At 42.6% G+C, this 468,476-nt stretch overlaps 10 protein-coding genes across 31 annotated transcripts; 5 read left to right on the top strand and 5 right to left on the bottom strand.

Annotated features, from left to right (window-relative positions):
* The first annotated feature begins 77,941 nt into the window (after positions 1-77,941).
* RUFY1 (RUN and FYVE domain containing 1) lies at positions 77,942-109,876 on the top strand. 6 transcript variants are annotated; one of them, XM_073355381.2, is made up of 18 exons: positions 77,942-78,234; positions 89,647-89,820; positions 90,205-90,322; positions 91,443-91,544; positions 92,728-92,851; positions 93,973-94,034; positions 95,505-95,570; positions 98,496-98,565; positions 99,733-99,834; positions 100,310-100,426; positions 101,192-101,359; positions 103,130-103,227; positions 104,348-104,467; positions 105,353-105,482; positions 106,499-106,593; positions 106,937-106,985; positions 107,216-107,293; positions 109,022-109,876. In XM_073355381.2, the coding sequence occupies exons 1-18, from the start codon at positions 77,964-77,966 to the stop codon at positions 109,163-109,165; spliced, it is 2,088 nt and encodes a 695-aa protein (XP_073211482.2). In that variant the 5' UTR covers positions 77,942-77,963; the 3' UTR covers positions 109,166-109,876. The 6 variants fall into 6 exon arrangements, with proteins under 6 accessions (XP_073211482.2, XP_073211481.2, XP_073211486.1 ...); XM_073355380.2 differs by having other exon boundaries at positions 107,216-107,302; XM_073355383.2 differs by lacking the exon at positions 77,942-78,234 and adding an exon at positions 87,323-87,542 and having other exon boundaries at positions 107,216-107,302.
* Positions 109,877-120,068: 10,192 nt separating this feature from the next.
* HNRNPH1 (heterogeneous nuclear ribonucleoprotein H1) lies at positions 120,069-145,185 on the bottom strand. 6 transcript variants are annotated; one of them, XM_073355393.2, is made up of 16 exons: positions 145,041-145,185; positions 144,127-144,243; positions 139,671-139,745; positions 135,375-135,410; positions 129,477-129,611; positions 128,405-128,560; positions 128,063-128,206; positions 125,702-125,840; positions 124,482-124,660; positions 124,216-124,287; positions 124,003-124,142; positions 123,767-123,902; positions 123,263-123,346; positions 123,076-123,126; positions 121,601-121,687; positions 120,069-120,845 (listed from the first exon to the last, which is right to left on the bottom strand). In XM_073355393.2, exons 2-16 carry the CDS (start codon positions 144,173-144,175, stop codon positions 120,727-120,729), a joined length of 1,602 nt encoding a protein of 533 aa, XP_073211494.1. In that variant the 5' UTR covers positions 144,176-144,243; positions 145,041-145,185; the 3' UTR covers positions 120,069-120,726. The 6 variants fall into 6 exon arrangements, with proteins under 6 accessions (XP_073211494.1, XP_073211496.1, XP_073211497.1 ...); XM_073355395.2 differs by having other exon boundaries at positions 124,003-124,136; XM_073355396.2 differs by having other exon boundaries at positions 124,003-124,115; positions 145,041-145,184.
* A 1,696-nt stretch (positions 145,186-146,881) lies between these two features.
* Positions 146,882-147,478, bottom strand: CBY3 (chibby family member 3). Its single transcript, XM_073358079.2, has one exon. The coding sequence runs from the start codon at positions 147,476-147,478 to the stop codon at positions 146,993-146,995; it is 486 nt and encodes a 161-aa protein (XP_073214180.2). The 3' UTR covers positions 146,882-146,992.
* Positions 147,479-162,745: 15,267 nt separating this feature from the next.
* CANX (calnexin) lies at positions 162,746-220,215 on the top strand. 4 transcript variants are annotated; one of them, XM_073355388.2, is made up of 16 exons: positions 188,938-189,020; positions 197,500-197,540; positions 200,968-201,153; positions 201,610-201,683; positions 202,499-202,557; positions 202,811-202,952; positions 203,845-203,926; positions 205,638-205,830; positions 208,054-208,243; positions 210,547-210,660; positions 212,401-212,557; positions 213,053-213,268; positions 213,994-214,113; positions 214,219-214,363; positions 214,548-214,639; positions 216,810-220,215. In XM_073355388.2, exons 3-16 carry the CDS (start codon positions 200,971-200,973, stop codon positions 216,843-216,845), a joined length of 1,803 nt encoding a protein of 600 aa, XP_073211489.1. In that variant the 5' UTR covers positions 188,938-189,020; positions 197,500-197,540; positions 200,968-200,970; the 3' UTR covers positions 216,846-220,215. The 4 variants fall into 4 exon arrangements, with proteins under 4 accessions (XP_073211492.1, XP_073211488.1, XP_073211489.1 ...); XM_073355391.2 differs by lacking the exons at positions 188,938-189,020; positions 197,500-197,540 and adding an exon at positions 162,746-162,956; XM_073355387.1 differs by lacking the exon at positions 197,500-197,540 and having other exon boundaries at positions 188,912-189,020.
* Positions 220,216-224,648: 4,433 nt separating this feature from the next.
* On the top strand, positions 224,649-251,004 carry MAML1 (mastermind like transcriptional coactivator 1). Of its 2 annotated transcripts, none has more exons than XM_073355378.2 (5): positions 224,649-225,544; positions 236,201-237,619; positions 241,937-242,197; positions 246,007-246,118; positions 249,538-251,004. In XM_073355378.2, exons 1-5 carry the CDS (start codon positions 225,173-225,175, stop codon positions 250,524-250,526), a joined length of 3,153 nt encoding a protein of 1,050 aa, XP_073211479.2. In that variant the 5' UTR covers positions 224,649-225,172; the 3' UTR covers positions 250,527-251,004. The 2 variants fall into 2 exon arrangements, with proteins under 2 accessions (XP_073211479.2, XP_073211478.2); XM_073355377.2 differs by having other exon boundaries at positions 236,198-237,619.
* Positions 251,005-265,787: 14,783 nt separating this feature from the next.
* LTC4S (leukotriene C4 synthase) lies at positions 265,788-280,506 on the top strand. Its single transcript, XM_073355400.2, has 5 exons — positions 265,788-266,206; positions 274,953-275,052; positions 276,742-276,812; positions 277,668-277,749; positions 278,599-280,506. The coding sequence occupies exons 1-5, from the start codon at positions 266,017-266,019 to the stop codon at positions 278,744-278,746; spliced, it is 591 nt and encodes a 196-aa protein (XP_073211501.2). The 5' UTR covers positions 265,788-266,016; the 3' UTR covers positions 278,747-280,506.
* Positions 280,364-370,822, bottom strand: MGAT4B (alpha-1,3-mannosyl-glycoprotein 4-beta-N-acetylglucosaminyltransferase B). Its single transcript, XM_073355392.2, has 15 exons — positions 370,546-370,822; positions 306,258-306,437; positions 305,494-305,634; positions 304,462-304,595; positions 301,350-301,396; positions 298,076-298,189; positions 295,531-295,606; positions 294,552-294,666; positions 293,198-293,328; positions 288,851-288,958; positions 287,162-287,355; positions 285,740-285,818; positions 284,106-284,193; positions 282,584-282,696; positions 280,364-281,586 (listed from the first exon to the last, which is right to left on the bottom strand). The coding sequence occupies exons 1-15, from the start codon at positions 370,640-370,642 to the stop codon at positions 281,563-281,565; spliced, it is 1,641 nt and encodes a 546-aa protein (XP_073211493.1). The 5' UTR covers positions 370,643-370,822; the 3' UTR covers positions 280,364-281,562.
* Positions 370,823-391,083: 20,261 nt separating this feature from the next.
* Positions 391,084-399,391, top strand: SQSTM1 (sequestosome 1). Of its 3 annotated transcripts, none has more exons than XM_073355372.2 (8): positions 391,084-391,442; positions 393,926-394,045; positions 395,948-396,177; positions 396,354-396,510; positions 396,792-396,875; positions 397,530-397,774; positions 398,056-398,263; positions 399,086-399,391. In XM_073355372.2, exons 1-8 carry the CDS (start codon positions 391,262-391,264, stop codon positions 399,241-399,243), a joined length of 1,383 nt encoding a protein of 460 aa, XP_073211473.1. In that variant the 5' UTR covers positions 391,084-391,261; the 3' UTR covers positions 399,244-399,391. The 3 variants fall into 3 exon arrangements, with proteins under 3 accessions (XP_073211473.1, XP_073211472.1, XP_073211474.1); XM_073355371.2 differs by having other exon boundaries at positions 391,091-391,442; positions 396,789-396,875; XM_073355373.2 differs by having other exon boundaries at positions 391,098-391,442; positions 393,950-394,045; positions 396,789-396,875.
* On the bottom strand, positions 399,097-407,707 carry MRNIP (MRN complex interacting protein). Of its 4 annotated transcripts, none has more exons than XM_073355374.2 (7): positions 407,576-407,706; positions 405,589-405,648; positions 405,403-405,500; positions 404,169-404,241; positions 403,614-403,753; positions 403,261-403,363; positions 399,097-401,435 (listed from the first exon to the last, which is right to left on the bottom strand). In XM_073355374.2, the coding sequence occupies exons 1-7, from the start codon at positions 407,633-407,635 to the stop codon at positions 400,761-400,763; spliced, it is 1,209 nt and encodes a 402-aa protein (XP_073211475.1). In that variant the 5' UTR covers positions 407,636-407,706; the 3' UTR covers positions 399,097-400,760. The 4 variants fall into 4 exon arrangements, with proteins under 4 accessions (XP_073211475.1, XP_073211477.1, XP_073211476.1 ...); XM_073355376.2 differs by lacking the exon at positions 407,576-407,706 and adding an exon at positions 405,755-405,825; XM_073355375.2 differs by lacking the exon at positions 405,589-405,648 and having other exon boundaries at positions 407,576-407,707.
* Positions 407,708-411,244: 3,537 nt separating this feature from the next.
* On the bottom strand, positions 411,245-449,353 carry TBC1D9B (TBC1 domain family member 9B). 3 transcript variants are annotated; one of them, XM_073355366.2, is made up of 22 exons: positions 449,121-449,353; positions 444,307-444,417; positions 439,029-439,147; positions 436,442-436,670; positions 435,535-435,793; positions 434,447-434,654; positions 431,897-432,109; positions 430,546-430,710; positions 429,554-429,704; positions 428,838-429,052; positions 427,822-427,939; positions 426,564-426,849; positions 424,571-424,700; positions 422,854-422,952; positions 421,868-421,936; positions 420,762-421,002; positions 420,373-420,438; positions 419,788-419,859; positions 419,326-419,376; positions 416,533-416,586; positions 414,576-414,682; positions 411,245-413,966 (listed from the first exon to the last, which is right to left on the bottom strand). In XM_073355366.2, the coding sequence occupies exons 1-22, from the start codon at positions 449,236-449,238 to the stop codon at positions 413,271-413,273; spliced, it is 3,777 nt and encodes a 1,258-aa protein (XP_073211467.1). In that variant the 5' UTR covers positions 449,239-449,353; the 3' UTR covers positions 411,245-413,270. The 3 variants fall into 3 exon arrangements, with proteins under 3 accessions (XP_073211467.1, XP_073211471.1, XP_073211469.1); XM_073355370.2 differs by lacking the exon at positions 430,546-430,710; XM_073355368.2 differs by lacking the exon at positions 419,326-419,376 and having other exon boundaries at positions 449,121-449,352.
* Positions 449,354-468,476: the final 19,123 nt, after the last annotated feature.

Below are 468,476 nucleotides of genomic sequence, written 5' to 3'. Positions count from 1 at the left end.
CCTGCAGTTCCCTGCCGCTCTGAGCGGCAGGGGAACCCCACAGCTCCCTGCCATTGCGGGTGGTGGGGGAACCCTGCAGCTCCCTGCCGCCTGGGGCAGCAGGGGAACTCCCCAACTCCTGGTGGGTGGCGGTGGGAAAATCCCCGAGCTCCCTGCGACCTGGGCAGCACTGCAGGGGAACCCCAAGCTCCAAGCCAGAGGTGGTGGGGGAACCCTTGACCTCCGGGCCACCTCTATTATATCCCCTCTTAGTCCTCTCTTTTCCAAGATGAAAAATCCTAGTCTTTTTAATCTCTCCTCATATGGAAGCTGTTCCATACTCCTAATCATTTTAGTTGCCTTTCTCCATACCTTTTCCAACTCCAAATCTTTTTTGAGAGGGGGCAACCAGAACTGCATGCAGTATTCAAGATGTGAGCATACCATGGATTTATAAAATAGAAGTGGAGGAGCTTCGTTTGCCAGACTGATCAGCAAAGCCAGTGCTGACAAACTATGTGAAAAGTCTGCAAAACACAAATCCTCTAGACTGCACTGACATGCAGAAAGCCTTATAAGCCAGTCATTGTCAAAGCCAATTTTAGAAGTACTTAAGGAGGCTGTTAAAAATGCTGGAGACACAATTTATTCAAACAAACATGGCTGTCACATTATACTTTCTCTTTAAGCAAGAGATACCACACTCTACAAACTGGAGGCCAATGTTAAGTGCATTGTCATTTGTTAATCCTGAAGTTCGACACTGGTTCTGACCAAGAACAGCAAATGCTCACTATCTTTCTGCAAGAAACTCAACTGACTGGTTAGAAGCATGCAGTGCAACAGTGAAAGATTCAGCAATTGAAAAAGTGAACTCTCTCACAACATTCAGAAAATGTGCACATGGCTGATGCATGACCTGATGCAAATGGTTGTCAAGTATTAAGTCACTGCGTACGTTATCTTGATGTCAATGGTAAACCAGTAGATTAATTTCTAGATGTTCAGGTTATAGAAGACACATCAGCTGAATCTCTGATAACCCACATCTTAGAAGAGTTAAATGCTTGTAAATTGAACCCCAAAGAGGTGGCTGCTTGTGCATTTGATGGAGCTGCAAATTCTCTGGAAGACATAGTGAAGTACAAGCTTTGCTCAGAGAAAAGTTTACCTCAGCTCAGATCTAATCTGGAGCAAAAGACCACTTCCTGGGCTCATCACTACAATATATGGAACACTGGGAATGAGTCAAATATATACACTAACATTTAAGGGAGTTAGGTGTCCAACTATCATTGACAATCAACGGGAACTGGGTTAAGAACCTTTGAGACTCTCAGCCCAAATTATGTCTATGACAGCACTTTTCTATCATAACAATAGGTGCTCCATAGATAAAACTGATGCTATCTTCCCAATATGAAGAAACCAACCTTCTTGAAATCCTCCCAAGCACCCAAGGGACCTCATCCAAACAGGTACCAGAAAATAGGGCCCTTTGGGTTTTAAATTCAAAGCTGATTGGGACAGATCTGGGATTTGAGCATTTGACTGAAAAAATCCCACTGTTGAAAATGAAAGGTTTTAGATTTGAGGTTCCTGTTGCAACCTATTTCTCAATATATACATAGGAGGAAAGAAAAACCCAGATGTTACTACCTTAAAAAAAATTTTTTTTAAATCAAGAAAAGGAAAGAAATTGGGGAAAGCCACTGTGATTTCTGAATTGCTGATAGCTTTCAAAAGGAAAAAGTCCATATACATATACTGTAGCAAACAGTGAAAAAGATTCTAAACCAGATGCAAGAATAAACAACACCTGAGTTGCAACAACTCAAAAAAGAAGAAATTCCTGCGAGACAGAGTGTCAATTTCAACTGTGTACAAGAACAGAGCAGCTTTGGTATGGGTATTCTAGGAAATCTCTTAGCCAGTTCCTGCCTTAAGCTTCCCTAAGGGATGAAGGTTAAAAATGCAAGTTCTGCTGCCCCATAAGCTAAGATTTGCACTAGAGATGCAATATAAAGGTCAGCTTTGGCCTGGTTCTATCTAAACAAATTCTTCTCATGGTTCAACTTTGATTATATCCAAGCAGCTCTAAAAAGGACACTGTATTAGTGCAATGACTGCTGACCCCCATCTGGGCCATGATGCAGCTAAGCATGAATGATCCATAGTATTTTAAGGGTAGAGGTACCCTAAATTTACCCTGGTTTGCATAAAGTATCCAGTAAGCACAACAGCACACAGGAAATCAAAGTTTGTTCGCACAAAGAACCATTCAAGGTTTCAAGATACTATTTGTATTAAACCTAATATTACTAAATGGAGTATTCTGCTGCTCATTATAACTACCATAAAATATACAGTCCTGGGTTTATCACCTCATTATTACTGATTTCGCCTCTTACCTTGAAATTATGTGGTTCTTAATGAGCTTTATTCAAGCATAAATGCACATCCTATAGGTTAACAGCACTAAGACTGCATTTATTGTGTTTCCCAATTTTAATTAGGCCAGTTGGGAGTATTTTAGTGTAACATATTTCAGCTGTAAAAAATACCACCTTTAGAGATGGATGTCCCGTAATAGCCATTTGTAATATTTTACCTTTATGTTTCTCAGCACTGTCGGCTTCCCCATTAGAGATAAACTCAATAACCTTTTAAAAGTTAAGGTCATCAGCCACGCACTGCTTCTAGATCCCTATTATATGCCAAAGATCTTTGTAAAACTATTGTCTCTCTCATATTGAAAACAACTGAATCTACACAAGAAAGAGCCATTACCTGTTTCTATGTAAATATGTACACCTTTGGTCAGTATTCTAACACCTCATACTATGTGGAAGGATGCTTTTGTGCTGTATACTTCAATATTTGAGGTACTACTTTGACTACTGCCACACAGACGCTGATACGATCAAATAAAGGCACACACATTTAGTACCCATGCATCTTTTTCTGTATCTTTTCAGAAACTGACATCTCCTAAAAATGATGTTATTGGGAAAAGAGAATCAGAAACAGCTATACTGGTCATGGATCAGTATTCTTGGAACATCACTTTCCAAATATGGCAATTCCAGAAATAAAGATTTACCCACAGAGTTTAAGGCCAGAAGGGACCACCAGATCATCTAATCTGACCTCCTGGCCACTATCGACAACCCAGCACCCGCACACTAAACCCAACAACCAAAATTAGACCAAAAACACTACAGCCCACAGGAGAACAGACAATTATATACCATAGGCAGAGAATAGAAGGGACCAAGGTGCACCAGTGCTGAAGGCCCCCACTGTGACACTACACTTCATATTATTCATTGAAATATTGTTATGAGTATAGCATACCTAATACATATTTTATGCAAGATGGGTCATGTGAGATATCATTGGAAATCTTATGATTTACTGGATATGATTATCCTATTTGTACACATATATCATTTCTATATCTGAAGTTAGGAATATTGACTTTGTATCAATTACCAAGGGGTTTACACCTGGGGAATGCCCACCAAACAAAATGCAATCTGTCTAGAAGGCTTGCTGTGAGAAAGAGCCATTAGAATAATAGGTATTTGTTCTGATACTAATCTCCCACCTTCCTGGAAAGCCTTCCTGTGAATGCTGCAAATAAACGTTGAGTTATGGCTGCAGAGTCATGTGATCACATCACCTGGTACTGGAATCCATCTGGGAATACCAGTGTTTTTCCTCTGACCGGCTTGGGAACTAAGTTTGGGAAAAAGAGTTCCAGCCATATGCAAAACCTATTTAAGGCAAGGGAGTGACATAATCAATGGTCGATCTTCACTGAATCCTGCCCTGGATGACTGCTGGAAACATTTAAGAAACAAAGACTGAGGTGGGGAGAAGAGCTAAGCCCAGACTGGAAGGGTGTCTAGCCTGTGAATGAAATATTTGAAGTTTTAAGCTGTAAGCAAAAACAGCTTGCCTTCAAGAACCTGTGCAATCTGCCTAAAACAACATTTAGGGTGACAAATTACTACTTGTAACCAGTTTCTTTAGTGTATTAAACTTAGCTTGTGTGTTTGTTTCATTTGCTAGGTAATCTGTTTTGATCTGTTTGCTATCACTTATAATCATTTAAAATCTATCTTTTGTCGTTAATAAACTTGTTTTTGTTTTCTCTGTAACCAGTTTGTGGAATTCATACCTGGGGAAGGGTGGGGGGCAAAAAACTGTGCATATCTTCCTCCACATTGAGGAAGGGAGCAAATTTCATGAGCTTACTCTGTGCAGTTCTCTGTGCAGCGCAAGACAATATAATTTTGGGTTTTCACTCCAGAGGGAGGTGTGCACTTGAGTACTGGGCAGTTCCTCAACTGAGTCTTCCCATGCAGAGATGATTTCAGTGTCTGTGTGTTTCTGCATCTGGGTGTGTCCCTATCTGTGTGTGTTCTGGAAGGGAGCTTGAGAGCCTGTCACAGCAGCACAGTGTAAAGGGAACCTAGGCTGGTCGGTCAGGAGAGCTCAGTGGTACCCCAGTTCCAAGTGGCACCCTGGATGGAACCCGTCACACCCTCAATGGCAGGGAAATGATTAAATGAGATATACCCAGATACTCGGGGCAAGTGACCGGTACGCACACACTGGAAAGGAAAGCAAAAACCCCCAAGGTCACTGCCAATCTGACTCCACATATGGTGATCAACTAAATCCTAATGATGTGAGCAAGAACCAGCCAACGAAGACCTGAGAGAGAGAGAATGGTTAATGCCACCTAAAACCACTGGCCCACCCACACCAGTGTCCCATCTCCAACCACGGCCATCTCTGATACTTCAGAGGAAAGTAATTTGGTTAGTCTGGCAAAATCTACCTTTGATAAGCCCATGTTGCATTACATCCTTTGAACAGAGTTTGCCTCCATGAATTTAATTATTCTTTCCTTCACAATTTGTTCTAAAGCCTTGCATACTACTGAGGTTAAACTAACAAGTCTATAATTTCCCAGATCACATTTTTTCCTTTCTTAAATATTAGATCGCTATTAGCTATTCTCCAGCCATATCAAATTTATTGACAATCCTTGCTACTGAACTAACAATCTCATGTGCCAATTCTTTCAGTATTCTGGGATGGAAATTATTCAGTTCCCCCACCCCCGTGATTTAAGCACATTCAGCTCTAAGTTTTTCTTCCATTTCAGATGTGGTAATTTCCATTTCTGTACACACATTTCCATCAGCTGTCCTGCCTTCATGCCCATGTTCCATATTATTATCCTCATTGAAAAATGAGACAAAATATTCCATTAGTTTTGGCCTATACGTAGATTATCTTTAATCTCCTTTCCATCCACACTGCATAGTTGCCCAACTTCATCCTTTCTTCTTCTTTTTATTTATATAACTAAAAAACCTCTTATTATTTTTTTACATTACTATTACATACGGTTCGCCTAGATATTTTACAGTTGACTCCCATCTTCACCTATATTCTCAACACTATCAATTAATCAAATTAGTTAATATATTAATTAAAACAAAAACTCACACACTCACTCAGTGTGGTGCTCTGTCCCCCTCTAGCAATTGCTGAGCCTGATACAGCCTAAGCTAACAGACTGAGGGCATGTCTACACTTATTGGGGATCGATGCTGTGGCGATCGATGCACCAGGGGTTGATTTAGTGGGTCTAGTGAAGACCCGCTAAATCAACCACAGATTGCTTTCCCATCGACTCCGGTACTCCATCGGAATGGGAAGTGTAAGGTAAGTCGACGGGAGAGTGTCTCCCATTGACCCAGCATGGTGTAGACAATGCAGTAAGTCGATCTAAGCTACGTCGACTCCAGCTACATTATTCAATTTAGGTCGACTTATCCCATAGTGTAGAGAAGGCCCTAGACTATGTCTACACTACTACTTATATCAGTATAACTTATGTCGCTCCGGGGTATAAATAAGCCACGTCCTTGAGCAACGTAAGTTACATTGACTAAGTGCTAGTGTGGACAATACTATGTTGGCGGGGGAAGACATAGCTACCATTGCTCATTGGGGGTGGGTTAATTAATTAATTGGGGGTGGGTTAATTGGGGAAGACATAGCTACCACTGCTCATTGGGGGTGGCAACAGGAGAGCTCTCTCCCATCAGCTTACAGCAGCTACACTAGAGAGCTTACAGCAGTGCAGCTGTATCGGTGCAGCTGACCACTTTAAGTTCTCTAGTGTAGCCATAGTCCTAGTTCTTTTAGTTTAGGCATGAGAGGCCTATGCTTTAAGATCCAGAGGTCCCAGCTTTCATTCCTGCTGCCAACATCCCACCCAGGGGTGTGGCACTACATAAACAAAGAGTAACTGACGTGATGTGTATCTACCAAGTTTAGTACGCTCTGATCTTTCACTATTATAAAACTACTTCACTCTTTGTCATCCCTTGCCATGTTGTGTCTAATTTAGATCTGATTTTATAAACATTTAAGCACTCAAGTAACTTTAATCACACAAATGATTCCACAGAAGTCAATGGAGCTACTCAGGTCATTAAAGTCATTCACATGCATAAATCTTTGCAGGATTAGGAGGGACCATACACTGTAAACTCCTTGAAGCAGGGACCTATAATTTTTTTATTATTTGTCTGTAAAGTGCCTATAGCACTATATTAATAACAATTGTGGGTGGCTCTGTAGATGTTTTGCAAGATATTTTTGGTGAAAATGGATATTAATAAAATAAAATACTCACATTTCCCTTTAGCACCTTTTCAAAGGAACATCAACAATGAAAATTAAGGTGATTCTGCAGTTGATACAAGAAGCCAACGAATAAATATTACAGTCACATTAAGTACTGAGTCCCCAAGAGTGGAGAAAGGGGTTGGTTTCTACTGTATTCTTCTTTGATTCTGTTCTTAATTTTAAAACGAGATCTTTTTGAAGGAGGAGGACTGAAGAGAACAAAAAGTTTTGGAGGTTGTGCCTCTTATTTATGTTTTTTGTGGGTTTTTTGTTTTGTTTTTGCAATGCAACAGACAAATTCTTGCTAAGCGCTGGTCTTATTACTCATACAGGGAGGAATTCTAAATGTCATTCCAGTTTAAAACAACATTGAAAAACTTTAGCCTTTTGAATGTAGGCCAACGCATTTAGATAAGTCAAGTATGTAAAGATCATACATTTACACAACTGCAAATGGATTTGTACCATTTTTAAAAAATACTGTTTAAGAAAACAAGAAATTAAGAGACTAGAGGCCAAATTCTGCACCAACTGAAGCTAATGAAATTTTGCCATTGATTTCAATAGCTCAGCCCCAGGAACAGTGTTTGTTCGATACAGCTTTGGTACGTCATATGTCTGAATATCACATTCCTGAAGACCTTACCTCCCACTGAATTCAGTGGAGGTAGGGAGTGCTCAGTACCTTGTTGGAGTGGCTCTTTATTATTTTGATTCTTACTATGGATACATAAAAATCAAATACCTACTGAAGAGCTGATCTTATATTCTTTACAAAGTTTAAATTCTACTTTACTTCTGTGGGGGTTTTCCCTGTGGAAGCTACTCAACTAAGGATTCAAAAATAAGCAAACAACCCTAGCTTTCTGCAGGTGCCCCAGCCTCCAAATTTATTGTAACATTCAGAGCTTTGGAAACCATATTTAATAGTAAACCAGTTCTCATAGTGAATGGCTCAAGAAAGACTTTCTGAAGATTGGTAGCAAAGAGTAAGGGCTTGATACTGTCAGCCTTATTCACAGGAGTATTTTTTGTTCATGCGCATAATCACATCAACTTCAACCAGGTTATTGTGTCAGTAAGGATGACTTACACAAGGAAGATTTGAAGAACTGGGCCATAAAATTTTATTAGTAAAGTTTAAGCCATTCAGTACAATGTTGAACGACTGTGTAGTGATGTCCACTGAGAACTTGCAAAGTGTGCAAGAGCCCTTTTACTCTGACCCTGTGAGGCAGCAGCTTTTTATTGTTTTCTTTTGCTACCTTAAGCACCTGTCACAAACAAACAAATACACATATAATAGAGCATGGTATAATAACGGTGATATTGTCAGGAGACAACAGTGCCATTACTGCCCGGCTTTCTGTGACCTACTGCCTCTGGAAAAATGGCTCATCATGCAATCCCAGGAAACATTTCCTGAGATAACATGTGATTAACACAAGCAGCAGCTTTATGTTTCCAAAACCTTGTTGCTTTTTCTGCATTCTCCATCCCATCATTGCTGATGACTAGAGATGGTTCTGAGCCACTATATCCAAATTTTCCCCAAATTGAGGAGTGTGTTAGGCCAGATCCATACCTCTCATCCTATCTCCATCAGTTTCCAAAGTTCAGTCTGGTCAGAGGGTTAAATGTAAATATGGTAAACAAATAATTAATAATGGGCTCTTCAATCTAGCAGAAAAAGTTATAAACAATCCAATAACTAAAGCTAGACAAATTTAGACTGGAAATAAGACATAAAGTTTTAACAATGAGAGTAATTAACCATTGAAACGATGTATCAAAGGTTGTGAAGGATTCTCCATCACTGACAATTTTTAAATCAAGATTGGATCTTTTTCTAAAAGATCTGCTCTAGAAGTTATTTTGGGGAAGTTCTTATGACCTGTGTTATACAAGAGATCGAACTAGATGATCACAATGGCCTTGGAATCTATGAATCTTTATTTCTAATTAGCCTGCTCTTCCTGTCTAGTTCATTCAGTGGCGTTGCAATAAAGTACGTGACATCAGAATAATTTACATGGAGATGAACTGAGACACTAGACCATATTTCCCCAAGGCCTGATCCTGCAAACATTTTCTACCAAGTATTGTGCATATTCCCATGTGTGGTCCCATGCAATATTGAGACAGTGTGAAGATATGTGTACTCTTTCTTTAAATCTGTAGCCGAAAACTGGTGCAAACTCTAGAAAGAAACTGTACAGAGAAGCACAAGGAGAGACAGAGTAGCTTTGGGGATAACAATTTTCCTTAGTCTAACAAAAAATGTTTTCCTTATTTTAATAAAGCTCCTTGTTCAGTGTTAGAAGACAGCAACACTTTCAGTGATTCTGAATTATTGTCACAGGAGATTCAGAAGAAGTACAAGAATTTAATGAGATTTTGGAAACCAAATATACATCTTAAAGTTTGCCTGCGTGTGGCAATGCTTTTTAATGAGTTTAACTATAGGTGTGTAAATAAAGACTCTTCTAGATGCCATCTGTCTAATGTGCAAATTCGAAGTGGGAATGGGTAAATGCTTCAGTGCAAATTTCATCCTATCTGCGGTACAATATTTGTTGTTTAACTTCTGTAGATAGCAAGTGATCATTATTTCTAGGATGTGCTGAGGGAAATCATGGAATGTTTGTTTTAGATAATGATGTGTAGCATCCATTGTAACTTGTGACTTTCAAAAACTGAAATTACACAGTCAAAAATATGAGGTATGGCATAAAAAACATCTTTCATCTCTCAAGATTTTTGCCAACCTATGATTCATGTAATTCAGAAAATAAGACATGTTTTCTTGAACTTTTTGGTACAAGAGTTAACAGAAATTTGTTTAGCTGAAAGGATCAAAATTTCATCCCATCACAGCTGTAACACGTTAAACAAATTCATAACAACCTATTCCTGTGATATACTGGAGGTTCTAGAGTAACAGCCGTGTTAGTCTGTATTCGCAAAAAGAAAAGGAGTACTTGTGGCACCTTAGAGACTAACCAATTTATTTGAGCATAAGCTTTCGTGAGCTACAGCTCACTTCATCGGATGCATACTGTGGAAACTGCAGAAGACATTATATACACAGAGACCATGAAACAATACCTCCTCCCACCCCACTGTCCTGCTGGTAATAGCTTATCTAAAGTGATCACTCTCCTTACAATGTGTATGATAATCAAGTTGGGCCATTTCCAGCACAAATCCAGGTTTTCTCACCCTCCGCCCCCCCACACACAAACTCACTCTTCTGCTGGTAATAGCTTATCCAAAGTGACCACTCTCCTTACAATGTGTATGGTTCTGTGTCCATACATCACTCTCTTTGAATTCTTTCAAACAACTGAGTGGGAAATAACATTCTTATTTGTTACGAAATTTTCCTCCATTCTCAGCTACATGCTCCAGTTATCAAACAGTTAATTATCTGAGCCAGCTGGGTTGCTTCTGCAAGATTTTGTCTGGAACTTAAAGTGACAATTTATGCAACTGAAACTGAAAATTGTCAGTCTTGCAGAAGTGTTAACGGGTATTTTGACAAGGTGTGAGTGGCTTTAATTCTCTCTTAATAAAAAGGAAATGAATAAATGGGAAAGGGTTTACAACCAAACAAAAATTGAGGTCACATAGGTCATTGACTTAGAACACTTTCTTAGACCCAATTCAGTACACAAATCTTTGCATCTGATGATGACGATGGATTCTCCTGTCACTTCAACAGATGAGTGTTCAGCTAGTATTGACCTGAGTTCTGGATTTATTTGTTTTTGTAGCTTTTCACATGAGAAGTGAGTCCAATCCTATATTCGCAAATGCAGTTGCATGTCTTCAAGTATAGTCATTGTGGGGAGGGTTTGAGGTGTTGGCTTTACAACATGCTCTTTGCCAGGCGCTGAATAATCTCATCATACATCATGGCATTGCTGGAAAGTTAGCTACCAAGGTAGCAGAATTTCCTGACTGAGTTGAGAGGTGTGTTGTCAATCATGGTGCTTGTGATGCCGATGGTCTGGTGCTGGTTGGTACATGACCTCTGTCTTTTTCTGTCTGATTGTAAAACTGAAGAATTTTGATGCGTAGGTGAAGTAGTTCCTGATAAACTGGATGTCCTTAGTGTGTGTGCAATGAGGGCATAGTCATCAGCAAACCGGAACTCTCTTAATAACTGTTTGATTACCTTGGTGCAGGCTCTGAATTGCTGTAGATTGACTAGAGCCCCCCATCCAGATATGTACACTTCTGTCAAAGTCCTGAAATGCAAATAAACGCATGGCTGAAAAGACAACGGCAAAGAGTACTGGAGCCATTATGCATCCTTGTTCAGTGCCATTGGTGATAGGGAAGACTTCTGACAAGTCACCAAGCTCTATCACCCTGTCCATCGTGCCATCATGAAATGAGTGGATGACAGCAGTCATCTTTTCTGGGTAACCAAATTTATGAAGGAGTTTCCATAGGCCCTCAGAATTCACCATGTCGAAGGCCTTGGTCAGGTCAACAAACAACATGTACAGGTCTTTGTTCTGTTTATACGCCTTCTCTTGTATTTGTTGGGCTGCAAAACTCATGTCCGTGGTGGCACAGCCAACACAAAGACCACATTATGACTCTGGATAAACTGAGTCTACTGAGTGAGAGATGAGTCTGTTGAGGACAACCCATGCAAGAATCTTCCCTGCTATAGACAGCAGTGAGATTCTACGAAGCTTGTCACAGCTAGATATACGTTCCTTCCATTTGTATTGATGGACTATGAAAGCATCCTTATTCTCCTGGGGCACATTATCCTGTTCCCATATAGTCCTGAAAAAGCTGGTGAGTTTCCTGACCAAGTAGGCACCTCCACATTTGTACACTTTGGGTGAAATGCCATCAGGGCCAGGAGACTTGCCATGGACAGATGCTTGATGGCCTTAGTAACCTCATCAAAAGAAGGGATCACGAACAGCTCCTACAGGACAGGATGCTGTGGGAGTCAATAGCTTCGTTGGACATAGTGGACAGACAATTCAGGAGACTATCAAAGTGCTCTCCCTAGTGATAGAATATAAACTTTGACTGTTAGCAGCCAATTACCATCTGCTGTGCAGACAGGGGTTGTACCACTGGTTTGGGGCCACACACAGCATAGAGACCTTCATAAAAGGCCTTCATGTCATTGTCAGCCACTTCTTTGAGTTCTGTAGCCTTCTGCTCCCACCAATGGTGCTTCATTAGCCTTAGTCATGTTTGTAGTGCATGTTTGGCCTGATGGTACATGGACTTCTTCATTGCTGATTTCTTCTTAAAGATGTAAGACTTGTGTGTGGCATACATGGCCTCCAGTAGTCAGTCTATCTCAGGGTCATTCTCATTGAACCAATCTTGGTAGTTCTGTCTTAGAAAGCCAAGAACCTTGGATGCTGTATTATATGTGACATCTCTGAGCTTCTGCCAGGTTGCCTCAATGTCTGTGGGTTTCTTTGGGACCTCAGCTTAAGCAATCTTCAGTGTCTGCTCCAACTTTGCTTGTTAGCTGGGGTCTTTCATGGCAGTCACATTGATCTTCTTTAGGGGTTTGAGGTATCCTCTGGGATGCTTTGGTGAGAAGTGTAGCCACATGATGCTTCTCAAAAGCCAATCGTCTGACCAGCATTTGGCGCCTCTCAAACAGCAGGTGCTGTACACATCTTTAATGTCTTTAGACTGTAAAATTAAATAGTCCAGCATGTGACACTGTTTTGACCTGGGATGCATCCATGTCATCTTATATTTGTTGGCCTGTTGCAAGACTGTGTTGGTAATAGTGACTAAACTCAGCACTCTTGGAGACACATAACTGGCCATTGAAGTTTGACCTTCCAACGCCGTGATGGCCCAGCACCCTGCTGCACATGTCAGATTCAGCTCCCACAAAAACATTAAAGTCTCTAAGGACAATGAGTTTGTCCTGATGTGGCACCCCTCTGATGACCCTGCTGAGGTCTTCCTAAAATGGCTCCTTGATCTCATTTTTATGAATCATTGGATCACATGTAGGCACTAAAAACAACAGTGTGGCCACAGTGGCATGGGCGGTGGCTTGGGCTAGCAACCCAAGTACACCCCATCTGAGATCCTAGGTATGTATCTGTGTGGTTAGCCTGACCCACTGCCTGTGCTGCTGTGGCCACATTGCTATTTTAGCATGCTAGCTGTAGCATACTAGAATGTGTACGTCTGCCTAAGCTGGGAATTACACCTACAAGCTGTACACTGCACAGCCTTAGTGTCTGTATTTCTTTAAGAACATGGCCATGTTACGTTCTCAGTTCCCACTAATAGATTTCAGTTCCAGTATTCTCCTCCCATCATGGCCCTAATTCAGCAAAGCACTTAGAGTGTGCTTATATTTAATATGCTAATATCCTGACATTGGCTTAAAAACCATGTGATTTTTTAAAAATAATTAATTTGGGGTTCTTTTTCATTGCCTTCTGGTTTTTTGAGTCATTAGGGTTCATGTTTTCAGGATTTTCTCCACAACCTCTGGTGCTCGCTGTGTAACCCATGGGAATTACTAAGGCTCCCTTTGAGCAACCGGATCAATGAGCAGAATTAATGAGGCTCTATACATACGCAAGGGTCCAAACTAGCAGATCCTTTCCCAGGAATGGGGCCTGAGGCTGTATCAACTCACAAGGGTGGCTGTAGGTTAGATGGCTCTTGGCCAGGCCTAAGGTTGGGGATAGTTTATTTTTAAATAATAGTGGAGTTTTGTTATTATTTATTAGTAGCATTGTAGCAGCACCCAGCAGCCCCCAGTCAAGGACTAAGACCCTATTGTGCTAGTCATGGTACAAACACAGAACAGAAAGATGGTCCCTGCCTCAAAGAACAATCTAAGTACAATCTAAGTACATGAGGAGAGAACAGTGGACACAGACAGACACATGGGAGAGCACAGTCAAACAGTGGGACAGTACTGGTCAGCATGATGCAGTGGTCTCAGCACACCGGCTACCAAACTGTTGTCAAGTTTTTTGTAGATATTACAACAAAGACGATTTGTAAAGAGGGATTTGATGGAGTGTTGGGGAGAGGCTTCCTAGAGTTGATTGCTAAAGAGAGAGAGCATTAGGGGGTCCTTACTCCTAACCACCTGTAAAATGTTCACTTTACAAATGTGGATTTTCTCCTTGGAGAGCTTTAAAGTGCTAGTCAAAGGGAGTGTTGTTTTCCATGGATTTATAGAGGAACATCTGGACTTAAGAAATCCTTTCATCTTTGGCACATCATTCTAACACTTCCCCCTGATACTGGTTTTATCTTCTTGCTGAGATTTATTAATTCCTCAGTAATTACCTTGTGTGTCTCCTAGGTGTATTCACTGCTCTGGTCGACATTTTCAAGGAGCTCTAGCCATTTGGAAACATGATCATCAACGTTTTCTGATTGTTATTTGCTGTAATTCTTTTCTTCGCCTCCTCTGCAATGACTGCCAAGGTATTTCATCTGGCTTTATATGCTCGGCAGGTGCATTTGAGCACCAACTCTCTAGTTTCCTTCTTTTCATCTTTTTGGGTTGATACTCTCTCTTTTTAATTTAAAACTGATCTTTAATAAGCCAGGGCTTACTGCCTGATTCCATACCAAGTGGTCAAGCTGGTTTGGACAATATCCCATTTCTCTGTGAACATTCAGTGGAATTATGATATGGACAAAAGCAAGCAAAACCTCCAGGGGCAGCTTGTTGCAACTGTCAGCAACTGGACACAAGATCGTGACCCCGTCAAAGGAGGAGAGGCAGTGTTTTGGGGGTGTCTCGGATGTTGGACCATACTGCAGTGGTCAGGACTCAGTGTTGCTGTGGATTCTGTATCGTTGACTGTACTTGTGTTACGCTGCATATGGAGATAATCTATAAGTAATGTAGTAAGCCCTCCAAACCCTACAGTGTACTAGACAACCCGGACCCAACTTTCTTGGGCCCGCTATAATGGGAAGTCTGGAACACTAATTGGAATAGGTGTGGTATGCCCGTACGAGAGAAGATGCAGGGCACTATACTACACAAGGGGCAGTGGGACAAATGGAATATCAACACCCTCCACCTTGATGCCTGGCCCTATCAGGAAATGTGTCGCCATATGTCCTATGCTTTTCCAGGGATACCTGGGCAGGAGGATCCCAAAAGAAAAAAAAGGGGTGGAGTGTTAGGATATAGATATTCAGGCCTGTCTGCAAAGGCCTGTACTTTAAGAATTTAGGTGTATTCTTATCACTTGGTTAGTTCTAGAGGTATAAAAGAAAGAATCAAAATCACTGTCTGCTGGTGTAAGGGCCTTCTCTTACTGTGACAGTTTGAGGCCCTGTTCTGAGGCTAAGGCCTTTGGCTAAGCAGCAGAGGCAGCCATAAGCTGGGAAGCGAACAGTCACATCCTCACATTCCAAACTAGTCACATTGAAATAAGGTGCTATTGGGCTGTTAGGCACTATCAGGACAGGATTGTATTCCTATCACCTCCAGAGAAAGGGAAGTGCCTAGAAAATGTAAAAGGAAACTTAGTTTGATAGCATCCTGTCTGGCAAGAACTCACTTGTCAATAGCTGGGATGTGAAATCCTCACTTCTGTATTGTCTTGTCATTATAGTTCCCACTTTGCTATTGTTTGTCTGTATAATCTCTGTCTGGTTCTGTGATTGTTCCTGTCTGCTGTATAATTAATTTTGCTGGGTGTAAACTAATTAAGGTGGTGGGATATAATTGGTTACATAATCATGTTACAATATGTTAGGATTGGTTAGTTAAATTTCAGGAAAATGATTGGTTAACGTATAGCTAAGCAGAACTCAAGTTTTACTATATAATCTGTAGTCAATGAGGAAGTGAGTGGGCGTGGGTGGGAGGGGATGGGTGTGTGGGTGGGGGAGATGGGAACAGGGAATGGGGGTGCGGAAATTGGAATCATGTTTTGCTAAAGGGGGAAATGGGACCAGGGAATGGGGGTAAGGAAATTGGAATAATGTTTGGCTAAGGGCAGGAATGGAAACAGGGACACAGGTGTAAGGCTCTGTGGTGTCAGAGCTGGGAAGGAGGATACTAAGGAAGGAAACTGGAATCATACTTGCTGGAAGTTCACCCCAATAAACATCGAATTGTTTGCACCTTTGGACTTCGGGTATTGTTGCTCTCTGTTCATGCGAGAAGGACCAGGGAAGTAAGTGGGTGAAGGAATAAGCCCCCTAACATGTACATTGCTCTGCACTGACCACAGAAGAAGGACAGTCAATAAAGAGGAAATTCTGCTAGAGAAGAGTCCACCCACTCCTGCTTACATTCTCATCTGGAAGCAGTACCATTGATGCATGCAAAGATATTGCCCTGAAGCTCCCCCCCACACTCCATTCCATGAAAATACCCACAAGAAAGTCCACATAAACTCTGTGAATTCAGACAGTTCCTGCAGCATTCTCCTCTCAGAGAACAGGCATCTGCAAGGTTTATGGAGGTACAGAGATGGCAACTGGAAAACCCGAGGGGCATCCAAAGATCTGTGGGCAAACTCCACAGATCCCAAGGCATCCCCGCCCCATGTGGCCAGTCAGTCTCCTCTATATGCTACAGCTCTCTTCTCAGGCATGCCACCTCTGCCTACCTCCTTCGTGCCTGTGCACTCAAAGCCATGGCAGTGGAAGTTAGTGCTATTTGGAGCTGTTATCTTTCACAAACACTTCCTCCTGCTGGCTATGGAGGGGAATGTGCTACATACACAGCCACATTCAGCAAAAGGCCCTCCAAGCCCACTGAGTTCCAACAGTGCGCGGGCCTGGACTTCAGAAGGATCTTGGTTAAGAAAGAGAGCATGTCATCAAGGAACCATCACTGCATTTTCTGCATATCTAGAATCCCAATATGCTGCACAGCTGAGGAGAGTATCTGCCCAGAGACTTCTATGTCTGCTAAATGAGAGCAGAGCTCTTCCGCAATAATCTAATGATCCCCTTTCTGCTTGTTTACACACTCATGATTTATAGTATGATTTCCCTTCCTAAACAGCCTTATAAAAAGTCTTTTCCCCACTTATGCCAGTCAGACAGAAAGCATTCCACCAGGTTTACAGCATCAATAATCTCCTGTGTGTCAGGTATTTCTTGGCAGGTAATGACCAACTGGGTGAAGAGAAGCCTCCAGCTCTCAGCTCTTGCACTTGGTCATTAAACGCCAAGAAACACCCTCCAGTCAGCCATTAGTGCTTAATTAACTCTCAGCTTTCTCAGTTTGAAAATTCCTGGCAGCTTTCCCAGAAAAAGGGAACAAGTTATAGGCCAAATGACCCAAGCAAGTGACAAAAGGCCCAAAACAAAGAAAAAAATACATGGCTATTGTTAGACTAGAACTTTATTCAGCTTTTCAGGCAATGACATATACCCTGTTGTGTTGATGTCCTAGATAATTGACAGCATGGTAACACTGGGACTGGCTGCAATGTACTCGCCTATTTCCCAATTAAGTAAATCAGGGATTATAGGTGGTCATCTGGACTTGACCCATCACCAGCAAACTCAGTTGCTGCAAACTATACTGAACAGTAGAAAACCATTCCTAATCTTTATTATAAAAAGGAGCTCTGTTCTGCTCCCAAGACATCAATGGCAAAACACCCATTGGCATTGATGGGATCAGAATCAGGCCCTAATTGTTACCAAAAAACAATCCATATTCTCATAGCAGATTCAAAATCATTTTAAAACTGGCAGTAATTATTTACTGTAATCGGTAAACAACAGCATTAATAAAACATAAGAAGAACATAAGAATGGCCATATTGGGTTAGTCCAAAGGTCCATCTATCCCAGTATTCTGTCGTCCGAGAGCGGCCAATGCCAGGTGCCCCAGAGGGAATGAACAGAACAGGTAATCATCAAGTGATCCATTCCCTCTCGCTCATCTTCTGGCAAACAGAGGCTAGGGACACCATCCTTGCCAATCCTGGCTAATAGTCATTGATGGACCTATCCTCCACGAATTTATCTAGTTCTCTTTTGAACCCTGTTACAGTCTTGGCCTTCACAACATCCTCTGACAATATAGAGCTTGTCACTGCTCCCATTAAATTTAATAAATTTATTTGATGCATCCGATGAAGTGAGCTGTAGCTCACGAAAGCTTACGCTCAAATAAATTGGTTAGTCTCTAAGGTGCCACAAGTACTCCTTTTTTTTTTGCGAATACAGACTAACACGGCTGCTACTCTGAAACCATTAAATTTAATGGTGCAAGATCCAGCCTATAGTGTTCAATCCTGCAAACATTTAGGCCCCAGTTCAGCAGTTTTCCTATTCAGCCCAGCACTTAAGCATACACTTAACTCTAAGAACATGCTTACAGCTAGCTGACATCAATTCTGAAGTCAATGGGACTTAAGCATGTGTTTAAGTGGTCATCCCAAAGTGGTCATGTGCTTCAGTGACATCCCAAATAGGGATGGATTTAAGCATGTGATTAAGTGCTTTTCTCAGTCAGGACCTTACTGCTGTGAGTAGTCCAACGGATTTTGATGGGACTAAGCACTACACTTAGAGCATGGCTACACTGGAAACTTAAAAGTGCTCCCATGGCAGCGCTTTGAAGTGCAAGTGTGGTAATCCACCTCCACGAGGGGATTAGCTCCGAGTGCTGGAGCTAGAGCACTATAAAATGTAAGTGTTGACAAGCCTTTAATAATAAGTTCCTGATTCAGCAAGGTACCAAAGCATTTATGTATCGTTAAGCACAAGGAGTCCTACAGACTTCAGTGGTATTCCTCATATATGTAAAGTTACACACATGCCTTATTACCTGGCTGAACAGAGGCCTAATTGTTTGCAGGATCAGATCCATAGTGGGGATATTACAAGGATTTTAAGAGGAATCTGTTACAGTTAGCTTTAGAAATTGAAGTTGGGGAATGAGAGGATTGAGCATTCAATTCATGTGTTTCTAAGGTCCAAATAAAAACGTAATTAAAAAATTAATGTGAAAATATGGGGAAAATGTGCTTAAAATTTATTAAATATGCCCCCAAAGCTCACTTAACAACGCTTATGTAAGCACTTGTGTTTTGTTTTTTAAATAACATGCTAAATAAGATTTCCAAGATCAGATAATTAATTTTCCCGGAATGCCAAAGTATTTCCCCATAGTACTTTAGTCCTGGAAGAGAATATAAAATAAACCAGCAATTCAAATCCAAATCAAACACAGGAAGTATTCCAAGTTCTCAAAACGGAGAGTGAGCAAAATCACCAAGAAATGAATCCTCCCATTGTCCTCTCCCCTAGAGTACTGATGCAAATGTGAGCAATTTTAGCAACATTCAGAAACACTCCCAGTTCTATAGCAAGCTGGTCAAATCAATGTAAAATAACTGTAACTTACAAATACTCCCAGATCTACAGCTAGCCACTCAAATCAATGTAAAATAACCAGACCTTACAAACAAACAAACCTCAGAAGGTAATTAAAAACTGAAGTGTCATCTTCTTTTTTTAATGTTTCTGGCAGTTTCTAGGTACCAGCTGCAAGCTATTTTAATTTACCATTTTGACCTTTTTTGGCTTTATTCGTTTTTCCTCATTTGCTTTTTTTTTTTTTTTTTTAAGGCAGTATAGAAATACCCACTTCAACAGCTAATTTTATAAATCAAACTTTAGCAGCTTCAAGTCCTGATTCAGGAAATCAATGAAGCACATACCGAAATTTAAGTGTGTGCCTTTTTCCTGAATTAGGGCCTAAACTTCTTACTTGCACCATGCCTACATTGTCAGAGCCCTCTACAACAGAGCACCCCAGTCCCTTCAGATCCACTGCCAAACTCCTTAGGCTCTTTGGACATGCGTTTCTTACAAGCTGACAGATGTGGTGCTGATCTGGGCTATCACCACTTTAAATATTTACATTTCGATATTAATCTGCAAGGAGAAAAGAGGGGAAAGAGCATAAACTGTAGGTGAGGGGAGTTTTATCTCCCACTCAAATACTGAGAGATGAATTCCAGACAACAACATTAATTATCCACAAACTACTTAATCCTACAGTCCTTGTACACCAAAAATCCCAGTCGACTTCTAGAAGAGTTTAGGGTAGGCAGGGATGAACCAACCCAGGATCAACCCAAGCTGTGTTTAATATTATTGCGTTTCATAACAAACATGAATGATGGAAAAGAACAAGTTAATAGCCTTGCAGAGGGTAAAGACTACACTCCTTCAAGGGCTGGATCATGGAGTTACCACAAACCATGATTATATAGTTGCACTGCCCGAAGAACAGGCCAAGGATTGAATTGTGACTCACAGGCACAGTTCAGTCCCTATATAATCCTTGTTCTAGTGAGGAGAGAAAGCTGCACCAGTATTTTATCTTGCCTACCTCACTTCCTCCTCTGTGTCAGCTGCAGTGACGAGCATGTTGGAAGGGGGGCAGAGCCTAAGCTGTCTTGTCCACCTACTCCTGTCCACTGCTTCACAGCTGCTTTCCCCCCTTTACAGACCAGCACTGTGGGTAGCCCATGGTGGAAAGTAAGCAGCTGCCTTACACATCGCCTTTTATTCCCCTGAGCAGGTGTATTAGGTGATTGAGCCCTAAATATCTTTAGACAATAGATTATTATCGAGGTGGGTTTGGTGTTCTGAGCAGTGTAATACAATGACCAAGTGACTGGTAAGTAGCAACAGTAGTAAAGTTAGATTCTGCTGTCAGTTACACCTGTGCAAACACACTGAAGTCCATGGTGGTGCAGATGACTGAGAAACTGTACTGAGTTCTACTTTCATGGTATACAGAAAGTGTGCTAAGAATGATCCTAGCTCTGAATCCACCAGACTTCTCTGTGCCCCTTACTCTTCACCAGTGGCAATGATGAAAAACTGCGTCTAAAAATTATGTTAGTTAATAGGCCTTCAGGTAGCATGATTAATGGGTTTTAAGGCCAGAACAGACCATAATAGTGTTGCCAACTCTCACAATATATTCCCAGGTGCTGGGAATGTGATCTACTGCATTCTGAAAGCAGAAATGTACAAAGACTTTCAGGTTGTCTCCAAAGTTAAGTAGGATGTTAATTATAAATCTTTCAAATTAAAATTGTCCTTCTAACTATATTTATGCTTTAATTATATATATAATATATTATTAGATAGCTCGATCAATAGATCTACACAGCAGGTGTAAATTAAAAATGAAATGAAACTATATTACATAACTCTTCAGATATATAATAAACTATCTGTATATTATGGCCCAGGTACTAGAAATGTTCATAAATAATTTGAACTTAAAATCGGCATATTTTCAGAGCATTAAGGCGTATTACTGCTTCCCCACTGCACAGCTCAGAAATCTGGCTGTAGAAACCCTGGATAATTTTAAAGAGCAAATCTTGTGTTGCTCAGCAACAGCACACCCTGATATAAAGGATGCAGGCAACTGGAAGACTTAATATCAGGGAACAGTGATTGCAAGGGGAAAAATAAAGAAGAACAAATACAATCCATTCACACAAGGTCTATAAAATTAAAATAGGTTGAAAAAATCAGATGAAGCAATACACTAATATTAATCTTTGGATAGTAGAACTAAGTAAAAAGTTATTGCTCGGAACCAATGAACCAGCATTGCAGTAGATTAATTGGCATTGTTTGCAGCATTTGGATACAATAGGAAAAGAAGGAATTAAATTTTATTAAAGAGCTTGAAAGATCTCCTGGGGCTAAACCTTGAAGTCGTTGGAGCAGTTTTACCTTGTCTTGATTTCAGTGGGAGTTTGCCAGAGTGAGGCCTGAATAAAAGGTAAGAGCCCCATACTTCACTCTGCATGTGGAGGGGTCCTGTGCCATCAGGAGAGGGAAAGTTCCCTAGATGGCACATGCTTTCACCTTTGGCCTTCCCCTGAGGTCCCAGGGAAGCAGCTATCTGTGGACTTGGTGTGGATCACTCCTGGCAGAACTAAAGGGTATCACTAAGGTGATAAGCCAACTGCTTTCCTCCATGGTCACCCTCTTCCAGACCACAAAAGAAGCAACACAAATGTATACAGCCTCAGATTGCTACAAAATCCCATTAGGCCAAGGGAGGTTCCTGGGCAGCTGCACTCAGGGAAGTTTCTGGAAGCTCAGCTCCTGCTGGAACCATGCTCTCCAGGGATCAGTGGGGCTGGGCAGCACGATGAAGGCAAGGAGAATCACTGAGGATGTCCCTTGCCTCCTGCAAAGCAGAACCCCAGACTTCTTCCACAGGGACACAAAATACACCCCAGCCCCAACCTGGCTGGAAGAATGAGTATGATAGGAGGGGAGAATGGGGTCCTAAATAAGGACTTCAGGACTTCACAAAGGTGTTATGACTGGAGGGGTGTTAATGGGCCACCTCAGCTTGAATGATCCTGTCATAAATATAAAGGGAAGGGTAAACCCCTTTGAAATCCCTCCTGGCCAGGGGAAAGCTCCTCTCACCTGTAAAGGGTTAAGAAGCTAAAGGTAACCTCGCTGGCACCTGACCAAAACGACCAATGAGGAGACAAGATACTTTCAAAAGCTGGGAGGAGGGAGAGAAACAAAGGGTCTGTGTGTCTGTCTATATGCTGGTTTCTGTCGGGGATAGACCAGGAATGGAGTCTTAGAACTTTTAGTAAGTAATCTAGCTAGGTACGTGTTAGATTATGATTTCTTTAAATGGCTGAGAAAAGAATTGTGCTGAATAGAATAACTATTTCTGTCTGTGTATCTTTTTTGTAACTTAAGGTTTTGCCTAGAGGGGTTCTCTATGTTTTTGAATCTAATTACCCTGTAAGATATCTACCATCCTGATTTTACAGGGGGGATTTCTTCATTTCTATTTACTTCTATTTTTATTAAAAGTCTTCTTGTAAGAAAACTGAATGCTTTTTCATTGTTCTCAGATCCAAGGGTTTGGGTCTGTGGTCACCTATGCAAATTGGTGAGGCTTTTTATCCAACATTTCCCAGGAAAGGGGGGGTGCAAGTGTTGGGAGGATTGTTCATTGTTCTTAAGATCCAAGGGTCTGGGTCTGTAGTCACCTAGGCAAATTGGTGAGGCCTTTTACCAAACCTTGTCCAGGAAGTGGGGTGCAAGGTTTTGGGAAGTATTTTGGGGGGAAGGACGCGTCCAAACAGCTCTTCCCCAGTAACCAGCATTAGTTTGGTGGTGGTAGCGGCCAATCCAAGGACAACGGGTGGAATATTCTGTACCTTGGGGAAGTTTTGACCTAAGCTGGTAAAGAGAAGCTTAGGAGGTTTTTCATGCAGGTCCCCACATCTGTACCCTAGAGTTCAGAGTGGGGGAGGAACCTTGACAGATCCCTTGAAATATTTGTTAACTACCTATGCTAAACTATCTGTTCCACTTGTAGTTAGCTGTGAAAATTTGAGTATTTCCCTGACCGGAAGAAGAGCTCTGTGTGGCTCAAAAGCTTGTTTCTCTCACCAACAGAAATTGGTCCAATAAAAGATATTACCTCACCCACCTTGTCTCTCTAATATCTTGGGACCAACATGGCCACAACCATACTGCATACAATAATTCTAGATTGTGAGTTCTGTGGGGTAGAAACTGATTTTGTTTTCATTGTTTTTACAGCACCTCCCACAGTGGAGTCCTAAGTTCCCTCTAAGCTGTGCGGCCGTGCAGCCGTGCAGCAGCCTATTAAGCGCCACACAGGCACTCAGAGCAGTGGTGGGGAGATACCTCTCCCCCAGCCCCAGACCTGCTGCAGCGGGGGGAGAGGCGCCGCTCCCCCAACCCCAGTCCAGCTCAGCTCCAGACCTGCCGCGGCCGGGGAAGAGGTGCCCCTCCTCTTGGCTCAACCCAGCCCCAGCCCGGACCTGACCTGTTGCAGCCGGAGAGAGGTGTCCTTCCCCTGGACCCAACCCAGCCCCGCCCCAGACCTGCCGTGGATGCGGGAGAGGCACCTCTTCCCCCCAGCCCAGGTGCTGCTGTGGGGAGGGAGATCTGGGGGGAGTCCTCTCTCCCCACTGTAGCCCCAGGGCAGCCTGTACCCCAAACCCTTCAACCCCACCCCAGAGCCCGCACCCCCCAGCCACAGTCCTCACCCCCCAGAACTCCAACCCTCAGCCCCAGCCTTGAGCCCCTCATCCTCAGCCCCACCCCAGAGCCTGCACCCCCATTCGGAGTCCTCACCCCCACCCCCCGCACCGCAAGCCTCTGCCCCATCCCTGAGCCCCTTCCCACACTCTGAACCCCTCGGCCCCACCCCCACCACATGAATATTGTTATGTGCACCAATATGGAGGTGACGTGTTGGTCCACATAACAAAATTTAGTCCGCACATGCATGGGAAAAGTTCGAGGGAACACTGGCGGAGTCACAAACTCAGCTGGGGACTCCAAGCAGTCCTGCTATATAATTAAATAGAAGAATTGGCACATACAGGCCCAGATGGTTGGCTCCTTCAAATACGTAAACCCATGCTTAACTTTACTACTGTGAGCAGTCCCACTGCTCACAGTGAATAAAATGAGTAAAATTCTAATGCTTCCCAATTCTGACTGGAAAGTGAACCAGAGTGACAAAGATCAGCTGGAGTATCTACAGTGTAGATGATACAATGGCAACTGTGATAACTGGACTGACCTTTGAGAAAGTATATCCAGAACTTACAAACACACTCTCACAACTGATTTGAAATAGGACATTTACCCAACACTTCATTCCATAGATTTTTATACAATCCCTTACAATAAATGATACTGTGTGGGTTCAGCAAGAACGATGAGAAGTACTTGTGGCACCTTCGAAAATAACCACAGTCTCTAAGGTGCCACAAGTACTCCTTGTTGTTTTTGCTGATACAGACTAACACAGCTACCACTCTGAAACCTGTCACCATGTGTGGGTTCAGTATGCCCTTCCAATTGAGTGGAGGAATTGTTCAACTTCTAGTCCAAATTTCCAAATATAGCCTCTAAATTTGCAAATATGGCCTCACACACACATTTGTTGCTTAGGATCCATTGTGATTGGTGTGGAGAAAGTAAATAAGGAAGTGTTATTTACTCCTCATAACACAAGAACTAGGGGTCACTAAATTAAATTAACAGGCATCAGATTTAAAACAAACAAAAGTAAGTATTTTTTCACACAATGCACAGTCAACCTGTGAAACTCCTTGCCAGAGGATGTTGTGAAGAACAAGACTGTAACAGGGTTCAAAGAAAAACTAGATAAATTCACGGACAATAGGTTCATCAATGACTATTAGCCAGGATGGACAGGGATGGTGTCCCTAGCCTCTGTTTGCCAGAAGCTGGGAATGGGCGACAAGAGCTGAATAACTTGATGATTACCTATTCTGTTCATTCCCTCTGTCAGAAGACAGGATACTGGGCTAGATGGACCTTTGGTCTGACCCAGTCTGGCCATTCTCATGTTCTTATGTGTGCACCAGTACCAGAATTTACAGATGCAAAATCCTCTTGCACTCAATTCACATGCACACTGTACATGGGTTGTTGTAAGTGTAGAGTCTATCATTTGTGCACACAAATAAGTGTGCAAAAATTACAGGTGTAAACATTGTATGCACAAATCACTTGCATGCAAAGTTGACCCCAAGGCATAAAGAGGCCTTGGTTGAAACCGTTTTGATAATTTGACCTTAAACATGCTGGGCTAAATATTGCACTGACATCTCCTCACCAAACCTCCATGAAGTAAAAAGGGACTGTATCAGTGGAGTGGACAGCAGAACATGCCAGCTCCCCTGACTCTTCAGCTCGCCAATGTACAATGCCTATTCCTAGGAACTGCATTTCATTGTGTATGTAGCTTACTTGAACACTGGTAGTCTGGCTGTTCCTCAAGGGTTGAACAGAATGTTCCTCAATGAACATGACTTGGAAAGATAGAAACACTTCGTCCTTACATAGCCTTGCAGCAGTTATATAAACACAACTTCTCGTGTCATTATTGTAGGTTTATATGATGGTGCCATAATGTTGGTTTCAATATCCTCAGAAAGGATGCTTCTTCCAATATCTGTTTGTTCCTGATCAGTGCAGGATTTTGAAGTTGCAGTGCCCAGTCCTGCTCTTAAGATTGGAAAGATTCTGCCAATGAAGTTAATGGGGTTCCATGGATGTCACTGATGGCAGAATTTGGCCCAAAGCATAAAGGACTTTTCAAAAAAACAGTATAGATACACTGCCAGTTCTAATGATTTTATCATGATTTTTGTGATATTCAGTATTTTCCTTAAAGCCCCAGCTCGAGGAATCATATGCTTATGTGAGACTCTCACCTCTTGTTTATTTAAAAAAAGAAGTTTCTAGCCCCATCATTGCAGAGAAAAGGTTCAAAATGTGAGCCCAAAAGGCTCAAAAACAAGAACAAAGAAATAGAACCCGAAATTATTGTTTTGTTTTTTAAAAAGCTCATGATTTTTAAGCCATTCTCATGATTTTGTGCGATCTGAGTCATGATTTTTGAATGTTAACAGTTGCAATACACCAAATACTGAATATTATCTGAAAAACAGCAAAGACGGAGATGGCAGCATCTACACAAAGCCTGGACTCTCCACAGCTTTTCAACTGTATGGGACAGGTAGAATCATTGAAAGCACTGATCCCTCAAAAGCTCTCAATCTCAGGCATTGAATGCATATAGGACAATGAACGGTCAGCAGGATTTGGACATTACCATTGGGACACAGAGCATAGCACACATTAGGGGCAAGGTGAAAGAAGTTGCAAAGCTGTGAGTGGGAGGAAGACTGGGCAAAAATTTTCTGTCTAAACTGTTTTTCAACATAAATTTGGGGTTTCATCTAAAATGAAATGTTTTGTGACATGTCTGCCTTCTGCAGGGAATTTCAGGTTTTTGCTGAAACACCAAACACACAAAAAACAAAATCTTTCCAGCAAAAAAAAAAAACTGTCAATTTGGGGCAAAAAAAATGCAGTCTTGGTTTTTCTGTGAAAAGTCCAAGTTTTCCATGGAAAATAAGTTCATTTTCTGTCTATCTCTACTCACCATTTCTTTCCATTCCTGCTAACAAGCTCCTGTTGCCATGCCCCTGCCAATTACCATGGTTATGACATTCTGTGGAACAGGAGAAGGTGTGCAGTACAAAGACATGTGTATTCATGGGGCAGTGGGGACAGAACCAAGAACCTCTAGCTTCAGAAGCAGACTTTCAACCACTTGAGCTAAAGCAGAATTATTTTTATACTTTGTCTTATATTCTACATAAAAATGTTCTCACAGTTTTTAGAAGTAGATCTAAGGTGGATTCTGTAAAAGGGCTGTAAGCTGCAACTGCTTGAAACTTTATCAGCCCAGTCATAAAAAGCTAAAGAGAAATTACCTCCATGAGACCCGAAAAAGTATCCCTTATGAGAAGAACATTAGCTCCTTGTTCTTCAGCACGTTGTTGAAAAAGACTCTAGGACTCAGCAATAAGGCTGCTGTCATGATGTTCCATTCTTGGATTTCCACTCATAATAATGCTCAGACTTTCAGCAAGTGCATTAATTTGCTTTCTGTCCTGAAAGTAAATGTCAGATACAGCAATGCTTCTTTGTTGCTTTTCCAAAGTAGAGTTGGTCCTATGTAACAGATGTGATACCATCCTGACTATTAAACAACTGGCTATATGAGAAACCAACCTAATAGCCCCTCATAGAAATACTGTCCCCTGGATGACTGCCTTTGATTTGACCTAACTAGCCCTTCAACTCATCAAAAGCTATTTGCATCAAATATTTTTGGATTTTCATTAAAAAAAACTTCAACAAAACTCAAAAATATTCAAAGAAAAATGTTGATGAAAATTAAAAATCAGAAAATTTTCATGGGAAATGTTGGAAGTTTATTGATATCACTGTTTAATATAGGATATTACCATGACATCAATTCAACCATAAATTCCTTTATTATTTCTAAAGGCCAAGTGGTGTTTGTACAATTGCTCTAAACATGTCTAGATTTTAAGCCTAAATAATAAGCAGTTAATACATCCATACAGTAACACACATTCATAAGCATTTGCTCAAAATTCTCACAAAAGGATCAGTTCCAGGGACAACCCTCTCATCCTGGCTTGCTCCAGAATGACCAAGTAGAATCAGTTCTTTTATACTGTGATGTATATTATATGTATATTATATAACAAACAAGTGATGTCACATTGACTGTCATTATCTTAGCTAAAAACCAGGTTTGGGCCCGCTTCGGGTCACTACTGGTTCAATACAGACAATCCTCCTTTATTGTTCCAACTAGCTAAAACCATTTCTAATAATTGGGGCCTTTTTTCCAAGGACTTTTCCTCTTATCTCATCAGTTATCCTTCAAGTTCAGTTTTTCCAGTTAAGCCACATTCCAAGCTCAGTATTTCCAGTCAAGCATACCATCTTTCAAGGCATAGCTACGTTGGTCAGAGGTGTGAAAAGAACACACACAAAGACACACAGTTACGCTGACAAAACCCCCCAGTGTAGCAGCTATGTCGACAGAAAAGTGCTTCTGTCAACATAGCCAATGCCAAGATAGTGTTTCTACACCAGCAGAAAAACTTCTTCTGTTGGTGTACTCTGCATCTGCACTGCGGTTGCTAAAGACAGCAGCACACTCTTAAGTGTGGTGGATGCAGATGGCATTCTGTTTACCGGAATCCTCAGCTGCCTGCTTAAAGCAGCTTTAATCTTCTCAGCAAGACTAGAGTAGTGCAAAGGATTGAGCCCTCAGTCACATATATCAGGGATGACTTATCCTTTCCCACATGCTAATCAACTACCATTCTTTTGACAGGAATAGCATAGATGTGGAAGAAGAGCATCTGAGTATTTTAGGACTCAAAAGTATTGGAAAAGAGAAAAGCTGTAAAATACTATAAAGGATGATTGGAAATATGTCTTTTTTTGCAGTACAGCTCTTCTTTCTTTACTTTTCTTGGACCTGACTTTGGGTGTGGTAGATTTATTTAGTGGAAATGTATTAAAAAGAACATCTACTCTGCAATTTCATGTTGTGCTTCTCAGCTTGTGTGCTTTTGGGAAAGCAATTGTGTGGTTCCTTTATGACTGTATTTTTTGGACCTGTATTTCACCAGATTCAGAAAAACAATGAAAGCAGAGATACAAGTGTTGGGAAAGATGTGAATTTTTCCACAGCTGCTACGTTTTAATTTCTAATGTTTCAGAATCCAGCTCTGGGTCTTATGAAAAGAAACAAGTTTTCTTTGTGAAGGAGAAGCGAAAAGGGAGAAGGACCTTCTCTGAAAATGCGGAAAGGAGTTGTTAACAGATTACATAAACCACAAGGCAAATAGCCTAAACCTACTCTGTACCAATATTTTTGCTAGAAAGTCCTTGTACAATCCTCAATTTCTTCGCAAACATTCAACCAATTACTTGGAAATGTGTTCATGGCTGAAGATTTTAATCAAGAGCACCCATATTATACAGTGATGAACACTTTAGAAATGTATATAATACAGCCTGGAAAACAAACTCCTACTGCTTTTAAACATAGGCTATGAAGGTAGAATATATTCTTTCCTTTCAACGAACTAAATGGAAGCATAAATCTGCAAGTACTCCATAACAAACCCATTAGGAAAAGTATTAGGGGGTAAATCCAGCCCTGTTGTAAAGCAATGAATGATCAGAAAGAAATCTGGGGGACAGACATAGCCATAATTCCTTGACCAGAAAGGAAAGGAAAGGAAAACAGTGCAGAGCCCTGGTAAATACTGGGTGTTCTGCTGTTAAAAGTATTTATTTTAAGGATTTTTAAATTACAAGTATTCTCGTATTTTCAACATCTTTAAAGAAAATCCACCCTTCAAGCCTGCTTTTGCAACCCATGCTCCTGCTGAATAACCTATAGACAGTGATGTCTAGTGAGCCTCTGAAGTCAGAGGGCCTGGTTTGCCACTGCATCCCTCCAGTTTTACATCAGTATAACTCCATTGAAACTAGTGGGTAATTAGGTCCAGAATTTGACTATGCCCTTGATTCAGCATTGACTGTGCAATGCTGAATTAAGATTAACAGAGCTTTGCCATTCATGACACTTCAGCTACGTAGTGGGTTACCACACCAGAAGATTTGAGACTCACTGTAGTCAGGTACCATGAAATTCAGGTTACCATGGAGTATTTCATTGCATACTGAGACAGGCAGATCTTTCTCAAGAGCCCATCTCCATCAGTCAGAACACAATTCAGTGAGATTTTACAAGATACACTTGTCCAAAAGGAATCCTGCAAAAGCATCAGGTGACAGTATAATAGAGTAAATTGCATTCTTCAGACCATTCAGCAGTGACTTGGGTATGTTGTACCTTCTAGTCTGAATGTGTTCTATATCGTAATTTCTTTCTGAGAAATTGCTGCATGATGAAAAAGGAGCCTGCTGCCCTTTTCAGTTTATAATGTCACCAGAAATTGAGTCTGTTTAACAGATGGGGAATTCAGCATTTCAGACTTACTCTTATATTAAAACGTCACCTTTTTGATAACTGATCCCATCATGTATAATAGATGCTGCAAAGTCACATAACATCAGGGTTTCTTTAATTGCCAAGACAGCCAAATCCCCCTTACATTATAATAAAAGAAACAAAACTCCAAAACAGAACTTATATAATCAGCTTTACTGTGGCATGATGCACTACACTAAGATTTAGTTGCAATTCAACGCCCAGATTCTCAACCAATCAACATAGCTCACTAAGGTTCAGATAAAAGATTCTAGTTTTGGCTCATCTCTTACAAAATCCCACTACAGTTTCAAGTATCAGTTAAACTTCATAATAGAGGTACCTAAGAAATATTTCAGTCTTCTTCCTATTACTTAGCTGTTGTTCGTGTTTAGTCTGAGAAATAATGTAATCTGGATGATTGAGCAGAGGAAGCCAGAATCTTCAGTATTATAGTTCTGGCTCTGCCAATGACTGGGCAATCATGTCACCTCTCTGCCTCAGTTTCTCTACCTGTGAAATGGGATATGACACTGACCTTCTTTACAAGAAGATGGCAAGGGGGTAATTATTCACAGGATACTCATGATCTCCACTTGTTTCAGGAAACAGGTAAGCATTTTAGAGGCATGATCTAGCAGAGCTGATCTCTCAAACCAGAAAAGTCTGCTGGTTGCCTGATTCCTGGGTCCTTCAAGAGCTTCAAGAATGGCCTCTGGGGTCTGTTGAAGTCCTTGGGTCCCATCTTCGTCTGCCACCAGTGCTGCTGGAACTGCTGCAACTTCACGTATTTCTACTATCTTTAGCTGATGCAAATCCAGCTTTAGCACTAACTAAGGGGTTCTCTCCCCACAACACTTCCTGCTGCCTACAGTAACACAATGAGAGACCCATACAAGGAAGAAATAAGGTTTCTATGTGAGATGTAATCTGGTCTCTTTGGACTAGCCAATGTTTTAAGTGTTAAAGACAGAGAAGTGACTTAAAACAATCCATTAATTATGTATTTCCAATGAGGATAGCAATTGTTTCCCTGGGTTCTTTAAAAATAACGTGGACCGACATTAACGTTCTTACAATTGCAATAATATACAAAAGAATCAAGGTAGGTGACGTAATATGTTTTATTGGACCAACTTCTGTTGGTGGAAGGTACAAGCTTTCTGAGCTTTACGGAGCTCTTTACTTAGCTGAAGAAGAGCTCTATAAAGCTTGAAAGTTTCTACCTCTCACCAACAGAAGTTGGTCCAATAAAACATATTACCTCACCTACCTTGTCTCTCTCATATCCGGGGACCAACACCACTACAACACTGAAAACAATATAGGAATTGTCTGAAACTTCATAATTTCTTTAGATAAAGAAAAAAGCTTGGTATAACAGGTAGCATTTACCTAGCTGCTTGGGCCAAAATCACTTATACTCAATTTCCAACGGCAAACCAGTTTCTTCTTCGTATTTTATTGCCTTTTAATTTACATTTATGCCAGGTCTTTCCATAATAATCATGCTGATTCCCTCAGCTCAGTGAAATAAACATTAATTCACAAGCTAAGCAAAAGAAATTAAATGTGCAAATCCCCAAACTGAGCAGGGAAAACACAAGGAAATTAAGTGCAGGTCTATTCCCAGGCACTTTCAAATTTCCATATTTGCATAATAGTGATTAGTCTAAAAGAATAGAAAAAGAAAATTGCTCTAATTTTTTTAACTTTCCTAAAGAACAAGAGAGGCAAGTTTTTAAAAGTACTTACAAATTTGTGGACCCCTGTGGTCATTTTCATAGCAATCCCCAAGATTTTTGCTAATCTTTGTCAGTCCAGGTAAATAAGAATTCTGCCTCCTTGATTTTCACCTCTTTAGACAGCTTGTTTATCCATCGCTTTTTTTTTTCTGCTGCTTCTTCCTTTCCCAGGAAAAGGACAATCAAAAATATTAAGGGCCTGATCCAGTTTTAAATCAGAGTAACTCAATTGACTTGAATGAGCCAGATGCTCAGCTGGTGTAAAGTAGTGTTGCTCCATTGAAATCAATGAGCCAGATGCTCAGCTGGTGTAAATCAGTGTAGCTCCACTGAAATCAATGGGCCAGTTGTTCAGCTAGTGTAAATCAGTGTAACGCCACTGAAATCAGTGAGCCAGATCCCTAGCTAGTATAAATCAGCATAAGTTTATTAAAATTTATGGAGCTACTTTGACTTACAACAGCTGCGGAATTGGCCCTGTGTTTCTGCATTATATGTCTACCAAATAAAAAAGGAGGAAAAAATAGATACATCAATGGGAAAGGGCTGAGGAGTAGACAGGGCAGCATTGTTTTCAATGCAGGCAGTCTGGAGTCAGTGGTGTGGTTTGAAATAGGGAATCGGCCAGATTTTGGATCTTACCTTATTCTAAATTTAGGTTCTGGTGTTCTGGTCCTTGGGATTTTGGTTTAGGCCCATCTCTAACGTGAAAGCTAGATTAAACTGGTGACTAACACTTAGTGTTTGGATATACACACCAGACAGGGCCCTAACTAGCTCCTTATAGTTCATGGGAGAAGCCAGTGCAGGTCCTATTTGACATCAGTTGCAGGACCCCATAACAGACCAGCATCAAGTGCACATCTGGGTTTCAGACAGGAGAGTTTCATAGCTCATGAGACTGGGAACCTGAGCCCCAGAACCCTCCACAAAAGCTCAGCCCAGATGCAATAGTAATGTGTTTGGATACAGTCTAGTATTGTGTGTGTATACGGCACCGCTCAGTCTGTCACCTCACCTGCCTAAGCCCTCCTCTGTCTCACCCAAACTTCCTCATCTTTCTGTAGCCTACCTCCCTAGACCAACCAGAACTCAATCTCTCCCCTTCATATAAAGGCCAGCAGCCTCCCCTGACACTCTGTGCTGGGGAAGAATGAAAACAGTAACTGTTTCTCTCCTCAGCAAAACTACAGCTTCCTGCCCCAATTTCAGCAGGGGGATTGTGTGGCTTTTGCAGTGATTTCTGCTCCGGATTCAGTCTGCCTGAGATAAGAGTTATGTTATCACCTTATGAGATTCATACCTTCCTTTCCTTTACCTTTTACTTTATCTGGCTTATGGTGGCATTTTCAACCCCAAGGGGGCAATTACAGTGCCTGGGATCCCCATCCAAAATCCTATATTTCCTCTACAATTATCCTTTATTTTGTCATTTCTCTTGGAACGGTTCCAAGTTTTATAGGTTGACAGCTTACCAATTAGTAAATCAGTGTCACCCTTCTTCTCAAAACGAGTTACTTATGAAAATGTCTATTCCTACAAAAATCATGCTGCATTTGAATCCCGGTTCCAGAAGAACAAGGAGGTTTATATATACACATTACTGTAATAATGTCAAAGTTCAATCATACTCAGTGCTTATTAGATTTTGTTTTATTCTGTGCCTTGAATTATTCATTGACTATCTATAATTTCCCAAAGAATAATTTCATAAAGTGCTGCAGCAATAAAACTAACCATACACAGCACACCAATGTGGATTGTATTTATGATGCACTCACGGAAAGATCAGACTGTTACATTAATCATGTAAAAGTATTGAAAAAATTATATTTAATCATTGAAAATAAAACCTGCTTAAAGCTTTAAAACCCGCATGAAACCAAGAATTATATTCCATACATTTCCTGCAACAATATACATAATTATTCAATCCTTCCAGCTTTGTCTCAGGTTTACTGAGCTCTCATCTCATTTTCTCTGAACTGTGATTTGTATTTAGTCTTTTTGATTTAGTCAATTTTGCTTAGAAGTTCCCATGTTTAAAAAAAGTGCTGTGGAAATAGTATAGATGTATTGGGCCATATCCTTGGATCTGGCCAAATTGTGCTGTGAGATATGCCCCCTCGCAGCCTACCCACAATCCCAGGGATAACAGGGAACCAGTTCAACCCTGGCAAAGCCTGGAGAAGCCAAAGTGCTGCTCTAAGTTACTCTGTCCAAAACAGCCCTCTAGGGGCAGCTCTGATGGCCTATGAACATGGGAGCACAGTATAGTCTGTCTATGCCCCCTTTACACCACGCACTGATTCCCATCTGCTGTCCACTGAGCAGCTTGAACCGGCTGGATGGAGGGAACAAAGATCTGGCCCCCAGGAATTTATCACCAAAAATGTAATGACACTGCTCAGCATAGCAACAGAGACAGCAGAATTATTAGTAAGATTCCAGGTGCTGCCAGGCATGAGCTGTGTCTTGGTATAGGCTTTGTAAAAATCCATGTACAAATTTCTGGTGTTATATAGTAATAATTTAAACACAAAATCAAGAATAATTTATCTGCAGATTTCAAAGTATATAACCAGTCTAAAAGGAGCAGTGTCAGAAATGTAAGATAACAGCCCAGACTAGCTAATATCCAAAAACACATAAATTGTGGCAAAAAAGTGCCCTTTATTATGTGTTAATTAGGCCTCCTCAGATACTTCCTATCCTTGCCCAGACCATGGGTTTGGTGTGTCCCTTTCAGTAGTTAAAATTAATAATAAAATCAATCACTTTTCATAAGGGAATGATAATCTAACTCCATAGTCACTGAGCAGGCCAGTTGTCAACCAGTGTCCCAGAAAGCTATCTGGATTCTAGACATAGAAAAGTAATGCTTTTTATTATTATTATTTCTATTCCATCCTAAACCTAATGGAGACAGCATCAGACTCAAACTTTGCAATCACTGATACCTTCTGGTTGCCATGCCTCTGGCCTTCCAGTCCCCTGCAGACAGAAGGATTTTGTCTGTTCGATCCCTTAGTTCCAGCTCTATTTAAGCATCCCCTTAATCTGTCTGCCACCTAGAATTGACTCCCCATCCCCTTCTAACTCTAAGTATTGCCCCTGCCCTCCCACCCATAGAAAAAGTCCACCTTCAACACAATTGCACACTCCAAATTCACTCTCTTCCCTTTAAATCCCAGGGACCAGAGAATAAATCTTTCCACGTCTTTAGCCTCCGGCCAGCCACTGAGTCTCCCTTCACATGACCCCTACCCACCACCAAAAATTGAATTTTCCCCATTCTCCACTTGACCTTGATCAGTCTGATGGTTAATGTCTCCCAGTTTTTGTTGTACTATGTGAAGTGCAGAGTCAAGTCTGAACACATGTCCTGTCCCTTGATATGGTCTAAAATCAGGAGACCTGCCCAATTCTTTAGGGTGCTCATATACATGGTGAGCCAAATCCATTGCTGCATGTCTCAGATGTTTGAAGAGTTAAACACTCTGTAGGTAATACACCTATCCTGCTGCAGGAAAGATCAAATGGAAAATATATGAGGGCAGGAGTGCAAACAGTCAGAATTTACTGCTATTGGAGTTTCGCCTTTGTCAGAACTGTAGGACCAGCCCACAATGTCAATCCATGAAAGTCCAGGATGTGCAAATACTTAAATTCATTTTTTTTTTCATCTGTCTAGGAAATGATGAAATATCTTCATGCAATTTAACAAGAATGGATGTATATCTCTTTTACAACTGAAAGCTTTCTTGAGAAGTATGTTGTCCCTATGAAGGAAGCAGAGAATAAAGGTTTGCTGTGATCTGTGTATGCTAAGCTCTAAGATGCAGTAGCTTTGAAAATTAGTAATTTGTTTGAAATAATTCAACCTCCTATACATGATCCATCCTGTACTATTTCAGCAGATTTTGATTCTCTTTGTTCAGAAACCTTTTAGTTAATCATTTGCATCTCTTTGTGTCCATAAATCTTTCATCTCTAGGGCAATGACTTTTACTCAGCAAATGTTAAGCAGAAATAAAACTGCATGGAACAGTCAAAGCATTAGAATTTCAATAAGAATTTAGCAATATATTGATCCACTTCAGCCCCCTTCTGACTTTTCATTATGTCACTTTAACCTTCTGTGTTCAATAAGATAAAAGGCTAAAACAGTATATGATTTTGTTTGGGTAGGGGTGGATCTCCATCTGTGTCTGTGCACACACTTATGGGTTTTAGACAACCCCAAAAAAATGAATTTTGAACTGCACCCTTGCCAGCAGCAAACTAAAAAACTATGTTTTTATAGTTGTATAGAAAATGGTCAGGAATCTACTGTTGCAGTGAAGGGCATAGGCAGTTACAGAGTATTAGTGAGATGATAGTTTTGTGCAAGTTCTTTTGAATTTCTGTACTTTAGCCCTGAAAATGCATAAATGCAATGGTGGAAAAACAAAGCCTACAATGGAAAGGTGTATGTTTAGCACACTGATGTGTATATTACATTACCAGTGCAGCTGGAAATATTTGGGCTTATCCCTATTCCAACCAATCTTTGTTTCCTAGTACAGTGCTCTGTTCCACAGAGAAAACAGTGACTGTGATTCCTTGCCCCCAAACATATTGCAGGCATTCCTAGCTACTCAGCCATAGAGGCTCAGACCTGTTCTAAGCCAGCAACTTTCCCTTAGTAAATAGCATGGGATGCCAGTTTAGGCAGTACATGGAAAGTAGAGCTGATTGTAAAGGGTCAAAATTATTTTTTTATGGACAGTCTGAAAAATTTTGGCTTTTGAATTTTGTGCAAAAATATTTTTAAATGGTTTGATAAAAACTTTTGGTTTTAAATCACAACTTTTACTGGGAAAATTTCAGGGTTTTTTGTCCAAAAAAAAGGAAAATTTCAACCAAAAGGAAAATTTTCCACACATTTTTTTCAATTTGATTGAAATTTTCCATTTTTTTAACAACAAAAAGAAAGTTCAAATGAAAAAATGTTAGCTAGCTCTCATGGAAAATGCAGAACAGAACAAAACCAACTTGGAACATACAGAACAGTCCCAGTACAGAGCAAGCTCTTGGCCTACATTTATAACCTGCTTATGCTGAGGAAGCAGAGATTATTGTTAACAGTGTGGTAGGCAGATATGAAGATAGGGTCCGTGCCCCAGTACATATCCTGCAAGTTGGTTAGCACCCTCAGTTCCCTTTTAATTCAGTGGGAGCTGAAGCTGCTCAGTGCCCTGCAAGATAGGGCTCCAAGGGTATGTCTACTCTGCAATAAAACATCCTCGGCTGGCCCATGTCAGCTGAGTCAGGCTCGCGGGGCTTGGGCTGTGGGGCTATAAAATTACAGTGTAGACATCTGGGCCCAGGCAGTCCTGAAGCCAGATAGTGGTGTTTTGTTGCAATGTGGACACACCCTGAGAGACCAAGTCTTTGAGCTGTTTGATGACCTTATCTACCCACTGAAGCCTTCTGGCCACACAAGGCTTATGCCCAGAATGTCTAGCACACTGAAGAAACTTTGTTCTGCTGCTCTTTTGGAGTTATATCATTCCCATTAAGTATTTCCTCCTGATCTAAATTTCCCCTGTTGTTTCACTTGTATGCAGCTTCCTTGCTTTCCTACCTTAAACTATTGTGCAGTGTGGCTGTGTGCTATCAGACAGTTGTCATGTTCCACCCCAAAGGCAGCGTCACTTAAGTAGTGTGGGCACCTCTTATTCATCCAGGTGTTGGGAGGTCTAGTTAATGCTTGTAATACACTCAGTTAAAGATGTATATTTGGATTAAAGGAACACTACAAGGTCCACAGAAGTGCTAGGTATTTCTGATTGACAAGAAACCAAATCTGGTTTTGTGTTTTGCAGTAAGACTTGGTGTTAGGTAAGTTAAAGTTAAATATTACATCTGTACATCTTGCTACATCTTAAAATTTAGCCATCTTGACTGCATTACAATTTCCAGTGTTTAAAGATGACTGTCTAGTCATTTGTTAATCTTTGTTATTTCCTCTGTGTTGTTTAAAATGCTATCCTTGCCGTTTGAAAATATTTATTCCTGCAGAATCTGTCCTTGCACATTTAGCAAATATTGACATCTTATCCCTTTGTTTTGAATGGAGCGAAAATTAACTTAGTGTAGCTCTTATGTTCAACATCAAAAACAACTTCAGTTTAGTCAACTATCTCCCTAACTTTTAGGTGTTTACTTAGAAAGCATCTGTCACCTGGAAGTCTAAACACTGGAGCACATGGTACCTTGGTTGGAAATGCCAACGTACCTTTTTCTGGGTACCATCTTTGACAACTAATATCTGCACCACTGTTATAATATTTGTTGTTGCCAATCAACTACTGCTGCAGAACCAGCAGAGGGAGCACTTAACACTGGATTTTCTTATATTATAAAAACTGTAACTCTTTGAGTTTGTTCTAATTTTTGAGCCGTCAAATAGGTTTGGAAATTACTCAGTTTGATTCGCCACCAATTCCTCATACAGACTGTATTAAAAAACAAAACCAGGCACCCTGATGTTTAGAACCCAAAGGATTTTCTCCATTATATTATAACAAATAAGGCCAATTAAATAGACCGTGGTTAAAATTTTCAAAAATGCCTCAGTGATTTATAAGCTTATGTCTCATTATAAGCCCAGGGTTCAAACTCAGGCTCACGACTAATCCCCCTTCCGTATATACACAAATCACACTAACCCAGGGACCCTACGGGGTGCAGGGTCTGAGCCTGAGTCAAGCTGGGACCCAGGGGTTCAAATCCTATTGCTTTGCAGGGTAGACACAGCCCCACTGGACTCGTACTCTAGGAGTCTGCCAAAAGTATTTCACAATTCCAAGGCCAATCTTCTTTGTCCTCTGAACAGTCAAGCTTGATGCACAGTCAACTTTTCCTACACTGCACCATGAAGAAAAGGCTAGAGCAGCGACATTTTGGGAGGGAATTAGGAAGTCTGGGAGGTGGGGGCTTGGGCTTGGGCCTGCATACTGACACACAGACAGCAGAGGCCCAGGTTGGGACCCAGGGTTCAACAATTCCTAACCTGGGGTTACAAATGCGTGTAGACACTGAAGCCCATGATTAACAAACCCAGGTTGCTAACTCAAGTTCTACTGACCCTGGGCTTACGCTGCAGTATAGACACACCCTGAGCTGCTACAGACAATTTTATCCCAGAACTACCTAAATATCAGCAAACCAGACACAGCTTTTTAAAATAACATTTTTGAAACTATGCACTGAAAACCACCAGACACTGATTTTTGCCTGTAGGCTATTAAATGTTTTTGAAATTTTATTTTATTTATTTTACTCTGGACACCTATAAAAATCTATCTAACCAACAAGAAATAAATAAAACATCACTCCCAATGAGAGATGCACTCTGAGCTCCAATCTTTGGATCTCTGTCCACAGCCTAGTTCCCCCAAAGTTCTGAGGGTGTTCTGATCCAGAGTTTTAATTCAGGCCCACTTGTTCTCCTAACCACCCCATGGACTGCAATATAAACACACATACAGAAACACGCTTTCTGTGGCTTCTCTAAAGCTGTAAGATGTGCAGCATGATAGTGGATTGCTTATTGATGAAGATTTTTCTAGAAGAGAAGAGATCACATGATCTATTGGTTTAACATTCATTTAATTCAGTGCAAGTTGTTGTTCTTAAGTTCTGCTCCTGTTCATCCCTAGAGGATTACTCTGATTTGAATATTAAAATATCTTATTGCCCATTCTGCTTTGGAACAAAACTAAACACAAGACAGAAAATTAATGGGGTGGATAAACCCCATGCTGAAGAGATACAGGTGCAGGAACAATTCTGGGCCCAGTCTGCTGGGCATGTTCCAGTTGGAAGAAGGACCTAAAGGGAGTCAGTGTGATGGTTGCACTTCATGTCTCTTGCAGCAGCAAGGCCTAAGCCATAGGGTTCAAATCCAGAACCAAAACATTTGGGTTCAGGCAGCTGGTGGCCCATATCTATTTAACATCAATCATTTTATTCATGTAGTGCCCGCCCCCATCCTTCCACCAAGCTTGAGAAAGAGCCAGGAGTACATTAGGAAAACAGATCAACAGAAAGGAGTGTAGAAGACAAAGAGAGATGAAAGTTGGGTATCACCCCTCATCACAGCAGTACTATTGCTCTGCCACAAAACTCAGGAATTGCCATACTATATCACAGCTGTGGTCCATCTAATCCAATATACTGTCTCCGACAGTGGTTAGCACCAGATGCTTCTGAAAAAAGGTTCAAGAAGCCCTGCAGCAGGCACTTACAGGATAACCAACCCCCAGGGAAAGTTTCTTCCTAACCCCTATTAGTTAGAGGTTGGTTTATGCCCTGGAGCATCAAGGTGTTATCCCTTTCAAATACAGGCTTTCTGGAAAGGACTTTAGGAATATTAAAGAAAAATCTTCTTTTAAAAATATTAATGCAAATCTTCCTCCCCGAGATAGACAGTCAAGTGTGATTATTCAGGGCACTCTACAGTGTTTATTTCCTTATCATCTGTGTTTTTCAACTTCAACCTAGTACTCTGCTAGAAGAAAACTGTATTCTGTTAGTTCAGATTCCCCAAAGTAAGTGATGCTTAATAGATTTTTGCCCTAATTACTTTTTCACTTGTTTAATTCACCCATTAAACTATATAAATTGTATCTTTAAAGCTTCCTTTTCTCTTTGATACTGATCCTTGTTTCACTTAACCAGACTTTGCTATCAGCTCGCATTCTCATATTTATGTACTTTGCATATAAATTATTCAGATCAAAGTGTATTGCACACTACTTAACCCTGCCTCATCTACTCATTTCCTAATTCAGCTCCCATACAGTTGGGGTGGGGGAATCTTTTTTATAAAGTGCTGGTTTGTTTATGAAGAGCAGCTTTAGTAGAGATAGTTCCAAAGTCTTCTCTGTTACAGACATGTAACTGCACTAATGGCAGTGGGATTTACATAGGTATAAGTAAAGTCAGAATTTGGCCCTCACTCTACAGACACTGAGCAGCAGCGCTGAGTGTAAGGTTGGGTAAGCATCCTGTGAGAGTTAGGTAAACTGAGGGCTACGTGAAGGAGACAAAATTATCTCTTGCAGCTAGAGTTGGCTCAGTGATATCTAATGAGCTTCTTACAACCAATATGTCCCCTCATCTCAGGATGGGTATAGCTCCAAGCTCAACTCAAAATGCAATGAGAGACTAAGTACTAAGGTCCAGAAGTTCAAAAGTATTTAGGCAACTGAAGATGCAAACAGAAACCTAAATACCTTTGTAAATCTGGCCCCAAGTCCTTCTCTTGGTTCAGCATGGCCCTGCTCCCCCTTTGCATTAGTTAGGCCGGTGCAAAAGGTGCATTCTACACCAGGGAATGCCCTCATTTCAGAGAGCATCTACACTAAAGGCAGAGCCAGCTCTGCCAGTTCTTCGCCACTTCCACAGGAGACTACAGGTCAGGGGTTGGCTGGAGAGAGGGTGAATCAGGGACATGGCTGAGGCATTTTAACAAACACGCACACACCACTACCAGTAATTCTCTACCCCTGCACTGAACCATAGGTGGAGTGCAATTTAAGGGCAGCCCCATGGTTTCCAGCTACCTCCCTCCTGACCCTGCATGGGCAGGCAGCAGCACAGAAATTAATCTAGCTGATAGTCCCTCCTGTAAGATTAATTTGCTCCAGCTGAGCCCAACCCACATTGCTTTTATGACTAAATTCTACAACATTCCCGGATATGTGGTCTCAGACCCCACAGCTGTTCTGTGGGACAGGGAAACACTGTTAAATCACTGCCTGTCAGCCCCTGACGGGATCTTTGTATCCTGATAGTTTGGTCATCATTAGTACCAAGGTCATAAAAGTTCTGCAAAAAATGTGAAGACTGAAGCTTGCACAAAATCTCAGTTGTTCTTGAGTCACCACAAGAAATCAAACCGTTTTCATGTTGAACTAAATTTGTGAACAACAACAACAACCATGGAGTCAAAAGCCTGGAGAGGGAGAACACTTTGCCTTTGAAGATGTCAAAAATGAAATGCAATCATCATCATAAGTTTCTATTTCTACATATTTACGTCATTTACTTTAACAAAGTGGTTGTGAAGGAGTATGCATTCCAGCTCTGATGGCTGGAATCAAGAATATTTTATGGAGATCACTCTTGCTGGTAATATAATAATAAAAACATGTCACAGACGGTGAAATAAGCCCTTCCCCACCTGGGGACTCCAAGCTGTTAGTTTGGGCTGGGGAGGGACAGGACTTGCTCTTCCCCTGCACAGCCTCTCTCAGTGGAGAAATCAGACCCACCTCCAGAGGCAGCAGAGAAGTGAGGGCTGTATACTCTCACTTCTGTGCTGCAGCAGCCCCGGAACTGGGCTAGGGGCTTCCATCCCACAGCTTTTGCAGGGGCTTCGGGAGCCCAGGCCCAAGGTTTCAGTCCCCCACAGCTTCTGCCAGGGCCCAGGGTGCCCAGGGTAGAAGCTTTCGCCCCCGGCACCTCCTGCTAGGGCTCAGGGTGCTCAGCCTTGGAGTGCCTGCCCCCCATGGCTTCTGCTGGAATTGGGGTGCCCAGCCTCTGGGCACCTGCCATCCCCCAGGGCTCCTGCCAGGGCTCAGGGTACCCAGGCTCAGGACAATGCATTTTTATGCAGCATATAGTTAGCCTGTGGAATTCATTGCTGCAAGAGATCCTCAAGATGGATAGTCACTGAATTTTAATTTTATGACCCTTAATACCATTTGTAGCAATGCAAGTGAAAGCAACGACATCAGTAATCAGACTCATGCTTCAAGGCTTGTGATCTCTTATACATGTGAGGAAGGAATTCTACTATTGCCCGTGCCATATACAGCATTTCACAATTAGCTAGGTGTTATGGAGAGTCCTCTTATTCTGAAGCAAAAGATGTTATCCACAATCAACAGCCAGATATTAGACTGAAAAGACAATGGGCAATTCTGTTGTAAGCTTAACATTCTGTATTGACATAGTACTGGGGAATAACAACACTGACTTTCTACACTGCTACATCATTTCAATTTCAAACTGATCAGAACTGCTTCAGAAAAATCTCACAGCCTTGCCACTGTTGATGTTTCTCCACTTGCAGCTCCATCTTCTGGAGTAATCTTTCTATATCCTTCTGCCTCATCTCCTCTGCATCCATTCACAATCTACTTTTCTGCCTTATCACAGCACTCTACTCTTCATTTCTCTCTCTTTTTTACTATAACTTGGTATCTGTATCATTTAATTCTGCAGAGCATCTTGAGGCACAGCTTACACGCAATGTACTACAAAAAATAAGATTGCTTTGAATATCCTCTCCAAGCACTTCATGCACCCCAAAATTCATGGCTGGTGGGCTGCAGAAATTGGGGATTTACCACAGAATCTAGATCCAATATGCTGCAGTAAACATAGAGCCAAGCATGTAGGCCAACGTATTTAACGATACTTGCACTTCTTTAAGCCCTGGTCTACACTACGTGTTTATGTCGGATTTAGCAGCTTTAAATCCGAATTAACCCTGCACCCGTCCACACAACAAAGCCATTTTTTCGACATAAAGGGCTCTTAAAACCAATTCTGTACTCCTTCCCAACGAGGGGATTAGCACTGAAATCAACATCGCCGTTTCGAATTAGGGTTAGTGTGGACACAATTCAAAGGTATTGGCCTCCGGGAGCTATCCCACAGTGCACCATTGTGACCGCTCTGGACAGCACTCTGAACTCGGATGCACTGGCCAGGTGTACAGGAAAAGCCCCGGGAACTTTTGAATCTCATTTCCTGTTTGGCCAGGTGAGCTCATCAGCACAGGTGACCATGCAGTCCCAGAATCGAAAAAGAGCTCCAGCATGGACCGAATGGGAGGTACTGGATCTGATCGCTGTGTGGGGAGAGGAATCCATGCTATCGGAACTACGTTCCAAAAGACGAAATGCCGAAACATTTCAAAAAATCTCAAAGGCCATGAGGGACAGAGGCTACATCAGGGATGCAACACAGTGCCACGTGAAACTTAAGGAGGTCAGACAAGCATACCAGAAAACCAAAGAATCAAACGGACGCTCCGGAACAGAGCCCCAGACATAGAATCATAGAATCATAGAATATCAGGGTTGGAAGGGACCTCAGGAGGTCATCTAGTCCAACCCCCTGCTCAAAGCAGGACCAATCCCCAATTAAATCATCCCAGCCAGGGCTTTGTCACTTCTGCGCTGAGCTGCATGCAATTCTAGGGGGGGGGCAGCCACCAATACCCTATCCCTGTCTGTGGACTCCAATGATGGGGTACTCTCCGCCATTGCTGAGGATTCTGCACATGGGGAAGATGAGGAGGAGGACAACGAACTTGGGGAGAGCACACAGCACACCATTCTCCCCAACAGCCAGGATCTTTTTATCACCCTGACTGAAATACCGTCCCAACCCAATGAAGCCAGAGAAGAGACCTCTGGTGAGTGTACCTTTTTAAATATAATACATGTTATAAAAGCAAGCATTTTTTAATGATTAAGTAGCCCTGAGGACTTGGGATTCGTGGCCAGTACTGCTACTGGAAAAGTCTGTTAACGTGTCTGGGGATGGAGTGGAAATCCTCCAGGGACATCTCCATAAAGCTCTCCTGGAGGTACTCTAAAAGCCTTTGTAGAAGGTTTCTTATTCCGTCCTCCATGGTAGGACACTTTACCATGCCACGCTAGTAGCAAGTAATCTGGTATCATTGCATGACAAAGCCTGGCAGCGTATGATCCTGGAGTTTGCTGGCATGCAAGCAACATCCGTTCTTTATCTCTCTCTGTTATCCTCAGGAGAGTGATATCGTTCATGGTAACCTGGTTGAAATAGGGGAATTTGATTAAGGGGACATTCAGAGGTACCCGTTCCTACTGGGCTGTTTGCCTGTGGCTGAAAAGAAATCCTCCCTGTAGTTAGCCACACGGTGGGGGGGGTCATTAGCACTTAGCTGTTCACGTTTGGCTAGCAGGGATCTTCCGATACCAGCCAGGCGGTGGGGGGAGGGGAAAAGCGATCATCCCAGAGAATTGGATGGGGGGAGGGGGTTAGTTTGGTTTCTGCTGGGGCATGTTAACAGGAAAACTGCAGCACTAAATGGCCAACTCAACGGGCTTTGCTTGGTATGGGAAAGGAGGGGCTGCTGTTATGAGGGTTGCAGAAGCCAAAAGACTATGGCTTACCATGGCCACCTGCAAGCCTTATTCTGTTGCCCCACCCTGCGTGTGTGATCTCTAACACCAAAGCCACAGGCACTCAATATAAGATGCAAAATGCGACCTTGTACCAAAATCACATGTGCTACATAATGTGAATAGCGTTGTTCACCGTGAAAGAGTATAGCCATTGTTCTGTAAAATGTATCTTTTTAAATACTTCACTCCCTTTTTTTCCTCCAGCAGCTGCAAATGTTTCAAGCCTCCCTCCTCCATCCCAAAGGCTATCTCAGATAAGGCGGCGAAAAAAACGCACGCGCGATGACATGTTCTCTGAGCTCATGCAGTCGTCCGGCACTGACAGAGCTCAGCAGAACGTGTGGAGGGACACAATAGCAAAGTACAGGACGGTGGCCAATGAACGTGAGGAGAGGTGGCGGCAGGAAGATCAGAGGAGGCATGAGGAAATGCTGGGGCTACTGCGGGATCAAACGGACATGCTCCAGCGTCTTGTGGAGGTTCATGAATGGCAGCAGGATCACAGACTTCCGCTGCAGCCCCTGCTTAACCGCCCTCCATCCTTCCCAAGTTCCATAGCCTTCTCACCCAGACACCCAAGGACACGGGGTGGGAGGCTCCGGGCACCCAGCCACTCCACCGCAGTGGACATCCCAAGCAACAGAAGGCTGGCATTCAACAAGTTTTAAAGTGGCCTTTTCCTTCCCTTCTACCCACCTTCCACACCCCACCTGGGCTACCTTGTGAGTTATCTCCCTATTTTTATAATCAACTAATAAAGAATACATGTTTTTGAAATGATAGTGACTTTATTTCCTTTGCAAGCAAGCTGTGATCGAAGGGAGGAGGGCAGGTGGCTTACAGGGAATTTAGAGGCAACCAAGGGGGCAGGTTTTCATCAAGGAGAAACAAACAGAAGTGTCACACAGTGCCCTGGCCAGTCATGAAACTGATTTTCAAAGCTTCTCTGATGCACACCACTTCCTGCTGTGCTCTTCTAACCGCCCTGGTGTCTGGCTGCACGTATTCAGCGGCCAGGAGATTTGCATCAACCTCCCACCCCACCATAAACGTCTTCCCCTTACTCTCACAGAGATTGTGGAGCACACAGCAAGCAGCAATAACAATGGGAATATTGGTTTCGCTGAGGTCTGAGCGAGTCAGTGAGCTGCACCAGCGACCCTTTAAACGTCCAAATGCACACTCTACCACCATTCTGCACTTGCACAGCCTATAGTTGAACAGCTCCTGACTACTGTCCAGGGTGCCTGTGTACGGCTTCATGAGCCAGGGCATTCAGGGGTAGGCTGGGTCCCCAAGGATAACTATAGGCATTTCAACATCCCCAACGGTTATTTTCTGGTCTGGGAAGTAAATCCCTTCCTGCAGCCGTTTAAACAGACCAGAGTTCCTGAAGACGCGAGTGTCATGAACCTTTCCCAGCCATCCCACGTTGATGTTGGTGAAATGTCCCTTGTGATCCACCAGTGCTTGCAGCACCATTGAAAAGTACCCCTTGTGGTTTATGTACTGGCTGCCCTGGTGGTCCAGTCCCAAGATAGGGATATACGTTCCGTCTATAGCCCCACCACATTTAGGGAATCCCATTGCAGCAAAGCCATCTAGTATGACCTGCACATTTCCCAGAGTCACTACCTTTGATAGCAGCAGCTCAATGATTGGGTTGGCTACTTGCATCACAGCAACCCCCACAGTAGATTTGCCCACTCCAAATTGATTACTGACTGACTGGTAGCTGTCTGGCATTGCAAGCTTCCACAGGGCTATTGCCACTTGCTTGTGAACTGTGAGGGCTGCTCTCATCTTGGTATTCTTGTGCTTCAGGGTAGGGGAAAGCAAGTCACAAAGTTCCATGAAAGTGCCCTTATGCATGCGAAAGTTTCGGAGCCACTGGGAATCATCCCAGACCTGAAACACTATGCAGTCTCACCACTCTGTGCTTGTTTCCTAGTCCCAGAATTGGCATTCCACAGCATGGGCCTGCCCCATTAACACCATGATCTCCAAATTGCAGGGGAACGCGGTTTTAGAGAAAAGTGTGTTTATGTCCTCATCACCGCGCTGCCGTCGCCTCCTCGCCTGATTTTTCAGGTGCTGGTTCTGCATACACTGCACGATAATGCGGGAGGTGTTTACAATGGTCATAACTGCTGCAGTGAGCTGAACAGGCTCCATGTTTGCTGTGCTATGGCGTCTGCTCCTGCTCGGGCAATCCAGGGAAAAGGGCTCAAAACGATTGTTTGCCGTTGCTCTGACGGAGGGAGGAGCGACTGACAACATGGCTTACAGGGTTGGCTTACAGGGAATTAAAATCAACAAAGGGGGTGGCTTTGAGAGAAACAGAATGGCCCCCTCAAGGATAGAACCCAAAACCTCAAGGATAGAACTCAAAACTGGGTTTAGCAGGTCATTGATTTCACAGAGGGAGGGAGGAGAAAATGAATACAAAACAAATCTGGTCTATTTCTTGTTTTGATCCACTTCATCTATCTTTATACATCTTGCTGGCAGCAGACTGTGCAGTACGACCACTAGCCATCGTCATCTTCTGGGTGCTCGGCAGAAGATGGTGCAGTATGACTAATATTAATAGATTAATAGATTTTAAGGCCAGAAGGGACTTTTATGATCAAATAATTTAACCTCTTGCATGTCAAAAGACATACAATTAGAGCTAGGTCGGAACCATTTTTCCATCCTGCAAGAATTTTTGAGAAATCAAAACATTTCCATCCTGAATGGGGATGAAAAATCTAAATCTTAAAAGCATTTGCAAAAAAATTTAATCAAAATATTTTTCAGATCAGGTCTATTGAAACATTTACTTTCAATAATTTTTAAACATTTTGTTTCAATTTTGACCTTTTAAAATTGTTTTCTTTTTTACTATAAATTAACTACAATTTCAAAACAAAGTAATTTCAAACTGAAAAATTAAACTTTTCATTTTGATAATATTGAACTGGGACATTTCAGCAATTTCAAAACTTTGTTTTCAAAAATTTCTTAAATCAGATTTGTCAAAACCAACCCTTTCCCACAAATACTTTTGGTTTTGATGAATCAGCATTTTCCAGTGAAAACATATTTTATCAGCTCTAGATAGAACCTCAACCATTAATTTTTGCAAGCCCAGAACTTCTGTTTGAACTATAGCATATCTTTTTTATACAGTTTTGACTAAAGATTACAAGTGATGGAGAATCTGCCATATCCAATGGTTAATTACCCTCACTGTTAAAAATTTACACCTGATTGCCAGTCTCAATTTGTCTAGCTTCAGTTTCCAACCATTGGCTCTCAATATATTTTTTTCTGCTAGATAAAAGAGCCATCTGCTATCAGAAATCTCTATCCCATGAACATACTTGTAGACTATCATCAAGTCACTTCTTAACATTTTCTTGGATAGATTAAATAGATTACGCTACTTTAGAATCTCACTGTAGGACATTTCTTCCTAGACCTCTAATCATTCTTGGAGCTCTTTTCTGAAATGGTGACATGGATGATAGCTATGGGAAAAATGCAATGTCAACGTCAGCAGGTGCTTGGATTGTCTTCGAACACCTGAAGGTCAGCAGGACACTAGATTATCATCAACCCCATGAATGTCTGCTACAAACGTTAGGATTGCTAGGGGGTCATATAACTTGGCCATCCAGACATTGCTTTATTTCTGAGTCATTATAACCGGGCTTGCTCATTTGTGAGCATTTAAATAGTAGCCTTATAGCTGGCACCTCACAATGCTTAACAACCCATCTGCCAATGTTGTTTTATTCTTACATGATATTGAAGCTACACCTCACTAGGTATTTTGGTCCCTGTTACCATGCTGTAAACTTTGCATTTTGCTTAATTTCTTTCTTACACCTATTTTATGTGTAACCTATATTTCTAAGGATTTCATAATGTTTCCCAGTTTTAGGAATGTTTGCAAACACTTTTAGCTGAGAAAACGTGTCCTGCACTAGCCCAAATCTTTAATACAGAGTTATGGTGACTACAGGTCCCAGCATGGGATGTCTCATCTTCATCTGGATGGTAGTTATTTGTTTCAATAATAAGCATTGGATGCTGGGATGTGTAGGCCCCATAGGGCTCACCTTTATATTGCTCACGTTTGTATTAAAGATAAGGACAGCTGAAAAGTGGTGCATTTTATGTAAATTAGGGAGTAGCTCTCGGATTCCTAGAAAGTTGCCAATGGAGCCCAGTACACATCTTTAGGGAGCTGAATAGGTTAATATTCTGGTAATTACTGCATATACTATTTTATATTTTCATTAAAACATAATGAGTGCAGCTGAATTAACATTATTACAATGACTGCCAAGGAATTAAACTGATTAGCTATTTACTATAAAGTGTCATAGAGTGATCTTCCCTTTTCAAAATTATTTTTTAAATGACTGATTTTTTTTAAAGGGCTTCAAACAATTTAAATATAGGTTTTTTTGAATCCATGTTCGCTTTCGCTTCATATCCTTTTCTGCTTCTCTTTGTTGTCATTGAAATGATAAATCGCAGTATCTTATTAGGTAGTGAAGTACTGAAGCAAAGAATCCAACTATTTTCTTTAATCTACATAAACAAATGGAATCTAATCCAGATAAATACAAGTTAAAGATTGCAAAATCATCCTTTTTTAAGGTTTTTTTTAAATTCTAAAGTAGCAAACATATAATCTAAAGAATGTAGATGTTTATTACAATGTATTTTTGGCCCTGTAATTACCTCTTGTTAGAAACCAATTTCCTGTGTCAAAACTGTTATTTAAATAATTTAAGTACAAAAAGGAAAAAGGATAACAATCCACTGCACACTTTGTTTCTAACATTTGGCTGCAGCAGAGATGAAAGTGTTGTCCATACAAAGTCTATAGATTTGCGGGAAAAGAGGAAGTACAGTTGGTAAACATCTGTTTCATTTTTAAACATCTAAAGTGCATCTGTTTTTACATGTACAAAATACAATGTATACACTTTGACAAGTATTTTGAAACAGTTAATTGTAAGTATTGTCTATGCCATAGGCCTATCGATTGAATAAAATTACTTTTTGGACCAATTGCTGGGACCTGCACAGCTGACAGTCCTGGCTTCTAGCCAGGAATCGCCACATCAACACAACCAACTGCATGGAGTCAAATGAAGGGTTCTGATTTATTTGGTGTCTCACCCATTTCCTCCATAAATTATAGAGCTGTGGAATTCCGCATAGTGCATTTCAGCTAAAGGTTCAAGAGGACAACTTTGCTATAAAAATAACTCTGGAGAAATATGAATGAAGTGGTACATTTCTCTGCTTCCAACTGCCTACATAAAGTACTCATGAATTCTTAATGCAACAAGGTTTAAACAGAGAGGAATAGAGAAAATTATGTTAACTTATGATTGCCTTTTTGGTGTATGTCATTTACATTGCAGACAACACTGTATAATCACTATTACCCAAACACTGGCATCTAATGAACTCAATGAAATGATGACAAATTACACTAGCTGAGGATCTGCCCAGGGTGAGTCTATTGATTTCAATTGAGCTACTTGGATTTACACTAGCTGAGGAGCTACCTGAAGAGTCAAATGCAATCGTTAGTGTAAGCAGGTTTAACTCCAATGAAGTCATATGTGTTGTACCCATTTATACCATGGCTGTACTTGGTCCTAAACCAGTCAAAAATTGCTTCAGCAACAATTGTCCCCAAATCTTCTCCATTATCTGTTGATGATTACTTCCAGGTTACAGTGATTGCTGATTATTCATGATGATGGGATACTAGAGAACAGAATTATTAATACCGTTTTACTCTCCCAAGTATCAATTAAATATTTAGGTTGCCTTCTCACAAATATAAGCTCTGAAAGAATTTTAGTGCATCTAGCAATATTGTGATTGACAGCAGGAACAGACTGCTACCAGAAAATGCAAATACCTCGACATTTACCAAGGTCAGTAGGGAATGATTTGCATATGCTTAGGAAAGTATTGCTGTCTCAGAACTTCATGAAAGGCCATTTGTGGTAGCAGCAATGATGAAAATCCCACTACAAAGCCCACCCTTTACTATTTTATAAAAATGCATCAGTGTTTGCATTTATGATGAAAGAAAAGTGCCACTATTGATTGCAGCAGGGTCTTCTCCATACAAGCCAGATACCCACTGCTGAATATGCATGTTCTCTTCCTAGAATTGATGACAATAATTAGTTTTATTTCTGAACCACATAGCCCAGTAGTGGTTTTGTGAGCTTGCTCAAGATCTTGTCAAATGAAAATGCTTCAGACACTCCAAACTGTAACACTATTAGAGCCAGATCTCATAAGATGATAAGAACCCTCAGCCCTTTTGAAGGACACTTGAATGGGAGCTGATGGCATGCAACACCTCACAGGACATGCTGAGCAATTCCCAGGATAAGACCCTAAATGGTATGTTACATCAGCTTTTACAAAGCAGAATATATCTCAAGAGTCTTAATGCCCTGGACAAATAGTCCAAATATAAATATTAACCATAAGTCTCTAAGGTATATATCCTTCACTCCCCTGTCCAAAGTGGAGATGAACAGCAGTGGGTAAAATTAGATTGTGGACACTGAAAGCAGGAGCCATGGCTCCCTCAGCCTGTCATCCCACAGAAGTCATTCTTCTGCAAGGTTGCGGGGTCTAGGTTTAGTGGGAGAAGACTTGCAGGTGACAGGAGGGGCTGAGACCAGGCAAGCAGCTGCTGTGAGCCTAGCAGAGATTTTTGTGAGAGTTAGTGCTGCTTCAGCAGCATTACCCCCTTGCTCTACTCCCGCACTTCCCTCCAGGAGGAGCAAGTATTGTTCAGGCAAAGAAGCTAAGGCATTATGGTCCCCTTGGGAACCATGTCAAGAGGGCCAATATCAAGCCAGAGGGGAGCGTTCCAAGTTAGTTCTTCAAGGTCAACTTTGCAGCGTTTCCTTGGCATTTCATCCTCTTTCCATGGATTTTACTGCAGCAGGGTACAATGCAGCCCTAGATTTAGGCAGCGCTTTGAGATCCAAAGATTAAAAACTGCTACACAAAAAGTCTGACATTAATATAGAGGAAGGCAGGCACAACAACAGTCTATTCTCTACTGAAGAGCCAATTTCACTCTCCCACTTTCTTCTCTCCTTACTCTGGTGCTGCTGATTGCTGAAGTCTCCAATCTGATACACTGTGAGGGCCTATTCAGAATAGAACCTGCCTCTGAAATCAGTCACAGGTAAGCAATTAACAAAGCTTGCTTTAAGTCATTAATTGTTTGTTTTGACCTCTAAAGGGACCCTTAGAATAGCTGATTTTGTGTTTGCTCTGAGCTCTCTGAAATGAAAATCACTTCTACTAACATCTGCAGATTCACTCTCTTGTAGTTTCTTCAAACTGCAAACATCTGGACACTAAATCGTGCTATTACTTAGTAACAATCTTCTAAAGATCAGAGTTGTTGCTCATCCTTTGAGGGCACTTTAAATCTGCTTTAATTAGACAAAGGCACTCCTTGGGCCTCCTGGATCATACCATGACCATTTTAACCTCAAGCAGTTACCTCACAGCACTGTTTGGACACAGAAAACTCACTCCTTTTGTCCTTTACCAGTCGACAACCAGCCTTCCTACATGCATCTCGACTTATGTCAATTTTATCAACCAAATTGGTGGTTTGTCTTAATGAAATTTTTCCACTTCAGTGTACATCTGTTTAGTGCCTTGCTGGGCTGCATGCCAAATTGATTAGCTATAGCAACTAACTGGACTTATGTAAGATGGCTGGGTGATTGGCAAGGCTTATGTAAACATAAGCAGTTCCTGGCTAGGCTTTTTGAGACTATACTGACACACTGTGTTGAATTTTATGTTGCTGTGATCCAATCCTAAACCAACCTTTTTCTCTTAGCTAGGCTATTGGTCAGCATCTTGCAATGATGTGTCAGTTTTTGCAAGGCCAGGTAGGTTCAGTAGGTGGGTGGGAGATATTGAGATATTAAAGTAAGTGGTACTAGCAATTCAATAGGTGGCACTCTTCTCTAAATCAATCATTAGGTGTATGGGGTACAAGTATAGCAAACCAGATGGAATCCCTCAGGATAACAGTAAAATCTATAGTGTAGAGAAAAACTGAATGTGTATCATAGAAACCCTTCCTGCTAGACTGGGATGAAAGACGGTTAAGCCTTTTTTAAACTTGGTTTGTAAACCTTCTCTAGGGAGTCAACAAATCCTGTGTCTGATAAGCTCACACCATGCCACAGGAAATCAGTGTGATAAGGAGGTTGGAAGCTCCTTAGGGCAGACACACTGTCTTTTTGTTCTGTGGTTGTACAGCACCTAGCGCAATGAAGTCCTGGCCCATGACTGGATCTTTTAGGTGCTACTGAAATAAAAAATTAATAATAACAATAAGGGGAGAATTTGGCGATTAAAGTAAAACCTAAACTCACAAATAAAGAAGGTTCTGATAACCCAACTCTAAAAGGCTCAGTCTCCTGGACAATCACGGTAGTATTCATGTTGCAAAGTTCCGAGGGTAAAACTAACAGTTTCCATAATAGTCTATAGATTCTGAGATAATGTTATTATTTGGCTTCCCAGGGGTGGAGGGTGCTCAGCAACCTCTTGGAGGTACCCAATATTTAGCAGGATGAAGGCCTATGTGTCTTACCTGGGAGAGGAGACATCAGTATCTTTCTCAGACAGAAAGTTGCAATAGATGGCGAGTAACATCTCCCTGTACTATTTTCAATGTGGTTAAAGAACCCCCCAAAAATCAATATAACATTAGCAGAGCCAGATTCAGTCCTTGTGTAAACAGGAAGAAAATGAAGCTGCTCTTACTTACACTCACCTGAATTTGGTCTCATTTATCTATACATCACTGAAAACTGGTTCTTTATAATTAGTCGTCACCCCTGCCCCAAAGGTTTCCAATAATTCCACACAGAAATGTTCAAACAAATACATCCTACTATTATCTCTGCATCATGGCCCACACAAACCTCGTACTGCAAAGCAACCTGCTTCCACATGTTTCAGACCATCTGGGTGTTAAATAACTGATATGTATATCCAGCTCTCTTCCTCCCCAAAAACACAATTCTAAAGTCAAATTTATGCAAATCATAGCTTTTGTCCTCAACCCAACTTTGCAAGAAATAAATTAGTGTCTTTACTTAAAGAATCAAAGAAACTCGGTGCTTTTTTTTAACCACTCTATAGAAATCAATGTATGATGTCACTATAAGCACAAACTCACTACTTTAGTGGATATATAAGATCATTCAAAAAACATTTTTTACTTCTCCAAATCAGAAATGAGAAGACAGGTTTGAGGTTGGTTGGTTGGTTTTATATACAAAAATGTTAATTTCATTGTTTTCTAAGGTCTTTGACAGGAAATTTCAACTGTGGCTTCTAATCCATCCAGAGCTCTGGAAGGGAGACAGGGATATCCTAGTATCCCACCCATTTCTATGACTAGAAGGCTAATTCATCAATAAAATTACAAGAGATGCATGTACCACCATTTAGCTTAACACTCTAAGAAGAAAACTAAACTCAGTCTAGAGTTTTGAGTTCCTTGGTGACTTTGGTGATTACCATACGAACAGATGAGCTCTGCCATAATAAAAGCTGCAAATAATTTTAAATATTATATAACATTACCATGGAGTAGTCCCATAATCTCTGTGTACAAAAAAGGAAAACCTTGTAACTTTATTCTGACTGTGGACTGCTGCTTTAAAACTTAGATTTAGTTACAGCTTTAGCCAGAGAATCTGCAGCTTATTAGCCTTAGTTCAGATGTCTGAACTAAAAAGCTTGCTTGATCACTGTGTGTGTCCCTCCTAGGACTAGGAACAGGAACAAGCTCATTATAAATGATCCTGCCAAGAAAAAATTCTTAAAGAAACAAAGCTTGAAGGACGGGCTTTTTTTTCTTTTCTTTTCTTTTTTTTCTTTTTGCCAGATGGGTCCGTTAACTATAAAGTGGATTGTGGTCTTTTCTCATGCAAATGTGTGTAAATCAATCCAATTTATAACAGTTTGTTTATTACCTACAAAATAAGCAGTAAGACAGTTTCATAACACTGTCTGGATAGGGCATACACAAAACCCGCTATTATTAGAGTTACCTAGATGCACAGTTTTGATTTATCACCAAATAAACTGAGCTACAGACAAGAAACAATCTCTTTGGTTTATACCATGTTGTTACCTAGCCATCTAACTCTCATAATGGAAAAAAAAGTCCTTTTATGAGGCTCTATTCTCCAGTGTTACTTGGTAATGATGACTTAATAGGCAAAATCTGAAAGTTAAAACCATTGTTTAAGTGAGCCAGAACCACAACCCTTTGGAAATAATCACTGGAGATTAAAGTCAGTAACAAATACCCAGAGTGGAACAAAGAATGTCAAAGTTGTTTTCATCGTGCATGGAAGCTTTTGAGTTTTATGTGGTCTCTTTGCTAAATAAAATTCAATATTCCAGTCAGCTGTGATCTTTGGTGTCTTATGCACCTGAATAATATTTTCTGACATTTGAACCAGGCTAACTCTGACTGTCTTGGTAACAGTAATGAACTCCAAACTCAGAACTGTATTAAAATAATTATTCATAGGTTTGGTTTGATAGGGTACATTGCAAATGTGGAGCCACTAACAGAACTATGATTATTAGTGATAATCTCACAACTAGTGTTTAAATATCTGAGTAAAAATAAATAAATGCATTAGGGTGAAAAAAAGGTAAACACATCTGTGTGACCCAAGAACCCCTTAATACCAACTGGCAAGGGTATTACAGGAATATCTTGATTCCGGTGTGTACATTCTAGTTCACCAAAGAATACCATGTGAGGTCTTGAACAAAAGCTGGGGTCACGCTGGTTGCTAATATTGTTTTGAAATGTATATACAGATACTATGTAAGGAGTTATGTATATATACTGAAAGTTCATTTTTAAAGTCTGTATCAAGGTTAATAGTTACCAAAGGAGCTGAAAAACAGGTTTTCCTCCAGACAGAAGGTAATAAACGTATACCTCTCTGTCGGCATGTAGATTAAGCATCATAAGCGAACACAATGGATGCCAATTTACCTAAAACTTCAGATGTTAATGAAGAGATGTGAAGTCAACAGAGAAGCAATGTGGCATTTCTCTGGAGTTTTTTACCTGTCCCAAGGATTTGCAATAATTACCCACCACTGATTTTAGTTGCTAGAGGAAGCTCAGGAACTCTCCCTCATGGAGCTAGAATAAAATTCCTCACTCACAAAGATACAGATACCATGTATAAAGTGATACAATAGTCTCAAAAAGAACAAGGAGTACTTGTGGCATCTTAGAGACTAAAAAATTCATTTGAGCATAAGCTTTCGTGGGCTAAAAACCACTTCATCGGATTCATGCAGTGGAAAATACAGTAGGAAGATATATATACACACAGAGAACATGAAAAAATGGGTGTTGCCATACACACTATAATGAAAGTGATCAATTAAAGTGAGCTATCATCAGCAGGAGAAAAAAACCTTTTAGCTCACCTTAATTGATCACTCACGTTATAGTGTGTATGGCAACACCCATTTTTTCATGTTCTCTGTGTATATATATATATCTTCCTACTGTATTTTCCACTGCATGCATCCGATGAAGTGGGTTTTAGCCCACGAAAGCTTATTCTCAAATAAATCTCTTAGTCTCCTAGGTGCCACAAGTACTCCTTGTTTTTTGCTGATACAGACTAACATGGCTACCACTCTGAAAATAGTCTCCAAGATGTTGCATGTGTTCATAATATCTCCCACACTAAGGTCTCCTAATCTCCACCCCCCCAGGGTGCTCTTTATCTCATTTTCCTTTCCCTCTATACCAGGGTCCTCCATTCTACCCCCATGCCAGTGGCTGTGTGCCCCCCCCTTCTACCTTACTCTTACACCCCCAACACCATTCTTTTTCCTTGAGAGATGTATCATTCAGGGTGTCAGTATGTTAAACTCCATTAGAAAGAATGATGAGATGAAGTATTGTTATGCTGGATGGTGTAAATGAGTGCCATGATCCACTTTTATGATCTATAGACAATTGTAGAAGTGCTTGACTGTTGTGGCTGTGCTAAATAGATGGTGTGTAGACTCCATGTGTCCACCATTTGCCCCCTTTCGGATTGACAATTTTCCTCAAAATCAGTAGGATTCTGGTCACTGGTGCCTAAAACATTCCCTGAAATGCTGGAATTGATTGACTGTGGCATTTAAAAATTATTGCATTACAGGCAGAAAGACAGATGAGAAATGCCACCAAGTTGAATGTAAGGCGTTCCCACAGTAAGCCAAGTACTCCTGATGAAGGGTGAAACACTGAATAGTAAGGTGTAGAATCACTTGGCCCCTTTACGACCTGCTGTTTATTGTTCCAAACAGAGATGCTATATTTGAGATTAAGACTCATATATATGATCTGCCTAGGCCTCCCCAGCTAAGACTTTGAGGATGTTCCATGGATTCACTGGAAGCTAAGTTTGAGAGCCTGAGGCTCAAATTTGGTCCCATGTGGTTATACATGGGAAAAAATGTGTAAATTGAAGCCTGAGTCTGCTTAATTCAAGTATTATAATACAACTAAGACAACTGATTAACCAAATGTACATTATGATTGGCTATTGGGGGTTATCTTGATGATGTCATATGTTTTAATCATGAAAGGAATGTGATCCTGACTTCAGCTCAGCTCATTTACATAATGCATACAAGGTAGGTGACAAGAAAAACGCACAAGGGGGAATTGATGAGTCTGAGTCCCAGAGTTCATATCCAGATTACCCCAGTTTCGTAGTTTTGGGATCTGGGCTTTAGCTCTAGTAAAAAGTCTTTCTTCCTCTATTTTTAATGATTTCTCAAAGTAAATTCTAGAGGCTCTAGCTACAAAGGCAGCCAAATACTTTAGTATTGTCTCCATGCAAGTCCCTCCTCCTCTCTCTCTATCCCTTTGGCCTCTCTACACTCAGCATAGCTTCTCATCTAGTTGCTTTCAAGTTAAACTTTTACATAAGCAGCTATGCTAGGAGCTAAGAACTCACTGCTCGGTTTCTTAAGTAAAATTTAAACATAAAAGCAGCTCAGTTATCTGGGAAGCGCTGCCCAGTAGAACACCAAATGAAGGCAGCAGAATATTTGCAGAGCAGTTGACTCAGACTTAGCTAGAAAAGGTCTGAAGTGTCTTGTCTGGCTTTTCAGCTAATGCTTGTTACTTCATAAAAATAGAGGCAATAATATTTTATTGTTTATAATCATTATAAATGAGCTTGAAGGAAAACCCTGGATGTGAAAACAGCAAAACTTTGGGGACATCCATGTCTAGATTGGGATCCAGACTTGACAGCTGTTCCCTATCCTTATAATGGGCCAGATCAAACTCTGTGCATACTAAAATCCATGTGCTGCAAAGAGTAGGCACAATTACTAGGTAAATTAGACACACGGAAATGAGACAAAAACACTGGTCCTTTAGCTCCACAGACACAGGCCTCTAGATGTGAGCTAAAGAAAAAATGCCCTTATCTGATAGTAATAGGTCCCAAATCCTCACTGTAGGATAAACACTTGTCATAAATATAAAGGGAAGGGTAAACACCTTTAAATCCCTCCTGGCCAGAGGAAAAACCCTTTCACCTGTAAAGGGTTAAGAAGCTAGGATAACCTCGCTGGCACCTGACCAAAAGGACCAATGAGGAGACAAGATACTTTCAAAGCTGGAGGGGGGGGGGAAACAAAGGGTCCTCTCTGTCTGTGTGATGCTTTTGCTGGGACCAGAGCAGGAATGCAGGTCAGAACTCCTGTAAAGAGTTAGTAAGCAATCTAGTTAGATATGCGTTAGATTCTGTTTTGTTTAAATGGCTGATAAAATAAGTTGTGCTGAATGGGATGTATATTCCTGTTTTTGTGTCTTTTTGTAACTTAAGGTTTTGCCGAGAGGGATTCTCTATGTTTTGAATCTGACTACTCTGTAAGGTATTTCCCTTCCTGATTTTACAGAGGTTTTTCTTTTATGTTTTCTTAAAAGAGAATTTTAATTAAAGAACCTGATTGTTTTTTCATTGTTCTTAAGATCCAAGGGTTTGGGTCTGTGTTCACCTATGCAAATTGGTGAGGATTTTTATCAAGCCTTCCCCTGGAAAGGAGGTGTAGGGCTTGGGGGGATTTTGAGGGGGAAAGATGTTTCCAAGTGGGCTTTTTTCCCTGTTCTTTGTGTAACACTTTGGTGGTGGCAGCTTTTAACATAAGCTAGTAAGAATAAGCTTAGGGGGTCTTTCATGCAGGTCCCCACATCTGTACCCTAGAGTTCAGAGTGGGGAAGGAACCTTGACAACACTACAGAACAAAATCTCTCTCTCTCTCTAAGTCCCTCCCTCTACTTTGCATACAATCTCACTTGAACTTTAGAAACTCTAGATCCATGTGGGAACTTTGCAGCTCAGGTTCTAATAATAACAACAAAGATATTCTGCATTTGCTAATATTTACTTTCAAAACAGACATGATGGACCCAGTTTCAGGCTTTGCTCTGACCATTTGAGAAGGCTTGTGATTGGGTTTACTTTTATTTTTTTAATGAAAGATTAGTAGGGTAGAGCAGGGCTTGTAGCATTCACTGTGCCTCTCACAGAAGTTATAACGCACACAGAGAGTACCATAATAACCAAAAATATTTGCACCTCAACTAAGTAGCAGCCCTATCCACTACTTTTTATTATTTATATTACAGAGGCTTCTCAAGATCCCATCAAAGATCAGGGTCCCATCGTGCGAGGCACCTGTACATACAAATAGAAAGAGGCAGTCCCTGCCACAAAAAGCTTACTATCTAAACAAGACAAGGTGGGAGGAAGGAAGGAATAGTATCCTCATTTTACAGATGTACATGAGAGAGAGAAAGTGATTTGCCAAAGTCACACAATCAGCATATAGCAGAGACAGGAACTGAACCTAGAGCTCCTGAGTTTCTGACTAGTGACTTAATCATAAGATCATGCTTCCCTTTCTACATAGCCTCACTGAGATTTAGTGTATAAAAGAAGTCTGAAGTTTTTCCATCAAGTCATATTTGAGTTACGAATGGACAGAATTTGGGTTTTTTTTAAAAAGCAAAAACCCATCATTTTTTAAAAATTACCTAACTCAAGAGTGACTTTGCTAATTAAACTCAAACTGTCCAGAAAAATTCTTCTCTGGGAAGAGACTATAAAGGAGCTTTTCCTAGGAATTTTTGATGGCAGGTTCAAAATCAGTCCAATATTAGAAACTGTTTGACAGCATTAACTATCAAGTCACACTGTTATGACTTTGTAATACCTTATGTATACAGAGCATTTCAACCAAAAGGCTAATTAAGTGCTTTCCAGATAGCGTATATGGTTTAGGGCTCAGTCATCCCTCCACTGATATGAAACAACCTCTGTCCCTTCTTTGCTAGCTACATATCTGGGTTTTCATCTCCATCTGAAACTAGTGGAGAACTTTCCTGAGAATAATGTAGTTATTCAAACTGAAATTTGGCCAGGACATCAACCTTGACACCACTAACGTTAAAAGTACTATGAAATGTTTGGAACATCCTTTGAATTGCTGACACATTAAGACTGCAATAGGGACACACAAGTACAATACCATGGGACAACAACAGAGATCTGTTTTGCCCATTACTTCCTTAGTACATTAGGGAGCACTGGAGTGGTCACTGACTTAAGGCTAGGGCCTCGGCATTATCTGTGTTATACATCTGAAAGACAGCACAATGTCCCTGAATGCTGTAGGGCACTGATTTAGTATTGATTCAGGGAAGATCAATCACACCATATCCTGGCAGTACAGGAGTTAATGAAAAGGTCTCCTATCTAAATGCTGATGTAAATCACCTCTGCTTAGCTTAAAGATCTGACAAGATCATAGGCTGAGGCAGTAATGGCCAGAACAATGACAATGTCTCATTTTCTTATTAAATAAAAAAATGAACCAGTTTGTTTTATGTTTATTGGGGGGAAAAACAAATAATTGTGTCTAACTTCTCCTTTATTAGTTTTAGGATCCTGCATTTTTCTTTCATGCCTCAGTGATCCAGACCATCTTTACATGAGGTTTTAAAAAAGAAAGGCTATTATTCATATGCACTACTGAAAATTTTGCTATGGTGACTAACCCCGTATTTCTGGACTGCAGCCAGTGCAACATATAAAACCTTTTGGAATTAATAGGATGAAGAGGAAAAGCAAAGATGACAAGACACTGACTCTTAACAGCAGCAAGCAGGATGCCAATTATTATTCTCTGTTAAGAAAACATAGCGACCCACTGGAGGTGTTCTTATCTCCCCACTTGTACAGAGAAGCAATTCAATTAGTTATCCCTTTCAAACAAGTTTCACCTAAAAGAAGAAAGATCTCCACTTTATTTCACATAGGGCATTATCGCTCATCTCTATTTTCCATCCTAGTTACTATAAACTACAGCTGTTACACTGTTTGATAAAAGCACACCCGCAAAGGAGGCTTTATATATAAAAGGAATCATCTTGAATATGAGACATATTTTAAATGGACTATTTTATGTGAAGTGAGAGGACAATAGAGGTTTTCCAGCTGTATGTAAGAATTCCGGGCTTTACAGTTCCCTCTAACTTTGTTTCAAGGCAGAAAACTTGTAATGCTGCCTAGCCTGAGTACCTCATGCAATGAGGCAGATTCCTAGCTTGCATCTGTATGGTATGGCAGCTGTAAAAGTACTGAAAAATGAGGTTTCAGGGAAAGAAGTAACATAAGCTACATGGTGAAATGGCAGTACTTCTAAACATTCAAAAAACTTGAATCAGGCAACCATAAAATCATGAGATGAGATTTTAAAAAATAATAAACATCAAATTCCTTTCATTTGCCTTCTGGGGGCTGAGCTTTTGGGATTCATTCAGGTGATATTTTCAAGCATTTCTCTATATCTAGGAGGATTAGAAACTTAGGCCTAATTAAAAGTTGGATCAACATAACTACGTCAGTCAGGGGTGTGAAATCCTGACCTAACCCTCGGCATAGACACAGCTGTAGCAATGGGAGAATACTTCAATCAATGTAGCTGCCATCATTTGGGGAAGTGATGCTCCTACACTGACAGAAAAAACCCTTCTGTTGGTGTGGCTGCGTCTACACTACAGGATTATGCTGGCATAGCTACAGTGATATAGGTATGTAAGTATAGTCTCCATAGTGAAGACATACCCTTACTTTTTTAATGAAAGCTGAGATTTTCCATTGGTCACCTGATTCCAGGAGCTGGGTTTTAAGGTTAAAAAAAACAAATATCATGAGACTTATGACTTATCTTGTGTTAGCTGGCAACATGACAATGGTCATTATGTGTGCCAACATCAGAACAGCATGTCAGAGTTAGGGACACACCTGAATCTTACCCCCAAGATCCAATATTCTTGTTTTTCAGTGGGGCTTCAGGTATAAGTCTTCATGTGCTCAAGAAAGCTTCAGCTCATAGAGACTTACATCTGAAGCCATGCTTAGATGGAAAGCCTTGGGCTAGCTGGGCAGGTGTCTTATAGGATTCAGCTCAGCAGGAAGAATCAGGATCTGGAGATGCTGGAGTGAGGAACATTTTAAAGTCTACTGAGCTAGGTAACCCAATTATCCACAGACTTTGGGTTTCCCCTGAGATCTTTGGATAATCAAAGTTTTACTGTACCTCTGTAAAACTTCCCTCCCATATACTGCCCCTTATTAGATAGGATGATATTGTCAGATCTTCTCAAGTGTGTGTGTGTGAAAACATGAAACCTTTACTGGCTGCACAGTCTTGAGAGGAAAAGCCCTAGGTGCCCAAAGAAAGGAAGAAGGAAAAAAGAGGGAGAAGGAAATGAAGATGAGGAAAGAAAGGATAAATGAGGAATGAGGGAGAGGAGATACTGAAGTTGTCTGTATATAAAGAAACCTTTTAGCTGAATATTTATTTATTCATCCTATGCACCCACCCATCACATTGATATCTGGGCTCCTCAGATCCCTTCCCTATGCAGTACCATTCATAAAACATTCAGAAGACTCAGAGAAAACTAAGCCAATAAAGGTCATGGGGAATGATGCATTACACACTATCTGGTGCAGTTGGCCTCCTCTGTTGTGTTTGTTTACAGCACCTCATGGAAGTGACTCAAGGCAAGTTATAAAAAGAACACCATAATTATCTATATAGGACCAAACTTGACAGGGAATGTAGAGTATTGCCCAGCCATTATCAACAAGCTAAGCTTTATTATTTGTGGGAAAGACCCCTTATTACTTCATGACACATTCTACCCTCAGATGTGCATACCCAACTCCCATCAGAATTGTATACATGCATCTGACAGCCCTTTCACATCAGTTACTGAAAGTCATTCTAATAAGCTCCCTATCAAAGGAGAAACTTATGACTTAAATATTCTATAGGAAACTAAGTATTCTTCCCCCGATTCCTTTCCATTTTTTTTAAATTGAAGAAGCAAAGACCTCATTAAACTACATCTGATTTGCATGAAGTTTTGCATAAAATGTAAACACCTCTGGAACTCTGTTGGAATAATAGTCCAGTTTTTAACCACTTTTTAAAAATAATTCTCAATATGTTTCTATTGCATCCAGGGACCACTGCTTGTAAATTTACAAAGCTTTTATGCAAAGACAATATAGCCTAGTAGATAAAGTGATGGTCTGGTGATTTTTGAGGCTATTAGACCAAACCAAGTTAGGCTTGTCCTGTTTTTATTACAAGTTCATTCATTCTTTTCTTCTCTCAAATAAATTGTTGCATTTATTAACTCTAAATTATGGTAATAAACTTAAAACATCTTGTCAAGGTTCCTCCCCCACTCTGAACGCTAGGATACAGATGTGGGGACGTGCATGAAAACCTCTTAAGCTTATCTTTAGCCGCTTAGGTCAAAACTTCCCCAAGGTACAAAATATTCCACCCTTTGTCCTTGGATTGGCCGCTACCACCACCAAACAAATACTGATTACTGGGGAAGAGCTGTTTGGAAACGTCTTTCCCTCCAAATACTTCCCAAAACCTTGCACCCCACTTCCTGGACAAGGTTTGGTAAAAGGCCTCACCAATTTGCCTAGGTGACTACAGACCCAGACCCTTGGATCTTAAGGGCAATGAAAAAGCATTCAGTTTTCTTACAAGAAGACTTTTAATAGAAATGGGAGTAAATAGAAGTAAAGAAATCCCCTCTGTAAAATCAGGATGGTAGATACCTTACAGGGTAATTAGATTCAAAACATAGAGAATCCCTCTAGGCAAAACCTTAAGTTACAAAAAAGATACACAGACAGAAATAGTTATTCTATTCAGCACAATTCTTTTCTCAGCCATTTAAAGAAATCATAATTAACACATACCTAGCTAGATTACTTACTAAAAGTTCTAAGACTCCATTCCTGGTCTATCCCCGACAAAAGCAGCATATAGACAGACAGGGACCCTTTGTTTCTCTCCCTCCTTCCAGCTTTTGAAAGTATCTTGTCTCCTCATTGGTCATTTTGGTCAGGTGCCAGCGAGGTTACCTTTAGCTTCTTAACCCTTTACAGGTGAGAGGAGTTTTCCTCTGGCCAGGAGGGATTTTAAAGGGGTTTACCCTTCCCTTTATATTTATGACACATCTAATGAACATTTAAATGCTTTATTAAAAAAATCAAACCATAACATACAGCATAGTTTTTCATAAGGGTGGTTTTGGGAATCATTTAGGGAATGTGCTTTGCATTCCATAGACTTAATATAAAATATCTGATTCTGTTTTCTTTTGTAATTCACAAAGTTTCTATTACATTTCTGGAACAATATAGGGTCCTTTCTGTGGTTACTTAACCCCCATATAAATATTCCCATGGGTGTTAGTTGACAACTGTATCAGCAGAAGTGTCTATCTGATGTTTCAAAGGTACTGCATTCAAATTCTGTTAGGGTCGGGCTTTTATTAAGATTTTTATCCCTTCCTTCTACCACCCACTAGTTAGTCCAGTTATTGATTCATTCTTACCACTTTTCTAAAGCCCCCAAAAATTATATTTGACACAAAAAAATTCCACATGCAATAGCAGCCAAGTTAAAAGAATAAGGGCATGCAATAAAAACCAAGACAAAACCAGTCAGCCATGAGAAAATGTAATACATAAAAAAGAAAAAGTCATATTCGAAAAAGCCTAGGTGTTTATATAGTCAACTTAAGTAAAACACAATTATAAAATTAACTTAATCCCCCATCACCATTTAAAGCTCTCCCAAGTGGGTTTATGAATCCTAAAAAAAAGTCAGTTTAGTCCTTATTTTGTCTTGTTTAATTTGATAATATAAACAGCTAACTTTTTTGTAACTTAACTCTAAATATAAACATCACATATTTATACAGCTGAACTGTTCTGTTCTCAACTTGGATGTTTTTACATACAACCAGTTTTGGCTTAGATAGTAATTAGCAGGGTCCCGGGGGTGTGGGAGGAAGAGCACATACATAGATCATAGGTTTGAGCTTCACAAAGTCCATAACTCTTCCCATTTGGACAGGTGTCCTCAGATTTCTTGTACTGTAGGCTAGGTCAAGCAACTTCACTTGGCTCTTATAAAGGCCTTGTAACACTACATAAATAACTTAGGCTTCTAACAATGAAATTAACATACACACAAAGTTAAACAGAAATGTGTGCTCTTTCTTCATAATCCCTGAACCCCTACAAATCCCACAGAAGTCACTCAGAGCTGCAGATGCTTAGCACCTTTGAAAATCAGGTCACAGGAGACTTTTAGGTCTTCCAGTGACCCTGAATTCACCTATATTTCTGTGGGTGTGCCAAAGGGGAGTGTTATTGAAGTAGGCCTGGGTAACACATGGTCACTGATCACATCTTTGTAACTTCTATAAATGCATGCCAGACAACTACCTTCCTCCCCCAAAATGGCCTCCATTAGCATGGCTACATTCACTGGGGACTATGATGTTAGGAGTTGCTCAGGTAAGCAGATAAGCTGATTTCCTTTCAAATAAAAACTAAGTGTTCTCAGAAAAAGTAAGGCTTTGAAAGGGGAATAGGTCTAATGTGAGTCATGGTTTTCAACCTCTGTCCTGACACAAAGCCACTAAAAGATCTCCCCAAAGAGAATATTTTAAGGGTTGCACTTGGTATATTAGTACTGCTTAGAGTTTGGTGAGAAGATGAGTCCTTGCAAGGTATTTTCTCTGCCTGAGGTAGTTTCACATGATCCCCACTATTTGTTCTAGAGAGTCCATACAATATGCAGGAGCCAAAGGGAGCTACCACTTCCCCTTCTTGATCTTTTCAATATGCTTGTCAAGACATTGGGACCAGATTGTCAAAGGTATTTAGGTGCCTAACTCCTATTGATTTCAATGCAAGGTAAAAATCTGGTCTCTGAGGCTCTTCTCTGTGACTAAAGTGTTATGGTGCCATCTAGTGGGGGCCCTGCTGATTGCCTCAGCTCCCACAATAACAGGGTAAGTGTTTCTGTAACATTCCTGAATCAATCTCATTTCTATTAACTGCTTTATTTGCAGCTCTGAAAAGTAGGAACTAGTTATTTATCACTATAACATTGCTTTTCCAATCCTGAGGTCAGTCCTTACATAGTTCACATATCTTTATTCGGGCAAAACTCCCACTGATATTAATGGAAGCAGGATTTGGCCCTAAATGTTTGAATGAAACGTTAAATGGCAACATTCTTCTGATGTCAAACCAATATTAACCAGTAAATTGGTGATGAACTTTTAACAAGAGGCTCCTTCAAATATTCAGCCTTATTTACCATTTTATACTCCCCTCACTCACTTTCACCCAACACAAATTACCCCCTCATCTCAAGGACCCTAACACCTCATGGAAGCTCCTGTATCTAGAAGCTGATCTTGCAGTAGCAATCATGGGTGGTTTCAGAGTAACAGCCGTGTTAGTCTGTATTCGCAAAAAGGAGCACTTGTGGCAGCAGGAGAGTGGGTTTGGGGGGGGGGGGTGAGAAAACCTGGATTTGTGCTGGAAATGGCCCAACTTGATTATCATACACATTGTAAGGAGAGTGATCACTTTAGATAAGCTATTACCAGCAGGAGAGTGGAGTGGGAGGAGGTATTTTTTCATGCTTTATGTGTATAAAAAGATCGTCTACACTTTCCACAGTATACATCCGGTGAAGTGAGCTGTAGCTCACGAAAGCTTATGCTCAAATAAATTGGTTAGTCTCTAAGGTGCCACAAGTAATCATGGGTGGATTGCCTTAAGGAGGGTGTTGTTTGGTGTATTTGTGTGGGAGAGCAGGAGAGTGTGATTAGGAAAGGAATGACTGTTTGATCTGCAGCACAGTTGCAACAGCAGAACTGGAAATAATTTCAGGTGTTTAAAGCAAGCTCCCTGATTAGAGGTGATTGGGATGCGTATTAGCTGATTAGCTATGCTGGAGATGGAACAACAACTAAAACTGTTGTCTCTTCAAAATGTAATAACTTAATTGCTGTGCAATAATGGGACAAGTAAGAAAATATTCCCAGTGCCATGAAATTTTCTTAGTAACTTCCCAAAGAAAAGGGGAGAGCTCTTTCTGATGCCCCCTATTTGCTGTTCCATCACCCCACTGCACACCTGGAAGAAATCTCAGCAATCCCTATGGGATGTCCCAATTCTAGCAGGGTAACCCATTAGGGAATGTCCAGATCATATTTATTCTTATGTTTCCTGTATCCATCCTAGAGGTTCACTGAAAAAATCAAAACAGACAAACAAAAACAGGTAAAGGATTTTAAAAAAAAACATTTTAATATGATTTGAACACTATACGTTGCTGAGTTATGGAAGTGTATAATTTTATTCTTATGACCTCCCCCTTCCTTCTATTGTTTGTTATACTCTCTTGTTGCAACTTGTCTTAAAACTAACTTGTAAGCTCTTGGGAGCAGGATCTGTGTCTGATGTGTTTGTGAAGTGCCTAACATGATGAGGCCCCATTCATGAGAGGGGTCTCCGGGTGCTACTAGAATATAAGGCCTATATTCTAAAAGATATTAAAATAGGGTACCCATCAACTTATACCCAGAGAATATAAAAGCAAAACCGGAGACCTTCATTACTACTAGTTTAATTGGTATGTGAGTAATTTCAGCCCTGCTTTTTACCAGTGCTGATTGTGCCTGGGGATTAGGAAAGAGGTGTTGGCTTCCATATCCCCATATGTGCAACAGGTTGGAGCCAATGACTGTCTTATATTTTATGCCTTTAAGACATGAGGAAGGATGGTCCAGTGGTTAAGGCACCAGCCAGGGACTTGGGAGGCTGGGCAAGTCACACAAATCTCTCTGGCCCAGATCCAGAAAGGTATTTAGGCTCATAGCTTCCACTGATTTCAGTTGTTTGCGGTGTTGTAGCCATGTTGCTCTCAGAATATGAGAGAGACAAGGGATTACCTTTCCCAGACCTGAAGAAGAGCTCTGTGGAGCTCAAAAATTTGTCTTTTTCACCAACAGAATCTGGTCCAGTAAAAGATATTACCTCACCCACCTTGTGTCTCACTGATTTCAGTGAAAGGCAGGAGCCTCAATATCTTTGAGGATCTGGGGCAGAGTCCGTACCTCAGTTCCCTTCTAAAATGGGGAGAATAGCACTTCCCTACTTTGCAGGGGTGTTGAGGATAAATATAGTAAATAATGTGAGGTGCTCAGATACTACAGTAACGGGGTCACCGAAGCACTTAAGATTGTGCCAGATCTTATTCTTTACACTTTTATATTCCTAGAATCACTCACATACACAGATATAGTTCAATGGGGACATCTTTCTTTTACTATTACTTTATAACATCTAATAAATTGGCTATGCTGTTGGTGTTTCAACAGAGTCTTCCCTAAAGCCAAACAAACATGCTGATTGACTGATATGTTCACATTTCTATAACAAAGCTGCAACCTACTAGGACAGGAAACTGATCCACAACAAAAGGCTGTATTTTTCCCTCTATCGCTCTGGAAAAACAAACCAGTATTGGAAAGGATGGGTGACTTTCCAGTTAATAGGATTGAAAGTCATGAGATCTAGTTCCGTTACATGCTCTACACAGATTATGTGGCTGTAGGAAGGTCACTTAACCTCTCTGTTTATCAGTTTCCTCAGCTCTGAAACAGGAATAACTACCCCACAGAGGTGTCGAAGGCTTAATTCACTAAAGAGAAACTATCATGGGGAGTCCTTTCCAGTCCTATGTACCTAAATCTCATGCTTCAGCTGGCAGCCTGTACCCCTGATTGATGTATTCTGGGGAGGAAGGATTTTCCTTCTTCTGAAGAATCAGAGATGGTAACAACTGGAGATGGGACACCAGACAGTGCTCTAAGACAGTACTGAGAATTCTTTCTCAGATGCTTAGCTGGATGGTCATGTTCATGTTCTGAGTGTCATATTGATCACTATTTTCAGGGTCAGGAAGAAATTTTCCCCAAGGACAGATTGGCAGGGACCTTGTATTTTTTGTTTGTTTTCCTTCCTCTGCAACATTGAGTATTAATCGCTTGTTAGGACCATTGGGGTGTCTCACCAAATCGGTTCCCTAACATTGCAGAGGCCTACAGAATTGGTGCACCTCAGCAATTCTATTTTCTGCCTGTGTCACATAAGAGTTTAGTTTCCTCAGGGCTGTAACATTTCAGTCTCATCCAGGTTATTGTGCTCAATAAAGGGGTAACTAGTGGGGTTTAGGGACCTGTGCAAGAGGTCAGACTAAATGATCTAGCAGCCCCTTCTAGCCTTAAACTATATGATTATAGCTCAAAATCTGATCAATTTAAAAATGAGTTAAAGGCAGTTTCCCATACAGTATCTGTCCCTGAATTCCCCTGCCAACTTTTGTGGTTTTCAATCCCATTTTCCTATTTTACTGGATTTTTCTCCCCACTCTTGCTGTGTGGAAAAATCCACACAGACATGGGAAATTAAGACCCCAATCCTATAAATACTTGTACATCTGAATAACTTTATTCCCATAAGTAGTCCCGTTCTATTCTATGTAAGTAGTGGACAGGATCCAGACCTAGTTGACTAAACACAAAGTGCTGTCAAATGTATAAAATATAATCAAACATATTTTTTCTCTAATCTATTTCTGTTACAGTAATCTTAAGTGTCAGCTCTAATACTAGAATGTTTAAAAAAACAATAGAAATGTTTTTTAATTTGATGGTGTCACTTTAATATTTGTAAAGAATATTTTACAATATCTTTGATCTTCTGGTGGAAGACATTACAGAAATGCAAGGTATGTTTAACAGCTGAACAGAATCAGATATTTTATTAATGAGTAATTAATTAAATTTCGTCCTTTAATAGTGTGATACATTTGAAATATATCAGACTACTTTCTATAGCAAAAATATATCTTTAATCAGTATTACTGAACATCAGAATAAAGCTCAGAGAAAAAACTGAACTAGAAGAATCTGCTTATATAAAATTGCATTAATCTTCATTCAGTGATACTTCCTCCATCCTTTTCAATGTTACTGAAGATCAGTGAAGTTGATATAAGCCATCCTCTTTTAGTTTGAAATTCAGAATCTTTGATTTTAGATAGACAGAATCTCTTCAGTGTGTAATTTCAAGATCAAAGTTGGGAGTCCTTAAGTAGCAGATATGATTACTCTGCCTCCCTCCATTATATTATCATATTAATGATTTTGATATCTAAAACAGTATTTTAAAAAACAGTAAAACAGCAGTAAAACATAAGAGCTGTGTGCAACCAGAACCAGACTTCAGTAGGATCAAAGATGGCCTGTTAGCAGACCATGTTTAGAAATATCAGGGCAAGCAGAAATAGGACAGATGTGTCACTTAAGTAACAGACTTGACCTCTGCATTCTTCAGCAACCTTGCTAGGCAATTTGCTTAATGGGCTGTCAGAAGAAAATAGTGCTCTGCCTTCATACAGATGGTAAGAGCTGCACTAACAAACCACGGCAGAGGTGACTACTGGAATAAAATGTCACAGCAGAAGGGGACCATGTAATGCAGAAGTAGCACGGCACTCTCTTTGGGATCTGTATGAATACAGGAAACTTTAAGTAGCAGCACTGCCATTGTTTAATGCCCCTTGTATTGATAAATGTTTGAACCAAAAAAAACTAACAACCTGCTGTATGAAACAAACAGTAATTTATTCTTAGTATGTGCTATACCAGCAATTCTGCTAAAGCCTGACCACACTTAATCAACATCCTGAGTTGCTTTCTTATGACTCCCAATAGGAATTTGAACCTAACTGGAACAACCCTAGCATTTCACATTGCTTATATTGTTAAAAGGGGGGAATTGTTTAATGCTATTTCACTGGTTGACTTATTAACTTCACATTCACTTTTACTAGATATATAACTGGGTTCTATTCATTACTTTAAAAATATAAAACGATACAGAATAAATTTTTAGTAACCTTGTGCACAGTAAAATAGCTCCTTTATGAGCTCAGATGACAGGAAGATTGAAATAAAATGTTCCACTATTACCTTACTGTGCACTTTCACATTTCTTTTGAGTTGTTCATTTTTTCTTATTTTATGGGAAGGAATATTATTTTGTTGCTCGTATCTTACTTCCAGTTAATATTTTTGCAATTGAACACACGTACTGTAATGTTAATTCGTATCTGCTGCATTGAGATGACATCATCAAAGGCCCTTGGAGAATATCATTCTTGTGTGATCACCTCCTTCGTCCTATGGGGTTCTGCTTCTGCAACTCACTCTGCAGGTGGCTCCTGCACCCCTGCAGGAGCCCCAGTGAATCACAGAATCATAGAATATCAGGGTTGGAAGGGACCTCAGGAGGTCATCTAGTCCAACCCCCTGCTCAAAGCAGGACCAATCCCCAATTAAATCATCCCAGCCAGGGCTTTGTCAAGCCTGACCTTAAAAACTTCTAAGGAAGGAGATTCTACCACTTCCCGAGGTAACCCATTCCAGTGTTTCACCACCCTCCTAGTGAAAAAGTTTTTCCTCATATCCAATCTAAACCTCCCCCACTGCAACTTGAGACCATTTCTCCTTGTCCAGTCCTCTTCTACCACTGAGAATAGTCTAGAACCATCCTCTTTGGAACCACCTCTCAGGTAGTTGAAAGCAGCTATCAAATCCCCCCTCATTCTTCTCTTCTGCAGACTAAACAGTCCCAGTTCCCTCAGCCTCTCCTCATAAGTCATGTGTTCCAGACCCCTAATCATTTTTGTTGCCCTTCGCTGGACTCTCTCCAATTTTTCCACATCCTTCTTGTAGTGTAGGGCCCAAAACTGGACACAGTACTCCAGATGAGGCCTCACCAATGTCAAACAGAGGGGAACGATCACGTCCCTCGATCTGTTGGCTATGCCCCTACTTACACATCCCAAAAATGCCATTGGCCTTCCTGGCAACAAGGGCACACTGTTGACTCATATCCAGCTTCTCGTCCACTGTCACCCCTAGGTCCTTTTCCGCAGAACTGCTGCCTAGCCATTCAGTCCCTAGTCTGTAGCGGTACATTGGATTCTTCCGTCCTAAGTGCAGGACCCTGTACTTATCCTTCTTGAACCTCATCAGATTTGTTTTGGCCCAATCCTCCAATTTGTCTAGGGCCCTCTGTATCCTATCCCTACCTGCCACCGTATCTACCACTTCTCCTAGTTTAGTATCATCTGCAAATTTGCTGAGAGTGCAATCCACACCATCCTCCAAATCATTTATGAAGATATTGAACAAAACCGACCCCAGGACAGACCCTTGGGGCACTCCACTTGATACCGGCTGCCATCTAGACATGGAGCCATTGATCACTACCCGTTGAGCCCGACAACCTAGCCAACTTTCTACCCACCTTATAGTGCATTCATCCAGCCCATACTTCTTTAACTTGCTGGCAAGAATACTGTGGGAGACCGTGTCAAAAGCTTTGCTAAAGTCAAGAAACAATACATCCACTGCTTTCCCTTCATCCACAGAACCAGTAATCTCATCATAGAAGGCGATTAGATTAGTCAGGCATGACCTTCCCTTGGTGAATCCATGCTGACTGTTCCTGATCACTTTCCTCTCGTGTAAGTGCTTCAGGATTGATTCCTTGAGGACCTGCTCCATGATTTTTCCGGGGACTGAGGTGAGGCTGACTGGCCTGTAGTTCCCAGAATCCTCCTTCTTCTCTTTTTTAAAGATGGCCACTACATTAGCCTTTTTCCAGTCATCCGGGACTTCCCCCAATCGCCACGAGTTTTCAAAGATAATGGCCAATGGCTCTGCAATCACAGCCGCCAACTCCTTTAGCACTCTCGGATGCAACGCATCCGGCCCCAAGGACTTGTGCACGTCCAGCTTTTCTAAATAGTCCCTAACCACTTCTTTCTCCACAGAGGGCTGGCCACCTACTCCCCATGCTGTGTTGCCCAGCGCAGCAGTCTGGGAGCTGACCTTGTCTGTGAAGACAGAGGCAAAAAAAGCATTGATTACTTTTGCTTTTTCCACATCCTCTGTCACTAGGTTGCCTCCCTCATTCAGTAAGGGGCCCACACTTTCCTTGGCTTTCTTCTTGTTGCCAACATACCAGAAGAAACCCTTCTTGTTACTCTTGACATCTCTTGCTAGCTGCGGCTCCAGGTGCGATTTGGCCCTCCTGATTTCATTCCTACATGCCCGAGCAATATTTTTATACTCTTCCCTGGTCATTTGTCCAATCTTCCACCTCTTGTAAGATTCTTTTTTATGTTTAAGATCCTCAAGGATTTCACTGTTAAGCCAAGCTGGTCGCCTGCCATATTTACTATTCTTTCGACACATCGGGATGGTTTGTCCCTGTAACCTCAGTAGGGATACTTTGAAATACAGCCACCTCTCCTGGACTCCTTTCCCCTTCATGTTATTCCCCCAGGGGATCCTACCCATCAGTTTCCTGAGGGAAAGTCAAAGTCTGCTTTCCTGAGGGAAAGTCAAAGTCTGCTTTCCTGAGGGAAAGTCAAAGTCTGCTTTCCTGAAGTCCAGGGTCCGTATTCTGCTGCTTACCTTTCTTCGCTGTGTCAGGATCCTGAACTTGACCAACTCATGGTCACTGCCTCCCAGATTCCCATCCACTTTTGCTTCCCCTACTAATTCTTCCCGGTTTGTGAGCAGCAGGTCAAGAAAAGCTCTCCCCCTAGTTGGCTCCTCCAGCACTTGCACCCAGAAATTGTCCCCTACATTTTCCAAAAACTTCCTGGATTGTCAGTGCACGGCTGTAGTGCTCTCCCAGCAGATATCAGGATGATTAAAGTTGCCCATGAGAACCAGAGCATGCAATCTAGTAGCTTCTGCAAGTTGCCGGAAGAAAGCCTCATCCAATCCCCCTGGTCCGGTGGTCTATAGCAGACTCCCACCACTACATCACTCTTTGCAAAAAGAAAAGGAGTACTTGTGGCACCTTAGAGACTAACATACTCCTTTTCTTTTTGCAAAGACAGACTAACACGACTGTTACTCTGAAACCTGTCATTACATCACTCTTGTTGCTCATACTTCTAAACTTAATCCAGAGACACTCAGGTTTTTCTGCAGTTTCATACCGGAGCTCTGAGCAGTCATACTGCTCCCTTACATACAGTGCTACTCCCCCACCTTTGAAGTCTATGGGGCCCTTGCCATGCTGTCAATTGTAGGACTAGGGCCTATATAACTATTACAAAACAACTGTCCTTTGTTCTAGTTTCCATAAAAAACAAATAGGCATTGTGTCAAATACCATTTCATCCCACTAGATGGAGTGCAAAACATATGGTTTTAGAGTAGCAGCCTTGTTAGTCTGTATCCGCAAAAAGAAAAGGAGGACTTGTGGCACCTTAGAGACTAACATTTATTTGAGCATAAGCTTCTGTGAACTACAGCACACTGCATCGGATGCATTCAGTGGAAAATACAGATTTATATACACAGAGAACATGAAACAATGGCTGTTACCATACACACTGTAACGAGAGTGATCAGGAAAGGTGAGCTATTACCAGCAGGAGAGCGGGGGGGAGGGGGGGGCAGGAGAGAAAACCTTTTGTAGTGATAATCAAGGTGGGCCATTTCCAGCAGTTGACAAGAATGTCTGAGGAACAGCGGGGGGGGGGGGAATAAACATGGGGAAATAGTTTTACTTTGTGTAATGACCCATCCACTCCCAGTCTTTATTCAAGCCTAATTTAATGGTGTCCAGTTTGCAAATTAATTCCAATTCAGCAGTCTCTTGTTGGAGTCTGTTTTTGAAATTTTTTTGTTGAAGAATTGCCACTCTTAGGTCTGTAATGGAGTGACCAAAGAGATTGAAGTGTTCTCCGACTGGTTTTTGGATGTTATAATTCTTGACGTCTGATTTGTGTCCATTTATTCTTTTACATAGAGACTGTCCAGTTTCGCCAATGTACATGGTGGAGGGGTACTGCTGGCACATGATGGCATATATCACATTGGTTGATGTGCAGGTGAACAAGCCTCTGATAGTGTGGCTGATGTGATTAGACCCTATGATGGTGTCCCCTGAACTGATATGTGGATACAGTTGGCAATGGGCTTTGTTGCAAGGATAGGTTCCTGGGTTAGTGGTTCTGTTGTGTGGTGTGTGATTGCTAGTGAGTATTTGCTTCAGGTTGGGGGGCTGTCTGTAAGCAAGGACCGGCCTGTCTCCCAAGATCTGTGAGAGTGATGGGTCATCCTTCAGCATAGGTTGTAGATCCTTGATGATGTGTTGGAGAGGTCTTAGTTGGGGGCTGAAGGTGAAGGCTCGTGGCGTTCTGTTGTTTTCTTTGTTGGGCCTGTCCTGTAGTTGGTAACTTCTGGGTACTCTTCTGGCTCTGTCAATCTGTTTCTTCACTTCAGCAGGTGGGTATTGTAGTTGTAAGAACGCTTGATAGAGATCTTGTAGGTGTTTGCTCCAACCCCTCAGATAGAGACAAATGCGGTTGTATCGTAGAGCTTGGCTGTAGACAATGGATCGTGTGGTGTGGTCTGGATGAAAGCTGGTTGTATATAAACATATGGTTGTAGCTCTGCTGCTGAGCAGTTAAAGCCTATATTCTGTTTGAATAAATCCTGAGTGAATAAGAGATTTCAGCCTTCAGAGGTTCTACTATTCTTCGCAGGCACTTAAAAGTTGCCCTCTGTTTTGTGGAGAATAAGTTAACTGTGGAATTTTACACTGCCTGAGAATACTTGAGAGTAGAACAGTAGTTTAAATAGAAAATGTTAGGAAGATACAGATTTGGGGCCAGACTGTGTTCCCCACATCTACATACATATCTCTCTCCCTCTTCCACATGAAAGGCGAGGTTCATCCACCACTATGGCACCATATTCCCCACTCTTGGAAGCACCTGTGCAGGGGTTGAGCCCTAGAGGGAGAAGATACATTGTTTCACCAATACCACAGGCCATCCACCCTAGCATGCCACACACAGGGTCAGTGAACAGAAACTCAGGCTTCTCCCCTCAAATCCCTTTAACAGATTTCCCTGGGACAAAGGGGCCTCAGTCTGGCCTCAAACTTTCTAATTTACAGAAGTTAACCAGCTCAAAAAGACACTCTCCTTCACAGCAGAGCATGATGACCAGCTTCTTTCCTTTCCCCCACTGTTATCAGTCTTGTCTAAAGTTATCTATTAAGTATGCTGTACATACATTCTCTCAAAGGAACTTCTGTAACTCTGTACAGCACCTCTGTACTGCAATCAAATAAAAATATTTGAGAGTAGAAACTATACATAAATAAACAAAAGAGGAGGGACTTGTAGTCTAAAGATGTTTCTTCTGCTACCAAGTTTGTTGGTAACAAGATGTCCCAAATTACCTCCTTGTCCTCTTAGCCTCCACCAAACAAAATATTTCCTAGGTCTAGCCAACAAAAAAAGCCAGTTTAGAAACAGGTGAGCCAACCATGCTTAATACAAGTTTAAACAAGCTGTAGTCGCAACTATGTTATATAGTTGCTGGACAGAAACCTGCATGTTACAGCCATGTTAAGGCACCCTACGTTAATCTATAGATACCTGGTAAGGTTACATTTTTCTAACCAGGAGTAGATTGGCTAATTCCCCAACATGATTATAACATATCCTTTTTGTCCACCCAGGCATGTCGTAATGTGTCTAAGCTGCAGCCATGTTTCCCAACTCTGCTTAAATATGGCTATTTTTGTAGTGTAGATGGTGCAGGGGAGCATACTTCACTTTCAAAAACTTATAATAAATCTCTATCAATCCTCTTCTCCAGGTTATGATGGTCCAGTTTTAGGCAGGACAATCCAGTCTCAAAACGTCGTATGTGTTTGTAAATTCTGCAAAATCTGTGACTTTCATATACTCTGGCAAAATGCTAACTTAAAATATTGTGTAGAAATGCAGAGGATTCATTTGTTTTTTCAGATTGCTACAAATAACAATTGGAAATAATACAAAAGGACATTCACTGCACAATACCTAAAGGGATATCGTTTGTTGTAATTAATCAGTAACCAGAAAATATATAGCTGTGTGTATAATTTGAAGCATGCAAGGCAAAATGTCCACAATCACAGGGGTTTCGGTATCTGACATGTTTGCTCATGCAAGTGGTTGTTGTTCGATCACTCAGAGCACACCTTTTATTTCATATAACTCCTACCAACTACAAGTTGGAAGACGGGGCAGAGAGTTTCTGCTTAACTCGATTGCTCATGACTAGTGTCATATGACATTTTAAAGATGGCTGAAGGAGAGAGTTGCAATGCATCTGCTGTGGAACGGAAAGAGGATTTTGAAATCATTGACAGAAACCTGATTCCTAATATAACTGAGCTCAAAAATGAAGGGAAAGAGAAAACTGTTGAAGAATCAGGATGGTCTGCTCCCATCTTTTCACTGGCCAAGAAAGCTTCAGAAAACTTAGCAGTGAGCTATGGCAACGCTCTGAAGTCTGCAGCTTTGGTAGGACTCGTACCCAAACCAGTCAGCAATGACAACACAGCAAAAACAAGTATGGTTATGTTTATTCAGTAAACTTTCTTATACCCTGTACAAATAAGTTAGTTATAGCCTGCAAGTGGCATGTTTTAGTGTCAGATACATTATTATTATTTTGCATTTATTAAAAACCTATCTCCTGTGGATACTGTAATGATTTCTACAAAGTACTTATGAATCCAGAGAACAAATCTCAGCAAACTTTTACATTATCAGGGAAAGCATAACTTTTTGATATTTTGGGGAGGCTAGCTTTTAATTTTTGTGCATTACATTTTTATTTCCCAGAAAAGTTCAGCTTAGATGTAGCATGACTGCATCAGTATCTAGAATGGTCTCTTTATTTATTTATAGGTGGGCTGACTGGGACAAGGAAACTATATATTGTTTACCAGTCATATGACTTTCACAGTCTCTCTGACACACACATAGTAATGAAACATCAGGAAGCAATTGTGCAACAGAGTTCTAATATTGAATAACAAGATATTAAACTATTCAGTTTCTCTTAAGAATCTTTTTCTACATGATAAATAATTTTATTAGCAAACATTTATGGATGTCCTTTTAGGAGCTTAAATCTGCTTAATTAGTATAATCCTGGCCCCACTGAATCTATGGGAGTTTTGCCATTGATTTCAGCAGGGTTAGGATGTCACCTTCTATGTAGTGTGTATTGCTGCATACATTAGCTAAAGTGTTTCTGGTAAGTCTTCCAAAAAAAAATGCCAGATAAATGACTAAATGGAACATCAACTTGAAGGAGACTAAATAGTGCCAGGCATGGGGGAGAAAGACAGGACATGAAGGCTCTGTCTACATCCTCTAATGGGGCTGGCCCCTCTTTTATGCACGAGTTCTATATTGAGGTATCAGATTCTGAAGTTACCCTATCATTGCATGTCATGGTCTATTGTACTTACTGAAACCTCTATCCCCAGGTGAGCTGACATAGCACAGTTCAGGTCCCACCTAAAGGCAAACGTTTTATTGACAAACAACCAGACAGGAAAGGATTGCTAGAAAAGGAAACAAGGGAAAAGGAAGAGAAAAGCAGAAGAGGAAACATGGGAGGAGGGACAAGGAGAGAGAGAAATCTGGAATGAACAGTGCAAAAGTTATTGGGTCTGATCAAAATATTCTGAAGTAGTTCGATTTCATGTTACACATTAACTACTTCCACAAAGATCAGGAGCTGGGAGTCTTACAACAAAGGCATTTCTCAGACTTTAATAGGTGCCTAATGAAGATTCTACAAAAAAAATAGCAAGAATAAGAATAATAGTTTCTGTGTAGCAGCAACAAGATACTCAGTGCTGTAGCTCACGAAAGCTTATGCTCAAATAAATTTGTTAGTCTCTAAGGTGCCAGAAGTACGCCTTTCCTCAATGCTCTCAGTGTGTGTGTATGTCCATGAAGATATAATACAGGAGTGATTTGCATGTGGAAAACTAATAATTAAATGTCTACTTCTAATCAGCAAATAAATCTCAGTATATCATAATGTCAAGCCACTAGACCTGGACTCAGATTGCACCCTCCAAGAGAAGGAAAAGGAATTCCCCTCCGCCCAACCCCGCATCATTCCACTGGGAGGAGCTTGGTGTGAGTTTGCCCCTCTCACTCCAACCCATGTGGTATAGGGTGCATGGCCTGGCTAGAACACTTGTAGTTCCTGGAGGGGAGACCACAGAAGACTAAGACCATTTCAATGGCAGTTGCATGTTCCTGCAGCAGCTCTTGCCTCTTCTACACCCCTTTTGGTTCCTGGCAGTGTGGCTGCAATGAAGCGGCCTTTGAATTCTACCCCACCCTCACAGCCCACAAAGAGGATTTCCCCACTGAGATGGGAGCTCCATGGCAAAAAGAATAAATCCCCAGGCTGTATTGTAAATTATTCTGAATTTCCACAGGGCCAGACGGGAGATGATATGCATTCCTGCCCCCATTTTACCCACCACCACCATTCCAGCCTTTCCCAACCTATGTGGAGCGCCCTTCACAAGATATAGTGGAGGAGAAGGGAAGTGAATGGTGCTGCAGAGGTGGCAGAGCAATTTTCCCAGTGGAAAGGGGAGAGCCATATATTATGATTTCCTCTGCTCCCAAATCTGGACATGCACACCCTCCAAACACACATAGTATAGTGTGTTCCTGACTGAATTCCTTCATAACCCTGGAAAAGTCACTTAGAAACATCAACTTGAAATCTAATCATTTTCAAAATATGAGTTAAGTGATTTCAGGCAGTACAGCTGCCCCTATGTTATAGCTTTATAATCACATTTAGCTTTTTTTTAAATATCTTCCCTTCCCTTTCAGTGTGCACAGAGGGAACTGACTATACGGGGGAAACAGTGAACATGAACACACAAAGTTCTGTCAAGTGCACAGTAAACTGAAAAACAGACTAGAATTTTCCTCTAGTTTTTCAATAATAATCAGATTTTACTTGCAAAAATAACAGACAACACTGAAAGTTGAATGTCCCTCTAACCTCCCCATGCCTCAGTTTCCCCATCTGTATAATAGTGATAATACACACATACCTTAGTAAAGCACTTGGAGAGCCTCTGAGAGGCATAAAGGATTGTAAATAAACAAAAAACAATCAAAGCTATAAAATATATTCCTTTGATGCATGTATATGATCCCATGCATATTAAGTGAATTGCTGTATGTTTGTGTAGTTATTAAAATTGTATATGCCACTACTAGAGAGCACTGTAATGAAATTAAAGGGATGCCTCCATAGTATTAAAGTGTGGCAGCCCTACAACTCCTGTAAATTCAGCCACACACATTTGAGATCTTCACAGATTTGCTGCATGAAGAGCAAGTACCCATGATTAATTTGGCAATATACAAAGATGTGACATTTTTAAATGTCACTGCATTTTCAGCTGGAAAACTGGGTGAGGTCTGAAGGAAACTCATATCCTTGTACATGAGTGCTATAAGTCTTGCCAATAAAATGGAGGAACTGGAATTACTGATGCAGAAGGTCAAACCAGACATTATAGGGACTACAGAAACACTGTGAAATAGCACTTATGATTGAAGTAAAAGTACTGAAGGATATATGCTGTTTAGGAGAGTCAGAAATAAAGGTAAAGGTGGTGGGGTAGCTTTGTACATCAATGATCTGGTAAACTATAAAGAACTACTAAGTGATAGTATGAACAAAACTGAATCTATTTGGGTCAAAATCATTAGAGAAGGATCATGAAAGACGTTCTGTTGGGATAGTGTTAGGGTCTGTTGTAAAACCCCAGGGTTGGACTGGGATATGGAAAGTGTATAGAAATATTACCACATCTGAGGCTGAACAAAAAAATAGAGCTGAATGCACCTAAAATACTGAAAGAATTGGCATAGGAGATTGCTAATCGGATAACAAGGATTTTTAATAATTCTGTCTATTCGGGGATAGTACCATATGACTGTAAAATAGCTAAAGCCATATGTATATTTAAGAAAGTGGGGCGGGAAGTGATCCAGGCAATTACAGACAGGTTAATCTGATCTCAGTAGTACGCAAGGTTTTAGAACAAATTGTGAAGGAAAGAGTAATTAAATTCATGGATGTTATACAACATTTTACCAAAAGTAGACAGTGCCACAACTAATCTGATTTCCTTTTTGAGAAGTGACCTTGTGGGGGGGGGTTGCCTTCATCTGTTGCATGGGGTGTGGGCTACTTGCCAGGATCAACTGGGTATATCTGAATCAGTTCCCTGCCTTTGCAGAGGCCCTGGGCATTTGTACACCTCAGTCCCTCCTAGTGTTTCCCTGTGGCACATAATAGATTAGTTTCCTGTGAGCTGTAAATACTTCAGTCTAATTTTGGGTGTTGGTGGCCTGTGATATACAGATTAGACAAGATGATCTGATAGTTCCTTCTGACCTTAAATTCTATGACTCCTTGCTTTTGTGGGATTCTTTGGTAATTAACTCTTATTTTAATCTAGTTTTTGTTTCCTTTTTTAAAAAATGTCCTATTGTGGATCTTAAATTGTGTAAATTATGTATTTTGATATCTATTGGTTTGTTTAGTAAACTGGGTATTTTGTAGTTGCATCAAATTACTTACCTCACACAATGAGCCAAGTGAATTCCATTGTCATGATGTGAGGCAAATAGTCTGCTTTTTTATGCCATCCTGATGATATTTAGAACATGCAAATAAATAGAAAGCACAGTAATTAATTTACTGTAGTAACTACTAAGCATTTAGGTTTGTCCTCCAGTGACCTTCGGCCAATGGAGTTTCTCACTTACACCAGTTCTGAATTTGGCCATCTGTTAATGGTTCCAGGGCCATTTATAGATAGATCAGAAGGGGCAGGAGGCAATAGACTAGATATTTTGATACTTCAGAAGTGCAAAGAACAATATTGCAATTGAACAATATTCAAATTTTCTCTTGCAATGTGTATTTGGGTTTATTTATAAAGCCCTAAAAAGAGAAGTTTACTGGTATGTTACTCAACTCCAGTGTAACTAACATTTGATAATTGTACAGCAATAGACCTCAGTCCCAAGGTGGGTTATTTGTTTCATTACATTGTTGTGAGGGAATGTACTTTCATCTTAAACTCCCTCTTTCTCAGTCATTCCAAACTTTTAAAAATATTTTGGTCAGAAACTTTTCACTTTGACTAAACCCAAAGTCAGACTACAAAAGACTGAAGCAAAATCTGTTCTGGCTGCTTTTGCTATGCTAAACAAGGGGATGGGATACCTTTATGTTGGATTTTTTTTTCCTTATCCAGTGTAACTCAAACAGCTCAAGTTTAAAACTTCAAACAAAACGAGAACTATTAATTCATAAGTACCTCTAAATATGTGTAGTATATGTAAATTATTCTATGCTCCATTCTGGCTATAACCCAATCGTGCTATCCTGTGTGTTTTCTGTTTGAGACAAGGCTGGATGAGGTAGTTTATCTTTTATTGGGCCAACTTCTGTTAGTCACTCCAAGCAGGTTCCTGTTTATTTTGGTACATTCTCTCTGTTACAGCGCTATACAAACTGGCACTCTGTAAATATTACAGATGGGGCTGGTAGCACTGCCTATAGTTAAGGTTGCCCAGCACTTCCCATTATAAGACTCTGTTTTCAATTGCTTGTAACTTTGCCAAACTTTAATCATTTGGGTTGAAATTTCCCATGCCAGGTCTCTGCTTCAGGCTGAAACATTTTGGAGGAACTTAAGCGAAAATGGTTCATCCATTTTGGAGAACATGATCAGGGAAAAAACAGGGGCTTATAGTCCATGGTTAAAAAAAAAAAATTATAAATCTCTGCGAAGCCCTAGCATTCCCATCCATGGGAGCAAGCCCTCGAAATCTGACCCTTATTCTGGTGTCAGGGATATACTTTTTGCTGTCCCCCTGAAAAACTGCCCAAACTTGATTAATTACAAGCCTTTGAAAAATCACAATTCACACATGGTCAAAGACTTGTAAGAGTTTGGCAGATAAATTCTCCAAAGATTCTATCTGCAGAGAGTATGCTACAGCCAAGCCAGCAGGTCTGATCAGGATTTTCCCTCCAATCACTCCTCATGGCTACTGTGACGCCAAATACAAATATGGAGAGCCACCATGAGACTTTCTCCTGTGCTCTCAATGCCCCCATGTTGACACCCAGGCAGAGGAGGAGGAAGCTGCCTGAATCCAATGCAAAGAGAACAAGAACCAGACTTTTGGGTGGTGGGGGGGGGGAGGAGGAGGAGAGAGAGAGCAGGGAGATTGACTGGTTTAGCAGGATGCATGCCTTGTTCATTGCACAGCATGAACCTGCTCTGGAGAGGAATCAGGGTTGTGTGCAGTGAAGGAGACTTGTCTGTACGTCCCCTGCCTCATTTGTTGCAGAAGCTGCACAGTATGTAGTGAATGAGGAAGGGATTGCAAGAAGAAAAATGATGCTTTCATTGTTAAGAAAATTGAAAGTTGCCCTGAATAACTAGATTCTACTCCTGCCTCTGCCATGGAGTTCCTATGCAATGCTGGGCAAGTCATTTCAATCAGATTTCTTTCAGAGGTGGTCACTAATTGTGTCCCTCATTTTCTTGGTTTCCAACTTGAGATACTGGGATCTGATCTGCAGAAGTGCAGAGCACTCACAGCTGCAACTGACGTCAATGGGAGCTGTGTTTGAACATATAAAACGTTACCATTCGCTAAGTACTCTAAAAAATCGGGCAAATTGGGCCCTGAAATTAGTGGACTCTTTCTTGGCCTCAGCTCCCCATTTGTGAAATGAGGGTGATAATACCACCTCACTTCACAGAAGCGTTTTGAATATAAATTCGTGAATCAGAGAATCATAGGACTGAAGAGACCTCGAGTGGTCATCTAGTCCAGTTGCCTGCACTCATGGCAGGACTTTGCTTGAGAAGCACTGGTCTAGATAATACTATCTGATGTGGGGGACTGGCAATTCTTTTCCCCAGTGTGCGCGCAGACCGGCAGCCGATGGCTCGTGGACCGGAACCGGTCCGCGGACCACCACTTTGAGTAGCACTGATCTAGACCATCCCTGACAGGTCTAACCTGCTTTTAAAAATCTGCAGTGATGGAGATTCCATAACCTCCCTAGGCAATTTATTCCAGTGCTTAACTACCTTGACAGTATGAAGTTTTTCCCTAATGTCCAACTTAAACTGCCCTTTGCTGCAATTTAAGTCCATTGCTTCTTGTCCTATCCTCAGAAGTTAAGGAGAACAATTTTTCTTCCTCCTCCTTGTAACAACCTTTTATGTACTTGAAAAATTATATGTCCCCTCTGTCGTCTTTTCTCCAGACAAAACAATCCCAATTTTTTTCAATCTTCCCTCACAGGTCATGTTTTCTAGACCTTTAAACATTTTTGTTGCTCTTCTCTTGCTTTTCTCCAATTTGTCCACATCTTCCCTGAAATGTGGCACCCAGAACTGGACACAATACTCCAGTTGAGGCCTAATCAACTCAGAGTAGAGCAGAAGAATTACTTATAGTGTCTTGCTTAGAACACTCCTGCTAATACATCTCTGTTTTTTTTGCAAGAGTGAAACATTATTGACTAATATTTAGCTTGTGATTGTGATCCACCATGACCCCCAGATCTCTTTCTGCAGTACTCCTTCTAGGCAATCATTTCCCATTTTGTAAATGTGCAACTGACTATTCCTTGTCTGTGAAGCACTCTGATACCCAGGATCAGATTAACCCATTACTGGGCCATAGGCAAACATGCACTTCTGGGTCCTTACCTTATAACATGAACAACAAACAGCTGTACAGTACACTCACCATGGCCAGGCTGGCAATGCTGTGGATCTACCAGACCATCTGCTTATCCTCGAGCTTCTTGGGGCACTGCTCACCATGACGGTGGAGCAGCCAGGCCCAATTTGAGTGAGTAGCATTGCAACCTGGGGAATAGGGTCCCAACACCACTCACTCAAATTTGGCCCGGCTGCCCCCTCCATCACGATGCAGAGGCGGCTGGGCCAAACCTGAGGCTGTCTACACTACCGCAGTAAGTCGACCTACGCTATGCAACTCCAGCTACGTGAATAACCTAGCTGGAGTCGACATACCTTAGGTCGAGTTATTGCAGGGGGTTGACGGGAGATTTTCTTCCATCAACTTACCTTACTCTTCTCATCGGGGCGGGGGGGAAGTAGAGTACAGGAGTCGACTGCGGAGCGATCTGCAGTCAATTTGGCATGTCTTTACTCAACCCACTAAATTGACCGTCAGTGGATCGATCTCAGAGCGTGGATCCCTGCTGTAGTATAGACCTGCCCTGAGTGGCACTTTGACCCTGTATGTAAGGTTGCAAATTTGACCCCATTTTGGGCTCCCCCATGAATCTGGGCCTAGTTTGCCTATGCATTAATTTGGCCCTGCCAATACTATAGTGATGAGTATTATAGAATGCCTGTGAGGAAACGAATTCTGTATTCACAGCAGAGTTTGAATAGTGTGCAGTAAACAAGGCACAGGACCACACAATGAGGCTAAAACAAAATATTGAATAGCTGCTCATTCAGTGAGCACCATCTGTACTGTGCACTGAATGAGGCAGGACTCCTATGGAAACAACAGGTGTGATCATGTAATATAACTGGACTGTATCACAATGCATATGCACAAGAGGGTCAACTTATGGTTGCACAGGCAACTGTATTTCTGGCATTTCCTAGCTCTTGAATGCTTGACTTTACAACCTTCATGTTCCTTTAAATATAATTTTTATCATGTGTATATACAGACACACAAATATTAACTGGAGGTTTTTCTAAACACAGAAGCTGCACTGGCTTAACTTAAATAATGTTTAAAACAATTTAGTTAAATTTATGCAAACCCCAACACAGACACTTTGATATCAGTTGAAAAGTGACTTATTTGTTTAACTTGCATTAAGTTGCAGGTGCAACTTAGTCAATATGTCAGGTTTAAATCTATTTAAAGTGCCTATGCACAAAGCTGCACCGCCTTACCTAAATCCATTTAAAATTACACTTTTAGCTAAACGAATGCAACTTTAGATGTAGACCAGGTCTTAGAGTTAGAGTTGCAAAAGTATATTTCCTTTTAATAAAAACTCAGATCTAGGAAATCATCCCAACAACTTCAATATAAATACATTACTATTGAAACATAACACCTAAACAAAGCCATTAATTCCTCAGCTCCACAATCAACTTTCTTTTCACTTCTATTGTGCAACCAGACACTATGTATGCATCAGATTCCTAAAAACCACACACAAGTTTACCTGCAATCTCAGCAAGATTAATCCTATATTCTTCCTATATTCTTCCTATGATTATAGGAATAGAATTCTATTCTTCCTATGAATATAGGAATTAATCCTATATATCTGAAATCTGTTACCTAAAAATATCTGACATCAGAGTTCAGCATGTGCGTTTGAGTGTGTGATTTTGAGGAATTTGATGCATGCATTGTGCTGCCTGTTGGGAAGGAGTGTGTTGTGATTCATCGGCATGTGCGTAGTATTATTTCAATGGTAATAATAAGAGCTGCTCCTGTGAGCTGAGGTGGATCTGGTTGTTGATGCCTTAAATGGATTTCCTATTTTTAGATTTGCTCTGAGCATTTTAGATGTGGCATAAACAATAATCCTCCTCACCACTGTGATGTCTGTTATCACGAAGTACCACATGTGAGGTTGTTTTGTCCACGCTGACAAGAGCAAGGGTGTTGCAGGCTGAGGAATGAAGGAAGGAGACTGCGGCAGATAGGCAGCTGCACGCTCCTGGGAATGAGGTGTCACTGCTGGAAGTCGGGATGTGGCAGGTAGGTACCGCTCCCACATGAATCAGGTGTGGGAGGGGACTTAATGGGGGTGTAGGCAGCACCCCCATTGGGATCAGGAGGGGGACTATTAGGAGAGATAGGAGTAGGCAGCGCCCCCACTCACGCACTGGATAAGGAAGGGCTAGTACAGGAGTAGGCAGCATCCCACACACCTAAGAGAGGGAGGACTAATGGGAGAGATGGGGTAGGCAGCCCCCCCGACAGTGAGTCAAGGGCTAGCGGGGGTAGGCAGCGTCCTCCCACCCACCGACCGCATGAGGGGGAGTTAATGGAGCGATGGGGGTTTTTTAGCGTCCCCCCGCACTGGAACCGGGGAGCGCAGCGGGAGGTTTTGTCGCTGCAGGTCGAGCTGTGAAACGGTCGCGTGACCTAGACGGACAGTGGCTTACTGGAGGCGAGGGGAGGGGCAGGCCTCCCTCACACGTACCAGCAGCCCCGTCTAAGATGGCGGCTGTCTCCTCCCGCCCCTCTCGTTCTCCCTGTGCTAACTCGCGAGAGTCCCCGGCGCGAGCCCTCCTTTGGGTGGTTTCTATATCCAGTCTCTCAGCTCCCTCGGTCCTCTCTTTCGAGCCAATGAGGATCGAGGAGGGCAGGTAGCGAAGGCTCTCGCACCCAATGGGAACGTGCGAGGGGACTGTCTGAACGTGCAGCCAATTGGAAGCGGCGTTTGTGGCCCCTGCACCCTGATTGGCTTGGATGGGACGTTAATGATGGGCCTCCGTCGCCCAATCAGTGGCCTGTATTAGGAGCGGCGGGGCAGCTGGGTGCCTGGCAGCGCTGGAGAGGGTGAGAGGTCGGTGGGGTCTCGGCCTGGGGCCATTCCTGTGACCTCAGTCTGCTTAGGGGTTGTGGGGACAGGAGGCCACAGGGGTAGGCAAACAGGAGGTAATGGGAGAGCTCCCAAAGGGGGCAGAGTGCTGGGGAGCAGGAGATATGGGGGTCCCAGTTGGGGGAATAACGTTGGGGGCAGGGGACCATGGGGGCTCTACTGGGGGAGGATAGTGTTGGGGGCAGGGATGTAATGATGGTCTCTCCTGAGGGGAATAGTGCTAGGGGGCAGAAGGCCCTGGAGAGAATCCCCATTGGGAAGGACAAGAGGCAATTGGGTTGTGGAGCAGAGGGAACAGGAGGCTGTGGAGGGGACCCCTTCAAGTTAGGCAGAGTGCCAGTTATTTCACTTGGCTGTTTCTCTCCTAAGTTTGCAAGATGGGTATTAATTGTGGGAACCCAAGGAACCCTACTACAGGGTTACCCAGGGCATGGGGTTTCTCTTCAGACCCACTGCAAGATCTTGTCATTAGACATTCAGGGCCACAAGTTGTTTGCTTGTGTTTACAGCCAGCCCTAACTACCCCTTTGATGGAGGGATGGGAATAGGATGAAGTTGCATCTGAAGAAGTGGGTTTTTTACCCACAAAAGCTTATGCCTAAATAAATCTGTTAGCCTTTAAGGTGCCACTGAACTCCTCATTGTTTTTGTGGATACAGACTAACAGGCTACCCCTCTGATATAGGATGAAGTTATTATGTAACAATGTTCCCCACTCTCTTAGTGAAGGAGTAGGATGGAGTTTCAGCATGTGTGGCTTGTTGCAATAGCTTAGGGCCTTGGGAATCAAAGTACAGTCTAGTGGAGTCAGCCTGAATCTAGACAGTGACAGAAGCACCCTTCAGTCTGGTTGTTACCCATATACCTCATAACTGTACCTCATTACAAAGTGTTTCTTGTTAGAGCTACATCTCAGTCATTTCACAGTCAACACTTTTTATTGTAAATTTTATTGTAAATTTGAATCTGATATGTTGATTCTTGAATCTGAAATCACATAATACTCCACACATGGCACCTAAATTAACCTCTGGTCGGTCAGTCAGTCAGTATTCTTCCTATGAATAGATTTTCTTTCTGCTGTGCCTTTATGTTTTATGTCTAACATATATTTAAAAATACAGTGTTACACATTCAGGCCTTGGGAGGCTGAGAGTTGAAAACTATACCTGGGCACTATCTTTCTCAATGTTATCTTAAAGACAAACAAGCCTGTATGCTTTCATTCGGTTTTTTTCTCCTAAAACTTTTTAGCTGTTAAATGCCACACAATGGAAGAGCGTTCAAACTTGATGAATATGATGAAGCTCAGTATCAAAGTCTTGATCCAGTCAGCCCTGAGCCTGGGTAGGACTCTGGATTCTGACTTTCCTCCTTTGCAACAGTTCTTTGTGGTGATGGAACACTGTCTAAAGCATGGGCTAAAAGGTGAGCACCATAGTTCATTCTTAAATGAGTTTTGCTGAAATCATAGGAATGTTGAAAGGCAATAGAAATCCATTCAGATTTGCCTTAGTGTGGTTTGAGATCATATTACAATGTAAAATGTTAATATTTAAAAAAAAAATCTGTGGAGAAATATTGGGGTACAGCTAGGATCAACTACATTATCTGTTTACATTCTTATATGCTCTCTATCGGGTCTCTGTCATCTCCTGACTGAGCAATGAACTTAGTGTACATACTGAGAGCCTGTAAGATGGAGTACATTTTAAGGGTCTCTTCTTTTTATACCATTTGTGATTGTGGAGTTGAAGGAGGAAGTTTGTCATTTTCTTGCTTTTTAACACCACTGTATTTCTTCCCTTTTAGCCAAGAAGAGTTTTATTGGACAGAATAAGTCATTTTTTGGTCCTCTGGAGCTGGTGGAGAAACTTTGTCCAGAAGCATCAGATATAGCAACTAGTGTTAAAAATCTGCCAGAGTTGAAGTGAGTTGAAGACTGGGGTAATATAGTAACTTACAGTCTCTTTCTCTCTCGGTTGAGGAGATCTCATTCTCTGAGCCAGAGGACATAGTGTATAAATGCAGCACAAAGCTCTACATGTCTTTCATTACATCCGTTTTCAACACTTCTGTATCCTCACCTCAACCTTCAAAAGAACCTGTCAGGCTAAAAAAGTATATTAAAAATTCCTTACCGGTGCAAAAATACATTAAAAATTCCTAACCTTTAAACTATTCAAAATGAGAGAATTTTTAAATCATTTTTAGTGTAATTTGTCTGCTTTCTTGCTTTGTTTTTGGATGATCTAAATAGACTAGGTTCACTTCCAAATTCTTGAGCACTAGCAGAATGCTGCAATGGTTACGTTACAAACGTTACAGAAGAATATTTGTATTTAAAAGTTTTTTTTCATTGGAATTAATAATGATAGGAACTTTTCTTTTAGTCTAAGACAGTGTTTCCCAAACTTGGGACGCTGCTTGTTCAGGGAAAACCCCTAGCGGGCTGGGCCAGGCCAGTTTGTTTACCTGCTGCGTCCGCAGGTTCGGCTGATCGCGGCTCCCACTGGCTGTGGTTCGCCGCCGCAGGCCAATGGGGGCTGCAGGAAGCGATGCAAGCCGAGGGATGTGCTGGCTGCTGCTTCCCGCAGCCCCCATTGGCCTGCGGCGGCGAACCACAGCCAGTGGGAGCCGCGATCAGCCGAACCTGCGGACGCGGCAGGTAAAGAAACCGGCCTGGCCCAGCCCGCCAGGGGCTTTCCGTGAACAAGCAGTGTCCCAAGTTTGGGAAACACTGGTCTAACATATAATAAAAACTTGCGTTTGATTTGGGCCAAATTTGACCAGTGCTTCCCATTCACTTAAATACGTGATTTGTTTAATAATTTCTCTATAGATGTAAAACGACTTTTATTCTCACTTAATTTTCTTCATGGGTTTTTGTGCTCATTTTAATAAAATACTACCTCCAACTTGGTATCATTGTTATTTTTCGGGAATGTGTATTTATTAATGTTGAATTACAGAAATACTTTAAAAATTGCTTTTAAAATCTTGATTTATTGTAATTTTTGATAATGGTTTGCATCTGTATTGTATCCTAGGACAGCAGTAGGAAGAGGAAGAGCTTGGCTTTATCTTGCACTCATGCAAAAGAAACTGGCAGATTACTTGAAAGTACTATTGGACCACAAACCTTTATTAAGGTAACCATACACCCAATTTGTATTATTTTGATGATATACCATTTATATATAGAAAAGAGAAACATCTGTGCATGTTGGTTTTGAGATAAATATCCTTTGTTCCTTTCATTTTTAGGTTTCTCAGGAAGTAAAAACAATGGATGAGGTTATAGTTTAATTTTTGAAAGTGCTGGACAGCGTTCTCTGAATATAAATGAGGAAAAATTGCATGTAGTTTATTAATGAATTGAGCATTCTTTTTCAACTTTGCTGGACCTATCAAGTTTGAATTGAACTAAATAAAATATGCATATAAATTCATGGAATGAATAAATTATGTGAGCCAGTGACTTGAAATAGCAGGGAAGGTTGCCATTCAAAACTTGGGGAGAATGTAAAACTGCTGATTATTTGCAAGAGGATGCCATTATAGTTCTTCAGAATCCTGTCTGGTGATCTGACAGAGAACACACAGTTCTGTGGACTTCTTCTACTTTCTAAAGTAGTGTGGCACCCATACAATGTAGTTGTTGCTTTAAAACCTTGGAATACTATTGGAAATGTTTGTTGTTCAGCAAACCATGTATGACATACAACATCCCCTAATATGATTTAGTCTAAATTGATTAAATTAGTTACTTATTGCCAGTGCTCTCTTAATCTCCAAGTACTACTGAAACAATACATACAAAATCTTATTCTAAATACAATGGACAGTTGAGAGTTGGAGAAGTTTATTTTGCATAATCTTTATCAAGGACAATCTTTCTTTAAACAGCGATTGTAATTTTCTGTTATCTTTGATTTAGATAAAGGCTTGGTACCTCTCGAGCCCTTGAATGCCATTCTGTGATTATGTTCATACAAAACCTTACATTGCTACAGATGCTAGTGGTTGTGAATCTAAATTTAAATTTAAAAAAAAAAAAATCTAGCAACAATGGCAGTGAATTTCACAAGTTGACTGTATGCTTAGCAAACAAATATTTCCTGTTGGGGTTCTGCATTTGTTGCCTTTTGGTTTCGAAGTCTATTCTTGTTCTTGTATTACAGTATGTGATAAGGCGAGGATCCATATACATTCTACTCTTCATCTAGAGCTACCATACCACTTTATATAAATATTTTCATTAAACGGAACTTCTGCTATTGCTGATGTTGAAATCATGATGTGTGAGAATTTCCTCTAAATTATTTCTTTTAGTGAATTTTATGAACCTGATGCATTGATGATGGAGGAGGAAGGAGCAGTGATTGTAGGTTTGCTGGTTGGACTGAATGTTCTTGATGCGAACCTTTGCTTGAAAGGAGAAGATTTGGATTCCCAGGTAAAAACTAGGCTTTAAAATAGAAAACTAACCTCAAAAGGCTCCGACTCAGCAAAGCACTTCAGCATGTGCTTAGGTCTCATTACACTTATTCACATATGTAAGTACTGTGAATTGGGGCTGTAATTTACAAACATGGTTCGCTACGCGGTTAATGCTGTCTGAAGCATTATGTCACAAGCAGACATCTGAAGACTTTTTATGAGAAATGGAGCACATTATTTAAATATATGCTTTTGTGAAAAGAAGTCTGGCATTTTTAATGACAGCACTGTACCTATTGTCCCTGTGTTGCCTTTAATAGAAGTTCCAGTAGTTTGATTTGTTTTATTTACAGCCAGCAAATGAATCCAATTTGATATTTAGTTTAAAAAAAAAAATTACTCTCAGCTTGAGTTCATGTCCTGCTTTCAGGCCAAAGGGAAGTTTGTTAGTTTAATATGACCTTATGTAAATCCCAGCTGAATGCTAATTATAGTTGGGTTAGTGATGCTATGGTATAGGTTGGTGGTGCAATAAAAATGAAAAACTCTGGTAAAACTTCATCTGACCAAGACCTGTATGGAATTATTACAGAGAAGTCAAGAATTAAGTTCATTGGAAATAAATTCTATTACAGAGCACAATACTGAAATTCGCAAAACACACAGCATACACTAGAAAACTTACCTCTGATTGAAGATGGTACCAAATGTATATTGGAAAATTATTTAAGTACTAGTGCAGAATGGACAAACCTTTCTCAGCACAATTTCAGAAAGTGTGATTAAGACTTGCTGACTGCCATATATCAGTTTGTCATGCTTTCTGAATCACTACTGGAAACTGTTGCCCTGTCTATGCAACACTTAAATACTTTTTCAGTACCTATTCAAGGGAATCATTACTGAAAATAATTGTCAGCAATATTCAATTTCCTAGTGTAGACAAGGATAGATTAATTATATCCAATGGATTTTGTTCAGTTTTCATTTTGATCTTTTTTTTAAATAAAAAGGCAAACGTCTTTTGCTTCAGAGGATAGAATTGTATTTCTAAACTTAAACGTTAAATGGGTAAAAAGTAAATGAAACTTGAAAGACTAACGTGCATTGTAACGATGTGTAACTTGTTTTCATCAGGTTGGAGTGATTGATTTTTCCTTATACCTTAAGGATATACAGAACAGTGATGATAGCAAACAGTAAGTTCATCATCATATGATCTTAATTACTCTTTTTATAGAAAACTCAGAATATTAAACTGTCAAATGTTGTACTCCCTTGGAGACATCTCTAACTGGATCAGAGGTCATGTCCTGAGCTTGGGCCCTCATGGTCCTTAAGCTAGCATGATCTGAGTTTGCAGGGGTTCAGTGCATTAAATTCCTTAAAAAGGGAACACCAGATTGTGTCGGTGACTCTTTTCACAGGGCGGATACATAGTGTGTGGTTTCCACTGGTCTGGATGGGTGGGTGAAGGGGGTATAAAGGAAGCTGTCTACTACTTTGTTTACAGTGTTACTGTAGCCATGTTGGTACAAGGTTTGAGAGATAATACATTTTATTGGACCAACTTTTTTTGGTGAAGAAGACAAGCTTTCGAGCTCCACAGACCTAAAGAAGAATTCTGTGGAGCTTTAAAGCTTGTTGGTCCAATAAAAGATACTTCTTTCTGAACATTTCTACCACTTAATTCGTGGTAAAGCAGCACCATAATTATTGTAATTAAAATAGTGGTGGGGGGAAAAAAAATCTGTCTACGTTCGTAGGTTGTTTACTTTGCCTTGTACTGTCATTTTCCCCTGCTCTGCATGGGTCTTTTTAAACAGGTGAACAGAGGAGACACATTTACAAAGAGAAAAAGGTCAATGTAAAACCATAAAAATGGTCTAGGTGGACTCGGAGTAGGTGCTGTGTCCATAGCCACTTTATTGAAACTGACTAGATTTTAAGTTGACAGTGTCATTTAACAGCTGCTCTGACTTCGCATCTTTAGAATGAGTGCTTCATTTGTTTTCCCTTTTGCCCCTTAGACATATCAAATGCAGTTGGTTGCTGTGCCCAAAATATTATCTATTTTTTTACTTCCCTTAATATTTCCTAAGATTAAATTGAAGTTTGCCTCCTTGTCACTTACAGTTTAAATTAGAACAGCATCATCTATTACACACTTAGATACACTACCCGTTTGTTTACTTTTCTGACTTTGCTCCAGTATGTCAGGTTAACTGAAATCTGTCATTGTCACAGGGGACCCTTTTAGCATCAGCATCTCTAAGTTTGCCCTTTAGAGCATCCTCACTTGATCTGTATATGTGTTTGGTAACCAACTCCTATCCTTTTTTAAAATTTCTGGTGGCATTCTATTCTTTCCATGTCCTTGTGCGGGTTTTATTCTTTTTTTATTTCCCCTCTTCCTTCATCCTTGCTCATGTTTTTTTGCTTATAGTGCTGCTACTTTGCCTCTTCAAACTTCTGTCTTTCATAAGGAGTATGACATTGTTTATCTTAAGTGCATTGACAAAGTAATTTTAAAGTCTGGTACATAGGTAGTCAACTTGACACTTCTCTTATTCAGCAATGTGGGATGGGCATGGTGATCCCATGTCTAGTACAGATTAACACTTCAAAATGAATACACCCTTTTAAATTTCTTAATGTTTAAAAATTAGAGATGCTGGGATCACTGCTGTGCTTGACCAGAAGCATTATGTGGAAGAACTTAACCGTCATCTAAGGTAAGATTTGTCTGTTTGAATGCGCAACCATTCATCCTGATTTTATTTTTCCACTGACTTTTCTCTGTGCCCTGCCTGTAATTTTGTGTACAATTTGCTCACAAATTCATACGCTAAATGATAATTCTTTTCACAATATGTGGATTTCCAAAGGAAACTAATTTTTATCAGTTGCATAATCTTTTTTTTTTTTTTTCCTTCTTCTGCTTTGGATATTTAAACATCAGAGCAAGTCTCTTTCAGCTTTGTAGTTAACACTCCCTAGTCTCAAAATAAAAGCAATCTAAATTGGCCTAGGAGGCTTGAGAGAATATTTCCTGGGAAAATAACTGTGTAGTATAAGTTGAAGTCTGTTTGTTTGTTAAACAAAATATTTTGCCTGTGAGGAGGTGGTACTGTTGGCTTATAAAAGCAGTGAACATAGTTCACAACTCCGTATGGTGAGTTTACGACCTTTAATCTTTTCCTTCCTCTGTGTAAGAAAATCAAAATTATCTTACAGTTGATAGAATTTCCTGCAAATAGTAGTAATGTTTTAATAAAAATCAGAATTTTTTTGCAGAATGCCTTTGCCTTTAGCTTCCAATTCTGAGATTATGGTATGTTTCAGGTCATATCTTACCTTTTCATCCTTCTTAGAAGAAAAGTTAACATTCAAAATATGAATGCACACTTAGTTCAGAAATATAGTCCTCTTTGATTTTAGGAAGTTTCAAGTTACTGATGTGTAATTTTAAGAAAAGGAACCTTGTTCAGTTTGATCACTTGTACAAAAAAAACTAAGTATTGCCTAAAATTTTTTATCCAGAAAATATAACTACTGTAAAAGTGTGGATTCAAAATTTATCATATTCTATTTCTAAATATATCATAGCACTCATTATAATCTTAGCACTGATTTTAAACTAAAATGCATAAAGGAAGCATCCAGGACTGGATTTGTGTAACAAATGTAATTTTGGTGGAAAGTCCTAGAGAAGTACTAATCATTATGCTGTCAAGACTCCTCCTAAAATTAAACTTCATTTTGCATCCAGTGTGAGAGTTCTTGGATGACCGTATGTGTTTTTAAAACATTAACTAGAAAAAAGAGGTTGGTGTGCTTGGGTTGTTTTTTTTTGCCTTTTTTCAAGCATATTTGCTTACCCTGTTAAAAATCTATAATCTGCAATTTGTTCAATGTCTACATATGTATGTTTTTATTTATAATTTTATTAGAATGTTTAATACATTTTTTTCCCCTTATTTTAACCTTGACTAAAGGAATCTTTCAATAGTTTGAAGCAAGAGGCACAGTTACAAAACAAATGTTTGTTTTGGTTTTTTTAGCATGACTAGTTTACACTTGTTTAAACAAAACTTAAATTCTTGTCTGATCCAACCACACCTACATCAGTACTTAGTCTTCATAAACAACACAGGATGTGGATTAAACAACTTCAGTGACTAAGAAAAATAAACATTGATGTAATTCCATTTTAGGAATGATTAAATCTAAATAATGTTGCAGATTATATTCAAGTCTCTTAGCCAGTATGTTGGCTCTTTCCTGAAAGACTTACATAAACAGACCACACCAAACTTAAAGATCTTAGTCCAATCTAAAAGGGCAACTGACTTTCTTTTGCAAAAGGAATCTAATAATATTGTTAGAATTAAACTGTACAATAAATGAGAATACTTGTAGGAATGTGAACTATCCTCCATGGCTAGGCTGGAGAGGAAATCCAGTCATTTTTCTGCATTTTAACTATGGCACTTTGCAGCTCTTCAGAATCAGCTGAGAAGTATTAAACTTTTCTGACTAAACCAAGGATTACAAACTAACCTTGGGATTCTATCAGCAGTTGAACTCTGATAAATAGTTATCAGAGACTTGGTTTCAGGCAGGGCAATAGTCCTTGATCCAGGAAGTCTATGGGAGAAAGCTGAACGGTACTACTCGTGCTTTTAAAGCTAGTCTGCTTTTGAGTGCTTTGCTGGATCGGCTCCACAGAGGATAGCCCTAAATTCTTTTTCTGGGTACATAACCTCTTCCACTGGGGTGATGAACATCACTGGATCCCACTGGAGATCTCCAACAGAATTAAAAGTTAATTTATTTGTTTTCTATTGCAATTTGAAGTAATCCCTTTTTAGATAATGAGATTACCCTTATATCAATATTGGTCTAGTCAGAGTGTACTCTTTCTGCTTGGTATTCCATTATCTACTGATTACTATGGATACATTTGTGACTGTAGTCTGTTACTAAGTTACATAGTACTAGTTTTATTTAGCTCTTGAATGGTGTTGATCTTGTATTACCAGATCATTTGGATTTTGCCATAATATTGTATGTGGTGCCATTTGTATAGGCTCTGAACTAGAAAAGTACCAAAGCAAATAAAACAATGTACTAATGTAAGGCATAAGAGGTCTTAAATATTTAAAATAGCAGAAAGGGCACTCTTTGACTTGGAAAATAACTTAGGTTTTGTGGGGCTTTTATGATTCTTTACAAACTCAGACCCAAATCCTGGGCCATGTTCTGGCACCTTTTCACAGCTCTAAATACATAAAGGAGCTGGAACTGAGGTAGATCTGCAGCAGAGCATTCAAGGCCACCATAACTCGGAGCACACAGCTCAGAAGGGGGCCTCAGAAATGAAGACAGTATGCTAATTGTAGGAGACTATTGATTTTTCCAAATGTATGTCTTTGCAAGTAAGTAAAGATGACACATTTTCTCTTTTCCCTCCCCCACACCCTGTGAAAGAAGTAGTTGGCTCACCTAGGGGATGTATACCAGCTCGAAATTTTGCCTTTCCACCTTCTAGTTGCTGTTTATAGGAGACTGTTACAAAAATATAACTGTGAGGATTAATAAAAACTGAACATGTCATTCTTTTTATCTAAAGCCAAATGTAAATCTTTTTGCCACAGTTGCACAGTTGGTGATCTCCAGAGCAAGATAGATTGTTTAGAAAAGACCAATTCAAAACTCCAGGAAGAGGTTTGTGGCTAATTTTACCTTTTTAAAATACAAATGTGTTATACAGTCAACTGACAAAGCTTAATTAATTGTTACATCCCTAAAAAGGAAAGGGGAGTTTTTGTTATTTATTTCAGTTGGGCCAGGATTTCACCCCAAATCTGGAGTGAGTTTCATGATTGTGAAATGTGGGAACAAATAGGACTGGCTTGAGTCAGAACACTCTCAAAGCTTTCCCACATACAATACAATGGTGATAAATATGGTATAAAGACCTAGAAGGTTTTGGTTGTTAGATGTGATGTTGGCAGAAGACTCCTTGTTATACCAGTGATTTCAAGATGTCTGCCATCTTATTTATCTGATCAAGTCTTTTTATAAAAAGTGGTTTTTTTCTAAACAAAACAAATCCAAACTTGCCCAATAATGAGGAGGCATTAAATACCTCATCCCACTTTCTCCTTAAAATGTTTGCCTCCTTAATTATGTCAGCAGGATGTACATCTATCCCCAGCATGTGCTCTCATTTCCCATTTAAAAGAGAGAAGAAAGACTAAAGCAAAAAATGAAATAGTGAATAGGAAGAAAGTTGTAAGGAGGAGTCACATTTCAGCTTCCAAGCAAAAAAAAAAATTTGCAAATAAGAATAGGATGCCCATCCTACTACAGTACTCCACCTATACAGATCATTTAAAATAATCTGTGACTGTGATTTCACACTTCTCACAGCATTCTGCAAAGTCCAGCCTCTACCCCTGCTGGAGATGTCCCTTCTTGACAACACTGTCATCCACTCAAAGCATGTTGGGTCTAACCTTCAGTGTGCCTTTATATTTCATTTCTGAGCATCCTAAAGACAATTATATTGACAAAACACCTAATAGTCCCAACCTTGTACATCCCAAAGCTATCTATGATAAAACAATGCAGCTCATCTATGATCTATGCCAGAATTCAAACTGGTGTTTCAAGGTGAGAGGCATACGTGTAACTCTCCAAATTAAATAGCCCATAATCAATATTTTAAAGATTAGCAGCAACTAGTATTTTTTACTTAGCTGTATTATGAAACATACCATACTAAGATTTATTTCTAACAATATTCTGAATGGTATATTTAAATCTCATTCAGGTGCTGCACACTTGTCTGTGTTTAATCATAATAGTCTTACTTTTTTCTTTAACCAGCTTGCAGCAGCAACGGATCGGATTGGTTCACTTCAGAAAGAACAGCAACAGTTAAAACATCAAAATGAATTAATTCGTGAGCGGAGTGAAAAGAGTGTAGAGGTTAGACATCCAGTTCAAGAATATGGGAAATAGGCTGTCCTCTGAACAATTAGCTTCAGTATTATAAAACAATTTTTAATTTGAATGCTAACCATGTTTGCATGCAACTTATTGGTATTGAACATGTTCCTTCTGTTTAAATTTTTTCTCATATAATACACATTTAAAAAAAATAAAATTTAGTACCATAGTGTACAATATAATGAAACCATGTCTGTTCAGATGTAGGCTGCAAATGTTTTTTAAAAATGGGGTGAATTATCTTCAAAAGCACTGGACATTTAAAAACCTCAGTACTAATATTTATTTTTGAGAAATTATTTTAATATTGACCATCTGATTAGAGGTAAGATCAATTCTGTGCAATCACAGGAAATTATTTTATATTAAAATAATATTGCTATTTATTCTTTTATGTCCCATAACCAAATTGCAAGCAAACTTCAAAAACAACTTTTCCTAATTTTTCATGTAGGTAACAATACAGGATACAAAAATAGAACTGGATACCTATAAACAGTCACGCCAAGGTCTGGATGAAATGTACAGTGATGTCTGGAAGCAGTTGAAAGAGGAAAAAAAAATTAGGATGGTGAGGATACCACATGGCGGAGGGTGAAATGAAAGATTTATGGTTTTTTGTCTTTATTGTTAGTGCTATAACATTATAAGCATGTAATACAGAAAATGCTGTGGATTGCTTGAATCCAGGCTCCTTACTCCACAGTGGATTTTCATGCATCTTGCTCAGAAAAGCTCAAACAAATGGACAGCAACAGTCCATAAAGAAAACAAAACACAGAGCTCATGGAAAGTTAAGAATGAAGTCCTCCTCTCATTTGCTAGACTATTACAATGAATACTATATTTTTAATGTTATCAACGCAGAAAAGCAACTGTCTTTTTTTTCTTTTGCGGTCATGCATTGTTGTGACTTATAGCAGTCACCTCTCAGGTGGAGCATTCTCTCAGCAGTTATGGACTGGCTGGATTAAGAGCCCTTTGCTTCATTTCAGACTTTCAGCTCCTGTAGCCAGTCCCTACCTGGAAAGAAATACCCAGAATGGAGAAGGCTGACTTAAACATTCAGTTCTACTGTCTAGAGCAGGACTGCAAATAAAATAAAGTAGCAGAATGCTGAGAGTTAGAATATACTGTGTGCTGCTTTCCTTCTTACCATTCTTACTAACTTACTCATATTGTGTTATTTGGGCTGTTTGTCTCATTACATATAAAATAACTCAACGTTATTCCTTGGACATAATACACAGACAAGTTTTATGTAGGTTTAGCACATTAGAAATTTCTTACATGATTCATGCCCTATATAGCAATAATTAGGAAATCTCCTTCTAAGGAATTAGAGAAAGAGTTGGAGCTGCAGATTGGAATGAAAACAGAAATGGAAATTGCCATGAAACTACTGGAAAAAGATACTCATGAAAAACAAGACACTTTGGTTGCTCTTCGCCAACAGTTGGAAGAAGTTAAAGCTATTAATTTGCAGATGTTTCACAAATCCCAGGTAAATATATCAAATTTGTAGATGGAGAGAACTAAAAATATTGTCTTGCTGTTTGGTAATCCATACATGTGTTCCTTGTTGCAAGTATACAATTATCTTTGTTGCAGACTCTGTTATGTATGTTGTATCAATATGTGCTGGATAGCTTTACTAGTCAATAATCCTCTGAGAAGTCCTTCCGTAACACCTATCTTTAACCTTCCTTCCATAGCTTTCTCTTACCAGATGTCATGTGTCTTTATTGTAGGTTGTGTAGACTTTTGTTGTAAATTATTATATAAATTCCCTTTTGGAATACCATTTGGTACCCTGAAGAGAATGCACTAAAAAAATCAGTCAGTTTCTTGTTATACAGGGGGAGAATAGGGTCCCAGGAGTCTTGCCTACTGGTCCTCTGTTCAAGCCACTAGACTACGTAAGTTCAGTTCCTTGGAGTAGATCGGGCCATAAGATCAAACTGGGAGTTACTTGCATTCTGCAGCGTGGAAAAATAGAATCCCCTAGGTTGTGTTCCCTACTCTCTCACTGACTTCCTATGTGACATTAGGTAAGTCATATACTTCCTGTTTCCTCAAAATGGGTAAAATACTGATCTACCTCAGGAGTATTACGAAGATTCCTTGATGTCTGTAAAGCAATTGAAAATATTAAGATGAAGGGTGCTACAGAAGCGTAAGTTAGCCAACAAAATCTTGCAGGCGCAAATCAATATTTGCACACACAGTCTAATAACAGTAAGCTTTAGTTACACTAGTGAGGTACTTTTTCATTTGTTCATCTGTTCGTTTCATTTTTAATTGTACCTATATTTTCACCACCCTGTGTCTCTTCATATACTCCTACTTCCAATACTACATTTGCATCTTCCTGTTCTGGTCTGACATTTGCCCTGTCTCAGCTTCTGTATATGCATCTTCACTTCCTTTTTTCTTAAGCACTGTCACTGATCTCTTTAAGTTACCCTCCATGTTCATCCAGCCCGATCACTTCATTTCCTTTGAGTGTTTATTTCTAAAAAGAGAAGCTTTTGATTGTGTTGAATTTTTACTTAAAAGACCGGCCCCCCTGCTCCCATTTATCTTCTTTTGAAATACCATGGTCCAATTAATAGCTCTTAAGACTTTTCTCATCCTGCCCAAGTAGCCCTTTAAAAATTGTGTGTTGCTTGGGTTTTTTCACTTCTCTCAACACAGATTTGAGAGATGGTGTGTGACTGTTGGCTCCTAAAGGAGAAACAGGGGTGTTCCTCTTTCACTTTTTAACTTCTTTAGTACTATTCCAGCAGGTGCTGATGATATAATTAAAATCAAACACTGACTCGAGATCCTTGAATCAGTTGTATCCTTTCATTTTCTTAGCTTTTTGTTTTAAGGTGTGCCAACAGTAGTGTTATATCCCCTTAATTCTCCTTATCTCCTAATATAGCCCTTTAACTACTGTCCTCTTCCTTTCCTCGCAACCTCTAATGTTCCCAATCCTCCATTGTTATCTCCTCCGCCTTCAGTTGCCTGATCTCAAGAACTCCTCCTATGCCAACTCCCTGACCTTTGGTCTCCCATTACTCCCTCTCTGGTACATCAAAACAGAGAACACCATTTAGTACATCTTGCCCTTTTCAGTTTTCTTCTGACTGCATCAAATTCTTCAAAATAGCCTTGATTTTCTTTCTCAAGCACTAAACTTTGGCTCTAAACCTTATTATTTTGGTTATACTTTGGAATATTAAAGAATAATTTATGTGAAATTATCTGCTCAAATTTCTTCTTACAGAATTCAGAGAGCTCACTGCAACAGAAAAAAGAAACAATATCCTCTTTTGAAGGAAAAACAAATCAGATGATGTCTACTATGAAACAAATGGAAGAGAGGTAATATTTACAAACTCTTAAAAAGACAATGCTGGAAAAAGAATATTGTGTGAACTTCCAAAATTCTTACATATTACTGAAGCCTCAGTAGTGCCTGCATAGTTAAGACTTGGCTGAGCTTTTCAATTAAATCAGGACTAAGATCCTTCCATTTCATACTTCAAGTGGCTGAATTTAGTCTCCACATTTACCACAGTTAATGTTAATGTGATCCTTTGAATTTTCTGTTCTGCCTATTGCATAAAATACTTGGTAACTCTTCTACACAACACTATTAAAATCATCCTGCCTTGAAGTGTAGCCATCAATGTATTACTTTCTTTTGCCTTCAAATAGATGTACACACACCATGAACTCCAAACTTCAGGCACTTCCACATGATCACTATATACTGGAAATATAAATATATAGAAATATATAAAACTTAATCATTTACTCTCCTTATTTGGTGTAACCATACATTAAGAGAAGGATACATCTGTTCTCATATGCTGCCTCCCTGGCCCAGCTTCACAGCCCTCCCTAGCTCCAGTCTGTGACAGGGGCCACAACAGAGGCAGCACTGAATAATGAGACCATTCTGATGGACCTGAGCAGGGGGCAAGGAAACTAGATGATATGGACAAGTGTGATGGGGGTTCCCTGTGGTTGCCCCAACACAGATCAACTTCTCCCCACATTTTAAGCACTGACTGCTTAAAATTTTGCCTCTCCATTCCTTCCCTCCTCCCCCCCCCAAACCCTCCATAGCTTCCAACTATCCACGCTACACCCTCATCTTCCGTACAGAAACAGGCTCACCCTCTGATCTCCCCTTTGTGCACATTTTCTCTTTCTGCCCCCATATATATAGATCTGGCCCATACCACAACACTTACTGCATGTGTAAATGTATTCTGTGTACACTGAGTTAAGGCATACATCCTATGTGGCTGCTTATGGCTTCCACAGAAACTGTTGTTTTTTAAATGTCCTATTGCTGTGCGTTCAAAGTCTCAGTTATACCACTGTAGAAAAATGGGTGCAATAGAATTTTTTAAAGGAAAGTATTGTCCATACTTAAGTAATACTTTTGTGCATTGATTCTAATAAATGCATTGCATGCTTTATTTTGCATTAGATTGCAGCATGCAGAACAGGCTAGGCAGGTAGCAGAAGAAAAAAATATCAAAATGAAGCAAGAGTTTGGTGGCAGAATTGAGACTCTACAGCAACAACTCTCCCAGCTGGACAATCAGTGGTACTTTTTTTTTACTTCTATAATACTTAATATAAAGAAGAAAAATTAATTCTGTTTTGTTTTTAAGATTGTGTTTCTTCTCTAGTGCCAAAGAGTGATAGATAACTAGTTTTTTATGGATGATAAATTATTTGCAATCATTAACTTTGTGTATGTACATGGGTAAGATGGTTAGTGGATGCTTTATTAATAAATGAATTAAACTTGCATGCTTTTCCCTTTAATAACCAAAGATTATGAATGATTAACCTATTTAGCATCAGGGAGTGTGCTAGATCCTCTGCAGACAAAAAATGAGACCCAAAAGGCTGAGTCTTAATAGAAAACATTCAGACAAAAAAATGGGAAAGGATGCAAAGTGACATGTTGATTTATGGGATGCTATCTTGCTCCTCCCCAGGACTCCTCCTGTTCTCAAACCCGGTCTGATTCACTTTGAGTCAGTATTCAAATAAAGAAAAAATCTCTTGCTGCATTAAAAGGGTCTGGAATTTAATACCAAATGCATCCCCCACTGTGCTGCTGATTCTTATTGTAGCCTTTCCAGGATTTCACTAATGGGGCTATGTACATGTGCATATACTCTCAATTGTAATGTTTTGTATGTTCAATTATTTATACATAAGCAGTCAAGTACACACCTAACTGAATAAAAACTCCACAACCCCTGAAACCCACTGTCTTGGCTGCTCCTTCCTTGCTGTGACCAAAGGAAAAGATTGTTTAACATAATTATTAATCTTTGCGCTGCCAAGACCTCTCTCTCCCCCTTCCTGGAACAATGTTTCCAGTTTTGCCCTGGATTGGACAAGTGTTCCTGTCCTTTCTTTTTCCTAAAACTCTTTGTAAAAACAGCCTCTGTTACAACCACCGTTATTTTAACAGCTCAATTATGGAGAAAGAGTTAAAATCTGAAAAAGAACAGAGACAAACTTTGCAACGAGAGCTACATCAAGAGAAGGATACTACTAGTCTGCTAAAAACAGAACTGCAACAAATGGAAGGGTTGAAAAAGGTAAGCACGTTGGGAGCATGGTGAGTGGTTAGGATGGAAAGTCAACAGAAGCTATGCAAGTATTTCCCACCTTTGCTTGAATAGTTAGTTTATTTCTATAGACCCCCCTCTCCCCCATTGCCCACTTGTGAAAGTGGTTACAGGAAAATGTTCAACAATTCGACTAACTTTGTGCAGGAAAACGCAAATAGGAGGAGCTTGGGGTCAGCATATTACAAAAGAAAGATGAATTGATGATATAACCTAAGTTTCAGTGGTGAATATTAAAAACTTAAACTAAAATGAGTGGACTAATTTTACAAGTTTTCAAATCCTCTGTGCTTCTTAAAATCATTTTCTACAAATCCTTCTTTAAATTGACTTGCAGCAACCCACTCCCCTGTGTGCAATTGGCATTTGTTGTATTTATTTTAAGTGCCTGGAGGAGCAAAGCATACATTACTAAGATTGTAAGCCCCTTGGGGCAGGGACAGTCTCTTTGTTCTGTGTTTGTACAGCACCTAACACAATGGAGTCCTAGGCACTATAAAGAATAAGAGGTGTGTGTGCACTGCATATTGACTGAATAATAATTGCACCATTGGTGAATTGGTTGGTTTATGCCACATATGGTAGCTTACTCTGAGATTGCAGGGGCCTGAAAAAAAATCTCTTCACCTCCCTTGTATTTGTATAATCAGTTTAAAAACCTCCCCATGACGATCTACAATACGTAAATTGGATACCATTTAGATGTGAACAGGTTATTAACATAAACACAGTAAAAGCAAGATCCTAAAGTCCAAGAATAGGTATCTAGCTTTGCAGAGAAGCTAATCTATCATAAATTCCTCACCATGTTAGGTTGATTGTCTAGGACACAGATTATATACGGTCAAATGTTTGGTGGGTTTTTTGTGTGTGTGTTGGGGGGTTTTTTGTTTTTTTAAAGCTGCAAAAAACCCTCTAATTCTTCACATGTGCTGAAGATGGTCAGCATTCATGTTCTTGTTCAGAGCATTGTGTGTTAATTATAGGAACTGCGAAAACTGCAAGATGAGAAGCAGCAGTTAGAGAAGGTCTGTGAAGAACAGGAACAAGCTCTACAAGAAATGGGACAACACCTTAGCCAGTAAGTTCCAATAACTTAAGAACCTTGTAGCTAAATGAGGTTGGATTTTCAAACTAATTCATAACATATGCAACAATTAAAGAGCATCCAGTTACATAAATAAGTGTCAATTTTAGGAAACGATGGATGAGTATGGAGAAAGTATATACCAAGGTTTGGGCAACTTGTGCATGTGTGTTTATCCATTCACTTCAGTGGTACTATTCGCACACAAGGGTTGCAGGATTGGGACTTTTTGTCCCCTCCCCTTAGTTCCAGCTAAACTCTGTTGCATTTTTTCTATAAATAGTCGTCTTTATCTCATGTTAAAATGCGAAGTAAATTCTTAATTTATCTTTTCCAGATCCAAACTGAAGATGGAAGATATTAAAGAAGTAAATAAAGCACTAAAGGTACTGTACACTTTATAAAAATGTAAATTAAGTATTGTACATATTTCATTTTAAATGACCTCATACCGCAGATAACTCTTAAAACTGAGTGAAATGATTTAGAATATGGCTGTGGGAAATTCCAAGTGTTGCAGCCCAAACCACCTTCAATTTCAAATCCTTTCTCCAAGTAATTCATAACTGAACTGATCTTTCTTGCATATGTGATTGTTTATTTTTTTTTATTTTAGGGCCATACCTGGCTAAAAGATGATGAAGCAACCCACTGTAAACAATGTGAGAAGGAGTTCTCCATTTCAAGAAGAAAGGTAGTGGTGGTCAGTGGATAACTGTGAAGAATACCCCTTTTTTTGGCGACTCGTGGGAGGTGCACAAAGGGTCAAGTGTCTCTCCAGCAGCTGGCCCGGGCAGGGAGAGGCAGGGCCAGAGCCTCTTCCATCCATGCTGACTGTGTCCTGGCTGACTGGGAGAGCGCCTGGCTGCGGTAGCAGCAGGCTGCCCCCGCCCGGGTTCAGCTTCTGGGGACAGTGGCCGAACAAGCTGGATTCCCTCCGGCATGCTCAGTCAGCTCCTGTCCCTAGAAGTTGAGCCTGGGCAGGGAGCAGGCTGCCGCCACTCCCTCCCCAGGCTTTGCTTCTGGGGACAAGAGCCAACTCTGAGCATGCCAGGGAGGGTGGGGCAGGGCAACTCAAACTCCCTCAGCCACGTTCCCGGAAGCCAAGCCTGGACGGGAGGCAGCCCACTGCTGCCGCAGCTAGGCACTCTCCCAGGCAGCGGCTGTGCTGCACTGGGCAGCATCCAGGAGTGGGTCCAGGGCCTGGCTGCTAGGCAGAGCAGCCAAATATGCCAGGGGGAGCCAGCGCAATGGGAGGACAGAGGCCCCCCGCAGGTAGCATGTGGAGGGGATGGGCAGAGCACAAGGACCCTGGGCTAGGTGGGGGAAGAGTCACGCTGGAGAGGTCATATGTCTTACCCTTTAGCTGGTGCTCCCTGCCCAGTATGGAGAGGCACCAGTCATCTACCCTTCTAATGTATCACAGCTCATTTTGCTAGGGAAGAAGTATTTAAAAGCCTCTAATTCTAGATCTTGTCATACATTACTAATTAGAGAAAATTGACTTGACTTTGAGTAACACTATCCCGTTAACCTGAGGGAGGAGAGAGAACAAGTTTTTTAAAAATGTTTAAAAGGTGATTGTTTCTAAAAACTGTGATTTAGCATAAACCAGAGTCTTGTGCGCTCTCAATGAGGATGTTGCCTGATAGCAGGAATTTGTAGCTTTCTGGTAGTGCACTGCGCTGCCCTGGAGAAACTTGGGTTCAATTCCCATTGTGGTTTCCTTTTCTAACCAGCAAGAACTGGAAGTGCTAAGGCATTTTTTTAGTCTCCTGAAAGAATGAATGTCTCAAGATGCATGACCCCCTTCTAGCTAAGCAGCTGTGATGACAGCCTCCAGATTGAATTCTGTGTAGTCCTCATGGGGAAGGAAGTGGATCCTTGGTGTGGGGAGGGTGGAGGCAGGGCCGTCCTTACCCATATGCAAAGCACGCAGCTGCACAGGGCACCAGGAAATTTCCTGGTGCCCTGCACAGCTGCGTGCTGCTCCGGCTCTTCCCCAGGCCCCGGCCCCTGCCCCATCCCCACTCCCCTGAAGATTGCAGCCAGGCCTGACCCTGCACTCACCGTGTGTAAGTGGAGTGACCCGGCCCCAGCCTGCTCCACTCCCCTGGCTCCCAGGCTTGGGGGAGGGGGGAACCACCCCCCAGCACTCACCAGCTGTGCGGCTGGGAGCCAGGGGAGCAGAGTAGGCTGGGGCTGGGTCACTCCACTTCCCACGGAGGCCTGGGGCCCCACACAGGCCCCCGCTGCATAGGGTACCAAAATACCTAGGGACGGTCCTGGGTGGAGGCTCAGGAAACAGTGGATGGTGGCAGCAGGAGCTTATCACAATTTGCTAATAGCCTGCTGTAGTTAAAGATTAAACTGTACAGTTTGTGCTTACTCAATCCTAATTTTGCTTCAAACTGTCTTGTAGCATCACTGTAGAAACTGTGGTGACATCTTTTGCAACACTTGTTCCAGCAATGAACTGGCACTGCCATCCTACCCTAAACCTGTGCGTGTTTGTGACACATGTCACACTTTACTGCTTCAGAGATGTTCATCTACTGCTCCCTAATGCTTCAGTTGTTTCAAGAGGACCATCCTAAGCTTGGAGAAGGAGTCATGAATTTTTTTAAAAGTTTGACTTCCAGTACCCCTTGTGCAGAAGAAAACATCTCTTTAGACTTCAACACTTTCCATTCTAGAACAGGTCAAGTAATAATTTAAAAGATAAAGGTATTTATAGGAATTATGAAAGCTAATATTTTGCCAATATATTTCATAATGAAATAAAGTAGAATTAAAAACCATATAATTTAAAATGTGCTCAACATGCTGAAACTTTGAAGTGCAAATTCACTTTTCTGAATTTTATAAAAAGCTATTTTCTTTATTTAAAACTTTGTACTTCACATTTGTACATCTGACCTCTTAAAAAAAAAAAATCACTGATTTGTTTCTGCACACTGTAGCCTCATGGTTCTAGTCTAACTACTCACTTTTAAAATATTCCAGATTATATTATGTTAGTTATGTACAGTTTTATATGTGAACAAAGTAAATTGAACATGGAAAAACAGTCAGCCGTCTACATGTACAAATGAATGTGCCTTCACGATATACTTCAAAGTAAAAATAGCATATAGACTATATTTGTTTCTAAAGCACTTATGAATACAATAGTGATTATGCAATAAAGTCTTTGTTAAACTATGAAAACAAGATATTTAGTCTTAACACTGTTCCATTTTTTTTCTTGCAAATAAATACCAATGAGTAAAATCAAGCATGTAGTCTTTGAAAGATTTTCATTTTGCAAAACAAAATACTATTCCTAGTTTATAGAGAACGTAAAGCAAGAAGACACTTTTAAAGTAACTGAGTGTAATGGAACTGAAGTACTGTGTAGTATAAAAAAGCAATACAAACTAAGAGCAAAGAAGCAAGAGAATGTATACATAAAAAAACCATCCAACATTCTGGGGAAACAAGAGTCTGTTCATAGGAACTTGAAACACCTACACAAAATGTAACTACCTCAAAGCACTCTGCATAAAAGAAAAAGTGAAGAAACTGAAACTTGACACAAAATGCCCCCCATAAGGGCAGAAATGGAGGCACTGCCCTTAACTTATGAGTCTGTTCATAGGTTTTTGATGTTAAGGTGTAAAGGGACCATCATGATCATCTAGTTTGACGTCCTGCATGTTGCAGACCACAGAACCTCACCCACCCACTCCTGTAATAGGCCCCTAACTTCTGGCTGAGTTACAGAAGTCCTCAAATCATGGCTTAAAGACTTCAGGTTACAGGTTACTATTTACACCAGTTTAAACCTACAAGTGACCCATGCCCCATGCTGCAGAGGAATATGAAAAACCTCCAGGGTCTCTGCTAATCTGACCCAGGGGAAAATTCCTTCCCAACCTCAAATATGGTGATCTCTTAGATGCTGAGTGTGTGGGCAAGACCCACCAGCCAGCCACCTGGGAAAGAATTCTCTGGGGTAACTCAGAACCCTCCCTATCTACTATACTATCCCATCACGGCCAGTGGAGATATTTGCAGCTATCAGTGGCAGATCAGCTACATGCCATGGTAGGCAGTCTCATCCTACCATCCCTTCCATAAATTCATCAAGTTCAGTCTTGAAGCCAGTTAGGTTTTTGCCCCCACTGCTCCCCTTGGAAGGCTGTTCCAGAACTTCACTCCTCTGATGGTTAGAAACCTTCATCTAATTTTGAGCCTAAACTTGTTGGCCTGTTTATATCCATTTGTTCTTGTGTCCAAATTGGCGCTTAACTTAAATAATTCTTCTCCCTCTTAGGATTACTCTCTATAAATACACCTGAGAGATAAACACTATCTCCCTGCAGCCTTCTTTTGGTTAGGCTAAACAAGCCAAGCTTGTTTTGAGTCTCCTCTCATAAGATAGGTTTCCATTCCATTCCTCAGATCATCCTAGTAGCCCTTCTCTGCCCCCGTTCCAATTTGAATTCATCTTTCTTATACATGGGAGACCAGAATTGCACACACTATTCCAGATGAGATCTCACCAGTGCCTTGTATAACAGTACTAACGCTTCCCTGTCTCTAGTAGAAATACCTCATCTGATGCATCCTAGGACTGCATTAGCCTTTTTTTACAGCTGCATCACACTGATGACTGAGTTTTCCTGTGATCAACCAATACACTCAGAACTTTCTCCTCCTTTCACTTCCAAATCATATATCCCCAGCTTATAGCAAAAATTCTTAGTTAGTCGCTTGATGTGTGACCTTGTACTTCGTACAATTAAATTTCATCCCATTTCTATTACTCCAGTTTACAAGGTCATCCAGATCATTTTGAATGATATTCTGGTTCTCCTCCATATTGGCTCATCCTCCCAACTGTGTGTCATCTGTGAATTTTATTAGCATACTCCCACTTTTTGTGCCAAGATCAATAATAAAAATGTTAAATAAGGTTGGTCCCAAGACTGATCCCTGAGGAACTCCACTAGTAACCTCCCTCCAGCCTGACAGTTCACCTTTACATATGAACCATTGTAGTCTCCCCTTTAACCAGTTCTTTACCCTCCTTTCAATTCTCCTCTTAGTTAAATTGGAGAAAATAGGGATTAATTTCCCATGTGGAACTGTATCAAACTTTATGAAATCCAGGCACATTTGATCTACTGCATTTCCTTTGTCTGAAAAATCAGTTATCTTCCCAAAGAAGGAGATCAGGTTGGTTTGTCACAATCTGCCTTTTGTAAAACCATGTTGTATTTTATCCCAATTTCAGTTCACCTCTGTCTTTAACTAGTCTTTCAAAATTTATTCCAATTTGCATACAATTGAGGTCAAACTAACAGGCCTATTGTTTCCTGCATCACTTCCCCCCCCCCCTTCTTAAAAATAGAAGCTATAGTAGCAATTCTCCAGTCATAAGGTACAATCCCTGAGTTTACAGATTCATTAAAAATTCTTGCTCTTGGGCTTGCAACTTCATATGCTAGTTTCTTTAATATTCTTGGATGGAGATTTTTCAAGTTACCCCAATTTAGTCTCATTAAGCTGTTTGACTTCCACTCAGATGTGGTAATATCTACCTCCATATCTGTGTACCTATTAGTCACCCTGCCACTATCTCTAAGCTCTTCATCAGCCTTATTAAAAACTGAGGCAAAGTATTAGTTTGGGTGCTGGGCCATGCCTAGATTATCTTTAATCTCCATCCCATCCTCAGGGTTTAGCACTCCCACTTCTTCTTTCCTTGTTTTTTTTAATTAATATGGCTAGAGAACCTTTTACTATTGATTTTAATTCTCTTTGCAAGGTACAAGTCTGTTTGGCTTTTGGCAGTTCTTTCTTTATTCCTATACCTTCTGCCCTCTAAGAGGTAACTTTCCTTGCTGATTCATCCCATTTTCCATCCCTTCTAAGCTTTCGGCTTTCTCTTAATCACCCCATTTGAGATGTTTGCTGCTTATCCAGTTTAGTCTGCAACCCTTCCCTACAAATTTTTCCCCTTGCTTGGGATGCTGGTATCAGTAGTTTCTGCAATTTTGACAAAGTATCCAAGCCTCCTCTACATTCAGATCCTCGAGTTCTTTGGTCCAGTCCACTTCCATAATTCCCTTAATTTTTTTTAAGTTAGCTAGCGTTACCATACGTCCATATTTTCCCAGACATGTCCAGCTTTTTGTTTCTTAAATTGCTGGGAGGAATTTTTAAATATCTAAAAACATCTGGGATTTTGCCATTCTTCCCTAAAGAAGAGTTGATCATTCAAGAGGGTGAATGTTGATCACTCAGAAGTGCCTGCTTTTTCCCCCTAGCTCCCAGCACTTGTGCCACGAAACAGCTGTTTTGTGTGGGTGGGAGGGAGGGGGAAGGTGGTGGAGGCGGGGCTGGGGATTTGGGGAAGGGGTCCAATGGGGCAGGGAGGGGGTGGAGTTGTGGCTGGACCAGGGGCAGGGGGCTGCAAGCAAATCCCTTCCCTCCCCGCCCCGAGTATCCTCTTTTTGGAATGTTCAAATATAGTAACCTTAAGTTAACCCTTTTGAAATCAAGGATGCTAGTTGCAGATCTATTTTTGTTTCTCCTTCCATTTAGTTTAAACTGAATTAGCTCATGATCACTCAAACCAAGGTTGTCCTGTACAACCATAAGATCCTCCGTACTCACCAATACCAAATCTAAAATGGCATAGCCTTCTGTTGGTTCAGTGACTATTTGGTGAAGAAATCTGTCAAATATCACATCCAGAAAAAGCTGGGCCCTACTATTATTAGTAGCACTTGTTCTCCAATCTGTATCTAAACTTTGCTAATGCTTGAATATTTCCAGCAGTAATTACCTTACTTGTAATTGATAAACTCATCAATGTGTTGAATTTGGCTGTATAAAGGACACCTGTTGTGGGAATGGGTAGAAAAGAGAATGTATTTGACTATGCCAATACTTTTGTATCTGTGTTGCTGCCTTCAGCAGCGTACTTGCTAATAAAGTTGTCAGATCTCTCTTGAAGCTCACTCTGTGAATACCTACTTTTTCAGTACTAATTAAGTTCAAAATTGAATAGGCACATGCTACTTAGGGTAATGTTGCATCAGTAAAATGGACTGCCAGAATGGATAGAATAGAGAGCTGCGTGATTTTACACTACTTGAGGGTAAGAGAAAATGCTTTTTCTCCAAAACTAGCTTCACTTATATTGCTCTTTACTTTATTGGGCTACATTCTAGCCTTTTCCTGCTAATGACAGAAAAGAATGAATAAAGAAAAAACAAGGTACGCTACCAAGCAAGTTAGACACACAACTGCAGAGCTACTTGGTGAGAAGGGTAAGGACAGGAAGAATAAAACTACCCTAAGACACAGTGTTAGGTCAAGGATTCATCTACTTTTTCCTAAATGTAGACTACCTCCCTATTCATATATTGTGTGCAGACCAACTCCCCTCCAGGAGCACATGACAGGCTATTGGTAAGCACAGCAACTGATTACATGGAAAATGATTTGGCTCTCAAGGTTATTTTAGAAGCTAGAATGAGCCAGTACTACATGACTAGTCAACTCTGAACTATCAGCATACACCCTCCCTACCTACCTGTGTTAGGTAAGCAGTGGAAGTGAGCTATCAATTGTTGGGATAAGTTTGCATGTTTTTTTTTCCTCTCTTTGAAGTGGTCTGATGCTCTGTTCTTTACTGATAGTGCAGTTCTCAGATATTTGACTGCCCTATGAAGCAGTGTACTACCCCTGGCACTCCAGGGCAAGTACAGCAATTACTTTGTGTCCTTTTAGCTACCTAATGCGAGTTCTTTTGGCGATGTTTACAACAGTCTAATTTTGCTCCTGGTCTTTCCCCTGGGGTGCTGCTCTGGCTCTTACTTTCAGGTGGCCCCCTTCCTCACATACATCCTTCCCACCACATCACTTACCTGCTGCTTAGTGGTGCTTGTTCCCCCTCTCCTCCTGTTCCATTTCAACGATGCAAAGAGCAGCATTCAAGTTAAATAATAGATTGATGGTTGCTTGTGCAGGTCTTAGTACTAGAGAATAGTGTGAATTTAGTTCTGAACAGATTTTTGTTTTGTTTTGTTTTTTTAGCTAAGAACTGAAGGATTAAATAATCAGTTTGCTTTGTATATAGCAGCATCTGATGAAGGCAGTTGGCTTGAGTTTTTCATACACACAAAAACAGAGGGAAGGAGAACTTTAGAGCCAGAATTGGCAATACAGGGGAAGTTGTATTACTCTCAAACAACCCCCTTCCCCAAAAAACCCCACTGGTTTCAAGTTGTCTCTCTTTTCTACAGGAATCCTGTGCTATTGTGTGCAGGCTGGACAGTGTATGTGCTGACAGTTGTACAGTATGTTCAATGGGTGGACCCCAGTATTATTCATTACCTAGAATCCTCCAGATTTTCACAATAGTGCTGTTCAGTTAAAAAAGATCTATCTCAGACCAGATTGTAAGGCTGTTTTAAAAACAAAACTATCAAACACCAAACAGTATTGTGACCACTAAGGGAATATCTATTCACCACACCCAACCTTGTTCATATCTGGTGTTTTCTCCCTTCCCAACAGATTTCCAACTGATGGCAGTTTCTGTGAAAAAGCTATTCCTAAGAAAAGGCCCTACAGGAGATTAATCTAACTTGTACTGTTGGTGCTGAAAATGCTCCGATATTTAATCCTAGACCCTGTAGGTCAATGTTACCTGGAAAGGCTGTGAATAGAGAGATATTTGAGTAAGCCCATTAAAGTCAAACCTGTGCATTAAAGCATGGGCCCTGCTGAAAAATTAGTCTAAAAAGGTACTGAGAGATCAAAAATTGTTTGTCTTCATAAGGTGGTTTGTCTACCTCCTTTATGAAGCACTTTGGAGATTTACTAAGGGATAGAGCAGCTTTTGCTAGTTTTTTTTTTTTGTTTTTTTTTAAATGGAGCCAAAGTCAGAGTGAAAGCCCTTGAGAACAGAGATCCTCCAGCCAGAAAAGGGAAGCTCTTGCAAAAGCAGGGAATCTGACAGTGGAGGAGAACGCTTCGAAGCCCTTTTGGGGAGAGGCCTCTGTCATTCTCTCTCTGGATTCCTCACAGTAGAATTCTTCTTCAGAGGAAACAACAGTGGCATCAAACACCAATAGAGCCCTTTGGTTCTTGAATGTTACAGAACCTGAGGTTGCTCTTATTCATATCCTTGCCCTTCTCAGGCTTGTTCCTTCCCTGATCACTTGCTCAAAGAAGTAGTGAGAGATATTGCTGCCTCAAGGATTTTTTGAGGGGAGAAATTTACACTTAGGGCTTACTGTCAAGAGCCTGCTCAGGGTTCAAAGCCAGACCCTTATTTTCTTCAGTAGTAGAGGAAGCAGAGAACTTCAAAATCCCTCCCCTTCTGGCTCCCATTCCCCTTAAAAGGGAAAAACATGTCCAGTTCATCCCTCCTGCTTGGCTTGGGATGGATGGGGGCTGGCTTGTTTCCCGAAAGCACCCCTCTTTAGGGGGATGACTTGTTGCCTCACAACTTCCCTCTTTGTTCTGCATGGATGCCTTGGGACTTACCTCCTGCATAAAGCACTTCTTGCTGTTAGAGCATCGCCCTGCTCTGCAGCAGGGTTCTAGGTCCATTCTCCCCCACCCCCTTATGGGAGCTGTGGCTGCCTGGGTAGTTAGGGGATCCCACTTGCCTGTTTCACTGCCAGCCCCGAGGAAGTCAGGACAGAAGGATGGAGTCAGGCTGGATGCAACTCGCTGTCTGCTGATCCTGGGGAAACTGACTCTCAGAGAGTATAGCTTGCATATGGCCCAGTGCTTTCTTGGTTGCTCTGCCCTGCTTCTATGGGGCAGAAGAGCAAGCAGGGAGAGTTAAAACCACAAGGGGTTAACTGACCCAGGGAAAAGCAGGAATGCTGAGGAGAGAAAAGTGCTCCCCCCTGCCCAAAAAATTGGGCACAAAAGTTAAAACAGAAGGTGTAAGGGAAGCAGCTAAAGAAAACACCTGTCTACTGCTGCATATTGAGATGACCCTGGCTTGCTGCCAGAGTCATGGTTAGACTGTGAAGCCAAAACACTGAGCCACCTCCATGAGCTACAGGGAGAGCAGAAGAGTCCAGCTGTCCAGACCTGAGAGAGACACTGGGCTGCAAAAAGGCCGTATCTTCAAGCGGTTATGCAGAAAGAATCTGCAAACTTGTATGCAGCCTGAATGTGAGGACCATGATTGGTTCAAGTCAAAGATGATCAGAATATGGACCTCTGTAACATGCAGGATGGTGTCTGTAGTATTTGAGAAAAAAAGGCTTTTGGGGGTGGGAAAGAGGATTAAAAGTGGTTTTAGCCATGTTGAGCTAGAGCGGTCAGACAGCCTAAGACATTAGTTCAGACAATAGAGAGGTAGATCGGAGAGTTGTCAGCACAGAGAGTGCAGCTGAATGTCTGCAGATGAGATTACTTGGAAATAAAGGCTGAAGAGAAGGAAAGTAAGGGCACAACCCTATGAAATGCCCACAGGAAGTTAAGGAGTGAAGGATCTTCTGAAGGAGCTATTATTGATGATGGAGGACAATCACGAAAGGACAGTTTCAGAAGCTAAAGGAATACAAGAGAATGAGGATGGAGTACTGGTTCTGTGCTTTGGGCAAGAGCAACTCAGAGCAAGGGGTGGAAGATAGACTGGAGCGGTCTAAAATAGAATGGAGAGGGACAGTGGCTTAACTGTAGAGACAGTGCATTCAGTGAGCTTAGAGATGAAAGAAGGGAGATGGGGTGGTAGTTTGAAAGGCAAGTGGGGTCAGGACTGTTTGTGGGGGGGTAGATAGAGACTTGTGTGCTTGTACTGTGAAGAGAGCAGTCATGAGGAAAATCAGAAAGTAGAGGTGCCACAAATTTTTGCATGTGGGATAGGGCAGAAAGATGAGTGGTATGAGGGGAAGCCTAGGGTTATGTATTTTGTCATTCTCTTGAAAAAAATCATTAAGTATAATGTTTAAGAAGCGTGTGAAAAGTGGCAAAAACATGGCTGAAGTTCCAGACTTGGGATTCAATTGACCGAGTTCAGAAGATAGCAGAACAGAGAGAACAAATGTAATGGAGAAAGTAAAGGTATCTGGCAAAAACCCCATGATATGCAGCAGGATGACAGCAGCAAAAGAGGAAGTGGATGTTGTGTGCAAGGGCTGAAACCCCTTGGCAAGGCTGACAAGAATTAAGGGTGGAGAACAGTAAGGCTGGAGAAAGTCAGCCATATAAGTGAAAGGGCAGGAGGCCGATGACTGAGAACAGACAAATTAATGCTGACAGATTAGAAATCTGGGAAAGGCCAGCTGACAGATTGACAGAGGGGCTCATGGGTGATGCTGAAAGACCAGAGCTTGTTCAAGGTAAGCTGAATGAACGACTCTTGGGGAGTTGGGAGGGCAGAAGCCAGTGCTGCTAGTTGAACAAAGAGGCGGGAAAACGTGCAGTGTGTGTTAAGTCAAGTTGGGCTGCGTGGGAGATGGAGGGAGCCAGGAATTGAAAGCATAAAGGAAGGCTGAGGTGGGTGGGTGGATGGTTGCTGATAGCAGCAGGGTGCAGGACAAGAGTACTGTTCAAAGGGGAGTTGGAAGCAGCAGGAAAGGAGCCCAGCACTCCTGCTATAGTCTCATCCAGACTGGATAGTAGGAGGATAGAGGCCTCTTTAAAGTTAAGTCTGCACTGTTAGAGGTGAGATTCCTGTAAATATACTCATGCTAGCTCCCAAACAAGGAGCGCTAAAAAGCGTAGCTGTGGTGGGACCGGCTACCCACCTATACCAACTACAAACCCACCTGAACCATGTAGGCACTTGCCATGGTCAGGCAGTGCCACCAAAGCTACACTATTTTTAGCACACTACCTTCATCAAGCTCACAGTAGGTCTACCACCGCCACCCCCCAGCTCCTTGTATAGCTATTCTTTAAGAGGATAGAGGCAAGGTCAGATCCAGTTCTTTTGAGCCAGTAACTGGTGAGATGAAGAGCTCACAAGTGGTTGAGTTTTGTTTTTTAGAGCAGTTATTCCAGAGCCAGCAATGAAGACAGGGAAGGAATGGTTGGATAGGTGGAAGGTGGTTCAGATGGGGATCTGGAACCTGGTTGTGCTGGAAAGAGAATGGGGAAGACAGGATTAAAGAGTAACAGGTAGAGAGAGGTATCAGAGTAACAGCCGTGTTAGTCTGTATTTGCAAAAAGAAAAGGAGTACTTATGGCACCTTAGCGACTAACCAATTTATTTGAGCATAAACTTTCGTGAGCCACAGCTCACTTCATCGGATGCATACAGAGGTGGAGGTGGGGAGTTAGCAAAGTGACAGCAGCGAGGAAGGGGAAAGAGCCAGTGGAGGGTGCAAGAGGGAAAAACTGATAGTATCACGCACAACAGAGGTATGATAAGAGTGTGTGGTAAATGGGTAAGATTACAAAACCAAGCCATCCCAAATAAGGTCTGAAAATATGCTCTTGGATCTGAACTGGTTGCTATTCAAAGAAGAGCCCTCCAATTACATTCCCTGTTGGTGGTAAGGGAGAATGGCCAGGTCTGATAGAGCAGACCCGATCCTGATGTTGTGTTGCTGTTTCCTTTCATGTACATGTTCAGACTGTTTACAGGTCACGCAAGTTTGAGGCTGGTAAGAGAACAAGCTACTGGGGAGGTGATGATAACTCACTACTTAAAGGAGAGGAGGGTCTTAGCCAATGAGTTTCCTGCAAGATAGGCCACAGTTCAATTGGAAGTTTACATTTCCTTGGGACACAACAGTAAGGTTTTAAATCAGCACACCAAGTTTCAAGCAGCTGGAGCACTTTCCATACTTAGCAAGTGGTTTTTGCTCAACCAAGATTCTGCACTTCAAAAGGTCTGCAGCAGTACAGAAGAGACATCAGTTTCTAGACTACCTTCTCAGGCAACAGTGGACATTTCAAGATGGGATGTAGTTATGCCATAGAACAAGGAGCTCATTCAATTATCAGCTCTACTGTTTGTCTGAGGTCCCCAATAATTATTCATACATTAAGCACCTTCTCTAGTTCTGAGGGTAAAGTTATGTGCTGTAGCATAAGGCCATGTAGACACAAGCTTGACACTCACTACCATGAATTTTTAAAAGCAGGTGTAAACACACTCAGGCAGCACCAGCTAGATAAAGAAATAGTAAGAGAGTCATTTGCCAGAAACAAGAGAGTCTTTTCTAGGAGTGCAGTACAAATGGACCACTTTTCAGGTTTGGCATACTACACTAATTTTAAATTTCATCACCTTTGACAGCTCATGCAGCACTAACATTAGAACTAGTACAAACAGGATAGTAAGTACAATATTTATGCTACTGGGTGGATGTTAGGACATTAACATTCTTGCACATACAGATGCAAATAATTTTATTACAACCCCCCACTCATTGTCGTCCCCCCCTTGTAGTTACAAAGAACGCTGAACAGGATGGAATATTAAGTGAGAGTAGTTTTTAAAAGGAAGATTTATTTAACAAGTTTCACTTAGCGCAATACACCTAAAAAGGAAATCACCATACAATGAAAGATTAAATCAAGGCCTCAGAATTTTATACGAACACCAAGACCAAAATCCTAAAGTAGCTGTATCACGTCTCAACATGTTTCCCCATTAACTTAATAAAAAAAAAAAAAAGCTTAAACGTGCCTTACAGGATATTAAAAGAAATAAACTAGAACTAACATGCCAAATGTTCACTTTGAATCGCAGACACAGCTCCTATATTTCAGTTTACAAAAAAGCATGTTTTTCAACATGCATTCAAAAACAGTGTTGGATGTAATGTGGTATAAGAGCAACATTTAACATAATTGAAACAGCTTTAACCTAAATACGCTTACTGCTTAAATACGCTCCTACAACAAAACTAACTTGAGAAAAAGCTGAAAATTGTTTAACAGTTATAGTCCTTACTCAACTTGGTTATTACATCCTAAGTGAATGTTTTTCTTCCGTGTGTTCAAAAATACTGAACCTGAAGTTTTAAAATAATCCTGATTTCACTTACAGTAAAGCATAAATCACAAGCTTGTATTGCAAAACTGTTAAACTTAGTTTTTTGTTTTGTTTTGTTTTTTTAAAAAAAAAGGTTGACCAAAAGTCAGTTACATTCCCCAGCCAGCACTCATATTGGACATGTTGGACATCCCGCCCATTCCATTCACTCCCATGGACGCACGGTTCCCACTGCTGTAGTAGCTACTGTTCATTGCGCTTTGATTACCTGGAAAAAACATCATCAAGCAGATAAGTGAAGTGTTCCATCTTATTGCCAGTACAGGTTTTTGGGTTTTTTTTTTTGGGGGGGGGGGGGAGGAAGAGGAGAGATTCAACTCCACCCCTTTTATCCTTAAGTGTCCACTTAGACTCAAATCCACCCACCACCTTGCACATACTCCGATGCTACTAAAAAGACAAACCTTCCAGATATTTAAAATGTAAGTTGGTGCTGTCTTTACAAAAAAACCCTGCAAGAGTTTTCCAGGTCTTTCAATGAAATAAGACTAAGTCCAGACACTACAGTTCTAGTACATACTGCTTTTATTTTGGGAAACAGCAAGACTGGTTTCCTTTTCTCACACTGCTATAACTAGTAACTGCAATGAAGTTACTCCCAATTTATACCTGTGAGAGAGCAGAAGACAAGCCATAAGCTTGTTAGTTGTTGTAAAGTGTGGATTTACTTTGGCTTCTGTAGTGTATCTACATAAGCAGAAAAATCCAATTTCCCAGCTTCTTCATATCTCAGAAGATTTCATCTTGGAAAGCAAATTTCCCCTAATACAAGTATTGAGACTCATACTTCAAAAATTAGAGCCAACAATGAAGCACTATTTTAAGGTTGTGCTGTCTATTAATCCTACCTCCTTTGTCCTTACAGCTAGACAGCACATTGTGTGTAAGGATCTCTTTGTAGGAGTGTATCAGACGCCCACCTAAGGCTTTAAAAATTTTTTTTTTTTTAAAAATACATCTTACCATATCCGCTCATACTGCTTTGAGTGCCATAGCCAGCTCCATAACCCCCACTCAGCTGCTGATTAGCACCATAAGTGGATTGGTTTCCTTTCAAGTTAAGGAAAAGAACGTTAACACCTTGACTGCCAAAAATCTGTCCAAACAGATCTATATACTACCTAATCATGAAATTCCTAACAGATATTAGCTTTCATGGTGCCACATATCTGGTCTATTTAGATACCACTGTGCTTAACTATTTTTTCTGGTTTCTCACTAGTGTAAGTGGCGAAGAGCAAGGTATTTGTGCTCATGTGCTTCTGATTCTTATGATACTTAATTTGTTTTTTCAGCCTAACTTAAAAATAGAAAGGTTGTATCGCGCTCTAACCTATTTCACCAGAAGAGCATCAGTTCACTCACTGCAATAAATCATGTCTGAAGATTTAAGGCATTTAAATATTCCTCTCAGCTACAAGTGACAAGACACTTTAAATGGGGTGCTAGATTTTACATCCCCACCCACAAATGGCCACTATTCAGAAATGCAATGGAGAAATTTACTTCTGACTTTTACTGCGTGGTAAAAATCCATAACGGGATTTTAAAAAATTGTTATGCAAGCCAACTGAGACACCTCGGATGTCCTCCAAAACAGCACATGTGCTTTCAGAGGCATGGAGGAAGTCAATACCAGAACACCTGGAATGTCAATCTTCCAGATAGTATGAGGCTTGTTCCTAATCTGAATTTGTATGCACCACATGGGAAAGTTTCTATACTTGTACGAGAACTTGGTAAACTGAGACAGCAACAATTAAAACTAATCTTCTTGTAAAATAAGCTAAGTTCTCAATTAACTATTTAAGCTATCTTTGACGAGCACAATCTGATACAGCACAGTACCTCTGAAAAACTTTACAGTTGAAATTATGACATTTGCTTTTAAAAAAACAGACTTAAAGCATTACAGTGTTCAATCTCATTCCACAATCAAAGTACTATACAAGCATCATCTCCACACACACACACCCCACCACTTTAAGCTCTTATCCTAAGAGACAGTAAAGTAAATTTCAAGAGGACTATCTACTTTTGCACATCACAAAGTTTCTATGGCCATCTAAGGGGAAACTGTTTCTGAATAGCAGTAACAGGTTTTAGTTTAACTTACAATGGACATTTCATATTTTAATTTGGTAATTTTAGGTTTGTTATAATGTTTTAGTGTTGATTTTTCAAGTTTTAGAGTGGAGCTTTGTTGCTCCCTCTTTCCAAAGAGGCTTCACTCATGAGATAAAGAGTCAGTTTAAAGTTTGATACACCCTCTATCAACACCTGGTCTGGAAAAAACAGGACAAGGATAACTTGCATCTCCCATGTCATTTTTGTAACACCACACTCTTAGAAAGCATTCATCACCACACTCTTCACATTCAGCACAATTTACTTAACCTAATTAATTGTTCGAATGTATTCCCAAAAGGTTTATATACCTGGCAATGTGCTAGTGTTCCAATCTTGAACTACCCCTTCCGATTCCTTGACTGTGTGATTAAGACAGAATGTTGAATTTCAGTTTTTATGCCAGGCATAGAATAAGCAGGAGCTGTATAAAATTAGCCAGCTTTGTTAAATACGAAGTGTTCGAATAAAAATTTAGTTAAGACTATTCACACATACCCATTGCTCCCATCATTTGGCTGCCATATGCACCACCACTTCCTCCTGCTGTAGAATTCAAGAAGAGTTCTACATATCTGTGTTCTGAAAGGAAAAGCATGTTTAACAGAGTATTGAAACATGTACTGGACATTAGGCCTACACATGATACAAACAGTGCCTCATTTCAATTTAAGATAGTCTAACGCCAAACTTCCCTTAGACAACTGGGCTAACTAATTTCTACAGAACCCATATCCAATCTGCCTCGCTGTGAGGTCACTCCGATAGAGGATGTGAATGATTCAAATATGTTACATGTTATAGTTATGACTTAATCCATCTGTATACCAACTGACAGTCTTGTCTCAGGTAAGAACTATTCTCCCGTGTTAGAAAACAGATCAGATCATTTTTAATACAAACTCTCAGCATGTATGTTAACTTCTGTTCAGACCATATTTTGGTCATTGATTTTAAGATGAGGGAGGCCCATAGTTTTAAGAAAAAGATAGGCAAACTTACGCATATTTGCTTTGTCTTTAGACATGGCGGCCACAGCATCCTCATGAGTAGCAAACTCAACATCTGCCTCTCCAGTCACTCTACCATCTGGTCCAATTTCAATGTGGACTCTTACAGGGTTCAGAGGTGAGAAGAACTAGGTAAAAAAAGATATGCACATAAGACTGTCTTAATGTGGCAAAATATTGTTGCAAATTCAGGAGAAAGTACTTGTTGCACAAAGTATTTGAACTCACATTATAAATATCGTTCTCTGTAGCTCTGTAAGGTAATCCTCTCATGTGTACGCAGTGACCAGTTGTGCTTTGGAAAGTAGAACTTGCATCTCCATATCTATGGTCAGACATGCCTGTGGAGAGAAGAGTCCATTCTAGATCTTTCAGATGTATTGAAAGTTAGCTTTTATACATATTAAAAGTTGTTTACCACCCCCATTAAAGAAGTCTCACCTCGTCCAAATCTATCGGAACCAAAGCCATAGCCATCACTATATCCATTGTAGTCATCATAGCCTCCATAACCTTAAAACAAATAAAATACATATTAAAATGTGTTCCCTAAACCATGGAAACTAGTATGTAAAATACTATGGAATTATTAGCTTCAGTTTGATTTTTCCATGCGTTTTTATCCATGCACTAATAGGTATGAAGCAGTATAACATGCAACGTATAAATTATGGTTTTAAAATAAGGGAAAGTCGGAGTATACATACCTCCACCATAAGCTCCACGCCTCATTCTTTCAAAACCACTTCCTCTACCAAGACTGTTATAGCCCCTTCCAACACCAGGCCTGTCATAAGGACCTGGCCTCTGCATGGCCAGTAATTTGCGGGGAGGATCATAATGAGTGCGCACTTCTGCTCGACTACTCTTGAAGATTTCAATGTACCTAGGATGTTTTCCGCATAAGAAAGACAGTCAGTCTTTAATTCCCCACATAGGAATATTAAATCAGTATAAATCAAACTAAAACAAGACATTCTAGTCATAGCCTTGAAACTGGCATACTACTTTAAGCCAGATTTCTTTATATTATACAGGCAATGACAAATTCTAGTCAAATACTATTTTACTTCCAAAATAGTGTATTTTCAAGAAATTACAATTAATGAAGGGTTTATAGGCTCCTCATACTTCACAGTATCCCAACCTTAATGCTGGGGGAGCAAATTAAGTCCCCCCCCAGTTTAAATTTAATCACATCTGTCAAGAAAAAAAATAGGAGGGAGACAAGTCCACTCAACTCAGCACTTTCATATTTTGCTCATGTGGCAATATATATTAAGAGGATTAAAAACCTAGTCTCCACCAAGATTTTAACCCATCAGAAGTCCACACACACAAAAAAAGCTTTGCATGTGCTAGTCAACCCACCCTATGCTTCAGTAGTTCAGCATAGGAAAAAGTGCATGCTTCAATGAAAAATAGTCACAAGTAAAATAGAATAAAAAACCCTTTGTGACAATTTCTTGAAAGCTATGCTTATTACATTGAAGATTAAATACAATAAGAAAATTTGTTACATTTCAACTTATAAAAACAAGTTTAGAAATTATCACATTTTCTTATGGTAATAAGGTACTATGTGTGTCTTTACAGCTAGAGACATTATTGGTGCTACTTGAGAAGTTTAAAGCCATAATCTCTCAACTTCTGTCAATTTTTAAGCTATCAATTTTACAGTTTAAATACCAAATATTAGAGTAAATTCAATTAACTTAATTTTCCAATTTTGTTTTGTAGTCTGAATAAGTTTTACTAAGTATGTGCTATGTACACATGAAACAGTACTTTTATTTTACGTTAGAGATCAAAATACTAGACTAAGATTTAATGGTTTATGGATCAGTCCTTTAAGAAGAGAGAATATGGATTTAATTAGCATTTACCATAAGAAAAGTGACGTATCCAACCAACCATCCATCCCCACCTGTGCCCTATTCTCTCCTTGTGTTTCTTTAGAGCCTTTTCAGCTATTTCCTGTGAAGCAAACTGCACGAAGGCCTCCCCCGTACTCCTCCCCTGGAAGTCCACCGGCAATGTTATCCCATTTGGCACGATTTCCAACCCTTCAACCCAAGGACAAATAACCCCAGTAGGGGGCAATATTAACATCACAAGCCCAGTCATGAATTTTTCTTATAGCTTTAAATACACCAGAAAGTTAATACTTGTAAGTGAATGGTATGCTAGTTCTAGATTAGCATTCTAGCAGAAAGCATGTCAACATGAAATTTCATGATTACATACCATTCAGTTTACATTCTTAACCCATCCTGCTGTGCAGAAAAAAACCTTTACTTTGTAGCAGTAAAAATCAATTTTCATCTATTTAGTGCAGGGTGTGTTAAGAAGATGACAAGTTAAATAGAGCCTCTTAAGAATACTTTACAGAATTTTTCAGTCTGATGAAATTCACACAACTTAAAAATCACAAAAAAACAGTAAAAATAGTTTTACACAGCATCTTAGTAAGTATTTACTAAAAGTAACATTAATGTAAAACAATGATACTCTTATGTAAACATTTTAAATCTTGCTAAATTCAGTATTAATATTTGTAGAGTACTGCTTCACGAAGAGAAATTCATGAATTATTTCAGAAGCGTTAATTGCTAAACTGAAAGCAGCACTTTGCGTATTAGGTACATGTATACAAATTCTATCACTGCTGCTCATAAGTTGTTAGCCACATGAACAGTGATATCAGTGCATTTATTTGCTTTAAAAAAGGGTAGTGTTCAATACATCACTTTGCCAAAATACACAAAACAAATTTAGTTGCATTCTAATCAGAATAGTCATCGATTTTCAGTCTACATTAAAAACAAAAGTCCTTGCTAATTTTATAACAATGTTTCAAAGCTTTCGATTTAATTTTGTTATACATCCTAATATTCAGGTTTATAACTTAAGCATAAGTCACATTTAGAAATTAATACTTTCTGCTTTAAAACAGACATGTTTAGGCCCACTCAAGATTTGACTGTATGCATTTGTAGATATTCCAATTCCCAAAACAGGAAGTCAACATTAGATACAAATTGGCAAGCGTTTGAAATCAAGTTCGATCAAGTCATTTTAATCTTTACAATTCAGTCTGAAACCCTAAACAAACTTCATAAAATACTCATTTAATGTGAATGAAATGAAATTGAACTTTTGTACCACAACTACTCTGTACTTAAAGACCAAATTACCATACAATATTTGACCCTACAAGTCATGTAGATCAGTACTTGAGTTCAGGTTTCAGAGTAACAGCCATGTTAGTCTGTATTCGCAAAAAGAAAAGGAGTACTTGTGGCACCTTAGAGACTAACCAATTTATTTGAGCATGAGCTTTCGTGAGCTACAGCTCACCTCATCGGATGCATACTGTGGAAACTGCATAAGACATTATATACAGAGACCATGAAACAATGCCTCCTCCCACCCCACTCTCCTGCTGGTAATAGCCCAAAAGAGAGTGGTCACTTTGGATGGGCTATTACCAGCAGGAGAGTGAGTTTGTGTGTTTGGGGGGGGGGGGGGAAGAGGGGGGGAGGGGGAGGAAGAGACCTGGATTTGTGCTGGAAATGGCCCAACTTGATGATCACTTTAGATAAGCTATTACCAGCAGGACAGTGGGGTGGGAGGACGTATTGTTTCATGGTCTCTGTGTATATAATGTCTTCTGCAGTTTCCACAGTATGCATCCGATGAAGTGAGCTGTAGCTCACAAAAGCTCATGCTCAAATAAACTGGTTAGTCTTTAAGGTGCCACAAGTACTCCTTTTCTTTTTACTTGAGTTCAGAAATTTTAAACCTAAATTAGTCTTTCCACCTTTAAAAATTCCACCCATTTTACTGAGTCTAGCAATACAAAGGCTCAACCATTTTTATGTGCTCAACTGAGCAACATGTGTGGAATGGCTAAAATGGTAAGTAGGAATTATCCTTCAATTTTTAAGTATCCACTTTAATTTTCAATTCAAAGGACCAAAAAAAAAAAACACACAAAAAAACCACAAACCTTGATTTTTCTATGACAAGTAAAACAAACTTGTGTAAGTCTGAATTACCTAGATAACGCAAAATTTAACTTAGGTTGATTAAGATATTTAAAAGCTTTTAGCCCAAATAAGCGATTAAATTTAGGATTTATTTGCACACATCAGAGATCAATATAATCTAACACACTAACTGTGGCACAGTTTGGCCTGTTGAAAGCATTAATGGGCAAGAGCTCAGTGCCACTGTGATTCGCACTGACCCATAATGCTACAGCTAATACTTATACCCCACATACCTGAAAAGAACTGTACAATTTCTTCTTTGCTACAGCCAAATGGGAGTCCTCTAAGACGTACAAAACCATCATTAGCAGTATCAGGGCTGTTAGGACCAGTATGCTTCAGAACCCAATCCATTTCAACGTTGTTTGACTTGAAAACTGTAAGAGGCACTTAGAATTAATGAATTTTGGAATGCTGCATAAACCATTTTAAGTCATTTGCCATTGAGAAGCTAGTCAACTGGTATAATCTAAAAATTCACTTAAATCAACTTACATGCATTTAAACACCATGAGTTACAAAAAAGTGAAGTCAGTACAAACATTTAATCAATTACTAGGCCAATTAAGTCAAACCTTCAACATATCTGTGTCCCATTGTTTCTCTGTCTTTCTTCAGTGCCAATTTCACATCATCTTCCGTTTCAAGTTCAACAAAAGCTTCTCCGCTTGGTCTGCCTTCTCTTGTATAGATGAAACGGATACCTGAAGCTCCATTTTGAATTTTGCATTCTAGGAGAGAAACCCAGAACAGTTTTGTTCCAACACTCAGTTGTTCTACAGCAGTGATTTGTGGGGGTTTTTTTTCCCCTGAAAGTATACCAGTTTAATCCTAAATACAAATCATCTACCATAATACAAGATGCTGGTTTTCCTTAACCGAATTTAATATTCTTAGTATTCTTTTAAATTTACCATTGAGACTGAAAGCCATCAAGAGATGGAATGGAAATCTTCCCTACCAGCATACCTTGAACAGAAGGCAGTCGCCACCCAAGATAAATTTTGAGTTGTGAAAGAATCCAGACTACATCCCTCTTACAGACCTCCAAAGACCTACTGTTGGGGTTTATTTTTTTTATTTTTTATTTTTCCTTTTAATTGGAAATACTCAGTCTTATTTAAGATGGGATAATCATTCTTGCCATCTGAAAAAATCAATCTGAAGTCTAGTAAACCAAGAGTTAACTAGTTGCAATATGGGACTTAAAATCTGCTCAGTTAAGCATAAGTAAGGACACTCTTTCAAGCAAACACCAAACCACATTGTAAACCATCTCTTATAATAGGTCTCAAAGTGCAAAAGGGCTAGCTATTTGTTCAGTTTAAGCATCCAATATATAAATTACAACAAGCAATTAAATATAAGCACTTCAAAAAAAAATCTACTTACTTTTAGTAGGGAGGGTCCTCTATACTGATTTCCTGCACTGCTCTTATCTTACAAAAGAGCTGCCCAGGGATGGTGCCCTGACTCCCCACAGGACCTCTCTCTACCTTTATCACCACCTCTGTGATCTCTAAAGCTTTTTCCCCGGCTTTCCTCGCTTGCAGATGGCCGCATGGAACCCGCCCCTCCCCCACGCGGCCAGCCCCACGCCGGATGGCTGTTCATTGCGAGCGGAGGGGCCGCCTCAGCCTCACTTACCGGAGAAGAATCGCTGGACCTCCTCGGCGGAGCAGGACCAAGGCAGCCCGCGCACCTTCACTACGAAGCCCTCGCCGCCCTCCGTGTTCAGCATCATGCTGGAAGCAAGGCTCGGCTCCGATTCGCCTTCCGTCGCTGCGAGGAGACAACACGTTGAGGCGGCGGTTAAGGCCTCCGCCCGCCCGAACGCGGGTCACTCCGCCTTTCCCACCACTGCTCCCCTTCACCAGACCACCCCGTCCCGGGCCTACACCCCCACCTCCCCCGCGTGGCCCGGGGCAGCGCCTAACTCCCCACCCCCCCCCCCCGCGGGCGCCGACCCTCCCCGCACGCACACATGGTGGCGCTCCGCGTTGGCGTTAAGGGTCCGAGCCGGATCCTGTCCGGAGATCGCCTAGTCCCGGTCAGGCAGCAGCAAGCGGGTGAGGTTGTGGCGAGGGCGCGTTAGGAAATGGCGGCGCGTGCTCCCGCTTCCGTTGGGCCGGGCTCTGCCGCCGCACAAAGAACACAGGTCCCAGCCACCGCCCCGGGGCAGCCGACAGGCCGGAGACCCCTGCGCTGCACAGCGCCTGCTTTCCCGCTCACTGCCGGGAGGATGGGGGGGCTTGAGGGTGGCTAGACGACAGCGACCAAACGGAGACCTGGGGTCAGCACGCGCTGCTCACCACCAGTTTGTAAACTGCGCGGCGCCGTGACTGGGGAGGAGGCCCGGGGCGCATGCGCATAAACAGACCGTGCTGCGCATCTGCAATACGTGCATGGCTCCCCCCTTTGCGAACCAACTACGCATGCTCTCTAGCATCAACAGGCGCCGTCGGCGCATCTACGCGCGCCCCCGGTCGGCACGTATGCGCGCCCCCGGTCGGCACGTATGCGCGCATGCGTTTCCTCTCTGGTGTTCGCCTTTCTGTGGTAAAGAAAACCAGGGGCCTCAACCCCGTGCAGCTAGTGTTCCCAGCCTGCGAGCACGCGCAGTTTTCAGCACAGCTACACTTGAATAACCCCAACCGCTTCTCTTATGGTGCACGCGGCCTCGCGGTGCCCGGAGACACGGTCCCTGCGCTGGGCGCGGACAGCCCCAACCAACGCCCTATCCGCCCGCTGCCCCTAAAGGGCTAGGGAACCAGCCAGCACCATGCGGCCGTTCCCTGACCCTCCCCTGTCCAACACAAGCGGCAGGCCGAGCTGAGCGTGCCTGAGCCCCGCGAGGCGGGGAGAGAGGGGCACTCCTCTGTGGGCTCTAGCGCTTCCCAGCTCCAACGACTGCTGACTTTCCCACCCCGCGGGAAAGAGCCTGCTCGCTTCACGAACTGAAATCTCGCTTGTGCGGAAGAGGAGCGTAATCAAGAGACATGGATCAAAGCCACCAGAGCACAGAGAGCAAATTACTCTGCCCAGCTCTAGATTTCACCCCGAGTTTCCCCACAAGAGTCAACCCCACTTACACCAGACAAGCACATGTATTTAAGATGGCGTCTACACTAGCCCTTTTTTTTTTTCTTTTTTTTGTTGGGGGGGGGGAGAGATGACAAAATCCATTATTGCTACCACCAGTTTACCTTTACCAGTGGTAACTGAAGACTGGGGGGAGGGAGGGAGGGAGGGAGGCAGGCAGATAACACAGCCGGGGCAGTCTAGGCATAGGGCACCAAGTTTTAGATAATGGCAGAGGGAGACAGGTCTGTGGATTGGTTGGTGAGTGGGAAAATTGAAGCTTCTGGCTCAGACCCCATGATTCCCCTTCCCTAGACTGTGGAGCCTGCTGCAGTGTCTCCCCCTGCCAAGGGCCAGTGCCTCAGCCCCTCCAACCCATCACTTACAAGAGTGTCTGAAGATGGTATCCACAGAGGGGCATATCAGTGAAATAAGGTGACCTAACCTCCCTGCCCCACCATGAGGGGGGCACAGGGTTTAGACTAGTTTCATTCAGGGCCTAGAGGGGGAGATTCACCCTGCTTGCAAGGTGGCAAGAATCCCCTCCCACCTTAGCAGAAGGGGTGTGGGTCCCTCCCCACAAGGGGAGGGAGGGTAATAGAGGGAGCAGGACAGGCCATGAAGCTAATGCGTCAGAGCACCAAATGCTGCCAAAAGCAGCATGTCACTTTGCAGCCAGCTGCCAGGCTCCAGCCCAGACAGGGTTGCTGACTGGTAGGGTCAATCACTGAGACCCTGCTACTGCCTTGATGTAACTAGGGCCTCCAAGCCAAGGCTTTGCATAAAAATTGCACGTCCTAGTTCATGGTTCAGCACCCAGGCATGCCTGCCCTTCAACACACTAGCCCAACTGAAAAGACAACACCCCCACTCGTTCTAGGACAAGACTTTGTTCCTTGTCATGAGTATTTAACCCTAGCATCACTAGGAATAAAGCTCTGCCCTTGAGCTCACTATCACTGTAATTAACAAGCGCTCACTCTCACTCACACACACAGTCTTCTCGTTCAATCGTGGCATCAGTGAGGCTGGTTAGTTTCCCCAGCACAGTGCTGCAACATTTAGTTTAGACACCACAAGAAAGGTGGCAAACCCCAGGCAGCATTCACATTCAGTGTGTCTATTACCCTTAAGAGAAGCAGGGGAAATAATTGAGTGGCATCCATTAGCACTAAATTTCTACTATCAGAAAGTAATGGCATTGTCAGGAAATTGCCATGACTGGAACAAGCATTTACAGTTTCACAGAGAAAAGATTCTTTTCAGCCTCTGACTACTCAGTGATTCCTTCTACAATAAGAAAAACATTTGTACTATGGGATTTAAATAAGATTCACACAATGTGAGTCCTCACTTGCTGTATTCCTCTGTTACTGACCCAAAACAGATAGAGATAGTGTAAGTGGCAACCTGGCTCCTCGGCCCTTCTGTATTTAGCTCTGGTGATCTTGCAGATAATGCTTGATCTCAATTACAAATTCTCCCAAATTCCACCCATCTCTTTCTCAGTTGCTCTGTTCCACATACACAGCAATTGTGTGTTCTCTTCCCCTCCACCCCCAGCTCTTAAGAATGCAGCATTGGCAGCATCTAAAGCCCCACCTCCATTTTTAAGACATGATTTCTAAAATGGTGGCAACACAGTTCTTGGCTGCAAATGTAGCTAAGGTCTGGGTTCAGCACCATTCCAGCTCCACCTACTGACAGTGTAAATAAAGCAGCCTAAATTTACAGTCTTGTGAACAGAGAAGTGCTACAAATATTTTATTCCTTTTGCATGTAAGGGAACAGTTACAATAGTCCCTACAAAGTCAGTGACAAAGGCCTTCCATGGCTTTTAATCCCTGCTCCATATATTAACACATACTGCCTTCCAAGCAGTTCCTAACACCCTTATGAAACTGAGCATTTCCCAGCAATTGTAAAAATCTCACTATTCAAAGCAAGTGCTGCATATGCCATCTAATTGCTTCAAAGAAGTTGTTTTAGTGGCACTTGTGTAGTGGCAAACATTGTAGACAGTAACATACTATTCGGAGGATACAAATTAAGCAGAGATTCTGATTAGAAACATTTCATATACCTATCAGTAAACAGATTTGTAAGACTTAAAGTTGCAGACAAGAGGACAATTAAAATGGAGGACTTTGATTTCCAGATTTGTAAAATTTAAGTGCAGTTTTAACAACCTCAGGCATTTTAGAACCAATTCCTGTTTGGTCTGCTTATTTATTCACAGACGTTTCAGATAATGTTTAAAACTTGAGAAAATCCACCGAATTTTGCCAAACAAGAATAAAGGAGACTGACTATCCCTGGTTAAATAGGTTTGCAGCCAACAGTATCCCATGAGTTCTATCTTATTAGATGCTAGCTGTCATTTAAAAGCCTCTAAAACCAGGAAAAGAAAGTAACTTGTCTTTTCCCAAAGCAGAAGGTTCAGGGTACAATGAAAAGTTATCCCTTCAAAGGGAACTGCAGTTTCAAGGCTGCAGAGCACACCCATCCACCCAGTGAATGTTTTTAGAGAGGGGGATCTGGGTTTGTTGCATACTTATTACAAAGATTCCATAAATGCTGAAATAATGGCAATGTTACAGAAACAACGGTCAATTCTTGCAGTTCTCACACAATGCCACTGAAATAAATCACGTTAAACAGATAGCATCCAGAACACACTTCCTAAGTAAGGGGGAAAACAAACCCAGATTCTTAGTCTCCTCAAACAAAAATGTGAAAAAGTTACAGAGTGCTCAAATGCTGCTCTTAGGAACTCCCCCCTCCCTCTCCCGGTACAGTGTCTCAGAAGAGTGGAGGGAATCTATTTCAAATGTTGTACAACAAGCCCACAAGATCTGTTTACATTTTTCAGACTTCTGCCTACTTAAGTAGGGTTAGAGCACAATTAAAGCATGTCTCAGCTAAGCTTTGTGAAGCAGAACAGCCTTTACTGTTTGAGAGATTGGTGTACAACAGGTAACTCAAAAGTTGCCTTGTCTTGGTGGCTAATAAGTTTGATAGAGTTCAGTGATTAAACAGTGTCCGGGCATGGGTAAATGGGGCAGTTGCCTGGAATAACTATTGTGCTTTAAAATTTACACTAGCTCAGTGGTTTTCAACCTGTGGTCTGCAACACCCCTCCTCCCCCCAATTCGAAAGGGGTCTGCACCTCCATTTTAAATTTTTTAGGGGGTCTACATATGAAAAAGGGTTGAAAACCACTGCTCTAGCTTATCTGTCAATAGCTTCCTCACAAGACAGACCCTCATCTTCATGTGGTGGGAATAGCAATAAATCACATGTCTAATCTATTCTCTCCTCTTCTGATCCCATTGACCAATTTAGAGTCTGCTGAATTTAGCCGTGAACTGTAAAAGCCTTTTCTTGCAAGGAAGCTTTTGCAAACAAACTAACAAGTGTGAAAGGCCCAGTGAACCTGTGCTGTGTAAACTCAACCTAATGAGTAATGAATGTTGATAAAAAGCGAGACTAGTATACATCATCATACTTGCAACTCTGCTATTAAGAGGGGCAATATGCTGCTTCCTGAAGACTAACAAAAAAATCGCAGCAAGCATTTTTGCCCACTTATGCAGTACTATGTAACACCATAAGGGCATGTCTACACATGTATTTATTTGGGAACAGCTACTATGCTTAAGAGTTACTTTCAAGTGTAGACACTTTCAAGTGTAGACAATCTCAGGTAGTACAGTTATGGGATACATTTCTAACAGTTGTCCATCTGATGACCTGTGCTCTCAAACATGCTATTCTAGTTTTTTTTAAAAAGCTTTTTCCAAGCAGTTTATAAAATTTCTGCTACTCCTAACATTGGATTATAAAAAGTGTTTTTTGTTGTAGGCATGTGTTTGCTTCCAATCAGAGTCTGGAAACATCAATGAAACAGAGTGAGTTATTTATTAAGATGTGGCTATGCACTAGTCTGAATCAGACAGTTGAGTGGCTTTATCTACCTCTGAACTACACCTGAGGTACAATTACTTATCAATATCATGCAATAAATAACCATTTCTAGATGCTTCTAAACCAGAAAAACTTGAATTGGTTGCCATTTCTTGTAAAACAGGAAATATAAAATAGTCATGCTCATCTCATACAGTCTGACCTACATACTTCCTTTCACTCAGGGCTATTTAAGTTATTACACTTCAGGCAACCATGTAGTAATTTTAGGTATTTTGACTATACAAGATCAGATAGAAACTGAACTCTCTTTTAATTTGTTTTGGGTTCAGCACATAGATTAAGTGTTAGTAAATATAACAAAGGCTGTGAAATGGGTGTGAACAGAGAGTTTCAATATTTAAGAAACACCAGGATATTTTCAACACTTTAGTATTATGCTTTGTCTCCCCTACCCCTGACATTAAATTAATGGCTAGAGGCAGATCAGGTTTTATTTCATTAAAATTAAACACTAAAATAGATGTGGCCACATACCTTTCTCAATCTTCCCCGGGAAGGGGTATCCCCACCCTGAAATTAAGTAGATGGAAATGATGAAATTTTAATTTGCTTTTGGGGGAAAAACAGGTTGTCATATCATTGCTCTGATACCATTACTTCATCTGCACAGTGTATCTAAAATGTCTAAGTCCATCACCACTAATGTGACTCATTTCTTGCGGCCCTGCATGTGGCATTGAGCCTATGCAGTCTTCCCAGGGATTTTTGCTATCCAATATTTTCTGCAGAAACCAACCATTTGCTTAAAGAATATTCTTAGTTCTTGTCTGAAGACATTCCATCCTCAAGAGTTAGAGTAGGAAAATATGTTGTACATAATGACTAAAAAAGTGCTTGTTTGCAGCATTTATGGGGTCCAGTAGTTAATTTTAATACTGAAGTGACTCCTTGACACTAACATTGCAGGATTACAGTGAAATGGGGATACAATTGTTAGTCTAAAACTAATTGGAAGCCTGTGCCAATTTCAACAAAATTCCACACAACTTGAACTACTCTTGTTGATGGAAACATGTGGTTTTGAGCATCTGACACCAGGTGGTAGGGTTTTAATTAATTTGAAAGACTAAGCAAACAGCATTCTGAAAGTTAGTATTCATAATGTTACATGAATCTTAACCTCTAGAGGAGAGGGGGAGGGACAGCTCAGTGGTTTGAGCAGTGGCCTGCTAAATCCAGGGTTGCAAGTTCAATCCTTGAGTGGGCCATTTAGGGGCAACTGGGGACTGATCCTGCTTTGAGCAGGGGGTTGGACTAGATGACCTCCTGAGGTCCCTTCCAACCCTTATATTATGATTCTATAAATCTAGGACACTATCCTATTATACTGTACTTTACACTCCAACTGAGACAAACCCAAATATGTACACTTATCAAACTAGATTTAGAAAATAAAACTAAGCAACACCACTGCACACTTACAGACAGCAGCTAGTCTCCAGTTCTTTCACACAGACTAATTATTTCTAATCAAAACTCTCCTTTCTGAACTGCTATTCTGATGTCAGCGAATTCTATATTGTTGCCAACATTCACCACTGTTGCTAAGGGCCCAGGACTGTCATAGAAAACTTACAGTTGTGGGTTTGAGTCATTTGGTAGGTGTAGTATGCAACAAAATAAAAAACCCTATAGTTATACATCTCTAAATCCATTTTGGTGAAGAAACTTGCACTTAGTGGGTTCTCAAACCATTCACTCAGTTGGGGAGGGGGGGGAACCAAGGGGGAAAAAAATATATAAAGATCACTGCATGTAAACTAGTCAGGGTCAGTCAGTCTGAAATCACTTAAACCAGGCTAGACTGCTTGAGAAATGGATTTACATACTAGATATCCCATTCAAAAGAAATCTCATCCAAGTAAAATGGAGGACAATGGAAAAAGTATTTGGGTTTCTAATTTGGATGGTCTTCAAAAACAGATGTTCCTACAGTATTTATGTCTTAGTGCACAAGAATAAAAAGCCTTCAAGAGACAAGCCTGGAAGCTTAAATTCATAACTGTTAGACACTAGAAATCAAGGACTCAAAGGTATTGGATTTATGGCTCATTACAACCATCTATGACCCCCTAACCTTCCTTTGTCCTAGGACTGCAGGTTTGTTAATTGGGCACTTCACCTGGAGTAGGCTCTTACATGTTAACTCCTTATGCTAAACAATCTTGTATTTAGCTATGTGACACTGAGTAGCTGCTCCAGACCTCAAGAGCTCTGTAAGTTCAAAAGCTTGTCTCATTCACCAACAGAAGTTGGTGCAAAAAGAGGTATTGCCTCATCCTCACTGTCTCTCTAATATCCTGGGACCAACACAGCAAACAAAAATAAAAAAGGAAGCCTGCTAGTAAAAAGAAAGTGCCTAAATGGTGAACAGATGAAGAAATGCAATTTTAAACATCTAATTCATTTGTACTGCAAGTAAAGATAGCTGTTAAACTGTGGCTTGACATTTCAATAATCTGTTTTGACCGTTAATTTACAATTTTTTTGTAAGTTATCAATGCATTACTTAATTGAAGTGAGCCTACTTGAGCTATTAAGCTAAGATGTTTAGTGTGAAACATGATCAATGTTGTGAGAGACATACTTCTTTGTTTACTCTTGCAGATATGGTGGAAAAGCAGCAGATGAGACAGAAGAGGAGCAAGGAACTGAGCTGGAGAATTTGGAAAACCTCCACTATAAACATGAAATGTGGCTTCATGAAATGACAATCAAGTTAAGACCCTTTCTCTTGTAAAGGAACATGGTGGGATACTTAAGTGGCTGAAGCAATTTTACTCTAGAAGTCCCAGAGATAGTACTGACATTAATTGAAATTGAAATTTAGCATGGAACTGACCGCAACTAAAAAACAGTTCTGCTGGGAAGAGTTTCCACTTACAGAACACACTTAGCAACTTCTCTTGCTTTCAGCTATTTTAAGTGTTCAGCCATGTCTACAATACTAATCCCAAATAAGTCAGAGGGTTTTTTGGTAAATATTCCCCAATTTACACCTGGTTTGAAGTCTACACTAAGAATTTCTGTAGATTCAGGGTCTCCCTTTGGCATTTTGGTTTCATTTCCTTAAGTAATGTTTCACTTGAGAAATTAGAGGCCTAAATGGGAGTGAAAGATTATCAGCTCAGAGAATAAGGTCCCCTCATTTCTGGAAGCAAAGATAGCCCTCAGCATGTAAGCTGCAGCAGTTACCTACAGTCAAAAATCTGCCATATTCATCCAAATGAAACTTTCAACTTTAACTTTCAAATGGGCTGTAAGCGAAGTGTCAGCTTTAACTATTTCATTCTGCAGCATTAACATCTAGCTAACATGCTTACCCAGTGAGGTGTGGGGCCTTCAGCTAATGGAAAGGCTGCAACTTTTAAAGTTGTAATCAGAATGCTTTAAGATTTTGGTCCTTCCCAGAAGTCCAATTCTCTACTGCTGCTCCCTTCCATAAAGGCTGGCTGATCAGATAGTTGCTTACCACGCAAATTCTAGTTATGATATGGGCAAGAACCTCTGATCACATTTAAACAAACACCACCCGATTATATCTGAACTAGCGTTTAAATATTAATCCTAGTTTCAAGATAAGCAGCTGAGGAGCCAGCCATCAAACCTCTGCAGGATTTATCCCTTACAACAGCTTTCACTATAGATTGACATGGGAGCTCTGCAAAAAGTGTCCAGATTCCCTAATGATTTCTGGAATCTTTAGTTTTATTTATTTGGCAGCTAAAGTTTTAGAATTGTGTCTAGCTGGAAGGGTGTTACATTTTTCTTTATTGAAGCTTGAAATCCACTGCTAAGGGAGGGGGTGGGGAAGGGGGTGTATTGGCATATGCTTAAATCCTTGGCTACTGGCTGAAGTCCTTGTCTTTTTTGCAGAAATTGTTGCCATGACATGTATTTGCTGGATGTTTCTGATGGGTTAGCACTCAGAACTCCTTTTCAGCTGAAATCAAAAAGTCACTTCAGAGCAAAATAGCAATAGATTCCTACCCCTTAAATCCAGCAAGAACACATTAAGACTGCACTAATCATAACATCTACACTCCCAAGTGTAACTTAATACAGGGTGGAACTCGTGACCCAAATATTTCAGCAGGAGAAGGGAGTGCATCCTATACTGTGGAATTTGGAGAATGCTTAGTCTGTCTGCTCAGGTTTCGAGTGATGAGGGAAGACAAGTTTCCTTGTATTAGTTTACTGAGGAAGGCTTAGTTTCCAAAAGCAAGTTAGAATTCCAGTTCAGGTTTTCTACTATGGTACTTTGAATCTGTTTCCTGTTAAAGGAGTGTGCACGCGCGCGGAGGGGAGGGGGAGAAGGGAGAAAGGAGAGAGAGAGAGAGAGAGAGAGAACTAGTTATTAACAACCTGTTACAGTCAGTTCCAAAGGTAAAGTACAAGCTCCACAGGTTTAAAATATTGCTAGCCTGTGGGCAACTTCTCTAGTTATCCAAAAAAAAAAGAAAAAAGAAAAAGAAAAAAAGCCTTCTAAATGCCAGGATTTTTTAAACCCTTTGAAGGGGTCATTTGCACCAAAGCAAGCTTTACAAGTGCATCTTACTATATACACTAATCCATTTAGCTAGCAAAGGAAGACAAAAGATATCAGCATTTCAAGAAATCTCCCACTTTCTCCTGAAATTAGGACAGAATGTGACAACTGTTCCACAGAAAGAGGTTTCATAGAAGAGACTGAAAATAAGTTTTCCCTAGCGTGATAAGCTCTTAAAATAGAGGATACTATTGTCAGAATGCAGAGTGACCAATACATACCTGCATCCACAGAAGTCATTCCTTGCGACTGAATTAAATTTTCTCTAGCTAGGTCATCAGGCTCAGCATTAACATCTAACAGAGAAAAATGTGACAATTCATGCCTTTTCTTACTATTGTTTCAGTCTAGCTGCAGACTATGACAAATCATACCTGGAAAAGGACCTTCACAACCAGAAAGGCTACCAAGTTTAAATAGAAGTTTATATTTTGCTAAGAGTATGATATGGACATTTCTATTTTGTAGGGTGGATTTCGACAACCTCAAAAAAGGTGCCCGTTTTACAGGTTAAAGAAGACTTTAAAAATGATGAGATTAAGCAAAAGTACTGAAGAGCTACAGTAAGCATTAGAAGTCTTGTTAAAGGAAATGGCTTACAGTCAAGGGTGAGTGTTTGCTCAAGCAGGAAGCAAGCAACCAAGACTTGTCAGTCTAAACTGTTGGGGTTTTTGTTTTTAAATGTAAGGCCATACATTTAAAGTTGCAGTGTCTGTTGGTTTCAAGTGTTGATAATTTGCTTTGGGGACAATGTTTAAAACTCAGTTTGAGTTATGACTTGAGTTTGATTCCATGTTTTAGTTATAGAAAAAGTGTTGGCATTAAAACTGTACATTAGCTGTAAAGGGATGAGAAAAGTCTCATGCCTACAAGCTACTACTGTCCTTAAGACTCCCCTTTGCCACAAGGCTACAGAAACCTTAACAATGGTGATAATTTGTATAGCGAACGCCATACCATGCACCCCCTTCAGTGCAGGAACTGTCTGATTACAGTACTGCTGTACAAAGTCTACCACAACAGGACTGGGTTCCCTAGATGCTACAATAAATAGTTAAACTCTTGGGATTGTCAGCATTTGTTCCCTTGATATTACCTTCTCGCTTCATTTAAGGCAGATACTGGGGAGAAGACCAAAAAAACCCCAAGAAATAGGATCAGTTCGGGTCTCCTCTATACAAGGACTGTGACTGATTAGCCCACACCACCCTCCATTAGATACTGCTTATCAGATAGCATTATAAACACTTAAGTAGCTGTCTGATGATCAAGGCATTACCTTGTACAGTTTGGGGAAACAGACTAGAAAGGTTAAGGGCATAACAACTCTAGGTGACTTCAATGGGAACATGGATATTAAGCACCATAAAAGTTGGACCTTACGGCACTGACTAGGAGGAAAATGCATACTCCTTCCCATCAAGCTAGCTCAACTGAGTTAATTTAAATTTGACTTACACTAGTGTCTTCAGTTTGCTACCTACACCAGATAGCCAGAGCTAGTTTAATGACTTCCCCCTCTACTCTTAGTTAAGGGGTAAGTGATTTGCTTAAGGCTACACAGCAAACCAGTAGCAGAAGCCATACAAGATTTATCATTAATACCAGGTCTTCTCCCAGTCCCTTACTTTAAATGGAGATGATGCTGCCTCCCCTATACAGGATTATTAAAATCAGGGTTTGGGGGGAGAGGGATCCTTAGTGAAGATATGACCAAGGAACCTCTTGACCAAGTGACCGACTTGCACCAGAAAGGCTTCATCTACACTGCCAATTGTTTTTTCCCCACCCAGAGAGGTAACAGTGATATGTATCTTGCTGTAAAACCTAGTGGAGACAAGCTCCCTATAGCTTTTACTAAGATAGCTAGGCAAGATCAACACTATACTTGCTTAATCTGTCTCCACTAGGATCTTACAAAAAGATACTTTAACGTGGTGATAACCATCTACAACAATAACCTTGCATGTTAGGCAAGAATCCTATACCATATCCCATTGTTCTCCCCCCTAGTTTAAGAGCTACTTTATTTTCATATTCTACTCTCCCACCCTAAAGTCAAGCCCATTTCTCATTTTAAATATATATCTCCAGCCTTTCTGTATAGCCACCTAAAAGCCCCAATACTTACTCTATCCAGCATTCTAAATATTGGATTTTCCCCTCTCCCTCAAACACACATCCTGCTTCTCCTCTGGGAGGATCAGGAGGGCATTATTGTTACTCATTTAGGATAGACTTCATGGAAATCCACTCAAGTGCAGTACCAAGTTATAAATGCTGTGATATAAAGCAATCTATCACAAATAGAGAGGGGCATTTCAGGTCAAGGGTGTATGTACAGGTAGAGCTATGTGTGGAAGTTTTCACAGTAACAAGTTTTGTTCTTGTTACAAACTGTTACAAGATTTTTTTTAAACACTTCAATCCTATAGATTTCTTAACAGGTCAAAGCTTTTTGAATTCCTAATGGTTTAAAGATTAATAAGAATGATCAGACTGTTTGAAATTTTAAAGAAACTTTTTAGGAAACCCAAAGTCTAGACTACTGTACATAACTAAATTCAGTGTATTCAATGATATAATATTACTATTAAACTCCTGATGTTTGCTATTCAGGCCTTGTTAATTTTAGCCCCGATTCTGCGTCTGACCATTTTCCTTTTCCCCTAACTCACCCATCGATCATAAAAGTCCGTTTAAGCCTCAAACTATGCCTCTTGTAACAGACAAATTAATGCACTGTTTTTGCAAATGCCCCATTGTCATGCCACACAAAAGTTAAGGTCTTCTATGTTGGGGCAGACAGTACTAAGGCTTGGTCTACACAGCACTTTTAACTGCAAGCTCAAGCCTGGGGGGGGGGGGGAGATGTGACCCCACCCAACATACCTTTCACCAAGAAAAAAGTGCAACATCCCACATAACTACCTCCACTCATGGGGGGTGGTTTAATTAGGCCAGCTATCTCACCTTGGCATAGAGTGGGTACAAAGGAGACCTTACAGCAGGACAATTGCAGTGGTACAGTTCTGCTGTTGTAACCTCCTTAGTATAAGCCAGCCGTTCTCAAACTGTGGATCCCAGAGCTGGCTCTAGCCTTGTTGGGGCGGAAGCCAAATCCCAAGGGCTTCAGCCTAGAGCAGCAGGGCTCAGGTTACAGGTCCCCCACCTGGGGTGGAAGGCCTTGGGATTTGGCTTAGGGCTAGGGAGGGATCAGGTTTCAGTCCCCTGGGTCAGGTCATGTTTGTTGTCAGAAGGGGTTGGGGATGCAATGAAGTTTGAGAACCCCTGGTGTAAACATAGCCTGATTGCCCCTCCCACCCCCCCCCCCCCCATGTATCTCCTATTTAATGGTAGGAGGTACACAAGGAGTGCTGCTGAAGCACTCACTTTCAGTATTAGTTGCCATCCCACCACTCAAGGGACTCTGAACAATGGTTCCAAACCTCTTCTGTAATTGTACTAGAGTTCCAGTAAACTGCGTTTAGGGGGAAGCTAAAATCTCAGGGCACACTCAGTTGCATAAGAAACCTGCCAGCGTGCTATATGGTTGAACCCAAGATAGGGAACAGCAGAGCACCAAGGCACAAAAGGGGAGTTCATCAGTAAGAACTTCAGATAAAGGAGTGTTGCAGTGGGGGTTACCAATCGGGGGAGAAAAGTTAACTATGGACAAATGGCTGACAACCCAGAAGCTAGAAAGTCATCAAAAACCTAAGATATTTCACAATTGGCATAGTTTAAGCAACAACTTTACTACTTTAAGCAACAACATTTATGGCTTCCACAAACTTCTGCAATTAGTTTCTGTGTTACGGAGTCAATATTTCGCAATATTTATGCTAATGACTAACTGCATACATGAACTAATGACTGGAATTAATATTTCCACCACAATGAACTCTTAAACAGGTAGCCTTCTATACTGACACCCAAGCAAATGCTATTGAATATTTTTAAAGCATACAGAAAGCTTACTGAATAATGGCAGACGTGTGAAACGGCCAGCACTCTTCTAAAGATGCAGGAAATAAACGCAAGGAGGGCTAACAAAGACAGATGAACTCTACGGGCCTCTTTTCCCCCCGCCATTCTCCGCATGGGCGGACACAACCCAGCAGACTGGCGACTCTCGCTTTACTCTTAACTAGGGCTCCCGATTACACCCGAAACTACTCCCAAATGCGTGAATAAGGCTCATCTTGGGAGCCAGGTAGCTCTCAGCAGGCGGGGAGGAGCGTGGGATAGGGCAGGGGGAGTGAAGCGGCTTCCGCACATCCCCGGTGCCAGGCACGGCCTAGGCCACAGCGGAAGCCGCGCTCCATTATCGCGGCGGCGGCCTGTGGGCCGCGCCACGGGCCTAGCGCAGAGACAGGGCCGTGATCGGGGCCCATCCGCCGCAATCGGGGGCGGGGGCGGACTCAGACCGCCGATGGGGGGCCCCTTCACACGGGGGGTACGTTCCCCAGCCGGCTGCCCCACTCTTTTGTGCGCCACGAGGCCGGGAAGGGTGGGGGGGGGGGAAGGAGGAGAAGGCCGCGGCGCCCTGGGCCGCCAACCCGCCACTTCCGGGCTCGCGCGGCCTGCGCGGCCCCCAGGCTGGGCCGATCCCCGCGCGGCCGCGACTCGGAAGGTTCTGGAACCCGCGGCACGCGGCGGGTAGCGGATACTCACCCAGGCCGGGAATCTCCCCCTCGGTCTCCTCGCTGCGGAGAGGGTCCATCTTGTCCACGCGCTCACAGGGGCTCGCGGAGAGGAAAAAAAAAACTCGGCAGGCGGAGGGCTCGATCACTAGACAACGAAGGCAGAGGGCGTCAGGCTACCCCCCACAACGGCCTCCGCTGCGCTCGCGCTTTTTTTTTGGTTTTTGTTTTTTCCCCCTTTCTCCGTAAGTATAAATCAGTTTCTCGCCCGACCCAGCCCCAACGGCTCTTCTACTTCCACAGGCGGGCGGCTTCTGGGCAGGGTTATAAATAGCTGGTTACCCAGTTGCAGGATTGTGACGTCAGACTAAATAACCCCGCCCCTCTCCGGCGCGGCCAATCAGTCGGCGCCCAATGCGGCGGCTCAGTACAGCCGAGAGGCCAAAGGCAGCCCCTGGTGTAAAAGGGCGGCAGCCCCCCCCCCTCACAGACGCCAGGGCAATTCAGCAGCGCCGCGCTGCACCCGGGGAAGGGGCAAGAAAAGCGGGGGCGGGCCTTTAGCGCCCAGCCGTCGGAGCTAGCAGGCGGGCCGCCCGGCCCTGAGGAGCCGCGCGCAGCGGCGGCCAGTCCTTCAGGCAGCGGGAGGGACAACGCGCCCCCCCCCCCCACTCCCGCCCGCCCAGGACTGTTATGATCCGCAGTCCGCCCCCCCAACATGGCGGGGGCCTCTGTGAAGCGTTTCCACACAGCCCGGGCAATGGCCGTTCTGACAAGATCGCAAACACTGGGCGGGGAGGGGGGGGGTCACTCAAGCCGCTCGGCGAATTTTTCCATGGAGAAAATGGGGAGTTTGAAAGAGGCCGCTTCTCCCCCCCCGCCCCCGAGCGGCCAGGCCTCCCCGCACGGCCGGCAGCCAGACACACGCGTGACCGGATCCCCCCAAACCTGACAGCGGCGCTCGGTCCCCGGCGTCCCGCAGACGGAGCGGCTCCTGCCCACCGAGGCGGGCTATATAACCGGGAGGGCACAGACCCACTATGGCCGCAGTCGGTCCGGGGAAAGCGGCTGCGTCATGTGCTTTCTGGCTCCGCCTTCCGGCGTCCAGTTGCTTTTGCTAAGGCCCCATTTGCATCGGCTGAGGAACTTGGCGGCCTGTGGAAACAGCTGGGGCGGGGCGGGGGGGGAAGAAAACAGCCGGGCTGCCTCCACTCATAGCTACGGCTCCATCGGGGGAGAGGAAATGGGAGCCACCCTCCGCCTCAGGAATCAGCAGCAAAATAGTTCAAAGGAACGGAAGCAACTGCCACAAAATTGTCTCGCACGCGCAAATGGGAGGTGGGCTGCGCATTTTGGGGGGGGGGGCTGCCCGATTGCAAATGGGAGGCGTAATGGGGGGGCGGCATGAATGCAAATAAGGGAGGAAGGGTAGAGGCGGCTCACAAAGGATTGTATTAAGATGTAGCCCACGGCCACGGGGACATACTTTGTATTTTGTATTTATATTACGACGGCAGCCACAGGCTACAACCAGAATCGGGGCCCTGATTTGCCAGGCATTGGTCATACAGAAAGGTAGATGTGGTCTCTATCCTGCAGAGATTGCATGGGATGTAAATCAGTAGTTTATTTGGCCCCTGATGGTCTGTGATGCTAAAGCAGAACGTGACAAATATTTTATTCTTAGACTCCGGTGAGGGAGCTGTGCTAAAATTGGGGACCGCCACCTTGTCATTTAGGGGCAGCAGGCAGGTCCAGTACTAGACTGGGTGAGGCTACATTCGGGAGAGGGAGCATCATGGAGCCCTGTTCTGGAGGGCTGGTCCCTGCTCTGTGCTGCATTGTAGGGGGATTTAGGGGTGGGGCTGTCTTATCTGCCATTACACAGACTGACTGGCCATTCTTCTCCCCGTGCAACAGACAGACAAAGCAACACAAAGGCAAATGGATCCCTGAATCTGGAGGATAGCCAAGAGGGTGGTCTGGAGGGAGAGCTCCAAGGGAACTCTCCATCTTACTGCCAGGCTGCTCAAACTGCACTGAAGACAGAAATTTGGCCTCATTTTTATATATATATTACAGTGGACCTGCTATGGTTCCTGAAAATGCCTCTGAACTCAGAAGATGACAGGTTTTTTTTTAATTCTGAAATAATTCTACTTGGGGCTTGATAACACCCAGCAGATCCTAAGGGAGAAGAGATGGTACCACTGACCCAGACCATCCGCAGGTGATTCAGCCTGAAGAGTATCATAAAGGCTGAGCTCCCACTTCTAAGGAATCCTCATCGCCTTAGTACCTCACCATCTTTAAAAGACCTCACAACCCACTGAGAGGAAGGGAGGTATCACCCCCATTTATGTAACTGAGACCAAGGTCATCATGCACAGGAAGCCCCTGGCAGAGTAGAAAATTGAACATAGGTCTCTTGATTCTTAGGCTAGTACCCTAACCACTGGACCATCCTTCCTCTCTATCTGCCATCAGTTTTGCAACTGTAGTGTTGAGGTAATGATATTTCCTTTAAAGTTCTTTGAGGTCTATAGATGAACAGTACCATAAAAGTGCTAAGTTTTATTTTATTATACTGTTAGTTAAAAATGATTTTAAGTTCAAGAATATTTTTAAATACCAATTTTGGCATTTGAATAATGGGTAAAACTGCTTTTCTGTTGTTTTTATGACACAATCCATGAACAGTCAGGTTTGGTTTTGAAGTGTAATGAACTGTAGTGACTGATTTCTTGTTGTCTATTTGGCAGTCATAAAATATATTCTAATTTACTTAATACATACAATTAAAGCAAAAATCACTCTACAAGTTAATTTGATTCAGGAATTTTTTAGACTTCTGGAACCAAGCAAGTGTAAACTCCCTGGTCTTGCATCCAAGGTTCCTACTAGGACTTAAGCATCAACACCTTATTTGGCTTCTTCATCTTGGTATGCCATATGGGGATGTCCATCTTTTTCTCCACCATGTGTAGTTGGGCCGTGGTCTCTGTCAGCATGTCCATCAACAGCTCGAGCTGCAGCTTCAGGTAATTGTTCTCCTCCAGGAGAGCCTTGTTCTCCTTCTTCATGACCTTACAGGACTGTTCCCGGTCATGAGAGGAGAATAACTGCAGCAGTGGCGGCCGATGAGAGAGGCGACTCTCACCTTGCCATTTGCCATCCTGGAAGACAAACTTGGTATCACTCAGCTGAGCCCGTGGAGGGCCATAATCCAAACCCAGTTCAGCCTGCCGGGTTCTGTAGTCCAGGAGGTAGAAAGTGGAAGTGGAGGTGATTCGGCGAAGGGGAGGTCTCTTCGGTAGAAATCTGCGTGAGAAATGGTCTGCCCAATAGTCACGCAGCTCCTGTATTATGTTAGCAATGGTATTCATGGTGAGGCGGGTTAAAAGCAGGGGGATCAGTCAAGAGACCTAAAGCAGAAAGTTGTGGAATACAAATCCAACCTGCAGCGTGAGTTACAAAGATGAGAGGACAGACAGGATAGCACTGAATTAGAACCAGTAGTTAAAACGTAGGCTCGAGAGACTGCCATCTGGCCAAAGTAATTGTGTCTAGGATAATCATAAAATTATATCTGCTAGCTTTTTATTTGTCTCTTTACTGAGCATGAAAATCATACAGGAACCATGGAGCTCTGGTGCACAGGTTGATTAGGCATCCAAGCATATGGTGTTCATATTCATAGATTCCAAGGCCAAAAAGGACCATTGTGATCATCTCATCTGATCTCCTACATAACACAGGTCATAGAACTTCCCCAAAATAATTCCTAAAGAACATATTTTAGAAAACAGCCAATCTTGATTTTAAAATTGTGAATGATGGGGAATCCACCACCACCCTTGGTAAATTGTTCCAGTGGTTAATTTTTCTCACTGTTAAAAATTTATACCTTATTTCCAGTCTGAATTTCTCTAGCTTCAACTTCCAACCATTGAATCGTGTTATACCTTTGTCTGCTGGACTGCAGAGCATGGGCAGTGGGTATAACAGACCAAGGGGAGACTCTCTGCCGGGGCCGCCCCAGTTGCGGGGTATGGCCGCAAAGTTTTTGTTTTATTATGCCCCATGCAGGTTCCAGGGCGGCTGAGGAGGCACTTATAGACTGTAATCAAGTCACCCCTTAACCTTCTCTTTGTTAAGATGAATAACTTGAGCTCAAGTCTATCACTATATGACATTTTTTCTAATCTTTTAATAGTTTTCGTGGTTCTTCTCTGAACCCTCCCCAATTTATCAATTTGAATTTTGGGCATGAGAACTGGACCCAATAGTCCAGCAGCTTTCATCAGTGCAAAATATGTGAAATAATCTCTCTGCGCCTACTCAGAATTCCCTAGTGATATCTTCCAGGATCACATTCGCCCTTTTGGCCCAATGGGAGCTCATGTTCAGCTGATTATCTACCACGATCCCCAAATATTTTTCAGAGTCTCTGCTTCCCAGGATAGTCTCCCGTTCTGTAAGTATGACCTCACTCTTTGTTCCTAAATGTATACATTTACATTTAGCCATATTAAAACACATATTGTTTACTTGTGCCCAGTTTACTTAACAATCCAGATCATTCTGTATTAACGACCTGTCCTCTTTGTTATTTGCTACTCCCCCAATTTTTGTATCATCTGCCAACTTTATCAGTGATGATTCTATGTTTATTTTGAGGTCTTTGAGAAAAACGTTAAATAGTATAGGGCCAAGAACTGATTCCGGTGGGACCTATTGGGAACATACCCACTCAATCATTCCGCATTTACAATTACATATTGAGACCTGTCAGTTAGTCAGTTTTTAATGTGTGTCATGTTAATTTTATATCATTTTAGTTTTTTAAACAAAATTTCATGCAGTACCAATTAAAAAATTTTACAGAAGTCTAAGTATAGTTACGTCAACACTATTACCTTTATCAACCAAACATGTAATCTCATTAAAAAAAATCAGATTAGTTTGTTAAAAGTCTATTTTCTGTTAACCCATGTTGATTTGCATTAATTACATTACCCTTTTTTAATTCTTTATTAATCGAGTTCCATATCTGACGCTCCATTATCTTCCTGGGATTGATGTCATTCTGCCAGGTCTATAATTTACCCTTTTTAAATATTAGCACATTAGCTTTTTTCTACTCTTCTGGAACTCTCCCAGTACTCCAGGACTTATTGAAAATCAACATTAATGGCAAGCTCCGCAGCCAGCTCTTTTAAAACTATTGGATGCAAGTTATCTGGACCCGCTAATTTTAAAATGGCTAACTTTAGTAGTGTTTGTTTAATATCGCCCAGAGATACTAGCAAAATGGAAATAGTGTTATCATCATCATATGATGAGACTATATCGTCTGTTTTTCCCCAAATACAGAACAGAAATATTGAACATTTCTGCCTTTTCTGCAACTGCATTATTATTGATAATTTTACCATATCCATCTAGTGACAGATCAATATCATTGTCAGGATTCTTTTAGTTCTTAAAATATTGAAAAACACTCTTTGTCCTTAACCCTGCTGGCCATAGATTTCTCCTTTTGTCCTTTGATTCCCTTATCAATTTTCTACAATTCCTAACTTCTGATTTATATTCATTACTATCCACTTCCCCTTTCTTCCATTTGTTATATATAATTTTTAAGCTGCTTTCACTTCCCCAATGAACCAGCTCTCTTTTTTTTAACCAGTAAGGCCTTCTTCCTCGATTGTGAAATTGTGGCTTTTGGGGCATCTAGTAAGATGCTCTTAAATGATTCCCAAATAAATTTTTCTGATTAACTTCTTCCCAGCTCATTTGGATCATAATTGTTTTCAGCTTTTTTTTTTGTTTTCAGTCCTATTAAAGTACAAAGTGTATATATTAGTGGTCTGAACTTTATTCTGCTGCAGACTATAACTGTGATCAAGTCGTGATCACTTGTACCGAAGCTACTGTTTTATTTTGCTGATCAGTTCCTCTTTATTTTTTAAGACAAGGTCTAGCATAGAATTCCCCCCATGTTGGCTGCAACACTTTTTGAGTCAGTAGATTGTCATCTATAATATTTAGAAATTTCAAGAATGTTTTAATACTGGCAGCATTAGATGTCCATATGGTAAGTATTACACAGACTGCACCTTGAAGTTAGAAATCACATGCCCAGATAATCCCCCCACTCCAACATCCACAGTCAGGGGGAATCCTCCATCTGTGGATCTCCCCCCATCAATGTGGAAGCAAGGGTCAGCATAAGTGGCAGTGCGCCCCTCTCCTCTGGAGCTAACTGAGGGTGCTGTGCAGGGCTTCACTGAGGAAGGGAAAGGCATGTGTAGACAGGCATCATCCATCCACTGTCTTTGTGGTGATTGCCTGGGAAAGATAATTCAGCATGAGGCTGTACTAGCTTTTCCATGGAGTTTCTCCATTTCCCAGAGTTGCAGTGGAAACCACTGTGAAGTGGAGATCCTTGGGACGATGGCTGCAGTGAAGCCGCACTGCCAGGAAACTGGGGACCAGAGAGGCAGTGATGAGTAAGAAGGGCATCTGAGCAAATACCCTTGGCCTGCTCCCAGACACTTGGAGATCTACCATGTTCAGGGGGAGGCCTCATGGTGGAGGGATGGGGAGGGTATGCCTTGCTGCCAATGGAACAATCACATCAGAACATGATGGGGAATCTTCGCAGCTATTTCCTCTCTCTAGGGAGAGGTGGGCAAACTACAGCCCACGGGCCACATCCGGCCCCCGGGACTGTCCTGCCCTGCCCTTGAGTTCTCAGCTGGAGAGGCTAGTCCCCGGCCCCTCCCACACTGACCCCCCTCTCATGCAGCCTCAGCACCCTGCGCTGCCAGCACAGGAGGGGGCTGCACTGCAGGGGCAGGGGAGAGCAGGGAGGGAGGCTCACTTGCAGCCTCAAGGGAGCAGGCGGGTGGCAGGAGTGCAGCTAATACGGGCGGAAGATTCAGGAGGAGCACTGGGCGGCTGTGCAGCCAGCCAGAGAGAAGTGGCTCTTTGAAGGGGAAACCCCCACTTCTCTCCGGCTGCACGGCTGCCCCTGTTCCTCCTGAGTCCTCCGCCTATGTTCGCATTCTGAAAGGGGCTTTAGAGCAGGGGTTGGATAGGGGGTGGGATCCCGGGGGGCCTGTCAGGGGCGGGGGTGTGGATAGGGGTCGGGGCAGTCAGGGAGCACGGGGGGTTGGATGGGGGTGGGGTTGGGGGGCAGTTAGGGGCAGGAGACCCCTGGAGGGGGCAGTCAGGGGACAAGGAGTAGGAGGAGTTGGGTGGGTGGGGAGTTCTGAGGGGGGCAGATAGGGTTAGGGTTTGGGGAGGCACAGCCTTCCCTACCCGGCCCTCCATACAGTTTTGGAACCGCGATGTGGCCCTCAGGCCAAAAAGTTTGCCCACCCCTGCTCTAGGGTTTCCCATGGAAGAGGGAATGTCTGGGCCAGGACTTGGTTATTAATAGTATCCACAGCGTTAGCACTCCCTTATTAGAAGGTCAAACAAAGTCAGTATAAAACAAGAAGTGAATAAAATCTCACTGGCAGTCTGTCAGCCTAGGGTTGTCTTGAATTAACTAGCAGCTCTAGCAAATCAAGGCCATGCTACAAGTAATAAAGTATTGTTATGTGTAAATCCACCACTCTTCCAGCTCCCTCCTAAAAACCTGCCTCTGCCATGATGCCTTCACATCGTGGCCCTGTGGCTTTGACTGGGAAAAGGGCGAGCCCAGACTGCTATTTTTCTACTAAAACCTGTTAATTTTATTACCTTATCTTCCCACCCCACACTGACTCTGTCTGTTTTGTCCATCTGTCCCACCCTGTCTGACACCTAGACTGTATGCATTCTTGGGGAGGGACTATCTCTCTGTACAGTGCCTGGCATAATAGGGCTCTGATCCTGGACTGGGAATCCTCAGCCCTACTGCACTACAAATAATACATAATGTGTCAGCAACCACCCTTTTGAGGAGGAGAAGAACTGATCAGTGTTTAAAAATCTGCTCCTTAAAAGATGATGGGATTCATTATCTGTTGTCCCCCTTCCCTTTATGTCTTTCTTACATAGCTTCTACCAATTGACTCTCAGTTATGAGAATCATCCCACCACTTTTCAGCTGTGTGCACTAAGTGGTTTTCCCCATTGCTGGGCATCACTTCTAGATTGTGTTGCTTGTTCCCTCTGCTCCCTGCATTTATGTATGAACACTTATGCACAGTTAAACCTCATTAACTCTCAATTAGGGCTGGTCTACACTAGAAAATTAGGTCAACCCACCTACATTGTTCAGGGGCGTGAAAAATCCAAAAGCCGACCCATGGGCCTGTGTAGAGAGCATTTGGTTGACAGAAGAATTCTTCCATCAACCTATCTATCACCTCTCAAGGAGGTGGATTACGTACCTGACAGGAGAACCCCCACCATTGTTGTAGGGAGTGTCTGCACTGAAGTGTTACAGCAGCACAGCTGTGCTGTTGTAGCATTTTAAATGTAGACAGACCATTAGTTAATCTGCAAACCAGATTAATTCTCACCAGAACACTGACAGTCTCACATTGCTCCATCTGTCATGAGAGGATTAAAGCAGAGAGAGACAGGGAGGTCTCTACTCCCGATGCTTTGGGATTTTTCTTTAAATGCTGTGGGCTTGCCCCAATGTCAATGAGTGTCTTTTCACTGAGGACAGTGGGCTTGGATCAAGCCCCAAGGCACATTGTCATGATTAATAAAAGCAAAACCATACTCATAAAAATGTGTATTGTGTGATAGTCTTTTTTTCTTGTTGCTAATTCACAAAACTAGATAATCCACAATGAGCCTCCCATTCATTTTGTGCAAATGATGAAGGTTCAAGCGTCCATTACATCTTTGTATTCTTATTCTTCCCCTTTTCTTACAGAGTATGTGTTCTTTCTTATTAATTACACTGAAAGTAGTTGTCTGCTTACTGAAGCTGGATGAGAGCTCCCCTGCCCCAATAGTCCTAACCTGAAATTCGCTAATAAGCCAGGCTACTTTTGAGGCTGTTTTCAGGGGGTGACACTCAAATGTTGACTAGTTTATCCAGTCATCTCTCATCTCAGAAACCATTCCTATGCTTATTGAACCCACAACCCTCCTCTTTACACCATCAGCTTATCTCCAGGGTTGTCTCCAGCATCAGTCTTCACTTGGGACCTGAAGCATCTGAGAAGATCACCTCTATCCACCATGTTTTTTTCCCAGGTCTCTCTGCGCTTATTTGGGAGCTCATCTCTTTGGTGCTTCTCTGTTCATTAGTTAAACTGAGGCCTGATCTACATACGCATTTTGTACCAGTGTAATAGTTAAGGGTGGGACTTTTTACTGATATAGTCATACTGGTTCCGCTGCTAGTGTGGACACAGTTATACCAATATAAAGCTGCCTAATACAAGTATAGATTATTCCCCTTCCCGTAGGAGAATAAGGCCATGTCTACACTGCACTTTCATCATTAACACTTTTGTCGCTCAGGGGTGTGAAAAAAACACTCCCCTGAACAACAAAAGTTTTAACGACAAAAAGCATCGGTGTGGAGAGCACTTCATCGGCAGGAGCCACGCTCCCGTCAGCAAAGTTACAGCCCCTCGTTGCGGGTGGTTTTATTTGGTCACCAGGAGAGCTCTCTCCCAGCAATAAAGACTACACTGCGTGCCTTACAATGGTGCGGGTGTAGTGGCACACCGTGCTGTTGTAAGGTGCACAGTGGGCACATAGCCTAAGATATAGTGATATAAGCCCATTTATACTAGTATAACCACATCCACGCTGTGGGAGAGGAGCTGTATCACTTTAACTATGCCGGCATATATTTTGTGTGTAGACGAGGCCCGATCTCATGTTGTTATATGTAGGTGATCTCTCTGCCGGTGACTCATAAGTGCCTGGTTACTCTGGCAATCCATATAGCAAGCTTTCAGAACAAACCTGTGAGGTCACCAGTCAGCTCAAAAAGGATCCTGAGCACACTGAAGTCAATGGGAAAACTCCCAATGACTCCATAGGTGCAGAGCCAGACCTAAAATGCCTTGTTCTAGTTCTAAACACATTCTGTTCAGTAACCAGCCCTTTGCTTCAGCCACTCACCAAAGTACAGAATTGATTCTCGCTTCAGTAAACCCTCAGGAAGAGCTAGCTCAGGAGCTCACCTTCTTGGGGCTTGCTTGTTCGCTGACACCCTAGATGTTTGGCCAGGCTCAACCTCATCACCTTGCTTGCAGTGACTCACAATTGCCCTGTTTCAGCTAGCCATATTTTCACACATGAGGGATATCTGAGTGGTCACTTTTATACATCCCAGTTACCAGCAAGTAACTCAGAGCTTTAAATATTTAGGATTAAGGATGTATCTAAACTAGGTAATTTGATACCAAATTAATGTTTCTGATACAAACAACATGTCGGTGCCTTGAACATCTGTATTTTTGTCAGGCTAATGGAGGCTCTTTCCTTACCCCATTCCCTCTCCTTTACCCTTTTCTAAAAGAACTTTTCTGTAAGACTCTTAATTCTTGCTTAGTGAGTCCTGGTTTGGCAGTTTTGAAGTAATTATTACTTTTAAAGCATTTTTTAAAAAACTAGAAATATAAGAACCCACAGTACAACAGTGATGTTAACTGCGTGGATGGGGAAAAGACAATTTTTCCTAAATTTTAGTGCAATGAATGGCTAAGTTGTTTCAAGGTTCTCTCTCTAGAGGAAATTCACCCATAAACAGAGAGTTCACTCTTTGGTCTTGTCTTTACTAGGGAATAAGATATGTTCATTCTGACCTTATGTTCACTAATCATCATAACTAACATGAAGTAAAATCCTAGCAAAGGCCAGGCAATGCCAGCTACAGTAATAACACATTAGCAGGTCAAGGTAAACCCTGTACTCCCATATAATCTCTACCTTGATCTGCTAACTAGTGTGAAACCTATAAACTGCCTTGTCCTCAATAGGATTTTATCACGTTTTAGCTAGCAGGAGGTAAGAACATCCCTTTTTCCTTGTGTGGTTATACCTTATGTTAAGGGGAGAGCTCACCTGAAAGTGATGGTATAGCCCTCAGCAAGCCTATCTGAAACACTCGGGTTTTAAATCTATAAAATTGATATTGGAATGTGTCTCATAACAGTACAGAGAGTTCAAACCAAGCATGAGAACATTGAAGCCGATATATGACACAGAAGGAAATAAAATGTACATTGCATAACTTCAGCGTGACTTCCTTTGCTTCCTCTGCTCCTTGAAGTAAATTTGATTTAATCAGATAAAAATAAGGCAAAGTTAATAACTAAATTTGGGGGCTAGTCTGCAAAATTTGGGTCCAGATCTGAACTTTATCATCATTTCATGGAGCTGGAGTGTGGGAGTTTTGATTTGAGCCATTAGAGAAATAAAGACCAGCTGAGAAGTTGGGGTCCAAAGTAGCATCCAAATTCCCTTATAGTTTGTGGTCAGGTTTCTGGTGTTTGATTCAGTCCCATCTCTTGTAATAACACAAAAGATATAAATAGCTTTAAAAAGTAGCTCATGGTGTATTTTTCTGATGAAGAGAAATGCACTTTTCGAAGCCATGTATTTTAATCTTGTCTCTGGATTTCTTTTTCTTCCCCTGATCAAGTTGAGTTTGAAACTGACATGTCTGGGTATTATTTAGACCACACTGACCTACTTCTTCCAGCCTCTTGGCCCTTTTGATATGGATGCTGCTACTATGGTAACCTGTGTAACATGCAGGCATCACAAAGGAAGGTCTTCATTAAATGAGCCCTATGCATCAGTTACTGCTTTCAGTTTCACATCAGGCTTCTTTCACAAACACACCCAGTTAGAAAGTTAGCAGTTCAGTTTCCAGGGGAAGCACAGGGATATGCTCATTCTATCCCACCCAGCTGTGTCTTCAGGGTCCTGGATTGCCGTCCTTTGTTGCTTAGATATAGTCCATCACTAAATCCTGTAGCACAGCATTAGGTAATTGTGTTGCTAGTGACTGTTTATCAACAGGCAGCTGACTGAAGGCTGACAAGTTTGTGTGCATGTGTATATCTGCCTGTTTACACATGCACTTGCATGTTAAATCATATGGGCATATGAAAATATACACGCACACACATTTTTGAGGTTGAAATTAGGCCCTAGCCATCTCTGAAAACCTTGTGTTAAGTGTTTATGGGGACTGTGGTTGGTGTGTAACAAAGAGATCACAGCATAATAGGGCCTTTCGCAAGCCCTCTGCACTTGGATGAATTTAATCCTCAATGGCAAAATAACCACATTTCCCCTGAGTCAACATGACTAATCATGAAATGCTTTTTACAGGAACATATTTGTCAATCTTTCCTCCCATACACAACAGTAGCCCTTGTGACTTCGTAAACAGCGCCACCTGGTGAGATGCTGGCCCTAACGCAGCCCCAGAAAGGAAAGAGCCGGCTTTGGCCAGAGCATTTGTTGTTCAAAGCAGACACACAAATGCCTTTTGATCCCACCTATCTGATCCCCAAACAAGAGTAGCAGAACCAGCATAAGTAGATTTCTACTGAAACTGAACATGTCCTTTGTGGAGACATCTGTAAAGCAGCTTTTGGCAGTCAGAAGCTGTAGAGTTGGAAGTGTGCTCCCACGGTAAGAACAGAGAATCCTGGGTTTTATTCCCAGCTCTGTCACTGTGCAAACTATTTCAGTATCTCAGTATCCCTATCTGCAAAATGAAGATAATGCCATGGGCAGATGCCTTCCCTGTTCTAAAATGAAGGACACACACTGTGCAGAGTACAAATCTCACCTCAGGCGTTGGCTTTATTATAAGATTGTGTCAGTGTTACCAACACCAAACATTCAAAAGTCGTGAATCTGGCCCCAAAAATCATGAGACTGTTTATTTCCCTTTTGGTCTTTGAGCCTTTAGGGTGCACTTGGGTCACATTTTCAAACTTTTTTCTGCAACCACGAGAACTAGAAACTTCCTTATTTTTAAAATGGAAGCTGAGTTTCTCTGTAATCACTTGACTCTGGAAACTGCAGTTTCGGTTAAAACACCAAACACTACCAGACTCTCAATAAACTTGTGAGAACTGGCAACATTGTTGTGTATCATTATTAAATCCTGTTACAATTTTCAAACACCACTATGCTCCAAGGGTAGAAAGGGCCAAAATAGGGTGAAAGGTCAAACACTCCAGTTCAATCTCTGTGACTTTTTTACATTTTCTGGGGAGAGAGAAGGAAAGAGGGGCTATGCCCCACAATTGATTAACAACATAAAGCCATAAGGAAGGAGAGGGATGGAAGTACAAGAATGCGTTAACAGATTTAATGCAAAATCTTGATCCCATTGAAGTCAATACAAAACTTTGACATCAGTGAAACCAAGATTTATCCCTTAATGTTCATCATAGACCATCCAGCTAGTCACCCTAGGGCAAACAGTAAGGGCCTGATCCAAAGCCCATTGAAGTGAATGGGAGTCTTTCCAGTGACATCAGTAGGCTTTGGACCAGGCCCTGAGAATGTGCCAAGGAAAAGGTCTGTCCCAAACCCTCAGTGGAACATAGTTTTATTTTTCACCTGTATTCTAATGTAGGCAAATGTCACATTCTCAGAATGCATATCAACTATGATTGGGTAACTGGCTTCTCCTTTCTGCCCTTGTGCTCTCATACCTACTTCTAGCCTTCTAATTCTCTAGATACTGCAACCTGTACAAAGGCTTTCCCTAAAGTCCCTGTATGTCTGTTAAAACAACAAGCAGTCCGGTGGCACCTTAAAGACTAACAGATTTATTTGAGCATAAGCTTTCTGAAGAAGTAGGGTTTTTACCCACGAAAGCTTATGCTCAAATAAATCTGTTAGTCTTTAAGGTGCCACCGGACTCCTTGTTGTTTTTGTGGATACAGACTAACACAGTTACCCCCTGATGTATGTCTGTTGGTGCAGTGTGCAAAGCATGCGGTAAAATACATTATAAAACAAAAAGAAAAGGAGGACTTGTGGCACCTTAGAGACTAACCAATTTATTTGAGTATACACTTTCGTGAGCTACAGTTCACTTCATCAGTGCATCCGATGACAGGAGCTGTAGCTCACGAAAGCTTATGCTCAAATAAATTGGTTAGTCTCTAAGGTGCCACAAGTACTCCTTTTTTTTTTTGCGAATACAGACTAACACGGCTGCTACTCTGAAACCTATTATAAAACAACTTTATTTGATATCAGAGAGACAGGATGGGTGAGGTAATATCTTTTATTGGACAAACTTTTGAGCTACACCGCACTCTTCTTCAGGTTTTGTCCCTTTTAGGGATGGGAGGTGAACCCAGGTGAATGCACTTCTGAACTCTGGGTCTTCGCTGACCAAGAATAACCAACTGTGAGTGGGGTGAAGCAGAGGGCATGGGGAGTGGCATGTTAAAGGGATATTCCTTTGTCAGACTTTCACACCACAAGGTGGGAAACTGAGTAAAGAACACCACCCAACATATTGCAGGATGGGTGTTTGCTTATGGATACATGCTTTCGAATCATGGTTGTGTTTTCGCAGATGAATGCTGGTTTCCCTTTCCCTTGTAATAGAAGTTTTATTTTGTTATATGTAGATTCAGTGCTTGTGAGTGGGGAAGTCTGGCCTCTTAATGGCACCCAAGGTTGTGTTAATTTTTCCAGATTACTTGGTGGGGACTCAATCTGGTTCTGTTTTGTATTGTTAAGAGGAACCCCTAGATATTGAACCCAGCCCTTGTAGTTGCCAGCTCCACCTGAGTAGTTTGATAGCTTGTCTCTTTCACCAACAGAAGTTGGTTCAATAAAATATACTACTTCACCCACCTTGTCTCTCTAATATCCTGGGACCAACAGGGCTACATTGCAAAGAACAATGGAAGATATAAAATTTTATTTGATATAGTGAGTGTCCCGTAATGCTGTACCTAGCTATTAAAATTTACAAGCCAGCAGTTTATGGCATAAGTGACTGAAAACAGCTCTGAAAAGATATTGTAGATTAAATAATATTGAAGCATTCAGTCAGTGATAAGACCAACAGCTGAGGAGAACAGACATTTAAACCATGGCTACGCTAGAGATTTACAGTGGTGCAGCTGTCCCAATGCAGCTGAGCCGCTGTAAGATATCTAGTGTAGACACTCTAAGCCGATGGGAGAGAGTTTTCCTGTCAATTTAATTAATCCACCTGCAATGAGTGGCGGTAGCTATGTCAGCAGTAGAAACTCTCCCACTGACATAGCACTATATACACCAGCACTGAGGTTGGTGTAACTTATGTCACTCAGGGGGGTGGCTTACTTACACACCCCTGAATGACATAAGTTATACTACAAGGAGTCCAGTGGCACCTTAAAGACTAACAGATTTATTTGAGCTTGAGTATAAAACCCACTTCTTCAGATGCATAGAGTGAAAATTACAGATGCAGGCCTTATTATACTGACACATGAAAAGAAGGGAGTTACCTCACAAGTGGAGAACCAGTGGTGACAGGGCCAATTCAATCAGGGTGGATGTAGCCCACTCCCAATAATTGATGAGGAGGTGTCAATTCCAAGAGAGGGAAAGTTGCTTTTGTAGTAAGCCAGCCACTCCCAATCCCTATTCAAGCCCAAATTAATGGTGTTAATTTGCAAATTACTTTTAGTTCTGCATTTTCTCTTTGAAGTCTGTTTCTGAAGGTTTTTTTGTAGATCATTGATGATGTGCTGGAGAGGTTTTAGCTGGGGACTGTATGTGATGGCCAGTGGTGTTCTGTTATTTCCTTTGTTGGGTCTGTCCTGCAGTAGGTGACTTCTGGGTACCCGTCTTGCTCTGTCAATCTGTTTCCTCACTTCCCCAGGTGGCATTGTTGTTTTAAGAATGCTTGATAAAGATCTTGTAGGTGTTTGTTTCTGTCTGAGGGATTGGAGCAAATTCGGTTGTATCTTAGGGCTTGACTGTAGACAATGGATCATGTGATATGTCCTGGATGGAAACTGGGGCATGTAGGTAAGTATAGTGGTCAGTAGGTTTCTGGTATAGGGTGGTGTTTATGTGAACATCACTTATTTGCACTGTAGTGTCCAGGAAGTGAATCTCTTGTGTGGACTGGTCCAGGCTGAGGTTGATGGTGGGGTGGAAATTGTTGAAATCCAGGTGGAATTCTTCAAAGGGCCTCCTTCCCGTGGGTCCAGATGATGAAGATATCATCAATGTAGCACAAGTAGAGGAGGGGCGCTAGGGGACAAGAGCTGAGGAAGCGTTGTTCTAAGTTAGCCATAAAAATGTTGGCATATTGTGGGGCCATGCGGGTACCCACAGCCGTGATGCTGACTTGAAGGTATAAGTTATCCCCCAAATCTGAAATGGTTGTGGGTGAGGACAAAGTCACAAAGCTCAGCCACCAGGTGTGCCGTGACCTCATCAGGGATACTGTTCCTGACAGCTTGTAGTCCATCTTCATGTGGAATATTGGTGTAAAGAGCTTCTACATCCATGGTGGCCAGGATGGTGTTTTCAGGAAGATCACCAATACATTGTAGTTTCCTCAGGAAGTCAGTGGTGTCTCGAAGATAGCTAGGAGTGCTGGTAGCATAGGGTCTGAGGAGAGAGTCCAAATAGTCAGATAATCCTGCTGTAAGAGTGCTGATGCCTGAGATGATGGGTCATCCAGGGTTTCCAGGTTTATGGAGCTTGGGTAGCAGATGGAATACCCCTGGTCGGGGCTCTGGGGGTGTGTCCATGTAGATTTGTTCCTGTGCTATAGCAGGGAGTTTCTTGAGCAGATGATGTAGTTTCTTTTGTACTCCTCAGTGGGATCAGAGGATAGTGGTCTGGCAGCCTCCTGTTCATAATCCGACCTGTTCATTATGACTATAGCACCTCCTTTGTCAGCCCCTTTGATTATAATGTCAGAGTTGTTTCTCTGACATTCTCTGTTGATAAGTTATACTGACATAAATGGTAGAGTAGTCATAGGCTAAGAGTTGTAGTTAAGGAGGAAAAGCATAATGATTCTTATTGCCAATCTCAAGGGCTCAAAAATGTCAGGTTTTAAAAAAAAATTAGATTGTCTTAAAATTAGGAGATTTTAAAAATAATTAATGTTGGGTTCTTTTTATTTGGCTTCTGACTTTTGAGCTTTTAAAGGGTCACATTTTCAAGCTTTCTTCACATCCATGTGAGGTAGACATTTTTTTTTTAAATGAAAGCTGTAATTCTCCCATAATCACCTGACTCTAGGAGCTGGGGCTTTAACAAACATCAGCTCTTGCAAGACTTGCAATAAAATTGCAAGTTGGCAACACAGAACAAGTAGATCTTCAAAATACTTTACAAACTAGAAAATCCTCACACCTATGTGTAAAAAGAAAAGGAGGACTTGTGGCATCTTAGAGACTAACAAATTTATTTGAGCATAAGCTTTCGCCTATGTGTGTTAACAAATAAGTCATGATCTTGCTTTACAGATGGGGAAACTGTAAGCCATTAAGTAACTTGGCCACAGTCATACTTCAAGTCAGTGGCAGAACCAAGATCAGAATTCAGGAGTTGCTGACTGTAACCCAGTTCCATGCTCTAACCACTAGGCTTTACGGCCTCTCTATTTTCAAGTAAAAGAACTCAGTGAGGCAAAGAGATACAAGAAAATTATCTTCCAGCTAACTTGTGTCAGGAACTGCAGGGGAGAAAACTCTTGCCCCACCAAATTTGAAGGCATCACGAGAAGGGACAAAGGGAAGACTGGCAATAGACGAGCTTAGGGAAGCAGGAAAGAGATAGGATGCATGCTGTTAAAACCATTTTAAACTGTGGAAGGATGGTGAAGTGGGGAGAATGTTAACTTGGGACATGTGAGAGCTAGCTTGAATTCCCTGCTTTGCGACAGATTTCCTATGGGACTGCGGGCAAGTCACTTGGACCTGATTACTACAGGCTGATTTTACTGGTATAACTATTTTGGTTACTGAAATAGTTTTACGTGAAAAACCCTGAGTGTGTATGCAATTATACTGGTATAAAGCATCTTTCTAGTGCTATAACTATGTGAACACATGCATGGGTTGTATTGCTTCAACTTTACCAATACAGTACAACTTCTTTGAGTAGATAAGGCCTTTTTCTCTCTGGCCCAAATCCTCAAAGATATTTAGGCACCTAACTCCCATTGGTCTCAGGGGAATTAGGTGCCTAGATACTTTTGAGGATCTGACCCTCTGTGCCTCAGTTCCCCATGTGTAAAATGGGATCAGTATATTAAAGACTGAGAGGTGCTCGGACAGGCAGAAAGGCCCAGATAGATGCCTAAATACCTTTGAGGATGTGGGCTGTTGCTCCTGAAATGAATGGGGCAGGAGCCACTGCAGTAGCTTGTGAATGGCACTAAAACACATATTGGTCGCATGATAGCAGGGAGACTGTGTTGCTTTGATTGTTCTTTTACATCTATTGGCATGGTGCCTGTCATGCTTTTAGATTGTGTCTCAGTCTCATGCTGAGTCCTATGGTTTGATTAAAGATCATTAAGCAGCAGTGGGATGAAACATCACTGAATGACAGGTTTCAGAGTGGTAGCCGTGTTAGGGGGAGGAGCTTTCGTTTTGCACAGAGTACTTAATACACAGGACAGTAAGACACAAATTCCGAGTCACAGCACCTTTAAAGGGAGAATGGGTTAGAAGGTGTTTCCATGGGATTCAGAGACACTCGGTACTTGGTGCCAAAGCCCCTCAGATTCTTATGCTCCTCCAAAGGCGAGAGAGGAGAAGAAGAAAGCTTGCTGTAGTCCCTTCCTATTGCTGAGTCATTAACTTCTTTTTGCTGAGTCATTCTGCAGCTGTGTCTGACAAACCAGGAGACAGACAAGCAGGAAGGCTCAAGGTAGGTAGCATCTGCAGACTGAAATGGCTGGGTTGTAAAACTGGCTGATTATGTGAAAGATGGAACTGGCCTCTGGAGGAGTGGTAAGCACTGCACCTTGAATTTAAATCAGGCAGCAATGCTGTGAACAAAGAAGGGGGAGCTGCAGTGGCAGTCTGGAATTGGCTATTTTGTTTTAACTCTAGAACTGGTAGGTTATTTTGGTTACAATGTGGGTGGGTGGGATAAAGTTTAAAATATTATGTAGTTTGTTGGTATAAAGAATTAAGAAACATCTCGCCATGTGACAGATGTTGTGAAATGTCTGTTCACCACTTATGTTAAAAAGACACTGTCAGTGTTAACGTCAAGGTCCATCTTGTTTAAGATTTTTATAAAAACTGTTAGAAGAAAACTATCTTGCTGTTTATATTGCTGTACCACCCATTGATCTCCCTCAGGATGGGGATATTGTGCCAGGTCACTGTGCAGCTGTTTTTGTTTGCATTTGAACCTTGTTCTGCAAGTGTTTGCTACCCCAGACACTGCAAGGAGGCGCATGAAAGCCAGGAAGTGAAAGTGATTTATCATCTTCCATTGTTGTATGCAGTGTTGTTTTCACCATGTTGGTCCATGGATATGAGAGAGAGAGACAGCTTTCAAGCCTCACAGAGCTCTTCTCTCTCACCAGTAAAAGTGGGTCCAGTAAAAGATATCACCTCACACACCATATCTCACTAAAGTGAGTCAGTTTTACCGTTCAAACTGAGTGAAATACAAGAAAGCAGGGACTATAAAAATTTTGAAATGAGTCATTTAAAAAAACCCTTTTGATTTTCATAATCTTTGGTGTTGCATGTTACACAGTCAGAAAAGTGGTTTGGTGGGTGTTTTAGGTAAAATTTATTATTTGGTAGCATGCTATGTTAATGGCTTTTTGCACTGTGGAAATGAGGTGGAGTCCCCCTTGTAACAAATAATATTAACACATATATAGTGCTTTTGTTTTTTAAAGCTACAGTACTGAGATTCAGGGTCTGGTTTTCAAAAGAGCTCAGCACACTGGATGCGGAATTCTTTTGAAAATCTGGCCACAAGTATGAGTGCTGAGCTCTCCAAAATCTGATCCTTTGGGATTCACTTTTAGAGGGGCTGAGCCTCCAGAACTCCAGATGAAGTCAACAGCTGCAAGTGCTCAGTGCTTCTGGCAATCAGGCTGTAATTTATAAAGCCTCACAAAACCCCTCCTCTGGGAGATAAAAAGTAGCCCTGTTCTCAGGTAGAAAAAGGAAGGCAGAGATGTCATGTGTTTTGCCCAAGACCAAACAGCCAGTCACGTTTTTTTATTCTGTGTGCTGCAGGTGGACTTGAAGAATGCACCACAAATTATTTTATTTTATTATTTTATTATTTTTATTATTTATTTATTATTTTATTTTATTTATTTCAACAATTTCCATCCCACCATCAACTTCAGCCTGGTCCAGTCCAGGCTGGACCATTTTTCTCCTCCTGTATTTTTATTGAGGCTGGTTTACATACATATGGTTGCATGGTAATGTTTGAAATAAACACAACATAATTGCTATAGTGTTACTCAGTCTGATTTACAGACCTTCCCACCCGGGGACAGGGGTTATTAACTGATGGGGTTATTGTCCCTCTAGAGGGATATTTGTAAACTTACCTTTGGTCTCCTGATATGTACAAGGAGAGGGTGTTCTATTAAAGCTCTGAACACACCATTTCACAGCCATAAATATGCCGATCACCACCTGAAGTGTTCAATGTAGATTTTTCTCATGAGCGCACAAAGCTTTTTTTAATCTGTGAGCGAAGGCATTTTCCAGGAAAAAGAAAGGCATTCTCCTTGTGGTCCTTGAATGGCTTTTCTCAGGTGTGGTCCTGGGAGAGAACATGGCTCTCAAGAAATTAAACAGTAAATGCCTAGCTGAAAAACATTCAAGCGACAGCCTCCGCGGAGGAGTAAGAATGTACTGTACTGGTTATTATAGTGGGGGGGCGGCAGCAGCACTGGAGGTGAGGTTGAGCTTAGTTTACTTTTTGACAGCCAATTTTTCGAAGTGCTCTAAAATCCACACGCTTACTTTGAGTCGCCTGGAAACTTGCTGTGCTTCACCAAGGTCCAGGATCGGGTTAATGGTACAAAGTTTAGATTGTTAGGACAAAGGTTTCCTGATGTAAAACCTTACTTAAATCATGGGACATCAAAATTTTATAGTTTTTATATATATACACACACACACACAAACACACTTTCTATATTATTTATTTAGTAAGGAAGGATTAATAGATTTACAAATCCTTGCCATGTATAAATCAAACAAAACAGCATTACAACAGTGAGCTTTTGTTTAAAGAGACATTCAGGAATGCAGTCACCAGATCTCTCTGGATTTAATATTTTTTGCCTACAACTCGGGCTCACCTATGGCTCTGATCTTCCCCAAACATATGCCAGCTCAGATCACCCTCCTGAAGCTGATCTCAGCTTGCATCTGGCACCCACTGCTCCTTTGGGGAAGCAATATTTTAAGAAGTTATTCAGGGTAGAGAAGTTGGATCTACAGTGTGGTTCAAGCCAAGTGGATGAGCCAGAGTAACAAGGTGGCTGAGGTAATATCTGGTGTCTCTCACCAACAGAAGCTGGTCCAATAAAAGATATCACCTTAATCACCTTGTGTCTCTAATAACCATGGACTGACATGGCTACAAGAACAATGTAAGAGCCAGAGTAAGTAATTTGTGCACATGCAGCAAGATTGGGGCTCTGTCGCAAGCCAGATGTTGGAGTATGTGGGTGGCTCATGGTGACATACTGTGGCCATTGAACCCACCTGGCACCCACATAAAACAGCAACTTATGTTTATCCTGAAAAATACACAAGCAGCATATTTAACTATTTATAGGTTTCAGAGTAACAGCCGTGTTAGTCTGTATTCGCAAAAAGAAAAGGAGGACTTGTGGCACCTTAGAGACTAACCAATTTATTTGAGCATAAGCTTTCGTGAGCTACAGCTCACTTCATTGGATGCATACTGTGGAAACTGCAAAAGACATTATATACACAGAGACCATGAAACAATACCTCCTCCCACCGCACTCTCCTGCTGGTAATAGTTTATCTAAAGTGATCACTTTCCTTACAATGTGTATGATAATCAAGTTGGGCCATTTCCAACACAAATCCAGGTTTTCTCACCCTCCCCCCCACACACACACAAACTCACTCTCCTGCTGGTAATAGCCCATCCAAAGTGACCACTCTCTTTACAATGTGTATGATAATCAAGGTGGACCATTTCCAGCACAAATCAAGGTGGACCATTTCCAGCACAACAAAAAGTTCCCAGAAGTCACCTACTACAGGACAGGCCTAACAAAGAAAATAACAGAACGCCACTAGCCATCACCTTCAGCCCCCAACTAAAACCCCTCCAACGCATTATTAAGGATCTATAACCTATCCTGAAGGATGACCCAACACTCTCACAAATCTTGGGAGACAGCCCAGTCCTTGCCTACAGACAGCCCCCCAACCTGAAGCAAATACTCACCAACAACCACATACCACACAACAGAACCACTAACCCAGGAACCTATCCTTGCAACAAAGTCCGTTGCCAACTGTGCCCACATATCTATTCAGGGGACACCATCACAGGGCCTAATAACATCAGCCACACTATCAGAGGCTCATTCACCTGCACATCCACCAATGTGATATATGCCATCATGTGCCAGCAATGCCCCTCTGCCATGTACATTGGTCAAACTGGACAGTCTCTACGTAAAAGAATAAATGGACACAAATCAGATGTCAAGAATTATAACATTCATAAACCAGTCGGAGAACACTTCAGTCTCTCTGGTCACGCAATTACAGACATGAAGGTCGCTATCTTAAAACAAAAAAACTTCAAATCCAGACTCCAGTGAGAAACTGCTGAATTGGAATTCATTTGCAAATTGGATACTATTAATTTAAGCTTAAATAGAGACCAGGAGTGGCTAAGTCATTATGCAAGGTAGCCTATTTCCCCTTGTTCTCTGGTTCTGGAAAACGGGCCTTCTAATCTGATTGTAACCTTTAAAGTGGGCTTACAAGACCCCTTTCCATGATAAACATGGTATAAATTGCTCTTAGTGTAAATAAGAATCAGGCCCAATTTTTTGGTGAGCTACATACTGGAAATTTGGCAACATATCAATGACAAATCTGGAAGGTATTTCCTAGACAGTAAAGTCCAAACCCATATAGTAATGTCCCGTGGACTACTTCAGCATGCTCTTGGTGGCTGTTCCTTTGCCTAATCACTCTTAGGAAGGCGGTTCTTGTGTCCAAACTTCCCCTTTCTCCAGTTTCAGACCTGTAATACACCACCAGCCAAGTTTCCTCCACATCTTTCTGATTATCCCACTCTGCCTCTAGACAACACCCTCTTTGTTTCTATATTAGATTTTTTATTTAGAATGATCAATGGACCAACATTTTTAGGGGCAGGTCCGCCAATCAGACTTGTCCATTGTGAGGTCTGAAGGGGCATAATTTCCTGTGGACTTTCTGGTCTTGGCTATAACTTTTTGCCATGTTTGTCACCTGGTTCTAATATGGTTGATTACCATCATGATGCACATCTATGTCTACAACATGGTAATGGATGGTTCACAATGAGGTGGACATAGACGATGCTCAGACTTTGAGACCAAGGCTATAGTGTGATTTTTCTGGGAGTAAGTTAATCCATTTTCTGGAGTAAGTGAGACTGTCTTTGCTCTGTTCTTCTGCAGCACACATAGGAGCACCTATGTCTCCATAATTGGGTACAACATTCCACCTTCCTCCCACACCTCTGTGTGGGAGGATACAAAGTGCTTAGCACTATGTGTCAAGACTCAATATGAAATCAGATTCTCCCAGGACTCACCCCCTATGCCAGCTATGTCAGCACAGCTACCTATGTAACCAGAAAGAACCAGCGTGACTCAGTCTCATCTCTTGTCTCTAACCCAAATACCTTGCACTGTGAGATACTGCCTAGAAAAGGTCACCTGAATTTGAGGCAGTCTTAGGAATCAGTGGGTAGCCACTACAACAGCTACCTTTACAAAGTCTGGACTGTTCATACAACCAGAAGTTCTGAAAGCACTGAGGGACAGCCAAGCCCTTCCCTTCATTAGTGAAGGAAGCAAACCCGACTATGCAGGCATGGATAAGTGGCCCCAACCACACTGCAAAAACACCACTGTAGAATCCAGTTACTCTTAGACAATCAGCCTGGCCACCAGCAAGTCAACTATGTTCACAAAGGGGACTCATTACAGTCTACTTATACACAGACCAAAGAGTGATTATATAGACCAGGCCTGTTATTTTCAAAGGAAAGAGAAGACACAAACATATCTCTCTCATTTGCATCATAGTACCAGATTTTGAAGTCCCAGATTTCCTACTACTGAGGCATCTGATGGAACACACTATTACCTTTTACCTCCTGAGTCACACCACAGCAACCACACACACTCGTGACTCTCATGCCCCCTGGGTCCAGGGAGCTGGCTTTAGGAAGAAGTAATGTGTATATGTGTGTGTGTGTATCCTATGTAGGAGCCATTGAAAGCCTAGGGTCATTAGAAAGCATGTAAAAATGGCCAATGGCAGCAGATAATCCTACGTACTGTTTGCAAGCGCCCGGTCAGACCTGCCAGAAAACCATGCACATGGATTCCTGAAAACCTTTCCAGCCACTCGGTTTTTTACCATGTAGTGCGGAACCAGATCTAGAGAGATTCCCTTCCTACCAGAACCCCTTGCTTCCTGTCTGCCGAAAGGTTTTTCTCCATTGCTTCTGGTCACTCTACTCTTCTGCAGTTGTGACATTGTTTGGTTTTCTTTTTGTTTGCACTGTCCATGGACCCTTTTGTTTGAAGTCCATGGACCCTGCAGGAAAAAATTAGCCTATTTGTAAAATGGAGAGATTCTTCTGTTTCCTGGGGAGCTTTCTACATTTGTAAAGTGAGATGTATCAAGAAATGCCCAAGTGAGAGACTGGGTATATTTGCACTACAAGTACTACAGCTACGCTGTCTCGACATTTCCTGTGCTGATGGAAGGGTTTTTTCCGTTGATGCAGGTAATCCACCTCTCTGAGAAACAGTAACTACTTCAACGGGGGAATTCTTCCATCGACATAGCTGCATCTGGAGCAGGGAGCAGGTCAACCTAACTACGTCGCCACAGGCCACAAAATTTTTCACAGACCCAAGCAACGTAGCTAGGTTGACTTAAGTTTTAGGTTTACACCAGCCCTGAGAAAGATGTCCTTCCCTCAGACTCCCCCACCCTATTACTCTGGCATCACTGACAGCCCTTCTGGTAATGCATTTAGAAAACCAGCCCAAATACTCATTCAGCATCTGAAGACCTACAGGAACAATGGCAGAAATTTAATATACAAAGCAGGACTGTGACAGGGTTTTCTCTACTCACCACTTGGCTCATTCCATTAGACTAATTCCAGCTAATTCCTCAGATGAGCCACAAGCCTTGTGGCTCATCTGAGGAATTAGCTGGAATTAGTCTGATGCCCCTTCCTGTAGTTATTCAGCCAGGAACTGCAGCAATTTCCTCTTCATGGCTTAGCCCTCTGGCTAAGTCACATTAAAGTTCTCCCCGCTTCCAGAGTATCATCAAAGTCTGCTTCCAACCACCACCAAATGGGCTATCCCTAGTGTGTCACTGTCACTCCAGCAGTGACACGTAGGGGAACCTAGGCCCATCCTTTACACCTAGGGTTGCCAGGCATCTGTTTTTTTTACCAGAATGCCTGGTCGAAAAGGGACCCTGGTGGCTCCGGTCAGCACTGCTGACCAGGCCGTTAAAAGTCCAATTGTCAGTGCAGCAGGGCTAAGGCAGGCCCCAACCCCGTACCCCAACCCTAAGCTTCCTCCTGCACCCCAAACCTTTCATCCTCAGCCTCACCCCAGAGCCCACATCCCCAGACAGAGCCTGTACCCCCCTCTCACCCCAAGCCCCTGCCCTGAGCCCGTGCCCGTACTCCAAACCCCTCGGCCCCAGCCCTGAGCCTCCTCCCACATCCAAACTCCTTCCCGGAGCCTGCACCCCCTTCCACACCCCAACCCCCTGCCCTAGCCCTGAGCTCCCTCTTACACCCCAAACCCCTCATCTCCAGCCCTTATCTCCAGCTCCCTCTTACACCCCAGAGCCTGCACCCCCAGCCAGAGCTGTCACCCCCCTCCTGTACCCTAACCCCATGCCCCAGCCCAGTGGAAGTGAGTGAGGGTGGAGGAGAGCAAGTGATGGAGTGAGTGTAGGGGACAGGGGTGTTCTGTTTTGTGCGATTAGAAAGTTGGCAACCCTATCTACAATAGGTTTCAGTTCAGGGACCCTCAGTCCAGTAGCTCTCAGTTTGTACTCTTCCAGCCCTTACTGCTCCTTCCTTGGCCTGCTTCCTACAGCATCACTACCGCTTCCTGCTCTTTCCCCCTTGCATCAGGGAGTATAACTGCAGATCTTCCTACCCCCTCAGCCTACCAACTTCCTCTCTATAGATCCTGCCCAGCTCCTCCCGCACCTGGACTTCACCAGCAATTAGGACCTAGCATGCCCTGCTTTTCCTCCAGGTGTAGCCTAAAGTTAATTCTCCTAATTTACCCCTTCAGGCCTTGTGTGGGGTAGACACCCCATCACAGGAGTTATTAATTAATGCAAATAAAAGGAGCGCAGCAATGATGTAAACTGGCTAATCCAATTGTGGGGAACGCATGTTCAATCACTATACCTTGCTCCAGGACTCCCAGGACCGTCACAGCAGCCAGCAAGTGAATCTGATCCAGCATGTTGTCTCTTCCAGATTATGGAGTGTCCGTTTTGTGCTAGAATGGTCTGCTGGTTAATTTCACTCTCCTCTGATCGGGAGGGCAGTATGTGTTATAGAAAGCAGGAAGGGTTGGCTCCTAGTGACCTTGCAAGCTCCAGAGATTGATGCTATCAACTGGACGTTGCTGCCTTTCCTTTTGACTGACACACACACACACACACACAAAAAGTGAAGCAACAGGATGTGATAGGAGTCTTTAACCAGGTCAGAAATTTCCATTCCCACTCTCTTCCTTTTGAGAATGTATGGTAGGGAAATGGGGGAAACGTGTGGACCAGCAGCTGGGAGCAGAAGATAAGCACTATCAGCCAACAATCAGCTGACTAGAAAGTGTCTGATTAAAACTAAAAATCCTGACCACGTTCACACATACACCCAGGGGTGGCCAAAAGATGCTTTTCTGACTGGTATCACAGATGAAAACGCCGCTCTCCGTGGGATGTTATGTGCATGTATCTTTCAGCTTATTGGACAATAGTGACCCAGCACTGCCAGTGTATTTTCACTATACTAATTAATTTCAGATTACTCATCCTCAAAAATAACTGTCAAAACAAGAACTTCCCAATGGCTGTGACACCAGCATAATAATAATTAATAAATAAAATACCCATGTGATGATTCTGCCATAATGGTGGCATTGGAAGGTGGGGGAAGTTCAAAGACAAACAGAATCTATTCTGCAGGGTAATACTTTACTTTGGTCCTGCCTCAGTGCAGGACGTATGTGGACTAAATGACTTCTTGAGGTCCCTTCCAGCCCTACATTTCTGTCATTCTGTTAAAACTTGCAGGCTGAGATTTTTCAAAGCCACTGAGGAGCTTTAGACACACAATTCCCAGTGAAACAAATGGGAGTCAGTCATGCACCTAAATCCTCCAGTCGGCTTTGGAATTCTCACCCACAGGTTTTACACTTTTGGCAAAGCTCCCATTGCCATCAATGGGAGTTCTGCTTGAGTGAAGGTTGCAGGATGCATTGGGACACAGCAAAAAACCCACTGATACTTTCTGTAATTTCCACCTGTGTAAATCAGGAGCAGCTCCACTGAAATGAATATTCTCCCACTAATGTAAAATTAGCATATGTAAGAGCTGAATTCAGCCCTTTGTTTCCTTCCTCTGTGTTATTGCTGAGTAGTTTCCCTTTAATCCAAACACAGAAAGGAGAGAGGAATAAGATAAAATGGTCATTAAATATGACTATGGAAGAAAACAAGGCCAACCCATCCTAGCTGACAGGAATTAAACAAAAGGTCAAGTGACATTAACAGGCTTCTCCTTTTCTAATACATATATTTTTAATGATAGAACTGCAAAGGAAACAAATAAGCTGGTGCCCTTTTTTGCTGCTTTATGATGGATAAAGAATACCAGAGGAATGTCCTTGCTTGTTTTTGTTTTTTTTTAATTTAGAAGTATTATTGTCTTCTAATCTCTGGCTTTTCTTGAGGATACAAGAAGGGGTAGGCGTTTTCTCAGACCTCAGTCCAAGGGGTTGGAGTCTTTTAATCTTTAACAAGAATTTTTCTCCCAAGTGTTGATCACACTGGAGCCTACTAACAACAGGAAATAAAAAACAAATACCAAAAATTGTAGAGCCCTGGTTCTTCTCTCACTTGCTTTGGTGTAAATCATGACAATATGCACTGCAATCAGTGGAGTTCTACGAGCATAAATTCAGTGTAAATGAGAAGAGAATCAGGTCTGAAGAGTTTTAAAGAATCTGAATTAAAAAACCTTTCTCCTCTCAATATCATGTGACATCATAATCCAGTGGTTCTCAAACTAGGGCCACCACTTGTTGAGGGAAAGCCCCTGGTGCGCTGGGCCGGTTTGTTTACCTGCCGCATCCGCAGGTTCGGCTGATCACGGCTCCCACTGGCCGCGGTTCGCCGCTCCAGGCCAATGGGGGCTGCGGGAAGCAGTGTGGGCTGAGGGATGTGCTGGCCGCCCTTCCTGCACCCCCATTGACCTGGAGTGGAGAACCACAGCCCGTGGGAGCCGTGATCGGCCGAACTTGCAGACGCGGCAGGTAAACAAACTGGCCTGGCCTGCTGGGGCTTTCCCTGAACAAGTGGCGACCCTAGTTTGAGAACCACTGTCATAATCCCTCCAATTGTCCAGTCATCCAGCAAAAACAGGGTCTGAGATTTTAATATTAAACAAAAGCAAAATCAATACATTTCTGAGTAGACAAAATTCTTCAGGCCACCTTTATTCTCAAAATGGGCATTACCCCTTTCTTCCCTTTGCAGATAAACTTTAGCATTTTATTCTTTTTCAGTTCTCACTGTACAATTCAATAGTACAAAGGTCATGCATATAGGGTCTAATAAGAATTTCTGCTACAAACTGGGGGTCATCCCTTGGAAAAGATAAAGGAGGAGAGAGACCTGGGTGTGTAGGTTGATCACAGGATGACTACAAGCCACCAATGTGATGTGGCTGTGAAAAAGGCAAATGTGGTCCTAGGATGTAGTAGGCGAGACATTTCCAGTAGAAGGAGAAGTATTAATGCCATTGTACAAACCACTGATAAGACCTCATTTGGAATATTGTGTACAGTTCTGGTCACCCATGTTCAAGAAAGATAAATTTAAACTGGAACAGGTGCAGAGAAGAGCTACAAGGATGATCAGGGAATGAAGGACTTATGAGAGGAGACTGGAAAAGCTTGGCTTGTTTAGTCTAGCAAAAAGAAGGCTGAAAGGAGATATGATTTCTCTCTATAAACCCCTCAGGAAGTAAAATAGCTCGTCACCCTCCCTGATATATAAGCTAAAGGACAATGTTGGTACAAGAACAAATGGATATAAATTGGCCATGAACAAATTCAGGCTGGAAATTAGAAGGTTTCTTATCATCAGAGGGGTGAGATTCTGGAACAGCCTCCCAACAGGAGTTGTGAACGCAAACAATTAGTTTTAAGAGAGCTAGACAAATTTATTAATTCAATTGTATGACAGGGTTGCTTGTGATGGTAGAGGGCAGGGCTCAACAGCTCTGTGGCTTACTTCTGCTTTATCTCTTATGTTCCTAAAGTTCATGCTTCAGGATTTCAGCCAGCCACCAGCAGGGGTCAGGAAGGAATTCCCTTCCCCTCCACCCCAATGTATTGTTGGAGGGTTTTTCATCTCCTTCTTCTAAAGCATCAGGGCCAGCCACGACTGGAGATGGGACATTGGGCAGGGCCGGCCAGGGCTCTGAGGTGGTACCAAGCATTCTCTGTCTCTCAGGTGCTTGGCTGGCTGGTTCTTGCTCACATGCTCAGGGTCTGCCTGAACACCATATGTAGGGTCAGGAAGGAATTTTTCCTCCAGGTCAGACTGGCAGTGACATTGGGATTTTTTGTTGTTGGTTTGGTTTAGTTTTTTTACTTCCCTCTGCAGTCAGGAATTTATAGGGATATGAAACTTTGGGCAACTATTTAGAGACAAAAAGAAAAGGAGTACTTGTGGCACCTTAGAGACTAACCACGAAAGCTCATGCTCAAATAAATTGGTTAGTCTCTAAGGTGCCACAAGTCCTCCTTTTCTTTTTGCGAATACAGACTAACACGGCTGCTACTCTGAAACCTATTTAGAGACAATCCATATAGATCAGTTGATGAAATACAACAGCTCACAAAATACATCAAAATTGCAGTATATCAGTACCTACCATTGAGACATACCCCACTCCTACAAAAAGGCAGAAAGTTGAAAGAATTTGAAAAACTACTTACTACATCCATGAAACAGAAAGGCTTACTGTCCATTCTATACAAAGTCATCTCTAACTGTTATTTAGAGAAAACAACCTATGTTTATGAAAAGAAGGAAAGTTGACCTGGGCATAGACAAGCAAAACTGAAAAATGTGAGAACATATGGAACAACGGTCCCCCACACCTCAATAAACACATTAATGAAATAAAATTATGTTAAAATTCTTTACCAGTGGGCCCTAACTCACCTTAAAATTAAACAGATTTATGGTACTGTACAGGACTGGTAAATACAGGAGAGAATGTAATGAAATTTGGAGGCTTTCTCTATATATGGTTGATGGGCCCAAAATGAAGACCTAAATATGAGATTATGAAAGATTTCAATCGACACTGTCAACTGACAAGACAAAAGATGAAGAGTAGAAAAGCGTCAACCGCACAATATGTGATCAATATGATAAACTCTTGAAGAAAGTCACCGATAGCCGGTTTCATCAACACAACTTTAGAAACTTCCTTGGGCCAATTTATAGTTGTGTATATACTAAGATGTAAAACAAGTTTTGTACAATTTTTCTTATTAGAGAATACCTCAGATAATAAATACAAATTTTAAAAAGGGGGCTTGTTAGTTAAAATGTACATGTGTTGTTCTAATCCCATTCATGAGTAAGGATTTGCAGCATTATACAAACTAGAAGGGGGGGGGGGACTGATGCGAAATTAAAAAGACAGATAATATTCATGCTTAAAGTGCATTTAATTCAAGCAGGTGTTTGTTTAATTAAGACATCTGAGTTCTCAAAATTATTGTTCCTCTTTAAATAAATCTATAACTTTTACCAAAAAAAACCCTAGAAAACACCTAACAAGTCTTTCTGCAGGAAAACTGGGAAGACTTAACTCTAGTAAAAGGTTATGGAATAAAGCATACTTTGTGCATTTTATGAGACAACAAAACGAATAGAACCCCTCACTGCCTGCACATAACATGGCTGAAAAGTCAAAATACAATGTTGAAGTTACTTATAGGTTAAGAAGGATTGTCTGCATCCTTTGAGACATACAGTAAAAACAGTGTTCCCCATTCAAAGCTTTTAAAAAAGCCGAAGTTGTTGTGCCATCAAGAGGGTTTTACATGTATATAGGAGTTTTGAAAAGGTATGGCAAAGAAAAGGCAGCCTATCTCCAGAGTGCTACAGCTCTACTGGCTAAGTTTTCATAGGATTTTATTCTCTCAGGATAGCAAAAGCCCCTGCCCCCTTTTCCTCAACCAACCGGGAGGCTTGCTTCTCTCCTGGAGGAGTGTGTGGACACTACTACTTCTGGGCTTGGCTGTGTGTGGTAGTGGAGGGAGAGAGTAACTTGCCAAAAATGGGGCAGGGAGTAGGTTGAGCTATGGCTCCATCCCCTACTCACTACCCAGTGAATGTGAGAAGTTTGCTGCACTCTTGAAAGAATTGTAACAAATTATTCCCTCTCCATCCCCATCAGCATTACCAGAGTGTGACAGGTTGGGTCACAGAAACCCCCTTGGGAATTGCCACCTGATGTGCTGAGACTACCTTTCAGCCCGTTTTCCCTGGTAGCCTGGGACTTCAGTGCCCTGCTTGGTTGTGACAGACACACTAGCCTGGCTACAAACACAGACCCAGGTCTGAACCACATGCCCCACCAGCTGCAGGCTTAACAGAAAACAGCTTAAGAAGTGCTCCTGTCTCCAGCACTCAGATACCCAACTCCTAATGGGATCCAAACCCCAAATGAATCCGTTTTACCCTGTATAAAGTTTATACAGAGTAAACTCATAAATTGTTCGCCCTCTATAACACTGATAGAGAGATATGCACAGCTGTTTGCCTCCCCAGGTATTAATAGATACACTGGGTTAATTAATAAGTAAAAAGTGATTTTATTAAATACAAAAAGTAGGATTTAAGTGGTTCCAAGTAATAACAGACATAACAAAATGAATTACCAAGCAAAATAAAATAAAACACGCAAGTCTAAGCCTAATACGGTAAGAAAGTGATTACAGATGAAATCTCACCCTCAGAGATGTTCCAATAAGCTTCTTTTAGTTTGGGTCCAGCAATCACTCACACTTCTGTGGTTACTGTCCTTTGTTCCAGTTTCTTTCAGGTATCCTTTGGGGGCGGAGAAGCTACCTCTTGAGCCAGCTGAAGACAAAATGGAGGGGTTTTTCCAGGGGGTTATATAATTTCTCTCTTGTGGGTGGAAACCCCTCTCTCTCCTGTGTAGGATTCAGATAAAAAATGAAGTTTTGGAGTCGCATGGGCAAGTCACATGTCCATGCATGATTCAGTTTTCTGCAGGACTTCCCCGGAAAGCTCAGATGTGGATTGGTGTCTATGAAGATCCATTGTCAGCTTACGTGTTTCTTGATTTGTCACTTACTGAGAACAGTCTTTTCTCAAGAAGCTGACCAAATGCTTCACTGAGGCTACTTAAAATCAACAAGTACACAGCCAATATTCATAACTTTGAATACAAAAATGATACATGCATACAAATAGGATGAATATATTCAGTAGATCTTAACCTTTGCAGAGATATGTTACATGGCATATGTGGCATAAAACATATTTCCATTACGTCATATTTATATTAATAAGCATATTTCTATAAAGCATTATGGCGTGCAACGTCACACAGAGAACTCCTGAAAGCACAGTGCCTTTTCATGCTTCCTCTGAGGCAGTGTGGCTCCAGGCTGCCCTTAGCCTGGGCTTTGTGGTAAGAACATGATCTTGCCCTTTATTTTTAGCAATTTAAAAACTGGGCCTATCCTTCAGCACAAGTGCTTGGTGAGTTGGTGTCCTAGCATACTGCTCTTTCAGATGGGGCATGGAGTTATTCCCTTTCGAAAAGGACATCAAAGTATGCCCTGGCTAGCAACCATCCATACGCTAAAGAATGTTACATAAAGAGAACATTTGTGTAGCATAGAACATGTCTGAGGAATGAGTTGAGTTAGTTGACTCCAAATGATTTAAATAGGTATCCCTGTGACTTCTTGATTCATGACATACTGAAGAGGTCAGATATAGAGTCCATGGTTCTAGAGATTTGTTATGGTCAATTTAAAAAATCCATATATTTTTATGAAACAGAACAGCTTTTAAAGGAGCTGCTACAACCCTCTGCTTGGAGTTGCACCCTCTGTGTGGAAAAGTAGGCAGTGTATGAGCAGTTTGCATGAAAAAGGTAAAACCTGGAACGTCCCTCTGCTAATGTTCTGGTTTGTCTTAACCAAAGATGAAGACCTCCGGTGAAACAGAAATGACAGAGGAAAATAAAGTCATTAAAAATTATGGAAAAATACACTCATCCAATCTTTTAAAAATGACATCAAAAGCCAGGGTTTTGGGGAAAGAGAAAGATGGGGGGGCATTTAGGGAGCACTTGGAAAGTTTTCTGAAATCTTTTTCTTTAAGCAGTTTTGTATCCTGTTTAAAATTTATATATATTTATTCACATATTAATATTTATTATATAAATTTATATATATTTATTCACATTTGGCATGGTCCATTAAGGATGATGGACCTTAATGGACCGTGCCAAATGTGAATAAATGACAAGTGTTCTATTGATTCAGAGGATATTAAATTAGACTGTTAATGTCTGCTTAAAAAAAAACAACAGGCAACCAAATGTCTTTCTTTGTTTTGCCCAGTTTCATTATGACATCACATAGGAGGACATCTTCTTTCCCTTTGTTTTTGTCAATTTTCCTATTGAGTTTTCAGCAGGTACCAGAGAGAGCAAATCAAAAATAACACAATGGTAGCTGCACTTCTGGCTAGGAAGAAACACCCAGTAATATAGTTAAAATGCATCTGCATAATTTTTAGTGATATGTTGTATATGGAAATGAAAAGCAACAGCTTTTTATTATTGTTTTATTTTCAATACAGTGAAGCATCCTGCATTGGTGCTTCGCTGAAGAATTTAACTTTGTCTTTGACAGCTTCTCCCACAGAAACTGCACTCCCCAAATGCACTACAGATTTAAATAAGATAAGGCTGCAGCAGTCAATAAAGTGTTATGGTGACTATTCAGAAAAAAAAGTTCTTATACAGAGGGAGTAGGTGAGCATTATAAGGTAGGTGAGGTAGAAGGGGGTGGTTTAAGGTGAGATTTGAAGGTAAGTGCTTGTAATGAGATCCAGAGAATTTCATGTCTGCTGTAGAATGTGGGTCTGAGCCAGGTGTAAACAGAGGGCCAGATTGTGGCCTCTGCGGCTGCCTTTGTATGTAGATCCAGGACAGAGAGAGGAGACAGAGCACACCCCGGGGGAATTCCCCAAGCACAGAGGCAGTGTAGGGTTGTTTGGTGTTACACTGCACCCCTCAGAGCTCCAGTGTAGAGGCATGCTTCAAGCGGCCACATTGCTGTGTGCTTTTGTAGTTCTGAGCTGCGGAGCAGCCCGTAGGTGGCTGGGTAAGGCTGCTGTAAATTAGAACAGCCCACATATGCCAAGGTTTGCATGGGCCCCCAGAGGAAGCCCAGAAACTGTGAGGCACGATGTTGGCTTAAAACTACATTTTTCTCCTACCCCTCCCAAGGTGTGCTGTCTGTACTGCACCTCCTGAGGGGTACAGCACAGACCCTACAGCTTCAGAAGGAAGGGGAATCTGCAGAAGTCCCAATTGTGTTCTAAGTCTGGAAGGCCTGCTTTAGGGTTTCATCCCGTGAGGCTGGATTTTGGGCCTGGTTCACCATCTTAAAAATTACTCCACCCACTGATGGAAAGATGCTAAGTTTTGAGACAAGATTTGAATTGGGAATCAAATGGGAGCAAGCATGGACTCATCCAAGATGCCTGAAGGACCCAAGATGCTCAGCTTCCCACAGTGAGTGCTGAAAGCGACCCATACAAGACCATATACCAGCATCTATCTCTACGACAAAGCAGTCCATGTGTTTAGGCCTGTGTTTGAGCCAGAAGAATGTCAATGAGAGATACAAGGGAGAGCCCACCAGTGTCACAGTCAGCAACCGGGGAGGAAAAGGGGGAATATGTGAGCACCAACCAAGTTCAGAGAGAACTCTTGCTTGCTGCAGAACAGTTCAGTGAGATGAACAGGTCTGAACTGGGTTGGGTGATGAGGTGGATACTGAGGAAAGGCAGACTTGGTCATTTTAAAAGCTGTTTAGAAGTTTCTATACAATTGCACTGAGCCTAAATGTATTTATATTATTTTTTGATAGAGCAGAAGTGACAGCCTACAAATGAGAGTATGACCATGGGACTGGCGTAGGATACTGAAAGCATGAGCCAAGTGATTTCCATTGAGGCTTCTGGGTGAAAGAGGGGTGTAGACCATATGATGGCTGACAAGCTGATGGTTCAGAGCAACTAACATACCAGATGAAGGAATGACTCAGATAGTGGAACTGAACGTTGCCTCATGCCCCTCTTTTAAAAATTACTGCAGTGAAGGATCTAAATTGTGCATTTATTTTTTTTGCTCCTACTAGTTTCTCAGTAGATGAAATGGACTGAGAGAGCTGGCCCTGCATGAGAACAAAACTTTTGTGCATCTGCTGCTTTTGCTCACGCCTGAAAAAAGGGATTGTAGCAAAGCGTAAGAAGCCCCTAGACCTGAAAACTCAGGGGATCTAACACAGTGAAATGAACAATGTGTTCAGAAGTCAGGGACAGAAATTGCATGGGACCATGAGAAAATGACTGAGAGATTGTGCAAGCAGTTGTGATACCATCGTTAGGCTCTGCTAGAAGGAGACAGTGTTTCAGGCTTGCCGTGAACGTTCAGTAAGACGTTCAGTCCCAAAACCGTTGTGGCTCTGTATTGGGAGGAGTTGTGGACATAGATGTGGCAGTTAGTTCAAAGTTATGCTTGGAGCATGTGTTTAAATGTCACTACGCTCATGGGGTACTGTCACAGGGTGGACTAACCCTATTAGGGAGTTGGGCTCAGCTCAACGTGGGTAGCTAGTTGTCTAGCCCCAGAGGAGGGGTTTGGGTTTGTGGCAGTCACAATGGTTGGGTAAAGTGACCAGGATCACCTGATAGCCTTGTGGGTAGGACTTCCTATGAGAGGGAGCCTGCTCCATCAGTGAGAGAAGAAAGACCTGCAGGGAACTCAGGGTTAGAGACGATGGGGCTCTCTATGCCAGCCAGATGAAAATGTCTAGTTAGAGCAGGGGCTCTCAAACTGGGGGTTGGGACCCCTCAGGGGGTCGCGAGGTTATTACATGGGGGGTCGTGAGCTGTCAACCTCCACCCTGCTTTGCCTCTAGCATTTGTAATGGTATTAAATATATAAAAAAGTGTTTTTAATTTATAAGGGGGATTGCACACAGAGTTGCTATGTGAAAGGGGTCACCAGTAAAAAAGTTTGAGAGTCACTGAGCGAGAATGACATGCAGTGAAGGGCAGCAGCAGAAACTGTAAGAGGAGAAACAGCCTGAAGAGGCTTAAGGAATTGTCAGGCAGAAGGACCTGTGGTTTGGGGAAAGAACTGTTGAGCCCAGCCAGGAGCTGAAGAAACGGTGGAGCTGGGAAAAGACTTGGTTTGGCTTAAGTTGCCAATTAAACTGTGTTGTTTTAATAAACCAGACCCCACAAAAGGACGTTATTTGCACAAGAGTCTGGGGACAGTCGCTTGAGAACCCCAAGATGGGGAAACTGAGGCAGTAGCCGAGTCTGATATCTGTTAGGTATGTTTTTATCACAGGTACAAAATGCAATGCTTGTGTTTAACTGAAGAAATGTAAATGAATTGATGGACTTGATAAACAATACAATGTAGCCAGCTTTACCAGCAAATGCAATATCAGGGAGACATTCTTCTGCACCCTGTACCTAACTCTGCTGGCACCCACAGAGACCGAGGGCAGATTGGGACCCTTAGAATATACAAATAAAAAGGCTTGATGCTGCCCATATTCCTCTTACTCACATTGAACAGTGCCTTATTCTGCAAATAATTAAACTCCTTGAGGAGTAAAGGACCACTCAACACTGGCAAAGAAGGCAGAATTAGGCCCAAAACCACATAGAGAAGCATATGCAGTAGTAGATACTGAGGGGGGAAAATGCTTCTCTGGTAGGGAAACATAGGCACATTCTTGACACCAGAAAGCAGTAAGGGGCTGCAAATTGAAAACATTTGGGAGCTGTAGCAGGACCAGTTTGATGCTGATTTCCTAATAGAGAAATGCTAGGAACAGGTGAAGGCCATTCACCCCACCACACTTTGCCCTTCTATTGGCATCTAATTATTTTTTCTCTGTTCAATCCCTCATTTTCCAGAACACCCCTCTAGCCCCCCCCCCAAGAACTACTAGGGGTTGTAGTTTACAGAGAGAACTTTTTTTATTGTTGTTTGATAAATAACTGTAAAAAAGCCTGTTGGGGCAATCAAACACATAGTTCCTGCCTTGTAAAGCTAGATTGGGTATTTCTGACCCTATGTGTCCAAATGCCCCAGTGATCTGCTTTACCTTACAGACATATGCTGCAGGGGGTGAGATGTGCTAGGCGCAGTAAAACCCTCTGCAAGGTACTTCTAGCTTGTGTACATTGCAGCCCCAGAGAGGATAGCAAATTATGAATGGCTTGAATAGGGAGGGAATCCTAGCCTGTAACAATCTTTCCAAAGATGTTGTGGCCACCAGTTAGAGCAAAATGATATTACACATGGCACCTTCCCTTCAGACTAGATGAATTCAGGTGACACACTGAAAGTAGTGGAACAGAATGAAGACAACACACACCACTTAGGCATTTAAAAGTAAACCTAACAAGACACTGGAAAACAAAAAACTCTGCCCAGGGATGGGGAGGGTTGTATAACACCAGAAAGAGCTTCCCCACCCTCTTTCACTTTTGTGAAGACGACGCAAATCATTCTTTAAAAATTCTGATTTGCAGGCAAATATTTGCACCTCTTCACCAGGAAATATTAAAACATAATAACATTTGATACAAAATGCAAATAAACAAATTTCCCTTGCTGATGGCCAGAACTTTAATCAAGTTAAAAGAACCCACCCAAATCCAGTCTTCCACTTCAGCTGCTGAAACCTCCTCTGGCTGGACTTGAAGTGCCCTGGCCAAATGTATATGCTAGAAAATGTGAATTGTGTCCTTCCTTGAATCTCAAGCTTGGTGGGGAATAGGAGTGTGCAGCTTCAAATTCTGTGACCTAGAAGGTCCACTTCATTGGGACTGAGTCCCTTCTCCACATTAGTGATTTCCTGTAGGTCCAAAATGAACCACTGCAGAACCTCAGAAACCTCTCTTTAATCCTCCAGCACTAACCACATTTGGTTATCTGTCTTCTTTAGAAGGAGGAAGTGGTTGACAAGGTTTTGATTGGTTTCAGAGTAACAGCCCGTGTTAGTCTGTATTTACAAAAAGAAAAGGAGGACTTGTGGCACCTTAGAGACTAACCAATTTATTTGAGCATAAGCTTTCAATGCATCCGATGAGCTGTAGCTCATGAAAGCTCATGCTCAAATAAATTGGTTAGTCTCTAAGGTGCCACAAGTACTCCTTTTCTTTTTGCAGATACAGGTTTTGATTTGTCACAGAGAGCTATGCTAGACAGAAGGCTCAGGGGAATTATTCAAATCCTTAAGTTCTCTCTAAGGCCTTGTCTATGCTGGCAAGTTACTGTGCAGTAAAGCAGCTTTCTGCGGTGTTACTCCTGAGGTGTACACACTGCCAAGCTACTTTGTGTGCAGAAACTCCTCAGTTGCAGCATTGCAAAAAAAGCCACCTCGACAAGAGTCGTAAGCCTTAAAGCGCAGACGATCCGGCACTGTATTGGCAGTGTAAACACATTACAGCACAGAAAGCAATCAACTGGCCTCCGGAAGTGTCCCATAATCCCTCAAGTGGCGACTCTGCTCCTCGTTTTGAACTCGGCTGCCCTGGAGACGTGTGCCCCTCCCCTTTCAAAGCTCGTTTCTGACAGCCTTTGGGTGCTGTGCTGATCTGCTCCGGGACACAAAGCAAACCATTCATGTGGAATGCGCCTGCTGTTGAAAACAGAGGGGTGTGTGTGTGTGTGTGTGTGAGAGAGAGAGAGAGATTGCTGTGCAGAGAGCTGGGAAGGGAGGTGGGCGCCTCCCCCTGCCTCAGGACTGGTTGCTTTCTGCCGCTGTCTGAACTTACAAGACAGCATGCTGACACACTGTTCCCCCAAAACACACTGTCTCTTCCCCCCCCCGTACACACACGCACTCCCTGTCACACACTCTGCCTCCCCCCACCCCCACTTCAGTTGAAAAGCAGCTGGCAATGTAGTAGGATGCCCATGGAACAGTGGGAAACCTGCATTGTGGGATGCTGTGCCTGCCCCATGAGGCATTGCAAACCCTTCCCAAAGCCCCCTGCGGCCAGTTGCACCGTGAGATAGCGACCACAACGCACTGCTGGCTTTGCCATTACAAGAGCTGCTACTGGGGATGCACGCCACCATCACAAGAAGCACAGTGTGGACATGCAACAGCAGTTTAATGCCAGCGCTTTAATAAAAGGGGTATAACTTCTTGTGCAGAAACTTGCCAGTGTAGACATACCCACAGGGCGTCTACACTGCCCACGTTACAGTCCAGCCACGGCAGTGCTGTGACGTGGGCAGGGTAGTCACACTTTATTGCTGGGGGAGAGCTCTCCCGGCGACGCAAAATAACCACCCCAAACAAGCTTTATTGCCAGGCCCTGTCGATACTGGCACTTTTCGGCACTAAAACTTTTGTCGCTCAGGGGTGTGTTTTTTTCTACAACCTCTTATGACAAATATGCTAGTACAGAAGTACAGTAATGCAGGCATAAGGCCCTCACAGGGAATACCACTGGCCCAGAGGGCATTCTGGAGCAGAACAACGATGGGCCAGAGGAAGAAGGAGGTGGGAAGGGACATGGATGGAGCAGTCCAGTGCCTTGGGTAGTCCCACGCTGCCACAATGCCCAGAGGAGTCATGAAAGCTAGGGTGTAATTTAGGGGAGTGTTCAGTACTGCCCTAGGATATGTCTGGGCCAAACTGGCCCCTGGCAGATACAGATTCAGATAGGCACAAAGCAGCCCCCTCAACTCAGTCCCTATGCTAGCCAGAGTGTCTCTGCCAGGATGAATTCCCTTCCTTGTCTCTACATTTGGAAGTATATAGGATTGTTTTTGCAAGAGTTAATACAACAACTTGGCCCCATTGTTTATTTTAAGCTTTCATATGGCTTGAGTTTCAAGGAGCTGCCAGTTTCATGTTAACTGCAGTGGAGATGTCTAGCTTCAGGGTATGGGTGTTGTAATGACTGCGTTCCACCTCATCCAGTTGCTATATCTGAATATGTGCTCAGAGAGCTGCAGCTGCTGTCAAGAGGCATTGGGGGCAGGATGAGGAGATTAAAAAGGCAGCAAATGGTGATATTCTCCCAGGAACTGATCCCATCTCTCTCTCCCCTCTGCTTGGGTGAGTCTGAAGCATTATGAGCCTAGTGTGCTCTGGGCTGTAAAGTTGTTATTCTTGGGGGTGTCCCTGACCCCTTTAATTATAGTGATTTTTAGACGAGAGTCCCCTATTTCCACCCAGCTGCAGTTGACGACTGCTTTTCCCTATCTCCGCATTTCTGTTCACTGGTGGTTTGACCTTGGACCTCAGTTGCCTCTTCCTTTTAACATCTACCCCTTTCCCTCCATTCATTGTAACTAATCTATAAAATTCCTTGCATCCATCTTCACTGCTTTTAAAATGTCAACTCTTCCTTTCCTTTAGACCTTGTCCATATCTCTTTCTGCCTTCCTGGATCTCTGCCCTCTTCTTGCAAGTAGCTGTCTCTATATTTGCCTGACTTCCTTACAGAAATAGCATGTCATCATGCATTATTCTACACAGAATACTTGCTGGAGCATATGATTATTGCCCAACACATGGAAAGGGGTTTTTCTCCGCTCTCCCAGAGCAAAGTTCAAATGAGCAAAAGTCACTTTTCTCCTCCTGTTCAGTTGTAATTACTTCCTGCTGCCTGTCAGTGCACAGAGCCATTGGTGGCCCCAGAGCTCCTGATCTGGTTTATTTTTCATTTGCTGCCTGCTGATTAGCTGTGGAGTGAATGAGTCCAGGCAGCTTTGTTTCTATCATCTGCAGTGAAAACAGAGCTCAAAGTCTGTGAGGGTGCAGCAATGGTATTGCATATGGTGGGCAGGACACAGGAAATTTATATCTGTAGGAGATCCAGACTTGTAGAGAACTGAAAATAGGAGGCAGCTGAAGGAAAAGAGGTGCTGCTGTTCTCTTTCTGATCTTGGAGGCAGTGCTAGAGAAGAAGTAGTATCAGATGGAGAACCAATTATTCCAGGGGCTGGCTAATCTCTTCTTGCTTTTGAATTTCATGCATTTACAGGAAGATTCTGAACTTTCTGACTCATCCTCAGTTGTGCTCATCTCCCCTCACGACATTGTGGTGTTGCACTACTTATGCTCCTTAGAATTTACTTTCAAAACCAGCAATGATTCCTTTAGACAACAGTTTATCAGTGAACACAGATAACCTTCCTGATGGAAGCATTTAAAAACACTGGCAACGGCCTTATGTCACAAAGTTGTGTTTGCCCTGTGGTCTCTGCCATCTCTCTCTTTCACCACCCTTCTCCCTAGCATTCTTTGGGCTGACCTCAATAACCTGTGCTTGCTTAACCACCAACTCAGCCAAAACTCTGGTGTGTGCTTCTGTTTTTCCCTCCTGTCTTGTCTGCTGCAGCAGGCTTTTGTGTCTACTTTGCATCCATCTTGCCTAAACTCTAGCCTCTCCACTATCATTTCTTGGCAGGTCTCTGAGGATTTGTCTCATATGATTCTGATGGGTGCTCCTTTCTATCTTGTGCTAAAAGGATTGAGCTGGAAGTTTTTTACCTTGGCATTTAAGGCCCCCTAATCTAGAATGCGATCATATTTGTGTGATTTGTTTGCTGCTGTTTCTCTGCACACCTATCAACAACTTGCACTCAGTTTCTGGTAGTAACCACAATGAGGTTTGAAACCGCCTTTCTAGAGAACCTGGCTTTCTAGAAAAATTTGATAATGAATTCAAATTTTGATACAGATTGGGATTCGTTGATCTCATTTATGTTGAGCCTGAGCTCTAAATATTGGGCCTTTGCTCAGTGTGGTGGAATTGTCTCCCTGGTGACATTCATCTTGCTGATTCATTATGTCATCCTAAAACAGTTTTACATTTAAAAAAATCATGTTACACCCTCACCTGGGCAATAAAATCAGAGACTACTAGTATAGAACCCACCCTTTGTTAGAACGGACCATTAAATGTTATCTGCCTAGAAGGATTAATGATGCTAGCAATCTGTGTCAACTCTCCCTAATCTGAGATCCCTATTTGCCCCTGGCCTACACTGACCTTATTATAAGTTATGGAGAGGGAACAGGAGCCAGAGACTCCTTGGTTTTCATCCTTGCTGTGCCAATAATTTGTTGTGTGATCTTTTGCAAACTGCTCACCCTCTCAGTGCCTCAGTTTCCCAGTCTAAACAATGGGAGACAGTACTTCCCCCACTTCACAGCATTGGGAAGAGAATTATGAAGCTATATTTGCAACGTACTTAGCATTTACAAAACATTTTATATCTGCAGTGTTACCTCATTTCAGAGAAATTAATACAACATTGCTTAGCTTTTTATATTATGCAGCAAAACCTATCTAAAGCAACCAGCAAGAGTTCCAGCACTGTCTCAGTTGCACTCATGATGATAATAAACTGGCCTGTGTATGTACGTCACTGCCATCTACTGGACAGAATCAGAACTGCTCAACTGTGTGTCACAGACCCTGTGTTCTGCTAGATTCTTCTTTTAGTTCATACTCGTGGAATAGAAGGGTGGGAATTCTGTCCTTGCTGTTACAGTAGTGTGCAGCACAGTGATACATGTGGAGTGACAGTGTTGCCAAATCTGGTAATATTTGCAGGTATAAAAATGTCATTAAAAAAAAATCACACCCCAGGCCTCAGGTGTAGTTCTAGGATGGCCCCTGACAGATCCCCAGAATCTTGGCCATTTAGGTACCTCCAGAACACTGTGGGTGTGCCCTCCACCAGCATGACCTCTCAAGCACAGCGTGCGCTAGCTCATGCTGCATAGAGGACACCATTTTAAAGAGCAGGACCCTCTGTCAGTACTGAAAACAGGACTGTCTGGCTTAAAACTGAATGAATGGCCTGCGTAGGTCATGCACGTCCTCTTTTCAGTCTTGCTCTCACAGTTGGTCACAGCGCTATGCGCTGATGGGCGGGTCCTGGGCCATGTACAGTCCTCAGGATGGAAGGGGAAGGTGTGAAAGACGCAATGAGAAGTGCGTTATCAAGCTGCTATAACTGCCCTGCAGTTATAGGGTGGCAGACTTGGGCCGAGGGAATAGACCATGGACGTAACTGATTCCTTGGTTGTCCCTCCCCAGGCACTAGTCCCTGTGCTGGCCTCTGCCAATCCCCCCGCCCCTGGCTCCCATGCTGGCTTCTGCCACCCCTCCCAGCACTAGCCCCTATCCTGACCCCTGCTCGCCCCCTCCCAGCACTAGCCCCTATCCTGACCCCTGCTCGCCCCCTCCCAGCACTAGCCCCTATCCTGACCCCTGCTCGCCCCCTCCCAGCACTGGCCCCCTATCCTGGCCCCTGCCCGCCCCCTCCAGCACTAGCCCCTATCCTGACCCCTGCTCGCCCCCTCCCAGCACTAGCCCCTATCCTGACCCCTGCTCGCCCCCTCCCAGCACTAGCCCCTATCCTGACCCCTGCTCGCCCCCTCCCAGCACTAGCCCCTATCCTGACCCCTGCTCGCCCCCTCCCAGCACTAGCCCCTATCCTGACCCCTGCTCGCCCCCTCCCAGCACTAGCCCCTATCCTGACCCCTGCTCGCCCCCTCCCAGCACTAGCCCCTATCCTGACCCCTGCCCGCCCCCTCCAGCACTGGCCCCCTATCCTGGCCCCTGCCCAGCCCTCCCAGCACTGGCCCCACTGCTATGGATCTCCCAGGCTCAGGGAGGTCAGGACCCAGGCGCTGCTCCTTTAAGAAGCGCGACACTTCCTTACGCAGGAATCTGACTCTTCTTCTCTCGCACTCCACCGCCTCTCTCCGGTTAGCCAGTCGGAGCATACTTCCGGCGTAGCCTCCCAGCCTATCGCTGCGCTCCACGAAAGGCAGCGCCGTTAGGGCGTGGTTTAAGGCGGGAGAACAGGCGAGTGGCAGCTCCGCTGGCCAATCAGAATGCGACATAATCGCCGGCGCGGGAGGTCGGTTGCTGGCTCAGTCAATGGGGATGTCGGGGTGGGGCGCAGCTGGCGCGCGGTAGATAGGCGGGCGGGCGGCCGACCAGTTCTCGTTAGGGCACGTGACGGGGGAGTTGGGCCTGAGGACGGCGGCTGCGGGGGGCGCGCGGCGAGGTGAGTGTTGTAACCCGCGCCCGGTAGAAGTGGGGGGCGGGGCAGGGCCTGCATTTCCCCCAAGCCCGTCGGGAGGCTGGGCAACGGTCGGGGGTGCCGAGGGAAAGGGCTCGCCCGCGGGGCAGGCTGGGGTATTGGCGGGGTGAGGGCAGGAGGGGCCTGGGTGTATGGGGAGGGGGTTGTATTAGTGGGGCAGGCAGCGACTGGGAGAGGGTTTGGGGGGGCGTGGCAGGGCCTGGTATGAGGGGAGCGCATGGGCGGGGGGAGGGGGCAGGTGAGGCGCAGCTTGGGTGGGTCTAGGCCCCTTCGAGAACTGTTGCGGTGCGGGGGGCCTGGGCCTGTAACGGGTGTGCGGGGTGTGGCTAGGCACGCGGGTTGGTGAGTAGGTGTGGCTCAGCCCTGGAAGCATGGGGCCCTGGGCGGTATGGGGAGGGTGTGTGAGGCAGTCCTGGGGTGGGCATGCCGAAATGGGAATACCGTGGTTGGGTACACACTGACTGAGCCAGGGAGAGGCCAGGCTGAATTGGGAGTCCAGAAACGTGAGGTGAATGGTGATTTTAGCACGTGTAGTCCAGTCTGTTGTGCTCACAGGACTCTACGCAAGCAGCGTAAGTGACCCATGCACTTCTATTAAACCCTGTTAGACTTAAAACAATTGTGGCGGACAACTACTAGTCCATTCTGGTAGATTCTGAGATTGTCTACTCCCCCCAGCCATGAGAACAGGCAGTGTGACTGACACAGACCGTCCAGGGAGAAGCTAATACGGCATTTAGTCGTCCCAGTGTGATATGCAACAAAGATTATGGGTTTGGGTGAAAGGGATGAAAGACAGATGTAGAGTTGTTGGGCTTTTAATATTGGTTGAAAGTGGGAGGTGAAGTCACTAGGATTCGATCTCTTGTTGTAAAAATCAGGATGTTCAGAAATGGCTCTTCTGAACAGACAGCTCTGCAGAGGGGGATGTAGAGAATGAAAGATAATATCAAGACTGTGGCAATATGAATGGAGCTAGGGCGAGAAGGGAAACAGATGGAAGTTACTGGAAGGGAAGAGCTCAAACAAGAGAAATAAGAGCCACCAGGTGTGGAGGAGGAAATGGAAATTAAACAATATACCTAGTAAAAAGCATGGGAGAACAAAAGTGACCTACAAAGTGCAGACTATTCAACCGCACCTCCTTAACATTTGCAAAATTAAAACGTATACTTCCTGAACTTAAACAACTGTTTTAGCTGCGTTCATCTTTTTCAAAATAGTATGTAACTGGGACCCTAGCTCTTGTTCAACATTGGGTGTGCCCTCATACAAACCTTGGATTGAAGCAGATGCTTTCTATCTTGCTCCCTGCTAATCATCCTGAAAAGAACAAACTTCCCATTCAGAGTTGAGGGAGAGTTCTCTGGACCGTACAACAATAAATGCTACAGGTGATTGGATTATGGAGTAAGCAGCCATCTGCTTTTAGAGTAACAGCCGTGTTAGTCTGTGTTCGCAAAAAGAAAAGGAGTACTTGTGGCACCTTAGAGACAAACCAATTTATTTGAGCATAAGCTTTTGTGAGCTACAGCTCACTTTATCTGGAACTTTAGCTGAGCTGACAACTGCCTTTAAGTGTCTTGTTTGGATATAGCATGAATTAATTTCTCATGGCAAATACTAGATAGTAATAGTAAATATTCTCTAAAATGTGGAAGGTAGTTGGGTTATCTCTGTTAGCAGTGCTCTTTTGTTGCTGCAGATATTCTTTGCATGTGGTTATATTAAACTGCAAATCATTCTAGCATGAAGATATTTGTGTGCACTTGAAAATCAGGCTTAGGAGTGTTCTTGAATAGAAGAGTGTTTTTATTAACTACTCTGATTTGGCAATAATCTTGTTATCTGCCTCTGGGTGTGGTGCCCCAAAGCACTTGAGGGTTGCTTTGTAGGCAGAATGACAGTGACCATCTGTGCTCTAGTGAAATTGGAGAGGTAACACTAAATAGGATTATACATTTTTTTTCTGAATAGCAACCACTGAGAACAATGGAATATTTGACTTTGTGTACAGCCTGATGCAATTAGAACTGACTTGCAAAACTCTCATAATGGTCTCTTCCAAAGAAAAGGTGAAGTGAGCTGTAGCTCACGAAAGCTTATGCTCAGATAAATTGGTCAGTCTCTAAGGTGCCACAAGTACTCCTTTTCTTTTTGTGAATACAGACTAACACGGCTGTTACTCTGAAATCTTCCAAAGACGCTACTGTTGGAATCCAGCCATGATATCACCTGGATTTAGCCAAAGCACTTTAACATAATTTTAAAGTAATTTGGACTCAGATTCAGGATGTATGTATAAACTTCTTAAAGAGACTCAATAGAAATTAAGTTTACAAAATAAAACGTATTGAAATTTCTCTGCAGCATCTGTAATCGAAATATGGCAGTAATGGGGTAGGGTCTGAGATGTTCAGTAAAATCGACCTGGTTTCTCATTTTAAGATGAATAATGGTAAATAGAAACCCCAAACTTTCTTAGCAGGTATAAAATCTCTCAAAAGTACTCCTTAATGTGACAGATCCCTACGTTCCTTTTAAAACCTCATTTCAGCAGATTTCTGCTCTTAAGAATTCACTTTTATTTAATATTTCCAAAATAGACTGTTAATGTCGTCACCCCCCCACCCCCGGTCTTGATCTGTGGCATTTGTCCTCTTGTCTCTTCAGTGCTTGTCTTCATCTGTTTAACTTGGCACTATACTGGAGGAACTCTGTTGTGGCTGGAAGGAAAGCTGTTGCTTTTCATCCCAAGACAAATTTGAGTTGGTTTGTAGACATGACAGCCAGACCGTTAAGAATGCTTTTCCCACTAAAGATTTCTTGTATCTTGAGATCTCCATAATTTTTTTTTAAGTGCTACAAGCCTGTCTGCCTTGGTTTAATGGTCAAAAAGCCTGCAGTTCTGCCACTGATCTCTAAGGGCTTTCAGGTATGCATGAATGACTTTTTTTTGCTGATGCAGTAGTGCATAATTCCTTTCCTTTCCTACATCTCCATTGATGCAGCTTATTTTTGGAAGCTGATGTATCTGAAACACTCCTACTAAAAACAGACTTTACTTGGGTGTTGTAGATTTCTTTTTAATAGTAATTTCTGAACTCATTGGTAGGCTCATGATGGCCCAAGGGAAATCTTTGAAGATTCCAAGTAAAGCTCTGGATACCTGGCAGTACTTGTGAAGTTTATTGGAGCAGAACAGCTCCGAAACACATGCTAGGTGGAGATTGCCAGTCTGTGGCCTATTATAGGAAACAAAAATTAAGAGCCTTAAGATATAAAATTTAAAACTTAAATTCCGGGGGTCAGATCTTTGTACAAAGCAGGTAGAAGCAGGGTCTGTCGGTCTACCCATGAGCATGTTCACTGTGTGTGATGTCCTATAACTGCAGAGCTTTGAACACACACAGTAGTATATAAGGGCAAAATATTGTGTCCTAATCCTTCCCATACCATCATACTCTCTCACCCTTCTGTCATGTTGATTGATTGCTTTTCTCTGCAGGTAAGTACATACAATTTCTGCATCAGCAGCATCTTTTGGAATAAATCTGAATGTTCATACAACTAGTCAACATCATATGTTCTTTGTATTAAGTCAAGTAGTCTGGGGGCTACTTATTATAGTAGCCCCCAGAAGCCCCAGCTGAAGTCTGGGCCCAATCATATTATGTGCTATGTAAGGACATAATGAGACCTCTAAATAGACACAATGAACAAAGGGTGGGAGAGTGGAAAATATATTCCCATTTTATAGGTGGGGAAACAAGCCAAGAGAGTAAGTCTTGGCATAGGTCATGTGGGAAGTCCATTCCCAACTTTACTGTGGAATGTAGGTCTCATGAGTCCCAGTCTGATGCTGCAACAATGGGGCCATGTTTCCTCTTTGTTATAGGCTACATGTACAAAGGATACCAAGCAGTGATTAAGCTGATTATAGTCCAAAAATTCACTTGCTATCAGCTCTTCTTGACTTGGTTGTAAAAAGAAATGCTGTATCAAATGGGCAGAACTTTGGGCAGCACAAAAATGCCAGTAAATAAGTTCAGATGCCTTGTAACAGGGAAAATTCTGTCTATTAACAATTTTTAGTGTTGTAAATCTTCACATTGTACAACCATATACAACTATTCCTTGCTCTGAAGAGCTTATGGTCTCACATGCAAGACAGCGAAGACTTGAGTGGTGTTCCATAAGGCAGGTTGCTGAGGCGGGAAAGGTAGGAAGAAAATTGATCTAAGCCACAGGCTGACCAGTGTCCCACTGACAAACTCAGCTGATTTGGTTAATTTAACTTAGGATGGTATTTAACTTGAAGGTTTGAATTACCTGATCATTGCAAACTTGACCCAAATTCCTATTCAGTGTGTTCTGTCTTATTTTTCTGGGATCACTGCTCCCTTTAGTCTGCCTGCTTTTTGAGGAGTTCACCAAATGGCTTTATCAGGTGCCCTTGTTTTATGTACATAGCTTAAGAGAAACTTCTACTGCTTCAAGAGTTCTGGAGTAGTACTTTCTTCCCCCTGTCCACATTGTTTCATTTTAACTACACCACTGGTCAGTATTTCCATTATGACACCTAACTCTCTTTTGGAATGAAACTCTGTTCCTATTTCTACTTACTGGCTGAATAACTGTCTGTGTATGTGGGGGATGGTCAAGTGTTAGAACTCCTTTTATGGTGTTACTATAATTTGCTGTGGTTTAAAATTCATCATTATGGAGCAGACTATGAAGGCAAAGCTATTAACATCTTAATCTTTATATGCATTCATTCTTTAAGCATCTTAATTGCACATAATACAGACTCTCAATACCAAAGACAGATTCCCTCATGGATTGTCATAATGGTTTTAAGAATGTTTTCCTGGCCAGGAAAACAAGACTCCCTAAGTATGGTCTGTGCTTTCATGATTGGGCTGATGTAGGTCATCAGAGATGTTTTTATTTCAAATGTGTATTACAATAAAATTTTTTTAAGCCTCTATTTAAGAAACATTAGGGCTGCTGGGAGACTCAGTCAAGAATTTAATAATCCAACATACTCAGGGCCTGTCACTTTCAGTTTTTATTTTATTTAATTTTTCCCAGGAATTTATTGGTGCTTATTACTACAATAACAAAACCAGGTGAAAATTGGTGCAAAAACCTTAATTTCTCTGGATAAGTATCAGGGCTCATTTTGATGGACTGAAGGACGGGGGGAAAAAGTATTCAGTAAATGAAGGCTTCGATGAATGGAATTCAATATGGTTTGCTGCAGAACGAAAACAGAACTCAAAACACAATGCCACTTCTGAGTTTAAGAAAACAGTATATCTAATCTCCAAATAAAACTTTTTTAATTTGAATAAACAGATTGCTGTTGTAGACTTAGAACTATTAGCCTATAAATATTTACATTATTAATTGGGCCACACAATTTGCAGCACATACACTAAACTTTATGCTTCCTGTTCTTTAAACTTTCAAATACTTTTTTGAGTTCTGAAACAGATTTTCACTTTCTTCCTATTTCAGTGTGTAAAATCTTTAAACAGTTATCTGCTAACTGCTTGAAATGTGTATTTGGTAGGCACAAGATTCATCAGTATGTTCAGATGTGCATGCACTTCAAAGCTTGCATGCATGCCAGTTTGTGTGTATCTTCTAGACTAATACATCAACAGACACCTTTGCATATACACATAGACTAATGTATTATCATAATACATTATTTCATGCAATGTATTGTATTTTCCTAATAAAACAAGTTATTTTTCACATATTTGAATGATACGGAAGTAGGGTGAAAATCGGGGAGGGGGGATGAATAATGCTTTTTGTAAAACCTGGGATTTTTTGGTAAAAATTTTTTTAAACTGAAAAGGGGACTTAAACATACTCCATTCTTCACTCATTCTGAAGTACCCTGGTGTTGTAGAGCTCCCCTTTAAGTGTTGCCTGTGTAGATCCATGCTCCTGGGAGAAGCACATCCTGATGCACAAGTTCAGAAGCACAGAAGAGGTGTCTGTTTTGACCATTTTCCCCTCACTCTAAACCAGCGGTCTCAACCTTTTTATGCACAAGATCACTTTTTTTTAATTTAAGATCTACCCAGGATCTACCCTGCCTCGCTCACCCCATTTCCTCCCTCCCTCCATCCCTCGTTGTCCCCCTCCTTCCATCACTTTCACCAGCTGGGGCAGGGGGTTGGGGTGCAGGCTCTGGGCTGGGACTGAGGGGTTTGGAGTGTGGGAGGGGGCTCTGGGCTGAGCCTGGGGAAGGGACTTTGGGGTGCAAGCTCTGGGAGGGAGTTTGGGTGTAAGGGTCATATGGTCACACTGCACCTCATCTCATAGAATCCACTGGACGTTTCATGAGTTTTACTTTTTGTTAGTGTCATTTATGGTTTATAGATCCAAAATCCTTCAGGGATTGTCACAACTCAATGTAACATTCTCAACTACTGGGTGTGCATTGGCTGAACCTGGGGCAGTGGGTTGGGGTGCAGGAGTGAGGGGTGCAAGCTCTGGGAGGGAATTTGGGTGCAGGAGGGGGCTTGGGGCTGGGGCAGGGGGTTGAGGTGCAGGAGGGGGTGTGGGATGTAGGATCCAGCCAGGAGAGCTTTCCACAGGCAGCTTGCGGGGCTCAGGCAGGCTGCCTGCCTGCCCTGACCCCACGCCTCTCCTGGAGGCTGCTGGCAAGTCTCTGCAGCCCCTGTTGGGGCAGGGAGCGACAGCAGGTCTCTCTGTGCTGCCTGTGCCATCCTTGCAGCTCCCATTGGCCGGGAACAGGGGGATGTTGCCAATGGGAGCTGTGGGGGCGGTGCTTGCAGAGAGGGGCAGCGCGCAGAGCCATGTGCTGCCCCTTGCCCCGGGCTGCAGGGGCGCATTGGCCCCTTCGGGGAGCGGTATGGGACTGAGGTAGGCAGGGAGCCTGTCTTAGCGGCAGCCACACTACACCAACCGGGAGCTGCTGGTTGGTGGTGATCGGGAGGGAAGTATAAAGAATAAAGAACCACGACCTTTCCCAAAACAGGTAGGCAGTCTTGTGCTTGACAACCACATACCTTTTTAAATTGGGCATCTTTTAAGTTGGGACTTCATCATAATTCAACTCTGGAAATGTTGAAATTGGAATGATTATACCTGAGGTGGAAACTTGAGAGCTAAAATCTGGCCTGACTTATACCTCAGACAAATGCATTAATTTTAAATGGCATAGCACAGAGGAATTGGTAAGGCAGAATTTGACCCCTGGTAACTCTTGATCTGATTGGTGAAGCATTTCCCTGTAAACTCTCTAGTCACCTGGTGATGTTCAGTCTAACATTCCAAATGAAATGTTGGAGGCTCTTGCTTCTCCACTGGGCAGTATCCTTTGTAAAATCCTGTGGGGCACTCACTTCCTACAGTGGCCAGTGAGCTAGCGCAGAGACCAAATTGCTTACCAAAAAAAGAGCTTGAGCTTTTAAGGATAGCAATGTTTGCTTTGTGGTTGTGGATTTATAAACTCTGTTCCTTTGATTTCATATTGTGGTTCTTCAGTCACAAGACAGACACTTGACTCAGGTTGTGCCCCAACCCTAGTAATACCCTTGCAGAGTCCCAGAGACCAGGCTCCAGCTGGAGCCTGAACATCTGTACTGCAATTAAACAGCCCCATAGCCTTAGCCCCACAAACCAGTCAGCAGACACAGGCTAGCATGGGTGTTTAATTACAGTGTAGGCATACTGTATGACAGGGGTAGTCAATTCTTTTTTGCCAAGGTCCAGATTTCTTAGTCAAGGTAGTCGGGGTCCAGACTCCAGAGAAGAAATAAAAACAACCCCATAATAATAAGTAAATAGATTTCAGGGTCTCTTAAAGAGTCTGGTGGTCTGAGCTGGCCTGCAGTCCACCTACTGAATACCCCTGCCCTGTGAGGTCAATGACCGCTCTGAGATTCTGAATGTGGTTTATGCATAGTGCAAAATATATATAGCTGTTGCGTAGTGATGTGTAATGTCTTCTCCCTTTTAGTTGTTGGATGAACTGAGACCTGTTTAACACAGAGCTGCTTGGTGCAGCAACTGTCTGGTTGGGATGTTGCCATAGGTAGAAAGCATATAATACAAGCTGAAGATGGATTTAGCGTAGGACTGTAAAAATACAACGTTGCTATAGTCTTAAAGCTTCCCTTTTTGTTTAAAGATTCTATTCTATTTTTTTCTAATCAGACTCTCTAGATGTTGCGTATGATAGTAAAATCTGAAGTTTAGCTTTCCCCCTTGAAAGACTTGACGTTCTCAAGACTTGTTTCTTTAGAAAGTTGCAACATTTTGTTCTCAAAAGCATATATGTGCACCAGATAACATTGTTTACAAGCATACTGTCAAATTGCCCACATATAAGAATTTTCAATATGTAACAACAAATTATTAGGAGAACTTAATTGTGGTCTCTTTGGCCTTGCAGTTGCAGCTCAATTTTAGAAGGAAGCTGAGACATAACTTACTGTAAGTAAACAAGTGCACAGTGTGACAGAGGTATTGTATGAGCAATCAACAAATGACATTATGCTGAAACTTGTCATTTGAATCTTTTGTGATGTGGCAATGATGACCTACAAAATTGCTGGCAGTGCTACAGTACTGTCTTATTTGGAACTGCAGAGTCTCTTGATTTGCTTTTTGTCTTGGGTTTTTGCAACCCAACAGATTCATTGATATAGGTTTGCAGACTTGTTTAAGTAACTGGTTTAGCTTTCTGCACTGATTCAAGTGTTGAGATTTTTGTTGAGGGAGGAGGGATGGGATTTTTTAAAAAAGCAATGTTTAAATTGCTGTACTTGTGCATAGGAATGCATTTTAGGCTCAAACTCTACTGTTCCTGTAATGGAATACCTGCAGATGATGATGGCAATGCAAGATGTTCATCTGCCTTGTATCTGTCCTCAGAATGATCTGTCAACTTTATATAAACATAGTGTTTTTTTTTTGTTGTTTTTTTTTAAATAGTGGTATCCTTCCATGGAGGGAGACATTTCATGTCCTTGATTCAAAGAAACAATACTGTCTGTCTGTGGGAGATACTTTTGTACGTGAGCAGCAGAAAATTACAAGTTTTTTGGGGGGAGACTGGGGGATAAGGTGGGATTCATGATCTTGAAGTTGGAATCTTTATCTAGAGAACACCTAGTAAAAACACAATGTAGTAAGGCTACCTAAAAGGAATACTGTACTTTTCTGCTTTGCACTTAGGCACAATAGTAATCGGTAGGGGTGGATAACAATATAGGGTTGTCAGGGATTTGCTGTCCGCTCCCTGTGTCAGTCTACTTATTTGGGAACTGCACATTCTCCATCTCTGTTTCTTCTGTTCAAGAAGTAAAACAATACTTGCAACACCCCAAAATATCCTTCTCAGTGAGTAATATCCTTTGAACTACAGCTCTGAGAGTCTAGCAAACATTGGTCATCACCTTATGCTCTGGTTACTTCAGAGCATAAACTTTAATGAGCTATCTAAAAACGGTTACAGTATCATGAGTCTTTGGATTCTGGATTATTTTTCTTATTACTCTTTTGTGGGGGGTGGGAATTGAAACTACTCTTTAATGGGACTCAAGTGGCTGAGTATATCTGGTGAGCTTGCATCAGCACACAGCCATGTCTAGGCCTCTGTTGGCAGCATCAATTGACCATTTTAATATAGAGTGGAGGAACAAAAAATGGGGTAGAGGGGAGCAGGGACAGAAATCAGGGTCTTCAGATGAGGGACAGTGGCCTTCACAAGCTTTCTGATGGTGGGTGGATTGATTTTTAAATCACTAATTTTAATTGACTTAAATCAGGAAGCAGAAAACTTGATTTAATTTTTTTTTAAAATTTGCTTTGTATTTGTACTACTTTGTTTTCCTAAAGAGGTTGATTCTCATTATGGATTTTAATGGTTACCATGTTGATTTGTAACTAAATATATAGCCTTTACACTAACTTGGTGCTTCCTTTTTGCTAACTGGGGAAAAACACTATATCTGTAGTTAAGCAATTACGTTGTGTATGCAGTGTACTTGTAGCCATGTTGGTCCCAGGATATTAGAGACTCAAGGTGGTTAAGGTGATATCTTTTATTGGACTGACTTTTGTTGGTGAGAGACACAAGTTTTTGAGCTGACACAGAGCTCTTCTTCAGGCCTTCAAGGGGTATGTTGAATTGAAGACGAGCTTTGAAAGCTGGAGAGCTTGTCTCTTTCACCAACAGAAGTTGGTCCAATAAAAGATTTTACCTTAACCACCTTGTCTCACTTAATATGTTAATATTTACATTATTTGTTTGGAAATGGTGGATGAACTTATTTACTAGATTAATATTTCTACTTGTGATGGAAATTAAAATTCAATTATGCACAAAACAGCACTTTAAAATGCTTTTATTAAGTATACTTGATACATAGGAAAGAAAAGCTTACCAAAACACACTTTTTAAAAAAAATTCAAACTAAGGAAGCGTATGTAGTTAAACTCACTAACTGATTTGTTTCTGGTCACCATGTCATTCAAGATTTTTAGAACTAGTAGATCTCATCCTCTTATGATTTGTTTTTATTCATATATTGGAGAGGAAAACAGTTTTTTCTGTTTTTTAAACTCCCAATTGATTTCTTAATTTTGAATCGGCAAGTCATTGAATTGAACTAGTTGAGTACATGAAAAGAAAAAAAAATTCTATGCACCTGCAGAAGAGGCTACTGGAGTCAAAAGTTGGCTTAGTACTTCAAATTTTGGTTCCACATGTTTAGCCAGTGACTTCCTCCAGTTCATTCATTTGACTTTATTTTAAAACTTGTTAGTGAACATGTACTGCTTAATAATTTTATTTTTGTTTGTCACTAAACTGTTATAGTAAATTTAGGCCTTAACATAGGTTGTCACAACTTAAATCTATTTAAAAAATTGATTCAAAAAGAAAATCTGTACTTTTTAAAAAATAAATTAGATCTTTTTAACCACCCTGGTAGGTGATGGTATAAGCAGTAGTTAAAACATGTAACTGCCTATGAGAACTGAGCTGCAGAGCAGTCCATAGTGCTTCATCCTAGAGAAAGAAAGTATCTTTTTCAAGAGTGATCCTGCATGTACTGTGCCTGGCCAGTTGATCAAGGCCTGCATCACTCTTAGGACATGGCTACACTTGAAGATGTAGAGCGCTGGGAGTTAAACCAGCCTTCAGGGAAAACGCTGCCGAGTGTTTACAGTCTCAGCTGGAAGCGCACTGGTGTGGCCTCATTAGCAGCTCTTGCAATGCCACAAAGAGCAGTGCATTGTGGTAGCTATCCCAGAGTTCAGATGGTTGCAACATGCTTTTCAAAAGTTGGGGGTGGGGTGGAGTGTGACAGGGAGTGTGTTGTGTGTATGTAGGGGGAGTGGGTTTTTGGGGTGCTGAGACTGTCAGCATGCTATCTTGTAAGTTTAGACCCTCTCTCCCCCCTCCTCTCTCTCTCACACTCACATCAAGCAACATTCCACATTAATGCCTTGCTTTGTCCCGGAGCAGATAAGCATGCCAGTAAACACAGGCAGGTGTCTATGGCTCCTATTTTCATGCTGTAGAAGAGTATGTGCAATCCCTGTATAGCAATTGATGCTTCTGTAGCATTTCATACAGTATACTCCAGATGTTTGGTCTCATTAACACTGGTGCAAGCCATGTACAGAACAAGATATGCACAGGACTAAGAAAAGCAACATAAAGTGTACCGAGAAAGAAAGTTAATAGGCTTACAAAGTACAGAGAGTTGAGAAACATAACATGAAGTGATCTCTTCTGGACTGCACTTGCTCATTTGCTATTGGGTACTTGTCACTAAACTACAGAAGACCGTGCCCTTTATCTTGCTAGTGGGTATAGGGTTATAATGCTTGATCTTTTCTGTGTGTACAGACCATGGAACTAAAGTGGCTGCTGTGTGTGACATTGCTGATACTTGGGTTAGTTGATGTCCACACACATGATGGGGAAGATGACCATGGTGGTGATGTAATTGATATTGAGGATGACCTGGAAGATGGTGTTGAGGAGGTAGAAGAGTCAAAGCCGGAAGCCAGCAGCCCTCCTCCATCCCCAAAGGTTTGACTTAAATTTACAATGATAAAACAAAATTACACTTGGGTAGTCTGGTTATTGTAACCTGTCCCGTCTTGGTCTGATCTGGAGGCTATCTTGAGCATAAAAACTCAATATGCCAACAGAGTGACTGCATTCATTTTAAAGAAGCATTGCAATGAAACTTGAGCTGCATTTCTTCCATAGGAAAATTTCTTTAAGGGCATTTGAATCTTGTGATGAGATACCAGGATTTTGCAGTGCTAGTACTCTTAGACTTCGGTATTTTTATCTTCAAAATAAAATAATAACTTTCAAGCAATGGCATCCAGATTTTGGGGAGTGTCAATAACTTAAGATGCTTCAGGCAGAAAACTTGTCTGAGTCAGGAAAAGTGGGATGAACTCAAAGCCTTGTAATTTCCTAGGGCAGCAAAGATGTTTAAAGGTCTGTGTAGACTTTTTTCTTCTCCTCCAATAGGTTACCTACAAGCCCGCAGTTCCAACAGGAGAGGTTTATTTTGTGGAAAACTTTGATAAGGGAACCCTGGAAGGGTAAGTGCGATCCTCAAGATGATTTAATAATGTAAATGAATTAGTCAGTTTGGACCTTCAATAAGGTGTAATAAAATACAACATTTCCAGAGTAACCATTCTTGAATAGCTAATGTTAATATGATTAAAGAAAAGGAGGACTTGTGGCACCTTAGAGACTAATCAATTTATTTGAGCATAAGCTTTCGTGAGCTACAGCTCACTTCATCGGATGCATTCATGAAGTGAGCTGTAGCTCACGAAAGCTTATGCTCAAATAAATGTGTTAGTCTCTAAGGTGCCACAAGTCCTCCTTTTCTTTTTGCGAATGCAGACTAACACGGCTGCTACTCTGAAACCTGTTAATATGATTAGAGTTCAAATGACCCCATATATAACCACCTTACTATACATTTCTCCTAACCTTCATATCTCTTGAAACTTTGGAGGATGTTCAAATAAGCATTTCTGTTAGGTGCTCATTAAGAGGGTACCATGTGCACATCCAGAATCACGTAAACTGGCTTTCAGTAGCCTTTCTTGGTAATATGACAAGATAGAGATAATGGAGCTACAAGCACTATCCCTAGTGGAATACTGATAATAGGATCACCGGTACAAAGCTGCTTTGATGCCTACTTCTGAATTTGCTTCATGTGTTGGAGAACTCAGGGCAGAACTCCCAAAGAGACAGATCAATGATGGGGTTCAGAATACAGTAGGGTCTAGTTAAAGGGTAGCTCTCGCAGGGGCTGGGTATTTCTTTAGAGCTGGCTTTGTATAGAAGTCTGTAACTGTATGTCTGTCCCTTACCTCTGCTGGGGATATCATTTCAGATGGGTTCTTTCCAAGGCCAAGAAGGATGACACAGATGATGAAATTGCAAAATACGATGGTGAGTGCCATCTAGCTTTGGTTCAGAAGGTATATTTTTTGGTTGTCTGTACTGCAGAGCTAGATGTGAGGTGCAAATCTTACCCTGACTAAATAGTCACGAGAATATCCTGCATATGAAAAGTGGGTGGGCATTTGGGTGTTTTATATTGTACAGAATAACAATTTTTAGTTTCTTGTTTAAAGTTAATTAAAATAAGAAAACAAGGAGTTGTGGGTTATAATAGTAATGAAATGATATGTGTTCCTTGCAGGTAAATGGGAAGTATTGGAAATGAAGGACACCAAACTTCCAGGGGACAAAGGACTAGTACTGATGTCCCGGGCCAAGCATCATGCGATCTCTGCCAAACTGACAAAACCCTTCATATTTGATACCAAACCCCTCATTGTACAGTAAGTGGAAAATAACAAGTGTTTACTTGTCCAGAAAGGGCTGATGGCTGTTAGCGGCTTTTTCCAGAATTATGTAAAGTTTGTTGACCAAACGGTAGTAAAGCATGGTAGCCCATTACCACACAAAATATTGGCTACCACTCTTACGTGCAAAAAATAAAATAAAATAATTGGGATATTGTAGTGTACAATAACTTTCTGTTTCAAGTTGTTGGAGATGCTGCTTTTTCCATCTGAATAAACTAGCTGTGTCTGAATTTCTGGAAATTAGCCTTTCCTTGCAGTGTGATACTGACAACTACAGTTGGTTCCACTTCTGTGCTGCAGCTCTAATAGTAAGGGCCTAGTGAACTGACTTGTCTGTTGTGATTGACAAGAAGAGTCAAACAGTTAGCAGGGGCAATGTAAAGACAATTCATGAATGAACAGATTTTTTTGTCCAGCCAATTGTCCTTTCTTTCTTTTTCCCTGGTAGGAAGGCAAAAACAGCTTGTTAGTGGTCTTCAACTGATTCAGCTCTTTTTTGCCATGGGACACACAGTGTGTCCAGTTTAGCAACAATTCTTAGATGGGTCATGGCAGATATACAAGAATCCAGACTTATTGGGAGTAGCTGATATGTTGGACTTTTCAAGCAAGAAAGGAGGGTAATCCGCTCATCAGTTTGCATGAGATAACGAGTTAATCATTCTGCCTGTTGCCTAGCTATTTACTTTGTGGTTCTTATGTATCTGCCTAAGATCCATTATGAAATGTGGGAAACACTTTTATTTAAAAAACCTTTTTAATTTGTATGCAAGCTCCATTACATCCTTATATGAAGGGAATGTTGTCTAGTTTATTCCATGTACTATAATGTGCTCTCTGCTTCTCTGCCCCAAATGAAAATCAGGTATGAAGTGAATTTCCAAAATGGGATTGAGTGTGGTGGTGCCTATGTGAAGCTGCTTTCTAAAACCACCGAGCTGAACCTGGTGAGTGGTGTGCATGCTCTTTAGTTACTACACCCTAAAGACAAGCCTGTCTTTCTCTTGCTCCTCCCCAAAGAAACTCTTATGATCCTAATGGACTGAAGGCAGCTGTTCGTGTTTAGGGGCAGACTTGCAGAAGTAGTCTGCACCCAGCAGCTTGTATTGTCCTTAGTGGGAGCAGATGGTTGCTGAACTCTTCTGAAAATCTGGTTACCACAATTGACTCTGGGATGCTGTAGGGGCTGAGCATTCCTGCCTCTCCCCCATAAGAATCCACAACATTCTTTTTAACTGCCACACACTTCTGGGATATCTTTCTTTCTTTTCTCTCCCTCTTACTATAAGAGTAGCCATCTCATATGGGAGGTCTGTAGAGGGCACACTAAATCGTTTATCTTGTAAATTTCCCTTTAGCTGTTCCACAATTAAACTGTACTCTTTATGCAGAGGGAAGCTAGCTGCCTGGGATTAGACAGTTGTCTTCTAAAGTGTGTTCCACAGAGGGCCTGCAAAGTGAAATAGACTGAGATGATCCTAATTATATTTCTCTGCACCAGACTTCTTGCATTTCAATCTGCTTGTAAGGAGCTTGGTGTCTGAAGTACTAGAGACTTGCTGCTTGCAGCATGGGCTAGCAGGATGCACTATGTGCAGTAAGTGTCTTGGACTAAACACATCTTGTACCTGGCCCGTGGGCCACTTTTCCAGGAGCATTATCTGAAAGATAAAATTGAGAGGATTTTGTGTCTAGCTACTGGATATTTTTAATCAAAGCCCTCCAGTTTTCAGTAGGCTTCCCCTCATGGAAATAGAAGTCAAAACTGTTGTCCCAACTCTCCTTCCCCTTCACTGTTTTTTCTGAATATTGATACAGATCCACATCTGACCAGGATATGCCATTCAAGATGTGAAAAGCTACTTAGTGATTGTACAATCACTTCTTCAGTTCTTTGTGAACTGAATGCATGAATAGGGTCAGTGAGAGTAGACAAGCTTGCTTGCAACTATTTTTGTTAAAGGGATGGCGTTTACAGATATCTAGTTAATTCTTAGAGCTTCATATAATACATCAGCCCTGTGCGTGGTACTAACTTCTGTGGTTTTTCAACTAAATTTACTCTGTTAACGCCTTGTATGTTCCCCATTGTGAGAGAACTACCCAGACTGGGAAACTGAATGTACAAGGGAAACTGTAAGACTGACTAGACACAGCAATGTCAAATACACAGTTAAGATTTCAGTTTCTTTCAGTGCTTATAATGGCTGTTGACAATAGCTTTGTTTTAAAAATGAAACTTTTGTGTTATGGGGTTTCTGTGATTTGGAATTTTTTTTTAATTGATGTCTGGCTAATCTAACAGGTTATTTTACATTTGCATACTGTGCGCCCACTTAGGCACAACTTTATGGCTTGATGCTTTAATCTTACCTGTCACTCTTGAAAACTCCCTTCTACTAGTGAGGGGAAAGTAAAGATGGTTGGACAAGATGATGGAAAATGCAGGGCCCATCTAAAGCGCCAGTAGGGAGATGGATTGGATTGTCCTAACTGGCTTCTTCCACTTCAAATTTCTGTGACTCTATCAACCATCTGTTGCTGGTTTTGATCCCAAGTATAATCAAACTGCTTAATGAATGAAGTGCATTGGCAGTGAACGCTGTCTTGTCTAAACCCGAACTCTAGAATGATTTATTCCAACCATTCTCTTTAAAGGATCAGTTCCATGACAAAACTGCCTACACAATCATGTTTGGTCCTGATAAATGTGGAGAAGATTATAAATTACACTTCATCTTTCGGCACAAGAACCCCAAAACCGGCAAGTATGAAGAGAAGCATGCAAAGCGTCCAGATGCAGATCTGAAGACCTACTTTACCGATAAGAAGACCCACCTCTATACTCTGGGTAAAGCAACTATAAACTTGGGGCGGGGCGAGTTTCAAAAAAATGTGTAGATCTCAAAAAAGTTAGAGTGAAAATTTATTTTGTGGTTTTGGTGCAAGAGAAATGGAAAGGAGTCCTAAAACAGTAACTGAATATACCATGTATGTGGACTTCATACAACTAAAACATACATTCTAAATCCCCATATGCAAAAATTGTTCATTCTTTGTTCTGTTCTTCCGTGCAAGAAATCTCATCAAGGAGCATGCACTGCTTTGAGTCTTAACTCTTGCAGGGAAAATATGGGACTCTGAATTTAGTAGGTAAAGGAGATTTGGCTTTCCAAATATGGTCTTAAATCTCTTAACTTTTAGTATAATTATATGCATTCTGTTACTGACCTGGGATCTTACATGTTCTCTAGTTGTATGCATACCTATCCATTCTTTAACTTTTTGGGATGGTGAGCTCTAAACTCTGGAGGAAATAGCAATGCTGCATCTCCCTGGGACAAAGTATTAGAAGCCCTCCTTTCAGGCAACTATTTCAACATGTCATTTTAATTGGCTTTCATTTTCACTGGCTGTACCACTGAGGTTTTCAGAGCTGATAAAGTCAGATAGGGAAAATGCAATGGAAAGTGAATGGCTGGTCACACCCATGGTTAAAATAGTGATAGGAGCATAAGAATTGCCACACTAGATAAGATCAGTGGTTGTGGTACTATATTCTGTCTACAGCAGGGGCTATCATCAGAGTCCCCAGAGAAATGTTCAAGAGGCCCTACGCTAGGAATAACTTACCTTATAGGGACAGTCTCTTCCTAACACCCATCTGTTGAAGGCTGGCTTATGCCCTTAACTATGAGGGAGTTACTCCTTTCAGAACTCTTGGTTTAGTTCTTAGTCCTGTTATCCTAATTCTGAATGTTCTTATTGGCCATATGAATATTGAATCCTGCTTAGATCTTACACTCTTGGCTTGGGCCTAAGCTCTGCTAGGTAGCTTTCGGCTTTGGAGCTCTGACTGCTACAACTGCACAGCCAGATCTCCTTAAAAATCAGCTTTTCTAGATATTTTGCTGCTAGAGAGGGGACTTATCCGTAATCTATATGCAGCTAGTAATGAAACAAGGCTCCTGACTGCATGAATGGAAGCAGTATAGAAACACTGAGCTGCTGTCTCACTGGTTGCAAGATTAAACACTGAGTGTGTTTCTGCATTTCTTCTTTGTGGAGAACAGAATGTGGAGCTGTGCTCTGAGGCTGACTGACTGAAGGGGGAGTTTTCTAAGCAGTGTGGGCAGGTGTGGGATCTAGTCTGAAAAATGACTTAAAAAAAAAGCATAGTGGGGTCCAATGTGTTTTGGTTTCAATTCTTTATCAAACATGATGAATATAAGTATAAAAAGGACACTCTAATTGCTGGTCCAGATAGAGACCCAGTTTCAAACTTCATGTCTCATTGCCAGTAATGAAGATGTCTTTGGTGAACCTATCAAACCTTCCTCCCACCCCCCCATTGACAGTTGGGAACTTGTTAAACAATTCGGTTGATGGATGGGGCAGAATAGAATCCACAGTTCTGCTAGTTTTACATGTGATACCTCTGCAAGCCTAAAGGGAGTAAAAAGCTTTTTAATTTCACAAAAAGCCAGAGATGGGACCATGAATTTATACAGAGCAGATCCATTAAGGGTGGTGCAATTTTTTTCCACAGTTACTTTTCAAGTAAATAAGGAATTACAGTTCTCAGTCTTTAAAGTACATGTCCTTACTGTTAAGAAAATAGAAGTGGCAAAGCCTGATTATCTTTTTGTGTGTGTGTGTGGAGGGGGCAGAAGAGGAACCTGATAAATCTCACTATACTAGGTTCTTCTTTATAAGTAGGGTAACAAGTGTGAGTGTGTACAGAGCAGAACTTTTTCCAGATGTAATTGATTTGGGAGGGCTGTGTAATACGCAAGCCTATTGGGTACCCAGAGTAAGACTTTCCATAAAAATCTGTCTTTATACCTTGATAAAAGACTAAATAGGTTGTTTGTTTCCCTTTAGCAGCCCCATTTGGGCATCATTGTTTAGCTGTGGAGGTAACTTTAGCTAGAAGGATGATTGTTATAGTTTTGAGGTTTAGAAAAGGGTGGTAGAGCAGAAAGTGGCAGTGAGATGTTCTAGAGATCAGTTTTCTCCTTATGTTAGCGAAAAAGGCTCCATTAACTCTTCCTCCCTGTCCCTGTTCTTCCAGTCTTGAATCCTGATAATAGTTTTGAAATCCTGGTTGATCAGACTGTGGTGAATAGTGGGAATCTCCTAAATGATGTGACTCCTGCTGTGAACCCACCCCGAGAGATTGAGGACCCAGATGACCAGAAACCAGAGGACTGGGATGAGAGACCCAAGATTCCAGACCCAGATGCTGTTAAACCAGAGGATTGGTGAGTAGCTTGGGTGGTGGAATTGGGGAAAGCCGTTGCTAGATAACCTAGTGCTGGTCTAAAACAGTTCTTAGCTAGTCATTTGTCCATTTTATTTTTATTTTTCAGTCCCCTGTATTCCAAGTTAATTGGCTAGTGTTGACCAATCTAACATTGGACATGCAGTCATTTGTGTGTTAAGCTATTTATCTCTGCTTAAACTATAGCTAAGCTTGGCAGAATTCAATTTTTATCTTTTATAATTTGGGAGGATTATTTTAAAGCTTTTTTAAAAAAAATTTATTTCAATTTTCCCAATTTGGAAATTATGGGGGTCAGACAATTATTTAACATACAGACATTGAGATTCAAAAAGTTAATGCTTTAACTGTTAAAACACACATTGTCAACATGTCAAAATACAGAGTTTAATTTATTTACTTGAAGTTCTGAAGCAACATTTTTCTTTGTCTGTACATTTTGATTGAAATTTTTTGTCAGTTTGTGTACGTGGTAAAATTGATATTTGTTTACATATTTACCTGCAAAAATTTAATTATTCCAAGCCTAACCATAGTATCTGACTGGTGGTAGACTGCAGATTGTGATTCTATGCCTTTGCACTCGAATGAGTGTCCGAATGAAGTTCAGCACTAATTAACATTGGCAAGCCAGGTAACATTTACATGAAGTTCCTTGCTTAGCCATAGATGTGCTTCATTTGATGTCTGATCAAGCATGGGATCAAGTGCTGGAACACTTAAAATAATGAAATGCTTGGAGCTTATTTTGTCAAAAAAGCTCTTGTGATGGGGTCAAATGGCCAGTTAGAAATCTGACACCTTCAATCCAGATAGCCATTGAGAGACTGACAGTTATGAACATGAATGGCCATACAGGGTCAGGCCAAAGGTTCATCTAGCCTAGAATCCTGTCTTCCAACAGTGGCCAGTGGCAGATGCTTTAAATGCAATGAACCTAACATGGCAGTTATTGAGAGATTCATCTACTGGCAGTCAGAGGTTCAGGGACACCCAGAGCATGGGGTTGCATCCTTGACTATCTCCGCTGATAGCCATAGATGGACCTCTCCTCTATGAATTTATCTAACTCCTTTTTGAACCCAGTTATGCTTTTGGCCTTCACACCATCCCCTGGCAACTAGTTCCACAGGTTTGCTGCGTGTTATGAAGAAGTACTTATGTTATCTTTAACCTGCTGTCTGTGAATTTCATTTTGTGACCCCTGGTTCCTGTGTTTAGGAAGGGATAAATAATACTTCCTTATTACTTTCTCCACCCCATTCATGATTTTATAGACTTCTATCCTCTCTCTTTTCTAAGCTGAACAGTCCCAGTTTTTTTTCATCTCTCCTTATTTGGAAGCTGTTCCATACCGATGATCATTTTTGTTACCCTTCTCTGTATTCAAGATGTGGGCGTACCATGGATTTATACAGTGGTATTATGATTTCTGTTTTATCTATCCCTTTCTTAGTGGTTCCGAACATTGTTAGCCTTTTTTGACTGCCACTGCACACTGAACAGATGTTTTCTGAAAACATCCATGATGACTCCAAAAATCTTTCTTCAGTGGTAACAGCTAATTTAGACCCCACCATTTTGTGTGTATAATTGGGATTGTTATACACTTAACATTAAATTCATTGTGCCATTTTGTTGGACAGTCACCCTGTTTTGTGAGATCCTGTTGTAACTCTTTGCAGTTAGCTTTGAACTCTTTGTAACTTCATATCATCTGCAAACTTTGCCACTTCACTGTTATCCATAATTGGTCTGGAAAAGGGGGTATGTTCATCATAAAATGCTGAATCAACATGATTGAATTTTAATTAGTGTTCCCTTGTCAATTTGACTAATGACATGGTAAATAATTAGAAGTTCAGGGGTAATAGAATTAGGTCCTGAGATGGAACACATTTTTACTGGGTACAGTACATCACATATTCACTCATTAACATGCTTTCCCTGGGCTGCTTCTTTCTGAGGATACATGAAATGTTACCACTTCTATCCATTGCGTTTGGAGGAATGTGCACTGAGACAGATAAAGGAATAGGAGCTTCATCTGACTAGCATGGTGGGGTAGCAAAAAAAACTCCAACAGTTACTACCTGGCCTTTTCATATTCAAAACATAATTGCTTGATCAGTTGGTAGTCCTGTTCATATACTCATTGTTTTAGGAATCAGTCTAGATGAGGATCTGTATCTAGTACAACAGTGTCTTAAGCCTTATGGGGTTTTTTTTGCCAAATCTTTTTGGAAGGAATATATAATAGCAACCTTGTATCTCTTTCCCAAGGGATGAGGATGCTCCTGCAAAGATTCCAGATGATGATGCTGTGAAGCCAGAAGGTTGGCTGGATGATGAGCCAGAATATGTAGCCGATCCTGATGCAGAGAAACCAGAGGACTGGTATGCTGTCACTAGGTTTCCATTTGTCCATCTTGTATGAAAGCAGTAATTGCTGTGCATCAATTTATCAGATACTCACTTTGTGACCCAAAGGCACTGACTGGGTTTCAGGAGCATAATGGGGCACTTGAGCTTCCATGGACCAGACATAAACTGGTAGGGGAAGGTGTTGCTATGATGGACTTCCCTGGGGTGCATTCTGTAACTGGGGTACCGCTGAGCCCTCTGTCTCATCATCCTGGGCTCCATCACTCACTGTGATAAGCTGCAAACCCCTCCAGATCCTGCACTTATACAAACATTCATAGACAGGAACACCCTCAGCTGCAGTTACATGAATGCTTTTCCTAGCCACTCATGAGCTAACAATAGAGGCTCCAGCCAATCCCCTTCCTCAGCCTAGATCTCCAGAGCTTTACTGTCTTGCTCTGGTCAAAAGCCTGACCAGTGTAAGTTTATTTCCCAGTCCGCCCCTCTCTTAAAGTGGAGAGGACAATGCACAAGCCCCTGCTCTTGAGCAGATTTCCCTTTTTGCACTTGAGACACACTGTTTTAGATACAATCTCTCTGTAGTTAAGAAATCTTTTATATTTTAAGTGAGTTATAGTGTACAGATCAAAGTTGGTTACCTAACAAATAAACAAAATCGCAATGGATTTGAATCAAGCAGTATCTCACTTTGATGGTACAAGCAATTTGCCGATATTTCATACATAGGCTGGGATTCCTTCTTTCCTGCCTGGGACGACATTCCCCAGTTCAGTCTTTGTTCCTAAGGCGTTTCCAGATGTTGAATTGTAGGGGGAGTGAGATCCAGTGGTGATGTCACTTCCCCCTTTTATAGCTTCTTCCATGTGGAGGGAACTTTTGTTTTGACTTCCAAGCAAATTCCCCTGCAGTTTGTGGAAAAGTACAGGCACAAGATGGAGTCCAGAATCACATGATTTAGTCACATGCCCTTACATGCTTTGAGTCATAGCAGCCATTACTCATATATTGGCTGAAGCATCCACAGGAAAGCCCATCAAGTGAGGATAAGCTTTTTCCATGGCCCATTGTGTTCATCCATGGGTCATTATCTTGAATAGTCCACTCCCAATGTGCTGGCTAGACTGAATGTAAACTAACTTGTGGGAGTTACCCAGGAGCAAGCATATTTGAAATACAGATGCATGGTCAATATTCATAACTCCTGATACAAAAATCCTACATGCATACAAATAGGATAATCATATTCCGCAAACCATAACTTTTCCATTGACACCTCACATGACATATTTTGTACAAGATAAATCATAATTATATCACTATGGTGAATATGGGGTGCAGAGTGTCATTTGGGGGCACAATGTGTTTGTGCTGGAGTAAGACACAGGTCTGAGTAGCAAGAACAGAACATAAAGCTAGTGTCTAGTTTCCTTGTGCTCCATCTGTATCCTTCTGTGGTCTCTTTGGGGCAGGATCATCTTTTTGTTCTGGCACAGTGGTATCCTGGTCCATGGCTGAGGCTCTTAAGTGTGGTTATAATACTAATAACTTTACTCTTAAAACATATGACTAATGCTTAGCCCTTACAATGCTTTCCATCCATAGAACTCTTTACTTCTTTACTTTACTTTGTCAAGTATCATCCCCATTTTACAATGTAGAAGTGGTAAGGAGGCACCCCTCTGCCCCCCTCCCCGTTTTTTTTCAAAGACCTAGAACAAACTTTTTCCTCTAATGAGTTTGCTTTTCCAGGGATGAGGATATGGATGGAGAGTGGGAGGCACCTCAGATTGCAAATCCCAAATGTGAGTCAGCCCCTGGCTGTGGTACCTGGCAACGACCTATGATTGACAATCCCAACTACAAAGGCAAATGGAAGCCTCCTATGATTGATAACCCCAACTACCAGGTAGGTCACATGTTTCTAGGTAACTTGCTGGCCAGAATAAGAACACTGCTCCCTCTTAGGGTATACCAGTTTACTAAGCAATACAGAAAGACAAGAGACTTCTTATAGCATAGCCAGGAATGCAAATCACATAACCTCAATCCTTATGCACTCTAAGGGGACAGGTTCAACTTTTTATTCCCTTGAATAAATAAAATGTCACAACTTATCCATGAAAGCCAAAAAATTAAGCTCCAAGCTGCTGCAGCAAGGGAATGTTTAAACGGGGATGGAATGGAGCTCTTCTAAATATTTTTCCAATATTGTAGTTGGTTTGTAAACCTCTTTACATAAGAAAGATTTACCTAAACTGACTATCCATTGTAATCAATAATGAAACTTTTTTGTTGGTACAGGTGTGGGGAAACACCCCCCGCCCCCACAAAGTTTTTCAACCCAAATAGAAAAACAGATTTTGTGTGGTGTATGATGCGGAGTTTTCTTTGCCTTCTCCAGGGAATCTGGAAGCCCAGGAAGATCCCAAACCCAGATTTCTTTGAAGATCTAGAACCTTTCAGAATGACTCCCTTCACTGCTGTGGGCCTTGAATTATGGTCAATGACCTCTGACATCTTCTTCGACAACTTTATCATCTGTTCAGACCAAGTCGTGGCAGAAGATTGGGCCAATGATGGTTGGGGTCTAAAAAAGGCAGCTGATGGTGCTGCTGAGGTGAGGAGCAAAAGTTTATTTTTGTATACTTCTAGCAATAAAAAATGGTATCTGTTACTTGTCTAGAAGAGCTTCAAGCTCCTCTAGCTTTCACTCTTACAAAAAAAACTATGCTGATAGTCCTTAACTTTTTTTTTTCCAAACATGAACAGATATAAGCTTTCAAAATGAAGGATATAATCTTCTCTACCAAAACTAGGCTACATAAGTATCTCTTAAAGATTTTTCCTGTTCAAATGTAATGTATTTTAGTAACTTATTTTTAAAAATAGTTTTTTTGCGGGGATGGCTGCCTTTATCGAATGCCGTACTCTTTCCTGTCTTTTTACTATTGGAAGCATAACTTTTTAATCATGGCCATGACAAATGGCCATCCTCATAGCCTACTGTTGCATGTTTATAATCTTTAGATTGTGTAAATATTGTTCCATGACTTCAGAAGAATAAAATAATTCATAGAAGACTAAGCTTGGGGCAGGGACCATTTGCTTGAACAGTGCCAAGCACGGTATTGTTCTGGTTCATGATTTTGGGCTCCTCTGTGCTACAGTATAGTAAATAATTAGCTTTTGCAATACAAACTAATTCTGTATATATCATGAGGCTGTGTCTACTTGGTATGATGGGAGACAGTTATCAGTCCCCATGGGTAGCCATAAAACTTGCTGCATACATGAGTAAGAGAGCTAAATACACAAGCCTTCGGGATTCAATTTATCTTCCAGCCTGGTGTTGTGGGCCAGATGATGGCAGCTGCTGAAGAGCGTCCCTGGCTGTGGGTAGTATACATCCTAACTGTGGCTCTACCTGTGTTCCTTGTTGTCCTCTTCTGCTGTTCTGGAAAGGTATGAATTTCCTTCTGAAATATCTAGAAATAGGTCAAAATGGGGTTGTGCAAGAACCTGAAAATGGGCAGTTGTTTATTGTGGGACTCTTCTGACAAATTCTAGAAACAGCCAAACGCTGCAGAGTACAAAAAGACTGATGCTCCTCAGCCTGATGTGAATGAAGAGAAAGAGGAGGGGAAAGACAAGGCAGATGAGGAGGAGGAGGAGGAAGAGGAGGAGGAAGCGGAATCAAATGAAGACAAGCTGGGTAAGGATAATGGAGGCTTCTTGAAATATGGTAGGAACCTGGAATTGGTTTACTCTTTCATGTAGAAAGTGAGAACAGGAGTACTGGTAGACCTAGACTGAAGCCAGTGAAGAACTTAAGGTGAATCATTTCTCCCTAGAAAACAGAACATACATTCATTTAATTCTTGATTTTGTTTGGTTAGAAGAGAAGCAAAAGAGCGATGCTGATGTTGGAAGTGCTAGTCAAGAGGAGGAAGAGGATGAGGAGGAAGAAGATGGAAAACCCACATCAGAGGTAAAAGCAACATTTTGGTGCTCTGTGAGTAGAAGTGGTGATCATGCAGGTGGTCAACTAGTGGTATTTAATTACATAGCTTTTAAAACACATGATCCAACTCCACTGGAATGTGACAAAAATATAGTTGAGCTTAGTCGATGGTGGCTAAAAAAATTCTGGTGGATACTCTGCAATTTGAGGCGATGCTAATATAAGAACTTGAGACTAAAGATATGAAAACAGAAAAAAGGGGATACACCAGTGTCCTTGTCTATACTAGTTTCTATAGTAAAATGGGTTCTAATGGGCTATGATACCTAAAACATTGGAGAAGCCTTAAGAGAGGACACTTGCCTAGAGTTACTGCACTACTACAATGATGGGTAGGATATGAGAACATAGGTAAACTTGTAAAGCTCTTATACTTACATATATCCGTTTCCCAAACTTGGGGGTGGGGAGGCATGCCCCCAACAAGAGCAGTATGATGAGGTTATTGGGGGAGCAAGGACCTGATAGGGCTGCAATGAAGGGGCGGTGGCTTTGTCTGACAGGTTAAACCGTTATTTCTCTGTGTGGGTGACTTCACTGCAGGGGCCAGGCTCCCTGCCCATCTCACTCATCCACTGCCACAGCTACCAACTGACAGTTACCTTCCTCTGCTGTGAAGGGCATGGGTACTCTGCAAGCGGGGAGCCAGAGGGTACACCCAAGGAGTACTGACACAATCTGTACCTCTCCCAACCCTTCAGCCTGGGAACGTTGACTTCTTCTGCCAGATAGAGCCTGCACAGGGGAACTGAAGGACCAGGTTCAGGAGGTGGGCTCTATTATGCAGGGAGCCCCAGTACTCATGGGGTGCAATTTTCTGAGGTGTTCATGATTTGGCTAGTACAGAATCCAGTAATCTGTAGTAATGGCACTGGGATGGACAAGATGATCCAATATTGGTCCTTAAATCTTTGCAATTTTAAACCATACCAGAATGACTAGCGCAGTGGTTCTCACACTTTTTTGTATGGTGACCCCTTTCACACAGCAAGCTTCTGAGTGCGACCCCTTATAAATGAAAAACACTTTTTAATATATTTAACACCATTATAAATGTTGGAAGCAAAGCAGGATTTGGGGTAGAGGCTGGCAGCTTGTGACACCCCCCCAAGTAATAACCTCGTGACCCCCTGAGGGGTCCTGACCCCTGGTTTGAGAACCCTGGACTAGCGTGTGTATGTGGAATGAAATCCTCCAATTTATACAGAGCAGCAGCAAAGCACTACCCTACCAATATGCTTCATTCCTGTTTTGGGAGGGACCTTTTCTAGAGGTGAAAGAATAGTTGAGCCTTTCTATACATTGTGTTTGGGTGGCTTTTTCAAAAGCACTCCATATTGGCCTGACCGCTACTGTATGGTAGGTGTGGTGTGTACTGAAGTCAGTGGAAGTAGTTAACTCTATTGAACACTCTGGAAAATCTTGCCCTCAACTATCTTGCTGCTCTACTCAGGCAACCAGCAAGGATTCCTACTGCTGTAATGGATTTTTCAAGTACTTGTATTTAATAGCTGACTGAAAGCTACATTGGTACCCAAATATCTCATCGGTAGAATAGTGTAACTTATCCTTTAAGATTGCAAAGAGGTGGGCTGGAATAATGGCAGCAGCCTGCAGAAATTGGAAGTCTGCTAGTAAGTAGCTGCCCTGTAGAGAACAAGCAATTGTGGGTGGCAGAATCACAGTAAAAGACAAGTGTACAAGCATAAAACCAGTAAGCCAAGAAATGAGGACACAAACTTTCTGCTGTAGTTACAGGGAATTTGGTGTGCATGCATTCATGGTAGCAAAGCATTTGCCTCTTAGAACGCATCACGGTATAAGAACCAAATTTTAAGGAGAACTTCAATTGTGAAAACAAAAGATCACAGTTCATCTAAACCTCAGAGTAAATACTGTGCATAAGCCCTGAAAAGTGGACTAGTATGTCAACAGTTCCAGCGGGGAAAAAACAAGTGGAAGGTTTGCTAATTGTTGTTTTTGTGAAAAGTTCATTCTGTTTGCAGTGTAGCATTGCAGTAGTTTGAAGCTAATCTATGAATTAACAGTTGTAGAGTATTTACTAACCTTAATAGCAAAATCAGAAGAGAAGACCAGACTTTTTTTTACACACTTTCACTTTCTTTTAATACTGCAGGAGGAAGAAAGCATGAATAGATTGAAAAAATCGTAAGAACTTCATCTATGATTATTTTTCCCCCCCACATGGTTCTGGGAGAGGACCTTGGATACCTTATGTTGCAACTCAGACAAACCTCAAGACTTCACCATCCGCAGGTTCCAGTCACACTATCCAATGTAACTGAGTGTCTAGCAGTAAAATATTTGCAATCATCTGTTTAAAGAGAACATCATTCCTGTAGAAAGATGCATTTAATGTAATGGGCTGTGGATTTTGAAATGTAACAAAACTAACCTTTTATTTTTGTTTTTAAATAGATTGGTAGAACTTTGCCAGTCTGTCAACCTTAGCTTAATTTAATGTATTAATCGATCAATGAAAAATAACAAATCTAGAAAAATGTTAGTTGATGAAATGCAGTTTTTATAACTTTATTTTTTTTTATAAACATGGAAATTCCTGGCAATGCCTGTGTATCCCTTAAATTTGGTCATCATGTCAGTTGTCAGTGGCTACATTGACTTTTTTTTTAAATCCTCTCAAATAAGGAAATTAGGGGTGGGAAGGAAGTTAAAGTCCATGTAAAGAAACTATATAACTAAGATGTGTTAACATTCCCAAGAAAGCCCTCTCATTTATTTGTTGAGGGAGAAGCATAGGTAGGCCATGAAATAAGTGTTGCCCATGGCTGTTGCCCAGTTAAGTGTTCACAATTGGCCTAAGGTAGTGGGGGTAGGTTTTACTATGGTACTTAGTCTTGCAAGACTCACAGAGGCCAGATGTCTGATTTCTTTAGTTCTTGAGCTTTTCTCAATAGGGCAGTGGGTGTTTGGGTTTAAAAAAAAAATTATACACACTTTTCCCTTCCTCCGGCCCTAGCTTTCTCTGCTACTATGCAGATTCTTCAGAGTGTAGATTGGCCTCCATTGCTGAAGATTACTTTGTGCTTGGCTCACAATCAAACTTTTATAGGTGGCTCTTTTTTCTTTTTTTGGTGGGGCAAAGGGGTGCTTTTGTTTAAGCTACACATACTTCTTTCCAGGGTCCAAACACTGGATACGACAGTGTCCCTAATCTCCTTATTGTTGCCGCTGTATGTAAACTCCTGCACAGAGACAGGGAGGTGGGAAAAGAATAGGCAGGTTGACCTAAAGACTCATATCAGAAGCAAAGATGTCAGTATTTTTAGATGGGGAAGGAGCATGTGGAATAACCTACCTGGTATGTGTAACCATTTGAGTCTTTCATCTGCTCTTCATGTAACAGTTGCATTCTAAATTATATTGTGAATATAGGGGGTTCCAAATCCAGCTAAATAAATTTTGTTTTAAAATGTCATGTCTAGTATACTATACTGTTCTAAAGTTTTTTTGTTTCGTTGTGGAATGCAAATGACCACCACCAGAGCATACCTCTAAGAGGGTAAACTCTGATGCTTTCATTAGTGTACCAAAATGTATTAGAGAGGGAAGGTTAATGTCTACATAGACTAGCTTTTTGCCCTCTTTGTTCAAAATAACTTTAAATGTCCTAAATTGCTCTCCTTGGACTGAATAGAAACACTCCCATGTTCCATTTGTGTTTTTGTTTCGGGTACAGTAGAAAGTGAAGAGCAATTACCCCAATTTTTTAAAACGATCTTACCAATGTCTAACATTTAAAAACAAAAACTCCGGCTGCCTGTCCTTAACCAAGAGAGTTGTTGTTGTGGTGTGTTTTTTTTTTTTTTTTTAAATACCAGTGGCTGTAAATGCATAGCAGGATTGCTTGACCACTCTGTAGTGTGCAAATAGAACATGGTAAGTTTAGACTTCTGTTTAGAACGACTTACTTCTAGAAATCTGACCCCTCTCCAAACACTTCTTAAACACTGCATCTTACCCTCTCCAAAATAGCTTCTGCTTTGCTGTTGGAAGCTGTCATGTTTTATAGGCACTGCTTTTAATTTAATTCTTCTTGGCTCTCAAGATAGCTTTTATAGAGGAGCGGTACTATTCATGACTTAGTTCCTCCCAGATAAAAATAGTGTAGATGGCCTCTGGTGGTCAGCTACCATCTCGGGCACAATTTACAAACCTATTTTAATGCACTTCAGTTAATGCTGTTTTTATCTTCATGTACAAACTGCCTTAATTTCCAGTACCTTTCTCCTATACACACACACACTTCCAAAATACTACTAGAGGTGAAATTCTGAAACGCTTTTCAGACATCAGTTATTAAATGGTATTGCATTAAAGCTGAGTGTTCAAGTCTTTTTGCTTCTACTGGACCTCTTTGAAAGGGTCTCCTGTTGGCATGTGATGACTTTCTTTGGTACCATAGTGTAAATTTTGAATAGTCACTATATTAAATGGTGAATCTCCACAATGGATAGAAAAACTTCAGTTTTTAAGATTTTTGTCATGGCATCTAACTTTGCCTCCAGTGTTAAACTGCAAGCCTCTTTTGAATAGATAAAAGGATATGATGCCAGCTTCATTAAAAGGGTTGTCATTGTTAGCTGTCCACTTCCAGGTAAAAAGAGAATATATTTATTAAGGCTAACATTATTTTCTGAATACCTGAAGCTCCAGTTGTCTCCCACCTGTGACTTGGAACAGTTAGTGACTCTTAAAAGTACTCGGAAAGAAGTCTGTATTTTAGTAAGTGGAAGGGAGTTCGACTGCACATAAGTGCAGTGGTAAATGGACCTCTTATAAAGGGTGGTCTTTGGCCTTTATATAGTAAAACTTGAATTCTCTCCCCTTTTTAAATGAAGAAATGTTGTGTTAGATAACTGGTTCTACAGAGCCAAAAGACTCTCTACCATAGATTTGAGTGTCAGACTGTTCACTTGGCATTTTTAATATCTGAAATAGTAAAGAGTATTTTGGAAATACTGAAAAATAGTTGTCTTGGAATTGTGATCAGTGAAAGGAGGTAAAGGAAACATAGCAAACTTACTGATATTTTCTTAGTAAAATGTAAGTGGGGATGTAAACTGGCCTTTCAGAGTGTTTGGTTATCCAGTGAATTAACAGAACTTGAGAATGTGGATTTTTAAATGTATTTGACAATGTCTAAGATTTGGATCTCTGGGATGGAGAGGGTATTCTTACAAATACTCATTACTGGTAAACAAGTTTTATCTCTACATATGGCTCCACTCAACCTGTGGCAGCAAACATGGTGCTAGTGACCAGTTTCTCTGCACCCCTCTGCCATCTCCATATGCACTTCTCTAAATGCCAGTATTGCCTCCATAAATGGTTTCAAAAGCAAAATCCTCAAGTGTTGCTAAATGAGAACTGTGACTTCTCTCACAGAAAAGTCCTGTCTGTTTGAAAAAGGATAATTGTAGATGCAGTATGCATATATAAATATATTGGATAAGTTATAAATGTAAGTTTACTCTGATTAATAAAGAAACTTAAATCTATACAGTTTTCTTTGTCTAATTGGCTAAACAATAGCTAAAGGCTTTAATCTCTGGGATTTCAGTATCAAGGTGAAGGGGAGCTGCAGCCTTGCTTAATGGCTACTCTAACAACCAAGCAAAGGGCCACGGTGCCTTCAGCAGGTTCTACAGAACACCTGGTGAAAGGGGTAGCTATTGGAGCTGAATGCCAGATGAGATTTATTACAGGCCCACAGTATGATTAGAAGAGGTAGTAAATGTAGTGTTATAATGAAGCCAGTAGCTATGATGGGCCCAAAAGCTTTGGATTTGTTTAACCATTTTTAGCACTGGATCATGCAAGTAAACTAGTCTTGTCTTGTGGGGTTTTTTATTATAAATAAAACACTCAGATTTTATTTATGCTCTAACTGCAGGGCGTAGGCAGCCCATGATATCTGCCAGCTCTGCTTTAAAGGTTGCCTTCATTGCTAAAAGCTGTGAATCCTAAACATTTAAATGAAGTCTGTAAATTGATCTTGTCAAGATGGTAAAAGTAAAATCTTTGGTGTGTAAATTGTTTAAAGCTAGCTAATACACTGAATCCAAGGATTCGGTATCTCTGGAAATCTGTTAAAAATACTGATGTGCCCCTTGTGGTGTGCATTTAGGATGTTCCAACCTTGTTGACTGATTCTGCTTTTTAATAGTCAGAGCCTGCGGTCTCATTCCATTTTAATAAGCAGGGGGGTTTGGACTACTCCAAGCCCTGGACTTGGAGAGTGGTAGAACCTCATCTCTCCACCTTACTGCACATGCACTTAACTTGCTATACTTGCATATTTCTCCTACACAAACTAACAACTTGCTTACAACTGAGTTCATGTTTAATGCAGCAATATTCTTTCATATGTACAGTTCAAGTGATGGTCCCTGTTGTATTCTACTGAGGGTTTATACATGTACACCATGCATCTGGAGCCAGAGAATTTAAAAGTAGTAGTGTCCATTGGTCTGCTCATGTGCCCTGAACTCCCCTATGGTTTAGTCATAAGGGCTAGGGTGGACTGACTGCATCTCCCGTTCCTTCTCACTGCCCCATGGTCCAGGTCAGAGTGAGTGGTGTCCATTTGCTTGTGACACACTTTCTTAAACTTGTATATAGTCTTTTTTTAAACAGATTTTTACTGTTTTTATTTTACTATTTTATTAAGTAGTCTTTAGTAGCTTTAGAGTAGAATTGCTTGGGGGCCTGTCTTTTTTGTCTGTGTGCCCATATGCAGGTATTGTGCCGAAGATCCCTCGCTGCCTCTACTGCTTGGGAGAGGGCCATGTTGCATCCAGGTGCAAGCTGTACCTGAAGGTTGATTCTCCACCTAAAGAAACATCTCACAGAAGTTGCCATGAGGCCCTGGATCCAGGCTGGGGAACCTTCCTGTACATCAGCCTGAGACAGACGAGTGCCCCGGCTGCTACGGAATCAGAGTCCAGGACCAGCAGTACCACCACTATGGATCCTGTGCTGGGGCCTAGTCAAGAGGCAAGGAAGCACGATCATAAGCATTCCTCCAAGACCAAGAAAGGAGACTCTCCTTCCACTTCCTCCAGTCATGGTGAGAGAGCACGTGCCAAGCCCCATAAGCATGAGAAGAGGTCCCACAGGAGAATTGATCTGTTGGTACCAGGGATGGAACTGCTGATGCCAACAGCATTAGCGCCCCATAAGATACCTTTCCACTGTGGGGAAGTCCACCACTTTGGCATCAGTACTAAGTATGAAGAGAGTGCCCTTAGCTCCTGGGAGACTGGGGAGGGCACCAGATCCCCAGGACGTGTTTGCGCTGGGAGACCTAACCTCTCCATGCCTGTCTAGACCTTCCACTTCTAGGAGATTGTACCTTCCCCTATGGACATGCCACACTTGGCCTATCATTCACCTCCCACTCCAGCAATCCACATGCTTCTAGTGGTGCCACCTATAGAACTTGTTTCAGAGTTCTCATCTTCAGATGAGTCAGATAAGGGGCATGGTCTATCCATCACATACTGCCATCAGGACTACTAAAGGAAGCAATCTACACCATGGCACTATATCCTCAGCTGCAGCTGCTTCAGAGCCATTGGTTTCCCACGCCATGGGGGTCATTCTCAGCACCCTCCGGATCAGTCATGCTGGCCCTATTGGGGACCATGGCCACAATCCTCATCATCGGAACCCACACATTCGGCAAGGGAGAAATCTCCAGTTTCCCTGTTCTGCGTGCCTTCCAGCACATGCTCAGAACCGCTGATAGAAGAATAGCTGCTCAGCCTGGTTCTGATGGTAACAACAGAGCAAGACAGAGGTTTCAGTCTTCCCCTCTGGATGTGGCACTTGCTTCGGTGTCCTCTTCACTCCCTGGTGACTTCTGCCAGTTTCAGGATCTCCGAAGGAGGGTGGCAGGGGAGCTTTACATCCCACTGGAGGAGGTACAGGATACCCAACACCAGCTCCTGGACATCCTTTATTCATTGGCACCGGGTAAAGTTGAGCTACTCATCAACACTCTACTCGAGCTGCCCAGGATAGTTTGGCACACACCAGCTGTGTGTACACCTACTCCAAGTAATCATAGAAGAGGGTAAACTGGTGGTGAGGACTTCGCTGCATCCTCAGCTGATTGACGTGGAAACTGGAGCCATGGGTATAGCTTGTGGCAGGAATTGTGGCTCCACACCTCTGATTTCCACAGGGAGGTACAAAGTATTACCTGAGATCTGCCTTTCAACAAATCCCATCTTTTAACCAAAAAAACTATTCCTTGCACACCCTCAAGGATTCCAGAGCTACAGTGCATTCTCTGGGTATTTACATGCCTGCATGGAAGTTCCAGTTCTTCTACCCACCTACACAATGCTACAGGACCAAGCAGCTCTTCCATCAGAGGCCATATGAACTGCCACACAAGCATCAGAAAACTCACAGATCACACCCTCTGGGACCACCTTTGCATTCTTCCTCCTCCCAGGTGCAACTACCAGAGAACCAATATTTCTGAAAAACTCTTAGAGAGCAGTCAACCACGATGCCTACTGCGTACAAGCACCCCACCCCTTTCAGGAGTCATCTGTATTCTTTTCAGCTTGGAGTGCAATAACTGAGTGCTAAAAGTCATTCACCATGGCTATAAGATAGGTCAGCACACTACCTCACCCACAGCCCCTAATCCTGATCCCTCTCCTGGGATCAATCTCACAACAGCATCCTAACCTAAGAGGTATGCTCCTTGCTGTCTTGCTCCTCTCTGTAGTATGTCCCTCTGGAATATTGAGGAACTGGGTTCTATTCAGCTTACTTCCTGATAGGTCTCCATCTGCCCTTTTTCTTGACTATCATGGACCTTTTTGTTTTCTCAGTCTATTCATCCTAAAGCTAAGATTGCTGCGAGTGTTACTATCTGAAATCATCCCCTCATTAGAAAAAGGCATGTGCTTTACAGCTCTTGATATGCAGGATGCCTACTTTCACATAGGCGTTCATCTGGCCCACAGATGGTTCCTCATGTTTAGGGTCAGCTCACAACATTTCCAGTACAGAATTTTCCCCTTTGGACTCACCATCGCTCCCACTGTGTTCACCAGGGGTTTCTCGGTGGCAGCTCGCATAAGATGTTATGGAGTAGTTGTATTCCCACATCTCCACAACTGGCTTCTGGCAGAACAGTCCAGCCAAGAAGCTCTGTTACTGGACTTCCTTTCTTCTGTAGGGGTCAGTATCAAAACCAAAAAGTCAATCTTAAAACTTACACAACGCCTCCACTTTGTAAGGGCTACTATCAACTCAGTCATGCCTCCAGCCTACCTCCCATGACTCTGCAAGACCTCTAACTCTGCAAGAACTGATGACCTCAGTCAGGGCCAGGACTTACCTCTGCCTTCTAGGTCACATGGCCTTGTGCACATATATCTCACTGCCTTTGCTCGTCTTCACTTTCGCAACCTCAAGATGTGGCACCTGAAGGTTGACTTGCCCATTCATCATACCGTGGATCTCCGGCTCATAGCTCCTCTTCTCTCCTCCCCGTCTCCCCTGACCCATTTAATGCATACCAGCTTAATTTTATATTCTAGTTTTTTTTAAACAGTCCTGTAGTACGAAGACAAATGCTTTATAAAAGTATGAGTATTACTGCACCCCTATTACCTCTTGTCAACCAAATTTATAGTCTCAGAAGCTCTCGTGCCTTGGGCCAGGCTCAAACCCACTCATTCTATTCTTTAATTCTTCATTCATCAGGCCCCTTGCAGTGCGGGGGAGGGGATAACGCGCCCTCCTGTCTTCCCCTCCTCCTCTACTGGCTGGAGAAGGAGGGTCTAACCTGTCAATCACACATAACCCCTCCCTTCACTTCTCCTCATTCGCTGTTTCCAAGCCGCCCCCGCCTCTTCCTCGATGCCTTTTAAACGCGGTTAGGGGCACTGCCTACGAGCGTCGTCATTAGGCCACAGCCCTTGCTCTCCGCTCCACCAATCCGGTGGGTAAGAGAAATTGTCCATCATCTCCAGCGACGCACTTACGTACACGTGACGTCAGACACCACCCAGGAAGCTCCGCCTATTTATTCTGAACTCGGCTCTTAAGGGGAAAAGCAATTTCAAGATGGCGGCCGCGCAGCTAACAATGGGGAGTCGGGGGCTTGGGCCTGAGCGGGGCGGCCGCCGCGCCTGAGGGGAAGTGGAGCGGGCTCCGGCCGGGCAGGACTGAGGAGGCGGGGGCGGCAGCGGGCCGAAGGAGGAAGTGGGGTGCGGGGAACGGAGTCGGGTCGGGCCGGGCCCGAGAGAGAAGGAAGTGGGGGGTGGGCGAGGCCTGAGGGGAACCCGAGTGGGAGGGGGCGAGGCCTGAGGGCTGCTCGGATAGGGTCCGAGGGGCGCCCCGGTCTCTCCCCCGTCGGTGTCCTGGCCATGGTGGGGTCGGCGTGAGGAGCCGGTGAACGGCGGCGGCCCCCTCGGTCCCCGGCCCATGGTGCTGCCCCCCTGCCCCATGGCGGAGTTCGTGGTGCCGCGGCACAGCGCGGTGATGGAGCGGCTCCGCCGGCGCATAGAGCTGTGCCGGCGGCACCACAGCGCCTGCGAGTCCCGCTACCAGGCCGTGTCCCCAGAGCGCCTGGAGCTGGAGCGCCAACAGACCTTCGCTTTGCACCAGCGCTGCCTGCAGGCCAAGGCCAAGCGGGCCGGGAAGCACCGCCAGCCTCCCCCGGCGCCGCCGCCGCCGCCGCCCGCCGCTCCTCCTCCTGCTGGGGTTGCGGGCAACGCCGACAGGACCGGAGCCAACGGCCTCGACGCTGATGCCGCGAGCAGCGAGCAGCACGGCCGCAGCAGCACCTTGATCGCGGTAAGGAGCCGCTCGTTCCCGAGCGGGCCCCGAGGTCGGGGTGGACGAGAGCGTGCCCAGCTGGCCCAGCTACTTCCCTGTCCAGGCTGGGAGAGGAGAGGAACCCTCCAACCTTTCTAGCGTTGGAATCGTGGCCCATACTGGCAGGAGGTAGTCTTACATTGCTAGGTCCCTGTGCAGTCCCTACTGAAACTTAGTGGTTGGGAAGTCCTGCCCTGCCTGCCATCCTCCTGCATTGACAGCGCATGCAGAAGCGGCCAGCAACGGATATGGAAGGGACAGGAGTAACTTCCATTTAGAAGAATCACAGATGTTTTAGCAGCTTAGAATTGTGCTCCAGGTAGCCTGGTTATTTGTGGTTCTGGCAAATTGACTCTATAGTTGTCTCTGCAGGAGCAACCTGGGTCGTACTTGTTCTGTGACTGTTTTCATAATTGTATTGGAAGTGAACAAGAAGGGAGATGGAAGCTGTCAGGCACTGGTCAGCGGTTCTAGTTGGTTGATAAAGACGGTTCTTACTAACTAGACGTTTTCTGCTTTTCAAAATAGTGACATCCATTAATGGTACACCACACTGCAAAGAACTAAGTGAAGTGGTACTAAAAAGGCAGCTCGTTATTTGCCACTTTTTCTGCTGGATTTGAGCTAATATTGGCCAATACAGTGATCCCACTCCACCCATTTAAAAATGGCTTGATTTTCAGAAGGATAGCCTCTCTCTTCTCACTAGCACTACTGGTTGTGACTGTGTACTGTAAAATTAATATTTTATGTGCATCAGTATAGTGGTGGTTAATTTGTTCTGGGCTCTTTAAGGTGGTCTGTATGATGGGGCCAAGGAACAGGGAAATGCAGTGTAGCAGAACAACTTTTAAAAAGTGACCCAGTGTCTTCATAAAAAAGTAAAGTTTCTAAACTGTACCCAAAGTCCATCATAAAACTATTATCCTGAGCTCCTTTCAAGATGCCTCTTGGCATTAATTGGGTACCTTTCCAGTTATGTGCATATTTAACGTCACTTTATTATGTAAGATAAATGGCTTGGAGGAGTATTCACCAGGACCCATTTATAGATGGTTGATTGAAGTCACAGCCAAAAGCAGTAGTCAGAAAGTTGTCTTTAACTTGCCTTTGGGATTTGGAAGTGAATTCTCCAAGGGTAAAATCTGGCATGTTGGAAGTATCAGTGAGCTGTTTAATGCTTTTATTTATTATTTATTTATTTATTTTATTTATAACAAACAAAACCTTTTGTGTCATGCAGGCCACGCTGAAGTTGTGGAATGCAGTGTAGTTTGTTTGGTTTCCTGAGCACTGATCAAATCTAGATAGAAAAAGATAGAAAAAGAGGACCTGATTCACCATTTTTTTTTTTACACCTTGTATAATGACTTATCCAAGTGAAAAAAGGATGTAAAATGCTATCAAATCAGAAATGTCTAGTCGCACCAATGGTAGCATTTTATGCTCACTGTGTACAGGAGTATATGACTACATAAGACAAGAAGAATCAGTCACAATGAATTAGCCTTTAGTATGACTATGATTACAAACTTGCATTTTTCATGGTTATAGTGTGACCGACAAGTGTCACTTGAGTGAATCGTTATTTTATCTCATAAGTGGTGGGGACACATGTCTTTCTGATGATTCCTTTGGATCTTTGTGTATACCTTGCCCCTTCTGAAGGAAAAAATCCTTATGATTGAGTCAAAAACTTCACACAGTAGAAGAGGAGGAAAATCCTTGAAAGAAGGAACAATTTGTACTTTCTTAATGAGAATATCTATATCACTTCAGGGAGACTTTGCTTAGCAGGCTGGGTCTTGAATGAAGATTTTGTGGTGGAACCCAGGATTTAAATGCCTGTTTTGTTGATCATAAAATTAAGGCTTCTGCTTGCTTTGCATCTGGACTTTAAGGATTCACCCTTGTGGCTCGTTCAGTTCATTAGATAATATAGATTAACATACTGAATCCACTTGCTTAGCACACTTCTTCATACCTCTGAAAAAATGTCTTGATTCACTGCTAACATTTGTTTTAAGTTGCTCTGTATGTGGATTTCATCTCATTAGCTTGCATTATAATGAGGACTCTAAATTCCCCCAAAACAGTGTGGTTTTGAAGTGCACTGCGCATCTGGGGAAGCTCTTCTTGTACAGGAAGCTGCCTCCAACTGTTGATTTACACTACAGAGGAGGCCTTTAGTGTATGAATGACTGTTCCTTGTGCTGGCCTGTTGCTTCTTTTCTAGTATACATGAGTGTAAGATAAGTTGCTGCTACGGCTTCATCTTGTTACTTGGTTATATAGTTGGATTACTTAGAGATTGTTTTAGTTGAATTACTTTTTGTATGTTGCTTATTTCAGTTCTTTGGTGTAGTCTGTACCACTTTAACCCAGATCCTGATGTTTCACCACCAAATATCAAAATTGAGTATGCTGTGTGTGGGAGGGGGTGGAGTATTGTCTGGAATGTTCACTAAACCTTTGGTTTCACAATAAAATTATTTTGTGTTAAAATATCTTGGGCATGTTCCTTTCAAAATAATGTATGTTAAGCCATTAACCAGGTAATACACCAGCCAATGCAGCTGCTGAGCTATATGGAACTTTTTTGAAAGAGATCCATATAAAACATTTTCTAGAAAGCTTTGCTCTATATAGTGCTATTTTCATTTAAAGCTAATGAAACATTGATGTTGGTCTAAAAAAAAAAGCCACACATAATAAAAACGCAGGTGAGCTGCCAAGCTGTATAGCATCTGATGACCTATAATGAAAGGACATTTCTGAACAGCTGTGTTTATTTGCTTGTGAATTCCAAGATGCTGTGTGTACTCGACAACAGTTCAGAATAGTAAAAGGGGAGCAATGGGAGCACCTTCGTTTCTTTTTTGGTATTTTATGTGGTGGTGGTCCCCACATGGGACAAAGTTAGAAGTCAAGTGCTTTGTCCGATAGTTATTTCTTTGTCTGGTTTCAGAGTCTAAAACAATCTTGGGGCATAAACAGAAATGTGGGTCACTTTAATCCTTTGTTTGTTTGCCAGGATGAATATGCTGTGATACAGAAATACGTCTAGCTGAGGGTGTGTGCTACCTAAGCTTGTCCTCCAGTTTAAAAAAAAAAAAAAAAAAAAAAAAAAAGGAAACCATGCTTAGTTTCCTCTTTTCCTTCATGTGAGGCTTTTTTAAGGTTTTAAAATTTCTTTTAAATAGAAACATCAGATTTCCATTTCAGTCTTAACTATTTTCTGCCTTATGAAGGCAAGTGTTAGTATTTTGATAACTGGGTGTCCCTCATGCTAATCCTGTGTTTCAGAAACCTAGACATTACAGGTCATATAGCACACCTCCTCTTTTCCTAATTTCCAGTCTAGGACTGCTGCTTTCAGTTTCTTCCAGTGTTTTAAGGTAAACTTCCTTGTAAATGTCTATAGTCTGTGTGTGGTGGTGGTGGGGTTTCTTCCATTTCCCTAAAGTAGACTCAAAATCTCACTATTAGGAAGTTTCTTTCTGATATAGATTTGGGAAGAATTCAAAGATTTGGATTTTTATCTCCACTGCTTTATTTCATGTTGTGCTCTCCTAGTCAGGAGACCAACCATCATTAAACAGACCTGCTTACACATTTCTTATGACTTGCTGTCATCAGCGAACAGCTGTTGTACAGGTGATTTACTTTTTCTAGTCTTGCCTCAAAACCTAGAATTGTATTTCTACAGTGGCCAGGAAAGCTCAGTTTGATTGTCTGTTATGGGAAAGATTCTTGTTAAATCTTAAAATCACACAATATAGTCTTTCGCAGCTGAGCAGTTAGTTGGGTGTGATATGAAGAGATGTTGTTACACTTAAAATGACCTCTCTGCTCTGTTTAGCCCCAGTGAAGTAAAGGTGTCCTAGATTAGAGCTCTGTGTGGGATTATTTTTTTAATCCTGCACCTGTCCTGCCCTGCAATACCCGCTCCCACTTGCTCCTGCATTGTTTCCTGCATTTTTATCCCACTCCCACCTGCAAAAACCTAGATTCTGCAAGAGGGACAGATTCCCCCATGCTACTACAAACAACAAGCCCCAGAATGGTCAGTTAATATATTGTGTGTATATATAAATAAATAGAATTCAGACACAAATTTTACCACTAAAAGAATAAAATAAATCTTGCTTAAACAAGTTAAAAAAACAACAACTTTAACTCCTGTTATAATAGACATCAAATCTTTCTATGCCTTGCTTAAATTTAAATATTAAAACCTTTATTTTAAAAAAAGAAAAACTTGCTTTACATTGCTGAAATTCTATTTATGACAAACCGAGAGATTGTGTTTTCCTGCAAATTACCACAGTGTATGTGGTATTTTTTTTTTTTTCTGTTCACAACAAGGTACATTTTACCTGCTCCTATGGCAGTGGGTCCTCCAGGACTTACGGGATCCAAGTCACACTGCAGGGCTCTATTGCAGGTAAAAGATGAAGAGTTTTAAGCAAAAATAAGATTGACACAAAGTAAAATAAAGTGGGGGAAACTGTATCTGTGTCCTGACTTTCAGGTCTAGAGTAGTAGCAGAAAATAAATGAAGTATTGTCTGGGTTGGACTAGCAAGGGTTCCTACCAGTGTTACCTCTAATTTTTGACAGGCTGTGTGCACAAAAAATTGCTTCTGTGCAAATTTTTGTGTGCGCGGTGTTTCGCCATGTGCACGGGGTTTAGGATCTGTGCGCGTTTAGAGGGAACAGTGGTGCCTAGTGTTGCACTTTGACTTATTTGAAAACTTTTTTTGGGGGGGGGGACTGCGTTAGCTGTGTGTATGGATGTCAGAAATGTGTGTTAATTATTTTTTTGGCCCCAAAATAGCAAAATATGACTAATTCTGCAATACTCTACTATAACAGTGTAGTGCTGTCTCACCATAATTACACCATTGCCATCGTCTGCTGACAAGTCTGATAGTTTGTTGCCAAACAACTCAAGCAGGTTTTTTGTCTGCTTTTTCTTGGCACAAGTTATTGTGGTGTGCTTAAAACACTTTTTTATTGGATTGCTAAGGCCTGCAGTGGTGTTTCCTAAACTGTAAAGAACTGGGAGTGACCAGTGCTGCTCAAGTTCAACTTAGGTGGAGAACCTAGCATTGCTGCTTAAAGCATAGAGGTTTTGATTCAACAGAACAGTTCCTGTAGCAGAAGCTGCCTTTTGTGAATAATACAGGTACTTACATTTTTATACATACTCATCTGTAGCTGTTCTTCACTACAACATGCTGCCTCCCAAACATACACATTTTTTGGAATGAAAGTAAAAGTCAAATTAAAATTAGTCCAGTGTTGTGGTTCTCTGACAGCCTGGTAAGCATTCCAGGGTATGGGAACAGATTTGGTAATAAAATGCTTTCTTTGAAAGCAGCAGAACATAGTTATAAAAGCTGTTTATATTTCAGTCATCAAAGTGAGTAGAGAAATTCCTAATGTATGGTATTAACAAGAAAATCATTTTAAATACTCTGTATTTACTCCCAGACCATGACCTCTGATAATGCATCTATTTCCACCTCACGAGGTTACCTCTTGGGTAAGATTCAGCCATTGCCCAAGCAGACAGGGACTGTCTTATTATATGTTTGTACAGGGCCTAGCACAATGAGACTCTGATCTCAGCTGGAGCTTGTAGGCATTACTAAAATAGTAATACTTCTAAAAATATTTGTCATCAGTTGTTCATAACCTTGGTTTGGCACAGGGAGATAAACACTTATTTCTTAGAGCATGCTTATTACTAACTTGTTGATTTGGGGCAAAACTACATTGTATTTTTTCTAGATCAGTACATCAGTACATTTTCTAGATCAGATTTTTTTCTAGATCTAGGATTGCTGACTATACACACATCAGATACACAAAATAAACACACAAAACCCACAAATTTGTATTAACCTTCAAGTTATAATACTCAATATTAGTATAACAAAGTACAGAATTTTCAAAAATAGGATTTGACTGTCCCTTTAATACCTAATGTAGTTAGGTAAGGAGACTGTCCCTACTATTTTGAAATTACTGTTAAATGTGAGAGCCACACTTTATTTCTAGTCTCCAACTTAATAATGTTGAAGTAAAGCTGATCTACATAAGGGATGCCAATTTGAAATCTAAACAGTTTCAAATAATGATTAAAAGTCAGGTACTACGGTGGGTTTCTGCTAATTTTTGTGACTTTTGCAATAACATTTTCCTGTTTTAAAAAACGCATTTTCTCTGTTGCTGTGACAGACATGGACAAACAGGAAACTGAGTATATATGGCAAATACTATCAAATGTGCGAGGTACATAAACTGAAGAAAGAGGAGTATTTTTCTTAAATCTTTTTGCTGAATAACCCGATGTGATACTTCCAACAATAGTACATAAAATTCGTTCAGCCAGAAGAGAATTTTTTTCTCCTCACCATAAGTGATGCTGTTCTAAAGATTTGATCTCTGCAGATGGATGTGTAACGGGTGGGTTTCCAACTCTTCCTACTTCTAGAGTCCTGAGGCCCTTCCAGTTGTCCTTATTTGATTTCTCCATTAGTTTATGATCACCATTCCCCTGAAGGCACTATATACTAGTAGTCTACTTTCCTAGGAGGGCTTGATGAGCCTTGCTTCATTGAAGCTAAACTGATGGGTTAAAGCCTTGTCCATGCTTTTCCTGTTGGCTGTGAGGTTGCTGCAATGGTGCAAACTCCTAATGTAGATGCAGCACACCAATGTGTAAAGTGACGTGCTTGCAGTGGTACAAAAATGCCATTGTAGGTAAGGCCTAAGTCAATTTAAAGGGGGAGAGAAATCAGACTTAGAAATCCAACTCTGGTCTCATGTGAATGGGAAAACACTGGTTCATATTGTTTTATTGATTAAATCAGTGGTCCCCAAACTTTTCCTCTTGTGCACCCTCCTCCCCTCCCCCGACTAGCCAGTAATGGAATCCATCCACAATGGCATCCCCCCTCTGTTACAACACAGTTGGTTCAGCAGAGGTGATTGGGCTGAAGGTGGAGCTGGGGGAGGATAAGGAATGAGGGCAGAACTGGCTTGAGGGTGGAACTGCGGCTGGGGCCAGAGCAGGGTGGCACTCCCTTCCCCACTCCCTGTGGGGGCTGTCCAGGCCCTGCTGCCTGTGTCGTCCCCCGCCCCCCACCCCAAATTTTCCTCTGCACACCCCCTAGGGAGGTGCGCCTCACAGTTTGGAGATCACTGGATTAAATGGATTGATTGTGCTATGAACAACTAGCAAGAGCAGCATGCCAAAAGGCCACTGCACTTAACATGATGACAATGGCCAACATACCTAAACAGTCTAAACGGCTTTTCTTACACACCAGCAAACAGTGTTTCTATTCCTTTTGGGCTTTCATCTTAATAGAACAGGATTTTCTTGCTTCAAGATCTTTGATTGGGCTGCTGATTGTTCATGGAGTTTGTTGACTGACTCATAACTCTCAGCTGCCAGGATTTTGTGAACTGGCTGTACTTGGAACTGCACCCAAGTAGCATAGGTCTTGTCACTGTACTTTGATTTGGCAAACATGTCATTTTCTACTCTGCAGAATGCAAGACCTGATATGTGGAAAATTTTGTTTAGTCTTCCCTTCAGAAAGGAGATTACTCACCTTTGTCTTGTGGGGTATCTATCAGGCGACTATCCAACTTTATGAATTGGGAGGACTTTGGTTTTCATTACTACTTTTAACCTTCAAAGGCATAAATATTGACATACAGAAAAAAAGGCTTTTGGCTGTTGGAAACTTTTGTAGCTATGTCTTGTCATTGGGGAAATCCATATATCCAAATGCACTCTTGGTTTCTTTAGAAGTAAAAAATAAACCAGCAAGAAGATGAAGTCAGTTAATAGCTTGTTATAAGCCCAAACCCAGTGTCTTGCTAACAGATCTCTCTCGGGCTTAAACTTTGTGCATTGATGCCAACAATAACAAATATGTAGGCAATTTTTTCTGCAGCATCTGTACAGGATGCTGTATACAGGCCCAGATGTCTTTAGAATGTCCTCTGACTTTGATAAGGGTAAGCAAGATGTTAAGTATCTTGATGAATTCTTAAGAATCAACTTACTGCACATACACACTCTTAGTAATAATATGAAAGGTAAGTTTTTGTTTTTAAACTTACTCCACTTTGGAGCAAAGATGCAAGTACACCTTGAGGTGAAAAAGTGTCTTTTCTTGGACTGCCTCCATGATTGTTCCTTTTTGTGGTCAGATATCTGAGCACTAACAAAATCATTTTAACACTAGTGTGCTTTCAAATGAATTGGAAGTTTCTAAAGTTTGAGGAGATACTATGAAAGATGTAAGGTATATGTTCTTAACATAAACATTTGCTCCAACTATCGGAAGAATATGTTCAGTATTAAAAGTTCAATTACCGCTTTTGGGTTTCAGCTCTTTCTGGAGATACATACATGTGAGTATTGAGGGAGTGGTGTCTAATGGTTTAAAGCAAAGGAGGATCCTATTTCGGATCTGAGCCACTGACTCACTATGTGACCGTGGGCAAGTTACTCAACCACCTTGTGCTTCAATTATCCCAGTTGGGAAACTGACTAAACAACAGGAAACATGCTGAAAGGCAAATATTGCATCTGTACTGTGCTTCTTGGTCAATTAAGTACGAAAAACAAAATGAAAGCAGAGCCAGCAGCATTTTCTAAAAAACCCAGATTTTTATCAAATGTATGTTTTTGTTTTCCTTATAGCCAAGGCTTGAAAAATTTACCCAACACTTCCTAGCCTAAGCTGTAAGCCTGCTCTTCAAGCCAAAATACACCAGTATCTCATGCTCATCCTCCAGCCTTACCCATTTGTGCCTAGTCTCCCAGTGGTCAGATACCTCTCCCAGCCATTCTTAGGGTAGGGCTGGAAGATCCTGGTCTCCTGCTAGTTGAATTCTGTGCTTCATATTAGAACATAGATCACCTCATCCATGCAGACGTCAAAATAATCAGTGTTGCCTCCTAAAATCAATTGATACTTGGCTACCATTTTGATCTATTAACTAATGCTGCTATCCCTAAATCAGCATATGTTTCCTCCCAGATATGTTATGTAACTCCTTTCCTCACACCTCCCCCCAACCCCCAAAACAATTTTTATTGACTCTGCTTGAGTGGTGGGAGACTGAGGTTTCCCTCCTCATTATCTGGGCTCATCCTACTCAAGAACAGGGAGGAGAAGACTGAGTAGGGAGGCTCCATTTAGTGTATTTAAAAAAAAACAGACTTTTTTCTACCATATCAGAGAGCTCTTGTTTGGCTGACACCAGATAGATGTCTCTTGTGGGGATTCCGCAGCCATCCTTACTTAAGGCGGTGTGCAGGGGTCGTCGTCATCCCGGATGACGGGGTGATAGCAGAAGCCTCCCAGCTCCAAACAGACAGCGCTCTGCTGTTGCAGTGTGTTTACACTAGGAGTTTGCATATAATATCCCAGTGTAGATGGCATTTATATTTTTAAATGAAGCTTTGTTTCTGAACAAGGTGGTGCTTCTGCTGGGAAGGATTCCTGTTCACCCTTGGTGTGCGCAGGAGACTTTTCAAGCCTTGTTTAGCGTCATTGCTAGCAAGCTTAGAGATCAAGTGCTGCCATAGGAGATAAGATGAACGGAGGGTCCCAAGCTTTTGTAATGACAAGGCTGACTAGATCTGATGCTGTTCCCTCTACTTGCTTCTAGATGGCACTATGAAATAAGAGAACTTGCATGTACAGTCCAATGAGACAAGCTAGCTATATAGGGTTAGTAATAAGGTGTTGGGTTTATCCATGGTGGTAGTATGTATGCTAGGGAATTAAATCCTCTGGGAAGAAAATGTCACTCAAATTCATCCCAGTGTGATATAGGAACACTGATCAGTGTGCTTTGAATCGTTTTTAGATACGCATGAGTCATGAAGGTATTAATAGAGGGGTCAGTGTTCACACTAAACAAAACAATATGATTTGTGTACAAAGAATTTACAATGATGAGCTATTTACCTTAGCATATAAATGAGGCCACTATATAAATGGCTGCCTAAGAGCATAGCCAGACCTTCTCTCACCCCAAATACTTCTCTTACAGTTATCTATACAATGCATCTCATCCAAAAAAATAAAAATAAAACTTTAACATGTATCAGTATGTTGGATTTCTGAAGAGGGAAAGGTTTAATAATTTCTATACACAATTTTTTCTCCATTGTCTCTTAGGTTTTAAATTCTTTAGCTTTTTTGCTTCCGTTGTTCAAAGCAGGAAGTTATGATTTAAGACAATTTTAAAGGTCTAATCTAACAGTCTTTCTTGAGCAGAAGATTTCCTTAGGAAGATGGCTTGCAAAAGAGGTTGTTCGTGGCAGAGGAAAGACCTGTCTTCCATTTTTGTAAGCTGCTCTTGTGTTCAAGAGTTGTTGTGTTCAGCATATCTTGAAGTACTGAGTAAAATTGGTTGGTTCAGAAACATTCATTCATTATGAAGTGTGCCATTATAGCAGAAACTTTAGCTTTTGGATGTTTGAGGGTGGAAAGAGCTGGACTAGCTATTGATATGGTAGGAGATAATGGTCATGTTGTAGTAAAACATATAAAACTAAAACACTTAAAATTGGCTTCTTTTTTTTCAGCAGCTCCATGAGACGGTGAAAAGAAAACTTGATAGTGCTGCTTCCCCTCAGAATGGAGATCAACAGAATGGGTATGGGGATATGTTTTCTGTGTCCAAGAAATTACGTCGTGAAGATGGTCTTGGTGGGGTAAGTGGCTCCTCCAACGGCGTACCTCCTTTATCCCCACTACACCAACTTGACAAGAAATCTTCCGGTGGCGATACCTTACAGCTCAATGGAAAGCATTCAATGGGACTGGATAGCATCAATAAAAAGTGTCTTCCAGATGCTAACCTTCAGCTGAATGGACGTAGTGATACTGATGACTCATTTCCTTTGGGTTTGAACAAAGAGCTCAAGCAAGAGCCAGTGGATGACCTTCCTTGTATGATTGCTGGAGCAGGCGGTTCTATATCTCAGAACAACTTGATGCCCGATCTTAATCTTAATGAGCAGGAATGGAAGGAGCTCATTGATGAACTTAATAGATCAGTGCCTGATGAAGACATGAAGGATCTATTTAACGAAGACTTTGAGGAGAAGAAGGATGCAGATTCTTCAAATTCAACTGCACAAACTCCATTGCCACAAGACATTAACATAAAGACTGAATTTTCCCCAGCAGCGTTTGAGCAGGAACAGCAGATGGGGTCTCCACAAGTCAGATCCACTTCTTCAGGTCCAACATTCATTGGAGCCTCCTCTGTACCTGTTAGTGCTGCTTCTCCAGCAGTTGGGGGCTCTCAGACTATGTTCCAGTCTTCCAGTCAGCCAGTGACTGAAAATCCTAACCAGTCCATGATGCAGGCATCAAACCAGTCTCAAAATGTTCAAAGGCCTCTACCAAATGTATTATTATCTGGACAGGGCACAGGAAATGCCAAAGAAATGTCCTCTGCTCACCAACTTCAACAGATAGCTGCTAAGCAAAAAAGAGACCAGATGTTGCAGAACCAGCAGCAGGCTTCACAAGTCCACCAAACCAGTCAGATGTCCAGCTGGCAGCAGTCTGGACCTTCTCATAGTCCACTGGGTGTCCCCTACACAATGGACAATCCCACCAGCCCTTCAGTTTACCAACAGGACTTCAATAACCAGAAACTCATAATTCCTAGTATGGCAAACAAGAGTTCTCCCAGGAGTGGAGGCAATTACCATGTGAATATGTTGAGTCATCAGCCAAACAGCCTGAACCAGAACTCTGTAAATAGCCAAGGCTCCATGCTAGATTATGGCAACACAAAACCTCTTTCACATTACAAAGCAGAGTGTGAGCAAGGAGTTACAGTACCTGGCCAGAACAAGACACCTATGTTGGCGTATCTGCAGCAACGCCAGCAACCGCCACTGCCTCATATGAGTGAAGAACAAAATGGGATGTTCCTGATGAAGCAGAAGTCTGGAAATATTGCCTATAGACCTCTAGTACCACACAGCCAGGTAAATGTTATGGGCTGTTATCATTGTGAAGTAATAGATCTTGGAGGCTGAGTGGGTAGGACTAGATCCAATTATTAGTTGCAATTATTTGGAAATACAGTTTACTGAATATCCTAATTTTCCATTCTAAAACAAGCAAAACCAAGACACGACCAAGGAAAAAGCATCTAGAAATAACCAAATTTTTCCTTGAGTATATTGTCTAATAGCTAGGCTGGTAAGATATATTTCCAACTTAATACACCATGTGGAAACCAAATTCCTTAATATAAAAATCACTACAAAATATTCAAGTATCTTTATGGATAAACATTTATCTAAAATACTTTCTTGTGTAAAACTTAAAAATAATTCTCAAAGAAACCTTACTTTTCCTTTCAATCAATGTCTCCTTTTCTCGGGTGACTTGTTTGAAGACCTCCTTCCTCCTTGACTCCTGAGGGAGTTGGGGCCATTGGGAGAACAAATGGACTGTGTTTTAAGTGAAATCCCAAGGCTGATTATCTTAAATCTTAGATGTTGGAGAGGTTCGTATCCTCTCCCTTCCTCCACGCCCCCTCTGGTGGAAATTAACAGTGGTAACATTTGTCTACCTGAGGCAGTATTATTCCTGGGAGAATTCTGTGCCGATGTGCAGTGCAGAATTTGCACAGAATTAATGTTGTGCTCAAATTTCCTTTTTCCCTCGCAAATATGGGCTGCAGAGCTGCTGGCTGCCACTAGGGGTTGTTGGACCCAGCAGAGCACCCAGCTCTCAAATAGAAGATGTTGCTATGGGGGAGGAGGAGCTGGAGGATTCCCAGCAGCTGCAGGAACGTGGCACCATGCAGGAAACTGGGACCCAGCATCAGGCTATTTCTCCCTCACACTCTCTCTAACCCCAGAGCCCAGGGATTTGGAATGTGTCAGCTGGGGGGTGCCACGTGGCTGGGCTCTGGGGAAGAGAGGGGGGTGTGGGTGTCTGGACTGGGGGAGTGGGGAGAAATAAGAACTGGGTTGTTGTAGAGGGTTTCTTTAACTCTCTAACCCTGGGGGGAATTTTGTGTGTCTGTGTTGTTACAGACCTAGTTGCTGACAGATATTTTGAAATAAGTTACCAAAATAATTGAAACTGCCATGATTATATAGTGTTTTGACAAATAAAATATGCAGAATTTTAAAATACTGTGCACAGAATTCTTAATTTTTTGGTGCAGAATTACCCCAGGACTACAAAATGCAGAATAAAAGGTGACCTGCAAAGGAAAAAAAGGCGTTATTGTCCTCTTGCTTTATGGTGTACTAATGCTTTTTCCGAAAAGGCTTTTTGTGCTTGTTTTACGTTAAAAATTCCTGACTTGTCTACCCTGTTATTCCTGGAAGACTGCAGAACTAATAGGATACAAATACACAAATGGTATCATAAGTACAAATCTGTGCAATTGAGGGTGACTTGTCAGAATATTTAAAACTGTGGTGTTTAACACCTAGAACACAAATGCTTGTTGAACAGTTGAGAGAAAAGATCTTTTTTAAAGATGTAAAAGCCTGTCCCTCCAGCTAAAGGCTGTTAGAACTCTTAGTCCAGGAGTATGGTCCTTCAAATCATGTCTTTCCTGTTTTTTGATTGAGGTAATCTTGATGCTTCTAAGGCAGGGGTAGGCAAACTACAGCTTGCGGGCCAGATCCGGCCAGCCGGCTGTTTGAATTCGGCCCTTGAGCTCCTGCGGGGAGCGGGGTCTGGGGATCTGTGCGGCTCCCGGAAGCAGCGGCATGTCCCCCCTCCAGCTCCTATGCTGAGAGCTGCAGGGTCAGTGCCTGCAGACAGGGCAGCGCGCAGCAGAGCGGCCTGGCCATGTCTCCGTGTAGGAGCTGGAGGGGGGACATGCTGCTGCTTCCAGGAGCTGCTTGAGGTAATTGGTGCCCAGAGTCTGCACCCCGAGCCACCCGCCCCTGCCTTCTGGAACCCTCGGTCCCAGCCCGCACCCTCCTGCACTCCAAACCCCTCATTCCCAGCCCCACCCAGAGCCTGGAGCCCAGCCCGGAGCCCCCTCCCACACTCTGAACTCCTCATTTCTGGCCCCACCCCGAAGCCTGCACCCCAGCCAGAGCCCTCACTCCCTCCCACACCCCAACCCCAATTTTGTGACCATTCATGGCCCGCCATACAATTTCTATACGCAGATGTAGCCCTCGGGCCAAAATGTTTGCCCACCCCTGTTCTAAGGTAAAGACCAAGCAGAACTTTTTTTGTAAATCAGAGCTACTTTATGCTTCATAAAAAGCAAAGAAGGCATCATTCCAATTTTTTTCCTTTGCAAGTCACCTTTAACATAGCACTGATAAAATGGGAGGAAGTAGCACCTCAACAGCTGTTTTTTCATGTTTGCTGACTTGGGGCGAATCCACATCCTAATGTGCATTGAAATAACAAAAGAAGTTAATTAAAACAGACCTAGTTAATTTGCTGGCAGTTTGTGTAGACCAGCCCTTATGCGCCGCAATACCAATTACTTTTGATTCACAGAATCTGATCAAACTGGGGAGTAGAGGAGCTGGCACCACACGTCAGTATCTGACATTTTAATTTAAAAAAAAAAAAATGGTGTGAAAAATACTATGATCAAGATTAAAGCTGGGGTTGGAAGATGTCAGCAGGTAACCATAGGAACTGCCAATAAGATTTTTGATGTGGTTACCTGTAAAACTGTCAAAGCAGACTTAGTATTCGTCTTACTTCTCTGATATTGTTGCTATTTTATAGGTAGCACTTATGTTCATTCAAGTCTCCTAAAAGAGCAGAGTTTCACACTGCAGTTTTCAGCTACGTGGAGAAAATCCAAGAATATCAAACAGTAAATATTGGATGCTAAACTAAAGACCCAAACTTATCTCTGTACTGTTAGTCTGCTTTTTTGTTTTGTTTTGTTTTTTGTTTTTTTGGTCAGCTCTTCTAGAGATCGTCTAATGGCTCAGGACATTTAAAAATCATGCTTTTGGACTATACATTTTGGTGGGAAAAAAAAAACTCTTCCCCCTCCCCTACTAAATACCACCAACTCCTTATTAACAATAGTTTTATCTGGTTAACAATAATTCAGTTGTACAATCAGAAATTGAAAGAAGTAGGATTACTGTAATATTTTTGTTGGTATCTGAAATTATACTTAGTAGATTCAAATACAATGTATCTCAAATTTGCTTTATGCAGTCTTCATTTGAAATCCTGCCATCCAAGTAAATGTAGAAAGTTTTGTACTTCACACTAGTTGTGGTATGCTGCAAGTAATTAATGTTGAATTAATCAGAGATATGACGCCTAATCAAGGAAGCAGAAGCCTAAGGTGGGGAGAGGATTATACTGGAAAGGCTATCTGCAGAATCAGGGGCTTAGTGGAGAATGCAAATACTTATATGAGTAGTGCTGTAGAATTCAATGGCACTAATAACATGCATAAATTCTTGCAGAATTGGTATCTTGTATTGCTTAATTTCATCCTATAGTTCCTGGTAGTTTACCAAATTAAATTAATCTCTGTGTGCCTGTAATAAATCCCACATTAAGGTTATTTGGGAATACAATTCAAAATGTTTCTTCATTTCAAAAGAAGGTTCTGGGAGCACAGATGCATGTTGTACTTAATGGTTTACAACTTGCTGTTGAAAACAGCACTGAAGTTCTGGAGGCTTGAATAAAGATTAATAGTTAGTCCACTACATGGATATTAGCAGGATGTCAGAGTGGTGATTTGTGGATTTTTTTCTTCCCTTCACCTTTCTATTAATGCCTGGCAGTGTGCTCCTAGCTGTGTAGAAGCATACATAGGGCCATTCATTTGCGTGAGGCGGGGGGAAGTGTTGTAAATAAGATTGACAGTGTAGTCTCCCTCCATGAATGTTGTGTAGCTCCAGATCTTCCTCTAATCACTTTATTCGTGCATGGCCCTTGCTACACATTTCTTCTTGGCCACCTCGTGTTTCTTTTTGTTTCCCAGGTAGTTAATCTGGCATTGTCACAGGTTAAGCAGAAGCTTTATAGATTGAGAATTTAAAATATTTTGCTAGACTTGTTTTACACTCCATTTTTACACAGAACTTTATTAATCAACTGTGTGGAAACACAAAAATGGATATGGCTTGCCAAGTGTCTATTTTCTTAGGGATATTGTTATGACTTGTGTCCTGTAAGAGATAAAGTAATAGTACTTTGCCATTTTCTAGTTATGTAATCATTTGTCATGAGTGATGATCTTGCTGACCTGAATATGTTCATATAGCGCTTGTAGATTCAGTAGTACCCAAGCCACTCCTATAACTGATGTTATTTATATTCTGCAGGATCAAAACCCTTCTCCCAGTGTTCCTCGTGTTCCTGTTTCTGTCCCAGGTCCTGGTGTTAGTGCTCAGGCTTCCAGTGTTTCCATGGCAGGTAATCATAACAACACAGCCTATCTCAGCAATCAGCAGCAAGCCGTGGTAATGAAGCAACACCAGATGTTACTGGACCAGCAGAAGCAACAACAAAAGCATTTGCTGATGGAGCAACAGAAGCAACAGTTCCTAATAGGGCAGAGGCAGCAACAACTGCTAGCTGAACAGGTAAGAACAGCCATACTGGGTCAGACCAATGGTCCGTCTAGTCCACTGTCCAGTCTTCTGACAGTGGCCAATAACAGATGTTTCAGAGGAAATGAACAGAACAGGATAATTATCGAGTTATCCATCCCCTGTTGTCCACTCTCAGCCTCAGGCAGTTGGACGCTTAGGACACCCAAAGCATGAAATTGCATCCTTGATCATCTTGACTAATAGCCATTGATCAAATTATTCTCTATGAACTTATCTAATTTTTTTTTGAGCACAGTTATAGTTTGTCTTCACAACGTCTCCTGACATGAGGTCCCCTGGTTGACTGGGCATTGTATGAAGTAGCACTCCTTTTCATAGAATATCAGGGTTGGAAGGGACCTCAGGAGGTCATCTAGTCCAACCCCCTGCTCAAAAGCAGGACCCATCCCCAATTAAATCATCCCAGCCAAGGCTTTGTCAAGCCTGACCTTAAAAACTTCTAAGGAAGGAGATTCCACCACCTCCCTAGGTAACCCATTCCGGTGTTTCACCACCCTCCTAGTGAAAAAGTTTTTCCTAATATCCAACCTAAACCTCCCCCACTGCAACTTGAGACCATTACTCCTTGTCCTGTCCTCTTCCACCACTGAGAATAGTCTAGAACCATCCTCTCTGGAACTACCTCTCAGGTAGTTGAAAGCAGCTATCAAATCCCCCCTCATTCTTCTCTTCTGCAGACTAAACAATCCCAGTTCCCTCAGCCTCTCCTCATAAGTCATGTGTTCCAGACCCCTAATCATTTTTGTTGCCCTTCGCTGGACTCTCTCCAATTTATCCATATCCTTCTTGTAGTGTGGGGCCCAAAACTGGACACAGTACTCCAGATGAGGCCTCACCAATGTCGAATAGAGGGGGACGATCACATCCCTCGATCTGCTTGCTATGCCCCTACTTATACATCCCAAAATGCATTTTATTTTAAACCTGCTGCCAATTAATTTCTTTGGGTGACCCCTGGTTCTGGTGTTATGTGATGGGGTAAATAACACTTCCATGTTCGCTTTCTCCATACCATTCACAATTTGATAGACCTATATCATATCACCTCTTAGTCATTGCTTTTCCAAGCTGAAAAGTCCCCGTCTTTTTCATCTCTCCTAATATGGAAGTAGTTAAGCCGACAGGAGAGCTCTCTGCCATCAGCTTAGAGCAGCTACATTAAAGAGCTTACAGCAGCATTGGTGCAGCAGCGCCGCTTTAAACTCTCTACTGTAGCCGTACCCTTAGTATCTGTTCCTTTAGCCATATTCCCACATTGGCACAGAGCTTGAAGAGTTTTTCTCCCTCAGGAAGTCTGGCCCCTAAATAGGCATACATGCCCAACTACAGGCCTCAGTCCTGTACTCTTGCTGAAAGGCCTTCAGTTCAATACCTTTAAATGCTTACCTTTCGATGTGAGTCCTTCTTTGTCCTTTCCTGTAAGCCTCTCCTCTGCCTCACTCCAGCTCTCTCAGCTTTGGAGCCGAGGTAGCTTTTTAGTATAGCCTGGCAGTTGCATGATCTGGGACTACAACTTACATCATTCCCTCCTAGAGACGGTCTCCCAGAATTCCCTGGCCATTCAAGACCAACCCTCCAGAAGAAAGGCCAGCGGTGCTTACTCTCAGATGTGCCTCTGACTGTGGCAGCACCCCTTTGGGTTTATGATCTTCAAAGAAAGCCTGAAAGGACTTTTTTTGTTGTTGTTTTTTAAAAATAATACCCTTCATTCCTTCCCCCCCACGTCCCCTGAATGTCAACTCTTGGTTCCCTATTTTTACTGGTGGATTTGTTAGATGACTTCGATGTGGACTGGGAGCTTTCTCCACCAAATTGAAGAGGTAGGGTTGTTGAATCTTTAAGGGAGAGCTTTCCTCCAGCTGAGTTAATGGACTGTTAAAACCGTCTTAAATAGTGAATAACATCACTAGTATTAGTTCTCTATCATAGCTAGAGAACTAGTAGGTTTCATGGTCTTTTAGGAAAACTGGGGTAGGCAGAGGCAGGAAAAATCTTTAAAAACAACCTTTCAGTCTTCTTGCTACATATTAAAAAGAAGAAAATTCACTTTTCTGTTTTGCTGGGCCCCTTTAAAATGAGACACATTGATAGTGGAGAAAGTTGGGTAAAAGTGCATTTTTTCCCTGTAGTGTTTTCAGAAATGTTACTGAAAATGGCTATTTACTGAATATTAGAGGCAAGGTGAGCGAGGTAATATCTTTTATTGGACCAACTTTTGTAGGTGTGTGTGTGAGAGAGAGAGGCTTTTGAGCTTACACAAAGGTCTTCTTCAGGCCTATTTACTGAATAGGCATTGATTGAAAGACTGACATTCCAGTTTTCCTAGCATCTGAGAGCATTTAGAGATGCATTGCAGCAACTTCTAATGCGTGTTTCTGTCATCCTGGCTTTCAGTTTGTGCATTTTTTTTCTGAGTTTATCAGAATTCTGTCAACTGCTATTTACTAATCTGCTCTCCTGTCCTTTCCTCTTTTAAATAAAAATTATTGCCTTTGACTCCTGTAAAGAGAGAGTATTCTTCTGGGTTGGCTATACAGTAACGCCTCGCTTAATGTTGTAGTTATGTTCCTGAAAAATGCAACTTTAAGTGAAACAATATTAAATGAATCCAGTTTCCCCATAAGAATTAATGTAAATGGGGGGAGTTAGGTTCTAGGGAAACTTTTTTCACCAAACACAAAACCATATATTTTTAATTTATATTTTTATTTATAATATACATATATATGGGGTGTGTGTGTGTGTATGTATGTATAAGTTTTAAACAAACAATTTAATACTGAGCCCTGTTGTGTCCCCACCTGCTCTATATGGAGAAGGAGTAAGCAGGGGGAGGGGGACACCCTGACATTAGCACCTCTCTCCCTCCCCCTATGCACAGCAATTTAATACTGTATACAGCAATGATGATTGTGAAGCTTGGTTGAGATGGTGAAGTTCGAGGGTGGGATATTTCCCAGGGAATGCCATGCTGCTAAACGATGAACTAGCATTCGGCTGAGCCGTAAAGGGTTAACTTGTTGTTAATGTAGCCTCACGCTCTATAAGGCAACAGGAATGGAGCGAGGGGAGACAGAGAGACACACCCCTTTAAGAGAGATGAGATGTGCGTTGCCCCTTTAAATATGCTGACACCACTCTAAGTACATTGCCTTTTTAAGTATATCAGGAAGTTGAGACAGCAGCTGCTGCCAGCAAGTTTTCTGTCCTGAGCCCTGTCGTGTCCCCACCTGCTCTATATGGAGAAGGAGTAAGCAGGGGGAGGGGGACACCCTGATATTAGCACCTCTCTCCCTCCCCCTATGCACAGCAAGCAGGAGGATCCCGGGAGCAGCTCCAAGGCAGAGGGCAGGAGTAGCACATGGCAGTGTGGGGAGGGACAACTGAACTGCTGGCAACTGATAGCCTGCTGGGCGGCTGCTGCACAGGGAACTTAGGGGAGCAGGGAGCTGATAGGGGGGCTGCTGGTTCACCCTGGTTCCAAGCCCCCACCAGCTAGTGCCAACAGGCTGCTCTTCCTGCAAGCAGTGGACAAAGCAAGTGGCTGCCAAACGACGTTATAAGAGAGGATTGCGCAACTTTAAATGAACATGTTCCCTAATTGATCAGCAACAAAACAACCTTAATTGGGATGACTTTAAGTGAGGAGTTACTGTATAACACTATTAAAGCCCCTATAGTTATCAGACCTCTGAACAAAGCATAGGTAGCTTTGAAGTCACCCTTGAAATTAAGTGTTGATTCTCTTTTTCTAACTCTTTGTACTGAACCTTTCGTAGGAAAAGCGGCATCAACAAGAGCAGCAGCTCCAGCGGCACCTGACCCGACCACCCCCTCAATACCAAGATCAGGCACAGAACCCTTACCAGCAGCAGGTTGGACAGTTCACAGGTAAACAAACATGGGATTTGAATTAATAATGGTGAAAAGAGATTGCTCCTTGGGAATGAAAGTAGGGTGTCTTCAAAGTCCCTGGACTTCATAATTTGTTAATATTTTTTGTTCCCTTTTTTGTTACTCTTTAAATTGTTTTGATATATATTCTGACTTCAGTTGCTATTTAACAAAACTGCCTATCCCACATACATTAATTTAATGTTTTTATGCCAATTTAAGTATCCAACTCTTTAATACACCTCTAGGAATAAGTCTGTAGTGCTTGGATAACGGATGGCATGAAAATTCTTAAATGTCTTTACATTTCCCCAAGGGTCCTTGGAGATCAAGTGACTTTCTCCTCCTTCCTCTTCCCATAGAGGCCCCAAATTATAGTTACCTTGCCTCCAATACATGAAGGATACAGCTCTTTCTGAAGCTGAATGTCATCACTCCCTGTATTCATCACAGGGCCTCACAAGAAAAACACAAGAACGTTTTTTCCCCATTTAAGAACCTGAATTTTTTTGCATCCACAGCACTCTTATCCCTGCTGATTTGAGTGAGGAATATGAGCTCTGATCCTCTGCATTTTAGGGTGATAGTCTGCATTTATTTGTGTGGGTGAGGGGTGGAACTCGCTACATCTTTTAGCATATTAATGGTGGTAGCAAGAAGGTGTAATTTCCAGTCAGGTGGAATAGCATAACTGATGTGAAAACATTGGAGGCCAGTCATCACCCATCTTTTTGTACTGGAAAGAGACTTCCCCTGCATTGGGGCAAGAAACTGCTTTGAGTATAAATATGTCTGCAGGTATTGGTCCACTCACTTTCTCTGGAGGTAAAAGAACTTTTTTAAAAAAAAATAATAATAATAATTTCCTTCCTCCTCCTGCCCTGCTCTCCTCTCACCTCCAATATTCCCATTGAAGGGCAACTTCTTAATGTGGAAATATAAACAAGATACCATTATATTAACGATGCTGATGGATGGTAACCTGCAACATCTTAGTCAGTGATATGAAATGTGGCTTCTATGGCCAGGCAATTATTTTCCTCAAGATACGTAACAGAAGTAAGTTGATACAGGAGTAAGAGAGAAATCCTTGTACATCTATACCCGATAAGTATGTAGGATAGGTGGTGAGTATTGTCCCTCAATCTGAGCTTTGCAGTACTCATTTTTCCCCACCACTACCACCAGAAATGCAGTGGTAGATCAGTTAGAAATACTGAGCGCGTAACAATTTGCAAGAGTTACAGCATTGTTAAAAACACCATTGGTTTTACCTTATAGTCATGCTAACTATAGATATTTTATCACTGTTACATCCAGGCATATGTCCTTCCTCTTTGCTTATTAGCATGGCAAAAAATGGACTTCTGAACTTTTTTTGATGGTATATTTCACTGATAACTTGTTTAATGCTTTGAAAGCCTTACCATTCAAACTATCTATTTTTTTGCACTTGAGTTCAAAACATTCACCCCCAGCTTTTCTGGTAAGAGTGGCTGCCTCAGTTTAACAAATTTGGAAGAGGGACTCGGGCTCTTGGGACTCCTTTATATCTCATTGCAGAAAAGGCATTGGAACTATTTCTAGGCATTTTTTTCTGTACACTTTCTTATGTATTCCTCTTGTCTCTTTATATATTTTGGACTCAAACTGGGGGAGAGGGAGCTGTCATTCTGCATAAATGCTTTTAAGTAGAGTTAAAAAGAAGCTGCTGCCTTGGTGGTTTACTGATCATATTGCTTATTCCTGTGATTATCATGTTGATATCAGTCTTGCATGTTGACGCATAGTGAATGCTTCAGTATGAAAAAAAGGTACTCAAACTCAGATGTATTATCTGGTTTGAAAGTCCTAACATTCAAACTGAAACCGATAAAACAGATGCGTTATCAGTGAAAGAGATGATTTGGCATGTACCCTAATGATGAGTTAGACTCTTTGCATCCAGGCTAGATGAACAAGTTGGAGAGTCTGCCCTGCTTCTCAGCCTGATGCTATATTTCAGCATGTTGGCCCTCATCTCCCAGTTTAGAGCTCTTCCACGGACATGAACTCTGATGTGAGGGACTTAGATCTTTATCTCATTAGCCCTGCAATAGGCACTTTGGGTCAGATTTTTAAAGGTCTTTAGGAGCCTAAAGATCCAAATAGGCTCCTAATGGGATTTTCAGAAGTGCCTCGATGCATAACTCCAATTGATTTCAATAAGAGATTCCTAGGTGCTTTTGAAAATCCCACTAGGCACCTGTCTGCATTTTTAGGAGCCTAAACACCTTTAAAAATCTGGCCCTTGTGATCTTGGTTTCTGCCTTCTCTAAAAGAAGTGGCATTCAAATTGCTGATGTTCTGTTATAATCACACCTGTGCATGTTGATCAGTAGTGAGCACTGACTTATGGGTAAGGCTACATTTTAGTCATGGGTATTTTTAGTAAAAGTCATGGACAGGTCACAGGCAGTAAACAAAAATTCACGACCCGTGACTAGTCCATGACTTTTACTATATACCCCTAACTCAAACTTTGGGTGGGGGTGTGGGGGGACTAGGGAAGGGCAGCCAGGGTGCTTGGGGGGAGCAGGAGGGCGGCAGTGCTCCCTATCTGGATCCTTGCCTAAACACTCCCCTCCCCCCCCTCCAGCAGCAGTAGCAGAGTTTGGGTGTGGGAAGGGGCAGGGGGTTGGGGCACAGGATGGGGTGAGGCAGGCTCTGCGTGGTGCTTACCTGGGGGGCTCCCAGGAATAGGCGACATCCCCCTTGCTCAACTGCTTAGGCGGAGGCGTGGCTGCCTCTGCCTGCAGGCACCATACCCGCAGTTCCCATTGGCCACACTTCCCAGCCAATGGGAGCTGCAAAGCCAGCACTCTGGACTGAGGCAGTATGCAGATCTGCCTGGCCATGCCTCTGCCTAGCAGCTGAGCGAGGGGGATGTCACCGCTTCAGGGAGCCTCCTAGGTAAGCGCCACTCAGAGCCGGCCTCACCCTGTCCCGTGCCTCAACCCCCTACCTTCTCCCACACCCAAACTCTGCTGCTGCTGGAGGCATGGTGGCCTGAGACTGCCCCAGCCGCAGTCAGTGCAACTGGTGCAGGAGCTACCTGAGCTGCCCCTGAGCCAGGCGCACCGGCCGCTGCAGAAGTCACTGAAAGTCACGAAATCCATGACCAACCCGCAGCCTTACTTATGGGGAAGTAGTTGGAAGCTTCTTTACTGACATACCACAAGACTGATTATACAGGGGAAGTTGTAATATAGAACTTTCCCATTTATATTCCGTGTGTGTATATGTGTGTTGTTACAAATATAGCTAGTTAAATGTATCTACTACATGTATGTGAAATAGCGTCTAAAGGTCTAGATAGGCTCTGGTTAAATTGAAATAAACATAGTTAACGTAGTAAATATTGCTGTGTATTACAGGGTCATCTCCAGCCATGACCGGGGTAAGTAACTTAGGACAGTCCAACTCCAGCAGTCCACGGATGTTTTCTCAGACCCAGAACATGATTCAGATTGGACCTGGACACAGCTCTGTTCCTCCTCTCCAATCAGGCTCCAGTCAGCAGGATCGAAGTGTGACTCAGTACACTAGTATGCAAAACATTCAGCGAGGGGGGCTGTACAGCATGACATCTGGTATGACACAAATGATTTCACAGCATGCAAATCAAAGTGCCAACGGACAACTACAAATGCAAAGGCAGCCCAGCTTGGGTCAGGGCACTCCTGTTCCTGCTGGGTATGGGCAGAGCACCCTGGGAAACCCAAGCATTTCTCAGCAGCACAATAAGGGGGCACTGAATCCAACTATAGCCAAGCCACAGATGGCAAGAGTGCCAGCAGCTATTGGCACCCAAAATCCATCTTGGCAACACCAAGGTATGCCTAATATGAATAACCAGACACAAGGAAGTGGTGGCTTAGGGTCATTTACTGCCAGCTCCACTTTCCACATGCAGCAAACTCACCTAAAGATGGCCAACCAGCAGTTTGCTCCAGGGATGCCTCAGGTAAGCCTAAGCACTGGTAGATCAATGGCCTCCATGAACTCTGCTGTCTCTGGGCAGATGTTGTCATCTTTAGGTGCACAGCAGAGGACAAACCCACCTACCCAACAGCAGGTACCCTCACAACAAGTCTTGCCTAGCATGAGCCAGGCCGTTCCAGATCTGACCGCTTTTGGCCAGAATCCAAATCAGCAACTGCCCAATAGAGCCAATCTGCACTGTACCCAAGGTTACTCAGTGAGGACCACCAGTCAGGAGCTGCCTTTTGCCTACAGTGGTCAATCAGGCAATAATGGACTACAGAGCTTGACTGGTGACACAGATCTGATAGACTCTTTGCTGAAAAACAGGACTTCAGAGGAATGGATGAATGACTTGGATGAGTTGTTAGGAACTCATTAAAATGGGGCTTGAGGGTTTTCTACTCTTATTTTTTTTTAATTTCATGAAATATAAACTACACTTTGGACCAAAAACCTGTGGCATTGAAGAGACTTGCAGGCATTAGAGGTAAATGGTTGGGAAATGGACTGGAGCCGCTTCCCAACAGGCTTCGACACATAATGGTGCACCAAGCAGGTCTGCGATGACAATGCGTTTATTTTTGTGGCATCTGTGGTGCACATTTGAACAGGTCAGGCAAATTTGTGTGCATCCCAGTCAGCCCTTCAGAAATCTCACTTGCAGTGTTTTGAAACTTAGGTTTTTAATTATTTAAAAATAAACAAAAATCCACAACAATGGTGCAGAAAGAAAGCAAATAAAATGGCAAGTATTTTGTGTTTAGGGCTTATTCTCCTGCAGCTAATACTTGAGTTGATTATTGTTCCCAGCTTGGCATGCCATTAGCTACAGTATTGCCCTACCAAATATTTTACTTCATTTTTGCCGGAGGAGAGGATGTGCACCTCAGTACATTTGCAAAACATTCTTTATTTTGAGTCGGTTCTTTTTTCCCACCAGTGAAGTGTGTGCCTGTACTCTCAACAAGCAAGTGGTATTTCACAATAATATTTACCGCATTTTTTTCTGAATGCTGGTGATAGATGAAAGAAAGTGTTAAAACCTGGCCAGCTGGCCTAAGTTAGTGACTTCCTTAATGGATTGTGGACTCCCAAGCTCCAGTTTTCACTCTGTTGTGGAGGGACAGAGTTCTTGGCTTTTATCTTGCTCAGTTTAAAGAGGGACTTTCTTATGGGAGAACTTTTCAAATATATCCGACTTAAACATAAACCAATTTAATTTGCACATTTCATCATAACTCATTTCCAAACTTAGCTGTGTTTAAATAAGGGCTTTGCCTCATCACAGCTCATCTTGTTTTACTGTTTGTTTCTGCAGTGTATTCCTAATGTGGAATTTGTGAGATGAGTCTTCTCCAAAACTAAATACAGTAATGTGATAAGCACAAGATTTTGTCACTTTAGGATCAAGTGCATAAAAGCAGCACTGGGCTGAGAAGTGGAAAGTCCTTACTAAAAGGTAAATATCTGCAAGTAATAGCACAGGAAGCCTGGAAAAATACTAACCTTGTTTCAAGGTTGCTCCAATGTGAAAATCTCCCACTTTCACAAACTGGCGGGGAGGGAGGGAGTATTTAGTTAGACCAGGGGTTCTCAAACTGGCGGTCAGGACCCCTCAGGGGATTGTGAGATTATTACATGGGGGGTTGCGAGCTGTCAGCCTCCACCCCAAGACCCACTTTGCCTCCAGCATTTGTAAGGGTGTTAAATATATTAAAAAATGTTGTTTTTAATTTATAAGGGGGGTTGCACTCAGAGGCATGCTATGTGAAAGGGGTCACCAGTACAAAAATTTGAGAACCACTGAGTTAGATAATCTTTCTGTGAACAGGTGGATTGCCTTCTCTAATCTCACTTAAAGCAGAAGCCCACAGAGACTGTTCACCCTCACCCGGATGTGTTAGGGTCAGTCTCACACAGGGTACGAAAAGCAATGAGAGCAGTCAATGTTCTAAAGTCCTTAACTTGCTACCAAATATTCCCCTCTCACCAACAAACCACCTTGCCTTAACTTTTAATTTAAAATGGAAATAAAGTTTATTTGTTTTAGCTGCACAAATACCTCTTTCCCTCCAAGCCCTATTTAAAAAAAATAGCGGGCCAACTTTTTTCCATTTTTGTAAAGCTCCTTAAAATTTTCCAGCATTATGATGAAAAGGATTTCCTTCAACACAGACTCGTATCTTCAGGAGCCTTTCTGCACTGCAGAAGCATGGGGAGATTTTAAGCTTTTTTTGGGTGGGGGGGGTGGGGGGGAGGAAGATGGGAGGGGGAGTGAAGGATAACAGTGAATGCTAGGAAGGAAAATATTTTACTGTCTCTGCAGCTCATTTATCAGACAACTTGCACTTTTTAAAAACAAACAAACTGCTTTTAACACTAATAGTTTTAATTTAACCCTGTCCAACTACACAGGAACCTAGTTTTGTCCTACACAATTTACCTAATGTGAGTTAATTATGCCCTGTTAAACAGAGTTTGGATGATATAGAGGCTGTTGATAGCTCAGTGGATTTCACCATTGAATAGATAGAGGTTGAAACTCCACTGAAGCAAATTCAATCCCTTGTAGGTTATTTAAAACAAGGTAAGATAGGGAGTTGATCACTGAATGAGAAGTAAGTGCCAGTGACACTGGTATTAGTGACATTGTTTTTAAGATTTTTCTAGGTAAAATAGCTGAGATTTAAAATTACCTAATCCTAACTTCTCTGGTATCAACAATTTGTGGAGGAGGGGGGAGAAAGCTTAGTAAGATTGGTTTTAATATTGCATTAAACAAAAAATTGGGCCAAGAAAAATTTCATAATAGTCTTCTGACGCGGTTAACCTTTTTTTGCGAGGGTGGGGGGCATTCACTGTACTTTTTTTAAAAATGTGTTGACTTTGCACCAGTGTGCCTTCCTTTCCTGTTGGGGGTGCTTGGGACCTCAATCTTAACAGTGGCATCCTGTAATGTCACTTTTCTTCCTACTTAACAAACACTGAGAAATAACAGGGTGGTAGAATTTAAATCCTCTTTCTTCCCTGTTTATTATATGTGGTGAAATCCTCCACATTGTTCAATGAATTTAAAACATGGAAGTTAGTTCTAAAACAAAATATTATCCATCATTATTCCATAATCTGAGGGACAGAAGATCTGTTTAGCATACTTGCTACCAAAAAAGACCCTGTGTGTGTCAATATACATATAGACTCACACAGAAGAAACTACAGAGGTACTGTTCCCTCCATTATTGTGGAAGTTGATGGATATCGCCTTGCATGACCTGAGGGTTTGTTCATATTGATGTCCTGATTTGACTGTAGGGCCTTGTCTACAATAGCCACGGTACTGTTTAAACACTTTTCAAACATGGTTGTAGGCAAACTGGTTTATAACATCTTTTAGTCATCATGTACAAACAGTGTTAAACCTGGGTTTAGAACTGTTTGAACTTGGTCTTGACTGCTATTTTATTTTTAAACACACATTTTGTTTGTCCCTGACTACACAACACGATGAAACTGTTAAAACATGGTATTGCTATAACAGTGTTTAAAGACAGTTCAGTGGACATTGAAAATGGGCTCTAGATATACATAAGTGCATGGATGAAGATGGGCTACGCATTGTCCTTAAACTCTTCTACATGTAGTTGTTTATATATGCACTTGGGTTTTCCATTTTGATGCGGCTTCCGAGCAATAAGATGTAGTTTGCCTTTACCTAGCCACAGCCGCCCATGGCTTTATTTATAAACTGCGGTTTTGGGTAGTTGGGAAGGGGGTCAGAATCGTCACTGTGCAACATCCACTGCCTTCCAAAAACCACAACTCAATTGAAAAGGGTGCTCAGACTTTTGTTATACACATTTCCTTTGTGTAAATAAATGTTTACAGTTTTATATTAAAGATTGAATAAGTTAGATCTTCTGACTGTATATTTTTTACTTTTTATAGATTTTAAAACTATAATTCTTTATATATATGTTTTTGGGGGGCTATGGTAAGTTTTATGCTTGTAAATTGAGAATAATTGAATTTGATGTTAACCTTTGTGTTTTTGTCATTGAAATGTATGAAGAGCCCATTAATCCCCTTATTCTTTTACTACAATTACTGGTGCACACCAAAAAAGAAATCCTTCATTTCTGTTTTATCGTTACAAAAATAAATATTTTGCTAGTGTATTAAACATACGCCTGTGACCTTCTACCTTTGTGTGAGCTGAGCAAGGATTTTTGCATCATCGTTCTCAGTGAGGTTTGTCCTTAGCCTAATGATAGATGGTGGGAGAAGGTTTGTGGACACCCATTGCTTTGATTAGTAATGCTCATATTCTGTCTGTCTTCATAACATAACTTTCCTTCCTTCCAAGTCCTTTCCAAATTGAGACCAGTACTTCAGTGGGAGTGAAGCGAGGAAGGATAAGGACATTCTCCGGCCAACCACCAGAAGCTTCACTTAAATTTGAAAAATTAAGTTTAATATTCAACTAGATCCTATGTGTTAGTGATGATTATTGCTTTTTTAAATGGCTCTTCTTTCTTTGATCCTATGGTTGGGAGAGAAAGTTGGTTTCAAGCTTCCCTCTCTACTCTTATTTCCAGATTTTAGGTGTAAAAGGTTTTTAATGTTTGTTTTTTCACTTGTCTTGGAGAGAGACTAGCAGTGAATTGCTACGGATGGTATTGTCTACTCGAACTTCTAAATTGTGCCCAACTTTCCAAAAAGTAAAAGGTGATATTAGTAAAACTTGCAAAAATGAAGAAGTTATGCTGTTCGTCATGCAGCCTCCCTATTTTAAACCATTGAGAGACAACAGAAATACTGCTAACTGTGGGGGTCAGAAATTTCAAACTGGTACCAAAATGTGGGCAACTAAGTTCATGAAAATTTAGGCCTGAGGTTATTGGTACTTTAAGTACTAAAGTGGTTTTTTAAAAAATTGTTGACTCAAACAATTTACAATGGAACACTTGTATTGTCATCTCTTCTGTTTGATGACAAAATCTGCACTAAAGACACTGATATGAATGTGGAATTTTTTTCTGAAATAAACATTACAGAAAAATATATTTTGCAAAAACCCTAGTTATCAATAGTCCCTGCACTTGTACATCAAAACACAAGACTGAAGTGGAGTTCTCTGATCTTCCTCTTCTGTTAAATGCTCTGACTTCCTTTGGCTGAGGAATGAATGCAGCTTCCTTCAAAACATATCAATGCTGCTTGATATGGGTGGGAAAGAATGGGGTAGGAAATAGGGAAAGAGTTACTCCAGAATCTTACTCTGGGCTAGCTGTGGCTTGTTGCATCTCTTTTGGTAGGGGCTGCTTACTCTGTTTAGAATAGTGTGTGATCTTAAGGCTTCATAGCTCTGAGCAAAAAAATCTTTGGGGCAGTGTATACCCACTCAGATGATACCGGCTTCCACTACTGTTTTCTCAGAAAGCATGGATCTTAAATTCTGATCTTATGACAGCAGTTTGTACATGGTATGACAAGCTTAACATTGGAAATTGAAGGTGAGCCATATCACGCATGAAAGGACTAGGCAGACCTAAAGTTGTTGGTTTTTAGTGTTTCCTGTTTATCAAAACAGTTTGGTAGAACATAGATTCCAATAACTGACAAACTTCATCTCTAGCCTTCTCAAGTTTTGAACCTCCCTCTTAGTCATCTCTACTCTGACCACAGATTAGCACCAGTGGTTAGAAAACTTGCATAAATATGCCATCAGAGGGTCCAATTTTAGTCCAGAACTTCTTCCATGTTTGAGTATTTTCAAAGTCCTCTTATTTAAGACCTTAGTCTATCCTGTGCTTTGCCGCACAGTGGGCTACCCACATTTGCCATCCTTGCCTATCAACTGCCCTTCTCTCCAAATCTTCCCATTTCATGTTGAGGTGCTTGATGTTGTTCGGAGCTGCTCATTTCCATGTTATTCGCTGTCTTCCTCTCTTTCTTCTTGCGTTTTCTGGCTTCCATTCAAGGGCGGTATTTGGTAAGTGTTCTTTTTCCATTCTCAGCATATGTCCCAGCCATTGATGTTGTCTTTTGTAGGTTATTTGTGAGAGAGTGCCTTGTCCAGCAATTTTTCTGACTTTGTTCGTCTTCCTATCTCTTTTATTCCTGATATTCTTAGACATTTGTGATGAAATGCGTCCAGCTTTTGCGTATATTTCTTGGTAAGTTGACATGTCTCACTGCTATATGTTGTGAATGCGATAACAGTTGCTTTGTACATGTTCAGTTTTGTGTTGAGGGAGATGGTTTTTGAGTCTTCCAAATGCAGTGTTTGCCTTTCTGATTCTTCTTTCCTCGGAACTGATAACCATCTTGGCTGATGGTATTTCCAAGATATGTCAAATTGTCCACTTTCTCCAGTTTCTCCTCTTCAGTTTTGATTTCTGTCCCCGTTAACATGGCTTTACATTTCTTTGCATTCTATCTCAAACCTATCTCTTCTCTATTACTACTTTTATTTGGTTTGTGCATTTTTGTAGTCTGTTGGCATCTTCGTTGATAAAAGTGATGTCAGCAAAGTCTAGATCAAATAACCTTGAACTGTTCCATTTTAGGCCACATGTATCACTGTCGCATTGTTTTAATCCATAGTCTGACTAGCATAAACAAAAAAGCAGGCCTGATGGGCCCCTGCCTTACGCCTGTCTTGATCCTGGAAGTCACCCACTCAATGGGCCAAATTCTGACAGCCAAAAAGGGTACATCCATAGCTACCTGAAATGTACAAACTTTAAATAGTACAGGAAAATTAGTACAGTTAATCAAAGAAATTGATAGATATAAAATTGGCATGCTAGGACTTTGTGAAGTTAGATAGAAAGATCAAGGTATGGTAACATATGGAGAAAAAACAATGTTGTATTCATGTGGAACCAAACATGAGAGAGGTGTAGGAATGCTCGTGAATAGCGCTGCAAAGAAATCACTTATGAACTGGCAGCCAATATCAGATAAGCTACTGGCAGCTAAATTCCACTCTCGGCACATTAAGTGCACCATAGTCCAGGCATATGCTCCAACAAACGATGCAGATGAAGAGGACAAAGGGATTCTATACAGAATTGAATGATGTAATGAAAGAAATACCAAACCATGATCTTGTCCTGGTTATGGGAGATTTTAATGCCCAGCTTGGAAATGACAGAAGAGGTTGAAATGAATGCCCACATACAACTGGAACGACAGACAGTGGCACAAGACTTTTTGAATTTTGTGCCGAAAACAATCTTAGCATCTGCAATTCTTTCTTCCAACATTAAAAACATACACAAAAAAGACATGGATTTCACCAGATGGCCATATGCAAAATTAGATAGACTATATCTGTTAGTCAGAGGTGGAAAACATTAGTGTTAAACACAAAAGTATTCAGAGGAGCAGATATAGGGAGCGATCACTACTTGTTGAAAGGTTTAAGAGTAGCAGCCGTGTTAGTCTGTATCCGCAAAAAGAAGAGGACGACTTCTGGCACCTTAGAGACTAACAAATTTATTTGAGCATAAGCTTTCGTGAGCTACCACTCACTTCATCGGATGCAATGATGAAGTGAGCTGTAGCTCACGAAAGCTTATGCTCAAATAAATTTGTTAGTCTCTAAGGCCTGGTTTACACTGGGGTGGGGGATCAATCTAAGATACACAGCTTCAGCTACGAGAATAGCGTAGCTGAAGTTGACATATCTTAGATCGACTTAGAATCACTTTTTTCACGTCCTCACAGCGCGGGGTCGACTCCGCTTCCGCCTCTTGCTGTAGTGGAGTTCCGGAGTTGATGGCAGAGCGATAGGGGATCAATTTATCGCGTCTACACTAGACGCGATAAATTGATCCCCGATAGCTCAATCACTGCCCGCCGAATCGGCGGGTAGCCTAGACATGGTCTGAGGTGCCACAAGTACTCCTTTTCTTTTTACTTGCTGAAAGCAAACATCAAATTGAAGTTTAAAGCACTCAGAAAGAAAACAGACTCAGATTATTCAATACACAGAAATTACAAGATTGCAGGATATGAAAAGAGTACCAGACAGAGGTCAAGAACAGGTTTGAGGCTCTTAAAGACCTTGAAGAAAATGAAGTGGAAAAATACTGGGAACTTTTCAAAACAGCTGTGTTAGAAGCAGCTGAAAAGATAATTGGTAGAAAGAGAGGAAGCAATAAAGAACAGTGGATCTCAAAAGAAACATGGAAAATTATAGACAAAAGAAGACAAAGGCTCTAGTACTTCAACATGCAACTGAAGAAACTAAACAAACCTACAGGAACTTAGACAAAGCAGTAAAGAAACAATGCAAAAAGATAAGCAAAATTGGATAGAAAGTAAGGCTAGTGAAGCTGAAGAAGCAGGGAAAAGAAACGATATAAGAACAGTCTATACGATCCTGAAACAGTTAACAGGATATGAATTAAAATTCAGAAGTGTCTCAGTGAATGGAAAACAAGGAGAAATTTTGAAAACAGAGGAGGAACAAGAAAATAGGTGGAACACTTCAAAGTGCTAAACCAACCAGAACCAGGTACAAGACTGGAATTTAACAATGACCGACCATTAGACCTAGATATAGATGTATCTGAGGTAAAAATCAAAGAAGTAAGAAAAGCATTGCAGAAGCTGCAAAACAAGAAGGCACCTGGTTTGGATGGCATTCATCCTCTTAATTAGCTGATATATCTAAAGATTATTTGCTAAGTGCTCTGTTGCAGTTTCTTTTGTATAATGAGTTTTGTAACACCATTCTAGGGACTTTCAATAGAAATAAGATCCAGCCTGATTTCCTGTGAAGAGATGTTTTTGATACCCTGTACTTTCTTGCGTCAGTTCCTTCTGCTGAGCTATGTCTATTTTCAGTGTGTTGAGATTGTGTTGGGATTTAATTATTTTGTGAATAGTACAGGGCCAGAAATAAGAGTGATCGTTTTGGCCAAGTTACCACACCATATCTTTTACTATAAGTAGGGCCCTACCAAATTCACAGTCCATTTTGGTCAATTTCACAGTTGCAGGGTTTAAAAAAATCATAAATTCCATGATTTCTGCTATTTAAATCTGAAATTTCACAGTTTAATTGTAGGGGTCCTGATCCAAAAAGGAGCTGTGAGGGAGGGTTTTGCAGTACTGCTACCCTTGCTGCTCCTGGTAGTGGTACTACCTTCAGGGCTGGGCAGCTGGAGAGTGGTGGCTCCTGGCTGGGAGCCCAATCCTGAAGGCAGAGCCCCCACCAGCAGCAGAGCAGAAGTAAGATGGTATAGTATGGTATTACTATGTTAGCAACAAGAAGAAAGTCAAGGAAAGTGTGGGCCCCTTACTGAATGAGGGAGGCAACCTAATGACAGAGGATGTGGAAAAAGCTAATATACTCAATGCTTTTTTTTTTTTTTTTTTTTTGCCTCTGTCTTCACGAACAAGGTCAGCTCCCAGACTGCTGCACTGGGCAGCACAGCATGGGGAGGAGGTGGCCAGCCCTCTGTGGAGAAAGAAGTGGTTCGGGACTATTTAGAAAATCTGGATGAGCACAAGTCCATGGGGCCGGATGCACTGCATCCGAGAGTGCTAAAGGACTGGGCGGATGTGATTACAGAGCCATTGGCCATTACCTTTGAAAACTCATGGCGATCGGGGGAAGTCCCAGACGACTGGAAAAAGGCTAATGTGTAGTGCCCATCTTTTTTTTTAAAAAAAAGGGAAGAAGGAGGATCCTGGGAACTACAGGCCAGTCAGCCTCACCTCAGTCCCTGGAAAAATCATGGAGCAGGTCCTCAAGGAATCAATTCTGAAGCACTTAGAGGAAAGTGATCAGGAACAGTCAGCATGGATTCACCAAGGGGAAGTCATGCCTGACTAATCTAATTGCCTTCTATGACGAGATAACTGGCTCTGTGGATGAGGGGAAAGCAGTGGACGTGTTGTTCCTTGACTTTAGCAAAGCTTTTGACATGGTCTCCCACAGTATTCTTGCCAGCAAGTTAAAGTAGTATGGGCTGGATGAATGGACTATAAGGTGGATAGAAAGTTGGCTAGATTGTCGGGCTCAATGGTTAGTGATCAATGGCTCCATGTCTAGTTGGCAGCCGGTATCAAATGGAGTGCCCCAAGGGTCGGTCCTCGGGATGGTTTTGTTCAATATCTTCATAAATGATCTGGAGGATGGTGTGGCTTGCACTCTCAGCAAGTTTGCAGATGACACTAAACTGGGAGGAGAGGTAGATACGCTGGAGGGTAGGGATAGGATACAGAGCCCTAGACAAATTTGAGGATTGGGCCAAAAGAAATCTGATGAGGTTCAACAAGGACAAGTGCAGAGTCCTGTACTTAGGACAGAAGAATCCCATGCACCGCTACAGACTAGGGACCAAGTGGCTAGGCAGCAGTTCGGCAGAAAAGGACCTAGGGGTTACAGTGGACGAGAAGCTGGATATGAGTCAACAGTGTGCCCTTGTTGCCAAGAAGGCCAATGGCATTTTGGGATGTATATGTAGGGGCATTGCCAGCAAATCGAGGGACGTGATCATTCCCCTCTATTCGACATTGGTGAGGCCTCATCTGGAGTACTGTGTCCAGTTTTGGGCTCCACACTACAAGAAGGATGCGGAAAAATTGGAAAGAGTCCAGCAGAGGGCAACAAAAATGATTAGGGGACTGGAACACATGACTTATGAGGAGAGGCTGAGGGAACTGGGATTGTTTAGTCTGCGGAAGAGAAGAATGAGGGGGGATTTGATAGCTGCTTTCAACTACCTGAAAGGGGGTTCCAAAGAGGATGGCTCTAGACTGTTCTCAGTGGTAGCAGATGACAGAACGAGGAGTAATGGTCTCAAGTTGCAGTGGGGGAGGTTTAGGTTGGATATTAGGAAAAACTTTTTCACTAGGAGGGCGGTGAAACACTGGAATGCGTTACCTAGGGAGGTGGTGGAATCTCCTTCCTTAGATGTTTTTAAGGTCAGGCTTGACAAAGCCCTGGCTGGGATGATTTAGTTGGGGATTGGTCCTGCTTTGAGCAGGGGGTGGGACTAGGTGACCTCCTAGTTGGAGGTCCCTTCCAACCCTGCTATTCTATGATTCTACTACCCTTACGTCTGTGCTGCTGCTGGTGGAGTGCTGCCTTCCCAGCTAGGTGCCCGGTCAGCAGCCTCTGCTCTCCATTTTCCCAGCTGTGAAGGCAGCACATAGGTAAGGGTGGCAATACCATGAGCTCCCTAAAATAACTGCAATACCCCTGCACCTCTCTTTTGGATCAGGACCTCCACTGTGAGAAACACTGGCCTCCCCTTTGAAATCTATTGTAGCGGGCAAAAGCACACAAAAGACCAGCTTTCATGGTCCATGATGCGTTTTTCCTAGCTGTAAATTTGGTAGGGTCCAATTACAAGATTTCACAACAGCTCCTTGTCTTGGAAGTAGTGAAGGGGTGAGGGAGCTAAGGCCCCTGTTTGCTGAAGCTGCTATTGGCCTTTACCCTTTTGATGCTCAAATTCAGAGCATTTTAACATTTCCCATAATTATTGGATTTACCTTAGTCATAATCCTGACCATATAAATCAACATCACATACAGCACTACTCTGAGCCCAAAATTAGAGGGGTTAGGACCATCAATTACATCCTCCATTAATTTTGTCTCCACTGAGGGAAAACTAGCCCCTGCTGCCAGCACCAGCTGCTGAAAGTGTGATCCTGTACATTGAAGACATCAGTTGCGACATGTGCCTGCACTAGTCAAATGGTACACAGACTACAAAGTCCAGATGTGTCTATGCCCCACCACTGACTATGATCGACCTTGGCCTGATGTTCATAGTGTGACAAATGTACCACATTCAACCACTTACCCGCAGGGAAAAAGGGGAAGGAAAGAGGGACGTTGCAGCAGTGGAGGGTGGATTAAAAAGAGGCCTGCTTCCTCCTGCTCTTCCTTCATTTGCTTCCCGACCATTGAAAAGCACTGGGAATTAATTCACTGCAACCTCCCTTACAACAGAGGGCTGCTATTGGCTAGAGGTTGCTGCAGACAGCCAAGGCATGTGACTTCGGCCTACATCTAGAACTCTGTGCCAGACATGAGGGTCCCCAATCTTCTAGATTCTCCATCAGTGAGTTCTTGGGGAGAGGAGTCTGATTTCAGTTAGTTTCAGCCCCAAAACAATCAAATGTTGTAGAGGGAAAAACTTCAAAGCAACAGAGCTAATTTGGGTAACTAGTGGTGTTCCCCAAGGGTCAGGCCTAGAACAAATCCTATTCAACTTATTCATAAATGATCTGGAGAAAGGGGTAAACAGTGAGGTGGCAAAGTTTGCAGATGATGCTAAACTGCTTAAGATCTTTAAGACCAAAGCAGACTGTGAAGAACTTCAAAAAGATCTCACAAAACTAAGTGATTGGGCAACAAAATGGCAAATGAAATTTAATGTGGATAAATGTAAAGTAATGCACATTGGAAAAAATAACCCAAACTGTACATAAAATATGATGGGGGCTAATTTAGCAACAACTAATCAGGAGAAAGATCTTGAAGTCATCATGGATAGTTCTCTGAAGACGTCCACGCAGTATGCAGCAGCAGTCCAAAAAGCAAATGGGATGTTAGGCATCATTAAAAAAGGGATAGAAAATAAGAAAGAGAATATCTTACTGCCCTTATATAAATCCATGGTACGCCCACATCTTGAATACTGAGTACAGATGTGGTCCCCTCATTTCAAAAAAGATATACTGGCATTAGAAAAGGTTCAGAAAAGGGCAACTAAAATGATTAGCGGTTTGGAATGGGACCCATATGAGGCGAGATTAAAGAGGCTAGGACTTTTCAGCTTGGAAAAAAGGAGACTAAGGGGGGATATGATAGAGGTCTATAAAATCATGAGTCGTGTGGAGAAAGTGAATAAGGAAAAGTTATTTACTTGTTCCCATAATATAAGAAATAGGGGTCACCAAATGAAATTAATGGGTTTAAAACAAATAAAAAGAAGTTCTTCACTCAGCGCACAGTCAACCTGTGGAACTCCTTGCCTGAGGAGGTTGTGAAGGCTAGGACTATAACGGGGTTTAAAAGAGAACTGGATAAATTCATGAAGGTTAAGTCCATTAATGACTATTAGCCAGGATGGGTAAGGAATGGTGTCCCTAGCCTCTGTTTGTCAGAGGGTGGAGATGGATGCAGGAGAGAGATCACTTGATCATTACCTGTTAGGTTCCCTCCCTCTGGGGCACCTGGCACTGGCCATTGTTGGTAGACAGAATATTGGGCTGGATGGACCTTTGGTCTGAGCCAGTATGGCCATTCTTATGTTCTCACAACCTGCAAACTCTCCTCAGCTACGTGTCCTTTGAAACTCTTGTCTGTTTCCTGCCCTTTTTATGTTGCTTGATTTAATTGTGCAGGAGTGGGAGAGCGGTTGCAACTCTGTACATCCAGGGAGAACTTGATCTAACAATCTGTTCATGTCTGAGTAATAAAAGCATCAGGTCCAGAGGGCACCAGCTGTAACCTCAGTGGAACTGTTGCATTACAGATCATAATGTATTATCACACTAAAGACATTACATTGTAACTTACTGTTGACTAATGTGGATCTTTTCCAGGCTACTAGCTATATGAGCATAGGTGCGCACACGTGAGTTTCCAAGGACTCAAGGGGCTAATGCAAACTGCTATCAACCTTAGCTCTGAAATTGTCTTTTTGTACTTTCTTGCCTGTCACCGTGGCTACTTGTCTATATCTTTGGCTTGTAAACTGATGATTTTTGTCTGCAGTTAAAATAAGTGTGGTTTATCAGCAGATTCTAAACCTTGATTCTGCTTCTACAGAGTTATGAACACCAGAGACCAAAAAAAGAAAAGCAAATACAGTACAGCACTGTGTTAAACATAAACTACTAAAAAATTAAAGGGAAAAGTTAAAAAAAAAATGGACACGGGAAGGAAACTGTTTCTGTGCTTGTTTCATTTAAATTAAAAGCACCATTTTTTCCCCTGCATAGTAAAGGTTCAAAGCTCTATTAAGTCAATATTGAGTTGTAAACTTTTGAAAAAACACCCATAACTTTGTTCAGCATTACACACATTTCACAGCTATGAACAACCTCCCTTCCCAGGGTGTTTGTAACTCTGAGGTTCTACTGTATTGAAGTCAATGGAAGAGAGAGCAGGCCCTAAGTGACATTTCCCATACTATTTATAATAGAGACCTCAAATGGGTAAAATCTAACTTTTATGAAAATGTCAGGACACTTAAAGATGTAATACAATTGGAGGAAAATAGCCTATAAGGTTAGAGGACACAGTCATGTTGGATGAGTATTGCAAAATTTGGGCTTAGCTGTAGTGGACACTTGAAATTACTAAATTATTTTAACTTGACAAGAGTGAAATATAATCTAAACTACAATTTCTAGCTTCTGACCTGTATCATCAAGTCTTACCTCAGTCAGGATGGCAGCCTGTTTCTTTTGCTCTAGCTAGTGCACTTATTCCATTGGCAAGCCACTGTTCCTATCGTCTATGGAATTTTTAAGAGGCTCTTTCAAGCATAATATCTTCCCTCTCCAACAAAAATTAAGGAAAACATCCTCAGTGGATGTTGAATGATATTTTGATTTCTTAAATAGGGGAGTTAAAAAGCCAAAATCAATCTCTTCATTTACCCCCTCTGTTTTGGAGCAAGAATTTGTTAGCATTTTGCTTAAAACAAATCAGGCACTTGTGAGTCAGGGAGAAGCATTGTTCAAGAGTTATGGAACTCCTGTTACCCAAGTTTTACATCTTAGAGTTGTGTTTTAGAGGATTCTGACGCCAGTCTAAATGTATTTGACCCATAATCTACTCCTTAATTTACAGTTGTGTTCCCTTAAAGAAGGGAACAGTTGCTCCACCTTAGCAACTCCAGGGGAATTCCAAATGAGAACCCGTAAGCACTCTGGGTAAAATTTTCAAAAGTGCAGTTCTTGTTCTTTTGCCTACTTCAAGAAAATGTTATTGTGTGAGTAAGATAAGAGCAGAATTGAATTTCCCCTCTTTTAATGTTGATAAACTGTGTTTTTTGTTTAATATTTAATCTTTCCCCATGTATTTCATATTGTTCCAGCTACCCTTGGGGTATGCAAACAGTTCCTTCCTGGGCTGAGAACTTGGCCAGGGGGAAAAATCGGCTTGCCTGGAATGTAAAAAGCTTCTGAAAGCTGGACTATGTAATGGAGAAGGAAAAACAGCTGTACCACCTCCCTGAAATCCCTAGGCCAAGAAGAGGCTAGAACCTGGACTCCTCCAGCAGTCTTAAGTATTTCAAGCTGGCCAAGAATAACAGCCCCAAAGAAAAGGCCGCGGGAGGGAGTCCAGCTTTTAGGTTGCAGCTTTTAAATAAATAAAACAAACCAACCCCTCACTGGCCGGTGTGGTTTGGAGTCTCCTTGACCCAGGCACGAAAAGGAAAAAACACCCCCCCCTCCTCCCAGTACTATTCGAGGCGGGGATGGGTCAGTTTCCCCCTTGCCCACGGGCTCCGCTCCCGCCCCTTTCTCCTGCCCCTTCCCCACCCCTGCTTGTCTCTCTCTCAGTCCTTCCACCCCCCGGCCGCAGGGACGCGATTGCAGAGCCCGCTGGGCTTCCCCCGCGCGAGCTGCTGGCCTGGGAGCGGGGCTCCGCAGGGGACCCGGGGGGCGGCCGCTCGTGCGCGCTCCCAAGCCTGTGTCCGCACAGGAAGGACTTTGGGCACCGCCAAGAGCAAGAATTTGCTTTTCTGACCTCGGTCCCTAGGGCTGGCCACGCCTTCCCCGAGCCAGGCACTCGCCTACCTGCTGTCGCTGCGGCTGTCCAGGAACAGCTCTGCAGCATGCAAGGGGTTAACTAGCGCTGCGAGGAGGAAGCACATGCTAGCGCGGAGCAGTAGCTGGCGGCGGCGGTGTACACACGGCAGGGGGAGCGGACCGTACCGTACTCCGCAGTCACTCCCCTGCAGGAGCTGGGACCGGTTTTTTGCCCCAACGCCCGTCAGACCCAAGATGCTGGATCAGATCGCGTTGCTAGCCGCTGTGACCGTCCTGGGAGTCTTGGAGCAAGGTACCGTGCCCGGCCCTTCCCCGTTCACTGCCGCTGTGTCATTGCAGCGGGGGGGTCACCAGGCTGTGCGGGATGAAAGGCTGCTTTTGTCCTGGGCGGTAAATGATGCAAATTGTTTCGGGGATGCTCGGGATGAAGATGGTCATCGCCACCGCTGGTATTTGAGTTGCAAAGAGCTCAAATGACTTGCAGCCCTCACACCTCATCATGTGCTACAGAAATGAAAACGAAATGTTAACTGGAAACTAACAGTTGACTTACCGGCGTTATCAATTCACTATTCTCCACAGTTGTTGTTGTTGTTGTTTTTTTTAAATTGCTGTAATTTTGCAAATAAAAGCATGGTCGCAAAGTATCCAAACTAAAGTCAGGGGGATAACTACTTAGTGCGTTGAGGAAATGTTTATGGTATTTGAAGGTTTGCGTGCACAGGTATAGGTGTAAAATATCTGTACATTGTAGTTTAACATAAGACCCATTCCTATTGCTTCACGAGCAATGTCAATATATTGTATGCTACATTCTCTGTAGTAGGTATTCTGTTTCTATACAGCTTATTTAAATCTATTAAGTGTATTAATAGTGGATGATAAATAAGAAGAGCTGATAATGCAATGTAACGAAAAAGCCAACATGACTTTCTAGGCTGTATCATCACAAGCATCAGAGCAGGAGGCATTAATTAGTCTCTCTCTCTCTAGGACACTGGTTCCTAGCCTTTCCAGATTACTGTACCCCTTTCAGGCGTCTGATTTGTCTTGCGTACCCCCAAGTTACACGTCACCTAAAAACTACTTGGTTACAAAATCAGACGTAGAAATACAAAAGTGTCGCAGCAACCTATTACTGAAAAATTGCTTCCTTTCTCATTTTGTCTGTCTGAAATTTTAATTTGTACTGACTTCGCTAGTGCTTGTTATGTAGCTTGTAAAACTAGACAAATATCTAGATGAGTTGAGGTACCCACAGGATGACCTCTGCATAACCCTCAGGGTACACATACCCCAGTTGAGAACCACTGCTCTAGGACTCTGAGCCCATGCCTAGATCCCTGCATTAAATTTTAGGTATTGATAAACTGGAAGAATTCAGAAAAAAGCAACAAAACTGATCAAGGGGTGGAGAGAGTGAATTTTTGAGGTAAGAGCTTTTTAAGAAGTACCGCTTGATTAAGCAGTAATGATTACAGAGGAGGGCGGAGAGGTATGACAGACTATAACTGTCAACCCATATTTAAGAGACAAGGTGTGTGAGGTAATATCTTTTACTGGACCAACTTCTGTTGGTGAGGGAGACAAGCTTCTGAGCTACACAGAGCTCTTCAGCTCTGAGAATGGTACTCTCAGCGTCACAGTTTAATACATGGTGGAACAGATTAGAATATGCTAAACAATCTGTTCCACCTTGCATTTAGCTGTGACATTGGAAGTATCTTTCCCAGACCTGAAAAAGAGCTCCATGTGGCTTGAAAGCTTGTCTCTCTCACCCAGAGAAGTTGGTCCAATAACAGATATTACCTCACCCACCTTGTCTCACTAATATTTTGGGACCAACACGGTTACTACAACACTACATACAACTAGTGTTTGAACAGTATATACCAGAGGTAGAAAATTTATTTAGTTCAGTCCAAGGAGTACTGGAATTAGAGTTAAGAGAAGAGATCCTCAGATTGAACATCATGGAGGAGACTGTTGCAGCTGTATAGAGAAGGTTGAGTTGAATGGGTTTTGAGGGTGGAGGGAGGTTGGTTTTTTTACTTGAAGCAGGGATTCAATCTCTTTACACTGTATTTTTCATATATAGCAATCTCACCACAATCACAGTTCTCATCTTAGAGTTTAGAATTAATTTTCTGAGAATTGACAAGTAAATCTGTTAATTAGTTTAGGAGTTATAATTCATTTTAAAATGTGCCCTTTAAGGAATCTGGCACCTTGTCAGATCATTTTTTGTCCCTAACAATCCTAATAATGGAATGATACAGACTCTTCAAACTTTTCGTACAGTTAAAGCTAACTGAACTCATGGCCATAGGCTACACTTTTTGGAATTAATGGTCATTTTGCATATTCATTAAGTGAAAGTTTCTTCAAGTAGCGGCTGAAGAATGTTCTATACAGAGACTTGCACAAAGAACTGCTCTCTTTCAAATTGGCTTCCATATTTACCTTGTTCCCACTGGGAGTGAGGCCATAGGGTGCCCTCAATTAGCCATTTTGAAAAAAGGGATAGACACCATCTTCCCAGAGGGGCATTGTGTCGTCTCAGTCCCATTGAAAACAATGGGAAATGGTTGCTGTTTTGAAAGAGGACACTTGTTCATGAGTTCCTCTGAAAAAGATTTTATGCGTCAGCTTCTGTTATGACAAATTTCTTATGAAAAATTATGACAAATCCTAATTTCCCATGGGGAGGTGGAATTAATGTAGATTGGCCACTCACAGATCCCCATAACACCAGGCAATCTGGTACTTCTGGGAATGACATGGGCCTGCGTGATCCTGCCCATGCTGCCATGTGCGCATGCAAGGTTACCTGGCAAGCCATTTTGAAGCGTACCCTGCCCTGCCCAGGTGACCTCATGTGCACAGTCAGAGAGGCAGGGTAGAGCACTCTTTCACATGGTGTCCCCTGTCAACTGCCAGACAAAACCATGACTGGTTTTGCCCCAGTGCCTGGGAGGGTGACCAGATGTCCTGATTTTATAGGGACAGTCCCGGTATTTGGGGCTTTTTCTTGTATAGGCGCCTATTACCCCTCACGTTCGTCCCGATTTTTCACACTTGCTATTTGGTCACCCTAGCGCTGGGTGGGAGGCAAACCTTAGAAAACAGGACCGTTCAGTTTAAAACCAGATGAATGGCTTGCCTAAAGTAACGTGGTCCTCAGAAATCATTTAAATCTAATCTGGGCCCCAAACACTGTCATGATTTTAGCCATTTTATGACTATAGGAGAGAGAGTGAAGGTCATTTTGGGTGCTTGATTGTTTCCATACTTGAGCATGTCTGAATTTCTTTTCAGTTAAAGCTTAACTCCAAATTTCTTGGGTATTTAAGGCTTGATTGGGGAATAATTGAAATATCCCTGTACTGTATTTTACCCAGAATTCATCTTTAATTCCATTTTAACGTAGGCTTGGTCTGGGATTAAATAAATGTTTCCTGACCATAAGAATTATTAGATGGTGGAAGCACCATTGCTCTGGGACACTTAAAACCAGACTGAACAAGGAATTTGAAAGTGTAGTGTAACAAGGTAATCCTCCACTGGTCGAGATGAGCTAGCCTTTTCAGGTCTAATTGCTCTATTACTCTGAGTATACTCTGCAGTTGAGTAGAGGAATTCTGCCTCCCTCAAAACATTCACCTCACCTGCATTTGCAATTGATGACTCAGGTTTTGTAGTCTCTCCCCTGATCTATGTCATTCTAAAGATGTTGGTCATTTCTCTGTAGTTAAGGTCTTGAAAGCATTTTCAGTACAAAGAGCAATTTGCTGCTGTTCTAAAATTGTAGGAAGAATGTCCTTTTGGGAGAAGAATCAGATGTTGCTAAATTTGGGGAGAATGGGCTAATGTTGGAAGTGTGCCTGTAATATAAAAATAAATACATAAAACATTGTTTTTTCCCTGACTGGAAAACTTGTGACACTTGTTTTATGTCCTATGTCTACAACGGTGAGCCTGAGAAACTGCAAACTGGGGATGTTTTTGTTGGATTTTTGGTGACCACTAGTGCCTTGTAGCAAATGTGGAATGCAGTGCAGTTGTAGCCGTGTTGGTCTCAGGAAATGTGAAAGTTTCATGTTTGAAATAGGACCATCAGATATTTCAGAGAGTCCCTGAAACAGAGGGGGATTGAAAGTATAGGATAAGTCTAATATGAAAAAAATTAAAGTTATCTTAAGTTTGGTTAAGGAAATAAATCTGTTTTGTAAAGAAAGTCCCCGACTACCAAGTAGAAGGAAGGCCTAGAAAATAATGAGATAAAACCAAAAGGAATGAAGTAGGGAGAATGTCTGGTTTAAAGAATAACTAATGAGATAAGGGGAAGTTTCTAAAAAGAAGTTTATAAAAAGAAGGAGTGACTGCAGATAGTTTTAAATCAAACAAAGATAATCTGTTTTAAAATGAGCCAACATGGCCCTTCCCCAACCCACACAGCAGTGTTAAATCCTGTGTGAACCCAGGTGTAATGGAAAAGCTGTTGAACAACAAGAAAGAGGGGAGGAAAGGCCTTGGGAAGAAAGAAGGTTGTAAAGATTACCTGGATTAAGACTGGAAATAAGGGTGAACTGTCTTAACTTTTTCTGGGGTGTGTGTGCTGAAGTCTGTAATTGGCAGTGACATCGCTTGTTTAAAGGTATTAAAAAGTAAATGCTTAAAGGGTTCATTGCGAATACCCGCCTGATCATTCTGGAGCCAACCAAAATGGGTCTAAGTACCTCAGGGTTTAGCCTGTTTGTAAGTAGTTTGATTACATGCTTATAAATTTTTTGTACTATTTGGATGTAGTAAATCGCTTATTATTTAGGCTTTTTTTTTTTTAGAGCAACTGCCCTAGAATGCCCCTACATCCTAGCTTCCACTTTGACAACTTTGTCTCAAGTAGGGAGACACATGTATTATTGGATCAAGGAATTTTTCCAGGGGGTTTTAGAAGTATTCAACTGTAGGCATCTTGCACTTTGCAGATGGCATATAAAAAGTGAGTCACAGAGCACTAGTTTTATACCTACAGGTCTTTGCTAACAAATGTTGGACTGGGTCACAGCCTTGGTCATGCAAAGTAGCATCATTTTATGCCTAGGAAGTTTTTCTGTTGGGTTTGTCTACACTTACACTTAAGGAGGAGAAACAGTGATGAACAGATAGATTTCTCCCAGCATTTCTGAGGATGATGAGATGAGGCTGAATTAAGGTTGTTTGGCTGATAGTAAGTTATTAATACACTTAATCAGAGTTTAACAAAGGTGGAAGCTTAGTGTTCAGTAAATGTACACAAATGTCTGATTCCGAAGTGTTGAAAGCACAGTGGGCTTCTGTTTTCTTTTTCTTTTGGGCAAAGCTTTCCCCTTTTGCCCCCTTGCATCAGTGTAATATTGTGTTTGTCCAGAGATGCATAAAAGGCTCTATTGACAAAAATGTAAAGTCTGAACAGATTCAACTGGCTTCCCTCTGGGAGTTGCCTCTGAGGAAAAAGCTTGAATGTGGGTTATTGCAAAGCTTGGGGTGGGTTTTGTAATGTATCATTCTAAGAGCCACCTGTAGTGTGTAATCCTTCGTTCTTACACTGTGCATATATTTCAGATCCCTACAGCAGGGCTAGGGTTCTCAAGCGGCCCTCTCTGATGGGGATGGTTAATTATACAAATTCTTGTTGCGCGCCTGGGGTTTCCTATGGGAACGTGCTGTTCAATTGTTCCCAGGTGCAAGTAAACTTGTAACAGGTTTAAACTTTGTTTATTGACTAAGCATAAAAAAAGTGCAGTAACAGGGTTGTGCAATGAAACTAATCCCATGCGTTATTGACTGTTTATAGGGGACTGAACTGAGAATATGTGGTGACACCTGATGTTCTCAGGGTTATGCCAAAATCCAGCACTGTGAGCACTAGTCTATGCAGTGTCTTTAAATCAACCTGCACGTTTTTGAGAGGTGCCTTGGGGACAACAAAATGAGAGAGAGAGAGGGAAAAAAAGCAGCCTTTATTTAGGGAGCTGTGTTTTACTGACATGCAGAGAAGTTGACAGGAATTAATATTTGATTAGATCTTGCTTCTGAAGCTCTCCCCACATATCCTGTAGATAGCACTGAACTGTGTACATAGCCAGGCATGATATCAGCCGTATCTGCTCTCTGGCTGTTTTCTTGGGGTTTTACTGAACTCTGTAGCTGAATGGTACATCAGTGGCATTTGTCATATCACAATCAAAGTGATGATGTAGTTCTTATTCACTGGGTTCTAGCTCTTTTGTAAGTTTCCTCCCCAATATTATATTTACATCGGAATTCTTATTAATAGGAAGAAATGTGCTGAACAGATCAACAATTGGATAAGGACATGTGTGTTTTTAAAAGAGTGATTAAGTAGGGGGGAAGGATAGCTCAAAGGTTTGAGCATTGGCCTGCTAAACCCAGGGTTGTGAGTTCAATCCTTAAGGGGGCCATTTCGGGATCTGGGGCAAAAATTGGGGATTGGCCCTGCTTTGAGCGGGGGGTTGGCCTAGATGACCTTCTGAGGTCCCTTCCAACTCTGATATTCTATTCTATGATGAAGTAATATTTATTGAAGTTGCATTACAACATCAGATTATGTAAATCTCTTCTTTCCTCCAAGTGTGTCTATACCAGCCTCCTCTACTATATGGCACATGAGCGCTGCTCAACTGTAATGTCTTTCTCCTCCTTAAAACTGATTTCTGTTCCTTAAGCCCATCTATATTGATCTCTCAGTATTTTCCTTTATCTGAACCATTGTCCTGGTCATCACTTGTCTGTGTTAGATTGTAACGGCTCTGGATCGCGGCTGTATCTTTGTATGTACTGTGAAGTACGTTATAGCTTTCCAAAGCCATATAAATGCTGAATAGTAAATGTCTTCCTCTAGTGGCTGCAGACTACAGGTGCTAAAAACCCAGCATGGCTACACAAGAGTGAATGTTTTGCAGCTTGCCTCTAAGATAATAGATATTGTTATTGACACATGGATCCCATCAGAATATGACACTGGAGAGAGAGAGAGAGGAACCTATGTATATTCGAATTGTCCTATAAAAACAGGGAATTACATCACCTAGGTTCCCAATTAGGGTTCAGTGTGTCTATTGTGTAAACAAGCTTGGGGCAAGAAGGACAGTGGGGGGACGGGAGGGCTTCTTAACCTATTTCCATGTGTGTGCACAACTGCATTTAGTGACTTGAAAGCCCACAAGGTTGTGCTTTTCCAAACCGACTTTTTATTTTTTTTCATCTGCTGCATGCTTTGCACCTGACTGTGCCTGCTTAGGCATTGAGTTTCTGGAGAACAGCTGAATCTGACCATGGTGAACGTGGCCCAGCTGCATGCAAAGTGCTGCTGAGTGTAGCAACCGGGTACAGGCTTCAAAGGAGCAGCCAGCACCCATTCTCAGAAGACACAGAGTTGAATTTGGCAAAGTTCAGTTTAAAAAGACACAAGCTGCTGCGCCTTATTGCAAAAGCTGCAAAAATCATCCTTCCAGGGCGGGGTGTTGGTCTTTACACCAATGCCAGCTGATAGTGTTTGGCTCTTGCTCTGGCACCATCTGTGTTCTTAGTCCTTGGGCTTGGATCCTGACACGTCCAGATCCATTCTTATGCGTCAGCTGTCCATCCCACAGGCTCCAGCTACTTCCTCACTGATTGTGTGTAACAAAAGGAGGAGGTGGGTTTTGAACAGGTCCCTTTGAGTCCTGTTCTTTGCTTTCACCCTGAACATCTCCCTTTTCTTAGGGCTTGAGGGGAAGCGAGCTCTTGCCAGTGTCACCAACTCTCGCCGTGTTATCACGGGGGTGGCGCTCTGTGGTTGTGCTCAGGAATTTGGCGAGCGCTGCCTGCGGTTCCTCCTTCCGCAGCCAGGCACCGCTTTACAAGTGGAGTGGGTCAGAGCTGGGGCAGGGCTGTGTGGGCGTGTTCCTGCCCCTCTGCCCCCACACACACTTTCCCAAAGCTCAGCTGTTGCACTGCAGCCTCACCAGTCAGGCAGTTTTAATGGAGGTAGGTTCTCAGGGCAGCCCTGTCCCTTGGAGATGGGCCAGCTTTCGGGGAAGCGAGTTGTGAGAAGCAGGAGCATCGATAGGGTGACCCGATGTGCCGATTTTATGGGGACAGTCCCGATATTTGGGGCTTTGTCTTGTATAGGCTCCTATTACCCCCCCGCCCCACCCCACCCCACCCCGTCCCAATTGTTCACGCTTGCTGTCTGGGCACCCTAAGCACAGAGGACCTGGGGCCAGAGGACGTGTAGGCTAGTGGAAGAGCACTGGCCTGGAACTCAATGGACCTGAGTTATGCTCTCGGCTCTGTCACTGGATTGCGTGTGCCCTTGGGCAAGTGACTCTGGCTCTGCCTCAGTTTCCCCAGCTGTAAAATGGGGATACAACAATACTTCACTTGAGAGCTGCTGATTAAAAGTGCTAGGATAAGAGCTAGGACATAAATGCATACGAATGATCATAATAATTAAAGGTTGAATTTTCAGCCTATAATCACCCCACACATGCTGAGCATTGTCAGGGGCATTAACCAGAAGACTGTCCAAAACTATGATTAATATTTTGGCCTAAAAACAATGAGATCTCTTTTAATGTCATGATTTGGGGGTTTCTGAATCATGATGTTCAAACTCGGGGGGTGGGCAGTCCTGCATTGTTCTGGAGCAGCGTGCAACTGGAGCTGTGTCTAACTTTAGCTGGGTATGAAACAGAATACACTGGGGTGTCCATTACTGCGGCTGCTAGCTGTGTGTGAGCTTGTTATGCAAAGCACAAGTCAAAGTCTAAATTGTCTGGGCCGTACAGTCTGTTCAATACAATGTACATACATGAAATAAATGGGGTATTTAGTTAGTCTACCCATTAATAGTGTCTGATTTTCATAGACTGTAATTAAAATCTATAAGCCTGGTGGCTATTTTTAGAACTCCCTTAGTTCCAACCCAGATAATGCATGGGCTAGTGTAATGAGTGTAACATGCAATGTACAGCTTTGTTCTCTTCTTCCAGCCTATTTTGCGCTGCAGGTGATCTATGCCAGACGGAAATACAAAGTCTCCCCCCCGGATACAGCAGGCCCACCAGAATTTGAGAGAGTCTTCAGAGCTCAGTAAGAGAGTTTTCCTTTACTCGCTGTGTTTACACCTAAACTGAGGCTAGAGCCAGACGCTACATCCAATCTCCCTTGAAAGACTGATCCAGATCAGATCTTCACCACTCAGGCTTACTGCTGGTCCCAGCCACAGATCCTGTCTGATGTTTAGCAGCGTTATGAATTTAAGCTCCCAGGCGCCTCTTTTGAAGGGGTCATGCAGGGTTACTTTGAGGTGTAACATGCCAGCTCAGGAAGCAGATTCTGCCCAGGCTGTGTTCCCGTTCACGCTGTTGAGTGAAGGGGTGCATAGTGAGAGACTGCTGTAGCCTCAAGAACCCTAAGGCCCTGCCTTTCTTTAATCTCTGCACTTTAAGGAGGGGCTGACTCAGCGCTATTCCTGGAGCAAGACACAAGGCCTTGGAAACAGGTTCTTGCTCAGGTCCACCACACTGCTAACGAACGTGGGACTCAGTTGTTTCTCCATTCAAAAGGGGAGAGGAAGCGTGTGCTCGTTTTAACCATGTTCTGCCTCTTACTTCCACAAGGAGCCAAAAGGCATGGGCTGCGATTTGTGATGACGACTGGACGGCTCGTTTCAATCTAGCAGTAAATTTTGAACAGATAATAGTCTGTAGTTTCTCAGCAAACAGTCAATGTGTGGACTGGCAGAAATGCTCACGTGAGTTCATTTAAGACACCTGGAAATGCCACCAAGCGTGAAACGCCACGGCCAGTTCCAGCCCACAAACCTTTGTCTAATTCTGTGCATGGCAGAAGCTGTGAGGCTGAGAATCTCTGTTGCATCTTTTGTAGGGGAAGTGATGTGATCATTGTTACCTGGGGAAGGTTATTTCTGTGGCAATTGATTCTGAGAGATGAGCTGCTTTGATATGTTTTTAAAAACACAGATTTAGTACTTCATAGTGGAAAACCAGCAGGCGCTCTCTCTCTCTCTCTCTCTAGCTAAAAATGCATTTGCTTTATAAAATTTGCAGCACTCCTGTTTCTGACTCAAATATGGCATATCCCCTAGGGCCAGAGGAGAAGATTTTGGCTAAATTTTAGATGAGTTGTCCATGGAATTGTAAAACTTTTCACATTTGGACGCGTCACCATGTACTGCTTGCAGACGATTTAGTGCCTTTTGCCATTTAAAAAAAAGGAGCTGGAGGGTGCCAGAATGCTCCTTTGGGGACTTTTAAAGTTGAGCAAAAGTTTGACTCAGCACAGTAGTGTGGTGCAGAGCAATTCTTAAACACCTACAACTTTACGCTTTAGTTGATTGTGTAATTTCCTATTAGTAACCTAAAGGGGGGAAATACCTTACACATGTTTAATTCCAGATCTGATGCAGAAAGCCTGCGGGCTGGGGCAAACTATATGACCTCTGCCTTAGTCTGTAAATCTCTGAAGAGGAGATTATGCCACTGCTGCTCAGGATTGGAGGGAGATGCTAATTTTGGCCACGAGTTCAGAAGATTGACAGCACTGCAAATATTGGTTTATTGGTGCTTTTCCTTAGCCCATGTTGCATATTTGCCCTACAATGCAGAAAGGGGACCCGTTGGCCATAATACCACAAACTGATCCTGCCTACGCGCGAATATATTTTTGAAAATGAATTGCTAAATGCACTGCCCTGAGAGGGGGTTTATGTGGGCTTTCGCTTTCAGTTTTAACTTTCTCTTCTCTGGTTCTCCTCAGGGCGAACTGCTCCGAATACTTTCCAATCTTTGTGTCTGTCCTATGGGTGGCTGGAATCTTCTTCCAACAAGGTAAAATAATTAAAAAATCCCACCAAAATCCAGACACTGTTCTGGGTTTATACCATTGGTGCACTTACAGCAAACCATTGCTAGCTAATTGCTGGAAACAAGCTGCCTCCTGGAGCTCAAGGATGAGCTGTTTCGGCATGGGGAAGTGGGAGGGGATAGGGGAGAAAAAGGCCAGACTTACTTAAATGAAACTCAGTTGGTTTGGGCAGCTATATTTTAATACTGAAAATCTGACATGCCAACCTCTTCATAAGATATGGAGGTATCTGTGCCATTTCCAAGGGAGACATTTACGTGATTGCATTGTCCTGTGGCTGGTTAGTGCTTCTAGGCTTTAGAGATGAACTAGTCCTGTCTTCCTCCTACTCCTCAAGCTGCTAAACTTTGCTCCTATATGGCCCCGACGTGCAGGAGTTCCTAAAGGTCTCAGGCAATATACTGCTATTCATTTATTTCTCCTAAAGAGGGAGGGGTGTGGAAATATGGCTTTTAGCCTAGGGAAAAAGCCATGACTACCCCTCCCAGCAGAGGTGGCAGAAGCTTCCTTCCCCCCCCAGGCCCTGTGCCCCCCCCCCCTTCCCTTGAGGCCCCCCTCCCACACCGCCTCTTCCCCCAGCCCCTGCCCCCTCTCGCTCATCCTTATGGCCAGTAAATAGTGGGAGGGCAGTAGGCCTCTGCCTCCCAGTCAGCACTGGGTGCACTGGTCAGATGTCTCACGGTCCATTTGTAATTCTGATTTTGCTGAATTGTTCTCTTCCAATTACTTGTCAGACTTTGTAGCCTTCAGACTCTGGCCGTGAAGCATTTAGCGCACTGCCCCATGGTAATGATTTTGGTTCTTGGCTTCACATCTAGGTGTGGCTGCAGTCTGTGGGCTACTCTACTTGTATGCTCGGTACCAGTACTTCCAGGGATATACGCTCTCTGCTCATGGAAGGTGAGTACGTAGCCAGGCATGAAATCGTGTGGGTGAAAGTGCCCAACAACAAGCCTGCCTTATACACATTAAAATCAGTGGGAGTTAGGTGCCGAAATACCTATGAAGAAGATCTGGGCCTGTATCCTTTCCCACTTTGCTGTTAGAAACCCACTGCTGCTATTAATTTCCTCCCTGCCCCCCATGGCAAGAGCACCATGAATGTGTTACCAATTCATCAAGTGGGTCTAACCTGGAGTGTAACAATGGGCAGTGCAGTTCCTCTAAATGAAGCATACATCTTTCCTCTGGAATGCTCACCGTCCATAAAACTCAACCTGCACTCGAGGCTGACTCCAGGGTGCTTAACAATAACTGTAGCCAGCTGCATTTATAACTTTAAACCTGCTGCTGCTGCTGAAGGTTACTAGTTTGAGAAGCAAGGTTATAACAAAGTAAATTGATTCTGTACTAGCTGAAGGGTTTTTAAGCATGCTAAAGCCAACACAAAAGTTTCCTGTTAAATAATTGCCTGGCCCAGCCGCTCAGTGGCTCACTGAGTTTGTGCGTCCCACCTTGTCACCCACAAGCACTTGTGAAGCTGGCTGTTCTAGTGTGCAGCAGCTTCAGTGTGTCAACCACATGTGCAAATGTAGTGGTCTTACTGTTTACCAGTGGCAAAGACACTTTGCTAGGCTGCACAGAACTTTCAATAAATAGCTTTAAAAACCCCTTGATTTTTGAGGGCAGAAGTTGGCTGTTTTCAACGCCTGTTACAGACCCTGCTTGTTTTATATTAAAAAATATATATATCCTTGCTGGCAGCGGAGGTCATTGTTCTCTTTTCATGAATGTTTTCTCCTCACACAGATTGGGGCCTATGTACTTCAGCGCCAAAGTTCTGTGGATTTTGATTGGTTTGTCCATGGCTGGGCTTTTGGTTCACTTCCTGTCACTCAGTTCTTTTGTGTGGAGAATGGAAATTCCAAGCAAACTGCAACTGCTCTTCCGGTGGTAAACAGGGCCTGTGACTGCTGACCTAAACCCTCCACTCAGCATCTCCTCCAACGCTGCCAGGCTGATGAGATTTTAATCTTTACTTTCTCCACGCTAAAGCCGTTCAAAATAGTGTGCGGTGGTGGAAGAGATCTAAAATACTCCCAAACTTATGTTCAGGCAGTTGTCCCCTGCGTCAATTCTCTTCCTTTAACGAGGGGGAAGAGGGAGAAAGTGGTTCTCTCCCTCCCGCCACCCCAGGTTATCCACAGCAAGTTCCACTTACTAGGAAACCGTTTTAATCACAAGTGGAGACTAGAGCAACGCTACAGTCATTTGCCTCAGTTGGCTTTTAAAACCCCTTCTCTTCCCCCACTAAACGTTGTGCATATGCATGTAGAAAAGCACAGGCTTGCTAGAGAAGCTAAAGACAGATGTGATTAGCAGCACATGCTGTTCTTCCTTCCCATCCCATGCACCCAGCTGAAACTAAGGATTTTGCCACCAGACTCAGCTTCGGTAGGATGTTGCTTAAGCTAATAAAAAGAGGCTGTTGTAATTCTCAGCTGTTTTGTCTATGCAGCAGTACTTCAAATAGAGCGTTAGTATACAGATAGTGGGAGGCAAGGTCTAGACCACCTATTTGTTCATATAATGCTTAAATGCTTTTAGGCCTATGTTTTCTAATGGCTTATGGCACTGGACACCCAAGATGAGATTTCTAGGATCTGCTTTGCTAAAGTTCTGGGTGCTCCTAGCTATCAAATTGGGCACTCAAAAGCATGACAATAACTGAAAAAGATGAGCTTTCATTTCCATGGCCAAACCAAGAGCTGTCACAGTCTGATGTTGCTTACCTTTGCTGAACTACAAGTTGCCTTGAAATTTTGACATTTTTACTCTGTTGTAGTTACTTGTTGTTGCACTTACCTGAGCAATGGGAAACATACTATAACTTTCTGCTATAAGAGTCAATGCATCTAATGTCATAGGACAGTCCAGGGGTGCACTGCATACAGAGTTGGTGAATGGAGACAGAAAAGAGCCAGAAAAGGTGAAGAAATACTTTCCCAGACTTACAGCTTTAGATATACTGGTTTGAAGGGGAGGAACACAGAAGAAAATTGCTGAAGTATTGTTTTATAACCACACTTTAAAAGCAAAAGCCATTCAAAGAAAGGCCCTCTCCTAACCCAACAGAAACTTGCATCGGTTTTAATAAAGGAATTAGGGAGGGAGGAATTAAGTCCCTCTACTTGGATTCAGAGCCACTGAGAATGTTTTCAGCATCCTGTGACCCTTCTCAGTAGTAGACTAGTAAGGGGGGATAAAAAGCACATTTTAGATGTAATATATTAGGAGTGAGAGTTTAGCAGTGGTTCCTTTTCCTCGTTTATGCAGAGCGGGCGTACAGGCTGTTCAGTTATGCTACTACAGCTCCCTGCCTGTAGAAGCAGGGCACCTGGAATTGGCACCGGTGCCACGAGCAGCTCTGCCTTGGCTAAGTTATCACCCCAGTTATAATCCAGAGGTGCATTGCCGAGCCATGGGAAGGGAAAGCAATTGTACAATCTGCAAGTTAAATATGAAGAGCCTCTTGCTAGAAAGTTAAAACCTTGAGTGAAGACAAGGGCAAGGATTTTAAATTTAATTAAACTTTATTACAGTGCACGTTATTTTTAATATATATTTATATAGAGATGTACTTGAAAAATCAAATGTATCCAATAATAAAAAATACAGCACATTAAAGTAGTATAATGCATTCCAGTGTATAGCTGAAGAGACATTGGGATTTCAGAAAAAACTTTGAGAAATTACATGACTCCCTACCATTTTAGAACTGGGCTACTTATTTTCAAAATTCACATCAACCAGTAACTGAAATATTTATTAAAAAGATGGATTTTGCACTCAAAATCTCAAGGCGTGAAGACACTGATGCCTTCAACGTAAGTTTTATTCAGGGGCCGTGTTCAACCCTGGCAGGCACAGTGTGGTTTAGTATTTCCCTGCCATACCGATATACGTAATCTCCTCTGGTAGAGCCATGACCCTTCCTGGACCAAGAGGAGAGCTCCATCTTCCTACTCACTTAATCCTCAGCTGTAGTCCTGGAGGAAACACCTCTTGCTGGGGCAAGGGGAAATGAAGCAATTCAGGCAGTGATGGTTTCCCCCAATATACCTCAACCCTGCTCTGCAGTTGGTAAGGGGAATTCAGTCACCCTGCGCTCATTGCCAAAACCCTCCCCCTTCACTGCTCCAGCAATAGGGCCCCCACCCAATATAGCCAGGGTCTGCCCTTTCCTGGGCTGAAGATACGTATGGCCTTCCTGCTCATTAGATCCTTCGTTCTGTAAGCACGCCAAACCGTGCTGTATGTTCGTCTGATCCAGCTGCTACACTCAGGGAGCCATGTCCCTGAGAGGATGAGTGACAGTGTGGTCCTCGCCCAGGGGAACAAACCAAACCTTTAAAGTAGGAGTATTTTCCCTTGGTCTCTATACAGCAAGAGCGGACAGTTTGACTGCCCCCCGCAAAGTCAGCTGCAGCCAACACGTGCCAGTGCGGGCCCTGGTGCTCTCTTGTTTAATGCCAGCCAGCACCCACCTATGGAAACATTTCCCCTCCATGTAGTCTGTTGCGGAGCTTGCCAGGATTTGTGTATTTTGGCCACAGACTTGTTTCTTCTTCCTGGCTTAGAGCAGATGGTGGCGCTGTGCATGCAACACTTTCACACTGTTTGCAGACTGGGGGAAGGGAATGAAAGGGAGAGGAAGATTGGGAGGAGGGACTGAGCAACGGCTTTGCGCATCCACTCTTCGTCCTGGGAATTTCATTCTGCTTTTTTCAGAAAAATCTGAAAAGATAGAATGGGGGAGAATAAGAGAAAGGAAGCAAAAGGCCTCAGGGTTGGGCACTTTCTCAGGCCGTCCCCAGGCTAGCAGGAAGAGAGGACACACGTGTGAAGTTTGTTTTACAGAAGACCTCCAGGAAGGGCATTCAAATGAGGGTGGGGTTTTTGGGTTTTTTTTTTGCTAATTTGTTGCTGACAAGACACCATCTTGAGGTGATACCAAAAGATCACGTGACTGCAGCCTGCGACTAGCCTCCAAAGGGCAGTGCACACACCCCTTACTTAGCGATGCTGGTTTGGGGGACAGGCAAGCAAGGTGACAGCTCTGGGGCATTTGCCCCCTTAGAAATGCAAGACACAAATGATGTTAGAGGGCAGAAAAAGCCAAATCCACTGGCCCAGACCCTCAGGCTATTAGAACTGTGGTGGGTTTGAAGGGACACTATCAAGAATTTAATTGTTTAAAAAATACTCTGGATGTTTAAACATTCCTTGTACAAGCCCATTTTCTCCCTTCTCAGTTGTCTGGCTAGTAGTAAGGGGCAAGCACCTATTCCTTTCTCCAAAGGACACAAAAGGGTGGTTTTAACAACAGTCACATAGCCAGGAAAGCACTTGCCCCAACTAGAGTAACAATCCCTTTGTGCAACTCACTAGAACTCCACAGGTTCATCTCTACATTAAAAGCTTCTGTACAAAATGCATTGCCACTTAGGAGCCTATCCTACGCCCATGGAGACCCAGATGAGCTTTTCCATTAGCTTTCATGGGAGCAGGATTGTGCTTCTAAGACCAGGCACTCTGGATTCAACAGGTTGAAAGGCCACTCACCCTTCTCCCCTCAAGGAGAACTCAAAATCCCACCACCCCTTTTACCCTGATATCTGCTCTTCCTGTGTGGGAAGAATTTGGGGGAAGGGGAGGGGTTCTGTCTGTTCCAGGCTGTTGGAAGGAGCTGTCCAGATCTAAGTTGCTTTTTTAAGCCAGAAAAACAGGTTACCTCACTCAAGATGATCCACACTGGAGAATCAGTCTGGATGACCAGTCGGATGGCTTCTAGAGGCCCAAATGAAGGGTCCACTTCTCCTTCTGCAACACCCTTAGAAAAGGAGCCTAATGGAGAAAAGCAGACAGGTCTGGGGTAGAATATCCTCCCAAGAGCAGCTGAACTGAACTTAAGACTGCTAAGCAAGCAGTCCCCCCCCAGCAGCAAGCAGTCTCATTTTCAGTCTAGTTTTCCAGTAGCTGTTACAGAGTACTAACCCAGGCCTTTGCTGGGAGCCTTTGATGGATTATGGTCCTGTACAAACCAACGACTCTTCCTCTTTAAGCAGCTGCAACATTTAAGTGTTGCCTACCACTGAACCTGTCAGAGGGTAACCTCCTGTGCTCATTGTTTTTAGTTTGCACAGAGCACCAACCTACCTGACTGATCCACTGCACTCTCTCCAATGAAAGGGAGTCAGGGCATTGTGAGGTCAAACATATGCCCTTCCCAGAATAGCAATACCTTTAAAAAAAGTGATGCATCTCAACCAAAGAAACTGGATTCAGAAGTCTAGAAGTGCAGAGACCTACATGGCCAGTAGGTGGCAGTGTTTCACAAGTTAACATTTAATGCATCTATGGAAACCTTGTGAAGTTGAACAGGGTCCTGGAGAAAAGGACACTGTAAGGAGAATATTTAGTCCCTTAACTTTCCTGAGCATGTCTGTATGATGGCAAAGGCCACCAGAATGCAAACAGCAGCACAGGAATTCCTCACTCAGCCTTGGCTACCCTGAACCACAAGCTGGAGCCTGTACTTTGTGATAAAGGAGCTCCATCTCCAGAGATTTTCTTCAGCTCTTTAAGGCGTGCTGGAGGCATGGTTCCAGTAGGGACCTTTCCTGCCCTAGGATCTTCCTGGGTGGTGTATTTGAACCGTGTGTCCACACCAATGTATGCATGAGCCCACAGTACTGCCTGCTCTGCAGAGCAGAAAAAAGGTGAAATTGACTTAAAAAATCACATCTATAATTTTTCCCTCATCGTGAAAACCTTTGCTCTCTCCAACAATGCTCCACGTGGGAACCCTCAAAGCCATGCAGCAGCAGCAAGGATCCTAGCACAAGGCATCTGAAAACTACTCCTGTTGGTGCTTCTGAGAGGAAACTTGCTGGAAGTTACTAACGAATGCACCACGACAGCATTTTGCTTAATTGAAAGCCAACTTTGTTCGTTCCCTTCAGGTCTGTTCAATTCCTCTTTCCCTGCGCTGGGAATCAGCTTTAATCCTTCTATATTGTTAGATGAGAGGGAGTGTGCACACCCTGCACAAAGGAGAACTGTGATTAAAACCCATCCAAGTTTTGGCTCATGGAGAGAAAAAAAGCCTAACTTGCTCTACATGATTGACTTTCAATCTCATTTCCAGGCAAATCAATTCCAAGGAAGGTTTTTAGTGGTCTTTATTCGTTTATTCAATGTGGCGCATTATCAGCAAACAGCAGGCCAGCTTTTGCCTTGAACAAGTAATTTACCTATCTGTATGTAGCCATCTGATGTCCTGTGGTACTTGAACACTGTCCCTCTTCCCTCCTGCAGGGCTTCCTTATCTGACTGGAGACTCTGTGCGGGAAACAGACAGTCATTGCAGAAAGCCAGTGGCAAGAATTTCGGAAGCCTGCTGTGGGTACAGCATTAATAGGCAGAGCCATAAAGCAAACAGCATTGCAACTTTCAAAGGAAATCACTGCAGCAACATGTAGACTTGTTGTAAGGTCTTTCCTGTCAAGCACAAGTATAATATATTAAAACACATATGGGAGTTATTAAACCATGAGGTCTCTCTACTGCCATGGGCTTGTGTCTTACCTACAGACAGGCAGCAACAGCACCTGGTTTACCCCATTGCTTTGGGTATGAGCCAGGACTAGGGTTTGGGTTCTGATTAGACAGCACAGAAGTTTTACATGCTCTTCTTGAAAGATTTTATCCCAAAGTGGTGGAAATCTGACAAGATTATCTGTTCTGGTCTTAATGAGATCCTGGATTAGAATCACAAGAGAACAGGTGTTCTGCAAGATTCCATTGGCATCTGGACTGGAAAGTATGCACCTAATGGTTTCTGATCTGAATTGGAACAAAAACCATAGGGGGATGGTTCAGATTGGGAATCTGAATCTACCTGCCCTCCCACCCACCTTGTAATTTGATTGTCTTTGGATTGCAGGTTCTGGTCTAATATTAACCTAGATAGAAGTTATATATCCAACACCAGGCTGCCATGTGACGTTGAGGACAAACTGCAGGAAGGAACCAGCCAGAGTCTCCAGCTGGTAGAAGCAGCTGCAGACGCAACCAAAGCAGGGACTGCTGCATTTGGAGGGAGTGGGGAGCATAAAATGGGGCCCTGCTCAGGCTACCTCTCACCCCAACAGAAGTATGCAAGGGAGACCCCCGCCCCTCTCTGGCGGCAGTAGAACGCAGCAGTGCCTCCCTTCCTCATGTGGTTGTGGGGAAAAAGTGCAGAACGGAGCCAGCCAGAGACTCCAGGCAGTACAAGCAGCTGCAGAAGTAGCCACAGCAGGGACCACCGGACATTCAGAAAACTTTCTACAGTTTTGATTGGACTTTCTCTACCCTGTGCTGATTAGCTGTTTACTCCAACCCTCTCCCTGCCCCTCCCTTCAGCTTCATTCCACACCTGCCCCTCTTGTCCCCTGCCCTGTCCCGCTCACCCCACTTCCCTTCAGCATCTCCTTTCCCTTCATCTTTCTGTCTGTTTACCTGATTCCCCTCTGAACTAAACCAAGTGCCAAGCAAAAGTCATTGGACAAACATGACATTTGCTGCAATCACTCTGCTTGTGTGTTAGACCTTTTCCCCCACTGGTGCCTGTCTCGTCTGCTTAGACTGTAAGCTCTGCAGGGACTGTCTGCTCCTCTGTGTTTGTGGAGCACCGAGCACAGTGGGCCAAAGGCACCACTGTAATAGGCATGATTATTAGTAACAAAGTCAGAAGAGTCTGATACTAGCAGAACCAGCAGACATGTCAGAGCCAATAGATCCCGTGCACTTACTAAACATTTTCCTTAGAATTTTAAATTCCCTCATCCAAAAAACTTCCACTTCTCCCTACTCCCAAACTCCAGCCCGATCCCCCATAACTTACATCGAAGGGCAAAACCTCCACAGTTGTATTGAAGAGTTTGTCTTCAGGGTGTTCAATGTTGCCACTGCGGAAGAAGAATCTGTGTAACAGAGACCAAAGCTGTAAGAATCTGACTGGATTTAGAGGTGCGGCGGGACCATCGTGTCTCCTGTCAGGAGTGATTTATTGAATGTCTGAACCAAACAGGCAGTTTTACACTCACAGAGAGCCGCTTTCCTTGAGATGGGGACACTGAGATAGCTCTTTATGCAAAAACAGCTAATTATGGATTATTGTTTCATTGCATTTACAAATGAAGGGTTCTAGTGCGTACGGGACCAAACATAAGCAGCTGTTATCCCAATGAGCAGAACTTAAGAGGTAACAGAGTGAGCTCTGGGTGATGGAGGGCTGTGGGAGTTCTGGGCATAAATGGACCTTCTGGATACGGGGTTTTTCCTGTCACCCTTGCCGCAGGTGTATCGGGATTATAACTAACACACACGCACGGAAAAGGGAGTCTCAGAGATAAGATGCCTCAACCCCAGATCAAGACAAAACTGCCAGGCCTTGTGAAGTACACGCACCACCACATCCTGGGCCTGAACAAGAGCCATGTGAAGATGAGGTTTTTTCCCTCTGGAAAAACAGGCCCCTCTAGACCCTTAGCATCTGGCACAGCTTCCCCTCACCTGTAAAAGCGGGAGAGCGACAACAGTGCACACCTGCCTCATGGGGGAGGGGAGGCTCTGGGATGGACGTTTGCATACCATGGAGGGATACCATGGCGTGATGAGCAAGGCCTTACTCTGGGGCATGCTTAGGAATGAAAAACCCAGGCAGGACTGTTTCCCAGAAAAGTTAGTGTCCTACTACTGACTATCAAGAGTCTGACCCATAAACTACTCTCCCCAGTTAGGATCCAATCTTATTCTCCTACAAAGACTACCCCCCTCCACCCCCAAGGGAACTGAACTGAGTCAGGAGACCCTCTGCCCTTTAGACAAAATGCATTCACAGAGCTGTGTTATCTGTCCGCAACACAGAACAGGGTACTGACTACAGCTGTTTCTATTATTCTGCTGCTCTTCCCTGGCAGTGGTCAGAGCTATACAAAGCCAAGTCTAGAATCAGGGTGTGCAGGTTTCTGCCCTGCAGCCAGCAGGATGGGACACCTGTCTGGGCATGAGGGACAACACTCCAGAGAGGAAAATCAAGACATCTGACATAAGGAGTGAAATGACAAAGGCTTGCCTTTGCAAGGAGGGGCAGCAACAAGTTAAATGCAAAGGAAAGTAAAATGGAGTCAGAGAAGGAGCCTGCACCACTTGGGATAAAAATCAGGGTAATATGGGGACAGGGGGGCAGAAAAACGGGGAAGCACATCTCAGCCCTTGGTTTTGTATATTTCCCCCACCACCGAGCACACCCCAACACACTAACCTTTCGATGTGGAGTGGTTTAAAGAATCTGAATCGGATGAAGTCTCCTGCCACAGGGGTGAATGCCCAGAAGAAGTCCTCTCTCAGGTAGGCTTTCTCCAAGGTAAAGTGTTGGTAGGTTTTCAGACTGGTGCTCACCTCTGCGGGAGGGTTGACATGTTCTTTTCGCAGGGCTTGCTTTCCAAAGTCTTTGTCCTCAACACATACAATGCAAAGCAAGAGTGAAGTCTCACACACGGCTTTCATTGAATGAGAAATAAATAGGGTTTTCAGCTTTAGGGAGACACAGATTAAAGGCCCCAACATCCCAATGCCAAAGTATCAGTGCAACATTTACAGAATGTGAGATAGAAACTGGTTTGCAAAGGGCGTGGGGAACAACAGAGCACTCGGGTTCTTTTGGGGAGCTGATTCCCAGAAGCACAAGGCTGCAAAGGGGAAATCATCATCATATGCACTGTGGTAGCACATAGGAGGCCCAATCAGGGACCAAGGCCCAATTGTGGTAGGTGACATACAAACACAGAACCCTGCCTCAAGCATCTTATAAGCTAAGGAAAGTCTTAGTTAACCTGGGTCAAATGATTTGCCAGTGATGGAGTTATGTCAGATATTGACTGGGTTATATGGACAGGATGATACCATATATTTATATAAAGTGATATTTTGTATCAGTTACAGAGCTATAGCCGAGTACAAATCCTGCTTCTCGCATTTTCATTGCAAAATATACTTTATTAAAAAAATTAGTGGCACTATTCTGTAGTTGGATTTTGTTAAAATTTAAATACCCCGCCCCACAATTTACACTCTTAAGAAGTGAGCCTTAATGTGCCTAAAAATAAACACCAAGAATCAGATAAAACACAGCAACCCGGCAAGACCGTGACATGACAAGAAGGGCTGTTCTACTACAAACTACAGCTGTGTTGTGATGCTCAAGACTGAAGGTCAAGTACCTCCAGTCTCTGGAGAAGGGTGGAAACACCTGTCAACCTCACCCTCACTTCAAGTGCAGCTCTGATGCACTGAAACAAACGGGATTAGGGAAACTTGGCTAGTAAATGTGTCCTAACCTCTTCAGTCATGGCACTTGCCCTGCTTCAAGACCTGGTTTCCTGACTGAATTCCGATTTCCTTCCAACATATTTTAAAAACTTCATTATCTCGGGAAGTAAAACATTCCTCTTCTGTTTGGTGCCTCCCTTCCTCCTGTAATGCCCTGAATGAAGCATTTGCTTCCCCTGCTCAAAAGTTAGAAAACTCAAATGCCATTGAATCTATGAATTTGCATTACACAACCACCACAGCATTAACAAGCAGCTTTTAGTACAGACAGATTGCCTAGCAACCAGCAGACAGATTGCCTAGCAACCAGCAGTCCACTGATGACAGGAAGAAAAAGGAGACACAGGGCAGTTTAATAAAGGTGTCTAAAATGTTCATTTAAATTTGCTGAGCTTGAAGGTGTCCCATGTTGAAAAAACAAAACAAGGAGTAGGGGTGTTGCATTACTCCACCCACAAATGGAAACCTGACAATTAAGATATGAAACTCCAAGCACCACATCTGATTTCCAAATGCAGCAAGTTGGCGTGCGCATGTGAATCCAGCGTGCAAGAAGGGCCTAACATCAGGGAGATCTTTATGGGTGGGGGAAGAATGCCATGCCACGGTGTCAGATACCCACTTTCAATTTCTGTATCTTCCCAGCCAAGGAGGAGTGGGTTCCCACATGCTGGAAGAGCGAGGGCTTGAAGCGGATTCTCAGGTTCGCCTTCTGCCTGTCACAATGTTTCTGAAATGAGAAAGCACTATGAGAACTCTGGCTTCTGCCTTTGTCATTCAGAGCGCCCAGATCACCAGGAATGGGGGAAAGCAAAGGTCAGGTCAGATCATGGGGGAGAGAAGGGTGGGAAACACCCTTTAACAGAGTGACCTGTGACTGGTGACACTTTACTCTGCCTTTGATTTGCAAGTACGATGAATCTGTCAGTGACTTTCAGCTGATTATGCAGCAGGATTTGGTGAGCTGCTCCACCAGCGGGAGCAATGGCACCTATGCTCTTATTAATTCCTTAATTAATTAATTAATTTCCTACATTTCAAACTCTCCTCCTCACCCAACACTGCCAAGTGTATTTTGCCATCTGCCTAATCAGTGCCCTTCCTCCCTAAGTTCTCAGCTGTTAATATCAAAGGAACAAAATAGATCAGCCTTTCTGGTTTGCCTGGAAACTCATTTCGTTCCTCCCTTCTTCAATCCCTGGATCTTCATTGACTGAAGAGCAGAGCGCTCAGCTGGTTTAGTTCTTCCTCCCATACAACGCTCCTCTCTCTTTGGGCAAGCTGGGTACCGGCTCCGGAGGGTTTTTCTTAGTTTGCTAGTTCCTCTGGCAAAGCTGTTTGGCCTGATTTCAAACCACCCCAACAAGGTGAGGTTGAAAGTTCAACTCTAATCTGAACTACCTTATCAGAAAGAAAAGGAGTTCTTGTGGCACCTTAGAGACTAACCAATTTATTTGAGCATAAGCTTCTGTGAGCCACAGCTCACTTCATTGGATACTGTAGCTCACGAAAGCTCGTACTCAAATAAATTGGTTAGTCGCTAAGGTGCCACAAGTACTCCTTTTCTTTTTGCGAATACAGACTAACATGGCTGCTACTCTGAAACCTACCTTATCAGGTTCACATTCTACAGAGGAGAGAGAGAGCAGAAAGGGACAAAGGCAAAAAAAGAATGAGGAAAATATTGTGAATGTGGAGCAGAGAGAGAACCAGACAGAGAGAGATTTGGGAAAGGAGCAGAGAGGAGTCCTAGGGAAAAGACAGTCTAGTTATATCATATTCAGGACCTCTATTGGAAGTCCCTGCCTTGTGGGGATTTATCCCCAGTATATTGCCCCGAAGTCGCATTAGCTAGAAATTTAATTCAGTTTTCCTTGTGGGGAGGGCAATGGGATGCAAATATGGATTTAAGCACAGGGAAAAATAAAGTTTTTATGGTACAACAATTTTTGTGACCCCACTTATAGGGATGTTTGCAAAGTTTCAAACTCAATGTCTATGTACCCTTTACATGGGCTCTCTGAATGCAGTCCCTGCACTATATGAAGACCTGAAGAGGGGGACAAGCTGCATAGAATCCTATCAGTGGTACTCAAGCCTTCCCTGCTAAGCAAGCCCTTGGCACAGCCAGTTACCTGTGCAGTACCTGTGCCAACTTCAAGAGATCAAAAATCATGAGCTAGACTCCCAGAAATCATGAAATTGGCCCCAAAATCATGACATTTAAAAAAGAGATTATAGTGTGTTTTTTAGCTCAGTCTCTTGATGTTTGAAGTCCCCCTGCCCATCCCCAGGGTGTGTGCATGGTAGTGTTGCCCACTCTCCCACATGTACTGGATAAGGTGACTTTCGCCCCTGCTGCAGAAGCTCTCACCTCCCACATCTGCCTGTCTTCTGCCCAGCAATTAATCCTGTCCTCACCCACCCCCCTCAATTCAGTCCTCCCATCATCACCACCCCATCAGTTCAGCTCTCCCACCCCATCCACCCCCACTTCCCTCAGTTCACCCTCCCAGAACTCACCCCATCTGCTCAGAACCCACCATCAATACAGGCGCCCTACCCCATCCCCCCCACTCTCCTCACTTCAGTCCCCCTGCAGCCCTCAGGCCATGGTTCAGCCCTCCCAGCCTCACCTCTGCTCCTCTTAGGTTTCTTCACCCTCCCCAGATGTGGGGCGGAGGGGCTGCAGTGAGGTCCCCTCTCCCGTTTCCCAGGCTGGCAGGGGAGCAGCCACCTGCGCTTGACATCGGGAGCCTGGCCCCGCTGCCACACACCCGAGGCTTGACGGGAGGAGCCCCCGGTGGCTGACAGGATCGCTAAGTAAAATTAAGCCTCACTTTTAGAGCTCTCAGATGTCAGGACCATTCCCCCCCCCATCCTGACCTTTGAGAGTTCTATCGTGAACTCATGAGCGAGGCTTAATTTTACTCAGCAATTGTGACTCTCATGATCAATCCACGAGAGTTGGCATGTCTGTCTGTGCCTCCCTGGAACCTGGACATTCCAGGGGTATTCTCTGCAGGCTGCATTTGAGCTAATCCGTTAATCCAACTTTCATTACATTATAAAATTAAAACTAGCCATGTTAATGGGAGAATCCCTTTGCACTGCCAGCAAAAAACAAGAGCTCATTTCAGGTCCCTATTTTAACCTAGATGGGAAAAACAGGTTAGGGCATTTGTTAGTGCCCTTAACAAAATGAGGAAGGAGTGGCGGGGGTGCTGAGGACACATTTAGTGAAAGCACTGTTGCCCTAGGCCCATTAGGGTGGGGAACAGCTCCACAGCAAGGTCAGCTCTTCATATACAACTTTACTAAACCTACCATTAGTTTTCAAATGTAAAGAGAACAGGGTATACCCAGATCGGGCAAAGCATTTCCCAAAAAGCTCAGGTCAAGCAAACTTTCAATCAAGAAAGCAAATCCTAGCAGCTACCAATTTGATTCGACACAGTGGGATTTACAAGTCATGTTTCAAGGGGCACTGCACAGAGTTAATCATGCACACAGTGGGAGAAGGAGCCAGAAACCCACACTAGAATTAGGTTAAATGTGTAGCAAAGCAACAATTCAGAGGTTTGTAGCATCCCCTGAGAAGACAGTGGAGGGGAAGCAGTCAAGTAGGAGAGTATGAGCTAACCTGGCTGTGCAGTGGGAATTGCATTAAAAGACTGCTCAAGCTAAAGGCTTTACAAGGGGGTGGGGAGCACCAGCTGCATCTCATCACTCCCGCATGGAGCAGATGCACAAACAAATCCCCATCTTGCCCAGACCAGGAGAAGAGGTTCTGTAGGATGTGCTGATTGAGAATGGGTCTGTCACTCAAGAGCACACCGGGCCAAAACCACCTGAAGAACAAACAAAAGGTGTTCGGAACGCAGATCATCCTACACACAAGAGGATCCAATGGATACTGTTACCTATCTCTCTTAGAGCGAGCAGAGGAGGAAAGATAAAAACCTATTAGAGACAGATACTAGCCCTGCTTCTCTGGGGTCTCTGCAGCACTGACCTCTGCCTCAGATTTAAATGTATTCAAAATACAAAACCAGAGTGTGCATCTGGCAACGAGTTCATCTCACACTCACGGCTGCAACCCTCATCCTCCCATGCCCTCCACTCCACTCCATCCTGGTTACTCTAATCTTTTGTTGTTGCTAGTTTAATTTAGAACACCAGAAAGGATGTCCCTTTCTTATTGTTATCTGTAAAGCATCAGACACACATAGCATGGTAAACAATAGATCACAATGACCACAGTACAGCAATAAGGATTCCCTTAGATTCCTCCCACTCTCCACATCTCTACATGGCTACCACTCTCCTGGCTGTGGAGAAGCTCAGGGAGCTGCAATGGGATCCTTGATCTGCTCTGGTTCCATTGAGACACACGAGTCAGCATGCACCTGTGCTCCAAATTGAGAGGGCACTCAAGTGCAATTCCAAAGGGTTATTTTGCTGTTACGATAAGTGAAGGAGGGTGGTGGGGAGGGAGGCTTCAAGGAAGGGAACACACAGAAGTTAAAAAAGATAAGATAAAACCATGGAGGGGAAGAGACCACTCTCCTTAGGGTTTGGGGGAAAATCCTCTACTGACGGAGTTAAACAAGGAGCCAGTCTCAATTTCCACTAGCAACGAAGAGATTATTGCCCAGAATGGGAAGTATCCTTCTACAGAAGGGAGGTTCTGACTTTTCTACCCATCACAAAGAATCCCCATAAAGCATCTCTTAGCAACATGCTAATCTGGAAGGCAACATATTGAACTTTCCAAACATTTTTTCCTAGGTAAGATCCTGAACGAAGCTTTCCTGGCTAAATGAGATTAACAAAGATTCAGAACAAAATTTCATCATCACTACTTATAAAAAGAGATCTTCCCGTCTTTCCCAGCAAGTTCTGGAAATTCAGAGCAAGTGCAGAGTGGAAAGATTCTCAGTGCCCTCTGTGGGGATTGTTTACTTACCGCATCTTTTTCTGGATTGCAGACTTTCACCCAAAGGATGTGATCAAGGAGCCAGTCAATGGGCTTGTCCTTGTAGAACATGAGTATAAACTCCACTATCAGGCTGAGATCCAGCGATTTGAACATCTTTCCTGCAAGCATATTTGGATGGAGAAGAAACAAAGCAGATACAGTGTGAAACAAGCAAGATCCAGCAACTGAAAAGAATTACAAGTTCCTCAGGTTTCAGAGTAGTAGCCGTGTTAGTCTGTATCCGCAAAAAGAAAAGGAGTACTTGTGGCACCTTAGAGACTAACCAATTTATTTGAGCATAAGCTGGGAAAACTGGTCTCTCTCCTTGCATCTCTAACGGAGTTTCAAGTAACCATGGATCTGCGCAGTTGGAGCTTACGCACCAGGATCACTGATGCTGCCAGTACAGTTCTAAAATTAGCATTCATTATAGACTGTTGCTAGCGAGTTAGCAACACACACAGTTATGAGTCTCACTGAAGTCAAGGTCAATAGCATGGAACACTCACACCAGGTGGGGAGGGGGCACCAGAGGGGTATGGGTGAAAATGGCATTCACACACAGTTCTAGCATAGATTATTTTCCTGCCCTGAGAGTTCAGAAAGACATCAAACCCCGTTAAACTAACGTAGCCAACACCCAGCAGAGGAATATCCAAACTGCTTGCATAACCATACAGTGCTGCTCCTGAAATAGTTCTCAGCTGATGTAAAACTTCCTCTGGCCCACAGACTGATTGTGTTATGGCAGATGCTTCTAGATCCCGCCCAACCAAGAAGCAACCAGTCACATCCAGGAAGTGAGCCTCTCTGCTGGGCCACTAGGTAGATTTACTTTTTTATTAAAAATGAATCAGAATATCAGTAGTTTAATGCTTGTGGAAGATGCAACATGGACAAGCATGGACTTGCACCGTCCCTACCCACTTGTAAGCAAAGTCTCGCAGGCAGCTTGGCCTGTTTTAACACAGCACATCAATAAAACTTTACGCCATATGAAAGGCAATGAGAAGTTAGAGGCAGTTGCTATTGCCATGCTCTGCATTTTATCTGAACTGTGTCAACAGGAAGGTGACTGACACACAGGTTCTCATTCCAGCTGTGTAACTATCCCAGGGCCAGGAGGCTCAGGACAGAAAACTTTGAGATAGTTTTTATTTCCTGAGCAAGTCAAAGGGTCACTATAAAAGTGTTAGAAGAAGCCAAGCATATGGAATTTACCCTTACTATGGGAAAACATCTCCAAGCAAGGAGGTTGCTGTTTGTGAGATCTAGCCAGCTATGCGATAGCCACATTTGGAAGGTGCTCGGGGAGGGTGGGAGGAGGAAGAGAGTCAGTTACCAATAAACCCAAGCTGTGAGAATTCCAGGATCATCCACTCCTCAGACGGCTGCTGCAGAGCAAAGTTCTTCATTGTGCTGAGATAGTTTGGTTTGGCTACAATGTCGTCCTCCAGCTGCAAGGGAAAAAGGAAACTTAGCACATGCAACAAAAACACATGTTCTGTTCCAGTCTCTCCGCTGCACAACATTCAACACAGAGGGCAGGGGAAGGTGGTTTTGGCAAAGAGAGTTTATTGTGGAAACATACGCTTCTAACCTAGTCCAACAAGCTAAGGGAATACTGACGCCTACTCTTCGTGAATCTCCACCTCTTCCATTCCTGGGCAGAATTCTTTAGCCTGTTTGGCCAAAGGGAACTTTAACAGCTGTGCTGGGTAAGCTGCAGCTCATACATGACAGCAGAGGGACTGCTACTTTTCTAGCTATTAGACCAGGTTCCATTGTAAAGCTTTTCTGCAGCGTGGCACCACAGGCTGGCAAATTTCAAAGTGAGCCATCCCTCCCACAGCCGCATGCTGCTCATAATGTAGAGCTAATATGCTTTGTTTTCAGGAGACTCTACCTCACACTACAATGAAGACTTATGTTTTGGCTTACAAAGGGTTAATCTAACCTGGTCCAAAGTAAATATCTGTGCACGCGTGGGGGGGAAGGGGGCGGTAGAGAGAGAGAGAGCGCGTGCACGAGCTGGTTGAAGGAGAAAGTTAGAGGAGTTCCTGAATCAGACTTGGGAGGACTGGATGTGAAAGAGACCGCATATCCTATGAGTGTCACATTTGGAGAAGAGTCGACACCAGAAACACTCCAACAGCATTTGAATTAACCTCTCCCTTCTTCCCCTCCCTGACCCAAAGACTCCACTTTATGTTTTACACACACACACACACGGACACACACACACACCCCTCCCCTCACTCACTGGTACAAGACACGTGTCTCAGTGAATTCATACATTCCCACCCCACCATCAAACTTACCTGCACATAGTAAATGCCTTTGGACTGGGCATACATCATTAAAAAGCAGTAATCTAGGTTCTGTTTAGTTCTCCACCTGCAAACCAGACAACTGTGATGAGAACACCACTACCTTACCATCAGTCAGCAGATGCTTCATCTAGGGAGTGTGACAGTCTGTGTACCCTTACATTCACCCCTTTACGGGACTATGATAAATTTTGTACAAAGCATACCTTGTAAGGTGTCATTTGAAAACTCATAATTTGCTAATCATTATTGTCCCGGTAAAGTATGTGTGGCAACACTGCATGTAAATTTATAATATTCCTCTGTATGGTATTATTAAGACATGTTCCAAGTCTGGGGGAGCAGCCTCAGATCAGTTCCCCAGAAACAAAAGGCTAGCCAACGCCCCAGCCAGGTGTCTACAAAATCAAATGAACCACCACTTGGTTAAGTGGCCATTCTTTGGCAGAAACGAGGATATGAGTGAAAATCTACATCTTGACAAAGAAACAGCTGGGGGTTCCCATCCATACAGACTTTCTGTCTCCTGAACCTCAGTTGGAGGTGATTCCCAAATAAGAGAAACAACTATAAGAAGAGAGAGGAGACACCACAAATTATCCCTCCTTTTCTCTCAATGGCATCCACAACACCTGAAGAACAAAGGAAAAAGCTTTGGACTTGGGGGAGGGATCCTGACTACAAGGAATTCAGGCAGTAAGACTGCTAGAACATGTGGCGGGAGAGACTTTGCTTTGAATTCACTTAGCTTGTTAAGTTAAGCATTAGTTGCATTTTACTTTTATTTTCTTGTAACCCATTTCTGACTTTTATGCCTCATTACTTGTTGTCATTTAAAATCTATCTTTTATAGATAATACACTTGTTTTATCTAAACCAGTGTGTGTTTTGGGACACTCCATTTGGAATAATAGGATGTGTGCATATCATTTTCTATTAATAAAATGACAGACTTTATATGAGCTTGCATTGCCCAGGAGAAAGCTGGGCAGTACAAGACACACATTTCTGGGGGAAAGTCTGGGACTGGGAATTTGCTGGTGTTGCTCTGCAGTGTAACGCATGAGTGGCTGGCCATAGCACTCGTATACTATAACTGGGAGTAATTTACATGCTGGAGACTGTGTGTGAGCAGACCGGGAGTGGCTGCTCTCACAGCGAAGCAGTGTTAAAAGGCATCCCAGATTGGAAAACTGAGGGGACAGAGCTGTTAATCAGTCCAGATTGTACCCCAGGTAATATCATCATAGAATATCAGGGTTGGAAGGGACCTCAGGAGGTCATCTAGTCCAACCCCCTGCTCAAAGCAGGACCAATCCCCAACTAAATCATCCCAGTCAGGGCTTTGTCAAGCCTGACCTTAAAAACTTCTAAGGAAGGAGATTCCACCACCTCCCTAGGTAACGCATTCCAGTGTTTCACCACGCTCCTAGTGAAAAAGTTTTTTCTAATATCCAACCTTAACGTCCCCCACTGTAACTTGAGACCATTACTCCTCGTTCTGTCATCTGCTACCACTGAGAACAGTCTAGAGCCATCCTCTTTGGAACCCCCTTTCAGGTAGTTGAAAGCAGCTATCAAATCCCCCCTCATTCTTCTCTTCTGCAGACTAAACAATCCCAGTTCCCTCAGCCTCTCCTCATAAGTCATGTATTCCAGTCCCCTAATCATTTTTGTTGCCCTCTGCTGGACTCCTTCCAATTTTTCCACATCCTTCTTGTAGTGTGGGGCCCAAAACTGGACACAGTACTCCAGATGAGGCCTCACCAATGTCAAATAGAGGGGAACGATCACGTTCCTCGATCTGCTGGCAATGCCCCTACTTATACATCCCAAAATGCCATTGGCCTTCTTGGCAACAAGGGCACACTGTTGACACATATCTAGCTTCTCATCCACTGTAACCCCTAGGTCCTTTTCTGCAGAACTGCTGGCGAGCCATTCAGTCCCTAGTCTGTAGCGGTGCATGGGATTCTTCTGTCCTAAGTGCAGGACTCTGCACTTGTCCTTGTTGAACCTCATCAGATTTCTTTTGGCCCAATCCTCTAATTTGTCTAGGTCCCTCTGGATCCTATCCCTACCCTCCAGTGTATCTACCTCTCCTCCCAGTTTAGTGTCATCTGCAAACTTGGTGAGGGTGCAATCCACGCCATCCTCCAGATCATTAATGTCACAGAGAGCCAACACAATACACCTTTCACTTTCACCGGAGGAGAAAAAGGGATAAAGAAAGCCTGTTCTTTACTATATGATTAATTTGGAGTTAACTGGAAAACAAGTGGCTTCTCGAGGTAAGTATCCTGTAGGTTAGCAGCTTTGTCTCAGTTTGACTTGTGGAAAAGAGACATGGGAAACACAGCAGAGTAAGCCAAGCCACATGAAGCTAACAACAATGCATATTCACTAGCTCCTTAATTCTCACAAAAAGCAAATGTAAGGGCCTTGCATAAATCCACAGAAGTGTTTATCCCTTCTGAGTCAGGACTATGGAGAAAGTAAGTATTACTTATTCAGATTTTAAAGCATCTGGTATTACCTGACTCTTTCCTTGGGGTCACCAAAAGACTCCCGGAGACGAGAAAAGTCTGGATAGAAATGTGGAGAGGGGGAAATGACTTCCAGGAGACCAGAGTGTATTTCCTTGGGGAACCTGAGAGAGAAAGGTGGAAGCGAGCAATTGCTGTACCAGGCATAACATGACAGATTCAGACTGAAGTAACTCGGAAAACACCAGACCATGGAGCCAAACAAAATTAACCTCCAAGATAAAACCTCTATAGTAGTGAATGTACTTGCATGCTTAGTTCTAACAAAAGGACACCAGCAGGGTACTTGTCATGAGATTTTAAATCTCCTCTTCCCACGACTGTTTCTAACAGCCCCATGTAAGCCTGGAACTGAAATCTGTTTGTTTACTGGCATTTGTCTCTCTACTGCATGCAAACATGTTGATTTGTTATGGTAGGATTGCTCAGGGATGCTGGGCTGATAGCATAGATTTTCTTTTTTAAGTGATCCACAAGGAATGCCCCAGACATTGGCAGGAGGAGCGACACTCACCACATAAGGGAATCTAAGCCTTATTTCTTCCTTTCAGGTTTCTCCCCTCAAGTCACACTGTCCAGTTCCCTCTGTGCCACGAAAGTCCAACCTGGCGGTAAGGCGGCATCCCTGTAGGAGCCCCAAGTTGGCACGTTTGGGAGAGGAGAGGAATACCACCAGGGGTGTTAATAAGCATATGACGAGGTTTTGCGAAGATTCTAGAATATTTTAAAGATAACTTGGCAAAGCCCCAGCACACGCTTTAAAAAAGGTCACTTACGAGGCCCACCCCCACAAACTCCTTCCAGTGGCTTCCCGCGATAGTTGCACTGCAGCAGAGTGGGAGCAGACCAGCTGCCACTTCAGAGGTGGAGGAACCTGAAGAAGCCATTTGGATCCACTGCTGCTGTCTCAGTGTCCCACCTACCACTTCTGCTTGGGGTGATCTGCATTTAACCCCTTAAAAATATTCATCTGTTTTGAAGAAAAACATAAGCATTTATTTGCAGGTAAAGCCCTACAGACAATTAGCTTGACCCCAGCAAATCTGGTAGACCCAAAGTCTGATTTACTAATATAAGGTGGATATACAGGTGTTTGCAAAGTGTTACAGTAAATGCCAGTTTGCGGAGATTATATTATGCTTATTTGATAGGTTATCAAAACCACTGTAGTTGGTCTTAGCGGTTATTAGAAGACCCCCAGGAATTCTGCCTGTTTTCTACTGCTGATTTGATTTCCTATCGTGCCAGACAAAGCTACCAAAGTATATTTTCTGTCATATGGTTAAGAACAATTTAAAGGGTCACAGTCAATTAAAAAAAAGTCACTTGTCTGAAAAATGTGTACCCATTATTGTTACAAACCATATCCAAAGATTACTGTAACTGCAAGGGATTAGACAGAAAGACAGCTTTCCCCCAGTGTTTTACACTGTACATTTTGACAGCACTCTGTGTATCCTCAGTAAGGCTAAGTTTTTGTCATGGATATTTTTAGTAAAAGTCAGGGACAGGTCATGGGAAATAAACAAAAATTAACAGCAACCTGTGACCTATCTCTGACTTTCACTAAAAATAGCCATGGGAGCTCTGGGGTCCTCCTACCCCTGGGGCTGGGCTGCTGCAGGGTCCCCTTACCCTGGGCAGCTGGTAGCTGCAGGGTCCCCCCTCCTTCCTGCCGCGGCTGGGCAGTGGCACAGGGTCCCCCATCTGCTCACTGCAGCGCAGGATCCCCCCACCAGGTTGGGGGCTGGGAGCTGTGAGGGCAGGGCTGGCTGAGAGCTCCAGCCCCAGGGCAGAAAATGTCACAGAGGTCAATGGAAGTCACAGATTCTATGACCTCCATGACATAATCGTAGCCTTAATCATCAGTTTCATTGTTTAACCCCTACAGTCAGTCAGTCTCCCTTATTTATGTGTGACCATTTACGCCGCAAGGGGCGGAACAGACACGACTGACAGAGACACTCCAGGACAACAGTCCCCGAAACTACTTTTAACTTATTTTTTAAATGGATAACATTTCCAGCTGACGTCATGGCGTCCCTTTAAATTACCGTTCCTCATGCAATGTCTGAAACATGGCTTCTCATTACAGATGCTTGGACGTTGATAAAGGAGCACTTGCGCTTTCCCTGAGCAACACTCGCTTAGACTGTAGGCTACCCCCATTGAATTTAAGAGATAATTTAGGAGTTTATTGGGGAGGGAGGGAATCAAATCACTAAGTTAATTAAAGTTTTAGACCTTTCACAGAGGGGCCCTTCCTTCGATAGTGCCTGGTAATTTCATCAGGGTACATCAGACTATCAGCTCATTATCTCCTGCTAAGTATACACTCCTGCCACAAAAGGCAGACGGGTGGATCTGTCTCACTTGCACAGCAAGACAGAGGGCTCTGTTTCAGCTCTTCTGCAAAGTGCAGTAGGAATACAATGCTCTTCTGCTTTTCTATTGTTGGAAGCATGTCCCAACCCGTCTCCCATCACCAGCTCAGAAACTGGATTGAGCCGTTAGGTCACATCATCCTTTTAGAAGTCTTGCTCTTAAGGTTACTATGGTTCTTTGGAAACATGCAGACAGGGAAGCTGGACTGGATTCAGAGCCTCTGTTGTTACAATTGCGTTCTTCTTCCTCTTTGAGCTCTGATGCTGCTAACGCCTAGACCAGCTCTCTAATAACCAAGAGTTGGAGAGAAGCCTGCCACAGGTTTCCCTCAACACTTAGCAATTGTGAAGCTGCAGCAGTCACTGTAACTCTGGGGCAGAAGTTTGTTACACTACATGCAATTCCAGAGAGACCACAGATGCAAAAAGGAGCAGGGAAAGGGACACTTAGGCTGTAACAGCCTTATTTTGGTTTGAGATCATGTGTGCCAGCCATGCTGTTCACTTGCTCTAACTCTATGAGCAGGCAGGATGCTGAACTAATCAAGAATAGACACCCCCAGGATTACTGTAAATATAAATAATCCATCTTCTCGTAACACAGGACAGGAAGAGTGACTCAGATGGCACGATCATGTGCATTGAGTACATGAAAGCACAAAACTGGTTGGACAAGATCAGAAAGAAGTTAAAGATACAATACCGTATATTGTTTTAGAATTAGATGAATTTGGGATCAGCTTAATTAAGAGACAGGATGAGACTCTGGAATTTATAATGGAAAAATCAAGCAAACAAAAAGACATTTATTTTCTTTAACAAGGCTGTTACTTTGTTACAAGCCTAGTTCATATCAGGGTAACGAATGGGAATTGCTTACAAGTTTTTGATATTTTCTGCCACTCCAGTTGTATACTGTTCATCCATCTGAAAATAAAAAATTAAACATCGTAAGAAGAGATCATTCAGTTTCAGAGAAACCAACCATCAATACTTTAAATTCCTCATCTGGATTTATTCTCTGCCCGGGCCTGCAACTCAGAAGCCACTGCTATTATTCCCCATTCTGTGCTGTCAACACTTCCATACTCCATTCATTCATCTCCAGGCCTTCTTCTGTAAGGCCCTTGTGCCTGAAATCCCCTCCCCATTTTGGTGGATCAAAACTGAACTCTTCTTCAAATCCCTCTGGTTTGGCCAGTGTTAAATCAAACCAAAATGGTAAGCGTCTGGGCCCAAGGATCGCTTCCTCCTCTATTTTCTGTACAGTGCCAAGGAGGCTGTTGGCATTCAACTAAATGAACAGTCCCCAACAGAAAAGGAATTCTACCCTCATCAGCAAAACAGAAGGGTTTCTATTATGACGTGTATTTACGTTTTGGGTTAATTTCAGCTGCAAACCTGAATCTCTCAGCTGGTCCTGAGATTTGACCTGGTCACTCTCAGCAGCTCAGGGGAAAAGGGTAATCATGCTGCATGACACTAATATAAAAGATATAAATGCAAAGACTTATGCAAGGGGCCAGTGGAGAGAAAATAAGGTCCCATGCCCTCTATTCCAGAATGCTGGATCAAGAGGCCTCCAAAGAGTTCACTGCTCTTGAAACAGCAAACACAAGTCCCAGGCCAGGATCTGAAAAGGAGGAGGGACGATGACTTTCACCATCACCAGGAGTAAGTGCTAAACAATAGCTTGCAACGACCTGCTCAGTACGAGGTGGTGTCAGATTTGGTGCCACAGTGGGGTGAGGAGTGAGATGTCAGGGGTTTAGGCCAGAAGCCAAGTCCATTGCTTTACCCAGAATAATGACAAGTCAAGTTGTTCTAGAGAGACAAGCTCTCCTTCTCAAGGAGTTCTCAGAACCACCGCGAGAGACTAATTTCTTACCCTGGCAGAGCTGGGAAAACAGCTACAAAAAAGGAAAGAAGGTGGCTTTATATTCTGGGAGTGAACATACAACTCCCATCTGTCACAATAACTGCCTCAGCACTTGGCATCGGATAGCAAACACCACATCTGCCCACACATGCCATCCTGCTTTAATTGATGATGTAGGGGAGGAATGGGGCTCCTCACCACTGTGACAACACATTGCAATGCAGCAATCCCACTCCATGAGGACTCTTCCTATGACAGCTGCGTTTAACTGCTCTGACAGGGACAGCTATCCCAGTGCCAATGCAGCTAGAGGACTCAGGCTGGAGTCTTATAACATAATAAGCAGGCTGCTTCCCTCAGTCACCCAATGGAATTTTTTTCACAACTTGTAGAAAGGAAGTTAGCTGCCACAGCCATACGCTGTTGAATTGGGAATTGGTTCTCAGTTTCTGAAAAACTCTAAATTTTAGAGGCAGCCATTAAAACCCCCTCAGGATGGAGCCCGTATCATCACAATGATGTCAGTTCTCTTATCTTCTCCCCTGCCCCTCCTAAGACTACAGTGGCAGCTTGATGTTGCCTAGATTCTTCAAGCTATCTGATGACTCTTCAAATCTCATACCATCTTTTACATCATTTTCTACCCTAGGCCTGAAGACTTGTGACCCACAGGCAGTGATGTACAAAGAAATGCACTGTCTGGACTGGGTGTGTAACAAGCATAGCAATAGTTCACACTTATATAGCGCTCTCCTGCAGATCTCGCAGCACCTGACAGTTAAAAGGACAGAGTCTGAAGTAGTTTTACCTCTATTGTTACCAGTAACACCTACTACTACTGTAACTGAGACATGAGAAATATTTCCTCTGTTTTTGTGCATTTGGCAATTTATTTAAGAATTAATTTCACTGTTTCTCCACAATCAGTTTCCCCTATCTGTGATATTTCATACTTCAAAAGAAGGACAAACTTTTTTAAAATATAGCGAGGGGGAAAAAAAATTGGCAGGGGAAACTCAGTACCTGAAACTTCTTGCAAATCAATTTAAAAAAAAGTTAATTTCATATTGATGCTTCCCTTTAAATCCTCACAGGATCCCTGTAAGATCCATTTCACAGACATGTACATTACAGCACGAAGGCATTAAGTGACTGCCCAAAATCACAGCCTGACAATGAAGCAGTTTGGGAGAGAATCAAACCCATGTCCCCCAGTCCCAGGAGGAACCTACTAATCCAACCCCCCTCACCTTAGCACTTTGGATAGCAGCCACTTGCTCCTCAAGAGTATGCTTTCCTTTTGTATGAAAAACACAAGCTAGAGACCTGTAAGCAAAACGCCACTTAAACCATCTAATTGCTGGTGAACAGCAAGCAAAGACAGGTATTTATCTTCACTCTGCTCCCGGCAACACACCCCTGACGTTTTGCTTGCTCAGTGGATTTCTGAAAACTATGACAAGCATTTTAGGCTTGAGAAAATAATCCAGAGGGGAAAGCGATGGAGAAAAATAACCACATAAACCCCTAGATAAAAGTAGCTCTAGTGGATTAACACACCAAGCTCCTAAATTAAGCAACTGATTCTGGTCCCAGGCATCAGTGCAACAAAATGTGCTAGTCTAAGCCTTGGAGAAATGGGCTGGGGGATGGCAGAGAAAACATGATGGAGGCGTGGGAGGGCAGCATGAATGAGGTGGAGTGGTGTTTGCAGGGCTTCAGTCAACAGCTGCTTTGGAGTTTGTAGGAGTGAGGTTAATGAGCACAACTTAAATGAAAAAGATGAATGCAAGGGCCATGTTGGCAGCTATAATGTAATCATCTGCTAACATATTGACCCTCTGTAGAATAGCGCATCCAAGCACTGTTTCACATTAAAAACAGGCTGCTGGCCCCCATCAGGGGGATGTGCCTGATGAGCCTTGTCAGACAGCAGCTCAAGGTTGGGCTTATCTGCCTCTGCAGCGGTGGATCTGGCCCTCATCCATGAGAAGACATCCTGCTGTTTTACGGCTGCATGCAGCCTCCTGGACCAGCACCAAGTCCCTATCAGACAGAGAAAGGGGATGAAGAGCTGATGAAGTGGGATAAATAGATACAAGGGCCATGTTACCTCAGCAATCATAACAACAATCACAGTGTCCTCCTTTTCCTGCTGGGTAAGCTCTGAGATCAGGGAGTTCAGGGTGTCCGTAAGGTATGAATGCACCTCTCGCTTCACGCTGGGGATTCCCATTACTATGGACACTGCTCAGAAACAAAGCAAAGTGTTTTCAGAAAAATGAACACAGGGCAATGGGCCAGGAAAAAAAACAAAACTGTTCACTCAGCCCCCGAGGTCTCACTTTCTACTTGCTTTTAGCACTATGTTCCATCAATAGGAAAATGGGCTGGTGACCAAAACGCCTGTGGGTACCAAGGGCTAATTCACTGAATTATCCCTATCAGCAGGTTAATTTTTTTTCTAACAAACAGTTTGGCCAGGAAACAAAAAGGAACGGTGTGCTAGCATGCATTGCCTCCCTTTGAAGCATTCAGTTGAGTTATTATAGCTTTAAGGCTGATATTTAGGAAATGCTCCAAAATGTTCCACTTCAGAAAGGCCTTTCAACCCTAAAAAGACACTCAAGACTGAGACCTCTTCTGCCCAGAACAGGCCAACCAACAAAAACCTTAACAAATCAATGTTAAAAAAAAGTAAATTAATAAAAAGTTAAAAAACAAAAAAAACCAAACAAACAAAAAACCCCTATCCCAAGCAGAGTTTTTACCCCAAGAAGGGGGAAGTGCCAGGGACTCCATGAAGTCCACTAGGGGCTTTGCCATTCCATTGACTTTACATGGGAGCGGCTCAGATACTATACTGATGGGTGGCAGTAAAACCCTCAGACAGACAGACAAGGGTCAAATACCACTTTAGGGTTGGTTAAAGCACAGACAGCATCTCCCTGCACCTCTTAACTTAGAAGGGTTACACTCTGCGCATCCACCCTAATGCACTGCTGCAGTGAGGAAGCCTATATGGAATGTGCTGCTCTGCTTCCAGTCCTGCTCATCTCGAGCCAGGAATGGAGGGGAGTAGAAGGGCACATGTAAAGTGAAGGCAAGAGACATTGGATCTTACTGCTGCTGCAGCTGCTTTTACCTCCAGTGCGTCCCTGTCCCACATGCACAGCTGGTTGTAGACTGTTCTCCTTGGACAGCAAATGTGGCAAATGATGAAAGATGGTGGGAAGATGCAGCACATTCTTGCTGGTGATATTCCACAGTTTTAATTTGGTTTCATCTTAAAGAGGAAAAGGAAGTCAATATGCAAGATACCATACAGGGAGAGATCACAAGGCTTCTAGCAACAAAACCCCCTCACAGGGCAATCTGGCCATTTTAGATTATCACTAGATTAATCCACCCAGCCTTCTCAGCGTGCACACACAACTCCCACTAATGTAAGTGGGAGCTGCGGGTAAAGGCACCGAATAAGGTCCAAAATCTTTGAGGAGAGGAAAATGAAGATCAATCAGATTTTATCAAAAAGATCCAATTTTCCCATCCAATCAACTTTTGCACTTTTAAGTAAGAGAGGTGCACTGAGCAAATCTAAACCCTCCACTGGGCTCTGCTTTTCATAAACATTCAGTAATGAGCACACAATTGGTGATAAAAGCTCCTGAGCAAGCAAGTTAGCGTATATTATCTGCAGAGGCTAATGTCTAATGGTGCATGGCCATGTCCATTCAAATAGATTTTCTGAACCTCTTAAGCCCCTCATGCTAAATCGGAGATGATCTGGACTTTGACCTATACTTGCTCTGGGAGCAACAGGATGCCCATCCTATCTGCAGCCCCAAACACACACACCTCACTACCTCCTCTATAGCAACAGTGTCTCTCTGTTAAAGTCTGATTCACCAGATAAACTGCTCCATGTCCGGTTTACATCTCGTAGGGCCTGCTTCTCAGAGATAGCTCTCTTTATCTCGTCTAGGACCAGGTTCAACTCCTTGGAGCGCTTTAGGCTCTCCTGTTCAGCAGCATGCAGACGGTCTCTGAGTGCTAGGAACTCTCGCTGATAGATATCCACAACCTCACCTGTGGAGAGAGGAGAGAGAGGACAAACACCTTTTTCCCCTGCTGTGACAGGTTCTAAAAGGCAAAGTGTCGTTAGTCATCCATTCTCCCACTCCGCAGCCCTAGGCACCAAACCTAAAACAGAGGGAGAGAGAAGCATTGCCAAATCACTGGCTGATTTGGAGGTAACTGCTCACCCATGTGTGCTTCCCAGCCAGTAAAATTCTCAGCGCACTGGCCATTTTACTTGAGGGCTCTCTCATGCAGGCAGAGCTGGTAGCCCCACTAACTAATGTAGCCTGGCGCTTCCCGTTAAAACACCCTTTTGTCAGTGCTTATAACTTTGCCAACCCTTACCTGTGAGGGAAACTGGGAGTGGGGTGCGGGAGAACAGGACTGGGACCCAGTTGCCTGGGGGGGGAGACACCAATTTGACGAGGCCTGGGGGGAAGATTGGGAGTGGCTGGACAAGGAACCAGTGTGGGAATGAGAGCGGGGGAGACAGATCTGACCAGGAGCTGGGGCATGGGCGGCGGGTATCGTAGGCAAGGGGAGGCTTTGCCTCCTCCAACAGCCTACCGTGGCTCCGCCCCCAGGCCAGTGTGCCTCCTCCCGCGACTCGGGGCAGCCAGGGCGGCTGGTGCTGGGCTGTGCTGGCCGCCCGGAGTCCCAGGGCTGAGGCCTCGCCCCGCAGCCCCTGGGGCTGGGGGGGGGCCCCACGATGGGGGTGCTTTGGGTTCCTGCGGGGGAGGGGCCGGGGGTTAGCGTCACCGGCTGCCCATGAGCTGGGGTGTAGGTGGAAAACCTGGACTGCCTGGGCAATGAGATGAGTGAAGGAGCCAGCGCGGGGTGAGGCTGGGGAAGGAGCTAAGGGATGAGGACTGAGATTGGATGAGGGGCCCCACAAGGAAGACCAGGACTGGGAGCCAGTGAATAGGGAGGAGAAAGACTAGACTGATGAGATGTCACCAAGCGGGGAAGTGGAAATGGCTGGGTAAGGAGACTGGGGACAAGGAGTTGGGGCAGGAGTGGGAGAACTGGTACTGGACTGTGGAGGGGGAGACAGGTGGGAATTGGTGCTCTGACAGATGGGGAGACCAGGACTGCATGTCAAGGAATCTGGGACTGGGAAGAGTAGCCTGAGGAAGTGGAGACTGGGACAAGGAGCCTGGGGTTGAGAAGAGCCAGGGTAGGGACAGGCTGCAGGAGGCAGCACTGAAAGGGTCGCGCTTGGAGAAGAGTCTGCGCCCACTAGAGCACACGCCCCTCCAGAGCTTGGAATGGAACCTAAGATTCTTGTCTCAACATTCCTCCTCTGTCAGCACATACTTGCAAAACACACTGGCAGAGTGGGTGTCTCACCCCCATTCATCACTATGATTTGTATTACCATAGCATGTACAATCCCTACTCATGGACCAGGGCTCCATTTAGCTGGGGACTGTACAAACACAGAACAAAAAGATGGTCCCTGCCCCAGAGAACTTACAGTGTAAATATAAGACAACAGATGATACAATACAGACAGATGGAGGAGTATAAGGAAACAATGAAACAACATTGGTCAGCGTGACAGGCAGAGAGGTTTCAGCACTGCAGCAGCTCAGCTGTTGTCAAGTTTTTGTAGGCGCCATGGAAAAGGAGAGTTTGAAAGAGGCTAAGGAGATAACGCTGCAGATGGTTGGGGGGAGCTCCTCCCAAGCGCAAGTGGCAGCATAAGACAAAGCACAAAGGTGTTTGTTTGCAAATTTAACAAGTGAGCAATGGAAGCAGGCATCATTGGTGAAAGCTGACATCTCGATAGTGAATAAGAAATAATACGTAGTGAAGAGACAGGCCATGAAGAGCCCTGAAAGTGAAGACAAGTAATTTATGTTTGATGCAATAGAAAGGAGGAGCCAATTACAAACTACTGCTCCTATCAGTTACTCTGTTATCTCCAGTGGCAGAGATCTATGCAGTGGATCTAAAACTTCCAACCCTGCTGATGACCCATATGTTCTTGAATACGCCGCCACATAAGGGAATTTCTATTTTTGCCGTTTGCTTTTTTACAAATTTAGGAAATTACGTATAAGAAACCTTGCTTAAAACATGAAAATTGCAAAATCAAGTACTCAAAAGTTTGGAAATGCGGAATTAAGTCTGCCCGTGCAACCAAAGGACCCCTGGCTCATTCAGTGCACAGGATGACTGAATCAGGATTGTGTAGTAAAGGAGACTCTGGTCTGTAGGATCCCTGCCTTATTTGTTGAGGAAGTTACAAAGGTTGTAGAGAGTGGGTGAGAAATAGAAAGGATGGTCTTACGGTGCTGCCCTGGACAATTATATTCTATCTCTACACCTCTGCCACAGAGTTTTGATGTGATGCTGGTCAAGTCATTTAAACCAAACTGTTCACAGGTGACCATTAATTGTATGTCCCTCAATTTTCTATGTGCCCAACTTGAGACGCTGCAGTCTGACTTGTAGAAGTGCTGAGCACTCACACCTAGAATAGAGTTGGCTGGAAAATTTCCAATGAAACCGAATTTTGATGGAAAATGCAACTCCATCAAACTGGAAATGTCTTGTGAAAACAGTTCAGGTTTGAAGAAATTTTGTCAGAACACAGGCAGGATTCTGCCAGATACCTGCCCGGGTTCCCTTCCATCTTGCCGGGTGGGCTGCTGGGGACCAGCAGCTCCAGGGCCTTTCTGCCTTGCCAGGGTTTCAAGGCTTCCTACCACCCCAGGTCTAGCACAGGCACCGTTAATGCTGGTACTGAGCGCTTGACTTTGTGACCTTAATAGTGCTATTTTAACAGTAGGTTGTGTGTGTAATCCCATTTAGAGTGTTAAGCATTTACAGTTCTGTCTCAAGTCTATACCCTGGAGCAAGAGTCCAGAGTCTACAGGCAATTATAGTAGTAAAGCTATATAGACACAACCTCGATTTCTCTTTTCGACTCGGTTTTCCAGGAGTTTAATATATAACCTGGCTGATTTTAAAGTCACCTTGGGTTGAAAATGTGCTATATAAAAACTGCCCATGTTGTTAAAGATTTCCTACAAAGGAAAAGAAATTGGGCATTTGCCCTTCTCTGCTTCTTTATAATGTACTGTATAAGGGTGACCTGAAAGTTGGGTTTAAAAACAAAAGAAAGAGACATTCCAAGTGTGCGTGAACTAGAAAGCATGTCCAACTGTGTGTACCTGACAGCATACGAGAGCCTGAATTACAATACACATGCCTCCAAGATTCTGCAAGTTTGAGAGCACATGTCCAAGAGATGCTTATGAGTCAGAAGAGGGGGCGTGCACATGCAAATGAGCATTCGTGGGTGGTATGTGGGGTGTATGGAAAGGGTGGGCTGGCAGATTTTTGCCTGTCAAATCTTGACAGTTCTGCAAGGCTGAATTAAGCCATGAGAGCTCATGATACACGTGCTTTGTTCCTCCAGCAAAACTAGAGGAGACCAGCTTGATGCTCCTGATAGCGTTGGTTTCTCTTTTCCTTCCCTCCAATGCCCCCGCGTTTTTAAAAAACACACAAAACAAAAAAACTTTGGAACTTTATTTAAACAAAACAAAACACAGCACATCCTGGGTCTCTTTTATACATCACAGGGGAACCAAAGAAGGCACGAGCCTGATTAAAAAAAAAAAATCCTTTGTAGGTCACAGCTTTAAGAGTCCCTCATGGCAGCACTTTCATCTTTTGTTCATGCTGCATTGAGTGATTTCCGTATATGAAGCAGCTCCAGAAGCTTCTGAAAATGACAGAGCTATGTCCAAGTGAGGGTGAAGTTATCAGAACTTCTTTGAACTGGCTCTCAAATAGCTTTGCAAAAGCGGATGCCGCCACACAAGACGATGTTATTGTTTTTACTATGGCAACAGAAAAAGACACAAAAAATAGCTTGTCTCCTGCATGAAACTCTCCAGTTTATTTTCCACTCTCCAGATAGTCCTATGTGCAAACTACAGCGTCAGAGTAGCAGCCGTGTTAGTCTGTATCCGCAAAAAGAAAAGGAGGACTTGTGGCACCTTAGAGACTAACCAATTTATTTGAGCATAAGCTTTCGTGAGCTACAGCTCACTTCATCGGATGCTTTCAGTGGAAAATACAGTGGGGAGATTTATATACATAGAGAACGTGAAACAATGGGTGTTACCATACAGACTGAATCCCTCTGTCTCACCAGGTTGTCCTCAAGTAACACAGAGGCTAACACAAAACATTTTTCTAACCCTGCCTGAATCCATTTATAATCTGTTCAGTTATACCATTCTGTTTTATTAAAAAACAAAGAAGTATTTGGGACAACCCCAAGCATGATAAGAAGAACTGGGGATGAGCCACTGTGTCCCTGAAGCGGGACTACAGTGTGGCATCCAAGAAGTGAGGAAGCTGGTAAGAAGGAAAAACCACACTGGTTACATTAAAATTCTAGTTTAAAAGCTCAGTAATAACATTGCTTCCCCGCTTCATAAATATAAACTACTTGGATATACAGCTAGAAACAGTGCAACCATAACTCCGACCCACTCCAGGATGGGGTGTGGAAATCACAGCCAGGACCAAAAGCCAAATCTCCAGCTGTGTCCATGGTCCCAGCTGCTTCAAGTGGATCAGTGTGAATAATTAAGGACAGGGTGCAGGACCTCAGATTGTGTTCTTAGCCAGATGGCAGAAGAAGGCTCTTGGGATGATTAAAAAAACAAAAAAACAAAAAACCTGTGGGTGGAGTGGGCATTTAAAGAAATAAAGAGCCTTTTGTTAAAGTATTTTGTAAGTTATGTTTCTGATTAGAGGTATTAGCGAGATCAGGAAGGAGAGGCAATATCTTTTATTGGACCAACTTCTGTTGGTGAGAGAGACAAGCTTTCGAACTTACACGGAGGCAGTCAGCTACACAGTAATTTAGACAGGTCTTACCCAAAAGGTGGTGATAGAGAAACAGCTGCTCCCATGCCTTGATAGCTTTCCCCTGCAGAGCCCCACATGGCTCAATTCTAGCCCTTTCTTCTCTCCCTCAACTTAAGAAAACTGCTACTGGAGCTTGTAAGAGGACATGGACTTTTACACCAGTTAACAGGTGAAACACTGCTCTATACCACATTCACATCAGACACCAACATGGGACCAGGGCTCTGTCTATACTGAAAAGAAGAGGATTGCAAGAAATCACTATTTGGTATGCTTGGAAGCTGCAACGCTTGTTCTGTGTCTTGTGTTCTCATACAAGTATCTCTAGGCATATATTTAACAGCACTTACTTTTATTTCAGTGGGCTGATATGCTATTCTGTGCAGGCTTTAAAAAAGACTGATAAACAACGGGTGCTCCACAAGTACAGATTTTCTATTCTCTATTTCTGACCCAAACTGTCCCCCATTTTACACAGATTCTTCAATAAGGGAGGCAGGCATTGCAAAGTTTTAATTTTAAAAATGAAACCACCTAAGTTTAATGCACAAACTGATAGGGAGTTTATTAGAAGCATGAAAAGCATGTTTTCCCCATTTCAATATCTGCAGTGGAAAAATGGGATTTTAACAAACTTCTACACACAGTCACCCTGGAGTGAGGGCAAGAGTGCAGCCAGCAAAGCTAAAGATGGGTTTTCTTTTTCAGAAGTTATGAATGCCCCAAAAACATTATCTTACAACAAGACTGACACACACAACTAAAACACAGTCACATATAATCTGCACTTCTGCTTATGACTGAGAATGAATTATAGAGGAAAAAAGGAGCTTTTTTTTTTTTTTTTTACCTTGCTGACTGTGGCACTGGCTATGTAAGCGTTTTGTTGACTCCAGAGGCTTAGCTTGGTTCTGCCGATAGTTTACCACTCTGCAGTTTTGTAAACTGGCTGGACTGAAATTTCCAAATACAATTCTAAATATAAGTTAGGCCGCTTAATCAGAGAGACGATTCCTAAAATAAGAAGCAGCTTACATCTTAAAACATAAGTTATAAAATGCAGTTTCCAAGGCATGACATGTTTTCAGTCAATTCTGTAATTAATCCTTTCCCCTAGCTGGAATTTGCAGGGAAAGTTAATTTTCACTCCTATTACCCCCAACCCTCTTCTAACACGTACACACACATTTCTTTAAAGGTTTAATAATTTAAGCAGATGAAACCAGGAATTTGTTAAAAGTTGTGAAGCTCTCATTCATATAAAACAGACTATACTAGGATTAAGGCTGTGCTGCAAGGTTAAAGAAACCTCATTAACTTAAAAATTACACTCCTGCTTTAAAATATTTTATCTACTTTTACAAGCAACAGCTAAGATTACTGGAAAAAAATCCCTCCCCCCCCCATTTACTTTGTGCATTTGACAGCACTTTATCCATAAGCCGTTCTATGTTTTTCCCCCTCTCTAAACAATTAGTTTTCCCCTTTTTTGTGTTTGAATTTTTCACACTGCAATGTTGCAAAAAGAGAGAGAATTATTTAGAAATACATGAAAAAAATTCTGAAAACCACAAAAAACTGGCAGGGGGATTCAGAGGAGGGTGTAGTATCTGAAATTTTTTTTTTTTTTTTTTAGGTTTCTGGTGTCTAAATCAAATACAAGCAGATGCCCATGAACTCCCAAATGCTCCAGAGTATTGCTTTTATACCATTTATACCTTTTAACTGAGCCAAACAATACACACAAAGCATCCAGTAAGGAGTAAAAATAAGAGCTATTTAAACAAGACTGAATATTTTTGTGGCAAGAACTGTCATTTACTATATTTGTACAGTGCCTAGCGCAATGGGTTCTCAGTATGGTTGGGGCAACTGCAGTAGCAATGTTAAGTACTAACAACCCAAACAACATCACCTAATCTTTCCCCCTCTCTTAATAACTAAAGATGGATAGTGGGGCCTGGTCTGCAAAGACTGGAAACAGGGTTAAGGGGCAAGGCGTTGCTTAATGGATTTTTTTAAAGCACTACACTCTGCTCATGTCAGAGTTAAATGGAAAATGTCACTGATTATTCATTCACTAATGACCTGCTTGCTCGAGCAGACAGCAGTACTTTTCATTAAACTGGAGTGCTGATGCCCAATTGTAGCAATTTGCTGCATTTCCAACTAACAGTAGAAAAAGTGAAATTGTATCTAACTTTAATGCTTCTATTTTATAAATGTCTATAGGAGGCTTTTCACTTCCCTGTGAAGTTTCACATGACCCTGTGATTTAATTACAGTGCCTCCTGCTTGAACAAGTGAGAACTAAGGCATTAAAGCAACTACAGAACGATTTTATTTCTTCTGGATTACCAATCATGCCATTTTGTAAATGTCAGCACATAATGTATAGTTGAAAGATTCCTCCCCTTGCCCTCCCAAAAGAAGAGCCCAATTCCTGAGTGATGGTAGGTATCCTCTGAAAAGCCATTAGGAAAAACAGACTTCACTCTGACACATAAAAGCAAGTTCAAAACACAGAAGGCAGGACTTGCTTCTAATAAGGCTGAACAAATTTCTGTGCTAGGGTGTGTTCAAAATAGCTCCTAGCTACACTTCTCAAACGGATAGATTCTGAAAAAAAAAAAATCTACATTTTTTCTTCCATGGCCTCCAAGCGTAAAAATAATTGCAATGGTAGGTCTCATAAAGTATCCGGAGAATCAAGCACATTGAGATCCAGATACAAACTCTCACTGTACCTACCAAAAAAACAAAAGTGTGTCTGTTACTTTGTGGCTTCCCTTTTCTTGATACACAATATATTGCTGCAAAGGAAGCAAACATGACATAAATTGACCTGTGACATAGTGCATGTCTGTGCTAGATCAGAGATTTGACGGTACAAATGGGATACCTAGTAGTATTCTGCTACCTATGAACATTCTGTGCTGAATGAAAATCTACAGGTCTGGGAGAATGCCAGGTTTCACACATTGCTATGTTTGGTCCTCAGCCATTAGCGACAGTCTTTCTTGAAACCTACCCCCATTCAGGAATCAAAGTCAGAATTGAGAAAAGTTATTCTACAACACAGTCCACCATACAGTCCACACAGGGAATGGCTCTGTTTGCAGACTAGCTACTGAGTCCCAGAACAGTCAGCTAGCTCTCAAACAAAGGTGTCACTCATTATCTTACTAGCAAAGTTTTTGAAAGCATAACTAGGCTGGCAGTCAGGGTAACTGCATTAGAAGAACTAGAGTGACATTTTTCAGAGTCACTTAAATAGTTTACTGTCTCACACAGAAGGCCCTTCCCTCTGGCTTCCTTCCCTGCACTGGATTGCTCTTTAAAACAATGGCAAAGATTATTTGTTTTAAAAGTGTGCCTAAAGTTAGGATTCCAAGTCCATATTTAGGCATCTGTACAAGCGGCCTGATTTTCAGAGATGCTGAGCAGCCCCCACTGAAATCAATGGCATGCATACATCATGGTTTTTTTGGTGATGGTGGGACCCACTCACATGTGTCTTTCTTGACTCACTTAAGGAGATGAAGGAAGAAGATTGAAACATTTGTTTGGGGAAATAAAATAAGCTTTATATGGATTCTGCAAGCAGATCAGAAACACTGAAGCAGATAAAATTTTGGGCCAGCTAAGACAGTGCCCATTTAACATCCAAATACTTGACTACCACCGAGAATTCTCTGTGGCTTTGCTCTTCTTAAATTGATATAAAAACAATGATCATGTTTGCTAGTTGGGGAGGGGACGAAGCAAGGTTACCAGTTACTCACAGGTTTTCAGTTTCAATGTTGAAGCAGAGATAGAACTTTAGAATTAAGCAGGGGAGTCACACAGAATCACAAGTGCAATTAAAATTCCAGCCTTGTGAGCCTCTGAGACTAGTCCACATCCACATTTGTCAGGAGTTTTATGACTTCTATCTGTATTAGTTCTTAAAACCGCACCATAATCTCCCAGAAAGACCTTTATGCATTTTAAATATGTCAGCATTTCAGGACCAATTAGCTTTATTTTTGTTCTTTGAAGATAACTTTTCCCAGCAGAACATATTGATGTCCAAAGCCTGAGATTTCTCCACCTTAGTCTTTCAGCAAGTGAATACCAAGTCTTTTCAAACTGCATTTGCCACTCCATACAATTTTATTAAAATTAAAAAGACCCAGATTTTTTATCTTTATAAAATCTTGGTTTTGGGAGGGCAACTACATATTTTGATTATTTTGTTGCAAATTCTGGAGTATTGTGAAGCAAATGCTCATTCCTAAGAACAGAAAGGTAAGGAAACAAATACAATTAGTTGGAAAGGAAGTTCAAGTTCTCTGCTTACAAGCCAAGCCTAGTTAGTGCAGGTAACTGCAAACTCTCTAACAAGGAATTTAATTCTAATCTGAGAGAATCACCCCTTCTCATTTTTATTTCAAATATGGATAAAATGCTTACCATCAAGCTAGAACAGGTTATATTTGCCTCCGACACACTGTAGCTCTAACATGCAAGTGTCTGATCCTCAGGCCTTGCTCATGGGCATAAATAAAGCAGATATGGGCACTAAAGTAGCTAATATTCAAATTATATATGGCAGACTTGCAATACAATTTACTAATTCCAGACACTTTTTTGCATTCGTATCACAAGGTGGACTAGTCTGGAGTACAAAGGCCAGTACTTTAAAATTCTCACAAAACCGGTGAGGTCGAGTAAAGGTTGCTAGACAGCATTGTCCACAAATGCAAACTGCAGAAAGCGAAAAAACAAGCTGTTAAGTAATTCAACATCCCAGAATACTCCACTCCTCAGTCCCCTTCTCAACTTCGGCTACCTCCCTGATACCACTCACATCTCACCAACCTCATCCCAAGTAAGCCAACCAGGCACCCCTGAACGCAGACTACATTTACTGATTGCGTGTTCTGGCAGTTGAGTGAGTTCTATATGGGTCAGTGTAGCTTTCTTAAGTTATACTGTATGTTGTTTTGCTTCAACAAGTTCCATTGAACCAATGAGTTTGTGTGTGTGAAATTACTGTCCCAAATTTGGGGACTAAATTCGATTACTTAAGTGTGAAAAAGAGGAACGTTAGTTCTTTCTAAATGCAAACCTCATTGCAACCAGAACTATGAGCGTGAAAACCCCTGCAAGGATTACACAGGTATCAGTAAAGACTACATAATAAACTGCTAATGCCACCAAGAATAAGTTTTTTTCTTTAAATTTGACCTCCCGTCTGCTAGTTGTTCCTGGAAAGAGGAAAACTGCTGCATGAAACATGATTTTAGATGTATCCCACAAGGAATCTGAGCAGAAGGCAATTCTGCTGGACCATCTGGTGCTATAGATCATGCTTGTGACAGCTTGTAGCATTCAGAGTGAGTTCAAGAAAGTACCGATTTACCAGGAAATCAAAATACTTAGCTGTCCCCTTCACTTAGCTGAATGCCAGATTCAGAGCAACAGCACAGTAACTTCCCTCACCAGGAAGATTCTTGATTGACAAGGTGTCTTCCTTGATGCAAAAAGTCTAGAGATAAACTGGGGAACAATATCTTTTTACTGAACTATTTTAATTTAATGGGATATGTATACTCACACAAAAACCATAGAGAACTCCCTAACCCACTTCAAGGTTAGCAAAGAAGCAAACTATGTAACAAATAAATCATATCTCAAGGCCAGATTTTCAGGAATGCACAACATCCACAATGGAAACTGGATTTTCAAGGGAGCTCTGCTTTCATTTGAGGATCCGGGTACCTCATTTTGGTGCCTAAATGCAAACTGAGCTTTTTAGAAAATCTGGCACCCAACCACTACTAGAAACCCCAAATTGGAATCAGTTACTTTATATTTCAATATCTAGGTAAAATTCAAGAGACAACAAAACAGGAGAAAAAAGCATCCAATCATTAACAGTCATGAAGTTAGTCCTTATAACAGGCCCATATACAAGTACCTCATTTTGTTCAAGAACTTGAGTGTCCAGACAAAGACAAGCATCAACACCATTCAGCCACAGAACAAATAAAGTCGTCTTCCCCCCTGTCAGGTAACAGATTCTAGGGAGTACCAACATTAGATTTAACAGCTCTTGTTGTGTCTTCTCAGCGAAAGATCAGATGAACCATTGTGTGTATATATATTTGAAATGCCAGCACCCACTCTCTCTCTCACACACACACATGGTCCAAAATAGTTGGCAGCCAGTATCAAGCGGAGTGCCCTAGGGGTCTGTCCTGGGGCTGGTTTTGTTCAACATCTTCATTAATGATCTGGATGATGGGATGGTTTGCACCCTCAGCAAGTTCACGGATGACACTAAGCTGGGGGGAGAGGTAGATATGCTGGAGGGTAGGGATAGGGTCCAGGGTGACAGAGACAAATTGGAGGATTGGGCTAAAAGAAATCTGATGAGGTTCAACAAGGACAAGTGCAGAGTCCTGCACTTAGGAAGGAAGAATCCCGTGCACCGCTACAGGCTGGGGACCGACTGGCTAAGCGGCAGTTCTGCAGAAAAGGACCTGGGGATTACAGTGGATGAGAAGCTGGATATGAGTCAGCAGTGTGCCCTTGTTGCCAAGAAGGTTAACGGCATATTGGGCTGCATTAGTAGGAGCATTGCCAGCAGATCGAGGGAAGTGATTATTCCCCTCTATTTGGCACTGGTGAGGCCACATCTGGAGTATTGCATCCAGTTTTTGGCCCCCAACTACAGAAAGGATGTGGACAAATTGGAGAGAGTCCAGTGGAGGGCAACGAAAATGATTACGGGCCTGGGGCACATGACTTATGAGGAGAGGCTGAGTGACCTGGTTTCATTTAGTCTGCAGAAGAGAAGAGAGAGTGGGGATTTAATAGCAGCCTTCAACTACCCGAAGGGAGGTTCCAAAGAGGATGGATCTAGGCTGTTCTCAGTGCTAGCAGATGACAGAACAAGGAGTAATGGTCTCAAGTTGCAGTGGGGGAGGTCTAGGTTGGATATTAGGAAAAACTATTTCACTAGGAGGGTGGTGAAGCACTGGAATAGGTTACCTAAGGAGGTGGTGGAATCTCCATCTTTAATGGTTTTTAAGGCCTGGCTTGACAAAGCCCTGGCTGGGATGATTTATTTGGGGTTGGTCCTGCTTTGAGCAGGGGGTTGGACTAGACACCTCCTGAGCTCCCTTCCAACCCTGATCATCTATGATTCTGTACCTACCTTGTAATACGTACATTTAGCACTGTAACTATTTATCCTGAGTGTTTTTCCTGGATCCATGCACATTCTGTGGCACAATTCATAAAATTTAAAAAGCACATTTTATGCCACGCAGAGGCTGATTCTGTTTCCCATGTCTGCACATCTGTGAGAATATTCATGGTTTAGTTAATTTGCCCATCAGCTCCCTATGCCCCCCAATCACAGCCTATCATGCTTCCCCTAACCAAAAAAATAAAATAAAAAAAGTTCAGTTTTATTTTGATTTATCCATGACCAATACCACATTTAAGATAATTAAAAGCTCTGAGCAACCTTGAGTTAATTGCCTCCCTTAAATAAACACTGTATTTGCAATAGCTGGATAAATGTTGTTTAAGTAAGTGACATATCTATTATTTGTTCACAGGATATCAGCATTGCCACTTCATAAATATCCCTAGTGATCATTATTCCATGCTTACCACCCATCTGATTTAAGCCACCTGAGAGCCTCAAGGAATTCCAGATTATAAATCAAAAGCCAAAGAAGGGATATGTCTCGACCCATTTTACATTTCCTTATGCCACAATAGGAAAGCAATATGGACAATCATTGGTAATACTGGGAAGCTCATTTTTGTTTATCATTGGAAACTACTGCTAAGCTCATATGGAGTTAGGAGATCCAAAACTAAGTAAAAAAAAGGAGATGATTTTCCAAATCACTGTAACACACAAGTGTTCTGCTCAGAGGTAGCGTATCAAAGGTCAAACTGCCACCCTCCCCTATCCTGAGGGGTGACAGTGGTCTCAAAATTTGATTGGGGTTTATTATTTAAACAAAGTAACTACTATGTCTAGAGTCCTGCAAATCCACAGATATCCACTTATATCCACAGATATGGACCATCTGTGGATCATTTTTGTGAATCATGGATTGGATGCAGATACAAAATTTGTATCTGTGCAGGGCTCTAACTAGATCTATTAAATAGCCTATCAGAGCGGTGAATAGAGATGGGATTAAAAACCCTAATTTGGCTGGAATCTTATTTTATACAATAGCAGTTATATACAAAGGCACCATTTGTAAAACCCAGGAAGTTACTTCCTCTTGTGAGCCATTTTCAAAGAACTCATGGCTGATGCACACATGCTGATGCTGATGACACATTCTCACTAAACAACTGCCTGGAAATAGAAGTTGTTATTGACTAAGAACTCTAGAGAGTTTTCTAATTTTCCAAGTCTACTCAACAGCCATTATTTACATGTTTGTGTATTTTTCAAACACGTAAAGCCCAGATTCAGAAAAGCATCCACTAATCAAAAAAGCACTTAAGCACCACTGACATCAATAAAAAGAAAAGGAGTACTCGTGGCACCTTAGAGACTAACAAATTTATTTGAGCATGAGCTTTCGGGAGCTACAGCTCACTTCATCGGATACATTCAGGTAGTCTCTAAGGTGCCACAAGTCCTCCTTTTCTTTTTGCAAATACAGACTAACACGGCTGCTACTCTGAAAACTGACATCAATGATACTTAACTTTAAGCACATGCTTAAGCACTTTCCTGCTTTGGGGCCAAGACTTAAGAGAGACTGCATTTCCATACAGGCAGTGATGAGCTGCCAGAAGCTGAAGAACCGGTTCCTTCAGTCGCTCCGGGTCTTCGGCGGCATTGAAGGGCCCGCCGTCGAAGTGCCACCGAAGGCCCAGAGCGAGTGAAGGACCCACCGCCAAAGCGGCGCTGAAGGCCCGGAGTGCCGCCGGGTGAGTAAAAATTCTCAGGGGAGCTTCCTCAGCCGAGAGCTCAGGTGGGACGGACAGGATGGTCCAGCGGGCCACTTGCGACCTGCGGGCCGGAGTTTGCCCACCCCTTTAACAACCGGTTCTAAACCGGCTTCAAAATTTAACAACCGGTTCGCGCGCTCACCACTGCATATAGGTGCAGTTTACAGTACATATTTAGATTTATCAAATTGGTAACCATTAGTAACCTCCTCACCCCACAAAACACAGTCTGGCTACAGAGATTGTCAGAGGTATAATTCAGCCTTTTAGAGAACAAGCAGATTTTCAGTAAGCCTTCCCAAGGGCCAACCTGCTGGCTCAGCACATTATTGATGTTACTAGCATGTTGATCCCTGATTCACAGCACTTCTTCCAGCCCCAGTGTTGACAGTGGCTCTTGGATTTGAAAGACAAATCAGCACACTTACTACACCACTATTGTGCTGAGCCAACATGTCAGTCCTCATAGGAGATTTATTAAATGTCAGCCTGTTAGCAGAAAAAAAAAAAAAGAAATCAAGTGCAGGAAATACTCCCACAGACTGCAATCTGTATGGATTTTTTATTTAGTCATTTAGTAAGAGCCTGTGGTATATTTAACACTTCAACCTGCAACACCACCACAGAATGAACTAGAAATGCAATGTGTGATTAGATGGTGAAGAACCACCAACTAGAGGAACACTTAACACCACACAGTGACCATTTTTGCTGCAAAATGTGCAATGATATTCTAATCCATCTCCTTTTTGATTTCAGTTTCATCCCACCACACACTCACTCAAAGGAGGGGGAAATATATAGAGAGAACTATAGGAGTACCCCATTCTGTACTTCCAAAATTCCAAAGTAGGAGTGGGTGCTGGCATTTGAAATCTAGGTTCAGAAAATATGTAAGCCACACCTTCTGGAAACATTAAAACCACACTTTTAGCACATACTATTTCAGAGACTCGCAACAGTGCCATAATGGATGCACACGCACATATATATACACACATGAATACCGGAGATAAAAGCTCAAATCCCAGGCCATATGGGAAGGGAGGGACTAGAATCAGTCGGCAGAGATAAAGCCTAGATCCAAGGCCCAAAGCAGCTCCGTGCTGTGATGCAGAGGCTTGCTGGAACACACAGTTGATAGATGCAACATTCTGATGGATAATAATCCATGCAATCTTTGACTCACTGTTTGAGAAATGAGGTGATGGATCTGTCATGCATGCCTGATGCTTCTAGTTTGAGAGAAGGGAGAGCACTTGAAACAATGAAATTGTCATCACCCACTCCCAGAACAGGTTTTAGGTGACAAATCTTCAATCAGATCCAAGTGGGTGAATCAGACTGAATGGTTTGAGCCTCAGTTTGCACTTCTAGCTTTAGCATTTAAATGGCAGAAAATTGCCGAAGAACAAGAAAATCTCATGATGGGGTCCCATCAGCAGTTTCTGCCAACAAATATCATCTCTAATTAATCGCTTAGAATTCTTTGAACGTATCAATACATGAGTGGATAAAAGAGAAGCAACTGATATAATTTATTTAGTAGGGCTGTCAATTAATCTCAGTTAACTCAAAAAAATTAATCACGATTAAAAATAATTAATAAACAATAGAATACCAATTTAAATGTATTAAATAGTTTTGAATGTTTTTCTACATTTTCAAATATATTGATTTCTATTACAACACAGAATACAAAATGAACAGTGCTCATTTTATCTTATTTTTATTAAAAATATTTGCAATGTAAAAATGATAAAAGAAATAGTACTTTTCAATTCACCTCATACAAGTACTGTAGAGCAATCCCTTTATCATGAAAGGGAAACTTACAAATGCAGATTTTTTTTGTTACATAACTGCACTCAAAAACAAAAAAATTTAAAACTTCAGAGTCTACAAGTCCACTCAGTCCTACTTCTTGTTCAGCCAACTGCTAACACAGTGCAACACCACCACAGTTTGTTTAAATTTACAGGAGATGCTGCTGACTGCTTCTTATTTACAATGTCACCTGAAAGTGAGAACAGGCATTCGCATGGCACATGGCACATTTGTAGCCAGCACTGCATGGTATATATGTGCCAGATATGCTAAACATTCATGTTTTGTGGATAAATTGGAGAGAGTCCAGCGAAGGGCAACAAAAATGATTAGGGGTCTGGAACACATGACTTATGAGGAGAGGCTGAGGGAGCTGGGATTGTTTAGCCTGCAGAAGAGAAGAATGAGGGGGGATTTGATAGCTGCTTTCAACTACCTGAAAGGGGGTTCCAAAGAGGATGGCTCTAGACTGTTCTCAATGGTAGCAGATGACAGAACGAGGAGTAATGGTCTCAAGTTGCAGTGGGGGAGGTTTAGATTGGATATTAGGAAAAACTTTTTCACTAAGAGGGTGGTGAAACACTGGAATGCGTTACCTAGGGAGGTGGTAGAATCTCCTTCCTTAGAGGTTTTTAAGGTCAGGCTTGACAAAGCCCTGGCTGGGATGATTTAACTGGGAATTGGTCCTGCTTCGAGCAGGGGGTTGGACTAGATGACCTTCTGGGGTCCCTTCCAACCCTGATATTCTATGATTCTATGTCCCTTCATGCTTTGGCCACCATTCCAGAGGACATGCTTCCATGCTGATGATGCTCGTTAAAAAAAACAATACATTAATTAAATTTGTGACTGAATTCTTTGGGGGAGAATTGTATGTCTCTTGTTCTGTTTTACCCACATTCTGCCATATATTTCCTGTTACAGCAGTCTCGGATGATGACCTAGCACTTGTTCGTTTTAAGACCACTTTCACTGCAGATTTGACAAAACGCAAAGAAGGTACCAATGTGAGATTTCTACGGATAGATACAGCACTTGACCCAAGGTTTAAGAATCTGAAGTGTCTTCCAAAATCTCAGAGGGATGAGGTGTGGAGCATGCTTTCAGAAGTCTTCAAAGAGCAACACTCTGGGGCAGAAACTACAGAACCCAAACCACCAAAAAAGAAAAATCAACCTTCTGCTGCTGGAATCTGACTCATGATGATGAAAATGAACACGCATTGGTTCACTCCGCTTTGGACCATTATTGAGCAGAACCCGTCATCAGCATGGACGCATGTCTTCTGGAATGGTGGTTGAAGCATGAAGGGACATATGAATCTTTAGAGCACGTGGCACGTAACTATCTTGCGATGCTGTCTACAACAGTGCCATGTGAACGAATGAATGCCTGTTCTCACTTTCAGGTGACATTGTAAACAAGACGCGGGCAGCAGCATCTCCTGCAAATTGTAACCAAACTTGTTTGTCTGAGAGATTGGCTGAAGTAGAACTGAGTGGAGTTGTAGGCTTTAAAGCTTTACACTGTTTTATTTTTGAATGCAGTTATTTTTTTGTACATAATACTACATTTGTAAGTTCAACTTTCATTATAAAGAAATTGCACTACAGAACTTGTAGCACCCGATAATGACCACTATTAGAGACAGGATAATGGACTACACGGTCCTCTGGTGTTATACAGTGCGGCAGTTCCTATGCTCCCAACATTTGTAAACAGGCCCAGAAAGTTCCTACCAGTATTACAAATTTACATGGATATTGCAAATGTTATTTTTTTTTCAAAGCAGAACTTCTTCATTAGCCATCTAATTATTCTAGCTGAGCAGCACAAAGAAAGCTCTCTCAGCATTTTCTCTCACATACAAAGCAAAAGGCTTTGTTGTTTTTTTAAGCTCTTATTTGGTTGGGGAATAAAAACATGCTGGAAGTGAACAACATATTACAGAAACCCTGGGCCATTAAACCTAAAAATAAGCATAGCTCTACAGGATTTTGACTACAATCATTTGACTACAATCTATAAGTATCTACATAGGGAACAAATATTTAATAATAGGCTCTTCAATCTAGCAGAGAAAGGTATAACATGATCCAATGGCTGGAAGTTGAAGCTAGACAAATTCAGACTGGAAATAAGCATTGTTAGCGGTGAGAGTTGTCAGTCATTGGAACAATTTACTAAGGGTTGTGGTGGATTCTCTATCACTAATAATTTTTAAATCAAAATTGGAAGTTTTTCTAAAAGACATGTTCTAGGAATTATCCAGTTCTCTGGCCTGTGCTATACAGAAGAACAAATCAGATAATCACAATGGCCCCTTCTGGTCTTGGAATCTAATAAGTGACACGCTCCATGGCATGCCTATGGATACCAGCTTTAGGGTTTATTGCATGTCCCTGAAATGCTCATTTACTTGAAGCCATATCAAGAGTTCAGTCTGCTCTCAACATGGGTCTTGAGAGCCTCCAAACCCTGCGTCCTTCCCTTCCTCTTAATACCATGCTCACAATGGGTTCCAAAATAAATTAGTAGCTAGAATTTTATGAACTGTATAGCCGAAGATAAAGGCATTAGTACAAATGTGTGAAATTTGCAGCACTGCGCTGCTCCAATGGTACTGCAAAGATAGCTTACTGGAAAAGTGAACACTTTTCTTTCCAAAAAGGCACTACAAACCCAGCCAATGCCAGAATTCTACAGCACTGTCGTGTTTAATTTGAAACTAACTTCATTATAGAAACAGGGGATTCTTGTTTTTGCTGAACCACCACACCAATCCACCTCCCTCATAAGCTTGACTAGAAAGGAATTCCTTCAGGAAGACAAGCTGATCTTTGGAAATGTCACTGTTAATTATCTCTCCCTTTCTCTCCAACAGCAGCTGCAGCTAATTACCTGTGATGGAGTTAAAATAAAATTCTTGTTAATCTTCCTCGAAACATGACTGTGATCCAACAACAACATTTTCAGACGACGACACATCACTGACGCTTTAGTGTAGCAAGTGATGAATTAGCTAGACCAGCACCCAGAACAGATGGAGAATTAGTGGAAGGAAAAACCCTCAAATCTGCAGACTTACTGGTAAATTTATTGTATGGAATAAGCTATTATCACCCCTTTCCAACAAACTCAGAGAGAAACGAGTTAAAGAAAGCAGCACCAATTATTCCAAGAGTGGAATTCTGGAAGGTTCAAATTCTTGAAAGTAGTGTGGTATTTTTCACCTTAAAAAGTACCTTGAATTCATCACAATCCCTGCAAAAAATACATGTAGATATTGTTCCTTCTCATCAAAAAGGCCTTTTAGTGCTTGTGTTACACACTGAAGCTATTAACAGAAACAAGTAGAAATTTTGGAATTTGTTTAGCTAATAGCATAATAAATCTTCAGCACATTTGAGAATCTCAAAGCACTTCATACATGATTTTACAGCAAGGCTTTGGCAGAGCAGATCACGGAAATCTAGGGGGAAGTACTGGCTCCACTTAAGTTAATGGGAGTTAACTTCAATGGAATCAGGATTTCAACCCTTATCCTTAGCTCATCTATCATGCACTGAAGACTGTATAACAGTGGAAGCGTGTTCAGCAAGTACCCTCCAAACATCAACTCCGCTGGCTGTGCCTATGAGTTGTATTTCTTCTCTACCTAGAGATAATGCAGATGCAAGCGAATTACAATTCCTCTGTTGTACTAATGTCTGATAAGATGCACAAGACATACTAGTGGGTAGAAAAAAATTACCTTTTTAACCACCAATTACAGATTATGGGGTGAGCTGATAGAATTGCACCTTGTTTTCATAATTTTAAATTGGCAGAGTGCTTAGAGAGCCTCTGTGGGGACTTTTTATTGATTCTAAATAAAAAATGAAATACATATACATGGTACTAAGATATGGAATAATCATTGGCCTGACTGCAAGGTTGTTAACCCAGCACCTTATGGCTCCTTAGTCACCTTGCTTAATGCACTATGGGAAGGTGCTCAGATACAACAATTGTGAGCGCAGTATAAAAGCCTACACATAGAATTGATATAATCAGGACTTGAAAAATCAAGTAGCTAACAACCAGGGGACCAAACACTACTGATTTCTTCAGAATTTAAGTTGTTTTTTAAAACGTTTTTAGTCTTTAAGATTGCAAAGATAACCTTCCAGATATGAACACCAAATAATTCTGTGTATTTTTCTGAAATTGCAGACAGACAGCTTTAGTATCTGTGTTTCTGTTCAAAGCATTCACAAGTAGCAGCAGAGTGTAATTAGTAAGACTAGTCAGTTTCAAAACCTTTTGGGCAGTAAAACTAAATTTCATGTGGTAGAAACTTACTTGACAGCAGCAGAAGCAGGGACTGGGATAATTCCTGGGGTGAAAGACCCCAAAAAACAAAGACTGTTGGAGCAGTAGCTTAGCAAGACCTTTCTCCCTTCCACCCTGCACCGAAGATGATGTGGGAAAGGGATAGAGAGTAATGGAGACCCTCCCATCTCACAGCAGCCACGCAGTTTTAGAAATGGCAAAAGAAAAACTTGAATAAATTTTAAACAGACACCTTGTAGCCTCAGGTATGTACAAAAACATGGAGCCCCTAACCAGTGTCCAGTGACATTATCCTCTTAGAAATCTCACTCTTCCCAATTCAAGCAGGCAGGTAGAGCAAGGGTCAGGGAGATAGACTTAGCCCTGGTCTACACTAGGAGTTGAGGTCGAATTTAGCAGCGTTAAATGGATTTAACCCTGCACCCCTCCACATGACGAAGCCCTTTTTTTTTTTTTTTTTACTTAAAGGACTCTTAAAATCAATTTCCTTATTCCACCCCCGACAAGGGGATTAGCGCTGAAATCGGCCTTGCCAGGTCTAATTTGGGGTACTGTGGACGCAATTAGATGGTATTGGCCTCCGGGAACTACCCCAGAGTGCTGCATTGTGACCGCTCTGGACAGCACTCTCAACTCAGATGCACTGGCCAGGTAGACAGGAAAAGGCCCACGAACTTTTGAATTTCAATTTCCTGTTTGGCCAGTGTGGCAAGCTGCAGGTAAGTGCAGAGCTCATCAGCAGAAGTGACCTCATGATGGAGTCCCAGAATTGCAAAAGAGCTCCAGCATGGACTGAACGGGAGGTACGGGATCTGATCGCTGTATGGGGAGAGAAATCCGTGCTATCAGAACTCCGTTCCAGTTTTCGAAATGCCAAAACATTTGTCAAAATCTCCCAGGGTATGAAGGACAGAGGCCATAACAGGGACCCGAAGCAGTGCCGCGTGAAACTTAAGGAGCTGAGGCAAGCCTACCAGAAAACCAGAGAGGCAAATGGCCACTCCGGGTCAGAGCCCAAATAATGCCACTTCTGTGATGATCTGCATGCCATTTTAGGGGGTTCAGCCACCACTACCCCAGCCATGTTGTTTGACTCCTTCAATGGAGATGGAGGCAACACAGAAGCAGGTTTTGGGGATGAGGAAGATGATGATGATGAAGTTGTAGATAGCTCACAGCAAGCAAGCGGAGAAACCGGTTTTCCCGACAGCCAGGAACTGTTTCTCAAAACCCAAAACCACTGCTGGCTGTTGATTTCACGGAGGGAGGGGGGAGCAAATGAATACAAAACAAATCTGGTCTATTTCTTGTTTTGATCCACTCCATCTATCTTTTACATCTTTGGCTGGCAGCAGACGGTGCAGTAGGACTGCAAGCCATCCACATCTCCTGGCTGCTCGGCAGAAGATGGTGCAATAGGACTACTAGACATCCTCATCTCCTGCCTGCTCGCTATAAGATTGTACAATGGGATTGCCGGCAGTACTAAAGAGACTGACTTGGTCGAGTCTCTCCTAATTTAGTCCCTGCGCCCATGTCTGCCCAGGCGCTCCTGACTGACCTTACTGAGGCAGCCAGAGAGCACCTGGGACACAATGACGTTGGTTTTCAGGCCTATTGCACAGTCTGCTGCCACAAGGCAATGGGTTGCTGCTGCTGTGTAGCAATGCAGTACCGTGTCTGCCAGCACCCAGGAGACATACGGTGACAGTGAGCTGAGCAGGCTCCATGCTTGCTGTGGTATGGCGTCTGCACAGGTAACTCAGGAAAAAAGGCACGAAATGATTGTCTGCCGTTGCTTTCACGGAGGGAAGGAAGGAGGGAGGGCCTGACGATATGTACCCAGAACCACCCACGACAATGTTTTTTGCCCTATCAGGCATTGGGATCTCAACCCAGAATTCCAATGGGCAGCGGAGACTGCAGGAACTGTGGGATAGCTACCCACAGTGCAACACTCTGGAAGTTGATGCTAGCCTCGGTACTGTGGAAGCACTCCGCCGAGTTAATGCACTTAGAGCATTTTCTGTGGGGGGACACACACTCGAATATATAAATCCGATTTCTAAAAAACCGACTTCTATAAATTCGACCTAATTTCGTAGTGTAGACATTCCCTTAGTATTGTCCTTGGACCTTATTGGTGCTTCCCACTCTCTTTTGTGCCTACCTCCAACTAGCAGATGCTTGGTGCATTTTTCAACCCAGCATGTAAACCAGTTCTTACCTTTACACTATACCATACAAGCCTCGCAAAATTCAAGGCCACATTACATATGCTTTATTTCACTGAAGTCCCTAAAATGCTGTTTTCCCATCACTATTGTAAGTAGAGTATTGGAATCAGTGCTGGACAAAGATCAAATCAGAACAAAGAAATTTTGCAAAGAAAAAAAACTACAAAAATACTCTTTTCAGATATCCCACTTGCCTAGGACAAGCCCATTTAAATTAAGTACATATAGTTGGATTTTCATTATTTCACACATGGTTACCTTTTACTGGTGGCATAATTACTATATGTGGTGACATGACTCAATTGTCCAGATTTTACACCAAGAGAGAAGTCATGTAAAAAGCAAGATTCAATTTGACACATTTAGTGGCCGCAAGGAAAATGCAAGAAGAGCTTTCTTCATTCAAGAAGAAAAAAAACCTCAGCTTCTTACAGGAGTTCACAAAATGGACCCCACCATCAATGTCAGAGCCCATAAAGGATTTTTATATGACAAACAACAACTGCATCTTGTGACTGACTTCAGCACAGAAAGCACCAGCCCAGCTATGAATACTTAAAGAGTACATTCTCATTCCAAGACAAAGTTAAAAGGAAACATCCAGACAGCGTGAGGAGAATGCACTCTTTCATGTATAGCTGTATTTCACTTGGATGAACCCGGTGCACTGTCAACCACATCTCAGAAATAATCAACAACACAAACTGCAATCAATTTTATATTATATTGGAGACAGTGAGGCTTCCTCTAAAGCTCTGACAAGAGGAAATATCTTTTTAATTTGGGGAAGAGAAAGAGAGGAGAGTCAAAGTGACAGTGAGGGAAAGAACTTGGGGCTGGGAATCAGACAAAAGACAAAGTAAAAGGCAGTGGTGCAAGTAGGGCGGTCCGGTCCGCTGTATCATCAAGATATTTTTTGCCGGTATCCCGTAGCAGAAAGACACAGGCGCAGAATGTAGGGCTGCCGGGAAGACCCACACCAGCAGCTCTTCTGACGCGGCTGCACCGCCCCCAGCCCTTCCTTACAGCTGCGTCTCCTGTCTGGGGTCTGTACAGCCCTGCCAGAGGACAGCACTGGGGGCGGTACAGCCGTGCTGGGGTGGGGCCACCTGGCAGCCTCACATTCTGCTCCTTTTGCCGCTGCAGTTCTGGAGAGCCCTGTGGTTCAGAAGTCTGTATCCGGCACAGTGGGAGGACAGGGCCCCCACTCCAGGTAACGTGGGATGGGGAGGGGATGTGGAGAGCGTGAGGGCCCCAGGCTGGGGGCATGGCAGGGAGGAGTCACACAGGGAGGTCATGTGCCTCCCCTTTAGCTGGTGCCCCCCCCTTTGTGTCCCTCCCATGAGCTGCCTATGCACAGCGTACCAGTAAGAAATAAATTCTGCTTGCACCACCGATAAAAGGGGACTCAGCTGTTGTGGGGGTTAGTCCAGATAGTCTCTTAGTGGCTCTGGAAAGGTAAAAGAAGAGACTCAGACGTTACATACATGGGAAATTCTACCTAATAGCTGTAACTGGGGAAGCTGCACAATAAAAGCCCCTCATATAGATAAGCAAAAGCACTGATTGTAGTGGTGAAACTAACCGCTGCTTGAAACTATAGTAAACTACATTGCTGCAAATTATGGTTTCCTTAGTGGGCTCCGATGGGTGAAATCGGGGCAAATCCCCCAATCGGAAGAGAGCCCCACAATCAAAGTAGACAACATGTAAAGAGAACAGGACAAGAAACCAAATTTCATACGCACAGATTAAAACTGGCCTCATGCTTGGAACACGAGACACGAACGGTTTGATTCTCCAACCTGAGCCCCTATCGTCCAGAGAAAGCAGGATTTATTCATAGAATCACAGAACAACAGGGTTGGAAGGGACCTCAGGAGGTCATCTAGTCCAACCCCCTGCTCAAAGCAGGACCAATCCCCAGTTTTTGCTCCAGATCCCAAAATGGCCCCCTCAAGGATTGCACTCACAACCCTGGGTTTAGCAGGCCAATGCTCAAACCACTGAGCTATCCCTCTCCCATTACTGTTAGAAACTGATGAACTGCAATGGCGGGGAAATTGTTTATACCCTCATTGCCTGTCAAGTATCCACAACTATATTGGAATACAGATGTAACCTCTCCCTTTGGGCATGTGGGGTACCAAACATTTTATTTATTGGGACGGGCCATTATTTTATTCCTCCTGTCCCCCCGTAACTTAAAACTTCTCACTGAGTCCTCACTATAGCACTTAGAGATTAATTACCTTGGTTGGATACCTCCATATTAATAACCCTCACAACTAGTTACCTGAAGATCATCACTCATGGAGATCAGCTTGGTGGTCTAATGATAGAATACAGTGCTGTTGTGGGGGACTCAAGCTGGGGCCCTCTGCTCTGGAGGAAAGCAGGAGCCCGCAGAACCCTGCAGGCAGCTTGCCTAACACCTGATGGCGAGGTAGGGAAATGGAGACAAAGTGACTCAAAATGCTTTCAAAATGCAGCCCTATCTGTCGGACCAGAAGTAATGTGGAGGGGCTCCAGACAGAAGATATGCCCAGTGGCTGCAAGGATGAAGTGCTGAGATGTAGCATCCTTTTTGGGAGTGGGTGGTACAGCAATGGTGGCATTCCCCAGGGCCTTCCCTGTTGAATTCATAAACATTTTACAGCCAGGCAAGAACAACTGCATATCACCACCACCTGGTACATGATCATTTATGAATGAGAATGGGCATACAGAGGACACCTCTGTTAAATTGTCAACATAATGAGTTCCAACTCAAGAACTTGTTTAAAATGTGACTTTCCACTATAGCAGGGGTTGGCAACCTTTCAGAAGGGGCGTGCCGAGTTTTCATTTGTTCACTCTGATTTAAGGTTTCGAGTGCTGGTAACACATTTTAACGTTTTTAGAAGGTCTCGCTCTATAACCCTAAATTATATAACTAAATTATTGTCGTATGTAAAGTAAACAAGGTTTTTAAAATGTTTAAGAAGCTTCATTTAAAATTAAAATGCAGATCTTATTAGTTTATTGCAGTGGTTCTTAACCTCGGGTGCACGCACCCCCTGGGGGTTCAAAATGCCCTTTCTGGGGATGCGAGACGTGCAAGTTTTTTTTTTAGAAGGTAAATGGTCAAAAACACAAATTAAGCACAGGCACATAAGTACAACTACTTTGTTTCATCAAACCGATGTATTTATTAACATTGTACATTTTTTAACGATTACTGTAATATACAAAGTTTTTAAGTTTTCAAGTTTTTAAGCTAATTGTAGTGTAATTTTGGATAAGGGCTGCAGAGCGCTTGGCCCAGGCCAGGAGCAGAGCCCTGGGCTGGCTGCCAGTACCCCAAGCTGGCAGGAGGGCTGAGCAGGGCCGGAGGCCCGGACCTCAGCTGGCAGGGGGCCAGGCAGCTGGAACCCAGACCAGCAGCGAGGATAGCAGGGCCGGCGGTTGGTATCCCAGGCCAGCAGTGGGCTGAGCGGGGCCGATGGCCAGGACCCCGGTTGGCCAGGGGCTGGCGGCCAGAACCCCAGACTGTCAGCGGGCTGAGCTGGGTGGCGGACAGAACTCCAGACCGGCAGCAGCTCACCCGCTGCCGGTCTGGGGTTCTGTCAGCTCCTGCCAGCCGGGGTCCCGGCCGCCGGCCCCGCTCAGCCCGCTACCGGCCAGGGGTTCCATTCACCTCAGGCCAGCTGTGGGCTAAGCGAGGCTAGCAGCCAAGACCCCGGCTGGCAAGGGGCCAGCAGCCAGAACTCCAGACCAGCAGCGGGCTGAGCGGGGCCAGCAGCCAGAACCCCAGACCGGCGGCGGGCTGAGCGGCTCAGCCCGCCACCGGTCTGGGGTTCCGTCCACCGGCTCCTGCCAGCTGGGGTCCTGGCCACCGGCCCTGCTCAGCCACTGCCAGCCTGGGGTTCTGTTCACTCAGGCCAGCAGCGGGTTTAGCGGGGCCGGCGGCTGGGACCCCGGCTTGCAGCAGCGTGCCACTAAAAATCAGCTCGAGTGCCGCAGGTTGGCAACTTTTGCACTATGGTATACTGATGGAGCCTGAATGACCAATACATACATAGAAACATACATAATATTGCATACTGAGCTGTTTCACTATACATGTTAACAGAAATTTATTCCCGATTTTAGCATCAGATTACAAGGCTATGAAAGGGAGGAAGTGCTGTTATATTGTAACATTATACATCAAGGGAAATCTATTTTGCTGTTAATGCTCATAACTCCTTTATTGAGAATAATATGCATCAATGGCAGAACAGACACCTAAGACAGTTTCCCCAAAACTTACAATGGTTTCTTAGAAATCTGTTTTGGCCAAGTTTCTTGAAGCACAGAATTGCTGAACTATATAACTCTACTCTTTACAACATCCATTTGTTATTTACTACACTGACTTTAAAGAATTACACTACCAAGACCAGCAAAGTGACAGATCCCATTATCTTTCTAAAGCATTGATTAGCTCCTCTGGTCTAGTTTTCCTCCCTACAATTCATGAATTCTGTTCAAGGGAAAATAATTGTTGGAATTTTAGTAGTAACATACACCTATCTGTTACAATTCACACATGAATGAGGTGCACAATTAAATTCACATTTAAGACATCAGGTAACCTCCTGAGCTGTACTCTGGATGTGCTGACAAAAGATGCTTCCCCAAAGCTCATGGAAGATAGTTTGAAGATGAATATGCAGGCTAAGGGACAAAGAGTTTTTAGACAGGACCCTGATTTATGAAAAGGAACATGCTCCAGGCTGAAACCTGTTCAGAAGTGAGACTAAATTTACCAACGGCTTGCTGTTCCAAAGGCATCTTGTGTGTGTAAATAACTTGTTCAAGTTTCCTTGGCTCAGATGATGGTAGCATGTTTGATACATTATTTCCAGATGTGTGATGTATCCTATTCAGTTAGCTTCCTTCCTAAATTAAAAAGCTACATAAGCAGTATGGCCTAATTGGCTAATTCACTTTAAACAGTCAGAAGAGACTTTGTAGATAAACCAGATCTAGGTGACAAGGAAAGATCTGTTGATCCAACCAATCCCTCTCACTGATAGAAGTGGTCTCTGAAGGTTGGGGTTGAAACACTTTGTCAGGGCAATTTGAGGCACCTTGTACTGTCATGGGTTCTGTTCTACAGCTTCTGTAGCTCAGAGAAATTACTTCAGGGATGAAACTCCATGCTTGTGAAATGTGCCATGTCCTTTAAAAACAAAAACAAAAAAACCCACAATGCAAGAAAAAGAAAAAACAAAGCAAACAAGAGAGCAATATAGCCTTGTTATGTCCTCTTATCTGAGTACAAAAAACATAAACTGGGAATTTAAAAGAAGCATAAAGGAGTTGGGTTCCCAAATCTCAACAAATTTCCCCTTAGGCTGCTTTGAAAAGCCCAGTCCAAAAAATAAATATATTTTTTTAAATAGCCAACACCATCTTTTAAAGACAGCCATTGAGACAAAAGTACAAGTTTTACTATTTTAATTAATAGGAACAGAACAAAACCCATAAAACATAAGAACTTTCATCCCCTAAGCTTTTTCTGACTGCACTGTTCTACTATGTGGTATTTATTTCTTGCATAACTATAGACCTTTGTTTAAAAGTTTATCAGTTTAGGCTTTTGCCATAAAAGCATCTTTTTTGAAGCTTCATCTGGTCCTGCAACTTATTTTTAATGTCATAATCCTGTTTGTGGCATCTAAGTAGGTCACTGTGGAAATGATTATGAGGTCAAAGGATTAAAAACAGATTCTGCAAGTATTCTTAGTAATAAAGAATTAGGAAAGAAATCCAAAAGGAAAAAATAAATTATAAAATGAAGAGTTTCCCAATGCAAGTCATCAAAATGTGCCACAAAGCATTGATGCCTTTTGTTATTCAATGGAAGTGGGATATTAAGGCCCAGATTCAGAAAGGTATTAAATCTCATATCTAATTTTAAGTATGCAAGTTGTCCCATGCACTTCAATGGGACCATCTATATGCCTAATGTTAGTCATGTGCTTAAGTACTTTGAGGAATAAGATGCTGAATGAACTCCACAATACTTCACTGGGAAAGAAAAAGCACAGATGGGTATTAGCGCTGTTGGTATTGGCAGGTAGTAATTTCTGTTGGTCACAGTATTATGGGTAAATTCAATAGATTAAAACAGCTGGGAAAGAATGGCACAACAGTCAGGAGCATCATAATTTCTACTAGACATTTCTACACAAATACTGCAAATCATAGAAATCAGATTAAGAACAGTCCACACTCAGCACAATTCTTGTCTCCAAGCAGTCGCCCACGACCATCATGATAAAACATCCTCCTCCACATGCTAATTTACAGTCCAACAATACTTCACCACCCAATGCACACAACAAAAAACAGTCAGTCTGCAATGCAAAGGTCTGCCCTTTTACAACACTACATAACAAAATGAGTAATATGTCTATTCATAATAACAATCAGCAGCCAGGCTGCCAGCTCCCATCACCATTTGAGCTATGCCAGTGAGACCTGCCCCAAGAAGTTTTATATGACAGAGTAGTTAAAACAGCAAGAAGAGCCAGTGGTCTACTTACAGAAGGGCTCTCAATATTGCTACCCCAGCATTAGCAATTGTGGAAAAATTTCAAAATATTTCCTTAGGGTACATTGGGCTGTATCATTTTTATAGCGTTTTGACATATATAAGTGCTATTACTGTACTCTGGTTACTCCTTCAAATTTTATTTTTCTTTACTGCACACGTTATTCCTTCCGTGAGAAATAAAGCCATTTGTGTACTTCTGATGAAAACTAGAAAGTTGGAATGCAACGAGAGGGCAAGATAGATTCACACCCACATTATCTGCATTAAGAGCTCCAGCAAATTTGTGTAATACCCAGCATTAGAGAAATGGATTTCATAAAGGAGAAGAGCAGTTGGCAGGGATTATAAACGAGTTGAAAGGCACACATATAAAAGGACTCTGAACAAATTAATGGAGCAGGAAGAAATAACTGAATATGCACAGAGGTTTGGGCACAAGATGACTTCCTATCATAAAGAAAGTAATGTCTCATTATGGGGGAAACTAATATCATAAAGATGAATATTCCATCTTCTTTTGGCTACGTTTTAAGTGCTAGGTCAATACAAATTCTCAGGTTATATTTCACTAAAATAGCTACTCAATAACATTGTTGGTAACGCAGCAGACACAAAATTTCATTTGAAAAATAAATGCTCCACTCTTTCTGCACAGATGGGAAAATGTACGATGTAGGCTTTCCATCATAATACCGTCTCCTGAGAGAAAAGGAAACCCCAAAATGGGTTCACAATGAGAAAATGTTTTCTCCCATTACCCCAGCCTGTACTAACGAATGCTCTACAGAGAAAGCTACAAACAATTCAGCAACCAAAGGGTTACAGGAATGTTAACCAAAGTGTTACATATCAAATGGTTTTCTGCATGATAAACATGGGGGTAATCCTGTATTTAAAGTGATCAGCAGAACTCTCTGTGGCAAAAATGAACTGACAGTGTTATTAATATTATCATACAAAATTATGTTCGATCGTCTAGTCCAGGGTGGGCAAACTATGGCTGCGGGCCGGATCTGATCCCTCAGGGCTTTGGATCCGGCCCTCGGGATTGCCCCCTGTGGTGCTGCAGGCCCCGCACTGCTCTCAGAAGTGGCTGGCACCACGTCCCTGCGGCCCCGGGGCAGGCGGGCAGGGGGGGCAGAGGGCTCGGTGCAGTGCCCTTGAGTCCAGGCACCTCCCCCCGCAGCTCCCATTGGCCGGGAACGGGGAACCGTGGCCAATGGGAGCGTCGGGGGAGGTACCTGGAGGTGTGGCAAAGGTAGCGTGCAGAATCCTGTGCCTGCCTGGTTCCCCAGGGGCCGCGCAGGGTGCGGTGCCAGGGAGCCTGCCCTGGCCTTGATTCGTGCCGCTGCCACCCTGGAGCCGCTTTAGGTAAGTGACGCCGGGCCAGAGCCCGAACCCCTCCTGCCCCCCAATTCCCTGCCCCTGCCCTGAGCCCCCTCCTGCACCCCGCACCCCTCCTGCACCGCACACCCCTTCCCTGAGCCCCCTCAACCACCCCGCAACCCTCCTCTGCCCCAATCCCTTGCCCTGAGCCCACTCCTGCACACCACACCCCCTCCCGCACCCCAACCCCCGCCCCGGCCCTGCATACAATTTCCCCACCCAGGTGTGGCCCTCGTCTCAAAAAGTTTGCCCACCCCTGGTCTAGTCCCATCTCTGCCAGCCAGTGCAGGACTATACTAGAGTACTACGGAACAACTCTTTATAAAACAACCTAGATTTAAATAATTTTACATAGTATGGAACCACCACCATTCAATGGCTACACAAAGAAAACTATCAGAAATTTAAAAAAAAAAAAACCACATTAAAAACTACTAAGTGTATCAGAGCACTTTGGCAAACACCACGATTTCTAAACTATTTTCAACTAAGTAAAGTAAAAGAGACAAGGCTTCAGACACATGTATGCTTCTATGCCAAAGCTAAGATACGACTTGGTTCACTGATTTATTTACTAAATCCCTACAAGGAAACAGGTACATAAAATAGTCCTGAATCTGCAGCCTAAGGTGCATTATAATATACTTGGCTTTGTCTTACAAGACTGTCAGGAAAAGATAGCAGACACAAGATCGATTCATCTACCCCTTCAAATGACAATGGGGGAAAAGTATTTATTAGAGCTGTCGATTAATCGCAGTTAACTCACACGATTAAAAAAAATTAATCGCAGTTTTTATCACATTCTTAAACAATTGAATACCAATTGAAATTTATTAAATATATTTGGATGTTTTTCTACATTTCCAATTACAACACAGAATACGAAGTGTACAGTCCTCACTTTATATTACTTTTTTATTACAAATATTTGCACTGTAAAAATGATAAAAGAAATAGTATTTTTCAATTCACCTCATACAAGTACTGTAGTGCAATCTCTTCATTTGTAAGTTGCACTTTCCTGATAAAGACTTTTTTTGTTACATAACTGCACTCAAAAATAAAAACAATGTAACATTTTAGAGCCCTACAAGTCCACTCAGTCCTACTTCTTGTTCAGACATCACTAAGACAAACAAGTTTGTTTACATTTACAGGAGATAATGCTGCCCACTTCTTATTTACAGTGTCACCAGAAAGTGAGAACAGACATTCGCATGGGACTTTTGCAGCCGGCATTGCAAGGTATTTATTTATGTGCCAGATATGCTAAACGTGCATATGCCCTTTCATCCAGCGGCCACCATTCCAGAGGACATGTTTCCATGCTGATGTTCGTTAAAAAAATAATGCGTTAATTAAATTTGTGACTGAACTCCTTGGGGGAGAATTGTATGTCTCCAGCTCTATTTTACCTCCATTCTGCCATATATTTCAAGTTCTAGTAGTCTCGGACAATGACTCAGTATTTTAAGAACACTTTCACTGCAGATCTGACAAAATGCAAAGAAGGTACCAATGTGCTACAGCACTCGACCCAAGGTTTAAGAATCTGAAGTGGCTTCCAAAATCTAAAAAGGTTGAGGTATGGCGCATGCTTTCAGAAGCCTTCAAAGAGCAACACTCCGATGTGGAAACTACAGAACCCGAACCACCAGAAAACGCAAATCAACCTTCTGCTGCTGGAATTTGACTCAGATGATGGAAATGAACATGCGTTGGTCAGCACTGCTTTGGATTGTTATCGAGCAGAACCCATCATCAGCATAGACACGTTCTCTGGAATGGTGGTTGAAGCACAAGAAGGGACATATGAATCTTCAACACATTTGACATGTAAATATCTTGTGACACCAGCTACAACAGTGCCATGAGAACACCTGTTCTCACTTTCAGGTGACATTGTGAACAAAAAGTGGGCAGCATTATCTCCTGCAACTGTAAACAAACTTGTTTGTCCGAGTGATTGGCTGAATAAGAAAAAGGACTGAATGGACTTGTAGGCTCTAAAGTTTTATCTCTTTTATTTTTGAATGAAGTTTTTTTGGGTACATAATTCTACATTTCTAAGTCCAATTTTCATGATAAAGAGATTGCACTGCAGTACTTGTATTAGGTGAATCAAAAAAACCTATTTCTTTTGTTTTTTACAGTGCAAATATTTGTAAACAATAATAAATATAAAATGAGCACTATACACTTTGTATTCTATGTTATAATTGAAATCAATATATTTGAAAATGTAGAAAACATCCAAAAATATTTAAATAAATGGTATTCTATTAATGTTTAACAGCGTGATTAATCGCGATTAATTTTTTTAATTGCTTGACAGCCCTAGTATTTATTTAATTTTACCCACCAATTTTGCCCTGCAAAGTGGCTTACCTTGGGCTAATGGGCATGCTGAATGTTGCAAGGCAAGGCTAACAAATGGTAACACAAACCACAGAAAAAATAGTGAATACACATTCTGTTCCTGTGAATGAGTTGGGCCGTTAGCCTCAGAAACAGATTTTGCAGGGGGGTGAGAGAAGAGGCCGGGGGACATATTCCTTGCTTCCATCCCTTCAAATTCATCACTATCTAATTCCACTACAAAATACGAACCTTGGGAACTTTATTTAAAAAATATACTATTCAGGTGAACTAGGAACATGGCAGATTCTAAAAAGGGTACTTTGCATCATGAACACCAGTATAAAACAGCAGCGGCAGAAACAAATATAATAAATGCAAAACCACTCCCATTGCACACTAGTAAATATAAGTCAGGAAGTTGCATGGATAAAACCATGTGCAGAACTGTTATGCTTTAACACACTGTCTGTCCAGGGACCGGCTGGCCTCTTTTATTCACTGTGGAGCCACCCACCTGCAACACCCAGTTTCTACAACAAGACAACGTGCATTAACTTTGAGGACACCCTTTAATTCTCTCTCACTGAACATGGCTTAAGGGCCTACATCACTCCTAGTATTGCACCCCACAATTTAGGGAGTTTTCCTATCAATGTATAAGTAGCAATGAACTAGAGTCCTCTCTACATGTAGATGGGAAGTAAGACCCCTCAAATGCTATGAATTATTAAGTATCTTCAACTACTGACTAATAAAAATAAAAAAAGACTAAAGAATGTTAGGGTTTTCTCGTAATTTGGGGGCTCCCTGCTTTACTAATTTGTAGAGTATCTGCCATTGGAGAACTTCATTTTTCATGTATATTCCATTTAGAAACAAGGAATCTCCCTTTGCCTCACATCTTCATTTTGATGTATCAATCATATATCACATATTTATTTGCATAATTTCTGAGGTGTAAACTAAGTGATCAATCCCCATATTTTAGGATCTTCCAAACTATGTGTACTAAGCTCGCAGCACAGAATTTTTTGGTCTTCTGCAATACTGTATATAGGGAAACATCCGAGAGGGAAAGGATTGGATTTCTTTGAAATGCACAGTAAAATCAATGCCTGCTTGCAACAAAGAGTTCTTACTTTGTTATACAGCTGTGCCCAAGAGAATGCTAGAACCATTATTTTCTGTGTAATTTATCCTATATTACAATTGTAAGTAGTAATATTTCGAAAGCCTTTATTTACTTATCAGAAACAAATCCTTTATCTGCTTAATGCTTCCCTCCTTCAGTCTGTCTGATTATGTACAGTAGAGAGCTCTCATTTAACAAAGCAAAAAACAATCAAGCCAACTTCTGAAAAACAACTGAATAGCTGAAATTCTTAGTGCAGTATTTTATTGGATTATCTTGATTGTAATGGAGAAGAAACAAAGCATGCACTGCAGCAAGAGACAAAGAACTAAGCATCAGCCAGCGCCTAGAAATCAAAAAGGTCATTTTAAGAAAAAAATCATTTCTACTTAAAAATGTTTTCTTCCTACAGTTTCTAACTGCATAGCATTCCTGTAACGGAGGTAAGAGAATAAATATTTTTGTCCCCATTTTGTTTACATTGCATTTGACAGCACTCTGTTTATTATCAATTTATCCAGTTACTCTTTCTAATGTCATGGATCACAGAATATGCCATGTCTTGTACCGCTCTGCAGTGTCCAGGAGTGCACCTTTCCCAGTGACATTCCCTCGGCCTCCACGTCACTCAAGAGGGAGTCCTGCAACTCTGCACTCTAAGACTGTGCCCCTGGGCTTCAGCACCCCAGATTTCTCATGGTGGCTCCTTTAGCAGGGACAATTTGGCTTGGGGTCCTGCGGGAGTCTCCTCTCTTGGGAGCTCTGTAGCCAGAAAATCTATGTGGAGGCATCATTCAGCCTTTTCAAAATAGCCAGCACTAATACAGTAGTCAGAGAAATGGATTAAAACAACAAAGGAGGCCTAGATGCACGACTCTTACCTTCCTCTGTTACACAGGCCCTGTTTAGCCCAGGCAACCATTAGCCTTGGGCTGGGGGGGGGAGAGCTTGCATGCCTGCTGCTCCTACTTCAGTTAGCCTTTCCCAGAGCCCTACTTGTCCCTTCCCTGCCCCCCGCGTGACAGGGGTCCAGTTCAAAGGTCTTTATTCCAGATTTTCCCCCACACTGCCACCTTCCAAGTCTTTTCATTTCCTCTCAGTCTAGACAGAACCAGTTTATGCCTCTCCTTCTGAGTCTTACTCCTCCTCCTGGTGTTGCCAGCCCAAGCAGAGTTCTCTGATAGGTGGGCCTTCAAAGGAATTCACATGCGTGTTGTCTTTTGAATATGGTGACTAGGCTTATCTCAAGTCATTATCTGCACCTTCCCCATACAGACAGACCATGGCTCAGATATGAGAACCCTTGGAGAGTCCAAATAGGCAGCAGTTCAAAACTGAGCAAATAAACGGAAGCACCTAGAATAGTCATAGAAATGATACAGAAGTCTCCCATGTCTTCCACAGTGAGCGAGTTAATCAATTTGTGTGGGTCTTTCACGAAGCAAAAGGGATAGCAGACACATTATTAAAAAAAATAGAAGCGTGTGGTTGAAAAACTACAGAAATTGACAGAGTTGCTCAAGGGTAGGCATAGCACATAGAACCAAGTTTAGGTTTTGGAGGTTTTTTTAATTGTCTAGATTTCAAGTTGATAGTGTCTCTTCTGAGACAAGAGGAATTCCCAACAATTGTAAACACCTTCTATAAATGATTACAACAGTTCATTCCTGGCTACCAAGGAATCGTGTGAAGTTACAGCGCCCAGCCTACCAAATATTCACAAGGCTGTAAATATGAACACAGATAACAAGAGAGGTATTATAAAGATGTAAAGAAAATCTATCCCAATCTTCTGCAATGGTAGCAGATTCTAGGGGGACCTATATATAGATAACTTATCTCCTGTTGTGGAAAGAGTTATGTTTCCACAACAGGAGAATCAATTTACTCATCCCAACCTTAGAGTAAATTAATGGTTAACTGCTGTTTTCCAGTAATGTCTATGCCATAAGAAGTTGTTGCCAAAGCAATAGTCTTGTTGTAGAAAATGTAGGGGAATGGAATAAGGATCCTGCCATCCAAGTCCACCTGCAGCATCTCAGCACCAAGAAACACTGATGACTTCTCCAGGGATCCCATGCAGCTTCTACAGTTACTCCAAGAACATAACCCTCCTTTGCTCTCCCCAACTCTCAAGAGTCCTGCACTGTCAGACAATCTTTCAACCGCAAGAAGGATGCACACAGCCCCCTGTTAATCCAATAATGTCATTTCCCAGTCAGTCAACAGAGTGATGCAAGGCACTCCTGAACAATTTGAGTGAGCTGCGTCTGTAGCTGTCCCTGCCAGAAAGAGCTACGTGCCAGGTTTTCAAAGGTATTTAAGTGTCTAAAGAGGAAGACAGGCACCTAGTGGGATTTTCAAAAGTGCCTAAACAGGTGAGATGCCTAGCTCCCACTGAAGTCAACAAAATTAGGTACCTAACCTGCTTTGGTGCTTTTTAAAATCTGGTCCTAAATGTTCACATGACAATTCTCGTTAGAGTTGTACATGGCACCATCACCTACACCAGTGATGTCTGTGACAGTTGCCCTACCACAATACTTTAGTGATGGGGCTTCTACCCCCAACCCCTCTCAACTTTTCCAAACAAACCACTTCTAAGATTCCAGCAAAGGAACTGAGATTTCTTCAGGAAAAAACAGGAAATAACAGGTCAAATGCCCAAAGTGAAAATTCCTTCACCTCGGGAAACAGTCTTATCTCACAGCAAGTCAGCACATTCAGTCCATGAAAGCTCAGTCCCTAAAGACTCAGAAGTAGGAAGGTACCAAGCAGCATAAGCAACATCAAATTAGGCGCTTTGAATTACAAGTTACTGTCCAATGACCAGAAAGTTACGACTTACACATTTACTTGACTGAACAGGGTGAAATTAAGGTTATTTTAGGTCATTGGCCAATACCGCTCTTGTGATTTGTTATGTGCCTCCACAAGCACTTTTATGTTGTATTCAGAGTCCGTGAGGAGTTTCTTTGGACTGCTCCTCAAACCTAAGATCCTTCTCTTATAAAATTATTTCAGTCCGTCAAATGGCTGAGCCACAAAGAGGGCAAGTTCTTCATGTAACAATCCCACATATTATATTATTATTTGTATTACTATAAATATTCACCTTTGACACAATATTACACATTACCACACATACAGAAAGGCCTATTGCTCAACATTTCAGGAAGACTTGCGATGGAATGCAAAAAAATATAGGCCTGAGATGAGAAATAAATTAGATTTCAAGTTGATTGTGTCAAGCCACTTCCATCTAAAAATGTCACTTCCTGAGATAAATTGTGTTAGTTCACATTCTGCTAAGACACACAGGCACAAGAGAATCGTTCTGCAAAATGGGATTTGTATAGTCATTGTTCACCATTAAACTGTTAGCCATACTTTAATTCCAACCTCATCAAATCCAATCTAGACCATAACAGACGTTTCTCCGCTTTTGTGGAAGAGTTCATTCAGCTTTAGCAAGTTAGTAGGGCTGTCAAACAATTTAAAAAATTAATTGCGATTAATCACAGTTTTAATCACACTGTTAAACAAGAACAGAATGTTTCCTACATTTTCAAATATATTGATTTCAATTACAACACAGAATACAAAGTGTACAGTGCTCACTTTATATTATTTTTTATTACAGTGCAAATATTTGCAAAAATATAAACAAAAGAAATAGTATTTTTCAAATCTCCTCATACAAGTACTGTAGTGCAGTCTCGTTATCGTGAAAGTGCAATTTACAAATGTAGATTTTTTTTTACATAACTGCACTCAAAAATAAAAACAATGTAACATTTTAGAGCCCTACTTCTTGTTCAGACATCACTAACACAAACAAGTTTGTTTACATTTATAGGAGATAATGCTGCTCACTTCTTATTTTCAGACTACCAGACAGGATCAAGATTGATTAGTAGAGTGGAGGAGGGCTTGGAGAAGACTGCTGAAGTCACCCAGGGTGGGTGGAGTCCTATGATGGGGCTTTGAAGCACCCTTTCCCTGCTTCACGTCCTTGTGGCTACTGGCCATTGCCCTTAGCCCTCCCCCCTCATGTAAAACAAATCACTAAATTATCACGGGGGGCAGGGAGGGACGAGTAGGCACAAGACCAGCTCCAAGAAGTTGGCAGGCATTTCAGTAATCTGCACGTTTCGTCTGGATATTATGGAGTCTTTTGTCCCTGGCCACCTCCTGCTCACTGCTGGTGCCTCCCTCCCCTCCCGGCCACCACTGAATCCCGTCTCCAGAGGTGTGCAATTAACACGTGTTAAAAAAAGATGTGTTAATCGCACGAATTAACTGTGATTAATTGACAGCCCTACAAATTAGCAATTGAGGTAAAAAGTCCAAAAATGCTTTTGGTTCATTGCCCAACTATTCCCCAATTATTAACTTTGTACAGGCAAAAAGGGCAGCAGTGACATTATTACTAAACAGGCAGGTTCAGCTGTCCAATTTAGTAATTTCTCTGAATTTGGTTCTGCATTTAGACTGAACCTTGATAAGATTGCATTAGTTCAGCAGATAAGATCTAGGTATGGATAGTGCTCTCAGTTACAATCACATAAACCTAAAAGTAACTTTATTGACTTTAATGGAGTTGCTCAGGATTTATATTGATGTAACGGACAGCAAGATATGTCCCCATTAAAAGATTACTAAGGTTTCATGAAAAGCTTTAATATTCCACTGAAAAACAATTCTGCCTTTCTTTTCATATTACCTGTAGTGTTCTCTTAATAAGGGGATCATTATTTACTCACCTGAAATCAAAATCCTCTGTAATGTAAGAACAGGTTGTAATCTTACCCTTATACAGCGTTTTTCATCTTGAAGAATCCCAGAGTGCTTCACAAATGTTATACACAGAGATCACTTCACTTATCAGTGAAGTCCAGTCACATTTAGGTTTGGAAAGTGGCAGGTGTTTTACAGAGCACAGCAACACTACCCAGCAGGTTAGGGCAGTTTAGGAGAAAAGAATACCACAACCAACTGAAACTGCTGGAGGAAATTTAGGCAGGCAGATAATTGCTCATGAGGGAAGGAATTGGAAATTGGAGGGAAAAGAAAAATAGGAACTTCTATTTTCATGGTGGGCTGGGGGAAAGGTGATCCGTTCTGCTCTGTTTAGCATCTCAGGAGAATTGATTTCACCCACTAGCCCAGGTCTTGCCCCACTCTCCAGTCATCAATGAATTCACCCATTTCCCTTTCTTGTCTACACTTCCAGTCAATTCTAGAAGTTTCCTGATAGGTCTAGTAGGCCTAACAAGAACCTTGCTACCTCATTACTTTCCTTTTAACTTTTTAGAATGAAGTTTGTATTCAGAATGAAATGACAGCCCTGTGCTTCTAGCATCTAAAGTCTTTCAAATACTGTTATGCTCATGTAAGTACTCCACCATGACAAAGATATTCAAAAGAATGGAAAAAAAAATTTTAAGCAGCCCAGGGAAAATCTCTGGTTCATTAAGACACAAAAACCAAGAACAAAAAACTGAGCAACACACACATTTTGCTCTGATGATGCAAAACTTAAGATGTGTGCATCATTGCAGCCAAGTCCAGCGGAGAGGGCACTGGAATGGAAGTTGGCAGATCTAGGTTTTATTTCCAGTTCAGTCACAGATCGGCTACATTTCCTTGGTCACGTAACATTTCCTCTCTCTGCCTCTGTTTCCCGTTGCAAACCTTGTTGGTCTTATTTACAGTATTTAGATTAGGAACTCTTCAGGGCTGAGACTTACTTTTTTAACACTGTGTGTACCTACAGCTCTTAGCACAATAGGGCACTCATTGTCAGTTACTGAGATACACAAATAATAAGGCTGCTGTCTTTGGTTCTGATGTTTTAAGGAGAATGAACTGCAAAAGATGGAGAGTCTTGATTAAGAAATCCCTAGTATAGAGTGTTTACACTTAGATTCCAGCTGTAAACACTGTCCAGTTGATCTTAACTGTCACGAAGGACTACAGGGTCATCATCTTACCTGACCGTTGAAGATCCTCACCAACATCTTGACCTGCATCTGGAAGTTAACAAGCAGCCAATTCAAAGACTCATCCTGGACCAAACCACTCAGGAGCTGGGCAGCTAGCTGTACTAGGTGGAGCTACTATAGAAGAACCTCAGAGTTACGAATTGACCAGTCAACCACACACCTCATTTGGAACTGGAAGTACACAATCAGGCGGCAGCAGAAACACCACAAAACACAAGCAAATACAGTGCAGTACTTTGTTAAATATAAACTACTTAAAAATAAAAAGAAAGCAGCATTTTTCTTCTGCATAGTAAAGTTTCAAAGCTGTATTAAGTCTATGTTCAGTTGTAAACTTTTGAAAGATCAACCATAATGTTTTGTTCAGAGTTACAAACATTTCAGAGTTACGAACAACCTCCATTCCCAAGGTGTTCATAACTCTGAGGTTCTACTGTAGATAAATAGATTTCCAGGGTAGCCCTAAGTAGAAAACATTGTAACAGTCTAGGCTGCTAACTCAAGACTACTGAAGATAAACTGTTACATAATTTAGAGTCAAAACGTAGGCTTTGCTTAAAGATTTACAATCCACAGTATTAAAAGATACACTGGAATTTCTTTTTAATTAAATGCCAGGTTTCAGAGTAGCAGCCGTGTTAGTCTGTATTCGCAAAAAGAAAAGGAGTACTTGTGGCACCTTAGAGACTAACCAATTTATTTGAGCATAAGCTTTCAATGCATCCGATGAAGTGAGCTGTAGCTCACGAAAGCTCATGCTCAAATAAATTGGTTAGTCTCTAAGGTGCCACAAGTCCTCCTTTTCTTTTTAATTAAATGAAGTTTAAACAAAGTTTGCTTAGATTTAAAACAGTCCCCTTCAATGTTAGTATCTCAACACCCCAGGCACTGTGCACGTGCTGGAATCCAGAATGCTAAACTGACTAGCCTAATACCAACCGTTCAAAAGAGAATTCATAAGGCAGACCACAAGAATGGTGAGAAATACATTACATTTTTTAAAATTTCATTTTTTAAACTTCCTATACTATTAACAGATATGCTTTTTGAACAGGGACTGTGGCTTTCTGTTTGGAAAGCACTTATGTTTTAGATGCAATCACAATCTAAATAATTACATACAATATTAAATTAACAGAATGTTAAGATTACGAAGTCAACCATTCAAAAAAGTTTGGAAAGGGCAGAACTAAGGCTGCTTGTGCAATCTTGTGCCTATGCATGATGATACAATCTGTCGTGACACCATCACGTATTGTTCAGTCCACAGGACTCCAGCCTCATTCATTGCACTGGGTGGATGGAACTCACTGATAAGCAGCTACTCAATATTTTATTTCATCCTCATTGTTCATTGAGCAGTCCCATGCCTTATTTTCTGCACACTATTCAAACCCTCCTCTGAATTCTGAATTTTTAAATTCTTCATAGTCTCTGTGATGCTCATCACTGTAGCATCTGAGTTCTTTGCAAATATTAATGAAATTTTGGGCGCCCAATTTGAGATTCTGAATGCCTGATTTTTCAGGGAACTTAGTATTTTATAAGATATTACTGGTCCAGAAAATAGCTCACACGGATTCAGTTGCACTTGTGAGCGATTAGCATTTCAGCTAATCAGACTACAGCTGTCTCAAGATTGACACCCAGAAAATGAAGAACATACACTTAGTGTCAATCTGCAGAAAGTTTAGGTGACTTCCCCAGCTTGACATAGGAAATCTATGGCAAAGGCAGGTATACAATCCTGTTCTCTAGGACAACATTCAACTGCCTTAACTACAAAAACATCCTTTCTCTTCCTGCAATTCCCTGCCTCATTCCTACTCATCTTCCAGCTTCAGCAACAAATCAAGCAGGAGTCCTACAGACAACAGTTCCATCAACTACACAACCCTGATGAATTCTCTGAGCACAGTCCACCCTGCGCAATAAATAAGGCAGGGGTCCTTGGAAAAAATAATGTGATTATGTAATTAAAGAGTGTTCACATACCTTAAAATTACAAGCAGCTCTTCAACCACAAGTTTTTACTGTTTTTTTGTTGTTGTTGTTGTTTTTTATCACAGCGATCAAAGATACAACGGTTTCCAAAACTGGCCTATATGAAATCCACATCACCGAATTTTAATCTCCTGTAGAAAAGAGGACTAGGATAGAGATGCCTTCCATCTCTGACTACTCACCGCCAAATCTTTGAGCAATGCACCAATAGTGCCAAAAATGTAACCTCAATTCTACAGATCAATTGCTTTATTTGAGCAATTATTTATTCAACCTTTGTTTGGACAAGGAAGAAACAAACATTGACTCAAATACTTTGGCTTCGCATGACCCATCCTCAATACAAAGACAAGACGTAGATGACAAGAACATATTCAGATTCATTGGGACCGACGAAAGACGGTCACCAAGGAAAGAGATACAGATCCTGAAGGGAAAATACCCCATTTTAGAAAAAAGTAACCAGTTAGATCCTGAAAATATCTTGGCAGCTTTAGCTTTCTATATACATGACAGTTGTGTCAAAGCAAGAGCAACCTACTAGAAGGCTACAAGTTAATGCAGCTGAGATAATTATTTGGATCCCTCTTTATCCCATTAGTGGGTTTCATCCATGCCCTGGAATACTATAAGAGGATTCCTCAACTATTATTTGCTCTCTGGTGTTTCAATCCCAATTGGAATTATCTTTATACTCTGGTAACAAGAAAAGATTACACACTTTCCAGGACTAGCTGCAGTGCCCTCTTTTCTGAGATTCCTTTACCACCTGGCAAACCAAAGTGCTGAATGGAATCTGAAAATAAAGTATCACCAACCTAGACGCTGACCTTCCACCCCTCCTTACTTCCCCCCTCCGCAAAATTAGATGATGTGCCATCCATATCACGTCCCTACGTGAGCCTAGAGGAGTAGATTCAACGGCCTATTTCACCGATGGGATCTGATTGGATAATCAAAATTATGAATAATATGGTAAAAATCTCATCAATGCCTCCTTTTTACTGCTATCCCATAACAAAAGAACAAGGAGACCCAATGAAATTGAAGGACAGTAACATTTAGAATCAACTAAAAGAATCACTTTATGCACCCCGTGGAATTCACTGCGACTGGAAGTCATTTAGGCATGCACTGAATGTGTAGTTTTATAACTACTAAGTAATGTCTGTAATTATGCTAAGCGTAGGAAAATTTATCCACGTCTTACCTGAAAAATTTCTTTTCTTGGAGTAATGAGGTCCACAGATCCATGACACTGAGTACTCGGCTCTATGCAGCCTTGGAGGCAGACCAAACCTGTCAGAGGCAGGGAAGGTGTGGCTTTACCTCCGAGAAACCGCCACTTGAGACCCTTCCATAGCCTATGAAAAACTAATCACTCTATATCGGTAAGGAAAATTAAACATTAAGACTAAATAGAACAATCCTTCTAAAGAGCAAGAATGCAATGAACAACAAACATCAAGAGCCTATTAATGATTAAATATATTTTCCCAATTAACAATGTATTCAGAATGGGTTGAATCTGTGACCCTCCTTACCCCAAGAAAGGAAATTTTCAGGTGAGTCATGAACAAATTTTCCTATTCTTATTTGTAATGAGGTCCACAGATCCATGACACTCAGATTTTTATAGCAGTATCCATTCAGGGGGAGAACTACACACAGATATTATGTAGAGATACAAAAAGGGATAACCCTTTCCTAATAATTATTAAGATGCTACAGTGAGGAGCATCCATCTGCTGAAGGCAGCATCAGAGGACGATTGGATGTTCAGTTTGTAGAATTTTGAAGGTGGTATGATCAGATGTCTGCTTTACTGATTTTCTTGTATAAGACGTATAATCTTTCTGCCCGTTAGGCTGCCACGGCTTTGAGGGAGTGAGCTGTGATACTGGAAGATGGAGTTAGGCTTTTTGACTTGTGCCAGACAACATCTCTGAGCCACGTGGAAACGGAGGATTTCAAACCCTTCTTTCCCTTTGACTCTGGATAAAGCACAACTGAAGCATTTTCCGTCTGACCTGAGCTGGGTGGTGAATATACACTCTGAGAACTCTGCAGGCATCCCAAGAATCCCACAGTTTCTCTTTGGGACTGGATAGAAGGATGGAAGAACAGTTTCCGGTGCTCTGTGGAGGCTGGAGTTAAGTGTAAGTCCTTAACAGATATGCTTTAAAGCTGTGCAACTGTTTCCATGGGAGAGCGGTCTTACATAGCTGTATTTACACCAAGTTATAAAGACAGGAGATACAGTGATAGCAGGTGCCATTTCTCCTACCTTCCAGTGAAGGATTTTCCATTTCTCAGCTTCCCCCAAAGCAAGATATGCCACTACTCTAACACACTTCTTTGAGAACATACAAATATTGCAGAAGATTTCTCATCCCTTCCCCTCCAAATAAAGATGCTCTGCTGCTTCATAACCACCACACATCTGCAGTCCATGTCACAGATTTACCCCATGAGTCTAAACCAGCAAACAATTCTTCAAAGGACAGAAGGTGGAACATTAAAAAAAACAAACACCACCACCGATTTAGCAGCATTTTAGTCCCCCTCTTATTTTGGTTGTATAGAATCTAGCCATTCCTACTGATAAAAATGTTAGAAAATAGGTTGTGTAATTGTGGCTGCAGGGCTTGTTATCTGTCTACAATAATGTGTTTCGTTTTTAAGATGAAGATACCAGCAATGGTTGTTATTCTCTCAAGACATCAGTGCTTTTTAAGATGCCAAATATTCACAAGTAACTAGTTCCAACAGATGCAGTACAGCTTCCATTCTCTCAGGAACACACACCAAGATACTTGTAAAATAAGTGGAACTTGATCTCTTAAATCATTATTTTCAAAATTAGCAAATAATTACCAAGTCCATAGGTGACCTTATCAATAGCCAAAGTAAAGAGATGTGTTTATTTTGTGATTAAACAAAGATAGTTAATGCTTGCCATGCACAAGCCAAATAATCTAAACACTTATAGTGACTAGATATTTTAGCAAATCACTGGAGAGGTACTTTCAAAAGTAATAAATGAATCTAATAAGACAGCAGGCAGGGCAGAACCAGATATTCGTGATACACAAACTGGCCTATAAGCAGCAAACCCAAAGTCCATATTCTTGTTATGTTCCCTCCCTATACAACACACTCAACCCTCATCAGCTTTTGCCTATTATCACACTCAGCCAGAATGACTACTTCATGCAAGTTTACTGGAACAATAAAGCAGAAAAGATTTTAAAGATACAAACCAAGAAGTTTGCACTTCCAAATTTTTTTCTAAATAGATATTTTACTTTACTCTGTTAATCCTGTTTCCAGATATCTGCAAACGTATCTGCCATTAGCACCAAATAACTTCTCCTGTCATTTGCTGGAAGTGCTATTCCCTCGCCCCCACTATTTACCTCAACCATAATCGTTAAGTTATGGGAAACCCTACTCCTGTCATTCTATAAGCTCGGATGCTGTGCCAGCACCCCACACTCCCTGCCCCAGCTTCATCATGTCCATAAAGACCCCCTGTTCTCCACTGACATCAGAGCTTTCTCACAAAGGCAGACTCAATCAGATGAGCTGCTGCAGAGGTTTGTTCAAAGTTATTAACGTATTCAACATCAGATGTAACTAGCCATCTGTGCACTGAAGCAACATTAAGTGCAGATACTTGGTTAAACAGGATGAGAGCTACTAAAGTCCTACTCCACTATTGATCAGGTGTGTCCATCTCTGATGAGAATCCCTTGATGGAGTTAAGTTATTTATTTGTATTGCAGAAGGGCTCCGTTTTGCTGGGCCCTATGCAAAGACAATCCCAGACATGAGAAAATTACATTCTAAATGTGAGACAAAAAGTGCATACAGGCAGTTGGACTGGTTTTGGCGCATCAACCATTCCACAGTACTGAATAGTCCCTGCGTCAGCTGTTGATGTTCCTCACCACTGCGGTGTTGAAGGTGCATAGCTGATACTACACAGTGACTTAAACACCCATAAAGAGGATGAGTCAACTGGATTCAGGATTTCACAGAGACCACAAGGGCTATCCCAAGAGGTTTATAGCTACATGTCTACAGTTAGCTTCGCTCCTGTTTTAGCATTTGGGTTGGGACTGGAGTCAGAGATTGGACAATGTATATTCATGCCACAAACGAGCTGTTGCCTCCTTCAGTTTAAGGGTGAGGAGCACTCATCAGTTGGAGCAATTGTCCTGTTTTATTAGACTGCCCTAGGACACTGATGGACACTGAATGTTTCCAGAGGGATCTGAGAGAGAATGCTGCCCTGCCAGCAGCCTCTTTATCAACAGTTTGGTGGAATTTCAGAATGCTCCTTGTACTCAGCCATTGATAAGATGCCCGCATCCCTGCCCATGCATGCTCCACCCCCACTTTCCTGGCTTCAGCCTCAAAAGATCATCTTAATTTATGGATGGCCTATGACAACTGAAACATGAAGGAAGACTGCTGAAGTGCTGGGGGTAGCAATCTCGGAGCAAAGCTGACTGAGACAAAGTCTTGGACCACAGTTCTCCAGGAGGCACAGAAATGCTTAATTGACTGCCCCTGCAGCATCTGCAGAGACTTAAATCAGCAGCTTTGTTTTGGGGCTGGCACACAACACAGGCAGCAAGGACTGGCTATGGTTGGTGCCCAAATCGAGTTCCCCCCATTGGGAAGATGTTTCTTCTTATTTTGCAGATAAGTCACACTTGTTCCTGAAGAGTCTTCTGCTTCCATGGGGACAGAGGGAAATATTTTAAGGGGACCAGTGCCGTCTTTGCCTGGATCTTACCTACTTTCACTCACTAAGCACTGAGAGCGTTGTACACATGTTACCAGCCTGCACTTGGGAACCCTCACGTCCTTCCTGGCTGCTGAAGAATCATGGGGGGAAAACTGTGCCCGTTGCTGGAGGAGCCTAGGAGTACATAGCCACTGCAGCTGGATGTGTAATTTCCAGCTCGGGTAGAGGTACACGTGCTAGCTTTGATCAAGTGAGCGTGCTACAAAATAGCAGTGAAGGTGTAACAGCATGGGCAGTGGCATGGGCCAGCTGTCCAAGTGCTTATCTAGGGTCTCGCCCCGAACTGTACTCGGACAGCTAGCTCGTGCTGCCACCTGCCCCACCATGGCTACACTGCTATTTTTAGCACACTAGCTCCGTCAAAGCTAGCAAGCATACATCTACCTGAGCTGGAAATTACAGCTCCAGCTGAAGCGTTGATGTACCCTGAGTGGAATCTAGGCTTCAAATTCATCACAGACTTATTAGCTGGAAGAGGATACAGAAGACGGAGCTCTTGTAAACAGTCTGAGCAATGCTAACGCCCTCCCCTTTCCCAGAAACAAAGGCAGGGATTAGTGTCACTCCTGGGCAGTGTTCCATCCTCGCACCATTTTTGGTATGACTTATGGGCTACCAGGGTTACTTGGCTATTAAGTGTCTGGTAAAGTTTCCCAAAGTAGGTGAGCAGATGAGAGTGGGTGGGATTGAGAGCTCAGGAAAGATTATTGTAATAAATTCACCAAAACAGATTGATTTTGTGGAGCAGAAGTGGGACAAAAAGAGAAACAGAGGGAAGGAGATGGCAGGGGGTGGGAGGGGTACAAGGATGGAGGGAGAGAAAAGGAAAGAGGAAACAGACACCAAAGACCGCTCCGGAAAAGATACATTATGATCTGTGGCAGGAAAATGAGTAGTGTTGAGACAGGAAAGGGATGGAGATCAAATGAAAGCAAGGAAGTTCAAGTAAGCAGGAACAGTCACACAGACACTTGCAAAAATACTGTTCAGGATTTCATCAGTATATTAGTGGAGTAGTTTGACAAGTATTTTTGTACGTGGTATTCAAGCAGCTCTATGAGAGAGTCAAATACTGCTCAGCAAATACATATGACAAATACGGAATAAGATCTTAAAGAAATGTGTCTTCTGGTATTAGTAGTATGTAATAAATCTTTAAAAATGTAATAGAAAGTCAAATGACAAATATTACATTAAATACATTGTACAACTGCTTTATTTCTTAAAACTGCAGGGAGTGTAGCTTTTGGGGACCAGGGGATTGTAGTACTGGTCGGTTTCATTCTCTTTAGGATGAGTCAGGAAAATTTTCCAAGCCACACACATGGGTACTGAGAGGATGAGCTGATATCGGTACAGCGCTATGTATGAGCTAAGCCAGGGGAGGGCAAACTGTTTGGCCTAAGGGCCACATCTGGGTATGGAAATTGTATGGCAGGCCACAAATGCTCATGAAGTTAACAATTCACGTTCAAACAGGGACAACACAAGTTTGTTTCAAAAGCAACACTATTAAAATAATTCTGTTGAACAACACGCTGTTAGAAAATGACACTACTGGGCTGTTTGTTGATTTTACCACACAATTTTGCTCCTATCTGAACACAAATTGTACGTTAGCCTGGATTTGTCGAGCGTCAGCTTCCAGTCATTGGAACTCTTTGAGATTCACGAGCCCCGTGCTCTCAGAAATCTCCTCCCATGTAGGTCCCAACAGCCCACAATTGAGTCACCTCTGGGTGCTAGGAAAGTCACCTAAGCCAAGAAGCAGCAAGCAGCTGGGCTTGCACATTCCAGGCTCTGATGGCACATGAGGATGGTGCAGCTGGAGTAACATGCGTGTCCTCACGCCCGTAATGCAGGAGCGCCGGGCAGCAGGAGCAGGGCAAGCCCCGACCCCCCTCCCGGGCTGGAGCGGGAGCACTGGAGTGGGGCAATGGAGATTGAGGGATGGGTTAAAAGGTCTGATGGGCCGGATGCGGCCCATGGGCCATAGTTTGCCCACCCCAGTGCTAGGCTATTATTAACCTGCCTATTTCAAGCAAGGTATCTCACATTGCTGCTATTGCTTCTTTGAACACATACAAAAGCATTTACAGGTTGTGCAAATTCCCTGGTGTCATTAGCCCTCATAGCAAATATATCAAGGAGTGCAACAATTTATACAGTACAAAGGTGTAATAATTCGGGGAATGTGTCTATACAACTTATGCATTCTGGTTAGTATTGTGAAGATGTTTTTATGAAAACTGCTGTATCATGGAATACGGTACTCAGCTGGACAGAAGGCTGTTCAGTGGTCCAGCTGAGTACCCGTATTCCAAACCTTTTAACCCATCCCTCAAGCTCCATTGTCCACCTACAAATACTGGGTGTCAGACTGTCCCAGTATAAATCTCCAGGTCAGACCCTAGTTCTGGAAAGCTCTTAGCATTACAGAGACCTCTAGAACACTAATTTTTTAAGGCAATGTTTTGACTGGTGATTCATAAGGTCTTTGAGAACAAATTTAAGAAATGCAGCTAACTTATCTTCTGCTCTGTCTACTGGGTAGCTGAAATCATGCTGGCCATACCGTCCCCGTTCCTCATGGTCAAGGAACCATGGTAGGACTCGGCAGCAGAACAGTAATGATTAACCACTGTTGTTGCTAATACGATGGACAGGGCCCGAGAGCAATGACCAGGTTTGATTATGCAGTTCAGCAAAATGAAATAAAAACAAAAAAATTAAGTGAAGAGTCTGGAGAAGGTATCATATATTAGAATTAAAGCACAAATCTATTCATATGATTTTTTTTTTGCTAATTTTGCCCACTTTAAGTTATTTTACTTCTATTTAAGTATGTTCTCCTCTTCAGAGCCTTGACAGTCTTTTTATATTTGTACAGTGCCTAGCACAACAAGGCATTAGCTGATACCACAACAATCCCATTTTATTTGATCCTACTATGAAGTCACAATGCTGTCTTTGTGACAGCACAATCATTTCTATAGCAACGCACTGATGTCACAAGCACAAGACTCAACTGCAGGAGGAAGCAGGAGAAGTAGTGATATAATAAAGCTAACAGAAAATGACTGCATAAGTAGATTTTTTTTCTATGGACATTCTCGCTTCAAGTCTGAGGCCGGATACAAGTTGTCTTTTAATGGTAGTTTAAAAACAAATCAAACTGACCTTTTTTTAAAAAAAGAAAATGTTCCTTGTCAAATACAAAAACTACAATGAGGCAGAAAATAAATTGCATTTGCCTCTATTAAAAAAAGAAATTGGAACAGGAATCTATAATACATAGTTTTGGGGGGTTTTAAATTTAGGAGTTGTGTTTGGTAACCTCTGGGCACCCTTGTCTCTTTAACAACACAGCTAACTTTCCAGCCCCAGCTGTAAAGATCTCTCTGTTTATTTTAACAGTTTCCTTTTAATCTTTTAATCTGATCAGTAACTTCTGCCTATGTGGCAACCTTATTGCCCCTCACCAAGCCTAGCTGACCTAGTGGACTTCTATTTGTTAAAAAGTGAAATCCAAAACTAAGTGACCTTAACAAATAATAGCAGCTTAAAAAACATTAAAACTTTGGTTTTCCAATACCTCCACATACGTAGCATGTCACCAAGGGATACGATCAAAGAAGCTTGCACTCGACTGCAAATGGAACTCAAAGAGGTAAGCAGCTGTTTTTGATGCTACACCTGTAATAAAGCTTCCTGCTCCAATATTTTGGTGTCTGCTCAGACACCAAACTCAGAAATGAGCTTTCTAGAATTCCCCAGAATTTGTTTACCCTTGAATTTAAAACATGCTAACCGACTCTCACATTTACCTCACCAGAAACAACATCAATGGTGAATAAATATTTGGCCAGTTACTACTTAAGGATTAAAATTTTAAAACAAAAGAATGCTCAACATGTTTGCAATGCAACTGTTTAGGCTGCTGCCCAATATTTAACTTCACTTGTTTTCCTGTAATGGAAAGAAGTGTATAAACAGGTTATGTTTTTCTTCATGTGGTAGTTCTGCCACCCTGGCGTTTGATATACATAATGATTTTCTTCCCCATTCTCATTCCAAAAATAACTTTCCAGTTCCAGTCCTTTTGTCTGCATTGTAACCTCTAAGATTCAGAGCTAGAATCTCTCATCTTAGTGTGTAAAAAGTGGTGCATTTTCTTACCATATTCACTCTCCATGGAAGAGAAAATACCCACACACACAGTTTCCTTTTACTTCTAAATCAATAAGGCTGGAGGATACGGTGTTGATTTGGAAAAAGAAGGAAAGTGGGAGGTTGCATTCAATTTCCAAAACTTTGTATTGATGACTTCATTACTGGGTTGAGGATGTGGTTTGTGATCACTTATACTTACAACATATTTTCTTCTAAAAGCCATCTGTGTAGTAACACTTTGGCAAATGGTTCCCAATGTCCATGCCTATGGAGATCCAGAAGTTCGCTAGATATGAGGGGCCACTATAAACAGATCTTCTGTCCCACCCCCCATCAAATTAAAATCATCTTTGTGATCCACCAACGCCAGCTTCTAAAGGGGAAAATTCACCACACTTCCTTGAGCCCTGGTCTCCTTCATGGCATTATGCTGCACACACCTCCACAGCAGGAATTATTAGCTACCCATCCATCTACAATAGAAATCCACAACTTGTAATGAGATGTGTCTTCACACTTATACCATTCTTCCTTCCCTCTCTGAGCAGTCTCTTCTGTGATGGAAACTGCAGAGTGTGGGTGTAAGGTGGTGGGGGGGAGACACCAACCCTGTAATTAGCTCTCTCCTCCTTCCCAGTATCAGGTGTACACTTTACACAATATGCAATGAAGGTGGTAGAAGAAGAAGCCTTTCAAAACATTGTCTGTTCGCAGGAAGAGAAGGGGGAAGACAGAGTATATAAAAAATTCTATTTTCTTCTCTCACATCTTTAAAAAAAGAAAACAAAACCAAAAAACCCCTAACCACATGTATCTGCTTTCCGCTTCAAAAGCGTTCATACTTTTCTAGCCCATTTCTACCTTAGTTCACTAATGCTCCAGAACGGCTCAACCACACTTTCACTTTGCAAAAGAGGATTATAAAGATTTTTAACTTTTAACAAGAAGTGTCTCCAGGGAATTTTATGTCACCACACAGATTTACGGTATCTTGGAACTCATTTCATACCAAAGCCAAGGCAAAACATCTGTGCAGAAACCCCTCTGCAATTTCAAAGTCTCCAACTTCTACAGATTTCAGCTTGAAATTAATTCTTCTACACAGCACTGATTTTTCTACAGCTGAAAAAATACTGCAGAAAAAGAGGAACTGGGTAATCTTATAAAAAGCTTTACATTACTTATCCTTTCCCTCATCCTCCCCACTCCCATGTTCCTTCTCATTGCTTATTACACCACCTACTGCATCTTATCTTAGGCCAGGTTTACACTCAAAAGTTATGTGACAAATCCGCACCCCCTGAGTGATATAGTTAAGCTAACCTAACTCCTGGTGTAGACAGGTTGATGGAAGAATTCCTCTATCAACCTAGCTACTGCCTCTCAGGGAGGTGGATTAACGATGCCGACAGATGAATCCCGCCCCCCCCCCCGTCGCTGTAGTGAGTGTCTACACAGAAGCACTGCACTTCGAGGCCCCCAAGAAGCCCCCCAAGCACTACTGTAATACAAATACTAAGTTATACCACAGAATTGGTATTTGCCATATTTTCCTTACCTAAGTAATTAGATTAACTGAAGGTTTTACTATAAAGAGAATTGGTGCAAAGGTTTAAAAAGTCACTTTATAATGAACTGTGGTAAATTCAATGGACGATCAAAAGTCTACCTGCAGTAATGTACTGACAGGGTAGATTTGTTTAAATCAAGGTGATTTAAATCACCACATGGAAAGCCTCGATTTAAATCACCCATTTTAATCAACTTTCCATTTATACTTCAGTTATCTTTTAAAGAGGTGTATTTTCACTGCTTAATATCCAAAACATGCTGATTTACAACTAATGAGAACCTTTATACTAGATTTGGTACATCTTTTTGCTACGTAGGAAGATAAACAAATGTATATAGTCACAGTGTAAGCAATTATATATTGTAATACTTTCAAATTCTTACTAATTGTAGCTTTTTAGTATGTTAGAAAATGGTAAATGAGATATTGCTTATTTACTAGATAACTTTTTGCTTATGATTTGTGTTAGGATGGTAACTGGAATTTAATTAAACAAACACACAGACGTGCATATAAAATATATTTTATTAAACAAACCAACCAAATATTTTAGATACATAAGATAAGTTTATCAAATATGTTTCATGTTTACAATAAAATGATTTATAAAACAGAGGGATTAACTGTAGTCAGTGAACTAAACTGATGATGTTTAAATATGCCTAAGTGAAAGTGACTGGAGCTTAAGTTCCTACTCACCTAATTCTCTTGAAATGAGAGTCTCTGAAGTTACTTGGGGAGACTGTTGTGCCATATTCATAAAGCTGTGACCTCAAAAGTTAGAATCAGGAGAAAAACATCTTTCTTTATATAAAACAGCAGCCTTTAATGCAAAGTTTTTGATAGAGGCTCATGGATTCACCACATTTATTTTTTGTTTAAATGTTTTAAGAGATTATAATAAATTTAGGCCTTAACATATTTTGTATTAAATTCAGATTTCATTTTAAATAGATCTTTAAAAAGAAAAAAAACCCAATCATTTAAATAAAATTAAAAAATCTAATTTAAATTAACAATCCAATTTCTTTGCTTTTTTTTTTTTAATCAATTTTCATCCACTCTGCCCACTAGTAGTTACATTTTGGGATAGAACAGTCATTTACCAGGTTTTATTACTAAAGCAGTTTGTTCACTGTTCTGCAGACTTCAAAGCCTTCTACAGATGACTGGCAGCGTTACTTTAATGTAAACAAATCCATTGTTTGCTAGCTGAAACCAAGTAAATAATCAATGTGTGTTCAGGATATAAGCATAAATCAATGTTTTCTTTTAAATGAATCCAGTTGAATCAAATGAATGAGAAATTGGCCTGCTCATAGTATACAAGTACAGGGAAAATACTAAATATATCTGGGTCAGTTTATCACCTTCTTTCTGTATGTTATGACCTTTCCATCTTAGATACATTTCTGGCCCCTATCATCACAGAATCTGAGTGCCTGAATATTTAATGTATTTATCCTCACAATATCCCTGTGAGATAGGACAGTGTTATTTTCCCTTTTACAGATAGGAAACTGAGGCACAGAGATCCTAAGTAACTTATCCAAAGTCACACAGAAAATCTGTGACAGAGCAGGGAATTCAATACAGGTACCCTAAATCATTGGACCATCCTTCCTTGCCCCCAAAATTCTCAAGTTCATCCAAATATCACTACAGGAGTAATAGCTGTACCTATAATTCATACAAAAAGGTATAAATGAAGTACAAACAAGAACGTCCAATTTGAAAACAAAACAAAACACAAGTTAGAGAAGTACAGAGAGGGATCTGTTCTGATAAGTGTGTGTGAATGCCACAATGTTATACGTAGTTTTGTTGTATCCATATTGTCCCAGGATATTAGAGAGACAAGGTGGCTGAGATAATATTTTTACTGGACCAACTTCTGTTGGTGGGAGAGACGAGCTTACAAAAAGTTCTTCTTCAGGTCTTCCCAGACTGCAATTTGTCAGTACGAGGCTAAATCTCATCAAATTGTATGCAAAATAATTTGTAAATCCTGCTGCATTCAAGCCATCGATCACACGAGTTATGATAAACAACATACTGAGCAAGAGACGGTTGTCAGATCTGCTCACGCACAGCTCGTTTGTCAGGCATTTGAATGATATCCTTCTACATTCTGCAGTCTCCAGGAAGGAATTGGCCCCTTAGTAGAATTGGCCCCTTCTCTGGGACTTTAGAACCAGGCTTTTGTGTTGCCATTGTTGTTCTGTGGAACCATACGTTGGTGAACTCTTAGACTTTGTCTACACCAGTTTCAAGTGGGATAAAGCTACACCCGTATGAGTCTTAATTTACCCTGTCTACATTGGGGGTTGCACTGGTGCAACTACACCTGTGACTGTCCAACAACAGCTGTAATTGGAGCAAATCCCCAGCATAGACAAAGCCTCAGAAGAGCATTCACAATTTACATGAAAGGAAATCAGCATACAGTTTTGGAAACACATATGGGAAATGAGGAAAGTCCTGCATATTGGAATAAAAATACACCCCCTTATTTAGAAGTACAGCAAGCTCTGATCCTCCTGCCTGTAGAAAAGAGACTGGCTTGCATATTTATACAGAGATTTTGTTACAGACTGTCATTTTCTTTAAGGATTGAAGCTGCACTTACTGAGCCTTATTCTTCATAATCACCAACCAAGCAAGCACTTCAAAACCATACAAGTGTGGCTTATAAATCCAGTTTTAGTCAAGTAAACACGATTTTCCCCCCCGAACACTGTCTCTAAGCCTGCCCCACTGCAAACTCATTAGAAAGTTACACTTGGAATCATTCCAATGTTTGTGATACAGTGGGCCAAGTTGTAATAAATATCAATGGTATCAGCATCTAACCTCATGAGAGATCCTCTTTGCTTTAAGCTTATGGGCCACATACACAGTCACTCAAAAGACCAGGACAGGAGTTGAAAAGGGTACTTTTAAACTGTTGGGCGTCAAGTAATTTGGTCTTAAAAAATTACTAAAATATTTCACTTAGAAAAACAAGAAATGGAAGACCAGCTCGTACCAACTGCTTCTCTCATTGCCAACTCAGAGATTTGGCTTCCACTATTTAGTCACAGGGGTCCTTTTATATACCTTCAGGCAATGTTTCTCAACCTTTTTGATACCAGGGACCAGCTTGCTGCCTTCCTAAACTGTACCAGGGAAATCTCAGGGCCCGGCACCACTCAATGGACCAGTTATTGAGAAACACTGCCTTAGGGGACACCATGATTAAGACCACCCAAAATAATCGCAATTATTAACTACAGCTGTTTTATTATTAAAGGAAAAGAAAATATTAACCACAAATGACCAAACACAAATGATAAACTGGCTATTTCCATTACAATCTCTTCTACATGTCTCTCTACATCAGTGGTTTTCAAACTTTTTTTTCTGGAGATCCAGCTGAAGAAAATTATTGATGCCTGTGACCCAATGGAGCTGGGGATGAGAGGTTTGGGATGTGGGAGAGGCTCAGGGCTGGGGTGCAGGAGGGGGTCAGGGCTCTGGGCTGGGGGTGCAGGCTCTGGGCTGCGGATGAGGGGTTTAGGGTGCAGGAAGGCGCTCCAGGTTTGGGGTGGGGCTCAGGGGACTGGGACATGGGGCTGGGGCACAGGCTTACCTCCGGTGGCTCCTAAGCATGTGGATTTGTGAGAGGACGTTAACTAAGATGGTGCCAAATGCTTAAATCATTACAAGAATTTTAAATCTTGTTGGAATATTGAAATAATTTAAAAGACTAACAGTTTTTCCTGTTAGTCCCCAGGTGGTTAGACCATATATTCCTGGAGAGGAGACGGGCTAAATATTGGTAATCAGAGAAGTAGTGGGATTTAATTGGATTTAAGATTCTTAGTGTTGGTTAATTGGCCTGTCTCAAGACAACAACTCCTTAAATGCCTTCTTCTAGTAACCTATTTAAATATTTTCTCCTGTTTTCATAAGATATAGTAAGATTGCTTACTTTGCCAACTAGAAACTGGCTGGTGGTTATTAATAACCAACAGGTTCACCTGCCCTAAACAAAGCTCTTTTGCCCACCTGTAAACATTCTTATTTATGTAAGGATATACTCAAGAATGGATTCACAGTAAGTTTGGGAAAGAATATATTTTGGTCTTAATTTACAGAGAGGAGTACACCTTGGAGGTGCTCCCAGTTTAAGCCAAGGGTTTGAACTCATGCTCAAGCCTAATACCCCTTCATCTACACACAAATCGTGCTAACCCAGGGCTCGGACCCGAGGTCCCAGGAGTCCACGAGGGTGGAAGGTCTGAGCCTGAGTCAAGCTGGGACCCAGGGTTCAAGCCCTATTGTTTTGCAGTGTAGATGCAGACCCACTGCATTCTTGCTCTAGAAGTCTGCCAAAACCCAAAAGTATCCCACAATCCCATAGACTGTCTTTCTTTGTCCTCTGGACAGTCAAATTTAGTGGACAGTCAAGTTTTCTCTCACTGCACCATGAATGAAAGGCCAGAGTGGCCACATTTTGGGAGGAAGATAGGAAGTCTGGGATATGGGCATTGAACTCAGGCCTGCACAATATAGTGTAGGTCAGGGGTTGGCAACATTTCAGAAGTGGTGTGCCGAGTCTTCATTTATTCACTCTAATTTACGGTTTCACGTGCCAGTGATAGATTTTAAAGTTTTTAGAAGGTCTCTTTCTATAAGTCTATAATATGTAACTAAACTATTATTGTACATGAAGTAAATAAGGTTTTTAAAATGTTTAAGAAGCTTCATTTAAAATTAAATTAAAATGCAGAGCTCCCCGGACCGGTGACCAGGACTCGGGCAGTGTGAGTGCAACTGAAAATCAGCTCGCGTCCCGCCTTTGGCACGCGTGCCATAAGTTGCCTACCCCTGGTGTAGGTGCTGGAGCCCCAGGTTGGGACCCAGGATTCAACAATTCCTAACCTGGGGTTGCAAATGAGTGTAGATACAAACCCAGGGACTGCTAACTCAAGTTCTACTAACTCTGGGTTTACATTGTAGCGCAGGTATACTCATAGAGTCAACAACTTAGGCTAATTACATTGAGTTATTTAATTTTAAGACAGTTTTGAGAACTAAAACCTCTTATATGAAAAACAGGAGTGTCTGGACATTTTGAAAACAGTATTTAATCTCCTGTAAAACTCTGATAAACTTGAAACAATATCTCAGAAAATGGAGTTGAAACAAACTTTCAAAGTTATCTGAATCTTTCCTGCCACAAGAAGAACAAAAGGCAGTTAAAGAAATGTTGCATATTAATTAAACAAACTGCATATTCAGGAGCTGAAAGTGTCATTAGGACGATCCCGAAGGCATGGAGCCAATTATAAGAATGACAGCAACCAATCTGAATCTAAACAAGCATGAAAGAGGTGTGTTTTCCTATAATTTAATGAAAATAAGGAGAAGGGTATAAAAGACTCTGAAATGAGCACCCCATATTCAGGGCCCCTGCTACTCTGCTTAGAGAGAAAGCATTTCACAACTCATCCTGTCCATCTCTAGAGGTAAGCTGCCTCAGACAGATAAGAAAATCAGAGATGACTCAAGAAGAAACCAATCCAAGTAAACCTCCCCACCAGAAACAAAGGTTTTTACCTTTAAATGAAACATAAGTTGGAAGTAACCAGTTCTGTTAAATGTTTCCCACCACAAATGTTCTCCAAGTTTAAAGAATAAAGACTTCAGTGTGTTTACAAAAGAAGTCAATTTTAATAAGGATATTTCTAGAATTCTTTGTGTGGGCTTAAACTCCAGTTTTCCTTTGGGAAAAAAGGGGAGGGCGAAATTGGAATAGGACCACTTGACTTCTAGATTTATTGCTTGGATATCATAACCGTGCATTCCTTTCACAATCACATTTCTTCCTAAAAAAGTGTTCACTTGGTTAGTCTGCTTGATGTTTGCTCGTCCTGGGAAGACAGAAGCAGAAACTTTCTGGAATTTCTTTGATTAGCTTTAACATTTTGTAATGTAATAAGCTAAATGTGCAATTTTATATTTCTAAACATTCTAGCTACAGTAGAACCTCAGAGTTATGAGCACTTTGGGAATGGAGGTTCTTCATAATGCTGAAATGTCCGTAACTCTGAACAAAATATTATGGTTGTTCTTTCAAAAGCTTACAACTACAACTGATTTAATACAGCTTTGAAACTTTACTATGCAGAAGAAAAATGCTGTTTTTAACCATCTTAATTTAAATTAAACAAGCACAGAAACATTTACCTTATTTACCTTGTCAAATCTTTTTTTAAAAACTTTCCCTTTTTTTAAAGTAGTTTACGTTTAACAATACTGTACAGTTATTTGCTTTGTTTTGTTTTTTTTGTCTCTGCTACATGATTGCGTGCTTATGGTTCCAAATGAGGTGTGTGGTTGACTGGTCAGTTCATAACTCTGGTGTTCTACTGTATAATACTCTTGTACCTATACCTTAATATTCAGTAAAGCAGCAAACAAGTTTATAACAACTTTAAAAATTTATAATAATTTTATTAATATTTTTGCATCAGTATTGAGGTCTCTTCCCCACAGGATCCTTGACTGGCTCTTGAAAGTCAGGATCAGGAATTAAATACTCCATGCAGCTTTACACTATTTTTCCTAATGGCGTCATCGATATAAGTGATGTTCTACAGCCACTCCTCAAGAAAGAAACTTCAGCAACAGGCAGGAGTTCCAGCTTTAACAAAGTGGACCAACAAGCTGCTGGACGAAAATCTATTAAAATCATCCAACAGGTTTTCAATTACACTATCCTTCTAAAGCGGAGTTTTGGTTCCCCATACACCTCATCTGAAGGCTTACTGCCATTGTCCATGCTTTACCTATTAACTGAAATAATGATCATTACTGGAACTATCAGGAAGTGACCTAAATCATATTCCTCTTCCCATCAAACAACCTGACACTTCTGTTATTCTAGGATTTAGCCCTAGTTAACATTGGAGGGGTGGGGGGGATGTTAGAATAAAGATCCCTTATTCAGCAAAGAAGTGGGAATACTAATGCAGTATGCGAATGGTAATTCTCTACATGGATTTCTTAACTTTATTTTCAAAATACATTTTCAAAGTTCACATAGGAGAAGTGACTCCCACCATACGTGGCGCTGTAAAAGATGGGCACTTATTGCTGTGAAAGCACTCTGTGGATATGTCCAAACTTTCAGTTTCTAAAATACCACAAAAGCCTCAAAAGAGGGTGCTAGACAACACTACAAGCACTAGATCAGAAAGTAATTTCTGTTCATCATAACAGTAAAAGTAATATAGAAGTTAGAATTTAGTCTTGCATAGAGAAGTTGCGGGCACACATTGGGCATGCAACCCCAGTCCAAAACTGCATGACCATTCTCTCCTCCAGGAGAGTATGACAGGATGCCCCTAAGAGATCACCATAAATGCTTCTTTCATTATACACTACGGCAGAGGTTCCCAAACTGTGGGCTGTGGCCCAAAGATGGGCTGTGACACAGTCCCGGGTGGTCTGCTGGCACAACCATAAGTGCAGTTTGGGGAGGCAACACCCCCTCCCAAACTGTGTACATTGATAGTGGGGAGGCACAATTTAAAAGTTTGGCCACCCCCCAACAGCTTGAGTCATGACTCCACCCCGGGAAGGCCCACTCCCACCCGCAGGGCACCTGGCACCACCCTGTCCGACTGGGAAGCAGACAGCGAGGAGGAGCTGGACCCCAGGCATTCCCAGGCAGGGGGTGCCTGTGAAGTGCATCGGGGTGCTGGGTGGGTGACTGGGGCAGGGTTCCAGGTGATGAGCTCAAGGCACTGAGCAGGCTGCTGAGGTGGAGGGTTTCGAGGGGGATGGCTATGGCACCTGCCTGGCCCCTTTGCCCTATCGTTGGCCCTGGTCCCAGCTAAGTGTGGACACACAAATGCCATTACAATAGCAGGAAAGCTGCTGAATAGACACACACTGAACCCTATTACATGTAATCAGTTGGTGGCCATGACACTACTGAGTAACAAAATCACAGCTATAGCTTGAGCATGAACAGGTCGCTAGAGATGGTTGTTCCAAAACAGCACTGAGATACAATGGGGATACAGTAGAACCTCAAAGTTATGAACACCTCAGGAATGGAGGTTGTTCATAACTCTGAACAAAATGCTGCGGTTGTTCTTTCAACAACTGAACACGGACTTAATACAGCTTTGAAACTTTACTATGCAGAAGAAAAATGCTGCTTTCCCTTTTTTTTTTTTTAAAGTAGTTTACGTTTCACACAGTACTGTAGTGTATTTGCTTTTGTTTGTTTGTTTGGTCTCTGCTGCTGCCTGATTGTGTACTTCCGGTTCCAAATCAGGTGTGTGGCTGACTGGTAGGTTCATAACTCTGGTGTTCATAACTCTGAGGTTCCACTGTACTTTTATTTAAGTCTCTTGTGTGATCAGTTTGGCACCTTATCAAGGACTGGGAAGGAGAGAAAAAGCAGGCATCCTTTTAACATGCCACAATGCATATCATCCTTAAATGAAAGGTTAGAATTCTATTTCTGAGGAAATATTGCAGAAAACACCTGCTCCTTTAAACAGGGCAGCCACATTTCAGGAAACTCCAGTTACTAATTTGCCATTCTGCTCATACAGTGAGGTGTTTGAGGTTCTTTTAAAATAATGAACAATGTCTGTGTCCATCACAGGAAAGCAGTTTTCCAGAGCATTCCTGTACATATACATATGGGGAAGTTACCCCAGGGTTTGGCATTTTTGACTGAAAGAACATAACAAAACAGGTCATGCATTTTTAGAGGGGAAATCTCAAAAGTAATATTCAGCCAATGACACAGTTATAGACACTTCTGCCCTAAAATCATTCTCAACAATCTTGCTATCTGGAGCTCTGTAGGGAGGTCGCTATAATGGGATTTAAACCATGCTAGAAACATAGTTAGCAGAACCTTTTAGTTGATGAGTAATGCGGGAAAACCAAATAATGTCTCATAAAAAGCTAAAATCAATTTTACAACAATAAAAAAGAATCGTTGTTTAAATGGAGGATGAGAGGGACCAGAGCAACCATTACATTAGACAGATGGGTAGTGCAGACTTAAGGACTTTTAGAAGAGCAAAATTTAGAAATGAGTAGAGTCACTAACTGAACGAAGGGCCAGCTGAGCGTGGAAGGTGCAGTACCCACTAGCTAACTCAAACCAGAGATAGACAGCTGCAATCGAGAAGTAACTACAGTAATTTTTCACTAGCCAACTAAAAAACAGGACTTTGAAGCTGTGACTGACAGGCTGGGGAAAGGTGGCTATTACATTGTTAGAAAAAAGTAAGGCCAAGCTTCACAGGAGAATCTCATATATACATGTATATACGTGACCACAGGCAGAGGGGGGTGCCTCTGGTAAATGGAATCTAACTTAAAAGCAGGGCCCTGTGTACTCTTCAGAATTGTGCTCCATCAGCTAAACTTTAATTTTTTTAAGTTATATTTCTAGCCCTCATACTTAAGAAAATATTCTACATTTGACTGGAGCTGTAAATCTACAATGTATTGCCTGACTGGATTTTAAAACAATCTGAAATATGTGTTCAAAGAGAAAGTGAATACGCTGTTAATTTTGAAACCTAGTGATGACAATGTAAGTGTCTAATGCTGTTAACTGTTTCACTGCTGATCATTTTAACCAACATTCAGCTAGTGAGCTTATCCCAAACTGCTTCCCGCACCTTTTCACATGCCAAAAGCTCCAGATGTCTCTTTTCCATTTCCAAAGTCTCCAGCTTCCCCCCCGCCCCCAATCATTTAAACAATACAGTTACATGTTCTCAATGCAAATTTCAGCACACTTGAAAATTAAATATTTAAGGGAAGTGTAAAATAAATTTAATTTGATATCATATTAAATAACACAGGGATTACTGTACTGGTTTTATTATTCATTTTCATATTTAATTCAATACAAAACTCCTTTTTAAAATGTTCGGCAGCTGCTGCAGTATCTACAGTCTGCAGCACTGGAGTGCTGTAGAACTCAAGGGCCTTGCCACAGAATATAGGTCACGCTTGCCACAGAGTACAGAGCGCCTTGGTAAAGATGTCTTCATTTGTTCATCCATATCCTGACCAACAGACTCTTCCTTTACATCACTCTGCAAAGACTCCTCTCATCAAATCAGCTCCACAGAGCTCTGCATCCACTTTCCTCAGCCAGTGAATTGTGGCCATGATGGGGAGCAGAGATGTTTGAACGAGGGGTGAGCCAGGACTGAAAAATACTTACATGCTACAACGAAAAAGAAATCCCCAGACCGGCCAACCCACAGATGGGACACACTCAGAACTCAGCTACAGGAGAAATAAAGCAGCCCAGGATGATGACAAGGTAGCAAGGCAAAGGAAAATCCAGTCTCCAGCCAAGGCTACTCAGGAACGAGAGAATTAAGTACAGCCTATGATAACGGGTTCCCAGCGAGTTCAGGAAGCTATCAGTTTACCAGATTAAAAACTTGGCTGTACCAAGCATTAACTACTGCTTGTCATTCAGCACGTGGGATCCAACCCCACACAGGAGCTTTTGCGACTCCAAACATCCGTCTTATCCTTACAGGTCCAGAGCACACATAAACAATGAGAAGTTCACAGTCGGGGAGAACAAGGGTCTAGATCAGAGACTCCTCACCAAGGTGGGGAGGAAGGGGAACCTAGAGCAGGGGTTCTCAACTTTTTTCTTTCAGAGGCCCCCCCAATATGCTATTTAAAAACTCCACGGCCCCCCTGTGCCACAGCTGTTTTTCTGCATATAAAACCCAGGGCCCGTGTTGGAGAGCAGTAATCAGGGCAATTGCCCAGGGGCCCCCACCACAGGGGCCCCACAAAGCTAGGTTGCTCAGGCTTCAGCGTCAGCACTGGCTGGCGGGGCTCGAGGCCTCGGGCTTCAGCCCCATGTGGTAGGGCTTTGTCTTTCGGCCCTGGGCCCCAGCAAGTGTAATGCTGGCCCTGCTTGGCAGACGCCCCCCCCCCCCGAAACCAGCTCACAGCCCCATGACCCCTGGTTGAGAACCACCGACCTAGGGTACCCAGTTTAAAAAGCTTGAATTATCATTGGTTGGGAAGCACTGGCCCGTGGGATGCACCTTTAGAGCTCGACTTTGGGCTGTGGAATTGGTTGCAAACGGAGAATAAACTTCAGGCTGAATCCCTAGAGGAAGGCACCCTGGAGTGCGTATGTACACAGCACTGTATTCCAGGGGATGCACGGGTACCCCCGAGGAGGGCGGAGAGGGAACTTCATATTCTGCAGCAGAAAGAAGAGGACAGGCACAGCTAAACACAGAGGGGGAAAAGGAAGGCTGGCAGCTCCAGTGAGTGTCCAGGTCCCTCTGGCCTTTCAGCCTGCCCCATACCCCCAGTCCTGGGAGAGGGATCTAGGAGGCATACCCTGGGGGAAGGGAATACTCGACAGCCCTTACTCCAGAGGAGGTGGTCAGGGGGACGGAAGAGATCCTTAGCCACCCTTTTACTGCAGAAGGGGGCTTGCAAGGGGCTGGCTGCTTCAGGAGGAGGAGTGGGAGGGGTTGGGGGAGACTTTGGGTGCCGGGCTGGAGGGGCAGGTCCCCAGGAGACTGGGGAGGGTCCCCAGGTTGGGTGCCCAGAGAGTGGCCGGGAGAGGGCTCAGCTCCGGGTCAGGGTCTGCGAGGTGCAAGGCGAGGGGCGCCGCGGGAGGGACCCCTCCGGGAGACGGGGAGGGGTCGGTCCCTGGCGATGCCCGGCCGGGAGGCAGCCCGCGGGCTCCGGCCGCCCCTTACCTTTGTGCCCGCTGAAGGCCCCGTACCAGGAGAGCGAGAGCAGGGCGCAGAGGCAGCCGAGCAGCAGGGTGAGGAAGGTGCCATGGCGGAGCCTCATCTCCTCCTCCGCGGCGGCGGGGGAGGCCGCATGTCCCGGGCGCTGCGCGGCCTCAGCCTCCCGGGCCCCGGCCCCGGCGAGGAGCGGAGGGGGGGGGCCGCCGCGGTGGGCGGGAGGGACTCGCCGCCGCCGCCCGCTGCCCTCATGCACTGGCCGCGCCCGGCCGGGCCGCCGGCTCCAGCGGGATGGGGCTGCGGCTCGCGGTCCCCGGAGCAGGGAGGGGGCTGCCGCCGGGGAGGGGGAGGGGCGGGGATGGCACCGAGTTAAAGGAGCCGCGCACATGCGGCGGCCGGGCGGACGTGCAAGGGAGGTTGGGGGGAAGGGGCAATGTGCGTGAGCAAGGGCGCCGCGCGCCTTGCCGTGAGCGGGGGGCGGCGTGTTCACGTGTGCACGCGCAGGCAGGGGCTCGTGAGTGTGCCCGGGCGTGCCCGTGTCAACGGGGCCCTGGGCTTGTGCAAGCTGCTGGGCTCGTGCGTGCGGGGGCAAGCGTGTGCATGGGGTGTGTGTGTGTGTAAGTGTGCACGGAAATCCACGCGCAGATGTGTGTGTACGTGTTACTAAGACACAATAAACAGCAGGATGGTAACTTCTAACCCTGCCCTACAGAAGGCTGGCAAAGCCCTTGCCCGTTGCGATACCGAATCACAGCAAGGCAGGTGAATGAATGAGGGCAGGCGACAGGCTTTGGGGACTTCACTGTCTGAATAATTAAAACAAGAATAATATTAAATACACAACGTCTTCTCCCATATGCAACCGGGAGCTTCCCTGCAATAATCCCATTTTGGGTATTTTCTCTCTCACTCTTTTACGATTAATTCTAAATATGATTCCTTGTATTAAATAATGAAACATTGGATAATACTGCTAACTCTTATTCATTAATTGCCGTCCTGTTTGTTTTTCCTTCTGATGATTTATGTAATAGTGGTTTTTAAATAGCTGTGTGAAATTAGATTCATTCTGCAATAGCCTTTTAACACTTTTAAATGTAAATATAAAAAGGAAAATTATGAAACACCCAAAACAATGAAAGCAAATACATTCACAGCTAGCGGGTAAACAAACCATAAATCTAAATTGCAAGCATCTTAATTACTGCCTTAAATCACTTTATTGTGCCTCATTCTTCATCTTTATTAGTATATTCAGAATGTCAATATTTTTACTTGGTGTCAGCTTTAACATCGATGTAGTTTTCAGCGTGTGAAGCTGCACAGATGCTGGGGATATTATATTCAAAAGTGTTTCCTTACTTTTCATTAGAGAACGCGAAGGCATACTCACTTTTGTGGCAACTAAAACGTGCTACATGTTGGGGGGAAAAACAGGATTATATCCTACAGATTTTTTCAGCCCCACTGTATAACGGAAAAGACTGAATCATCTACGTTAAATTGCCCTCTCAATTCATCTGTGAAAATGTGTCCTTGATAGAGAAGCTTTCAGCGTGAGGGGGATTATTGTTCTTAAAAGTTTTGGGAAAACATTTTACGTCACAAAATTTAAAACGTCATTTTAGGAGCTGGAGAGGGAAATGTTTATAATACAAACACAGACATAGATTTTAGCTGGAGTAATGCCAGTAGCAGGCAGCACTATAATAGACAAAATACCGTGTCACAGGTTTCAGAGTAGCAGCCGTGTTAGTCTGTATCCGCAAAAAGAAAAGGAGTACTTGTAGCACCTTAGAGACTAACCAATTTATTTGAGCTCTTGTCAACTGCTGGAAATGGCCCACCTTGATTATCACTACAAAAGCCCCCCCCCCCCTTTGCTGGTAATAGCTCACCTTTCCTGATCACTCTGGTTACAGTGTGTATGGTAACACCCATTGTTTCATCTTCTCTGTGTATATCATTAGTATACACTTGATAGCCTCACAGTGGCTTGTACCTGCTAGCAGAAGTCAAAGAAGATACATTAAAATAAAAAACACTGCATTAACATTGGTTGCATTCTATGTTAATCTGAAAGAAGCAGCAGCACAAAAACCAGCTGGATTTTTCCTCCTCCTGATATTTCTAAAGTTTGATTGAAGACACAAAATGCAATGGAATGGACGCGATGTGTCCGGATGTCCTGCACTGGGCTCAGCCAAGCCAGCAGCGCCACCTGCTGTTTCCACCATGGCTTTGAGCACCGCAGGGAGAGAAGAGAGTGCGTGGTATTTGTGGAGTCACTATTCTATTTCGGAAACGGAAGTTAAGAGGTGGGCTTGCGCTGCCTAACTATACTGGGTGCCTATGGCGTGATGGACGGGGTCTGAGGGCGAGAAAGAGAGAATGCCTGTGAGCTCTCTTGTATAGAGGCTGCTTTCAACTAAAACCTCATAATCAAACATTCCCAACCCTTAAGGGATTTGGAATCTAAATCCAGATCTAAAGGTGAGTTTTGCAGCTGATCCCCACCTCTGTAATGGGCCAAACCAAAACCCTGGATCCAGGCAGCCCCAAACTTTGTCAGAGAAAGGGGGTATCAAAATACAGATTTCAGATCTGAATTGTGTAGCTCTTTCTGGTCCTTCTTTAGATTTATATTCACAAAGCACTGGTGCTACACACACATTTGTCTCTAGTGGGATGAAGGAGAGGAAACGGAAAGGGAGGAACAATGTGCAATAAAGGCAGCACAATACAGAAGGGTTCAATCCTGTGTTTTCCAACAGGTTTAGTTCTCAAGTCTAATGTTCTCATTTCTTTCTAGTTCTCATTTTGTAATGTTATTTTCCATCCCAGGAAACACTAAATATTCCAGAGGAGTAGGATTAAACCCTCTGTGTCATAACCTAATTTATCACCCCTCCCACCCACACAATATGTCACCCTTATCGTCCAAAGCACATTTCTGAGTGCTTTCTCTAGCTGTCTCCATAGCTCATTGAACTTGGTATGAAATTGAAAATATGCTGAAGCAGTGCAGAACAAAACAGACTGTCATTGACAAAGGCCCTGCACACCAGAAATATCTTTTATTACAGAAAGACTAACTAAATCATTATAAATAAATATGCCAAGGATTTTAAAAGGTAGTTTGTGACAACAAAGTGGAGGGGATTAGATTGGCAGTCTCTGTTACAGAGCATGATGGAATATCCGCACTGATTCATGACATTCTGCACTGGATTATAGTTGTTCCCTAACTGGAGTTGGAATTATGTCACAAGAGGCTGGAGCTCAGTCACAGCAATTCCCCCAAGGTACATGATATGGTCATGAAATGTTCATCATGGGAGCATTGCTACACTTGGACAGATTCTCAAAGACGATATTTGATTAACATTTTCTGAGATGGTGATGTACTGGTTTCCCCCCATATTTCCTTTCCCAACATTGACTTTTACCAAGATATTTCTGTGTAAATGGAGCTTTCCTATTTCTAAACTACTGCTTCCTCAATAGGTACTCTGTGATGTGCTTGTTTACACCGTGATATAACTACCATTCCATAGTCCTTACTGAGGCCTTGTCTACTCTGCATTTCTAGCCAAACACCTTTGTGTAGACATGACTGAGGCAGTGTGTTTTGGACTGGTGCAGTTTACCCTAGTTCAAAATTTACCTGATTCCATTTGCAAATAGCATTGCATCAATGAAAATAACAGCTACTCTAAAAGATTTGCACTAGTGGTTAAAAACCCAGTGTAAACAAGGCCTTAGTCACACAGTGGAAAAGCAGCAATGGAGTATGAAAGGTCTTCACACTTTAACTAATGGGTTTGTTTGTTGTTTGATATATATATACTATTTCCACTGATACTAGTGAGAGTTGCCTGTACATGTCAAGAGTAGATGAAACCCCTCTTTGCTTGTAAGAGCTAGTGATTATAGTGGCTGTTGGAATGCTGGTGAAACTGCTTTAACTATATCAATTTATAAACTGATATTGTTAAAGTGATACAGACCCCTATGGACACAGTTATACTGGTATAAAAGGTGCTTATACCGTAAGCTATGCCAATACTGTTTGGAGACAAGCCCTTGGATAGCAAGGATAATGAAGACACAATAGGAACATTCAGATGATTTAGTGCAGGGGTTCTCAAAGTGGGGGTGGGGACCCCTCAGGGGGTCGCAAGGTTATTACATGAGGGGTCGTGAGCTGTCAGCTTCCACCCCAAACCCCGCTTTGCCTCCAGCATTTATAATGGTGTTAAATATATAAAAAGGTGTTTTTAATTTATAAGGGGGTCACACTCAGAGGCTTGCTATATGAAAGTACAAAAGTTTGAGAACCACTGATTTAGTGGGTTCTAAGAATATGTAAGTTAATAAAATAACCATTCTATGGCAAGCCAGCAGGTCAGTTATTATATGTAGCCACTGAAGTCCCTGCAGGTATGCTTGGCAGAGTTTTATGAACATTTTAATATGCAAATATGTCCTGATCAATGTGGCTTTGCAGTGCACATTTGCTGTCATTTTAGCAAAGGCATTTAATCTTAGTTAAGGAAATGGCATCTAATGTCTACTGAGAGTAAATCAATGATGGATGAACATGGCAAAGGGAAGCTATTGCCTGGAAAAACAACATAATTTTTAAAGGACTTGAAACTAGAAGGTTATAACCGCAAGTTGTTTGCCAAGCTGTAGACCAATAGTAATCAGATTTTTAAATGATTTAGTCTGTTTTTGTCTGTTCATATAGTCAATTTTATTGTATTTAAATCAGCCAGGAGAGTTACACAAAGGATGAATTTGACCCATTTTCTTTACTGCCCACAAGCAAATTAACATAATGAAACTGATTTTGTTTGTTTGTAAACAAGGCTAAACAAAAGAAGCCTGATCCTGAAAACCTTACTCACACACAAAATACTTACCTGAGTCATTCCATTGACTTCATTAGTACTATTCTAGTGAATAAAGATTGCTCATGTAAGACAATTGAGACATTAACCCCTGAATTCTGTCATCTGTGTTGCAGATTCAAATCCAGCCCACATTGCCATTTAGTGAAATGTGCCTTACAGGAATGTGATAAGAGCTAACCTCATACCAAGGACCTACAATTTTTGACTTGTTCTGTTCTGCAAGACAACAATGCCTTGCAGATACCTTCAACCTATCATGTGAAATCATAACTCAGCTGGTATAGCCAGCAACCACACACCAGCAGCAGCATTTTCACCTTCAGAAAATAGTTGAAACCTTAAGCCACACCAGGTCCTGCCTCCTGTATTTAAATATACATGTTAAACCTGGTAAACGGGAAGCAATAAATATGTTTAGCTAGGGCCAACGGGGAAAACTTGATGGGAAGAAAGCAGGTAAGGTCTGCTCATGCACATGTCACTTGGGATTTTGTTGCCATCTGAGAGTTCAAGAAAAATTACTTAATACTATTTACAAAAAGAAAAGGAGGACTTGTGGCACCTTAGAGACTAACCAATTTATTTGAGCATAAGCTTTCGTGAGCTACAGCTCACTTCATCGGATGCATACTGTGGAAAGTATGCATCCGATGAAGTGAGCTGTAGCTCACGAAAGCTTATGCTCAAATAAATTGGTTAGTCTCTAAGGTGCCACAAGTCCTCCTTTTCTTTTTGCGAATACAGACTAACACGGCTGTTACTCTGAAACCTGTTAATACTATTTAGTGCATCATATCTAATTTATTTTTATTTTTGTAAAATTCACCTATTACCTGTTCTGTGAGTATATATACAAACATTAGAATAACATTAATAATTTACCAATAGACAAATTAATTAGGGTCTCACCCCAGGATACAGGTCTTTATAATTTCCATAATGACACTTTGCCCTCACAAAGGCCTGAACAACAAGGAGTCCTTGTGGCTCCTTAGAGACTAACAAATTTATTTGGGCATAAGCTTTCATGGGCTTTTTGTTTTTGCTGATACAGACTAACACTGTTACCACTCTGATAAAGGCCTGAATAAGTGGATGGGCTTTATACTATTATACAATGCAGGTCAACCACACTTAGCCTGTCAAAAAAACAGGGGGAGTAAAGCAGTGTTGCCAGCTCTCGCAATTGTATTATGAGTCTTGCAATATTTGGTGTTTTTCTTAAAGCCCCTTCCCCAAATGCTCCTGAAGTCATGTGATTATATGAGACAATCAGCTTTCATTTTTCTTAAAAGGAAGATTCTAACTCTCATGTATTAAGAGAAAAGCTTGAAAATATGAACTGCAAAGGCTCAAACTCCTAAAGGCAAATAAAAATAATCATTTTTTTTAAAAACAGCATGATTTTTAAGCCAGTCTCATGATTTTTGAACCCATGGGATTGGCAATACAGAATACATTTCAGAACCGAGCCCGCAACCAAAAACACCTTGTCAGCTAGGGTTGTCAGGCGTCCGGTTTTCGACCGGAACGCCCTGTCTAAAAGGGACCCTGGTGTGCACTAACCAGGCTGCTAAAAGTCCAGTTGGTGGTGCAGTGGGGCTAAGGCAGGCTCCCTACCCTGCCTGCCCTGGCTCCACGTGGCTCCTGGAAACAGCCGGCATATCCGTCTCCTAGGTACAGGGGCAGCCACGGGGGCTCTGTGCACTACCCTCACCCCAAGCACTAGCTCTGCAGCTCCCATTGTCTGGCAACACCCTGGCCCACCCCTCCACCTAGGAACCAGACATGCCGGCTGCTTCTGTGAGCTGCCTGAGGTAAGCGCCACCAGACTGGAGCCCACACCCCGAATCCCCTCCCTCATCCCAACCCCCTGCCCCAACCCTGAGCCCCGCCCCCAAACTCCCTCCCAGAGCCCGCAGCCCACACCCCCTCCCTCATCCCAACCCCCTGCCCCAACCCTGAGCCCCGCCCCCAAACTCCCTCCCAGAGCCCGCAGCCCACACCCCCTCCCTCATCCCAACCCCCTGCCCCAGCCCTGAGCCCCGCCCCCAAACTCCCTCCCAGAGCCCGCAGCCCACACCCCCTCCCTCATCCCAACCCCCTGCCCCAACCCTGAGCCCCGCCCCCAAACTCCCTCCCAGAGCCCGCAGCCCACACCCCCTCCCTCATCCCAACCCCCTGCCCCAACCCTGAGCCCCGCCCCCAAACTCCCTCCCAGAGCCCGCAGCCCACACCCCCTCCCTCATCCCAACCCCCTGCCCCAACCCTGAGCCCCGCCCCCAAACTCCCTCCCAGAGCCCGCAGCCCACACCCCCTCCCTCATCCCAACCCCCTGCCCCAACCCTGAGCCCCGCCCCCAAACTCCCTCCCAGAGCCCGCAGCCCACACCCCCTCCCTCATCCCAACCCCCTGCCCCAACCCTGAGCCCCGCCCCCAAACTCCCTCCCAGAGCCCGCAGCCCACACCCCCTCCCTCATCCCAACCCCCTGCCCCAACCCTGAGCCCCGCCCCCAAACTCCCTCCCAGAGCCCGCAGCCCACACCCCCTCCCTCATCCCAACCCCCTGCCCCAACCCTGAGCCCCGCCCCCAAACTCCCTCCCAGAGCCCGCAGCCCACACCCCCTCCTGAAGCCCAACCCCCTGCCCCAACCCTGAGCCCCGCCCCCAAACTCCCTCCCAGAGCCCGCAGCCCACACCCCCTCCTGAAGCCCAACCCCCTGCCCCAGCCCTGAGTCCCCTCCTGCACTCCGAACCACTCATTGATGACCCCACCCCAGAGCCCGCACCCCCAGCTGGAGCCCACCTCAACCCCTTGCCCCAGCCTGGTGAAAGTGAATGAGGGTTGGGGACAGACTGACAGAGGGATGGGGCCTGGAGTGAGCGGCGGTGAGGCCTTGGGGCAGGGCAAGGGTGCTCGGTTTTGTGTGATTAGAAAGTTGGCAACCCTATTGTCAGCAGCCAAGAGAGGTTCAAATCTAGAGGCTGTTATAAAGGCATCATACAAATTAGGGATGGAAAAGATCTATTACACCTAGAGATACATTTAAGCAGCAACTTATTGTAACCCTTCTGCCCATCAGAGTTGGCAGCAACAAGGGCCGGGTTCAGTATCTAGGGGATCCATTCCAATAACACAATGCAAACCAGCTCGAGCTCCCACCCAGTGACAAATATATACCACCCCTGCTCGGTGCCTCCAAGAGGCAATACTTCCCCTCTGGCAAGCACATAGTCTGAGTGTAGAGAGAGAAACAATGTGGCATTATGTTGGGGAAACACCACCAACAGGATTCATAACACAACCCATGAGCAAAAAAACCCACCCCAAGCAAATTGGGGCATGCCCTTTTCCCTTTGATTCTTGAGTCCAGCAACCCCAAATCACCCAAAGTCCCAAAAATCCAATGACCCAAAAGTCTCTGTCCCTGATCAGGGCAGCCCCAGAGTTTGAAAGTTTATCTGCACAGCTTTACCTCCCAACGTGGGTGGAGATGGGGCAGGGGTAAGAGGCACCTTACGTGATCTGAAGCTGACCGCCCCACAGCTCCATGTTAGCTCCACTAACCGCTTTCATGTTCTCTCCACAGGTATCGTTGCGGAGAGTGGACCAGATGATATGTCTGGGGCGAGAAAGCAGAAGGAGACTCTGCTGGTTGGAAGGCATGAGATGCGCTGTCCTGAGGTTGGGGGTTCCACGACCACCACCCCCAAGAGGAGAAGGCGGGTGGTGGTGGTCGGGGACTCTCTCCTCCGGGGGACTGAGTCATCTATCTGCCGCCCTGACCAGGAAAACCGAGAAGTCTGCTGCTTGCCAGGGGCTAAGATTCGTGATGTGACGGAGAGACTGCCGAGACTCATCAAGCCCTCGGATCGCTACCCCTTCCTGCTTCTCCACGTGGGCACCAATGATACTGCCAAGAATGACCTTGAGCGGATCACTGCGGACTATGTGGCTCTAGGAAGAAGAATAAAGGAGTTGGAGGCGCAAGTGGTGTTCTCGTCCATCCTCCCCGTGGAAGGAAAAGGCCTAGGTAGGGAGCGTCGAATCGTGGAAGTCAACGAATGGCTACGCAGATGGTGTCGGAGAGAAGGCTTTGGTTTCTTTGACCATGGGATGGTGTTCCATGAAGGAGGAGTGCTGGGTAGAGACGGGCTCCATCTTACGAAGAGAGGGAAGAGCATCTTTGCCAGCAGGCTGGCTAACCTAGTGAGGAGGGCTTTAAACTAGGTTCACCGGGGGAAGGAGACCAAAGCCCTGAGGTAAGTGGGAAAGCGGGATACCGGGAGGAAGCACAGGCAGGAATGTCTGTGAGGGGAGGGCTCCTGCCTCATACTGGCAATGAGGGGCGATCAACAGGTTATCTCAAGTGCTTATATACAAATGCACAAAGCCTTGGAAACAAGCAGGGAGAACTGGAGGTCCTGGTGATGTCAAGGAACTATGACATGATCGGAATAACAGAGACTTGGTGGGATAACTCGTATGACTGGAGTACTGTCATGGATGGTTATAAACTGTTCAGGAAGGACAGGCAGGGCAGAAAAGGTGGGGGAGTAGCACTGTATGTAAGGGAGCAGTATGACTGCTCAGAGCTCCGGTACGAAACTGCAGAAAAACCTGAGTGTCTCTGGATTAAGTTTAGAAGTGTGTGCAACAAGAGTGATGTAGTGGTGGGAGTCTGCTATAGACCACCGGACCAGGGGGATGAGGTGGATGAGGCTTTCTTCCGGCAGCTCACGGAAGCTACTAGATCGCATGCCCTGATTCTCATGGGTGACTTTAATTTTCCTGATATCTGCTGGGAGAGCAATACAGCGGTGCATAGACAATCCAGGAAGTTTTTGGAAAGCGTAGGGGACAATTTCCTGGCGCAAGTGCTAGAGGAGCCAACTAGGGGGGGTGCTTTTCTTGACCTGCTGCTCACAAACCGGGTAGAATTAGTGGGGGAAGCAAAAGTGGATGGGAATCTGGGAGGCAGTGACCATGAATTGGTTGAGTTCAGGATCCTGATGCAGGGAACAAAGGTAAGCAGCAGGATACGGACCCTGGACTTCAGGAAAGCAGACTTCGACTCCCTCAGGGAACGGATGGCCAGGATCCCCTGGGGGACTAACTTGAAGGGGAAAGGAGTCCAGGAGAGCTGGCTGTATTTCAAGGAATCCCTGTTGAGGTTACAGGGACAAACCATCCCGACGAGTCGAAAGAATAGTAAATATGGCAGGCGACCAACTTGGCTTAATGGTGAAATCCTAGCGGATCTTAAACATAAAAAAGAAGCTTACAAGAAGTGGAAGGTTGGACATATGACCAGGGAAGAGTATAAAAATATTGCTCGGGCATGTAGGAATGTTATCAGGAGGGCCAAATCGCACCTGGAGCTGCAGCTAGCCAGAGATGTCAAGAGTAACAAGAAGGGTTTCTTCAGGTATGTTGGCAACAAGAAGAAAGCCAAGGAATGTGTGGGCCCCTTACTGAATGAGGGAGGCAACCTAGTGACAGAGGATGTGGAAAAAGCTAATGTACTCAATGCTTTTTTTGCCTCTGTTTTCACTAACAAGGTCAGCTCCCAGACTGCTGCGCTGGGCATCACAAAATGCGGAAGAGATGGCCAGCCCTCTGTGGAGATAGAGGCGGTTAGGGACTATTTAGAAAAGCTGGACGTGCACAAGTCCATGGGGCCGGACGAGTTGCATCCGAGAGTGCTGAAGGAATTGGCGGCTGTGATTGCAGAGCCACTGGCCATTATCTTTGAAAACTCGTGGCGAACCGGGGAAGTCCCGGATGACTGGAAAAAGGCTAATGTAGTGCCAATCTTTAAAAAAGGGAAGAAGGAAGATCCTGGGAACTACAGGCCAGTCAGCCTCACCTCAGTCCCTGGAAAAATCATGGAGCAGGTCCTCAAAGAATCAATCCTGAAGCACTTGCATGAGAGGAAAGTGATCAGGAACAGCCAGCATGGATTCACCAAGGGAAGGTCATGCCTGACTAATCTAATCGCCTTTTATGATGAGATTACTGGTTCTGTGGATGAAGGGAAAGCAGTGGATGTATTGTTTCTTGACTTTAGCAAAGCTTTTGACACGGTCTCCCATAGTATTCTTGTCAGCAAGTTAAGGAAGTATGGGCTGGATGAATGCACCATAAGGTGGGTAGAAAGCTGGCTAAATTGTCGGGCTCAACGGGTAGTGATCAATGGCTCCATGTCTAGTTGGCAGCCGGTATCAAGTGGAGTGCCCCAGGGGTCGGTCCTGGGGCCGGTTTTATTCAATATCTTCATAAATGATCTGGAGGATGGTGTGGATTGCACTCTCAGCAAATTTGCGGATGATACTAAACTGGGAGGAGTGGTAGATACGCTGGAGGGGAGGGATAGGATACAGAAGGACCTAGACCAATTGGAAGATTGGGCCAAAAGGAATCTGATGAGGTTCAATAAGGATAAGTGCAGGGTCCTGCACTTAGGACGGAAGAACCCAATGCACAGCTACAGACTAGGGACCGAATGGCTAGGCAGCAGTTCTGCAGAAAAGGACCTGGGGTGACAGTGGACGAGAAGCTGGATATGAGTCAGCAGTGTGCCCTTGTTGCCAAGAAGGCCAATGGCATTTTGGGATGTATAAGTAGGGGCATAGCGAGCAGATCGAGGGACGTGATCGTTCCCCTCTATTCGACATTGGTGAGGCCTCATCTGGAGTACTGTGTCCAGTTTTGGGCCCCACACTTCAAGAAGGATGTGGATAAATTGGAGAGAGTCCAGCGAAGGGCAACAAAAATGATTAGGGGACTGGAACACATGAGTTATGAGGAGAGGCTGAGGGAGCTGGGATTGTTTAGCCTGCAGAAGAGAAGAATGAGGGGGGATTTGATAGCTGCTTTCAACTACCTGAAAGGGGGTTCCAAAGAGGATGGCTCTAGACTGTTCTCAATGGTAGCAGATGACAGAACGAGGAGTAATGGTCTCAAGTTGCAGTGGGGGAGGTTTAGATTGGATATTAGGAAAAACTTTTTCACTAAGAGGGTGGTGAAACACTGGAATGCGTTACCTAGGGAGGTGGTAGAATCTCCTTCCTTAGAGGTTTTTAAGGTCAGGCTTGACAAAGCCCTGGCTGGGATGATTTAACTGGGAATTGGTCCTGCTTTGAGCAGGGGGTTGGACTAGATGACCTTCTGGGGTCCCTTCCAACCCTGATATTCTATGATTCTATGATTCTATTCCATAGGCGTTTGCTCAGCTCCGCAGCCCACAAGCAGCTCCCGCTGTCCCACAAACTGCTCCAAGTCCCACCAGCAGCTCCCACTATCCTACAAACTGCTCCACCAGCCTGTCCACAAGGCACTCCAGCCATCCGGCGCAACCCTGAGTGATTTCAGCTCTTAGTCAGTTCAGCTGTTTGGTGTGAATTCAGCTTGTCTAGGGGAGCTTCAGTGCTGGTGCACTATTAGCCCAAAGTGAGCTCAGCAGCCTGTAAGTAGACTTCTAATGAAATCAAAATTAGCTCTGCTATTCAACAGTGAAGAGAGGAGGAAATGCAATTAGCATGTAAGGCACTCACCAAGGGGCCCATGCCACCAAGTATTAATACTTGTCCCCAGCCCCTCTCAATTCACAGAGTTTTGGAACCCATGACCCTTGCCTAGCGAGTGCTACTTAGTAGATGGTGAGTCCCTCCAGCATAACAAAAGGCCAAGTACAGTTCCAAGCGCAGTTCCCATAATCAGGGTAATAACAATTTATTCTTCTTGCCCCAATAACAGAGACACTGGGGATCCCACAGCAGCCAAAGTGACCATTTGGGCAGCTATAGCCTCATTCTAGGCAGGGTGGGTGTGCCTATGCAAATGAGATCGGCCCCTGAAGTTCTTTTCCACAACTTGTCACACCTCACCACCAGATGTCAGGGTGGAGCTCATCCTGACACTGCTTACATCATATCCAGAGTGTAACTTCCTCAAACTTCAGAGGCTTTTGGGTCCCTCCCTGGTTTTGCTTTGGCCTATCCCCCATTCCAGTGCAGGGCTGTTCCAGCCAGTTTATTTGCTGTTGTATAACTTTCTCAAGATAAGTGACCTCACTTCCTGTTTATTTTGCATGTCGGTGTGCTTGAGACCCGAGTTCCACAGCCTGTTTTACCACTGTATAAAGGTTCTTGAATGATCTTTAGAAAAGCAAAAACACTACTGTAAATAAGGCACTTAAAACTAGCCACATTTGAATTTTTTAATTTAAGGAGATGGCCACAAGTAACATTTCCTAAAGAACACACTTTGGTGTATATGTAAAAAAAAAATTCTATTTCTCACTCCTTGGTCTTAAGTTCTTATTATATATTTGTATAATTCTAAGCGTGTGCTAGGTGCGTGGTGTTCCCCCTCATGCACATTGTTTTGTATCTTCTATGTAGCGTGAAGAAAATATCTCCTAGAAGCTTTGTGCTTAAAAAACATTTTATGATACTCCAGTTAAAATTGGTGTTGACTGATGAGATGTCCTGTGTAAGAATCCTGACATTTCACAGCTAACCTTTCAGGATAGCTTAACCTCAAAATATGAAAATAAGACGGGCTGCTTTTTTTGCTCCTGCCTGTGGCCTTGAGAGAGAAAGAAAATCCCTCTACATCCAATCTCACATAGAGATTTTTCTGATTATGGCCATTCACCTGCAGGACCCCAGAAGGCATGCAGAAGCAGGAGATCACTGCATGAGAGCTTGTGGCTCCTTAGAGACCTCTAAGGTGCCACAAGTCCTCCTTTTCTTTTTGCGAATGCAGACTAACACGGCTGCTGCTCTGAAATGGGCATGAGAGCTGACACTGGTATGGAAAACGCTCTGGCAGAGTCTGACCTAACACAACAATGAATAAACGTTTCAGACCTAACTCCCTGCTATCCCAGCCTGAAATTTTCTCTTTGTGCAATTATGAATACTCTAGGGTTAGGAGAAAGGACGGCCTCCTCCCCGGGAGCACGGTAATTATTTCTCATAGTCACAAGACCTGAAGAACTCTGACTCCAACCTGGATTTAGCAGGCTGCAGATCACCCCATACTGACCTGCTCCTGTGCCAATGACGAAGCAGAGATGTCTGTGTGTATGTCTGTAGGAGGGGAATGTTAGATCACTGATCCCAAGCATTATCTAATCCCCAGTCTACAGCTCCCTCCCCAAACTTTGGGGAGAAAGGAAAGTGATCATCACGGGACCCAGCTGAGTCACAGCCATCTGACTTACTTCCCTTAAGTCGTCCAAGAGGGACCATCAGGGGGGTTCCAGAGGGCCGACAGCAAATTGTGGGAAGATTTTATGTGTATATATTTCAAAGTTATGAAAACTCTAGAAGGAGCATGCTGACATAAAGAAGACAGAGTAACTCAGCCCAGGTAGACAGGGAACCTCCTTTAGTTTTTGGCTTTATGCACAGTCCTGCTGCAGCTGATTTCAACTCTACTTCCAAGCTAGCTACAGTTCCCACAGTTGAAGATCCCCCACATTACACTAATATAGGTGAAACTGGTATCCCAAACACTAGCTCAACACCACTGCAGAATACATCATGTCATCATCCTTTTGAGCACATAAACCCTTTGGGGCAGGATTGTTTTGATACAAGAATCCCTCCTCAGCTGAAAAAGTATTATTATTCCATGAGCATAAGCATTCTGCTTAGTGCTTTTCAAAGAAGAGATAGTACCTGAGCCAAGGAGTTTATAGTTTATTTTGTTTATACAGACATAAAACAGTTTGGACACAAACAGTACATGGTGAATGAGCCTGTGGTATAGGAATTTCCTGGCCACTTTAAAAAAGGCTTCTCAGTAGAAGGCAGTTTTGAAGGGGGATTTGAGGGAAGAAAAGAAGAAGATTCAAAAAAAGCATTTCAGCTTTCCTACAAATGCTGAGCCCCTTCTCTCCCTCACATAGCTCCAGAATTGTAGATTTTCATGGAATCAGAGTGATCTTCTTCAAATGGGAAACCAGTAGTCAGAGCAGTCTTTTACACAGGCTTCTAAACAAAACAAGTGTGTCACAAAATTCTGTCATATTAACCCGAGTCTTGTACACATATATACAGTACTTTACTCATCATCTGATTGACTGTAACATCTTTAAGACTTTTAAAAGCTCCCGCTGTCTCTTTTATTGTTTTCTGTTAGAATGAATGCTTGTTCAAAAATGAAAACTGCAGCAATTTTCATGGCAGGTGTCAACCTTATTTAATTACACTTCCTTCCTGGGCTTCCCCACTGAAAGCTTTTCAAAATAGAAATGCCAAAGATAGCATCCACAAGCAAACATAAGAAAAATTATCATAGCTCATATGAACCTCAAGATCTCCAGGCCAACTTTAGCCATGTGTTACCCCAAAAGCTCAAGGAAAAAATATGCAAGCCGTGAAGCCAGAAATGTAAGGCCAAGGTTAATCATAGAAGCACAGACATAAGATCTCTTCCATTTTTATCATAATTTGGTCCAGTCCCAATGCCGGATTGTTCCCTACAAAATGCCTTCTAAATTAGTTCCCATACTATAATCAAAAAGTGCTCAAACCTTAACATTTTGCTGTTTTCCTGCCCGTGAATTTTCCTGTCTCTGGCCAAACATGACAAAGACCCTAGAACAGTGGTTCTCAAACTAGGGCTGCCGCTTGTTCAGAGAAAGCCCCTGGCAGGCCGGGCCGCTTTGTTTACCTGCCGCGTCCGCAGGTTCGGCCGATCATGGCTCCCACTGGCCATGGTTCGCCGCTCCAGGAAGCGACGTGGGCCGAGGGATGTGCTGGCCGCCCTTCCTGCAGCCCCCATTGACCTGGAGCGGCAAACCACGGCCAGTGGGAGCTGTGATCAGCCGAACCTGTGGACGTGGCAGGTAAACAAACTGGCCCGGCCTGCCAGGGGCTTTCCCTCAATAAGTGGCAGCCCTAGTGTGGGAACCACTGGTCTAGAGGGAGAAAGGACCTTCTATTATAGAGAACATGAGGATTATTCACAGTAATAAGTGAATGTGTCAAAATCAGTTTAGATTCTTAGATGTCATCTTCAGTTAGCTGGGAAGTTCTCCACACATACACTTCTGTTCCCGTGGCAACAATTAAGCGCAGGGAAAGGGAGCTTTAGCTGGATCAGGTTTCAGAGTAGCAGCCGTGTTAGTCTGTATCCGCAAAAAGAAAAGGAGGACTTGTGGCACCTTAGAGACTAACAAATTTATTTGAGCATAAGCTTTCGTGAGCTACAGCTTTTGCTCAAATAGATTTGTTAGTCTCTAAGGTGCCACGAGTACTCCTTTTCTTTTAGCTGGATCAGATTCGCTATGAGAAACTCTGCAGACTTTGAGGAGAAAGGACAGTGATATGGGACACAGGTGAATTACAGACAGATAAGATAAGCAAACAGCAATACCCTTTATGAGGCCTCAGAGTGCAAATTCCAAATACTTGCCTTTGTTGTTATTTTTCAGCTAGGAAACTTCTGGAAGGAGCATGATGTCATAAACAGAAGACCTAGCATGACTCAATACACACCAATTAGGATAGGGAAACTTCCTCTGGCTTTTGGCCACCTTTCATATTTGCTAACTGAATTAAAGTTCACACTAGCCAAATTTTAGATCTCCTTCTGTTTTTAATTTGGTGCAGCTCTTGCTTTTCATGGATGTATAAATTAATCTGGAGCAACAGTATTTAGCACATCTGTGAGAGGGATAAAGAATTCCTTACACCCCAAAAGAACCCTGTAGGACAAACATTTGTGGAGGGTGAATAGGAATGGAATACACCTCCATTTCACTTGTCTAAATACTACCCATGTTTTTAATACCAAAAATTGTTAGTGTTTCTGTGTTTGAGGCCAGGTTAGTGTCAATAGAATGTGAGTTGATGTTCTGAGACCATTTCCTAGTGGAGCAAAGGTCCACCTTTACAAATGACACTGATAGGCCCCATTGTCAGCACAGGGACAAAGGACAGAAAGTACATATAGGCTGTACTGTCTGCACACCCTAGAGGTGAGCCTGCCAGGACATGACTGAGGTACACTGGCAAAGACAGTGTGGGGAGGGGGATCTTTGTATTGCTGGTGGACATGCTGTTTCTATTTTGTGGATAAATAGAAGACTTCAGTCTCCTGTAATGTCAAGTCAATAACTTTCACCAGCATTTTGAAATAATTCCAAATTTAAATAAGATGAAAAAAAGGGAGGGCTAGTGGATTATGTCTCTGTTTTGCCCACAAACCCTTTCATGTTTAGGATCATTAGCCCCATGTACCTGTGTCTACAAACCTAGTAAAATGTTTCATTACAGACGCAGCACTATTTACCTGCACATGTGTTTAAACAGTAACTCATCACTTCAAGTCGGATCAATGGCCATAAAACATTATTACCAAGCAACTCACGTGGTTCTTCCTAAGGCAAAAAGGAGCAATTCTGTTTTCTATAAAAATAAATATACTTTAAATAAAAAGCATGTCATAATTATTTTAAAATTAATTTGTGTCTTCAAACATTTCATTGATTCACCAGGGCAGCTGAATATACTGCTGAGTCTAAAATATGTCTGGTGGGTTTTTTTTAAATATTTTTTCATCCTAAAAAAGAAATAAATCTTTCTCTTAACTTTAAAGAGCATTTAATTCATGACAAGGCCACTCAAGATTTCCCATTATGTTAGGTTAAGAAGTATGTCTCACTAAAAATCAGGGCAGCAGGCCCTTAAGGTGAAATGAAATTAACACTAACTGGGAACCTAATACTCATTGATCCATCTTTAATTATACTTGGAAGGTTCAGACAGCTTCTTCTGCCTGCCGGACTCTTATCTGACCTGATTAAGAATCCTATCAACTGTATCTGATCTGCAAATATTGCTGCCAACAAACTTGGAAAGCCCCCAAACATCCTTCTTGATGTCAGCAAGCAGCTATTTTTATGTCCCAAAAATCCAGATCCAGTAGAGATTATTAGAACAATTACTTAGCTACATTTACTAAGAGGAGGGCAGGTATATGGTACCTATTGAACATGAGGCAAATCTTGTTAACTAACACATTCACCTTCTGATTATCAAAGCGAATGGATTTTGGAGCCCCATTCCACCAAGCACTCTGTCCTGCCTATCACTGCTCGATAACATTATGGAAGCAACACAAGAAGTTAAAGGGTCTCAGATGCCATGTCCACCAGAGCAAGAGCTACAGTAACACTCAGTGCTGAAGGTCCTTGGATATCATACTGTGGCATAGCAGAAGTTATGCAGTCATGTCTCCATGCTGGAGGTTTTTGGATGCTGTTTTGTAAAATAACAGAAGCACCAATTTCAATCTCATTCTTCAGCGTTGTCAGTTCTTGAATGATGCACAGATGTTGTTGTTGTTGTATTTAACTAACCAAGTTTAAAAACGCTGACAAGCCTCAGATATCAAAACCCACTAGCAGCTGCTGGAAGGTGCTGAAGGTTTGTTAAATCACTTTCAGGTGAACTGGATCATATTTCCATTATACTGAGAGCTGGAGACATTAAATATTATCTGTAGTCACTCATTCATTTGAAGCTCATATATAGAGCTTTATATTTTGATTAAAAGAACACAGCACCCTCTCGCTTGTCTCCTACACTTGGAACCATTCATTCTTTTGTTCTGGGAGACAGATTTCCTCAGCACATCTATTGCCAAAAGTGGCCTAGTTGAAATCTGAAGATAGAGGGAGTTAAAAAGCCCTGTTAAAGCAGAGTCAAGTAAAAAAGAAACTCCTGGCTTTGTTGAGAAGAGGCAAAAAAGACTGGGGGCTGGAAAGAGTAAAAAAGGAAGAAAGAAAAGAGAAAACCAGAAAGGGGAACGCACAAGAGGTGTACAAGGATAAAAAGACACTGGAGGAAGAATAATATGAATACAGTTCTAATGTACAGATTTCTGAATCTTGTAACTTGTCTCACTCCCTGTTGGTATTCAAAACACTTCAGGGAGGGGCAAGAGTCCAACACACAGCAGAATCTGTATTATATTACTTTTGGGGATGAGCACAGTGGATTAAATAGCAAACACAAACTGTCCTTAACTATAACTGTCACCTGTTTAATCAACAATAGACTTACGATGGATGGTTAGTAATTTGTACTAGTACAAGTAAAAGAGTAAGATAGCACCACAAAAGGTAAACAAATAGTGTAAAGAGTGAGGCGTACCATAGGTGTTTAAAATACATTTCTTCTTCAGAGCAGTTCCATGTCTATATTGTATTTGTATAGCACCTAGCACAATAGGGCCCCAGTCCTGACCGGGGTATCATAGAATATCAGGGTTGGAAGGGATCTCAGGAGGTCATCTAGTCCAACCCCCTGCTCAAAGCAGGACCACTCCCCAATTTTTGCCCCAGATCCCTAAATGGCCCCCTCAAGGATTGAACTCACAACCCGGGGTTTAGCAGGCCAGTGCTCAAACCAAGAGTCTTTGGATGCTGCCAGAGCACAAATAATAACGTATTAACTCTTGTTACCGATGTTGTAGATAAAAACTGTTCTTTTTCTAAAATATTATTTTTAATCCAATTGCATCTTTCTAAATTGAGCTTTAGACTCAATGGGCCAAATTCCTCCCCAGTATATCTGTATTACCTTCAGTGGTTTTGCACTAAGGGTGAACTATTGGTCTCCGTGTGAACATCAGTTTCATTCACTCTCTGGCCACCTGTGGAGCCACTTGCCAGCAACACCTTCTGCGTTTACCTGTGGCTCTTGGGAGGGCTTGATCCCCACCCAAAACATCAGCTGGGCGTGGGCAGCTATTGTCAGGCAGGCCTTCCTCACCTCCATCTCCTCTGACTGGAGCAGAGGGGAAAGTGCTGAGTCACGGTTACCTATGGCTTTGACAAGGCGCGTTCCCTGTGGGCTGTCGCCACCCACTCGGGATCAGGTATCACTACTGCCTCCCAGTACCTCCCTCTCCTCACCGCCGCCCCCACGCCAGGCTCTAGCCGCCTTTCCAACCCCACCCCCCGCCGTCTCCTCAGGCTTCAGACCCCTCCCCCGCCCTAGCCCCCCCCCCGTCTCCTCAGGCTTCAGACCCCTCCCCCGCCCTAGCCCCCCCCCCGTCTCCTCAGGCTTCAGACCCCTCCCCCGCCCTAGCCCCCCCCCCCGTCTCCTCAGGCTTCAGACCCCTCCCCCGCCCTAGCCCCCCCCCCCGTCTCCTCAGGCTTCAGACCCCTCCCCCGCCCTAGCCCCCCCCCCCGTCTCCTCAGGCTTCAGACCCCTCCCCCGCCCTAGCCCCCCCCCCGTCTCCTCAGGCTTCAGACCCCTCCCCCGCCCTAGCCCCCCCCCGTCTCCTCAGGCTTCAGACCCCCGCCCCCGCCCTAGCCCCCCCCCCCGTCTCCTCAGGCTTCAGACCCCCGCCCCCGCCCTAGCCCCCCCCCCCGTCTCCTCAGGCTTCAGACCCCCGCCCCCGCCCTAGCCCCCACCCCCGTCTCCTCAGGCTTCAGACCCCGCCCCCGAATCTAGACACACACCCCCCCGGCCTCCTCAGAGTCACATCCTCCCCCCCCCGCCCTACAAGCGCGAGCTCCTCAGGCTCGAGCCGAGCCGAGCCGAGCCCCCCCCCGCCCGGGCGCTGAGAAGGTGCCCGAGTCGCGCCGGGTCCCGCCCTGCCTTCCCCCTAGCGGGGCGCCGCGGGGTGGGGACTTTCCCGGCTCAGGCCCGGCCTCCCGCCAGCAGGGGTATAAGGCGGGGCGGGCCGGCGGGAGCTCACGGGTCCGAGCCGCGCTCTCGCCGGAGCCTCAGCCGCCCGCCGCCTCGAATTCCTGCTGCGCCACCGCCCCGCCATGGCCGCGCTGACGGTGAAGGCCTTCCTGCTGGGCAAGGAGGAGGCGGTCCGCGAGATCCGCCGCTTCGCCCTCGCGCCGCCCGCCCGCTACCCGGAGGTGCGCGACAAGGTCTGCGAGATCTTCCCGGGGCTGCTGCGGGCCGGCGCGGCCCCCGGCACCTTCCAGATGCATTACAAGGGTGAGCGGCCGCGGAGGGGTCCTGCGGGGGGGGCGACACACGAGGGTCTGGTTCGACCGTAGCGGGTGCGTGCGATTGAACGGCACCTTTGGGGGGCCTGGCGTGTCTACACGGAAACCCCGCCGCCGCCGGCGGCCCAGCTGGTTTTAGGTCTGGGGCTTGGTTTGTCCGGCTCTGTTGCCTTCAGCAGAGATCCCAGGCGCAGTGAAACTTCACGGGCTCCCGGATCAATAAGCGTTTTTCAAGTTCTAAGCTACCTCGGAGGTCTCAAGAGAGGAAGGGAGGACCCCACGGTAGATCACTAAGAGCTTGATCTCCTTTTTATCCGATAGGACGTGCCCCGAGGGGACCTGGCTGCTCCGCTGAAGGAAAGCCAGGAACACCAAATAGCTCTTGGAACAATGCTTTGTGCCACAGCTTTGCCTCAAGAGCTTAACTTGCTTACACAAGTTCATAGGCTTTTTTGTACCTCTGTAAATGCTTAAGGCTTGGTCTACACTACACTTATGTCCCTATAATTGCACTGCTCAGGGGTGTGGATTTTCCACCCCGAGACACTTGGTTATACTGACCTAACACCCCACCCTTCCCCCCATGTGTGGACAGACTTCTTTCCTCTGCTGACATAGCTACCATTTCTCAGGGAGGTGGATTAACTATGCTGATGGGAGCATCTTCACTAAGGCGCTGTAAGGGCATAGCTGCACTGCTGTAGCACTGTGGGTGAAGACAAGCCCTTAGAAGGAAAGTACATAAAGTGGGACTTGTCTTAGCTCAAATTACAGAAAGAAAGGCTCTTGCTGCTGTTCTGCCAAGTCTTCACTAACATGAACTGAAGTTCAGTTCACACAGTATCCATCTCCTCCTTCCTTATCAATGTCTTTTGTGTCTAGACCAGCTCTTACCAAGCTGGCAAAGCATTGAGGAGACTTGCCCGCTTCTCTCCATGAGATGTATCAAACTTCCTTGAAAGTATTATTCATACAGTGACTTTATGCTGATTAAAGAGCAACATATATTTCAGTGCCAGCTACTTAGTTCTTAAATATCTTACGCTGAGGGGCCTGTTTTCTTCAGATGGTAGTTAACTCGTTTACTGTGAAATGGCTTCCTTGTAAGATTTTTCTCAGTTCCCTCCACTGCCAGTTCTTAACAAGAACACCTACAGCTCAGCAACCTAGCTTCTTCATGGGAGTTGCTGCTGTGGCAACGCAGTACTGCAGACACAGTGAGACTTATTTAAACATACCCTCCACTCTATAACCATTGCTGCAGTGCTTGTGTCTTTAAAACTATACCAATGTGGTGGGTGTGTAAACAGAAGATACTTCCCTACCAAACTACTCTCAAGTAGAGAGGCAAGGTGGGTGAGGTAATACCTCTTATTGGACCAACTTCTGTTGGTGACAGAGAAGAGCTTTTGAATGGTTGTGTCTCTCACCAACAGAAGTTGGCCCTGATATTCTGGGACCGACTTGGCTACAACACTGCATAGAACTCTCAGGTAGGTCAAACTTTGGGTCTAAGTACAGTAAAAGCTATGTTGTTTGGCACTTGATCAACTGGAAAGCTCTATAAACCAGCATTTCTGATCTTCATTTTAAGTCTGGTTTATAGTCCGGTTGGCTCCTTACCTGGCTCTGCGTGGCTGCACAGAAGCAGCAACATGTCCCTGCTGCTCCTAGGCGGAGGAACGGCCACAAGAGGTTTGGAGTGTGGGAGGGGGGTGCAGGCTCTGTGAGGGAGTTTGGGTGTGGAAGGGGGCGTGGGGCAAGGGGTTGGGGCTTTGGGGTGCTGGATCCAGGCAGCGCTCACCTTGGGCAGCTCTTCACAAGTGGCGACATGTCTCTGCCGCTCCTAGGTGGAGGCGTGGATAGACAGCTCTGCGTGCTGCCCCTGCCCTGAATGCTGGCTCCACAACGCCCATTAGCTGGGAACCGCAGCCAATGAGAGCTGCTGGGGGCGGCACCTGCGGGCTGAGGCAGTGCGCAGAGCCTCTGGCCGCACCTCTGCCTAGGAGCTGCTGAGACAGGTTCCTTCTTGTGGGGGGGTGCCTCCGCAAAGTGAGCGTGGCCTTGATCCGGCACCTCAAAACCCCTCCTGCACGCTAATCTCTGAGCCGCCTCCTGCACCCAAACTCCCTCCCTCTTGGTTAACTGGAATTTTTGATTTACCAGCACCCTCCACCCCCGCAACATGCCGGATAACAAAGCTTTTACTGTAATTGGTTTTACTGTCCCCTTTTGCTTAATCTGGGTTCTGTGAGTAAGAACCAAGTGCCATTTTGAGGCGAGGGTAGATAATCAACATTTTTATTCCGTCTCTCTTTACTTTAACAGACAGGTTCTAACATTCAAAGCAGTGAGGTGTTGCTTGATCGTTAGTCTCCATTCTTAGCAAAATACTTAAGACTACTGAGCCTAAGTCACTGTATGAAAACAATGACTTACTTGCATCTCTTCCCGATTATCACTTCTATCCAGTTTATCAATCTCTGTCTTCTCCAGATGAAGATGGGGACATGATTGCCTTCTCCAGTGACGAAGAACTCAAGATGGCACTGCCATATGTGAAGGATGGCATTTTTCGTATTTACATCAAAGGTAACCTTAGCTCTTGAGAGCCGCTATACCACCACAAAGAGACGCATGGTTGGCATTGTGCTTCTGTAATGAGTTACCGAGTATGGCAGAGGTAATACTCGGAGTACCTGAGGAAGGGTGAACACATTGGCTGCTTCAGGAGCAATAGGCAAGGAAGCACACTTGCCTTCCTCTGCTACAAGGATGGTACTGTGATATGGGTCCCTTGAGGGCAGGGTGAACAAAGCATGAAAAAGGTGTTTATGGGCTTGGAGGAACCCTATTCAATTTTGCTGAGCAGGGAATAAACTAGAAAATCCACTGTCAGATTCTACTCTAATACAAAATTCACATTATTGGATAGTTACTTTAAGAAAAAAAATAACATGGCTGGACCTTCACTAGCACTATCCACCGATGAGAAGAGTTGTGCAATTTCATTCTTAATCATGACTCATTCAGTACTCCTCTCTGATTTTTACTAGCATTTTAACATACCTCATAGTAGCACTCTGATGGTTGGAGTCAGTGCTCACATATACCTTTACGCTCTGCTCGCATAGCTTCAAAGACTGAGACATGCACAGTTTGCATATCACTGCTCCTTGTCCCTCCCTTCCTGTCTATTAAACCTGCTTGTTTTCTCTAAACTTCTCTGAAAAGTTTGTATTGTGTCTTATGATGTTTGCATGATGCCTGGAACAATGGGGCACAAACTTGATGGATCTTGGTACTGACATGATACAAGTTAAGGAATGGAATAGACTGTGGAAGTTATAAGGCTGCTGAAGTGGGGCAAAAAGTTATCCATTCTCAGCCTTGAGAAACTGATTGTGATTACATTTCATTAAGTGTAGGTTTGGGGTGTGAAACTACTTCCTTAATACATACTTAGTTCTGAGGACCAGTCCTCTAACGATTCTTGCACTGGAGCAACAATGTAAAAATCCAACCTGGAAAAGCTAATACTTGAGGGGCATTGCTGACTTTTGGCTTTGAGTTTGAGAGGGACACTAGCAATTGCAATATATTCAGCAAAGCAGACCTCTTATTCTAGAACTCTTGTGGGTGTGGTGGGTTGTTTTTTTTTAAATACCCCTTCACATGAGAACTAGTCAGGAGCTATTGTATAGACTGGTCTCAATATCATGCTCTGATCCAGATTTATGCTGGCTTTTTCCTGCGTATGTCTTTAGTTTAAATCGTACAACGAACGGTGTAGTAGAGGTAGTATCCTGACTAATGATGGAAGGGAAGAATTAAAAAAAAAATTGTTCTTACAGACTAGATGTTGTGGTTAGCAGCAAAAGTTGAAGGCAAGAGCATCAATTCTTGTCTGAGCAAAACCTCTAATGCAGTAGTCTAAGATGGAACTCTTAAAGGAGATTTACCAGTCTCAGGAGGGAATCACATATCTTAAAATTGGCACTCTTGCCTGAGTGCAGCTAAACTAATGGAAAACTTAAAGTAAATGGAGAACTTTCCATTGTTCTAAAAACAATGGCTTGAGGATTGATACCTTATACCTTTGAATTAAAATAATTGGGAACGTGACTCAAACAAATGCTCATCTATTTCAGAAGAAGTAATCCACTAAAATCCTGTGGTTTCTGTAACCTCTAAACAATATTACAAGTAGCATCTATATAAACTAGTGCAGGGATTCTCAAACTATCATACTGCAGACAGCTCCTTCCATCATCTTCCACTCATAATCCTATTCAATATGAATCCTATGAATAGTGCATAAGTAGGCATGATGGGCACCTCTGATTAGTAGGGCTTCAATGACAAGAGCTAATGTGTGCATAGTATGTACTACTAAATACATGTATAGAAACTTTCAATGGATCATACTCCTTTAAAGACTTAAAATGGCAATCTACCAGTTTCCTTTGTACTATAAAGGCATTTTCTTTTTAGAGAAAAAGGAGTGCAGACGTGAGCATCGTTCACAGTGCAACCAGGAGCGTCCCCCCAATGTGGTGCACCCCAATGTGATCTGTGATGGCTGTGAGGGACCAGTGGTAGGTGCTCGATTCAAATGCACTATTTGCCCAGACTATGACCTATGCAGCACCTGTGAGGGGAAAGGCATCCACAAGGAGCACAACATGATCATGTTTCAAAGCCCGCTGCTCAATCCATTTGAGGTGAGCAAAACTAACTTCTATCATGGGGAAGGACTGGTCTAGAGGGGAGCCTGTAGAGGACAGCTAAATGTAGGATAAACTGTAGATATTAGGTAGCTGTATCTTGTGGCTTATAATTAGAATACTCTGTCTAAATATGTGGATTCATGTAACTTTCCCGCCCTCCCCCTCCCCAGTGGTTTCCCAGAGGTCGCTGGCTTCGTAAGATGAGACATGGGGTTCCACCCTTCGCATGGATGCATGGCTGGGGGCACCCTGGTCCTGCCACTCCATGTGAAAACTCTGGGCAGGCACAAGCCAGTGCTGCACCCCAAAATCCAGACCCTGAGCAAGGTAAGGATGGAATAACTTGGTCAATGAAGTATTCAAGGTGAAATAACTGATCACTTTTGCAGAGTAGTGTGGAGTCTTTGGATTAAGTTTGTACTTTTAAGTATTTTTAAACCAGGTTTGCTAGAACTTAATGATTAAAGGGAGGGGGTGTGTGTGTGATAGGATGGTCTGGTAGAATTACCAAAACCCCTCTTTAAACTTGAAGAAATAGATTGTGCATGGTACTCCTAATTTCTGTTAACCTGCAGTACCTAATTTTTTAAAATATTTTTTTAAAGAAGCCTTTAACAGCCAGTCGCAGGACCACAATGTCACCTTTTTAAAGAATGTTGGGGAGAGTGTTGCAGCCATGCTGAGTCCTCTTGGTAAGTGACTTTTAATCTGCTATCCCAAATCCAGCATTTTACCATAGTTTGTATCCACAGGAACAGTGGCCTACTTCTGCCTCACAGGAGACCTGAGCCATTTCTGGCCACTCAGCTTGGCACATGTTTCTCCACATCTCAGTGAAGTGGGAATGAGTGAAGGTCTATTCTCCAACAAACATACGAGAGACATTAGGATTGTCCTTCTTCAGACTGAGGCAAAAGATGAGGCATATGCTACTTTACTATGTAATGCCAGTATTTAACTGGGAAGAATCAGTGGTGACTCAAGGGACTCACCTGGCTCCTGTGAGAGTGTAAATTATAGTTCCCTCCTTTGTCCTCTAAGTGAATGTAATGAGCACCTCTCTCTGACATGAGGAGGTGAAGCACATGTACAACAGTAACATGAAAATGTGCACCAAGCTGGTACTCCGTTTGGAATTCTAAGTGCTAGACTTCTACCTTCAGGTACCCCGGAGGGGATGAGATGCTGTAGATGAAAATAGAACAGTTCCCCGCCCCCCACTTCTTCCTCCCCCCACCCCCGCCTCGTTTAAAATAACAGATTAATGTGAGATCACTGAAGGAACTTCCAGGACTGTATTCTGGAGACAAGTGTACTGACTCTTCTCCCCCTCAACTGTTTTCTAGGCATTGAAGTAGATATTGATGTCGAACATGGAGGACAAAAAACCAAAGTGACTCCCCCGTGTCCAAGTTCACAGAAGAGTGATTCGGAGCCTGGAGGTAGTGCCACTAGCCAAAATGGCCAGCCCAAACCAGAAGGGAGTAAAGAACCGGTCTCTGAGAAAGAAGATTCTATTACAGAGCAGATGCAGGAGATGGTGATAGAGCCTCCATCCACACATATGGAAGACAGCAATTTCCTGTCGCAGGTACGTGAATTCCTTTACTAGATGACAGACATGACAAGTTCCTTTTTGCCCTGTTCTGGTTCTTCCTACCATAAACTAAGTAGCATCACTGGAATGGATTTCAATAGCACAAATCACAGCGTAGATATTTCTGTTGGGCTCTTAGCATTCAATCCCGTAAACTCCTCTCACTAAAAGAAAGGAATAAGCCTTTTTCATGTAGTTGGTAGATAACAGCAGAGCTTGCATCCTACTCTGGAGAACTGTGCAAGACATTGGCTCCTTTGTCTTTACACTTACAGGAACAGGGTGAATCCAGTAGTTCTGCAGGGGGTGATGAGGACTGGACCCACTTATCTTCAAAAGAAGTGGATCCCTCCACAGGTGAACTGCAGTCTCTCCAAATTCCAGAGACACAGGGTCCCAGCTCTTTAGACCCATTTCAGGTTCCCCCCAGACCAGGACCTACAGGACTACGAGAAGCTGCACTCTACCCACATCTCCCACCAGGTGCGTAGCTATATTTTGGTCAACCACCTGTCCCTTTCCAATAAAGCCTATTGTTCCTTGGGTTGCTAGTATTAGGACTTTAATGCTGTCCATCATATGGGTTGTAAGAACAAAGAGCGGAAAACCTTGTCTGTGGCTGAACTATGGCTAAGGCTACTTTGTAGCCACCTCTTGCAGCATTTCATTGGAGTGGTGGTAGAAATAAGTTAACTTCAGGCTGAGTTTTTGTATTGCCCTGGATGACTCATAGTTTGTCACTTTTGCCTCACTTCAGTTTGTGTATGGAAAAATTATAGTCTGACAAATACTGCCAGGTGCACTAAATAAAATTGGAAAACCCAAGATTTATGGGGCAGTAGTAAATACTAGGTGTTAGAGGGGGAAAATTCAGAGATGCTTAGTAAGGATATTCCACTATAAGCAGTTAGCTAAGTAAACTATATTTAATTCAGCCAACCAATTAGGAAATGCTGTCCTTGCTTGCTACAAGGGGCAGAGATGTTATGAGCATCCCCTTAAGAGTAAGATGGCATTTTCTAAGGAGAGCCAGTAATGGAATACTGGGCCATAATAGCCACTACCTGACTCCAGCTATTCTTCATGCAAGGATGCTGGAGATCAAGTTTGATCATGCATTTACAATAAAGCATGTGCTGTTGAACTGTATAGCATTAAGTTCTTTAGGAAGCCAGGTCAAAGGATATATCCTTGATAAGTAACTCGCTATACAACATGGTGACAGATAGTTCCTCAGCTCCTTTACTCTGTTTATTAAACTGTAGGTATAATCCCACTCTGTACTCGTAACTTTTGATTTAACAGAAGCAGACCCCCGCCTGATTGAATCTCTGTCCCAGATGCTCTCCATGGGTTTCTCTGATGATGGTGGATGGCTGACCCGTCTCCTCCAGGCAAAGAAATGTGACATTGGGGCAGCACTGGATACCATCCAGTATTCCAAGCAACCACCTCGTTCCTAATGGCATTTGCATAAGCTAGAGCACTTTCCTGTGAACTGATAACTGAACAGCAGTTCTACGCTGATTCTTTGTCTCCCTACCAGAGGGGTCATTGTTTCTTTTTCCTGATTCCTTTTTAGGAAAAATAAATATTATTTCTTGTCTTTAATTATTCAGTTGTTTGTGAAATATCTGACTGTAAAATGTGCAGGGTAACCTAGCCATTCCAGGGACAAGCTGCAAAGCACTAATACATCTGGGCTGGAATTTAGTTTAGGAAGAACACCCAACCTGGGAGAACTCAGGGTCTTGGGCAAAGTAAAGAAGTAATCAATGGTCTCACTTCTAGAAGCTGTGAATGTTGCTGAGACAAGAACTGCTTCTCATTCTGCAGCAACTATTCTCTACCTACAGCAGTGCAACCCTCATGGTATCTGCTCACACAAGTATCAGAGGAGGGTTCTTGCCTTATTTTGCCAGCAACCCAATAGCATCTACTAGTCCAGAAGCAAATTCCAAGCCCTTGGAGAGAACAGCTCCACTTCCCAGATCGCTTAGTAAATTCCTTACTCCCCCTAGGAGGAATGACTGGCTCAAATCATGTCTGCACTACAACAGTCAATGCAGGAGTAAGGGCTCCTACTTCATTGTAGAGTAGTAGAAGCTCAGTCTTCCTGCACACAAGTGTTCTGTTTGTTAACTTGTAATGGAAGAAGAGTAATGACACAGATGCACTTAATTCATTTGTCTCTGGAATTAACCTTTCAGAACACTAGCTCTTCTCCAGTGCTAGAGGGTAAAGCACCCAGTACTCCTGAGCAGGGACTAGCAGTACAGTACAGCCTGTGACCTTTGTGCTGCAGCAGCAGGGCTTTGCCTCTGGAACTGGGGGGGGGGAAGCACAGCTAGTGCTTATAGCTGATCAAGAGCCCACCTTTCAACATCCTCCTCAGACACAGCTGCTGGGAGAGTACAAGGCACTACCCGAGGAAACTGGTGTATTACAAACCAAGTCTGTTACTGGTGAACAGTGAAACCCCACAATAATTGCCCTGAATTGAAAAAGTCTAATAGGTCAGTTTTTCTTCTCTAAACAGAAAGATCAGGGATATTTCCCTCACAATATTCATTCCATGTTAATTCTAACTTTGGAAGAAAGTGAGGGATTAAGACTCTGTCCTTCCCAATAGCATTTCCATAGGCAGCTAGGGTTGTTAAACTAGGGACACCAACAGGCTTTAAGGATCATCACACACCTTGGGGAAAAAACCCAGGCTTTTAAAAACAGCTTTTTATAGAGGTGATAAGCATAAATGCTCCAACTCTAGCTTAAAAAGGAAACACTTCACCACACCCCATCTATCTGGCAAAATACGGAGCATGAAAATGTGCAATGTTCTAACAAACTGAGAAACACTAATGGTATTTACTAGGCTACACTATGCCTCACTTGAAGTGAGTCACTTCAACAGCAGAAGTAGGAGGGCTGGCTAGAAAAGTAAAAGCCTAGCCAGTCAAAGTGTAGAGCCTGGAACTTTTCAAAGATCATCATCAAAATCATCATCTGTGCAAAAGAGGCTGCTATTTAGAGCAGTAAGACACTGAGGCACACCACTAGAGTTAGCAAAAGGATCTGTAGAAGCAAAGGTCACAGTGTCCTTAGATAAACAGTTTGCTGGCATCACAGTGCAGGCCAAGTACAACCTGCCTTCATTATTCTCTGCAACATCAGACCCTGCCCTAATCAGGTGGTCCTTATATTTTCCAGAAAGCACATCCCCAATAGCTGCATGGCTGATGTCAAAGGCAGTCTGCACACTGGCAGCCAGTGTGGTGCTATGAAGCTTTGAGGTATATTTCTGTGCTATATACTTATTGTTGGTGAAGCTCTTTTCAGTTTGGGCACCTGTGCCTGGAGATACAGAATCTTCCTCCTGCTGTGGATATCCATCAGCCATTAGAAAGTTTCCTGCAGAGGCCCCCTGTGTCTCTAATTTCCAACTGTTCTTCTGTGCTGCAAGGGTTAAGTTACCATTATTACAGCTGCTGGGAGACAGGAGAAATTTTTCCCACTTGGACACGGTGACATCAGCTGACTCTGGAGCTTGTGTATTCTCAGGTACCCAAAACTCATTGATAGCAGGAACCACAATGCTGTTACATATATAATCTCCACAGTCCTGTTCAGCTACAGTTGTTGAATCTTTCCTGCTCTGTAACAAGAAAGACAAAATGGCTGTGCTTGCTGGTGCTATAGCCTAACTACAGTGAGCCTGGTGAACACAGAACTGACAAGACAGACATGCAAGAAGTAATCTTGTTCTTCCAAACAGCCTCACTGCTATTCCTCATCCCCTCACTTTCCAGGGAGAGGTGAGATTGGTACAGAGCCAGCTATTCTAACACATGGTAGAAAAGAACAGTCATGAAGCAGAACCCACTCTGCCCAGCTCAGCTCTACTGTGCAAAGAATATGAGCAGTTTTGAAATTGTATTTCACTAGAGGTTGAGTATATCCAAATGTTTCATTTCACTTACACAAAGATCATAAAAGAACACATCACTTAATTAGTCATCAGCATATAATCCTAAATAAGCAGATGAAAGGGGAACCCTGCTGGTTTGATCTCCTGACCTCTATTGGGCTGTCTATACATTATCTTTCTAGGTACTCATTTTGCCCCCATCGCTGTAGTATCTGAGGGCCTCACAATCTTTATGTATGTACCCTCACAATACCCCCAGGGGGCAGGGCAGTGCTATTATCCCCATTGTACAGATGGAGAACACTAATACTGAGTAACTTACCCCAAGGTCCCACAGGAAGTCTCTGGCAGAGCAGGACACTGAACCTGGGTCTCCCACGTCCAAGGCTATAGACCATCCAGCCTTTCTCCTCCCCTCAATGAGGGAATAAGCTACACCACTAAGCACCTGTTAAACTGGGTCCACACTAGCAGTTATACTGATTTCATTATTTTGGTTAAAAAAAATTTATATCGCTAACTAAAATATAGTTATGCTGGTATAAAATTGTTTACAAACAGGGCTCAGACTGGGAAAGCTCAGGAAACCAGGATCTCTGGTGTTTGGGTGTAGCTCAGCACCTCTTCTTTAGTCAGCTGCCCAGGGTGCAGTTTCATCCAACCTCTGATTTGAAAAAGGAGGCCTGCTTGTTTTAAGAATTATGGGCTGGAGCTTCGCTCTTTATTTACTGAAGCTGTATTTCACTCCTCTCAACCAGAGGATCAATGAAGCTGAACTAAGAAAGGGGCAGAGTAAATAATTATTTGTGAAATCTCTTCACTGATCGCATATTCAGCAAATTCGATACTTGTTACCACCACCCTCTGACTGACTCCTTCATAACAGGGCCAGAGCCACCCACTACACTGTTAATTACAAGCAGTCACTGCCCAATTGTGGCAAGAGCAAGGAAAGCATGATACAAGGAGCAGTGAGGAAGGCCAGCCAAGTCCAGTGCTAGCCTGGGAAGTTGGAGACCCAGGTTCAATTCCATGCTCCACCACAGACTTTGTGTAACCTTGGGCAAGTCACTTAGTCTCTCAGTGTCTCAGTTCCCCATCTGTAAAATGGGGATGGTTAGCACATCCCCATCCCGTACAAGGGATAAATACATAAGGTTGTGAGGTGCTACGATACTTACATGACACCATCCCCCCACTACCATAATATATAAGGTCAACAGAGTAGCTGGGCTAACAGGAGATTTTGACAGCAACCCTAATCTATAGCCAATTTACTGGTGAGGAGCATGCAATCACTCTGCTGATGGGAGAGTCAGGCAGAGGGGGCTAGTTTACACAGAAACAGCATTATATTTGTCTAACTATAAACTTCAAAGATAAACTATTGTTATGCAGATTTAGTCCTCCTGCCTCCCCCGCAAAGAGATGGTTACATGGAAGGATGGGAGAAAGGAGGGGAAATGATTTTATAACCACCTTTGAATGAAGCACACATACAAGGCCAAAGAAAATAATTTAGAGGCAGGAAGCATTTGCTGCAACAAAATACCTCAAAGGTTTTGACTTTCTTGGCTTGATCAGCGAGCCCATAAATTCCCTTTTCCTCAAAGCACTCCTGAGCATCGTTGTGGCAGAAGCTGCTCTTGCGTTTCCTGGTAGGGGAGCAGGAGATGGGAATTCACAGAGATGTTAGATTAGCTCAGATGGGAAATTTCAGAGATAAAAAAAGTGCAGATCTGCCAAGAGGTGAGGTTTTCATCCCCAAGTACCCAACACTCCTCAGGTCAGTTTGGATTGGTCACTGCAGCCTCAGCTAAATTCAGTGAACATGCCCAAAATACTGCCCAACAAATCCCCACCATCAAGCTAAAATAAGGATTATGGAAGAAGTTATTTTTGCACCTTTGTTCTTCCACAATCTTCCTTTTATGGGAGTTCAGCTGCTCTCTGTCTGTATACACCTCCTCCTCCTGATCTTCACTGTCCTTGTCCAGATACTTATTCCAGCGGCTGACCACGGGACTGAATTCCACCTCTTCTTCCTACAACATTGTAGAATGACTCAGAATGATTCCTCCAAGGAGCCCCCACAGGTGGAGTCACCACAGAGATACTAAAGTCCTAACTTTCATTGGCTTCAATAAGAATTTAGTGAGCTCAGCATTTCATGGGAAGAGATCCCAAACTGAGCTGTATTAGTGGTTATGTTCCAAAACATCATCAATCATCATCATCATGGAGCAGAGCTTCCACACATCCTATCCCATTCACACACTGTCCTGGAGCCTCTCCACTCACTGGCTAGTTTCTCCATTTGTTTTATAGCTAGCACACAGTCTTCAGAAAAATTTGGAAGGAACATTTGCCGCTGCACTACATGGGACCCTCTTTGCTACTTTACAATTGGATGGTGTTTGATTTAGCTTTGTAGATACCATTTGTCTCATAGTATCTTACCTGCCAGCCCATGTTTTCTTCCTGTGGAACTGCTGTGTTCTCTTTGTTGTCATTCAGTGGTTCTTCTATACACCTAAAAATAAAAGATTTAGCCTAGGGTTCCTACGGTATTTGTCTTACATCTATATGCACCTAACCATTAGCACCAGGGACAGAGAGCAGGATGAAACATATGTAGGAAAACAAGTCCACAGAACAGCAGATGTGAACTATAGGATTTGCCAGTAGATATGGTAAGGCCTATTTCCCAGATATTTGCAAGTGGACTGGGTGGTTGGCGGAAGGTCTCCTTTCTCCTACCCAGAGCAGTAAGGCTCATTTACAACGCTCAATGCTCACACAACCCGTTCATTTTTAATCAGCACGAGAGATATAGGAGTGTGCCTTTCAGGGCAGCCTGCTTAATTCCACAGATTCTACACTAATCAGTTAGGGAAAAGTCAAATTCTTCTTAAAGCCCATTGAGAACAGCAATAGTTTCCTCTCCACACAGAGAAAAATATAGAAAAGCCTAATGTTGAAGCACTACACACACTTCACTGGGTCACCCAGCTAGTTTTGACTGACTGCTACAAACAAGCAGAAGGTTCTACTAACAGCTAGAGAGTTTGAGATCAGTCTCCCACAACTGAATTCTGTGGTGATGGAAACAGAAAACAGCCAGATTTTCCAGCACAGTGACCACTACACCCAAGCTGCTGACATTAAACAAACCTCTCAGCACTAGCAGTGGGGAATGCCCACTGATACTTAATGGAAACTACTTGAATTCCAACACCGCAAACAAGGAGGTGAGGATTTTCATTTAGCCTCCCAACCTGAGAGGACTGGGACTCACCCTTGCACTATTCCAATACTGCTAAACAGAGTCTGTGCAATAGGTCACCACCCCCACAGTCAGTCAGGAAGTAAACAAAAAGGGCCAGTTTCAAAGATCATCCACTGCATTTTTGCATGTGAACTATGTAAACACAATCTGTGCAATTTACCAACTGAACTTATTTGACAGGACTTCTAGTGAAAAAACAAGGTTAGGACAATATGTTCCATGGATAATTTGTCCCTAAGATCTGCTTGACACGATTGTGTTCCACATCTTTGCAACTGTAAGAAATTCACTCCCTCCAGAGATCAGCGTATGTAGTTTCCATTTTGAGGTCTGAGATGTTGAGTGCATTCATTGAGACTTGCATATTAAAATAAAGGAACAGATAAGAAATACTCAATACTCTACCAAGATGTTCCCTCAGCTGCCACCTCTGTCCCAGCCCGCAGCAAGTTTAATTTTTGGACATGGCGTCTACAGTCAGATCCAGAGCCTTGGCCATAAGCCTGAAAAGGAAATTAAGGCACAGATGAGGGAGAGAAGGTCTCACTCCGGCTCTAGCACAACATAGAGAAACAGTCTCCGCACACTCACCTTTAGCAGCAACTGCTTCTCACCACACATTTTGCAGCTCCATTTTTTGCTCTTTTTAACCTAAGACAATGATTTGAGGAGAGCAGTCAGCACTGAGTCTAATAGCAGGGATGTGCCATTTGCCTTCAGGCCCCAACTGCCCAGCACATAGTGAGACATCACCCACCTGTACTGCTCTAGGCCTACACTGGCTGCAGCTGCTTGTCTCCCTTCAGCTGGACAGATCTCTGAGCTCCTGCAATGCCTTCAACAGACCTCCCCAGGCCTCAGCCCCCTGAGGCCAGAGCACCCCTATAGAACCCCCTTGGCCAGAGCCACTGCAGGACACCCCCAAGACCTCACCACCCCCCAGGCCAGAGACCCATGCAGGATTCCCCCCCCTCCCCCCGACTTCCTCTCCCCCAAGCACCAACTCCTGGCGGAATTCCGCGCCACTGCACACACGCAGAATTCACATTCCCTGCAGACTTTTTCTTTCCTCTGCAGAAAATACCTTATGTTGGAGAGGCACTGCAGTTATGCCTTTCGCCCACCAGGGGCTGCTGTGGCATCAGAACAGAGGGAAGCTGGCTCACCGGCCACTGCAGCCAGCAGGCAATAGTGAGAAGAGGCTACGTTCCTCACAGTACCCTGCATGCGAGGCCAGGTGAGAAGGCATGGGATAGGGGGTGGACAGACAGAGGGGGGCACACAGAGCTGCTGGGAGGGTCACAGACTGGGGTTCAGATTCGCTAGTGGGCGGGGACAGACTGGAGTGGGGGGCTGAATAGATGCAGGGATACAAGGGGGTGCAGGGATACAAGGGGATGGGGGTGGCTGAGCGGAGCTCAGGGACACAAGAGGTGCCTGAGTAAAGGTGCAGGGACACATGGGGATGGGACAGCTGTACCTGACTGACAGAGGCTAGGGCTCAGCCAGAGTTTACATGGGTGAGGCTCCCCAACTCCCTAACAATCCACAACCCAAAAACTCCAACTGTTCTATATTTCTCCCACCCACACCCAACAACTCTCCAAGTTCACTCCCAGGCTCCTTCCCAGCAATTACTTCCCTCTCCTTCAGCTCCTCCGTTACCCTGACTTCCCCAAACCTTTGCACTGCTTCTGAGGGGTGCAGTAAATAAGCTACTGTATTGTAGTTTAAAAGAATTATTACTCAAATTCTGTATTTAATTGACAGCCCTAATTATCGCACATAACTCACGCGATTAACTCAAAAAAATCAATCGTGATTAAAAAAATCGTGATTAATCGCAGTTTTAATTGCGCTGTTAAACAACAGAATACCAACTGAAATGTATTAAATATTTTAGATGATTTTCTACATTTTAAAATATATTTATTCCAATTACAGCACAGAATACAAAGTGTACACTGATCACTTTATATTATTTTATTACAAAGAGTTGCACTGTAAAAATGATAAATGAAATAAATAGTGTTTTTCAATTCATCTCATACAATACCGTCATGCAATCTCTGTATCATGACAGTGCGATTTACAACAAATGTAGACTGGGCGCAGAATTTTAAATTTTTGGCGCGGAATTCCCCCAGGAGTAAGGACCTCCGCCCCCCCCAACACCTCGCCCCCCCCAAGACGCTGCCGCCCCCCCGCCCAACACCTCGCCCCCCCCAGACCTCGACGCCCCCCCGCCCAACAACTCGCCCCCCCAAGACGCTGCCACCCCCCCGCCCAACACCTCGCCCCCCCCAGACCTCGCCCCCCCAAGACGCTGCCACCCCCCCGCCCAGCACCTCGCCCCCCCAAGACCTCGTCGCCCCCCCGCCCAACAACTCGCCCCCCCAAGACGCTGCCACCCCCCCGCCCAACACCTCGCCCCCCCAAGACCTCGACGCCCCCCCGCCCAACACCTCGCCCCCCCAGACCTCGACGCCCCCCCGCCCAGCACCTCGCCCCCCCCGCCCAGAAACCGCCCCCCCCCAAAGACCAGAGACCCTCCCGTTAACTCCCCAAGCTGCCCCACCTGGTGGACCTGGAAGGTGCCGCAGGAGAAGCACCTCAGCACCCGGAACCGTTGCCCCATCCCGTGGAGCGTCCCCCCCCCCGGCTTCCGGCCGCACACGCTGGCCTCTACTTCCGGTTGAGAGCCCGTCCCCCCGCCAGCGGGGCGCTCTGTGGGACCGACTCCCCGCAGTCCTCCAACCCCGCCCCCTGCCGGAGCTGCGGAGTCTGCTCTTGCGCGGAGCCCCGGGCGGGGAATGGGACGAGGAGGGCGAGGGCGGCGGCACCCCGGGGCCCCCAGGCAGAGCCCCGCCCGGGGCCCGGCTCGGGGTTGTGGTGCCGGCGCGGAGGAAAGGGAGATCCGAGCCCTGCCCCCCCCCCGACAGGAGGTTTTGTTTGTTCCCTGCTGTCTCCCGCCTTGCCCCCTTAACCGCCCCCCCCCCCCGCTTTCCTTTCCTGCCACCCAGTGGCCGGCCGAGGAACTGCAGCTTAACACCCGCCCGGAGGCACGGGCGGTTTTCACGGATTCGGGCTGTGCCATTTGTAAAACCGTCCTGTGGAGGCTCCTCCCGAGCGCTGATATGTAAATACTAGCAGCTGGTTGCTTCAGTGCCCCTGTGTCTTGTCACCTCTTCCTCACCCCAGCCGCTCCGCATGCGGTCTCCTTCCTAGCTCTTACCCTTCCTCCTACAGCCCCTCTTCCTTGCTTTTCTGCTCAGCAGATCCTCCAAACTGAGCCTCACCCTAGCGTTCGCCAACCACCCCGCTGCTTGCATGTCGCATCCCTTTCTCTGTGTCTGTTTAGTCTGTTTACACTGGAAGCTCTTTGGGGCAGGGACTGTTTATCCAACTTTGTACAGGGCCTAGCACCAACAGGCCCTATTCTAGGTTAGGCCTAAATTCTATTTTATAATCAATCAAGACGCTTCTGCCAACTCAGACTGATATTTGTCATTACACCTTCAAGGTTCATCTAGAAATTTTCTATCAGTGTTCATAAGCAAGCAGATTTTTCATTTGCTTTTGGGTATATAATGTGAGACATTGGGTATCAGTGCTTGGCTACATGGATTCTCTCTTCATCCATTTAGTTTGTAATTAGGCCGTATTCCATGCCGTTTAGAGTTGATGGGTCCAATAACCTCTAGCTGTTCAGTTACTTTATGGGATTAAGCAATACAATTTTCTTCCTTCCCCACTGGTACGAAAAAGGCTTTTCTTTACTATTAGCACAGCTCCTTGACTTTTCAAATGCAGTCAGCAGTGGTAAAGTAAGTTTATTTGCGATTTTTTTGTATTTGTACTGCTGTAGCATCTTGGAACCCAGCATGTCTCTCCTCCAGGCAGGTTGCTTGGTTCATGTGAATTTTTCAAGAATCCCCAGACCTGTTTTTTAATCAATTTCCCCCCATAAGCTCTTTCTCACGCCCAAGTTTTTTGAAGACAACCATTTGTGGGTGTATCAATGCTATTTCCTGCCCTCACTACTTAATGGCCTCTATTACTCATGAGCACCATAGCAGTTTAAATGCCCACTCCCCTGTCTTTAAATAGAATCTAGGTACCCAGAAAGTGTGTTTATTTCATAGAAGCAGCTGACATTTTAAAGATTTTCATGAGAAAAAAATATTCAGGATTTTAAACTCTTCTATTCCCTATTTCAGATCACACAGGAGTACATGCAAGATAACTATAGCTTCTTTGGTCAATCAAATCTTTAAATATATATATAGGCAACAAGGAATCTTTCTATAGTACTTACAAAGAGTTATTGTTAGAATTTCCACTTTTAGGAGAAAACCCAGCAGGAGTGCACTGGAGAGCACATAAGGCTACCCAGAGTTGCTGGCAGCTTATTCCATGTGCCTTTGGAAGATTTTTTTTCTTTTAATGTAATGGGGGTGGGGGGTAACATTTTTTATTTGTAAAAATCAGCCATAAATTTGCCTAAGAACCAAAAAGCAGAAAGTGTCCAAAAACCTTTCTGCACAGGATCTCTCTGACCTTTTCAAATAGGAAATCAACAAGATCTGCCTTTAACTCTCCCCTCCACCTTTTCTGTCGGTCTTGAGTCAGGCCCTTTCCTCATCCCTTGACTACTGTCCTCTCCTCCTCTCTGTGCTTGATACTAGTTATATTTTCCCAAGTCCATTCAAAATGCTGCTGGCTCTTCTCTTTGACCACATTACTCCTTTCAGTCTTTCTTGGCTTGCAATCTCTACTGTATTAGATATTCTTACCTTTCCCATTTAGCCCCACCCTATCAGATCTAAAGTACCGAGCTGTCAATTACCCCACCTGTGCTCTTGCATTGATGCCAACATCAATTGCCCATGTATCTTTAAGGTACCTCCATACCTTCTACTATGCCACTAGCTGTGTATTGAAAATCTTCCCATCAAAACGTGAGAACTTTATCCTCTTAAATCGTCCCTTAATACCTACCTCTGCCCTAAAGCATACAAATCACTGCTGACCTAGTTAGGCAAGTGCAAGCTGCAACTTTTGATCATAATGGTCCCTTCTGACCTTAGTATCTATGAAACTTTGTGTTTCTGCTAACTGTTCACGTTATCATGTCCTCCCAACCCACTCCCATTCTATTTGTTTGTTTTGTCCACCTACTGAATTCTGTCCAAAACCTAGACTTGTGAGCTTTCTGGGGCAGGGACCATCTTTTGTGACTTGTCTGTACAGTGTCTGGCACAATGCAGTGCATCTCTCATACTTGGTGGTGGTTCCTTGGAGTTGTAATATAGATTATCATAAAAAGAAAAGGAGTACTAGTGGCATATTTGAGCATAAATTGGTTAGTCTCTAAGGTGTCACTAGTACTCCTTTTCTTTTTGCAAATACAGACTAAAACGGCTGCTACTCTGAAACCACAGATTATCATAGAATATCAGGGTTGGACGGGACCTCAGGAGGTCATCTAGTCCAACCCCCTGCTCAAAGCAGGACCAATCCCCAATTTTTGGCCCAGATCCCTAAATGGCCCCCTCAAGGATTGAACTCACAACCCTGGATTTAGCAGGCCAATGCTCAAACCACTGAGCTATCCCTCCCCCATATATAATATAATCACACCCTAAATTGTATCCTCTGGATTATTAGCCAAAATTTTTGGTGTACTCTTAACTCAAACAGCTTGCTTCCATGTGGAAACATCTGATGTATTAATATTCCAAAGTCAATAAAAATGTTTAAGTTGTTCAGTGCCCCAGGACCGCTGTAACAGTTGGCAAAGGCTTTTCCACAGAAGCCTCAGGCCTACCTTGATTAAAATAATCATGAAGGTGACCACTGCAAGTCAGAAAGAAGGGACATGTTTTTGCATCCCCATAGCGATTAATCAGTGTGCAGTGGCAGTCTCCTGGCATTGATACTGTGAGGGAGATGGGAATTGTGTGGAGGGGATGGGGAGAGAAAAGTGAGACCCTCCTTCTCACACTGGGACTCCCCTCCACCCGAGAGGGTCCTTTGAGTCAGAACAGCTACACTGCAATTTTATAGCCCCACAGCCTGAGACCTCTGAGCCCGAGTCAGCTGACACAGGCCATCCATTGGGTCTACTGCCTTAGGCAACAATCACGGACATACAACCTAGCTATGGAGTGAGGAAAAATCATACGCTCAGACACCCTGAGGGTAAGCAGTGTTCAGCTGATAAAGTGAAAGCCAGTCCAGGGCAGTGTGTGGATTCTGGTTCATTTATTGAGCACATGACAGATCAGACATAGACAATGTAAAATCACATGTATTACCTGTACTTAAAAAAAATTACAATAAATTACTGAAGAATTAGTAAAAGCAATTTTACTAGAGTTGCTCTCCAGAGGTACATGACAGAGGAGGCAGAGAATTAAGAAATATGCATTGGCTGTGAATACAGAGAGAACACCACAAAAGGAAGTAACACTGAACATCGCATAAAATGGTACCTTACTTGGGAACATCCATCAGCTGGCTCCAGTCTTTGTCATCCCTGTCTGTTCTGAACACCAGCCAGAAGCACCAATGTGGCTCACCCTCAGTACTGGGTCTGCACCAGCCCCATGCTAACATTCTTGCTCTCTGCCAGTGAGGCACATGCCACTGGAACACAGATGCTTTTGTAATGAGATGAACAGGTCTGTATGAAAAGAAATGATGATGCTTCCTGGGAGGGGAGGCCCTCCCACAGGGAAGTTACCGTTTCCAAATGGAGTGTCTACTTTCCTCTGGTCCACAGTTAATTTGCAGAGGGTAATCTGTAGCTGCACTCCCTCCAGCTATATAAGCTTTTAAACTCGCAGGTGAGCTAGTCTGTTCAGATTTCAGGTATTAGAGTGATGGCTGAGAGGAGAGCACCACAACTTTGCTCCCGCTTCTGCTTTACTTCTCAGGACTGAGGTGTAAACAGCTCTTTGGACTCCTGTTGTACAGGCAGCCTGGAGATGCACATGCTCCTGGAAAGCCCTGTACTTCAGAGAGCCTACAGGGAACAGTCACAAGTGGCACCAGGTGCTCATGTAAGTTTTCTGCCTCATACAAATTAGATCTGCTGTGGCCCTGTCCACAGTGAGAAACTGATCTGTTAAGGTTCTACCAAGTGATATATTTGCTCTGTGATAATTCAGTGATTGACATGGGCTCTGTAAGCCCGGGTCATACATTGATATTTGACTGGTTTATGACAAATTTACTATGGATCTTTTTAAAAATCAGATCCATCATTAGTATATTAAAATGAAGTAAAATATTGCCAGGAAATTAAATTACAGAAGATATTTTCCTTTTAAAAGCTAATGGCTGTGCTGACAGAAAGGTTGTGAACAAACTAATGTCAGAAGCAACAAGAGTAAGAAAAACAGATCTGTGTACCAACAGCTTGTAACAACTGGGCTCCAGTAAGCTGATTTCCAGTTTAGGACTTGCATCCACGATCTAAACCCTTGGCAGACCCAATATCTTTTTGGGTCCTACTGCTTCTTATGCATCAATGTCAAGGAGCTTGCGGCTTCAGACACAATTCAAAACCATCAATTCCTTGCGTCAAAGAGTTAAAAACAGAGGCTTAGAAAACAAGTGTTTACATGACACTTTCTTGTAAAATGTTGAAAAACCACACGCTACTGGGATGGCAAATCACATCCATAGAAGCCTCCAGATTTGAGAAACTACTGAATTAAAGTCTCAGGATGCTGGGAGCAATGGGATACGATTGCAATACATTTGTCAAGTTACAGTACTGTATCTAAGAACCTAATAAGACTATTTTATAGGCCAAGGACTGAGAGCACTTAGACATACTGCTTAGATCACAGAGTGACAGCCAAAGACGTACAGAGTTTCAAGCTGGGCTGCATCTTCTGTACAAAACTACCCAGGAATCTATAGCAAATGAGGACAGGGCATGGAGTGGCTGTGTTTGAAATAAAACTTCATTAAAAAAGATAACCAGAGGCAGACATGCATAATTTACAGTGGTAATTGCAAGCCTATGGGGCTATCGAGTTCTAATAGCTTTCATGCTCTTGAGAATGTAATGTAATTCCACCAAGCCAGGTCTCCAGAGAGGTGTCTATGTTAAACAGCCACTGTGACAAGCCACTTATTCAGCAGAATCTACTGTAGTTGTTGTGTAGTTATTGGTCTGGGTAAAAAAACTCCTGCCATCTGCCCAATGTCTATAGCCTCACCCTTTATCACCTGAGACATTACTGCTTTCCTTGAGTTCAGCCTGACACTGAGGAGGAGAGATCATAGTCACTGGATGAGCTGAACTGCCTCTCTACTTTCTTCTGCTCTTTTATCTTCAGGCCAATGTCGACCTTCTTCTCAAAGTAGTTTACCAGGGCTGTCTCTGTAAGCATGGAAGCCAAGATCTGCTCAAAGGAGATAGACCAGTCAGTGTCAATGGTGCTGCCATACCTTGCAGCTGAACTGCTAGCTTCACAACCAACCAGGACTGTGTCATCTGCAATATCTTCACACTGCAGGGAACCCGTGCTAACCATGGAGTAGGAAGACATGGACATATCGTCTTTGGTTTCATCATCTGACGGGAGCTGTATAGGAGATCCTGGTCCTTCTCCACCATCCCCATCTCCTGGAGTTTGTTTTTCCTGATGGGTTTTTCCAGCCTGGATATCGCCAGAAGCTCTGTCTTCAGGGTCAGCTTGGGGTTGCTGCTCCACTGCTGAATTTTGACTGTGTTCAGACGTTGGTGACTCCTCTTCACTTTCAGCATCGGTATTATTTGCTTTGCAGTCATCAGTCTTCTTCATGGGTCGGTTGGAGAATTTTTTTCCAACTTCCCCAATTCGTAGGAGGAGGCTGGCTACAGTGGCAATGGCATGGTACAGCTCTTGTTCAACTGGGTCCTCACTGAACATGTTGTAAAGGGTCTTGCATAACTCTATAAACTGCTCCTTTAAAAACAGAAAATGAAACCACAGCAAAGATTATGAAACCTCCACTAAATCTACAATGGTGGATGAACTATGAGCCACCTACTGAGAAGCAGTGACTCCTATTAGATCATCCTGTATTAGATCATGCCCTCCAAGTAGCAGCTTATGTTGTCATGATGCAGGACACTTACTAATATGTAGTCTAATATTTTGCATAGTGCTCCATCTTCCAAAGGTAGTGAAAACCCTAGGCAGTGTATAAGTCAGGGGAATGGCATTAAGGGGATGTTTGAAACACACTGCACTGGAGGGGAGCCTTTGTTTAGAGTTCTAATTGGAGGAGGAGGGTTAAATGTACCTGATTTTCACCACTGGAAATATGTCTTAAGTTTGAAACAAAATTAGTTTAGTTTATAAGTAAAATCTCAAACTAGTCCTCCATCGGATGCATGTCCATATAATAGAACCACTAGAGTTTGACATCATTAGAACTCTAAATATTGAAACAGCAAGGAATGCTGTAAGGGTTAAAGTGTATTGGCAGAACTGTGAGCCTGCTGTATCCTGCCTTACTCCATCCCTGCTGTAAATCGTCAACTGGAAACACATTCTCAGTTCACTTCCTACCTGGTTCATTTTCGGGAGATCCTTGATGGTTTCTTTCTTGGAATACTTTTCCTTGGCCCACATTCGCAAGTAGTATCTGTAATCCTGGGGGCTGGTACCCTTCTCCTCTGCAAGGCAAAGCTAGATCATTAGAGTCAGGGGATTAATGGATTGAGATGCCAAACCAACCAAGTTTCCTTCTCTGACAAGGTTACTGACCTAGTGGATGGGGAAGAAGCAGCAGACATGATATATCTTGATTTTAGCAAGGCTTCTGATACTATTCCACATGACATTCTCATGAGCAAACTAGGGAAATGCAGTCTAGAAGAAATTACTGTAAGGTGGGGGCACAACTGGTTATAATACTGTACTCAAAGAAAAGGAGTACTTGTGGCACCTTAGAGCCTAACTTTTATTAGAGCATAAGCTTTCGTGAGCTACAGCTCACTTCATCGGATACATACAAGCTTATGCTCTAATAAATGTGTTAGTCTCTATGGTGCCACAAGTACTCCTTTTCTTTTTATGGATACAGGCTAACACGACTGCTACTATGAAACCTGTACTCAGAGAGTAGTTATCAATGGTTTCCTGTCAAACTGGCGAGAAATATCTAGTTCAGTCCCACAGGTGGATCTAGTACTATTCAATATTTTCATGAAGGTCTTGGATAATGGAGTGGAGAGTATGCTTATCAAATTTGTTTATGACATCACACTTGCAAACACTTTACAGGATAGGATTACAATTCAAAACAACCTTGACAAATTGGAGAATTGGCCCAAAATTAACAAGATGAAATTTAAAAAGGCCAAGTGCAAAGTACTACACTTAGCAAGGAAAAATAAAGCTCACAAATATGAAATGGGGAATAACTGAGTAGGTGGTAGTCCTGCTGAAAAGGATCTGGAGGTTATAGTGCATTGCAAATTGAATGAGAGTAAATAATGTGATGCAGCTGTGAAAAAGGCGGACATCATTCTCGGATGTTTTAACAAGAGCATCATATGTAAGACAGGCGATAACTGTCCCACTCTACTTGGCACTGGTCGCCTCAGCTGGAATACTGTGACAATTCTGGGTGCCGCACTTTGAGGAAGATGTAGTCAAAGTGGAGAGAGGACAAACGTGATAAAAAGTTTAGAAAACCTGATTTATGAGGAAAGGTTAAAAAACTGGGCATGTTTGAAAAATGAAGACTGAATGGGGCCCTGAAATTTGAAAATGGTTATGTTAAGGCCTAAAAAAACACTGACCAATTATTTTCCATGTTCATTGAAGGATGGACAAAAAGTAATTAGTTTAATCCACAGCAAGGGAGATTTAGGTTAGAGGTTAGGAAAAATTATAAGGGTAGTTAAGCACTGGAATAGGCTGCTAAGGAAGGTTGTAGAATCACTGGAAGTTTTTAAGAACAGGATGGACACACATGTCAGGCATTGTCTAGGTTTACTTGTTCCTGCCTCAGTGCAAGGAGGCTGGAATAGATAACCTCTTGACGTCCCTTCCAGCCCTACATTTCCATGATTCTATGCTTGCAAGAATACTGTTTTAGAGGATTTCACTGACAGGACTCAGGAGACGAGACCACAGGGAACGGCACTCTGCTTTTAGAGTTTTTCTTATGTGATGCAGAGGAGCAAAACTAACACTTCTGCAATCAGCCTGGCAGGTATGAAATAAACTCTGCTTTTCTGTAAATTTTGCAGTTCTGCAGTTCATGGCTGGTGAGTTAAGGCCTCTCTAGCGCATCAAGACCCTTTCAGCTTGGAGGCTGTTACCATATCAGAATCAGCAAGACATAAAAATTCCCTAGACCACATTACATTGTGCCTCTTTCCATGAGCAAAGCCTTGAGAGGTTTCCTATGCTAGAGTAAAAGGGGTAGGAGTTAAAAAACTTGACATTACATGAATGACAAAACTGGGAAATGCCGGGAGCTACTAATTGTCCACATTAGGGACTAGTTAGTTACCTTTTTCTTTGGAATCCCCATTTCTCCCTCCTCTGTCTTCCTGAGTAGCTGCTTCTAAACAAACATTGATATTAGAAAAGTGACTCAGCGAATATTCTATTACTGCACAGTGTACAAGACAAACTTACATATCCAGTATAGTACAGACATGAGTATTTTTAATAAAATTAGGGCTAGCTTTCCTACACCATTCCCCTACAGTATATAGCGGGACTGAAAAAGCCACAGCTTGAAAAATCTACTTGCACACAGTAAGTAGGAAGCTTTTCCAGGTGAGTATCAAGTTTGCAGAATGTGAGTTTACATTTTAAAAAGTTCATAAGCCCTGTGATTCCAAAGGTTACCTGTTACTCATATTTGGAAAGTCAACTCCTTGGGCTGTGAGGCGTCTCCTAAAATTTCCAAGACTCATGGCATTGTCTAACATAGCAGTTGTCTTAATTTTTTCCACTGGTGCAGCTTAACAGCTGGTAGCAGTGATGCTGGCAGACTAGGTGCCAGTTCATGCTAAGGTCCCTAGGTTTCAACTGAACACTGACAAATACATAACTGGAAACAGTCTGGCTCCCCCATGTGTTAGTATTATTAAAATAGGCCTTAGTTATAAAAATGTGTTTAGACTTTATGGAATGCTTGTAAATTGCTGCATGCATTAATCTCACTTATAATATCTGTATCCCATGTCATAAGGTAACACATACAGGTAATGCTCTGTTACTGCGAATCACCCAGTCAGGAGAGAAGCATTACCAAGTGTGAAATACTAGCTTGCCACAGGTGTTATCTCCTGTCCAACAAAAGAAGACCCATAAACAGTAGACAAATCACTGTGGAACATGAGAGGACAAAAAACTGTTGATTGCTCTCCTCATCCCTGACTGAAAAGGAGACATGCAACTGAATTCCTCCCAACAGCTGAACTTGCAACTTGAAGCGGAAGGGGGAAAGCAGTAAAAGGTGGTAACAAGGAGAAACTGTATCTTTTATGCTGCTTGGGCTCTGAGGGGGCAAGTACTAGTAAGCATAAGCAAAAGATCCCCAATGCTTAGCCTGGGTTAGCCCTAAGGGACATATAGAACTTGCATATTATAGAAGTTTCAATTACCTTTTGAAACAGTGGAACTCATTTGTGTGAATGTGTTTACCTGCTTTAACCTTGTAAATAACTAGTTTCCTTTTCCTAGTTAATAAATCCTTAGATGGTTTATTATAGGACTGGCTACAAGGGTTGTCTTTGCTCTAAGATCTAAGGTGCAATTGACCTGGCGTAACTGACTGGTCCTTTGGGACTGGGAATAACCTGAATATTGCTGTAGTACTTGGTGTAAGGGACCATCTATCACAAAGGTAAGCTTATCTGGGTGGCAAGATAGATCAGAGTACGCAAGGGGACTATCTGTGACTTCATGTTGAGGCTGTATAGTGCTTGAGGAGTTCACACTTGATAATAGGTTAGTGAAATCTAAGTGCAGAACTCACAACTAATTTGGGGTTTGTGCCCTGCTTCTTAACAGTCTGCCCTGAGGTTGTTATTCACATTCTTGAGCCACCACAGGACAGCTTGACATTAGCAATGGTAGAAGTTTGAAGAAAAGTGTTAGCATTACACAGCCTGTGAATGAATAGACGAATAGGCAGGAAAGGTAAGAGGGAGAAGGAGAGATTGATGGGATAAGTGGGCAAAGAGAAATATGGTACAAAGGGATAGGTAGGAAAAGAGCACAATATTGGGAAAGGAAGAGAGAGAGAGCTAAGGATGAGATGAAATAGACATGGAAGTTAACTAAGCCCCATGATCTATTATAAGAAAGAAAAAGTGGAATGAGCCCCAGAAAGGAAAGAAGATACAACAACAGCAAGAGAAATTAAATATATAAAGATGATGGAACAGTATTAGATAAATATATTATTCAGATGTCACCAGTGTTATTTGAGTAATTTATTTGACACTGTTATTCAACCAGCTCTTTAGAGTAGGGGTCTCCAAACTTTTTGAATCACACACCCCCAGGGCCAGCTCTGGGTAAGCAAAAAAAAAAAAAGAAAAAAAAAAGAGCAGCCGCCAGTGTGCCGCCGAAGACGGAGTGGGAGAGCAGAGCTGCGCTCCTCCTGCCGCGCACCCCCACGGATGGTCTTGCGTGCACCCCACTTTGGAGACCACTGCTTTAGAGGGTCACACCTTATTTGGCTAATACATTATTCAATACATATTAGTGAAATTTATCAAATAATATACTTAATCCTTTTATTCTGCTATTTGATCAGCCATAGCAGTAAGTTAAATTTTAAAAAGCGTATTAAATAGAAAGTTGATTGACAATGCTGTAGTACACATTAAATACTACACAACTCTTCCTTCCTTTAAGCTGCAAGGCTCTGGAGAAGCCCTGGTGATGGCAATGCTATCTTTACATTGGCTAATAGACCTAGTTCTCAGCCTAGTAGGTGTCAAGTAAATTTTTCAATGGGAATAGCCATTGCCAAATTCCACTGGAGGAACTATAGGTCAAACTTTTTCTCAAGGCCAAAGCCTCGAATTAAAATTAGTCACCTTCGGTTATAACAGAGTTGTAGTCCAGTAGATAGAATAAACACAGTTACTGAAAGGCATCTAAAATGCACATGAGGCAAGCAAACCAAGTGCTAGGTATAGCATTGCATGTATAGAGGGAGGGCCAGTGGAAAGCAGCAATAAAATAATTTCATGGTATTTTACATGGCACTTCAGTGCTGGCAGATTATTTTAGCATAACAACAAAGAGCTCAGCATGTGTGCACACCCTAGAGACTAACCTTGAGACTCACAGTGCAAGAAGAAATCCAGCTCTGAGACAAAAGGAGATACTGGAGCAGCAGAGAGAGGGTTTGAGGGCAGGGTAAATCCAAGGGAAAACAGAGAGTGGGCCAGACACAGAGACACACATAAAGGAGGTGGGGAAAAAAAAAAAAAAAAGACACAGTGAGACTCCCTGAACTTGAAAACAGGAAAGACAGGTTGGTAAAAGCAGACAGCATCATTAATGTTCCTCCTCAGCAGTCTGCGTGAGAGTGTTTCACAGCATGCTGCATTCTCTTCTAGAAAAGCAGAGATTAAACAGCCCATCAACTCACTCATCTTCCCCATGCAACAATGAGAAGCAACCCTAAAACACTTCTACTGATTAACCCTGCTTTCGAGGGTCACCATTCAAACTGCACAGACTTGTGCGACACTTGCAGCCTTCATCTCTTAGGTTAGAGCAGGTGTTAAGTTACCTTCTGTCGAGATATCCTCTGTGAAATAACTTGTGGCCTCCAGAGCAGACTCAGCCTCTTCTGAGATCAGAGCTGTACATGTAGAGAAAGACAGAGAGAGAGAGCAGAAGATGATTGGGTTACTGAGGTACCTCTCCCCTCCCATCTGCCATAGAATATCAGGGTTGGAAGGGACCTCAGGAGGTCATCTAGTCCAACCCCCTGCTCAAAAGCAGGACCAATCCCCAGTTAAATCATCCCAGCCAGGGATCATGTAACATCCCTATGGAAACTTACTTACACTGATAATTCATATATATCAATGGTTCGGTTTTTGGGTTTTTTTTAATATTTAGCAGTCCTTCAATGCAATTTAGTAGCTGGAAATGAGGCTGGCTATGTAACCAGCTTTCTGCAGATCATCAGCAAATTCTTCATAGATCAGTCTGAGAACCACTGAGGCAGGCTATCCATTCATTCCCCTCAGTAGGTGAGAACACAAAAAAAGCTTTATTGAAATATCTAGCAAAACATGTAAGGATGCTCCTCAGCCAATGTGATAGCTACCATTGGGTGTCAGAGAAGGAGGGAGAAGAGATCACTCACCCGGAGGCAGGTGCAATTTGTAAAGTAGTTTAAGCTTCTCAGTCAGGTCACCATGATACATCCCACCTGTGGGGGAAAGGATGAAATAAATAGCCCTTAGTGTTAAGAGTCACCGACAGCTCACAGGGGCCATCAAACAGACCCCTAGAGTTCCCATAGAAGCAAGGGGAAGCTGAAAAGATATGCAGTTACAGCTCCTGTACAGAAAGAAATCTGTGCGGCTGCATTCTGCACAACGTCTAACTTGTTTAGCAAGAAGGCATTTCTCATTCTGTAATGACATTGTCCTCCCTCCTGGATGAATTCTATTGTCTCTCTATGGTTATGTGCTCAGAACAGTGGAAAACTTTGCTAAAACATTCCACAGCATCTCTAGAAAAGACACTTACTCATTCCTGTAACAAACTCCTTGAAGTTAATGAGAGAGTCCCTGTTCTCATCTAGAAGCCGGAACATTCGCCCTGCCAGCACAGGTGTGTGGAGGCCACAGGACCAGAGGGTTAGACTGGCAAACAGCTCTCTGAACTGCTCCAGGTCAATGCGATACTGCTCCAGGTAGGGCAAGCTCTGATCTCGGTGGGCAGCTGCAGTGCGGCTGCTCCCCCAATAACAACTCGTCAGGTGTTTTGCCTTTGAGGGGAAAGGGTTAATAGGTCAAACCATTAATAGTTACACAAACCTTCATTCTTAGGGACTCAATTAAACCTCACGGACAAAGACACTGCATAGCCAGAGAAGAAACTTTTGCTCATACATCTATTTTTCTCCTCCCCTTATTTATTCCTAAGGTCCATGTGTGATCATGGCTGAGCTCTGAGAAATGAAGGAAGAGGATTTGATCAAACTAGAAAAAGACTGATTTCAAGGAGAACAAAAGGCACTATCAGATTTGGATGAAGACTCAGGCAGAGATTTGAGTACATAAGATTTGTCACAGTGCTAGAATGAAAGTTTTATGAATAAGTCATACCATCTTACTTTGCTACGTCTACAACATCGTGCAACTGAGTATTTCAAAGGCATCAAAAACACCGAGTCTTATTGCTCTCATGAGGTATGGAACTTTCATCCCATTTTTACATACGGGCAAACTGAGGCACAGAAGGGTTAAGTGACTTGCCCAAGATTACAAAGCAAGTCAGTGGCAGAGCTAGGAATAAAACCAAGGTCTTCTGAATCCAAGTCCTCTACTCTAGCCACTAAACATTCCTTTCCAGCATTGCCAGCATCTCTCCCTGATGAATATCATTTAAATGCTGTGAACAGTTTTCCATCACCTTTGTAAAAAAAACAAAAAACAAAAAAAAAACCCAGACATACTAGAGCCGGTCTCACTGGCACCATGTACCCCAGAGCCCCACTTCTGCTTTTGACAGATCAGATTCTGGATAGAAATACAATGCTATTACTACCCCATCCACTCAATCTTGGTTATCTATCTGTATATCTGAGGCAGAGTGACTAGGACACATTCTTCCCCATGCCAGGTCCCTACCTTGAACACCACATAAAGCTCTTCTAGTTGTTCCATAGAAAAACCAATGTCACCAGATATAGCTCGGACCTAAAGTAAGGGAGAGAAACAGAATGAACATTTATTTATTACTCCTAAACTGGAAAATTTATTCACTTACTATAAGAAACAATATTTCATATACCATGAAAAAGGCCAAGAGACTTGACTAAGGTACAGAGGAGGAAGGAGTGTTATAGTGATTTTGAACTGAAGGAAAACAGTCTCACCTCTCTGAGTTGCTAGGACAGGAACATGCCAGCAACTGCTGACACAAAGAACAGCTGTACCCTCCTTGAACGAGGAGGGTAAACACAGTAAAAAGCTGCTCAAAGTGTTAAGTATGTTTTCTGCTCTGACTGCATTGTAATTGGAAGTGAGAACAAGTGACATGTCACCTCTTTGCCTTTGTTTCACTTTTTGGCTTTCTAATGCCTCTATTGTCAGACATCTATAGCGCAGGTGCTACAGTGAGAGGGGCAAAGGGAACAGGTTTCACAACTGGCACAAATAGAAGAGTAAAGTGGCAGTAAGATGCAGATGCTCCTCCTCCGTCCTAGTCCTCTGTGGGTTCCCAACATCACAGCACACACTCTGGGTGGGAAGGACAGCAGTATCTACCATCCTGCAACCCTCAAAGAGCCAAGATGAAAAGTAACAAATACAGGCAGCTCTAACAAATGGAAAGTGTTACAAAGCCTGTTGTGGCTCATACTGGCAATGATTTGCCTATAATTCTACCAGGATCACATCTTCGCACTTCAACTGTTTCCTCTGCTCTTCAGCCCAACTTGTTAGACTAGATCAATGAGAGCTAAATGTCAGCAGATATATTTTCCACATTAACCATCATCCCTTTAGTCACCACATCCTGGGTTTGCTATAGAGCAGATTTTCAGAGGACTCAAAGCAAAATGTCCTACATTAACATGCCAACTGGTAGCTCATTTAATCTGGGTGTTACATACCACACTCCTCTTGGCTGTGTCCTCCAGGGATTGGATCACCTTCAATCTTTGCTTAAAGCGCATCTGCTCAATGTCATCTGCCCTCAAGTTGCTGAATTTCTACAGTAAGGAAGAAAAGCACATTGGGTCACCCCCATGTACCAATGAGACAAGTCTCACATTCAGTGACATATTGTTCCCCAAATCAGGAATCACCTTAGAAGTGACCTGAAAGGGAAAAAATGACTTTTTGTCAATAGAGATGGTCTGCTAAGACTCTTTTGTTAAGGGTGGGTGGGAAGTATAAAAACATGTGATGAGATGTGCTAGCACTCATTAGGAATCCATATTCAAATTGAGTGATGTACCTGTAAGGGGGCAGGGCTTTTTCTCAACAGCACTAATCAGAGAAGTAAAATGATTTGGATGCTGCTGCTTAAACAAGGAAGGAACAAGAAAGAATGAACAGTCAGAAAGAGTAGTGCTTTGAAGGAAGAGAGCGCAATGACAGAAACAGGATTTCCTTGAGCAGGACACAAACTGGCACAAGTTAGTGAGAAAACGAGACTAGAAAGCAACGTACGCTGTATGGGAAGAACAGTATAAGGGTGATCTGAAGGGAGAAGAAAAGGACAATGACAGAAGACAGAGAGGAAGAGAGTAGCAGAGAAAAGAAATCCACCTGAAAAACTAAGTCTTTTCCCAATTTTCCTCATTGCATTGAGGGAGAGGATGTGTCAAGTGTGCATTGATAACTGCCCTGGTAATTAAACATAAAAATAAACTATTTTCTCCCATGCAAGTATACTGTTGTCATCATCCATGAAGAGTTACTTCTGCAAAAGTGTAATTGGGAACCAGGGAGAATGCCTGCTATTTCTGTAATATGGCCTATTGGATTCGTGGCTGCTGCTGCCACCAATCCCAGGTTAGCAGACTCCAGGTCATCCAGCTATCATCACAACACAGACACCGCAGAATGGGATTCATGGGCATGCCAAACCTGGCACGATGAGTTTCGTGCAGATACGTTACTCACAACTCTCCAAAAGTTTATCCCCAAAACATTCCTTTTTCATTCCAATATTCAGTAATTAAGTTGCCTCTACAATTCCCTGGCATTAACTCACCCCATGTGCAAAATAACAGTCTAAAGCTTTTCTCCAGAGAGTGGAGGGAATCTCTGACCTATCAGCTTTAGTAGGCACTGAGAATCAATTTTCAATTTTAGTTAGCATGGTTGGTGAGATTTCATGGAATCTGAAAAGAAGAACAGAGTTGAAGTCCCACCATATTTAACATGAAGACTTGTGGCCCAATTCTGCATCCCTTGCATAAGGCCTAAGAATATGGATTATCTACATTACAGGGAAAATTTGATCTAAGCTACACAATTTGAGTTATGTGAATAGCGTAACTCAAATCGACGTAGCTAAGATCTACTTACCGCGGGGTCTACACTACGCAATGTTGACAGAGCGTCTCCCATCGACTCCCCCTACTCTTCTCGATCCAGTGGAGTACAGGAGTTGACGGGAGAGTGATCTGTGATTGATTTAGTGGATCTTCACTAGACCTGCTAAATTGACCACCAATACATCGATCACCGCAGCATCAATCCTCTGGTAAGTGTAGACAAGCCCCTAGTGAAGCCAATGAGTCTTGGCTACACAAGGAATGCAGGACTGGACCTTAAGTGGCAAAGATCACTCAAGTAAATATTAATCTTGCCTCTGACCTCATAGGATGTTTTGATGAGTTCAAAGATGTCAATTTCAAGCGGTGGCTCATCTCCACTTGTGAGTAAGGCATGCAGGTGTGGGATAGGTGGAGAAATACTCTGCCGATTTACTACATTGTCCAGGTACCTGTGGGGATAAACAAGAACAAAGGCAGGGCTCTGGATTAACACAATCTCAAGAATTAACAAAAAAGCAAGTAAGATCTTAAACATACTATTTCCACTTCCTTTGGACAATCAATCTCATTGGCTGGAATAAATTTATTTCTTCCCAGCTAGCCTGCCTAGCACCACTGATGTCTTTCACTCTAGTACAATCAGTTCTCGTTTAATTCTTCAGAGCACCTGAAACTTCTGAGATTTCAGAAAAATAAGGTGCAGGTGGTGGCATGTTTGGAATGGATCAACATTTAACTTTGCTACAGGAAGCCTTCTTACATTTGCTACATTACAGGAAGATTTGCCTCATCAGGTTTTAGGATGCTCCCCCCACTAGGAGCTGTTACTGACAGTGAATCAGAATTCTCCCTAGATTTGGTAGCAGCAACCTTTCAGACTTCAAACTCAAGCTAGACAGCAGGGATACATCATGCCAGGATGGGCCTTGGAAAATATGATGGAACTCTTCAGACCTTAGCTTTCTATCGTGAGACCCCATTTTCTGGATGCTGTAGAAGAAAGTCAACTGAATGCTTTTGGATTCTTGAGGGTAGAACAGAATGGGTCTTTCTTCATAGTGTGATGCTGTATGATTGAATGTCACCATTTAGATAATTGATACTGCCATTGTTATACAACTGCAACAAATCTTGTACAAAGTATGTCATGTAAGATGTCGATAGAAAAGTTATGATTTAGTAAGTATGATTATCCTGTTTATATGCATGCATCATTTTAGTATCTGAAGTTATCAATATTGGCTATGTATTGGCATCATACATGTGTGTTGTATTCCTGGGTAACACCCACCAGGTAAAACTTATATTAGGGCCAAACAGCTATGTACTGATGGCCCAGCAAGGACATTTAGCTCTCCCAATGGGCCATACGAAACTCACTCTGCCCAGGTAGCTCTTTCTGTGGACACCTCAGCAAGAATACGGGCCATGGCTACCCCCTGTGAGTCATCAAGCCATGTGAGGACATGGGATATGATCATGTGACCCTGGACTCCATCTTAGGCCAGTAACTTTCCACAGAGACAGTAAATTTCCAGGCACATGGCAAAGGATATAAAAGACTCCTGAGCTATCTCCATTTTGCCTCTTTCCTGCCTTGATTCTCTAGACTGTGGATTTACAACTAAAAGGAGCATTTTGAAATACGAACTGAAGACCTTCTAATCTTTTGGAAGTTATCAGAGAGATTTTACAAGCCAGCAGTCTATTCCATCACTGCTACAAATCTGATATAAGGATGTTGCTATTATTTGTATGTATATGATCAATTAACATTATTCACTCTCTTCTTTTTCTCTTTTATTATTAAAACTTTAGTTTTAGTTACTAAAGGATTGGCATCAGTGTGATTATTGGGTTGAAAGTTCCGAATTATATATTGACCTAGCTAAATGGCTGATTTCTTGGGATTAGGAGAATCCTATATTTGATTAAATTGGTTTTCAGTAACTACTCAGACAGTGTCTGGGTGGGGAGAGAAGGGCTGGAATGCCTAAAGAAACTGAATTTTTGACTTCCTGTTAACCATTGTGGTGAGACAGAAGTTTACTTTTATTACTGGATTGGTATAATCTAATGTTAGAATAACCAGCAGTTTAGGGTGAGTCTGCCTTATTTCTCAGCAGTTTGTCCTGAATTTGGCATCCTCAGCTGTGACCCACTGAGACACCGTGACATCTACTAAAGACAGTTCGAACTGCTAAGCAATGAAGATTGTGAGAGCATGAAAAATATTAAGGATTTCACACCAGAGTGGAAGGGCGAGTACCACTGCCGTTCACTTAATTACAAAGAATAATAATGAGGGCTACCTGCCCAGGACAGTCATGGCTTCGCCTTCATCACAGCAGTTTAGCAGCTTCTCCATGTTGGCATCCAGGATGGCCAGAGACACCTGCAAGATAAGCTTGATGCCCTCGTAGAAGAAGCAGTCAACAATGACCACAGCACTCTCAAAGGGCATGACGCTAAGGAAGAGGGTGAGGAACCAGGAGAGAGAAATGGTGGAAATCACTCCCAACTCCTGCATCTTCTCTGACAGCTGTGGAAGGTAGTCTCGCGTGAGCTCCTCAAAGATGCCTTGGTCCACTAATGCACCTGAAAAGACAAGGGGGAAGTGACAATTTGCTATCGCGGGACTGGGCACAAAGTAATGTAAGTCTATGCTAGTTGGATAAATATTGATTCTAATCACAAATCAGCCAGTTTTCAACAGAACTGAAATCAACTAAGGTTTGGTCATATGTATTTCCTGGTTCCCTCTTTAATATAACTGAAGAGATCTGCATACACATGTGAATATCATGTGATCTGCTACTGTACACCCTGCGGTGAGCAAGTCATTAATTGATCTGTATATCTCACCAGACGAAAGAGTGGTGGGGTGAAAGATTCTTGTTCTAAAAATAATGTCACAGAAGCAGAGAGATTAGAATTGAAGAACTGTGTGGGACAATCACCTACAGCATATACTTTAGTGCTTTATCCAGTCTAATTTTAGAAGTTCCAAGCAATGGAGCTTCCACAACTTCCCTTGGGAGACTATTCTAAAACTGAACTGATCTCACAATGAGGAAGTATTTGATAGTCAGGTTATTTTTTCTCCCCTAATTTCATCTCATCATTCCTATTTATACCCTTGAGTACCAACCTAAATAACTCCTGCCACCATTCCTTTGTGTTTACACCCTTCAAATACTTGGTAGACTTCCCACCCCTTTGTCATGTACACATTTAGCTCTTTTAAATCTTTCCATGTAAGTCTAGCCCGCCAGCCCCTTCCCATTTCTGATTCTCTTCTCTGTCTTCCCTCCAATTAATAGTTGTCTGGTCCTGAAGGGTTAAGAACTGAATTATTCCAGGGAGAATAACTGGATATTTAGAATTTGCAGGAAATTCTTTACACATCATTAATGAGGCCAAAGCTTTCATCGGCTAGTGTCCCATACTCTTTCAAATGCACTATGTTTAATGGTCTGTTAATAAACATGACTCTCCTTCTTTCCTGAGTTCTGCTGATTGTATAATAGAAGGAAGTGCCAGCCCCCATGATGAATTTGACAGACTCACCCACCACCCTGGAATTGTAGTAGTCTGGCAGCATCCGCTCGCACAAGGCCACTAGGATCCAGAAAGCCTCCTCCTCATTGCAGTACAGCAACAGTACCGATGTCACGATGTTCATGGCCTGGCAGCAGGTAGAGGAACACAAACATGCATGGAGAGAAAAATACCACAGTAGCTGAGGGTATTCAGGAAGGTAAATGGGACTCTATAAACGTGAGGTAAATGTGGTTAGAATACTATGCTCCTATGGATAAGGTAGGAGACCAGGAGTCTGAAGATCTATGTTCTGTTTCCAGCTAACCGCTCTTGGCCTCAGCTCCTGCAGCCGTGAAATGGTGATAGCCCCACGCATCTTTGTAAAGCACTTTGATCCATGGATGCAAAGTATTAGTATTAACTAACCTGGTTACTAAAACCTTGAAAAGGGTATTTATGCTGAGAGAGTTTTTGATAGAGCAGTGTGAAGGAGGCTGTAAATATCCAAAGGATAGATAAAACAATTCAGCTTCTACATACTCTGGATATCCTGTAGCAGTTTACAAATGAGTTTGGTGCAGGCTGTGCACGGTCAATACAGCTGTCTTCATAATCTCAGCTAGTTCTTGTGCACTACTTAGGAAACTAGAAGGTGCTTTTATTGAGTGAGAAAAAGTTAGCCAGGACACTGGGGCTCTCCCCAATCTAATAAAATATTCTGTGGCTCACAGCCACTAGAATTATTTCCAGGGCTGTAAGTAATAAAACCCAAGTTTGCAGAGTATGGTTTCAATCCATCAACCTCTGGGTTATGGGCCCAGCACGCTTCCGCTGCCCCACTCTGATAGGCAGAACAAATGGATTTAACATCACATCCAAAGGACAGTTACAGTTTTACAACACAGCAGCCCCTGCCTTAGCGCTGGAGTATAAGGGCATCATCAAGGAGGATCCCAAATTCCAGTGTGAAACTTCTTTAAAATGGGGGTTTGACTCTCAGTAATGTCCAAAGCGTGGGGGGACAATCCATACTCCCCTCTTACCTGACAGTACCCGATTGTGGGGTTTCGGAACGCGTAAGCTGTCAGGACCCTCCGAAGGGCCGCGATCCCCAACTCATTCTGAAAGGCAGGGTGCTCTGGCATGGAACGGTGCAGGTCTCGCTCAATTTCCTCTGTAGCAAGGCTGTATTTTCCCATTGACTTTTCCACCAGCTCTGCATAGTACCCAGGAAGCGTCACCATCTCATTCCAGGCCCCTACAATGACAAAGGCATTGCTTCACTCACTTGTCCCCAAAGTTTCAGTGAAGGGGCAGATAGGGGACGGTACACAGACTCAAATGAATACAAGCAGATCCCAAAGTTCAGAAACAAATCTGCAGATAAATCAGGTAATTCCCCAGCTTCTAAATGTCACAATTCGGACAAAGACGACTCTGTAGCACCTGGGAAAAGAGAGAATTTCCTTTCACTGTACTGTCATGCAGCCCTAGCAGGCAACAGATCATAGTCTCTTCAGAAAGCACCTGCTGGCCTACTGCATTCAGATTGAGAGAGAAACTGGGTCTCTCTAAAGCTTCATGCAGCTGGAGTACACCGGGGAGTAAATGATTAATTTAGAAATAAATGTGATCTACTTAGATATGAACATTTAACTCTTGCAACATCGGAAATTTGCAGAAGGCCTCATATTTGTTAACTGCAGAAGGGCTACCCGTTACCTGGGAACTGTCTCGAGTGTACAGTAGAGCCTTTTACCTGAGAACAAGAGCCACAACTCTCCACGAAGATTCTCTGGGATCCCTTTTAGTACCAATTCACGGGTCTTGGTTGTGCGATACATACACATTCCTCGCCCATACTCGAAGAAATGAATATTCCATGACTCTTCCTTCATCTTCTCCTTTGCCTAAGAGGAAAAACAAACAGAGCCTTTGGATGGACTAAAGCATTTTCGTCAAGTTCACCTATAGAATGAGAGGTTTCAGAATACTCAAGCCTGTACTTGACAAAGGAAATACAGTGCCACATTTAAACTGTTTCCTCTTGCTTATTCTTTGATGTGCTACATTCACTATATACATAATTTATGAACAACTGATCATCTGTATCAAGTTTCTAAGTATTCACTGCCAAAAGGTGCAAGCAAGTAGGTTGAAACGTGACATTGATACAGCTTTTACTTGAATAAAGAGGTGCTAGTCTAGGATGTGATGGATGGCACTGTCGTCATGACACATCACCCTTCATCTTAAAGATCTGATTTTAAATAGATCACAAGTGAAATGATTTTGGTGGCCTCGATCTACATTTTATGTCTCATCTACAACACACATGTAACCAAGTCAGGGTGTTCTCTTACTACATGGTTAAAATTACTACGTCCCCCGTACCCAGGCTAAAGCTCTTGGAAATCTGAAGCGAGAGCGAAACTGACTCAATGGATAATTATCAACATAGCACAAGAATTTAGCACAATTGGCAGTCTTTGCTCAAGTAGCCCACGACTGGAAAATCAAGATAGAGCTTGGGTTACAGCTCCGATGCATTTCCAGAGCTGTATGGGAGCCTAGCAATGGAACTGCAGCTGGTGAAACAGGTCAGTGGGCAGATGCACTGATGGAGCTTTGGAGTACAGAATGAAGAACGAGGAAGTTTTCACTATGCCTGTCTGTTCTAGTCTGCATTCACTTAAACACCAAACTCCTTGCAATTAATTGTTTTCCATTAAATGTAAGCAGCTTGTATACCCCTTTGGGTCCCAAGAGCTCCTCGGAGTTTCTCCTGAAGAGTTTGAGTAGCCCCTGGGAGGCCGTTGGCACATCCCCTGTACAGAAGCTGGGGACCAACTGGTTGCTGAGAGTAGAGGTTGGGCTGACTGCAGGTGGACTGCTGGAAGAGAGCTCTGGAAACTCCTGAAGAACAAAAATATATAGTCTGAAAAAAAGCATAATAAGCTTCTACTGTTTATTTTGCAAGCACATTTTGTGTGGTCAAATACTACACTGAAGTCCTCTCTACAAAACATGCTGACTTCTCCATGCTGCCCAACCAATACCCCTCAACCCAGCCCTTGCAGGGACCGCTACCCAGAGTAAAAGGTAGCTCCATCTCCAAGCCCACTCTATATTTCCCCTTTCTACCCAGACTACCAAAGGTGCCAGCTGTGATGTGGAGACCTGCCAACAAAGATTAGATGGAGATGGCCAACAGGCTACCTAACAGTAGTAATGCCACTTCTGGCCACTAACCTAAAAGTAAGAACGTCTGTATCTCATTACCAGTCCCCAGAGCTATCCATTACTTAGCTTTAAGAACTATTCTACGATCTTCAACCATAATCCATGAATGTATTAAGATTTATTGTCTCAGGCATCCTTAAGAGACCCATTGGGCCACATCCTCTGCTGTGTCCAGATCTCATTGACTGTAACAAAATATGCTCTAGTATACTGGCCACTAGAGGCTGCTCCAAACTGTGCCAGCTGGGGATTACCAGAGCATATTTAGCTCTGGCCACTTCCCCTGCCCACCCTGACATGTCCCTCACACCAGGAGTTGTGGAAAGGGAAGCTTTACGCTCCCTAGGGATTGTCCCATTCTGAGGGTATCTCCGGCACGGGATTTAGGAGGAGGTATTTGCTCCCTTTACACTGACTGACTGTGCAGAAGGGGTACAGCAGACCAGAGAATCTAGTCTAACATTTCAGCCTCTCTCTCTCTCTTCCCCTGCCTTTCAAAGAAATAGATGCAGTCTACTTCCTTTCCCCTTGCCAACAGCACTCCCCCAGCATAAACACCATTTTCTCTGTGATGCTCAGGCTCTAGCTTTCTTTATCTTGAGAAATTATAATGCAACTCTAACCAATGAATGGGTAACTTCCCTAATCTGCCGAGAATAGTGATGCAAATGAGAAATTGATGTAAATAGGTCTTATTCCCACTGTTCCTCATTATAAAGACCTGAAATGTCAGAGCTTAATCAGCCTCCAGCTTTCAGAGTAGGAGTCTGATAGGAAGATGCCATTTCCTGGAGTAGACAATGCAACAAACATCTCTTTGGAAAGGTGGAAAGTCCACTCCAGAACCCTGCTCTAGTACCTCACATCCAGTGTCACTGAAGCTCCCCTTCCACTTTCTGCCACTGCCATCCGATTTCTTTGATGGTGTTCTCTGCAAGAAGTCAGAGATTCTCTGTACCAGGAAATCTCGGTCCTTCAGGTTGGCGAAGAGGAAGGTCATTTTACTTTTGGTGCTGATGGAGAGAGGGCGGGGCAAGACACTGGAGCTGTCTGCTTTCTCAACGACTGCCACCTGGAAAAGACAGTCACAGGCAATTTAGATATAGCAGGTCTCCATCATTTCCATTTGATCATTAAAAGGGACTCTGAGACGCAGGTCCAAATTTAATTTGCTATAAAACATTTATAACCTGGATTGTCCTCCAGGTATTAATTTTTGCCAACACATCAACTCCATCATCAAATCATTTAAAAAGACACATGCAAGATGGTCTAAGCCAGCAGCCTCTGCTGTAGCTGATGTGGTTTTTACAGGAATGATAGTGGCGCCTGTTGTGGAAAGAAGGGGGAGAAAACTGATGAAGTACCACCACAAAGAGGAGTTTACTTTGCTGTTTTAACACCTTCTTCCTCATGCCTGCCATGTGCTCTGGTTTATACAGAAAGATCAAAAGGCTTTCCTCAGTTTCCTCAGCTGAAGGACAGACCTTTCACTGCCCCCCATCAAGATGCTGAGAACCCTTTTAAATTGAAAGAATAAAAACATATGCAGTGTGAATAAGATTTTGCCTTTTTTCCTATTTACAAAATTGAGTGTGTAAACAAAATAAGAAAATACAAGAGATTGTTTAAAAAAAATGGTTTCAGAGTAACAGCCGTGTTAGTCTGTATTTGCAAAAAGAAAAGGAGTACTTGTGGCACCTTAGAGACTAACCAGGTTATTTGAGCATAAGCTTTCGTGAGCTACAGCTCACTTCATCCGATGAAGTGAGCTGCAGCTCACGAAAGCTTATGCTCAAATAACCTGGTTAGTCTCTAAGGTGCCACAAGTACTCCTTTTCTTTTTAAAAAAAAAATGCTACTTTTCTAGAATAGGAGAGAGAATGCCAAGACAGAAAAGTGTGCTCACCTGCACTGGGCACAAACAGCTGTGCCCGATACTCCAACAGTAGCCCTATCTCCACTAGTACAAAACAGAGCAAGACACCCTGAAAGCTTATTTTTTATAAGAGCTACAGAAAAAATATTTTGTTATTGTTGTTCCCCCTTCCTTCTTTGTTAATGAGTTCTATTGAAGAAGCTGTGCAGATTTCATTAATGATGGCACGCAAGCAAGATGCATTTCAGTTTAATTAAAAATAGAAAAAAATCTGTTTGCCAAATGGGAACGGACAAAGTGGCATGGGGGAAAAATGCTACTTTCAAGCTGCTAAGAGGTCCTTCTTTTACAAACAGGAGAGGAAAAACAAAATCTAAAACGTAAACAAAATAAACCAACAGTCACAATGTCCTTTGAACAGACTTTGTTAAGCACTGAAAGTTTGACTTGTCTATGGATACTTCCAGAACTGGATAAGAAACAAACTTACTAGTCAGCAGTCTCATGGTTACTGAAGAAAATATTTGCATGTGTACTCTACCTTTGCTTCCTTCCCTGTTACTCAGGTTTTGGAGACAGATTTCTCTTTCAATAGGAACTGATCTCAGTCTTTTGCTAGAAACATTGCCCATTATGAAAGAATCCCCCAGTACCTAAATAAACTGTCATTTCTGGTGAAACCATTTGGGAATCATTAGGTAAGGGATAGATAAGAAGACAGAAAACATCATATTGCCTCTCTATAAATCCATGTACGCCCACATCTTGAATACTGTGTGCAGATCTGGTCACCGCATCTCAAAAAAGATATACTGGAATTGGAAAAGGTACAGAAAACAACAAAAATTATTAGGGTTATGAAACAGCTGCCATATGAGGAGAAATTAATAAGACTGGGACTTTTCAGTTGAAAAAGAGACAACTGGGAGGGATCCGATAGAGATCTATAAAATCATGACTGGCGAAAGTAAATAAGGAAGTGTTATTTACTCCTCAGAACACAAGAACCAGGGGTCACCAAATTAAATTTATAGGCAGCAGGTTTAAAACAAAAAGAAGTATTTCTTCACAATGCACAGTCGAGCTGTGGAACTCATTGCCAGAGGATGTTGTGAAGCCCAAGACTATAACAGGGTTCAAAAAAGAACTAGCTAAATTCATGGAGGATAGGTCCATCAATGGCTATGAGCCAAGACAAACAGGGATGCAAAACCATGCTCTGAAGTGTCCCTAGCCTCTGTTTGCCAGACACTGGGAATGAGTGACAGAGGATGTATCACTTGATGATTACCTCTTCTGTTCATTCCCTCTGAAGCACCTGGCATTGGCCACTGTCGGAAGACAGGATACTGAGCTAGATGGACTATTGGTCTGATCCAGTATGGCTGTTCTTATGTTCTTAGCCTATGGATTAACTGTGGTCAAGAGTCAGGATTCACAACCTGTAAGCACCAGAAACACCCAAAAGCTAAAGACCAAAAGCTTGTAGTCCTGATGCATAAGTGGCTTTTCATTTTAATAGGTTCCCACCTCCCTGAGTGGAATGATGAGATGACAGGCCTCCTCTGCTTTGCTGGCAAAACAGATGTAATTGTTGGAAACAAACATCTGGCCAGGTATGTGCATCTTGTTAAATGGAGTCCACAAGGTGCAGTCTGTATGTCCATCCAGGCGTTCATCCTTGGGCAGCCGGAAGGTGGCACGGTACCAATCATTTTTGGCTCGAGCATCCAGATCTCTGGGGGGAAAAAAGAGAAGGGTAATCCCCACACTGGGAGGCATGAATGGCCTCACCCTCCATTCTCAAAATCCTAAGAAGGAAACAACACAACCAAAGGTTCATTCCAGTCTCAGCGTGCAAGAGTGCCTCTCGTCTTCACACTGTTCACTTCTCCAACTGAGATATACCACAACACCCACACATTCTCTGGAGCACAAGTACTTAAAAGATAAAACAAGGTTTCTCTTGGATGCATCTCATAAACATAAAATATACCTTACTCTCATAAATACTTTGAGAGAAATCATCACAAGGTTGAAACAGATGGATTTAAACAACTGTACAACCTTCCATCCCAAAACAGTGGTACTATTAAAATTTGTACAATACTTTGAAGATGTAAAATGCTATAAGCGTACTATGATTTTTTTAAAAGACCCTCACCTTTTTAAAAAAGGAGATCAGAGCAGAGGATTGGGGGGAAATATAGGGATCCTGAAAGCATGCTTCTAAATAGTTGCATGCCTTGCCCTTCCCCAAATGCATTACTGTACCAAAGCAGAAGGCATTGTAGATGAAGTCATCTCCAATAGAAGCAAATTCTGCTTACATGATTATTTTCAGATAGGGATCATTGAAAGTCCAGTCTATGCCTTCATGCACAGGGGGAAAACTGAACTTGTCTAAAATATAGATGAATTGTACTCAGGACAAAAATGAGCATAGCTACAAGGGGGGAATGTCAGAGATTATGTAGCACCTAAAGTAATCAAGCCTTGATTCAGATTTGGGCCTCAGGTGCTAATCCATATATTACTAAATAATGTACGCCCATTCTTTGACTCTCCTGCTCCTCCCTTCCCCTCTTCCCATTTCCACTGCTGGAAGATACACACACCTTTTGAGTGCAGAGATGTTCTTTAGAGGCTTGCTGGGCTTGGGAAGGGACTTGTCCTCCAGGAAGCCCTCGTTGTCCAATAGCTGCCGCATGGCGATATTGGCCAGCTGTTCCATCAGCTTGAAGGTCTCATTGATGTTGAGGAACATGGAGAAGTAAAGCTCGCTATCCCTGGTACTCACTTTAATGCACTCAGGGAACAGCAGTGTGGCATTTTTTTCCAGCTGTGTCACGTCCACCCACTGGACGATCAGGGTCACTAGGGAAGCACCCAAAGTAAACCCACCAATTACAATGTGATGCAAAACACACATAGCCAGTAGGAGAGAAGTCAAAGCAGCAAGCAAGACTTACTATTTCTTTTCCCACTCTTGGGCAGTTTTTTTCTTCCCAAGTGCCTCACCATAAAGAAAGCACTGTCTGACAATAACTGGTCTATGAAACAATACTGGATCCTACCTGAATGTTGCCGAATTAGTGCATACTCCTAATTATATCTCCTCAGATTTTCATATCTCATCCATAGCAGATAACTACGGGCAACAGAGTAACTCCTGAGGCAAATGCCATCAAGATCTCAAAACTCTAATAAAGAACCGCAAACAGCACTAGGTTAATGCGAACCTTTTAGTTTGCGTCCACAGTGTCAACATGTGGGAGTTACAGGGAAGTGCAGACATTGCCACAGGCTTCTTGATCACTTTATGTGCTTTTGAGAATTCTACCCATAAAGTCATGAGAAAGCTAGATGACAAGTGTAAGCGGGACCTGAAGGCTGTGTGCTGGGGCTAAAAGAAGATTCCCATGGGGAAAAAAAATTAAAAACAGCCAAAAAAGCCAACACCAATGATCAACTATATCAAGGGGGAAGTGGCAGACAAGAGCACATAGCAAGCTGATAACTTACCTTCTTTGCCCAGCAGGAAGGAGTAGAAACAGAGGTGATTGACAGTAAGATATAGCCAGCCCTGCCTTGGAACACGCCCTTTCCAGTAGCTGCAAGAATAGTAATTGACTAGCTTCTCCACCTCAGGCATTCCAAACTGTTTTCGCATCTTGAGTTCAGCCTCCTTAAATTTACCTGGATCCTCTTCACCCAGGGGCTGCTGATTCTTGTTCTCTTCAGCAATAATGCCCTGAAGGGAGAGGAGAGGATGATGGAAAGTGGAAAAATCAGTGCTGCCTTCACTTACAGTTTTAAAGTAGCACAATCTCAGAGACAGAGAGAAAGAACATGGCAAGGGAATCAGCACCAGATCCAGGTTAAAGGCAAAACAAAGACATTTAATAAGAACAACAAATCAGAACCTGTGCCTGAACACACACTGAAAGCTAGTGTCCATAAATAACATCTCAGTGACCTTCTCATGACTGGCCTAGTAACTCAGAGTTAGCACTCTATACTGCCATGCAGGAGACCTGAGGTGAATTCCTGGTACTGCTGAAGAGTAAGCATGCTCCCTAGAGGGCTTGGAGTTCCATAGACAGCACCAATGGGCGTTAAAGAGAGTTCTGTCCTATCCTGTTTAACCAGAAGGAAAAGACTGACAGTAACCCAAGCAAGAGTTGTGGGAAGCAGGCAAGGAACCTGACAAAGATACAAAGGAGTCTCAAGAAAAACAATTTTTCACAGTCACAACTCACAATGATGTCTTGATGTTTTGTTTTCTAGATTACAGTAACAAGTCACTCCTACTTTATGGAGATTTTTATCTCCCCTTTCAATACCATTTTAAAAAACTACCATTGACTTACAGTGACACTATGGGTCTGATTTTCAGAGACAACAAGCAACTACAACTTACATAACTTCAATGGGAGTTACATGTTCTCAGGACCTCAGAAAAACAGACCCTATCAGACTTGATAGGTTAAAATATAAAGAGCTCTCCTTGATAATGGTCCACAACTTGCACTTCCTACCCTGAAAATCAAGTATTCCCCCCCACTTTAAAAAATTCAAATTCAACAGCTAAGATGCTGAAAAAGAAGCTGCCTCTGTGTTACCAATATCCAGGAGCATACACCAATTTGTGACTCAGAAATGTGTGCCATTTTCTTATTTCTATTGGAAGGATTTTTTTGGAACATTCACATATCTATTTTAAGGATAGGATGACTCTAAAAATAGATCAGTTCCTTAGCTTATCAGTGCATACAGTGTCCTTCTCAGCAAGCACAGCTGCCCTTCTCTGTTAGAGAGTCAGCAGCCTTGATGGCAGAGCCACTGCATGGGTAATGGTACTTTTTCCAAGCTCCCCATGTTAGTTATTTCTTGCTCCTATCACCTCCATCTCTCTAGAGGATGGATCATCACATCAGCTCCTAGCATCATTCTCAAATCTACAATCTAGTTTATAAACAGCTTGATTTTCAATTTTTAGAAATGTGGATACAACTGTATCTATGGCTGGACCTACAACTATGCCTCCCTCTACCAAACCAAAATACAGATAACCTATTCCGCCCTAGACTTCAGGCAAAGGCCAAAATAAGGAAGGGGAGCTTTGCACTGCTTCCAAAGCTTAACTTTGGGCACTACCAGGAAAGCAAATTCCAGAGTTAAAGTCCCTTCACCAAAAAAGCCAGCAACCCATGGTCATTTGGATCTAGGGACTGACAGTGAAGGCACAACCACCAAGTTCAACTGTTGCTATAAAACACAAGGGAAGAGGAAATCTCAGAAAATGAGGACCCAGATCATCTAGGGAATTAATAATCTATATCAACATGCTGAGACAAAAGCACTGTTTCTGACATTCTCAGGCTGTCTTTACTACTATAATATTCCTAGTGAGAAACTGTCAAAGTCAGGCATTCAGAGACCTCGTCCATCTACCTCCTTCATGGTCTTTACTAATTGGGCAAAAGCTGACTCTACCGTCATCACACCAGGAGGGCAAGATTACTTACTCAGTCTCCCAAAAAATCAAAGGCCCCACCCACTTACAGTTCAAACTGACTCTTTCTTAGTTAACCCCTCAACCAGCAAAGATACTAGTGTGTGTTTGAAACACAGCACAGTGGGAATTAGGATACAATCACTTTACACCAGAGACAGATACTAGATAGTCCTAGTAGGGAAAGTGCATTGTTTACAGGCTAGAATTATCTGGTGACAAACATGGGGGAGGTCAGAGCAGTGCAAGGTGGTCCTCTTGTTTCTCTCTCCAAAGATACAGCTCACTGGGATAAAGTCCGAAAGGCAGCAGGTTTTATTGAGTTATTGCACTAGGAGAATTCTCAAAGGCAGGCTACTCTTTGAGATCTGCCCTTTTCACATGATTTCTACTGCAGTATGTATTAATCCTGAGCTACTGCAGTAATAACATAGTACTGATAAAACAGTATAAGTTATATGAAGATCTGAAGCATACATATGTCCAGAGAAGGGTGAAGTTGGAAATATCTATAGGGAATTTTTTTCCACTCCAAAAGGTAAAAAATCTCAACACCACCTCCCCATGACCTGCAGGGAAACATGTGCCCCTTACATGTATCTTGCCCTTTATGAAAGTGGTGATGTCGTCCTCATTATCAAAGATGGAGAGGGTCTGCAGCAAGTTATTTTCTAGCCATTCCCAATGCTTTGTGATCTCCTTACGAGATGAGCCTAATGGGGGAACAAACAGGAAATAGTCAGAACACCATTCTTCTTGCAAGTTCACAGTAGGAAACAAATAAAAGCATCACTGCAGAAAACAGTGTGCAGGGCACCTGTAACAAGTCAACTACACCCATGCTAGGGAGTCATTTAAAAAAATAATATATTGAAAGTCAAACTGTTGTCACCATTGCCAGGTCCTCCTAGAAGCGATGAGCAGCACTTTCTCTTGACAGCCACGCACACTATAGGTCAGCCTGTCTGCAAGTGTACAAGTCCCATTTTTCTCCAAATCACACAGCTTGGAAAAGTTTTCTTAATTCTTAATTAGTATTTTACACTCTGTAGAATATTAGGAAAACGTTATACAAACTAATTTCAGAAAAATAGGACTTGCTGGATCCCTGCAGTTTGACGCTATTCTCCAATGCTGTGTGTGACTGCTAGGAGAGAGCAGATGGACCTGAAATAAACAAACAAGGGCAAATGTGAAACATTCACATTTGAAATGCTGCTGTGCTATTTATTTGGGACGTTTGGCACAATTTATTTATTTCAAAAGAAGCTTGTTTGTCAATCACTTTAATGCTACATCAGCAAGTTTCAAGTCTTAAAATCCCCTTTCATGCTGGAGCAAATTAGGAGGAGGGGACATTTCTACAGAAAGGGTAGCTGGCCAGTGGTTTTGTTCCTTTAGCTATTTATTTCAGAAATTTACATTTTAGTAAGAGATTTCTCCCTTTCCACCCAGGCTCAACTTTGCATTCAAGTCAGAACCATCAAGTAATGGAAATGGTTATGTCAGATATTCATTGTTATAACTTCAGAGCAGTATGAAAGCAGAGACGATAGACGGAAGCCTTCACAGAAAAACTAAGAACTTTGGTAGTTAGCAGATAAAGTAAGAAATATAATGAAATGCAACTGAAAGATTAATCAATTTATGTTTAAATCTAAAATGTTTGTAAACTTCCTCCTCAATTAAATTCCAGTAAGTTCTAAAATCCTACTTCAATTATGTACAGGACTCACTCCCAATGGAAAACAGAATAGAAATGGGATTCCTAAAAATGTGTAGGTGAACATTTCAATTGCTTTAATGACACAGCATCCATCCTACCAAGAAATTTCTATGCAGGCAAAGAAGCCACTGTGTAGAACTGATCAATGAAATTGTTTTTAATTGTTCACTTTATTCATATAACTTCATAAGCAAAGTTTTATAAATGAAACTACATTCATTCCTAAAAGCAGTTACCCCAATAACTGGCTAATTGAGTTTCACTTTCAATCCACTTGCTGCTTAAATCACTGAAACTTACACTGTTTCAACATTGTAACTTCTGCTCACTGTTTGTCATTCATTATACTTATCTATATTGTAACTTCTGTTCACTGTTTGCCATTTCTTAAACTTGTCCATATTGTAACTCAAATTCCATTTTAACTTGTCCCAAACGCCATTTTAAAACGGTCACTTCATTTTGTAAAAGCTTGCTGTAACCTTCATTTTTGCAAAACCCTGCTGTAATCTTATTAGTTTAGTTTAGATGTGTGAATGAGGTATGTATGGATAATGGAATCAACCTCCAGCCCCAGCCTGTCCTGATGAAATAAAGTGTAAACACACAACGGCTGAAGATGCAGACAACAGCCCTGACAAAGTAAAGAGGAGTCCACCCTCAAAAGAAAAGAACAAAAGTACAATTGAAGAAACATCAAAGCCAGGTCCTAGGCTGAAAGTCAGGTCTGCAATTGACGGGTGATCAATCACACCGGACCCAGAGGCAGCGTGACACAGCAAGACCTATAGACTTTGGATTCAAACTAAAGCCTACAAAAAGGATGGGTGAGATGGAAGACTTTGGAGGGTAACATTCTGCTGCCAACATGGAAGGGCATCAGTGCATGCCCAACAGAGACCCAGCTCTTCCTTGTGCCCGGCTTTCCTGCTTTTCCAGTTAGCCGCCACAAGCTACGAACCCAAGCCACGAACTCAAGCTACATTCAGGACTGGTAACTATACAGCAGCTGCAGAACCTTTGTGTGTGTGTATGAACGAACCTGTGAATGAATGTGAAACTGAATGAAATGTTATAGCTATAACTGACTGCCTACTATGATTCTTTTTGTATTCACAATAAATGTGACACTTTGTCTCATCCCCTTTAATAAGATCCTGCTGGTTTTTATTTTATTGGTATAACACCTGCACCAGGGTTGATGAAAGAAAGGGGGCGAAGGGGCGTCAAGGGAAGATACAAAGCTCCCTGAAGCTCTTACTCTACACAAGGTTTATTTCTTACCTTGTTAAGAGGCAACCTCAGCAACAAATGAGTCACAGCTGAAAGGTCTATAGTTGGACACCTAACAATGAAACTACCCCAGCTTGTCTGTGGTTACACAAAGCAAAACAAACTCAAGATCTGAAACCAGAAATTAGAATCAGCAAGAAATACTGCTCAGGGGACCATGAATTTTGTCTTCACTAGGTCAATGGAGTATAGAGAAATATACACAAAGCCAGGAGGAAAGAAGAAGTTTACCGGCAGCCTAACTTTAACCACTGATACATGTTTTGAAACTACAAGTATCACACAATCTTAAATGACTTATTCCAAAGGCACCTGAGTATCTGCTTGGTGCCTTGGACTTGGAGGAAGCATAGTGTTTATAACATGGGAATGAATCTGGAATTCTGGTTTTTTTTCCAGGAGCTCGAGTTCTTGCTGTGTGACTTTAAAGGAACTTGACCCTTAATTATCGTTTGAGATCTTTCTATGAAAGACACTAGAGTCATGCAGAGTATTATTGTTCCATAGTAGCACTATGTTACAAGAATGTTAGGACTTTACAGTTAATCACTCAATAATCAAGGACAAAAGTTGAGGTTGCATATACAACTATAACTCTGTCCACTCATATTTATACCATATCACGTTATTTCAATCTCAACTAGAGCACCTTATATATACTATTTTTACAACCTTAAATATACATATGTAATAACATCCTGTAATTTTCTTCATTCTTTTTTCTTACATCAATATAAAAACCCTGTAAATAAAGATGTCTTCTCTCTAAAGTGTATATTTTAATCATTTTATCAGCAACCAAATACTTGCTATATATTTCATTTTAGCCCACAAAACTGCATTCCTTAGAGGTAATTCAAGGATTAAAGTAGTTAACTCAGAAGCTAATTGTGACCCTGATAAACCAACTCAGGCCAGAGCCGTAGGCCAGTTCACTTGTGTGTGAATATCAAAGGAGTTAAATGGATTAGTATATATTTAGGCAGAATAGAACAGGGCAGAATAACTGAATGAGAAGACTGAGAACCCCAGAATTATTCTGGGTAGCCCGGGAAAAAACTTTTGGGAAACTGGCAGTCTATCACATCACTACCACCATTTGGAGTTACAAACAATGGTTTACCTACTTTAAGCTCTCAATAACTCTAATTCCTTTTCTAGAGAATAAACCTTTAGTTAGTTTACTAAAGAACTGGCTGCCAGTGTTGTCTTTGGTGTAAGATCCAGAGTACCAACTGATCTGGGGGTAAGTGATTTTGGGACTGGGGAGAAACCTGATGTGGTGTGATTTTTGGTTTTAATAACCTTTTATCACAAAGTTCAGTTTGTCTGCATGGCAAGATAGGCTGGAGAGGCTAAGGGGACTGACTGTGACTCCATGGTAAGACTGCTACAATGATCCAGGAGTTCACATTTTTTTACTAGCTTGGTGAAATCTCATTATAGAACATATCACCAGTTTGGGGTGTCTGCCCTTGTTTTCTGACAGCCTTCCCTGAGATAGTCACTCTCAGTGGTGAGGCACGCCAGACAGCGTGATACTAATGTTGTTGCCCATGCACTTTACATTCTTCCTTAGATGCAGGGCTCCATGCATAATGAGATTCTGAGGCTAGTTGCACAATTTACTATTGTCACATTGCTATACAAATCCCAATTTGCATCATGTACATCCATAAAAATGCTGCTTCCTTCTGCTCTGAGTTTCTCACCCACCATTTTGCTTTCCTGCTTTCTTCCTGTATCTTCTTCCCCACAAATGGGAGTTGATGGGTTTCTGCGGAGGAACGCAGCAGTTCTAAGCTTCTCCACTCCTGTAGGCTTTAAGCAGCTCTACAGGAGAGACTGCGTGGCCATCTGGAGGAAGGAGGGGAACAGGGGCAGAAACTGATATTTGTGGGATCAGAGGGAGATTATTTTTAGGCTCACATTTTACTTCCCTACAGCAAAGATTTCCCATCATACACTGGTCAATCTGACCCATAAGGTTGAATTGAATACAATTTTCTCCTCATCAGTGGGTAGGACTTAAAGCCTCTCAATAACCAAACTTCTCTATCAGATATAACTTAGTAGACAATGTTTGTACTTCACGGTCCAAGAGACACAGATAAGGCTTTCATCTCGGCGCCAAAAGACCAAACACATCAAGACACTTGATCATAGCCTTTAAAAGGGCATATTATCCAACTCATACCTGGCTTGTGCAGTAAGGAATGGTAAGATTCCAGTACAGCAGTGGTGCTTTACAAGTACAAGGGATGCAGATGATACGTGGGGCTGGAGTTCTCATTACGTTTTGTTAAAGGAAAAATCACGCACTAATTATAATTAGGCGGGAAAGGACTAAGCCACGACAATATAGTAAAGAGATAATCATGGGTATTGATCAGTGCCCTGAATAACCTTCATTTCCCCATTTTTGTACACGTTCCCATTTTGTGCTTTGCTACCAAGGAGCACATCATAGCACAGCAGTTGCCCTGCCACAGGAGTCCTTAGTAAACCCAGTTAAATTCTCCAAATTATTGCCCCTGCATGCAGACATACATGCACACCTCAGAGGAGGGAGAATCCACACAACCCCTGAAGAAATTAAAGCTCTCGCTGAGAATTCACAGGACCTCAGATTTTGGAGCTCAGCCAGTTTTAGCAACCCATATTGCTTGGAAGTTTGACTTAAGAGCTGTCAAGGTTCTTAATGAATTGGTTCACATCACAAAAAAGTTGTGGACACATTAAAAATCCATAACTCCTGTGACAGTTGTAACATTCAGCCTTAGTATAACTCACTGTCTGAACGGTGCAACGATAGGTATGCAGCCACCTGCCAGTAATCACAGTAGTACCTACCACATGCCACTGCCCAATAGATTTGCAAGTCCTGAGTCTGGTGCAGGATCCGGTAAGGGGCAACTCTAGCACTGGAATCCAAAACCACATCGAGGGTTCCCACAAGCAGACCTAGGAAACAAAAGATGTGAAGATAAACAAAGTGAGTCACTGATAAGAGAATTGGGATAAGGAGAAATGTAGTCTCAATGGTGGAAGCAATATGCATGACCCCTTGGCATTCCTAGGGGACAGGTGAGCAATGGTGTTTCAGTCTTGGAAGAGGGTGTGGTGAGCATCCAGTCATAGGAGCAAACAAATTATCTGTACTGAATAGCTACAGCTCACTGTTAATAACTTCATAGTTAAGACTGCATTCAGATGTCCATTATAAGCCTCAAGGTAACACTCTCCCTTTAAACTTTCTTTGGAAGGAGATGTTCCTATGAAAGTGTTTGTAATTAACACACAGAAAAGAATTCTTCTGGAGATATTCAAGTCTAAGATAAGTAATTTTCAAATGGCAAGCACTCAAACCATAAGCCCTCTTTGAAAAATATAAATAAAGTTTTTAGGGGTGGAGACCAGTTCCCAACACGGAGAATACTTTTGGGTAGTTCCAGAGAGTTTTCATTGAACTAAAACTAAAACATTATTAAAATAACCGAAAGTTATACATCCTATAGATTTCATATTCTTATAAAATGAGGAGAGATTTTAAGGATGATAAAATCCCAAAGTAATACAGCAGAGGATTTTTGTAGGCCACAGCTTTCAGTGCCACCTTTGCAAGCAGCAGCTAAGATGATAAACTCAACCATAGTAGGACCAAATAGAGAGAAATACCTGAGCAAATACTAGCAAAAGCCAATGCTCGCAGGTCTTGGTGACATTTCTAGAAGGCATATTCGATTTAATCACTTCTTAAATTAGCAATTTAGATGGGAGTGGGGTCAGATTGCACAAGCAGAGAAGTCTTTGGTATGAACAGTATGAAACTGTACTAAAATAAGGAAAGTACTTTTGGAACTAAATATTGATAACACTGGGGATAGCAGCCAGAAAAAGGGCCGGGGGGGGGGGGGGGGACCTGTTTGGTTTTGTGGTTTGGTTGTTTGTTAAACTGATGCTAAATCTGAATGTTAAAAGGTGATCCTCTTTCTATCAGAAGATGTTACAGAATTCCCTTCCAGGTTACAGAGGGATCAGGAGCCTAACAACTTCCCTCACTCCTATCACAAGAAAGAATGAATCCTCAGGCTGCAAGGCAAAAGAAAACTTATTTTTTGTGACTTACAGACTCCCACCCACAGGATGCGGAAGGACTTTGCCACAATTCAAAAAAGCACATAAGCACATGCTTAGTTCATCCCTATTTAGGACACTTAAGCACATGTTTAAAGTTAAGCTCTTGCTTCAGCGTTGACCTGAACATGGATGTTTTCCTGAATTGCTGACTTCATGCTGATCAAAAGAGATTTTATGGAGTTTTCACTTCCTCCTAACTTCAGAGTGAAATTTCAAGCCAAAACATTTATCCTGATGATTTTTACATCCCAGAAATCATTTTTTTGAAAATGATTGAAGAGGATGAAGTGAAACTCTCTGAGAACTTTGATACTGATTCAAAAGATTAGATAATGGTTAAAATTTATCTCCTGCAATGCTACTGAATAGCACTAACCTGGTTTATCACTTACTCTATTACATATAACCAGTACAAGAGGCTTCAGCATTTGTATATTTATACTGTTCATTTTTGATAGCTGCCAGTCTCCCAAGCAATATATACTACATGAGTACTGAAATAAATGTAACAACCCCCGCACCCCCCCCCAAAAAAACCAACTAGAGACAAGAATCATTTAAACACAAATTCTAAATTAGCTGCCTGCAAGCTCTATATTTGAAAACACAGGTAATGGAAATTGTTTTGGGTAATTTTTTAATCTGCTGATAACTAGATACAAATTAGTTGCCTCCTCCTACTGCTAAGAGGATATGCTTGTTATACTATTATTAAAATTATTTTAAAGAAATAATCATATTTGGAAAAAATTCTAACAGCCATTGTATTTTTTCTGTAAAGCTTAACTTAAAAACTTAATATAATTGTTGGTACCAGGTCTACTTATTTTAGGGTTTGCTGCAGTGTCCATCACCATAGAATCTATACATCTCATAGATATATTATATCCGCATGGCAATGTCACTAATTAACTTGAAAGAATTTTCTGCTCTTCTTTCTGCTTGAGAGATAATATTTTAGTGTTCAACTTTAAATATGGTAATTTGCACCTAGAGCTGGGGGAAATTTTTCATCCAACACTTTTTTTTTTTTTTTGCCAAAAACCACAGCTTCAGATTGACTACACACTTTGTGAATTTGTATCAAATTCACCAAATTGTTTTGGTCAGAGGAATGGGGCAGGGAGGGGAGAAATTAGAAAAAAATTAAAATGCTTTGTTTTAACATTTTTAAAATGAAACATTTCAAAACAACTTTTAAATAAAATTTAAGTAAAATTTGAAACAAAACAGGTTAAAAACTGAACTGTTTCAACTTTTAAGAGCGCAAGTACTTAATTGACTCAGTCATAACCCTATGTTCTTCTACTCCCCCAAAACATTCAGATGCGCTGAACAAGGACAGTGCCTATCTGTAGCTTCTAGAGGTCTAGGGCTTCAAAGACAGCCACTATCCTTTTTAGATGTTAAAAAAAGTTTGCACTGGAACCAAATTGGCTTGTAGGTTCAGTCACTTAATTGCTCGAGTTTAAATGTTAAAACTTTCAGGAAATCCACAGCACTAGAGATACATCTATTCTTATAGCTTCTCTTGAAAACAGGAAATTCCAACATAAAAAAAATATAATTAAGGCTATTCAAATAACTGATATACACTATATAAACAGAATAAAAAACCCTCGCCTTTAAACACTGTGGAAAAATGCACAACTACAGCAATTTGTGTAAATATTACATCATCTTATATTGAATACATTTGATGAACTAGTGTTGACATGTAAAAACTGACTATACATTTCACAAACTAGCTTAAATGTGACCTATACATTTTGCATTATTTACATAACTAATTCTGCATTTCACATAATGAAAGTTGTATGTATTCTGTTGAGGGATGTTTTAAAAGTGATTGCACACATTGGTTTTTGATCATAGTTAAACCCTTTATGATCACTTCCGTCACTACACTTTATACCCAAATCTGGCACACACAAATAAAATGAATAATTCTCACTGACCAGTAAACAACGTCAATTTTGCGACTGTAACAAAATATTCATAACAATAAAGTCTAAACCAACTGCATACATCACAAAACACTCTCTCATAGTGCACAATAAAACTATAATACCTTTCTTGTACTCATATAAAGGCTGCCAACCATACAAATCCACAGAAAGGAAGATACTCTAGCAAGTCAAGACTACATGAATATCATACAAACAACCATCTTTTCCCATGCAGAAAAAAATAATTCCATCTACTTCTATTATTGTTATTTATATTGTGATAGCTTCTAGAAGCCCCAGTCATGACCCAGGATCCGATTGAATAGGGCCCCGTACAAACAGAACAAAAGGATGGTCCCTGCCCCAAAGAGCGTCTAATCTAAGTATAAGAGGCAATGCGTGGATACAGACAGAGCAGCACAAAGAAACAATGAGACAATATTGGTGAGCATGACAGGCAGTGGTCACAGCAAACCAGTGGCCTAACCTTTATCATGATTTTTGTAGGTGTTATGGCAAAGGAGAGTTTTAAGGCGGAAGGAGGGCAATGAAATGGCTTTGCAGATCTTTACAGGGAACTTCTCCCAAGCATTATTGCCATCACAACATATAGCAGTGACACATGGCAACTTACCAAGAAAGTTATGCAAAAGCTGGATGCATTTCATCACAAATGTCTGAGAAGAATATTAGGAATAACATAGAGAGAGAGGAAGACGAATTGAAGAAGTCAGAAAAATTACTGGACAAAGTACCCTCTCACAAATAATCTACAAAAGAAGACATCAGTGGCTGGGACATGTGCTGAGAATGGAAAAAGAACGCTTACCAAAGATCGCCCTTGAATGGAAGCCAGAAAATGCAAGAAGAACGAGAGGAAGACGGCGAATAACGTGGAAATGAACAGTTCTGAACAACATCAAGCATCTCAACATGAAATGGGAGGATTTGGAGAGAAGGGCAGCTGACAGGCAAGGACGGCAAATGTGGGTAGCCCACCGTGCAGCAAAGCAGGGGATGGTCTAAGGTCAGGGCTCCCAAGAGTGAGGCGGGGCAGCCAAAGAGAACAGGTAAAGGCGCCGGTTTAGAAATTTAACAAGCCTACGATCCATGCACCTTGGCCTACCTGCCCTACCTAACTGGGGCTGGGGAACAGCCCCTAAACGCACACTGGGGATCACTGCAGAGCTCAGCTCATGTCGCTATTTGCCCGTCAGTCCTGTCGCTCACCAAACACACACACCTTGCAAGCGAGGGGGGGGTCTACACGTGAGGGGAGCCAGACCTGGGACCCTTATGGCCACGAATAAGGCAGAGGGACCCCGCCCCATGGGGACCCTGCCGGGCGGCCCTCACGACCCTCGCCCCGCCTAGGATCCTTACGGGCAGGAAAGGGGCGGGGAAGGGATCCCTCCCCCCCGGCGCCCCTCACCCCGCCTGGGGGCGCCCCGGGCTCCCCTGTCAGGCCAGCCCCCGGCCCGGCTCCCGCACCCCTGCGGCCGCCTGCCCCGCCCTCTCGGCCGCAAGCAACCGTAGGACCACCCCGGCCTCGGCCCCGGGTCCCGCCCGGCCCCTCACCCGTCAGGCCGCCCCCCTTGCCGTGGCCCCGCCGCCGCTGCAGCAGGAAGAAGGGGTTGGCCCGCTCGGTGACCCAGAGCGCGTTGGCCAGCAGCACCTCCTCGGGGCCCAGCCACATGGCGCCGGCTCCGCTCCGCGCTGGGCCAGGCCGCCGGCTTCGGGCAGGCTGGGCCGGGCCGGGCCGGGCCGCGGCTGGAGCTGAGGAGACGGGCCGAGGCGACTCAGCTCAGCCCGCGCAACCGAGGGGGCGGCGCCCTCTGGCGGCCCGGCCGGCTCACGCCAGCGGCACGTCTCCGCTGGCGGACGGGAAGGGAGTTGGCCGCTCAGGGCCGCCTCCGTCCCCGAGCCCCGGGGAACAACTCCCCTGCCCCGCGCGTCAGAGACCCCCCTCGCCGCAGAGACCCTCCCCCACCCCCGGCGAACGGACCCCCCCTCGCCGCAGAGACCCTCCCCCACCCCCGGCGAACGGACCCCCCCTCGCCGCAGAGACCCTCCCCCACTCCCGGGGAACGGACCTCCCGTGCCGCAGAGACCCTCCCCCACCCCCGGCGAACGGACCCCCCCCTCGCCGCAGAGACCCTCCCCCACCCCCGGCGAACGGACCCCCCCTCGCCGCAGAGACCCTCCCCCACCCCCGGCGAACGGACCCCCCCTCGCCGCAGAGACCCTCCCCCACTCCCGGGGAACGGACCTCCCGTGCCGCAGAGACCCTCCCCCACCCCCGGCGAACGGACCCCCCCTCGCCGCAGAGACCCTCCCCCACCCCCGGCGAACGGACCCCCCCTCGCCGCAGAGACCCTCCCCCACTCCCGGGGAACGGACCCCCCAGCGCGTCAGAGACCCCCCCCCGGGGAACGGACCCCCCAGCGCGTCAGAGACCCCCCCCCGGGAACGGACCTCCCGTGCCGCAGAGACCCTCCCCCACCCCCGGCGAACGGACCCCCCCTCGCCGCAGAGACCCTCCCCCACTCCCGGGGAACGGACCTCCCGTGCCGCAGAGACCCTCCCCCACCCCCGGCGAACGGACCCCCCCCCTCGCCGCAGAGACCCTCCCCCACCCCCGGCGAACGGACCCCCCCTCGCCGCAGAGACCCTCCCCCACCCCCGGCGAACGGACCCCCCCTCGCCGCAGAGACCCTCCCCCACTCCCGGGGAACGGACCTCCCAGCGCGTCAGAGACCCCCCCCCGGGGAACGGACCCCCCAGCGCGTCAGAGACCCCCCCCCGGGGAACGGACCTCCCGTGCCGCAGAGACCCTCCCCCACCCCCGGCGAACGGACCCCCCCGTGCGTCAGAGACCCCCCCCAGGGAAAGGACCCCCCCCCGTGCATCAGAGACCCCTACCCCGCGGAACGGACCCCCGTGCTGCAGAGAGCCTCCCCCACCCCCGGGGAACAGACCCCCCCCGCATAGACCCACCCCCAGGGAAAGGACCCCCCCCCGTGCATCAGAGACCCCTACCCCGTGGAACGGACCTCCATGCTGCAGAGACCCCCCCCGTGCATCAGACACCCCGCCCATGAAACAGACCCCCGTGCCACAGAGACCATCCTGCGGGGAACAGCCCCTCTTCCCTATGACACAGACACCATCCTCCCACCACCGGGGTGGAATCCCCCCCCCCAATGCCAAGACAGCGATCACCGCCAGGGGAATAGCCCCCAAAATGCCACACAGAGATTACCCCCTCCTGCCTCCATCCCTTTACAAAGGACTAGCCCTTCCCCCAGTACCACAACAGAGGTTGCCCATGGTGGGCCAGCTCCACCCCACCCCAGAGAATAGGGAGTCCCCGCCACAGCCTCCAGCTCCTAAACCCCCTGCTTCCTCCCCTGCTTAATGTTGCCAGCCCTAAGCACTCAAATATTAGGATTTAGGCCCACCCCCCAAATCATGAATGTTGTTCATAAAATAATCAGGGTCTTTTATATTTGCCTTCTGATGTCTGAACCTGTAGGGTGCACTCAGGACACGTTTTCAGGCTTTTCTCCCTCACCCTGAGGTTTAAAAACTTACTTTCTGTGAAACAAAAGCTGAGATTCCCATTGCAGTCACAACTCCTGGAGCTGGGGCTTCAAGCAAAACACCAAATATTGTGAGACTCGCGACAAAATCATGAGAGTTGGCACCACTGGAATAGGACACACCCTCCTTCCCAGTGCCTCCTCCACTCCCCTTGTCAGAGAGCAGGCTGTTAGGATCCTGGAGATGAGCGGGCAGAGGCCGCCCACTACTAAAGGACCTCCACCAGGCTAAGGGGAGGATCCACAGGGTCCAGGATCTCAATTAAGTACGGGTGACAACTAAAGATACAACAGGGATGGGAGCAAGGTCACAGGGCTAAATGAAGGGAAGCGGACGGGGACACCGAGCTGTAGTGGTATTTCACCAGAGGCCTCCCACTTATTCTACACCTCTCGTGTCTCTTCACAGTGCCAGACTAGTTTCCCTCCTCCTGGGGAAACTGGAGTATGCTGTGCAATAAATATAACCCTACTCCCAGGGAGTGACCCTCTGGGAATGGGGGTAATGCTCTCTACCACAGACAAGGAGCATCCCTTTCATGCCACCTGCAGCCTCTGGGCAACAAGAAGCAGCTCCCATGTCCCAGCCCTCTTTGGTAAAGGAACCCCTGAGAACGTAGCTTGGAAGGGAACTCTCTGCATTCCACCTACCCCTGCAAAGGGATTAGGGAGGGCTCCTCCTCATGCTGCCTTCACCTATTTAAGCCACAGAAAGTGCACCTCCTCCCCAAAACAAACAAAAATCTCACCTTCCTTGTGGGGGCAGGTTGTGGTGTTCCAGCATTTGCCAGATGATGGAGAGTATGCATCTTCCCCCATGCCATCCATTCCCAGGCCCTTAGGAACACGAAACAGTATTTGCCCCAACATCTCCTGTGCCACTGAGGAAACAGGAAGCGGCTCTCCCCTGCCCCCTCCCTGCCAATGCCACCTACATTTCCTGGGGAATACTGGTCAGCAGCTAGGGATCAATACCCATGATACCTGCTGGCATATGAGAAACAGCTCCTGCTACAGTACAGCTGTGCTGGGTGAGGCCTCTATTTGGATACTCACTTAAGAACCATGTAGTCCATGTCTGTGGATAGTAAGTTAACCAGTTATACAGCAGTTGCAGGTCATTTATTTGTGTGTAAGCAAGACATGAGATAATTCTTCCACTCTATTCTGCATTGATTAGGCTTCAACTGGAGTATTGTGTCCAGTTCTGGGCCCCACATTTCAGGAAGGATGTGGAGAAATTGGAGAGAGTCCAGAGAAGTGCAACAAAAATAATTAAAGGTCTAGAAAACATGACCTATGAGGGAAGAGTGAAAAAACTGGGTTTGTTTAGTCTGGAAAAGAGAAGACTGAGAGGGGACATGATAAGACTTTAAGTGTGTAAAAGTTTGTTAAAAGGCCAAGGGAGAAAAATTGTTTTTCTTAACCTCTGAGGACATGACAAGAAGCAATGGGCTTAAATTGCAGCAAGGAAGGTTTAGACTGGACATTAGGAAAAACTTCTTAACTGTCAGGGCGATTAAGCACTGGAATAAATTGCCTAGGGAGGTTGTAGAATCTCCATCATTGGAGATTTTTATGAGCAGGTTAGACAAACACCTGTCAAGGATCGTCTAGATAATACTTAGTCCTGCCACCAGTGCAGGGGACTGGACTAGATGACATCTCAAGGTCCCTTCCAGTCCTATGATTCTATTTTGGACTTCTGTTCTCAGGCGAATGGCTCACAAGGATAGTCTGAGGACGATGCATAGACAGGAGGCTTTGAGAGGCACAAAGATAGGGATAACTCCTTACGTGCGTTTGAAGGAAGGGGTCAAAGAGGAGATAGCCAAGCAGGTTGTGTGGGCTGGGAGGGAGCAGCCCAAAACTGGTTTAAGATGATTTAACTAAGTGCCTGGAAGGAAGCCCAGGATTGATACAGCACAGTTATCATGGACTAGTGGGCCTTCCTGAGGAACAACTTGGTGGGGCAGTGCAGAGACCAAAAGGCTGACATTTTCTGTTGAGGGAGAAACAAGAAGGAAGGAGGGAAGGTTTTTCATCACTCAGTGTCCCTGGTTTCTGGCCTCCTTCCCCTCACATCTACCATCTAGAGCAAGGATTGTCTCCTACTCTATCTCCCTCATACAGTAGCTGGAAGAACAAGGATAGGACCAATAAGCCCTTCAGCCCAGAGGAACAGGAATCATTGCCCTAGTTTGTCTCTCCAGCCATCATGTCTCTCCTGGAGGAATCAGGATCAGCCTCTTTGCTCCACTGACCCCCAAAGCTATCAGCTACAGGGCTCAAAGAAGGAGCAACAGCAGCTTCATAGCTAGAGTGAGGATATTTTGGCAAGCTAATTCTGAAAGCATAGGTGCCCGTGCCCCTCCGTCTTGTTCCTTTAATTTATGGAGTCAGCATACACAATGCGGTTGCAGCAAGTTACTTTACAAAAGGCATTTGCTGAACTCATGCCGATTTCCTCTTTTGCACTTGAATGTCCTTTCCAGCAGAACTATAATTTGCCAGTGTAATGCACTTCTATAGTAAAATTTCAGGCAGCCCCCTTGGGGTCCACTGAAGCTGACGTTAACTACCACTGGTTTAAATGCTCTTTCCCATTGTCCGCACTGCTACATAATGGCAGGGAACATCAAAAGCAGCTTTATAAATGGCAGAGGCCTTCTTATCAAACTCCCACTCCCAGCATTTATTCTGGTCCCTTCTCTTGTTTTCATAGAGCAGCTTCAGTCCCTAGTAAACAGGAGCATGTTCAGTTTCTTCTTGGCTGTGTGGAATGGGCTCAGCACCGCTGCAAAACCTGGACGCTAGGGCAGCCAGCTTTCCCACTGCAACATGCACCCCAGGCACTCAGTGTTCGCATTGCGTGGGCCTCTCTTAGCATTTAGTATACAGATCTAGATTATTTTCTGAAGGCTTGATCTGCCCCATTGAGCATTTAGGAAGATATTTTATACTTCTATCTGAAAAGTGTACATACCACCTCCACTCCAGTACCTCCCTTCAAATTTGAAACACCAGCCTTTTAAAAACTGTTACACACCTGGTCAGGCCTGTGGAGCTTTCATCTTAACTCCAAAAATTTTCATGTGTTAAGGCATTTCTGGCAACAACATTGCGAAGGACAATGTCTGTTTCAAAGCAGGAAGCCTGATTAGTACGATATACTGATATTTCCCCTCTGTTATCTGCAGAGAACTTTCATGCTCAGTTGAGTTTCCCTTCATATTTTTGTAACCGTTACTTGAGAGAATTTCTTCAGATTCCAAAAGTGGCATGAAGGAAAAACATTGGCAATCACTTTCTCACATTCTCCCTAGCAAAACTCACAGGAAGAAGGCAGTGGCATACCTTCTTTAGGCAGTGGCATGTCTTCAAGGCAGGGATCATTTATTTTCTGTGTTCATATAGCTACCCATGATAAAAATATTTATTAGTATTAGAAACAAGCTAGCCTAAACCTAGACCCTAATATTGCACTGGAACAGAATGAAGAGGATTCTGGATGTTGTTATGTGCATGAATACATTAAGTAATCTATTTTGCCTCAATTCCTGTATTTTTGGGTGAAAGGTGCCAAATCAATGGTGGTGGAAATGAAAATCCTCTCTTTATTCACAACACCGGTACTGCATGCACAGCATCAGTGCAGGCTTCTCCCCCCCTGCCCCACCAAACTGCTTCAGCCCTGACCTAGAAGAATAAGCTCTTGGGTTAATACTGATGCAGTTCCACCAGCACAAGCAACAATGGGATGGGTAGTCTTAACTTGCAGCCAGTATTTAACCACCACATCCTCTAACCCTGCTTATTGATAACACTTCTAACCACCTGCTTTGGCACCTTGGCCACACTAGTGCTCTCTGCTGCTGTTACAAACAGAGTGAACCTGTGATAACAATGGAGGGAAATTTCTGGCCAAAAAAGCAGATGAAGTCTTGGTGTGAGTGGAGGGTTCATTCTCTCTAGCCCTTTAGTCCTTAGCCTCTACCAAAAATGTCAGCAATTTGTGACAAATGAAATGGCTTTGTGAAGTGGCTAGGGATTAGCAGCCTGTTTCACAGACCACCCCATAGAGATTTTTGTATTGGAGTAGGATTTACAGAAGCCACGAAAGGCTTAAAATAAAATACAAGCTAACAGGCGGTTCAGGAGAGCCTTTGTAAAGGAAACATTCTGTTGACATTTAAACAAAAACAAGATTTAAGGTCCCAAACACCTAGCAGAACATGTGTAGATTTTGCAAGTTGGGGCCACTCAGTGCTTCATAGGAGAAGCGTAGTGCCTTGCCCCATTGCCCATAGAGATTGAGATTTCCCTGGCCCTTAAAGCAGGTGATTTTGGTTAGGCCATGTTTTACAGCTATTCAACTGTTCTGATACTAAAAATTATATATTTAGGTATATGGATATATTAAATATATTTTAAAAACCCACTTTGCCTGTAAGTCTTACGAAAATGTAGACTATAAGGGTCTGATCCAAAGCCCATGCAAGTCAATGGGAATCTTTCCATTGTCTTGTATTGGCTTTGGATCAGAACTTCCAACAATGTGGTCAAACACGAGAATGTAAAGGTTTGATTTACTTTTAAAGTTGCTCAAAGTAACCTCCTTCCCCCACAAAAGGAAAAAGGACCTCCATTTATAATGAATGTTTGCTTTTCTTGGAACATTGCATTGTAATCCACTTTTCATGCTGGACAGCCAATGGTAATGGTTAATGACAGCTGTATTCACTGGCAGAATATATATAGGCAGATTTACAGAAGCCCTAACTGATCTAGAACCAACAGTCTCAATTTCATACTCTGCCATTTAGCTACAGAGAACAATCAGGAAGATGCTTTTTAAAATGACACAGTCCAAACCGCTATGTAGTGGAGACTGCAAGTTTTAGGATCTATGGCACCTGAGAGTGCAGAAAGCACCACCAGCAAGAATTATGTTCCTTTTAAAAATGGGGAAATACACAAATGACTGCTGATTCAACTGTACTGTTAAACCCCCAACATGCAACTGAGAGGTTTTGGAGATGAAAGCAAGAACTAATTCCCCTTCCCTCCTTACTACAGGTACCCCTTGATCCGTATCTCAATCACTGGTAGTAATCCCCCACCTCAAACCCCCACCAAGTAAAGAATGGAGAAATAAATGGGGTGTATACAGCAGGATTTATTAGAATGACTCGGCAGTTAACACAAATTCGGCATGAAGCCAGGGCCCCAAACTGTAAGTGGATTAACAAGATAAACAGGTAAAACTGAACATAACCATGTTCACAGAGACACAAGGGAACAGAGACACCAACAGGACCAGGATCATGACTGGACCAGGAACAGGAGAAGACACTGATTAGGAACACCACGGACTGGAGTATGAGGATCAGGAACAACCAGGAACAGGATCAGGACCACACCTGGGAACAGATAAGTCGATTGTCTTCTTAATGGTATGGCAGTCACTGGGCTGCCACTGGGGTGGACAGTGAGCTTCACAGGGCACACAGGGATTTTACACTCCCCTGTTACTAGGCAGACTATCCCTAAGCCACACGACACAATTGTCCCGCTCTAACTGAAAAAGGGCACCAATTGGGAGGGGGGACGATGACGACAAACAACAACAATGCAAACAAAATGGCAAAAACCAAAACAAACCCTACAATACCAGATGTGCCAGGGTTTTTAACTTGGTTCACAGGGACCAAGTAAAATTTACTAGAAAAAATGTGAAACCGTCAGTTGCTTGACAGTAACATTTTATTACCTTCACAGCACCTATCGCCTTGGCAGCCAAGTGCTGTGATACAGACTATTAAAATCATACAAACAACACAGTGCTGCCCGCAACGGGAAGAGAAACTTTCCTCGCACCCTGGATCAGCTCATTTCAATCACAGAGCAATTTTGTGCAGGGGCTCTACGTGGTCTTATAATGACTAGACAAGAGGTGAACTGTGATTACTGGTACTGATTGGCTTAAAATTGCATGCTCTGTGCTAAAACATCCCATATTTGTTACTTTCAGCTTTCCCCCTTGCTGCCTGCTTATTTGCCTCATCAACCTGTAATGTCTAGTCTTTTAGATTGTAAATTCTTTGGGGATAGGGACTACCATTTCTATATATTTGTACATCACTTAGACTAGTGGAGCTCGAGACTTATAGCACAATCACAATATAACAAAACAATAATTTCCTAAATAGAGGATAAAACCAGTTCTGCCAGTGGATCTTCAACAAAGATATGCCGGACTGTCCCATAAACTTCTGCTGGGACTCCTGTCCAAGGGTAAAGATCTCATCCTCCCAACATGCATATGTACGCACCGTTCTGAAAGACACTAAGTTGACACCATTTGTATTTTAAATAACTTTTTAATGAAATGTATTACATTAGCAAATCCTAAATTATAGGTATACACTATTAACATATTGGCATATACCACATAGCTACAATACGGTATTATATTTGCATCAAAATACGTAGACCAAAAGGTTTTGCTGCTGTTGAGCTACAATTTCACAAGGGCTTGAAGGATCTGATTGTTAAGAGGCTAACATACCACCTCATTGTGCCAAGGTTCTAAACAAGGCCATAGTCCATTTCACTTTGCAAAACCTATGGTAGTTTGCTTGCAGTTTTAGAATATATATCCATAGTGGTATAGACCACGCTGTGGCAAACAAATTGAAATGCATAGAACCCGCCTTTTTATTTCACACATACACAAATCAGTAGATTTTTTTCTTATTACTTTCAGTCCCAAGATCCAGAAGAGTTTTCCTCTCTGTTATTACAATGAAATAATTCTCACTCATCTGGTTCTGTGCATAGTTAGCCATGGCCTATAACAGGTGATCCTGATAGAGACAGTGATACAAAGAAGTTTTTATTATTAATTATTTTTTATTATTTTACTTCTAACTGCTGCAGGTCTGACTAGACAATCAGATTAGAAATCATTTCACTTTACTTGTGTACACGGCTAACATGACGGGTCTCATCACCATTGTGACTTACGTATAAATGCATAAGGTGGGATGTTTCTGTTTTGGTTGTGACATTTCTCTTTTGGCATCCAAGCATGGGCTTTCCACACATTCCTTCTGGTATGCATACATGCAAGGATCTGGATCATTTGTCAGGGAAGGGTTGGGAGAGCACTTCTTCCACTGGCCATTATCATCTAGCCAGTCACTTCTGAGGCAGATACTATCATAGTACTCTAAGAATCTGTACATATCAAGCCTCGCTTTTCCAGAACTGCAAGGAGGTTGTTCCCCATATGTACTGTGCTAAGCTTTACTGGCCTTGGAAGCAAGCGAGCCAAGGTCATTTCCAAACCCCACTTTCCAGTGCTAGAGTATGAAGCAGTTGCCAAGACACCCAGCTGGCTAAGCGGAGGCTATATTCCCTAACACAGTGCAACTTTATTAATTCACATGCTGGTAATTTGCAAACTTGATAGTCTGCAATGACTTTGGATCAATGCACCATTTACTTTCTGACACATCCTGGCATTGTCACCGGTTCATCCTCAGGATACAGAAGAGGATTATTTTTAGCAGTCAATTAATTAATTACATTCAGCATCATTCAACTGTTGACCAAGTTCAGTAATTAGCAAATGCGCTTTCAGTCTTTAGTGAGGTTCTACTGTGTCCAATGTTCTGAATATTCCAAAAGAGCTAGTCTAGAACAACCAGAGCCAAGCAACAAAAGTGACAGAACATGCACAAAGCAGCAAAGAAAGGCAAACTTTACGTCAGAGTAAATATATAAAACAGATCACAAGTCATAGCTAAAATTGATCACAGGTCCTCAGTGGCCAAAGCGTAAAGTAGGCTGAGGACAGATGGAAAAAGATAAGCAAATAGGTTGTGACCTGCTCCGCCAAGCGCAAATGACAAATAAATCTATGCATGTAAACAGCATCTTCCATGCAAAGAGTTCAATGCACTTAACAGATATTACTGAAATAAGCCTCACACCATCCTGTGAGGTAGCTATCACCCCCATTTCACAGATAGGGAAACTGAGATAGAGAGTCTGATTTGCCCCCAAAGTCTGAGGGAGAGAGTCAGGAATCTCTGCTTACACAACTCTTGGCTTCTAGGCTGATGCCATAATCATATCACTATCTTCTCATGTCTCTGATAAAAAGAATCTAGGCTCTTCCCATACCTCACACCTTACAACTGGACTGGTGTACTGTAGGGCAATGTGCCAATACAAATCGTGCCAACATTAGCAGTCTCAGCAGGCAGGAAGTTCTATTCTAGGTGGATTATTATTAAACTTCAGTTTGAGAAGCCTTTTTTTTAAGTTGCAAGGTTCCAGATGCTATCGGATATTTCACTACAGAGCCCTCAGCCGTGCTTGCCACTAGGGGACGTTTCTGCACAAAAGCCATGCCTACTCTATTTAGATTGTAATCTTCTGGGAGCAAGGACTCTCTTGTGTGTCCAGTGCCTAGCACAATGGAGCCCCAGTCACAGCTGGGCACTATTCCAGTACTGGATAGTACAATACTGTACTGGATACTACAATAATACAAATAATAAAATATTAACTCAGCTATGCAACAAAACCCCTCTGCAGTCTCGAAACAGTCAGAATTGAATACATCAAAATTAACCGTTCATTCTTACATTGTAAGCTCTTTGGGGGCAGAGACCATCTTTCTGCTCTGTGTCTGTATAGTGCTTAGAAAAATAGGGTCCTGGTCCATGAGCAGAGCTGGCAGGTACTACCACAATATAAATATTAAATTAAAATTTTTTTGCAATCTTAAACTTCAAATCCCATTCCATTGTGGTATTAGTTTTGGGTTCCTCTGAGATCAGAAGGAAAAGTGAAAGGGTGACAAAGTAATAATCTGCATAAATGAGTGTCTTGCAAAACTAGGTCACATTATCCATTTAGTAACTTAACTGAGAATGACAAGGAATCACTCTACCTTCCACTGACAACAGTATTGCTGTTTCCACTTGGAGGGTTTCTTTAGAGAGAGGAGACAGTGTGGGGAAGGGAGTCAGCAGGGGATAAGCCAGGCTGAGAGAAATCTGACAAAGCTTGTTAGATAAAATAGCTGATTCGGAAGAATGCATATGGATTGTTTCACTAAATACCCAGTGTCAGACATGGCTAAATCTGTTTGTCAGATCTGAACAGTCCTGGCATCAGACTGACAGAGAACTGAGTGAATGGTGCCTTTATTGTCTTAACAAGCAGGGAGAAATATAAATAAATAAAAAGACAATAGATAAGCTTCTTATCTGACCTTCTTTAGAGTAACAGCCCCGTTAGTCTGTATTCGCAAAAAGAAAAGGAGTACTTGTGGCACTTTAGAGACTAACCAATTTATTTGAGCATGAGCTTTCGTGAGCTACAGCTCACTTCATACACATTGTAAGGAGAGTGATCACTTTATATGAGCTATTACCAACAGGAGAGTGGGTTTGTGCGGGTGGGAGGGGGGGAGAAAACCTGGATTTGTGCTGGAAATGACCCAACTTGATTATCATACACATTGTAAGGAGAGTGATCACTTTAGATAAGCTATTACCAGCAGGAGAGTGGGGTGGGGGGAGAGAAAACCTTTTGTAGTGGTAACCACCCATTTTTTCGTGGTTTGTGTGTATAAAAAGATCTTCCGTACTTTCCACAGTATGCATCCAATGAAGTGAGCTGTAGCTCATGAAAGCTTATGCTCAAATAAATTGGTTAGTCTCTAAGGTGCCACAAGTACTCCTTTTCTTTTATCTGACCTTAGGAGTTGACCCACTCTGCCCTCCCCACTAGATGTCACTGCATGCAACTGAAAATACACCACAGCTTTATTTGGTGAGCCAGACCCCACAGGTCAGGGAGAGGCTGCAATTGTCTTTTCCTCTCCTTTTGAATCATCCTGCAGGCTGCTCACCGTTTCACTCAGATGGCAGTAAAAGAAAGCAGCCTTGCTGACAGTAAAGGGTTTCGCAGCATGAAGATGGGAAGCTCAGCTATCCAGACCACTATCCACAAGTACTCCTTTTCTTTTTGTGAATACAGACTAACATGGCTGCTACTCTGAAACCTATCCAGACCTAGCAGCCTTTGTTACTGTAGCTATGGCAGAAGTAACATGCTTGTCCAGTCACTGACAATGAAATACCCCAGGAGCGGCAAGCACTGGCTCCAGGAGGCAGATCTAGACCCACTTCAGCTACCAAATAGGCAGAACATGTTCTGAGCACAAGAAGTGGCTCTGTCATTAGAAAGTCATTGAGGGTCAGAGACTGTAGGAGCTGACAGATGTCCAAAAGAAGGCAGAATGATCCTCTCATCTGTCAGGGAGGTCAGGTTTCCTCCCCAGACCTCCATCACTATTTCCCCACTCTATTAATTGTCTCTTTAGTTTGGGCTTATTTTTAGTTAGTATTAGGTTTTATTTCCTTCTGACAAAACACAATGACACAGCAGCCACTGGAATCAGTTGATATTGACCACTGTCATGTGACGGGGTATTAATCTTTTGTAACCTTAACCCATGACAGACGACTGGGGCCAGGAAGTGAAGTCCAGTCCCTTACTAGTTCTTCTACTTGTCACAGCTTCATTACAGACTTCTCCATTTTGCAGGAGAAAGACTATGGGTAACATTTACAAAAGTGCATAAGGAGTCTTAAGTCCCATTGAAAGTCTAGTCTCTTTGGCACTTTTTAAAAACTTTACCAATTTCTCTGAAGAAGAAGAGGAAGCAAGTGGCAACTGAGAGAGAGGTTATTCATTCTTGATTCTTCCCATGGACACACAGCGACAGAGCTAAGGACAAATCTAGTCCCTGGCCCCTCATCTAGCCACTAGTAAGTATGAGAGAGGAGTTGGATACTTTGTTTTCTCTTGATTTTACAAGACATATTGACTCTGCATCACACTCACTCCCCACCCTAAAAACATTTTTTTCCCTTTATAATCTGACATTTTCTGCATTTATTCAATAGGAGCATTATACATCTGCACAAAGCGTATTCTTTAAAACGCTTGCAGTGAAAAAATAACACACCTGGTGTATGGTGATCAAAGTCCATGGGGCCAGGGTTTCACACTGAATGTATTTAAAAGCTGTATTTCCTCAATCACCTCTCATACACTAGTAGTCCCTACTCTACTAAACCCAGCATTGAAGAAAAAAGGCAAGGTTGTTTTAAGAAATGTGTGTGTGTGTGTGTGTGTAAACTCTCTTTTCAGATAACACCTATTCTTCTGTACTAATAGGTTGAAAATTAAGATATACATCGGAGTTATAACAGAGAGGGTAAAAACCTAAGGTTAAAGCTTCACCTGTGATGTTTAATCTCCATTTTACCAGGAAGTGTAGTTCAGAGGAACACATTGTTCATTTACTCAAGTTCTAAGGCTACACTGCCCCGCAATCTGATATCTATATAGCCTCTATATAGTCTAACATATTAGGAAAGTTTAACGGAACACATTTTCCTCTCCACTTTTCTGTGGGAAAGTAGTTTTGTTGCCTCCCTAGTCCTAAATACTTTCCTCTCCTTCTGTAAACACATCAGCAGGGGCAGAGAACCCCACGCACAGTGGATTAGAGCAGTGAGCACCTGCTGCCTAGCATATACATTCATTATTTGGCACTGAAGGACTTGGTTTCTGAGATGCCACATGACTTCTTTGGTTTTAAAAGCACACAAAAGTACTCTCCAAGCAAAAAATTAACAATTCCTACCATTAACTGTATTCACTCACCAGCAAGCAGATTACACAGAGCTGCCTTAGGGAAACTCCAACTAGATTTCTCTGCCCTTGCACCCAACTCCATCCTCAGGCACAGAATGATGATCTAGCCTCAAACACAGACTGTTGTTAAGGGCATACCAGAGTGTTAACTTTGTCCCTGGAGCACTCTTGCTGCAGCATATTAGAGTAGCTGTCCCTATGTCTAGCTTTGTGGTTAAAGATATTTGTTCTCCCAAGCTTTTGAAATGGTTTAAATGAGCACTGCTGTTTTGATCACCTTGTTTTATCAGATGCTCCTTGCAGAAGTGTAGGTTACATCCATTTTTTATAAAGCACATGGGGACGCTCAGACAGCCAGTCAGATCATGCAGCTAAGTCTTCGGTATTGAAGAGAGATGTTGACTTGTCCAATGGAATGGGTCATAGACTACTCCAGTGTAGTTTAAACAAGGAAGAAATAAGTGTTCCATAATATATTCATAAGCACAGTGGGCATTTCTTTCGCTATTACACAATTGTTTCAGTTTCCACTTAGCCAAGGCAGTGCAGTCTTCTGACATTACAGAATCATAGAAATGTAGGGCTGGAAGGGACTTTGAAAGGTCATCTAGTCCAGCCTCCTGCCCTGAGGAAGGACCAAGTAAACCTAGACCATCCCTGATAGGTGTTTCTTCAACCTGTTCTTAGAAACCTCCAGTGATGGGGATTCCACACCCTTCCTTGGAAGCCTATTCCAGAGCTGAACTCCCCTTATAGTTCTGAAGCTTTTCCTAATATCTAACCTAAATTTCCCTTGCTGCAGAGTAAACCCATTACTTCCTGTCCTACCCTTGGTGGATGTGCAGAACAATTGATCACCATCCTCTTTTATAACAGCCCTTAACATATTTGAAGACTGTTGTCAGTCTTTTTCTCTCAAGACTAAACATGTCCAGCTTTTTTTTTTTTTAAACTTTTCCTCATAGTACACATTTTCTAAACTTTTTATAATTTTTGTTGCTCTCCTCTGGAGACTCTTAAATTTATCTACAGTTTTTTAAAAGTGTAATTCCCAAACTGGACACAATACTGGCCTCACACCAGTGCCAAGTAGAGCATGACAATTAGCTTCCCAGTCTTACATATAACACTCCTGTTAATACACCCCAGGGTATTAGTCTTTTTCACAAATGCAGCACAGAGGTGACTCATGCTCAATTTGTGATCCACTATAACCCTCAGATCCTTTTCAGCAGTACTGCCATATAGCCAGTTATTCCCCTTTTTGTAATTGTACATTTGATTTTTCCTTCCTACGTGTAGTACTTTGCACTTGGCTTTATTGAATTTCATCTTGTTGATTTCAGACTAATTCTCCAATTTGTCAAGATCGTTTTAAATTCTAATCCTGTTCTCCACAGTGCTTGCAACCTCTCCCAACTTGGTGTCATCTGCAAATTTTATAAGCGTACTCTCCCCTGCACTATCCAAGTCATTAACGAAAATATTAAGTACTACCAAACCCAGACCCCTGCAGCATCCCACTAGATAAATTCCCCCCGTTGACAGAGAACCACTGATAACTAATCCCTGAGTACAGTCTTTCAACCAATTTTGCACCCACCTTACAGTAATTTCATTTAGATCCACATTTCCTGAATTTGCTTATGAGAAAGTCATGTGGCGCTGTGCCAAAAGCCTTATTAAAATCAAGATATATCACATCTACAGCCTCCCTCTATCCACTAGCCTAGTAAAAAAAGAAGGAAATTAAGTTGGTTTGGTACTATTTTCTCTTGACAAACCATGCTGGCTGAGTATTCCTTATAACTCTATTATCCTCTAGGTGCTTATAAACTGATTATTTGATAATCGGTTCCAGTATCTTTCCAGCTATCAAAGTTAGGCTGACCCATCTCTAATTCCCCAGTTCTTCCCCCCACCCCTCTTTTTAAAGATAGGTACTATGTTTGCCCATCTCCAGTCCCCTGGGAGCTCACCTGATCTCCATGAGTAATCAAAGGTAATTACTAATGGTTGCGAGATTGCTTCAGCTAGTTTCTTAAGTACCCGAGGGTGAATTTCATCAGGCCCCGCTGCCTTGAATACATCTACTGTATCTAAATATTAATGCTGTCGATTAATCACAGTTAACTCACGCGATTAAAAAAAATTAAGAGTAATTAATCAGTTTTAATTGCACTGTTAAACAATAGAATGCCAATTGAAATTTATTAAATATTTTGGATGTTTTTATACATTTTCATATATCTTGTATTGTGTTGTAACTGAAATCAAAGTATATATTTTTGATTACAAATATTTGCACTGTAAAAATGATAATAGTATTTTTCAATTCACTTCATCCAAGTGCTGTAGTGCAATCTCTTTGTCATGAAAGTGCAATTTACATATGTAGATTTTTTTGTTACATAACTGCACTCAAAAACAAAACAATGTAAAACTTCAGATCCTACAAGTCCACTCAGTCCTACTTCTTGTTCAGCCAATCGCTAAGACAAACAAGGTTGTTTACATTGACAGGAGATAATGCTGCCCTAATCTTATTTACAATGTCACCAGAAAGTGAGAACAGGCATTTGCGTGGTACTTTTGTAGCTGGTGTTGCAAGGTATTTACGTGCCAGATATGCTAAACAATCATATGGCCCTTCATGCTTCAGCCACCATTCCAGAGGACATGCTTCCATGCTGATGACGCTCATTAAAAAAAACAATGCATTAATTAAATTTGTCACTTAACTCCTTGGGGCAGAACTGTATGTCCCCTACTCTGTTTTACCCGCATTCTGCCCTATATTTCCTGTTATAGCAGTCTCAAATTATGACCCAGCACATGTTCGTTTTAAGAACACTTTCACTGTAGATTTCACAAAATGCAAAGAAGGTACCAATGTGAGATTTCTAACTGACCCAACGTTTAAGAATCTGAAGTGTCTTCCAAAGTCTGATCAGGACAGGGTGTGGAGCATGCTTTCAGAAGTCTTAAAAGAGCAACACTCTGATGCGGAAACTACAGAACCCGAACCACCAAAAAAGAAAATCAACCTTCTGCTGGTGGGATCTGACTCAAAATGAATGTGCATTGGTTCACACTGCTTTGGATTGTTATGGAGAAGAACCAGTCATCAGCACTGGACACACATCCCCTGGAATGGTGGTTGAAGCATGAAGGGACATACGAATCCTTAGTGCATCTGGCACATAAATATCTTGCACACCGGCTACAACAGTGCCATGCGAACACCTGTTCTCACTTTCAGGTGACATTATAAACAAGAAGTGGGCAGCATTATCTCCTGCAAATATTAACAAACTTGTTTGTCTTAGCGATTGACTGAATAAGAAGTAGGACTGAGTGGACTTGCAGGCTCTAAAATTTTAGATTGTTTTGTTTTTGAATGCAGTTTTCTTGTACCTAATTTTACATTTGCAAGTTCAACTTTCATGATAAAGAGATCACACTATATTACTTGTATTAGGTGAACTGAAAAATACTATTTCTTTTGTTTTTTTACAGTGCAAATACTTGTAATAATAAATATAAAGTGAGCACTGTACACTTTTTATTCTGTGTTGTAACTGAAATCAACATATTTGAAAATGTAGAAAACATCCAAAATATTTAAATAAATGGAATTCTATTAACAGTGCAATTAATTGAGATAAATTTTTTTAATCGCTTGACAGCCCTACTAAATATTTTTAACCTGTTCTTTCCCTATTTTGGCTGGTGATTCTTTTATTTTGTTGTTAATATTGTGTTAAGTACATAAGAACGGCCAGACTGGGTCAGACCAAAGGTCCATCCAGCCCAGTATCCTGTCTGCTGACAGTGGCCAGTGCCAGGTGCCCCAGAGGGAGAGAACATAACAGGTAATGATCAAGTGATCTCTCTCCTGCCATCCAGTAGCTTGTCACAATTAATCCAGAGGTTTTATACGAACACTATGACACTCCTCTTAAAAGTAAGAAAGATTGTGAGGGCAGATATTAAAACTGGAAGGCCCTTTTTTCTCATGACAGGTTTTATACACACAAATCCTAGTCTGGTAACCTCATATTCCCTTATCAGTGAGACTGTAAAAGTCTTGGTGGGGAAGGAACACACCAGTGCAGTCTATTTACCAATGCTCAGTAATGCATTAGCTTGCTTTATCTGTAATATTGTCTTCTTGGCACTTGTACAGCTTTGCACTGGAAGCCTGCAAAAGCGTTGTTGAAAAGGCTTCTGATCATTGCATTTCTCTTACAATGGTAATAAAACTATGAAATATTTTGCCTACTATAATTCTACCACGAATTGGTAAAATGTAGCCTCTCCTAGGGTCTGATCCTAAGAGGTGCTTAGAACCCTTTCATTACCACTGACTCAGTGTATTCAATCAATTGTAGGCTCCAGGCAGAACTCACTGCATAAGCATTTCCTACTTGTCTTTTCTACCCCAGTTCTGCTGCAGCATTAAAGTGATTGAATACCCTAGGGGTGAGAATTTGAGAGGCATATTCTCAATTGTATAGACAACGACTCAGCCACAAAGCTCTCTTTAGCAAGAGTAACAAGTGGTTCTCTAAGCCTGGCACCTCAAGGGAAAGAACACACTGTCAAGTTGTTCTGATGACCTGGTGTCTTATTTTATAGATTTCAGAGTAACAGCCGTGTTAGTCTGTATTCGCAAAAAGAAAAGGAGTACTTGTGGCACCTTAGAGACTAACCAATTTTAAGGTTGATATTATTTTCCACGTACAGAATCTTATACATGAAGAATTTAATTCCTGCCACTTGTCCTTTGAAATAATGTTTGTTTGTAATTATTTCATAGGCTTAATGATTATGTTTTTATAAGAGTGACATTGTCCAGTTGTTTGCGCCTAAAATTCAGGATTTGTTTTTTAATACACATTTATAAAACCCATTATTTTAATGATTTCTTTTCAGTTTTCTATTTGAATGTAACCATTGTAACATTATGCTAGAAGGGGAGGTAAAAGTGAAACTGACAAGTCCTTTAGGGCAGGAACTGTCATATATTGTGTTCATGAAGTGCCTAACACAGTATGACCCAACCTGATTGTGGCTTTTAGGTGCTACCACAATATAAATGTTAAAGTTTTCTTTGTCCAAGCTTAATGAAGCAAATAAACATGGATGTTGCAAAGTACATTAGATTTTAAGATGTTTTCAATTGTAATAATTTATTTATTGTTGGTAACATAGGCAAGAAACATGCTGAGAGGTTGTTTTTAACTTGAGAATATCCCTTGGCGAACACAAGTAAATCCTAATTTTACAAACATCTTGGGGGATGCAAAACTTCCATATAATTAGGAGTTGGGTAAAAATTGTGGGGAATACAATAGCCTAACTGGGAAGATGTAGGATTTGGGATAAAAAGAATTTTAATAAAATTCATAAAATTGTTGGTGTAGCTATCAAGCCTGTATTTGCTTTAAAAATATTACTTCAAGTAACTGGGACTTACTGTGCATACATTTTACTTCTGCAAAGTGACAGCCACCTGCAGTGCCACTACAGTAGAAAGAGGACAATGATGCATGCTAGCCTCTTGTTCCTTTTAATG

The sequence above is a fragment of the Lepidochelys kempii genome, chromosome 8, assembly GCF_965140285.1.
Source record: "Lepidochelys kempii isolate rLepKem1 chromosome 8, rLepKem1.hap1, whole genome shotgun sequence".
NCBI classification, from domain to species: domain Eukaryota; kingdom Metazoa; phylum Chordata; order Testudines; family Cheloniidae; genus Lepidochelys; species Lepidochelys kempii.
This window is presented reverse-complemented; position numbering and strand designations above follow the sequence as displayed.

Coding starts and splice junctions, on each gene's coding strand:
- RUFY1 (XM_073355380.2), top strand. CDS start 77,964: ATGGCTGAAGGAGAGAGTTGCAATGCATCTGCTGTGGAACGGAAAGAG. Junction 98,566..99,732: donor ATTCAAAACTCCAGGAAGAG/GTTTGTGGCTAA, acceptor TTCTTTAACCAG/CTTGCAGCAGCAACGGATCG. Junction 107,303..109,021: donor CAAGAAGAAAGGTAGTGGTG/GTCAGTGGATAA, acceptor ACTGTCTTGTAG/CATCACTGTAGAAACTGTGG.
- HNRNPH1 (XM_073355393.2), bottom strand. CDS start 144,175: ATGGACCCTCTCCGCAGCGAGGAGACCGAGGGGGAGATTCCCGGCCTG. Junction 128,561..129,476: donor GGTCCAGCGATTCTTCTCCG/GTAAGTGAGGCT, acceptor TTTCTCTCCTAG/AATGCAAAATTCAAAATGGA. Junction 121,688..123,075: donor GAACACTAGCACATTGCCAG/GTATATAAACCT, acceptor TTAACTTGAAAG/GAAACCAATCCACTTATGGT.
- CBY3 (XM_073358079.2), bottom strand. CDS start 147,478: ATGAATACCATTGCTAACATAATACAGGAGCTGCGTGACTATTGGGCA.
- CANX (XM_073355391.2), top strand. CDS start 200,971: ATGGAACTAAAGTGGCTGCTGTGTGTGACATTGCTGATACTTGGGTTA. Junction 201,154..201,609: donor GCCCTCCTCCATCCCCAAAG/GTTTGACTTAAA, acceptor CTCCTCCAATAG/GTTACCTACAAGCCCGCAGT. Junction 214,114..214,218: donor TCTTCTGCTGTTCTGGAAAG/GTATGAATTTCC, acceptor GACAAATTCTAG/AAACAGCCAAACGCTGCAGA.
- MAML1 (XM_073355377.2), top strand. CDS start 225,173: ATGGTGCTGCCCCCCTGCCCCATGGCGGAGTTCGTGGTGCCGCGGCAC. Junction 237,620..241,936: donor CTCTAGTACCACACAGCCAG/GTAAATGTTATG, acceptor TATATTCTGCAG/GATCAAAACCCTTCTCCCAG. Junction 242,198..246,006: donor AACAACTGCTAGCTGAACAG/GTAAGAACAGCC, acceptor AACCTTTCGTAG/GAAAAGCGGCATCAACAAGA.
- LTC4S (XM_073355400.2), top strand. CDS start 266,017: ATGCTAGCGCGGAGCAGTAGCTGGCGGCGGCGGTGTACACACGGCAGG. Junction 275,053..276,741: donor GAGAGAGTCTTCAGAGCTCA/GTAAGAGAGTTT, acceptor GGTTCTCCTCAG/GGCGAACTGCTCCGAATACT. Junction 277,750..278,598: donor ACGCTCTCTGCTCATGGAAG/GTGAGTACGTAG, acceptor CTCCTCACACAG/ATTGGGGCCTATGTACTTCA.
- MGAT4B (XM_073355392.2), bottom strand. CDS start 370,642: ATGAGGCTCCGCCATGGCACCTTCCTCACCCTGCTGCTCGGCTGCCTC. Junction 287,356..288,850: donor GGAAGATACAGAAATTGAAA/GTGGGTATCTGA, acceptor GTATGTGTTGAG/GACAAAGACTTTGGAAAGCA. Junction 281,587..282,583: donor TGTGGATCATCTTGAGTGAG/GTAACCTGTTTT, acceptor CTATCTTTTCAG/ATTTTTCTGAAAAAAGCAGA.
- SQSTM1 (XM_073355371.2), top strand. CDS start 391,262: ATGGCCGCGCTGACGGTGAAGGCCTTCCTGCTGGGCAAGGAGGAGGCG. Junction 394,046..395,947: donor TTTTCGTATTTACATCAAAG/GTAACCTTAGCT, acceptor TTTTCTTTTTAG/AGAAAAAGGAGTGCAGACGT. Junction 396,511..396,788: donor AAATCCAGACCCTGAGCAAG/GTAAGGATGGAA, acceptor ATTTTTTTAAAG/AAGCCTTTAACAGCCAGTCG.
- MRNIP (XM_073355374.2), bottom strand. CDS start 407,635: ATGGGGCAACGGTTCCGGGTGCTGAGGTGCTTCTCCTGCGGCACCTTC. Junction 403,364..403,613: donor AAGATTGTGGAAGAACAAAG/GTGCAAAAATAA, acceptor CTCCCCTACCAG/GAAACGCAAGAGCAGCTTCT. Junction 401,436..403,260: donor AGAAAGTCAAAACCTTTGAG/GTATTTTGTTGC, acceptor TTCTTGTTACAG/AGCAGGAAAGATTCAACAAC.
- TBC1D9B (XM_073355366.2), bottom strand. CDS start 449,238: ATGTGGCTGGGCCCCGAGGAGGTGCTGCTGGCCAACGCGCTCTGGGTC. Junction 434,655..435,534: donor AACATCTCTGCACTCAAAAG/GTGTGTGTATCT, acceptor TTTTCCCCCCAG/AGATCTGGATGCTCGAGCCA. Junction 422,953..424,570: donor TCATCAAAACATCCTATGAG/GTCAGAGGCAAG, acceptor TCCTTACTGTAG/AAATTCAGCAACTTGAGGGC.